This window comes from Mus musculus, chromosome 11 (genome assembly GCF_000001635.26).
Source record: "Mus musculus strain C57BL/6J chromosome 11, GRCm38.p6 C57BL/6J".
In the NCBI taxonomy this organism is placed as follows: domain Eukaryota; kingdom Metazoa; phylum Chordata; class Mammalia; order Rodentia; family Muridae; genus Mus; species Mus musculus.
In genome coordinates this window covers 41,695,579-42,272,294 of record NC_000077.6, presented here as the reverse complement: position 1 = coordinate 42,272,294, position 576,716 = coordinate 41,695,579, and the positions used below count along the sequence as shown (strand labels likewise).

At 36.9% G+C, this 576,716-nt stretch overlaps 2 protein-coding genes and 1 long non-coding RNA gene across 10 annotated transcripts; 2 read left to right on the top strand and 1 right to left on the bottom strand.

Moving 5' to 3' along the window:
• Window positions 1–89,228: 89,228 nt before the first annotated feature.
• Gabra1 (gamma-aminobutyric acid (GABA) A receptor, subunit alpha 1) lies at window positions 89,229–141,356 on the top strand. Of its 4 annotated transcripts, none has more exons than XM_017314259.1 (11): window positions 89,229–89,265; window positions 89,906–90,129; window positions 92,647–92,735; window positions 96,284–96,393; window positions 109,674–109,741; window positions 117,266–117,486; window positions 118,879–118,961; window positions 125,062–125,205; window positions 131,894–132,046; window positions 136,685–136,887; window positions 138,505–141,356. In XM_017314259.1, the coding sequence occupies exons 3-11, from the start codon at window positions 92,662–92,664 to the stop codon at window positions 138,814–138,816; spliced, it is 1,368 nt and encodes a 455-aa protein (XP_017169748.1). In that variant the 5' UTR covers window positions 89,229–89,265; window positions 89,906–90,129; window positions 92,647–92,661; the 3' UTR covers window positions 138,817–141,356. The 4 variants fall into 4 exon arrangements, with proteins under 4 accessions (XP_017169748.1, XP_006532258.1, NP_034380.1 ...); XM_006532195.4 differs by lacking the exon at window positions 89,229–89,265 and adding an exon at window positions 89,346–89,421; NM_010250.5 differs by lacking the exon at window positions 89,229–89,265 and having other exon boundaries at window positions 89,365–90,129.
• A 130,081-nt stretch (window positions 141,357–271,437) lies between these two features.
• Gabrg2 (gamma-aminobutyric acid (GABA) A receptor, subunit gamma 2) lies at window positions 271,438–362,105 on the top strand. Of its 5 annotated transcripts, none has more exons than NM_001362655.1 (11): window positions 271,438–271,639; window positions 272,025–272,068; window positions 295,609–295,760; window positions 297,401–297,468; window positions 300,364–300,584; window positions 303,417–303,499; window positions 304,624–304,761; window positions 351,745–351,897; window positions 355,806–356,011; window positions 358,302–358,325; window positions 359,704–362,105. In NM_001362655.1, the coding sequence occupies exons 1-11, from the start codon at window positions 271,634–271,636 to the stop codon at window positions 359,977–359,979; spliced, it is 1,371 nt and encodes a 456-aa protein (NP_001349584.1). In that variant the 5' UTR covers window positions 271,438–271,633; the 3' UTR covers window positions 359,980–362,105. The 5 variants fall into 5 exon arrangements, with proteins under 5 accessions (NP_001349584.1, NP_001349585.1, NP_032099.1 ...); NM_001362656.1 differs by having other exon boundaries at window positions 271,438–271,762; NM_008073.4 differs by having other exon boundaries at window positions 271,438–272,068.
• Window positions 303,493–561,951, bottom strand: A230004M16Rik. Its single transcript, XR_388589.4, has 9 exons — window positions 561,761–561,951; window positions 558,180–558,330; window positions 467,863–467,940; window positions 386,615–386,751; window positions 317,079–317,157; window positions 316,496–316,644; window positions 311,242–311,288; window positions 309,087–309,158; window positions 303,493–304,668 (listed from the first exon to the last, which is right to left on the bottom strand). It is a non-coding gene; the product is annotated as an RIKEN cDNA A230004M16 gene (long non-coding RNA).
• Between the last annotated feature and the right edge of the window lie 14,765 nt (window positions 561,952–576,716).

The following is a 576,716-nucleotide window of genomic DNA, read 5'->3' as shown; positions in this document are numbered from 1 at the left end:
TGGAAAGAGAGGCCCATTGGACTTGCAAACTTTTTATGCCGCAGTACAGGGGAATGCCAGGGCCAAAAAGTGGGAGTGGGTGGGTAGGGGGTTGGGGGGGAGAGTATGGGGGACTTTTGGGATAGCACTGGAAATGTAAATGAGGAAAATACCTAAAAAAAAAATATGCAAGCACTTAAAAAAAAAGAGGAGAAACAACCTGCAAATAATAGAATTGAAAGCCTTACCCATGAGGTTGGCCACAGGCAGATACCAACTGTAGTGTTTAGGAGAGGCAAGGTTATAACATGGAAATAAAGTGACCCCTGAAATCCTTCTCAAAAAAGAAATTATTATCATTTATTAATTTGTGTTTTATACCCCACCCCCCATGACAGAGTTCTTTCTTCCCCTGTCCCCGAGATCAATTCTCTATAGGATTAGAGGCATTCTGTTCCACTGAGGCCAAATAAGGCAGTCCTCTGCTACATATGTGCTGGGGCCTTGGTCCAGCCTGTGTATGCTCTTTGGTTGGTAGCTTAGTCTCTAGGATCTCCCAGGGGTACAGGTTACTTGACGCTGTTGGCCTTTCTATGAAGGCATCTTCTTTAATTCCTCCCATCCTTCCCCTAACTCTTCCATAGGGGTACTCACCCTCCATCCAATGTTGGATGTACATTGCTTCTACATCTGTCTCAGTCAGCTGCTAGTAGAGCATCTCAAAGGACAGCCACGCAAGGCTCCTGTCTGCTAGTACAATATAGCATCAGTAACAGTGTCAGGGTTTGGTGCCCTCACCTGGGATAGCTCCCAAGTTGGGGAAGTCACTTGTTGGCCATTCATTCAATCTATGCTCCATTTTGTTCCTGCATTACTTTTAGGCAGGAACAATTTTGGGTTGAAAATTTTGAAGGGGGGTTGATGTCCCCATTCCTCACTGGAGGCCTTGTCTAACTACTGGAGGTGGTGTCTTCAGATTCCATCTCCCTCTATTGGACATTTTTACTAAGGTCACTCACGGTGAGTCTAGGAAGCTTCTAGATCTCTGGGACTTTCTAGAAGTTTCTGACACCCCCCACTCTGGGCAGCTGCATATGTCCATTCATTCTTGTAACCCTCTGAGCTTTACTCCTGTCTCAACATGGAGGACCATACCAGTTCCTCTCTCCCTATTCCTCTCCCTCTCTCCTCTCCCCTTTCCCACTCAGGTGCCTCACTCCCTCTGCCTGCCATGATTATTGTTTCCCCTTCTAAGTGGGATTGCAGCATCTTCACTTGAGCCTTTTTTACTGCTGTGAGGAGATATCATGGCCAACTTTTCTGTCATACCTTAATGGTGCTATTACATACTTCATTGAAAAACATGTTATAATCATCCATTTAGATAAATTAATGTAATGAAAAAATTTTCTGTATATACAAAGGTAAATAAGCATACACATAGGCTCCACACATGCATGCACATGTACATAAACATCTCATGTGTTCGCATGCATACACACAAGCAGCTTTCAATCTATATCAATTTTCATTTAATTTAATAACTCCTTTGTAGAACATGTCTGAAGCTGTGAGTCACTCCATTTTGCTAGTATGTGAAAGTCTGTATTATTCCTCTCTTTTTGAGGGAGAATGTCACTGAGTATGTGGTGTGTCACTCTGTACACCCTTTTGCCCAACTAGACATACTTGTGAATATTTGCTACAATGAATTATTATTCTAGTTCAAAGCCTCTGCCTTCTGCTACAACATCAGCACTAGACCTTCATAGAGATTAACTGATATCTTGCTGCTGCCCTGTGTCGTGAAGATCCTGAGGCTATGGATCTGCAGAACCGGCCCCTTTTGTTCCAGAAGCTCATAGAAGGGAAAGATGTTGGGGTGGGCCAACTGGAAGCCATGAATCGAGGCCTGGTGGTAACTGAATTGGTTGTCCTGCCAGGAAAGAGGCAAGCCAGTTCTCCCATGTCCATATCATCACTGGCACTACCATGTGGAGGGACAGAACCAGGTCAGTGCACCAATATGGCTTCAGGCTAAAGGACAGATGACCACCGACACACTTGTAGCCTCTGGTATTAACAGGTGGATACAGGCATTATCAGAGAACCCAGCTGCAGTAGGACCAAAACCCAGAAATGGCTCTTGGAAGCAACAGGTGCAGACATCATGTCCTCAGGTGGGAGTGCAAGTCTTTCACATCAACCTGTTCCTTACCGCCATGGGGTCTTCAATTCTGCCTTCTTTCATAAAGCAGAAACTATTCTGCTTCTTTTTCCTCTCCTACCTCTCCAGAGCATGCTTGCTAGCTTTCACTGTGTCTGCCCAGCGATGGCCCATTCATTCTGGATATTGGTCTTGATGTGCAAATTACATACTTCCGACATGTTATCTGCTTCTCCATTGATCTTTTAACCTTCTAACTATGGACAGGTCCAATGTCTTGTTGGATTATTCCAGTGTCCTATCTGACTCCATTTTTCTGATTTTATTATCTCTCTATACAGAGCTTCTTGTTTCTTGATGTGTTATTTTATTAACATTTAAAAGCACATTCCATTCCTTTATTAGAAATGTTCTTTATTTACATTTCAAATGTTATCCCCTTTCCTAGTCCCCCCCCCCAACATCCTCTAGCCCCTCCCACCTCCCTCTGCTCCTCAACCCACCCACTCCTGCTTCCTGGCCCTGGCATTCCCCTACACTGGGGCAAAGAGCCTTCACAGGACCAAGGGCTTCTCCTCTCATTGATGGCTGACTAGGCCTTCCTCTGCTACATGTGCAACTAGAGCCATGAGTCCCACCATGTGTTTTCTTTGATTGGTCATTTAGTCCCAGGGAGCTCTGGGGGTACTGATTAGTTTGTATTGTTATTCCTCCTATGGGACTGCAAACCTCTTCAGCTCCTTGGCTCCATTCTCTTTCTCCTTCATTAGGGACCCTGAAAATATTTGAAATGTAAATAAATAATTAATAAATATTTTTTTTAAAAAGCACATTGCTGTAGTGAGTATTTCGGTTATGCAATGTGAATATGTTTTTGTTTCAATCGCAGTGGGCTGCTTCAGATTTTCCACAGCCACTGACGATGCTTTATCTTGTGCTGTAGGAAAGGCATGATTTTTGCAAAGTGCAGATAGATTATGTTTGGAATTCTGGGGACCCTCGGGAGGGTATAAATGTGAAATCCCTGAGAGGGCCTGTGGTGGCTGCTGCTCTCCCTGCTTCTGCTGGTTCCTGGTGCTGCTGTTGCTATTGCTAGATTGCTGGTTGAAGATATTGTGACAAAGATTGGACTTGCCTCAAGGAACTCGATGCCCCTAATCAGCAGGAACTAGTCTAAAGAAGTGTGCACCACCTTCCCCCTCTAAACTTCTTTCTTTCCAAACCTGTCTTGGGGGCTTCAAAGAAATTTGGGTGGAATAAGGATGGAATAAGGGTGGTAGGTATTTGAACCCAATAAAGTAGATCAACAAGCACTCCAAAACACTGTGTCTGGCAGTCGACATTAAAACTAACTTGACTTTAATGTGAGGGTTTACCAGAAATAGCCTAAGGATGAGTTTAATTCTTGGTGTGGTAACAAGTGTCAGGTTTTAGATTCCTAAACCTATCCTCCTCCTCTTCCTCTTTTTCCTCTTCCTCCTCCTCCTCCTCTTCCTCCTCCTCCTCCTCCTCCTCGTCCTCCTCCTCCTCGTCCTCCTCGTCCTTGTCCTCCTCGTCCTCCTCGTCCTCCTCTTCGGCACTTACTAAATTGGCTTTGGAATGTTCTAAGCACTTCTCAGAAAGATTAGGCTCCTTCAGCTCTAATGGGTGCCATAATCCTTGAGCTTTTGGCTCAAGACAGTAAGTAGAGAGAGAACTTAGTGTGCATTCTTCCCATTCAATGTCAATGATGCAATGATTTGTGAGATTTCCCCCCACTGCTGTAGGTTTTCCTTCAACCTCATTCCTTCTCTAGCTGTAGTAATGCCACACTTTGTGTTTGGAATGACAAGTGACCCTGTTCACAGATGCATTTTGCCACTTAAATGTGCTAGAAAGACTGAAAGGGAAATTTCTTTTTAAATTTTATTTTTCCTCCAAAGCACAACCCTTTCCTCTGGAGGATTCTAAGAGCTTTCTTGATAGCAACTACTTGTCTGCTCCTCCTCATGGAACCATGACAGACTCTCTCTCCAGATTTTAATCTGAGAGTATTATTGTGTGTTGAAGGGAACACTCAAAAAGATTATGTTTCTTCAAACTGCCCTTCTGAGAAACTATTGTCCTCAAAGAAGTCCACACTTAATGTCTATAAATTTGTGTAAATTGCTCCTTAAGTGATCTGGCTTATGGCTTACACACTTTTGTTCACAGATTTTTCTACATATTTGTGGATGAGCCTTGTCCCAGAGTTCAGAGTGCAGACTTGTCCTATAGCCTTTCTACTCTGGTTTGCCTTACTAATGGAAACTTCCAATTTATTTATTTATTTATTTATTTATTTATTTATTTATTTATTTATTTCACACAACTGACTCGTTATAGTGAAGCAAGACTCAAGAATTTTAAATGTGATAGATGATCTATGAAGTTCATAGCTATTTATTAAATTAATTTCTTACTTTAAGATTCTTATAAATCCTCGTGCACATTTAATAAGTATTACAGAAACTGGTTTCTTCCTAAAGTAACATTTTGCAAAAGGTTAGCATAGTGTTGTGGTAGGACATCATTGGGGATATAGTTCACCCATTGTCTTCAGATTTTTCCAGTTTACATCTCATCTCCGTGTGATGTGTAGTAAGTATAGACACTAGTAAACTAGTTTGTCCACTGTCAAATCCATGGCACTGACAGAGCAATTACTGACACACAAGGAATCTAAAGTTTACTTTTATATCTACATCCATAGCCTTGTCTCCTGTCACCTGTTCCTGGCTCCTGGAAACCAATAATGTAGTCACAATTTTTGGAATGAATCAGTTATCCATTAAGTAAAATATGAATGGATTTGTACTGTATGCAATCTGTTGGGATTGTCTATTTCTATCTGCCACTCTTCCTTCACTCTCTATTAGTCTGTCCTTACAACCTATCTTGTCTGGATGAATACTGTGATTTAGGTAGTTCTTTAGTTTTGACTATTATTTCTTTGTACATACATTCATTGGAATATTTGTGAATTAGTTCATGACTGTCTTAGAACAGCTTCATAGTTGTGTCTGTCTTTCATGGTGTGTGCCTCTTAGTAGGTGATTTTGCTGCATGGCCTCTTTGTAGCAACAGCACAGTCCCACTCCTCCCTTCAGTCTCACCATGTCTGTATTCTAGCCCATTGTATTTGCTTGTGCTCAGTTCATTCTTCTAGCTGTTTAGCTGAAGTTATTGAACCTCTTCTGCCACAGATTGTGCTTCGTTTTTCTCCTTCTATGACAATTATTTTCTCTGTCCCTTCTCTTATAAGAAATGTATAGTTTTCCTTTTGTTCATGAACTAAATAATATTCTTTCCACCTACATATTTGAACATATAATTCATTCTCTACTGTAAAGACTAAACATTACTCAGTAAGATTAGTCAGGCAAGGCTGCAAGATGGCCTTTGTTCTATAGATTGTTATCTTCCTCCTTCTACATAATAAGAATATTGTGATGGTTTTATTTATTATACTGCCAACTCGTTAAAAATCTTTTAAGTATTTATTTATTTTATGTGTATGAGAGTTTTCCTTGCATCTATGTCTCTGTACTACATACATGAATGGTGCCCATTGAATTCAGAAGAAGTTATCAGATACCCTGAACCTAAAGTTACAGATGGCTATGAGCCACCATATGAGTGCTAGGTATTAAACCTGAACACTGTGCAAGAGCAACAAGTGCTTTTAACTAAGCCATCTCTCTAGCCTTCAAATTCTTCTTTCCATGCTTTAAGAAATTTCAGGTCTAAATAGTATTTCCCTTATTAATTAATCATACATATGTATGTTTATATATATATATATACATATATACATATATATATACATATATATATGTATATATGTATATATATGTATATATATATGTATATATATATGTATGTATATATATATATATATATATATATATATATATATATCAGACTATGCTTTTCTGTTCAAAAGGTTCAAAACAAAACAGTGGCAGCACAACTTGTGGCTGACGACAAGGTCAACAATAAACCAAAGGCAGAGAGGATAAAATATTAAGCTACATACCAATGTGATTCTTAGACAAGTTAGTTATATAAGAATCAAAACACAAAATTATATATATATATATATATATATATGTATATATATATATATATATACATACAAAGAGATATATACATATATACTTTAAGCTACTTATTTATTAGTAATGTATTTTCCTAATCCTCTGATGTGTTTCTGCATTGGTTTCTTATACTATATCTTTAAAAATGATGATGATGATGATTATCAATTTGCCACAGGCATATACATCATTTCATTAACATTTCCTCTCCTGAAACTTTTTTTCTCTTTCTCTCTCATTTTCCTCCATATTCCAAGCTGGCCTGGAACTTGCTATCCTCCAATCTCCGATTCCAAAGTGATCAACGGTACCTGCTACAGGTGTAATTGTCAGTTTTACTTTTCTTGGGTAAGGCAGAGTTAGGACATTTGAAAGAGGAGACGACTTCAATTACCATAGTTAAATAAAATCAGACTATGCTTTTCTGTTCAAAAGGTTCAAAACAAAACAGTGGCAGCACAACTCGTGGCTGACGACAAGGTCAACAATGAACCAAAGGCAGAGAGGATAAAATATTAAGCTACATACCAATGTGATTCTTAGACAAGTTAGTTATATAAGAATCAAAACACAAAATTATCCACTCCTTTCAAAGTAATTTTGAAATTAAAGTATAAATCCATCATTTTTCTCCTTCTTCCTTCTTCCTTGTTCCAACTGCTCCCATGTAAGACCCCTCCTCCAAATTCATGGCCTCTTTTTCTTTAATGATTATTACATACACACACACACACACACACACACACACTCTTCATAAACATATAAATACAAACTGCTCAAAATACATCCTGACTTGTATGCATATGATTTTGCAACTACTTAATCCTTCAAGTGTGGGCTTTGCCTAGTAAAAAACCTTAATGTCAATAAAACCAGTCTTCTTCTGTAGTTAATGCACTTGTGCCTAGTTTATAGTCTTGGAGTTGTGAGAATTCTGGGAAGAAGGCGGTAGACATTAGATGTCCCGTTTCTCTGTACAACTTGGCTTTACTGAGAAGAAATTTAGTCAGCTACATTCTTTATTTTCGGTCTCAGCTCTGTTGAATAAAAATAAAATGGTACATGGAGCACATGTACCAGGACTAGCATGTTCATCTTCTTAAGTATTTGCCATTGCTTATCTTTAAGATATTATATTGTTAGTTGGTTATTCTTTCTCAACTTGCCAATGAAATTGAACTCAGTTTTATATTCTATGGCCACTTAATCCTTCTTACAGTTTCCCATCAACTATCTGTCGAGTATAAAATTTCTTTGATGTAAAGTTATTGATTATGAGGACTTGTTCTTTTCAGTTCAATGCTTGCAAGCATGTCTTTTCTACATGTATATTGAACTTTCAATCTGATTTTAATATAGATTTTTTCAATGACTTAATGATTTTTGTCTCTTATTAGCAAATATAGCAAATACTTCCCCTGCACAGAGATCATCAATGTTAGTTACTATGTGGCTCAAAGTAATATTTAATTAAACTCTCTGGTGCAATACTTCATTAAAAAAAAACTGCTGTCAAGTGACTATCCTTTAAGAATCTCCTGAAACTACAAGATTTAACTGTATATATTGGGAATATGATTTTTTAAAGAAGCTCTGAGAAATTTTTTTTCAGACTGCCTATCCCTTAGAGCATATTTCCAAGAGCATTTTAAATTTAAAGAATACATTAAAAATACTCCTCATAGTTTGAGGAAAGAACACATTGTACTAGATACTGTACAATATTATAAATTCCATATGACACGACCTCAACTGGATAAACTGAAACGTCTATAGCCACTAAATATTTGAAGATTGATAACGTGATATTGGCAAGGAGCCATGATTAGTTGATTGAATGTACTTCCCTTGTATTCTAGGCATCCCATGGACACCTCATTTAAGCCAATTTGAATCAGAATCGCCGTGGAAACAATAATGTCTGAACCTGGATGAGATTGAATTTTTCTTAAAATACTTAAAATTTTAATGTTCAATATTTTAGGCTGTCAGTCTTGTGGCAGAAAAATCAGAACTGTGGAGGTGGGGGGGTTCTCCAAATGTAACAAAAAGCTTCCTGCTCTAAAGCACTCCAAAGAGTGTCTCCTTGGGAATGAGGGCTGCACTTCTGGGTATGGAAGTAGTATAGAACATGAGACATGCAGTCTAAGTAGAAAGCATAGGAAAATGCTCGTATTTAGAGTATGCATTACTTCTCTCATATTTTCATAAGATTCCTATAAGTGCTTATGGGTAAAAGGAACCTGGAGTCTCCCATAATGTGGTGAAAGAAAGGCAGAATAACCTCTGTGCCAGATCTGGGAATTTAGGTTATGAAAAGTGACCATCACCCTTTCACAATCTGTGTTGTCATCTCTCAGATCTTGTCTAGGCAACCACACAGGTGATGCTTCATGGATACAGTGTCTGTCATATGTAGAAGACAGAATCTTGCAGCAGATGTCCTGGACCTCTGGACTTTGCAGTCTTTTTGACTCTTCTGTGATGTTCACTGAGCCTTAGGTACAAAGGTTATATTATAAATGGGTGGGCATTATGTCTGGCCACCATAGAGCCTGTGCATTTTGGCCAGTTCTAGATTTCTGTGATGATCTTTGCATGCTAAAAATAGGAAGCTTATTTGATTAGTATGAGAACTACACTCATCTGGGAATATAAGGATAAGTATACAGAATGCATTTAAAAATTATACTAGTTTAAGAAAGTGGCAGTATTATGGTTTTGTCTATCATCCATGGCCTACCCAGAAGTGGCTAGGTTTATAATATCAGCATAAGTTATTTCCTATTAAATAGCCTTCAAATCTAGTTAGGCAGCTATTATCCCCCATCCCATCCTGGGTGGGAGTAATCTCACAAGGTCCTACCACTGAGTAAAAAGCCACAGGCAATTGACGAATGCAGAGAGAAGGAATTAGTCTTCCTCAGGGGTGAATCTCCTAATGGTTATCCAGTACCTAGTGTTCATTCATTAAAATCTATACATCCTAGAAACACTAAGTTGACTCAGCAAACTCTTGTTTATATATTTACATGTATTACATGTAACAGTAATGGGTAAATAAAGAGGGCCTAAAGAAGGACATGAAGTTAGAGGAATCGATACCATAGGTGGGGTGGGTCGATGAGGAGTTAGGAGTGGTGTGAGGTATATGGTAAAAGGCATGGTATGAAATACTTAGTTCAAATAAAAATAATATGGTCTTTTTGAAAGTGAGTATCATTACAGTCCTCTGTACTAGATTTTCACACAAGCTGACTTAATTTTATCTACATAGAGCCAGGCCTAGGCTAGAGTTTATGGTTCTCATTGTTTCTCAGTTTCCGATAAGCGTTTTCTGAGTTTTTCTTACAGGTTTCACTGAACCTCCCTAGTCTGCACCTACTGTTTCTTTCCTCTCTGCAGCTCCTAACAGCTCGCCAAGTGTGAGAGGCATCTTAACACACTGGCAAGTGGCAGGAAGAGCAAATTCCCAAGGTTGGGAATGAGGAGGAGGCAGGCAGGAGGGGGAGAGGAGTGAGGGAAGAGATAATCACATAGATTAGCCCCTCTTACTGAAAATAACGTGTGATATTCTTCAAAGCAGATATTTTAACTGCTGAATCCAAGTGACTAAACGGAGTGCTTTTCTCTTGGACATAATTTGTTTCCCAAAGAAATGACGAACAATTATAAAGGACCCTGACGAACATGAGCCCACTTCAAGCTAATTACACACTGCATGGAAACACTGATCTACTCCGGGTTCTCAGCCTGCCTGAGGCTCCAACCCTTTTAACACAGTTCCTCATGTTGTGGTGACCTACAACCATAAAATCATTTTTGTTGTTACTTCATACTGTTGTTTTGCTACCATTACGAGTTGCAATGTAAATATCTCATAAGTGGGATGGTCTTATGTTACCCCTGTGACAAGGGTCATTTAGTCACAAAGGGGTCATGACCCACAGACTGAGAACCACTGATGGACAGCAGTACTTTGGCACTTCTTCTCAATATCCCTTATATGCTGTTTCCATAGATAAAAGGTCATGGTTTTCTCCAATTTGTTTTCTTCAGAAACACTGCTTTAGTGTTGGGTATTAGGTTAAAAGTTTATAAGAACACGTGATCAATGTGGTGATCAATGTGATATACTTATTATGAGCTGCTACCTTTTGTAATCAAGATATTACACTATAAAAACTTTTTGAAGCATTTACATAGAGATTCTATATGAATGTTAATTAGAAAAATAAATATGAAATACAAAATATATAGTCCACAACCATAGTAAGGTTTTTTGTTCCATATGAACAACATGTTTCACAGCCTTGGTAAGAAGCTCTTCTAATTTCATAGAGCCTGAAGATGCTATAAAAGCTGTGAAGGCAGAAAGTCATCATGGTCTTATCCAGCCATAGACCCTGTGTGCTACAATACCAGTCAGGCAGGCAAGGTATTGTCACTGGCACCATATACACAAGGCTTTATAGGAGCCACCAACAGTTTTCTTGTTAAATGTGAGTCCCACACTACAAGAGAATATCCATGTCTTGTTGTAGCTGGTCTTTGTTACATTGTGTGTTCTCTTTTTATCCACTCATTAATCCCACCCCCACCCCAGACTCCAAGTTTCATCTCCTAACTCTAAATAGGAAAGATGGATAGAGGAAATCAAGGATTTAGGAAAATTCCTGAATTTAATTTACTTCCTTTTGCTTCTCCTTTGACTACAGCTTCTAACAAATTGCAACCAACCTCCCTAAATGAACAACAGCCAATACTACCACCTCTTCAGCCTCTCAGAGCCCTTTCATTTATATACCCTTTCAAAAGTTCTCAGAATCACAAATGTCAGACAATGGCAGAAATTATCTGCAGCTCACAAAATCACACTTCTGCTGGAGCATGAGGTAAACCGTGGTCAGTTGCTATGGATATTTTGAAATAGTCCTACAACCCTACACCTAGGACTAGAATGAAAGCACATTGTGATAATATTTCTGTGTTTTCCTCCTTTGTTTTAAGCCATTAATTGTGCTGAGTGTAGTGAGAAATTAGAAAGAGACATTTTCTTTTTCTTTCTTTTTTTTTTTTTTAAGATTTATTTTATTTCTATGACTACACTGTAGCTGTCTTCAGACACACCAGAAGAGGGCAAAGGATCCCATTACAGATGGTTGTGAGCCACCATGTGGTTGCTGGGAATTGAACTCAGGACCTCTGGAAGAGCAGTCAGTGCCCTTAAACGCTGAGCCATCTCTCCAGCCCCGGAAAGAGACATTTTCAATGGAATAAGCGATCTTTAGATCAGGAGACCTCTCTTGCTTCAGTGCTTACAATTATTCCTTAGTTAAGGGCCACTGATCTACTCATAATGGCCTGTTAGCCAACCATTTTAAAGGTAGGGATGTTGGTACTTCAGCAGTGGTCCCCTTATAAATTTGGAAACTCAATTCCTATTTTGCCCTGTGTTGAGACAATGGCCACAGCCTATGGTTGTTTTTGAGGACCTATATCAATACCTCTCCCAGGGGCATCTACAATCTCATCCATTATTTTATCAAGGGCTGCCTCCAGGATTGCAAGAACATATGAGTGCCCTTCTGTTTTCAAAGACTCCTTCCCCATAAATTTATGGTAGTGCCAACTACATAAGGATTTAATTTTCCTATTTGGTCTTCCTGTCCCACACACTTAACCCATAACACACTTCATTTTACCTGAGATAACTTTCCAATTCCTAGAAATTGTGTAAAACTTTTGAAGTAGGCATTCTGATATCCAAGATTTTTGTGAAATGATAGTTACATTAGCTCTTAAATTATTCTTTATTCGCCTGATATAATTGTTGTCTCTGAGACTTACTGCCTCTGGCTGCTGCTATGTTGGGCCTTTTCCTAGGAACTTGTAGCCTCCATTCAATCTATTGTGGCCTAGAATGTTTTCAGTCTCTGAGATTTGGTGCTGAGTAAACTTATCCTTTTTAGCATTTTCTGAACTCTGGCTGGTTAGTTTGACTCAGCTGTTCCTGCTCAAACTCCTTTCCAAGATGACTGATTCAATTTGGCTTCTTTCTTAGCCTCTGACTTTGAAAACCTAGATTTGAATTCAACATGAGCCATACGGGAGAGAAGAGCACGGTGTTAGACCTTGGCCCGACTGGAATGCATGTCAGTGAATTGATGCTGGATTCGCTGACATCTGTTTCAGCACACATCACTATGAGTGTCTCCCTTAATGTTATATATGAACTGCATAAAGAGCTGTGAATTCTGTTAGTAAAACGAAGAGGAGAAAAGTTTTACAGAAGCATTTTAGAATTTACCACCTCTTATGTAAACCAGAACCTTTTATTTATTTTCAGTTTTTTGAGATTTAATGACAAAAGTATATGTTCAAGATATTCAAACTTAGATTTTTGATGTACATGTAAATTTTCATATGACATTATAAAAAAAGTTATCACAATCCACTTAATGAGTACTAATCCTTTCCAAGTTAACTTTCTTTATGAGAACATATAAGATGTATTCATGGGAAATATTAAGTGTATAGCACATTAATATTAACAATAACCACCATGTAGCACATGAGTTTTATAGAACTTATTTATCTTATAACTTCAAGTTTACATGCTTTTACCCAAATCACATCTGTCCTTTATATTTTGGGAGCTGACTTTATACACTACTGTGAAATGTTAGGTACCTTTGCAAGACATGTGCCATAGATACAAATTTAACAGAGCAATATGGTCCTTTCTCAGTAGCATAGAGCCATTTCATTTCATAGATTTGCCAGATGTCTCACGCTAAGATCAGACAACAGAAGAGGTAAATATCACTAAGTCAACTACAGCAAACACATGACAGTGGCAGGGCTTCATTTCAAGGCAAGTTAATTATTGATGGACTAGTAATCGTGTGTGTGTGTGTGTGTGTGTGTGTGTGTGTGTGTGTGTGTGTGTGTGTGTGTTAAGATTGACTTTAGGACATTTCATTTGAAAGGCAACTTTTAGGGAGAAAAAGAGCACATTTTAACACCATACTACGTCCCACAAAAGAGGGCATTAAGGAAGCACGTCTCAGGGTCATAATTAATGGACAGGTGGTTTCTTAAAAGTCAAGCCAGTAAATTTCTGACAATCAGAGTAAATATATAGGAATCATAAACTACTTTCCTCTAAATATTTACTTTTTAGAAACCTGAAATAAAAATAAAATAAGGTGCTAGTGTAATTATTTGCATTTTTTTAAAAATAAGGTCAAGAATCTATTTGTCTTCTTTACTATAAGTCCTTTGGAGCTAGAGAAAAAAAATGTAGTAGATTCTCATTGAGTTAAAATCAAAGCAAAATCCCACCACCTAAGAAAGAAGGGGTGGGGAAGGGTTGTGGGAGGGGGTGACCTGTAGCGGGCAGTGAGCAAGATGTAAACTGAATAAGTAAAAATTTTAAAAATTAAAAATTCAAAGCAAAAGAAAACAACCAAAAAAACAAAATAGAGGCTCAAACCCCACATGTTCATAATACCTAGATATTTTCTAGAACCTGCATATTGTGACAAAATTTTCAAAACTTTTTGTCAGAGAAAATAATAATTCACATCTCTGAATCTACAACTTATAGAAAATGATATTGAAGTATAATATGCTATAAGATCATAAATTTAAGGATGATCAAATATATATAATCTATAAATTTATTTCAACAAAAAAATTAAAAATCGGTTATAAATTATGATATACAGATTTTTTGAAAACGAATGCTAACTTTTTGGGAAAAGTACTGAAGGTTTTCATTTGGCAGATCTTAGTTTGCGTCTCTGTGAGAAAATATTTACTGTGTCTCACTTTTCTCTCCCACAGTCCATAGATATGTAGACATTGAGAAAAATATAGAGATTGACAGAGCAATTAGTACTCTGCTTGACATATCACTGACAACAGCAATAATGAGTTTGATAATAAGACACTTCACAAACACGTTTAGCCAATTAAGGCTTAAAACATCAAAGACTAGAAGAAACATAGTTACAAATTCCACTGGGGAGTAGCAATCGCATTTGGCAATATTACTGGTCATATTAATTTGTCTTCAGGGATCCCTTTCAATTCCAAGCTGGCGAAATTTTTCTCTATAAAGCTAAGCAGAAAGTTTCACAGAATGGAAGTTAAATTTTCCTTTCACTGTGTCAACATAAACAGACTTTAAGGAGTACTCAAACAAAAGTATTTTTTCCTACTTTTATGCTCCTCAGAACTTGTGAGAAAATAAAGGTCATGCAAACGTACCACTACAATATTATTTCTTTGCCACTTTTTTCAGGGTATCATGAATTCATGGGACAGCAATGTACGGTTTGAGTTAATTTTATGATATAACCCACACTTGAACACTGGTATATGTGGAGAAGGTTACTTTGCTATTAGCATTATAATATGTTATATTTTTTTGTTTCAGAACTTACTAAAAGCAGAAACTAGAAGAATACAAAGCAGCATAAACCATACATGCTTTTTCTTTATTTTATTTTTTGTCTGTAAAGCAACATGTGAGGTACTAAGCCTATTCTGCAGGTATTAACCTGAAACAAGAACATATGTAAGAACCATTGATCTCTTCCTGTTTAGAGAAACTGATAAAGTGCTAGTCTTTTTTTTTTTCATTTTTTTGTTAGGTATTTTCCTCATTTACATTTCCAATGCTATCCCAAGTCTCCCATATCCACCCCCCCCACTCCCCTACCCACCTACTCCCCCTTTTTGGCCCTGGCGTTCCCCTGTACTGGGGCATATAAAGTTTGCAGGTCCAATAGGCCTCTCTTTCCAGTGATGGCCGACTAGGCCATCTTTTGATACATATGCAGCTAGAGTCAAGAGCTCTGGGGTACTGGTTAGTTCATGATGTTGTTCCACCTATAGGGTTGCAGTTCCCTTTAGTTCCTTGGGTGCTTTCTCTAGCTCCTCCATTAGGGACCCTGTGATCCATTCAATAGCTGACTGTGAGCATCCACTTATGTGTTTGCTAGGTCCCGGCATAGTCTCACAAGAGACAGCTATATCTGGGTCCTATCAGCAAAATCTTGCTAGTGTATCCAATGGTGTCAGCGTTTGGACGCTTTTTATTTTAATGGATTAAGGCAAAATCTGTAAGCGGTAGAGATATACTAGTACTTGGGCTTAGTGTAAATGAAAATATTAGTTTTGAGGGGTCTCTGATAAGTGGGATGTTCATTAAGTATGAGTTAATCCGGTACATTGTTTAGAGCAAAGGAAGAAAATTAAACCAAATTCTCATTAACTGTTGACATCTGTTAGATATCTGCTGTCATTTTAAGACTTTGATGCTGACACAATATAATTAAAATGATGCATCTTTCATTGGTCAACAAAACAGTGCTGGCTACTTTTAATACAATATACTATTTTATTTCTCATTACCACTGCATTCTTGCAGTCTCAAACATTCGCTGATTTTTCCAAACTCCTTTTTGAAACAGCGAAGGTAATTGAGATATTTTTTTCAAATATTAAAATGTTCCTTTTACTAAGCAAAAGGTTGACTGTAAGGTAAACATGGGCCATCCGTGATCTTGCCATCAATCCAAAAACATTCTAGTTTTGGCCTCTTGATCTGGGAAGTACTCTACCATTGTTACCCATGAGTATAAATTGACAGAAAACAGGCTGGGAGCAATTATTAAAAGCTTGTTAACTTGTTATCCACTGACTTAAATGTAAACAATTGTTTTGGTAGATCTACTTGGTAGAAAAACTTGTCTCAATAAAGGCTTAGAGACATATGATCTACATTCGAGCATACATTTCAGTGTACTTTTTTGTTTGTTTGTCTTTGGTTTTTGCTTTTTGCGTTTTGAGACAGGGTTTCTCTGTATAGTGCTGGATGTCCTGGCACTCACCTGCAGACCAGCCTGTCCTCGAACTCAGGGATCCATCTGCCTCTGTCTCCAGAGATGGAGGAGAGGAGGGAGGGAGGGAGCATAATCTTTATCAGAGAAACTTTATTCATCAACTGGTGGGAATAGATGCAAAATCCCTCAGCCAAACATTAGGTGGATCTCAGGGAGTCCTGTGGATGACTAGAAGGATAGGAGGAAGTAGAGGGTCAGGGACTCCACAAGAACGTGGCCCCCAGAATCAACTGATCTTGACTCATGGGGTTTGCAAAGGTCACAGAGCCTGTAACTTGATGTTCTTGTTGGATTCCTAACAGTGAGGTCGGGCCTGTTTCTCACTCTTTTTCCTATGTGTGGGAATTTTCCCCTCCTACTGGGTTGCTTCATCCAGTTCATGTACACCAACATCGAACAAGGAAATCCATCCCTGTTTGCATGCTTACTGTAATCAAAAAGAGAAACTTCCCAGAGCTCCTAGGGGCTAAACTGCCAATCAAAGAGTACACATGGAGGGACCAATGGCTCGAACAGCTTATGTTGCAGAGGATGTTCTTGTCGGGCTTCAATGAGAGGAGAGGTCCTTGGTCCTGTGAGGGGTTGATGCCCCAGTGTAAGGGAATGCCAGGGCCATGAAGTCAGAGTGGGTGGGTTGGTGAGCAGGGGGAGAGGATAAGGGATGGGGCCTTTTAGGAGGGGAAACCAGGAAAAGGGATAACATTTGAAATGTAAATAAAGAAGATATCTAATAAAAATTAAATAAATAAAATTTAAATTCATTTCAGCCAAAAGAAAAGCAAACTGCATCATTCTTGACCTTTTCAAAAACAATACAATGTAACAGAGATGAGCTGTGCTTTTTCTTTGCCTTACTTATTGACGTTTATCCAGCTCTTCAGAAAGTGAGCACAGTTAAGCTTATATTTTCTGTACTTTCTTCATATGAAGAAAATCAGTTTCCAATCTATAGGATAAACACAAACATGTACAGACACATACTCACACTCATATGCTCACAAAAGTACTCACACACACACACACACACACACACACACACACACACACACACACACACACCACTGTGCCCTATCCTTAGAAAATGATCTCTGCCTTTGAGTAATTACATGGAGACCATAAATAAGTCATCAGTTTCTAGGCCAAGTGTTTCCTCTATTTTTCCAGACCAAGTTGCCAATTTAGCATTTCTATATGACCACACATATTGTATGTCAGAGCTGTCTATGTATCCACAGTCAATTAGTCAGTCTGTCTGTCTGTCTGTCTGAATACTGCCTATTGATGTGCTGGGGATGAAAAGGGAAGTCTTGCACACGCTAAACATGGGTTAAACCCTTAAGATTTACTCCTAGTCTAAAATCATTTATCATAGATGTGATTTTACATGTTGTAGTTTTTAAACTACTTTGCCTCAGATTGCCTTGAACCTTCTATTACAATGGATGTTCTTCTTGCTTTTACTATTTCACCTTAAAATTGGGAAGAATGCTAACATACTGTGGAATTTTGCTAAAGCTTTGCTAGTAAATGAAGAGTTATCAAGCTGAAAGTTTCTTGAAATTAGGGAAACAGATCTGTGATGGACTGATTTCAAAGTGGTTAGGCCATCAATTTACATTAAGTTCTAGAGAACATGTCTGTTAAAGGACTCCTCAGAGGAATTGCTGGTCACTTTTCTTGACTAATTGTGGCTATATTAAAGTAAGACCCATTGCATATTCTTACACAAGCACTAAAATGTATCTAAATATAAATACATATTATGCATTAATTATTTCACATACATTTAAGCATACAAATTAATTTTAATGAATTGTTATTTTGACATGTACATCCTATGCATTATATGACTCAAATTGTTACATAATGATTTCAAATTATTTATGCTGGTTCCCTGTTCTTCACATGACTGTTTCAATGGCTTTGAAGAGACATACCCATTTTACATTTATTTCCACATTCCATTTATTCGATTGACACAAAATTATAAAACAATCTCTTCAGTCAGTAGAAAAATGTTTATTTTTCTCTATAGTATGAAGAATTAAATCTTGCTTTCTGGGCTTTTTAACATGAACAGATTTTTCCAAGATATAAACAAATACTCTACTGACAATGTTTTAACTCCTTACTAAAGTTAATATGCCTGGAACCATTAATAAATAAAGTGCTAAGATTATTAACATCATTAATAGCTAATTAGTTTGACAATTTGGCTCATAAATGCATGATTGTTTTTTATCATATTCTAGATAGTAGGTGACTTTCTCAGCTGGGTTTCTGCAGTACACTCAGGCTGTGCCATTAGGGTAAGAACAGCAGTGAACTAGAAGGGCCCTGGAAACAGCCCCACGGTGTGCAAGGTGGCCTGCACATTGTGCAGAAGACTGCTCCTTGCAACCTGTGTCATCTTACTCATAAGGTAACTACCGCCTTCATCAACACCCACTTCACCCTGATTTGACTTAAACACAGCTGTGACTAAAAGCAACCTCAGAGCATTATTAGCGCTTGTTGCTGCTTAATCGTGCAAGTGCATTGCTGAGATGGGGAATTCAAGTGACATCCTAGGTTCTACTTAGTTGCTAATAATAGAAGGTACACCTCAAGGAGAAATCCTGGAGCTACCTCAAGGAATAAGTTTTCCTCTCTGCTTACAGGCTACCAGAGGTAATGTATCATTATTTTCAATAGTTTTCTACCCATATGGAGTTCTCAGCTTTGATATCTAGATAACAATTGGTCAGTCCAAGTATGTATAGTAAGACAGTACATTATATTATTAAATATATTATAATTATTAAATATATTATAAATACTGGACAGAACCTGCAATCTCCAGTCTCTAACATCAGGATTTATTTAGACACAGTTAGGGGAAGGGTACTTGATTGAATCTCTCTATCTTTACCAGCCCCAAAAGTGCATATTTTAATGCTTTTGCATAGACTTATCAAATTTACCATTGACAATCAAAAATATTTTGAGGTAAAGCAATACGTTAAATACATTATTATTATCACATTAAATTATTTGTGTATATGTACTAATAAGTATATAATTAAGTTTCAGATACTAATTATAATATTTATCGAGCCTGTTACTTAAAATGAGTTACTTGCTATATATTTATATGCAGATATAGATAGATGATATAATGTACATAATATCTAATATATTGTAATATAAAAGAAAATTATTTTTTAAAATCTGGAAAGGAGCAGTGGTATGTATCTGTTATCCCAGAACTCAGGAGACTAAGACAAGAAAATTATGATTGTAAAATAGAGCCAGCTTGATATATATATATATATATATATATATAGAGAGAGAGAGAGAGAGAGAGAGAGACTTTTTCAAATTATGAGAATACACGAAGAAGAATAACAAGAGATGTTATTAATAGGTTCTTAATTGATTTATTTAAATATATTCTCTATTTAGTTCTGTCACATGACAACAATAGTTTGCACGGATATAACTATGATTTGCATATTCGGTGAAGGTAGATTAACTGTTGGTGCTTGAGATTTCAGAAATGTATTATATTTACTGCACTTATCAGTGTTTCTTACTACTCCAGCCCACTTGTCAACTCCTTATAATGTTCCCTGTTCATCTCACAACAGGGACTGGGACTGGGTAGATGGCTACAGGAAAGTATTAGGCTAGCCAGAATTAGGCCAGATGAAAACTATCATCTTTTGGAGAGGACACAATCACATTCTGTCTTAAGCTAGGGATGAAGATGAATTGGTTTGATGAATGCATAACAGTGAGTCATGTTTATTAAAACACTAAAACAAAGGCCCATGCTCACTATTACAGAATTAAGAAGAAGCAGGCTAGCAGGCTTTTGTATTTGAGCTCGGGTGTCTATTACAACTCTAAGGATTTTATTTTCTTCCAATATCAAATTTATAGAATGACCTCTGAACCATTGTATTAGAAAAAGATATAGTTAAAATTGAGATTAACATACAAATATATTTTAGATGTTATTATTCTGTTTATGTTACTCTCTAATGTGAATGTTCATTGATATGTTTAATATGTGTGTATGTGTGCTAGATTTTTTGAGTAAAGGAGTTTCAGTATTTTTATTTACTTAACAGTAATAAGCTATCTTGTGCTAAAATAAATAACATTTTTATAATAGCATATACTTTAATTATTTAGAGAAGCATTTCAACCCTCAAAATCAAGTTATTCTATACCAAGGACATTCACAGAAACATTTGTCTTCCCATTTGTAAGTTGAAAATATAAATGCAGATGTCATTGCCCTCTGTTACATTTTTAAGTCCCAGAACATGTTAGGTGCTAGTGTAAACTGGCTGAATTTTTTAATTCAGTAAATACTTTGTTAACTATGAGTGCTCATAATATCCACATATAAAATGCCCTCTCCTAGATCCTTGTACAGACACAAGAGTAGGAGTCAAAACAAATTCTCCTCCCTCCAATGTACTGTGCATGGTGACTGATGGTCATGGAAAGACTAGCTCCGACTGCTTTTTTTTTTTTTTCATTTAGCTTTTAATATTTTATGGAACATTTAATTCTCAAATCTTATTTCTAAAACTGTTTGTTGTGTTGTTCTTATGATACTTTAAAGTTTTGATACAGATTTATAAAAATTTATAAAATTTTATGGATCTTAAATTTTGTATTAGATTGTGAGCAGATTATGGCTAAATTTGTTTAATTCACTATCAGCTCACAAAGAGAAAAGGTTCAGAACATTATCTATCACCTGTCTATCTGTGTATCTTTCTTTCTATATATTTATCTAACATTTATATGTATATATATATATGTGTGTGTGTGTGTGTGTGTGTGTGTGTGTGTGTATGTATTCTCTTCAGAGATAGAGATAGAGATAGAGATAGAGATAGAGATAGAGATAGAGATAGAGATAGAGATAGAGATAGAGATAGAGATAGAGATAGAGATAGATAGAGATAGAGATAGAGTTAGATGTAGATGTAGATGTAGATACACGCACACACACACACATACACTTAGGAAAACATGGTTTATAATGGTAAAAGTAGAAATTCCATGTTAGGATGAAGTGTTTAATTTTAATTGGGCATGTTAATTAGGGCAGCTAAAAGGGGCTTTTGATTGCTGGACTTCAGTACTTTGATAGCTAGGTCTGGTAGTCAGCCTAAGGGAGAGGAAGTGGCCCAATAATGGAATAGACCTTGGTGGCTAGCTTCAGGAATCTAATCTAAAGGGTTTTAGCATGGAAGGTGGTGGGAGTGGTTGAGGAGAACAAGGCCTGCCAGGGCAGACTTTGGTCCCTCTGGGTTACAATGTTCAAATCTTTTAACAATAGGATTATCTTCAGTTGGGAAAGGATGGGGGAAAAGGAGAATTTGCAGGAAAAACTGGTGGCATAAGCAATGGAGTGCTTGTGTTATATGCAAAATGGATTGAGGAAGAAAAAATGAATGACAGGAAGGAGGAAAGTCAAGAAGTCAACATATTGATTAAAGTATCAGTTGGCAAATGCTACAGGATTTTAAAAAGTAATATTGTGATTGTACAACGAGAGCCTTAACTAAAGCAGAGTCTTTTGAAGTATCTTTCTTTAAAAAGACAAAAAATTGTATATTTACTCTTCATAAATTCTGTTCTGTGAGATTTCATAATAAGCACTGCTTCTCAGAAATCTCAAGACTAGGTTCCAATTTAAAATAAATAAATAAATAAATAAATACAACATGAACAACAAAAATTTAACAGACAGATGAGTCACTTTGTTTCATGAGGGAAATTTTTGATAATATTCTCACTATTGTAGTAACTAGTATCATTTTATTTCATATAGGTGAGAAAGGTAAAGATACTTGAAGGTCATTGTCAGCTGAACAAACAAATTATTATTAAAGCATATTAGAAAAAAGGACCATGGCTATTTTCATAGTCCCCTTTCCACAACTACAGTGCAACATGTATTATGATGCAGCCAGAGTGAGATGGCTGAAAAGAGGCACTCAATACCCTCTACTCTACTGTGAAAAATATATTAGATTCACAAACATAGGCCTTTAGAAAGAGTTGTTCAAAGCTCCATAGGTTTCTGTCAGTTTTTGCAGGGTTTGATATCAATACTCACATTTTTAGAAAGAATTGGATCTGCTTTCCTTTTTACCAACACTATCAAAATCTAACATTATTTTTGAAAAGTCATAATTTTATTAAAATGTTAAACTCTTATGAAGAAATTATTTATTATAATATAAACTATGTGAAACCTGCTTTTTAAAGTAAAGCTATTGAAAATTTTCTGTACAAAACTTCATTAGTACAAAAATTTTTAGTATCTTCAGTTAGCATGTGTCTTCATACTGTTCTATTGTTGTGAAGAGACACTATGATCAAGTCAACTCTTCTAAAAGAAGGCATTTAATTGGTATCTTGCTTGCTGTTTCAGAGAGTTAGTTCACTATCATCTTGGCTGGTGCATGGCAGAAGGCAGACAGGCATGGTGCTGGAGAAATTGCTGAGAATTTCATCCTGATCCATCAGAGGTAGGCAGAGAAAGACACTGGGCTTAAGGGCTTTGTGTGGACTTTGGATACCCCAGAGCCCAGCCCAAGTGGCACACTTGTAACAAGGCCACACCTACTCCAACAAGGCTACACCTCCCAATGCTTCAATGTTTTTAAACTATTCCACTCTCTAGTAACTAAGCGTTCAAATGTAGGATTCTAAGGAGACCATTCTTATTTAAACCAATACAGTAAGTTCAAGCTTTAATCCCAGCATTTAGAAGGCAGAGACATGTAGGTTTCTGTGAGATCCAGACAAAAAATTGTATATTTACTCTTCATAAATTCTGTTCTGTGAGATTTTATAATAAGCACTGCTTCTCAGAAATCTCACATGAGCTTTATTATGAAAATTTTATGCACATATATCATTATACTTTGCTTCTTAAAACCTCCTGTTTTTTTCTTTTTCTGGTCATTTTTCCACTCTATGAATAGTCCAACTTTTGATTTTTAAACATACACACACACACACACACATTTACATTCTGTAAATAAGAGAGAAAGAGAAAATGTATTTGTACTCCTGAGTGTTGCTTATTTTGTTTAACATCATAATCTATCTCTTTTCCTGGATAATTTCATTCTTTTAATGACTGAATAAACTTTTCTTGAATTTCCATGCCACGCTTTTTTTTGTTTTCTCATCTGCTGAGGGATACCTAGGATTCTACATGTGAATTTGTGAATTACTGTGAATGATGCAACACGACTCTGCAAATACATCTGTTAAATATGATTTTTTTTTCTTGTGGTGATTGTCAGTGCACGGTCTTGTATCTCCTCAGCAGGTCCTGTAGTACCGAGTTGAGTTCCTAGCCCTTAATACATATGTAAGTTTTTGGTTTTTTTAATTCATGCTAAAACAGGTTTTGTGGAAATGGTATAATTCTATCTCAGATCACAGGAAATCACAGAAGGCATGAGCATATGAAAGGTCCTGAGAATTTTTACTGTAAAGAAATCTGATTTATGTTAGATAGTCTCAAATTTCTTTATTATGTGCTAATTGAAGTCACATCTGGGCAGCAATGCGATCAGAAGCATTGTTTACATCTAGGCATTTGAAATAAAGGCGTAACAAATTTTCTTTATCTCATGTTTGTTTCACATCTTAATTTTATACATGTCTTTTTAGGCAACAATAAATAAATTTATGAACACATTCATGATAATTCTCCTGTTGCTTTCTGGACAGTGATTTATTTAAGAAAATATGATCTGGGAAAAACATTTGCAATTTTGCACTATTCATGCTGCTTAACTGCACTCATAGGTAAATGGCTATTGTCAGTCAGTGAAATAATCAAAGAGCACATATTTTCCTTGTTTATTAGAGCATTCTGTGGGGATGGTGTAGAATTTGCCTTGAGGAATAAGCAATTTAATTGAGGCAACTGGGGCATGGCTATACTGACAATCATATAACTATGCAAAGTTAAATATACATTATGAGATATATCACAAGGTAACCATGGTTATTTACTTAGTGAGTGTCCTGAAGTGAATTCCCAAGCAGTGAGGTTTCCATGGAGTAGTTGTAACTTGAGGTGATAAGGGCAATTCTGATAGTCATATATACTGAAGCATATATTAAGGCTCAGTTTAGACGTTAGTCAAAAGAAAATGGTATAATTCATCAAAGCAAGCTAAAGTACGTTTGCAATTGTGTGTGGAAAGACCTTTGGTGTCTTTATTATTAATAATAGTAAAATTTCTAGGAAAGTAATCACTCCACAAATTTAGAGATTACCTTTGAAGAAAAATAGTAAGTGGAATAAGACATGGGACTAATATATGTATGTTCTTAAATGGACAATTAGGAGAATAAGCTGAGCTTATTGTCCTTGTTAACACTAAGGGAAAAACACATAAAAGACTTTTATTTATAAAGGTGGAGCTAAATGCCAACAATCGAAAACAAAACTGCCCAGTGAGGCAATTTTAAGTTTTAGTTGAGAGGTTCTATGTGAAACTAGAGATTAAAAATTCTTGCCAAAGAGAGAGTTCTCTTCCATACTTCATGAATTAATTTTGTTAGGAAAACTGCTTAGAGGGAGATAAAGCCAGATGGAATTCAGCAATGTTGTTTATATAGGGGAGCTGACATGAACTTATAATTTTGAACACGTAGGTACCGCTCCTTGGCATACCCAGGAAAAGATTTGTACTTTGCATACATACAATTAGACACTGCAGAGATTTTTTCTTTCCAGAATTTTAAAGTTTGGTGGAAACCTACATTGAATCAGAGATTATCTTGAAGTAACATATGTGGGAGCTGGGCAGAGAAAGCACCAAGTAAACAAAGTTCTCAGGATTCCTTTATATTATTTTAGAAATCTCACATTTCACATCTCAAAAATGCTGTGGAACTCCAGAAGGACACATGTGAATGCATATCCTCTTGTAGAATATAGAACACCTGGGTCTGTGCTCTTTTTACTTTATTTTTAACATGTATGTTTGATGTAAAAACCATGCTATATGTTACCTCTGTTAAACTTAATATAAATTGTTAGTTATGAAACTTCCAGAAGCCATAACTAAGTTACTCTCCTTTGCTGAATTAAAAATCATACCACAGGGCTGGTGAGATGGCTCAGTGGGTAAGAGCACCCGACTGCTCTTCCGAAGGTCCAGAGTTCAAATCCCAGCAACCACATGGTGGCTCACAACCATCTGTAACAAGATCTGACGCCCTCTTCTGGAGTGTCTGAGGACAGCTACAGTGTACTTACATATAATAAATAAATAAATCTTAAAAAAAAAAAAAAGTTGTTAAAAAAAAAAAATCATACCACAATCTAAAACATTGAACAAGACTATAATAGTGTTACATGTATGGTAATAGAATTCTAAATATGGCATACAAATGGCTTTGATTTATTTTCCTTCCTCAGTCATATATTTCTGAATGATGCTATTTCAAAGCTCATCTTATATTTGTGTTTGTATAGAAGACATTCATTAAAACAATTGAACATGTCTCTTTTTGCTTCCTTTGACAAGACTGATAAAATATTTATTGACCATATACTGTATGCTCTGTATTTAAAACATTTCTGAAGAGTATGATGGCTTTGACTTTGTGAAATGTACTAGTTATGTGGAAGAAAATAACTACTGAAATAAACACTTCATTCCAAATCAAGGCATCAAACTGTGATGTGTATACAAAAAGGGAAGCAAAAACATATGTGAGTGTATAAGACAGAAGCCTCCTAAGTGAATGTTACCATAAGAACTTGTAACTAGAATCTAAATGCTCTTGTCTGTCAAACTAAATTTGTCTGGGGAGTGAAAATTTTCTGGATGTAGAATTTATGCAGATTTATGCAAATACTTTACATCCTGACTCTTCACACCCTTTTTCACATCATTTCTTTATTGGCCTCCTTGCAGTTAAAATAATGTTTATGTCACAAAGGCTCATGACTATGTGACCCAAGACCAAGGCAGAAGCTTAGAGTCAGTATGACATCTTTTCGTCTCTATGAATCTCTTACTTTTCAGATGGTTAAAAAAAGTGAATATATTTATTATAAAAGTAAATGCTCTCTACTAAAAGCACTCTGCTGTCAGGTAAGCCAATTCTGACTTAAATAATTTGACACCATTTTATTTATGCCTATTTTATATTATTTCTGTGAAGTATATTTTTAAATGTATACTTTATTCCTACAGAGAAAAGTGCACAGGAAACTGTACATCTGAGCCTCAGCTATTTTGAAAAGGTGGTGCCTTAGAAACCAACTGTAACCCATAAATTAGTAATTTGTAGAGTTTTCAATTACATCTAATTTAATATTTAAAAGTATATATTTAGAGCAGTCTATTTTGCTTGCTTATTCTGCATTTGTTTGTGTTTCCATTCTTCAAAGCACTTTTCTCTTTGTATTCCTTTCTTGAATTGCAGGCCACTTCTCATTATACTTCCCACTGTAAGGCTTACAGAAAATTAAAAGACGCCTACACAAAAGGAATATAAAGGGATGCAATCTGTGGGGTTATAAGTGGCATCTTTTTACTGTAATAAAACAAGCAAGGAATAAGTAAAACCGAATTAAACTGAAGTCCATTAATGTGATATAAAGCAACTAATAAAAAAAGATTCAAAGGATTTAACTGTCAATCTTTGGATGGTGTCCTATTGTGCAATGGATGCTTGGTTGATTTGGAAACCTTGAAGTGCCCTTCAGAGAGCCAAGGTTGACACTCCTTCTACAGCTCTGTAGAGGAGAATAAAGATTTGACATATCTGTGTTTCTTTTGCATTTACATGACTTCAAGAGAAGGAAAAGGCTGTGAAGCACTGAAGTAAAGACCAACTCGAAACACCTTATTTATACAGTTGTGGTTTGTTTTCATTGCTCTGATCTCTAAAACAGAAGATGTGGGTTGAAGAGAATGGAGAAGACAAAACAATTGTAAAAGTGTAAAGACTGACCCACTACTCAGGAGTCAAATCCCTTCTCCATCATGGACTTGGTTAACAGACCCGTGCACATATGAAAAATAGCTGGCACTGGAGGATTTCAGAAACTCATGGGCTAAGTGTTCTAAATACCACACCAAATCATCTTCTCTTATAAGCAAAAGAAATTTTACCCTAAACAGCAAATAAGTAACAAATACCGAGATGCAGTCAAAACACTCTAAAATTTAATAGAAGCCTCAGAATAGGGCTGGCTGAAACTATAGGAACACTTGGTGCATTAATTTACCTGATACTATAACAGACACAATGAAGAGACACTTAGCAGTTTTTGAAAGTTTTAGAATCTATCCCCTCATCCTTAATTTGCCACAATTCAAGAATAGTTTTAGAGCCAAAGAGATTTCATATTGTTTAAAATCATCACATAGTATTACTAGTCACTAGGAAGGGCCCGGTATACGATAGCAAGGTAGAAAACATGCATTTTGAGACTCTGATAATCCCTTAGTAATTGTTGTTATGAATAATATACTCAGATGGAACATAATATTATACTTCATAGTAGAGAAAGACTTCAAAAGTCTACTACTGCAACTGCTCTGCTCATATTCTTGGGAATTTCAGCTTAAAATACTTTATTGCATCTGGATCATCCTCATAACTAGCTCAGAGTGATCTGTCATTTGGGGTAACAGGTAATGATCAATTGGGCAGAGGGTACAAATGGATTTCTCTTCACTCTCTTCATAAATGCAGCTGACACTCCTTAGTGACAGAGTATAAATAGATCACATTATATAAGGCACACTGAGGGTTTTTAATCTTTCAAAAGAATTAACATTGCACACAGCATTATTATTTTAGAATTTCCTACACACAGAACATAGTGTTCAAAATCTACCCTACTGATAACCATGAAAACAGATAAAGCAGAGTATGAGAATCTGTATTTTGAAAGACTTTTGTGTGTAGATGTAAACTGAAGTCACAGATGTTCTGTACAATGAAGGAATGCGCATCTGGTTAACTGATGTTCCTGTTTAAGAGTCTAGCGGAAGCTACTCTGTACTTGTATAATGATGGTCATTTTGAATGACTTAGGGAAAGGACAGATTGCTCTTTGTCCAGACACAGGAAATACAGCTGTACTTACAGCACAATTTTTAATTCTCATGAATTAAAGACTTAACTGCATTATTACATGCTAATATTGTTGATAAAGTAGACTACATTTTTCGTGCAAGCACTTCTCATTCTCTTGTTGACATGCCTTAGAAATTCATGACTTATAAAGACATCCATAGCTCACAGGGTTACCAGTGGTTTTCCACTATTTGTTGCCCCTAAAGTGTCCTTTCTGTGTGTCAAAATTGATGGGTCCACGCCAATCAACACATTAATGTCAGTTCCATGCTTCTTGAAGGAATAAGCAGAACCTTTGTGCTTATCTTTCTGGAACATTGTCAGTGGCACACCATACTGGAGATTTGAGGGGAGACCCTGACCCTCACCCTGCAGATAAGGGCCACAAAAGGTATGTGTTTTCTGTTTAAGTTACTAGCAATCTCATCACACTACTCCAGACATTTCCTCTTGCTGATAGCATCTTATGAGCAAGCCTTTGTCCAGTTGCTGCAAATGACCTTGGAACATCACGTGAAATCATTAGAAGAATTGAGAAATTACTTCTATTGCTGTATTGCTTTAGCAGCTTTTCCACTGTGCATGACACATATGCATTGTGAATACGGAAACACTATTAGATAGATTATTTTCTCATGTCAAACATACCTTAACAAATGTTACAAATGTCTGAGTATATTAACTTCATATTTTTTTTCTTTCAAAAAAATACATGGAATAGCTCTTTAGAAAACATGAGGCCACAAGAAAGAGAAAAAGAATATAGAAAATAACATGAATGTTGAATGATTCTTATTTCATAAATACAATCTAGGGCTGACTGGCCATGTAATTAGGCAATTAATTAGGAAAATTAATTAGCATTGAAAGACTTTCAGCTTGTCTATGCATTGGAGAATTTCTCAGGAATCTTCAGTTACAGAAAAAGTTATACAGAGCAGAAAATCTAAGGGTCATAAAACATCATCTAGTAAGTAGTCACAGTACCTATTATTTAGTTGTAAATGAAGAAGAAACAATCCTTGTGGAATGGATCAACATTTGCTGCCAAGCTCGATACGCTGTTTGATGCCTGGGACTCACATGACAGAGGAAGAGAACTAACTCCCACAAATTATTTTCAGCTCTCCAAATTCATACACTCACACACACACACACACACACACACACACACACACACACACACACACACACACACATACACACACACAATCTATCATGGTAATTTTTTAAAGATTAAGCAATCAATAATGTGATGTCTATTCCTAGTTGTCAACTTAATTATATCTGGAATGAATTCCAATCCAATCACACACCTGTGATCCAGATCATGAGGCTAGAAGACACAGGATTCCAACCTGGATCTAGACATGGGATGAGATGGGATGACTCATGCTTTTGATCCGGATCTTGAGCCATAGTTGTGAGACCCAGGCAAGGATGTCTACACCTTTCATCCTAGGAGATAGAGGCAAGCAGATCTTTGAGTTCAAAGCCAGTCTGGGTCAGAGCAAGTCCAAGTTCAGGCTTGGTAGTACCCACCTTTAATCTGGGCCTTGTCTTCTGCTAGAGGCCAAATAAGGATGATGGAAGAAGGAAGACTCACTCTTCTTTGACTTCCTGCCCTTAATTGCCAGCACATCCTTCAGGATTCCAGCATATACAGAAGACCAACTGAAACAACTAGCCTCATGGGACTGAGAAATTCCTAGATTCTTGGACTTCCCATTCACAGACGCTCATTGTTGGGGTTAGTTGGACTATAGAGTCTATGTCATTACAATAAATATCCTTAATATCTAGAGACATTCCATAAGTTCTGTGACTCTAGAGAATCCTGACTAATACAAACAAGTAAATTAAATACATTATGGTCAGAAATTATTTGGATAATTAACAAAGTAAAAGCCATTTATGTATGTATGTCGGGCAGATGGAGGAGGATAAAGTGAGACTGGAAATGTTACTGTGTTTGGCTTACAGATGTAGCTCAGTGGTTGGTCCTTATCTCTCTTGTGAAAATTCCTGTGGTTGATTATCAGGATAAAGAAGGAGTTAAAATTGAACATATATTAAGCAAGATCATAAGAGGAATATAGCTGAATAAGCTTAATGGTTATTAAGGAGTTAACTTTGATAATAAAGCTGCTTGCTTTCTTATTTAAGACAGCAAAGAACAGGTGGGGAAAAAAAGCCTTCTACTTAGGAGTAAAGGGAAAATACTGAGCTGATAGATAAAAATGTCATTAAAGATATGAAATTATACAGAATTGCAGAAGAACAAATTAATTCAAAAAACATTCCAGGTCCCTTCAAATGCTCTGCATTTTAATGACCCCTGTAAGTCACTATCCAGAGAGCTCATCAGATAGAGGCCACTTTGTCACTCTTCTCCTGCAAGATACAGTGAGACAGAAGACCCCAGAAATAAACAGTACTTACTTAACTCTGCCACTTTCTGACTCTAGTATTTTTGTTTGCTGAAGTAAGGTATATCCAAAACAGTCACAGAAGTCCAGGCTTTCTTTAGATGTCTGCATTCATGCTTGTTGATCTGCCTGTGCAAGATAGGCAGAGGCCTAGAATGATTCTATGAGCAAACTTGCCCGAGTCTAGATCCTAATATCAGTAGCAACATCAAGAAGAAACCACACATTATCTCACAGACTGCTGGCTCTTTTCTAACACAGCACACTACCTATCAATGTAAATGTGAAACAGCCAATCTTGTAAGGAATGTTCTCTTACAACAGACCAGCTAGAGCTCTCTGCATCAGATAGTAAGAAGTGGTAAAAAAAAATTACTTAAGCAAAAATCAAGAACAAACAAACAAAAAAAGATTAAAACAAAACAAAATAAAATCTACCGTGCCATCCAAAATTATCTTATTAGTATTTTTAATTTCTTTTATTTAAATGTAAAACAATGAATATCCAAGTTGGGTTCAAAAAAGTATATATAAATAAATGTTAAGATCTTCTGTCTCACAATTGCACTTTCTCTATACTTCTGTTCATAACTGATTGACATTTTCTCCATTGTTTTCAGTGAGTTGATGAACCTATGCCCTATTCCTCCCTCATCACAGGCTGATCTGGAGGGTACAGACAGATAGAACTAGCGTATGTACCAAGAAAATTTGCTAACTTCACTATACATGTTCAAACAAATATTTCCTTCTCACTGCTTTGATGTAGATGAACACAACATCTTTACCATCATACACAGATCTGTTAAATATCAAACAAATGGCTGAGGTACCTATTTAACATATCAAAGCAGATCAGCCTGCCAGTTTTTCTCAGAATCCTTCAGTACCTACCTTGTACAGGGTATGACTGGCATACCCTACCCTCTGCCACAATTCTGCAGCCCAGGTGTTGGGTTGAGTTGCTCCTCCCAAGAGGCTCTTCCCAACATAATCCAGCCTTTTTGGTTACAGGCCTCCTTTTGTACCTTTGGCTTCCTGGCTGCTGCAACTGATTACCTCTATTCTTCCTTTCCCTCTGCCTTTCCTGATGGGGCTCAGGGTCATGACCATTCTGGACTCTCCCAGATGTGTCTGTCTCGTTATGTTCTCCCACATATTATAATAAAAAAAGCCTCCACTCCACCATACCTAAGAGAACTTATATCCTTTCCTTTCTGTTTGCTTTCTTTCGTTTTGTTTCATTCAAGATCCACATGGCTTTTACATTCCTTTCCTAGAAAACCATGTGTATAAGCTCTTTGTCTCATTGCCGTGACCAAAATACTTGCCAACATTTTGATAGAAATGACAGGAAGAACAGGTGGATTTTGGCTATCATTTTCCATGTACAGCCCAGTGTGATGTAGAAACCATTGCGGTAGATTTCTGAGGCTTCTTTATACTTTAATTCACAGAAAAGGTGAGGGTGGAGAGAGAAGACTGGAGAGGGGAGAGGAGAGAGTAGAGATGAGAGACAAGAGACGAGAGAAGAGGGAAAGAGGACAGGAGGGAGAGAGAGAAATAGGAAAAGAGAGAAAGACAGATTTGAATTCTGGTACTCAGCTGGCTTTCTTCTTCATTTAATTAATAATGAACTCCATTATATGGGTTGGAGTCTCCTATATTCAAAGTGAGCCTTCCCTTTCCAGTTTATCCTGTCTGGTCCTTACAGACAAATGGAGAGGTATGTCTTCCAGGTAACTCTAAATCAATTCAGCTCTCTTTTTTAAATTTAGAGGATTTGGGGGTTGAGAAAAATTTAATATTCCATATCACAGTGGAGCAAACAAACAAGAGCAATCCCAAGATATATACATAATCCAGCCTAAAGAGTCTGACTTCTCTGCTCTACCAGCAGCACGTCAAAGACTAGCTTCACATACCACAGAGCTTTCTTGACTTTGTGACAACAAAATGGACATTTTCCCACAATGCCCAAGGGGAAAAAAGTAAAGCAAAATAGTTCTTTGTTCAAAAGGCAGAAGGATCCATGAAGACTGAGTTCCTTCCTACAAATTCATTTTAGGTCAAATGGAATGGAATGGACGTTGAGATATCAAAAAAAAAAAAAAATCCTAGCTTTCCCAACTCAATCAGTGACATTTAATTTGGCCTTATGGATGTCAAAGAATTTGATTTACTTCCCTCTACTGGACTGTAAATCCTGTAAGATTATGAGATAAGGTGTTAAAGGAATCCAGGCAGTTAGGGAAAGGCCCTTACAAAGGACCTTGACTCTTTGGACAAACTCCTACAGGACACCATTAACCATACTTTATGGATCTTAGGTCCTGAACTGAAGGAACAACTTTGCTATAAACTTATCCGTCCAGATCAAGGAATTGGTTCCAAGAGAAATTCAGTCATCTTATGCCATGAAAGACATGAACAAATCAATTAGCTCTAGTCTTTCAGCTTTAACACCTAGACACTCCTGCTTACTAACCACCCTACAGTATTAGAACCCCTTTGTTTTGGTGCCATGCTTTTGTTGTTCTCTAGCAGAGCTATGGGATGAGTGCTCTTTGTCCTCAGTCTGAGAGCTTCATTCTTTGCAACTGTTGAGGCAGGATTATCATGTGAGAAGTGCTCAACATTGAGGGGCCATGATCATCTTACCAATTCTATTCTCAGACATAAGTGCAATGCTTCTAGGAAAAAGTATTAAATGATTCTTGATTAACTAGGATAAATGATTAGTAAAATAACACAAATTTTGGTAGTGATCTTTATCTCATCCAGTGGGATTAACATAACCTACTGACTTGAGTTTTGAAAGACTATTAATATCCATTGCAAAATTGATTTTGTAAAAATGTATGGGTTTTCCTGCTCTTACAGTGTATAGAAAGTTATTGTTTCAACTTGAACAATCATCTTTCTCATAGGGTAAGAACTCCAGCTAGTAGATTAGTTTTACAAGGCACAAAGTATTACAAAATAGTAAAACAAGAGCTTGTTAGTATAGGGAATGTTGAAATATAAATATTCATTTTATGGTTAGTATCAAGTTTGAAATAACATAAGCCAACTGCCTTATAATTTTACTATCGAAGAATATCATATTAAAGATATTCTATGAAATTTCTAGACTTTGGACTAATTGTTTATGGATAGTTTTCATATCTGATTACAAAGAAGAGCAGATAAAACAGGTAAAAATAAAATGTTTTTCATATTCCCCAATTCCGTAGTAGGAGACAGACATGTGAGCAGTGTTTTGATGAATAACAAATGATGTAAAATAAAACTATAAGCTAGGCTTAGTGGGTGCAGTGACTTGAATGCGAATGGCCCCCATAGGCTCAGAGGTTTTAATTATTAGTCTTGAGCTAATGGACCAGTTTAGGAAAGTTAGGGATGTGGCCTTGCTGGAGGAAGTATGTTGCTGGAATGGGAAATGAATTTGAGGTTTCAAAAGCCCATTCTAGGTTCAGTCTCTCCCTTGACTCCGCCTTTGTCACTGTCTCTCTTTCTGCTTGGTGCCTATGCATTAAGATGTATAGCTGTCAGCTACTGTTCTAGTGACATACCTGTCTGTTCTTGCCATAATAGTCATGTACCAACCTTTTATAAGTGTAAGCAAGACACAAATTCATACTCTTTTATGAATCACCTTGGTCATGGTGCCTCTTCAAAACAATATAACAGTAATTAAGACAGTGGCTGTCATGGTTAATAGTGATTGACAACCCAATAAGACTTATAAACATCATCGGAAGACATTTTAGACATGCCTGTGAGGTATTATTTAGATTAGGTTAGTTAAAATGTGGAGTCACATACTAAGTTGGGTACCAATATGTGGGCTGGAGTCCCTGACTATGTACAAAGGAGAAAGCTAAGGAAGTTTCAGCATACATTTTTTTCCACTTCCTAACTGTCTAAGCAACATGAGCATCTGCCTCTAGATTTCCTGTCCCTGTACCTATCAGTCATGAAAGAGTATATCCTCCAAATGTGAGACAAAAACATTTCTTACTTAAAGAGCTTTTATGGAGTATTTGATCTCAGAGATGAGAGAAGATAACCAGTACAGTGGGTTAGGCCTATAATGGCAGCACTTGGAAGACAGAGGCAGAAAGTGAGAGATTTTTGTCCAACTTGGGCTACAATATAGCAAAACAGAGGACAGAGGAGGGAGAGAGAGAGAGAGAGAGAGAGAGAGAGAGAGAGAAGAAGAAGAAGAAGAAGAAGAAGAAGAAGAAGAAGAAGAAGAAGAAGAAGAAGAAGAAGAAGAAGGAGGAGGAGGAGGAGGAGGAGGAGGAGGAGGAGGAGAGGAGAGGAGAGGAGAGGAGAGGAGAGGAAGAAAGAGGGAGGGGGAGAGGGAGATTAAGGGGAGAGAGAGAGGGAAAAAGAGAATTAGCCCTAAGCTCTGGTGTGAAGAAGACATGGGTATGTCTGTCAAGAGAAATGTCTCCTAAAGTAGTACACTCCTGCAATCATAATGCACTCTGGTGGTTGAAGACAAAAAGACCTTCCCAGAGTCTAAGATCAGTCTGATAAACAACACTGCAATTCCTATTACAAAGCTACCACTAACTTACACCTGTGCCCAGAAAACAGAAAGAAACAGATTTGGCCAGTCAGTGAAGTGTTTTGCTATCAAATAGTATAGAATTGAAACTGAAAGCGAGGACACAGCACTGAAGGCTGAAGTAAATTAGAAGTTATTGGAAGTATCTAGGGAAAGATACAGACATCCTGATAACGCAGAAATCCTTTAAGTCAGCTGACAGATTTGGTGATAGCCAAGAGATAAAGTCAGTGATGGTTATCACCAATTAGATGTGAACGCTAGGAAGTGATAGAGAACTGAGGTCTGGGGAGAAGAATAGATAATAGTAGATGGCAACGCTGTGAAACCACACAGCCAGCTCAGGTCACTTTGAGATCTCTTGTTATACGGGATTCCAATATAGTCCTAATATAAATCTATATGAATAAATTTGGAACTTTGTAAATGTAATAATCAAGGATTAAAAAAACAGAGATTCCAATTGGAGAGATAGCTTAGAAGTTAAGATTTCTTCTTGCTCTTCCATCAAACCAGTTTGGTTCTCAGCACCCACACTGGGAGACTCACAGCTGCCTGTAGTTTCAGTTCCCTGGGATCCATCACCTTCTGGATTCTGTGGGCATTCCCCTATTTTCACAGAGACACACAAACACACATACACACACACACACGCCTACCTTCACACGTGCCTACATACATGCATACACACACATGCACACACATGAACACACATACACACACATACCTATACACACACATACCTATGCATATACACACACATGTACACATGAAGAGACACACACTACAAATGAAAATTGCATCCTCAAATCACACAAATGGATAATAATCTTTATTTAAACATGTCAAGTGACACATAAAAGGTAAAAATAATATTTGGTGAAAATGGGAGTCTAAGAACAATACATGCTTTAAGAATGTGCAGAAGACAGATCTGTTAGAAGACATTGAGAACACCCATTGTTTCTAAAGAACCATGGCAGTGAAACAAGAGTCTCTGTTTCAGAAACTCAGAATGCACAGAGGTCAGCTTCATCTGCTTTACAGATTCCCTGGCAAATGCGTTGTTGTTGTTGTTGTTGTTGTTTTTGGTTTGGGGTTTTTTTTTTTGTTTGTTTGTTTTTGTTTTTTGAAACAGGGTTTCTTTGTGTAGCCCTGGCTGTCCTGGAACTCACTTTGTAGAGCAGGCTGGCCTTGAACTCAGAAATCTGCCTGCCTCTGCCTCCTGAGTGCTGGGATTAAAGGCATGTACCACCACCGCCAGGAACATATATTTCTTTTTTTTATCTGTGTTGGTTACATTGGCTAAGGAGAGAAATATAAGAAACTGTAAATAGCAAATGAGATAATATTGGTAAATATTAGACTGCAGAAGATCAGATATGGACTACTATCTTGAGAACTGATGATGTTTATTAGTTTGGGTAGGGGGTATACTGGAATGGAATGTTAGAAGCATGTCACAGAATGAAGATGAAGTAAAGAAACTAGAGAATCAATCATAAAATGCCCTGCAGACTTGTGGACACCTGCTGCTATAACCTAAAATGATAAAAGTAAGTGTAGATTTTGAGAGGAAAAAAAGTGCTTTTTATGTGGATCTTTCTTCAGTTTATCTTGTTGGTTTTGATGCTGTTATTAGACTAAACTGAGAGGAAGGAAGGTATACTCATATCTGCTTGCATAAGCTTGTTCTAGTAGGTATTGTCAAGATACATTCTCCCCAAGAATCTTTGTCCGTATGTACAGGACCTAGCAGTTTCGGGTGCAGTGAATAAGTCAACTTGGGGAGTCACAAACTAGAGACATAAAATCATGAAAACCTGTGCCATTTTCTACAATGTGTATATTTTAGCAAAGAAAAGAGGTTGCTATTTCAAGGTCAAGCCCTGTAAATGGTATTTTAATATAAATGTCTTTGGTAAATTAATACTAGGGGTGTATTTCTTCATCCTAGCTAGTTCCCAATAATAACAGAGAGAGTGCAAGATTTATTTTCAAGCTTCACCTCAATATTTGAGCAGGCTATTGATTTATATTAGCCCCTAAACTATTCTGGCTACCACCCAATCAAAAATCTCAATAATACTTGAAATTATGTTTTCCTTGTTTCTGCTGAACATTCAAGTATTGTGTTTTCCTTCCACCTTGTGGCAGATCTCCTTTCTTTTTCTCTCTCTCTCCTTCCCCTGGCTGGCAGAAGCCCCGATGTATTCTCTCTTCTGCCCCAGTCATTGGATGATCAGCATTTATTGACAAGGCAGAGAATAAATGGTAAGAATTGTTTACACAGAGTTGTGACAGGTGATTCTGGACATAAGCATTGCAATGCCATGTCCTGATTGAAATAAGTTATGAGGGCCGAGAAATCAGCATCTCAATATTGCAAGGATATCCTTTACATAATGCACAACATTATCCTTACAAAACTTGCATCGTTTTCTCAGAGCATTGGTACCAGAGAAAGGTCCTAGTCATGTGCTAAAGCATCAGGAAGTGAGGATATCGTGAGATATTGATATTTGTGACTGGTCACCTGTTATGCTACTTCTCCTTAGCTTCCTGCACTATTTTCTATAATCTCCAATCATCTATAGCCATTCCACCTGAACATGCCAGACCTTGCTGATACCCTTTTCCTCCTTTCCATGCTAGCAAACTTCTGGTGCATTTTTACTTTAAGGGAAGTGACAGCCTCCCTGCTAATGAAAAGCATATGTTACCTATCCAAAATATGTCTGGTGTGCTTACCCACATGACTTTTATAAACAGGCATGAATCTCTTCTTAACCTCTGGCATCTATAAGTCTTCATGGGCATTCATCCAACTTCTTGTCATTTTCAAGGTCATTTTCCTTCTTCTTCACTCTGCTGGTTTCTTCTTTCATTCCTCTTACCAAAGACAGTCTCTCCTTCAGCCATGGTACAGATGTTCTTTGCAGCTTGTGTCCTTTCTTCTCACACATACTGTCCTCTGACTATATGGATAATTGATATTTTCTTCATCCTACACATTCACTATGGTTGCATTTTCTTTCTTGGGCAATCTGTACACAATATAGAGCTGAAGAGGTAACTGATTGTTCTGTTGGTTTATTTGTATTTTTTCCATGATCTGATATAGTATTTGAGTGGAATAGCCATCTGATGAGTATTTAATATAAAACAAATAAGACAGATGATAACACTTGACGTAGTAACAGTGATCTGTAATTGATGAAAATTATGTAATTTAATGAAAATATTTGAGGTCATAGAGCAAAGAAAGTAATATAATTCTTCCTTAAACTCTCACATTTGAAGACCAATTTTGTGGTAAGATAGAGGGAAGTAAACTTTTAATTAACTGAATCCTAACTACCTAAAGTTGTCAGTATCCTAAAGGTAATGATCTGTTAATGCTTGATGTTAATTAAAAGAAAAAAGTTTTAACTTTAAATGCATTAGCAGCTGTCTATATTAAATGTGATACCATTGCATGTTTTATATACCTGCTTAATAAAGTTCTTTGGGAGCTACCCCAGGCCTTGTCTTAATCTCATGTTGGCATGAGTCAACTCTAGAGAAGGTCAAAGGTTCCCACTTTCAATTTGGTAGACAACTATGTTGGAGCACTTCTGATCATTTAACATAGAGTAGGCTTGGAGTTTAGATGCTTTTTTTCCTCTAACAAGCACACAGAATATATACTGAGACTTCCCTAGATGTTTAACTAAAAAATACATACACTGGGGGCATTCACTTTTGCTTGGTTTCTGCTAATTGACCAACAGTGCTGACAGTTGATGACAACAGTCAGAGTCAATTGGCTACCAGTTGCAGAAAACAAAGCAAGAGTAAACTGCACACCCTTTAATGGAATCACTCAGTTCTCCCCTAAATATCCAGTACAGATCCAAGTTTACATTAAAATGGTTGCCGTGACAACAGGTTGGAGACATTTAGTATGCTGACAACATCTGAAACACATGCTGCACCTTTTCCAAATTGAATGTGTTCTTTAGAGGTAAATTTCCATATATTTCTATCGCAAATGATTACAATTCCCTGTTGAGGTCCACCTCTTCTGACAAAGAGCCTCTTGTAAGACTTGCCCAGTCATTATTGGCTTTCAACATCAAATCAGAGGGATAAGAAGATAAAGAAGATTCCTGGGACTCCAGAGAACCTGCACTACTATAAATGATAAGATTTGAGCAGCTCCCTGGGAAAGAGAGAGAGGCGACTACTACCTCTGCTCACAGTACTTCGGGAACTCTGTTACAGTAGCTAAGTGAGAAACATAGTTACATTTTCATTTTTTAAACAGTTAAGAGTATTAGTAAGAGAATGTGGGAGACTAGGAGCACTCTAAGCAGCTGAAGCTCACATGAGTGATGTTTCTGTAAAGCAGGCAAAATTCCTAAAGAATGATTATATCACTGCTATGCTAAACATAATTCAGTGGCTCTCCAACTGAGAAAAACACACAAATCTTTAAAGGGCCTTCCAAGGCTTGTACAAACTCATACTTCTACAGTTCCACTCAAAGAATTCTTTCCTTCTCTGCCTGTATTTCAACTACTTTATTTCACTTCTCCAAAAAATCCATGTTCCTTTACATGTATTCACAAAATTTCCAACTGCTGTTACTGTTGCTGAGGCTCTCTGTAGACCACAGTGTTTCAGTCAACAACATCTCTTCTTGAGCTCCAGCCTCTCCAAGCTTTCCTTGGCTCCTAATTTGGGATAGCAATACCTTCCATATTCTCATTTGTACGATATTATTTGTTCAAAATATACTCTGCCTTGTATCCTCATCCTGAAAGCACACTCCTTCATGTCTAATCCATAAATGGTTTCTACCACCCTGATGCCTATTTTGGTCATAAACTTTGGGTATTATAGTCAAGTGCTATAGAAAATGGTGATGGCATTTTTATACAAAGACAGAAAAGCAGAAAACGATACCCTAGAAGATGTTCCTTGGGCCTGGGTTTCACAATGAAATGAGATATGAAGTAGAGTTACAGCTGAGATATTCTTCTCAGTCCCATGCAGGACCTTAGCATGAACTATAACTATACAACATGTAACTACATAGCTTTAACTTATAACCCCCCTGAAATGTATTCTTTCTTGTTTTGTTTTAGTATAAGAGAAAAAAAATATAATGTTAATGTTAGACTTCTCATCAATAAGTTTACTATAGTCAATATCAACAATTAGTTGTTAGTATGCTTAAACTATATTATCCTGTCAATCTATTCTTAGTTAACTTACCTATTAAATAGGCATAATAACAGGATACCCTGAACCTCAAGGTTGTGGTAAGGATTAAATAAGTTAAAACTGTTTTGATTTTTATGTTTTGCCCATTTGGCTGGTTGTACCTCAGAAGAAGAATTGACTTTCTTTGCTTATTATAAGACCAAAAGCAGCTTAGAGAGGAAAGGGTTTCCTTGGTTTACAGGTTAAATTCCATCATGGAGGAAATCCAGTGCAAAAACTCAAAGCAGGAACCTAGAGGAAGGAATTATAACATAGAACACTGAGGATTGCTTCTTATTGACATGCTTCTAAGCTCATTTTCAGATATTTTTCTTATACATCCCAGGCCTACTTGCATAGGAGTAATAGTGGGCTGGCATCAGTGAGAAATCAAAAAAAGAAAACAAAACAAAATACACCCACAGACTTGCTCTCAAGCCATTCATCTGATAGGAAGTCTCTGCATCCCAGAATTCCTAGTACTATAAGCAGTACTGAAGAAAATGACTCGAATAGTTTTCAAGATAAACCATCCCCATTTTCTTGTGGTTTTACTGTCTGAATAGACTGAATACACTTGGATTCTCCAGGGAGGACAACTGGAATGATCCCACAGAGGGTAATATTTGGATACCCTCCCCTTTCCACTTATCTCTCCATCTCTGTGGGTCTTCCTGCTCTTGCGGATCATCAGCCGATGTTGCTTGTCCCTACCAAGACACTTGGGTACCGGGTAAGAAAAGCGCAGAGTCAACAACACAGACTCTGGGAGTCAGGCAATGGGCAAGAGCAGACTCGTTTATCCTTTATTGCAGGAACTGGGCAAATCTTTATTACTGCCCCCTGCCTCCAGCATCTCATTTGCTAAGTGCCTCCTACAAGCCAATATAATCCCCTCCCCTCCCCTCCCCTCTCCTCCCCTCTCCTCCTCTCTTTTCTTCTCTTTTCTTCTCTTCTCTTCTCTTCTCTTCTCTTCTCTTCTCTTCTCTTCTCTTCTCTTCTCTTCTCTTCTCTTCTCTTCTCTTCTCTTCTCCTCTCCTCTCCTCTCCTCTCCTCTCCTCTCCTCTCCTCTCCTCTCCTCTCCTCTCCTCTCCTCTCCTCTCCTCTCCTCTCCTCTCCTCTCCTCTCCTCTCCTCTCCTCTCCTCTCTTCTCTTCTCTTCTCTTCTCTTCTTCCCCTTCCTCTTCCTCTTCCTCCTCTCCTCTCCTCTCTTCTCTTTCTATTTTTGTTTTAAACCATAAGAAGAGAGAGGGTAATGCATAAATCAAGCCTGTAACAGTTTGATTGGCAGAACATCGGTGGACCATGACTAGAGACCCAGGAAAAAGGCAAGGATGTTAAAGGACTCTTAGTCCTGGTTTGGAATCCTTTAAGTGGGAAGTCACCTGTGTTTCATTAAGGAAAGTAGAAGGAAGAGTGTGCCCTTTCCCTCCTTTCTCTATCCTTATCCCCTTCTTTCTAGCTCTCTTTTTATTATGAAATAGTCTCAGGAAGCTCAAGCTAACTTAAGACTCTATAGCAATGATGACCTTCATCCTCTGTTTCCCTTTATTTTACCTTCCCAATGAAAGGATCACAGGCATATGGCCCTATGCCTGGTTTATAGAATACTAGTGCTCAAAGTAAGAACTTCCTTCGTGTTAGGTATGGATTCTGCCAACTGAAATACATTTACAGCCCCCAACTTGAATTTTTAAAAAATATTCTAGTGTTTAAAGTGAAGCTGGAAAAGCAACTATTTCTTTGATTTGGTCAAAATATTGTTGCATGAGGGCACAAGGATGGGAATGGAGAATATGAGGAAAACAAAGGAGTGGAAAGTGCTAGACCATTTATACATGGTAACTGATAAATGCACAATAAATCATTAGTTATTACAGTATTTCTAGAGTATTTAACTATTTTAATTATTTTGTTCTTACTTATCAATGCTTATGCTTAATGTTATGTCCTTAAATGCTTAAACTTATATTTATTGCCATTTATATCCAAGATGAGCTTAAATTGGTAAATAAAATTTTTCTAATTAATAACACTAGTTCTCCCAATAATATGACATAGTCAGATGCTAGTAAAAATACACACAGCATTTCTGTTAAATCCCCTGAGTGTTTGAAAGGAAGAACTTGGCTTTGTTATATGGCTTCCTATTACTAAGGTTCTTTTTAAGCCTTTGCAACTTTCTATTCTCTTTCACCCCTGAGGTGGTTATCCAAATATAGTGAGGCCATGTAAACCAAACTGGATTATCTTACAATTAATTTTTCAAAGTATTTGGAGATTTGTTTTTAAAATAAATTGGAAGTAACATATAGTAAGAATTGGAAGTAACATATAGTAAGAATTTCTTTCGTAAAGAGAAAAGGTTTCAAAAAAATTAAAAATATATTGATGTTTATGTTTGAACAAAATAAATTTAAATAAAATTGAAAGGGTATATCCTGGATTGAAAAGGAACTCTTATTATAAGTATGCTAAACTACAGAGTCCAAACTGATATCAACCTGTGTTAATACAGGCCTGATTTCTCTAGGAAAAAATATCTTTCCCCAGGTATATGCTATATCATATCTTTATCATATCCTGGATTTAAAAGGAACTTTTATTATAAGTATGCTAAACTACAGAGTCCAAACTGATATCAACCTGTGTTAATACAGGCCTGATTTCTCTAGGAAAAAATATCTTTCCCCAGGTATATGCTGTATCATATCTTTATCCCCACCTCCCCCAAGAGACCTTTGATATGTCAGATGCATTATGTAAGTCTCTGGCCCTCCTGTACATGGAGGATGCAAACTCTCTTTATTCAGGTTGCACTGGGCCAACACCGATTGTAGGCATGCTTCATTTTGGGCCTGATACCAGAGGAAGAAACACACATTCACCAGCTTTCAAAATAAAGTATCCCGTCCGTGCAGCCCTGGCACCAGAGGCTGAAGTATCAATTATTGCGAACATATTCTCGGCACTTTAAAGCCATTACTCATTCTTCAATGTGGAATAAGAGTTTGTGTTTGGGGCAAAAGAAGGAGAATTGGCAGAAGCTTTGCAGTCAGGATCTTCTTTTCAAAGAGATGTCCTGTGCAGAGTGCCTGAGCTAAACCTTTTGCATGGCTTAACACCTTCCCCTTGGGGCAAGAAAGTCAGTTTACATTTTCCAGTGAGCCACAGATATGGATGATTGCATTGATTTCATTGTATAGTAGACTTAACAGCCAGCAGATTTATGGTTTAATGGAGATCACAGTGTAAGCTTCAGCAGAAAACCTCCTTCAGGAAGAAATTATGCGCTTAGAATGCTACATGCATTTAAAGGTTATAAACAGTCTACGAAACTGGGAAAACTGTGTCCCATGTTCTCCAGGGCAAGCATCCCCTGAACTCTCCTTGGGAAGTAGTCCGTGCTGAAGTACACTCACAAGACCTGGACCTCAGCTCTGTGCAGTAGTGGCTGATGACAAATGGATTGTAGGATTCTTGTTTCTCTTTGAGACATTCCTATATAGCCCAGAGATTCTGCTATCTGTCTAGAGTAATGCAGGAAAATCGTGTGGATAAGATAGCACATCTACATTAGAACACCCCCTTTCTTAACTATAAAACTTACATGGTAAACCACATATATTTGTAAATCAGAGAAGAGTAGAGACATTAAAAATTTGTGTGTGTAAATCTGATATCAGAACTAATTTTGTTGTAGCTTTCCATGATACATAGGATCTCAGTACTTGGAAAGAGAAGGCAGGAAGATGAAAAGGTCATGAGCAGACTGTGCTACAGAGAGAATCTGAGGCCAGCTTGGGCAATGAGATCTTGTCTAACAACAAAATAAAGCAAATAACAGTAGCCACAAGCCACTTCACTAGAATTCCTATAACATAGAATGCATATATATTCCCCTCTATGATGAGTATCCTCTTTATCTCTTACATAAAATATATGAAAGGATGTTTATAAATGCTTACAATATTATATTTCTTTAATCATTATGCTTTGGATAATATCTATAAGTATTAAATCTTGCTCATTTTTAGTTTGTTTGTATATTGGTTAAAATGGAAAGGTGACATATTTCAGTTTACACAGTTTATCCAGGAGAATCTGAAATCCTTGGGTCCTGTGTTTAGATGTCTACGGTCAAAGGAATGAGAAACAACACAGACTGGGCAAAAAAGGAATTTGTGTGTTTATCTCTGCCTCTTGGGTTTTTAAAATGATATCTGAGATAAGAAAATGATAGGCTTGAAGCCAGTTAGCTTCCTACCTAGCTCACTAGAAAAAAGTCCTTTCACCATGAACTCCTTCACAAACTTCCCCATAACACAAGAAACTGTAGTTCCTGCCACACACCTTTGATGGGTCAACTCAAAAAGGCTGCTTCCTCATTTTCTTACAGAAATCTTTTCCTAGGCTTGGTTTAGATACATCTGTGTGAGGGAATTTGAGCTGGAAAGGAAAGACATGAAAATGAGGATGGTTTGAGTTTGAGAATGACCATGACAGGCTCCAGGGCAGAAGGCAGAGTGTGAGGCTGCTCCAACTCTGAACATGACAGTGGGACCAGAGAACCCAGAGTCTTTCTGGGATATTCTCCTTGCTAACTTAGATTAACCAGATTTAACTGGCCCATTCTGTTGTTTAAAATAATAATAATAATAATAATAATAATAATAAATAATAATAATAATAATAATAAAGAGGCAGAGGGAGTAGAGGGGTTTTTAATGTCAGTGTTAACAGGATGCAGAGAACAGCCTAGGTTTCAGTTTGCCTACGTGTTCCCAGCACGTAGAGAGAGGAGAGCTTTTGAAGATTTCTGTTTTAACAGTGACATCAAATAGGTCCACAGGATAGTCCCTACAGGACACTACCATTGGGAACAAAAGTGTAGAGAAACAATATGGGGTGGAAGATGATGTCTGCTACAGCTGGTTTCCACAGAGGCTGATGCAGAAATACTGTCTCATGCAGCTTAGATGGGGAAGAGAGATTAAAAAAAAATGTGTGGGTACTTGATCTAATTCACTGGTTTTGTCATAAACCTAATTCTGTTTGTTTCATCTCTGAGCTGCTTCTTAGCTGTGAAGTGAAAACAGAGAGCAATCATTCCCTGATGCTGTGATATTTCAATATAAAATTTGGAGATAGGATAGTATATATTCCCACATTAAAAATCAATACAGGCATATTAAAATCAATGCACTTTATTGGTTTTATAATTGCAAAGTATGAAGTATGTTAAGAAAAAAAATTTTTAATTCTTATTTGGGAGTAAGCTATGTTACCCACTCTTCATATGAGCCAGCCTGGCTTCTTGTCATTCTAGGACACTGAGGGTCAGGACTTTATTTGTCTAGAAGAACTACTTCCTCTCTCGCTTCAAGGTCTTTTACCTTGCTTTCTGCATCACTTCTTCCTCATCTTTTATCTTTTTCCTTTCCCCTTCCCCTTCTTCCTTTGTGGATATGAACCTCTGTATTTATCTGCAACATTTAGAGGCAGAAGATGCGCATTCATATTTATCTTCAAACAGGCCATTATCTCAGAAATCTCATGTGATATGAGAATGGATTTTCTCCTTTAAATCTGGGGAGGAACTAATTCCCAAATAAAAGACTATGCATTTCATTAATCGCTTACTTACATATTCAATATATTGTGTCTATGTATTTAGTGGAAACTGAGACTTAATGATCATTATACATTCTTGCTAACCTGAAAGAAAATGAAAATTGTTGCCTTTAGACTACAGACTAAGATGGAAAACAACTAGAAGGGTAGGCTGTGCTTACATGCTGTTCACTAGAACCTTTTGGGTAGCGTTGTTAGAACACCTCAGTCATTCTTGAAGGTAATTGTTGGTCATAGTGACAGGTGGGGAAAAAAACAAGAACACATTGTTAGATAAGGCAGGAGAGCCTCAGTGTTCCTAAAGAGGTATAATGTGTTACAGGAATAAATACCTATGACAAAATGAAGAAGATGAGAAATGAATAACAAAAATTACAATGCTATGAGGCAGCTTTTCTCTAAAATCGGGGGGGGGTCATTTTAATTCAGGGAATTGTGAGAGTAATTGTGTATAAAAAATAGTAAACAGTTTTAGATAATTTTGGCTCAGTAACATTTTCTTTAAAATCTAGAAACTGAAGCTCAGTAAAGAGGTAACATACCTGGCTTTGTATGCTTAGATGAATAAAAGACAGAATTATAATATTTTATTAGCTACTGTTTAGTACTGGGCACTGTCTTCTATTCAGAATTTTGTCTTATTTTTCTTTAACCATATTAATTTCTGAACAGTTTATTGAAATTCTCAGATCAGACAGAAGAAAATTGCAGGATGATATATTAGGAAAACTTTAAGTAAAGAAATGGGGGTGGGGCAGTGTGGAATGCTGATGCAATAGGAATATTCTGGGATCTATAACAGTAATCCTAATGGAGATCCTAGTCCTGAAGGATATGGAGTCTGAGTTGGCCATTTCTTGTAACCATGAAGGCTTCCAGTGGGGGGGGGGGGGGTACTGGTTTATAGACCTTTGAGTTTTGGACAAGGGGATCCTGTGGAGATCCCCAAACAATCCAGACTGATGTTAGAACAAAGGGCTGCTCTCTGCGAACACAGTGTGGCCCCTTTGTCTATGACACCATTCACACAGCTTATTGAACTTTGTGAGGTTAAGCTGGAGCCTGCATGAAGCCTTTACCCCTGTGTTCAAGTCTCCTTGGTGCAGGAAGGTATTCTGCAGGCTACCTAAAGAGAAATGTGGACACCAAACCAGCTACAAAACCTTTGACCTACAACCTGTCCTGCCAGAAAGATGTACAGTGGCAATGGAGGCATAAGAACTTATGAGAGCCTTATACTTGAGGCCCACTCCCTGAGAAAGAGTCCATGCCCTACACTGGCTAGTTAGCCAAGAGACCTAGGGTAGAACCAAATATGATTGGTCAAAAAACAAAAACAAAAACAAAAACAAACAAACAATAAAAAGATTTCTAATGAGTATCCTAATGAATTCCTATGGCATATCTTGTTAGGCTCATAGATTGGTACCTTGCACAGTCATCATCAGAGATGCTTCCTTCTTCAGCAGATGGGAACATAATCAAAGACCCACAGCCAATAATTATGTGTGGACTCTAAGCTGGAAGTCTTCATCAGGTCTTGCTCCTTGGAGCTCAGGGAATCCTGTGGGATGCTGGAAGACTGTAGGAATCAGAGGGGACAGAGGACACCAGGAGAACATGGACCACTCAATAAACAAAGCAGGGCTCACACAGGCTCACAGAGTCTAAAGTGGCAAGTACTTGCCTGCATGGGTCTGCAGATCCTCTGTATGTATGTTATAGTTGTTGGCTTTGTGTATTTGTGGGGATCCTAACAGTGGGAGAGGGTGTGTCTCCGGCTCTTTTGCCTGCACTTGAAACTCTTTTGCTCCTACTGGTTTGCTTTTTCCAACCTCCATAGAAGGGCTTTTGCCTTGTCTTACTGTATTTTGTTTGCTTCTGTTTGACTATTGCCTCTTGGAGGCCTGTACATTCCTGAAGAGAGATGGAAGGGCAATTGATTTAGAGGAGAGGGTAAGAGTGGGGAACTTGGAAGAGTAGACAGAAGAGAAACTGTGGTCAGAATGTACTGTATGAGAGAAGAATCTATTTTTATTTTTTTTTAAAGTGAATTTTAAAAATTCTGCTTGTGAAATAAAAATAATTAAAAGACATTTTCATGTGGTTTCTCTTTACTCAAAAAAAAAAAACCTTAAGATTATACAGATTTGTCTCTTATTTTAAAAAGAATTTAAGTTCAGCAGCAATCCCAGACCATCACGGAATTTCATCTGAATTATTTAAAAGAACCTAATGGTTATTTATTTTCAACAAAACTAGAAATTTCTTTGATCTTGTTATGCCTGCCTTGACAAAAGGGAGTAAGAGCCATTGAAACTTTCAGCATACATGAAATAGTGTATGACCCCAATTTGGTTCCAATATTTATTTAATCTACATTATCTTCCTGTTTGCTCACATTTTTGGAGGAAAAAATGTACTGCACTATTTAAATATCATTTACTCAAAACTAGAAACAGATCCATAGGACCATAAGCATCTGGAGCCCTTTTGAATTAAAAGAGCAAGTTCTGCATCACTGTAGAGGCTCCTCGGGAACTAAAGTTTGAACCAAAATGTGATACAGATGATATTCCACTTCCTAAAATATACTCAGAGGAACCAAGTCATTATGCACTTATTGATATGTGCATGCCCATATTTACTGTTTCAGGATCCCCAGGACTGAATAAAGAACCGCCCAGAGGCCAGTCAGTGTGTATAAACACATACAGTGCATGTAGACATACACTGCATTTCTTCAGCCATAAAGAAGAAATAAATAGTGTCTGTTGGAAAAATGAACAGAAATGAATAGAGATCATCACATTAACTGAAACACGCCACAATTTGACAGATAAATATGTCTCTCATATGTTTTCTCTCATGTGCAGATCCTAGACATTTAAAATATACATATTTATGATGGCCTAGTGGGATGTTTCAGAGGATAATGGACCTGATATCCTGAGTTTGTTCCCCAATATCTACATAATGAAAGGAAAGAACAAACTTCCTCAAGTTATTACCAGTTCCTAAATTCATGTGTGCACATGAAGACACACACACACACACACACACACACACACACACATGAAAAATCAACCAATCATTCAATCGATCAGTCAATCGTAACATGAAAGTAGAGGGTGCTTACTTGGGAAAAGGGAGGAGGCCTGTAGGAAATGGAACTCGAGATATTATCACAGTTTATTATATTTATTTAAGAGAAAGAAGTAACAAAATTCATTAGTTTGTACAATGAAAAATGAATATAGACTAAATGTTTTGGTTGGTGTTGGTTGTTGAATTGACTAGATTAGAGGATGCTCAAAACTTAACAACGCACACCCATGTTGTTGGGTGTTTGTTCTGAGAGAATTGACATACAGAATGATGACCTAGAGGAGACTCAAATGAAAAGAAAGTCCACTGAGAAAGCAGCCTGCTGGTGCAGGGCAAGCCTTCCTATGTGAGCAAGCACACTACTGCTGAGATCTCCTGCTGATATCCCGCTCCAGCTGCTTCATCTTTTTGAACTGGACCCAACACCAGTGACTTTGCAGCAAGCTCCCAGGCTTTTCAGTACCAGATTTGTTGAGACTGCCAAGGAATCCAGCTTTTTTGACTTAGCAGCCAACAACTCTTCCTCCATCTTCAATATACAGAAGGCTGATGTTGGACTAAGGCCCCTACCTTGTAAGTAAAGCTATTATACCCCTGTATTCTAAGTAACATGTGTTCTCTTGGAATCCTGCCTAATATGCTAATATGAAAAATGGGAAAAGTTTAAGTTCTGAAGACTGCAGATACATGACATTGAATTGAATTTACCTTTTGCAATGTTTTAAAGAATGGCATACACTAAAGTAAAAATTCATCAACTCAATACACACAATGCCGTCATTGGGCACACACATCCTTTCTTCTTTAACTGATTGAATAAATCACAAGCCAAACTCAAGAGTTCCCTTAATATACTATCATGTGTAAAGGAATCTTTGATTCACCTGATAGAATTGTCATCTTGGAGGCTTACTGTCTCCCTCTGCTAACCTAGATCTAGCCCAGGGTCTTAGCTAGGTTCTCTAGCCCCATAGGGTTGTTCAAACACACGAGTCTATGGGAGCCATACATAGCCATAGCATAATAAAAAAATATGTTTAGTCCAACTTCCAAAGACCCAATAGTCTATAGCATCTCAACAACATTAAAAGTCCTAAGTTCAAAGGCTCTTTGGAGATTCATCCAATCACTTAACTGTAATCCCCAAAGTAAGAAGCTGGGTAAACTCCCAACTCTGTATCTCCATGTCTGATGTCAAAGAGGTCTTCAGATTTCCAACACCTTTTTCATCTTTGTTGACTGCAACAAACTTCTTTTTTCTAGGCTGGTTTCATTCCGTTAACAGCTGTCCTCAGCAGATATTCCACAGCTCTGGCATCTCAAATATCTTGGGGTCTCTAAGGCAAATTCAACATTATAACTTCTTGTTGCATTGTCTGGGATTCACAAAAGATCTTCTGGGCTCCTCCAAAGGGTTAGGTAACATCTCTAGCTCTGCTCTCTGTAGCACCGCTCTCTAGGCCTCTGGTTGACACTACTCCACTACTGCTGCTGTTTCTGGTGAACATCCCCTGGTCCTGGAATCTCCATTACACTGGTGTCTTCTGCTGCAACTAGGCTTCTCATAGGCTATCTTCATGATGCCAATCCTCAACTTCTTTGCATAACCCTTCACTCCTGAGCTGTCAACTGCAGTTGAGGTTGTACCTACATCAATGGCCTTCCCTGGCCTTTCATAGTGCCAAGCCTCTGCTGCTCTCCATAACACCTCCATGTCTTCATAACCACTGCCATCTGGATGATTCTTACACATTACCAAGTCCAGCTGCAGCATGAGGTACGACCTTGGCTATCTCTGGAACATGGGTTCATTGTGCTCTCAGAAAATACTTCTGATATTTCACCTCAGTGATGTTGGTCTCTTCTCAGATTTTACCTCAGTGATGTTGTTCTCTTCTTAATCACTGCTAGTTTCTTAGCTCCAACAAGCCAGCATCAATTGTCTTAGTAGTCCCTTCTAGTCTGGACTCTAAAGCCAGAGCCATGTGGCTGCCAAGTACTGCTGCTTGTTTGGGCTAGAACATGGCACCCCTATTCTATTACCAACTTTCTGTTTTCCAACTCCCTCACTGCCTAAACTTGGTTGTTCTAGAACGTTCTCTGTACATTGACCTTGAACTCAGAGATCTGCATGGCTTTGTCTCCTTAGGTTAAAGTTGTGTGCCAACATGCCTGGACTTAAATTTAGCTGGATAGGATCTTGCCTCAAAATCCCACTCCCTTATTCTGTTAATTCCTAGAACATAGGATTAAGTTCCATTCTACTTCCTGGTACCCTTTTAATACTTGAACCATATATTTTGTATTTTCCTCTCTTAGCTTGCTCCTTCAGACAATGGCAAAAAGCAATCACATTCTTCACCAAAATTACCACAAAACAGTCTCTACACTACATAATGAAATTCTTCTCCACTGAAACTTCTTGGGCCAGGACTGCATAGTTCAACTCTCTCTTAACAACAAAATTTTCCATATTCATACTAGAAAGCCCATTAAGCCTCACTTAAAGGATTCCTCTGCTTTCCAAATCCAAAATCTCCAAATCCACCTTCTTCCAAACAAAAGCATGGTCAGGTCTATCACTCTAGTCTCTGGAACCAACTTCTGTATTAGTTAGTTTTACTGCTGTGAACAGTTGCCATGACCAAAGCAACTCTTATAAGGACAACATTTAATTGGGGCTGGCTTACAGTTTCAGAGATCAGTCCATTATCATCAAGGCAAGATTATGGCAGTTTCTAGGCAGGTATGTAGGAAGAGCTGAGAGTTCTACATCCTGTTGTAAAGGCATACAGGAGAAGACTGGCTTCCAGGAAGCTAGGATGAAGGTCTTAAAGTCCACACCTACACTTCTTAAAACAAGGACATATCTACTCCAACCCTCCTAATAGTGCTACTCCCTGGGCCAAGCATATTCAAACCATTATGTTCAGGAAGTTTCTAGCCTCCATACAGTCAAATCTATGTCTAGAATGTTTTCAGTCTCTGAGACTTCCTGCTTAATAAGCTTCCTAATTCTTTCTGATTTCTGACTAGCTGGTTCAACTCAGCTGATCTGGCTCAAATTCTTCTCCTTCGTGACTTACTTAATCTGGCTTCACTCTCAACCTCTGCCTGAATTATTCTGTTTGGCCTCATAATAACTTTGGCAATATGTTCTAATCGTCTGGTTTCTTCTCATACTCTGGCCCTGTTTCTACCTTAAGTTATGTGTGTAGCTCGTTTTCTCTTGGCAACCTGTTCTATAAAAGTGCCCCATTGTACTGGCTAGTTTTGTGTCAACTTGACACAGCTGGAGTTATCACAGAGAAAGGAGCTTCAGTTGAGGAAATGCCTCCATGAGATCCAACTGTAAGGCATTTTCTTAATTAGTGATCAAGGGGGAAATTTTGGCCCCTTGTGGGTGGTGCCATCTCTGGGCTGGTAGTCTTGGGTTCTATAAGAGAGCAGACTGAGCAAGCCAGGCGAGGCAAGCCAGTAAAGAACATCCCTCCATGGCCTCTGCATCAGCTCCTGCTTTCTGACCTGCTTGAGTTCCAGTCCTGACTTCCTTTGGTGATGAACAGCAGTATGGAAGTGTAAGCCGAATAAACCCTTTCCTCCCCAACTTGCTTCTTGGTCATGATGTTTGTGCAGGAATAGAAACCCTGACTCAGACACCCAGTAAAACTGCCTCTCTCTCCCTGCACCACTCTCTCAAGTCTTTCCACTCTGTTCTTGTGAGTGTTGGGCATATCCTATTCTGTCACATTTTTTTTTCTGATTTGTCATTTTGTCTGCCACCCAATTAGACATCACTTTCAAACATGAGTGCTTCTTTCTACAAACTAACTTTACCTTCATTCTTTGGGATTAAAGGTGTATACTAAGGGCATGCCCGTATTTCAGCCAGAGGGATTAAAGGTGTGTGCTAAGGTTGAGTCAAACCACAACTCGAAACATATGTTCCCACTAAGCAACACAATCTTGGGGTTCACAATGTGATCAAATATGCTGCAACAATTATGACCAGGTACACTAAAGAGCAGGCCAAGGGTGTTTAGTATTGTACTTGAAGCCCTTGTATCTAGTACTGCACCTCTGGACTTAACTTTCATATACTGTCTCTAAGCTTAGTTTTAGCTTGTTCCTTAAGAGTAACAAATCTCTGTGTTGCAAAACTAGTTGATTTTTTTTCTTTTCTTTCTCACCTGTGACCCCTCTTTTCCATGAAGAACTACAATATGTACTCCTGAAACAGAATTTGAATTCATGGGACTAAGGGCCCCTTTTGATAGCCAGTTACTGATGCAGGCAAGGCAATCCCCATTTCACCTTAGTGAAGAAGAGAGCACTGGATCCCCCGGAAGTGGAGTTAGACCATTGCCAGCTACTAAGGATGCTGGGAACTGAACCTAAGTCTTCTGCAAGAGCAACAGTTGTTTGGTGATTATGTTGAGCCATCTCTTCAGCCCCAGCTTTGCGTTTTATTTATATATTTTCATTTAATCTAAATACTTTCACTGCTAGTCTAGTCATTTCACTGCTTTTTCTGCATACATCTTCCTTACTTATGTACATGCGTGGATAGAAAAATTTAGATCTTAAACTGAGTAATTAACATCTCTAAAGGAACCACTTACCAATTCATTATTAGAGACATCTGAAAATGGTATTTAAACAAAAATTTAGAGGAAGACTTTTAAAAATCAAATTGACATAGTGAAGAAAATTCCATAGTGTATTAAAAAAATCTAAAGAGATTATGAAAATACAAATTACACAAAAAATTCTCCCAATCCCCATTTATCTCAGTAGTGCATCTATCCAGTTCATAGAATATTGGATTAAACTTGAAGTCAAATTAAAATCATCCACTAATAAAACTTTAGATTTCCAAAAAATATCTATTAATTAGACTGCATTTGTTATCAGGATTAGAGGAACTAGGTATTACTTGTACACATTGGTGTTTATTTTTTCAGGTAACAACAAAAGACAAAGAAATTAAAACATAAATTTATGTCAGACAAACAGCAAGATAATTGTATTTTTCTGTGATTGATGTTGTACTATTAAAGGTTTGAATATGTTACATTCGTTTTTGGAAAACCAGCCATGGCTTAAAAGTGGGTAAAACAAGAAAGGTCAAGCAACTTTATGTTACAATTTTCTTTTAAAATTTAGATAACTTAGTGCCAGAGAAAAGATGGGGTAAGAGTAATTAGTAAAAATAAGCCACATCATAGTTAGTACTTTATAATTAATTAATTATTGAAATTAAACTTAATCTTTAACATGCTCACCCTCACTCTTTCTTAAATGTTAGCCTCCTTTTTTTCAATTATTATTCGTGTGTGTGTGTGTGTGTTTGAAAGTAAAGAAATATAACCTACTGAGTCCTTTCGTAATTTCTGTATATGATTATTTTTAAAATATCAATGAAACTACTAAAGATGCTTATTTATTTAATGACTTAATTGTGGATTTAAAGAAAGCCCCATCATGCCTTTGCTTTCTAGGAGATTCGAAAGTACCCCCATACACCCATGATCTTATAGGAATCCAAATGTTCACACTTTCGCCTCAAGACAGGCTGCATTAGCAGTAATTCTTTAGAAGACACCCTTGATCTTCACTGAAATCCCCCCTGAATGCTTTGGTTCAGCAGAGAATTAGCACTGAGACCCCTGTCAAACCATTCTTTACAATTCCTGCATGAACACACGTCTACAGAGGAGATGGCTATGCTTCTGTGACTGTCAGTGAAGAAATAATATGGCCATATCTAAATATTCCTGACTTTAAAATTGTTTCGCATAGCTATCAAGAGCAGCTCATCAGTTCTCTTTCTGAAATGATAAAACCCATCCTCACTTAAGAAAATGCAGTTCTGAGGGGAGAAGTTTGATAGAGCCATCTCACGTAGGACTATGTGTTCCTAAGTCTCTGTCTCTCTTCCCACACTGTCTTACTGTGGGTCTCTGTATTTGTTTCTGCCTGCTGCAGGAGGATGCCTCTTTGATGATGGCTGAACAAAGCACTGGTATATAAATATAGCAGAATACTCTTTTGAGTAATTTTATGATTGAATTTTTTTAAACAAGTAATATTTGGTTTTATTCTAGGTCTCTGTGCTAGAAAGCTCAGGAAACCCTGCAGAAGAAGAGGCAGAAAGAGTAAGGACAGACAGAGTGCACAGGGTGTGTGTGTGTGTGGGGGGGGTGGTTATCAAGAGAACAAGGCCGTTTAAAACAGCTGAGAAAAGCTTATATGAACTCTCAGAGACTTAGGCAGTAAGCGCATAGCCTACAGGTTTGTATCAGGTCCTCTGAATATATAGTATAGCTTTCAGCTTAATACTTTTATGAGACTCCTCAGTGAGTAAAGAAGAAAGTCTCTGATTCTTGTGCTTTCTCATGGGACTCTTTTATTTTGTGTTGGCTTTGCTGTCCAATTTGGATATGATAGTTTTCATTTTATCTTATGGTCTTTTATTTTGTTATGATTTATTATCTTCTAGGAGTCTGTTTTGTTGTAATGAGGGACTGAAAGGGAATAGACTACGTTGGGAGAGCAGGTAGGGATCCACTAGGAGGGAGAGGAAAACTGTACTCAAATAAAAAAGTTAAGAATATAAAAAGTATAAATTCATCCCATAAAAACACAGAATTTGTGTGTTTTAACATTTTTTCAAGATTTTTGCCATTTTCTGAATCACGTGATAGTTTGTATCCTTAGACATTGAGAGGGTTCCCTTAAAAGTCATCAAAACATACTATGTACATGTTTAAGATATTGAACAATAAATAATATATATTTAAAGTGATGTGATTATGAGGAAGATGTATAACGTAGGAAATCACCTTTTTGCTCTGCACAATTCCTGCTTTTGGTATAGAAACTGACACAACTGAATGCCACCAACACTGCTGCTTTTCAATTCATTGATTCTAACATGCCAGTTCAATTTCTCATTACGGGCAGGGAACCTACACAAAACCAAAAGCTCAGCCTCCTTTCCTTTCTTCCTCTATTTCCTCCTTTCTCACCTTCTTCTTCCTCTCCTCTTCCTCTTCCTCTTTCCTTTTCCTCTTCCCCTTCTTCTCTCTCCTCTTCTTCTTCTCCTTCTTCTTCTTCTTCTTCTTCTTCTTCTTCTCCTTCCCCTTCCCCCTCCCCCCTCCTCCTCCTCCCCCTCCCCCTTCTCCTCCCCCTCCTCCTCTCCTCATCTTCCTCCTCCTCCTCCTCTTCCTCCTCCTCCTCCTTGTTTTCTTCTTCATCTTACTCTTCTTTTTGAAGCAGGCTGCCACTATATAGCCTTCTTACCCATCTATTGAGAACCCACACAGAAAATACCAACCACAGATCAGCTGTGTTAAGGTGAGTTTTGCAGATAGCAAAAGTTCACACACTGGGTTGATACTGTTATGTCACCTGGTTCAGTATTCTGGCATTTAGCAGCCAAACAACTTCCAGAAAACCCTAACATAAGTGTCTGTCCATGAGGCTCCTGTACTATGGGAAAGATAACTAAGTATATGTGTCAGAGGGTAACCAATGTGTATATGTGAAGGTTTGAATTTTGTTCTTACCAGAGTGATCAAAACTGAGTCACTCTACACACAGCAAATGCTAACATCGTTGCTAAATTTTATTTGCATTTTTAAAAAGAAGAAACTAAGTATCAGAAATTGAAGTAATTTAAACAGAGATCACACAGCCAGCAAATGATGAATCATAGTCTCACAGGGAGATTGTTTTGAATTCAGTATATTCTTTTTTGCTTTGTTTCATATTACAGAGAAATTACAATACTTATGAAAAATGTGACCAAAACTTGTGAAAAAAAATAGCTTTTTCCCTAATCTGTCACACTTTAGTGAGACACAATTTACAATATTTTCATGTACAAATATAAAACATAGCAAATAAGAGGTTACAAGAAGTAACAACTTCGACCAAAATAAGTGTGATTTTATATTTCCAAGGCTTGCTTAATTCCTCCTTTCTTGAGGAATAAGACAGGCAAAAGAAAGGGTGAGAAGAAAGCTGATTGGTTTAAAATGTTCACTTCCTGGTCAAATGCTTCCTCCTGAGCACTGCATTCTACACTTAACATATGTCAAAAGAAATGCTTCACAAAACATCTTGAAGCATAATATTCTGGATTTTCATTATCAGTTGATGAACACCTAGGCTGACTGTACTTTTTTAAGCCTTTGTGAGCAGAGTAACATTGAACATGAATGAACAGGTATCTCTTTAGCGAAATGCTCAACCCTTACCAGACAGGCATATTTTTGCTTCACAGTTCATCAGAATGTAGAGACTTTTAACTGTTCAACGTTAAATGGGCCAGCTGTGTAATGTTCCCTCCTCATGTGGCTCATGGAATCTCATGAAGAGGGGGAAAAGTTTGTAGGGGGCAGAGTTTGGGGAATACTGTTGAGAAAAAAAATACCTTTTGGATAGGACATAATATTGCATTCATATAAACTCAGAGTGGATGTAGCTGACTACACCAGACTTGCGCCAGGTCAAACCAGGTGTAATTCCAACATAGATGTGATAGCTCTCACGAAGTTCTTTTAGGTGAGGAGCTTTGATGATCAGTGTTCTTCAGGGACTTAGTTCATGCTGTTCCATGTGAATTGTCCTAAACCTATCCATATATGTGGCACACTGACTCTGAGTTATTAAAAGAGAATATGAAACTTGGAAGGGTGTCGTAGAGGTGTTCTTGCAGAAGACTGAGAGGGAAGTGGGATAGATAGGATCAATGCACATTGAACACTTGCATGAAATTCTAAAAGAAGCCATGAATGTTAAAAATTGAAAATTCTAATATGGCAATATCTTTCCTCCTTGGTAATTGCTTTTGATTCAGTAACTGCTTCAGTTTAAATAATTCCTAAGATATTTTTTCTTGATCAATTTTTGGAGTTCATATTGTGTCATATCATCTGAAGTTGTGACATACATTTATATCCCCATAAGTGCACCTGTATTGTCTTTTGTTTTTTTTTTTTTTTGTTTTGTTTTGTTTTGTTTTGTTTTGTTTTTTTCCTGTTCACTGCTTAGCCTCTAGTGTGTAGCACAGTGCCTGAGCGCATGAATTTATTTTTTAATTCAGTAGACAATGAATGGGGCTAAGAGACTTCTAAGGAATGTATCCAAGCACTCACAGCTTGCATGTTGTACAACTGGAATTTTCACTGCAGGTTTCAGTCCCAACACTGTGGCTCTTACATTGTGCCAACTGTTCTACCTTGCTTCCAACAGTTATTGCCATTGTGATCATGGTGAGTAGCACAGGGGGAGTGAAAAAAGCTTAACTTTATGCAATACTTCATTTTCTTCTTCTTTCTCCTATATATCAACCTCCTCTGCTCGTCTCCTGCTCCTCCACTCCTCCTCCTTGTCTTCCTCTTCCTCCTCCAACTCCTCCTCCTCCTCTTCCTTTTTTCTTCCTCTTCTTGGTCTGAGCAGCATTTAATCTACAACATTAAAATATAAAGTGGCCACTGTACCAGGATAGTCAGTAGAATCCATGTGTTCAAATGCACACATGCTAAGAAAGAACACGGGTTATTTGAGAAATAGTGGGGAAATGTCAGCTTGGAGAGAGATTGGGCACAGTGAAAAAGAACGCTGAGCAAGAATAGAACACTAGGCAAACCAGACAACGTGAAGGAATTCAGTGGCCATTTTAAGTGAAGTAGGAAGTACCTGAGGAATTTAAATGGAAAAAATAGCATTATTTGATCTGGGTTTTTGAAAGGTATGAAGTAGAAATGGCAAATATATGCACTATGATTATACACATGCATATGTAACCCTTAGGTCCTATACATTGACTTTGAAAAGATATGTAGAATGGAAATGGGAAATGAACACTTTGCACATGTCTGGGACATGCAGTAACATGTTAAATGTCTGTTAATATTCTCTTCTGTTACTATCCAGTTGCAGGCTTTATGAAGTAGCAAGAATGACCCCAGAGAATAAAGAACCTTGCCTAGAGGTAGCAATTGTGATGTGAGTGAAATTCTAAACTAGATATATTTTCATGTTGAAAGCAGTCAGTGCATGATGCCAATCATAATTCCCTTTAAGATACAGCTTATCCTGTATACCCTATAGCTATTAATTATGCTTTTAATTTTTCTATGACCTCGTGAATTCCCCATGGGTAATTCTTGAGCTTTCTGTTTCATTTTATTTTATAGTATAGAATTCAGGTCCTTGAAGGAGCTTTATCAGCAAGCCTCACTTTTACATTACCCTCTGGTTGTCCTTTCTTACTTGTTCATACATAAATATACACACATACAAACAAATGCTCACATGGCACATGGGGCTGATGCAATTGCTAAGTATTCATTACATAGTCATCATATTATATTAATTTCCTCATAGTCTTAGAACTTTTGAGATATTACTATTTTTTAATTAGTATGAAGAACTTCAGTTTTAGTAGTCTTTATCTTCCTGCCAAAGACATTTTTATACTTTTGTAAATGGGTTTTGTCTTTAATTCATAAATATATATATACATATATTCATATATGTGTGTGTGTGTATGTGTGTGTGTGTAATTCATACATACGCATTTATTTATTGAACTGTATGTGTTAGTTTCTTATTTGTCCAGAGTGTATTTCATAGATGTTTTCTTTTTTTTATAGATAGAAGCTTTGTATCAAGATACATTATCCTCTCTACAAATATATTCTAGATTAAATTTTGCCTTTCAACTAGTCGGTCATCAATGGTAGGAGAGGCCCTTGGTCCTATGAAGGCTCTATGCCCCAGTATAGGGGAATGCCAGGAGCTGGAATGGGAGTGGGTGGGTTGGGGAGCAGGGGGGGAATAGGGGATTTTTGGAGGGGAAACTAGGAAAGGGGATAACATTTGAAATGTAAATAAAGAAAATATCTTTTAAAAATTGCCTGCCAAAATCCAGATATTTTACTTAAACAATATAAGTTTCTTTTGAAAAAGTAAATTCAAAGAACATTACATATACCTCTGTTTAAACTGTAGATATTACGAGGAGTTGTTTTAGCAGATATGTGGTGTATAATTACATAGTATTACATGTGCATAATGTATGCATGCTTTTGTGTACAGGCGTGTGTGTGTGTGTGTGTGTGTGTGTGTGTGTGTGTGTGTGTGTGTTTGAATGTACAGAAATCACAAGAGGATGCCAGAAAGCTTGAGCAATCCTCCTGTCAATATATCTCACCGTGCATAGCCATGCCCAAATTTTTATGAATACATGGAATTTGATCTCAGGTCTGTATACTTCTGCAGTGGGCACTCCTATCTGCCAAGTGCTACCCTCAGCTGGGAGAGGGATTCTGAGACAAGGGGTGTCTGGAAGCAGTGAAAAGAATGACCTGTGTTCTACTTGACATAGCTTTTCTAGTCTGCTTCTCTCTATGTTCTGCTTTCTATCTGGAGATTTCTCTGTCTATATTCTGCTTGCTTGCTATTCCAAGGGATCTCTCTGTCCATGCCCTGCTTACTTGTGAGTGTGTGTGTTTATGTGCATGTGTGTAAGCCTGTGTGTTTATCTCTCTGTGTGTGTTTCTCTCTCTCTCTCTCTCTCTCTCTCTCTCTCTCTCTCTCTCTCTCTCTCTCTCTGTGCGTGTGTGTGTGTGTGTGTGTGTGTGTAAGTTAGTTCTCCAAGAAGTTCTCTTTTTATCCTAAAAAAAAAAATATTCTGGATAACTCTTCTCCTACAGCCCCAGTTTTTTATGTTACAAATCAATGAAGTCATTTACTCCAGGTTTCCTTTAGATTATTTTATGAGACAGCATCTTGTGACCCCAGCCCTTTGATTCTTAGGAAACAGCAAACAGTTTTTCTTAACTCTGCAAAAGAATTCAGAGATCTGTCTGCCTTTGTTAAGCACAGACAATAAACTAGTTAAGTGGAACCCTGTCCCGAAATTACCATTTCTACCACACCTGGACCTTGCCTAGCTGTGTCCCAGGGTGACTGTGAACTCAGAAATCTGCCTGCCTTTTGTATCTTTTTGACAAGCTAGCTCATAGTGTAGCTGCCTTTGTTTCTTTAGCTTCATGAAGCCCCTCATAGTTCATATTGCATCCTTATATTTTGCATAATTGAGAAATTATATCTATTTTGAACTCATGCATTTAGAGCTCTTTTCTACAGACATAAAGGCTGTCCTGAAAGTCCCAGTGTTTAGCATTTGGCTGAGACATTAGCCACACCTTTGACTCCTGCCTTCATGCTGTTTCTAGTTCTCATGGAGTCATTAACTAACAGAGAGGACATACGTCAAAGGAATGTGGAAATATGTACATTATTATATAAACAAGTCTTATGCCCACAGCAGCCATGGACACTTGTTGAGGCTCAAAATGGGGCCCTATCCCAGGGGCAGGAACCATGTAATTCCGTCCTCACCAAGGCCACACTGAGCTCGGTACCTACCTGCTGATAAATCTTAAGTCCCACTATAAATGGTTTCTGTTTTTCTTTCTATTCTTCTTTGTCACTTTGGAACTTTTTATCTCTGACACACAAAACTTGAAGTGAAGAATAAATTAAGGGCAACAAATATTTAATTCTATAAAGAGTAGATTCTGGGAAGGGATGTGTTAACATAGTGTCAATACTACCTTTCGTATCACTCAGATTGAAGTACTTTAAAAATTATGTTTTCTCCAAGGGTCTGCAGCTGATTCATACAGGTTTTACTCAGAATGCTGCTGACCTTTGAAATTCAAGAAACTGAGCTAGAAGGAAGAACGATAAAGTCAGTATTTATATCCTGATGGAGCACTTCACAAGAAAAACCCTGTGGAGGCCACATTAATGAGGATTATTAAAAAAAACTCTATTCATAATACTGGTGATATAAAATAACCCCCAGACTCAACTTCTCAAGAATTGGGAAATATTCTCCATGAAAAGATTTCAGTGAACACATTGGCTATTCTGTTGGGGATTATAATCCACTTCAAATTTCCTCGTCTCAATATGAGACCACTGGAAACATAAAGAAAAGAGTATTTTTGTGAATTAACCTTATTAGAAAAATAAGCAAAATCCTTAGCTGGTGACATGGATTCCACTGGAGGCTGAGCATTTCTAGGCAGAGCCGTGGTCTGAATTCTACTTGCCTGTTACCCTATGCACCCAGAAAGGGAGAGGACAGGGTAAAATGTCTCCCCAAGTTCAAGCAAAGAAGGCTATTCCAAATATCCAACTTAAATTTAAAAGGAAATGGGTATATAGTTTCAATATCATGCATCTTCATCAACAAAAATCACTTATATTTAATATTATGTTCTTTGAAATTACAGCTTATGTGGGTAGGTCCTCCAACTGTTAATGTATTGCACCTTCATGCTCTTTCCTAATCTGATACTCTATAAAAAATATGTGTCCATCATATTCTATCTTTTCATATCTTTTCATGGTCTTTCCAAGAACAATATGTAGTGACAGGTTTAGCATTGCAAGCACTATAGCATTGACTTGGCTCGGTGTTTTGCCCAGCATGCCTGAAGTTCTAGGTATAGTTGCCAGCACTGAGTACTAACAAACAAAATAGCTTAGTAGTTATGTTTTCCAAATGTATAGTTTGGATAACTATACTATAATTTCCCACATTGGAAAAAAAATAGTGTATTACTGTCATTGAGGCCATGTTTGTATTAAAATCTTGCCAACTGACAGATCTCTTGTCTTCAGGAGGAACTAGCTGTGGGTGAGTACTTCTACTCAGGACTATGACAGTAATGCCTAAGATGCTGGCACAATTTTTCCACACCAGTCACTCTTTTATTATATCTTCTGTTTAGTGTATTAGAAGGAACATTTTCATGATCATGCAATCTTCTTATTTCTTTTTTTTTTTTTCCATTTTTTATTAGGTATTTCGCTCATTTACATTTGCAATGCTATACCAAAAGTCCCCCATAGCCACCCACCCCCTCTCCCCTACCCACCCACTCCCCTTTTATGGCCCTGGCGTTCCCCTGTACTGGGGCATATAAAGTTTGCGTGTCCAATGGGCCTCTCTTTCCAGTGATGGCCGACTAGGCCATCTTTTGATGCATATGCAGCTAGAGTCAAGAGCTCCGGGGTACTGGTTAGTTCATAATGTTGTTCCACCTATAGGGTTGCAGATCCCTTTAGCTTCTTTGGTACTTTCTCTAGCTCCTTCATTGGGGGCCATGTGATCCATCCAATAGCCTACTGTGAGCATCCACTTCTATGTTTGCTAGGCCCAGGCATACTCTAGCAAGATTATGCTGAAAGGACCCTGATATAGCTGTCTCTTGTCAGAGTATGCCTGGGTCTTCTTATTTCTTATCAAATCAAACCCTCCAAAAAATGACTGTAGCTACCACTGATTGCATTTGGCTTAATTAACCATTCTGGCTTTTTTTTTTCATTTTTATAGGTTTTTTTTTTTAATTCACTGGCAATATAGTGTAAGAAACAATTTTATCACCTATGTATTTATCTGTCTATAACCTGAGCAAGGCATTTTTAATAGAAGTTAAGATTCTATTCACATAATCATCAGAGCTATAGAAGTCAAGTTCATCTGTTGTTAAATAAGTTTGTAATCCTTCAAGACTTTCAATACAATATTTGTGTTGTATTCAACCAGCTTCATGATTCACGTCTTTTGCCTCCCAGTCTTCCAGGTGGCTAATCTATGTGGACCCATAAGCCTCTTGTTATGGCCTACAATCCTACATCACCACCTTCCCAGCCTGTATTGTCACAATCTACCAGTCCCTGTCACCATATCATAGAGATCTGCTTTATATATAAAATCATCCCTGAAAACACACATACAAGTCACATTTTATATACACATATACGCACATGAAAATATAAGTGTATATATATATATATATATATATATATACACATATATATGTGTGTGTGTTTGTAGAAGATGTATATATTTATTTATCTGTGTAAATCCATATATGTGTATGTATATATATATGTATATATATAATGTAATAACAATGAATGAATAAAAGAAGCCATGAATTTGAAGGAAAAGAGTGAGGGTTATGTTGAAAGTTTGAAGAAAGAAAAGGGGAAAAAAGCATAGTACTATCAGAGGATCCCGCAATACCTCTCCTGGGCATATATCCAGAAGATGTTCCAATTGGTAAGAAAGACACATGCTCCACTATGTTCATAGCACCCTTATTTATAATAGCCAGAAGCTGAAAAGAACCCAGATGCCCCTCAACAGAGGAATGGATACAGAAAATGTGGTACATTTACACAATGGAGTACTACTCAGCTATTAAAAATAATGAATTTATGAAATTCCTAGGCAAATGGATTGACCTGGAGGGCATCATCCTGAGTGAGGTAACCCAGTCACAAAAGAACTCACATGATATGTACTACTGATAAGTGGATATTAGGCCAGAAATTTAGAATACCCAAGATACAAGATACAAAGCACATGAAACTCAAGAAGAACGAAGACCAAAGTGTGGACACTTTGCCCCTTCATAGAATTGGGAACAAAACACCCATGGAAGGAATTACAGAGACAAAGTTTGGAGCTGAGACAAAAGGATGAGCCATCTAGAGACTACCATATCCAGGGATCTATTCCATAATCAGCCACCAAACGCAGACACCATTGCATACACTAGCAAGATTTTGCTGAAAGGACCCTGATATAGCTGTCTCTTATGAGACTATGCCGGGGCCTAGCATACACAGAAGTGGATGCTCACAATCAGCTATTGGATGGATCACAGGGCCCCCAATGGAGGAGCTAGAGAAAGTATCCAAGGAGCTAAAGGGATCTGCAACCCTATAGGTGGAACAACAATATGAACTAACCAGTACCCCCTGGAGCTCATGTCTCTAGCTGCATATGTATCAGAAGATGGCCTAGGCGGCCATCAGTGGAAAGAGAGGCCCATTGATCGCGCAAACTTTATATGCCCCAGTACAGGGGAACACCAGGGCCAAGAAGTGGGAGTGGGTGGGTAGGGGAGTGGGGGGGGGGAGGGTATGGGGGACTTTTGGGATAGCATTGGAAATGTAAATGAGGAAAATAAATACCTAATTAAAAAAAAAAGAAACCTAAGTCAAGTCCATTCCGGTACAGAAGCTGCCCAACATTTCATAAAAAGACACAAATACAAGACACTATGTTAAAAACACAAGACTTTATTGCTAATAAATGGTATGACTAATAACCACTTTTGTTCTAATGCATAAGCCCTAATATCACTTTTATGCTAATACACAAGCCCTAACATTATAAAGAAAAGAAAAAGACAAACAATGTTTGCTCATAGCAGCTGTTGTCTTTAGTAGGAAAAGGTCCATGTTTAAGGAACAAAAGAACTCTTCTAACTTTCTCTTGGAGGTGAACATTATTGAACCCATAATAAACAATGCATAAATCAGCTCTTTGTCTCTGAAGGAGACAATATGTCTTCTAAACTTATTTAGTGTACAAACATCTTTGTAAAGATCATCAGAAAAACAGGCAGGTGCTTTGTCTGTAAAATATTTGAAACTCAATAGACTTAAAGAAAACTGATACCCAGTTGTGGGTGGATTTAGGCTGGTTTAGCATATCAGCAATACCCCTGTAGACTCAGAGGATCAGTACTTCTGACCTCTATTTGCTTTAACCTTTGGCAATGCTTTTTTATTTATAGTTGCAGGAAGTATACACTAATATATACATGTGTATGTGTGTGTATACATATATGTGTGTGTATGTATATACACACACACATATGTATATATTCTATTATATATTTATATGTAATTTTATGTATATTTATATATATTTATGTGTATATATTTCATGTAATATATTGATATATTTCATATTATGATATTAGAATATATTTTATATTACATATTATATCACATACCATGCATATTTTATATATTATGTATTATATACTATATATTATACATTAAACATTATATAATATTGGCATTTTTCAGTTATTAGTCAGCTTTTGTGTTCAATCAGATACTTCAGGCAGCTCGGTTATCAAAGAAAAGGTATATTCAGCTCATGGCTTTGGCGACTCAAGTCCTGGATCAGGTTAGGGTGGACAGTGTATGTGATCTTTAAGCTGGAATTCTCTATTGAGTGGCATGAACAACATGTTGATGGAGGAGCTTGTACTACCAAACACGATGCCACCCAGAAGAAACAAAATTCTGTAACCCCTATGAGGGCTCATGGCAAGTGCTTTAAAGATTTTCTACTAGGCTTCACCTCTCATATATTTGATTACTCCTGAACAGGGCTACTGGGGCATTTGAGATGTTAGTCACATTGTACCCTTGGAGGGCATGCAGAGCACTCAAACCTTAGCTGTCTGCACAAACTAATTAAGGAATTTCTTCCAATTTCAGTCCAATTATAAAGCTGCTGGTTTCTGGTAAGGTATGCATGTCACTGTGGCACTTTTAGGATTATTGTACCATGCTGGCTATTTTGGTGGGTGTTAGGCTTCATAGCTGGATAAGACTGTTGGTTACTTCTTTGTGTATGGCACCTTCTTTTGTACTATGAATGCTATCCCTCAGGGGAAAGGCTTTCAGTCAGTTCCAGATCAGAACCATTTGGAACCTCTGTCACAGTTGTATGGTTTTTTCAGCAATAGGGGCTTACCTTCCACTCTGGGGATTAACAAAGGCAATAGCAATAGACTGTAATTGAATCATTTATTTTGACAGACAAGAGTAAAATAGATTTTTGTACAAGGTAAAAATATATGTTCAGTTGAGACTCCTTTACACCTTGAGAAAACTGTCACAGTGAAGCCAAACAGGACATAGACTTTGATCCTAAGATCTGTAAACTTATTCTTAACTGAGTTTGTTCTTTTATTGTTATATGGTAAATTTTCCACTATTCTAAATTCTCATATCTTTTCATGATTTTACTACTAGGATAAGAGAAATGACAATTTTACTATATCTTTAATAAACATAGGTCAACCTTGAAAAATGCCATTTCATATTTATATCTTTGAACAACAAATGCAGTGTGCCTCCTCTTAGCTTACCCTTGTGAATCAGTCATTATCTTCCACAAGAAGTCATATCTTGAATTACCACAGAGCCAATCAACATGAGTCTGAGGGCAATTTGTATTTGAATGGCCTCTAAAAATTATCTTTATAGAAGAAAAGTAGAAAAAAAAAACTCTTTGATTTAATTTAATCACTAAAGGTGAAATTTGAAAAAAATATATGGACACTTCCTTGTAGTAGATTGGCTCTTCTTTCTCTGGAGGCTAAGTTTTCCTAACCAAGCTCTCAGAATCACACCCTGCTGTGATATAATGGGATCTTGAGAAACTGGGTTACTAAGTATTTCTAGAAACCTAAGGAAGACTCTTTAATCTTTTAACCAGCAGAGCCTCTAGTGAACATGATGAAGGATTTTACTATTTGGAATCATATGTTCTCGTTTCTTCTTTCCTTAAGATAAATAATGCCATGGAATGTTCTATCTGATGTGAAAAATCCTGAATTATGTAACATTAAGTTTCTAAACAAATGACCTTTCAGTATTTGATCTCGGACATTGGTTCAAATGGTGTTTCTTTAGCTGGTTTGTGTTACTTAAAAAATACAAAACACAAAAACAAATCAGAGTGATGCCTTCCACCAGGACGTCAAAAGTAAATGTGTCCTAGTTCACAGACTTCTGTTCTGTAGAAAGAATCAAAGCTGAGCTCCAGCACAGAGCGCTTCCCTAAAAGTAAGTGGTCCAGAGGTGCACTACTTAGTAAAAACTTTCAAGCTGGCATCAGAGAGCAGTAGTTAGCTTACGCATTACTTTTTGATTTTTAAATGTTATTTGGCTGTTCGAGGATTCTGGCTACCCTATTTATGACGTACAGCCATTTGATTAAATGTTACCTGAGAATCTCCATTTTCTGCATATTGTTATTTTAAGTTAGATGATATTCTACTGGTCCTATGAATTCTATAAAGCTCTCATTGGGATGTTTCTACATGGGATAGCATACCCATATATATTTTTTAATTGTTTTCTGAATGCTTTAATAATTAAGTTCCATGATATTTTTATTACAATCTCTTTTTCTCCATATGTAATAAACCAAGATTGAGAAATATGGGTCTACATCTTCCTAATATTGAAACTGTTTATTGTTGCTTTTCCACATCCATTATTTTTATGGAATTCATATTCAAATTTGAGAGCAGTAAGAAAGAATACGGCTGAACCATGTCTCATAATATGCCTTTCTACTGTTTTCATGTATGTGATACTGACAGTGAGCCTCAAACAGAACAATAACATTAGTCCAGATGTAGGATACCCAACTAAGTACAATACATTCTTTCCGGAAATAAAAAAAGAGTGGCACTCAAAGAAATGAAAAAAAAAGTTTTTTTTCATTAGTATGTAATTTCATACTTTAGAGTAATATATTTCTAATGCAACTACAGTCTCCTATTAAAACACATATATTAATATTATAAGGTATGCAAATGCACTATGTAATTTCTTCCCAGTGTCTTTGCTCAGTACCTGACTTATTGTAGTAAAAATGGTGATGCTTTCTGTAAAACCTTGTCATGAGAATTAGCTCAAGAATTATTGTTTACCATGTAGGAGTAGGCACACAGGCTTAAAGAAAACATGTTTCTAAAGGATTGAAACACTTTACAAGGGCTTAGCAAGAGTCTTTACTAAGCCATATATAGATGAGAGGCAAAAGAAACATGGATGCATTTGGAAATGGTCTTGTCTCATAGTGTTGGTTTCTTGTCTCATAGTGTTGGTTTCTCCCGGAAGCTCATTTGGCAGGATGATGATTGTAAGAGGTGTAGTGTACCCATTATGGCAAAACCCACAATCATGATAAACAAGATAATTACCTTCAGCCCTCAGCATAGGAAGAGCCCAGTGAAGTGTGGATCCTCAGCTGGAAATCCCATTCAGAGACTCTTTACAACTTTTCATCAAAGGTTGGGAAACAAACACTCAGAATGGTAGAGGTGAGGTAATTTTTCATAAATCCAGACTGCTTAAACTTTGGCTAATTTTATGATGATATAAAAGAGCCAGTGGAACTGGATGTATACTTTTATAAAATTAGAGTAAGGAAATTAAGAAATTAAGGGATTCTCAGGGTTCCATGGTTTCTGTGTTCCAGGAAAAAGATGACTTGCTTTGAAAACAGGATTGTGTAGACTCTTATTGATGCCGTCATTATCAGTTCTCTAGTCTAAGGGACAGAACTTCACAAAAAAATGTCCTTGGTTTAGGTCATAATACTGAAGTTTACAGTGGAAAGTGCAATATAGCGTAGTGTAGTGTGCTATAGACTGCTTCTCACCAGCGTCTCAGGAGCTGGGATGGTGGAATCTCAGGAAGGTGATCCTCTCTCAGTCTGGATACAGATTTCTGCAGGCTCTGGTGTCTTTTCTAAGATGGAGACAGATCTTGAAAGTGGTGGAGACATCACGCATTTGTTAACAGGGATGCTAAAACGTGTTAGTATGGAGATCAACAAAGCCAAACCCTGCCCTCCATTCCTTAATTCATGCTCAGAATGATGCTAGCACATCCCAGCTTAGCACTGAGTCTAGTCAGTCTTCCCTATTTCTCTCACACAGCTCCTTTATCCATCCTCCATACTGGTTGCAAAAAAAAAAAATGTCATTCAATAAAGTCAACTTAGTGTTTTCTAATCTTACCCACAATTTCTTAATGGAACCATGCTGCCACGAACACAATAGATCATTGTGCTTATTTTATTGGGGAAGGAGGAGCTTTCTCAGTTAGATTTTGCCCATTTTTCGCAGTACGAAACTTTGACCCAGGAGCATGTATTCACCTTCAAGACTAATGCACTAATATTCTAAGAAAAGGTTATGAAATTCGTGACAGATATGTCTTTTTAAATATTACATTTTCTATCTAAGTTATATATCTACTCAGAAAATCCCTGTGTACTCCCTCAAACTATGCTTCCTTGGGGCAGCCTTTTTTCTATGATATATTCAATGAATGTGCTCTTTTTATTTTCCCAGTGTCCAGCAGAGCATAAACAAGGTATTATCTTAACTGTTTTATGTATCTTCTTATTATGACAGTATGACATTTGTGACAGTGGTTTTCAGCATCTTTCATCATCAACTGAACTTCAAACTCTTTAGGTTGAATTGAATATATAAAGTTTGTCAGGCATTGTGACCAGTTCTTGGTAAGTAGCAGATATGTGGCTACAGTGGCCTAACACACTCTTTATATTTTTACTAAAATTTAATTCATTAAATTAAAGCCTGGATGCACCAGGGCTGGTAGGGCATGATACAAAATCAGTTAAACCTCCATTTATAAATTTTTGATATTAGTATGTGGGTTTTATTTTAAATGTTACATAGTAAACCCATGGACTGTTACAGCTCCATCATCAAACACAAGCTCCCTATAAAAAAATAAATACAATCCTAGTGTGAAATACATGTGGGCTTGAGAACTGAATATAGTGTTAACTAGACAGAGTGTTTATTGGTTTCTTCAATAGTGTGGGTTATGTAGAATTAGGGATTAACGTGGTAGCTTAGTTTATGCCCTTTCCCAAAAAAATGTGGAGAATAAAGGCATATGAAGAAACACGTGGAGACTTCTCAGACTGTGAGCTGGTCCTTCCATGGAGTAGCTCCACTTCCAGAAACATTCATTCTCCACAATTCTTAGAAACGCTTTAAAATAATGTTTTCTTCAGACAATTGTTTCCCTAGTGTAAAAATATATCTGATTCTAAGCAAGTTTGAAGCTTCATTTGATTAAAACTTGCCTTGTCTAGGTTATTACAAGTCTTTGATTTTGAGCATTACAAAGTAGTCCATTTAAGATAACAGTAATCCTTTTCTTGAAAGATATTTATTAGGAAACATCATTTGTTTTTCAAATGATCAGAGCCTCAGAGCATGGGCCAAGTATATCTTCATGGTGAATGATCAAGATAGGCACTTCTGCCCATCTTATTATGGAGATATCATCCATCTGTTCTCTACTGTGACATCAACTGGAAAAATTTATAAGCTGTCTTTCAGACACTATATACAGCCAGCCTGTTCAAACAATGTAGATAAAAGACACCCATCATTTTGTCCCATTTCTGATCCTAACGGTTTTTGTAATACTGCAATTCTGTATCTGCAGATGACAAAGCTGTCTATTGCATGAGGGAAGCGACATCTGCAGCGTGAAGATGCTGCCTTGGCATATGGCCTGCATATTGCACAATTATTCTGCCTCTGGGAACAAACTGTTGCAAGGTTCAATCCTTGACATAGGCATTGGATAGTTGGGAAATGTAAAGCAAAGAATCCCCCTTTTGAAATGCTGCCTCTCCATCTCTGAAAAGAACATCAGAAGGAATAGCTTTAATGTTTGGAAAAATATTGCAATGTTCATCAGGGTCTTGATAAATAAAAGGCCCTCCTTACTTTCTTTACTTTCTTTTTCTCATCATCATCTCATCTATAGATTGCTGTTTTTAGTAACATTGGAATTTTCTGAGTTTTAGTAGCGATAAGAACAGTAATTATTAGTTGTTATTATACTTATGTCTATTTTCTACAAGTTATGAGATTAAAGGATCTTTATTATTATTATTTTGAAGTCTATACATATGCATTCTGTATTGCAACTCTTCTTCTTACTTTTTAAATGTTTGTGACATTAAAACAAACTTTGTCTTTTAAAAATAATGAGGGAAGTGAGCCAATTACATTTCATAAGAGTTATTATCTTTCCCAGCTGACTGCAGGACCTACAATAGAATCAGATTCCTCCAGAAATAAATAATTCTGTCTCCCCTCCACACCTCCTTTCCTGGGATATTCTTCCTCTAACACCTTAGAACAAAGAAAAAGCAGTTATCATCAGTTGATAAAGACTTCCCGTGGTCCCGTTAATGAAAGAAGCTCTCAATCATGACTATTACTTCCGCTTTTCTTCCTTTAATTTATGTTCATAGCATTTATAGACCAGCTTGAATTAAAAAGCATATTTATTGATATATTTGACTTTTTCTTTGCTCCATAATCTAGACATGTAGCAAAAGAGGAGAGAAATTACAAAATTGCCAAATACAGTCTGTCTACATTTCTGGTAATTAAAAAAAATCCCTGCCACAGGGAAAGTGTTCAATAGATGTATGAACTAACACTAGGTAATCTTTGATCAATATCAAGATCAAGGAACCTCTGGCTATCCTTTATAGCTTTTTCCTGAGTTTGTTTCCTGTATCATTTTATTTCTTTGCATTCCATCAAAACCCTTGGTGTTTCTTAAGTTACTTGCAAGTTAATTGTTCACATGTTGCCAGTTTCATAGTTTCATACATGCTGGCAGAAGACGTAAGATTGCTTGGTTGAAGAAAGGATTTTCTAAGTAAAGGCACACCCAGTAAGCATCCACTGAATATCTTGGACTTCTCAGTGAAAGGGAAAGATAAACTCTACTTTTGTTTGTTTGTTTGTTTGTTTGTTTGTTTGTTTGGTTTGGTTTGGTTTGGTTTGGTTTGGTTTGGTTTGGTTTGGTTTGGTTTACACACTGAATTTCTGTCCTTTCCTCCAGAAGGAAATGCTATTTCTGTCTTCTAAAGTGATATGAAAACCTACTATTAGGAGAGAGATTATCTTTATCTTCTAAGAAATTTTCCACAAAATCTCTTCAACAAGCTAATATGAGGAGGGACATGTCTTGCTTATAAGACAGCCAAAGTCCAGATTCATTTAGGGATTGTCTCTGAATTAATTCCCCTAACTCTTTAATTTCAAACTAATGTCTTCCCTGCTCTTTGAGAGGTAACCTTATTATGACTCTGCAACTCACTGGATTTCTCCTTGCCCTCAATGGACTGGCAGTCTGATATTAATTAGTAAGAAGATACAAACTCTCTATCTCTAAATCAAGCCTTCTCTATTCTACCTAAATTACAAGAGTACCATCTCTAAGCAGTATTGGTGGCTAATGTTTCTTATAGATGTCTCCTAAAATACTATGTGTGTTTTGACAGATTTGAGAATATTAAATCATACAAGAGTAGTTAATCCATGGTTACAATAGAAATATCTCTCTTTGTGAGTAACCATTGTTGCTATTTTAAAGATCAAATTTTCTTAATCAGAATGGACTCTGGACTCCTGGACCTTTGGATCAGAAATACATTTACCATAGTAAATAATTAAGTCAGAGTCAATGTGCAAAGGGTCAAAAATAGTGAGGAAAGCCTAGTGAAGAATTGTACACATCAATACCTAAGCTTCTAAGTTCAAAGCTTTTTGGTAAGACCCCTGGTTCCAATCATACATAATGGATGTATGAGTGGATGCAAACTAAATTAGTGTTTTGGTTAACGTCTGGAATAGTATGCCAAAAAATTTTTTACCAAAGAAAGAAACAGAAGATGAGAAGCCTCATGTAATTCTCCAATTATAATAACAACATAATTTCACCTATGCAGGTATTCATGGAGCCAGAAAATAAATATTCCCACATATTGATTTGAATCAGAGTACCTGGTATTTGAATCTTCCTAAGGCTTTATTGCTGTGTAGTAGTCTCTAGATTAGGATCACCTAGAACCATTGACACTGCTCAAGCTGACACAAATTGGCATTGCATCTGGAAGATCCTATTGAATTCATCCATTTAATGTTAAATTTCATTGCAACTAGGAATTGAAATTGTCAAAACGTTGAATAATGTTGTCCTCAGAAAGATATTCCTCATAGTATGCAGCATTTGCACAGCTATTTTATGAACTCCTATGTGGTGGTAACATGAAATATTCCCTGAAGAAAAATATTCCAAAGGCCAACATCTCCATCGAAGAGAATTACAGTGACTCGTGGCTTGAATTATTACTATCTAAGCCAATGTTATAAGGAATTTCTGTAAAGTCATTAGAAATCAAGTTTCAAAGAGTAAGTGTATTTCTTTTTTATATGTAACAGTGATTTAAACAGCCATAATAGAGGGCTGGAGAGATGGCTCTCTGATTAACAGCACTGATTGCTCTTCCAAAAGTTCTGCATTCAATTCCCAGCAACCACAACCATCTGTAATGGGATACTATGCCCTCTTCTGGTGTGACTGGAGACAGCAACAGTGTACTCATATACATAAAATAAATAAAAATAAATCTTTAAAAAGTAATAACAACTATACAGGATATACTAGCAGTACCTTATTTGTTTGAAAGAAAAAAAGATCTTATGTATCTCTGACTGTCCTGCAGCTAAGGATGAAGGCAATGCTGGACTCAAACTCATAGACATTTGTCTGGCTCAACCTCTTACTAACATTTTAGAAATTTTGCATTAAATTTCACAGGGAAGACCTTAAACTAGATGATTTACCCAAATAATATTATCTATGTCCATAAGGTTATGATTATTTCTAAATTTCAGGTTAAAAAAAGTTATAAAATGTAGGTTGTTTTAGTTAAGTAATTAGCTGAACTAGAACATGACTCCCTGATGTCCTAATACTTGGATATGCTACCAGGGGGTGATTAATTAACTGAGTTGGTTCTGAGCAAAAAACCTCTATAACTTAGGTCTGAACATTCAGTCGCCATGTCTAACACATATCTTCATTTAAACTCAGGACAGAGGGGAAAATAAACCTTTTGCACTCCCTGGAGCCTGAAGTTCTCACTGAGCTACTAGAGACCACATACATGGCATATCTACATTCCACTCTGAGATGAAAACCTACCCAAATGCATTGGCTGAGTAAATAACCTAGCATTGTCTACCATCAATAGTAAAAGTCATGTTCGATTTTAAACATAGAAGTATTTCAAGGAAATACTGCAGAAAATGATTAAGGACTTCTTTTTTGTCTTTTCATTCTTCAGACCAAATGCTATGATTTGAACACAGAGAAAATAGATATTAAAGTATCTATTTACAACTGGCTGTGTTATTACCTTCTTTTGAACAATGACATGGGAGAGGCTATACTTTTTGTTCATGATGAAGTTAGTATTTTTTTTGTCTCCATAAACACTGAGTTGCTGTGATACATTTTGTAGCGATGAAAACAAAGGACCTTAAGATATTTACACTTATTCTTTATTTTAAAACCCAGTCTCTCTGAGGCTCTCAGGGAAACAAATACACATGAGGAAAGGAACATCCTTGGTAGGAGTTTAGAGCTGATTGCTTACATAATGGAGCAAAATCACAAAGCCAACCTTATATTTCTTTCCATTTACGAGATAAAAGGAGATTCACTTAACAGAGAGACAAGTGAGAGTTCCTAAGTAATAAGTAAGTAAGAAAGAGAAGTGGCTAAAGAACTCTGGTACCCATCATCATGACACTAACAGACTTAAACATATGCTCTCCAGGGTATTTACGAGCACAAAAATGATTCCTTCTTTTTAAAAAAGTGGCTTCATGTCACCATACTGGCAGTCCTGTCAAAATGATCTGGTATTTATAGCACATACTTGTGTCTATTTCTTACTCAAATATTTGGTCCGTTGATTGACAGCTTCTATTTTCAGGCATTTGTTGTTGAGTTTATGGGGACCTCTAAGCATGCTCCTTGGGAGAGTCATTGAGATTTTGAACTGAGTTTATTTCTGAGAGATGTGTTACTCCTGGATGACTTCATAGTTGGGAAGACAAAGGAAGTGAGTATGAGCTTCTAGCACTGCTCAGTCACTTCCTCCTCAACTTCTCAGAGTGTATGAAATCTCAGCAATTCTGGGAAGCCAGCTCTTGCTGGGTGATAATTATAACAAGCCCGTCTTTGCAAAATGTTCAGACTTTTGGAATTTCAAATGAACTCTGTATGTCATTGAATTACTACTTTTGTATCCAGAAATCTAAATTACATTTTTATCTTATTTTGCTGTTGTTTTATCGTTTAAATTTACAAAAGATATATGCACTAGCCATATAGAAAAAAGATAAAGAGGACAGGGACTGGGGCTGGAGAGATGGCTCAGTTATTAAGTACATGTCTTGCTCTTCCAAAAACCAAAGTTCAGGTCTGAGCACTCACGTGGGAAAGCTCACAGCCTCCTCTAACTCCAGCTTCAGCAGATCTCAAGCTCTTTTTTGACTTCCATAAGTGCCTGCACTCACATTTGAACACACCTTTCAGTCAATCCACCCACCCACACAACCACATTTCTACACATATATAAAAACAATCTTAAAACTAAAACAATAACCTCTATATAACTATAGACAGTTTTAGATATCAGAATATATATCCTAGGCTAGGCTCAAATCTAACATAATCCTGCCTTCACCTCTGAGAAGTTGAGATGCCCTGCTTAACCTATATGTTATAGGCATTTTGTGAACTGGCAACCATTATGTTTAGATTTTTATCTTTCGAACAGCAATGCATTGTACCTATATTTTTCTTGCCCATGAATAAAGATTTACATCATTTATAAAGATGTACATAAAATTAGTGATGTAAATATGTCCAAATTATTCAATAACTCTTCTATCTTAAGCATTTTGGATGCTCCAATGATAGGTGTATTTTAATGTTCTACCTACGTTTAGGTTTCCACACTTGGAATTGTGTTTTGAATAGATTACTGAAATTGTTTTGATTTTTGAATAAATTGTCATGTATTGTAACCAACCAGCTTACCACTAATGGTGTATGTTGTTTACCATCAATTATTAGTTTTTATTATTTATTTCTTATTTTATTATTTAGACAACTATGGCATCTGCTGAGTGCCTGCCTAGTTGAATGGTTTAAAGCAAGGCACAACCTCGGACGCAGGCCAAAAGACTGATGATCTCTGGCATTGTAGAAAATGAAACTCTTACTGTTGTGTGATCTATAAAATCTTAAGTCTTTCTTACTGTTCTGTGCATCATTAAGTGCTGAGGAATCTTAACCTCTATCTCTGTTATTATTTACTTTGTAATTCTCTGCTTGAATAAGTGCTGGAAAACTTAACTCTTGTATACCATATAAAGTTACTTTATAATTCTCTGACAATTAACATATTCTGTCCTGTATTACAGCAGAGAATTCAGTAGAGGATTTATTGGTAAGGCTCCTTTCTCTTTGGTCTGAAAACTTCTCCTCTCATTAGCCAGTCGAGAGGGAGGCTTGGAGCAATTAACTTTTAGTGAGCCAGGAAAAGAAAGTCATGCTCACAGAAAAACAAAGCTTTTACATAAGCAAGTATTCATAGATACACACATTCATACACACATTTATGTCAGGCCAGATCACCTGTCTCATCCACTCTACAAGTATATATGCATACTTACATACATATACCTATACTTAATATATATTACATATATGATCTCCTGCCAGATATATGTGTAATATATATCATACATACATGCATACATACATACATACATGCATATATTTGATGGCTGGAGTAAAAGCCCGTGAGTAGGTTTCATTGAGCAAGCACCAACACAGAAAGAACTCACTCATTGTGGGTAAAAAATAAGCTTCAACCTTTATTGAGCAGAGAAGGAGAAAGCTACCTTTTTATTAAGCATGAAAAAGTCCTCTTCTTGTCAGTAAAAACATGTCAGTAAGGAAATCCCCGTCTCATGATAAGAAGCCTACCTGCTCTCTCTGCTCTTTCCTGCTGTCTCTTCTGTTCTCTGCCTGCTCTCCCTGCCTGCCCTCCCTGCCCGCTCTACTCCTGCTCTTCCTCTGTTTCACTCTGCTTCTGCTCCTGTCTTTGCTCTCTCTGCGCTGCTGCTCTGTTCTTTCTTTTCTGCCCCCTCTGCTCTCTCTGCTCAGCTTTGATCTGCTTCTATTCTCCTTCCATTCTGCTTCTGCCCTTCCTCTTTTCTTCTTGTCCTTCTTCCTAATTCTTGTACTTTTCTGGGATAGATGATCATGTGGTATTCTAAGCATCTTTTTTTAAAAATTTCACAAGTTCAATTATATTTTCAAATGAGAAATTGAATAATGAGTTACAACAGAGATGTTTACCTGTGTTTCCTTAAGACTAGTTATCGAACTAAACATTCATTATCTGCCTGTATATCCACAGGTTCATTATGAGTTTAAAACAATAATTTTTATATCATTAAGTTAGCATGGTTTTGTCAAGAGGCAAATAATCTGCCTAGTGTCTGATTAGTTTTGAGATTTTGTATTGATAAATTTAGTTAATGTTTTATCCTTTGTCATTGGACCTACAGCAAATTGTTCATTCTCAGTTTATGACCTTTAGTTATCAGATAATGGTTTTAAAAACAGCCTAAAAGAAATGTTTTCCTTGATTTAAATATATTTCAAGTATGCTTTCTATCTTAGTGCAACTAGCCCATCACAAATGGAAGTATACAGAGCCCTAATTGCAGCCTTATATTATAAAGGGCTCAAAATTTACTTGAATAAATTTAGGAATTTTATAGAATCATTATTAGAAATTATGAAATGATCTATTTGTCTATGTAGCATTACTACAAGAGAGTACATCTTTGTTGATCTGCAGAAATTCCTGCCCAAAGGGTGGGCTAATGCCCAGGAATTGTTATTTTAATTTAATACTGATAGAAAGGCATATCAACTGCAAAAGTCAATCCTGAGATGAAATTTTTGAAGGCATTACAATCGGAATTATTCATCGCAGTCATGCCAAACAATGTGTAATCTCCAGAATGTCTCTTGTATGCTTTTAGCCTTCCCTAGATGACTTCTAACAAATATCATATAGCTTGAGTTTACATCTCCATTGCCCAAATTGCAGTCAAACACTCATTTCTGTATTCATTGGCCATAACGTAAACCTCTTGTTAGTTTGTCGTTTCAATCTCTAGATTTCTCTTATGATTCATTGAAGTTTCTTACCCTGTACTAGGAATCTGTGTATGAAAATACTTTTAAAGTGTTTAGCTGGGTTTCTGTTTGTTAGTTGGTTTGTTTGTTTGTATTTGTACTTTACCTTGCAATTCATGCCTCACTCTATTTATTATGTAAAATGCTGTTATTTTTCTTTGGAAAACTACTCATACCGAATCTAATTTATATAGGTGACTATAATTTAGAGTCTTCATTTGTTTGTAGATGGCCAAGTCTTTCTGTAACATGAATATTGAAGTCCATTTAATATAGTGGCATGTACTTTTTTATATGAAATAGAACAAACTGTCTCATTTTTCCTACCTTAAATGTTCTTGACACTATTCATAGTAACTCTTTCAGTAAACTTTTTAATCAATCTATATTTTTATAAAAATCAACTAAACAGATCACTGAGTATGTTTTATTTTATATAAATGGGGCTGTGGATCCTCTAAAGCAGTATCTATCTATAAGATATGAATTCTGCTAAGAGCCACCAAAGAATGATGCTAAGAGCCTGACAAAGCATGTGTTTTCTTATAGTGCTACATGGGAAAATCTCAAATTTAGGTTTAGATTTGGAAGCCAGATTTTTAAAAAAATCTACCCAAAAAGATTACTGAAGTCTCTTTACACAAAATTGACATACATAAATAACTACCTGTGTTATCTAAGAATTGTGTCTTGTTTGTTGTATTTTATACATTTGATTTAGTAAATATTTGATGACATATAGTCTAAAAATGTTTCTAGTTATATATTTATGTTTCATATATGATCAGTTTTAAAGTAATAATATTTCAAAAGGAAAGACTGCCGTGAACATTAGGGACTTTATCAGATTTTATAGACACGTTCAGTAGTTTACAGAGCATCCAGTGCTTATTTATGGGTCTTTCATTCCTTATTTTTCTAGAGCATTCCATCTTGAAACAAAGAAAATGCTGACTTATCAGTTATCGCTTCAAGTTGTTTGTTTGCTGTTTTTACATTTCTCACGTTGTTGTGTACTGTTTAGACTCAAATTACACATTGGTTTTAGGAAATATGAACAGAGGCAGCAACATTTTATAGTGGACTATTTTAAGCTTGTGAGCCCCTGTCTGAGCATGTGTATGGTATGTCTAGAAGCCAGGCCTGTACTTGAGCCCCCCCCCCTTAGGTTTTTGACAAAGGCTTTCTGAACCTTGTCTGACCTTCACCATCCATGTTCCTCCAAGCCACAGGGCAATTCCACCAAATTCGATGACTTGTTTGGGAGCCTGACAAAAAATTTCTTCAGGCAGTGAAATCATGATTTAAACATATGGCTGTCAGACTAACTTAGGACAGTTCAATCTGTAAAACAGCTAGTTTTCCTAGAGGTATGACGTCTCAAGGTCGCCGGAAGAGGAACTAGAGTGTTTTAACTTGATTCAAAGTCCTGCCTCTGAAGGAAAGCACTGAACAGCATCTCAGCTGAGCTGCCTTTCAAATATTCTTTATGTATTCTGGCTTCATCCCACCTTAATAGATTAGAAGAATACAGACATATTAAGTTTATATTAGAATACAAGATGAAATGTAAAAGAAAACAAAAGCATTGTTTTATTTTCAGTGTAAAGATTTATATTTGTGTTTAATTTCAGTTTCAGGCCAGTGGTAAGTTTCACTTGATTGAACATGGTGTGAGATTCCCTGTGAAAATATTTCCATGTTTAAACTAACAGTATCGGAACTCTGACATCGTATTCCCAGATCCTTAGTTCTACATAGAAAAACTGGCTTTTCAATTTCTGAATTTACTGAGTTCAATCTAAATGGCCTGTTTTGCAGTGGTGCTCTGGACTTGGCTGAATTGCTACTCTCTTGAGCAATATCTATTCCAACTGCCAGAAAAAGAATAAGAAGTAACAAGAGTTGGTTACATCTCCTACCTTCTGATTTATTCATTATTTTATGTCACTTATGTTTATTCCATTTTATGGATTCCAACACAAAGCACCCTATACTGTCACTTAGCCTCTATTGTTTTGTTGGCAAAATAGTTGAGTAGAGACTGCTTGGAGAGAGCATTATTTTGCCTCCTGTTATGGCATTATGGTTTCATTTCTCTGTTTTCAGCCTTAAGCATTTGATATCTTATGTCTGACCACCTGCTGACTATCATTTCTCCATAATAATGAATTTACTATCCATGCAAAGGCCAATTCTTCCTTGCTTCAGGCCACAATTATATGATGAAGAAAACTAAATGGTCAATGTGGTATGTGTGGATTTTATGTGAGTATACCAGACCAACTGCAAAGCCTCTGTTGGTTTGATTATAGCATCCCAAACTCAATTTCAGTGTTGGAAATATGATAAGCCAACTAATAAATGTTTCTGTCTATAAGATGGCATACATTTCAAAGACTGAGGTAACAGAAAACATAGCCACCAGTTGTTGAGAGTGTTTAAGTATACAATAACTATGCAGGTATTTACTTATAGATATTTCATGTATGATGAATATATGATTCTTCCTTTTAAAATAAGAAAGCTATAGTTCAGAGAAATTTTCAAAGAGCAAATAAGTGACAGAGAAAAGAAGGAAGAAACAGAAAGAAGCAAAGAAAGATGGAAGAAAGGATAAAAGGAAGGCTAGAAGAAAGAATAGATCTGCTTCCAAATTCTTTTGCTAAATATTATGAAAGACAGTTTCCATTAGTGATATACCCATAACTATATTTTGTTGTAAGTAGATAATCATTTGTGATAAACTTCAAAGACTATATGAGGGGGATTTACCTTCTTTTTTCTCTTTTTCTTTTGATAATTAGTTAGTTGTTTCTCTTTTTTCTTTTTCTTTTTACTTTTTTGGTTTTTGTTTTTTGTCATCATTGTTTTGGTTTCCTTCCTTCTTTCCTTCCTTCCTCCCTTCCTTCTTTTTCTTTTCTTTTTCCTTTTTTTCTTTTTTCTTTTCTTTCTTTTTTTTTCTTTTTGAGACAGATTTCTTTTTGAGCGTTGGCTGTCCTGGAACTTTCTCTGTAAACCAGGCTGCTCTTGAACTTATAGAGATCCACAGGCCTGATTCTACCAAACACTGGGACTAAAGGCATGTGCCACCACTGCTCAGCTTCCTTCACTGCTTTGTTTAATACAAGGTTGAAAGCAACAATACAGACCTGCATGCCTGAGAAAGTCTTATATACTTTCTGAATCCAGTTTTTAGTACTATTATAACAATGGGGGAGGGCAGCAGAGAAGCCCAGAGGGTGAAACAAGTGAATGGAGATAAGCAACATCAGGGTGTGGTGGGGCTAGGGGGGACCCTTTATAAAGTATCAGAGACCTTATATGAACCCTATAAAGGTGAAAGACTCTAAGGACTCAATTGAGGGGATCTTAGCCAAAATGCCCAACATTGGTGACAGGGAACTAAAAGAGCCCATCTCCAGGAGATAGAGAGGGCCTAAAGTGGAGGACAGGGTTATTAATCCACAGTCAAAATTTCTTACCCAGAGCAGTTCCTGTCTAAAGTACTGCAGGGACAAAAATGGAAAAGAAACTAAGGGAAAAGTGAACCAACGAACAACACCAAGGCCTGACACTATTACTGATACTGTGATGTGCTTAAAGACTGGAGTCTGGCATGGTTGTCCCCTGAGAGGCCCTAACAGCACCTGACTGAGACAGATGATATACACCCAACCATTGGACTGAAGCTGGAGACCCCTATGATTGAATTAGGGGAAGGACTGAAGAAGCTGAAAAGGTGAATTGTGAGGAGCGCATGAGGCCGCTGCCCCAAGATGGCGCCCGAGATGGCTGCCAGGTCTTATGACCTGCGCCTGACTTCCTCTTATCTCAGACTTAGCCACATCCCAGCCGCCTGCACTGCACAGATGCCATGCCTTGTCAGCTTGCCTGAGGTGTTGTCACTTGCTGTGAACCTATGGACTGCCTATGGACTGCGTTATGTGACTGGGGTGATTGGGAGGAGTCAGTAGGAAGGCGAGCCCTGGGGTTGTGCAAGAGATTCCTGTTCCTGCATTGCAATGCTAAGGGTTCCTGAATAAACCTGCTTGAAGAAGGACAACGTGGTGTTGCTCTTTCCTGCTGGTTGGGGTGGATGAGACAAAGAATGACCCCATAAGTCCAGCAGTCTCAATTAACTAAGATCCTAGGGAGCTCCCAGAGACTGAGCCACCAACCTGGAGCATACAAGGGCCAGTTCTAGGTCCCTGGCACAAATAGAGCAGAGGTCTGCGTGGTTGGGCCTTAGTGGGAGAAGATGCCGTGAATCCTCAAGAGACTTGAGACCCCAAGGAAGGGGGAGTCCTTAAAGGAGGGGGGAGCACCCTTTCAGAGGCAAGGGGGAGAAGTAATGGGATAAGAAATTGTGGGAGGGGGACTGAAGGGGACAATGGGAATATAAATAAATAAACAAAAAATAATAAATATTGAAAAATATTATATTGGGATAACCCTTTTTTCAATATCGGGCATGGTATTGCTCCTATTGACGAGCTAATCATTTCTATGAGCTAAACTATCATTTTGAAACTCATTCTGTTCTTTTCTTAAAAGTGGTTGAGAATGGGCTACCATATGTGGATCAGAATACTAAATATGAATAGAGACCCACAGCAAGCCCACTGAACAACTCTCAGTCTCTCACTCTGTGTGTTTCAATGGCTATCATCTTTACAAGCAGTAAAGGTAATCTGTAAGCAAGAATGCTAGACACCATGTTTTTCAGAAACGACAGAGCAGTGAGTGTAAAAATTCACACTGGTGAGTCAGGATTCACAATGTCTGTGCAAACTCAGGCCAGAAAAATATTAGAGAGGGGTGGTTGCAAAGTCCCACTCATATCTATGCAACTCATGCTGAATGATGGATGTCATGAAAAGGGAAATAAGGTTTCTTTGAGAGTGTGACTACCTGTCCCTAATGCTGTTGCCTGTCTGTGGAATCCGTTCCTGTAAGTGGGATACTTTGTGGCCTCAGTGGGAAAAGATGCTACTAGACCTGCAGAAACTTGGTGTGTCAGGGTGGGGAAATATCCAGGGGAGGCCTCCACCATCTCAGAGGATAAAGGGAGAGGGTGAGGGGCAGGAATGTCATAGGGGACAAGGAGTGGGGTAACAGTGATCTTGAGTTGTATGGATGAAAATTATAGTAAGAAAAATCTAATTCACACTCCCCACAGTTAACATGGGCCTTTAGTTATAGTTGGATGTATTTATGTACAATTTTAATAAAAAGGCATCCACATCCACACACTTGTTTTCATTTCACTCCACAAAGCAAAAATTATTGTAAGCATCAAGAACTGAGAGCTATTGAACAGATGGGGTATTAGTGTCTTAATTCTTGATCTTTGTTCTCTGTAAATCCTTCCATTGCATATCCTCTCCACAAATCCTGTGACCAGGGCATGATGAGCAGTTTTTCAAATGCAGCTGTAATGCTCAGGTCATTGTGGACAAATATATAAACTGAGATGTCCAGCAGGATAATAACAGCACATTCAAGTCTTGGGATACTGTAAAACAGACCTATCATAATCCTACCAGAAGACCCTACATAAACCAAGTGTAGTCTCTTGAAACCGGCTTGTCTATAATTTCCCCTTACTATTTCTGGTAAGTGAAAACCCTAAACTTTCCCCCCTGGATAATAAACACTTAATACAGACAACTGAGTATTTATTTATCTCACTTGCCTAAAAAACAACAAAGAGAAATAGATGTGCATCCATATCTACAGTTAAAATGTGTTCTCATTTGGTTTTATCTTAATACTGTTCTACTAATAATGTATGTTTCTTCATTCAGGTCATTTAGCATGGGTCTGAAATTGCATTTTAAAATGTCATGCAGAGTAGATATTTTAATAATTGTCTATTTTCATACCTTCTTTCTGACTTATCTCATTGTCTTCAAATTGCCAAGTGAATCTACAAAGCAGAAAACCCTTCTTCAGAGTTTGGGCAATATGAAGACTATTTATTTTTAAATGAATAAAATTACTTCTTGCTCTCAGCTTATCACTTCATTCAATTCTAAATAAATCTGAATTTAATCTACTTGAGTTGCTGGATTTAACATCTGTGAAAAGTCTTTTAAAGAACATGGGTGAATCCAGGTTATGATGTGTGAGTCACTGTATTGAAAATTATCAACAGAGGGAACCTCAAGAGTGCCCTACTTAAATAACTATTAAATTGCTCATGGCTCCTGCACATGTGTATATGTTATTTTTTAATTACACATAAAAGACGGTATTTTAAGTATATTCTTGGAAAAATCTATGTTTGCATGAAATAGCTATGGATAGACTACGTGCTAGGAGGATTCTATGAGGCCTTATACTTTCAGAACTATGAGGAAAAACCTATTCCTAAAAAAGATATATTGAGGCTTTTACAAGACATACCAAATTACAGCAAACAAATACAGTAAGGGATAAAGAGAAAACAAATGTGCAGTCATTAGAAACAATTTATGTTTCCAAGAAAAGAGTCAGATGTGATATTTTCCCACACAATGCTGCAACTTAAATGTGGGGTACTATAACTGTGCTTGAAAATTTCAATTAATGAAGTTTGGAGAACCTTGGTAATATACCCTGCCATAGAGCTGCTACATGGTATATATATATATATATATATATATATATATATATATATATATATATATCTGTATCTCTATCTATCTCTATCTATCTATCATCTATCATCTATCTATCTATCTATCTATCTGTCTGTCTGTCTGTCTGTCTGTCTGTCTGTCTGTCTATCTATCTATCTACCTACCTACCTATCTCTCTATCTCTCTATATATCTATATATCTATATATCTATATGTGTGTGTGTCTGTGTGTGTGTATGTGTGTGTGTGTGCGTGTGTGTGTGTGTGCAAACTGTGCATCTATCCTGGAAATAAAAGATACTATCTTGGATGGCAAATGTATCTCAATTAAAGCACAAAATTTTCCCATTTTAAAAATTATTTTTTAATTCAGTATCAATTATACAAGAAGGGATATTCTGTACAATATACTTATATGGTTCACTAAGTAAGGTGGTCTGTATTATATACTAGTGAAATTAGTAAATTTGAGAATACTGTATAAAGCCATTCATTTATATATTGATAATTATAGCTATTCAAGTAACAACCTTTACACTTATTATTATGGATTACTAGCCACATGTTAATATTGAGAATTATTTTCAGCCCACATATATCTGAGCCATGCCACTATCTTTTTTTGAATGTCAATAAAGCTGGTTTATTTTCATTTATGTTTTATTTTTACTCAGATATTTGTAAATGTTAAAAACGTCACTGAACGAGTGAGAACATTCATTATTTTTCTCTCACTAACTACACTTCTAGTTGATAAAGTAAAAGCAGTTTTCTGTTGAGTAGATTCAGTGTCATGGGTTCAATTAGGTCAGGGCTTTCTGCCATTTAAAATGACAGAAAAAGCAATGTGTACCAGACTGTAACACTAGAGACGAAGGTATTTGGCCTGCCTAGCATCTCTGATTCTAGGTTTGACTTCAGAGCCCTCCTGCTGAAAACTATTGGTATTGGGGATATTGGCCACTGGTTTCATGAGAAAGATGGTAAATAACAATAAAAATCTGAAATAAAAGTGAAATTGTATGTTCTCAGCACACTTGTCTTCAAACTAAATACTCTTGTTATAAATATTTACTTACTCCCCAATCTTTTGTTAACTTTTAATACTAGATAAATTTCTATAGTTTTGAAATTAAAATGTGCATTGATATCTGTGACTAACCTAAATGGCCAAATATATGTGTAGGGGCACATTTGTAGGGGCACAGGAACTCGCAGTGAAGAAACAGTTGTGAGTAAGTATGAATGAACAAGTGAACCTGAATTCTGAAATTTAGATTCCATACTAAAATTGATAACTCATGATCCAAATGACCTTGGGCAAATGTTTTGATGTTTGTAAGCCACGAATATGAAAGATTTGTAAAACGGCCATATTAAGATTTGTTTTAAGAAAGAAGTTGAATGTGCTATGCTAAACAATTGGGATATAATTTTACAAAGTAAACACTCAGAAATGTTAGAAATCATAATTTTTGCTATTTCAATAAGTTATTTTGTCAGGTATACACACTTTGAAAGGATTTATTCCAGATGTAACAGGAAAACTGTAATGCCAGCAGCTGTCAAAAATCATTAATAGAATGGGACATTATAAAATAGTTTTCTTTTTATTAATTTTTGTGTTTTAATATCTAGAAATATGTGGATATATTAATATCTCAGATGGGAAACTATAAATTCATTAATTGTTTACAATGTTGGGTAATGTTTTGGGAATTGTCAAGTTATTGGTATTTTAAATAATATATTTTATGAGAATGATGTATATGTAATATGTAATGTATATGCAATCTGCTCTATGTTGTATTTTATTTTAAGGGGCATTCTCATTTCTGCATTAACACTCTAGCTCCATAATTCTTCATGTATTTTTCTAGGGTATGGAAATGCTGTAGAGTTACATGTAGCTATAGTGGTACATAAAGCAGTACATGATTGAAATTGTTCTCAGAGAGTTTTCTCAAATAATAAAATTTCAGAGCCAAGTGTTTGCAAAATCTAATCAATAGAGAGATTTAGTTGTGTGACATGAGAGGAAAAAGCCAAAATTTCCCCCAATTTGTTGAGAACTGTAAAAGAAGTTACAACAATTTTGTCAGGAGAAGGAAAGACATTTTAAAAAAAATGTTATATTTTATGACTATTGGTTTTTTGGTTTTTTGTTTTGTTTTGTTTTTTTATGGCATTGAAACTATGGAAAGTTAGCAGACTGGAGAGATGAGAAAGTGCTTTATAGTTGGTAACTTGGGGCTTCAGGACTTCAGTAAAGTTAGTCTTGCTTTACAAGCTGCCCAGTGAACAAGTAACTAATTGATAAATGGAGCTCTGCCACACAAGGGAATGGCAGTATTCGCTGGTATTTGAGAGTGCATCGACCCTTGTTGTGTGCTTTGCGGGCAATTATTACTGTTTAAAGAGAGATGCCTCGAGTCAGTCCTCAACCCCACCTTCCAAACGCTTATCTTGAAAATTCCTTGTCAGCAATTCACCCCCCAAAAGCCAGAGAACAAAGTCACATTATGAATGTGGTCCTTGACTGTGAAGGCCACGTCATTGCAACTGCATAGCTTAAGGTTTCATCTTATAAACTGATTTCCTTGCAGCATACGCCAAGAACAACTTGTAGAATGCTAAACACAGGAGTGTTTGGTGCTGGCTAATTAGTCCCCCCCCCCCCCCCCTTTAATGTTTTGGACAACACTCAGCCTCTATTTTAAATTTCTCCTCGGCCAGAAGTCCACTAGAAGAAAATGGTCAGCGGGTTTACCCAAATTCAGACTTCATCTACCAGAAATATGAATGGCATAAGGATGCCTCATATTTTTCAGCACCTCCTCCCCATGTGGTTTTAAAGTGCTGAAAAGCAGCTCTTGGAGGTGCTGGCCATTGTCTACTAGCACCCTGAGGAAGACAGCACCCATGACCTGAGCTAGAAGCCATTCACAAAAACCCAGCAAGGAACCACAGTCATTGCTCAGTCCCTGAAAATCCCTCAGGAACATGTCGAACACACACACACACACACACACACACACACAAACACACACACAAACACACACACACATCCTGCATGTATAGTTATCTGTGGGTGAAGAACTCTCAGGGAAGGTAAGAAAAGAGGACAGAGAAGAAAAAACAAAGTAGAAGCTTTCCCCCCACTGACTTCTAAAAATTCCCCCCCCCCCATTTTTCTGAACCGAAAACGATGGAGTTCAAGGCAAAGGCATGTTTCCGGAAATGGAGATGTGCCTCTCAAACCCAGAAATGATTTATGCGAAGTTAAATATTCCGTGTTCGAAAACCTTGCAAAATTCAGAGTTAAGGGAGTCTGTGCTTTTTCAGGACAACGCACGCAAAGGTTAAAAACCCGTTTGCGAAGCCTGTCTGGCTGTCCTCTATGCTGTAGATGAAAGGCGGGATGCAAAGCACTCGGAATCTGACAAAGTATGAAGGACTCTAAGCCCAGGGGCCGTTCCCTAGCAAACAGGGTTCTTCCTACTGTCCCTCACTCGTCCTGGTTCTGCAACAAGCAGGGATTTAGCCATATGTGTGGGAGTGTGCGAGGGAGAGCAAGTCGAGGACAGAGCGCTCTCCACACGTGTAAGCCTACATCTCCCTGCTTCCTAGCTTGCGTTCATTCATATGAATGCAGTGGTTAAATATTTGATCAGAGGTAGCAGAGTTACAAGGATCGGTTGTGCTTTAATGAGCACACCTTAGAAGAGTATGCTCATAAATATCAAGAGAGAAAAGATCCTAAGAGTGGCCCCCATCTCTAACCCTTTCTACCCTTCCCTTCCCCCATTTTTCAGTCCCCCTTCCCCCCCAAAATAGAGGAATGCTTGCAGCAGATTGAAGAAGGATTTGAGCCGGCAGCTACAGAGATGGGGATTAGGGCCAGAGTGCAAGTTAAATTGCGCTGCATATAAAAAATGGGCGGATTGGTGTCCAGATCCAGTGGCTGGTACCACCTTCCTTTCTAAAATAAAATCTCTCTGGCATGAAGTCACCGCCTATTTCACATCCGGTTTGCGCTGGGACGTATTACTACTGTCTTGGTACAGAGAAATCTTTTGTTGTATAGCTGCAGATTGGATATTGGGAAGCAAATTTGGGTATGAAATCTCCAGTGCAGGAGCACGCAGAGTCCATGATGCCTCAGACCGTGTGAGTGAGCGCGGCGCGAGGACGCCCTCCGCCCGGCGCGCCCGCGCTCGCAGACTCGCGCAGCTCCGACTCACCGCGATCCTCTCTCCCACACTTTTCTCCCGGGTCTGGAGCGATCCGGTGCCCAGAGGGGGCCCCGAGGTAAGTGAGACTTCGGACCACGATCGCCCAGTGCTTGCAACCTGCCTTTGTCCTAGCTGGAGAGGCAGAGATGTTCTAGCAGGGAAGCGAGCAGGAGCAGGACAGGAGCTGAAGCTGGGAGCAGGTAGAAACAAGGAATGTTTTCTTCTTTCAGGGTGAAAACTGCAGCCTTATAGGAGTAGATTTTTCTCTCTCGCTCTCTCTCTCTCTTCCTGCTCTCCTCTTTAAGGAAGATTAGAATGTACCCTGAGGGGTGGGTGGTGACATGTTGTTTTGATCTCTCTTTCTTCTTCTTTTTTTTCCTTTCTCTCTTTTTTCTTTTCTTTTCCTCTTCTTTTTTTCTGTCCAAGGGGAGCTGCGGTGAGTTGGGGAGTGGCTCTGGGGGTTGCCATCAGCTAAAGTTAAGAGGTTAGGACCAAAAACCTGTCACCCTGCTCCATTCTAGGGAAGACTGGCTCACCCTGCTTGAACACGTCTCTTCTCCCCTTTCCAGCCACCACAGCTGAAATGCCCTCTGGTGTAGGGGTCTCTCCCATTCTGGAAATGAGAAGCTGAACTTACTTGCTCTGGGTGGCAGGGGAGGTGGGTAGTGGAGCATGCTTCTAGAGAGGGGAAGGATGGAGGTGGAAAGGGGGCAAGAGACAGCTTCGTGCTGCCTTTCAACTGTTCTGTTTGTATTCGCAAGAAACTTTCTTCCTCCACAACTGAAGTGCCACGGCAGGTTTGTTTTTCTGCAAATATGAGAAGAGTGCAAGAGCTATGGTGTCTTGCCATGGGAATCTCATTCTCTCACCCATTCAAGACTTTCTTTCCTTTTCTAGAATCAGTGGCGATTAATAGGGTTAAGAGAAGTTGTTTCCTCTTCAAAACAGATGTTAAAACATGCTTTAAAGAAAGAATTACCATTGTGCCATTTGGATGCAATATTTTCACATAATGATATTTATCCAAGATACCCTGTCATAGTCTACTCCTGTGTGTCAAAACCGGTCACTACATTTAAGAGAACACTATGAGGAAGCTCACGGTGCTTATCTCTACATAATTTCATTCTAAATGAATTCTGCTTCCCTGCTTACATGGCTGTGTGTGATGGTTCTTACTGATTGGAATGATCCGGGAGAGTGTAGAAAGCATTTTGTTGATGTATTTAAAGGCATACATACCACATGGACCTAGAGAATGCTTAATGTAAAAAAAAAAAAAAAAAAAAAAACAAAAAAAAACCCTGGGTTTTATAAAGCTTCCATCTATTCACGGTTGACCCTACTAAGGAGTTAAGAATCGAGAAAGTGGGAAAATAAAATACATGTAATAGTTTTCATAGTAGGACCAGGATTAATTTCAGTGCATTTAAGTAACTACATCTGCTTTTTAGCCAGGTAGTGCTCAGGATTTTAAAATTTGGCTTAATAATTATGTATATACACATAATTATGTGAATGTATAACACACACACATAGACATTTCTATAACTCTTCTGTTCCATACACATTTATTCCTCCAGTATCCTCCTACCATATCCAAGTTCAACAATCAGATAATGATTGATTGCAATTTACCTAAGTGGGAATAAATATACCCTCCTTTTCATGCGAAGCAAACCACTTAAGCTTCCATCTGTTGGAGACAAAGTGTTTTCTAGCAGCACCCTGGAAGAAATTAAAGGACGCTTACAAGATATGTGTGGGTATGTTTGTGTGCATTGATGTGTGTGTGTGTGTGTGTGTGTGTGTGTGTGAGAGAGAGAGAGAGAGAGAGAGAGAGAGAGAGAGAGAGAGAGAGAGGGAGAGAGAGAGGGGGAGAGGGAGAGAGAGAGGGAGAGGGAGAGGGAGAGGGAGAGGGAGAGGGAGAGGGAGAGGGAGAGGGAGAGGGAGAGAGAGAGAGAGAGAGAGAGAGAGAGAGAGAGAGAGCCCAGCACATGGCCTGACTTTAAAGTGTATCCTTTAGCTTCACAGAAACATTAGTGAGCATATTTAACAACCACAGAGGAGAAGCACGACTCTGGCATTCAACAGTGTGTTTCCAATGGTTTTTATAAAGAGGCAGATACAGTTGCTTCTGAAATCAAGGTATCTCCAGAATTCAGGGATGCATTTTGTCAACAGAGGTGTTAGTCTACTAGATCCCACGTAACCACATGCCCTCCTTTTAGAGACACCAAGTTTAAACCTTTCAGTACAGATTCCACCACAGGGACCCGAATCAGAAAGGTCGTTTTGAATAAATCAGCAAGTAATAGAAATGCAAAGGCTACTCTAGAGTAATTTTGTCACCTGAAACCATTTCAAGTTTTATAGGATAAATTAAAATTCTGGTACATTTCTGAATGGAAAGGTGGTACGGAAGGTGGGGAGTGGATGGGCCAGGTTTCCATTGCTTCCAATGAGTGTCATATTCCAGTGAGGTCATTTCCTGACTTCAAAGCATTCATCGGAACTGCCTCAGTCAGCCCTAGTGGTTATAACCTGATGTTTCTTGCAAGACACACTGATCTCTACTTATTCCACTTTTCAGCTGTGCAAGCCCGTGATGAAGAAAAGTCGGGGTCTCTCTGACTATCTTTGGGCCTGGACCCTCATTCTGAGCACACTGTCGGGAAGAAGGTGGGGGCATTTTCTTTAAAATCTGCATGACAATTTCTGTAATTTTTTATTTATTCCATCAGGGGGAAGAAAATTGTCCATGGATGAATTCATGACTAAGGGAATTCAGAAAACTTTACTGCAATAAAATTTCAGCTAAGACTAAAGAAGAATAGAACATGAAAATAACTTTCTTGTTTGGATGCTCACGAGAATACACTTAACAAGCTTTACTTTTAAATTTAAACTAGGAAATGTATGAATTCAACTCTTAAGTCTGAAACAACTTTTTAGTTTTCATTTGTAACTGAGCAAAAAATATATAATTTCCTAATTTATGGGAAAAGTTACTAGATAGTTATAAGTTAAGTTTTCAATAGGAAATTTTCTAACTATTTGCAAAATCATAGAGTAACTCACAAAAGCATGGAAGTTAAAATAATATTTTAGAATAAAAATAAGTTAAAATAATATTTATAACGTGAATGCCACATGACTAGAAACACATGTATATTGTGTTTTAAACCATGGTTAATAAAATCAATAGAGATAGAATATACCAGATGATTGCTGTAAAATACTAGATAAAAATTAAATTTTGCTCATTTAGTATTAATATCAAGAAGAAATGTTGTGAATCAATTTCAGTAAGTTGAACTAATAAATGTATTTTCTAATGATCCAATAAAGAACATGAGATTGTAATAGCATTTATCTAAATGATCAAATATTTTATATTGTTCTCTACTTTAATAGTTTTTTGTCTAGTCTATTCTTGTGCCTTACTAAAAGGTGTTCAGCATATAATAAAATCCTAAACTCCTTGAAGTGTAATAGGAAGTGAATCTTTATGAGTAAAAATCAGAGCTATGGAATCATCTGGAAAGGCAGACATTTCTGAGGATTGGTTTAAAATGAGATGCTGGCTGTGTTACTTTTTAGTATTATCGCATAAACAAATATCGGAAGAAGAAGATGCATATTACAGTCTGATACTCTTAATTTCAGGAGTTAAGTGATCAGTGATTTTTGAAAAATTATATGGAGTGTTACTATTATAATGACCTGTAGATGGAGTTAGTGCACAGTGTTTTATTACAGAGTTGTTCATGTGGAATCAAAAGCAGGTTCAGTAACTGACATTTCTCTTCAAAAATGAGTATTCAGTCTAGGGCATTCTGTGTTGTTATTAGTATTTATTCACTCCCAAAGTCATCTTAGTTCCTCTCCTGAGTTCTGTGGCAGTTGTAATTTAAATAGGAAATTAGATGTAAGGTTGAAGATGAGCCTGATTACAAAATCACAGTAAAGAAAGATTCCCATTCCAAATGGAATAACAGGGCTGGTTTTGTTTGGGAAGGGGCTGATCTCTTTGGTATTTGCATTCCAATTCAAACAATTGCTGACAGCAAGATTCATAAGCTTAAACAATTTCTTGTGTTTTACATAAGCTGTGGAAACACACCACACGCACAGATAAAGGTAACAGATACCCGGGATTCTGAGGGCTGTGTTAGCAGTCTAATCACCTTCTGTTGTTTCTCTAACTTATCATCTTTTCTTTCCTAATTTCACTGCTTCCCCCCTAAGAGTTTTCTCTATGGAGAGTTTCCTGAATCCCTAGATGTGTTCACATCTCTTTGTCTTTATCAACACGACCTTCCAGTGTCCTTGAAAGATGATGGATGGTATTTGTTTTTGTGACATTGAATTTTTACAAGTATTTACTTTCTGAAAGCCGATCTTGCTTTTACCTTACTACTGTCATCTGCCAATGAGACACGCAGGAAGTCACAAACTCACTGAGAACTTGATTTAAGAAATAAAATAAAACAACAAGGTGTTTAATTTTGCCAAATGAGAATAAGCTCTTAATCTGTGTGACATGAATGGATTAATGTTTAATTTAATGAAATGAAAAATGGTCTTGTGGAAATAAATTCCATATATTTAGTGCCATAGAGAAATTTTACGTATAACTATCAAGTTAAAACTTTATCAGAAAAGCAGTCTTTGAAAGTATATACAACTCAGTTAATGTCCATACAGTTAGGATAGGCATTCAAACAGAAGCAGTGAAGAGTCACATTAAAGTTTATACTTTCAGTATTGAATATCTTTTATGCATTTATCCATGAAAGAATCAGTACTAGAAAAATAAATTAACTTTGCATCTTTAAAGTGGCCATTATTTACATTCAGTCCTTCCTTAGTCCCTTCTATTGACTGTGGTTAATTTGGTGTATGGTGTGTTATATATCTGCAAGTTTTAAATAAAATTTTATAAAATTAAGAAAAAAGGAAGTGGTCTGAATTTTGCTTATACAAAATTAATTATTTGCAAAACAGCATTTGTTTCTGAGGTGAAAATAGATTATATTTGGCATCCCTGTCAAAGAAGTGAATTCCGGTTTAAAACACCATTATTTTGCTCACATTTATTTATTAACCATATAACTATGTACAAGTGAAACAAAAAGAATACTAAAATTTAAATATAAAGTATATAGGTTTATTTCCCTTTCTTAATTTTACACCCTGTACCTACTTAAGCTTTTCATTCAAGGTCAGAGCTTTCACTGAGATTTGTCAGCAAGTGTAATTTTTTCTAAGATAGAAACTGCTTCTCTCTGAGGATTTGAAGGTGTCATGCTGGTCATTACATAAAACACGATTAATTCTGCATAGATAATAGACCGGTTGGTATAGAAACACAAGTTATAGGAAGTGCATCCCTATGTGGTTGAAAGCTAGAATAATAATACTGAAAGACTATAGCCCCAAACAGAAAGAACAGGAATGACCGTTCCTCTACAGAAGGTTGAAAATAAAGTCTTATTCCAGAAAGTGAAAAAAACTCATTTCTGACCTCTGCTTTGCCCTTAAGTAGTTGTGTCTTAAAACACGATGCCACCTTATATCTAGAGTGCATCTTACATCGTGTTGGCTTTTCCCAACACTTCTACTATGTCTAAACCCAGAAATGACCAAAGTTAAAGAAAATAAAGGTTTGAATGAATCTTCATTGCTTCATACATCTTAAGGGAAATCAATACACTCATAAAAATATAAATAACATAATAAATGATTTATGTATCTTCCTTTCCTAAATATCTTAAAAGAACATCCAAAAAATCAAAATAAAAAATGTATGGAAACGAAATGGAAGGAGTTTTGATATTTAAAAATTTGCATACTAAATAAAAAAGAACCTTTGAATTCATTGTGTAACTCACATATAGATATACATACGTAGAAGATAAATAATATAGATCAAGCCCTCCAAATTGTTTCTTACAGTATGAGTTAACAGTCTTCTTTGCTCAGAGAAGGTATGTCTCTTCTAGAACTTGCTGTGCTGAGAGCTGAAAACGTAGAGTTAGAACTCATTTTCTATATTAAAACTAAAAGCCTACCACCAATGAGGCCACACAGGAGACAAGGACGAGAGTCTTAATGACATTCAAACTCCCAATAGCAAGTTAAGTAAGAAACTCTGAGGAAGGCATTGAATCGAAAGAGGTTTTAGTGGAAATTTGATGCTATTATTTTCTATATCCTTCCCTCAGCTATGGACAGCCCTCCCAAGATGAACTTAAAGACAACACCACTGTCTTCACAAGAATTTTGGACCGACTGCTGGACGGTTATGACAATCGTCTGAGACCAGGTTTGGGAGGTGAGTTGTACTCTCACATTTTTCTTTGAGAAAGTTTAGTATTATTAAATATTTACCTATTTATCTCTAATTTCTCTTCAAGCAGTAAACAAAAATGTTAGCATATTGACTGATAATTCATCATATTTTAATAGTCCACTCAGTGCTAGTTCAATTTACTAAGATCATTTTGTGCACATAGCTATATATAGTGATGAACAGGCACAAAATTCTCACAATGACACAAAAGAGATATGTATTTTTGAAAACACAATTTTTCTGTCTGATAAATTGATTGTACAAAAATGAAGATAATATTCTCCCTTTCGGTATAAGATTTATTAACTTCACCTCTTATATCTGTACTGAATTCAAAAGGGTATCTATAATTCTATGCTGGAAATACTTATTTTAGAAGATTGTGTAGCCAATCATATCTTTGTGTTATATGACCCCATATCCTTGATCAAAAGTGAATAAAATAAATGGTAATATTTTATTTTTTAACCATGTAATTGAATGTAATTCTTTAGTTCTCTTTAGTAAATTTTAATGCTTCTTTAAAAAATAATTAGTTGATTAATTGACTAATGAATTTGTTCAGAGGAAATTAATGTTTGATTATATATATATATACACACATATATATATACATATATGTATGTATATATATGTAATAGATACACACATATGTATGTATATACACACATTAATCCTTGAAAAAATAACACACAACCTCATATATTTGAGTAAAGGCAATTGAAGCCATATCAAAATATTTGTCTTAAAGTAAAACAAATAAAGCAAGGAAAGGAGTTGAAATTCCAAGTCTCATGAGAAACCAACATACCACTCTATAACTCTAAGTTACAGCTGATTTGTCACCTTCTTCAAAGCAACAGAAGCCAATAGTAATATTTAATTAGCAGTATGAAAGCCTCCTTTAAAGTTAGAACACATAAAGAAAAATAAGCTGAAGAGCTCAAACACTGCTTTTCAAAAAAAGGTATGAATTTAGATTCATTCATTCATTATTGTTCAGAAATGGGACTGGAATGAAAGGCTTGGCACATGCTAGGCATATCTTACTCCTGAGTTACATTCACAGACCCCCATTAAAATTACATAGCTTGCATATTATTATCACATGTTAAGAGAAAAATGTCAAGAGTTTCAGATTTTGCAAATATATATATAATTGCAATATATTATATATAATATTTTAATACATATTTTCATATATACATATGTATGTATGCTTACCAAGTATACCTTCTTATCAAATTCAAACATTAATTTTTGTACATGATATTTCTTTAGGTTTGGTCTAAGTCTTGTGTTCTTTTAACTTCTTGGGGAGAAAATATTATTCTAAAGTTGCTGAATATAATATTATGTGTTATATATAAACTCAGATACTAAAAAATATGAGGAAAGAGGGTAGACACATTGAGTCTAGTGTCTCAAAAGCCACCTAGGGAGCTTAGGAAGACTCATTGTCAAGAAAAATAAAACCTTACATTTGAGACAGAGTATGAGAAAACAGACATCACAGCTCTGTTCCTAGTGCAGTGATAGAATGTCATTGTATGTCTAAGCATCTGAATTGATGCTAAAACAATTGCTCTCATGGCATACAGTTTAAATAAATTACAAAGAATAAGACTAAGGGGCCAGGTACTCACTGGTTGGTTGATACAGATAAAAAAGGTGAAGTCTTCTGAAAATGCTGACAAATTATATGCATTTCCTTGACTGACTGTCCATCCTGCTGTCCCAGGTTGATCCTTACAATAGTAATAGGATGAACCTCATATGCCAAAGCTTCATTCATTCTAGTTTATGAAATCATATTTGATACTTTATTTTGTATGTATGAATATCCTCTGACAGGTGTGCATGTGGCACTCAGTTTAAGGATTTTATATAAATACACACTCACACTCACACACTTGATTTAATGATCAGTTGTAATTGTACTCTTATTGCAGTCTAAATAACAAGGCATTACTGCTGATTTTCCCATATATTATTATTAATTATATATGCTTACTTTTTACTAAACATATTCTATGTACACTTAAACTACAGAGAGCCATATATATTGCAAATGACGAAACAGCCTAACGTGTATATTTAATGTGAAGATTTGAGAACTATGGTATCAGGGGATTTTTTTAAATTAAATTATTTTATTCTTGTACATTCCGAAAGTTGCTCCCCTGTTTCGTCACACACACACACACACACACACACACACACACACACACACACACACACGCACACACACACAGGCATGCACAAACTTGCTGCCTCTCCTCCCCATTGCCCACCCACCCACCTCACCCTGACCAGCATCCCTCTTCCCTTGGGCATCAAGTTTCCACAAGATTAAGCTCATCCTCTCCCACTGTGACTTTCTTAAACAAATGACTACATTAGTTTATCAGAATAATACTTTTTACGTTTATATAATCACTTAATCTCTGAAAATAGTAAAACAGACTTGTGGTTTATTTCTATGAACAGAAAAATGTTTCATTCCATAACGATGGAAGATAACAGAAATTCAGAATCTAGAAAAATACATTTTAAAAATAATGTCTTTTAATCTCTAGAATTAATTTTGCTATTTTACATTCTTGAAAATACTGAATTAAACAATGTGATGGTTATAAAGACAAAGGAAAACACAGGTGAAATCTTCTGTTTCTATTTTAAATGTTGGCCTGGAATATAGTGAAATCACCTTATTTTATACATTTTGATGACATTTGTAATTTTAAGATACAAATATGTGATTCTTTTAGGGTTAAAACAATTTGTGTACATTTTGATGCTAATTGTAGTTAGAATATGAATTATACTTCCAAGTCATTGATTTTGTAATATAGTCAGCTATGAATTTACAGAAAATGGGTAACTTTGGTACTGACTACTTAAATCAAAATGCTCTTATTTTCTTTGGGTATAAAGGATTTAATTTTATGTTTGCTATAAATTTCAGATAATTCAAGCATGGCATGGTTAGTAGTAAATTCTTTTAACGGAATGAGCTTCCTGTCCATATTATCATTATGGCTATATTTTTTTATATAATTCATTTATTTTCAGAAGAAAATACTATGGAAGGAAAGAGGAGACTATTTTCCCCTTGTTTATTTATTTATTCACTTGACATCCTGATTGCTGCCCCTCACCTACTTTTGGTTCCCCTTCAAACAATCCTTCCCCCATACCCTTTCCCCTTCTCCTCTGAGAGGGTGGAGGCCTCCCCTGAGCATCATCTCCCTTCCCTCCATCCCACTGGCACATCATGTCTCAAGCAGATAAAAATCTTATGTGAAAACAAAGCAAAAGTTTCCCCAGAGTTTGTGCATGGTTATATCTGAGATGACATACTCCTAGAAAAGGGCCCTGCTGTCTTCTTTGTTATGGTCAAACTGTGAAAAAGCAAGGAGTTTAGTCCCGAATATCCTCACGGAATGATAATGAAACTTAACATTATGTAAAGAATTCCTCCCTAAGCAGATCCTGCATGACTTATTCAGTTTTATTATTTGAGAGTGTATACCAGGATGGAACTAGGAATGAAATCCATTACTTCATAGACCCAGGTATTGGAAATTAACTTGAGAATATAATAGCACTATTTTAAAAGGCTAGGGCCAAAAGTCAACCAGAGGAAGACAAAGTAGAATTATAACTTGAATAGAAATTTTCTGACAGGGATTGTGGGTTTTTAGTTGCACATAGGTGAACTTAAATGATTAGAACAAGTACAACATTAAGACTTTAATGTAGATGAGAAAACTAGAATTCAAATTATGAGTAGCTAGAAAATTTTTAGAATCATCAACAATTATTAGATTCTTTTTCATTTATATTCTCTTGCTTTCGTGGCAAGAAAACAAGAGAATCTTCTTCGTCCACCAGATAATTCAGAGTGTTGGAATAAACCAAGTTCAAGTCTAGAAGTGTGACATAGAGCAGTAAAGATTGAAGATCAGAAGGAATGGGAAGATAAGAAAAGATAACTTCAAGTAGAAAGCAAACAGAGACTAGGAGATGAGGAATGGGAACAGAAGAAGCATCCGTACGACAGACAGGTCTAGAGACAATTCTGAAGCAGAGGAGGCAGGGCTGGACAGAGGTAGAGACATAGAGCTTCTTGTGTTTGTCTGTAAACAGGAACACATGTGAAGTTCCCAAGGAATCCATTTTCTGTTTTATTCCGTGTGTTAAAATGAACTATGGATGTCTGGATGTTCTCGACTTTTCCCCAACTTAGGAACTGAATAGACTTGGGTGAAATTCGATTTGACTTTATATAGGAGCCATTCCAGTTTCTGGAATTGTAGACCAATAAGCCACTGAAAGAGACCTAATGCTTACTGCTGAAGAGACTCTTCAGGGGTTTTAAGAACAAACAATACAAGCAATGCCCTTCTAGGAATAGCCTTTCTTTTTAGTCCTTTCATAAATATGGAGGAGGCCCCTTCCATTTTGTGATATGCTTCATTCTCACTATAAATCAGACTAGCATACAGCAAATGTACTGTACTGTACTGTACTGCACAGGTCTCCTCACTAGCCTAAAGTTGTCTTCTTCCTCATGTTTCAGGCAGCTGCCTTTTAAAATAGGCTTTCATCTAAAAACAACTTCATTTCACTCTTTCAAAAACAAATTCCACTAAATCCACGTTTAAGTAGAATATGAATGAGATAGAGAACAAGAGATAAAATCTTGGTGAAGTCATAACTAAACAGCAGACAAAAACTGGTCCCATTCTTTCTTTCTGGTGTTTCTTGGAAATGCTGTTAACCATTTCTAAATTTATTTTTAAATTTAATTGTAACAAAGAATGCATGGAAAGATAGATAGCTCTTCATAATTTTCTCACCAAACCACGCAGCTAAAGAAAGCCAATAAAAGAGATATAAGTGAACATTTCTAAAGTCACCAGCATAGATGGCTGAGTAAAAAAAGTAGTTTATAGGTTTTTAGACAGAGAGTGATTGTATCCCTGTTAAATAGTAGTAGTATTTAATTAAATATTTTTTCTTTGTGCTTTCAATATTAATTTATTTAAATTCTTTGATTTTGATCTTGTTTTATTTATTTTATTGCTAGAGGAAAAATGGCTAATAAGGGTCTAAGCACCTCATTGAGCCATTGGGAACCCTAGATACTCAAAGTATTTTAGAAGTATTGTATTGAAGAATTAATCTACGTTTCTAGGTTTATGGACTGGCTACTTTTATGTCAACTTAATGCAATCCAAGGTCATTTGGAAACAGGAAACTCAATTGAAAAAATGTCCCCCATTAAATTGGCATGTACCCTACATGTGGTGCATTTTCTTAATTGATGATCCATGTGGAAGCTTCCAGGTGCTTCCATCCTAAGCAAGTGGTCTTGCATGTTGCAAGAAAATATTCAGAGCAATACGTAAGGAAGCATGACATTGAAAACCATTGCCCCATGACTTGTGAATCTGCTATTTCTTCTAGGTTGGCCTGAACTTAGTTCTGGCTTTGATTTCTCTTGGTGAGGAAGTATGATGTGGAAGTGTGTGCTGAAGTAAACCCTTTCTTCACAAAGCTTTATTTGGTCATGGTGGTTATCACAGCAGTAGAAAATCTAACTAAAACAGTACAATTAATTTATCTTTTATCATGGAAGAAGGAGAATCAGGAGTTCAACGTTATCATGGGGGCCAAAATAAATTCAGGCAAGCTCTGCTACAAGACACCCTGCTTCAAAATGAACACTGAAGCTAAAACAAAGTAATTTCCCAGTCTTGAGTTAGTCAAACCTGTATACAATTTTTTTAGACTAATTGTTAACAAGAAACTAATTGATTACAAGAAACCTCAGTTTGAAAGAGCCAACTTGGCTGAAGTTCTTTGTCACTGGAAAAAATTGTATTTGTTTCTTAGGGAATATACTTGCATTTCGTTTTTGTTTTTTGTTTTTTTAAATATTAGAAAAGTAGAAAATTAAAAGCGAGTATATTTTGTGCAATTGTTAAAAGTTTAAGTCACTAGAAATGAGGAAAATATTAAAAATTACTCTCTTTAAATTTACTTTTATTTAAATTAAAATTTTAATTTATGAACTTCATTTAAAATAAAAAAAAAAAAGACTTGCAAATAAAATAAGTATCAACACCCCAAATTAACCAGACCCAAAGACGATACATGTCAGTGACCTGGGTAGTTAAGTGGTGGGCCTGAGTTGTACAGAAGTTATTAAAGGAAATTGCTTGTCAAATTATGTTTCTGTTAGAGATTGTTATTTCCAGTGGTGGATAAGTGCATAAAAATAGACTTGATAGTGAAGAAGTAGAATCCAATGTGAAATGTCAGAGCCACAGAAGGACTATTTAAATTCTTTTTAGAAATCTAATTTAGTTGCCTAATTTATAAGATAGCTGGTATTAAAAAAAAACCTTTCATGATTATTTGACTTCCTGTGTAGTATTGAGATCAGAGAGAAAAATTATATTCATGTTTAACTAACAGTAAAGCACTGATTTTGTATTTGTGTTTGGAAAAATTTTAAACAGCTTACATATCTTTCACAATGTAAGTGTTAGATAATATTTAAAAGGTTATACACATTAAAATATCAAAAAAGCAATGTAAAGGGGTCTGCTTATTTAATCTCTTCTCATTGGTGTTATATTTATTTGATAAGAAAATGATCTTGAATAGAGGATTTAACATTTCTACACTTCGAATCCTTCACTTTAAATTTATTATAGTGTTTTTGGAACTTGAATGCAAGCCGTGGAGCAGATGTTTAGATATTTGCAAATGCAACATCCTTCCACAGGAATAGTAGATCTAGACAGTCTGTGACATAGTTGTATTTCAAGAGAAAGACAGCTACCAAAGCTCCAAGAGACACGGTTCAATGAACAGAGCATCCCTCTGAATCTTTACTATTTGAGATCTCCAGTCGGCTCAAGGATCCAACTTATGTAATGGATCTCTAAGCTAACTAAGGAGTGTTACAGCATAGTTATAAACATTTGACTCTAGTCTTTCCTGTTGTATGTCAATCATCTACATGACCAATGCCCACAAGTTTCCTCTGCGATGAAAGGAAACCACTGAGACTAGGTTCAGGTCACAAAGGCCCATCCTAGAAAACAGGAATGGGTAATTTCTTCTGCCCCTATCATTAACCTTTTCCTATCCTTTGCATTTCCCATCTTTATTCCAGTCCCATGGTGGAGTCTCTAAAATATTTTCTGTGTATTATTTCACTTTATGGTAGAATGTAATGAAAATTTACACAATTTTCTTGATAGAAGAGTCTGAGAGTTATGAATTACAGAGAACTACTTTGAATTTAACAGGGAGCTGGTTTCTATGTAGTGGGATATTATTCAGTATTTCTATGCTATTATCATAGATCTCAAATACTACATGGGATACCCAACCTCAAACTGTTATATAGACATATACATATAAAAATAACTTATTTTTCCAAGACTACCAGGTAAACCCTTTCAATCAAGTGAGCACTCTCCCAGAAGATTCCACTACTAAGACCATAGAAAGAAGAAAATTTTCAGTGGAAATGAGGTATAAATCATGCCCGATAGTAAAATTTATCTTTCTTCCACATAGATGCTTGTATCATTTGAGGTCCCTAAACTCCAAACCATTAAATGGTCAGGGACTTGTTAGATGTCCTAACACATAACTTTACTTTATATCCAGTTTTAGTTGGTAAACACAAGCAAATAAGGTTGATTTAAAAATCAACCAGAGAAGAGTTTCCTTTTTTTTTCCCCCTTTATGGCATTAGGAGGATAGTAAGACTGGGAGATAAATGTTGGCCAGTGCAATACATTGCCCCAGAATATTGTCAGCTTTTCAACAGCACCATTTTAAACTAAGAGTTTTGCATTAATTTTATGATGCTGAATAATGCTATTCATTTGGTTGCGATATCGGATTTCATAAATTAAGAGTGCATAAAAACTTTCCCAATGAATATTTCTGAATTGCTCAGTTGACAGCATTTCTTCGAACATGTGGCTAATGCCCCATTAAACAAGCTGTTGTGATGGGTATTGCTAACACGTTGCCCACAACTCTCCCATCTCCCTATTCTTTTTATTATAGTCACTCTTATACTCCACTATTCACAGAGCATCAGTTATTTTCTGGAGGTTCAAGTAGCATAATGTTACTTCCGTACCCAAAGGTTTTCTGTGGCATTAGAACAAAGGTTGGATGCTGTCTGCCATCCACTCCAATGTAGTCTCACTTACTTCAAAGCATTATCTCCTCCCGGGATCATCAGAATCTCCAGGCCCCAGACATGTCAATCATTTTCTTCCCTTACATAGTCATCTATCTACCCACCTGTCTATCTCATCATACCTATATATGAAGTCTTGCTTAAATAAATCTTCATTTAGAAAGCTAAGAGCTGTACTACGGAACAGAAATAGTAGTGTTTTTTTCTCACCATTTTATTACTGTTATATAGAATTGTGTCTGTTTAGCGTACTCCAAATGACAAGTAAGTTTAATTCATACAGATAACAGATGTAAATCACTTTAATTTTTGTTTGAGTTCTTATTTATTCACTCATAAACTGAATCAAAATATATTTACAAAGATGCAAGGAAGGTACCTAAAATCACATAGCTTTTCTAGAAGAAAATCAAAGTGAAAATCAGACCCCCTGTATGCTCAGTCGAATGCAGTCATCCTAATTTTACTATACTGCTTTTTTCCTTTATGCTCCTGGCACTGACTATCCTTTTGAAATATCACTTGAAAGCCTTCATTATTTCAATCCTTTCAGTGGGGTCTTGGCATTGCTGGAAAATCCAGATCAAAAGAGATTTGTTCCCTGGAAGTTAGGTGGTACAACCGTTGTATATGTTTAGACACACCACTGAAGTGTAGGCTTGCTTAAGGACTTAATTTTTAATATAAATTTATTATTTTGATTTATCATTATCTTCTTTAAATAGGTAAAAATATTCATCATTGTGACTCCATTTTCTATGAAGTAATCATATATTTTCCTTAAAATATCAATATATGCATATATTTATATCTAGAAAAATTATTGAATTTCAATTGCATTAACAGTGGTAAGTAATGGCCTTCATAAGGAAAACACCTTTAGTGAAATTCTTTGAATATTTATATCTTTGAACAGTTCTTCCACTCAAGTTATTTTAATTGATTTATATTTTTCAGCCAAGTCTTTAGTTACATAACAGTTTCAGTCATATTTGGTTTTGCTTGGTTGTACATATTTTTACCTATCTTATTTAAGGCTTGTGACTGCTGATATATGCTAAGAAGAACACATTGAAACAAAATGTGTTGGTTCCTTTTCATTCGATATCTAGAAAGATGCTGGTATTATCCAAGTACATATTAGTGTAGTATTAAATCAGTGAGTTCTGGTATTAGAGCATATGATTTAATATTAATCTTCTTTAATTTAGATAGGTAGGTAGCTAGATAAATGATATATATAAGTAGATAGATAGAAGATAGATAGAGAGATAGATAGATAGATAGATAGATAGATAGATAGATAGATAGATAGATAGATTAGATAGATAGAAGATTGATATTACTTGTGACTTTCATTGAGGAGAAGGACCTGGGAGGAATATATTTTCTAAGCACATGGGCAAAATCAGGTTCCCTAGCAATGCTATCAAATTTTTCCATTTGATATCTCCTTGAGATTTTTAAACCGGTTTAATTTTAGCTAGACCTCAACTAGAACACGTAAAGACTTGGCTATTTCTGCTTAGCCTTGGTGCTGAGCTTAAAGAGGTATTAGTTTCAAGTCACCACTTCTTATCCTACACAGGGAGGTAACCATGCCACTGAGTTTTGCTGAGATTCATTTGTAGAGATGCTCTTGCCTAAGATTTGCTGATTGGGATTATAAAGAAGAGTGACTCACAGACCTCTCAGGGCATTTCTAGTGTGCTACTTGTGAAAAGTCCATTTTGGTTAGAGAGCTTGCCTTTCCTCTGAATTTTGGCTGAGATGAAAGAAGTATGGTATAAGGATAGTCACAGAAAAATGAAAATGTAATTCAAAATTTTCCATTTGATATCTCCTTGAGATTTTTAAACCGGTTTAATTTTAGCCCCAAACATGATCTATTATGTTGACTTCAAACTCAACATGAAACTTTTGTGGTTTTAAAAGAGTATTCCTGAAGAACTTTAGGAAACAAACGGGTCAATAGGACTGACTAATTTACTTAGACCATAGTGTCTTATGGACATTAAGATGGGAAAGGTCAGAGAAAGAGTTCATTTTCCTGTTGAAATTGCTTTGTGCCTCTCAAGAGTTGAGTGACAGGCTGAGTTTCACTTAGCTATGCATCTCCCCTCTCTTATGACATCATTCATCCTTCCGTTATAATCTCCATAATCCCTCCTAGGCATACTTCAGGTACTGACCTTCTGTTTCCTCCCCCTCTCTTCCTTCTTTCCCTTCTCCTTCCCCTTCTTTCTATCCTCTCCTCTCTCCTCCCTTCCCATCCTCTTCCCTTTGTCTAGGTTTTCATCCCTCTCTTCCCCTCTCACTCCTTTCCTTTCCACTTTTGCTTCTCTTTCCCCTTCCCCTTCTCTTCTCCTCTCCTTCCTTCTTTACCCCTTCCATTTTTCTGCCTCTCTCCTCTATCTGTCTGCCTTCTTTACTTTCTCTTTTTGCTTTCCTTCTTGCCCATTTGGAGGATGAAAAGGAAAATATCAGATACTAGTAATTGTAAACTATTTAAAGATAAACGAATGATTACAGAATATAGTAAGAAAGTCATTTCAGATTCTTTGGACACAGAGATTTAAGATCAGATTTCTTGGGTTGGAATATAGTGAAAATGAACAAATCTTACAGGCAAGTGACTGTTAAACAATAAAGTGAAGTGTCTGAAGTTTATGAACTAATATGGTAAATAAGTTTCAGGCCATGGATGAAGAAGATATGATGAAATAGATTTTTAAAATGTAATTTTAGTCATTCATGCAAATTACTTTACAATTTTTTCTATTCTCTGTATGGCATGGGTATAATTATGCATGGCAAAAGATGAACCTATCACGTATCATGTTGTATTTGCTTGGTACAATGGTCTTTATAAATATGATTTTAGTCCTTCAAAATTGTTGATTATGTAGCTAGTCACCTATTAACTAACAGTCTTAAAATAACAAAGGGCAAAAGGTACCCTATAAGTTCTGTAAATTTTCGTTTCACTCTTTCAGGCCACTTCACTGTGCATGATAATCCAAATTGGTTGATAGTAAAAAAAAAAAATCTTCCAGTCCAATTTCTTTAAATCTTTTGATTTTCAAATTTTTGTAATAGAAGCTAAGTTGTCTTCACACATAAGAAAAAGATACTAGTGACACGGATTTGTAAGAGAGTGACCCAGGTTGGCAAATATATGCCAAAGTGTAGACAAATTAGCCAGCATTCCTTAAATAAGCATGCATCTCAAGAAAGAAAAGTCAAAGATAAATTTTCCAAGTGTAAATTTTTTTAGGATAAATTTTCCAAGTGTAAATTCTGTTATCTTTCTTTTTGTACATTTTCCTGATAAGATATGTCTAGAGTATTGTATCATATAAAATACAAGTTGTAGATGTAGAAGATAAAAATTAAAAGAGATACTACAAGGTATGATATGCTCTTGCTTTTCTAAATATGTGGCATTGATTTTCCCTTTGTTACTGTTTGTTGAAAATTGGTCAAAGCAGTGTAATAAAATGTGACTAAGTGGAGTAATCTTAATATGAACAGAATTCACATGCATGAAAATGTTCTAGTGAAGTACACTATGTAACTAAGTTTTAGTTATCATATAAAATAATGAGAGGTTTTAATTAGAAAACAATCATAGTTAAAAGTATATGGAGGCAAATATCTATGATGGATATACAGTGATCTAGGAGGGTGGATGCTAGAGGATGCAGAGCCAAGATTGTAGTGGAGAATGGGTAACAGCACTGAGATGCAGGGCTAAGCACCTGTGCATTTTCCACTACAGCATGACGAGGCTTGAGATTAGAAGTGTGATCTTAACACACAACTTTATGTCTTCTTGTTACAAGCTATGAAAAAAATTAAATCTGCTTTAAGAGTGAACCAGAGATTATGCTCACATGAAGAAACTTACTGGGCTGTTTTAATATCAAAGAACTATTTTTGCTCAGACAAGAAGAATTGAAATGGTTAACTAAAGCAAGATTTCCTCCTCTAATTGATTTTGTTGAATGAGATTACCATCTTTGCAGTATAGTTATTGGAGGCTCAACTGTCCATGGATGAGTTGCTGAAAGAGACACGGTTACTCTTGAACAACAAAAGACTTTACTATTGCAGAGACAGGGTGATGTTTTCAATGTCCTCTGATAAAGCTAGAAATGGAAGCATGCATGATGGTAGCCTGTAAAAGACTAGACTGTAATTTTTCAGAGTAGATGAAAATTATATAACTCCCTTTTTTCTGTTGTCATTCCTCAACAAATCATTTCCTTTCACCCAGTCATATTTTCCATTTCTTGGTAGTAACTGTGTTCCTTTTAAAAGATCTGTGTTGAGTTGTCAAGAAACTGCAAGAAATATGTTTTAGTGCTTTATATATAAGCCATCAGAGGCCACTATAATAAAATCGCATTCAACGTAAAACAGCGTACTAAATTAACTCTTTCCATGCCACAATATGTAGCTCGTCCTCCAAGTTGAAAATGCTTCCATACTTGTCATATTTTTTCCTAGGGAGTAATTTGGATAATTCAGTTATGATCTAGTAACAGAAAGTAATCATTTGTAAAGCATACACTTGAGACCTTAAAGAGTCTATAATGTCTGCTCTGCCTTCCTCTATACCTCCCAAGGGTAGACAACATACCTGAAAGATTTGTCTGGCTATGTAAAAATATTTAAACTTTAGACATATTACTATGGTAACATATTTCTTTCTATAATCTGAAGTGGTTCAGGATCACTTAGGCAAGTGTGGCCGTTCTTTAAGAATTCATTAAGAAGCAGCCGAGATTGCCTGAAAGTCAGCCTCTCAATATTTAGGATCTTTTCTCCTTTGAAAATATTAACTGTGAAATTCCACATGCAAGCAGTCAATTATCAGAACTACACAGTAGACCAATTTCAGAAATGGCTAATCAAAGCCAATAAATTTCCCATTTGGGTGTGAGTTTGTGATAGTGAGCTCTAAGAGCATCTGTTGATAGATACTCACTAGCCCAATTTCCTGCTTCATCAGAGCGTGTAACTGAAGTGAAGACCGACATTTTCGTCACCAGTTTCGGACCAGTTTCAGACCACGATATGGTAAGTGACACTGTGTGTGTTTAAGTTCTTGGGTTTTGTTTAGGTAACTATAATTACATCATTTCCCCTTCCCTTTCCTCCCTGCATTTCCTCTTAAGCACCCTCTACTTCCTTGTGCCTAAATGAAATCGTGGTCTCATTTTCTTTGATATTGCTATATATGTCTAAGGATATCAATATAGTGCTTAGGCCATTTAGTGGTGTGTTGGGGGGGTGTGATTTTAGGATTCACCACTTGCTATTGGATAACAAATTAGGGACTCATCTCAAGAGAAGACTAATTCCGTCACTTTCAGCACTGTTTAGTTAACTGTAGTTCTTCCTCAATGGATAAGGCTGTGTGAGAATTACTCCTTTCCATATTACCATAATCACTGGTATTGTACTTCTTCAGGTCTTGTTTAGGCAGATACATTGTTGAAGTATTATGAGTGATACTTGCCTGTCATTTCTAGTATTGTCATTTCTAGTATTTTTAAAATGTGTGTTTAAAAGAAAAATATTTGAGAAACAACTTGAAATGCCTTTGCTGGTCATAACTTGGTGTCTTTGTGGCTTTGTGTGATTACAAAAAATGCATATATTTATATATATTGACAATATATTCATATCACATAATACAGAGAGTGGGAAGGGCAGAGGCAGGTGATGGAGAGGGAGAAGTAGAGGGGGAAGTGGAAGTGCAAGGGGAAGGAAAGGGAGACAGACAGACAGACACACACAGAGAGAGAGAGAGAGAGAGAGAGAGAGAGAGAGAGAAAGAGAGAATATCATTCAACCATTGCAGTGTTCTGCCTTTCACCCCTTAAAGTACTGATCTTCTTGACTTCTGTCCAGAGGACTCACCAAACCCACCCAGCACCTTTCCCTTTAGTTGTGAGACCAGGTTGATTCTGGGAGGCTACGCTTTCAGAAGTAAGCACTACTGTTACAGAGCAAGCAGGCATTTGTACCGTGACATGGCTGAGTGCTTTTTGACTATATATAAAAAATGGATATCAAAATTGAATGAATACTTTACCTTAATTAGAAAGAGAAGAATAATTGAGAGAGAGAGAGAGAGAGAGAGAGAGAGAGAGAGAGAGAGAGAGAGAGAGAGAAAGCTTTGTTGCAAACTGCTCGTCAAATTATTTCTAGCAGTGGAACTGTGGGTATCCATCCTTCTTTTTCTTACAGAACATCTTCAAAAACATAGGAGTTGACATCAGTATAACCAAATCATTGTAATGAGGCCATTAAAACATACCACTATGAATATTTTAGATATGTATTATTATTTTCAAATGCTATTTTTATTAGTACTTAATACAGATGTGCTTTGATTTCTCAATAGCTCAGAGAGAAATAAAATAAAAGTTGCAGATATTTTTTCTGGTTTAAAAGAAAACTCAAGAGAGTTTCTGTCTGTATCCTATATGATGCATACTCAATCTTGCCACTCTCCCCGATTCAGTCACAGTCTTAAATACTTGCATGTTCTCATGGTGAAAACCATGATTAATATAAGGCAATACAGACTGTGAGTTATCAAGTCTGGCACTAGGAATAAGTCTCACCACCACTAGCAGTCTGCCTTCAAAAGCCAATATAAAAAATCACATCCATATGAAACACAGTGTTAAACATTCTGGGTAAAAAGCAATTCTTAAAGAAAAACGCTCATTGTCTCTCAGATGTCTGTGTTATTATAGGCATAGGCCCCATTCATGTACAAGTGTATTCATGAGCCCAGCAGTGGTGGCACACGCCTTTAATCCCAGCACTTGGGAGGCAGAGGCAGGCAGATTTCTGAGTTCGAGGCCAGCCTGATCTACATAGTGAGTCCCAGAACAGCCAAGGTGACACAGAGAAACCCTATCTAGAAAAACCAAAAAAAAAAAAAAAAAAAAGTTTTCAGGCTTTAAATTACACATGCACACACACACACACACACAAACATGCACACATGCACATACACATAAATATACACTTTATACACACATCACATACTCACAGACACACACACACACACACTCTCTCTCTCTCTCCAATTGTACTTTTTTCATTTCTACATTCATCTAAGCATTACATTTCCACAGGGAACCAAATTGAGAAAGAAAGCCATTTATCATTGACACAATACCAAATTAACTTCCCCAACTTGTATTTCAATCAAGTTCCTTGACATAAAATTCAACACAACTTTTGGCCACATGCATAATACAGCTTGGTGATTTTTTTTTTTTTTTACAAATTAATGTCTTTTTATCTTAAAATGATGCCAAAAAATTGCAAAGACAAACTTGTCTTTCTGATATCATAGCATGAGTGGATTGCCTTGTTTAAATGGTGTAATTAATTGCTAGTTGCTTTATGATAGAGCTAGAAGTCTATATGCCTACTAAAAAACATGAACCTCATGGGTCAGAGAAAGCTAAACTGTCCTTCTTGACTTCTGAATATTTTGAGGAGAAAGACAAAGGAGTGCAGGGCATGGGATTAGAATAACATATTGGTTTTGTTTTGTTTTGTTTTGTTTTGTCCTGGTTTTGATTTTTTTCTTTTTTTTTTTTTCTTGGATATTTTCTTTACTTACATTTCAAATGTTATCTCCTTTCCTGTCTTCCACTCCAAAAAAACACCCTCCCCCTAACACTTCTGCCCTTCCTCCTGCTCACCAACCCACCCAGTCCCACTTCCTGGCCCTGGCATTCCCCCACACTGGGGCATAGAGCCTTCACAGTACCCAGGGCCTCTCCTCCTTTGGATGAACGACTAGACCATCCTCTGCTACATATACAGCTGGAGTCATGTGTACCACCATGTGTACTCTTTGGTCGGTGGTGTACTCCCTGGGATCTCTGCGGGTACTGGCTAGTTTATATTGTTGTTCCTCCTCCAAGGGGCTGCAAACCCCTTCAGCTCCTTGGGTCCTTTCTCTAGCTCCTCCACTGGGACCCTTATGAGAACTTTTTAAACTTTTTTAATGATAATTCTTCCTCTTTTATTCTATCTGGCAGAATGCCGATTATGAAATGCAGTTTAAGAGGTGGTGTTAGGGAACAATGCCCAAAGGAAGCTAAATCTGAAAAATAAATAAATTTCCTTCAAATATTTAATAGGCCTTAATTATATTTTATCTTAAAATATATTTATATTTTTAAAGAACTTCCTTCATATATACAATGCATTTTGATCAAATACACTCCCATTTCTGTCTTTCCCCTTTAACTACTACCAAACTCACACAACAGTGTCTCAATTTCAACTTCATATACGATCATTTTGAACCCCGAGATCATTTTGAACCCCGAGTCCAATTTGTACTGCCAGTATGTTTGCAGGGCCAGAGCACAGGCAGGCAAGCAGGGGTCATATTTCAAATAAAAACTGTTTTCCCCATCTCCCAGGGACATCAGTTGCCATAGCTCTTCAGCTATAGGGCTAGAACTCCCTCCATGCTGGACTTTGACTGGCTTTTGATTTTTGAATTATTGGCTCAGTTTAACTGACATTCAAAGAACCAATGAGGTTATGGTTTTGGCTTAGAATAAATATACATAATATATATTTTTAGTTATCATTATTCCTAAAGCAGTCAAAAATGCATTTCACATAATGGTCTTTCTTATTGCCTATAATTTCTGAAACAGTGTTTGACTTGTTTTGTGTTATGATCAAGTTAGGCTTTGCAAGTGATTTGCAAAATGGGTCCTGGAACTTGTACCTGATCTCTTGCAAGAGAAGATCAATTATTTAAATAGTATTATGGGAAATCAAGTATGAAAAGGAGCTTTAGATGGCAGAATGATAAGGTTATTTTCTTTTCTTCTATCGTCCTTTCTTCCTGCCTTTCTTCCTTCCTTTCTTTCTTTCTCTCTGTCTCTCTTTCTTTCTTTCTTTCTTTCTTTCTTTCTTTCTTTCTTTCTTTCTTTCTTTTAAAATAAAGTTACTTTTCAAAACAGGAAAAAAAAACCTTTGCCTATTTTTAAAGTAGAAACTAATAAATTGCCCAATGAATAATAACCATATTTGCATTTGTTGCATTTGTTATTACTGAGTGTTTTCAATGTTTTTAAATCTTATTTTATTTTATCTTTATTTCAAATCATTCAGCTCACTAGTATTCTCATCTGCATGCTTTCAGAAAAATGAAAGTGACCCACTAGCTAACAGTATCACCTGAAACCTGGGCAGCCCATCCCTGAAGACTGCTGAGCTCCCAAGGCATCTAACTTCATTTAGAATAAAAAACAAAATGAGGTCAACTCCCTAAGCTTATTTTAAAAACCATTAATTGGCCATCAAACAGCACATTCCCAAGGCACTAGGTTCTGTCAGAAATATCCAGGCTGCACAATCACACAGTCTTGCTTTCCATAGTATTTAAAATGTATTAAGTCAAGGCACACACAGATGGCTTAAAAAAAAAAAAAGGTCTGAGCCGGAACACTGAATACAATATTTATTTAGGTACAAAGTGAATGTTTTGTCCCAGATCTTGAGAATAAGTCTCATATTCTCCGGGGACCTACTCTATTAAGCAGAGAAACTTGGGGAGAATTTTTTCTTGTTGAGGTGGGAGCTATGACTCTGGAACTTGAATAAATCCTACAGCAAGCCTTTGCATTTATTTAGGTTTTTTGTTTTTTGTTTTTTCCCTTCAGAGTCCCATCTTCTGTATTCTCCTTTTGTCTGTCTTGACTGGGACTCCTTTCTCACTGTCTTAAGGTTCCCATTTTATAACTTTTCCAAAGTCACTGTTTCCAAATACCACTTGATTCCAAGCTATAGACAATCCTAGTTCAAAATTGTGTTGATAAAATTAAGAAAACAAATAATAGGTATTGACTCTACATGCACAGTTCCTAACACTATAGGTCTTCCACCTGCCTTGTCCCCACGTTTGGAAGAGGGAAACATGGCGCATATTGGTCCAAATGTCCATTCTTAACCAAACGCATTGTGGTCATGGAGGCTAAAACACGCCATAGAAGGAAGCCTGGGAAGCTGCCCGTTTCTACCACGTGGGCGGTTCAGAAACCGGAAGAGAGTGTTTCTGTTTGTGGTTGGGCAGGATTGGATCGCAGTCTACTGCTTTTGTAAGGTTTTATTTCTAATTAGTAAAAAGTGGGATATATCTTACCCTTAGTAATGTCAGTCTGCCTGTCTCTCTGCCTTTCTCTTTCTCTCTCTCTGTCTCTCTCTGCCTCTGCCTCTCTCCCTCTCTGTCTCCATCTCTCTTTCTCTCTCTCTGTTATATTTGAACAAGAATTGTTTCAAACCAAATAGGAGTTTCATCGTCAGCCATTAGCACAGACAAATAAATCCTAGTAAAAATATAAAAAGCACACAAATGTTAGGATGTGGGAAATTTGACGTAATTTTTGGAGTCATTGCTTTTGGACATATCTTGTTGAAAATTTCAACTAAAATTTTAAGTTTAATTTGCATTTAACACTTACCATGCTTTCACAGACAAGACGAATTCAATCACAACAAACAAAACCCTCCTTATAGCTTGCAAATGAATCAAGCATTTTGATTTCTGGGAATATTGTTTACTAGAGCACGCTTGGTATGTTGATTTAACTGTAAACATTCTCTGTAGTATAAGCCAATGTAAACTCATTCAGTTGTATGGAGAATATCTGGCTGTAGCTAGACAGAAAAAAAAAATAGAACAGTCATCAGATATCATATCCCTGTCCCATAAGCCTGTCTATTATCCAGACACGGCACATATACACAAGCAAACTAGACATATTTTGAATGATAAGCAACTGTTCTCAAGTACAATTGTCTCATCAGCCAATCCATAATCCCCCTTCATGTGTTCTTCTGCTAACACTCAAGGTTTAAGAATTTCTCCCTCTGCTGAGTTTAAAGGATGCTTATCAAATGTTTGCTGTGAATGAATTCCCATCATGTATCACAGTGACTTTCACCTGACACTTCCTGACATAGAAAAAAAATCTAAGCAACAAGCATGGTAACTTGTTTGGCCTGCATCAACAGAATAGTATCATTTTGCTTACTTCCTTGATTATATTTCAATCATCAATAAGCCACATGGTGCATTAGAAGACCTTCACCAATGATGTTACTTCATAGATCAGTAATGGTTGGTCAATATCACATTTATGCTATAAGGGCACGTATGCATTCAGATTTTACAGAGCATTCTTTAAATCATAGGAAAAAGACAGGTATTTAAAACCATGCACAAAAGGCTTAAAGGCAGACATTATTCTGTATGTCCTAAGGACAACATGTATGGGATTTAAAAGCAGCTGTTATCAGAGGGATCGGGCTTCAGAAGATTAGAAAAACATGGCATAATGTTCTGCAGCTAGACCCCTTCTGGTTTTGAGTATGCGAAGATTAATGGAGAGTGTGGTAATCTTTATTTCGAACCATTGGGTTCTAAATTTAGTGTCAATGTAGCAAGTCCTTCACAAGGAAGATGAATACTACCCTTTTCAATTTCAGAAGCTGGGAAGTCACATCGCTTGTTTTTAGATGAGCAGATGTTTGTCTCTGGGTAATGCCATAAGGAAAGCTCTGCTTATTCAGATAAATAGATTCCTGGCTGTGAATGATGATGAGGTTCACACATCTCTCATGTGATATACACACACACGTGCAATCACTAACGCGCACACCACACTTTGCATTCTTCCCTCTCTCCCCACTCTTTAGGTAAACAAACAAACAAACAAACAAACAATCAAACCCTCCAAATCAACAGTGGAAATTTAGCTTATTCCACATTTTCCTGGTCTTGTTCACCATGAAGGAAAATTGAAACACTACATATATTGTTTGTGTAAAAACAAGAAACAAAAAGCCATTTCTTTAGCCAAAGAATTTTTACATCTGTAACAGCACCAATTTAGCTTGAGTTTGAATATGAAGTTTTCAGAGAACACAGAGGGGTCTGTAAATATTATGCTTTATTTTTATGGCTAAAATTCCTTTATTCAAATATACCCCTTTATATAAAACCTGAAAATATGAGGTTTTTAAAACTGTAGTATATTGTGTTTCTTTTATTATTGGTGACAAAGGAAGTTTTTGTTTGAGAACAATTTTCTTTCTATAATTTTTTTCATATAGAAAAGAAACATACTTCTTTCTTCCTTCCTTCCTTCCTTCCTTTCTTCCTTTCTTCCTTCCTTCGTTTCTTTCTTTCTTTCTTTCTTTCTTTCTTTCTTTCTTTCTTTCTTTCTTTCTTTCTTTCTTTCTTTCTTTCTTTCTTTCTCTCTCTCTTTCTCTCTTTCTCTCTTTCTCTCTTTCTTTCTTTTGTTCTTTCTATGTATGAATGTATGTATGCATGCATGTATGTATTTATGTATGTACATGTATAAAATTATTATAAAAGCCATCATTTATTCCTCTAACACTAAACATCTAAGTGCCACCACAAGTTTGCTCCCAAAAACATCACCTAAGCCACAACAAGATTCCAGAATCTTATTTGTAAGGTATTGGTATGGCAAATATATAAAACTGTAAACTCTGCTCTTTTCCAAAATTATATAGGAGTATACAATAGATGTGTTTTTCCGTCAAAGTTGGAAGGATGAAAGATTAAAATTCAAAGGACCCATGACAGTGCTCCGGCTAAACAACCTTATGGCCAGTAAAATCTGGACTCCAGATACATTTTTCCACAATGGAAAGAAGTCTGTGGCCCACAACATGACCATGCCTAATAAGCTCCTGCGTATCACAGAGGATGGCACTCTGCTGTACACCATGAGGTAAGGACAGCCATGGTTCCTGCAGGAAACTGTCCATACTTTTTGTTCTGTCACAAGAAGAAAATCATCAGGGCGATGTGCCATAATTGGGTTTTTGGTTTCCTACTTTTATAAAATCCTGACTTTTCATATAAAGCACATAAGGTAGCAAGGCAAGCCTTCCAACTTCTGTCACTGCCTTCAACTAAATGCAAACACACACTGGCAGGACTGGCTAGGCCATCTTAAGAAAGACAAAAATCTATTAAAGATATCAAATTCTCCACAGTATTCTGACGACATCAGCAACAGCTTTCTTCTCATAAATAGATAAATAAATAGATAAAGAAACAAATAAATATTCTCCTTTCATTAAAATATGGAAGGAGTGCATCTGCACCAACTGGAGCGGTTTCCTTCACATATGGGATCACTCATGACCACTTTTCTTTGAGAAAGTTCCATTGTTTTCAAGTATATCATCTCCCAGAGTGAGCCTACCATTGGCTTAGTGCATGCAACCTTCCAATCCTTCACATTTGAAGGTGCGCTGCATATTTTCGAGGTGCTGTAGCTTCAACTGTGCTGGTCACAGCATTGTCCAAACTGGAGAAATCTCCTTGCGGAGAGCAAAGTGGGGAAACTCACAAGTACCACAGCCTAAGCACTTGTTTCAACATAAACATTTACAGAAGGGGCTTTAATAGAACCATGTCGAGCAGAAGACTCAAGTTTGGGTTTATTTGTGGTTTTCCTTCTTCCTGGAGAAGTTAGCAGGACAATTTTAACCTGAGGGTTTTTCTGTGTTGAATCTGAGAGGTAGAAAAAAAAAAAAAGAAAGAAAGAAAATGCTTTTTTACATTTGAAGTGATAGAGGTAATGTGTAGAGATAAATTCACGTTAAACTAGGGAAGTTGGCTGGATAAAAGAATCAGGATAACCTGGCTGGATAAAAGAGTCAGAACCACCCAGTGAGAAGACAACAGAGAGATTCTTGCCATGCTCTAAATCCAGTTTTGTTTTGAGAAGATAAAAGGCCCTAAGATCAGGAAAATGGACACTCAGTGTTAGACATTTCTACATGTTGTTATGTAATTATTTGACTCTATCTGGTTTAATTAATCAGAACAATTCCCATAGCTGGGTGGATTAGTGGGTGCTCTCTGTTATAAGAAACACCAGCAATTCTTTCTCCATCTTCAAAATCCAATCCTGTCCATTTTCACTAAGCAAACACAAAATTATAGAAATCAGTCATGGTAGCTCCCTTAGTTCATTTGGATATTGGGAATATGGCACGGGTGTGCACTTTACTTCCATCTCTTCTGTTTGCTAAGGTTAATACCATCCTACTCTAATTATCAATATCTAATCTATAGAGCTTTTATTTGTATTCTGTGTTCCCTTAATAAGGTTGACCGTGAGAGCTGAATGCCCAATGCACTTGGAAGACTTCCCTATGGATGCCCATGCCTGCCCACTAAAATTCGGAAGCTGTAAGTAAATTTACTTCAAACTATCATTATTTTTTTGTCTACTAGTTTATTTATTTATTCACTTTACATCCAGATTGCTATTCCCCTCCCAGTCTCCCCTCCTCTACCTCCTTTCCCTTTCTCCTCCCCATTCTGAGAATGGGGAGGCCCCACTGGGTATCAACCTACCCTGACACACTAAGCCACTCTAGGACTCCCCACTGAGATAAACAGGCAGCCCAGTTAGGGTAGAAGATCCACAGGCAGGAAACAGTCCAAGTAAGCCCTGCTCTAGTTGTTGGGGAACCAGCATGTAGACTGAGCTGCACATTCTCTATACATGTGAGGTCCAGGCCATATATTCTTTTTGGTTGATGGTTCAGTCTCTAGGAGCCCTCACGGGTCCAGGTTATATGACTCTGTTGGTCTTGTAGAGTTCCTATCCCCTCTGGGTCCTTCAATTCTTCCCCCACCTCTTCCAAAAGACTTTCTGAATCCTGTCTACTGTTTGGCTGTGGGTTGCTGCATCGGTCAGCTACTTGTTGGAGGCTCTCAGAGGACAATTATGCTAGGCTCCTGTCTTATTTTTATGAGAGATCTATGAACTTGAGCAAGAGATTTCCAATTAGTTATGATCTATTGGAGAGTCACAAATACATAGACAGCAATGTGTTACAAGAGTTGGCTTCAAGCAGTAGGCCTTAAGTGTTTTTCTTAATTTTTTACTTTTTAAAACATATTTTATATTTATGTATGTGTGCCTATATGTGCTGGATAATTTTCTGTACATTTATACAAGCTAGACTTATATGAAAGGAGAGAACCTCAATTGAGAAAATGACTCCATATGATCTGGCTGCAAGATATTTTTCTTTTTTTTTAATTAGTGATTGATAGGAAGGGCCCAACTCATTGTGTTTGATTCCATTCCTGGTTTGGTGATCTTGACACATCTCATCACAGCAATAGTAACTGTCACTAGGATACTATGTGAGCGAACCTCAGGCATGTGCGAACACCTGTGGAAGCCAGAAGAGGGCATCAAATTTACTGAAGTTGGCATGAGAAGTGGTGATGAACTGCCTGATTTCTGTGCAGGGACCTAAACTCAGGACGCTGAGAAGAGCAGTGCACACTCTTAACCACTGAGTCATCTCTCCAGCTCCCATGTTATTGTTATTTACTAAAGTAGAAACCATGGGTTAAATCATGTAGTAGAAAATAGTATCTAGTGGTATTGGTAGAAAAGGGAAAGGAGTCTTGTACCTCATAGATACTTTTTCATCCTCTTTAGAAGGGATCACAGTATTTACTTTATATTTTTCTAGTGTGGTTTTAAGAAATTATTCACAAGTGGCCAAAGACAGGTGTATAGATGCATTATCTTAATGGAGGCAGATTGTTAAGGAGACATCTAGAAAATAATTTATTGTCATTATCATCTTAAAGATTTTCCAGGTCAGTAGGACTGTCCCATGGCATTCATGAATTTATTTATGCTTTTGCTCCCATTTGATTGTATCATAGACATACTCCAATGTGTTAACTTTCTGGATGTGTACTGTTTAATAGCATCAAGGAGGACCTTTGTGTAGACAAAGGAACTTTGAGCTGTAGAGCTGGCCTCTCTCAGCTTTTCTTTCCCCTTCTATTTCTGACTATCATGCATACATAAGGTGAAGATAATGTATTTCTGGCTTCCTGCAGAGGGGGTTTCAGACAAGGACTGAGTCAAATCCAGTTTACCTAACCGGCTTACTGTTCCCACTAGACAAGCAGACTGAGCAACTATTTTGGTAAAATATGATTCATAGAGGAAAAATAGTGATCGTGTAGGATGGGAGCAAGCAAAGAAAATAGCAAAGTGCCTCCATGTGCCTAGCAGCTCAGTCATGGGGAGTCATTGTTCTCTATTTATAGATCACATTCTATCCCGAAGACGCGGGATTAATAGCACTCAAACCTGTCACCTAAACAGGACTTTAGAGAGGACTACCCTTCCCCACCCTTTTCTTATTTTGATGCATTCCTTACATCGTGGGCTCTTGGGTTTTCTCCTGAGTGGCAGTTACATTTCTAACCATGATGTCATTATTTGTAACTTGGATGCCAAATAGTACATCAAATATATCAGGCCTTATTAGTTCCCCCAGCCCACAAAGTAACCTTAGATAGGAGAAGATGACCCACCATATTTTTCCTGAGCCAATATTAATTCATTACCAGTATCACAATATCATTAAAATGATGTTCCTAGATAATTATGTCCCTAGATATAAGTATTTTACGCCCAACTTTAATTAGGCTTCAAATATGTTCGTATTTGGTCGTACAGGTTTGTTTGGGTATTTTTGATTTTTTTTTAATTAAGTGTGGTCAGCTAAAAAAAAAAGGGGGAACCATGCATTTTCATATAAGATATGTAGAGGTCACTATTACTAATGTACACTTAGTGGCTTAGTGTTGTATCTTTAAAAGGGAATGTCTTTAGATGAAGTTCCTCATCAGAAAACGTCATCTATAGCACTTGTATCTGTTTTCAAGAAGATGAGGAACAGTTAGTAAAGAAAAAGAGAATTCAATAGCTGCTTCACAAAGATCAAAGGTTTTCCTAAAGTCCTAAAAATCATCTATTTATATCTATGTATGATGAGATATGTTTTACTTTGCCTAGGCTGTCAGAAAAGGTTGGGTAGAAAATATTTTCATGTAGAAACGTTTTCAGTTGAAGGATTTGGGAGGTATTTTAAAAGGAAGGAAGTAGAGCTTGAGAAAACAAAGAGCATATCATACAAAAAGAATGAAGTTAAAGGAAAATACATGAGCAGCGTTCCACCTGGCTATGTCTCTTCCGATCATTTTTGCTATGCACTGCTCTTTCCTTTGTCACATCTATGTTGCTTCCAGTTCCAACTCTCACATCTTAGCATAGACAGCACCTCTTAAGTTCTTTCCAGATGATTCTGGAGAGATTTGTAAACATCACTATCAATCTTCTGGGTTCTCTTTCCAACATATCTTATAACAGTTGTCCCTGTATCGTTATTCATTATTATTTGTGTTATGAATACTCTTTACTGTATGCAGGCTACTACTTTTATAAGACTAAGGTATATTATATTTAGCGTTTTCTAGTGCAGAGAATAACACAATTCACTAAATAAGCATTTATGGAATAAAGGAAAGTTGTACTAACAAGCTTTAAGTGCTCTTTTGCTTTTCCACATTGAAACTTCTGAGGGAATGGAGAAGGTTTGAGGAATGAAGGGAAAACCTGAAGACCTGGGCTCTGAAGCTGATAACAAGCACCACAGCTTCATTTAACAGCTCTCCTCTTGACATTAAATCCGGGCTTGACTATAAGGCTATTTCGTAACCATAACTAGTGCCTTTTGTTTTTACCATTACTTCCTAGATAATGTGATTTTTGAAAGCATGTCCTCAAGTGTTTGACTAAGCAATGGAAGATATTTGTCAGTTTTCTTATATTTAAGAATTATCAATTCAAATAAACTACTGAGGTACCCTCCTTCTGTCTTCTCTTCCATAAAGCACCAGCTTGCATTACAGGAGTGTATTCCTCATTTAGGGAGATTTTTAGCAGAAGCCATGAGTACTGAGTGATGTGAAGCTTCATTGTACTGGAGCAGAGGCCTGTATATCTCCATATACCATGGGACTTCTAAGAAATGAAGTACAAGACAGCAAAGATAACATACCAAATTTCCCTCTCCAAGCCCATTAGCATTCCAGAGACCACCTAGCCACTGTTGCCAACAAGTACATAATTCGGTAGCAGGAGATTTAGCTTGCTCCAAAATGACCTGTTCTCTAGAATTAGCTTCCCTGACATTTACAGAACCAGTATACTTCCTTGGCTTTTGTGCACAGAGTGGACATTTTTCTAGAAAACACACACACACACACACACACACACACACACACACACACACACACACGGCAAATAGGATAGAGTAGAATGAATAGCATTGTAAGCTGCCTTCTCCCTTAATTCTACTCCCACTTTGCTCTCTAAATAATATGATGAAAGCATGAGGCCACTGATGCTTTTCTCTGAGGCACATCAGTCCATTCATGCTTTCACAAATACAGTGTGTCTACTTCTGCAAGAAAACAAAGATTTGCTCTGATCAGAAAAATATATGTCGTTGAAAAACATATCCGTGGGCTCCAACTCCGGTACACTGTTCTCTTCTAAGAGACTTTTAAACATCACATTTTATACCTTCATAATTGATAAAAATTGTATTAATCTGCACAACAGTAAAATGATTTCTTCATTTATCCAATTAAACACACACACACACACAAGAAAAGATAAAAATGTTTAAAAATCCACAGGAGTGAATCTAGATTACCCATTTGCCACTTAAATTTGTCTCAGAATACATTAAATTACTTTCTCACAATTGCCCATACAAGTTTCTTCAAGAGATAGCTGTATGAATGGACTTTCAAAGGGTGATGGGGCAGACAGGGTGCAGACATATTATGGGGAGCAAGATCTCGGGTTTTCTGCTTCACTCAGTTCAGAGTAAAGTGACCTTCCAAGTTTTGATTCACAGGCAGTATTTGTTTATGTAAGGGGCCTCATCTACACGTAAAAGGCAACCATAATTTAAAAATCTTATAATATTTTATCTTGGCCAAATACATATTTGTACACTGTTCTTAAGCCTGGGTTTCAGGGTTACATTGAACAGTTGAGTATTAAGAATTCAATGAGTTCTAAGAAAGTTTATCTTTTTGGGGGGGGGCTTCTCCAAAACATAATTGAAATTATACTTTATAACTGTTGGTATAAAGATGACTACAGGCCAGGTTAGGTTATATTGATCTTAGATTTTAAATAAATTAAAACATTTTCATGGCCTTCTGAAAGTGTTTTGGTCTCTGGGCAGGATGCCAAATGTAACTAATGGACAAGTTGGCCACTGGCCAGTGAATCAAGCTTCTATCATAAGGACAACCTTTGCTACCATGCCCTCCCATCAAATAATCTAAAGCAGCTAGCTTTTTCTCCTCTGATACCCCTTAAATTATTAAAATCATTGTGCATCTAAACAGGGGACAGCATCTCAGCCCTTGTGAAGAGGATATTCTGGTACTGGGAAACAGAAATGCTGTAAAATCTTCTCTTTCCTGCTTCCCTCTTCTTTTCCTCCTTCCATCTATCCTGCTCTTCCTCCCTCACTTCCGGCATTCCTTCCTTTCTATCCACTTGTCTGTCATGTCAACTGATTAAGGATTCATGAACCAGAACCTCATATGGAAGATTTGTTGACTGACTTGGCAAATGAAAATAAGTGAGAAAGGGGGTCTATAAGATAACTTCTCATGCCAATATTTATAAATATAGTCAATTTAAAAGGTTGCCAATATAATTCTCTTGTCCAAATGTTCTGCAGCAACATTTCTGATGTTAGTTTTCCACTTAATGTAAGCATTGCATGGCTCAACTTCCTGTGGATCCAGAATTGTTGTCTCTAATCTTACGTTAGCTCTCATGTTTCCTACTATGGCCACACTAATCTTCTTCAATTGAGAAACCCCGTTGCCTGAAATAAAGATGAATAAATAATCAATAATGAAAACATATCTATTGAACAAATTCTTTCTGGTGACCTCTGTTTGCGTTCTTTTTGGTACTGTGTTTTATAAAAGTGTTGACTCTGAGACTTTCCAAGTCCTTCTCCAAATCTCAAATTGAGCCCTCCCTCTGTCCATTTACCCAGTGGTGTATACTCTATCTCACTCTGTGGAATTACATCTTTATTTGCCTGTCTATTAATGAGTCCTTTACATAAAGATTGTAAGTCACATAAAGTCACCCACCTTGTATATGGCTCTTTTTGTATCACCAGCACAGTGCTGTATCCTTTTTATGAGCTGAACATGCTAAATATGAACAAATGACTGAAAGAAAATTTCAGAAATATGTATACCTATATTACCAAGCAACTGAGTATGTGAGCTTTCATTTCTAGCTTGCCATCTGCAACAATGTGGAAAGAAATATGAAGATGATGGAACAATCAGCTCATTAGGAGAATCATAGAGGCAGATGCACATGTGTACTATTTTCTCTTTTTAATCTCAGATGCTTATACAAGAGCAGAAGTTGTCTATGAGTGGACCAGAGAGCCAGCCCGTTCAGTGGTTGTAGCAGAAGATGGGTCACGTTTAAACCAGTATGACCTTCTTGGACAAACAGTTGACTCTGGAATTGTTCAGTCCAGTACTGGTAAGTTCCATTGGATTATTTTGGAGTTAATGGAAGGAAGAGGAAAAAGTATTGTGAGAATTTAAGAACTCTGTGATTCCCTCAGTGATAGAGAAGTCAGAATAGGGAATGAGAAATTTTTCCAGAGCTATACCTGTCATTCATTATCTTCTGGCTTCTCTTTATTTTCACAATAAGAATCTGGTTCTAGGGTGGGTAGAGGAGTGGGGGTGGGTGGGTATGGGGGACTTTTGGTATAGCATTGGAAATGTAAATGAGCTAAATACCTAATAAAAATGGAAAAGAAAAGACACAGTCAAAAAAAAAAAAAGAATCTGGTTCTATAAGATCATGGCAGCCTGGGATATAAACAGAAAATTGGGATATAAAATGAGGGATGAAAGTTTGTATTAATTCATTATGCCTTCAATTTACCAGTACAATGTAGTAACTCCGTAGTATGTGAGGAATAATCAATCAAAACCATGCAAATCATTGCAGGCAATATCATTATAAAAATATAGGCCATTTTGTGACCTCTAGGTCCCACTTATTGCCATACATCAACAGATTGTGCTTAAATTCACACATTAATCACTAACTGTAGAACACACGTGCACACACACACACACACACAAACACACACACACATGCCAATTTGCTTTTTTTCCTTTTCATGAGACTATCCTACAGCTGAAGCCAAAGGAGGTATATACACTACTTAGCCTTTCATTTTTTAATTGAAAGTAGATAATGTGTGATTCTTTTTAGTGTTGAAAACAACTCTAGTCATACTTTCAAACAACATGAGACACCACTACTAAGTGGAGGTCCTGAGGTTATGGCAAAGTATTATACAAAGGCCCCCAATTTATACAAGGGATTGTCTTGTATTATTTGAAATCTGATAATGGAAACAAAATAATTATAAATTAAATCTGAGATACAACAAATCAGAAACGTTATGCTTTCCTCAAAGCTTTGTATTTTAAATGTGCACAATTCCTAAAATATTTTCAAGAGCTAATTATGTTTAGCACATCTTACAGAATTTAAAATTATTTAACACTCTTTAATTTGTGATTTTTAAAGACAGTGTCCTACTCATTTACATGAAGAATGATGGTAGTTTTCTCAGAAAACAAACAAACAAACAAACAGCAATAACAACAAAGTTCGGTTTTCAGGTTTTATCTTGGGACCTTAAGAATGTTAACATTTTCAAGTAATTGATCAGCCACTTAATTTTTAAATGCGATGTCTCTTTTTCTTGTTTAAAAACACCAATAACAATTTTAGGAGCATAAATAGCTATGCTTCTTGTTCTATATGATGGAGAAGCTCTGCCCTCAGCTTTGCCTTTACCAGCCCAGCCTGTCACTTTACTGTGAGAAAGAAAGATGTGGATCAACATCCTGGTCCTGTTCTTACAAGCCTGTAATGTTGGATCAGTTCTTTATCCAGAAAGAAATCTATCCTTCATCTAAGGAGACAGAAATAGCAAACTTTTCATTAAAGGCAAGATAGTGGCTGGAGATGAAGCTCAATATAAGAGCCTTTGCATAGTATGAGTAAATGTCTGGGTCTATTATTATACCTAAAATGATACCTAGAAATAGGGTTGAAGCTCTAGTTAAAACACAGAGGAATATCACACAATTGTTGCTCAAATTATTGAATAATTACTGTTACTCTGGTTCTAAAGCCTTTTTTTAAATCTTACAACATGTGCTGATAAAGATACCCAAATATGCTCTGTTTACTTCTTTAAAATGAGCATTATAATAAGTCGGGTATCATGACAGTCACTGGAGTTTCAATGATGCCACAGCACAGACCTTGCTCTCATGGAAGGCGAAGTCCTGAGTGGATGAAAATATAAACTGTAATTATCAAAATGGGTGCTAAGTGCTGTGTGAATGCTTTTGTGAGGGCAAAGATCATGTCAGTTTTCTTTATCCCTATCATTTTCTATAGTAGCTGTTCCAGAGAAGGCATTGAATAAATATTTTGAGCAAATAAGAAAAAAAATGTAGCATAGGCTAATTGAGGAGAGATTACTGCAGGAGGTAGAATTTCACATTATTAGTGTTAGAGCTCTGTTGGAAAACAGTAGCCATTATTCTATGTACTTTCCATTTAGTATCATATATAGACACACATTTATTCTTTTATAACAGTGGTTGGTGATATCAAGGAGACAACCACACTGCAGTAATAGACATGCAATAATATATACAATTCTGGAAGTTGGTATGGAGAGAAAAAAGGACTCTTGTAGATCTATTTTTAATGACTCTGAACATGCCATGATAGCCCACTGTAGGACCAGATCCAATGTTTTTAGAATTAATTCTTTTGTGAAATGACTATTTAGTTGCTAAAGAGTTATGCCGCTAGCATTCAAATTGTTCATAAAAGAGTAACATATTCAAAAAGAAAGGGGCTGAGCCAAGGGGGTGAAAAATCAAGTCTTGGGTCATTGAGCTGGTGAACTCCCTATGTTAGGCTTACTTTAAATAACCATTCTGTAATTGAAAAATAAGTATAACTGCACACAGTAGTAGACCCCTTATTAGTAAATATTTGAACACAGAATGACAGTAAATTCTCAAATATAGTAAAGTGTGATATACATCTTCAACACTTCAATAAGAAACCAAATTATTGGTCTCTTTGGGTCCATTTTAGCTCAAGATTCTCTGTAGGTTTCAGTGGAAAGCAGCAGAGATCCTGTGCAAGATTGTCAATGTGATATTTCATGACTCATTGTAGAGCACTGAAGACATAAGATAGATGACACTGAGTGGAATTACCTACGTGGTCCTGCCAGGAAACCAGAGAATGATGGCACTAGAACACAAAACAACAGTACCTATCTATCTATCTATCTATCTATTTATCTATCTATCTATCTATCTATCTATCTATCTGTCTGTCTGTCTATCTATCATCTACCTATCAAAACAACTTTTTTTGGGGGGGGGGTCGGTTTGTCCACCTTAATATCTTTTGCAAGGGCGCAGTTAATTCAGATTGGCTGTTACAAGCTTAGAAAGTAATATCCTCCTTATATATAAACACTCATCGTATAATCCTAGTGACATGCTTCAGGTGCAAAAACCTCTGCATAACTTTGACAATGGAAGAAAGAGAATGGTAGAGATACTACCATAATATGCTCGATTCTAAGTCAGTTATTACAGGTCATTTACAGAAATTGAAGTCGTTACATTGACCATTAGGATAAGAATAACACCAGTATCCAGAAAGGAATGAGAAAGTAATTCATCCAGGGGTTTTAATATGTTCAAGTATAACTTCACATGCCTTATTTCCAGAGCAAATTTGATCACAGGACATGTGAATAAGCTTGGGTATCTGAATGGCGATCTTTTATTCTTAGAAAATGACAAAGAAAAATGATATGATCATCTTGTTTATATATGGAGACTTTTCTAGATGGTGTCTGAATAATGACTTTTCAAGATCAACATCAGCAGGAATTATCTTATCTGATAGTGGATCATACTGAATCAACCATAATGGCTAGAACATGATCTCCAGGGAAGGCTTCTGTAGTTTCTCATCCAATAATTCATATTTAATGTGAGAGAAAAGATATAGTTAGGCTAAGAGTTCCGTGATCAGTCATGTTTTCTTATTTCCATGGTATGTGGAAAAATACTTCCATTAGACTATATGTTTAATAACATAAGTGGACTGAAGGTTGACTTCCCTGGTCAGTGAGATTAAATGTCTACCATTCTTATCTTTATATTATACATCTAAATAAGATTTAGGATAATATATATGGTCACATATGCTCTTAGATTTTAGCTTCATAGTATCCTAGGAAATAGGAGAGTGGAGCCCAGGAAACCAACCAAGATGTTTAACATATATTTGAGAAAGCCACTTCTAAAATGACTTGAAATGCCAATTTGCCAAATTATACCGCCTTTCTTCCTTACATTGTCCTAAAATTTACTCTGAGTTATATTAGGAATATTGTTACTTTTAATTTATAATCTTCCCTCGGGTTATATAATCTCTAAGGATATTACAATTCTTCTATATTTTAATTTGACATGCTTAGTAGAAATGCTCTTGGTGTCTAGACTTTCAATCCATATTATGATATGGTCTTTTCTCTTTTGTTATTCTTTCATTTTTAAATTATTACAATTTGATTCTGATACTGCTGTCACTTCTGTCACTTATTTGAAAGTTTTATGCCAATGCTCTTTAGATTTTATTTAATTTAACATGCTTTCAAAACAGTAGAAGCCCTCCTGTTCTTTCACAATCTCTCAGAAAAATATGTTGTTTATAATATGTATAATGTCAAATAATATCTCCCAGAACCATATTCGTTACACCCTCTTCACAAAAATGTCACAATGCAAATAACAAAAGATGATGGAATATATGTAGATACTCATCTTCCTGACATTTTATGAAAGATGGGATTTTTTTTTCCTTTAAGCTGATGACATTTTTCAGATCACAATAGAATGAGTTGTGAAGAATAATAAAGCATACCCCTGGGATGGTGAAACATAACATTGGCACATAGGCTATATATTAGCAAAAGTCTCAGAAAATTGAGTTTTTATCCTATTAGGATCACTTGTTTTCTTTCTATTGACCTTGAAGTCATTACCAACAATATACAATAATATAGTTTATAGATTTTAAAAATGAAACATAATTTTATTAATGAGTATAAAGAACAGTTCTAATTAAAGTACAAAGTACTTGTACATATTCAGTAAATGGTAGTTGCCAGTAATACCCAATAGAGATGAATGCAGGAATGGTTTTCTTTTGTAACACTGATAGTATTTCTTTTGCAAATACGTTTTAGAAATTTTTATGGAGTGTCCTGTTAGAGCAGTTATCCTTCAGCCACATAGTGTTTTTACTATTGTACAGACAAGAAAACTCAGAGGAAAAAAAAATGTCTACTTGAGGTGCCCAAGGCTATACAACAAGAAAATAGATCTAAGTATTAAACTCAAATAAACTCATTTTCTTCAGAGGCTAATAAAATTTTCCCTTAGGACATTTCTTGCTACCCTGCTGAGGACCTGGTATTTGGGCTGTTCTCAATTCATTCATGAACAAAATGTTTAGCAACAGAAGCCGTGTAGAGTTTGCTTGGCCAAGGTACTAAGCTGATGTATGGAAGAACATGAGCCTGTATTGCAAGTTAAATCTGTGTTATAGAAAGCCTTGACTACAGAGGAGAGTTTGTTCTCTACTGTATGTAACGCAGGCCATTTCCATCCTCATCCCAGGGAAGGAAAGATCACCCGATGCTGTTATCTGGCAGTTGTGTTGCTAGGTGCTTAGCTGCACAAACTCAGCAGCTTTTATTCAAACATTCCAAAGAAATTTGAAAACATAAGTGGATAACAGAGAAAGAACTGATGCGGCTAGAACTGGGAAGCAAAAATTTCTTAGAGTCTGTTTCTCCATTAACAAGACTACAGTTTTACACAGAGAATGAATTGGAAATATTTACATGCTAATTTGCTAATGATAACGATAGAGAAGCTGTCAGAACAGGGTGTGATTTCCTTCTGGGAGGTAAATGCCTCCTCCTTGAAACCAGAGTGTTGGTAGCTCTTCTCCCTTCTAGTATAGAATTACTGAAGACATTTAATTTCTAGTGCTCTTGCTTTAGGGTCCCTGTTCCAGGTAAAGTCAAGAGATATAACTAAATAATAAACAATCCACAAGACAGACTTTAGCCATGAGCAATTGTTGAGTCCAAATGTCAACTGTACATGTGAGGGACTTTGGTATAATGAGTGAATATGTTAGCGTTCTACTGCTATGAAAAATCAAGAACTTGTGGAAAACATTTAAAGAGGAGAAAAGTGTTCCTTAGCTCAGGATTTTTCATATCCAATTCCATGATTGAATGATTTCATGGGTCTAGGGTTATGTTGCATAAAAGAAGATAAGGCACTAAGCCTAAGGCAGACCAAATCTTCTCATCTTAAGAAGCTAGGAGTCTCAAAACAATGTTTACTATGGTTAAATGCCAGTCCAAGGCAGAAGACTTGAAACTCCCAAGAATTTAGTTAGTATAAGTCCGTCTTCAAGGACTGCAGAAGCAGCAGTCTAGTGCCTATGCGCCCGGACAGCAGCTAAATAACTCTGGCAGTGTTGTGCATATTCCTATACTTTGGCTTCCCCCTTCTTAGCCACTGACTTGGTTAATCTACATTGAGAGCAGATTGAATGACTTTACCCCTTAGTTCCCTGAGTCATTTCCCACCTCCAGAAATACCCTTGTTGAGACATCTAGAAGTGTGCTGTACCAATCCACTCAAGTTACCCTGGAAACCAATTCTAGCTTTGTTTGTTGGGCTCATTGAATCTATCGCATCACTTTCAGACTCAATCTGGAAATACAAGGCCAGCTTTATCTCTTATGTATATGATAGAACAATGGAAGAAGGAAGGAAGAATTAGAAGATTTTAATACCTCCATGATATCCCCAGAGACAAGTTGATCTGTATTTAAAAACTGTTGCTTTTCTTTGTTGGACAAAGGCCTTTCGCTCCAGGTTATAAGTGTCATGTGGAAACAAGATATGTCTAACCTCTAGAACTTTCTTTCCTTTGATAACCTAAGGAAATAACTACTTTTAAAGGCACATTATTCAACCTCACTGTGCATTTCATCCTCTAGGAGAATATGTGGTTATGACGACTCACTTCCACTTGAAGAGAAAAATTGGCTACTTTGTTATTCAAACATATCTGCCGTGCATAATGACAGTTATTCTCTCCCAAGTCTCCTTCTGGCTCAACAGAGAGTCAGTACCAGCAAGAACTGTCTTTGGTAAGTGCTAATCAATATGCATGTAGACAGGTGTAGAGGGTACTTATTTCATGACTGTGTCAATGCAAGGAGGATGGAAAAAAAGTTAAATATGTGTTAAATCTGAATTTAGTATAAGAAAAACATTTGGAGACTTATCATTTTCACTAAGATATGATTTTAAACTAAAGTCTTTATGTAGAAAACTGTTTTTTCAATACAAATAGATGACTTAATAAAATTTAATTTTAAATTTTGGCTTAAAAGGTAATGAGACAGATACTAAAAGCACTTACTAGATTAAAAATACAATGACCTAAACTTTAAATTCTACATATTATATGATTTTTAAAGAATCTTTAAAAAAATAGCAACAGACTTTCTCATATTAGAGAAACCAAAATTTTCTTAAGAAGAGGTCATTAGTGATCCTTGCCATAGACAGATATCTCCTTTTACCTCTCAGGTGCACTCCTAAAGAGTTAAAAGTAGACTCTTTCCTATTAGAATCTCTAAAGTAATCTCAACATTCCAAGTTAAAGGTATGTAATGGAAAATTATTTGAATAGTGAACACCTTGTCTAATGTGAAAACAAACCTACTAATTCAATATATTAGAGTTCACATTCCATAGAAAGGAGTGTTTCCTGATGGAATCCCAGGGGCACCACCATAATTGCACTTTTCAGACTAATGAAAGCAAGACTTGCAACAGTAAACTTATCAATGATGTCACATAACCAATGATGTTTTATTTGAAATACACTGAGTTATGGCTGTGTTCTGGAAATAAAATGAAGTAGTAAACTGCTTGCACATCCATGACATGTATGGTTGAACTTGAAATTTAAATGATCATAAAATTATAAAATAACTATAAAGAATAGTTATTATGTGATTTTATACCAGTCATTTTCAATTTGATTCACCATATTATATTATTTAAACCTAAAATTTAGACAGTATTATTATGAATATCATATTAACTTGAAACCAAATGAACATAACGGTAATTATGTTAATTATTCATCTCAGGTTAGGAGCTACTAGGTGAGGTGTTGAGGAGTCAAGATAAGATATGCGCTCCAGATGCCTTGTACTTAATGGTTGCACAGTGCTATCACCTTTGCTTCATCCTGCTGCATTAAGCTGGCACATATTGGGTTCACTATGGTCCATGTCATTCACTTAGAAGTAATAGCCACATGTCTATTGCTGGAAGACATGTTCAACCAGATTTCTTCTACAAATAACTACTATCTACTTGCTGCATTGAAGTTCACATGTTCCACACTGAAAAAAAAATCTGTGAATGTTTACAATCAATTCATATGTAGAGATTCTGACACCCCTAACATCCACAGTGTACAAGAGATAACACAGCAGTTCTCTTAAAAAGAGATACAGATTGCCACATCTGCTCCACAGTGTCTTGTCTTCTGAACTTGGCAAATGCTTCCATGTTGAAAATCACATAATCTGTTCTCTGATCTTCTGACAACAGTTTAAGCACACAACTAAATTAACCTGCAAAATGATTTGCAGCTGCAGAGTAAATGAGCAGTGCATTCAGGTTCATTTTTCTTTGTAGCCATTTGTCAATGCTAACAACCATCCAATCCACTAAATACAGACCTCTTGAGAGATGTTGGCCTCTGCATGGGCATCTCATCTGAGCCTTTATCTTACCAGGAAATAAACACTGAACTAAATACATGATATAGTTCAGGTTTTGTGATTTGTTTTATTTTAAAAGAATGTACCAGTATTTTGTCTCATGACAACTTTTTCCTCTCTTGCAACCGGCCAAGTCTACCCTTTCTATTTGGAAATTCGCCAAAGTGTTTCAGTGTTTTATGAGTCCAAAAACATTGCTTGTACCATTTTCAATGATCTTATATTACAATTGACCCAAGACCTTTTGGTAAACATAGCTGTATAACTGTAACCTCAGTTTATAGCAAGTACTTTTGTGTACAAAGTCATATATTTATAGTGTTTGAGCTTGACAAAAATCACAAATACATTTTTTCTAGCCCTTTAGCCTTTTAACATTTATTCAGTACATGATTCTATTCTTTTTAGCCTGAACTTAGCACATTCCTCTGAGTTCCATGAATGCCTAAGCAGGTCACTAGTATGTAAAGAAATACCAAAAGAGAAAAACAGCAACACTAGATTTATAACCCTTTGTTAAAAAGCAATGAAGAATGCAGGAAAGCTGAAGTCTGCTCTATGACTTGAAAAGATGATCTTTTTCTCTTCTCATGCTCTCATTTATTTTCAGGCAATGCCATGTAAACTTTCTTCTAAAAATGGCCCAAGTTTTAGGTTTAAATTTACCCAGTAACAAGTATATAATTTTTTTCTATTTAATTAATTAGTCTGAGCTCCTATTTCCAGTTTAATCTACATGCAAGGAAGGAAAACCAATGTTTAAGCTGATCACAGAGGAAAGATAAAATATGCAAATTATCACACCTAACCTTTGAAGTTTAACAGTCATACAACACATTTTTGTTCCTTTCTGTATTTTGGTAGGGGTTTTAAATCATACATACACATGCACACACATATATGCACATACATATAACTTAAGCTACTCAGTACTAGTCTTAGTTTACACAGTTTGAGGGTAAGATCAATAGTGTGCAGAGAGATTACTTTTGATATTTGCTTACATACATAAACTGAACTTCAGAGAACTGGAGTTTATGGTAGTAGTAATATATAATAAAGAACACAGGCATTTTTCTTCATAGTCATTAAGTTGCCATTAACCATTAAACTGAGAATTAAGCATTTTTATTATATAATCTTTTTAATACTCTCAATAACTTCGTGTTTTAGAGTTAATAAAATCAATTAGTAAGGAAGAAATTAAAAGCAACAATACAAAAACCTAAGACTGTGGGGAAATTTTTCCCAAGGTCGTTTCCCAAGGTATAGTTCAGCAATTATAGAGCTGGGATTTGGAATTGGGCTCCTCTGTTCCCCAATTACTGACTTTTAATTACCTTGCTATCTGCTCTAGTTGATATTGATATGTAAATCTGGGGGCAGTTCATCAGTTAATATTCTTTAGGTTGGTTATGTAATAAGGAACTGGCCCCAGTAATTTTTGAACCCAATGCCATCCAAACCTCGAAATAAACATTTTCTACAGTCCTGCGCATATGCCATGAATATCATTTAATAAATATTCTACTGTATTCCTTCTTAATCATTTCACTATCTAGTGTAGTTAAAAGACTATCTACTTAAAAAAAAAAAAAAAAAGACTATCTACTCTGATATTCCTGGAAGACCTAAGAACGTTGGTTGGTTTAAAGCAGCTTACAAAAATGTTCCAACAGCTGCATAACACAGCTGATTTTCTAAAACTATCAACAGGAGGAATTAGTCCTCACTTCAGCATCGTAGATTGCCAGCTCCTAACTTGGGAATGCATTAGTTCTCATCTTTAGGTTATTAGATGTAATCCTCACCATAATGGTTGAATGACTGTGCAAAGGTTGTTCTTTCTGAGAGTTTCACTGATGGCATGGGCCATGAGGGGATGAAGATGGAATCAGCCATTTTGCAGATACAGTGGTTAAGGTCTGTGAATTCACTTACCAGTGTACTAAATATTCGGTCCAGTCCTTGGAATAGCTCAAGGCTGCTCTGTGGTGATCTCTCACTCTTCCTGGCAGAATTGCTTTGAACTATTTTTAAATGTTTGCATTTTTTTTCTAAAGAAATCTCACAGCATTAAACTCAGTATATGGTACCAATACAGTGTGTTCCATATGGTAGTTCAAACAACAGGAAAGATAACATTATCCACACTCTATCTCATAAAAATATCTAAATAAAATAGAACTAACTTACAATGTGCTTTTACTGTGAATATAGGTCGCTTAAATCCCTACAGAATAGGGAAAATGAGGCAACATAGAACAAAGAGAAGATCATGGACACTTGGATCAAACAAGTTTTACCCCATAGCCATTTGATTTTAAGCAAAGTATGTCAATTCTATATGCAAGTAGATGTGCATGTTATTTTGCACAGGAAGTTTTATGTAACTTGCTATCCACTTATTCATACACATGCTGCTTCCAGGAAATGGGTGAATTCTTTTGAACGAGAAGTAGTATATGAAAAAAGCTATAAATGTGGAAAATTATCATTCCCCAAGTTGTTACTTACCTTTCTGCTTCCAAGGACTAATTGAATTTCATATTTCTGCATGTGGGACAAAGACTATTAAACAGCTCTATAAATATCTCTGAGTACCACAGGTATTAGATATCTAAGATATATATGTCAAGAGTAGGGTGCATTGAATAATATCAGTCCCTATCCTATATAGGATATGCATACAAGATGGCTATTTAATGAAGTTTACTGTTTTAGTAACGTATTCTGAATTAGGAGAGTACTCTATCTCTTCTGAATGACCCTAAATACTGCTGTGCAAAGTATATTGAGGCCATATTCTGACTCCACCATCACAATCAAAATAGGGTGAATCTGGATGTGAATCCAGATGTGAATCCAGATGTGAACCCAGATGCTTTTGGTTCCCCTTTGATCAAGGGAACAAGCACAGGTCTGCTGTAATAAAATTTTCTGTAGTGAACCAATATATTTACTTAATTTCTCTCCTTTTAGGAGTGACGACTGTTCTGACTATGACAACCTTGAGTATCAGTGCCAGAAATTCCCTCCCGAAGGTGGCTTATGCAACAGCTATGGACTGGTTTATTGCAGTATGCTATGCCTTTGTTTTCTCAGCTCTGATTGAGTTTGCCACAGTAAACTATTTCACCAAGAGAGGGTATGCGTGGGATGGCAAAAGCGTGGTTCCAGAAAAGGTAAACACCACAATGGCTCTTTGTTATATGAGGATTCTGAGACCTTATGCTTTTTAGATGTAATAAGTTGGTTTGTGGAATTAGATGCAAGAAAGTAGTGACTGGGACTCCTTTCTTATTCTCATAGGCTGTGAATGATAAAGTAACAGTGGGTTGTTTTGTTTTTACTCATAGCAGAGGTTGTTTGGGTACATTGATTTGCAGATAGAGAATAGAGGAAAGAAGGAGGGACATTCAAAGGGGAAATTTTCTATTCAAATGTGGCTTCTCTGTTTGTTTTAAGTACCTGTTATCAGATGCAAACTATAATTTTCCTATTCTGGTATAAGTTCTGTAGCAAAAGCAGCATACTCCTTCGACTGCTTTCCCAAGGTTATTTTCATGTTTTAGTTAGGTTATATTTGAAAAATTAACTACCCTCAGCTTTCATTCCAGTCAAGAATAGGCATACTTTCCAAGTCCCAAAGCAGACATGCCCTTGATATATTACGTGCGAACATAATGGGAACCACCATCCTATAGCTGCTTCCTTAGAAAAATGTTGTAATGCACAGACGTGAGCCACACAGATAACCTAGCAATTTCTAGTAGCCTTAATTTTAAATTATAGACAACCAGGTACATTGGCACACCTGTCTTCAATTATAGTACTTGAGTGGCAGAAGCAGGCAGATCTCTATGAGTTTGAAACTAACCAAGGCTGTATAGTCATACCCTATCTCAGAAAAGCAATCATAATAATAATGATAATAATATCAGCAATAATAATAATCCATGAACAAAGTATAAATAAACCTTAATCAAAATGATGACTATACTTTATCCTAATATACACAGTACAGAAAAATGCCAGTTTAATAGCTGTAACCCATCAAAGGGTTCTGTTTATATTCTGTATGTATATAAATCATCAAAATCCCATGAATATTTTTTTCTTATATTACACCTTTAGTTAGTCTACATTTAAAGTGCTCAATACCTAAACATGAATAATGGAAAATGTGTGAGCTCACGTAACTCTGAAAAATAACAATTATTTAGGAGAATCTACTCATGGGCGGCCTGCAAAGCAGCCTGAATACTTGCTGTTGATTCTGAATTTGTGGCTGGGAACAACCTGGAGTGGTCCTTTCATGTAACCTGGCCTCACTCACACAATTGCGATTAAATTAAGTTTGCAAAGTAGCTGGGAAAATTTTGGTGGCCTCACATATCTTAGGCCTCTACTGGCTGCCAGGGAGTCTAACCGTGTACCCGGTCTCAAGCCACTCCCTAGTCTACCCTAGGCTTCTTTTCTTGTCCAGAATACTGTTTCTAGAAGGCGAAACTCGAGGCTGAAAAGTATTTTGAGTTCAGTATCCTAAGCTTATATAACGTTGCTATTACTCTGAGTCTGCTTTGCATTCAACCAGTGAAGAAACATATTCTACCTCTTGATCCGAAAGGTTACAAAACATCATCTGGCTTTTCAAATGATCATAGTGTGTTAGTCATAAATTACAGACTTTAGATTTTTAAATCAAGGAAAAGAGTTTTGCAGCAAGTGCTGTTTTGCTCAGAAACATCATTTTGTTTCTCACTGTATGCTAAATAAGTTATTTTTTTTTTCTTCTCCAGCCAAAGAAAGTAAAGGATCCTCTCATTAAGAAAAACAACACATATGCTCCTACAGCAACCAGCTATACCCCTAACTTAGCCAGGGGTGACCCCGGCTTGGCAACTATTGCTAAAAGTGCGACCATAGAACCGAAAGAAGTCAAGCCTGAGACAAAACCACCAGAACCCAAGAAAACCTTTAACAGCGTCAGCAAAATCGACCGACTGTCAAGAATAGCCTTTCCGCTGCTATTTGGAATCTTTAACTTAGTCTATTGGGCCACGTATTTAAACAGAGAGCCTCAGCTAAAAGCCCCCACACCCCATCAATAGGTTCTTTTAGTCGTATTCTGTTGTTCAGTCCTCTGCACCGAGAATTGCTTTCTGTTCTCAACGCAGTGATTCCTATCTGCTTTACTGCCTCTGTCCTAAAGAATTTGAAGGTTTCCTTATTTCCATATTTCATACAAGAACAAGAGACCCCTGTCTGACAGTCCAGAGCAGAGCAGAGTATTCAGCTCAGGGACAGGATTCTGAGAGGAAGCCAGGGAGCAAAAGCATGTCAGACGGAGATAGACAAGAGGAAGAGAGAGGGTAAGAAGGTCCAAAGATAGGAGAAAAAGTAGAAAAAACCAGAGCTTAACTGTAACCACAGAGTCATTTGTAGATATATATTTCCAAATATTCTAAAAAAATATATACGTCAAAAATATTTTTGTGTGAAAGTGTTTAAAAGGGCAAATAACAAATGTTTAATGAACTTTAAACCTATGTCTTTATTGCACAAATGATATAGTGTGCTTATGTTTTTATTCGTCAATGTTGAAGCTGATATATAGATTTAATGTTTTGTTTGTCAAATTAAAAATTCCCTAGGCTTTCTCTTTTTAAATTTCACTATGTAATATTTTGTTGTTAAATGCTATTTTAGAATGTAAGAAAGCCTAACAAATAGGGCAAGGTGGGGCTATCACTGTAGCATTCTGAATCCAGTGTGGGGGAAACCCTTTCAATGGGCTACACTGCTGTCATCTGAACTTTTACCAGTAGACTCTATAGAGATCAGCCAGCCTAACACAGATGTTTACTTGATAGAATCTGAAATAAATAAAAGAATGGAATAATTTAAAAACTATCCTTTTTACTCTTATTCCCAGATAGCCCATTCACCCAAGAATTCTCTATTCTTATGATGAAGATGCTTTCAGAGGGGCAAATCTATTTTGCAAGCTCTAGAATTGTTGAATGTATTCTTTTATATAACTACATCAAAAGCTTTAGATTGAAATTTATGACTAGCCAACAAAAAATAGAATATATAAATTATATATGTAAATATTCAGCATGAGATTGTACATTTAATTTTTTTTTAAGTTATGTTCTTTAAATATCATGAGGGATCTCCACTTTTAGCTGTTAGATGTTGTTAAATGCTATGGAAATACATTTAGAGCCTGCATTTAAGAACAGAACAGCCTGTAGGAGACAGATGCCACTTAAAACATATTGAGTATGAAATTCAATTATACCGAGAACTCTCATAACTTCACTGCTGCCCTGTGTTCAATAGTAGATCAGTTGCTATCTGCTCGAATTATGTCATACCATATTTTCCTATTTTAGGCTATTGTGATAAAGAGAAAAAATAGGGAAGAGTAGTTGGAGCTAGAAAACCAACTGTATATTATTTCTCTATTTGCTGATACCAACTATTTCAATAAGTGCTGTACCATATGTAGCATCTAATATAAAATACATGAAAGAATGTACAGGAACTAGCTTTTATTGAGTAATATTATTACAGTTCATTTATACTGCAGCAATATATTTGTAGGTATACTATGTAAGGGCTTTAAATAAAAGAGGTCCATTAATATTCCTTATAAAAAATTCTAGCCTTTCATTATTGCCCAGATGTTTTAGAAGTAAATATTTATGAAGAAGGTATTTTTGAAGTCTCCTTTTGTCTGATAGATTTTCACAGATATTTAACATTAGTTCAGAATCCACGGATCATGGTCTAATCACATTTATAAGACCATGATATAAGCCTTTTAGCATAATGGCCAAATAAGACAATTAGAATCCATACCTGAGTTTTGAGCAATGTTATTCTCAAAAAGCTGCTATCCAATGATGTTGGAAAACACACTGCCTGTGTTTCCCTAAAACGACAAATCTCTGGTTTCATCTTAAATGTGCTTCATTGTTTGATTTGGTCCTGCCTAAATTTCATGAGCTATGCCAAAAAAAAAAAAAAAAAATGGCTGAACAAAGGACATTTCATGTATAGATATGTATAGAAAATAAAATAAATTATGGCTCTAACATCCGTGTTGCCGTTTATCTTGTTATTTTCCGGCGTTAACCTAACATGTTTAGTGCGAGTATTTTATCTTCCAGACTCCTCATGCCTAGGTTTGGGTCTGTATTTTGCTCATTAGATGTGAATATCTCTTATTAGTCTGCTTATGCTTTGCAATGATCGTATTGCCATCATTTCTTAGTTGTTAGTACATGTGAGTAGTACTCTATTATGTAAATTGATTGCAAACTTATCAAAGAGAAATTATTCTATGTAGCTTTACAACAGTGCTTTGCTAAACCATGTACTAGTAGTTAAGTCTTCCTTGAGAAAAATAAAGATACACTCTTATAAAGAACAGTTCCTGCTGACTCCCAGGAATTTTTTTTTAAGATGACACTGAATGTTGATGCACCTTAGTGCAGTGAAGTGGCAATAAAACCCAAACTGAGTCAAGATTGCTCATGGCAGCTGCATGTCTCGCTTTCCAGAGTTTAGCAAAACCTTTTAATCTCATGTCTCACTGTATTCTATTATAATAATAAAGCTTACATTATTCAATAATAAACTGGAATACTTGATTCTGTTTACACATCATCCACAGGTCCATCTGTTGCCCTGTTTAACACATTTTAGGGCTAGAAATGCTTGCAAGTATCAAGTGTCAGCAGCAACATAGCCAGTTGGAAGTTTTGAAGATTTGTCAATACGCTAATCTTAAATTGTTGTTTTCTAAGACTTGTGTAAGAACTAGAATTTATCATATAATTTGATGCCTGATACCGCTAGTAACACTTCAACATTTGTGAAACACAACAGGAGCAAGAACAAATTCAATGTAAGCAAAAATTATATTCAGTTGTGATAGATGAAATAACATCAGATAATCTGTCAAGTGGTGACAGGACCAAAACAAGGTAGATTCAATTACAACGAATGGAAAAAAATCTCTTTAAACCTAAATAAATAAATAGATAGATAGATAAATGAATAAATAAATAAATCAAAATTAAACTAATCAATATTCATCACTTGGTCAAACACATCACCCATGAAAACGATGTAACTATCGTGGTCATTAGTTTCTGATCATTCCTAGGAAGGCACAGGGGGCTAAAAACCTAAGTCAGTGTCAAAGCTCTTCAGAATTATCAAGAGAATAAGAGAGGCTTAGCATCATTGCCAATCATATGTTTAAAGTTCACTGAAGTGCTTAGCTGGAGTTCTTTCAATTTAGCATTTTTAGCCAACCAAAACAAATATCTGACTCATTCTGTTTCAACGTGATTTATCCATACCAATTACCTTCAGATGTTGATTTAGTTCTTCACAAGACCTTACACTAACTTTTTCTGAGGCTCCCTTTTTCTACACTAAAGATGGCAAGGAGATAAATATCCCATGTCCTTTTCTTCTTTTAGCTGACCATTTACTCTTGGTTACAACATGAAGTAAAGTAAACATGAAAGTTATTATACTTTCTAAAGAATTATAATTAATTAGCCTATAGGTATAAATAATTCGTCCTTGAAGAATTACATGAATTTACCTAAGTTTCATTCTGAAAGATAATTAATCAGCTATCACTCATTTGGAGGAGTAGTGAAGGCTAATAAAAGAAATCCATTTTTTCATTTAAAATAACTAATTAAATAATTAACAGATACAGGTGGAATACTATTCAATCTATAAAAAGATAACTTCTATCACCTGTGACAACCTGGTAGATAGATAGATAGATAGATAGATAGATAGATAGATAGATAGGTAGATAGATAGATAGATAGATAGATTTTGCAAGACAAGGTTTCTGTGTATAGCCCTGGCTGTCTTGGACATCACTCTGTATACCAGGCTGGCCTTGAACTCAGAAATCTGCCTGCCTCTGCCTTCCAAGTGCTAGGATTAAAGGCATGTGCCACCACGCCTGGCTCAACCTGGGCTATATTGGAAGACATTTAATATTAAGTGAAACACGCAGGTACAGAAAGACAAAATGTACAAGATTTTACTCATATGTCAAAGTTAAACACAATTAAACTCATAAAATTGAGAATACAATGATGAAAATTGGGAATGAAGAGATATTTTCTCAATGATACAAAATTTTACATATATGTTATGCAACATAGTAAGTATATCTAATAACAAAATATTCTTAGTTTGATATTATCACATAATTACAATATTTCTCCCTTCCATTTCCTCCCCCAAGCCCCTTCCATATACCCCTTACAGCTCTCATTCAAATATATGGCCCCCTCTTCACTAATTGTTATTGCATGCATATATGTGTGTGTGTGTGTATATGCACATATATATATCTCCTAAGTATAACTGTTCAGTCTATATAATGTTACTTATAGAATGTTTATAATAAATTATATTTCAACTCTCCTTATCAAAAAAATGGTAAATACATTTTGAACTGAAGGTGGTAATAAGCTCAATTTCACCATTCTAGAAAGCACACATTTCAAAATACATGCTATTGTAAAATGTGTATCTTTAGCAGATGAATAAAAATCATTAATGAATATAACTTGAAATTTTAAAACTCCAACTCAAGATGGTAAAGGGATTAGTTATATTAAAATTGACTATTTCATCCACAAGGATAATAAAAGAGGCATATATCAAATTATCTATTATTTTATTTATCAAATTTAGTCAAAGCAAAAGAGCTGAAACTGTAACATATCTAGAAAAAGACATTGAAAAGTTTTCATGATTTAGCTAACTCAACAGTACTCACAAACCTCCACATATTAAAGGAAGTCACAATAAATTATCCTTCATTAAATATTAATCCCTTTGTGATTTAAAGTCAAAATCATATCAAGGAAGAAAATGTAAAAACTGAAATCATTGACTGAATGAAACTTTATAAGAATTTTAACTGTTAATAGATAATCAGGATATATAAAAAAAATCTCATGGAGACCCATATAATAACTGATAACCCATTTTAAATGTACTGTATACATGGATATTAAAATGTAGTCAATAGTATATTCAAATGATATTTAATAACTAATAGTATTAGTTATTAGAAGAAGAAAAAGTGAAACCACAGTGTGTAATAATTTCTACTCCCAAAAGGAATGTATTATAATGTAGGTCATGAAATGCACTGAGGAAAATATAGAAAATTTTAAATCTCATACATCTGATGAAAATATAAAACAGTGTGAATATTGTGGGGAAAGGCTTAGTTTTTTTTTAAATGTTTGATATCAGATTACCATTCATTACTCTCTAAAAAAATAAAAACATACATTTCTACCAAATTATGTGTTATTACTAATAGGCACAAAATTCATAATCACCTAAGCTAGGAAACTTCATAAATACTAAACTACAGCAAAACAAAAACAAATAAACAACAACAAAAGACAGACAAATACCAAAATTTTATCATGAGGGATGAGAAGGAGAAAGAAGGGTTCTAAGAGGAGAGAAGATATTGGGCAAATTAAGATATATGGATGAACTGGAAAACATGTAAAGCAAAAGAAGCCAGACACAAAGTATCCCACATTAAAAGCTTCTATTTACATGAAATATCCTGTGAAAGAAAAGTAGAGTATGGCATTGCTCCTGGTTATGGAACTGAATAGACCTAATTATAAGGAGCAATTTTGATACAATGGGAGTGTTAAAATTGTGCTTTGATTATTGCTATTCAATAACAGTGTACTAAAATTTATAGAACTTTATATTGTTGATAGGTAACTATTCTATTTTAAGTTGTCTTGGAAGCTATAAAAGGAAGAAATGACATGAACTATCTCCAATATTGTCTTTGAGAGAATCTGGTAGACTGCCTATCTATCAGTGTCTCTGACAAAATTTTCCTCTTTCTCAAGATACCCCATGGGGGAACAGATAGTTAAAACTATGTAGAGAGATATCAGTAAACAATCTATGCCTTAAAACCAAAAGAAAGTAGGAAAAGTTTAAATTTGTAAATTGTGAAGGATCGTGTAAACCAATATATACAAATAATGCATATGTCATACACAGAAGCTAACAGTATATCCAAAACACTAATCACTTCTCTCCACATAAAGTGCTCATATTCCTACACTTGAAGAAATTCTCTGAAAGAATAATATCATTCAGCCTGAAGATTCTTTTTTTTTCATTTAAGGCATTTTTATTATTATTTTATTTATTTATTTTACATTCTAGCCACTGCCCACCCCACCCCCCATTCTCTCCTCTCACAGTTCCTCCTCTTGAAGGTAATCTCCAAGTGGCCATCACATTTGTAGCTGCCCAGAAGGACTTCTTAGAATTGATGTCCTGTATAACTTACAGTTTCCAATTCAGTAACTCCTGATGAAGCTAATGATTTGTATTTTCCCAGACACTACTGGCTAATGGGATACTGAGCAATTCACAGGTGAGATCAACAGCATTATGTTACCCACTCATTGGTTTTAGTTTAGAACTTAAAGCATGTGTATGAGGAAAGGGGGAAGGAATGGGGAAGATCTGTGGGGGAAGGCATATACATTTTGCTGTTCATGGCAGAGAATTCAAAGGTTTATTAAAATACATCTTAGTGCTTTCTATCTCACTCAGCACAAAACTAGTAGCTGTCCAACCGCACCGTAAGTGGAAAGGCACATACAAACAAAGTGAAGGAATACAATTCAATGAATCCGCTAAATTGGAGGTAATATTTCTTACATAAGAAAACTAAAGTATAGTTGAAAGGAGTATTATTTCGGTCAATGTCAGATACTATAAGTGAAAGATTTCTACTTGCTATACTACAGCTCAGCTCCTTGAAGGTCAACCAGTAGACATGATTAGCCCTCTTTGCCTGTGGCTCTGTTTATTTTTCTTGATAGCTCCATTTTGAACCGTTTTAAGTGCAGGCAAAGATTTGCGGATATTTTCACCACTATCAGCTTCCACATGTTGAAAAACGAATTGTCGATGGTGATGACAAAGTTCTAGTTCTAGAGACTGAGAAATGTGCAAGCTGTATGCAATGCTGCCTAGGAGCATTTATGAAAACACTGTATTAAATACACAGTGCAGAACTTAGACTATATAATATACAGTCAACAATATGAATTTCTAGATCCCTACCACATCATAGTACATGGACAAAAGGATTCCCCTTAAAATATTGCTATATGTTTTTTTTTTCAAAACACAGATATTTGGGCAAAAAAGTGTGATGGCATTAGGTTTTTTTATATTGAAATTGACGGCTCCTACCTCCACAGTCACATTTTTTAAGACTATTGGGGGGTGAGTAAATTCTAGAACCCAATTATCCTTATAAATTCAGCTTTTTATATAAATTAAATACAAACAGTTACTTACATTGAATAATCCCTTCACTAATCATATATCAGAGATTAGCCATGCACATTACCCAAATTCTCTCAAAAATAAAATGAAAACTTAACTCTTGAATATGCCACTGTCCACAGCATCATGATACCATTCCACTCTTGTACATTATGAGTAAGAAAGAGATATGAACCAGATGACATCCAAAACACTTTTTTGTATAGAAATGAAGATGGAGTTTTTAGGTTGTGGATATTAAAACACCTTAATGAGAAGACTTGTGAGTGTCTGTCTGTCAGAAAACAGGCTTAACCTTGGGCATAGAAAGAGGCACTTTCTCTTTGAGTATTTCTCTTCCTCTCATTAGTCGTAAGTGGCATATACAGTAACAAACAAATGGTTGTAGAGAGTACATTATGTACAGATCAAATGACCTGAATGGTAGTTATTCAAACATGAATAACTACATTGCTCAAGCCCTAACCCTTTTTGCTTAGTTTCTGTTTTGCGTGGTGGTGTTTGTAAATATATTTAACAACATCCACAGAATATAATTCTCAAATATAAGTCCTAAATTTAAAGATAGCCACATATATCTCATTGTGTTATAATGGCACAGGGAGGCGTGACAGTGACTGGAGTAATCACACAGGAAGGCCATGTGAAGATGAAGTCCTGATTGAAGTTATATGCAGAAATGTCTGATGCTAGAGGAGGCTGCAAGAGACAATAAAGTATTTCCCTACAGTCTAATGGAAAGAGTTCAGCACTGACAATATTTTGAAGTGTCTATAACAGTGGTTCTCAACCTGTGGATAACAGGGGTTGTATAGCACATATCTTACATATCAGAAATTTATATAATAATTCATAACAATGGAAAAATTATACTTATGAAGTAGCAATGAAATAATTTTATGGTTGGGGGTCACCACAACATGAGAAAATGTATAAAGGGTCTCAGCATTAGAAACATGGAGAAGTACTGCTCTAAAATGTTGAGAAAAGAACTCTGCTGAATACAATCAACTGGATTTACTAATTCATTACAGCAACCCTAAGAAAATCATGCAGAAACATCCAGTTATAGATAAAAGCATGCATCCTCTCTCTCTCTCTCTCTTTCTCTCTGTCTCTGTCTCTCTCTGTCTCTCTCTCTCTCTGTCTCTGTCTCTCTCTCTGTCTCTCTCTCTTTGTCTTTCTCTCTCTGTCTTTCTCTCTCTCTGTCTCTGTCTCTGACTCTCTCTCTGTCTCTCTCAGCTTAAATCTATCCTTAAACACCCTTTATTTATTATCTGAATACCAATATACATAAGCCTTCTTTATACCAAACAGCTATAAGCTAAAGATTCACTTTAGAAATTTCTACTATGTTACTGAGATATTCAGCAAATAAACGCATTTTCTCCCAAGCCTGAAGTCTTGAGTTCAATTCTTGAACCAAATTGGTGGAAGGAGAGAATGCTCTCTATAAGTTCTCCTCTGATCTACACACTCATGCCACACCATGCACATATATGTCCTGCCCCCCACTCACATACACATACACTACATAAATATAATTAAAATTAAAAAATAATACATTTATTATTCAATTTGTGCACTAATAGAAATTTCTCTCTTCATTGTAAAGTACATGCATCATTAAGATTTCGTCACAGTAACTCCTGAAGGCTTTTAGTAGCATATAGATTTTGTTTAGTTTCAGCATGCCACTATTTAGAAACGGGTAGTTAGCATGAGTTAAAAAAATGAACAAGCAAATATTATTTTTAACTTTAAACTCCTAACAAAGATGGAAAGCAGTGTTGTGTTTGCTTTTGTTACAGATATATTTATGTATGTATGATGTGTGTATGTATGTAAGTAAAGCTAGATTTGTCTGGGGATGAGATGGGGTTTTTGATCCAAATTAGACTTTTTCTCATCCTTCATCCTCATCGCAATACTTATTATCTCAAAAAATCCTGAGTCATGCATGTGTTAGAATAAACATAACAACATAAAAACATAAGAACTACTGTTTACTTGTAAGAAAGAAAGGAGCATAAATAAGCCCTAATGGACTGTATTTAAACATTCATATACAAGGAACCAGAGCCACTTATTTTAGGAATGAAATTTAGGTCATGGAATTGGAAAGGCACATCCAGGGCAGCAGCCTCATTTAATAGAGGTCAGAACAGCAGAGCTGTGTGTTACCTAGTTTGCAGTTTACGATAATGATGTTATTTGAATGTGATCCCTGCTCCCTGGTCACTGTTGCTTCAAGTTGCTTAACTCACATATCTATGTAAACATAGCATCAATATCAAAGTTACTAAGAAAATGAAGTTAACTATAGACAATGAATTTGAGGAAGTAAGTTAATGATTATTCTCCTATTTTAAGAATGTCCATAAATGTCATATACTCATGCAAATAGTAACCCAAATTATATTTAATGTTCATAGATGTACAATGGTTGTATTTCATTGACTGAAAAAATATGACAAGACACAGACTTTTGTGATGGATAACATTAAAATTATACTGAATTAGAATATTATTAAACTAGAATATATATTAAAATCCACAGAACAATATCCAGCCAAAAGTCTTGTTCTCCTGATGTTTACGGGGCTATTGTCTGCTTCTTTATCTGAGCAAACCATTTTCAAGTCACATAGAGGTTTACCACTCTTTTAGAAATTCTAACAAACCCAAAGACACATTCCTCATAACATAAAGCTTAGTAAACTAACTTTTTCAAGTACCAGTGTGGTGGTTTGAATATACTTGGCCCAGGGAGTGACACACTAAGAGGTGTGGCCTCATTGGAGTAGGTGTGGCCTTTTTGGAAAAAGTGTGTCACTGTGGGCATGGGATTTGAGACCCTCCTCCTACTTGCCTAGAATCCAGTCTTCTCTGGTTTGCCTTTGAAACACGATTTAGACCTCTCATCTCCAGTGAAATTCTACAGAGATTCTGCCATACTTCACGCACTGGTGATAATGTACTGAACCTCAGAACCTGTAAGCTAGCCCCAATTAAAAGTTGTCTTTTACAAGAGTGCCTTTGTCATGCTGTCTCTTCACAGCAATCAAAATCATAACTAAGACAGAGGTTGGTACCTGGAGTGGTTCTAGAGAAGCAGAAGTATAAGAATGAATCTTTTAAGTATCAGAAGGAAAAGGGCAACAACAAAATCCTTCAGACCTTAGGGTTGGAGATACTGCTACAATCAACTGGATTAAATGCAATGGATTTAATTGGGTCCTAAGGTTGTAAGGGACAAGTGGCAGCATTGAATCAACATAAACAAAGTGATCATAGTTATAATGGACAGTGTAGACAAAACAACATTCGTAATGACCAAACCCACAATGATCAGATGCCAGGAGCCATCTAGGAAAAGTTAAAACTAACAGTTGATGGTTTCACTGTGGACCACAAAACCATGATGGATGCACCTTTCTTGACAAGGCAAAAGGGAAGACATTTTAGGAAAGACTCCTGCTATTAATGTGCTTTTCCTTTGTGTGTGTGTGTGTGTGTGTGTGTGTGTGTGTGTGTGTGTGTGTGTGTATGACATCACTAGGTATTAGCCCACCCTTTTGAGAAGATTTGTGCACAACAATGAAGATGCAGTGTCTTTTAGAAATGCTATATAAACCAATAGATGATTTCTTAATTCTTATGATGTTTCTGTAAGAATTCCTAAAATTACACCTTTAATCTGGGCCATACCTTCTACTGGAGGCCTACATAAGGACAATGAAAAAAGAAAGTGGTTGTTCTTTGTCAGCTTGCTTTTACTTACCAGCACATTTTTTAGAACTTACTTCTTCAGGATTCTAGCTTATACAGGAGACCATCTGAGAAGCTTCATGGAACTGTGCAATTACTAGGTTCTTTGATTACTTGGACTTTAGATTCTAAGTCACTTCAATAATTTTCCTTAATATATTGAAACATTCTGTAAGTTCTGTGACACTGGAGAATCCTGACCAGTACTATACATACATGAGGTTATTGTTCATTTGTTTGTCTCACAAATATCACTTCACTAGAGAAGACATTATAATGAGAAGATTAAATTAAATTCTTCAGAGATTCACTGCTTAAATCTTAAATTAATTTTGGCAGGGATATGAGTAGAAGGAATGTTATTTTGGTGAACTCTGAAACAATGCTTAAAGATGTTTAATCATCACACAATTAACACCCACCTTACTTTTGACTCCATCTAAATAGTATCTTGCTGGAATTCAGCTCCATTTTCCACAAAAGACATTACATTATAATGTTCACATTGCCTTTGGCAGTGAGTCATTAGACACGATATAATTTTGGTCAAATAAAGGTGAACCTATTTGTGCAACAGAAAAGAATTGTTCTTATATTGAAGCAAGGAAGGGCAGGATTTAAGCCCAATTAGAAAGCTGATGGTTGACTGTGAGCATCCACTTCTGTGTTTGCTAGGCCCCGGCATTGTCTCACAAGAGACAGCTATATCTGGGTCCTTTCAGCAAAATCTTGCTAGTCACAGTCAGCTATTGGATGGATCACAGGGCCCCCAATGGAGGAGTTAGAGAAAGTACCCAAGTAGCTAAAGGGATCTGCAACCCTATAGGTGGAACAACATTATGAACTAACCAGTACCCCAGAGCTCTTGACTCTAGCTGCATATGTATCAAAAGATGGCCTAGTCGGCCATCAGTGGAAAGAGGCCCATTGGACATGCAAACTTTATATGCCCCAGTACAGGGGAACACCAGGGCCAAAAAGGGGGAGTGGGTGGGTAGGGGAGTGGTGGGGGGAGTGTATTGGGGACTTTTTGGATAGCATTGGAAATGTAAATGAGGAAAATACCTAATAAAAAATTAATTCTAAAAAAAAAAAGAAAGCTGATGGTTACCCCAAAGATGTAGTAATACCCCCGGTGATATGGTGCTAGCTCACAGAGAGAGAATAGCACTTTGGGAAAGGGGGAAGGAAGAATATCAAATGGTAAGGGCATTTGACAAAGCTACAGGAAATCTTATTTTTATATGTTTACCATAAGTGTATGCATAGACATTTCAGACACACACACACACACACACACACACACACACACACACACACACATATATATATATATATATATATATATATATATATATACAAATATATATATATATATATGAAGCTTGTCACTTTGTGGTGATATTTCTCCCCCTAGGATCCCCATGCTATCTAGCTAAAACCCCAGTGTAAGAAAAGGGAAATATCCCTTCAAGTTATTACTTGGGTAGGTCTGAGAGACAACCCCAAGCAATAGTGTTATTGTCCTTATGTAACTCTGGGAACTTTAAGGTAACACTGCATTGCTAAAGATATCACATGCTTCACATAGAACAAGTCAAACTGGTAATGAACTGGGAGCCTTCTTTCTGAGTGCTAACTCTTACAGTGCCAGTAGTTATTACACTAGCTTCCAAGGATGATATATAATCAATAGCCCTGCCTAGGTAGCTGTATATTTCAACATGGTCACAAGCATCAATTCATCTATATATTACTAAATAGTCACCTTTGCATCTGTTATTCCATAAACAAGATAAATTAGATGGTTTCCTTATTATATACTCCTCACTAAGATCTACTTGCTAGCTTTCATCAAAACAGCCCAAGTATTTGCAGTGACTCTTCTTTGAATGACAAGTTCAGTTCTTGGTTCTAGTTTCTTTAATAATCTAATTGCATGTATCCAATGGAGAAAGAGTAAGATAGATTGAGCTTTCTTGTTTTTTACCAAGCTTTGTTTAAATGAATGTAAATGAACTAAGGATGTGAATGTGAGTCTTGAAATGTAACAAGATCACCTACTACGTAGATTGCTGAGATTTCTGTGGAACATTTAAAGGTTTAGCATCAAAGGATTGTCCTTACTTCAATGTAAAGTCATTTATACTGAAGATGTAATAGCATCAGTGATGAGAAGTGTTTGCCTTTCAGAATGAATCAACATCAACCCCGAGTTACTAGAATCCTGTGTGGTTTATTATTCTACAACACAGAGAAAACACAGAACATTGTACTGAACAAAGTCCTTGCTATAATGGTAAAATCTATTGATTAATTAAATGTCAACCACTGAGTTCATGCCTTCTTAGCATTTGGTGGGCTGAAATAGAATGTACAGAAAAGATGCCTTTGCTGTTTAATGAGTTATCATGATATCTCAATGAAAATCAATGAAATATTTTTTAAATCCATCCAAAATCTTATGTTATAAAATATTTTTACTTAAAAATAGTGGATCAGTTTTAATTCAGGTGTAAAGGAGACATTTCCTCAAAATGAATGAACTCATTCAATCTCTTTGCAAAAGCAACTAACAATATTTATCACCCATGATAAGACTTGAGTAAAGATTTTTCACAACTCGATGAATGGCCAGATTTTCCAGATGACTGATGTGTAACATGTAAAACCAAATATAGAAAATGATCTATTTGATGTCACACACAGAATACTTCATATTAATGTAACTGAGTAAGAAAAACGTAATGAATATGATTTTTGCTTTTATATTAAAGCTGTGTATAAGAAAATATTATAGGTTAAGTTTTGTACAATATCAGAGAGTATTCATACATATGAATATATATTATTCTTTCTGAGAAGAAAGGACTAGTTATATTATCTTTAAGGCTGTATAAGTGACCAGAAACTTCTATATACTTCAACCACAACAAGACAATAACAGATTGGAAAAAAAAAACATAAAGAGATGTAAATTTACCATTCTTCTATTAATGTTGATCATATAGAAGTTACAAAAGTATGAAACAGTAACATGCTTTTTATTATGCTTTCCTTTAAAAAAAGGTATTTGTATGCATCATTCTGCACATGTGCCAGCTTATTCTGATGCACAGAAGTAAGTTTAAGTACTCTGGAGTTTGCGTTCCAGGCAGCTGGGAGAAGCCAAACCTCAGCTAAACTGAGGTCCTCTGGAAAAGAGTAAGTGCTATTAACTATTGAGCCATTTCATTAAGCCAAACTTGTCCTCTCTCTTGTGGCACTATAGAAGCATTTACTCCATCACTGCATCAAAACCCCAGGAAAATTTTACTTAAATGGTTCATTTCCACTAAAATATTTTCATAAAGGATGAGTTTATTTTAGTATTTAAATAAATATTTCAATAGTTTCTCATTCAGTTTCTAGTATAGCAAATGATAGGATACAAAGCATACAGAAGGATCTTTCACCTACTGAATACTTTATGGCAATGCCAAAGATCCTTTAAGAGCAAAGTTTTAAGAAGTCATGCCAGGTAAGAGAGAGTGGCTATTAGAATTCAAGAGGATTTTGAGAGCAAAGCTGGGCGAAATAATGAGCGATAATAGAGATATTAGTACTGCATTAGAAAGAACCACACAGCAGAGCTGAAACCCTGCTCTTATTTCCTAAGACTACTACATGTTCTTATGGTCAAATGGAACCTTTTATGACATTTACTAGAAATTTCAAGGATATCCCTGGTGGTATATTGTACAACAAGAATATCCCTGGTGGTATTGTAAAAAATAATATTAACTATTCTCCTGAGTGATTTAATCATGTAATATTATTAAACATCACTAAAAATGGATTTGTAGGCTTAAAATTGTAGATATGATTTAATATAAAATGCTGCTCTTTCGATAAGGAAACAAACCCTCAATAAATTCAAGTAAGTGCCATTTTGTGACATCAACTGAATTCTGTACAAAACAAAAGTTGCTAACTATAAACAATATTTTAACACTGCTTAATTTTAGCTATTCTTATACTTTAAGAAATAATTAAAATTTTATTCTTATTTTGTTATTAGAGGTATTACACCATGATTTTTCACAAGATAAAGATGTGATATACTACTGACCTACCTTCCAACATGAAAGACTTTTCTACAAAAGAAAGATCATCTTCTTTAAGTGTTAAGGCTGCTTTTGATAGAAGAAGATGAATGAGAAGGATAGAGTGAGATGAGAGGTCTGGACCAAAATTGGACAACTTGAAAGTCAAGGCATGTGCCGAAGAGTGCGCTTCAAATGCAAGGTTCAGCCTGCTGAGCAACCATTTCAAAGTCAGCACAACCAGCTACCATTCTGGTAGATACGCTTCTTTTGATCTACCAAAACTGGACCTACATCTATCGACAGCAGTGAACGGGGGACCAGCTGTTGCTGCCTCTCCATGACTGGGCATGAAGCACTTAGTACTCTGCAGGCTCATCCACTCTCAACAGTGCCTTTGACACATCATCAGCTGTCATGGCAGTATTCTTGCTCATATGGTCATCTATATAGGCACAGGAGACATCTTTACATTGTGGTGTCAATGGAATCTCGGCATCTAGACTTGAAAGTGTGATGTTTGTATATCTGGATATTTAGTTCTCTTTACATTCAAAATTTTAGAAATATATGTGTGTACATTTGTCTCCCTGTCTATCTCTCTGTGACTGTCTTTGCTCTCTCTCTCTCTCTCTCTCTCTCTCTCTCTCTCTCTCTCTCTCTCTATCCCTCTCTGTCTCTCTCTGTCTGTCTCTCTCTGCTGTGTGTATGTGTATGTATGTGTGCGTGTGTGTGTGTGTGTGTGTGTGTGTGTGTGTGTGTGTGTGTGTGAATAGGTGTATGTCTGTGTGTGAATAAAAGGGAGAGATGGAGTGAAATAGGGATATCTACATATGTTCTTGTTACTGCCTGCGTGGGTTTCTCAATATTGCCCTCACTCTCAGTACCCTGTGAAGGCAGACTAAGCAGTGTAACAAAAATTGCCACTCAAAATCTGCATGTTTTAGTCTAGATTTGTAGTGAACCCAGAGGTGCTCTTGATTCCTAGAGAAAACTCTGAATGACTTCTGGTGTTGGCACAGCTACTTATTTAAAAGATAAATAAAGGGCAAATCCCCTATATTATAAACCCCTTTGGCTTTAGGAACCTGTTTGCTTTTGCTGTTGCCAAAGGTTATTGGGACACAGCAGAATGACAGATGTCTGGAGACAGCAAGCCTTCTTGAAGCCCAAGGCAGTCCAGGTGGCACCAGGGAATAGCCTTCTACAGACTGCCAGGCCTGTGCTCTTTAATCAGAACTGCTAAATGATCCAGGTGGCAAGGAGCTTGGGCACCTCAGTACAACACAGGGAAAATAAGTGACCATCTCTTTCCCAACTGTTCTATTGGCTCCGGATATTGTTGAATAGAGATGTTCTCCAGAGCAGAGGGGGGGACTGCTTTTAAGGAGAGATCATATATCCTTTTTATTTTAGTAAAAAGAATTAAAAATTAAAAAAAAAAACAGTCAAAACATATACACATATGCATGTTCACCAGAATTCAAAAAGGTCAGTAACAGCCTCAAGGTTAGAAAAAACAAAAACAAAAACAAAAACAAAACATGTTCAGCTACTTTACAGAGAGTGTTGAGTTTTAACCTTTTATTTTCCTGAGAAATTGTCTTCCCCAGGTGTTGGTCAAGTTCAGAACTATAATTGAATATGCTCTGTATAGTTGTCTCTTGGGGGTGTGTATCAGTGACCTTGAGGTTCTCTGTAGTTTCTATAGAAACCTATTGTTTTAGATTAACAGTTCTCAAAGAGTGGACCTTGATCCCTTTGGGAATCAAATGACTCTTACACAGGAGTCTCCTAAGACCACTTTTGGAAAGCACAGATATTTACTTTACGATTCATAGCAGTAACAAAGTTACAGTTATAAAGTACCAATGAACACACATTGAAAACTGAGATCTCCATATGAGTGAAAACACATGTTTTCTGTTTTTCTGAGTCTGGGTTGCTAGACTTAATATCAACAAATATTCAGTAAACTCACAGGAAAAGAATAATTGACCAAACATTATGTCTTGTCAGTTCAAGAGTGAGGATGTGAATTTGAGTTAGATATCAAGGACAATCTTGTCATCCCCTGCCTCAAATGGGCATGGAAGCTGTGTGACAAAAGGCCAGAATAGACAACATCAGAGAAGAGAGTCCACAAAGACAAAGGTGCCAGTGAGGTGACAAATGGTCATTAAGAAAGGTAAAGAAATGAGCTGTTGAAAAAATTTATTTTGAACAGGAGCATGGTTTTAAGTTTACCCACATGTAAAAGCACACATTTTGATGTCTGTGTTATTACCAGTCATGAAGAGATCTAATAGAATACAGTGCTTGTAAATACAGATTCTAATTTTAAAATCCCCCATTAAATTAAAATATCTATATGAAATGTGAAAAACATATATCTTCAAACAACTCCCCAGGTTCTAGATTTTTCAAGTAGGAAAAATATTTAGCTTCCAAACATATTGTGCAAACGCTGAATAAATTAATCAATGAAATATCCCAACAAAGCACTAGACAGTAAAATTATTTAGGAGTTGTATTACTTTTAATTGTTGAATAAATAATATGTTCACTGGACTACTTTGTAGATTTTATTTGGTGAGCTGGGCATTAAAGGGTGGATACAAAAGTCTTTCTACATTCATTATTTTTTAAATTTTTATTGTTTGGGATTTTATTTACATCATGTACCTTTATCCTTTCTTCCTCCAAATAGTTCCACATACTTCTTCACACACACAAACACACACACACACAAGCACACACACACATACTCACACTTACCAACAAATATGCAAAACACTACAAACAAACAAACAAAACATCAACAACAACAAAAGCCTAAAGAATGCTGACAGCAGCAGAGAGTCTTCCCCAGGGGAAAATCACACTAATTGCTTATCCAAGACCAGATAGGTAGTCATTTTAAATTTTAGACAATAATTCTATTTTTTTTTTCAGAATGTTGTACAAGAACATTGCATCTATATCACTCCCACTTGAGAAAGTACCCAAGGAGCTGAAGGGGTCTGAAGCCCCATAGGAGGAACAACAATATGAACTAATCAGTACCCCCAGAGCTCCTTGGAACTAAACCACCAATCAAAGAAAACATAGTGGGACATGTGGCTCTAGCTGTATGTGTAGCTGAGGATGGCCTATTCGGTCATCAATGGGAGGAGAGGTCCTAGGTCCTGTGAAGGTTCTATGAACCAGTATAGGGGAATGCCAGGACTGGGAATGGGAGTAGCTGGGTTGGGGAGCAGGGGAAGGGGGGGAGGGAATAGGGGATTTTTGGAGCGGAAACTAGGAAAAGGGATATCAATTCAAATGTAAATAAAGAAAATATCTAATAAAAATGTTATGTACATCTTCAAAGGTTGAAATAAATATCAATGAAGTATAAAAAATAAAAATAACAAAAGGACAATATAAACCCTATTTCTCCATTTTAAGGACCAGGCTTAAAAAAAAAAAAAAAAAACTCAGAAGGCACCAGCTTCAGGGATAGGCCATAAGTCCCAGAAACTAAGTCATAAGACACCAGGTCTAGGAACAGACCATAAAATCCAGAACAAGATAATAAAACCTGTCCCAAAGAACAGCTTGAGGATAACAACAAAAATGGAGAAATATCTTATATCAGAATGGGCCATCTGTGCTGGGCAACCCTATTTCATGACATGGCTGAAAGTTCATGACATAGGAGTGCAGACAACTGACTACCTATGATCCCTCACAGCACCCACCAATGAAATTTTAGATTACCTAATCCTTCTAAAGCCTTCCTCCTTTTTCCAATAAAACCTGTTTACCTTTGCCTGGAGTCACCATTTTAGAGAATGGTTGACCCCCACGTGCTGGTTGTTTCTGCAGAATAAATATTCTTTATTTTTGCATTCTATCCATCTTTCTTGAGCTACTTTTGGACCCTTACACCATGTGTTCCCCTCACCTCTGAAATTCATAATCTCTTTAATAGTTACTTTTACATGAATATACAGTGATGTGATCTACCCACAATGCTGTGAACTTGAGGGGCTAAGAACAAGTACCTGCTCTGTGCCTGAAAGGTCAAGAAATGTTTCCATAGATCTGTCAAGTGAGCAATGCATCTTCAGGCATCCTGAAAAATAGGTTCTCACCAATAGGGATGGTCCTGCCAACTGATCTACTCAATAGTGTATCCAGTCAGTAGAGCAGATACAGATACAGAGTTTTCCAAGTTTGGCCAAGTCTGCTTGCAGTGGAGGTGGAGGAAGATGTTGCTTCCTGTGTTAATATCACAAGGAAAAAGAATATGGAGGGAGAGTAGCTTTACAGATTGCTTTAACTATGAATTGTGGAGGGTTTAGAGACAGATGATTTTGCATGCTTTCTTGACTTCATGGCTTAGAAAACTTGAATGTTTTAAATTTTATTTTTCTTAGCTGTAAGATGAGAACATTAAATATCAAACACAAAATCATGTTGGTTCTTAGGTGATGTGAATGCAATAAATACTTCAACACTTGAAATAAAACAAGTGAGTGTACCTGTTACCTCTCCTTAGCGCTGGTTATTTTATTTTTAATAGTTTGAGACATGAGTATTATGGAGTTCCAAACCATCCCTGCTACTGTCTCTCACTATTCTTGTTTGTGTAAATAAAATATAACAGCCTGCAGAATTTGTCATGAAAATTAAAAGTTAATCTTGAGAACTGAGTGGCAGATTGCAAAATAGATAAGACATCCCTGTTTAAATAGTTCTTTGATGCTTTGGTCTGTCTTTCATAGTTTCTCAAAATTTACCCATCCTTTTGCCCTTCACATCTCCTCTTTCTATGATGCAAGTCCTATCTGTAAGATTCTAATCTCAATTAATTCCTGTGCTACTCCAAGTATGAAAAAGTCTGTGTTAAATGGACAGCTTTTTATAAAATGTAATCTTTCTCCATGAGACATACCTAATTTTATGAAGCTTCAGATAAAATTATCTTGAAGCTAAGATAAATTTATCTTAAAACTGCAATAGGTTTCAAGAGGGACACTGGGAAGGATTATTGAAGATATCAACTTTATTAAAACAGTTACTAATTCTATTGACAGACATACAGCTAGACAAGCACAGAAATCTCTGAAAAGACAAAACCATTGTTTAAGGAAGTAGGGATCTCATCTAGTAACTTTCTAAGGATGCACATGGTATAGCCAGGCTCTATAATTCCTAAGCAGGGAGCAACCGGAAATGGAGTAGACAGCTGGTTGAAAATAGTATTTATGATGTAAACTCAATTCAACATTTCCACAGGTAAGACATCCTGGTACCTCCTACTTAGCTAAGGACTCACAGAAAATGACTCAGCACTCAGCGAGGTTCCTGTCTATATATTAAAAAGGAAAGGCTTGTACTGCGATCTGAGTGCAAGATGGGTTTTTAACATTGTTTTCATACTTTGACAACTCTTAAAAACTAAACTAACAGATTTTTATCAAAAGCAAAGATATTGAATCTCTTAAACTAAATCGTTAAAGTAGTGGGTCAATATTAAATAATCTGTACATGTAATCGACCAGGTAAGTAAACTGAAACAAACAAACAAACAAACAAACAAACTGCATGATCATCTCTAGAAAATAGCTTGGGGAAACTCTAACCAAGCAAGTGAAAGACCTTCATGACAATAACTTCAAATCTTTGAAGAAAAATTGTAAATGGCATCACAAGATGGAAAGATTTATGCTCATGGATCAGTAGGATTAACATAGTAAAAATAACTATCCTACCCAAAGCAATATACAGATTCAATGCAATTCTCATCAAAATTCTAACAGAATTATTTAGACTTTTAAAGGACAATGCTCAGAATCATGAAAAATCAAAAAATTCACAATAGCTAAAACAGCTGTGAACAGTAAAAAGAACTTCTTAAAGAAAATGAAATTTTGTATCTTGTGATTCATGTAAAAAAAGTTGTCTATGAGCCCCCGACCTGGGGCCAAGAACAAAGCAGAACAGACAGGGCTGTTGTTAAGACATTCCTAAGAACAGCTTGATTGTACAAGCAGGGCTATCTTGTCTGGGTCAACACCACCTGGCCAGAACCTCCCCTCTGTCTACTGCCCCTTGACACTGGGTAAAGTCATACATCAACTGGTTGCTATGTGAACAAAGATAAGCCGCCAGCCCACAGGAACAAAGTCCTAATGCCCTGTAATCTTTCTGTTAATGTTTGAATAAGCCAATAGTGTGTCGCTATGCTGAATTCCACACCCCTAAGCCCCTTACCCCTTAAAAACCCCTAGCTTTTGAGCCTCGTGGCCAACATCCATTATCTCCTGTGTGAGATGCATGTCGGTCCGGAGCTCTGTCATTAAACGACCTCATGTAATTACAGCAAGATGGGTCCTCGTGTTCCTTTGGGTGCTCTCTCACTCCCGAGACTAGAGTAGGGGTCCCTGAAAGGGGGTCTTACACTTCTAGACATATCACCATCTCATATTTCAAGTTGCACTACAGATCTATAGAAATAAGAACAAAACAAAGCAAAGCAAAAGCCACTACGTATTGGCATAAAAACAGACATGTTAATCAGTGGAATCAAATTGAAGACCCTGACATAAATCCACATTACTATGGAGACCTGAGTTTTGCTAAAGAAGCCAGAAATACCCAGTGGAGAAAAGAAAGCATCTTCAACAAACAGTGCTGGTTTTACTGGATATCTGCATGTAGAAGAATGCAAATAGAGGCATATCTATCATCTTGCATAAAAGTCAAGTCCAAGTAGATAAAACAGTTCAACATAAAACCAGGCACAATGAACCTGGTAAAAGAGAAATTGGGGAATAATCTTGAACACTTTTCACCAGAGCCACCATTCTGAACAGAATACCAATAGCACAGGCACTAAGACCAATTATTAATAAATGAGACCTCATGAAAATGAAAGGCTTCTGTCAATTCGACAAAATGACAGCTATAAAATGGAACAAGATTTTACTAACTTTACATCTGATAGAGGTCTAATATCCAAAATATATAAAGAACTCAAGAAATGAAAATTTAAAAAAATAATAATCTAATCCAAAAAATGAGTACAGGTCTAAACAGAGAATTCTCAATAAAGAAATCTCAAATATCTGAAAAACACTTTAAAGCAATGTACAACAAACATCCTTTGCCATCAGGGAAATATAAATCCAAATTACCTTGAGATTTCATCTTATACCTTCCAGGATGGCTAATATCTATGATATAAGTGACATCTTCTGCTGGTGAGGATGTAGAGCAAGGGGAACACTCCTCCATTGCTGGTGGGAGTGAAAACTTGTACAACCACTATGGAAACCAATATGACTGTTTCTCAGAAAACCAGAAATCAATTTACCTCAAGATCAAGTTAAACTAATCTTGGGTCGTATACCCAAAGGATGTATCTTACTACAAAGACATGTGTTTAGCTATGTTCAGTGAGGCTTTATTCAGAATAGCTAGAAACTTTAACAACTTAGATGTCCCTCAACTGAAGAATAGAAAAGAAAATGTGACATTTACATGATAAAGTATTACTCAAGTGTTTAAAAACAAGCCATCATGAAATTTGCAGGTAAATAGATGCAACTAGAAAAAAAAAAAAAAACCACTCTGAGGTAACTTAGACACAGAAAGACAAATGTAATATATATTTATTTGTAAGTGGATAATAACTGCTAAATAAATGATTTAAACAAGCTACAATTCATAGATCCAGAGAAGTTAGGTAAAAGGGGTGCTGTAGGAGAAAAATGATGTATCTCTCAGGGAAGACAAAATAGAGTAAAATTTACATGTGGACTGGAAGCTGGTAAAGATGGGAGCAAGGGGGATTGGGTGAGAATAGAGAATGAAGATATGGAGCAGTGGTAGGGAGAGATAGCTGGAATAGGGAAGCAGGAAGACAGTGTAGAAACCGAGTATGCAGGGACCCCACTCCCCAACCCCTAGGCATACCCTGGTGGGAACAGAGTGACATAGTGCTGGGACAGGGTCCAGGTGTGAGAATCCATGAGTTTGGGTGGCTGTTGTGGGCATAAGGCTTGTTTGTATAATAATATAAACCTTTCAGATTTCTTAGAGGAACTAATGTTAATGATTCTATGGGAATTACAAACAGTGTGAGTCCAGGATTCAAGGTGAGGGCTTTGTCTTCTCAAAAGTGTAAAAGCTGAGACCTTCAGAACAGCCCTTAAGGCTATGGAAAAGAGCTCTAAATATATGAGTTCAATATATGTAAATACATATAAATAAATTTTCAATCATGCAAAATATAAGGATGCAATATGAATTATGAGGGGATTCATGAATCTAAAGAAACAAAGGCAGTTGTTCCATGAGCCAGCTTGTTAGAAAGATACAAAGGCAGGCAGATTCCTGAATACAAGGTCAGTGCAGGACAGAGCTAAATTAGGTCCAGGTGTGGTAGAAATGCTAATTTCAGGACAGGGTTCCACCCAACTAATTTACAGTCTGTGTTTAACAAAGGCTAACAGGTCTCTGAATTCTTTTGCATTTGTTGTCTTTTAAGAATCAAAGGGCTGTGTTCACAGGATGCTGATTTGGAATACAATCAGAAGGAAATTAGGAGTAAATTGATATGTGAAATAAAAGCTTAGAACTGTGTTCTGCAGGAGATGAACTATTGAGAGAATATTTTAGAGAGATAAAATGAAAGAACTGCTTGGAGAACTCACACACACACACACACACACACACACACACACACACTTGGATTTACAAGTTGACTTTCATTCATGCTTTCGTGGCTCTCAGACACCCCTTCTCTCAGAACCCCTCTCCATGCTGAGGGTGTTCCTAAGCACAAATGCAGTGGACAATTTCTGGAATCTGTGAGGATGACCCTAATGAGGTCTAGTAATGAAGGTTACAGGTAAGGCTTTGAGTGGTACGACTGGGTTGGTTTCGCTTGAGTTGTTGGCTAAGAGTGTTCTGTGGAGATCACCAAACAATTTAGCCCAATGTTAGCATAGAGAATAGCTTTGGGAAAACTGAAAGTGGGGCTCAATTTCGAGGACAGCATCCACACAGTTCACTGAAAGCAGAGAGGTTGAGCTGGTGCCTGTGAGTAGCTTTCATCCCCACATTCTAGTTTCTTTGCCTCAGAAAAGTACTTGTAGGTTACAGAAAGACAAAACTTAAACAGCAACACAGCCTCAAAACTCTCACCCTAGAAGGACTTGCCTATAAGGTATGCTGGAGCAAGGGTGGCACAGAACTTGTGGAAATGGCCAACCAATGTCCAGTTCATCATAAAGCCCAAACCATGAGAAGAAGCCCATGCCTCATAACACTGCGTTGATGGCCAGGATCTGGAGACTCAATAGTCTAGAGACTAGGGTCTAACAAAATACTTCTGGGGAAAAAAAGACAAAAAAGCAATGAAATGATTTCTAATGATGTTTTGCTATACTCATAGATAGGTGCCTTATCAACTTGTCATCATAGAGGCTTCCTTCAGCAGTAGATGGGAGCCATTGCAGAGTCCCTCAGTCACACATTATGTGGAGGGAAAGTCTAAGTTGGAGGTATCCATCGAGTGGTTCTTCTCTTAGAGGAGTTCCATGTACCTTAGGAAGAAGGGGGAATGGGAGGAAGATGGAGTCAGAGGGAATGGAGGACACCAAGAGAATATGGCCCACTGAATGAGCTAACCAGGATTCATAGGAACTCTCAGAGACTGAAATGACAAGACTGACAAGGCCTGCAATTGTCTGCATCAGGTCATCTGTGTATAAATTATGACAGTTAGCTTGGTGTTTTGTAAGACTCCTAAAAGTGGGAGTAAGTGTAGCTCTGATTCTTTTGCCTGTTCTTGGGACTCTTTTCCAAGAACAACTCCTCTCAGGTTGCCTTTTGCAGCCTTGATATCAATTGAAGACTTTTGTGTATTCTTACTGTATCTTGTGTGCATGTGGGCGTGTGTGTGTGTGTGTGTGTGTGTGTGTGTGTGTGTGTGTTTAAATGTTGACTCTTGGAGGCCTGTTCTTTTCTGAAGGAAAACAGAGGAGAAGTGGATCTGAATGAAAGAGGTTTGGAGGGACAGATTTAAGTGGAATGGAGAGGAGAAAGGAAAAACTATGTTTTGGGTAAATTACATAAGGGATGAATCTATTTTCAATTTAAGATATAAACACATAAATGTCATAAAATATTAGGTAATATTTTTCTAGCTGCCTGTTTTTATATGATCCACGAACCATATTACATGAATTTTAAATCAGAGGGGCTAAAAAAGTTGAGTATGTTGTCACAACCATAAGTTGTTTTATTGTTTTAAAGTCACTCCTTGGTTTAAAAAATCGTGTTGAAAATGCTAGACCGAAAAAAAAAGAAATGTGTACATTTTAGGGTTGATCAACTCATAAGCATTATTAGACAAGCCTTTGCAGACCATGACTTTATCTGTAGAGTTAGCAACTAGGTTACAGGCATTTTACAATTTTATATTCTATATTCTTGTATCAGTTTTCTATAGGTTCCTCAGTTACACTAGTGTTTTCTATAGCCTCCTAGTAATTTTCTAGAGAAATTGAATAAAAAAGCAACCAGAAGATAATTTATCACAAGAAACACATGAGCATAAAAGGGGAAAACAGCTATCATTCTTTTGATAGGCAATTTCTCTTCTCAGGCAGGCATCACCAATCAATCACCACACTCATTCATGTCAAGGCTAGAAGGCCCCATTATCCCACTCAAGCTCAGAAATGACAAATGAGATGAAGCTCATCACCCTATCTACATAGAGATGAAATGCTACTTCAGAATAAAGCCCAAATTCACAATCATCGATTTGAATTGCAAAGTTTACAATGCCGGAGCCAAAATGTCCTCTAGATTTTTTATTTGTTTGTAGCTCATTATCTCCCTATTAATCACATAGCTGTCTATTAATTTTGTAGTTGTCTGAAGTACCCAATCCAATACTAATCTTTTTCTGATCTTATATTTTTTTCCTCACTCCTAAAGGCATTGCTTGTAGTTTGTGATGTGTTATATAACATTTTACAAGTTCAATGATCTTTACAAACATGTAACTACTGAAAGAAAATATGAACAACTTAAAAACACACTCTACACATATTGAAGTCTCCTTTCACAGCAAATAATCAACTAATGAAAGTATGCATTACATGTATCACAGATGTTCATAGTTAAGAATATATAGCATGAAGAAATTCCTGGGAAAAACGAGTTGTAGAGAATGTTTAGGAACATAAAATACAAAGATCAGAGCACTGGATTTCCACATCAAGAAGACAAGAGGAAAAATAATTTTGAACAAATTTACAGATGGAGAATTAGCAAAGAACCAATTTTTAATAAGTTTCAGATACAAGGTTAGGGGTTAAGAAGAGATCAGTTACTTATGTCTTTTTGGAAGTTAAAGAAATTTGCTCATATCACCTAAACTATCGAACGGTAAGAGAAGCTAGATAGTCACATTCCAAGAAATACAGGCACAAAGAGAGTCTCAGGTGTTTCAAAAGCAGGGACATATGGCATCTACACTGGGGCACAATCATTGCATTATCTCAACTTCACTTTTTTCTTCTTATGCTACCCTATTCTAGACTAATCTCTTAAGGGATTTCATTGTCCAGTCATGCACTAATCTACTTCTGAAGAGATATTATATTTACCAATAATAACAAAATCCTATGAAATGGGAGGAATTTTTTTCTAAAAGAAAAAATGCATAAGAGTATTGCTTTGTTTATTGAAAACCTTCTATATGAGCATCATCAGTAGGACAAACAAGCAGGCTACAGAATGGGAAGCATTTTATACTTGTTAAACATCCAATAGAGAACAAGTATCTAAAATTTAAAAGGAACGTACAAAAAAAATGAACATTAAAAAGAAAAAAAATTGAAAAATAGGGGGAGACATCTAAACAAAGTAACCAAAAGAGGAAACACAAATGGCTAAAGATACTTTTAGATATATAGAACATCCTTAGTCAGCAGGAAATGCACCTCAAACCTGCTTTGACATTTCATCTTACACCAGTCAGAAATGATCAATAAAACAGTGACAGGTCATGCTGACAAGGATGTGGAATAAGGGGAATACTTATCCTGTGCTGGTGGGACTGCAAACTTGCACAGACACTGTAGAAATCAGAGTGTCTTCTGCAAAAGGCTGGACATCTATTTACCACAAGATCCAGCTGTATGACTCTTGGGCATACAGCCAAAAGACTTTACATCCTACTACAGAGAGACTTGTTCAGCTCTGTTCATTGTTGTCCTGTTTATAATTGTCAAAAGTTGGAAAACACCTAGATATGCATTAGTGGGAAGATAGGTAATAAAATATGGCACATGTTCACCATGAAATATTATTCATGCTAAAATAATTATTAAATCTAAAGATAAATGGATGGAGGTAGAGAAAATAATCACTCTGAGTTAGGCAACCCAGATCCAAGAAGGCAAATATGATATGTATTCACTTAAATACAGATGTTAGCTGCAATGTTTTGAATAAGTACTCTACAATCCATATGAGTAAAGAGGTTGGGTATAAACTAATGGATTAGGGGAGGATGGGTTTACTTAGAGAGGTAAACAAAAGAGTTATCAATGGATGAGGATTGGGCTGAAATGGGAGGGTCGAGTCGGAAGGTAGAAGGAAGAGGGTAGTGACAGAGGGAATGTGAGAAGGGACAGCTAAAACTGAGGACAATTTGAAGGATCATATGGAAATCTAATACAGTAGACGCTTTCTAGAATGTATACATATATGCTGGCAATCTAGTAGAATAGCCAAAAAAAAAAAAATGTGTGAGATGGAGACCCAAGTTTAAATCACCAATGTAAATATGAACTCACAGAGATTATTGCAGCATGCATAAGGCCTGCATGGGTCTAGGCCTGAAGGGATCCCAGGACAGAGAAGGGAAGTGGGTACAAGACTATGTTCCTTATCCAAACGCTATCTCCAATTGAAAATCACTAGCAAGTGATTAGTTCTCTTCAACTGAGTCTCAAGGGAATACAAGAAATATTAAGACCAGCCCCATGGTCAACATTTAATAGTCTACACAAAATAAACTCAATGGTGTTTTAGTGTCTGCATCTGTATGTGCTTCTTGTGCTTTTTTGGGGCATTTTTCCTTTTTTTTTTCTTTTCTTTTCTTTTTTTGCTGTTGTTTGTTTTGTCCTACTCTCGTTTGCTTGTTTTATTTTAACTAATTTCATATTATTGTTTTTATAATGTAAAGCAATTATTAAATTTAAATATTAGTTGATTATATTTTTCTTCTTCCTCAAGTTTGTTCAGACCCTCTCCTCTTCCTTACCACCCATGTTTAAATTTGTTTTCCGAAAATAAAAAAATAGATAAAACAATAAACCCTAAATCCAATACAGCATCAAAATGCCCCAAACCTAGAAAACAACATACAACATCACACAAAAAGAAATAAAACCAAACAATAACAACTACACACCAAATATTAACCAAATAAAAACATACCCAAAAATCCTGTGGCATACATTATTAGTATAGATGCTTATTTGTATTTTAATGAGAGGAAGAAATGCATGGATTTTGATAAGTAAGAAAGTGTGGAAGATCTGGGTAGAGATTATATATTAAACAATTATATTAACAAATATATTAAACAATAATAATGTTATTAATTATAACCAAAATACATCATATATAATTATATAATATAATAAATATATTCAATATAACATGTATTAAAATCCTATTTTCAAATATAAAAAATCAAAAGTAAAAGCAAAGCAAAAAGCTAGAGATAAATAACATACTCTGGAGAATCTAATTACATCCCGATGAGGAATGTGGATGCTAGCGCTTGATGGTGGTTTGATCCTGTATAGTTTATAAAGAAGGATATGAGAAAGTCTGCACTAAGGCAAAAAGGATGGACTGAAAATAGACCACCATGAAAGCCATGACATAGTGGTATAAAGGTCTGATTAAGAACATGCCTTCCTAGAGGGAAGGTCATAGGCCTCTGAAAATTCAAAAAATTTACAACCTTCAGAAAGTCCACAAAGCTTCAAGACTCACTTTCCTCACAGCTTCTGGTAGGTGTATAATCTAGAAACAATGTATAGGGCAAAGAAGGTTCTCTTCAGCTACCTTTATGTCAGAGAGGGAGTTCCAGGAATGAGCTAATAACTCTTTATGAGTTATTAGCTATGGTAAGTTGAGTTTTTCACTGGTGCAATAACCTTTACCCTAGGAGTCTCCATTTCGTAATGGAAATCAACACATGAGCCAGAAAGAACTTGGAGCTATTTCTTCAGTATGTTATTGGGGTATGTGGGGCTGTGGATGTATGGGAAGCGGGGAAGGGAGAGTTCCAGTGCTCTGGGCAGGCAGACATGGAAGAACACTTTCCCCTCGGCCCCAGGTGGGCATCTGGCTGTGTGAAGCCACTCACCCCACATGGTGAGGGGTGGACCAGGGTCAGCCCCCATACCAGGTTCTCAGTCTCTGGCATCCCACCCTGGATACAGCAGTGGAGCTGAGAACAGAATAAGTGTCCCGGGGATATGGGAAGAAGTCAGAGGGAGGGGGTTTCCTATGTAGGCAAAAGTCTTAAGTCCGGTCCATGGCTGGAGCATAGAAAGGCCTTGTGACATGAGATTAGGCATGGCTCATTAGGAGAAAGCCTATCCCATCGTCCAACCATAGCTGGCCTTGATGAACAGAGATAGTCTATGGTTTTAGAGCTTTATTGTAGAAAGGCAGGAGAAAAGAGAAAAGGTAGAAAGAGAGAGAGACAGACCGGTCATGACCAAGAGGAGAGAAGGGGGGAAAGGAGAGAGAGAGAAGAAAGGCTAGGGAGTAAGAAAGCTTAAAGAAAGAGAGGTAAAAGCTTAGAGAGTAAGAGGGAGAGAAAGTAAGAGAGCGAGGAGGGGCCAAGCAGCCCCTCTTATAGTGGGCAGTTATTTTGCTGTCGCTAGGTAACTGGGAAGAGTCTAGCCTGAAGGTCAGGAGCTTGGGACATTGTGTATGTGACTATTCTCCTGTGGGGGCTCTGGGGATGTAACTTCCACAGGAGCTAGGGGGCCAGGAGACATGAGGGAATGCCGTCTGTCCCATGTAATTGAAAATTATCACCACCGGGTTTCACTGGGGTTCCACACCATAGCTTGACTGGAGACCAAGCTGTCTGTGCATTGCCCATTGCCCCACATGTTATGTAGGCTTATTAGTTTTTAGTTACACCTACTAGGAGAAGGTATTTTCCTAGTTGAATATATTTAACAGAGGGGGTGGAAGGAGATGTACAAGGGCAGAAAAAGAAAACTACTTCAACAGATAACAGCTCCACAGTATGAAAGGGGATGGGAGAAGTTCTATGAATCAAAATGCATCTGGGCTATTTCTAAGAATAAATAAACAGCTCAGCATATTTTTTATTGATAAGTTAAACAAAACCAACAACAAAAAAAATCCCCCTGAAGCTAAGAAACAAATTATCTTTACACACACACAAAATTATTTTATTTTCATTTTCTATCATGTTTTCTTCGAACTTAACATTTAATCATTATGTTGCCATCATCCTTTGGACTGAGCACAGGGTCCCCAACGAAGGAGCTAGAGAAAGGACACAAGAAGCTGAAGGGGTTTGCAGCCTCATAGGAGGAACAACAATATGAACTAACCAGTACCCTAAGGGCTCCTAGGGACTAAACCACCAACCAAAAAATACACAGTGGGACTCATGGCTCCAGCTGCATATGGATCAGAGGATGGCCTTTTAGGTCATTAATGGGAGAACAGGCCCTTGGTCCTGTGAAGACTTGATGCCTCAGTGTAGGGGAATGCCAGGGCCAGGAAGTTGGAGTGGGTGGGTTGGTGAGCAGGGGAAGGTGGGAGGGGATAGGGAGTTTTTGGAGGGGAAACCAAGAAAGGGGATAACATTTAAAATGTAAATAAAGAAAAAATATAATAATTTTTAAAAAATAACTATGTTGTGTAATTATATGTAAGTAGTCTACCATTCTTAACAATGGCTTCAATGAAAGAAGAATCTTCTCTTGGGAAGAAAATAGATCCATGATGTAGTGGTGGAGAACAGTGTTATGACCAGGAAGATATTATTCCAAATATCAAAGGTAGAGCATCTTGATAAGTGGTCATGTTCATGCAAGCTTACTAGTTTAACAGAATCTTCCTTGGCCTACTTGTGCTTAGCTCAAGAACAAATGATACTGTCACAAAAGGTCTATTTCAGACATTGGTTCCTGAGTTCATTGTCTTACATCAATTACGATGAAAGATTTGACACGTAAGGCAATAAGTGTAGCAGAAGCAAGCTTGGTTAAGAAATGTCAAGAACCAATAAGAAGAACTTCAGAAAAGTAAAATACCGAAGAGTGTGTGGGGTGCCAAAGAGAGAGGGGAAAATGTCAAAGTCAGTTGTCTGTGGCAATGGTAGAAATTAGACAAATTCTAGGTATCTTCTACGAGAAGAATAGATCTCTGATCTAGCATGAGCCAAGCTAATGAAGGACCCAGTGGCTCAGAAGACCCCTCTGTTCATGAGCTGTCATTCAGTTAAGGGTATTTGTCAGTCTCTGACTTGGCTTTGTATATTGTTGACCTTGGCTGTTTACTAGTTATGAGTCACTTGTCCAAGAGCCATTGTCCTCTGACTCTGCAAATGTCTCAAGTGTTCTTTCTCACCCCAAGCTCTCTTTATTCTCATAGCTGTAAAGATGTTTTTAATTCTCTGTCTACAGGATGGTCTAGATATGCTTTTCTGAAAGAGGGGGGCACTTTCTTAGATACTTCCTTTTCTTAGTCTACTACAGGTGACTGTTCTGGAAGCAAAGATTGTGAAAAGGAAAAAAAAAGGTGACTTAATGCACATTTCTGAAGGGCCTGGGTGGCCAGCCAGCCTGTTGTTACTGGTTCTGAGCCCTCTCCTGCTTGCCTGTTTGGCCATTGACTAAGAAGCTGCAAAGCATCTTATTCATCTTGTTTATTGAACCAGCCTTTGCCGTTTCAGCTCTCAATCTCTCCTTTAAGCATAGTGCCAATTCTCACTGCAACACATGTGAGCAATTTGTCTTTTCTATGAGCCATTACCTGTTGTGAGCTAATTTGCGCACCAATGGATAAGTAAAGGGGATAAATGTCCACATACTTTGAATTTGTAAATAATTTTTTTTTACAAAGCTCATATGAAATTGTTTGTCTTTCACAGATGCAATAGCCTTTGCAACAATCTTTAGTTATTTGGAGGAAAAAAATAAAAATTGTTTAATATTTTCATAGAATATATTTTGATCATATTCTTTTGACTTCTCAAATTCCTCCCATATCATCACTCACTTCATACTCAGATTCAGACATTTTTCTCTCTTAAAAAGAAAAGAAAGAAACAAAAAAAGCAAACACACACACACACACACACACACACACACACAAAACCAAACAATCAAAAATAATGGAGTCATTTTGGGATTGGGCAACTACTCCTGAGCATGAAGTTTGTCCTGGAGTGTGGCTGATATATACACAGTATCCTTCCTTTGAAGAAGAAATGATTTTCCATTTTCAATAGCTATTAATTGCATCTAGCTTCTTGAATATGGGTGGGATTTTGTGCCCACTTCATCTTCAAAACCTGTTTTCTAGGACCACAGGATTTGACTAATTAAGTAGGTATATTGAGGTTGGTGAATATGATATAATCTGTTCTAAGTGAAGTCAACTTTTGCTAGACTGCAATAATCCAGCCCTGATTTGATGCGATTTTACATTTTCAGGAGAAATTAAGATGTTTAAAGTAAGAAAGAAAACCACCAAGTTTTTCAAACAAAATTGATGTCATCAAACATACTGCAGGGTAAAAGGGTTTTATAATTTTAGACTTGAGTAGAGATTTGAGAGTTGAAAATCTGAAGTTATCCCTCAATGTACCATTGTCACAAAGAAAGGAAAATGAGAAAGCAGAGCTGGGCTCAAGAGAGTTACACTTGAAACAGAAATTAAATGTACTCATGCAGTGTATTATCATATATGTCCCAGTACAGCAGCTAAAACCCATTTCAGTATGAACACAGCAGCAGCCAGTTTCATCACTAACAAGCTGACCTCCTCAGGAGGGAGAACCAAATGATCTATTTTCACAACTGAAACTGACACTTGAGCCAGGACATAGGTTTGTATGTGCAGAGTTGGTGTTGAGTCTCAATCAAGATGAACTCTGCAAGTCTGGGTGTGCATCATAGATCAGTCTTCCAGAAAACCTTCCTGACCCCTCCTCCTTGGGTCTTGCATCCTCTTCTACTGTCATTTCAAACAATGGAAAATTAAGATGCAAGACTCTAAGAGAAACAAATGGAAAGAAAAATCAGAATTGGTTGAAATCAAGGTTCTCATTTAGGAATTTTAGAGAGAGAGAGTATGTGTAATCACGTCCCATGTTCAAGCATAATGGCAGTCATGTAGACAGAGACACTACATTTTTTTTTATTGTGACACCTGATCAGTTTCTCCCCTATGCTTTGGGTATTCATTAAACCAGTGAGCAACTGGTTCACAGAGAGTACTACAAAACTAAAATATTAACGATTTTACCCCTCTTAGGAATATTTTAGAAGGACATTAAATAGAAGATTCCTACTATTTAGAATTGTAGATTATTTAAGTTCAATTTTATACACCAACCCATAATGGTGATAATCACCACTTCAGAATGCTTTGTGAACCAGAAATTCTTCAAACATCTCTTTTTCATTTGTTAATTTAATTTTAACTGTTTCACGAGGCGAGTTTCCTTGGTATTTTAATTTGTCCCTAAAATAACTGTGATAGGTTGAAGCTATGGCATGTATAAAGCTACAAATCTATGATATAGATGTTTTAGGAAATATGAATTTGAGTTAAGCCATACAGACCTCGAAACCTTCCTGATTACAATTAACAGATAAGAAGTGTCTAACCATGTGTTTTATGAAGTCATAACCTATGTTTTCTAATGAATTCTAGAAAATTCACCAATCATAGCACATAAAGTAGAAATTAGAGGTCCTTGTTAAAAAATATCAACAATTTTAGCCTATAAAATACTCCCGAAAATTTATGGATCTCTGTATTAAAATTAGGCTTTCATATAGACAATTAAATATGATATTTAAAAAATCTAGAGAAACATTGACTAGTTAAGATGCATATGAAATGATACTTATGTTACTGGGACTTTGGAAAAAGCAATAATATACTATGATCACACTCATTAAAAAAAATAAAACATCTGAAATATCAAGTGTGGCCAAGATGGGAAGAATGACAAGATTTTACACTTGCCTAGTGGGTGATCCTAGTTGTTTAATAATCTGGGAGTATCTGGCATGTTTGGATGGGCCCAATGTAATTTCATGCATGAGTGTATACATAGTCAGATTGCTTGTATTAAGTCCTCTTCTTTGTAGTTATTACTAGTTCTTGCTTTGTTTTCTTTGCCAATAGAAAATAATTATTACAGATATCTGATTACAATTGTTATGATTATTATATTAGACTAGTCATTATATATTAATGGGCAGAACATTATGACTTGGGAAGGTTAGAAATAAGATTTCAGTATTTTCTTTCAGACTTTGGTTTTGCTTGAGTTTTTAAATAGTATCTCAGACTAATAAAATTAAATATTATAAAACATTTATCCCATTAAAATATTTTATTTGAATGCATTGATATAGTGCTTAGTAATTCTGATTTGTAAATTATAATTTTAAAATCATGTTGGAAATCAAATGCTATGTTTTCTTTCTACTCTCATGAATTCATTAAAATATTTAATAACACTGGTACTACTTATCTAAATGACCCAAATTTATTACCTCTTAAAATATGAGAAACTTTCAGCATGTATTCACTATATTTCATAATGAAATATTCACTTTGCATTTTTGCATACAGATTATTATTATTTTGTCTTACTATATGATAAAACTGAACTTCCCTTCTTTGAACATTAATATAAAATGTTAAATATTTGATATATTTAAAGAAATGTTTGTTTCTAGTACTTTGTGTTTGTTTCATCTTATAGTGTTTTACTTAATTACTCTCCTTTTGGCTAGGCTTAATTATAGGTAGGCTATGCAAAGACATCTGTTGCTAAGTTGGACATTCCATAAGTCAAAACACTGATTTTGTTAATCCTTTCTGTTCCCATCAGATTTCCATGTTTTTCATTTCATTCTAAGCCCCTATATTCTATTACTGGTAATAGCATTTTGAAAATGGAGTTCATCATCACACCATAAATCATTTTAAAACCATTCTCTAGGAATCAATGACCAAAATAATGCAATTTCAATGTTTTCCTTAAAGGTAATTTGAATTGTTAGATTGAATGATCTGGAAACTATTGCAACACAATTTAAAATCATCCAGAGAAAGGTATCAAGAAGGATGTATATAATAAAGTATTTGCTTGTAAAAAAAATTGTTCCTAGTTAAAAAGTTTTCTCTTTTTAATGAAACTAAACTTTAGAATGTTTACCACTACCACATACAATGGGGATAGTAAGAAAGAAAAATGAATATCTATTGAACGCATCAAACTAGAACTAATGGTATTCCTTTAAATACAAAGTCAGAAAAAAATGTTTCTTCATTCACAAGGAAATTACAATTATTATTTTTTAGTGTTTTTACCCACACTATATTGTTATTTCTGGGTTACAGTTTTAAGTGTGAGTTGGACAATGTATTACCTTGACATTGAGTTAGGTAATGTGTTACCCTTGCTTTTGGAAACATCTTATTGAATATTTGACATTTTAGAACACTACCGAATTCAGACAAAGAGAAATCATGTCACTGTGTCCTCCGCTGATAGGAGTTTTGTAGTTCCTGAATCCAGGTAGTGGCTATCATAAAGAATTTAGTGGCAGGCATTCCAGAGACATGCTCTACAATTCTGCCTTGCTACATTTCTATTTCCCTCACTTGCTTCATTTCCTAAAGCAAAATTTTGAAAGACTCTTACACCAATGAGTTTGATGTAGGGACAATTAGTATACAAAGCACATAGTTTTCTCCTATATACTTGCTTTACAAATGTCAGATTCAATCAGTGTTTTGATTAGTAAACATATAATTTGCATTCAAAATTTTACTTAAATAGCTTTACTAAAATGACAAAGATGAGAAAAAAATAAAACTCATACTAACACAAAACAACAACAACAATAAAAAAAGCCAGAAGTAGAATATTAAAACCATCCTTGTACTTTCATTTTAGAATTTATTTTACAATTGTGGCCTTAATTTTCACAGCTATACAAGTAGTCAGTGACTAGAACCATGATAGATTCTTATTCTTTCTTACCCTTGAGTTGAGCTCTTTCTATGAAATGTGCTGGTATTGGTCATAGAATATGAGATCATAGTTAAGAATGACAAATACAAAATAATGCAAAGTGGATTCTTTTATAAACTTAAAATGAATCAATCAGTTTATTTCTATTTTGTATGGTGAGTTAGCAATCTTCTGTAGAATCATTTTGGTGACTAGTTCTAGTTCTATTATTAATTGGTTGTCACGTCTTGAGACTTTGAAGAAAATATGGCAGATTTAATAATGAGTTATCAACACAACTCCTCCATATCTTCATTAAAATGTGTGTATATATATGTACAGATGCTTATATTTGGTCAGCAGAGATAATAGAAATTTAGAAAGTAGTTAACATGTGTTCCACTGATAATTAAAATAAACAGCAGCAAAAGTTGAATCTCTATGCAGTGATTTCCCTGACCAAGAAAATACTCAGTATGTTCAAAGCCATGAGAGGTTCAAGAACTGAGGAACAAGATATTTGTACAGGTAAGGCTTAAGAATGAGATTGGTAAATAAAGTTGGTATAAATATATTTCAGAAGTCTGGAGCACTGGAGAGATATGCTCCACAACTTCTCTCTCCTTCAGATATGTATACATGCAGACATCTAGATCGCCCACCAAAGGAACCGGGCAATCACATACTCTGCAGAAAATTAAATCTTGAATATTTCATCTAGAGCCATGGCAGAAGATATTGTAACACTGATTTGGAATTTTGAGAAAATGTAATAAACAACAATACCATTTCCTGAGACTCACTTAAAATACTACCCAAAAAATAAGTTTAATGATAAATATGATGTAATTGCTAAAATGTATCTTTTGATTGTGAATAAAAGTAGGTCTGCTTGTTGTGCCAGATAGGGTTTCTGAATCCCAAAAGACCACCAAGGAGCCAACTCCGATGTAATCACTATAGGGTCCCTTGATTGCAAATTTGAGTTTGGGCTTACTCACCACAGCTACATAGATCAGTTGGTGAAGCAGCCCCAAACTCTCATTGTGACAAGGTTTTATAGGAAAATAGGAGAGAGTGGGGAGAGAGTCCAGCCTGGCAAGCATCTAAATGAATGTCTATTGCAAGCCAACAGGAAGCTGCTCTGAAGCAAGACCATATATGGTCACAAATGGACTGAAAAGTACATCTGAAACAATCAAGACTAGTCTTTGATTGACGGTTGCTGGGAAGTAGCTAGGGAGTAACTCAGGTCAAGGACAAGCTAAGCTGTGGTGTCCTTCCTGGTACTTGGGTGCAGCTTGTGTTCAGCTGCGAGTTATGTTCTCAGGCATTTATTTATTTGTTTGTTTGTTTATTTATTTATTTATTTTTCTTTTTTTCTTTCAAGATGCAGTATATTTGGCTTCTCATGCTAACTCTATTCCTAAGAATTTTGCTGACCCACTAAATTAAACTGAGGAACTCAAGGGTTTCCTTGTGTATGTCTCCATTACTAATTAATTAATTAATTAATTGTCAAAGAGAAGCCAAATTAGTACATGGCAATGCTGGATTCCAAAGGATGGAGAACAGAGGATATATCACCCATTTCTCTTATAGTTTTGGTTGTGAGCTTAGCCTTTAATGGCTGAGCCATCTCTCTAGCCTGACCACATTTCTCTAACATGTCAACCATCTTATCATGAAAGAGGGAGAGATGACAAAGAAGCTTCAAAAATCATCCTAAGAAATCCTACACCAAAATCGACATTTACACAGAATTTTGTAGCTTTATTTCTTTTGAGACAGGGTCTCATTTTATTAGCCATCTACCTCTAAACTCCAGGGAATCCTCCCTGCAGAATGTTAGGCTTATAGACAATAGCCACTATACAGAGCCACTACTCCTACTTTAAAGAAAACTGAGTCTTAAAAACTTTGGTCTTCTCATTTCTCAAAAAAAAAGAAAAAAGAAAGAGAGAGAGAGGGAGGGAAGGAGAGAGAGAGAGAGAAAGAGAAAGAGAAAGAGAAAGAGAAAGAGAAAGAGAAAGAAAAAGAAAAAGAAAAAGGAAAAGAAAAAGAAAAAGGAAGAAAAAGGAAAAAAAAAAAAGAAAAATCTAGCATGATGTGCCTACTCAGAATCCACTTTTAGCCCACCTAGGAGAATGGATTGAAAACTATTCTTTAGAGCTGTAGTTCATATTGTGGTAACCTCTGACTATAAAACTATTTTGTTGCTATTTCATAACTGTAATTTTGCTACTGTTATGCATCTTTATATAACTGTTTGATGTGCTGGATATCTGATATGTGACCACCCCCCAAGGGGTCCTGATCTACAGGATGAGAACCACTGTTTTAGAGAAACTCAATTGCTCCATGACAATATCTGTACACAATAAAATTTCTGTATCATTTTCAATGCATAGATATTTATTTTCTCTTATTTCATTGGTTTTAATCATTTTGTATTTAGAGTTCCCTGAGTGCCTTGTGTTGATTCTCAGTGACTTTGCTCTCTTGCTGTATTTCACATCTGCAATTTAAGTGATTTTCTTAACTTGTATGTTTGGTGGCTCTCTGTCTCTTACCATCCCCAGCTTCTCCTTTCTTCAGGCAGCTATGATTCTTCACTTACGTGAATAAGAATGTTACCTTAACTGCAGTCTCTGCCACCTGCCTATTTCTTTTGTAATGATTTTACATTCTACAGATATGGATTCATTCAAACTCAATTCTGAGGCCTCGAATTTACATATTGTCTACCATTTACAAGTAAATTATGCCTCTGCCTATTTGCCTGGTTTCCTGCTTCCTGGCTTTTTCTAACTTCAAAGGAACACAACCAAACATTGCAGAATAGACATGAGAACACAGATTATTAAAAGGCAAGAAAAGATTACCTGCAGAACTATTCTGACTGACCCCAAGCTGAACCTCATTGAGTGTGTGCATATGAATCTTTCCAGTAGAGCTCAGGCTTTTTGTTCTTTTTTTAAAATATTTTTTCTTTTTTAAAATATTTTTATTAGGTATTTTCCTCATTTACATTTCCAATGCTATCCCAAAAGTCCCCCATACCCTCCTCCCCACTCCCCTAACCACCCAATCCCACTTCTTGGCCCTGTCGTTCCCCTGTACTGGGGCATATAAAGTTTGCACGACCAATGGGCCTCTCTTTCCAGTGATGGCCTCTCTTTCCAGTGATGGCTGATTAGGCCAACTTCTGATACATATGCAGCTAGAGTCAAGAGCTCCGGGGTACTGGTTAGTTCATAATGTTGTTCCACCTATAGGATTGCAAATCCCTCCAGCTCCTTGGGTACTTTCTCTAGCTCCTCCGTTAGAGGCCCTGTGATCCATCCAATAGCTGACTGTGAGCATCCACTTCTGTGTTTGCTAGGCCCCAACATAGTCTCAGAAGAGACAGCTATATCAGGGTCCTTTCAGCAAAATCTTGCTAGTGTATGCAATGGTGTCATCATTTGGCGGCTAATTATGGGATGGATCCCTGGATATGGTAGTCTCTAGATGGTCCACCCTTTTGTCTCAGCTCTAGACTTTGTCTCTGTAACTCTTCCATGCTTGTTTTGTTCCCAATTCTAACAAGGGCCAAAGTGTCCACACTTTGTTCCTCATTCTTCTTGAGTTTCATGTGCTTTGTATCTTGTAACTTGGGTATTCTAAGTTTCTGGGCTAATATCTACTTATCAGTACATTTCGTGTGAGTTCTTTTGTGATTGGGTTACCTCACTCAGGATGATACCCTCCAGGTCAATCCATTTGCCTAGGAATTTCATAAATTCATTCTTTTTAATAGCTGAGTAGTACTCCATTGTGTAAATGTACCACATTTTCTGTATACATTCCTCTGTTGAGAGACATCTGGATCCTTTCCAGCTTCTGGCTATTATAAATAAGTCTGCTATGAACATAGTGGAGCATGTGTCTTTCTTACCAGTTGGGACATCTTCTGGATATATGCCCAGGAGAGTTATTGCGGGATCCTCCAGTAATACTATGTCCAATTTTCTGAGGAACTGCCAGACTAATTTCCAGAGTGGTTTTACAAGCTTGCAATCCCAGCAGCAATGGAGGAGTGTTCCCCTTTCTCCACATCTTCACCAGCATCTGCTGTCACCTGAATTTTTTATCTTAGCCATTCTGACTGGTGTGAGGTGGAATCTCAGGACTGTTTTGATTTGCATTTCCCTGATGACTAAGGATGCTGAACATTTTTTCAGGTACTTCTCAGCCATTCAGTATTCCTCAGGTGAGAATTCTTTGTTTAGCTCTGAGCACCATTTTTTAATGGGGTTATCTGATTTTCTGGAGTCCACTTTCTTCAGTTCTTTATATATATTAGATATTAGTCCCCTATCTGATATAGGATATGTAAAGATCATTTCCCAGTCTGTTGGTGGTGTTTTTGTCTTATTGATGGTGTCCTTTGCCATACAGAAGCTTTGCAATTTTATGAGGTCCCATTTGTAAATTCTCTATGTTACAGCACAAGCCATTGCTGTTCTATTCAGGAATTTTTCCCCTGTGCCCATATCTTCCAAGCTGTTCCCCACTTTCCCCTCTATAAGTTCCAGTGTCTCTGGTTTTATGTGGAGTTCCTTGATCCACTACTATTTGACCTTAGTACAAGGAGATAGGAATGGATCAATTTGCATTTTTCTACATGATAACCGCCAGTTGTGCCAGCACCATTTGTTGAAAATGCTGTCTTTTTTCCACTGGATGGTTTTAGCTCCCTTGTCGAAGATCAAGTGACCATAGGTGTGCGGGTTCATTTCTGGGTATTCAATTCTATTCCATTGGTCTACTTGTCTGTCACTATACCAGTAACATGCAGTTTTTATCACAATTGCTCTGTAGTACAGCTTTAGGACAGGCATGGTGATTACACCAGAGGTTCTTTTTTTTTTTTTTTTTTTTTTTTTTTAGAAGAGTTTTTGCTATCCTCGGTTTTTTGTTATTCCAGATGAATTTGCAGATTGCACTTTCTAATTCATTGAAGTATTGAGTTGGAATTTTGATGGGGATTGCATTGAATCTTTAGATTGCTTTTGGCAAGATAGCCATTTTTACTATATTGATCCTGCCAATCCATGATCATGGGAGATCTTTCCATCTTTATTTTCTTTCTTCAGAGACTTGAAGTTCTTTTCATACAGATCTTTTATTTCCTTAGTTAGAGTCACGCCAAGGTATTTTATTGAGAAGGGTGTTGTATCCCTAATTTCTTTCTCAGCCTGTTTATTCTTTGTGTAGAGAAAGGCCATTGACTTGTTTGAGTTACTTTTATATCCAGCCACTTCACCAAAGCTGTTTATCAGGTTTAAGTGTTCTCTGGTGGAATTTTTAGGGTCATTTATATATACTATCATATCATCTGCAAAAAGTGATATTTTGACTTCTTCCTTTCCAATTTGTGTCCCCTTGATCTCCTCTTGTTGTCGAATTGTTCTGGCTAGGACTTCAAGTACAATGTTGAATAGGTAGGGAGAGAGTGGGCAGCCTTGTCTAGTCCCTGATTTTACTGGGATTGCTTCCAGCTTCTCACCATTTACATTGATGTTGGCTACTGGCCTGCTGTAGATTGCTTTTATTATATTTAGGTATGGGCCTTGAATTCCTGATCTTTCCAAGACTTTTATCATGAATGGGTGTTGGATTTTGTCAAATGCTTTCTCTGCGTCTAACAAGATGATCATGTGGTTTTTGTCATTGAGTTTGTTTATATAATGGATTACGTTGATGGATTTCTGTATATTGAACCATGCCTTCATCCCTGGAATAAAACCTACTTGGTCAGTATGGATGATTATTTTAATGTGTTCTTGGATTCGGTTAGCGAGAATTTTATTGAGTATTTTTGCACTGATATTCATAAGGGAAATTGGTCTGAAGTTCTCTATCTTTGTTGGGTCTTTTTGTGGTTTAGGTATCAGAGTAATTGTGGCTTCATAGAATGAGTTGGGTAGAGTACCTTCTGTTTCTATTTTGTGGAATAGTTTGTGAAGAACTGGAATTAGATCTTCTTTGAAGGTCTGATAGAACTCTGCACTAAACCCATCTGGTCCTGGGCTTTTTCTGGTTGGGAGACTATTAATGACTGCTTCTATTTCTTTAGGGGATATGGGGCTGTTTAGATCATTAACATAATCCTGATTTAACTTTGGAACCTGGTATCTGTCTAGAAATTTGTCCATTTCATCCAGGTTTTCCAGTTTTGTTGAGTACAGTCTTTTGTAGAAGGATCTGATGGTGTTTTGGAGTTCTTCAGGATCTGTTGTTATGTCTCCCTTTTTTTTTTTATGTCTCCCTTTTCATTTCTGATTTTGTTAATTAAGATGCTGTCACTGTGCCCTCTAGTGAGTCTGGCTAAGGGTTTATCTATCTTGTTGATTTTCTCAAAGAACCAGCTCCTCATTTGGTTGATTCTTTGAATAGTTTTTCTTATTTCCACTTGGTTGATTTCACCCCTGAGTTTGATTATTTCCTGCCTTCTACTCCTCTTGGGTGAATTTGCTTCATTTTGTTCTAGAGCTTTCAGGTGTGCTGTCAAGCTGCTAGTGTGTGCTCTCTCTAGTTTCTTTTTGGAGGCACTCAGATCTATGAGTTTCCCTCTTAGAAATGCTTGCATTGTGTCCCATAAGTTTGGGTATATTGTGTCTTCATTTTCATTAAACACTAAAAAGTCTTTAATTTCTTTCTTTATACCTTCTTTGACCAAGGTATCATTGAGAAGAGTGTTGTTCAGTTTCCATGTGAATGTTGGCATTCTATTATTTATGTTGTTATTGAAGATCAGTCTTAGTCCATGGTGATCTGATAGGATGTATGGGACAATTTCAATTTTTTTTATATCTGTTGAGACCTGTTTTGTGACCAATTATATGGTCAATTTTCGAGAAGGTACCATGAGGTGCTGAGAAGAAGGTATATCTTTTTGTTTTAGGATAAAATGTTCTGTAGATATCTGTTAAATCCATTTGTTTCATAACTTCTGTTAGTTTCACTGTGTCCCTATTTAGTTTCTGTTTCCACAATCTGTCAATTGATGAAAGTGGTGTATTGAAGTCTCCCATTATTATTGTGTGAGTTGCAATGTGTGCTTTGAGCTTTACTAAAGTTTCTTTAATTAATGTGTTTGCCCTTGCATTTGGAGCATAGATATTCAGAATTGAGAGTTCCTCTTGGAGGATTTTACCTTTGATGAGTATGAAGTGTCCCTCCTTGTCTTTTTTGATAACTTTGGGTTGGAAGTCGATTTTATCCGATATTAAAATGGCTACTCCAGCTTGTTTCTTCAGACGATTTGCTTGGAAAATTATTTTCCAGCCTTCCACTCTGAGGTACTGTCTGTTTTGTACCCTGAGATGGGTTTCCTGTTAGCAGCAAAATGTTGGGTCCTGTTTGTGTAGCCAGTCTGTTAGTCTATGTCTTTTTATTGGGGAATTGAGTCTATTGATATTAAGAGATATTAAGGAAATGTAATTGTTGCTTCCTATTATTTTTGTTGTTAGAGTTGGCATTCTGTTCTAGTGAGTGTCTACTTTTTGGTTTGTTGAAGGATTACTTTCTTGTTTTTTCTAGGGCGTGGTTTGTGTCCTTGTATTGTTTTTTTTTTTTTTTCTGTTATTATCCTTTGAAGGGCTGGATTTGTGGAAAGATAACATGTGAATTTGGTTTTGTCGTGGAATACTTTTGTTTCTCTATCTATGGTAATTGAGAGTTTGGCTGGGTATAGTAGCCTGGGCTGGCATTTGTGTTCTCTTATTGTCTGTATAACATCTGTCCAGGATCTTCTGGCTTTCATAGTCTCTGGTGAAAAGTCTGGTGTAATTCTGATAGGCCTGCCTTTATATGTTACTTGACCTTTTTCCCTTACTGCTTTTAATATTCTATCTTTATTTAGTGCATTGTTGTTCTGATTATTATGTGTTGGGAGTAATTTCTTTTCTGGTCCAGTCTATTTGGAGTTCTATAGGCTTCTTGTATGTTCATGGGCATCTCTTTCTTTAAGTTTGGGAAGTTTTCTTCTCTTATTTTGTTGAAGATATTTGCTGGCCCTGTAAGTAGCAAATCTTCATTCTCATCTACTCCTATTATCTGTAGATTTGGCCTTCTCATTGTGTCCTGGATTTCCTGGATGTTTTGAGTTAGGATCTTTTTGCATTTTGCATTTTCTTTGATTGTTGTGCAGATGTTCTCTATGGAATCTTCTGCACCTGAGATTCTCTCTTCAATCTCTTGTATTCTGTTGCTGATGCTTGCATCTATTCTTCCAGATTTTTTCCCTAGAGTTTCTATCTCTAGCATTGTCTCATTTGGGGTTTTCTTTATTGTGTCTACCTTGATTTTTAGTTCTAGTATGGTTTTTGTTCATTTTCATCACCTGTTTGGATGTGTTTTCCTGTTTTTCTTTAAGGACTTCTACCTATTTGGTTGTGTTTTTGTGTTTTTCTTTAAGGACTTGTAACTCTTTAGCAGTGTTCTCCTGTGTTTCTTTAAGTGAGTTAATAAAGTCCTTCTTGATGTCCTCTACCATCATCATGAGATATGCTTTTAAATCCAGGTCTAGCTTTTCGGGTGTGTTGGGTGCCCAGGACTGGGTGAGGTGGGAGTGCTGTGTTCTGATGATGGTGAGTGGTCCTGGCTTCTGTTAGTAAGATTCTTATGTTTGCCTCTCGCCATCTGGTAATCTCTGGAGTCAGTTTTTATAGTTGTCTCTGGTTAGAGCTTGTTCTTCTTGTGATTCTGTTAGTATATATCAGCAGACCTGAGAAACTAGCTCTCTCCTGAGTTTCAGTGGTCAGAGCACTCTCTGCAGGCAAGCTCTCCTCTTGCAGGGAAGGTGCCTAGATATCTGGAGTTCGAACCTGCCTCCTGGCAGAAGTTGTGTTCCACTTACCAGAGGTCCTAAGATCCTTTGGAGAGTGCTCTGGGGACCTTGGGGGTGTCCGCTGATTCCACACCCAAGGTGACCCTGAGCTCAGTCTTTAGTTTGCTCCTCTTCCTGCAATATTTCCTCCTAGAGATAAAATTGTTGTGAGGACATTTTGATCTTTTTGTATTTTGAAAACAGCAACCACAATCAGAAAAGAAAAAAAAAGAAAGAAAGAAAAAAAAAAGAAAATAATTCAGTAATTTCAGTGAATCTCCACTGGAAGAACTTCCTATTAAAATGTTCATTGCATTTATTCAAAGACTGTATTCACTTAAAAAAGTTTTCATAAATATAAATCTTGGCATTATTTGGTTAACTATCATCTGTAAACTAAAACCTAGAGAGACGTATCAGCAGTTAAGAGTGTATAGATGACCAAATTAGGTTATCAGCACACATATCAACTGACTCACAACCATCTAAAAATCCATCTTTGAGGATTCCATACTGTTTTGTACCCCACAGCTATGGACAAGCAGATATACAAATAAATACAAATAATAAAATAAATCTCTCAGACCAAACACCTGGAAACTAAAATGATGAGGTGTAGAGATAGGAAGAAATGATGTTAAAAGACTCTCACACATGTCCACACTTCATGTTTATTAGAAGCATCATATTAGACATTCCACTTGCCTCTCAATATGCCCTTCTGCAAACACTGTCTCATAGCTAGCTAGAAATCAAAGCTGCATCCTGCTCTTGACACATTTTTTCACATTTATAGATATTCAGGAGGCCAGAGAGACTTTGGTTGAGCCTGGCTCTGTTGTGTCATTAGTGGCATGATCTTTTTTTTATGAGCTACTTAATCCTTGGAGCTCAAAGTTTCCTCAATATAAAATTAAAGAAACAATGTTACCATATTTTTCTTCCTATTTAGTCCAGGAATATAGCACATAGAAATTTTGGTACAATGGTTGCTAATGGGTACATGTGTAATGAATGTTAAGTTTTCATCATTATGCCAATTTTTAATAGAATTAGGATTGCTGTCCAAATCCATGCAATTCTTTGTCTTTTGGATGGCTGTCAGCTAAGGATTTAAGGGGCAAATATCGAAGTATTTACAAGGAGATAAAAATCTTATTTCAAAAGTCACAATTTATAAAAGGAAACAACACTCCAGGGCAAATACTGAATTATTTATATAATGATATAGTAAAAATATTAAGATATAATGTAACCTTTCAAGCTGCATTAATAATTGACTTCAGTTTTGCAGAACAGATAAATATAGTCTTCTAAAGACAATGGTGCCTAATGGCATAAAATACAGTTTCAGACGTCAGTGCTGTCTTTACACTAGGTACAATAATGTGAAATTATTTATGCTTGATAACATATACCCATACCATTCATATTTATTGAGAAATAAATGATGTATTATGAAGATGAGTGTGCCAGACACCCATTGTGTTTGGAGTACTAAATTTATGTTTGTTTTAAAATACATATTTAGGACAGCTAAATATGATTGCATTTAATCACAATTACGTCTAAATTGTATTAAACAGTCATCTTTGTCAAGAAAGGGATCATGCAAACTTTAAGTGTAGATTAGGATCATAAAAATTTCATTTTAAATATATCCACTCATGCACCATGTTAATTATTCAGAAGTAATTGTTAGAAATCATAAAATAAAACATTATTTAAGTCAAGTACACAGGAGGGGTACAGCAGAAACAGTGTGAAATAAATTGACTAAAATGTTTATTTCCTAAAAAATTATACTCAAAGAAAGTGCTGGAATATATTTATTAACAATTTATAGTTAGCTACATGGAAATTTGATGGCACAGCATTACTGGGAAGTTTCCACTTGGTTAATTGCTAAAAGTAAGCAGCACTTGAGTGCCTTTTAAAACCTTGTTGAGTTTTCAGGGTTATTCCCAAATATAACTGTAACACTGGTAGTTCCAGAAGAGTTAGATAATATGCAGAGATCTGATAAAAAAAAGAGTAGTAAATATCAAAGATTTATAATAATCAACAATGAATGTTCTTCTCAAGTTTGATGGAATGCTGGAGAAATGGCATAATATTGAATAATACCCCACTTTTGGTATCTTGCTTCTGCCATCACAGATTACTAGCTTATACACCTTTTTCGCTGAAGAGCATTTAACTTTACTCTTATCGAATATAAATGCATATATGAGTTTGCAAAAAAGTTGAAAGATGTATAATGTGGTCGAATTTCAAGGCTAAGTGTAAAAGTTACTTAGTGTTTAAAGCCAGGATTGTCTAAGTAATGAAACAATGTCTCAAAACTAAAACAAACAAACAAACAAACAAATAAAACAAAGTAAGAAAGAAAAGAAAAAAAAAGAAGAGGTTCGAGTTGGATAGGGGGATCTGGAGATACAACTCAGCCATTAGAAAGAGTGCTTGCTGCATAATAAAAGAACAGCTCAGATTGAAAGCATCCATGTAAAAGCCTTGGAGACTACAATGGGGACATGGCCAGAGGAAATTAGAAAGAGAAGGATCAATAGAATAGTCTGCCAAACCCATCTATCAATTTACTAGGAAAATTTGTAAGTTCCAGGGAGAGACCCTGTCTCAAGTGGATAATGCAGGTACTTAAATAATTAGATATGTTAGCATCCTGGGCTTCTATATACATCATTATTACACATACACACATACCAGCACCCACTCCTACACACACACTCACACACACATACACAAAAAAAAATAGAGTGGCGAGAAGAAGAGAAAGAAGGAAAAGAAAACAGCATAAATCACTTAATTCCTCAAAGTAATGCATATATTTCTATTAAGCAACATTACTGACTTTGTGTAACATTTACTACTGGAGTATGAGTCGCCTCAGTTCCCACCGATACCAGACTCATTCAAAGGATATTGTGGTTATACTGAGCACCTAGTGAACATATGCACTTGCCGTAGGCTCACTATATCTATAAACCCCTCATTTAATGAAAGCTCCAAGGATACTTCCTGTTTCTCCAAGTCAGCTTTAATATAAATAAGAACACATTCTCCTTTACATTATGATGTACGTTTTGAGTATACAACAGATATTGTGGTGACACTATTAAGAATTCTGAAATTTTCATTTCAATAGAAACTGCTGGTCTAACTGGCAATCTGTATGTAGAAAAATGAAAATAGATTGATATTTGTCATCTTGCACAAAGCTCAAGTCCATGTGGATCAAGAACTTCAACATAAAACCAGGTACATTGAATCTAATAAAAAAGAAAGTAGGAAAGAGCCTTGAACACATTGGCACAGGGGAACATTTCCTAAACAGAACTCTAATGGCTTAGGCTCTAAGATCAGGAATTGATAAATGGGAGCTCATGAAACTGGAAAGTGTCTGTAAGGCCAAAGACAAAGACAATATGACAAATTGGCAACCTACAGATTGGGAAAAAGTCTTCACTAACTCCACATCCAGTAGAGAGCCAATATCCAAAATATATAAGGAACTCAAGAAGCTAACCACCAAGAAACCAAACAACCCCAATTTAAAAAATGGGGTATAGAACTGAACTGAGAATTCCCAACAGAGGAATCTCAAATGGCTGAGAAGAGGTTAAAGAAATGCCAGGGCCAGGAAGTGGGAGTGGGTAGGTTGAGGAGCAGGGTGGGGCAAGGGTATAGGGGGCTTTGGGGATAGCATTTGAAATGCAAAGGAAGAAAATATCCAATAAAAAAAAAAAGAAAGAAATGTTCAAAGTCCTTAGTCATCATGGAAATGCAAATCAAAATGACCCTGAGATTCCACCTTACACCAATCAAAATGGCTAAGATCAAAAACTCAGGTGACAGCACATGTTGGCAAGGATGTGGAGAAAGAAAAACACTCCTCCGTTGCTGGTGGGATTGCAAACTGGTAACATCACTCTGGAAGTCAATCTGGAGGTTCCTTAGAAAATTGGTTTCTTTAAAAGCACAGAAATATTATAAGAATGTGCTTTCATTTTATCCCAGTTGCAGGGATGTGGGGCTGCTTTGAACTGTTCAGTTTGAACTGAAGCAGCTGACTCTGTGCTCTAGCTAGGGCATTGTTTTGCTAGCTGCTGCAGATAGTTGCTGTGTTTGTGTGACATTTGGAATTCTATGAACTTTTCAGAGGGTATATAGACGCTAGAGCCCTGGTAGCCCTAGTAGGCAAGGTTAGTGGTTGTTGGTCTTTTAAGGGTTGCAGTTTGTTTGTAGTCTGTTCTAAGAAGAAACAAAAGGAAAGAAATTGGATTCAGGGATCACTCTCTTTCCCCCCTCTCCCCCTCTTTTTTTCCTATCTACTATTAGGAAGAGACTGGGAGGCAGGGCTAAAGGGTGAGGGGAAAATAGCACACAAAATAGCAAAGACCAGCTACAGGGTAGACTTGGAATACATCTGCCTTATTTCAACTTGTAAAGAGAAATTCCAAAACTGTAAGCAAATTAAATTAGTAAGGAAATCAACAGTATGATCAAACAGATGGGAAAATTAAATAAATAAAAACTTTAAAAGCAAAATACAAGGTGGGAGGGAGGGACCTGAGTGGGCAAGGGAACAGAGGAGGGGAGGGAAGAGGGGGACATGATCTGGTATTGCATGGGGGAAAGGACTGAAGCCCCAAGGGCCAGGAAAAAATGGAAACAGGCAACCTCAGAAGGTAGAAGATTGGAGGGACCCTCCAGAATGCACCAGAGACCTAAAAGGTCAGAGACTTTCAGGACTCAAAAAGAGGGACCTTAGATGAAATGCTCACCAGTAGGGAGAGGAAACTTGTAGAGCCCACCTCCAGCAGGAGGACAGGGCATCAAGTGAGGGATCTGGTTGCCATCCTACAGTCACAACTCTGACCCAGTACTGTTCCTGTCTGAAACAACTGCAGGGATGGAAATGAAGAGGAGCCTGAGAAAAAGGAGGTCCAGTGTCAGGCCCAAAGTGGGATTCAGCTCAAGGGGAGGTCCCAAGGCCTGACACTATTACTGAGGCTATCAAGTGCTCACAAAAAAGAGACGACTATCATGACTGCCCCGAAAGACTCAACAAGCAGCAGAAAGAGTCAGATGCAGATATTTGTACTTAACCAGTGGACAGAAGCTGCAAGACCCCTGTGGTTGAATTAGGGAAAAGCTGGAAGAAGCTGAGGAGGAGGGCGACCCTGTAAGAGCACAAGCAGTCTCGGTTAACCTGGACCCCCGAGATCTCTCAGACACTGTACCACTAATCAGGCAGCATACACCAGTTGATATGAAGCCCCCAACATATATACAACAGAGAACAGATGGGTCTGGACTCAGTCAGAGAAGATTCACCTAGCAATCAACAGTCTGGAGGCCCCAGGGAGTTTAGAGGTCTGGTGGGTAGGGGCTAGGGGGTGGGGGCATCCACGTGGAGACTGGGGATGGAGAGGAGGTATGGGATGTGGAAAAGTCAGAAGGTGAACTGGGAGCAGGGTAAATCTGGAGTGTAAAAAAAAAAGGATTAAATAAAATTAAAAACTAACTAAATAAAAAGATCCTGGTGAAAATGAACATGACTATACCCTTCCTTTCAAGTAATGTCCCATATGTCATGCCAAGCTCAGGATAGAGATTTTGCCCAGCTCAGAGGAGGGGATACAACAAGGACCTTGTCATTAGTCATAGCGCTTTCATCTTTCTTCTTGCAACCTCTCTTTCTAAATACACATTTCAGTCACATGTAGGAAAACAGTATCAGAACAATATTGTTTGATTTGCAAAATATTGAAATGATGTCTATTGTCTTTAAGGTTTCTACTTTGCCTGAGGGATGTCAGTTTCAAATGACAAATACAATAACAATTTCATTTTATTTTCATGATTTTGACATTGAATAATTAATTCAATTATTCAAGTAAAGGGAAAACTATACATTGTTTTTCTCTTTTTTATGTTTCAATAAAAAATTCTTTTTGCAGGAAAATAAAAATTATTAATTCTACTAAGTGTTTTTTTTCTGTTTTTGAAGCATCACACTTATTGCTTAGATGTCTTGATGCAGGAGAGCTTGCTTTTCATTTTGATTTTGGAATTTCCATAGAATTGAACACAAAGACAAACAAAAGTTCCCAAACCAAACTTGCGATGCTGTCCCTGTGGCACACAGCAGATTTGATACAACGAGTAGTAGTCGTTTTAAAGTTCCCTTTAGAAACACATGAATCCTACACAGTGCTATTCTTTTCTGTTTAATGAATGGGTTCAAATCATCAGATCAACTCTCTTCTTGAAGAAAGGGGAGAGGAAAGAGATGCAGGGGGACCTGTCCAAAACACGCATCTGATTCAGGGGGCTTCCCCAGAGCAGCTTGGGAGACATCGGCCTTTCTGTTTCATTTTTCACTACATTTTATGTAGTGATTGAGTCTCAGCAATGTGCTCATAAAGAGAAAAATAAAAATAAGAAAACAAACAAAATGGCTACAACAAAAAGGAGAAAATTTGTACCTAAAAATAGTTATTTAGAAGATACACACACACACACACACACACACACACACACACACATATACACATACATAAATATTTACATACAAACACACACATATCATTTAATTATATACTATTTATTATATATTACATATATCCATATATATAAAAGCAGCAAGGGTAAAAAGAACCAAACAAAATGTATAGAAGCAAAGTATCTGAACATGCAAGCTATACTATGATTCACCCAGCACTTAAACAAATCACAGATTTCGAAGTTATCATTGAGAAGCATAGCAGGCAAGACAAAAACCAAATAATACATTTCTTAATCTCACTAATAAAGTGTAGCAAGACCCTACTGACTATAAAGGAACAGATCAGACTAAATAAAGCTTTATATCAATAGTTATCATTGCCTTTTGCAGCCATGGCCACAGCTTGGAGCCAGTCCCAACTACATCTTACCACAGCATAGAGGTCAGTCATGGCTTTCCCCCACATTATCTCATGCATAGTTAATCTACCAGATTTTTTTAAAATTATGGTATGCTATTGTCTGCATCTTTCTTCTCTATTGGCAAGAAATAAAAAGAGTTTTCAATATCAACAACTAAATAGGAATTCATACATGTTTTTGGAGGATAGTATATAATACATTTTATAATTTCATATTTACATAGTGACCTAGCAACTTCATTTATAAGATTTTTGCCCAAAGTAATAAGTATTTGAGCATATTTCTTGTAGAATAGTTTTTAATCATAAAGTATTAGAAAGCCATATGTCTTTGCAAAAGTATAGAATTGACCTAATGAAATATATTTGATTATAACAAAATTTAGGTGGATTTTTAAATAAGAAATCATGAATATATGATTGTCAAGTAAAACAAGCTTAAATATATTTTAAAAGGATAAACTGATAACATCAATTGTGTCTAATACCACTACAATTAACAATGAATGACGTAAACACAGTTGTAGAGACATTGTGAGGTCCTAAATTAATTTCTCTAAGAAAATCATCCAGCCTATGGGAGTAAGAGACTAATGTTTCACTTTAAGGAATTGTGTGACTTAATGGTTTATCTCCAGAAAAAGTAAGTAAACTTCCTTTTCCCTAAAGATTAATGTTGATCTGTTCAAACCAACCTTCTAAGCTGAATTTTTAAAATACTGTAAGCCCCAATTAACAAATATTCAGATGTATTTGTAAGGAACACAGGGGAAGAAAACCCTTTCTGTATTATGCTAATGACACTAGCTTCTGAGATGAAGTTAGGAATGACAAGCAGTTATCTTATTGATGGCTTTGATCACTCATATTGAAAGGCTGCCGTATGCAGTATGCTCATTTTACACAGGGCAGGGGAGGTTGAATCAAGTAAATGCCACTATACAGATGTCATTTGTGTTATTCAAGGTCAATCAGCCAATCTGTTCTAAAATCAGAAGTGAACTCCAGCTCATGAAATCTTCATTTTACTCGACGACATTGTCTGATACAAGTGGGTGACATTAATCATAGTGACACATTCTCCTTAGGCTGGACCACCTTGGTGTGACATACTTCTTAAATGAAAGGTAGTAAGAAGGAAAGAGAGAAAAATCTACTTAATAAAGTTAAGTAAATTCTTATCTATAGTAAATACAAATTTCCCAGAACATTTTTTTTTATTGAAGGGGCCTAGGGAGAAAGTATGAACAAGAAGTGAATTGTATAGAATAAAAGCTGTATCTATAGGAACAGAGAAATCTTATACTCAAGATGGACTGTTCAAAATCCCTAGAATAAAATTCTGATCAACTCTTTGCAGGAGGCCAATGGGGTTAGCAGTTACATTTTCCCTAGTTCCTTTTGATTTGCTTTTTTTTTTTTTATCAAGGAAGTTATTTAGTTCTGACTTCCTGTCCTCTCCCCCTGGCTCATACCTTCTCTCAAATCTTTACTGATCTAAAAAGCAAATGCAAGCTTATTACGATGCATGCCTATTTCACAGCACAGCACATATGTTAGCTTAAATACTAATTATGTTACATAACAATTATTTAGGAAGAAAAAATAAGATTAATTTTTAAGCTCTAACTATAGGAAATATAATTTTACTATTAGTTTCCTTTATAATCAAGGGTCTATTATCATTTTATAATATTCTATTGAGTAAGTGAAAGATTTTTCATTTAATGGAAATCTTCACAGAATCTGTAAGTCTGGGCAAAATAATATAAAAGCACAGCCACGTCCATTAAGACTTAAGTACAAACACACACACTCATACACACACACACACACACACACACACACACACACACATACCACAACACACACAAACATGCGCATACACACAAATATCATAAAAACTCAAATAAATTCTTGTAATATAAACGAAGTAAATCTATATTGAGGTGATGTAATTTATTTAGGGGTGCAGCGCTTTTATCACACACTATCCTAAACTAAACAGTATTTTGTATAGAATGTGTTCTTCCATTTATTATAAAAAAGAAAATCATAAAATCTTTTAAAGTGCTACTTAAACTAGATAATACTGTGTTAAATTCCATATGCCATTTCTATCCTTATTTTGGTGAGTCATATGTGAACTATTTTTGTGCAGTTTTTTAAAATAAGCATAATATTCTTGTATTTTTCTTCTCAAAATAATTATTTCAGAATCTTAAAGATATTTGAAATTGCTATCTATCAAGTTTGTAAAAGTCTTATAAGTTTGTATGCACATACACATATGTGTAGATGTGCATACAAAGTCATAAAAAATAAGCTTGGGTTTCAGGTATTTGCAGGATACCTGGCTTCTTATATGTGTACTGGAATCAGATTGTAGTTTGGGTTGTATAACAGGCATTAAAACATCAAGTAACTTTTCTAAAACCACTAGACTATCATCTTAATGTATACAATCTCTCATATTGCTATAAAACCGAAGTTGTCAATACAAATTTTAATATAGAATCAAAAAGCCATAGTGTTTTAAGTTGATGTTGCCATACATGTTGCTTATCATGTGTCATGTTTCCACACCTACTTCATACACATTTCATATACATCCCTTATAATTGAGTCTAATGCTTTGCTGGAATCCAGATATTCTGAGATTTCCAAATGATGTATTATATGTTTTTGGACAGATAGAATAAATCGGCTCTACATCTAGATTACAGCATTATGTTTTATATCTACTCCTAGCAAATGAAACACTCTGTGCATTTTAAGCAAAATTATATAAAATTTGTGACTCCATATGCCCTTTCTAATACACTTTACTAAATTACTTTCTTTACTATCAATTTATGTACATATATATATATTCACTTCCTGTACACTAGAATTTCAACTCTCATGAAGTAATTCAAATTATATAGTATCAACTCACTAATAAGCTCTCAATATCCAATATTTAATTTCTAAATAAGCCGTATATAATGAAATCATGTATGATTACAGACATTTGGGGAAGAAAATTACTTTATTTTGAAATTTGACATAAAATTATAGGAATTTGTGTTCAGGAGGACAAACCATACTCATTTATTTATTCACTTATTTATTTTATCCATCTTTCTATCTGTCATCTATCCATTCATCCGTCCATCCATCCATCTATCATCACTTATCTACACACTAATCTAAGAAAATTTTTCCATAGACATTTTTTTATGTAAACCTAGGATCTAGGTTTTTCTTTTTCACTTTAAAAATTGACGTTGCATTTACCCAAAACGTATACAGAAAAAGCTGTGTCAGGAGCTGTGGTAGATGCCAGGGGGCTGAAATAGCACATAAAATATTCCTGGCTGAGGCAAAAGGACAGACAGGCAAACAGAAAATCAATTGAAATGCAGACTGCTGGTAAGGGCTATGACAGGGTCAACACATGGGGGTTAAGGGAACACAAATGAGGGCCATCACCCTTGTTTTCAAGGACCCAAACACAGCATTAAGTCATAAACCACATATTAGTATCTCTATATTGAACCTCAGGAACTCAATTAAAAGTTTAAAGTTACTGAGGCCAGGACTTCAGCTTCTTAGATCTGTAACTGCACGGGTATCTCATCTTAAGTTTGAAAGTATCTGAATTCTGCAGATAGTCAAGAGTGGTTCTCGGGGGAAAATGGTCAGTTTTGTGTGAATCAGTTTCTTCTTATGTGAAAGTTCAGTTGTCAAGTGTTGATCTTCCCAGGGTTGTTGCAAGGATTAAGTATTCACACCAGGCAAGACACTATCACCACATTGCTGTCTTACTGTTTCCTAAACAAACTGTAGGTTGTACACTTACATGTTATTATAACCTAGAATTTCAGAGACTCATTTTTCGAAGGAAGAGATTATGTTTTATTTTTAAAAGAACATCTGAAGCTATTATATAAGGATTTATCCCCAGGATTCTGTAGAAAGCTACAACAGTATTTAGAATTGTAATAAACTAATTTATCACCCAATCACCTATCTATTACTAAATTCCTTATCATTGGAAGACTGGGTGTCGTACACTTAAACTTCAGATTCTGATGAAAAGGAAATGAAAACCATGCTTCGTTTCTGTGACTAAGATTATTAGTGTAGTGTCTGCCGATGACTTCTTGTTAAGCTTTTTGTTTTCATTTGTTTGTTCTTTGTCTTAGGGATCCTTTAAATGACTAAGTGTAACAGAAAAGTTGGCTGGAGCTGATGGTGAAAAATAAGTTGAATTATTAAAATAAATGTTGAAGTTGGCTGAATTTTACATTAGCATTGAAACAAGTCTACTAAGGCAGTCTACAACCTCATGAACTGGTCTTTCCTCCCATTTTCAATTCACTCAAAAGTATTTCTTGAGTGGCTACTTTATGTCAGGCATGTCTCCATCATTACTCTAATACTCAATGATTTATGACATTTTGTATGCCATCGGTATCTGCACATTTTTTCTAAAGCTCAACTCAGAAATCAGGCAGAATCATTTTTTCCTTTAAAAATCAGAGAAATCAGAACTGTGTTATGTATTGGTAATCCCTTACAAATGCCAAGGTTTATTTCCATATCTCATGTTTATAAATCATCAACACTGCTGCTACACAGAGCTTTCAAAAGTTGTATTCTTAATATATTTCCCTAGAAAAAGATACAAATAATTCAAAAAGTATAATAAAATTTTATTTTTTATGATCAGGGAGTAATATGATGATAAAGTTTCATATTAGCCTAATTTCTTAAGTTTGAAATAATAATTGTTCATTTGTAACTTGAGTCCCCTACTCAGTAGTCTGTCCATTTACCAAACCTTTGTGTTACCTTTTTACAAGTCTAACATATATTAGATAATAAAATAACATAGAATAACAAAATGATCAATGTCCCAAAGAAATGCGTATATGCCTGCTACTTCATAATTCCAAAATTTAATCCATTACTTTAGTTACTGTATTTAATTCACCTAGTAGTATTTAAAAATTAAAATTATTTTTCCTTCAAGGTGAAGAGGGGCATACTGAGATAAATCCATTCACGTTTTAGTAGACATTGTCTTCAGTGTTAACTAATTGACATAAAAAAATCCTTGGTCTTAATAATTTTTCCCCTTCCTTCAACATAGAATCAATTGTTTGCTCTATTGATGACATAAATCTTGATTAATAGAAGTCTTATTGTCTCGTCAGGTCAGTGCCAGCCCTGGGCCATCTTGGGCATGAACACGGCAGAAGGTCCCAAGGTCCCCAGAGGACTCTCCATGCTGCAGGTACCCTAGCACACACATGATCTTGAGATCACTGGTGAGTGGAATGCAACATCTGTTCCAAATATCCCAGAGGGTCTTGTGCCTGCAGGAAAAGGGACAAAGGAAACCCCCACAACCAGCAGCTGGGGTTCATTCCAGTCAGCACTAGCCCCATGCCACTTTGGGAAAGAACTCGGCGGGCCCTAGCACACTCAGGATCTTGGGATCACTGCAGGAACAGGGACAAAGGAAACCTGCCCAACCAGCAGCTGGGATTCTTTCTGGTGGCTCCAGCCCCACACCATCTTGGGCACAAGATCCTGGGTGTGCTTGGGCAGGCCCTAGTACTCCCAGGATCTTGGGATCACTGAGACCAGTCTACACAGGAGAGCACGTGGACCACAGAAGCAACAAAGCTCAATGGACAGCATCCCTTTGGGACTTCATCCTCAGCCAGGAGGCAGAGCTGAGACAAAGACCCCTGGGTACCTCTCTGACAGAAGAGAGTCTGCCTCCAAGGAGGGCTCTTATCCCAGGACTCAGGAGATGGTTCTAAGCTCCAGATTTCTGTGCATCTTCCCTGCAAGAAAAGAGCATGCCTGCAGAGAGTGCTCTGACCACTGGGACTCAAGAAAGAGTTGGACTCCCAGGAGTGCTGACAGAGGCTAACAGAATCACAGGAGGAACAAGCTCCAGCCAGAGACAGCTAGAACATACAACACCAGAGATTACCAGATGATGAAAGGCAAACATAAGAATCTTACTAATAGAAATCAAGACCACTCAGCATCATCAGAACCTGGTACAACCACCACAGCAATTCCTGGATACCCCAGCACACCCAAAAAGCAAGATTCAGATTTAAAAGCATATCTCATGATGCTAGTAGACGATTTTAAGAAGGGCATTAATAAATCACTTAAAGAAATACAGGAGAACACTGCTAAACAGGTAGAAGTTCTTAAAGACAAAGCATGAAAATATCGTAAAGAACTACAGGAAAACACAATCAAACAGGTGATAGAATTGAAAAAAACCATCCAAGATCTAAAAATGGAAGTAGAAACAATGAAGAAAACCCAAAGGGAGACAACTCTGGAGATTGAAATCCTAGGAAAGAAATCAGAAAACATAGATGACAGCCTCAGCAACAGAATACAAGAGATGGAAGAGAGAATTTCAGGTGTAGAAGATCCCATAAAGAACATGGACACAACAATGAAAGAAAATGCAAAAATACAAAAAGATCCTAACTCAAAACATTCAGGAAATCCAGGACACAATGAGAAGACCAAACCTACGGATAATAGGAGTAGATGAGAATGAAGATTGTCAACTTAAAGGGCCGGCAAGTATCTTCAGCAAAATTATAGAAGAAAACTTCCCAAACTTAAAAAAAGAGATGTCCATGAAAATTCAAAAAGCCTGCAGAACTCCAAATAGACTGTACCAGAAAAGAAATTCCTCCCAACATAATAATCAGAACAACAAATGCACTGAATAAAAACAGAATATTAAAAGCAGTAAAGGAAATAGGTCAAGTGACATGTAAAAGCAGACCTATTAGAATTACATCAGACTTCTCACCAGTGACTGAAAGCCAGAAGATCTTGGACAGATGTTATACAGACCTTAAGAGAACACAAATTCCAGCCTAGGCTACTATACCCAGCAAAATTCTCAATTACCATAGATGGAGAAACCAAGATATTCCATGAGATAACCAAATTCACACAATATCTTTCCATGAATCCAGCCCTTCAAAGATGATAAAGGGAAAACACCAACACAAGGACAGAGAACGAAGACCAAAGTGTGGACACTTTGCCCCTTCTTAGAATTGGGAACAAAACACCCATGGAAGGAGTTTCAGAAACAAAATTTGGAGCTGTGACGAAAGGATGGACCGTCTAGTGATTGCCATATCCAGGGATCCATCCCATAATCAGCATCCAAACGCTGGCACCATTGCATACACTAGCAAGATTTTGCTGAAAGGACCCAGATATAGCTGTCTTTTGTGATACTATGCTGGGGCCTAGCAAACACAGAAGTGAATGCTCACAGTCAGCTATTGGATGGATCACAGGCCCCCCAATGGAGGAGCTAGAGAAAGTACCCAAGGAGTTAAAGGGAACTGCAACCCTATAGGTGGAACAACATTATGAACTAACCAGTACCCCAGAGCTCTTGTCTCTAGCTGCATATGTATCAAAAGATGGCCTAGTCGGCCATCACTGGAAAGAGAGGCCCATTGGTCTTGCAAACTTTATATGCCCCAGTACAGGGGAATGCCAGGGCCAAAAAGGGGGAGTGGGTGGGTAGGGGATTGTGGGGATGGGTATGGGGGACTTTTGGGATAGCATTGGAAATGTAAGTGAGGAAAATACCTAATAAAAAATTTAGAAAAAAAGAAAGCTTGGTAAAAATAAGCAGATGGCATCCATTAAAAAAAAAAAAAAAAAAAAAAAAAAAACATGAAAGTAATCCTTCAACAAACCTAAAAGAAGATTGCCTCAAGAACAGAATCCCAACTCTAACAACCAAAATAACAAGAAGCAACAATCACTTTTCCCTAATATTTCCTAATATCAATAGACTCAATTCCCCAATAAAAAGACATAGACTAACAGACTGGCTACACAAACAGGACCCAACATTTTGCTGCTTACAGGAAACCCACTTCAGGGAAAAAGACAGACACTACCTCTGAGTGAAAGGCTGGAAAACAATTTTCCAAGCAAATGGTCTGAAGAAAAAAGCTGGAGTAGCTATTCTCATATACAATAAAATCAACTTCCAACCCAAAGTTATCAAAATAGACAAGGAGGGGCACTTCATACTCATCAAAGATAAAATCTTCTGAGATGAACTCTCAATTCTGAATATCTATGCTCCAAATGAAGGGGCAACCACATTCATTAAAGAAACTATAATAAAGCTTAAACCACACATTGCACCTCACACAATAATAATTAGAGACTTCAACACTCCACTCTCATCAAAGGACAGATCCTGGAAACAGAAATGAAACAGAGACACAGTGAAACTAACAGAAGTTATGAAACAAATGGCTTTAACAGATATCTACAGAAGGTTCTATCCTAAAACAAAAGGATATACCTTCTTCTCATCACCTCAGGGTACCTTCTCCAAAATTGACCATATAATTGGTCTCAAAACAGGCCTCAGCAGATACAAAGATATTGAAATTATCCCATGCATCCTATCAGATCATCACTGACTAAGGCTGATATTCAATAACAACATAAATAATAGAAAGCCAACATTCACAAGGAAGCTGAACAATACTTTACTCAATGATACCTTGGCCAAGGAAGAAATAAAGAAATTAAAGACTTATTAGAGTTTTATGAAAACGAAGCCACAACATACCCAAAGTATGGGACACAATGAAAGCAGTCCTAAGAGGAAAACTCATAGCTCTGAGTGCCTCCAAAAAGAAACTAGAGAGCACACAGTAACAGCTTGACATCACACCTAGAAGCTTTAGATCAAAAGGAAGCAAATTCACCCAAGAGGAGGAGACAGCAGGAAATAATCAAATTCTGGGCTGATATCAACCAAGTAGAAACAAAAAGAACTATTCAAAGAATCAACCAAATGAGGAGCTAGTTCTTTGAGAAAATCAACAAGATAGATAAGCCCTTAGCCAGATTCACTAGAGGGTACAGGGAGAGTGTCCTAATTAACAAAATCAGAAATGAAAGAGAGAAAAAACAACAGAACAAACCAAAAAAAGCCCAGAGCCAGATGGGTTTAGTGCAGAGTTCTATCAGACCTTCAAAGACCTAAATCCAATTTTCCTCTATTCCACAAAATAGAAAAATAAGGTACTCTACCCAATTCATTCTATGAAGCAACAATTACTCTGATACCTAAACCACATAAAGCCCCAACAATGAAAGAGAACTTCAGACCAATTTCCCTTATGAATATCAATGCAAAATTCCTCAATAAAATTCTGAGTAACCAAATCTGAGAACACATCAAAATGTTCATACATCATGATCAAGCAGGCTTCATTCCAGGGATGGAGGGATGGTTTAATATACAGAAATCCATCAACATAATCCACTATATAAACAAACTCAAGGACGAAAAACACATGATCATCTTGTTAGACCTGGAGAAAGCATTTGACAAAATCCAACACCCCTTCATGATAAAAGTCTGGGAAAGATCAGGAATTCAAGGCCCATACCTAAACATAATAAAAGCAATCTACAACAAACCAGTTGCCAACATCAAAGTAAACGGAGAGAAGCTGGAAGCAATCCCATTAAAATCAGGGACTAGACAAGGCTGTCTGTCCACTTTCTCCCTACCTATTCAATATAGTACTCGAAATCCTAGCCAGAACATTAGACAACAAAAGGAGGTCAAAGGGATACAAATTGGAAGGGAAGAAGTCAAAATATCACTTTTTTGCAGTTTATATGATAGTATATATAAGTGATCCTAAAAAATCCATCAGAGAACACCTAAACCTGATAAACAGCTTCAGTGAAGTAGCTGGATATAAAATTAACTCAAACAAATCAGTGGCCTTTTTCTACACAAAGGATAAACAGGCAGAGAAAGAAATTAGGGAAACAACACCCTTCATAATAGTCACAAATAATATAAAATGCATTGGTGTGACTCTAAGGAAATGAAAGATCTATATGATAAGAACTTCAAGTGTCTGAAGAAAGAAATCTAAGTAGATCTCAGAAGATGGAAAGATCTCCCATTCTCATTGATTGGCAGGATTAATATAGTCAAAATGGCTATCTTGCTGAAGGCAATCAACAGATTCAAAGCAATCCCCATCAAAATTCCAACTCAATTCTTCAGAGTTAGAAGGGCAATTTGCAAATTCATCTGTAATAACAAAAAGCCTAGGATAGCAAAAACTATTTTCAACAATAAAAGAACCTCTGGTGGAATCATCATGCCTGACCTCAAGCTGTACTACAGAGCAATTGTGATAAAAACTGCATGGTACTGGTACAGCGACAGACAGGTAGATTAATGGAACAGAATTGAAGACCCAGAAATGAGCCCACACCTATGGTCACTTGATCTTTGACAAAGGAGCTAAAACCATCCAGTGGAAAAAAGACAGCATTTTCAACAAGTGGTGCTGGCTCAACTGGAGGTTATCATGTAGAAGAATGCAAATTGATCCATTCTTATCTCCTTGTACAAAGCTCAAGTCTAAGTAGATCAAGGAACTCCACATAAAACCAGAGACACTGAAACTTATAGAGGAGAAAGTGGGGAAGAGACTTGAAGGTAGGGGCATAGGGGAAAAATTCCTGAACAGAACAACAATGGCTTGTGCTGTAAGATTGAGAATTGACAAATGGGACCTCTTAAAATTGCAAAGCAATAAGGCAAAAGACACTGTCAATAAGACAAAAAAGGCCACAAACAGATTGGGAAACTATCTTTACCAATCCTAAATATAATAGGGGACTAATATCCAATCTATATAAAGAACTCAAGAGTGTGGACTACAAAAAAATCAAATAAACCTATTAAAAATGGGGTACAGAGCTAAACAAAGAATTCTCGACTGAGGAATACCAAATCGCTGAGAAGCACCTGAAAAAATGCTCAACATCCTTAATCATCAGGGAAATGCAAATCAAAACAACCCTGAGATTCCACCTTACACCAGTCAGAATGGCTAAGATAAAAAATTCAGGTGACAGCAGATGCAGGCGAGGATGTGGAGAAAGAGGAACACTCCTCCATTGCTGGTGGGATTGCAGGCTTGTACAACCACTCTGGAAGTTCCTCAGAAAATTGGACATAGTACTACTCGAAGATCCAGCAATACCTCTCCTGGGCATATACCCCGAAGATGTTCCAACTGGATATATGGGCTCATGCTCCACTATGTTCATAGCAGCCTTATTTATAAAAGCCAGAAGGTGGAAAGAATCCAGATGTCCCTCAACAAAGAAATGGATACAGAAAATGTGGTACATTTACACAATGGAGTACTACTCAGCTATTAAAAACAAGGAATTTATGAAATTCTTAGTCAAAGAGGTGAATCTGGAGGCTATCATTATGAGTGAGGTAACCGAATCACATAAGAACACACATGATATGCACTCACTGGTAAGTGGATATTAGTCCAGAAACTTAGAATACCCAAGATACAATTTGCAAAACACATGAAACTCAAGAAGAAGGAAGACCAAAGTGGTCTTTTTCCTTTTTAGAGTGGGGAACAAAATACCCATGGAAGGAGTTACAGAGACAGTGTTTGGAGCTGAGATGGAAGGAAGGACCATCCAGAGACTGCCCCACCTAGGGATCCATTCCATAAACAACCACCAAACCCGGACACTATTGCACATGTCAGAAAAATTTTGCTGACAGGACCCTGATAAAGCTCTCTCTTGTGAGGCTTATGCCAGTGCCTGGCAAATACAGAAGTGGGTGCTCACAGTCATCTATTGGGTGGAACACAGGGCCCCAAATGAAGGAGCTAGAGAAAGTACCCAAGGAGCTAAAGGGGTCTGCAACCCTATAGGAGGAACAATAATATGAACTAACCAGTACCCCCAGACCTGTGTCCCTAGTTACATATATAGCAGAGGATAGCCTAGTAGGCCATCAATTGGAGGAGAGGCCCTTGGTCTTCGGAAGATCATATGCCCCAGTCCAGGGGGAGTTGCAGGACCAGGAAGCAAGAGTGGGTGGGTTGGGGTACAGGCATGGTGGAGGGTATAGGGGACTTTGGGGATAGCATTTCAAATGTAAATGAAGAAAGTATCTCATAAAAAAAAAAGAACACTTACTGTCTCAATTTTGTGTATGTAGTTGTTTTCTCCCTTTGAGGAAAACCTCCTCATCCTGAGTTAGTACCAATGAGACAATGAATCCTTTTCAAGGTTACTTACAGCTAAGAAATGGATTAACTCTGTGCAACATTCCATAGTCCCTGATGAAGTCCTGTCTCCTAAATTATAGTACTCCTTTGGTTTCCTCTTGGGAACCAACTTTCTTCCCTTGAATATTTAAACATTACAAAAACCCCAGTAATTTGTATGCTAGTTTGAGTAAATTGTTTCTTTTTTCACACACAAACTACAAATGCTCCCTTTTTAAAGTGTCCTTTTGCTGTAAGATGTATATCTTACAGCAGAAATCATTTAGAAACATTCCAAGGAAATATTTTTATTTTTCTTCTATTTATTTTAGGACATATTTCAAGATGACTTTTCTTCTTCAAAAGAGAAGCACAGATCCAAATGTGTCTAAATAATCAGACATCTAAGCTGAAAATGTTGCTATTCCATTCTATTCACAGCCAACACTAATGGCTCTATTTGTTCAATATCTTCACTTAATTGCTAGCCTCCCCTTCCTAACAGAACACCATGTAAAGGTGTGTAGGATACATTATACCCAAAGTTGGATAGGATTATGAGCCCACAATGAATTTGACAGACCAGTTAAAATATCATCCTCTTATTCTTTGCAAAAGAATGTTTTATTTATCAGTTGCCTCAGGCTAACTGAATTGGGAAAAAAATGTCCACAATTATGTTAAGTCCCATTCTTTATTTTATTTTATTTTATTTTTTCCAGCTCTGTTCCTATTAAAAGTGTGGCTTTACCATCAGAGGGAAACAGCACCTTTTCTCAATGGTATAATTGGAGTTATTTTTTCCAGTGTCAAAAAAAGTTTGTCTTGTTGGGAACCATTGCACCGACTGTGAATGGTGAAGCTGTTAAGCTTTTACTATTTACTCTTTATTCAGATTTTAGGAGAACCTGAGGACCAAACTGCCTTCCTTCCTCATTACCTCCATCAGGGGGAGCTCTGACAGTGTTTCGCCTAGCTGGGTTTCTCTTGGCAAACTACAAGCTAGTCATTTACACAGCTCTTTAAAGTGTATTGAACTTTAAAAGCCAGAACACACACATTTTCTGTCCTTTCTCTCGCTGTGTCACAGCATGGTGTCGATTTTTTTTCTTAAATCGTTTTTTAGTATGTATCTTACAGTTCAGGATATGTTTTATCTCTGTAGAAGCATGCTTAGTGCTTCTTCCTGGGAACTCGTTTTACACAACCAAGAATGAAACCTTGTCAATCTAGTTTATATGGACTGCTCTAACAGAGGACGCTAAAGACTCTGGTTAGAGGCAGGAAATAAGGCAGTAATGACGGAACTAGGCAAAGCAGAGTTTCTCCAGTATAATGCCCTGCTGATTTTCATGTAAGACAATAAATAGATATATACACATGTAATTGAAGCAGCTCTAAGAATTAGCTTTAGTACTTACTCATTTTGAAATGTTGAGTGATGTAACTAAAACTTAGATGAAGAATCTACCAGGATCATACAGCTTCTAACGGAGAAGACAGGCTCTTCCCCAAAGGACAAATGTTTATTATGCAAAATGTACACAATTGTGTCCCATTTTACTAAACAAATAGTAAAATGAAGGAAAAACTAAGGAAGTCATACTTTTTATTTCGGTGTTCCTTTTTAGTGTCAAGAAGTACCTAATTCTTTTCATTTAGTGTTCTTTTCGCTTTTGCTAATATTTCAGTTTTTCCTGTGCAGAATATTAAGTTCCAGCAAGGATGGAGGTAAAATGAATGAACAGAACGGGCAATGATGAGCGAAGTGCAGGCAGCTGAGAATCACACACTCAAAGGACACATCCTTTACCAAGCAAAATAACACCTCAAAAATACAATGCAGAGCACACTAAGATACTGCTGAGTAAGAAAACTGACAGAACATTTCTGAATTTTGCTTCATATCACATGTATTTTTCCACATTCTAATAATCAAATGAAAAATGAATTGAAGAAAGGAGCTTTTCACTACTGTGTTCCATTTTGGTGCATATAGAACCTAAATGAATACAAATCAGGTTGAATATAAAAATAACCTCAGGTTTGCACAGGCGGAAGATTACTGTTTATGCATGTGGTCTGTATTATTCCTTTCTTCCCTTCTTATCTTTGAGCATCAAAGCAACAAGTATAGCAAATTCCATAATAAAATCTGGACATCATTTTTGAAAACCCATATGCCATTATGTTAAATCATTCACAAGGTCATTTCTTTCTTACTAAGCATTTTCCAAATTGCTTAAGTAAGACTCAAAATTGCCCTTCCTTCCAGCTCCATCCCTTAGAACTTCGTTTTCTCTAAGTATTCTGACTGGTCTCCCATAATCTTTAACTTGCCTTCTGTATTAAGACTTCCGTGCACAGGCCCCACTCTGCACTACAACCCAGCCATCTCTTTGCTCTCTTTAGAATGCACCCTTAGGTCACCACCAATGCTCAGTGTTTTGCTCGGCACCACCATGCATCTACCATTCATGGTCTTCTATCAAATGCAGTCATTCTCCAATTGTCTCTAGAAATAAAATTTCAATAACAATCCATGTATTACTCCTTGCCACCCCTGACTCTGAAAACAAGTTTTTAGTGACTTTTCACATCCTCCAAGGGCCACTGGCTCTTCTCCATCTAGTATTTCTATCAGGCACTAGGAACAAAATAAGTAGAGTTGATTGTTGTACACAAGGACTCAGTAATGGGAAAGGTTGACAAATGGACTACTGTAATATTCAGGAATACTGAATATTGCTTGATACAATGAATGATGTCATAGGTTAATAGAGATTAAAAACCTGATGGATAAATATCAAGGTAGTAGGAAATCTATACTTCACACACCTAAGGGATATTTGATAAAATGTACATGAGAAACTAAAGTACAAATATTAAAAGGCAGTGAATGAGAAAAAGAATGTATTAAAAGATTTGTCCATACCATTGGAGATTTATTTTAACCTAAAAAAGTAGATAGTTTAATCCTAATTAAAATACTTTCTGCTACAATAGATTTTAATTGGATGTTTTCTCTTCTGATAATTGCATAATTTTTCCTCTTCTGTCATCTTTTTTTTCTCATCAAAATTTTATGCTACAAACTAACCAGAACACAATTCTTAATTACTCATATTGTATCTTACGGTGTTATTATTGACAATGATATGGCTGTGCTACACATCTTAATTATTATTTTAAGAAGTTGGACAGTTTCATCTTGTACTTAAAATGTTTTGCATTTTTATTTATAATACATATTCTAATTTTAAATATTTTAAATATTTTGAAATAAAGTAGGAATAGCTACAAAATTTGTTGTTCATTCTGCCCATTTCCATCAGGCAGATAATCCTACCTAATTATACTGTAATGCATATATTTCACATCAGCACTATATGCTCATAGAGAAGTCTGCATTTTCATCACTCATGTGTTAGTGTGGCTACCGGCACATTTGCAGTGTAAAGGAAACACAGGGGCAGAGAGATGTTCCTGCCACAAGCATGTCATAGGCACTTGTAACCCTTCTCCCAAATCCTTAAACTGCAATCACCAGTCAGTGCTACCCTACACCATTCCTGCTTAGTACTACGAAATCATTTATTTAAAAATAATACGTGCTTAAATAGCTATAAAAATAGATGCTTAAGTAAAAATTATACACTTCCAGTAAACTGAATTAAATGAACAATAGTTCATTTAACCCTGGTGATGAGACAATTCAAAACTAAATTACTTTAGGGAATAATGAAGTACTACATGTTATCCTCATTTGCCACATTTAAAACTGTCTATGCAGAAGATGTAGATATAGTTTATACATACATGTATATAGATAGGTATAGATATATATAGGTGTAGATGAAGGTGTAGAAATGTATGTAGCTGTATATGAGGTATATATGTTTGTGTATATGTATATACATACATATATGTTTATGTATACACACACACGTTTACAGTGATAAAGCTAACTAATGTAATAAGATAGCTGAAGTACTTCTATCCACTCATATTTGGTCATTTTTCAAGTAAGCAATCAGGTGAAAATGTGAATGTTTTTAACCTAAATAGTAAACCTTTTTCTTTTTTTTTTTTTTAAAGATAAAATAAAATAAGATAAAACAAAACCCATCACATCTAAGTTGAACAAGGCAAAGGAGAAGGACACACCTGTTCACATATTCAGGATCCCATGAAAATACTATGCCAAGAGATATAATACACACAGAGCAACTGATGCTGTCCTGTGTCAGCCCTGTGAGTGTGGCTTCAGTCTCTGTTACTTCACCTGAGTTCTCCTGGTGTCCTCTGTCTCCTCTACCCTTCTTTCTCTTCCTCTTCCCTGGGCTTCCATGAGGTCTAAGGGGAGAGATTTTATGTAAACATTCCATTTAGAGATATGAGCTAAACCTAATTCTTTACATGAATGTACTCGATAGAAAGGCTTATGTGACTATTTCTTCAGTTAATATTTCATAATAGAAACTAAATGTCAGAATCTTCACAGTTCAAAACTGTTTTACATCTGAACCTATAAAATAGTTGCAAGATATTTTTATACAACCTGTTCAATAAAGTGTTTGATTAAAAAAGTAAAAGATCCCCGTGACCTTCAAAATTTTCTGAGCATAATTATTACTCTACACAATATATAGTCTAATAAATATTTGATAGTGAGTATTAATGCAAATTTGAAAATTTGCTTTCCAAGTAAAATCTTATCTGAAATTTTGTATTATTTCTAATTAAGCCGTATTGACTTTTTCCAGATGTGTTCACATTTAAATGTTCATATTAAAATAAAATAAGGAGATATGATCCCCAATTTGTGCATTTAAAGTCAGTCTTTCTATTCATTCATCTATGGTGAGCAGCTTCTCTTGCTACGTAGTAAGCTTCTGAAATATAAGACCATTGTTAGGGACCCTTGTAGTCCATTTCTTTTCATTTCTGAGCAGCATTCTAGTGTACATATAGTCCATATACTTATGTGTCAATCCATCAGCTAGAAGCTCTTACAAGACAAATTCTCCAAGGCACTTTCATTTTATGTATTCAAGTAAAAGAGCCATATGGCCAACTGTTTACTTAATCGCCATCCTCCATAATGCATACCACCTTCCAAACTGTATTTCACTAGTTATCATTATAAGTCTTACAAATCTCCTATAGGTAAGTTAGACCATTTTTGGCTTTGAAACAAAGACTGGAAAAAGAAAACAATTGAACTACATCTAGTTTTGTCAAAGGTGTGTATGTATGTGAGTGTGTGTGTGTCTACATGCATGTGTGTGTGCACTCTTTCTTTTGTTTCCTACATTTTTTTATTTCATTAATAATCTTCTCATGACCATTCTCTATTCACTGTTATCACAAGAAGGTAAGAATGCTCTTTAGAACATTGAAACTTAATTTTTTTTTTAGAAAATATTTATCTATAGGTTCTCCACAGGAAGACCAACAGAGACAAATAAACTGGACGCTTGGGGGATCCCAGAAGTTAAGTCATCAACCAAAGATCATACATGGGCTAGACCTATCCCTACAGCTTGATCTTCATGTAGGTTCCTTAACAATTGGATCAGGGCTGTCTCTGACTCTGTTGCCTGCCTTGAATTCTGTTCCCCTAACTGAACTGCATTCTCTGGCCCCCAGGTGGAGAATATGAACTTAGTCCTGTTGCAACTTGATGATCCAGGGTAGGTTAGTATCCACTGGGGGAGAGGGTCTCCTCAGAGAAGAAGAGGAGAGAGATGGGAGAGGGGTTGTGTAAGGAGGGGCCTAGTCAGAAGGGGGCTGCAACCAGGATGGAAAGTGAATAAATAAATAAATTATTGAAAAAAGTAAACATTTATCTATTAGAAGGAACAAACTTTGTAATTTTTGAATAACAAAGTAGTGTGTGTCATGGTAAGAATACATGCTCTTGTGCAGGCCTGAATATAACCCTAATATACACCATTGGCAAATTGGATTTATACTACACTAACCGCTTCTTACTACATTTGTATCTGAATCTAGAAAATCAGTTTACTTATGTTAGTGGGTGCTCATCACATGTCTTAAAGTGTGTGTCTGCCTAAAAAGGCCTTTTAGAGCTGTATTGCTCTCTAGCAACAGTTATCAATCAGACAACAGGTTTCATTATTAAAAATTCCATGTATTTTCCAGCATAAATACATACTAAACTACTGAGGAATTCAATGAGTCAAATAAAATTCAGTATGTTCACAACATTGTACATTTTTGCATATTTTATTATCTTAGTTCCAAATCTATTATGTTTACAGTATACATTTTAACTAAAAGAAAGATGATATGCAACTGGAAAATTCAATAACTTAAATCCCGAAGAATTCAAATATTTTCCTGGTTGGAGTGATATGTTCTCTCTATTGAGACAATTCCTAGGTTTTCACTCAAAGTTATATCTTCAGCCTGGATATCTGATCTTACCTCCCTCGACCCTGTTCTGAATTACATTTTTATACTCACAATGCAGATACTGAATCTAGAGACTAGATATCACAGGAAGACATTCACAGTGCCTTTTAAAGATATGCAGATCGCTTTGTAATTCTTACTTTTTTGTAAGAAGCAATATTCTTTCATATTTATAACACCTACCCAGTTCAGAATACTGATGATATACATACATCATAATCCTTTTAGCCAAGGTTTGTACTCATAGGACTAATTTTCTTCTGCCATTTGCTTTATGCCCTATAAAGTTTTTAAATTGATGTTTTAAAAGCTGCCTTTAATCAGATTTTCTGTGCCCTTTATCCTCACTAAAATGTTGATGGCCCCATATTGTACTAGATACCAGCTTTGTCATTGAAACTTTAGACTGTGAAATATGTTTAGTAGCAAAGTATTAGAACCTATATTCTGTCTAAGCTTTGTTAAGAATTCTGTTTGCTTAGTGATCACACTCAGAAGGTCAATTTATGATAAGAGGTTAAAGAGGAGGTAGATGCCTATCCTCTAATATTTTTTTATTGTGACTCTTGTATTTGAGTTCTGAAAATCAAATTCACTGTGAGAAAACATACTTAATAAATATATTTTATATTGCAATTAACATAAAATTTAATGCCAGGTTCTGGCCTTAGTATCTTCTGACATAAAAGAAGATATATAAATAGCCTGTCCTCTTGAAGCGAACAAGATTTCAAAGCATGAGTAAAAATAATTCCTAAAACTAAGATTGCCCTTTTAAGAGTTAAGAGGGTTTTAGAGCATCTTTTCGTCTTTCTTTTTCAGAAACAAACTCTTCCTAAAAGACATTGGAAAGAAAACAAGATTTAACTAAACTATTTTTAAGTTTAAAACTCTATGTTAGCTTCTAAATTTTCTCTGACTTATTTACCAAAAACATTTGCATAATATGAATAATATGGGTTCATTCCTCAGTTTCAGGTGGCTGATATACTTCAATATCAAGGAGATTTCTCCAAAAAAGAAGGAGAGCACTTAGGTATAACTTAAGGAAATATGAAGTTTATTTCTGAGAAATCCAATTACAAACAAAGTTATTAATGAAAACTCATATAAAATGACACTCAATAAATTTACTGAGTATATATCTTTCATTAGAGAAATGGTATAGGTCCTTGATAACAAATGGTTCTTTGGTGCATTGATTTAATCAACTGTAGGAGAAAGGTGTTAAAAACAAAGCACGTATGTACTAGGTATATACAGATTATTTTCTTGACATTCCATCCTGAGCAACAGAATACAAGAATAAAATAGAATATAAACATTTATATTTTATTACATAGTATGTATAACTAGATATTATCTAAAACATGTAAAGTTAGCAATGGCTTGTGCTGTAAAATCAAGAATCAACAAATGGGACCTCATAAAATTGCAAAGCTTCTGCAAGGCAAAAGACACCATCAATAAGACAAAAAGATCACCAACAGATTGGGAAAGGATCTTTACCTATCCTAAATCAGATAGGGGACTAATATCCAATATATATAAAGAACTCAAGAAGGTGGACTCCAGAAAATCAAATAACCCCATTAAAAAATGGGGCTCAGAGCTGAAAAAAGAATTCTCACCTGAGGAATACCGAATGGCAGAGAAGCACCTGAACAAATGTTCAACATCCTTAATCATCACGTAAATGCAAATCAAAACAACCCTGAGATTCCACCTCACACCAGTCAGAATGGCTAAGATCAAAAATTCAGGTGACAGCGGATGCTGGCGAGGATGTGGAGCAAGAGGAAAACTCCTCCATTGTTGGTGGGATTGCAAGCTTGTACAACCACTCTGGAAATCAGTCTGGTGGTTCCTCAGAAAATTGTACATAGTACTACCGGAGGATCCTGCAATACCTCTACTGGGCATATATCCAGAAGATCTTCCAATCGGTAAGAAGGACACATGCTCCACTATGTTCATAGCAGCCTTATTTATAATAGCCAGAAGCTGGAAAGTACACAGATGCCTCTCAACAGAGGAAGGGATACAGAAAATGTGGTACATTTACACAATGGAGTACTACTCAGCTATTAAAAAGAATGAATTTATGAAATTCCTAAGCAAAAGGATGGACCTGGAGGGCATCATCCTGAGTGAGGTAACCCAATCACAAAGGAACTCATACAATGTGTACTCACTGATAAGTGGATATTAGCTCAGAAACTTAGGATACCCAAGATATAAGGTACAATTTGCTAAATGCATGAAACTCAAGAAGAATGAAGATCAAAGTGTGGACACTTTGCCCCTTCTTAGAATTGGGGACAAAACACCCATGGAAGGAGTTACAGAGACAAAGTTTGGAGCTGTGACGAAAGGACGGACCATCTAGAGACTGCCATATCTGGGGATCCATCCCATAATCAGCTTCCAAACGCTGACACCATTGCATACACTAGCAAGATTTTGCTGAAAGGACCCAGATATAGCTGTCTCTTGTGAGACTAGGCCGGGGCCTAGCAAACACAGAAGTGGATGCTCACAGTCAGATATTGGATATATCACAGGGCCCCCAATGGAGAAGCTAGAGAAAGTACCCAAGGAGCTAAAGGGATCTGCAACCCTGTAGGTGCAACAACATTATGAACTAACCAGTACCTCGGAGCTCTTGACTCTAGCTGCATATGTATCAAAAGATGGCCTAGTCGGCCATCACTGGAAAGAGAGGCCCATTGGACTTGCAAACTTGATATGCCCCAGTACAGGGGAACGCCAGGGCCAAAAAGTGAGAGTGGGTGGTTAGGGGAGTAGGAGGGAGGGTATGCGGGACTTTTGGGATAGCATTGGAAATGTAAATGAGGAAAATACCTAATTAAAAAAAGCATGTAAAGTTAAATGGAAGTTCTATATTTCATATTTCTGGGAACATATTTCTATCTTCAGTAATTGAGCTAAGTAAGCCAGACCAAAATAAATGGCTTACCTTTTCCTACATCCTCACCAATATTTGTTGTTACTTCTGATTTGCATGTAGATGATTGGTAGCTAAAGATTTTGAATGTGGTTTTTGTGTTTATTAGCCAATTGGACTTATTCATTGGATTGAACCATTCAGTTCGCCATTTATTGATAAGGTTATTTATTCTTCTGTTATTTAAAGTTTTAGTTCTTTATATAACCTGGTTATCAGTACCCTGCCTAATGAATAGTTGACAAAGTCTTTCCAAATCCTGAAGCCTGTTTTTTTTTTTTAATCTGTTGATTTCTTCTGCAGAAGTCTTTTTAAATAGAACATGATCCCATTTCCTATCCTTATTAACCTACCCTGAGCTCTGCAAGTTCTGATAAGAAAACCATTGTTTATTTTCAGATCTAGGAGAGTCTTCTCTGTGTTTTGAATATTTTCAAAGTCCTTGTCCTTTTTTCTTTTTCTTTTTTATTAGATAGTTTCTTTATTTACATTCCAAATATTATCCCCTTTCCTAGTTTCCCCTCCCAAAATCCCCTATCCCCTCCTCCCTTCCCCTGCTCCCCAACCCACCCACTCCCACTTCCTGGCCCTGGCATTCCTCTATACTGGGGCATGTTAAAATCTTTGATCCATTTGGATTTGCCTTTTGTACAGTGTTAAGTAAAAGAATATAATCCCAATTTTGTGTGTATGTATTTCCAGGTTTCCAAGCACCAGTAAGTAAAGAAACTTTTTTTTCTGATGTAGGTTTGTACACTTTACACAGGTGAATGAAAACAAAAGGTATGAATGTGCTTCACTTATCCTACCAGTGGAAATTGGTCTAATGATGGAGATGCTGCTGGTGATAATGGAGGGCAAGGGCAGAAAACCACAAAGAGAAAAGAATGAAAACCTAGTTCGTATTGACTTTATTGGTCTGGATCAAATTTTATGACGTCTGATGTCAGGTGTTTTTATCTTTGCCAGTTATTAGAAAGCAATATAATTGGATCCCCAGTGCCCACAAAAGCACAACTGCATTGAAACTCAGTATATGCCATACTTTTTCTTTTTAGAAGATATGTTCTGAAGATAGCGTGCTTGTGTAAAGGTCTAGGGAAGGATCTGGTCTGCTTTGGTCATACAGATAACATAGGAGTAAATGAGTCACTTGAGCTATTACCTCTGGTTCTTGTTGTAGGATCTTGGGGGACATATCTTGCCTATACTATGTAAGGATTATTTATACTAGTACTAATACTGATCCATGTCCAGTGACTTCTCTGAGGTCTTTCAATGGTGTTGCTCCTGGAAGAGTGAAGGACTTTAGTCTCTCTGTACTTCCTGAGCTGTCAGTGTGGACATGCATCTTACTTTATGGTTTCTATGGGTTAAAATTTGGTCCTTATAGCATGGCTAGGCCTGGAAAGCAAGGATAATTTCTTAGTAACTGAAGTTGTGATCAAGGGTGGAACTATATCAGCCAGTGAGGCCAAAACTGAGTTACATTTTAAGATCTGTCATCAAAGTTCAGCACTGAAACTTCTGCCAAGGCCTCTTGCTTATGATCACATGGTGAGCCATCTCACACAAAGACCAGGAATTTGACGTCATTTTCCAATGTGGTGGGGATTCAGGTGATGGACTTTCATTAAATCATAAAGATGAATAAAAGTATGTCATTTGCAGAAAAGTGATTTTAGACCACTCTCTCTATATCTATTCAATATAGTACTTGAAGTTCTAGCTAGAGCAATTAGGAAACAAAAGGCGATCAAGAGGGTAAAAATTTGAAAGAAAGAAGTCAAAGTATGATTATTTGCAGACGATATAACAGTATACATAAACAACCCCCAAAATTCTACCAGAGAACTCCTACAGCTGATAAATGACTTCAGCAAACTGGAAGGATATAAAATTAACACAAGCAAACCAATAGCCTTCCTTTATACAAATGATAAGCAGGCTGAGAAAGAAATTAGGAAAACAACAGCCTTCACATATGTCACAAATAGCATAAAATATCTTTGTGTAATGCTTACCAAGGAAGTGAAAGTTATGTGTGACAAAAATTTCAAATCCCCGAAGAAATGAATTGAAGAAGACCCCAAAAGGTAGAAAGATCTCCCGTTGATTGGTAGGATTAACGTAGTGAAAATGGCTATCTTACAAAACCAGTCTACAGATTCAATGCAATCCTCATTAAAATTCCAACATAATACTTCAAGGACACAATAAGAGCAATTCTCAATTTCTTATGGAAAAACAAAATCCCAGGATAGCAAAAACAATTCTCAACAATAAAAGATCTTCTTGGAGAATCACCATCCCAGACCTCAAGCTGAATTACAAAGCAATCGTGATAAAAACAAAGAGTGATAAAAAGGAAGATTATATTTTATGTCCATTCCTTTAAGAGTATAAAGCTGTGTGCTTAAGGTACCTGGTTTTCCAAGGGATCTATGGGTACAAGGATGTTTGTACTTTGTTCCCAACTGGTCTACATGCAGGTTCTTGTGCCATTACTATGCATGAAGTCAGGAACTGAGTTTCCTATTTTTGTTCTGGGATGTTTTGATTATTTAGTCTTGTATTTTGACATATTTTCCAGTTACTTCACTTTTTGCACTATACTGCAAAATGTCAAAGTAAACTTACATATTCATCTCTGTATGTAGATTAATCACGACATTGTTTACTATTTTACTATACCATATTGTACTATCATCTTAGGTACCTATCAAGATATAGACAATTGAGTCTCTCTCTCTCTCTCTCTCTCTCTCTCTCTCTCTCTCTCTCTCTCTCTCTCTCTCTCTCTCTCTCTTTCTCTCTCTGTTTGTCTCTGTCTCTCTCTCTCTCTCTCTCTCTCTGTGTGTGTGTGTGTGTGTGTGTGTGTGTGTGTGTGAGTGTACACACATGCCCATGTTTACTTGTGTATGCATGCAGAGACCAAAGGCTGATGTTATCTCTGCATCACTCTCCACCTGTTTAGAGACAGGGCCTCTCACTGAACCTGGAACTCAATGATTTGACTGGATCTGATTGACAGCAAATCTCAAGGATCCTTCTGTGTCCATCTTTCCAGAATTCACACCCCAAGTGCATGCCACCACACTTGCCTTTTTTTGTATGGTTTCCAAGGATTGGGCTTAGGTCTTTATTGTTCACCAAACACTTTATCAACTGATCCATGTCCAGTGACTTCTCTGAGGTCTTTCAATGGTGTTGCTCCTGGAAGAGTGAAGGACTTTAGTCTCTCTGTACTTCCTGAGCTGTCAGTGTGGACATGCATCTTACTTTATGGTTTCTATGGGTTGAAGTTTGGTCCTTATAGCATGGCTAGGCCTGGAAAGTAAGGATATATTCTTAGTAACTGAAGTTGTGATCAAGGGTGGAACTATATCAGCCAGTGAGGCCAAAACTGAGTTCCATTTTCTCTCATTGGTCATTTTATTCCAAGTCAAATTAGCTTATCTGTTTGTTTCTGTTTGTTTATTGCTTGAAGACAATTTTATTCACCCTTTCTACTGCTTGGAATTCTCTTTCCTCAAAATTTCACAGGACTGTTTTGTCCCTTTCAGACCCTATCTTGAAACTGCACTGCAATACACACTGCCGGGCACCCCGTTGATCAATCATCCTGTTGGATAATATTACCTTAAGACATTTATAAAGTTAATAGTGCATTAATATCTGTCTTTACACCAAAAAACAAGCCTTCTCTAATGTCAATTAGCTAAGGGTGCTTCTACTGTATCCCCACAACTCAAGTTGCGAAGGACATATTGGAAGGGCACATCAATGCCTCTGAGGGCCAAATCTTCACATCCACCCGCATGTGTACCCAATAAAAAAGGAACACAGACAAACAAGAAGCAGAGAATGCCAGATGAAGTTCAAAACTGTCTTGCCCTTGAGTCACTACACAGCACTATTAGAACCAAACAGAACAACTCACTCTATCACTCATGAGTTAGATTGATGTGTCGCCACTTTTCAGGTTATAGTGGAATGGGACCAGGGCTACTGTATAAAATGTAACCCTAGGACTGTGGTTTTCAACCTGTGGGTCATGACCTCTTTGGGGTGTCAAACAGCCCTTTCACAGGGCTCACCTCAGACCATTAGAGAACTCCGATATTAATATAATGATCCACAAAAGCAGTAAAATTACAGTTATGATGTAGCAACAAAAATAATTTCACGTTTGGGGGGTCACTGCAACATGAGAGACTATATTAACGGGTTACATTAGGAAGATTGAGAGCCACTGGCCTGTGGAGTGACAAAGGTAAAGAAAAACGCTGCTCTCTGCTCTCAATTAATCTGGTAATTGAGGGTACTCTGCCTCCAGATGTGATAGGAGGCAGAGATAAGCCAAATAGTGTATTATTAGCCTATCTTCTTTCAAGTGAAAGGGATGTTTAGAGTAAGAAAATAGCAATATCGCCTCAATAGCTAATCAATTTTTTTTTCATTGAATGAATTTGTTTTCTGTCTGCTTAACTGCAAATGACAAAGGGGAGATAGAGATAAGAAGGGGTTTTCCTAGGTTTGCTTAAAGCAAATAACCTATTTTCTGGTCCAATGGTTTCATGCTAAAGCAAGCTAGCATTTGGGGCTTGTTGGTGAGGTGTGAAGGCCACAGAAACAAGTAAGAGTTAACGTGTGTCAAAAAGCCAGATGAAAGCAGGCCTGGTGCTTCTCCTCCAGCCGCCCATCAGCTCTGGTCTTAGGGCTGGCTTTCCATTCCTTGCTTCTTTGTAGCAAGGCTTCTGTGCTAGAAAAGACAAACAAGTAGAATCTAATCTCCTCATTCAATTGCACTGAAAAGCAGTTCCCCCCACTAAGGCCATGGGTGTGCAATTAGCTCCCTTTGAACATGTCCCTGCTTCAAGAGAAATCAGAAACTCTCAAAAGGTGTGAGGAGAGCCAGGGAGTTTGCAGAGACCTTGCACTGCTTTCTATCTGAGGAGCTTTCAGTCTTCCCTTGTCAGATCTAGATTCCAGTGTTTAGCGTGTGGTGCCTCCATAAAATGATTCTGGGATTCAGCCTTTGTAGCAAGGGCTTTTCTTAACGTTCAGAAAGGTAGTGAGGTTAAGTTATTAGCCTTTACAGACACAGCATCATACAGAAAAGGATGCTGAGTCTGGAACTTGGCTTGGTGGTTTTTTTTTTTTTTTTTTTTTTTTTTCTGACTTTGATTCTTTGCTTTGATTATGGGCTCATATATTTATTTATTTAGAGAAGGGTCTCATTCTAGACTGGCCTGAAACTCATGGAATCAAGGGTAATCTTGAACTTTTGAGCCTCCTTCCTCTATCTCCCCTCATTGGCATCACAATAATAAACTGCTCTGTTTGATTTGTGTGCTACTGGGGATCAGACCCAAAATGATGCATGCTATAGGTAAGTTCTCATAAGAGAGTCACTACCTCAGTTCTAGCATCTTTAACTTAGTATTTAGGAGCAGTGCCAAAGTTCAGTCTCCCCTCCCCTCCTTCCCTTCCCTCTTTCCCTCCCCTCCCCTGTCCTTCCCTCTCCTCCGGTCCCCTCCCCTTTTCTCTTATCTCATCTCCTTTCATCTCTTCTCCTTTGCCCTCATCACATCTTTTCTCTCCTTCCTTGCCCCTCTGCCTTGAGGTAGGATCTGATTATGTAGCTGAAGCTGCCCACAAAATCATAACCATCTACCTGGTTTTACTTCATAAATACTGGAATCACAAATATGAGGCAAAACACCAAACCAGAAAACAATTTTCAGGGCACTGTGGGGGTCATAAACTAATAGCAATAACATGTTAAACCTCTTCAGTTAACATAAAAGGAGCAATGGTGGTAAAGAGTGAAGGCCAGCATGCTTTCTGGAAGTATCTGCTCATTTCCTCAGGCTCTTATGTATACATGGAAAAACCTCAGATTTTCATTCCATATGGAAAAAAATTATGAGTCAGATTTGTGTTTGTGATATCCACCACCCTTGGAGAGTTATTAAATATCACTATGTAGAATTTCCTCTTTTGAAAAATAAGAGAGAAAGAAATAAATTTCTTGCTTTTGTTTGAAAAGTCAGTGCTAATATTTTTTCCTGGAACTTTCTTCTTTCAACAACAGCCTCTCTGGAATGGACCATATCAGTGTACTTAATCTTCAGACATTCTCCATACTACTTTACATTGGTTTGCCACAGCTACAATAACTACGATAACTACCATGTACTAGTAATGGTGCTCATAACAAGTGCTAAATAAATACTTATTAACTTGGAACTGTAGGTTTCTATTAGGAGTTATAAAAATACAGTTTAGTAAAATCAGTTTTTCTTCATGGTATCTTAGGCAATTACTAAATTAAGAACTTATACTTATACCTAGATTAGGTATTATGTTAATCATAGGGAACTAATGAGCTGAAATTAACACAAATTTCATGTTGAAATGATACATACTTTGAGCCCTGACAGTTATGGTTTTTAACTTGTTGTTATAGGAGTTTTACTTGACTGTTATTCGTTCTTCTAGCTTGGAGAGAGAAATGTGAGTGTCAGATTTCCTAGGACTGTTGCATAATTGCTGTAATAGCTGTGAAATACCTAACTTGGAGCATAATAGCTACCAATCAGTTTGGTTGGCTCTTACAAATGCAAGCAAGTGATGATCTATGCTGGAGATTTTAGGTATGTTTTTTCATTTAACTTCCCCTCCCCAAATCCATGAGGGAGGTACCAAATTACTTTTATGTTGCAGAATCAGGACTCAGTCTTCGGTTTAACTCTAATGAATGCAGTTTAAAGGAAGATACATCTTGATAGTATCTAGGAAGGATAGTAGCATCATCCTGTTGTCCATGATTCTCCAAATACAAAAGATGGCAAGATCGATTATTGCTTCAGAGTTACTTCAGATATGTAGCTCTAATTTTTGGAATGAATTGTAGTCTAGAGCAGTGGTTCTCAGCCTTTTAGTGCTGTTTGAGAGATGAAATTCTATCCTCATATATTTTGGGAAATATTGCGACCTCCACAACATCTTAAAATTTGAAGCCAAGGTTCTGCACAAGTAAAAGACTACATTTGTACTAAGTCACTTCATTTTCTCACCCCTATTCCCACCAGCATGTTACACCGAGTGTCTCACTGCCTAAAGATTTCCTTGCTTTACAAGAGTGGCCTTCATCATCCCACTGCATCTTTACTGGATATAGTTCATTAGAGCAGCACAAAGCAAATACAGCAACACAGATTTCCACATCAGTGAAGAAGCCTCTTGTATCATGCGTGGCCACTGGATTCTTTACATTTTCCAAATTACAGTTACTCAAAAGTTGTAAAGCCACATCTTCTGAACGTGTAATGAAAACGTGAGGAGTAAATCTTTGTAGCTGCTCGTCACCTTGTCCTCACTTTCTGCTGCTTTCAATGTCTGGTTGACAGGTCCTAGAGTCTCTAGCAAGTTCCTTCTTCAGACTTCTGTCTCTGGATTACACACTTCTACTGACAACCCTAGTTCAGGTCTTTTAGAGGTTTGCCATTTTAAACACTTCTTATGGCTCGTTTATTTTCTTTCAATTATATTATTACCTGTTATTTTGTGATAGACACACAAGTATTAAGTGTTAGAGTTTAAAAAACTAATTTTGTTACATTAAATTCCACTCTTAGTTTCTTACTTTTGAAAGTAGCTTTCTTTTTCCTCCCTCCCTCCCATCTCACTCAGCACAGCTCCCAGGGAATGCAGCATCTCATGACTGGATTGTCACTACCATGATAAATAAAGCAAACTTCTTATTTCAGTCTCTTCTTTTCATAGAACATTCCAAACTTCCAATTGAAATACCCAAAATAGATGTTCAAAAGTACACTGTGGAAAGTGCCTAAGATACTCTGCTTCCTGAATTAAACAATCCTACTTACTTGTAAGTCCTTTTAGGGCATCAGGAACCATTTTGTTGTTGTATCCAATGTCAAAACTAGTCTAGTATTCCAGTCTCCTTTCCTGAAACATTCGCAGAGACAGGTCAAACTTCACTATCTTTATTTTCTTTTTGAAATCCACTGAATGCCCCCAAATTAAACGCAACATCTTTAAAAATCTATATCTAGAATAGGAAGGATATGCAATACACAACAATGTTACTTACATATGTTTCTCTTAGGAAAATGAGATTGTACGGAGCACTTAACAACCTATTTTTGCCATTTACCTTTTAGTTGGCTTTACCTTATTGTTTTTAATAAGAATGTATTGCTTTTAAAATTCAGTGAAGAAAAATGACTATATTCTTAGTTGTCTGTCGAATTTTCTCTTCCATTTTGGTATCAGGACTTTTCAAAGTCTGAGCATGTTACTGACAGAATAAATGACTCTATCCCCATCTGCTTTGTACTTGGTGTGACCATATGATATGGTTATTGCCAATGCAGTGTAAGACGAAATAGTCCAGAAAGTCATCTCAATTTGAACTAAATTCAACTTTGAAAAGATTTCTTTTCCTTCTATCTTCTTCTTTCGTGGGATGAATTTCCTGGATAACTTGAGCCCTGGATGATTGGTTCATAGCTGTGAAACAATAAGCTTTAAAATTGCACAACTCAGATTGGAAGTAGATCCTTTACACACAGTTAAGTCTTGATGTGACTGCTGTTCTGCCTGACAAAGTCTCTGCAATATCACCAAAGACCTGGAGTCATAGACTGAACCCTCTCCACAACTGACATTTTGAGAAAATAAATCGTTTTTGATCTCCAGGTTCTGGGGATAATATCTAACAGTAATAAAGACTTTATTGTAATTTATAAAAGTAATACTATTCTTTCAGAGATGTTATATTTTAATCATCATAAAACAATGTGATTGAGTGTGCATGAATTTGTGCGTGTGTGTTTAAGTGGAGGTTTCTCTTCTTGAAAGACATCCACTTATCCTAATAGTTATCCACATAACCAGTTGTTGTTTTTAATAAAGAGGATGTTGGGTTTGGGGTGTTTTTTGTTTGTTTACTTTTTTGAACCACTGATAAGCAGGAATATCTTGTTTAGAACGCAGCTTAGATATCTCTCAACAGTTAGTAACTCCTTCCTAGTGGCCTAGATAATGTTCACTTTCCCTATTAGGGTGCACTGTGACAATCCTCATAGATGATATTCCCTGAAGTGTGATATGGGTGCACCAACTCCATTAGTTCCTTGACTTGATTTGCTATTGCTAATTAATTCAGAGTCTACATTTCTTTGCCCAAGGTCCCACCAAAATTCCTAACAGGGACTTTTCATTCCAATGTATTTATCGTCCATTTTGCCTCACAGATAGAGAAAAAATATGCTGTGTTTGTTTATTTTCTCCCAAATACTTTATAGTGTAAGCTTTTGTTTTCATGACTCATCTTACTGAATTCTAAATTAGCAAGGTAATACAAATTCAGAAACATTCTATTATCTTATGTTCCAAAATGCTTTAAGATATTTAAGGTCATATTTTTTGGTTTTAATCTTTGTTCTGTCCAAGTTATTTATCATTTTAGTTTACTTTAGTGTAAATAGTAAGTGCTACAAATAGAGATGTTGTTGATAGAGAATGATATCTCCAAATGTTTTTATACAAAAGTATTTCAACACGGTATATTGAAATAAAATATTTCTGTGTACTAGAAAAATATCACAATTAACGTTACGTGTCCATGAAATATAACCACAATTCTAAGAAGCTATGGGCTTTGTGTTTCAATCTCTGTTGCTCTTTGCAGCTTGCTATACAACTGAATAGTAATTAAAGTGGAATTCCTTTCCTTCTATCAATCCAGAGACCATTGCAGAAAGTACCTGGTGAAATTTCTAATGCATTGTAAATTTGCAAACATATGGGCACACAACCTTCTTCCCTTAATAATCTAGCTGCTCTTGCCCATTTCCCAGTTTTTTCTTTTTAGATTTTGTAGCATGCAAACGATGTACTTTGACAATAAGATCCACCGTTGCTTACATGCTGTGGAAGACTGAAAAAAAGGAACAGGAGTCTGTAAAATCGTTATTATTTTTTGGTTCAGATTGAAAGAAGAGTAAGCACATTCAAGTACTGACCTCGGGACCGAATGTCTTCGGAATAGAAAAAGGAAACTCTTCATTTCTCCTTGGATGCAAGAATGTTGAGAGTGGATCAAGCATGTATATGTGGAGGTGGTGGCATTAAGTAGTATTCTGGAATATAAAAGGTTGTCAAAAATGAGAGAAAAAGAACAAATATATTTTTGTGTGTGTCTGTTAACTCATCTAACTTTCAATTTTCTCCTATGTTTGTATTTTATTCCTCATACAGTTTGTGATTTTTTTAACAAGGTTAAGAATTTAATTATAGCATTTTCATATATATATATATATATATATATATATATATATATATATTTCATATAACATATACATTCACATGTGCATATCATATTCACATATATGTATAGATCATATACATAATATTCATTATATATATCATATACTTATTTTTAATTTTTATTACATTTATTTGTGGTTATATATACTTGGGTGCATATACATGACATGGTACACACACAGAGGCCAGAGAACAACTTGAAAGACTCAGTTCTCTCCTTCTATCATGGAGTTGTCTGAAAGTGCACTTCAGTCTTTAGACTTGGCTAAATTGACTTTAAATTGAACTATCTCTCTGGTCCTTATAATCATACAGAAGTGGTGGTGCACGCCTTTAATCCAGCAATTGGAAGGCAGAGGCAGGTGGATTTCTGAGTTCGAGGCCAGCCTGGTCTACAGAGTTAGTTCCAGGGCAGCGAAGGCTACACAGTGAAACCCTGTTTCAAAAACAAAAAACAAAACAAACAAAAAACAAAACAAAACAAAAAACAAACAAACAAAAAGTGTGTGAGTGTTAGTGTGTGCGTCCTGTTCAATCATGTAACACATAACTTTAGTGTAAAAGGATATTATAGTTATATTTGTGAGATCAATTTACTAGGTGTAAGTGCACAAAAAAATAGCTTTTGGTAAAATGATAATAAGAATTCCTATGGTCTTCCCCCTAGAAACTATTTTTTTTCATGCAAAAAAATATATTCTACATGATGCATAGATGTCTTGAAAACCATTTGCTCATGGAAACAGTGGTAACTATAGTTCAGGAGATGCTTCTCCACTCCATGGAGCTTGGAATAGAAATCTGGAGGAGGGAAATTCCACAAAAGATCACAGATGTATTATTTGCAGATTAGCCAACATATGGCATGTTTAATTGCAGTTCTGAAACTGAAGCAAGGCTAAAACTGATATTTTATTTTTAAAATTTCAGGCTATAGTGCCTTCTAAGCATCATCTAGAAATGTCAGAGCTTTGGTCAACTCAATCCAAATTACCTAAGGCATTTTTCATAGGTTAAAACTTGAAGTGAAAATTTCAAAGTAGTCCAAACTCTGGAGAGAGAAAAAGACATTTTAAGTGAGTTAACCTTCCATCCAATGGTAGAGGCACATTCTCCTTCACCATTTTTACTTTTTTCTTTTTTAAGCAAGACCACAATATATAAAACAAATCCACGTTTCCAATAATTTGACTTAAGTGTTAAAGAATTGGGACGAAGTGCATGAAGCTGGGGGATTATGGCTGGCGATGGAATTGGAAGGAAAGAGTAGATGGACATGTTCAAACTACACTGTAATCACATATCAATCTATCAAATAATAAATTAAAATGTTATATGAAAAGTAAAAACCTTCTCCCAAGTCCTAGGCCAGTGTCACTCTTCACCTACTTTGGATTTTTAAACAATGTGTGTGCAGAGGCGGGGGGGGGGGGGGGTGTCGATGTCTCTCTGCTGTAGGTGAGAGTATGTGCTGGTTCATTCTAACTACAAGAAACAGAAATTTCATAGAATTTCCCTGGAACAGGAGGTGGATAACAGTGCCATGCCCTCACCATGCACCACTCATGGATTTCGGGGAAGGGGAACACATATTCACAGTTAGCAAGAGTGTCAAATATTAAAGCTGCTATGGAAACTATTGTGGTGTTTCTTCAAAAGTCTAGAAATGGATTTTTGAAATATGATCCAGTTATACCAGTTATGACCAAACTGATATTTTATGGATACTTGCTCATCCATGTTCATTGTTACTCTATCCATGATAGGCAGAAGGGTGGAAACATACTAGATATTTGTTAACTGTAATGTTGAGTGTGCCATGAATATTACCCAATGGAAGATTACTTAGTTGTGAAGAAAAGAAATTAGCAATTGACAGGCATAAATCATATTCAGTGAGGTCCCCAACCTCTAAATGAAAAATGACACACACCATATTTCATATGTAGATACTATCTTTGAATTTTAGAAGGGTATGTTTATTGAAGGACATATTGCAATATAGAGTGAAGTAGGGAAATTAGTAAGATGACTTTAGTTGGATTGCAAAGGAAGGAGATAGAATGCATGGTCTGAAGAGATAGAAGAAAATCATTGAGCACAGAGGGTAAGATTGAGGCATGAGAAGGCAGGGTCAGGGAGGAAGTCTGGGGAGGGATAACTCACAGTGAACACCATTAGAAAAGCTAGATGGAAACCTACAATTAGCAGCTTCTTTTCCTAAATTTTACTCATATACATGCACACAAAACATTTTCTGTGTAATCGCTTTCTAATGGGGATATAATGCCTCTCCTACATACCAACAAACAAATAAAAATCTCTGGTCAAGATACAGCATATTGCTTACCTCTATAATTCTTAAATCCCAACTTTCAGCTATTGCAAGATCTAGAGTCAAGAGGCCCCAAGGCCTGACACTATTACTGGTGTGCTTACGAACAGGGGTCTATCATGACTGCCCTCTGAAAGGCCCAACAAGCAGCTAAAAGAGTCAGATGTAGGTATTTACACCCAACCAATGGGCAGAAGCTGCTGACCTTTGTGGCTGAATTAGAGAAAAGCTGGAAGAAGCTGAGGAGGAGGGAGACCCTATAGGAAGGCCATCAGTCCCAACTAACTTGGAGCCCTGGGCTCAAACCCTGAGACACCAACCCGGCAGTATACACCAGATGATATGAGGCCCCACAACACATGTACAACAGAGGACTGCCAAGTCTGGACTTAGTCAGAAAAGATGCACATAACCCTTGAGAGACTTGAGGCCTCAGGGAGTAGGGAGGTCTGGTGGGGTTGGGGGTGGGGACATCCTCTTGGAGACAGCAGGGGACCGTGTGGGATGTAAAACAGTCAGAGGGTGGATTGGGAGGCAGATAAAGTCTGGATTGTAAAAAAAATAAATAAATTAAAAAAATAAAGAAAATTAAAAAAAGAATTAGCATGATATTGTAATGAATGGTCAAAGACTCACATATAGGACCCAATACACTGCAATTCCATCTTTGAATTCATGGGTCTTGACTGAGATCTAATTTCAAATACACTTTTATAATATTTAAAATGATATTCCTTCTAATAAATCCATGTTGATAAATTGAGAAAATGACTAGGAATAACCAAGATTGCAAATTAACCCCAGCCAACAATGCTTATCACCACTCCCCATAGAAAAACCATAAGAGGTGTTCATAAATCCTGGAATGGTGCCTACAACATAGAAGAATTTTATGCTCCATACATATATAGCAAAATATAAAGGGATAATATCTGTTGTTATGGGCCGAGTTTAACATTCCTTCAGAGTTCATGTGCTGAATGTCACATAGAATGTGGTTATCTTTGGAGATGAGTACATTGAAGGAGACAAATCAACTTTTCACTGGGCCATAAAATAATTGAACTCCATTACCATATGTCCTAGTAAACTTATTGTCACCTTGACACAGCCTAGAACAATCTGCGAAGAGAACCCAAGTTGAGGAATTGCCTAGATCAGATGACTCTGTGTGGTTATCTATAGGGGATTGTCTTGGAGGTTTACTAAGGTAGAGGAGGCAAGCCCACTGTGGAAAATACCATCTCCTAAGTATGTTTCCCTGATATGTATAGACTATCTAGCTGAGCATGGTTCATTCTCAATAGTTCCTCCCATACTTTTTGGACTTAGAAATGAGTTAATTGGTCAAACTGAAATAGCAAGCAGGCCTGCTTTCAAGTTCCTGTCTTAAGTTACTGCCTCAGATTCCAATAATGATGGAATGTGATTTGGAATTGTAAGCCAAATAAACACTTTTAGACACTATGTTGTTTTGGTCAGTATGTATTGTTTTGTTTTGTTTTGTTTGTTTGTTTGTTTGTTTTCATTCTAACAGAAATTAAACTAGGATACCATAAGGGAACCAACCAGACATCTGCAAATTAGAAAGAAGAATTTCAATAGAACTGTGAGGGAATGGTTACATTTTGCCTTAGCTTTCATAACTGTTGCATGTTGGTCACGGCATCATAATGATGTTGCATTGCTAAGTTAATTTTAGATTGCTTATAGATTGTGCAGTTTCTTGTTGATAGCAATGACTGATGAACCACCTCTGTTCGTTTGCTCCTTTATGATTAAATTAAAGGGTTTCTCTAGGTTTGCCTTTTCAGGTTTAAAAATAGTGGGAAAATGCAAACCATGCTAATTTAAAATGACAAAGTAGCTCCCAGGAACTGGGAGGCCTGGAGGGAGAAGCAGCCACTTGACAAGATGGGGAGGAGGAATGGGATGAGGAACTCTGTGGGAGGACAATGACTGGAATGTAAACAAATAAAAAATGTCAACATAGAAGTTCTGTTTAAGAATCCTCCATGCATATCTCGAACGTCCCGGCTTGGGCCAGGGTAGTGGTGGAGTCACAAGGTAGGATTCTGGTGATGGCTTTCTAGCTCTGTAATTATAATGAAATTTTGATGATAACTTCTAAAAACTCCTAAAAACTTCATTGCTCTTTCTGAGGGTAAAAGACTGCTGGCTTAGGTGATTAACATAAGCAATGCAGCCAAGGTTCTATCTCAGCAGGAGTTGCTGGGCTCTAACTTTCAGTCTGCTAGTTAGAAGTCACAGGAAGAGAAGACACTCAGAACACTGATTATAGAGTTTATTACTAAGTTGTAAAAAGTTTCCTATGAAAGCTATTTAAGGGGAAAAGCAGAAAGATCCTAAGTGGGTAAAGAGAAAAATAGGGAAAGAAAGGGAAAAGATTCTAGCCTAAGTGGGGAAAGGCAAAAGAGTCTGCTCTATTGATCTCGCTCTCTCTCTTTATTCTCAGTACTTACACATCTTTCAGAATACATGATCACATGTTGCAAACTTCATCACACGTTCACACAAAAAATTAAATCATAATTGAAATAGAAGTTTACAACAGCGAATGCATACATGTATATCTATTTGGAGTAATTATCTAGCTAAACATCCATCACCTGTCTCAGCTCCACAGGTTCACTGAAGGTTTAAAACCATAACTAAGTTATTAGCGAAGTTTTGTATATTTTATCTTCTGTCCTAATAGAAGAATAAATCATTAGTTCCCTTTTAATGACCTTTGCTTAATTGTTTTACAACCTCTTGGAATGTGCTCTGAGTAGAAGACAGTCTGGTTGCTGTCTAAGAGCAATTAACTGGTAACACTTGGGAGACTGACAAAGTTCTCATTGCAGCTTTGACTATCAGAAAAGGACCTAATAGCAGTCCCATTATAAAAGGGCTTACTAATCACAGATATAATTTTAGGAATTCTTTTAGGATCATCATTAAGACTTAAGTCATCTAATTGTCTATATAGCACCCATACAAGACAGTACATCTTCACGGATCTGCGGAGCTCTGCTTCAAAGAGGTGTGTTACTACTTGGCGATTGTTATATATGTTTAACAATAACAGGAAAATCATATTAATAGCAGGGATCTTTCCTAAAGTGAGTCCCTCACAGCCTTGCTTGATGAGGGCTCACCTGTCGCAGATTATATAATAGTCCAAGGCCACTTCAGGATGATCACCTGCTAGTTATTAGCTTGTCCCATTATGGCTCCTGACATGCTACTTTTGTTATCTAGTGTTGTTACATAGTTATAGCTTTGTTTATTTTTACCTTTATAAATATTGCATCAATACAGCATGATCGTCAATCCTAGATATAGGCAAAACTTAGCTAATCATTAATGGCAGGTACTTCAGAGACCAAATGGAAGCAAAACAGTTAACCAAGTGGCATGTACATTACTGGTAATAAGGTTAATCATTTAAAAAAATTATGGAAACTATTAAAAGTACAAGTCCTACATCTTGTCACCTTAGTCAACATATTTATTTGGGAAGATTAGCAGCCTTCTACACTAAGAGATTCTATGTAATATTTACTGCAGTCTGTGTCACTTTCAATCAATTTCACCCCGTGACTGATTGGAATGATGTGAGATGTCTTTTGTGGCCCTTTCTTCCAGAATTTACCAAGGAACTTTTTAATATAGATTATGCAGATTAACTAACCTGTTTCAAAATTTGAACTTTTAGGTATGAGGCCACTTTAAGGATGTGATGGAATTTTCTGCAGCAAGCAACATGTGCACACACACACACACACACACACACACACACACATCTGCCAGATTCCACCTTGGGCCTGGGATTTTCTCAAGAGGCATCAAACATCATTTCAGCTGTCACCATGTCATTTGCAAAGGAAAGAATCTAATTTTGGCACTCATCTATTAATAGGGGTCTAAATTAACTTTGGGTGACTGCATTCTGCCACTGACTCCTCAGTGTTCAGTATATTTGACGCTGTCCTCAAGAGGGTCAACAATGGGTATTTAAATACACCCCAGTCCTCCTCTGTCCTCAAATAAATGAAAAGTCTATGATTTATGAGTGAGCATGGATATTTACATCTTTCCATCCTTCTTTGTTTCTTGAAATTCTTATATAAAAACTATCACATCAAGTGTTTCCTGAAGAAAGTATCACTCCATTAATTCTATTCACACATATATATATGTGTGTGTGTGTGTGTGTGTGTGTGTGTTCTCAGATGGTCCTTCCATTGTGTATCTATAAGAGAAAAGGTAAATGCCAATTTCACTGTACTACATTTGCTCTGATTAGTTCAGTATAAGGAGTCAAACATAGTGAAGGAGAGGGTGGAAAAAAAAAAGAAAGAAAGAAACCAACATAATGAAGGAACAGATTCAAACTCTGGATGAAACCAACAATGGGATCTTTATTTGCACATTTTTTTTGGCTATCAGGGAGAGATGGTGGACTGACTCTCTGCCTCCAAAAGTGAGCATTTAACTTAGCCAAGGTTCTTGCTTGAAGCAGTTTGTTCGCTCTGTGTCCTTTCACATTTGATTTGTATCAATTTTGGAAGTACTTCGATCAGAGTGATTTAGAGCAATATATAAATAATTTGAAAAACGTTTGGAGTTAGAGATTCTCTGAGCCTTTCCACATTTCTATTAGTACAGGTAACTAAGGAAGACTCAGTTGGTAGATACTACTATGTATCCTAATTGTTAATGTTTTCTGAAACATTTGGTTAAACTTAAATCTTAAAGTCTTTGGAAGAACTGAAATTTGGCTCAGTGTTTAAGAGGACTTATTTCTCCTTCAGAATATCTAAGGTTGTTTCCCAGCATATAAGGTAGCTTATAACAATTTTCAACTCTAGTTCAAGGACATCTGACATCTTCCACAGTAACCAGGCACAAATATGCTCCACATACATATATAGTCATATAAAACACTTATTCACATGAAATAAATAATCTAGAAGATATATTTAAAATAGTTCTTAGAAGAAAGTTCACTTAACATTTAAATTAACAGCTCAAGTTTTTAGACTAGTAATTATATTTTTCCTGGATGCATTTTTAACTTCAAACAAATAAGTTACCCACCCCAATCAGCTAAAAAGAATTGGGGAAAAAAGTATCCACAAAAAAAACATATGTAGAGGGAAACCTTGTACCTGAAAGTAACATAGCAGCAGAATTCTGAACCTAATTCTGCCCATATTCCTATCTCTAAACCAAACTGATTTATTAGTGTTAAAAATAGTTAAGTCATTTGTGTTTACCAGCAATGCATTTCTGAAATCACATGCTTGTTATAAGGAAATCCCTTGATTTATGACTTACCTTCAATGAGATTATTCTGATATGCAATAAATTGTACTGACTTGAGATAAAAATTACATTTCTTGGTGTAATTGTTTTGGGTACACTTATGGAGGAGAGGATTTGAAATAATTTTAGAATTTAATGAGCAAATTGCCTATAAAAATATTTAAAGTATGTAGTAACTCCTTGCCTTTCACTAATGTGTCCACTTTAGATATAAACATTGGCATGTGAAATTAAACTGTAAAGAACACTCTAGAAACTTCCATTTTATATTTGCATCAGAAGATCATGGACAGATGTACTCACTTTGTAACATGAATTCCTAATCAAAATACTGAAGCTTACCAATAATTGAGTATGATAGTTAATTTTGATTGTCCATTTGAGGGTCTTGAGAATCACCATGGAAACAAACTTCTGGGCATATCTGTGAAGGAATTTGTTAATTGCTGTCCCTGCTGCCACCAAGTCTTACCAGTGTGATGAACTGCATCTTCCAACTGTGAGCCCAAATGATACTATCACTCCTTGTTTATGTCAGATATCATACCACAGGACCATGAAAAGAAACCAATAACCCCATTATTTCTTTAAAAATGTGAAATATTTGCAGTGGTGAGTTATTTAATTTTTCCAAGGCATCATAAAATGTTTTTCATGAGATGACCAGAGGCCAGGTATGGTTACATAGCTGATTACCATTTTCAAGGTTAGTCAAGGCAATGCTTTCTGTTAAGTCTCTTTGAATCTGAAATTTAATGATTTCAACCCTTTTACCATTGTGTCTCCAAGCTATTATAACATTATCGGGACACTAGTTAATTAAAAGCTCAGGAAGTGTGAGACCACTTTCATTCAATTTCATAGTTTTGTTCATGAATTTGTTGTGTATTAACTCATTCAAAATTTTTTGATGACTGCAGTTCCTTTGGGCATCAGAATTCAAACAGGGCTTAAAACACACTTGTCTTAATAAAATTAGACCCTAGTTAGGAAAATCATTGGTACCCTGACAAATACATTTAAAAATATAATGTTATATTGACAAGTTCTGTTAACATGTGTGTGTGTGTGTGTGTGTGTGTGTGTGTGTGTGTGTGTGTGTGTGTGTGTTAAAATGTATAATCATAGCATAAAATTTAGAGAGTGGCCAGGATGGACCTTTGTTGTAGAAGCGGCATTGGAGTTTGATTATTGCTCACTATACTGCCGTGAAATCTGGAGTTCACTGATTTTGAACTTTGAGTTGTGTCAATTCAAATTCAAAATTTGTTTTATTTTCCACAGTATTCTTCAAGAGGGAATGTGCCAATATGCCACTAGTATTTTTCTTTTCTTTAAAATCTATCTATCTATCTATCTATCTATCTATCTATCTATCTATCTATCTATCCATCCATCCATCCATCCATCCATCCATCCATCCATCTATCTATCTATCTATCTATCTATCTATCTATCTATCTATCTATCTATCTAAATACCTATCTATCTATTTATTTATTTATTTAATTTTTATACTCCATATTTTATTTCCCTCCCAGTCCACTCACTGACTGTTCCACATCCTGTACCTCCTCCCCACCCCTGTCTCCATGAGGATTTCTCCACCTCCTACCTCCAACCCTACTTGACCTGTAAGCTCCCTGGGGCCTCCTGTCTCTTGAGGTTTAGGTGTATCATCCCTGATTGAATGAATCCATATTCAGAAGTCCTCTGCTGTATATGTGTTGGGGACTCATCAGCTGGTGTATGCAGCCTGGTTGGTGGTCCAGTATTTGAGAGATCTCAGGTTAATTAAGACTGCTGGTTCTCTTACAGGATTGCCCTCCTCCTCAGCTTCTTTCAGCATTTCCTTAACTCAACCACAAGGTTCAGCAGGCTCTGTCTGTTGGTTGGGTGCAAATATCTGCATCAGTCTCTTTCAGCTGCTTGATGGCTCTTCCAGAGGGCAGTCATTCTAGGTATATTTTTGTCATTGCTCCATAGCCTCAGTAGTAGTGTCAGGCCTTAGGACACCCCTTGAGCTGGATTCCACTTTGGGCCTGTTGCTGGAACTTCTTTTCCTAAAGCTCCTCTCTATTTCCAATCCTGCAGTTCTTTCAGACAGGAACAATTTTGGGTCAGAGCTTTGACTGTGGGATGGCAAACCCTTCCCTCATTTGATGCCCTGTCTTCCTGCTGGAGGTGGGCTCTATAAGTTCCCTCTCACTGTCTGACATTTCATCTAAGGTCCCTCCCTTTGAGTCCTGGGAGTTGCTCATTTCCCAGGTCTCTGATATATTCTGGAGGGTCCCCCCAACCACTTACCTTCCGAGGTTGCCTATTTCCATTCGTTCTGCTGGCCCGCAGGTCTTCAGTCCTTTTCCCTCACTCAATACCAGATCAGGTTCCCCTTTCCATTCAACCCCTGCCCACTTTCCATCCCAGGTTTCCCCTCCATTCCTACTTGTGGTGTTTTTTTTTCTCCCTCCCAAGGGGAACTGAGGCATCCTCACATGGGCCCTTCAGCTTGTTGACCTTTTTGAGTTCTGTGGACTGTATCTTGGTTATTTTGTTGTTTTTGTTTTTTCTTTTTCTTTTTCTCTTTCTCTTTCTTTTTCTTTTTCTTTTCCTTTTCCTTTTCCTTTTCTTTTTCTTTTTCTTTCTTTTTCTTTCTTTTTCTTTTTCTTTTTCTTTTTCTTTTTCTTTTTTTGGCTAATATCCACTTATTAGTGAGTACATACCATGCATGTCCTTTTGGGTCTGAGTTACCTCACTCAGGATGATATTTTCTAGTTCCATCCATTTGCCTGCAAAACTCAAGATGTAATTGTTCTTAATAGTTGAGTATTATTTAATTGTGTAAACAAGTCACATTTTCTGTATCCATTTTTCTGTCGTGGAACATCTAGGTTGTTTACTGCTTCTGGCTATCACAAATAAGGCTGCTATGAACATAGTGGAACACATACCCCTGTGGAATGGTGGGGCATCTTTTGGTTATATTCCCAAGAGTGGTATCTCTGGGTTGTCAGGTAGGTCTATTTCTAATTTTCTGAGGAACCTCCAGATTGATTTCCAGAGTGATTGTAACAGTTTGTTATCACAATGGAAGAAAGTTTCTCCACATCCTCACCAACATGTGTTGTCATCTGAGGTTTTGATCTTGCCATTCTGATTGCTATAAGGTGGAATCTCAGGGTTGTTTTGATTTGCATTTCTCTGATCACTAAGGACTTTGAACATTTCTTTTCTTTTTTTTGGTTTTGGATTTTGGGTTTTTTGTTTTTGTTTTTGTTTGTTTGTTTGTTTTTTAATCGAGAAAGGGTTTCTCTGTGTAGCCCTGGCTGTCCTGGAACTCACTTTGTAGACCAGGCTGGCCTCAAACTCAGAAATCTGCCTGCCTCTCTCCCCCTGCCCCCTAGCACTGGGATTAAAGTCATGTACCACCACACCCGGCTACTTTTCTTTAGGTGAGTCTCAGCCATTCAAGAGTCCTCAGATGTGAATTCTCTGTTTATTTCTCTACCCCATTTTTTGATTGGGTTGTTTGGGTTTTGGTGGTTAGCTTCTTGAGTTCTTTATATATTGTAGATATTAGCCCTCTATTGGATGTGGGGTTAGTGAAGATTTTTTCCCAATCTGTAGGTTGCTAGTTTGTCTTATTGACTATGTCTTTTGCCTTACAGAAGCTTTCCATTTTCATGAGGTACCATTTATGAATTCTTGATCTTAGAGCATGAACCATTGGAGTTCTGTTTAGGAAATTTCCCACTGTGCCAATGAGTTCAAGGCTCTTTCCCACTTTCTCTTCCATTAGATTCAGTATATCTGGTTTTATGTTGAGGTCCTTGATCCACTTGGACTTGAGCTTTGTGCAAGGTGACAAATATGGGTGTATTTTCATTTTTCTACATACAGAGATCCAGTTAGACCACACCATTTATTGTAAATGTTTTCTTTATTCCATTGTATATTTTTTGACATCTTTGTCAAAGATCAAATGTCCTTAAGTGTGTGATTTTATTTCTGGGCCTTCAATTCTATTCTTTTGATCAACCTATCTGTCTCTGTATCAGTACCATGCAGGTTTTTTTGTTTGTTTGTTTGTTTTGTTTTTATCACTATTGCTGTGTAGTGAAGCTTTAGGTCAGGGTTGGTGATTCCCCCAGCTGTTTTTTTGTTTGTTTGTTTGTTTTTGTTTGTTGTTTTTTATTATTAAGAATTTTTTGGCTATTCTGTTTTTTGTTTGTTTTGTTTTGTTTTTATTGCTTTTCCAAATGAATTTAAAAATTGCTCTTTCCATGTCTTTGAAGAATTGTGTTGGGATTTTAATGGAAATTGCATTGAATCTGTAGATTGCTTTCTGCAAGATGGCCATTTTTACTATATTAGTTCTGCCAAAATTCATGAACATGGGAGATCTTTCCATTTTCTAGGATTTTCTTTAATGTCTTTCTTGAGGAACTTGAAGTTATTGTCATACAGATCTTTAACTTGTTCAGTTAGAGTTGCCCCCAAGATATTTTTTATTATTTGTTGCTATTGTGAAGGGAGTTGTTTCCCTAATTTCTTTCTCAGACTGTTTACTGTTTGTATAAAGGATGGTTATGGATTTAAGTTCATTTTGTATCTGCCCACTTTGCTGAAGTTTTTTATCAGCCAGAAAAGTTCTCAGGTAGTATTTTTGGGGTCACTTATGTATACTATAATATCATCTGCAAATAGTGATATCTTTATTTCTTCTTTAACAATTTGTATCTGCTTGATGTCTTATTGTTCTAGCTAGCACTTTGAGTAGTAAATTGAATAGATATGGGGAGAGTGAGCATCCTTGTCTTGTCCGTGATTTTAGTAGAATTGCTTCAAGTATGTCTCCATTTAATTTGATATTGGCTGTTGATTTGCCGTAAATTGCTTTTATTATGTTTAGGTAAGGGCCTTGAATTCATGATCTGCCCAATACCTTTCATATGAAGGTGTGTAGTATTTTGTTAAATTGCTTTTCTACATCTAAGGAGATGTTCATGTGATTTTTTTTCTTTGAGTTTGTTTATGTAGTGGTTTATGTTAATGAATTGCACCAACATTGCATCCCTGGGATGAAGCCTACTTGATTGTGGTGAATGATGGCTTTGATGTGTTCTTGATTTGGTTTTCAAGAACTTTATTTAGTATTTTTGCATCAATATTCATAAACAATATTGGTCTGAAGCTCTCTTTTTTTGGTTGGGTCCTTGTGTGGTTTAGATATCACAGTAATTGTGGCTTCATAGAATGAGTCAGGAGTGTTCCTTCTGTTTCTATTTTATGGAATAGTTTGAGGAATATTGGTATCAAGTCTTCTCTGAAGATCTGGTAGAATTTTGCACTAAATACATCTGGCCTTGGGATTTTTCTGGTTGGAAGGTTTCTAATGTCTTCTATTTCCTTGTGTGATATGGACCTGTTTAGATAGTTTACCAGCTCTTGATTTAACTTTGGTATGTGGTATCTGTCCAGAAAACCATCCATTTCATCTAGATTTTCCAGTTTTGTTGAGTGTAGGCTTTTATAGTAGGATCTGATGATTTTTTGAATTTCCTCTATTTCTGTTGTTATGTCTCCCATTTCATTTCTGATTTTCTTAATTTGGATACTGATTTATTTTGAATTCTAAGAAAAATCACAAGTCATGGTGCCATTAATATTGAGAGATATTAAAGATAGATGACTGTTGGTTCCTGATACGTTTGTTTTGTGGGTGGCTTTATATACTCATGCTTCTCTCCTTTTGGCTTTGTCATGGGATGCTTAATACCTTGTCTTTTCTTTGATGCAGGTACCTTCTTTGTGTTGGAGTTTTCATTCTAGGATCCTCTGTAGGTCTGGTAGATAGATACGGTTTGAATTTGGTTTTGTCCTGGAATATTTTGATTTCTACATCGATGTTGATTGAGAGTTTTCCTGGGTATAGTAGCCTGGGCTGACATTTGTGTTCTCTTAGAGTCAGCATGATTTCTTCCCAGTGTCTACTGGCTTTCATAGTCTCTGATGGGAAGTCTGGAGTAATTCTGATAGGTCTACCTCTGTATTTTACTTGGCCCTTTTCCCTTGTAGCTTTTAATATTCTCTCTCTGTGTTTAAAGTTTTGATAATTATGTGACAAGAGGATTTTCTTTTCTGGTCCCATTTATTTGATGTTCTATAGGCTTCTTGTACCTTTATGGCCACCTCTTTCTTTAGGTTGGGAAAGTTTTCTCATATGAGTTTTTTAAATAGATATTTTCTTCATTTACATTTCAAATGCTATCCTGAAAGTCCCCTATAGCCTCCCCCTGCCCTGCTCCCCAACCCACCCACTCCCGCTTCCTGGCCCTGACATTCCGCTGTACTGGGGCATATAATCTTTGCAAGACCAAGGGACTCTCCTCACATTGATGGCCTACTAGACCATCCTCTGCTACATATGCAACTAGAGATACAAGCTATGAGGGGAACTGGTTAGTTCATATTGTTGTTCCTCCTATAGGGTTCCAAACACCTTTATTTCCTTGGGTAATTTATCTAGCTCCTTCATTGGGAGCCCTGTGTTCCATCTAATACATGACTGTGAGCATCCACTTCTGTATTTGCCAGGCACTGGAATAGCCTCACAAGGGACATCTATATTAGGGTCCTGTCAGCAAAATTTTGCTGGCATATGCAATAGTGTCTGGGTTTGGTTGTTGTTTATGGGATGGATTCTCGGATAGGGCAGTCTCTGCATGAGACTTCGAACTTTGTTTCTGTAACTCTTTCCATGGGTATTTTATACCCCACTCTAAGAAGAAATGAAGTATCCTCACTTGAGTCTTCCTTCTTCTTCAGTTTCATGTATTTTGCAAATTGTATCTTGGCTATTCTAAGTTTCTGGGCTAATATCCACTTATCAGTGAGTGCATATTATATGTGTTCTTTTGTGATTGGGTTACCTCAGTCATGATGATATCCTCCAGACCCATACATTTGCCTATGAATTTCATAAATTCATTGTTTTTAATAGCTGAGTAGTACCCAATTGTGTAGATGTACCACATTTTCTGTATCCATTCCTCTTTTGAGGGTTCTTTACAGCTTCTGGCTATTATAAATTAGGCTGCTATGAACATAGTGGAGCATGTGTCATTATTAAAAGTAGGAACATCTTCTGGGTATATGCCCAGGAGTGGTATTGCTGGATCTTCCAGTAGTACTATGTCCAGTTTTCTGAGGAACTACCAGAATGATTTCCAGAGTAGTTGTACTAGCTTGCAATCCCACCAGCAATGGAGGAGTGTTCCTCTTTCTCCACATCCTCGCTAGCATATGTTGTCACCTGAATTTTTTTATCTTAGCCATTCTGACTGGTGTGAGGTAGAATTTCAGGGTTGTTTTGATTTGCATTTCCCTGATGATTAAGGATGATGAACATTTTTTCAGGTGCTTCTCAGCCATTCGGTATTCCTCAGTAAAGAATTCTTTGTTTAGCTCTGTACTTTATTTTTTAATTATTTGATTTTCTGGAGTCCAGCTTCTTGAGTTCTTTGTACATATTGGATATTAGTCCCCTATAAGATTTAGGATTGGTAAAGATTCTTTCCCAAACTGTTTGTGGCCTTTTTGTCTTATTGACCGTGTCTTTTGCCTTACAGAAGCTTTGCATTTTCCTCTGTGCCCATATCTTTGAGTCTATCCCCCACTTTCTCCTCTATAAGTTTTAGTGTCTCTGGTTTTATGTGGAGTTCCTTCATCCACTTAGACTTCAGCTTTGTACAAGGAGATAAGAATGAATCAATTTCTATGGTTCTACATGATAACCACAAGTTGTTCCATCACCATTTGTTGAAAATGTCCTTTTCCACTGGATAGTTTTAGCTCCTTTGTCAAAGATCAAATGACCATAGGTATGTGGGTTCATTTCTGGGTCTTCAGTTCTATTCCATTGATCTACCTGTCTGTTGCTGTACCAATACCATGCAGTTTTTACCACAATTGCTCAATAGTGCAGCTTGAGGTCAGGCATGGTGATTCCCCCAAAAGTCCTTTTATTGATAAGGATAGGTTTTGCTATCCTAGGTTTTTTGTTATTCCAGATGTATTAGCAAATTGCCCTTTCTAACTCTATTAAGAATTGAGTTGGAATTTTGATAGGGATTGCATGGAATCTGTAGATTGTGTTCAGCAAGATAGCCATTTTTACTATATTAATCCTGCCAATCCATGATCATGGGAGATCTTTCCATCTTTTGAGATCTACTTAGATTTATTTCTTCAGAGACTTGAAGTTCTTATCATGTAGATCTTTCACTTCCTTAGTTAGAGTCATACCAATTTATTTTAAATATTGATGACTATTTTAAAGGTGTTGTTTCTCTAATTTCTTTCTCAACTTGTTTATCCTTTGTGTAGAGAAAGGCCATTGTTTTGTTTTAGTTAATTTTATATTCAGCTACTTCATTGATGCTGTTAATCAAGTCTAGGAGTTCTCTGGTGGAATTTTTAGGATCACTTATATATAGTATTATCTGCAAATATTGATATTTTGACTTCTCACTTTCTAATTTGTATCTCCTTGATCTCCTTTTGTTTTCTAATTGCTTTGGCTAGGACTTCAAGTACTATATTGAATAGGTAGGGAGAAAGTGCCCCCCCTTGTCTAGTCCCTGATTTTAGGGGGCTTGCTTCCAGCTTCTCTGCATTTAGTTTGATGTTGGTTAGTGGTTTGTTGCATATTGCTTTTATTATGTTTAGATATGGGCCTTGAATTCTTGAACATTCCAAGACTTTTATCGTGAATGGGTGTTGGATTTTGTCAAGTAGTTTCCCAGCATCTAATGAAATGATCATGTGGCTTTTGTCCTTGAGTTTGTTTATATAGTTGATTACATTAATGGGTTTCTGTATATTAATCCATCCCTGTATCCCTGGAGTGAAGCCTACTTGATCATGATGGATGATCATTTTGATGTGTTCTTGGAATCAGATTGAAAGAATTTTATTGAGCATTTTTGCATCAATATTCATAAGAGAAATTAGTCCTAAATTCTCTTTCTTTGTTGGGTCTTTATGTGGTTTAGGTATCAGAGTAATTGTGGCTTCATAGAATGAATTGGGTAGAGTACCTTCTGTTTCTATTTTGTGGAATAGTTTCAGGAGAATTGATAATAGGTTTTCTCTGAAGGTCTGATATAACTCTGCACTAACCCCATGTGGTCCTGAGCTTTTGTTTTGGTTGGGAGACTATTAATGACTGCTTCTATTTCTTTAGGGGATATGGGACTGTTTAGGTCATTATTCTGATCTTGATTTAACTTTGGTACCTGGTATCTGTCTAGAAAATTGTCCATTTCATCCAAGTTTTCCAGTTTTGTTGAGTATAGCCTTTTGTAGTAGGATCTGATGATGTTTTGGATTTCCTTGTGTTCTGTTACTATGTCCCCCTTTTCATTTCTGATTTTGTTAATTAGGATACTGTCCTTGTGCCCTCTAGTGAATCTGGCTAATGGTTTATCTATCTTGTTGATTTTCTGAAACAAAACAAAACAAAACACAGCTCCTGGTTTGCTTGATTCTTTATATAGTTATTTTTGTTTCTACTTGGTTGATTTTAGCCCTGAGTTTGGTTATCTCCTTCCTAATCCTCTTGGGTGAATTTGCTTACCTTTGTTCTAAAGCTTTTAGGTGTGATGGCAAGCTGTTAGTGTATGTGCTCTCTAGTTTCTTTTTGACAACACTCTGAGCTATGAGTTTTCCTCTTAGGACTCCTTTCATTCTGTCCCATAAGTTTGGGTATGTAGTGGCTTCATTTTCATTAAACTCTAAAATGTCTTTAATTTCTTTCATTATTTCTTCCTTGAACAAAGTATCATTGAGTAGAGTGTTGTTCAACTTCCATGTGAATGTTGGCTTTCTATGATTTATGTTGTTATTGAAGATCAGCCTTATTCCATAGTGATCTGATAGGATGCATGGGATAATTTCCACATTTTTTTTTTATCTGTTGAGGCCTAGTTTTATGACCAATTATTTGGTCAGTTTTTGTGAAGGTACCATGAGGTGCTGAGAAGGTATATCCTTTTGTTTTAGGATAAAATGTTCTCTAAATATCTTTTAAATCCATTTGTTTCATAACTTCTCTTAGTGTCCATGTGTCTCTGTTTAGTTTCTGTTTCCAGGATCTATCCATTGATGAGAGTGGGGTGTTGAAGTCTCCCACTATAATTGTGTAAGGTGAAATGTGTGCTTTGAGCTTTACTATAGTTTCCTTAATGAATGTGGATGCCCTTGCCTTTGAAGCATAGATATTCAGAATTGAGAGTTCATCTTGGAAGATTTTACCTTTGATAAGTATGAAGTGCCCCTCCTTTTCTTTTCTGATATATTTAGGTTGGAAGCCAATTTTATTCGATATTAGTATGGTACTCCAACTTGTTTCTTCAGACCATTTGCTTGGAAAATTGTTTTTCAGCCTTTTCCTGTGAGGTAGTGCCTCTCTTTTTCCCTGAGGTGGGTTTCTTGTAAGCAGCAAAATGTTGGATCCTGTTTATGTAGCCAGTCTGTTAGTCTATGTCTTTTTATTGGGGAATAGAGTCTATTGATATTAAGAGATATTAAAGACAATTAATTGTTGCTTCATGTTATTTTTGTTGTTAGAGTTGAGATTCTGTTATTGTGGCTATCTTCTTTAAGGTTTGTTGAAGGATTACTTTCTTGCTTTTTCTAGGGCATAATTTCCCTCCTTGTGTTGAAGTTTTCCCTTTATTATCCTTTGAAGGGCTGGATTCATGGAAAGTTATTGTGTGCATTTCATTTTGTCATGGAATACTTTGGTTTCTCCATCTATAGTAATTGAGAGTTTTTCTGGGTAAAGTAATCTGGGCTGGCATTTGTATTCTCTTAGGATCTATATAACATCTGTCCAGGATCTTTTGGCTTTCATAGTCTCTGGTGAGAAGTCTGGTGTAATTGTAGAAGGTCTGCCTTTATATGTTACTTGACATTTTACTCTTACTGCTTTTAATATTCTATCTTCACTTAGTGAAGTTTTTGTCCTAAATATTATGTGTTGGGAGGAATTTCTTTTCTAGTCCAGTCTATTTGGAGTTCTGTGGGCTTCTTGTATGTTCATGGGCATGTTTTTATTTAGGTTAGGGAAGTTTTCTTCTATAATTTTGTTGAAGATATTTACTGGTCCTTTAAGTTAAATTCTTTATTCTCATCTATACCTATTATCCTTAGATTTGGTCTTCTCATTGTGTCTTGGATTTTCTGGGTGTTTTGGGTTAGGATCTTTTTTGCATTTTGCATTTTCTTTCATTGTTGTGTCCATTTTTTCTATGGAATCTTTTGCACGTGAGATTCTCTCTTCCATCTCTTGTATTCTGTTGCTGATGCTCACATCTATTGTTCCTGATTTCTTTCCTAGGGTTTCTATCTCCAGAGTTGTCTCCCTTTGGGTTTTCTTTATAGTTTCTACTTCTATTTTTAGATCTTGGATTGTTTTGTTCAATTCCATCACCTGTTTGGTTATGTTTTCCTGTAATTCTTTAAGAGAGTTATTAATGTCCTTCTTAAAATCCTCTACCAGCATCATGACATATGATTTTAAATCTGAATCTTGTTTTTCAGTTGTGTTGGGATATCCAGGACTCATTGTGGTGGGCGTATTTGGTTCTAATGATGCTGAGTGGTCTTGGTTTATGTTAGTAAGATTCTTACATTTTCCTTTCACCATCTGGTAATCTCTGGTGTTAGATGTTGTAGCTGTCTCTGGTTGGAGCTTGTTCCTCCTGTGATTCTGTTAGCCTCTATTAGCACTCCTGGGAGTCCAAATCTCTCCTGAGTCCCAGTGGTCAGAGCACTCTATGCAGGCAAGCTCTCCTCTTGCAGTGAAAGTGCACAGAGGTCTGGGTCTCAGCTCTGCCTCCTGGCTGAGCATGAAGGCATGAAGGGACCCTGTTCAAGAAGTTCTGTTTCTTCTAAGACCCATTTGTTCTCCTGTGTGGACTGGTCTTAGAGAGACCTGGGATATAAGATGGTGCTCTCACCTGAGTCCTGGGCTCAGAGCCCTCCCTGGAGTCCAACTATCCTCTCTCCTATGATATTTTGAAGACATTTTCAGCTCCTTTGAGCTGGGAACCTTCGTTCTCCTCTGTTCTGATTATTCTTTGGTCTGTTCTTTTCATTGTGTCCTGGATTTCCTGTATGCTTTGGGTTAGGAGCGTTTAATGTTTTGATTTTTTTTTGACAGTTTTGTCAATCTATTCTACAGTATCTTCTACACCTGAGATTCTCTCTTCTATCTCTTGTATTCTGTTGGTGACACTTACATCTATAATTCCTGACCTCATTCCTAGGTTTTCTTTTCACTAACAAATATTTTTTTTCTAATAAGAATCTCACTTTTGAAGAAAAATAAGATGCTGTGGTAACTTCATATAAAATCATTTACCCCTCATTGACTTTAAGGCCCACCTTTGCCACTGTTAGTCTTGATCAACCAGTGTGTCTCAGTATTCTGAGCAGAATAATGTTATTGAGAAGAAATATCATAGTAATTCTAATAAAAAAACAAAACTACTCAAACAAGACAAGCAATAGAAATAGAAGTGTAACTAGGATATGCTTTATTTAGACATTGTCATATTTTTCTTCAGTTGAGTAACTGTCAGTGCTTGTGTAAACCAATATTTGTCTAAGGATGTTTTCAAAAAGATGAAAATCAGTATATATTTTAAAAGATCTCTTTTATATAATGCTACTATGTTTACTATCATGTTACTAAAGTAAAACGGAATTGAATTCTTTTAATGCTTCCTGATAGCATTTAACACAATGTAGTAAATGTGTCAGTTATAGAGACAGTTAGAAATATGTCCAATATTGGGAAAACAATTCACCAAGTAGAATGATTATAACATTTAGAGGACAAGATATTCAAAACCTATTAAAAATCAGATGAATCATTGCAAATTGTAATTGTACATTTTGATTGCGTGCAAACTATGATTATAATATTTGTATTCTTATTAAGCAAAAAGTATAGCACCTCATTTCTTTTGCTGCCTAACTGAAGTGGTATAATCTCTATGGGCAGGAATAGAGCCATCTGCTCTCCTTTTTCCCTTTAATTATTTCACATTGGATTTGACAAGGTATTACTGGAGATTTATTACAGAGAATTTCACCTTATAAGAATTTAGGCAGGAGTGTCTAAACATGGCTAAGTTCTGTGGCTTGTGGCCACGGTTTTGAGAGTGATAGAATTTCTCAAGCAAAGCTTAACATCTGTAATAGTAAGATCTGAAACACCTGAGGAAGAGTTGGCCTTTTTTTGCTGAAGGCAAGATTTGGAGACCAGAATTCCTCTTCTGTTGTTTTGTCTGAACAATCATCACTCCATTGTGAATTTCCCTTCTTCAGGTCTCAGCACTTTCTGCTCTATATAAAGATAAAGCCGTTGTGGAAATAGGTATTTCTTGCTTTCCTGTTTCATTGCCTTTTTAAAATGGTGTAAAATATTGATGCTTTTCTCCAGAGAGTGTTCAAAGAATCAAGCATTACTTCACTGGCCACACATACAACTCCATTTAACTTACTTTTTGTTTGTGACCATTTCTGAGGAATCTTTTGCTACCTCCTAATATCTCCCACTACACCAACACACAAGTAGGAGTGAGGAAATGAATTAGGTATCTTTTTAACCATGCCTCTCCAAAATATACAGTGAATATTCAAGTTATAATCTTGATTTTATATCTTAAGGTCTTTATAAGAAAAGAATATTACAAAAGACGTGATGAAAAGCAATATTAAATCATACACAGTCCATTCCAATTCTGTAAATGCATTATACAATTGAATTGAAGCACTTTTGCTCTTGGTAGAAACAACTACAGTTTCATCTCAATCATTAAAAAATCACAAATTTTCTTAATTTTATATCTTTTAAAATGAATATATAGTAACTTTGAGATCAAAATATCTCTCAAATATCATTAGTAGTAATTTAAATTTCTACTATATTGTCTGAGATAATATATGCAAGTGACCATAATAATTAAAATTTGATCAACACTGGAATCATCACTCTGATATATCCATGCATAGATATATAGGATTCTAGACATTAAGCTAGATTTAGATATAAGTGTTTGTTATTACTTTAAAAGTGGAGAGTTTCTTTCAATTAATGGGTATCTTAATCTATTGCTGATTCTATAATAAAGTTAGGACTAAATAATTTATAAGCAATACAATTATATGTATGACAGGTTTGGATGTTTGAATTCTAAAATCAGTGTGTTGTCTCATTCAGTATCTAGTAAAGGTTGATTTGCTTTCAAGACCCCATATTACTACTGCTTGTTCCAGATGGGACTAAACCTTGTGCTGGGGCAGGTGGATCTCTGTGTGTTCAAGGCCAGCCTGTCTACAGAGCTTGTTCCAGGACAGCCCATGATACACAGAGAAACCCTGTCTCATCAAATCGAGAGAGAGAGAGAGAGAGAGAGAGAGAGAGAGAGAGAGAGGGCTAGAGTAAGAGCTCAGTTTATAAAAGTGAACACACACATGTATTGCTATGAGAAATAAATGAATTTGATTAGTATACTGTTTGTATAATCATTTTTATTACATTTAAATATAGTTGTTTTAACAACAAATGTAAAGAAATATCAATGGTTTGCTATCTTTTTACATTAAGTATACATGCTGAATAATGTTCTGATTATCGTTATGTAACTTTTTCATTTCAGAGCATATTCAGTAACAATAACTGAAATAATTTCCATTGTTAAAAAAAATTAACTAAATCATGAGTAGAATTAGCTTCCTTACCCTCACAAGAAGTGTGTCTGAATATTTTTAAGATATAAGATCACAGATTTAAATGTTTTCTAAAACACAGAAAATGAGAATACCATTTCTAGTTTATACCCTTAATAGTCGATTAAAAATGCCACACTTTTGTAAATATCTTAAATAGAAAACTACAAAAAAAAATCATTAAATTACTCTGGTGGTAGAGTAATGTGAAAGGTCAATAGCCACATTTTACTCTGTTTCCTCTTGTTAGACATTCTTGTGGTGTGTTCATGACCAAAGAAAAGACATTGAAACCGGTAATCACTTTCATCCATGGTGAAATGTATGACTTTTTAAAGAATGATGTGAAAATAAATTAATTATAATGAGAATGCTTGTTGCCACACTGTGAACTGCTCACCATAAAGGAAGACAAATTTAACAATGCCCATAATAGAGGTGTGAAATAGAAAGCCATATGCACAATCAAAGACATTGCTTCTTTCTTATACAGTATGTCCAGTGCTTATGTTATACACCATGAGTTATTTCATATTCTTTGTTAACTAAGTATGGAGATTGACCAAGCACAGATTATTAACTACTACTGAGAAGTGGATTTCACCTTCTGCAAATTCTGCAAAATTTTCCCATGACGTGTGTGTGTGTGTGTGTGTGTGTGTGTGTGTGTATAGCTGTAGACTTGAAAGTGAAACAAAGTAATTGTTTTTCTTGTTTTAAAATAATTTAAAGGGTGCAAAAGTATGCACTGATTTTTAATTCTTCACTAAATAAGGATTATTTAAACACCTTCACAAACCATTTTGTTATGATATTTCTCTTTACAGAGGCTATGCCGTAGCAACACTATTTCGTGTAATTGACATTAGAGAATAGCTACATTCCATCCTAGTCCATTCTGTGTTGTAAGAGGCACAGTGATTAAACAACTTGCAAACGTTTGTGATACAGTATTTGAATGTATTGTATGGTGGCAGAAGGAGAAGGTAAGCTGCTATGGTTTGAATGAGTATCCTAGAATTTCATGTGTTGAAAACTTAATCCAATCTAAAACTATTGGGAGATGTAATCTATCAAAAGGTACTTTCTTTATGACTTCTTTGATTTCATCAAGGGACCAAAATTGTAATCAAAGATCAAGTTCAATCATGCCTTGTACTTTTGTCATTCTGTCTTATGTCTCACAATGTCACAGAAAAATAACTCAGTGTCATGATTATGGTTTCCTAGGAAACAGAAGCAAACGGATGCTGTTTGAAGTTCCCATTTTCTGGGATACTATCATAGCAATACAAAACATGCTATGCTAGGAGCAACATGAAGTCATAGTTGAACATATTTTCACTGACAAAAAATATAAAAGTGCTTTTCAAAGTATGTTTTTTCTTCATCGAGCATTTAATGATATTAAATATATCCCTGAGGCCTAAAAATTAGTCTTCTATTCTTTGGATTAATTGGCTAGATTACAGTTGTCTTGTATTGAGGACAAAGAATGTTTCTTTTAAATATAGGAATGTGTCTCACTCAAGATTCTCTACAGACATCATGAGAACCACATCCTACTTTGCTGATTTAGATTCTTTGCCTCCGTAAAAGGACAAGACTAAGATGTGAGAAAAGTCAGGTGAATGTCCTGAATGGAATGGAATTAAAATTAATTTCACACTCCATATGAAACTAAGTTAAGGTGCGAAAATGGTTGAAAAATAGCCGATAGTGTTATTATTACCTTGTGGGTTTTTAGAATTTTCAAAGTTAATTCTACAGGGAACTCTTCATGATTTTTAGCAAGGCTGTGCATACAGATGTGGATGTACAAAGTTACTATTTGCATTTTATATAATGATAGGAGATGTTCAACATGCATAATGTTTAGGTGACCAAAGTAAAATCACAGAAAATGCCTTATAAGTTGAGGAAGTTGAAATTGATGGATATTATGAGCAGATCGTTGATTTAACACTATTTGGTTTTTCTTTTTTTTTTAATATTTTTTATTATTACGTATTTTCCTCAATTACATTTAGAATGCTATTCCTAAAGTCCCCCATACCCTCTCCCCCCCAAGTTCCCTACCCACCCATTCCCATTTTTTGGCCCTGGCATTCCCCTGTATTGGGGCATATAAAGTTTGCGTGTCCAATGGGCCTCTCTTTCCAGTGATGGCCAAGTAGGCCATCTTTTGATACATATGCAGCTAGAGTCAAGAGCTCGGGGTACTGGTTAGTTCATAATGTTGTTGTACCTACAGGGTTGCAGATCTCTTTAGCTCCTTGGATACTTTCTCTAGCTCCTCTATTGGGGGCCCTGTGCTCCATCCAATAGCTGATTGTGAGCATCTACTTATGTGTTTGCTAGGCCCCAGCCTAGTCTCACAAGAGACAGCTATATCAGGGTCCTTTCAGCAAAATCTTGCTAGGGTATGCAATGGTGTCATCGTTTGGAGGCTAATTATGGGATGGATCTCTGGATATGGCAGTCCCTAAATGGTCCATCCTTTTGTCTCAGCTCCAACCTTTGTCTCTGTAAATCCTTCCATGGGTGATTGTTTCCAATTCTAAAAAGGGGCAAAGTGTCCACACTTTGGTCTTTGTTCTTCTTCAGTTTCATGTGTTTTGAAAATTGTATCTTATATCTCGGGTATATTAAGTTTCTGGGCTAATATCCACTTATCAGTGAGTACATATCATTTGAGTTCTTTTGTGATTATGTTACCTCACTTAGGATGATGCCCTCCAGTTCCATCCATTTGCCTAGGAATTTCATAAATTCATTCTTTTTAATAGCTGAGTAGTACTCCATTGTGTAAATGTACCACATTTTCTGTATCCATTCCTCTGTTGAGGGGCATCTGGGTTCTTTCCAGCTTCTGGCTATTATAAATATGGCTGCTATGAACATAGTGGAGCATGTGTCCTTCTTACCAGTTGGGACATCTTCTGGATATATGCCCAGGAGAGGTATTGCGGGATCCTCTGGTAGTACTATGTCCAATTTTCTGAGGAACCGCCAGACTGATTTCCAGAGTGGTTGTACAAGCCTGCAAACCCACCAACAATGGAGGAGTGTTCCTCTTTCTCCACATCCTCGCCAGCATCTGCTGTCACCTGAATTTTTGATCTTAGCCAATCTGACTGGTGTGAGGTGGAATGTCAGGGTTGTTTTGATGTGCATTTCTCTGATGATTAAGGATGCTGAGAATTTTTTTCAGGTGCTTCTCAGCCATTCGGTATTCCTCAGGTGAGAATTCTTTGTTTAGCTCTGAGCCCCATTTTTTAATGGGGTTATTTGATTTTCTGGAGTCCACCTTCTTGAGTTCTTTATATATATTGGATATTAGTCCCCTATCTGATTTAGGATAGGTAAAGATCCTTTCCCAATCTGTTGGTGGCCTTTTTGTCTTATTGACAGTGTCTTTTGCCTTACAGAAGCTTTGCAGTTTCATGAGGTCCCATTTGTCAATTCTCGATCTTACAGCCAAAGCCATTGCTGTTCTATTCAGGAATTTTTCCCCTATGCCCATATCTTCGAGGCTTTTCCCCACTTTTTTCTCTATAAGTTTCAGTGTCTCTGGTTTTATATGAAGTTCCTTGATACTCTTAGATTTGACCTTAGTACAAGGAGATGGGAGTGGATCAATTCGCATTCTTCTGCATGTTAACAACCAGTTGTGCCAGCACCATTTGTTGAAAATGCTGTCTTTCTTCCACTTGTTGGTTTTAGCTCCATTTTCGAAGACCAAGTGACCATAGGTGTGTGGGTTCATTTCTGGGTCTTCAATTCTACTCCATTGGTCTACTTGTCTGTCATTATATCAGTACCATGCAGTTTTTATCACAATTGCTCTGTAGTAAAGCTTTAGGTCAGGCATGGTGATTCCACCAGAGGTTCTTTTATCCTTGAGAAGAGCTTTTGCTATCCTAGGTTTTTTGTTATTCCAGATGAATTTGCAGATTGCTCTTTCTAATTCATTGAAGAAATGAGTTGGAAATTTGATGGGGATTGCAATGAATCTGTAGATTGCTTTTGGCAAGGTAGCCATTTTTACGATGTTGATCCTGCCAATCCATGAGCATGGGAGATCTTTCCATCTTCTGAGATCTTCTTTAATTTCTTTCTTCAGAGACGTGAAGTTCTTTTTTTTTTTTCCATTTTTTATTTGGTATTTAGCTCATTTACATTTCCAATGCTATACCAAAAGTCCCCCATACCCACCCACCCCCACTCCCCTACCCACCCACTTCCCATTTTTGGCCCTGGCGTTCCCCTGTACTGGGGCATATAAAGTTTGCGTGTCCAATGGGCCTCTCTTTCCAGTGATGGCCGACTAGGCCATCTTTTGATACATATGCAGCTAGAGTCAAGAGCTCCGGGGTACTGGTTAGTTCATAATGTTGTTCCACCTATAGGGTTGCAGATCCCTTTAGCTCCTTGGTTACTTTCTCTAGCTCCTCCATTGGGAACCCTGTGATCCATCCATTAGCTGACTGTGAGCATCTACTTCTGTGTTTGCTAGGCCCCGGCATAGTCTCACAAGAGACAGCTACATCTGGGTCCTTTCGATAAAATCTTGCTAGTGTATGCAATGATGTCAGCGTTTGGATGCTGATTATGGGGTGGATCCCTGGATATGGCAGTCTCTACATGGTCCATCCTTTCATCTCAGCTCCAAACTTTGTCTCTGTAACTCCTTCCATGGGTGTTTTGTTTCCACTTCTAAGGAGGGGCATAGTGTCCACACTTCAGTCTTCATTTTTCTTGAGTTTCATGTGTTTAGCAAATTGTATCTTATATCTTGGATATCCTAGGTTTTGGGCTAATATCCACTTATCAGTGAGTACATATTGTGTGAGTTCCTTTGTGAATGTGTTACCTCACTCAGGATGATGCCCTCCAGGTCCATCCATTTGCCTTGGAATTTCATAAATTCATTCTTTTTAATAGCTGAGTAGTACTCCATTGTGTAGATGTACCACATTTTCTGTATCCATTCCTCTGTTGAGGGGCATCTAGGTTCTTTCTAGCTTCTGGCTATTATAAATAAGGCTGCTATGAACATAGTGGAGCATGTGTCCTTCTTACCAGTTGGGGCATCTTCTGGATATATGCCCAGGAGAGGTATTGCTGGATCCTCCAGTAGTACTATGTCCAATTTTCTGAGGAACCGCCAGACTGATTTCCAGAGTTGTTGTACAAGCCTGCAATCCCACCAACAATGGAGGAGTGTTCCTCTTTCTCCACATCCATGCCAGCATCTGCTGTCACCTGAATTTTTGATCTTAGCCATTCTGACTGGTGTGAGGTGGAATGTCAGGGTTGTTTTGATTTGCATTTCCCTGATGATTAAGGATGTTGAACATTTTTTCAGGTGCTTCTCTGCCATTCGGTATTCCTCAGGTGAGAATTCTTTGTTCAGTTCTGAGCCCCATTTTTTAATGGGGTTATTTGATTTTCTGAAGTCCACCTTCTTGAGTTCTTTATATATGTTGGATATTAGTCCCCTATCAGATTTAGGATAGGTAAAGATCCTTTCCCAATCTGTTGGTGGTCTTTTTGTCTTATTGACAGTGTCTTTTGCCTTGCAGAAACTTTGGAGTTTCATTAAGTCCTATTTGTCAATTCTTGATCTTACAGCACAAGCCATTGCTGTTCTGTTCAGGAATTTTTCCCTTGTGCCCATATCTTCAAGGCTTTTCCCCACTTTCTCCTCTATAAGTTTCAGTGTCTCTGGTTTTATGTGAAGTTCCTTGATCCATTTAGATTTGTCCTTAGTACAAGGAGATAAGTATGGATCGATTCGCATTCTTCTACATGATAACAACCAGTTGTGCCAGCACCATTTGTTGAAAATGCTGTCTTTCTTCCACTGGATGGTTTTAGCTCCCTTGTCGAAGATCAAGTGACCATATGTGTGTGGGTTCATTTCTGGGTCTTCAATTCTATTCCATTGGTCTACTTGTCTGTCTCTATACCAGTACCATGCAGTTTTTACCACAATTGCTCTGTAGTAAAGCTTTAGGTCAGGCATGGTGATTCCACCAGAGGTTATCCTTGAGAAGAGTTTTTGCTATCCTAGGTTTTTTGTTATTCCAGATGAATTTGCAAATTTCTCCTTCTAATTCGTTGAAGAATTGAGTTGGAATTTTGATGGGGATTGCATTGAATCTGTAGATTGCTTTTGGCAAGATAGCCATTTTTACAGTGTTGATCCTAACAATCCATGAGCATGGGAGATCTTTCCATCTTCTGAGATCTTCTTTAATTTCTTTCTTCAGAGACTTGAAGTTTTTATCATACAGATCTTTCACTTCCTTAGTTAGAGTCACTCCGAGATATTTTATATTATTTGTGACTATTGAGAAGGGTGTTGTTTCCCTAATTTCTTTCTCAGCCTGTTTATTCTTTGTGTAGAGAAAGGCCATGGACTTGTTTGAGTTAATTTTATATCCAGCTACTTCACCGAAGCTGTTTATCAGGTTTTGGAATTCTCTGGTGGAATTTTTAGGGTCACTTATATATACTATCATATCATCTGCAAAAAGTGATATTTTGACTTCCTCTTTTCCAATTTGTATCCCCTTGATCTCCTTTTGTTGTTGAATTGCTCTGGCTAGGACTTCAAGTACTATGTTGAAGAGGTAGGGAGAAAGTGGGCAGCCTTGTCTAGTCCCTGATTTTAGTGGGATTGCTTCCAGATTCTCCTATTTGGTTTTTCTATGGCCATTTTCTCTAGTAACAACTTTCTTCTGCTGACATTAATAAGGCTAAACTGTGCACATCTGGGTCTTCTGTGAATATGGTAGCAAAAATTGGTTGATGTGGAGTCTGATGTTTCTATTCAGCTTTCTTAGAGATGAGTAGGAGACTGTGGCAGCGACAAATCATCAGATTAATGAGCAATGTTCATGATCAGTACAACATTCAATATTGCATTACTTTCAATTAATCATGTATGTATTAAGCATTTTACTATTTCCAATAGAAAGTGATCTAAAAAGAATAAATAAATACTTATATGTATAGGTTGTGTGTGTATACACATGGCATGATACATAGTTGATGCCACATATATGAATAATTTTACTTTATTTAAATTGGTCATATTGCACAGGTTACTAGTGTTATTACCTGAATTAAAAGAAGTGAAAAATTTAAGAACAGTTACTAATAAAAATGCACAAATGTTTCAATGATTTATAATACTATGGGCAGCATTTGAGAGTTGGTGTAAGGCTATTTATTCTTAGGCTACAAATGTATTACGTTCAGGTGCTTGAAACATACAAAAACTATTTCATATCATACCATATGACTGGGATTTTGCAGAATCAAGAAGGTTGTTTTGGTTCTCTGGAGTCTAACTTCTTGAGTTCTTTGTGTATATTGGATATTAGCACTCTATTGGGTGTAGGGTTGCTAACGATCTTTTCCCAATCTGTTGGTTGCTCTTTTGTCCTATTGACAGTGTCCTTTGACTTATAGAAGCTTTGCAATTTTATGAGGTCCCATTTGTCAATTGTTGATATTAGAGCATAAGCCATTGGTGTTCTGTTTAGGAAATTTCCCCTGTGCCCATGTGTTCGAGGCTCTTCACCACTTTCTCTTCTATTAGTTTCAGTGTATCTGGTTTAATATGGGGGCCCTTGACCAACTTGGACTTTAGCTTTGTACAAGGAGACAAGAATGGTTCAATTTGCATTCTTCTACATGCTGACCTCCAGTTTATTCAGCACCATTTGTTGACAATGCTATCTTGTTTCCACTGGATGGTTTTATCTCCTTTGTCAAAGATCAAATGATCATAAGTGTGTGGGTTCATTTCTGGGTCTTCAGTTCTATTCCATTGATCTACCTGCCTGTCTCTGTACCAATACCATGAATTTTTTTTTCACTATTTCTCTGTAATAAAGCTTGAGTTCAGGGATGATAATTTCCCCCAGAAGTTTTTTTTATTGTTGAGAGTAGTTTTTGCTATCCTGGGTTGTTTTTTGTTTTTTTGTTTTCTTTGTTTTTTTTTTTGTTTGTTTGTTTGTTTGTTTGTCTTTTTTTTTTTTTTTTTTTGGTTTTTTGAGACAGGGTTTCTCTGTATAGCCCTGTCTGTCCTGGAACTCACTTTGTAGACCAGGCTGGCCTCGAACTCAGAAATCAGCCTGCCTCTGCCTCCTGAGGTCTGGGATTAAAGGTGTGTGCCACCACGCCCCGCTGCTATCCTGGGTTTTTATTATTCCAAATGAATTTGCAAATCACTCTTTCTAACTCTATGAAGAATTGAGTTGGACTTTTGATGGGGATTGCATTGAATTTGTAGGTTGTTTTTGTCAAGGTGGCTATTTTTACTATGTCAATCTTGTCAATCCAGGAGCAAAGGAGATCTTTCTTACTTTTGAGATCTTCTTTGATTTCTTTCTTCAGAGGCTTGAAGTTCTCGTCATACAGATCTTTCACTTCCTTAGTTAGATTCACACAAAGGTATTTTATATTATTTGTGATGATTGTGAAAGGTCCCTAATTTTTTTTTTAGCCTTTTTATCTTTTAAGTAGAGAAAGGCCACTGATTTGTTTGAGTTAATTTTATATCCAGCCACTTTGCTGAAGTTTATTTATTTATTTATTTTATTAGGATTAGGAGTTCTCCGGTGGATTTTTTGGGGTCACTTAAGTTTACTTTCATATCATCTGCAAATAGTGATACTTAGACTTTTTCCTTTCCAATTTATATCCCTTTGATCTCCTTTTGTTGTCTAATTGCTCTGACTAGGCCTTAAGTACTATATTGAAAAGGTAGGGAGAGAGTGGGAAGCCTTGTATAGTCCCTGATTTTAGAGGGAATGCTTCATTTTCTCTACATTTAGTTTGATGTTGGTTACTGTTTTTTTTTTTTTTCTTTATGTTGCTTTTACAATGTTTAGGTATGGGCTTGAATTCCAGATCTATCTTTCCAATACTATTATCGTGAAGAGGTGCTGGATTTTGTCAAATGCTTTCTCAGCATCTAATGAGATGATCATGTGTTTTTTTTCTTTGAGTTTGTTTATATAGTGTATTATGTTGATGGATTTCTGTATATTGAACCATCCCTGCATCCCTGGGATAAAACCTACTTGATCATGATGGATGATTGTTTTGATGTGTCCTAGGATTCAGTTTGCAAGAATTTTATTGAATATTTTTGTATCGATATTCATAAGTGGTTCTCTTTCCTTGTTGGGTCTTTGTGTGGTTTAGGTATAAGTGTAATTGTGGCTTCATAGAACACATTGGGTAGCGTTTTTTCTGTTTCTATTTTGTGGAATAGTTTGAAGAGTGTTGGTAGTAGGTCTTCTTGAAAGTCTGATAGAACTCTGCACTAAATTCTTCTGGTCCTAGGCTTTTTTTTTGGGGGGGGAACTATTAATGACTGCTTCCAGAGAACGAAATAACCCTATTAAAAAATGGAGTACAGAGCAAAACAAAGAGTTCTCAACTGAGGAATACCAAATGGCTGAGAAGCACCTAAAGAAATGTTCAACATCCTTAGTCATCAGGGAAATGAAAAAACAACCCTGAGATTCCATCTCATAGAAGTCAGAATGGCTAAGATTAAATAACTCAGGTGACAGCAGATGCTGGTGAGGATGTGTAGAAAGAGGAACACATCTCCATTGTTGGTAAGATTGCAAGCTGGTACAACCACTCTGGAAATCAATCTGGTGGTTCCTCAAAAAATTGTACATGATATTACCTGAGGACCCAGCTATACCACTCTGGGCATACATCCAAAAGATTCTCCAACACATAATAAGGATACATGCTTCTCTATTTTCATAGAAGCCTTATTTATAATAGCCAGAAACTGGAAAGAACCCAGACATCCCTCAACAGAGGAATGGATACAGAAAATGTGGTACATTTACACAATGGAGTACTTCTCAGCTATTAATAACAACGACTTCATGAAATTTCTTAGGCAAATGGATAGAACTAGAAAATATCATTTTGATTTAGGTAATCCAATCCTAAAAGAACATACATGTTTTGCACTCACTGATACGTGGACATTAGCCCAAAACCTCAGAGTACCCATTATACAACCCACAAACCATATGCAGCTTTACAAGAATGAAGACAAAATTTTAGATGCTTCAATCCTATGGGGAACAAAACAATCACAGGAAGTAGAGGGAGGGAGGGCCATGGGTAGGAGACAGGAGATGAGGAGAAGGGGGAAGGAATGGGTATTTAAGGGAATATCTAATATACAATTCACAGACCACATAAAGCTCAAGAAGGAAGACTAACGTGTGAATATCAACCAAGCAGACCCATCCCCAGAGCTCCCAGGGACTAAACCACCAACCAAAGAGTACATATGGCTCCAGACAAATATGTGGCAGAAGATACCCTTGTCGGATATCAATGGGAGGAGAGGCCCTTGGTCCTGTGAAGGCTAGCTATCCCAGTCTAGTGGAATGCCAAGATGGGGAAGCGGGAGTGGGTGAGTGGGTGGGAGAATACAGTCAATGAAGCATTGGGAATGGATTAGGTGGTTTCCAGAGGGGAAGACAGGATAGAGGATAACATTTGAAATGTAAATAAAGAAAATATCGAATAAAAAAACATTTAAAAAAAAGGACTGTTTTATCCATGTTTTTCCCCTCAGAGCTTCTCAAGGCTACCCTGCTGACCACTACAACTCTCTCAGATATCAGTTTGAGACCAAAATCTATCCAAGACTTAAAGTGAGTGGACTCTGGGCTAGGTTTCCAAGATTGAGTACTTTTTATTAAGAATTTGAAATGCACATTCGACCTTATTCATTTGCCTGCACTGTTATATCAAGTCATGTTTATGCCAAATGCAGAAACAGGTAATATAATTCACTAGAATATAACCCTGAGTGATTTGTTTTTTTTTTTTTTTCCTACCAGGATATTCTATACTAAATAAATGTTGTTAGAACAATTCAAAGGAACACAGAATCAGGGATTCTTAGAAACAATTAGGAAATTGATCATGGCTTGGCAACCAACCTTTCTATTAGAGGTATTTTGGCTAATCTAAAAAGCATAATTGCATCACATTATATTGTTTTAATATGCAAGTCCCTGATTAGTATTGTGGTTAAGTCTTTATTTTGTATATTTATTGGTCATTTGCAATTCATTGTCTGTTAGAAATCTGTTTGTATTCTTTGTTCATTCTATGTGCCAACTAAGAGAAACTCATAATAGAATAATTTAAAGACTTTTGTATCAAATGCATTAAATGTTTTATGTTAAAGATAAATGTATGGATTTTTCCTAGCCTATTTACATATTAACGATTTCTATACTTAACCACTGTCTTTATGGATTTTGGAGATTGTTTTTTTTTTTTTAAATAATTGTGTGTGTTTATGTGTGTTGTTGTTGTTGGATTTGATAGAGCAGGAAGAATTATAGGCGTTTCTGATCCAGCCAGTGTCAGTGCAGTGAACCAAGCAAGATGAATACGCTGCAGGTGCATAGGAAGATATATAATATAAACCTCTTATACTTGTTGTTTAACACATTAAATGTATGTTATATATGAAATATTAAGAAATCACTTAAAATAAAAAACTTTGGTAAATGCATAATTTCACTATACATTTTGGTTTTATTTTTTAACTGTGGACTAAAAAGTTTGAATATAGCATCCCATTAAATATGGTAGCCAATACCTAATCAAGATATTTCACAAATATGTACCATTCCTAAATATATCTGTGTAATTTCTCGCCAAGTACATAGAGCACTGAATGTAACTAAGATATAAAAATCTTGCTAGTGAGTCTGATAATCGTAAAAGCTCCACTATTTAGTACAGGGAAGCTGTGCTTAGATCAACATTAAAAACAAAAGAATTCTTTAACTGTGAGTTTCTCAGAATGTAGCTCAAGCCACAGTGTGAAGGTAGAGGAAAATTGGGGGGAAGGAATATGACTTAGGCGGCAAAAATTATGGAGTAATCCTTCTAACAGTGTGGGATTGTACTTAAGGACACAGCCCTTGACATTCAAATTATCTTTTTTCCAGACTAAGCCCTACTACTTATTAGATGACTTATCTTGACAATGCAAATGACTTGATCCCACTGCTCATTTCAATGTATTTTTCTCAAGAATGAGATAATGTGTATGATGCAACTGACCTAGGAGTTACAATAAAGCATCCTGTAGTTCTTTGTACAATTGATTCAAGTTCCTCTTACTACGCCTATAAACCTATTCTCTAACAGAAACCCAAGGTTTACACATGCTGGGCCAATTACCTGTGCTCTCAGAAGTCAATTTTTAAGATAAAGAGAAACAAACTGAAAGGAATCTGGAAGAATCACATGAAAGGCAGATATAGATCTGATCATGTGGTTGTAGAGGTTCCTAACTCATTTCTTTTCCACTTTTAGTTGTTCAAGATTATACATCTATAAATTGTATGAAGCAATGGTTGTTCAGCTTGACTAAACTCCTGAAGCTTGTAACTGAAAAAGCAGGCGCCACAGTAGAAGACAGTATTCCAGTTGTCATATAAGCATTCAACTCCATTCCTTTTTGACAAGTTACAAATGAAAGAATGTTTTCAAAAATATGCCATTCAGGCTGCAGTCAATATTGAGATGCACAATCAATCCTGGTGCTGAGAAGGGAGTGTGTTCTCAGGCCCTAAGGGTGTGTGACACCTCTGCTGACTCCCAAATAAGACCCAAGAAAATCTCTGAAGAGGGGGACGAGTCAGAGAGCTGAAGAATGGAAAGGAATGCTTTGAGATTTTGTCTTTTGTGAATGAAATAGCTGTTAAGCTCATAAACTCATGCCTGCTGAGAAGAAAGAGAAAAAAGAAAAGTCCCCCACTTCTAAAGCTACTGCACTGTGGGTTCAGGCATTAATATGTTTCTCCCAAGAGGACACAAGAATTTATGCTTTATGTTCTATCCCTAGCCTGCTAAGAGTCATGTCTTTCTCACTTGTAATATATCTACGCATTGCATCTCAATGATCTCAGAACCCTTACCTCATTTAACATTAGTTCTAAAATCTAAGGTTGGACCTCTTCTTAGAGATGAGCTAAATCAGACACTGGGTGACACAGGTATGACTCATACTGACACAAAAGTCATCTCCAGGTAGAAACTTGTGAAAGTAGGAAAATTATGAGCTTCCAAAACGCTAAGGGCATGTGCTATGATTTATCTCTAAAATCCACACTGTGAACAGGGGAAACATTATCTATGATTTTGCTAGCACCCCAAGAAATCACATTCTTAAATAAACCTGGGGTTATGCCCCTATTTAGGGTGGCTATTGTAGAACCTTTCCTTATTCTGAACCCCAGTACAAGAAGAGAAGAGTCTCTCTTGGTTCCCTCAGTAAGCAAGACATTTTAACACAACAAAAAGGAAGACATTGCCTTTCAAACCAAAAGAGACTCCGACTGAGAGACCAGATACAGCAGCTTCTCCACCATCCAGAAGATCTTCACATTTAGCATTTCACCAGACTTTTTGAAACGTCACTAGTGCAAGAGTTTATTTCTCTTAGTAAGAAATTTCTTCTTTATTTCTACTTTTTGGAATGCTGTTACCTTACAAATGAATATAGTGTTTGCTACTGTCTGGTCACTACATCCAGTAAGTGTACCTTTTCCCATGTAATGAACAGTAGACTAACGTGAGGAGATGAGCTAAATTATGACACAAGGCTGTTGATATACCCTAAGGGCTGTAATAATGTATGACTCAAGATGAGATTGTGTATATGATTTCTAAATACCTCCAACCCGAGGATGTTATTTATGTAGCACATGACCTGGGAATTCATCCCCTCTCACCACTTGAGTGAATAATGATAGTAATAACATTGAATCTACTTCCTTAAAGTGTCTGCTCTTGCCCAAACTTAGCAGAGTTCTAGATGGTCACTCTACTACTTGATTATTAAAATTAACCAATTAGAAGCATGGTCTGTATTTATTAATATTTAGTTATGATCTTCAAGTTATTTTTGTTCAATATTTCCAGTTATGTGTTAACCATTGCTTCTACAGATTCTAGACTTTCATAGATGAGGTCAGGAGAAGGAGTTTGAAATATTTTCTCACAATTAGCAATGCATTAACTGCCAGTAATATAAATTCAAAGTAATCAATGGAAGGAAAGAAATCGGGGCTGGTGGGATGGCTCAGCGGTTAAGAGCACTGACTGTTCTTCCAAAGGTCCCGAGTTCAAATCCCAGCAACCTACATGGTGGCTCACAACCATCCATAATGAGACTTGACGCCCTCTTCTGGTGCGTCTGAAGACAACTACAGAGTACTTACATATAATAAATAAATGAATCTTAAAAAAAAAAAAAAAGAAATCTATTCATTTGGGAAATAGTCAAGTCTTACAAGAACAAAAGATTTCCAAAAAACAAAACCACAATTTCAGATGTTGCTGAAGGGACCCTGTTATAGCTGTCTCGTATGTGACTATGCCAGAATCTGGTAAATACAGAAGTGGATGCTCACAGTCATCTATAAGATGGAACACAGGGCCCCCAATGGAGGAGCTAGAGAAAGTACCAAAGGAGCTAAAGGGAACTGCAACCCTATAGGTGGAACAACAATACGAACTAATCAGTACCCCCCAGAGCTCGTGTCTCTAGCTGCATATGTAGCAGAAGATGGCCTTGTCGGCCATCAGTGGGAAGAGAGGCCCTTTGGCATTGCAAACTTTATATGCCCCAGTACAGGGGAACGCCAGGGCCAAGAAGCGGGAATGGGTGGGTAGGGAAGCAGGGCGGGGGGAGGGTATAGGGAACTTTCGGGATAGCATTTGAAATGTATATAAAGAAAATACCTAATAAAAATAAATAAATAAAAAGAATTTTACACATAAGAAAGGAAGATCACAACATACATTGATATATTAAATATGTTTTATATAATTTTAAACATGTTTAGGTTTCTTATGCCTAAATTTATATGAACACATATATACAAGCTTATATACCCCCACTTTTTTCTAATACCAGGCTTTTTTTTTTAGTATTTTATATATTATTTTTTAAAGGCTTCAGTCTAAATGTTGTTAGTATAGATTACAACTCATTTTTTTCAAGATTCTTTAAATGTTGCTTTTCTTCTAGGTTTAGTTGGATGAGGGAGAGAGAGAGACAGAGAGACAGAGAAAGAAGCAGAGACAGAGAGGTAGAAGCAGAGGTAAAAACAGATAGATAGATAGATAGATAGATAGATAGATAGATAGATAGATAGATAGATAGATAGATAGAGGAAACTTAATTTTATCTAAGGTTGAAGAAAGAGTCCCAGAAGAAGGAAGTTTTAGTTTATGAGAGACTTAGAGTTCATTCCACACTTGGAGCATAGGATTAGAGAAGGCTGAGAAAAACTGTTGGCTATTAACATGTTTACTGTGTAATCTCCAGCAAGTAATTTACTATATCCAGATTTTAAATGTTTCTTAATACAGTGAAAAGATGGAACAGAATTGTCAGTTAATAGAATGGTTACTTAGCAAGTAAACCATGTATTAATTCATTTAAGAACACATACACACACATACACACACACACACACACACATGCACACACACACACACAATTTCTATTACTAATTGTGGAGAAATGGTTCTGAAATTGGCATATATGGTAAAACATTGGACTGTCCTTGACAATGCCAAAAATTTGTGTTAACTTTTTCTATATACTTTGATTTGGCGACAGTAAGATTAAAATAGCACCAATATAAAATGCATTTAGGCTTAAGTCAACAATACTAGCAGTTCATAAAGACAGTAGACACTGGGGTATTTTTCTACCTATTGCTTGTATTATATAATGCTAAATTTCCACCAAAATACGAGCAAGGAATTCATCATGTGTTATAACAGTTCTTGTGTCATATATATTTATATGTACTTTTAGAGCTCTGATTGTAATTGATATCTTCGGCAAGCATGAAATTCAAAAAATTAAATGTTACATGTTTACAATAAGATTCAAATATATAATATAAACAAGTTTACATATTAAACAGATTTCACACGATATAAATATGTCATTAAGCAATCCAACCGGGAGATCTTATTATAGTCAGGGGCTTGTTATTAGTAAGATCCTCATGGTCATTAGTACTTGCTGATATGGTTTCATTTTGCTTATGATGAGCTATAAGCTAGTTACCTGCACTATTTATATTCTATAGATGGTGAAATAAAGCTTAACACAGTTAAAAGATATACATTAAAATATTATTTCCTTGCCTCTCTGTCTCTCCTAAAGTGAAGACTTGGTCAGATAATTTCTAAAGGGAATTTTAGCTATGGGATCTTATTAATTTTTTTGATGATTTCTCAAATTGATTAACTAGAATGTGGGCAAGGTATCAAAAATTCTTAAATCACTTAATTACATAGATAATACATGGACAAGCTCAAGTAGTTTCAAAAAGTGTTGCTTGCCATTGTAAGCAATATTAAAATCTCATAATTAGTCAACATTTCGTTAAGTAGGTCAACAAATATTTCACCATAAGTCATTTGTATAAAGTACATAAAAAGAAATTTGATAATTCAGCAACATAATAGTAAACCTGTACAGGTTATGAAAGGAAAGCATATAGTTTACACATATCTGCTTTTTTTCAGCATCTGGTAAGTGGTATGACATTGGTCACTTGACGAGTCAATGAATTAATGAATGTTTTATATTATTTCATTCATCTGTCTGGAGAATGAAGTTCAAAATTAATTTCTGAGTTTGCTTGATCATCAAGCATCAATATTATCACTTAGTCAAGTTGGGAAATCATGTAAATTTAAGTACTAATCTCAAAGGATATATATCCTAGTTCTTGCCTTAGTTTCTTTATTAAAAGTGAAATATGACATATAACAGGTTATTTGGATTTCATGTGTTCTTGTGATGGGTAATCAGTTTGGCTGGACTTGGGATCTCCTAGGAGACAGAGTTTCAGATGTGCCTTTGGTGGATTTACAGGGAGATCTTATTAAAGATTGAAGACCCACCCTGAATATAGGTGATTCAATGTGGATTGGAGCTAAGACTAAGTAAAAAGTGAAATAGAACATCAGATTTCACTGTAACTCTTGTTTCAATGTGACTAGCACTCTCATGTCCCCATCACCCTTCCTTCCATGCACTGATGGACTGCAGGCCTCTGAACTATAAGCTAAAATAAATGCTGTCTGGGGCCAGATAAATTATTCAGCAGGTAAGAGCACATGCTGTGCACGCAGAGGACCTCCCAAGTTCCTACATGGGGCCCTAAAAATCATCTGAAGCTAGAGTCTCAGTTAAAGATACTCCTAGTCCTCACCAGCACATTCACACACATGGATCATGTAAACCTCTGTAGATGGACACACATATGCATCAAATATAAAATGGAAAACAAAATGATAAAACTAGCACATCCCTTCTTAAATCTTGTTTTGTCAATTATTTCTCCTTGAAAAGAAGAAAATTAAACAGTACTGCCATCTTTTATAAAAACATGTAAATTATATACTTTTTTAAAGTATCTTTTTAATAACTCATGGGAATATTCGTTAATGTGCAAATATCATATGAAAATCAAGAAAGTGACATAGCATAAATAGGAGTATTTGTATATAAAATGCAGGTAACTTTTATTCCACATTACAAGTAATACTAGGCAAAATTTCTACCATTAAGAACTATCTAGCCAAGCAAGGTATCTTACTTGGGATTTTCATTGCTGGAACAAAACACCATGTCCTAAAAGTAACTTGGGGAGAAAAAGGGTTTATATGACGTAAGCTTCCATATTGCTTTTCATTATTGAAGGAAATCAGGACAGGAACTTAATGAGGGCAGGAGCCTGGAGACAATCGCTGATGTAGAAGCCATGGAGGCGTGCTGCTTACTTAGCTTGCTTAACATGACTTGCTCAGCCTGCTTTCTTTTAGAACCCAGGACCACCAGCCTAGGGATGGCACTACCCATCATGGGCTGGGTCCTCCCCCATTGATCAATAATTGAGAAAATACCATATACTCAAAGCTCATGGAGGCATTTCCTCAACTGAGTTTCCTTTCTCTAATGACTCTAGCTCGTGTCAAGCTTGTTTCAATTTGACACACAAAACCAGACAGTTCACTGGGCAGAAATGAAAAACACAAGCAATTATACAACTTTGTAGAGGATATAATATATAATATAAATTTTAAGATTTATATTATTTAACTGGGAATGTAGCTTTAGTAGTAGAACATTTTGTTGGAAAACATTAGGTTCTAGGCTCACTCATGGGACTATGAAACCCCAATTTTTTATATTTATTTTTATTTTTTTGGTTTTACAAGTCAGGATTTCTTTGTGTTCAGCTGTGGCTGTCTTGGAACTCCCTTTGTAAACTAGGGTGACCTTGAACTCACAGAGATCTGCCTGCCTCTGCTATCTGAGTACTGGACTAAAAGCCGGTGCTACCATCACCTAGTGAAACCATGTTTCTTAATGTAGAGAATTAACAAAATTCATTAGTCAGGGAAGGAAATGGGTTTAAGAGGGAATCTTCAAATAAGTAGGAAATAAATACCAAGGAAAAGGACATTATTATGCAGAGACAACACATATGTGAATGCTCAAGAGCTGGGAAATAAAACTGTGTCCTACATACTGCAAAGCACCAGTGTGGTCTGAGTACTGACAGCAGTTCTGAAAGTAGCCTGAGATGAAGATAGTAAGGCTTGTCCACACTTCCTTGCTTATGTTACCAGATCTCACAGTGTTGTCACATGTCACCTGGCTTGCTTATGTTACCAGATCTCACTGTGTTGTCACATGCCACTTAAACAAATCCTTGTTTCTAATGTACCAATGGGAATGTACACAGGCTAGAGAGTTTATGTTTTGAATTAATTTCCTTAAAAATAAGGTCCAGACTGTGTATTCTTTGATCATTACTTGGAAGGTTTCCATCTTCTAAGCCTTTATTGCTACAAAATTTCTTCCAAAATCTGTTTTAACTTCACAACATGAGTATTGATATGCGTTGGTTTCATTTTATGCAAAATATCTCTAACTTTACCTTTGAACCATATTATTCAAAAGGACTTTGCTTAATACTTAAAAGTTTTGGATTTTCTATTTTTTTTAATCTTTAATCTTTTTTTTTTTTTTTTTTTTTTTACAGTTCAGTCATTATCCTGCTCCGGGTCCACCCTCTGACAGTCCCTCAAGCATATTCCTCTTCCCCTGTCTCCAAGAGGATGTCCCAACACCCCCACACCCCAAACATTTCTCCAGGCCTCTGCCTTCCCTGGGGCCTCTAGTAGCTTAAGGGTTAGGTGCATCTACTCTCATTGAGGCCAGACCAGGCAGTTCTCTGTGTTATACATGGCAGGAGCCTCAGACCAGCTAGTGTATGCTACCTAGTTGGTGGCTCAGTGTCTGAGAGATCTCCAGGAGCCAGTTTTGTTGAGACTGCTGTTCTTCATATAAGGTTGCCCTCCTCCTCAACTTCTTCCAACCTTTCCCTAATTCAACTGCAGGGGTGCCTGACTTCAGACCATTGGATGGGTGTAAGTATCTGCTTCTGTCTCAGTCAGCTGCTGGTTGGGCCTCTTGGAGGGCAGCCATGCTAAGGTCCTATATGTAAGTATATCATAGCACCAGTAATACTGTCAGGCCTTGGAGCCTCCCCTTGAGATGGGTCCCAGTTAGGAACAGTCACTGAATCTCCTTTTCCTCACTCTCTTCTCCACCTTAATCCCTGCAGTTCTTTTAGACAGAAACAATTCTGGGTCAGAGTTTGTGACTGTGAGTTGGCAACCCCATTCCTCCATTTGATGCCCTGTCTTTCTATTGGAAGTGGATTCTAAAAGTTCCTTCTCTCCACTGTTGGGCACTTCATCTAAGGTCCCTCCCTTTGAGTCTTGAGATTCTTCCACCTCTCAGGTCTCTGCTACATACTAGAGGGTCCCCCATCTCCCACTTCCTGAGGATGTATACTTTCATTCATGTTGCTAACCCTTGGGGCTCCATTCCTGGTCTCCCCAATACCTGATCATGGGGAAAAGGGGAACATAGTCAGGATTTTTCTATTTATGGTAGATTGCTCAGTGAATTCTGAAATAATCTTATGCTTTTTTTTTTTTTTTTTGGTTTTTCGAGACAGGGTTTCTCTGTAGAGCCCTTGCTGTCCTGGAACTCACTTTGTAGACCAGGTTGGCCTCAAACTCAGAAATCTGCCTGCCTCTGCCTCCCAAGTGCTGGGATTAAAGGCATGTGCCACCATGCCCGGCAATCTTATGCATATTTGAAATTTATTTATTTCATGAATTTTTAAAGGAATGCATGTGTTGCAGTCTATTCTTCAGTTCCGGAATGGGGTCTAGAAGTGTGGTCAGTGTGTGTGTGTTTGTGTGTGTGTGTGTGAGAGTGTGTGTGTGTGTGTGTGTGTGTGTGTGTGTGTGTGTGTATCTGTCTCCTCCATTAGCTTTTTTGCGATTCATTTGAAGCCTTGATTTTAGTTGTTTACATTTATGAGTTCTGTCTTAATAGTTAATTACCTCAACATCATAAGAATAAACTTATGCCTCTCATTTTCTTATTTACTGTCCTACTGCTACAAGAAATAGTATGACCAAGACAACTCTTGTAATAGAAAGCATTTAGTAGGGGCTTTGTTACATTTATAAATGGTTAGTCCACGATCATCCTGTTTCAGGAAGTAGGCACATAAGACACTGGAGCAGTAGCTGATAGTTTTAATTGAATTACATGAATATCTTGTCTTTTGTACATCTTTTGTTGTATAGTTTAAGGATGTGAATTCTTATCTCTGTCCTATCAAAGGACAGCCATCACCCCTTCAATGGATTTGCAGGAAATGTGCCACACGATAACCTCATTTCATTCAATGTCTGGGCTTCTTTGTGATTCTGTTTTTAGATATATATTTTTAATATATGTCTGTTATAAACTACAAACTACACTCTAATGTTATATTTGTATTACAAAGTAGAATTTTTTTAATTGTAAAAACATAGTAAAATGGGTTTTAAGTAAATTCAGGTAGAATATGTTTTTTTTGTTTGTTTGTTTGTTTTTTTTTGTTTTTTTTTATAGTGAGTATTCCTAGAATTCCTCTTTATGGTCTATGATTCTATCTTGTGCTTCTCTCGACATGAGATCTTTAGCATTAGTTTTAGTTTAGCTGACAAGCTCTCCCAGTCTATCATTGTATAAAAGTGTTTTGATTTTTATACTTTAGCTTATGAAATGCTTGCAGAATTTCACATGTATATCTAATCTTAGTTGTTTAAGATGTCAGTGCTGTCTCTTAGCTACAATTTAAAAAATTCTTCATTTTTGAAAATGCGGTAAACATATATAATGGTATATAATCATATCTACTTCTATTTCCACACACCAAATGCCCTTATGTCACCCCAAAGTCTACCCGAAATATGTCCATTTATTTTATGGTGATGATGTAGCTCAGTTACTTCCACCCTGGGTGCTTGAAATCCCTTACTGAAGTACTATGGATATTGTGTAATTGCTGGGGGGCAATGGCCATTCTATTTTGAATTTATAGTAGTGGTAGGTTGTAACCACTAACTGTGGAGGACTACAGATATTGTCGATATGTCATCCATCATCAGATTGCTGACCTGTAATGTCACAGTGTAGCATTCTATGTTTTATCTTATATGGATGACTATGAAGATTTTTGGCTCAGTTTTTATCCTACTTACGCTGCTTGGAATCCACTGTGTTTTGTGAATCTGTATGTTAATATTCCCCACTAATTTGGGGAATTTGCAGCCTTATTGCCTTCAATATGTGTCTACTTAATCTTCTCTTCTCCATCAATATCACTTTGTAGACCCCCATTCCTGGGATGCTTAGACTTGAGCTGGTAGTATTTTTCCAGGGTCTATGTGCAGCTCATTTTTCACTGCTCCTGTTTCATCCTTTTTTATGTTTCTCAAGAACTTCTGTTATTCTCAGTTGTCTGTCTGCTACTAGGTATAGTTTTCCTTCCAGGCACTGGAAATTTAGCTCTAGAACTTCACTCTCATCTTTTTAATACAGTTTCTTTCTTTTTTTTTCTGCTGAGATGCAATTCCGCTCATACATTTGGCCATATAAACATCATGGGCGTATATATTTTTTCATGAAGTCTTTGAACTTTTTGTGGTGGACTGACTGTTACTTTCTGCTAATTGCAACATTTAGGACATCTCAGGTTTATCTGCTTCTGCAAACTATAATTACATTTGCTATGTCTTCATGTTCTGTGCTATGCACGGTTAATGATTTTGCCATGTGTCTCATGTTTTATATAATATAGAAACACGATTTTGGTATGTTGTGTTTCTCTGAAGAATTATTATTTTGATGTAATAGGTGTTAAATTATTTACCAATCACCATATTTGAGTGGAGAATACACTGCACTACTTTCAGTGGGTCGGTCTTAGTTTCGTCATTACGCTTATGACTAATCAGCAATTCTCTAATTAGAGAAAGGTCTGGGCCACGGGAGCTGGAGTGGAGTGAGGTGCTGACAGGGAACCTTCACCTGATCGATTTCAGTTGCCATACTGCATGGTAGAGAATAGCAGCTGATACTACGACTGACAAAGCCTTTCCAGTCTTTCAGTTTTGCATTCTCTGAACTCTTTAACATCCCTTGCACACTTTTTCCATAGAAACAAGCATTTAATGAGAGTTTACCCTGATACGTAAAATATTATCTTTTTGTTGTCGTTTTCTGATTTTTTTCCTCAATTTATGCCTTCGGGGGAGCCTTCTGAGACTTATCAATCAGATTCTACTTTATTTAGCTAACTTCTAGTGTTGAGTAGTTTTCTTCCATTTGGGGCTAAACAAGGAAATCCTAGGAAAATAGAGAGTAGGTTTTACTCATTTAAGTTGCCAGAGATGAGGTATAATCTTAGAGCTAATTTAATTATTTAATTATTTAATTCTGCAGGTAATCTACTTTAATTTCTTTATACCTTCACATTATATCATAGACTTTTCTAATACTTATTAGTTGTTCAATTAATAATTCCCCAAAAGTTGCAAATGTCTTCCTACTGAGTTTTTGCCAGAACTAAAATTTAAGTCATATATTTGAATTTCTCATAAGTAATTGCTTATATATCAAACTTTTAATATTTTGAAATTTATTTACTTATTTAATTATTCTGTCTCTGTCTTTGCCTCTCTCTCTCTCTCTCTCTCTCTCTCTCTCTCTCTCTCTCTCTCTCTGTGTGTGTGTGTGTGTGAACGTGCACGTGTGTGTGTGTGCATGGTGTGTGTGTGTGTGTGTGTGTGTGTGTGTGTGTGTGTATGCATGTGCAAGTATGTACTTACTTACAGAACACTTGTAGTGGTCAGAAGATGACTTTTGGGCAAGGACAGCTCTCAAGAGTCAGTTCTTCTCTTTACCTTATAGAGTTAGTCTTTCTGTATGTTTCTGCCACTACATAGCTTGCTTCAATCTACCTATCCACACAAGCTTCTGTGCAATTCTTTTGTCTTTTGCATTTTATGTTAGGAATGCCTAGATAATGGAACCACTCGATTGAATCTGTCGCTTTTCCCTACAGATATAGCCTACTGGCCCACAATGTGCAATCTCATAATTTGCTTCTCTGAATATTGATCACAACCCACCAGTATTCTCACTGCTTCAAATTAAGATCAAATTTAAAATTTAACACAAATAACACTAACAACAGCAGAAGCAATAAATATAAATAGTATCATATAATGGCAGTTCCTTTTGTAGTTAAATGCAGGTGAGTGGTCATTTTCTTCATTTTTACATTCTAGTATATTTTTCAAATTTTAATATAATTTAATTCACATGTATGCATATAGACATGCATATAATTTATAATAAAATGAGCCTCATTTTATAAAGTAATGGATATAAACTTAATAAAATAGATAAGATGATTATGAAATAAGTTATTAAATAATATATTTTATGAGTATGAGATATGGCAATATCAGAAAACATCAAAATAGCTTAGTTCAAAGACTAGTCATCAGATAAGAAGATCCACTGAGGCACATTGAAGCCTACTAGTCAAAAATAGTACAATTAAAATTCTCTTAACATGTGAGAAGGCATTCTGTTAATTGAGGTTGATGATAATTTGTGGAGATTATTATGAACATTATCATTTGGTTGAAAGATTACTATTATGTGAAAATTTGTGACTGATAACAATCATTCTCTTGGGGTTCACTATGTGAGTGACTAATTGAATTTATCTGAGAAAGTACTTTGGAAATCCTGAAACGTCCCATAGGGGAAACGACAGATTCTTCCCACACAAGTACTTACATCATCTAGAAAAAATTAGCGAATTAGTGGGTTGCCTAACTGCTTGGTTGGCCACTTAGGATATTACATAAAACTCTCTTCACTCAATTTATTCTTGTAACTCTGATTGGAATTAAGTGACATGTGTATTCTGATAGCCACTCCAGTGGTTATGGGATCTAATATTTTTGTGATCTATAACTTGCCTCTTTCTTTCACATCACTTTTTTAAGCATCTATAAATATGCCTGTAAGCTTTATTCTTAATGCTATGGTGAAATTAGATATAGTCCTCAACAATGTGTAATTGTAGACTGTCTCTGACCTGAATAAACTGCATTTGTGAAGGGAAACCCTGGTCTACCTGATGTAGCTGAGTGAGAAACATTTCAATGAAAAGACATTTAAATTTGTTCTGCCAATGTTGAAATCACAGTGGGAAGAAATCCATTGACCTCATGTGAATGCTGTTTTTATTTTAATTGGATTTTGTCCCATGCAATGAAATAATTGAGCTTAAGGCTACTGTCATGCAGGTTTCCTTGATGTATCTAACAGAAGCAATCTCCTAGTCCTATGTCATAGGCAGAAGCCATCAACATTTTTTTCCCATTTTTCTCAGGTGTAATTTTGAAGGTAAGGATGGAACTGGGATCCTATTATCTTATGTTCAATTCCCACATTTTGGACTTCTTATTCAAATGCCATTCGTATAGCATGATCTTTTTTTCAGAGAAGGTTTGGTTTAGACATGGAGCACTGGCAGCTTTTATAAAAATGTTGAGACAATTACCTCCCCTGTGTCTTTTAATGAACATATTGCATATGAAATGCTGATTCTACAGGAAGTGGAAAGTGCTTTGCCATCTCCTGCCCCAGGATATGAGAGTATGGCCGATTAATTAGGGTAGAATAAGAAGAGAGTTCCTCTGTCCCTGTGGCTCATTTGATCAAGAAAGAAGAGTGTTAATACAGGGATTTCCAAGACGGATTCCAAAAACATGTAAAATTATTAAGAAAACGAAGGACAGAGCTTATAGAATTGACAGAAGTGTCTCCCATTGCCCAATCTCCCACTGCTTTACCCACTGGTACACACAGGCATAAGCAAACCAGGGCCCTATTTGGTGATCTTGGTTAAGCACCTATCTCCATGGAGCTGTGTTGGTTAGCATTCCAACAGATTGACTTTCTCCATGCCTTATTGTGTCAGTGTCTTTTGCTTCCCTTCAATTTACATGCACCAAACCCTTCTCTCAGAAGATGGTTTGCAAAGCACAGCTACTTTTTCTCACTGCTTGGTGCCCCTCCCCCACACGATGCAATGATTTAAGTTAATAACATTGTTCTCAAATAGGGCAAAACTAACCCTCTCTCTAGTAACTCTGTTCCTAGGAGTACTGAAGCATCTCTTTTTGTCCCGTGAATGGAAATCCTAGTCTGCTGCTACAGGAAAGGGTTAAAGAGTGCTGGCAAGAATTCACGCATGTGTTAATTCTTCCTGCAGACTCACATCTCTTCCACTTTGACCTCACAGTTAATCTGTGAGAGTTAATCAGGCAAAACCTCTACTGAGTGATTTTTTTTCCCACACAACAGAACCAGACAAAGAGAGCACAGCCCCATCTAAAAAGAAAGAAAAGAAAGAGAGAAAGAAAGAAAAAGAGCAAGTAGATAAACCTAAAAGGACCGACCCTTGGGAATTCCTGTTAGTGCACCGGGCATGAATGTGAGCGCCTTTCTGCTTCTCTCATTTGCCTTCCTGTGTACATCTCTGCGTGTACCATCCCCCTGCCTCAATTCTATTATCCTCTCAGACTTGGAAGCTGCTGCCTGAGCTGACGCTTTGATGGTATCTGCAAGCGTTTGTACTGATCTTTATTTCTGCCCCCTGAATATTAATTTTTAAGCTGGTAGCAATACATCTCTGAGTGACGGGACCTACTAGAGGCAGGTGGGGGGAGCCGGCATCAAATCATCAGCATAATAATAATACAAAGGGGAGGGATTCTTCTGCAACCCAGAGGCGAGAGGCGAGAGAAAAAAAAAAAGCGATGAGTTCGCCAAATACATGGAGCATTGGAAGCTCAGTCTACTCTCCTGTATTTTCACAGAAAATGACGCTGTGGATTCTGCTCCTGCTATCGCTCTACCCAGGGTAAGATGGGCCGTTTTCAGCGTCGTTTGGCTCTAGAGAGATGTGGGGGAGATAAAAGGTTGTGGAAGCAGGGAGACCACCCAGATTTGAGACACTCTTTTGGAATTTAAGCGTCACAATTTAGGGAAGAGTGACTATATAGGGTAGCAGAGAGACGGAAGAGAGAGGAAGGACATATTGGTTTATTTGTTAATGAACTAGGTTTTATTTGTTTGTGTTTTGTTTCAAAGAGCTTAAGCTCGTTTCATAGACTCCGTGTTCGGGGAATAGGTTTTGAATTTGCTGCAATCTGATATGAAGTGGGTTGTGCTTGCACACGCCGGCATTTGAGGCCATATTGAAGGCATTTGGGTGGGGGGTCTGGAAGAGAAAATTACAAATGGGGTCCTGGCGAACACAAGCGTGATCTGTGTGAGGGAGGATTGGGGGCGGGGACAGAGCTGTTTTTATTATACACTACAGTCTTCTTTGGTCCTGCACCTGAGCTTTCAGTCAGCCAGGTTTTCTATCCAGCCTCATTGACCCGGCAGCTGAATCCCAGTGAGGCAAACACGATTCAGCACCAAGGACAGCGGTCCAGCTAAGGGCCTTATGGAAAGAGGCTTGTCAAACCATGCAGCAACCCTAAATCTACAAAGGACATCCATGTAGTCAGGCCACTGGGCCAAAATACAGCAGAGAAGCCTGGGGACCCAGCACGGGTTAATGTTACTCCTACCTTCAGATGGGAGGGGGACTACTGCACATGAGGTACTGAATATAGTTCAATGAATGTATAGGAAATATATCTGGAGCAGAGTTGGCCTGGTTGCAGACTTATAAAAAAACGTGCTCATCCAAGTAAATTCAGTGTCCAAATTGTGAAGTATGCATGAGTGATTTACAGTCTTCCTGCACAAACAAAAGTGGGGCGAACTGGCTGAACTTCTGAGGATGGGTGATCCCAGAAATGTGTTTCCTCTAGATTATTAACTACTTCCCTGAAGTAAGCCTATGAGAGCAGAATCTCTCCATGCACAGATCACCACACTTCTATCCATGGAAGTAGCCCTCACCACATTACAGTTTCCAACGAGAACTAACAGCAGGCTGGACGTCCACATTTTCCATGGCATGCACTTCTGTATTAACATTTTGAGACAAACCACTATACAAACTACTCCAATGGTTGTGGCCTCCCCAACTTCTGATAAAGGAATCTATGGGAAATATCAAGACACTACACCAAAGTTTTCTTGGAAGGTGATGTAGTACTTATAACAACAACAACAACAACAATAATAAGCTTTGTTGCAGATATCTATACATTTTTCTGTCCTTCTTTCTCTAGTATTGGTGATAGAACACATTGATTTTGGACACAGAAGAGAGTCAAGCAAAGCAAAGAGTAATATCTCCACTTTCTCAATTCAGGCAGGCAGCCTGTGCTTAGCTCTTACCCCTTCGCCACTTTTCTTGTTTGTTTGTTTGTTTGTTTGTTTGGTCCCCCTCCCCTTGGCAATAGACACTGAGTACAGTAGATAGTTTCATTAAGAACTACAGGTTGAAGAAGTTGTACCAGAAGAGGAGAGAAACACTGGGAATAATATCAAAAGTCATAAACCATAGTAAAACCATTAAAATATTTTCTATTCAAAATCTCCACATATTTTCCTATCATATTTATGAAAGTTAGTAAACTTTGTTTTGGGAATCAGAGCATCAATAAATTGAGTCTATCTTCCCTGTATTTCTTCAACCCATGAAACCTGTGGAATAAAATCTAGACCAGGCAGGAGAGAATGTATCTGTTTTTCTTATTCCCATTCATCTTAGTAAACACTTTGTAACTGACTGCCTGAGTATATTCTTATGTATTTCACCTCCAAACATTCTATTTTAACCCAAAAATATTACATTATTATTGCACGTGATGCAAATGTATTTAAGATAGTTTTTCTCTAACAACTCCACTTTTTGAATAAATTTTCATCTAAAAACTGAAACTTGATGTTACTTGATTTTATTATCTTGCAATCGTAAGAGCAGCTTAGATGGGCTTTAACAGAATTTTAAATGATGGATTTATGCGTTACAAGAATTCCAGACAGATAGTTTTTGTATCCTCACAGTAAGGTTAGAAGAAGTAACTACTGTAGTTTGGTTCAGTGTATGTGATCAGAGTTCAATTTGCTGCAGTTCCATAAATGATTTGAATGGCTGAGCATGCCATTAATCTCTAAAGTTGGTTCAGAGGTTCATGAGAGTGGTTACAATGATATTGAAAAAAAACGAGATTCTAAGGGTCTGTGTTGTAAACAATAGCAGAGGAAGGTACTGAACATTGCAGGAGAAGAAAAGAATCATTTAATGGACATTTATATTTATAAATCTCCAAATAAGCTGTGTTTCCCATTGAACAACTAAACTCCCTAGATTGTGTCTACATCAAAGACAAATAAATCTTAAAACAAAGCATAAGAATGAGCATGTTAGAAACGTATGTCCTTCCTTAGAGGGAGAATTTCACAAACTTGCATTTGCTCAACTTCCATGTATCTTGTTTACAACTTGTGAGACTCTCTTGAAAATTTACTAAAATGGAAATTCCTAAACCACACACTGGATGATGATCCTGAGTCATGAGGTCTGAGTGAAGTCTAAGGATGTTAATTTTCACAAGTTCTCAGAGCTCCCTTTAAAGAAATAGGTCTTTAGTCTGCCTACTTAGAAAAGTGTACTTATTATCATCGATGATGTTTGTAAATATTTTTTCCTACAATTTTGTTCATCTGGCACAGTAAATCATTTCCATATGCATGAGATTTCGAATTGTACATAAATGACACACCATGAAAACCATTAAAGATTTTACTATATTTGTGTCATGTGTAAAAAGTTCTTGAAAAAAATTAGCATATGTACATATATAAATACCTATGTACGTATAGTCCCAAATTCTATATACCTCAAATACACATATTGGCAAATATGTTTTAAGTCAAATTTTGAAAATTTGGTAAATTATTTTAATATAACTTCCGTCTGTCCCAGTTTTAAAATGTAGAAACATATAAAATACAACAGAAATGAATGGGTATAGTAGGAAACTTTTATATGAAGGAAGACACTTTATTTTGATTACCAAAAATTATCTTATATTATATTTGGAGTGACAGATAATTATTTTTCAAAGAATTAGAAATTGGTCAGATACAAGTTAGATTGAACTTTTGATAATCAATTTCAAGTTTTTATAAAAGTTTTAAGTTTTTTACTGTATTTAATTTTGAGTTGCAGCATAATTAAATATTTCTCCTTTCTATTCCATCTTCCAAACAATTCCATATACTCCCTCCTTGCTCTATATTAAGTTATGACCTCTTTTTAACTTAATTTTTGTCACATTCATATGTGCATATACACTGTTATTGAATATGTTGTTAATGTTTATATTTATTTTATGTCCTTAGCTGTTGCTGAATAAAGTGTTCCATATGAAATATTGAATACTGCGAAAGTTTTTTATGCCATAATTATGTTTTATACAGATTTTAACTTTTGCAAATCATAAACATAAAAGAAATACTCTGCTTTTGCAATTTAATTCAACTTGTTTACAGGGTTAATCTCTATTAGCAAACTTGTTACTCTATATCTTTACAAATTCTTTACCTTGTTTTATCTTGAAAACTACTTTTGCTTTTCATAAGCACATGCAATTGTTTTAGTTGTCAACACAGGATTTAATTAGTCTGCCTTAAGCATCCATATGAAAGGGTAAAAGAGCAGATGTATGTATGACTCAGATTTTCCAAGAATTCTTTCTCCATCCACCACACCATAGATCAAACACCTGGATAGTAGGCTGGGATTTCAAAACTATCTTTTGTTTTATTTTTTTGTTTTGTTTTTAATGTCTAACAATGTGTAGCTCATACTGGGACTCTAGGTTGGTTTATAGGCTGTCGTCCACAACAATTTGAAAATAAGATTTTCATTTAAATAATTAACTGCACAAATGCCTTTTGATTATCTTACATTCACTTTGTGTTCAACTTAAAGTAATTAATTCACAGAAAATTTAATGGTAAAACCCTGTTTAGATATTTTATAATTTCCACTCAAATTAAAAGGAAGTCAAGATGGGTTGTAAGGACATCACTCCTGTGTATTGTATTGTGCTACCAGGCCCATAGTTCTTTGTTGGCTATAGCATCTTAGTTTGTGGAATATAGATGTTTAAAACTTTAAGCACAATGTAAATGTCTCACAAGCAATCTTGTCAAACTACCATGCTGTGTTTACTTATCATTATGCACACGTATCTTTCTATATGATCCTACATACATTCTTTTATCGTTACTTGTGGTTCTTTTGTATCTTCAGCAAACCACTTCATCTTTTTAATAATTCTGTTATCTAGCCTGTTAGCAAAGACTATTTCACCAGACCACAGTGAAGATTATATATAATTGGCATACATATATAAAGCTCACTATATTTACATACATAACAGAAGCAAATTTAAAGTATGTCTATATGATTGCTGATTTTGAAGATGTCTTGTTTTCCTTTAATTACCCAGCTGGAAATTGGTTCTAGAACACTGGAAATACTAAGCACTCATTGTAATTGAACCATGTCTCCAGTGAGATGACTTTTTTCTCTACGCATCAATATGAAAAAAAATCATGGTGTATTTGTCTAAATTGAAATCCCGATTGTTTTGACAGCCATACTGCTTGCCTGTCCAGACAGTTGAGTTAGAACTTTTAAACAGACTTCTGTCATCATTTTGGTAAGGTTTCTGAAAAATCACTAATATGTATCACTTCAATAAAACCAAATTGTACTATATCTGTTTTAGCAGATTCTAGAAAACATATATTATGTCAAAAATGGTCCTTGGATAAATTAAACTATTTAATCCAAAATTTTGGGAGGATTTCTTGGGATCTTAGAATTTACCAATTATATTGTCATTAAATGAAGTCATACTATAATATATAGATGGACATACTTAGGCACACCTGGCTTCTCAGTAGGAGCTTTACATACTTAAGAACATACCAAATAGAACAGCTTAGATTCCAAATTATAATTTGTATTTGGAAAAGTACATTTCTTTTATGGCTCTGTGTATAAGTTTAATAGATTAACTTGGATTCCTTGACTATGCAGTAACTTCTATGTAATGACATCAGCATTTTAAAACTTTCATTGAGCAAACCTACAGAAAAATTTTCTCAGTGTTCTTCAATTCCTTAAAAAACATATTAGAAAAGTAAAAGATGAAAAGTTGAAATTAACTTAATAAAGGAGAAATAACAGCACTTTAGCAATGGTTGGAAACTTAAATTCCAACTACGTGTATTTTAAAGGACAAAATTTTGCTTTTTAATTACCTCCATCATTCTAGAGATTACTTAAATAGCCTTGCTATAGGATATCACAAATATCAAGACACAAACATTTTCACTTCTAAACGAAAAAGAAGTTCTAGGAATTGATAATAGATTTCAGTTTATATCAGTGTCCTTAGACCCTCAACAGACTTGTTAGAAAAGGAAGATACTATTTTCTCCTTCTAAGAGTGTCCTGACCAAGAAGAAAGCAGATTAAAGAGCTTGTTTAGGAGTGCTTAAATATCAGTGTTAGTGAGGAGCAAGATGCCTGTCGTTACATTACTATTATACGACTGTAGTCTGTTCAAGTACAGTGACCTGAAAGCAACTCTTAGTGTAACAAATCCCATTGATTGTTTTGAAACATAAGAAGCCTCATCACGTCACACTTCTGGGAGAGCTTTTACTTTTTCATTAGTTCTATACACTGGAAGTTGAATATCCTTTAAAAGAAAATAAAAAAAGGGCCCTATTAAGTTCCACATTAGTGGCTTAGGGTAAAAATAAAATTTAACTCCAAATCATATTAATCCTTGTAGTATAATATAAGTGAATATAAATACAGTAATAATTCTATATTATTATAAGATCATTGTGCAGCTGTGCATAGATAAAGTACCGTGCAAATGGGAAATAAGTAACATTGACATTACACTCTCCACCCATTCATAAGGAAAACCATAAGAACAGAAAATAACATAGCAGTGGGCAAAACAAGGGATGTTTTTAAAAAGCAAGGATCCTTGGTAGTAATTGAAACCCTGCCATGTATACATGTTCAGTTACAAAAAAAAATGTCTATGTAGTAGGCCAAATAGAAAGTAAATTCTGTAATTTATTGAGGTAAATGTAGGTAAAGTGTCTCAAAACTACTGCTAAATATACCTTGTTGATATTTAATATATACTTGTGTTTGGGAAAAATAAATGATAAATGGTCTTTTTGTTGTTTGGTAAATATCAGTTATTTTTGTAAGTCACTTTTGAAAATATACTTAAAATACCTAGTTGTTAAACACTCTATACATAAAATTTGGAATAAATTAGTCGACCATAGTGGTGCATTCCTTTAATTCCAGCACTTAGGAGGCCGAGGCACTAGGAAGTCTCTGAGTTCAAGGCTAACCTGGTCTACATGGTGAATTTCAGGACAGCAAGGTCAACATAGAAAGACCTTATCTCAAAACCAAAAGCAAAAAAGTATAGAGAAATTTCCTTAATTTATTAAAGGGACAGTATTTGAGTTAGACTTACTATATCATCTATGTGTGAATTATGGAGCAGCATAGACCGGAAGATCTGTTCTTGATATTCTCAGTTGTCAGTGTAATGTATGCAGATACAGGAGTATCTGTATCTGTACAGATACCAGGAGTGTATAGAAATTATTAAACTTTAACTAGATAAATAGTATACAAAAGAAGCTTGTATGCTGTATGCTGACGGAAGAAAGCAGGGTGGAGTTTTAGGGCTAGGAAAACATAGGACACAGAACCTGAGATTCACAAACATTTGAAATTCATCTATAAGCATCTAGTTACACAGTTTTAATATAATGAAATTATTTTCTTTTATTGTTCCTCACGGTTCTAAGACTACTTCTGTAACAATCATTCACACATATTACAAAATTATAAATGAATGGAGTTTATTTTTGAAGAAGAGTATACAATTTTTGAAATGACCTCTTAGTATTTAAAAAAATAACTAGTTAAAAGACAAACCCAATACAAAACAACAAAAACAAAGGGCAGTGATGGAAACCACACTCTCTATGGCACTGACGTGACATAGACTATATTCCCAAAACTTCAATGCGGATGTGTGTTATCTATGCTATATAATTTTAAATATATCAAAAATAATAATTATATTATATAACATATAGTATAGTGTATTAGTATAAAACAAGACATTTGATTATATCATATAATCAAATATATATATATACAATTGTTATAAGTAATATATATTGCTTATCATCTCCAACTGATATACCGTCTTTAGTCTTTGTTAGTTCAATATAAATGGCCAAATATAGTCATACAAGATACTATCTAAAGTATGCATGTCAACTGTATTCTATAGTTAACTCCAGAAACATTAAAGCAAGATCATTTAGATATAACAAAACCAAAATTACAGAGATGGAAATATTCATATTTTAAGTGCAAAACAAAGTGAATGTCACATAAGAGTGCATATAAGGAACTTGTAGTGCCTCAGCAGTTTGTATTTTAGTTCTATTTAAGTTTAGCATTTCCAATATAGAATATTTTGGCAAAATTAAATGATAGTAGTCAAGTTAATAAATTAACACTTTCTCAACCCATTTACTTTCTATTTTATCTCTTCAATAATAAACAGAATTTAAATAAGTAGTTGCTAAAATAATGGTGGAATCAGGGATCAGTGGACAGGCATATTCACTGAAATGCTCATTTAAGATACTATCTTTTTCTTTGATAAACCATATGGAAAATTTTTTAAAAATTATTTTCTTTTACTTCCTATTTGTCTCAGGAAAGATAATTTTAGTGAATTTGTTTGCTTCTCTAGTATATGCCCAACAATAATTAATTAATAATATATATTAATTAACATATAAAACAATAATTTAATTAGATAATGAGAATCATTTAATTTTCTCTGTAAGATTTCTTTATTTTGAAAAGGAAGAAATAAAAATATTTTGTTTTATTTTTCAGAAGTCTCTTTCTTTTAAACTTTAAATCCATCAAGTTTGGCTATAAACCAAGAGAAGGCATACTATAACAAAACAACAGTTTTACAATGCATTCTAAGGTATGATAAAGTCTTTAAGAGAACCAACCATTGAATGGTATTTGGCCAGACATTCTCTTGTAGCTAGGCATTTACTTACATAATGAGCCCCAGTCACTTATGTAAAAGGAAGGTGATCATTCCCCCTACGTCGACCTCGAGCAAGATTGAAGACTGTCCCTGTGCCTATTACTGTTGTTACTACTGCAGGACCATTTCCTATGTCTTTCTTAAATGTTACTCTCTACCACAGAAATCCTGTCTCCTTTTCTTAACTCTAAATTTTGTGGGCATGCAAAATGTATTTTATTAAATATTTCTAATTACTTTGACTTCAATATTTTTAAATGGAGTGAGATAAGCAATCTGGGAAAAAGTCTGTAGTTTGTAGAATACCCTCACTACTCATTTTAAGTATATTATTTCTGTGAACCAGAGATTATTTCTAATGATGTGGGCAAAGATCTAATAAGAATGTATGTTACATCATAGGACTCCTCCCTGAATATAACATCCCCAAATAAAACTAGAGAGATATTTATTTTCTAGTAGATGGTAAAATACTACTGACACTTGTTCATTAAGCAAAATTACTAAAGTCATTATTGAGGATACACTTGGTTTGCCTATCTTGACAAGTCAATTTTTGTTAGAACATATGCATTTAATGGTTAGAGGGTACTAGGAAAGATAAAAATATAAGCTTATATTTTGCTATTCATGGTCATGAATAACTCTCCAATTTTTTTTGTGCCTCATTGATGTCATCATAGCAGGGGGAAATCATCTGTTACCTAGGTTACTGCAACAGCACCAAAAATACCTTTTTGACACCATATTTGCTTCCTACCAATTCATTTGTGACAGATCAGACAAAACTCCAAGCTTGCCTGTTCAATAAAAACCTAATCAAATCATTAAGTCTTTCAGGAATTAATGTATAGTTAGATGAGTTTTTATTGATAGCATTTTAAATATAAGTAGCCATAGATTTCTACTGTTACAATTAGTATTAATAAAATTAATTGTTTATGTATTTTCTTTTATGCTCATTATATTCTTCCACCCAATGATTTGAAGTACAATGATGTTGCATCTATGATAAAGTCTTTTAATGTTGAGTTTTAATATATCTTTCAATCTTCAATGTATGTCTGCATTGAAGTGTATGGGACAATGTTGCTATCCACATTATTATATACGTATTTCTGAGACTTTCTCTTGCTGAAAGTATTTAGATGCAAAATTAGCTGTGTTGTAACACTACAATAATTTAGAAGTGTTTTGCATGTACAACAGTGAAAGACACCAGATTTCACATCTTTAGACTGTAACTGTTTGCAAAAATCATGTGTCTATATGATCATTTATCCAAATGTTAGCAGCATAAAATAGATACCTTTTTTTTCCATAGATTTCCTTAGAAATACATATGTGAGCAGCTTAGGTGAGCACTTATATCTCAGAGTCTCTAAGTTGTGTGATGCCCAAATGTACTAAATAACCTACTTTCAATCACTCACGACTTACGCTGGAGGCTCCCCAGATAAACTCTGACACGTGACAGTGGTCAAAAGAAAGGTGTTGTCATAGTCTGCTGGGACTGCTACATAAAAGTATCATAGGTTGTGGCTAAAATACATGAATGGAACCTTGTCTCTCACACTTCTGTAGAACTGAGATCTGAGATTAGTCTGGTGTGCTTCCAGTGAGAGACTTCCACTGTATGACAGAGCTTCCGGTATGCCACACTGGATGTAATTAGATGCCTTTAAACACCCGGCTCATTTTCTATTTTTCTCTACATTTGCTGTATATGAGCTTATTAGCTACCTTATACTTTCTCTGAGCCATGCTATCTTCCACATGAATTTTTCATGAAAGAGTTACTTCAGAATTTTAGAGTTGTTTACACACTTCTTTTATATTTCATGCTTTAAGATGAAAGTATTAAGTTGAATAATATTCACCAAACTAATTTTTATTTTGAAAACAAAATTAATAAAGTACCAACACACTACACAAACACACATACAGACACAGAGAGAAAATTTATAGTATTAAATATATACCAAATAAAATTCACAATGCCATAAAATTACAAATATGTAAGCATTCAAATATTCATGGAAATATTCATAGCAGTTTTTGAAGGTTTTCTAGGTGATTCTCTGTCAAGTAGGTCATTTACAGTTTCACAGATTCAAGAAAGAAGTTCTTACAAAGACTCATTGTTGTTCCCACCTGCAGCACAATCTCTCTGATGAACAAGCATCAAAGACATCCATCCTTTCAGACACACAAAGAATGAGAGAGTACCTCATCTAATTAATTCTGATTTTGAATAATTTCCCCAAATTTTAGCAGATATTTAATTAAGTCTCAATGAAGTACATAAAAAAGTTTCAAGTGCATTTTAGGTAGAAGTTTGTTGAAAATAAAGGATTCCAGCCTATTTAGAGGAATTAAAATATGACATCTTGCTTTTCTATTAACTTTCATATGTTATATACGCTTTATTCCTAGTACTATGACAGGTGCTAAAGAACAGAGCTAAATAAGGTAAGCACTTGTTCTCATGGTACTAATATTGTAGAATAAAAACATGTCTTTAAAATAGAGTGGTATATTACATATGATGATACTACAAGCTTACATTTATAATTTTACTCATAGCCAATGGTATACCTGTGTATTGACCTGTTTCACTTATTTTTCCTGAGTCCAGGAAGTTGTATAACTAAGATATATTTTATCCTCAGTAATTTTTATACAACTACATCTACAAAATTCCATTCATGTTCCCCTGGCTGACATGGCCGAATATGTGTCTCTCCTGAGCTCCTAAGTACTGATTGTGAAATGAAAGTGGAAGTTCAAGAACATAAATCCATTCCATCAATCCATGTGCTGGTTTCTCTGTCTTAGTAAATATTCACTGAACTCCTAGTACTTTCTTGGTCCTATGTTTTCCTCAACATAACATGGAAACACACACAGACATACAGCCAAAGGCAGATGGTGACACCACACACACACACACACACACACACACACACACACACACACACACAGACACACACACACACACACCAGCCTTGCAGTGAGAAAGTAGACAGGAAAGAGATAAACAATGAACAACAGTAAAAGAAAAAAGAAAACACACACACAGTGATGACAGTTTAACATAACAATGGGTATTAAAAACAAATCAAATAATAGGTTGGTGACATGAATAAAAATTAAATTATGGGAATTTACTTTTCATAGGATGAGCAGGAAAAATAATTCTGAACAATGAATAAGAAGTCATAGTGATTATTTTAATTAAAAATTTGAAATTATTATGGGATTAAGTAAACATCATACCTATAATTAGAATTGTTTGAGGTAAAAACAAATACAAGGACCTCAGGGAATAGGATTTTGGCATAATTTGAGCACTAAACTAAATCCAGATGTTTGAACCACTATATCCAAAGGTAGAAAAGTAAAAAAAAAAAAAAAAAAAAAAGAATTTGTGAAGCCAGAAACTATTTCTTAGTGCCCAGACTTACAACTATAGTATAAATTTAAACTGTAGCTCAAGTAAGGGCTTTGGGTTGGTGAGAATATTTCAGGATATCAGTCTCATTCTGAAGGAAGATATGTACATATCCTTTGAAGAATGATGAATTCGGTAGTTCACATACCAATTTCCAATCGCTTGACAATTAATTGATTAACTGTTGGAGTCTTGCTGTCTCAGAAATCTTAGTATGTCTTTTATCCAAACAAGGTCGAAAATCACATGTTAACTGTTGTTTTAGTCCAGTTATTTCAAACACAAATATTTATAGTAGTTATAAAAGTATCTCTCTGTATACTTACTGGTTTGTTCATACAAATTTAGTTTCATGGTGCCAAAATTATAGCATAGAAAAATGGTAAGGAATTCCTCATATAATAATTAAATTTTGTATTAGTTGGTTGATTTAAGCATTCTAAGGAATTGTCATGGAGAGGAATAGTAGATATCTTTTAACTTATCACCTATAAAGTTAGTTAGTGTGGACTGAATTTAGCAGAAGTAAAATTGATCTATATTGAAGATTGACATATTAAAACTTTAATATTTGGGCAAGATATAATATTTTAAAATACAGATTCAATTTTTCCATAGGCACCTTCAGTTCTTTTAGTTGTCAGCAGTTGTCCACTGCCTCTTGACTGGCAATTTAAAAAAGTTTGGAGTGTTTTGACTCAGCAGCCCACTAGCATCTATGACCCCCAAAGCTAAGGATATCATCCAATACAACCTGAAGCTGACAACAGTCTCTCTCTCTCTCTCTCTCTCTCTCTCTCTCTCTCTCTCTCTCTCTCTCTCTCTCTCTCTCTCTCCCTCTCTCCCTCTCTTTGGTTTTTCGAGACAGGGTTTCTTTGTGTAGCCCTGGCTGTCCTGGAACTCTGTAGACCAGGGTGGCCTCGAACTCAGAAATCCGGCGGCCTCTGCCTCCCAAGTGCTGGGATTAAAGGCCTGCGCCACCACCGCCCGGCTGCTACTACTTTTTCTTCTAACATTCTCACCAAAGTATGTTCAAATGCCCCCATTTATGATGTTCTTTTGTTTTTTAACTACACAATAATATTAATTTTGAATGACTAAATGGTTCTAACCTTATGACAAGGTGAACGTTATCAGTTATTTAGTGTATGAATTATAAAATCCATCTGTTCATAATATAATTTTTAAAAATTTTCTAATGAAATCAACATGGTGGCTTAAAAACATGTTTAAATTTCACCCCAGAGTCATCTCCATATTAGAACAGGCTAATTGGGGAACTGGTGTTTGTGGGACAATATCATTCATATTTACCTAGTACAAATTCTTTCTTGTTTTTGCTGAGAGTAAGGGTCTGTGTCAACATTGCTGAAATTAACCTGCATACAGAAGTAAGAGGAAATGTAACACCCTATCTAAACGCCAAAAATAAATACTTAAAGTGTCTAACAAAGTTACAAAACCACTGTACTATTTCAATAATAAAATATTCATTGTTGTAACCCTAGAAACCAAGATAAAATCTAAAGGTAAATATGTCTCTTTGAAATTCATCTTAACTTGTGAAATATAAAGCAAATAAGAGTACAGGACCTTGAGCTAGTATTTGTTAGGTAAGTGCACAGTTCAAGCATAGTAGGACAACACTACAGAGATTTTAGATGGGGGACATCAATAAAATTTTGTTTGAATGTGGTGCGTTTAACTACCTATCTGGATATGTGCAGATATTATATGGAAAAAAAAAAAACATGCCAGCCTTCTCTTTCTTACATCTGTTTGCAATGACCTTCAGACTTCACTAGACCTGGAGCAGTTTTGCCCTTGACATACAGACTGTTTGGGAAGGTGCATAGATTTTTCTGTGCATCTATGGTTTTATTATAAACACATAAAATTTGTGTATGTGCAGGAATTTATTTCTATTTTATTTTTCTTTCCCCTTTTGGATTTATGTATTTATTTATGTTATGTATATGAATACACTGTAGCTGCCCTCAGACTCCAGATGCTGATACAGGTGGTTGTGAGCTACCACGTGCTTGCTGGGAATTGAACTCAGGACCTCTGGAAGAGCAGCCAATGCTCTTAACTGCTGAGCCATCTCTGTAGCTCTTTCTTTTTAATTCTGATAGAAAAAAAAAAAACCCAAAACAAAACTATTATCCATCGCTTAAAATAGTGTTTGTTCTAGAAGAAAATACTCATCTTTTCCACAAAAACAGCGAGCTTTAAAGTGGAGAGAGGCACTTCAGTGGATTTAACCTTAGTGTCAAGTTAGTTGCACTGGGAGACAGATTAGTCATACTCAAAACGAATGCCAGATTGTAGTCATGTTAAGTGTTGTCTTTCTCTTCTACTTCAAGTGTTTGTCTCCACAAATAAAAATAGAGGTGTTTGATACCAGCACCACACCTACCACTTTCTTTGTCTACCTGCAGCTGTGTCTTGCATGAGTACCAAATTTAAGCTGATTAACTGAAGGTTGAAAAAATCTAAATCTGTAAATCATCACTTTTGAAATTCAGCCACTCTCATGATTTCACAACCTTAACTGACATGTGGCAATTTACATATTGCATATGAATTTTATACTTTTGATTTATTTCATTTTAATTACAGCACATGTAGTGCATGTGTGTGTGTGTGAATACATAAGTGTAGGAGTATGTGTGTGCATTTTAGTGTGAATACAGGTGACATAGATGCCAGAGGTATAGGTATTCCTGGAGTTGGGAGTTACAGGCTGTTGTGAGCTAACCAATGTGGGTGCTGGGATCTGAGTCAGACCATCTGGAAGAGTACTATTTTCTCATAACCAGGGAAACATATCTCTACCCCATTATTTACTGGACTTTTTAAAAAATTCCAAGTGCTAGTAGTTCAGTGTAATTTTCTAGCCTCGAGACATTCATTTAAAATATTGAAAAATAAATATTAGGTCACTTTTCATAATAGAAGACAGTTAGCTATGAAGTAATTACAATAGAACCAGAATAATGTTACTTTGTTTTATTACATGATTTTTTATCTATCAGAAAAGTTGATTTTGTTATTGCTCTCTTTACAAAGTAGATTAGCAAACTTAAAACAATAGTTGAATGCCAATTACAGACAACTATTTATCAAATATGATTATATATGCTAAAAGAATATTAAAAACACTGAAACTTTTTATATATCTGCTTAATGTCTTTTGATACTATGTCTAAAGGACATTAAGAGAAAACTAACTTATGGATTTTTAACTAATTTTACAAATAACATATGCTATTATTGATGCATTCAATATTTTTAAATGATGTTATATGGACATGTTAGCAAATGCCAGGCACTTGGGTGATTTTGGAAAAATGCTGTTGAGGTCAGAAATAGCTAATGTGAGTCTAACTGTCCTGTGTCTAACTTTTGTGGTTAATTAGTTTATTTTAAACTGATTTTGTTGTGAAATGAAATGTAAATAAGTGCACAAGGTGAAAATAGAAATTGAATATTGCACAATGAAGCAAAAAATTTGTGTTTTAACAAGCAACTCTGGAAAGAAAATATTGTTCAAAGTCCAGGAAATACCTTCAGCTATTTGCTACTCTTTCTTCTCTTCCTTGCCTCTAATGAACTGCTGTCTACATGTTAACATTGCACATACCTTATCCTGCATTAAACTTTACATCAAATTTGTATGTATATGTTTGTATGTGCATCATATTTTGTTTAGATTTCTATTTTTTGAGTTTATTTTGTTGCAAGTACCCACACCTAGTTAACTTTATTGACATCGAGGTTTTCATTACATGACATTGACACCAATTCATTACATGTACATAGCACATTTTCTGAAATAATTCTACTATCAATTTGGGTTATGTTCATTTCTGTCTACGGATCAATACAAGCATGGGTCTACAGATGTCTTTATGCATGAATTTAAGAATGAGTATCTCTATTTTTCTGGAATGAAACTTCAGATGGAATGGCTGTATTATAGGATGTACAGATGCACATGACAGACAGATAATAGCAAACCGTTTTCCTCATACAGGTGTATTAAATATAAATACTCTGTGTCATTGCATATTTTGGTGGGGGGAGTTTAAGCAAAATAAAAACAAACCATGACAAGAGGGCTGTCTCAGAGCAAATGAATGATGGTAGCAATCCTAAAACACCATATAACTGTTCTATAACTGTGGAGATTCATTGTTCTTTGTGAGTATAGAGGTTGTGTTCATACTTGAGTCTATCACCTTCTCCTATATTCCAATAGTCATCTGCTTTTTGTGAAGCAGATATGTTGTGGGATGCTAATTCCAATTTGGAATTTAATGGAGGGCAAACAATTAAGCTAAAAACCTAGGCATAGTTCAGCATCCAGCTGGAGTTATTGGCTTTCTGTGCATCATCCTCCATGAAACATACAGGGAGACTTTCCATGGGTATTTAGAAAGTAAGCATCCTCTCTTTTAAAGCAAACTTTTGTAAATGTTCATTCCTTCGAAGACTTAAAACAGGGGAGCAGAAAAAGAAAGAGCTGTCCACACCTTGTGACCACATGATCAAAGCAAATTTTTGTTTGATAGCATGCAGGAAAATTGGAAGAGACAAAGATAAAGAGTCTAGTTTGTGGTGGTGTTTCATTTATATTTTTTTGAGACAAGTTTTCATTATGTAACCCGTGTATAACCCAGAATTCTTACACATTCTGGGACTGCTTCATATTCATGGCAGTCTTCCTGCATGGATTCTCATGTGCTGAGAAAATAGACATAAACAACCATGTTAAGCCTGAACCTGTGTTTTTAATTCACAATTTAAAACTGCTTTAATGCTCATGGAAGTCCATCCTGCCTCTGCCATTATAATTATTTGTTTTCCTGTTTTCCAAATTAATGTGGAGGTTCTGACACTTGTCTTTAAGATTCATTTCAGCTAGTGAAATTTATTTGTGATAGATTGTTAATAAATATTTTTTATTTTATGTGCTGGACTGTATGTGTGATAATTGATTGAGACAAATAGACATACTTATTGACAAATACAAACCTAATTCACAAAACTGAGCTGTATATGACCTAAGAACATCATTCTAAGCTGGGTAATATGCTCTCAGAATAATCTACATGCATGTATGCTTTTTTAAAATCCATTCATTGGTCAATTCTTAGCAATAACTATGAAGGCCAGCTAGATATTCACCCAGGAAACAGACAAATGCATAGACTATTGAAGGCTCTACAAATGGAAATGCTGCTGTTTTGAGTCCTCTATTCGTGAAAGCCAAGATATCTTCCAAGAGCTCCAGTTAGTCTAGAAAATAGTATTGATCAAAGATCCCAGCGCTATGTCCTGATTCTTCTGCACTCTCATATGATCTCACTGCCTCTAGTCCAAGAGGTTGTGAATCGTCTACAAAATCCTCCCTCTTCAGATATATCCTCTAGCTCATTCAATTGTCTGGTTTTATATGAGAATGCTGCTTTCCAAACACAACACAAGTTGAAATGCAGCAGCTGATCACATCCATTAACTGAAATTGCAAGCTTTACTGTTATTCCCCAGCAAGGGCACATCCAGTCATTGTTGTCTACAATGTCAAGTTTACAAAATTTGAACTTTATTAACTTTGTGCTGAGGGTTCCATATTGTTCACTGGATTCAGTTATAGCCTAATTTATCCTCCTAAGTGAAAATGAGCTGGGACTATCATTTATCTTTTTGTTGTCTTCTTGATGACTACACATAGAGCAGCAGTTCTCATTGCTGGGTTGCGACCTTTGAGGAGATTGAATGACCTTTTCATAGGGTCACGTAAGACATTTGGAAAACACAAGTATTTATATTACAATTGATAACATAGCAAAATTACAGTGATAAAGCAACAAGAAAAATAATTTTATGATTGGGGGTCACGGCATGATGAGGAACTGCATTGAAGGGTCATAGCATTAGGAAGTTTGAGAACCACTGCAATAGAGAATTCTCTTATCCTAATTATTTCTCAAAGCCTTGCAGCACCTAGAAATATATATTATGCTTTGGTAAATCAAAGTGCCTACTGATAATGATGAATGTGTATAATGATTTGTGAAGATAGCAGTTACAGGAGAAACCATGCTTAGAACATGAAGGAGAGACACATTGAGGTTTTTTGAAGTTTTTTTTTTTCTATAACACTGTGAATATTTAATAGTATCTATATTTGCTATTGTTATTTCTATGATAAAAACCAAGTATGCAACCATCAACACACCCTGTTTATACATAAGCTAACAGTTATCAGTGGATAACAGTTTAACAGTGGATCACTTAAATATCCCCATTCAAATTCCCAGAGGCTTTGCAAACCCAGCGGTGGTAGTATATGACTGAGGTCATCCTCTGTCTTGAAAGATAAAATTAAAAGAACAAATCCCCACTGTACAAAACTTTTTAGTATAAATTATTCAAAGTTGTCACTTTTCTGAAATATATGACCTGCCTGTGAGATATATAATGATATGCAAAACATTGTGCATATAAATCATTGTGTCTATAAAATAAATCTGAAACCAGTACCAACATAGCACTAGTGCACTGACTTCTAAACTACTCTAGCATGTGGGCTTAAAGTATTTAAGCATAAAAATAAATGAGATTCCCTTTATTATGTTATTTGAATACATTGCCTATATGAGAGAAATAAAAATATAGAGTACATTTATGAGGCAGAGAATATGAATGGATTTAAATATCAGCTCATTTAAGCAACAAATGGAGTTTAATTCTTGTCTTAACTGTCTGCTCTTGCTGGGCATGGTGGCGCATGCTTTTAATCCCAGTACTTGGGAGGCAGAGGCAGGAGGATTTCTGCATTCAAGGCCAGCCTGGTCTGCAGAGTGAGCTCCTGGACAGCCAAGGCTACACAGAGAAACCCTGTCTCAAAACGAAACAAAACAAAACAAAACAAACAAAAAAACTGTTTGCTCTTTTATGCTGCGTATTTATTTAACCTAGAGCTGTAATAAATCTATTAGAATATGGCATAGATAAATATATAAAACTCCTTATAATAACTATTTGTTGACAGCAAACATTCCAAATATATACCAAAATCAAATATTTAGAATCTTTTATGTGATTGTTTTATTTTATTTATTTTTTTATTTTTTGACTTACTTTTTTATTAGATATTTTCATTATTTACATTTCAAATGTTATCCCCTTTCCTAGTTTCCCCTCCAAAAATCCCCTATCCCATCCCCCCGCCTCTGCTCCCCAACCCACCCACTCCTGCTTCCTGGCCCTGGCATTCCCCTATACTGGAGCATCGAACCTTCACAGGACCAAGAGCCTCTCCTCCCATTGATGACCGACTTTTATGTAATTGTAACTGTACTTTCTTTTTTACAAGTCCCACCCTTTCATAAATAACACATTATTAGTTTTAAAATGAGATAATGTTTATAATTATGGCTTAGTTCAAACTATGTGTAAATTTGCAAGAACAGAAATAAAAATGAATCCTGTGATTTACAACATGGAGACACAGATTCAAATGAGTGAGGCAAATTGGGAACAGAAATCTATTACGTTCCAATGATTATGGAATTTTATGAAGAACCTCACTTAATATGATAGATGGATCTTAGAGTTCAGCATTTCTAGAAGATCCACTGAGGCTGTTTATGCTACAACTCTTGCTTAAAGAACATTACAGCAACCACTGTAGCATTTCACAAATGAGAAGACCAAAGGTTTATGGACATGTTCCACACCATTCAGGTGGATTTTTTTAAATTAGGATAATTAATTTAAGAATAACTTTGATTGCATTTCTTATCCTTTTATTAGGATTTTTTTCTTAATTAAAAGACACCACAAAGAGTACAAACTCTAAATAATTCCCAGGGGACTCTAATTGGACCCTGAACTTAGATTTTCAAGTAAGTTTATGTTTGCTTTCAAACCACACAACAGTTAAATGAATTTTCTTAAATCATTCTGAGTCTCTTAGTGTCCATACATGCTCTCAATTTCCCAAGGCGCCTCAGTTATTGGTCAGACATTATCATAGCCCATCTGTAAATACAGAAGCCCCACCTCCAAAGTCCAGAAGAAACAGTCTACCGTGATGAGGGAAATCGGTTGCTTTATTTTTTTCAGACAAATCTGGAAATGATCCCAGATCATGCATCATCCCCTTTCATTTAGATCTCAGCTGGCAGAGCTGCAGAGACGCTAAATCTCATTTACTTATAATATAGGGGCTCATTATTTTTCTTCCTGGAAAACATCTGTTTTTAGGTCTTCTGAAGTAATCTTAGGTAAATGACTTCAAGCAGCATTTACGGACTCAGGCTTTAGTTACAGGTTCCGAGCTGTTATGCTGACCCAGCACTGCTCACCTTATTTTAATACTTGTGATGGGCCTGAATACTAAATAACCATCTTATTCCTATACACTGTAATATGAGCATTGATAATGTCTCATGCTCAAAGTTTAAAAACTTTGATTTGCCAAGTTTGAGTAGACAATCTCAGGTGACAAATTGAAAATTAATATAAAGGGCAGACCAGATATTTCTGACTTCTAAATATATGTTCTTAATTTCCCTGTTGTATTTTAACTCTTCATGTTTATTTGGGCATTTTGAAGTATGGAAATAACACTGCCACTGATACATTTATTCTAAATAACCAATTAGGTTTTGTTTTAGCAATTGATAGGAAAGTGATAATAGTGGGAAAATTATTAGTTACACTCAGTGTAACATCCTTTCTTATAATTACGTGTATTTATGTTTATATTAAATGATTTTTTTTGATCCTAGATGATAGACAATAAAAGTAATATTAATATGGTACCACTGTACTAAAAGCACTCATTTGTTACTATGAAAAGTTTCTAAAAGTACAAGGCATATAAAATCACAAGATAAGCATCATCTTATATTACAGAAAAGAGGATCCATCCATATATCTGAAATGGAAAGAGAGAGGGTGGGGATTTAAAAGGCACTTACACTTTTGCGTGAGTAGTTATGGTAATAAAATACTATCATGATTACATTTGATGAACCAAACATATTCTTTCTTCATAAACTAAATAACTTAAATTTTTTTCCCTGCTAAAAAGCCTTCCCCTTTCACACTAGTAAGATCTGGGTCATAGGATTAGAACTCCATTAGGCAGTGCTTAGCAGTGCTTTGGTGAAATGAGGCTTTGAAACCCAGAGGCAATTTCCTATCAAAGAGCTGGTCAAGGCTGCAGTGAGGTCTTTCTTTGGAGAGCTGGTTGAAATACTGCCAGCGTATCTGATTCAGTATAGATACTCTAGAATGAAGGCTTGCCTGAAGATCCTATCCTCATTAAAGTACAAAATGTAAAATGGAATCTTTGGTATGTTATTGTAAAAATACTTTATTTCAATCAGGATTTCTTCCCCTCTGTGACCATTTAGCTCCCAGATAAAAGACACCCACAACCTTTATATATAATAAATTTTAATCAGCTTTTTCCATGTACTTTATTATTTTTATGTTTTGTTTTATAACTTCATATGGGAATATATCATATTTATATCTCTTTCATGCTTCCAAAAGCATTATTAGTTGAGAATGTTATATATGTATACAATAATATATGATCATATTCACACATCTTTTCACTTTTTACTCACGCTGGAGCCTCCACCAACACATCCATTCTCCTCCCCACTTCATTTTCTCTTCTTTTTTCTAAATGAAATTCTCTACTAAGTCTAATTAGTTTTCCCATATGCTCATGAATATGAGACTGTCCACTGGAGAGTAGACAGCATACTAGTGGCCACCTCACCAAACAACAATCCATTCTTCCCCAGCAATTATCAATGGACATAAGCACCTCAGTACCTCAGAGCTTCATGGGGTGCTCCACACTCTATTTTGGCTGGCTGGTTTCTCTATAGGTACCCAGAGACTCTGTGGATTCAGGATAGTCATAACCATGCCGTTTCCTGAAGAACACATTCCACAGCACACCTTCATGTCCTCCAGTCTTGACATTCTTTTAATCTCCTCTTCTGTGATATGCCCTGAGCCTTAGCAAGTTCGGGTGCATTAGGGTGGGGAAGGTTGTTAACAGGTATGTTGTGCTCACAGCAAAACACTCCTAAATTGTTGAACAGTTGTGAATTTTGGCACTAACAATGTGTACTGGGAAGAAAAGCTTCTCTGGACAAAGTTGGGAGCAGCCTAGGTCTTGTAGGTGTAAACATAATCTTTATGAAACAGTCTGACAGTTTATAAAAATAACAGCATCAGGTTCCGCTCTAGGGTCTATGACTTCACCAGGAGTAGAACAGAATAATGGTACCAGGCTTGACTTCCCTTCTGGAGGAAAAGACTGCAAATCAATCAGAAGGCATGGAGTTGCCACACAATAGTAACCAACAACACAGGTGCATTAGTTGCACCATTAGACCTATCTTGCCTGGCAGATCAATATTGCACTATGCAACATTCAGTGATAGGTGTCTGCCACCTAGCCCCAGGACTCTAGCTTGGTTCCCCAGCAACCACATGCTAGAACAGACTATCCCAGGTTGTTTGCTGACCTTTCCTCAAGTACTCACCTCCACACTTGTGCCATGACACACTTTCCTACCCCCAATTAAAGAATTTCAAATAAATAAATATAATAAAAATTTTTAAAAATGTGATCTTTTCAAAGTTGCAATCTACTGTCTAAAACTACCAATTCTATACCATAATTAGAAGATTAAAACTAAATCTAAGACTGGGGTGTGAATCTTTATATGTTAACTTTCCACAATCCTCCAATTTCATCCTAAAGTACAGATTTCTGGAGTGCTGATAGTAGTGAAAGGAAAAGGTTGACAAGAACTTACATTTTCCTTGACCTTGAAAATAACAACAAAATTTTGCCTATGGAAAAGGAAGGGCTAGAACATGTGATAGGCAAGATAAAAATCAGGAGACTCGATTCATCTTCCAAATACATTCCACACTTCTATACTGACTATAAAGAACTTCTCAACACATATCAGCATATAATGCAGAAAGCATATAGTCCTGTGACTATTTGATATGTCAAAACAATGAATTTTATTCACATGACTACAGTGTACCCAGCATCTCTGTGAGATTCCAGCTTAGTTAAGATAGCTGTGACGACGACGGGTGAATTAAAGTCTGCTGCTACATTTTTCTTCATTGTACCAGTTTCTTAACAAAAGATAAATGGTTGGCTCTAGCCATCAGTACAAGAAAGTGGAGAAAATACACATCATGTAGCCTGAGGACAGAAAAGGCAGTAAGCCTGAACTCTCCTCAGTGGCTCAATTGGGGGAGGAGGGGCTGCTCTGAACACTGGGAGTTGGGAGCGAATCTAATTATCACTCTCTTATGTTCATTAATAGGTCGGAATAAGTTAACTTCTCAAAGGAGCAAGGAGACATTACAATGTTGTGGCTGAATTATTAGGCTGCATTATAATAACTTAAATATTATGTTCACAATTTTTTAAATGTCCTTTATGAGGCTGGGCAGGTTGGGAGAGATGAACATCAAATACGGAAAGGCAAAAATTAAAGATAACACATGGCTTATTTATAGATGGGAGGATATTTATAGAGGGGAGGGTAGAACACCCTGGAAAACTGGAGGAAATATTTTAATCTCCGTCTGCACAGTTTAGTTGATTAGATTAACCATTAGGTAAGCCCTTTGCTGTTTTTCTACATTGGTAAAGTCCTGCCTCATTTCTCCTTTATTCTGGCTTGTTTATAGTAGAAGCCAACTCAGGAGTCATCTATGTGTTTGACGACCATTATTTTGTTTTCTTAGCTTCACAAGCCAAAAGTCAGATGATGACTATGAAGATTACGCTTCTAATAAAACATGGGTGTTGACTCCAAAAGTTCCAGAGGGTGATGTCACTGTCATCTTAAACAACCTGCTGGAAGGGTATGACAACAAACTTCGACCTGACATCGGAGGTATGAGGAGGTTGTGGAGTCTGTGCTGTAGAAAGGGATGTACCAGCACTAGCTGCTCAGTTAGAATGACATGTTGGTATTTTTCTAGAGCCAAAAATTTTAATTTATATTCCTACAATTTTAATATAGAGAAAAGGCAAGATGGGCAGTGGTACCACACATCTTATTTCTAGCACTAGAGAGCCAGAGCTGGCCAATCTCTTGAGTTTGAGACCAACCTGGTCTACAGAGTGAGTTCTAGGACAGACAGGGCTATACTGAGAAACACTCTCTTGAAAATAAACAAAACAAAACAAAAAACCAATAACATACACCCACACATACATACACAAACACACACACACACACATGCACACACAAGAAACAGAAGAAATGACATATAAAAGGCAGTCAAGGTTGGGATTGTAATGGTGAAACTTAAAAGCTTCTAGATAGTTTTCTAGATCAAAGATTTTATAAAAAATATCACCTTCTTATGAAATGGCTCCAGAGGGAAAAGAAAGAAAGGTGAAGAATAGCAGAGAAGATGTTGGGTACATTCACTTATAGAACAACCATCTGAAAATTTCAGTGGCCTTAGCCATATGCATTATTTGGCACCACGCTGCCAGAAGGGCTAACCTACGTTAAGCCAAACTGGGCTGACAGTCTACAAAATCGGCACTCAAGTTAGGAGAATAGTAAGAGAAAAGAAGGAGAGAGAAAGTGGAATATCATAAGGCTTAATGTTGGATTTTGAATTGGCACATTCACTTTTGTATAGATATTGTCTGTCTAAGGTTTGCCAGCCCCAAAGTCAAGAGACAAGGAAGTAACCTCACTCACAGGAGGGAAAGGGTGTGGATGTCAGTGTTGATGAAGAGTTCTGTCTGCCATAGAGATCTTGGGCATGGTACTTTCAAGGAAAATGAATAAAGATGAGACAAATGGGCTTGAATTTAAGCCCAGAACCAACTCATGTATCTTCTGCTCATGAAATGTTAACTTAAAATAGATCATGCTCATTCGATCTTGAATGTTATAACACATATTTCTTTTTTAAAAATATTAGTTCTGTATAACAAATTGGTGTGAAACAGTTTCCATATAGTTTCTTATACTTTCTACACAGTTGCAGCATACAGTAGGTCATTGGGGAAGATTTTGATTCGTTATTGGCTCGAGATGCATGAAGGGGAAGTGATAATAAATGCATAAACAAGAATACTGTTGCTTTGGTCTACTTTGGACTTCTAGAACTTTGATTCCCTATCACTCATTAATCACTTTCCTATGTGCATCAATCAAGAGTGGTCAGGAATCACAAACAGCTTCCGGAGCCTGGGGGGGGGGCGGGGGGGGGTTGGGGATTGGGAGGAGAAAGTGAGGAAAACCAGGAGAACTGAGAGAACATTGCAGAAAAGCAAACAGAAAGAAACATCTCTTGATTTCTACTACACTTGTTTTTTTTTAAACAACTTGATTAAAAGAAGATATTTCTTTGAAAACAAAAATTATTATGAAAATGTGAAGTATTGACTAGTACTAAATTAGTTGTGAATAAATCACTTCTAGTGAGTCAGGCTAAAAAAAGCAGACAAAATGAATACAATTTTGTTCCTGGAAAAAACAAACACACATCCCTGTAATTTTCCTTGCAGTGAAACCAACATTAATTCATACAGATATGTATGTGAACAGCATTGGTCCAGTGAATGCTATCAATATGGTGAGTTACAGAATTTAATTGTCTATATTTAGCTTAGAAATAAGCACTATATTTTTTGAAGGGAATGAAGATTTTGAAAAGAAAAGACAATATTACATTATATGATACTGTTTAGAATCAAATATAGTTTGATATGAAATTAATGTGTATAATTGTGATATAATGTTGATCCAAAAATACATATGAAATATGTCTTCTTTTTAGAAGCTTGATGGTTTAGAAATAATAGTTTGGTTCAAATTAGAAATATTTCTCAGAGCACATACTGTATATTTATATTTTCAACCCAAATCTGAATTGAAAAACTAGATTGAACATCTAATATACTATAATGAAATAAATATATAATATATTTTATTATAAATAATATGGTAAATTATAGTAAAAACATAAATTCAGCTATATTGGTATAGCAGAAAGTTATTATTTCAATGCCATGCCTTATACCGTAACATATATAACAACACAATAAATTATAGTGATGTTATGAATTAAACCTAGTATTTACCATGATAGAATAAATGTATTTTATGCTGTATTGTTATGTTCAGAAACACAGAGAGGATGACATAAACTTACAGTTACTCTCATTACTTACATAATCATTAAAGTAATCTCAGATGTTACAACCTGAGTATTTGGACCAAACTGTAAATATTTAAAGATAGTCTTATGTAATAATTTAGCATTGTCTGTGTTGGAAGTGTGTTCAAATGTAGAGCTTAGCTTCTGGTCAGAATGAGGCTCTTTGGGAACTTCCCTTAGTTTTGTGAAACGTGGTTTTTACTGTCATTTTTTGGAGCTAAAATATGTCTAGATTTATTGCATCATTTTATTTTTTTAGCTCAGCATTAATTAGTTGAAAAATAGTTCATGAAATTTGTTGTTTACCCAATACGTAAAAATTTCAGACAGAAGCAATTTTGGGTTAAAAATTTTGTAGGTGGGATGGTGTCCCCATCCCTCCAGTGGGTTTCTGTCTGAATACTGGAGGTGGTCTCTTCAGGTTTTACATCCCACTGTTGGACATTTTAGCTAAGATCACCCACCCTGAGTCCTGGGATCCTCTCATATCCCAGGTCTCTGGGACTTTGTTTCTCCTCAATCCCAGCCCTGGCAGCTGCATCTTTCCATTCATTCTCCTGGTCCTCTGGACCTCTCTGCTGACTACCCTCTTAGAGACAAAGGGGAAAGGGAATAGAGAAAAGAACTCTGTAAGGGGAAATGGGATGAGGATTATGGATATGAATAAATAAAATAATTAATTAATGTAATTTTAAAAAAGGATTTTGAACTGAGAAATAACCTGTGTGCAAAGTGCAGGGTATAAGCAGTGGCCTGTAGTCTGTCACAGTGAGACCCAGGAGCATGTGGTACAGGTGAAAGGATTGCAGAACAGTGTTCATGCAGCAATATCCGTGCATCCTGATGTTGCATGTAGTAGTGATAAACCACGCCTGCCCTAGGTGCCTCATGCTTTGCGACCTACAATGGAGTATGGGATACCAGATAAATAAGGAGGCCCTTTTGAGTTTTCCATATTCTAAGAATTCTAAGTCGTTTTCATTTGTTCTGCTTTTCCTGTTTTAGATCAATCTGACTGAAGTCAGTATATAAAGCAGTGAAAAGTACAGGAATGGTTGTTTGGAACCATGATGCTGCTGCATAATTTAAGATGTCATTCATTGTTATAAGAGCCAGTTCTTTGGATTATAGATGTACAGTGGTTTATTAAATGAGTGGACAAGTGAAAAACACACAGTCAGAAACTGACCCAAAGGAAGGATTTCTGAAGTGCTGAAGAATCACAAAAACTAAAACCAACAAATAAACAAAAGCAACAACAAAAACCACACAAAATGTCAGCAAGATTTTGTTTTTCATTAAAAACTCTCATACTGATGACAAAGTCAAAATGCTAAGACAAGTATCCGGGACCTTGAAGGTGGACCCTTGTATTAGGGTTAGTTTTTCTTTTGTAAAAAGAGGGGTAACAAAGCACAACTAATAAAGAAGGATTTCCTCGGGATTGCCTATGAATGTGGCAGCCTCACCAGACCCACTGTTTTCTAATTCTAGCCCTGCAGGTCTAAATGTCACACAGTACTTGCCTGTCTTTGTCTGAAGTCACCCACCTTATATTTGATAGGCTCTTATAGTGAATTGTTATGTTCACCTGTCATTATTACATTTAAGAATATGCTTCATGAGAGAGATTAATTCAGCGTAAGAATCACTACCAATGTCTTAATAAAATAACTTTATTCTAATCCACTCATAAATAAAAGTATTGCATAGCTAAGCAAAGTGAGCAATTTAATTATGTTAATTGTATCTAGAGAAATGGAATAAACAGTCATAACTTCTAGTATGTTGTCTTTTGAATTTGCTATTTGTCAGGGGCAAAGCATTTTATACATTTTCACAGGGGTAACCATTGGGCATCTTTAGAGCCTTTCTTTTATTGTAAGGCAGCTGAACCTACAACTCTATTTAAGTATATTGGATGCGTAGGGCTTCGATTTTCTCTACAGTAGTGAACCTGGAACAATTATTCTTTTAGGTAACATTGGTACTTGGGACATAGAGGCAGAGGTCATGCTAAATATCCTACAGTGGATAAGGAAGCGCCCACCTCTACTTCTCCCTAGCAAATAATGGTCTGCCTTCTTGTTTTGTATGTGTATGAAGGAAGGTAGTTACCAGGGTTTGGAGATTTGGCCAGAAATCATAAATGTCTGAAACTAGAGTAAAAGACAGTTGAGGTAGCGACCTCACCAGCAAAGCTATTGTCTGCTGATGCACTATCCCATGATGTCTCATACTGGCAGTAAGCACAAGATTAAAAAAAATAAATAAATAAACATTTTAAATCTTCTGTTCTTTTTAAAACAGGAATATACAATTGATATTTTTTTTGCCCAAACCTGGTATGACAGACGTTTGAAATTTAACAGTACCATTAAAGTTCTCCGGTTGAATAGCAATATGGTGGGGAAAATCTGGATTCCAGACACTTTCTTCAGGAACTCCAAAAAGGCTGATGCTCACTGGATCACCACTCCCAACAGGATGCTGAGAATTTGGAATGATGGTCGAGTTCTCTACACCTTAAGGTACTTCTTGAGGGGGTGGGGAAGAAGTACTTGTTGAAAATAAGAACAAAATCAACCCTATGCTTTCAGGAAGGGAAGAAGGAGGGATAGAAAAGGATTCTTAAGACTCTTTGCCTTCTATCTTGATGTCCCATGAACTAGAGTAACTATACTTTTTCTATGTACAGAACTTGCTAGAAGGTATATGACTATGAACTTGGCTCTAGGTTACATATCAACATTCTCTTTTACATAGCAAGCACCATATTTTTCTTGTTACATTTTATATTTAGGCATATGAAGTGAAAGCAGATACTAAGTATTAGGAAAGGTGGAGCTACTGTATTTTCATGACCATTTGTGATCTTTAGAATCCTTGTATTGTAAGGAGACTGAAATTACAAATCTCTGTTTAAGTAGCACTTGAATGCATGGAACTGTGACATACACTAAATGGCGAATGTGGAACTCTCACTCTGCAGTACAAATGTCTCCCTGCTTCTCACTAAATTACCTCCCCTTCTTTAATATCTATGAGTTATAGCTAGTGATTCTTTACCTGAATCTTGCCCCACAGGATTGTTACAGGTGAAATTAGTGACAGGCAAAATGCTAATCTTGGGGCATGGTATATTGTAAGATTTATTTATATTTTAGAAATATCTAAACAATATACATCTAAGTTAACATATCATATGTACCAGTAAAATATATTTATTCTTTGTAAATGCTTAATACTAAACATATAAGGCATAATACTTTCAAATGATTTGAAATCTCTACCATAATTGCAAAAGAAAGTCATTGTGCCTATTTTAGATTCAGTGGGAATTTATTAAATTCCTGATAAGGTAATGACTAGAATTAGAAATGTGAAAATCAAAGTCTGAATGATAAATCAGAGTTCATTTGGCTTGTGAAATCTGCAATCATTCACTCTACCTCAAGTCTTGTTATCATATTATAATGTTGTCGCCAATTTTGAGTTCTTATTAATTTGGGGAACAGTGTTTAATTATAGAACCCTCCTTTAAGTGTCAATTATGATCTGCTTAAGACTTGAAACAATGTATGTATTTATAAAGAAAGATGATTTTTAATTTAGTTGCTTATCTAAGCTATAAATGTCTGAATATATGTGTGCATGTATTTGTAGAGCTATTAATACTTCTGAATCTATACTTATATCTGCAATCTATCTGTATTATCTTAATAAGAAGAATATCAATTTATTTTGAGAGATAATTCTAATAAAAACCAGATTTAATTAAAATCTCATTTGGGAGTAAAGCCAAACTATTCTTTGAAGAATGATCGTAGAAACAGTGATTAAAGTCTCCTGCTGTGACGAAGAGTGAAGAGTCTAAGTACAAATCATAACCGTGTTCCTGGTCCCTGTGACCTTGAATACATTTCAGTGCAACGGAGCCATCACAGCATTTAGTACAGAAGTAGTTCAGTTCATCAAGGCTTCATAGGCCATTGAAAATACACATAAAGATTATTCATTGCTCTCTTGTACCACAAAACATCTAACATGTCCTCAATGAAAAGTCATGCTAATTAGAAAATCCTTTAAATTTAATTTTTGTAAAATAACATTTCTATCACTTAAGCAGTGGTATTGTAGCTTGTAAGAAATGTAGCTGACAAACATGAACATTCTGAAAGCCACCAATCATCACCATTACAGTTTGATTCTATTTTTTTTCTATGCCTTTCCAAAGGTAGTCAGAACATCTATAATCCTTCAGATTTAAACTCCCTTCTTGAGTCACAGTCCAGGGCTTAAAACTGCACATCTTGAGGTTTTAAACTTTGTTTAAACTGAGACTCAATGGTGAAGTCATTCTCATTGTCTCATTGTATGTGCATTTAGCATCTCTTGTTAACTTTTAGATATCCTCTCCTATAACATCTTATATAGGAAAATAATTTTATCTATCTACGTAGCTTGCTTTCTTTTTTTTTCATTTAATGTTAACTTTTATTCTCCATATGCACACACATATATACAATAAAGATAACATTACAAAGAAAATAAAAGGAAATAAAGGTAGATATGATATTATTTGGAGAGACAGAAGGGACCAAAAACATGGGGAGAGAGTACTAAACAGAGAAATGAGTTAATACGAGCAGAGCAAACAATATACATATGCAAAACTATCACAAACCATTATTTTATTTATAAATGCAAATTAAAAGGAAAACTAGTTCATATATGTGCATGTGGCTGATGTTGCAGTCTCTATTTTGTTTTATCAATGTAGCTTGCTTTCAATCTATCTATCTATCTATCTATCTATCTATCTATCTATCTATCTATCTATCTATCTATCTATCTATCTCTGTTGTAAAAGTGCATACCAGTCCCTTGTGCAGCAGTGGTATTTTAAAACCCAGCTATGGCAATTTAAAAACAGCAAGTTCTTGCCAACAGAAGGCTTCGTGTTAATTAGCTGATAAGATCAGAGAACTGTCAGCATTCATTTGATGCAAACATTAAACGAGCTTAAGTTCCTAAAACAGTTTGTTCTCTTAAATAAGTTAAAAATATTCACTGAGAAATCTCCTGTGTGCAGCTAATTTGCAAAAATAAATAAGATAAAATATAAAACAAGTATCCACATATTTTGAATTAATGGAGTTGAGGTGAATTGGGTGGTTCTGTCTGCTATGTAAATAAAATATGCTCGGAAATAATTCTTGCCTAGAACTTGAATTTTATTCATAGAGGATCACTTTGTTTTATCAATCACAGTGTAAGATTGTTCTAGAAAGGATGTCAGTGTGCACTGTAAAAATGATGTTAGCATTTTTTCTCTGTATGTTTATTGTTGTTCTAATTAGGCTAACAATTGATGCTGAGTGCCAGTTGCAATTACACAACTTCCCAATGGATGAACACTCCTGCCCCCTGGAGTTCTCCAGTTGTAAGTAATATTCTCCCCAGATTGTGCCCTGCCACCTGTAGTCACTCTAATTGCCTTGTCAATTAATGCAGTGAATCTGAGAAATTGCATAGTGGCACTGAGCTTTGCTATTGATTTTGACATCATTTTTTATTGTACTTCAAACTGTCCCAATTAAAACAATCTTTACAAGAAGAATTGATAGAATGGGCAACTCTTAAAAAATAGACAATGTGTCCAGACTGACTATTGAGGTGGACTGTAAGGCCAGGCCAGGACTCAATAGAACGTATACATGGTTGATACTATACCTCCAATATCCTTCATCATGGGACTCAGAAGAATGTTATATAACACATTCTTAAACAAAGTATATTTCACATTAACTCTGTTTTGTTGGTATAATATTTGTAAAAATGTATGATATGTCAACACTGTAAAAGCCTGACTTATTATTTTCATCAGAGAAGATATTTTCAACATATCAAAGGGATTTTGACAACTCTACCACCAATTAAATATTAAAACTTCCACAGATATTCTAAAGCAAACAGGCCTCACTTTTCTACATGAATTCCTATTTGTTCAATATCGATATTAGATTATCCATCTCTGCCTTATTTCCGGTTTAGCAGTTAGATATTTTTGAATGAATGAAATGTTAATGATGGATTTTAAACAAGCATTTTCATCAACATAATTTCTCTTCAATAGAGTCAGAGAGACTCCTAAAATCAAAATAGTCATGACCGTAGTTAATTTTAAAAGACAGAATTGATCATATGTAATTTACTTCATTACAATATCTAATATCTAATTTTACATATCTAATTTTCACTTTGTACTAGATACTTTTGTATCTTACAAAAGTGATATAAAGTACAAATACAACATTTAGAATATCCTTCATTGTTTACATTACATGCAACTAAAAGCGAGATTTTTAAAAGGCAGTTTTGACTTTCTTACTTTCAGTCTTTTCCAGCAGGATTTGATATATATTTTGTTAATTTCCTGGGAGGCAAATTCCACAAGGCCAGTCCAGTGTGCTCATATGACTTTCAGTTTTGTTCTCCCTTGGTATTTACAAGTTATTCAAAGAAGGTGGTTGCTACCTCTGGCTGAGTTTTCCCATCTCATGGTAGATGGATATCCTCGTGAAGAAATTGTTTATCAATGGAAGCGCAGTTCTGTTGAAGTGGGTGACACAAGATCATGGAGGCTGTATCAATTTTCCTTTGTTGGATTGAGGAATACAACTGAAGTAGTGAAGACAACTTCTGGTAAGACATTCTTGAAAATTATTTTAACTCACACACACAGTCTGCAAAGCTTTTAGATGCACAACTTACAAATGGCATTCAAAAAGGTAATGAAGTAGGTTCGGTTTTTTTTTTTAGACAAAATGATAGCTGGTATTCTAGTTGCAGAGATAAATTCAAGTGTACTCTATCAATGTAAGACAAATTGGATTTAAAATGGTTTGGTAAGTTTTGTACTAATTTCTCAAAGTGAATTGCATTTCTTTGTGAAAATAGCATGTTTATTAGGCATAAATTAATTCATTCCTGTTCGGGAGCATGTTTGATAATATATTGAAACAGCAACATTTCTAATAATCATCCAAGTAGCTGAAGTAGGTGAGGACTCGTTGACCGCTGAGTAATTCAACATATTCAAAATATGTTTGTTGAGTCTTCCAGAACTTCATGCAATGTATTTTTAACATATTGCCCCATCTTCACCCCAACCCTTATCATTCTTTCACTTCTTTCCACGAACTTAGAATTTCCTTTTCTTTTCTCCACTTTCCACTCAGTTTCTGTGACCCAACTAGCATTGGGATTATGGTCTTTCTGATGTGTAAAGATTAGTCTATCAGAAGTCCCATCATGACACAGACAAACAAACAGAACCAAAATCTCCTTCCCTAGAGCCTATGAAACAACAATAGCTCTTCATCTAGAGGGTAACTCACCCACTATGCCAGGATTTCTTCTGGCATAGCCAGAAGAGCTTTCACAGCCTTTGTGCTGTTACTGTCACAATTCTGTGAGTTCATATGGGCAACTGAATAGTGTGTCTAGAAATCACTGTTCAATTTAATAGTTTTATACTGGCTCCAAACTGAATAAGATAACAAACTTTATGTACTAGATAGATCTGTCTAAAGTCACAATAACATCAATGATAAGCTATAGATACTGTGACATTATCTGAAACTCTCATGGGACTAACATTTCCAAATATTTTATATGTATTAAAATAAATACTGAGTCTGTATGCATGTATACACACACACACACACACACACACACACACACACCATAAAATGATACTGGCATTTAGGAAGCTGTCAATCATTAAATACTTCTAACACTGCAATTGTTAAGTGCACACAGGACATTAAATTATTAAAATAAGCTGAAAGTCAATATTTGAAAATGAAATCTCATGACTTTTAATGCTGGGATGGTCTGAATAAGACTGCTTAACACAGACTCATGTTTGAATATTTGGTCCCCAGTTCCATGAACTCTTTAAGCAGGATCAGGAGGTATAGACTTGGAGGAAATATATACTGGAAAGTTCTATGTCAATTTGACACATGATAAGCCATCAGCGAGGAGGGGGTCTGAACTGAGAAAATGCTTGAATATGATTGGGCTGTAAGCAAGACTGTAGGGTATTTTCTTGATAATGATAGATGTGGGCAGATCCAGTCCAATATGGCTGGTACCATCCTTTGGATGTTAGTCCTTGGTGCTATACAAAAACAAACTGAGCAAGTCACAGAGAGCAGGGAAAGATAAACAACATTCACTCTTTATGGCCTGTCCACTTCTGTGTCCAGTATCCAGCTGGTTTGATTTCTTGTCCTGGCTTCCCTCAGTGATCAGGAACTCAGGATATACAAGTCAAATGAACCCTTTTCTCCTCTTTGGTTTTCCTCATGGACAAAAATAACCCAAACTAATTCCAGGTGCACTGTTGTGGGTGGGATCTCAGATTTCAAAAGCCTGTGGCATTCACAGCTCTGCCTCATGGTTGTGTTTCAATATTCAAGCTCTCAGTTACTGTTCCAGCATGCTGCCTGCCTGCTTGCTCCTAATCATGATGGCCATTGACTAGCCACTAAAATTGTAAGCCTCCAGTAAACTCTTCTGTAAGATGCCTTAGTCATAGTGTCTCAGCACAGTAATATAAAAGTAGCTAATCTAGATGGTATGCTTTATAGATTAAAAACCCTCCATGGGAACAAGTTAGACGTATTTTGAGATAAGGAATGTTTCATATCTGTGGTGACAATTCTGGAATTTTTGTTACTTTGAAAAATGCAGAAATATTTTTAAGAATGTATTTTCCATTTAATCCCAGGTGTAGGAATGTGGGGCTTCTTTAGACTGTCCTCAGCAGCTGACTATGATTTGCTTTGTGCTCTAGCAGAGGCATGGTTTTACGAGCTGCTGGTAGCTTCTGCGATTGTATGACATTTGGAATTCTAGGAACTTTTCAGAGTATACACACACACTAGGGCCCTGAGAGGTGATGGTGGTAGTTTTGGTCATTCAATGGGGTTGATTGCAGTTTGTTAGTAGTCATAGACAAAGAAGAAACAAGAAGAAAGTTACTAGATCCAAGGATCTCTCTATTTCTCTCCCCTTTATCCTTCTTTCTTACCTCTCTAGACGGTGAAACCAGGGTATCAATGATGAGAAAAGGAAGAATCCACAAAGTAGCAAAAACCAACTATACATATATGTAGTCAGTCTGAACTCTGAAAAGCTGAAATCAAGCTCTGTGCATAGGGTTCCAACAACTCAGTGTTATGTCAAGTAAAAAAATACCCCCATTTCAGACATAAACCTTATGTTCTCACCTTACTATTAATACTAAGGCAAGCCTTAATTATGTACTTAAGTTTCTATCAGATTTCCAATGATTCCTTTTCATATATTCATAGGACATAATTTTTGTATTGAATAATATGGAAGGTATCTTATCTGTTGCTCAGAGATGAATAGATTCAGAAACTAAACAAAACTGGTATTTAGAAATCGGCCTTCAACACATCACTCTCCAAACTAGAGAGGGCTCTGATCCCTGCACTGTTTTTACCACCCACAAGGTTCTTCTAAAGCCACTTTTGTTTTAGACAAGCAAGCACAAAGGTCAAAGCAGTGCTTAGAAAGGTGACCTTCTGTTCCTGGATTTTCAGGCATACTGATCATAATGTACTACACCAGTTTGATTTTTCATTTGTTTCAGGCAGAATAAAACAAAATCTCAAGGCTACCTTTTCACTAAAGCCTCCCATCTGTAAAAGTAATACTAAAATAATCTCCAGTCGTTATCTCTTCCAGAAAGAGAAGCTGGGATTAAGTTCTGCTGTATATCCATATTTCTATATTTATCCCAGCACCCTAAAACAGAATCACAAACTCATGACTAGCACACATTTGTTTAGTCATTTTGTTCCAGCAAGATGTTCAGCACAAATGGCAGCTGACGAAGGCTGATGCTGCATCCTAAATCCCTAGTATAATCCCCTGCCCTCAGTGTCACTTGGATGCTGCCTGAGGGCACTTATTAAGATATATGTGCAGAAGAGAATTATCTAATCACTTCTCACACAGTACAAGTTACCAAGGTCCCATAGGAAAATTAATCTTTCGAAGGAAGAAACCACAATGAAGCAGTAGGAAAGGAAAATACCAGGTTGGTACAATGGCTTCGTTTAATGGTGGGTGGCTAGATTGAAAACTTATCATTTCTTTCTACTCGTTGTCCTTCCTTTTTGTGCATTTCTATTTCAATGGCCTCATTGAAAACAAAGGATTGAAAATTAATATCAGTACAGATAGCACGGCTTGATTCTTGCAACAATTTGATCCTGGAAAATCTATTAATGTAAAATAACTAATAGAAGGTGCTGTGAGTCTGAAGAGAGTGATGGGCAGACGGAGAACAGCATGGAATGCATTGCATTGCAAACTGAGTGATTGCATAGCATCATCGATGGCAGCAGTAAGACCAGAGTTATCTGTAGCTTTGGTTAGAGGAGGAGGAGGGTAAATGAATGATTAGATAAAGTGACATATCAAAGCCAGTATGTTTCTGGTTGACATCAAGCTAACATCAAACATGCCCAGAGCATTCTCAGAACGGATGACACCCTGATTGTAGAGGGGCATTTTGTGTACTACTTTAATGCTGTTCACATGTAGAATCTGGAAAGATTGAGGAAAGTGGTCCCTTGCTCGTCATGGCTAGATTGGAAGCCATATGTTCAGTGTTACCTTTTTAAAATTAGATTACTGTATTTATAGCTAAGTTGATGCTTTTTTTAAATTAGCAAAAGAAGTCAGAATCAGTTACTATGAATAGAAGTTACTGTGAAGTATAATAAACATAAATTTTATATGTATGTACTTATGTATGTATGTGTGTATATATGTTTGTGCTCCCAAAACTGAGTATATTGAAAAAGAGGAAGAAAAGGCTAAATGTACTACAACTAATACCACACACACACACACACACACACACACACACACACACACACACACAAATGATGGGGAAGTTTGTACAGGAAAGAATTCCTCACCAGTTAGGTCATTGCTTGCTTCTTCGTAGTTCTTAAATCATCTTATTTACTCTCAGTACCTCTGTGCGATCCCTGGAGAAAAATATTTTCCGGGTGGTAGATTAGTGTAGCCCGTAGTGAGTACCTTCAATTCACTTACGACACTATCATGAATCCTGATCTAAGAATCCTCCTTCCAAACTTCATCTCTTCTTGATGGTTCATTATCTGGTGGCAGCACCACCGTGGCCCCCGTGAGGCAGGCATGAACACTCAGAGTCATGTCTCTGCCTCCCACACTTAATGATTCATGAAGGCACTTATGCCTCTGAAATCTCTTGTGTAACTGTCCTCCTTTCTGTTGCCGCTGCCACTGTCCTAGTTCACAAATGTGTCTGTTCTTATCTGGACTATGTCGGCTGCTTATTAAGGCATGTCCCTGTTGTCAGCCTCTCTCCGCGAAGGTGTGTGCCTTGTAAATTAAGCAAAGAGAAGCAGAACTCCTTGAACAGTACAACATGCTCCAGAATTCACTCTATGGATATGGCGTGCATCAGTTCCCCATCATAGTATTAGTTCCCAATACTAACCAATCACCAACTATGCTGATAGCACGCTCTTCAGTGACTTTGAGTGTTTAAAATCTTTGTGAGGATGGAGGGCATGTGCAGAGTATGAATTTATTTGGCCTGCTCCAAGGAGCTTGGTTTTTCTTATTACACTATTTTGCTCCCATGCTGGTGCTGTGAGCCCCTGGTATACAAAGGCCAGCATATGCCAAGAACTCAACCCATTCTCTCTACTGCTTGAGGTTCCAGTGTCATTCAGCATTATTTTCTGTATTTTCTCAGCTCGTCACAAAATTTATCTGCTAATATAGGCCTGAAATGATCTTGCCTAGCCCATACTCAAGTTCAATTTTAATTTTCTTTCTCTCCAACAGAGTTTTTAAAAGCACATGTCATTTTGTGTGTGTGTGTGTGTGTGTGTGTGTGTGTGTGTGTGTGTGTGTGTAGAACTGCACTGTGCATGTGATGATCAATTCAAACCCATTGGAGTTAGTCCTCCTGTTTTCATCATGTAGGTCCTGAGAATCAAACTCTCACAACACTGACTATCTTCTCCTAGATCCCACACACAGTATCTTATTTCTGTCACACAAAATCTTTAACAAGTATATGCTTCCCCTTAGTGTTTTTACTGTTGCTTGCACTAAAACTATATGGAACCTTCTTTGACAGTGTGCATGCACCCTTAGATCCTGGTCACTCAATTGTTCAAAACTGCTTCTACTCTTGATACTCATATGTTCTTCTCAGAAATCATTCACTATATCTGAGCTCAACATCACCACTGTTACAGGATTGCTCTAGGAATGAAGTTGGGTGTTCTATTTAACTTTAAAAAAAAGAATCTAGATGATTCAGTGGGTTAGAATGCTTGCTGCATAATCTCAGGGATATGATTTTTGTATCGGCAGCACCCACATGAAAAAATAAAGCCAAGTGAAAAGTGGGAAGCTCTTTGTAAAGGGAAAGAAATTTCATTACAGTTACTATGACCACCTTAACTATTATTGAAATCCCATAAATTTCCAACCTTGAACCCCATTACCCTGTGAGAACACAATTGCCTAACTTTATATAGGAATTTTTATTCTCAACCCCTATCCCTTCAGGTCATCCAATGTGACAATTTACTTTGATAAAACTATATCTGTTTCATGAATTAAAATAAGTTATGCAGAATTAATTTTTCCCACTTTACAGAGTTTAAACCAGGAATTCATTCTTTCTGCTCATATTATTAATACTCAGAGAATTTGGTTGTCAGATTCTCTCCATAATTTGTGTGTTTCTCTCTCTCTCTCTCTCTCTCTCTCTCTCTCTCTCTCTCTCTCTCTCTCTCTCTCTCTCTCTCGCTGTGTGTCTGTGTGTGTGTAACTTTGTTCTCCCATGTTCTCACTCTGAGATGAAAAAGATAAACAAGTGGTTCTCATAGAGGAACTTAAATTATTATGAACTAAATGCCTTCATAATGAACCAAAATAAAATTATTATATTCTTCTTATCTACTGAACTTTCCACATTGTTTTTCTCAATGCATTTGAAATTGCTTCTGTCATAAAGCGCCTTTATACAGATTTTGTCAAAATTGTAGATTAGTGATTACTTACTTATTTGGTTTCTTTCACCTACTGTTTGAGCTCAGGCTAACAGTGACCTGAAGTGGGAAGGGCAAAAACAAAAACAAAAAATAATAATGATTGAGGTGAGCATCAGTTTTTATCACTCTCTGCTTTCAGACAGGGGATGTTCAACTGCCTATAGCTCCTGCAACCAGAAATTCCCCCCAAATAATGTATCAAACCTAATTCTGAGCCAAATAAACTCTTCCCTAGCTAAACTGCCTTGTCTGAATATCTAATATTCAATTTTTGTCACAGTAACCAGAAAGTTACAAATACATAGATATATTTGTTTCTTAATTTTTTTCTTGCAATATATACAAAAGTACACATATTCTAAAAGCCCTTGCCGTTAAATGTGTGTTCATGATAATCATTTGGGATACACAGACCCAATTTCGAATAACAGTCCATGGATAAAGTATATGCATTATTGATTGAGGTCTAGAATTACCTCCTAGTTATTCTTCATCTTTAAAACTTCTACATCATCTCCCAGTATGCAACACTGTTCTGTATGAGCTAGCATGTATGTTGGCATACTCTATCATCTTTACTCATTTCCACTTGACTACTTGATATCAAGTTCAAGTTCAACCCTTTTACATTCTCTCTCTCTCTTTCTCTCTCTCTCTCTCTGTGTCTCTCTGTCTCTCTCACACACACATTGATTTATAGTGAAATAATTGTCTGAGTAACAATCCAAGTTCCCAACTTAAGGTTAGTTTAGATTGCCAAAGAAATGAAAGAGATCAAAGGATTGTTATTATAGTGCACTATATTAAGGGGAGAGGCAGAAAAATAAAATGAAAAAAAAAAGTTAGTAAGGTTTTCTTGTATTAATTAAGTTAGAAGAGAGGAAACTTAATGGAAACTCAGCTACAGTAACATTCGTTTGTAGTCTTTGTATTTTTGAGATGATGTGAGTCATGAGTCTATTTTAACCAGTACATAGTTTCTAAAGTACTTGAAATAGTAACATACTATCTAAAAATATATTCTTGAATGACTGTACAACCATAGACTTTTATTTTATTTTTAATATTCAATTTAAAAAGTTAAATTTCATTTCACTTGAGGAAAATATTAAATAATGTAACTAGCCAGTGGCCTGGAGCATCCAGGAGACGCTCTTCTAGCTCCGGAATGAAAATTTCTTATCTATAAAAGGAGTGCACTTAACTAAGATGTTTCTCTAAAGCCCTTGTCCTGAGCACTCCACAGCTCCTGCTGTAAGCAAGGGTCCCTAGCCGATGGGTAAATGCAGTAGCTACTTTCTTCCTTGATAGATTTTTTCTTAGGATGCTGCTTCTTTTCTGAGTTTTCAGTATGATTTTGAAGAGAAATCAAGTGCAAACAAGTGTATTGATATGTAGGTGATTAGTATAAGGAAAATGATAGTCTCCTTCATCTATTTTGTTTTCTGGGATACTAGCACACAAATGTCCCACCCCCCACCACACACACACACACACACACACACACATTTAAAGATGGTAACTAAAAATGATAATTCACTTTTTATCAGCTGTAATACTGAATGATTCTGCTACTTTACACACTGTATGTTTGATTTTTAAGTTCCAATATTGTTCTGATATTATGTGGAAACTTTCTGGAAATGGGGTCCCAGAGGTGAGGAGAAACTACTTATAAATTCCAAACAAACAATGATTGGATTCAAGATGACATGTGTTCCTTGGCAAAAAGTAGTTGTGTGTTCCCAGGAAGACAAAGCATGACCAGAAACTCATGTCTTTGTGAGACAAAAGACAAAAAGTCTTATTGTCATTAGCCTCTGGAAATTATGCACAATACAGTTTTATTTCCACAGGTCTCTGAGTATAAAATCACTATTTTCCATTTGATAAATGTAGATATGAGAATTTACAGACTTATGTATTCTGTTCAAAGATATTAAATGGACTCATTTACCAGACACATAGCTTTTTACCCTCATGACTCATTAGTGTATTACATGGAGAGTCACATTGGTTTAAAAAAGAAGCCAATTGTTGAATTTAACAATGACTAAAATTTTCCAGTTTTGTTGAGTATAGGCTTTTGTAGTAGGATCTGATTTTTTTGAACTTCCTCAGTTCTGTTGTTACGTCTCTCTTTTCATTTCTGATTTTGTTAATTTGGATATTGTCTCTGTGCTCTTTAGTTAGCTTGGCTAGGATTAATTTACCTTGTTGATTTTCTCAAAGAACCAGCTCCTAGTTTTGTTGATTCTTTGAAGGAAAGGCCACTCTGAGACCATCCCACCTTGGGATCCATCCTATCAGCAGACACCAAACCCTGACATTATTGCTGATGTCAAGAATTTCTTGCAGAGAGTAGTCTAGTATGGCTGTCCTCAGAGAGGCTCTGCCATTGCCTGATTAAGACAGATGCAGATACAGGCGATCATCAGACTGAGCCTGGGAATGCCAATGGCAGAGTTAGGGAAAGGACTGAAGGAGTTGAAGGGGATTGCAACCCCAAAGGAAGAACAACAATATCAGTGAACCAGACCACCCAGAGCTCCCAGGGACTAAATCACCAACCAAGGAGTATACATGGATAGGTCCATGGCTCCTGCTAACATGTGGCAGAGGATTGCCTTAACTGGCATCAATGGAAGGGGAGGCCCTGGTCCTGTGGAGGCTTGTTGCCCCAGCTTAGAGGGATGCTATAGGAGTGAAGCAGGAGCGGGTGGGTGGGTAGGGAAGCACCTTCTTAGAAGCAAAAGGGATGAGGGAAGGGATGGGGGCTTGAGAAGGAGAGACCACGTAGGGGGGCAACATTTGAAATGTAACAAAATAAAATAATCAATTAATAATAATAAAAAGAAGTAGGACACTAAATAAACAGCCCAGTAATACAACTACACAAATAAAGCTCCTGGAATCTTCACAAGGGACTAAGATATTTCTAGTGGGACTATTTGACATTTCAATGAGGGAGACAGAAGTTTTAAGAAAACCACACAAAATACTTAAACTAAAACTATTTCCTAAACCACATACTCTATAAAAATAGATGGTATAACTAAAAGATAAATGAGATAAATAAAAATTTAAAACATAATATATTGTTTTATTGACCTGAAACAAATCTTAAATATGACATTTTGGAACAAAAAGAGCTGTAGTGTAGAGAGAGGGCATCCTATGTCTTAGTCTTTGATAGAAGGCATTCATTCTCTCACAATAAAGTTTAATACTATTTTGTTTTGTATTTTAAATGTCCTTCACCATGCAAGCTTCCATTTTTCTCATTTTTCTGAGACAATAAAATGTTTAATGTGGAATGTTCTTATTTTTTTACTATCTACTGATATTATCAAGAAATTATTTAATTTTATTATGGTGTTTTATACCATACCAATTATGAGCATTGCATTTCTCCTACATACCCTCTTGGTTCTATAATATTAACCTTTATATGTTTATGGCTTAAATTTGTTAGTATTTAAAACATTATTTTAATATGAAGCCACAACACATATTGCAGTAGATTTCATTTTTTTACTATGTTGGCTAATTTTTAACAAAACATATCTTCATAAAAATGGCTAACATTACAAACATGTATTAGTGACATAAAATTCTTCCTATGACAACCAGTTATGGTCACTAGTAACCTGTGAAGTGTTTATAAACAGTAATTATTGCAATACATTTAATTAAATGATATTCTATCAGTTCTAGAAATGTATTAACACCTAATGTGATACTATAATTTACTAGCTAAAGAAATCTCTGCATCATAATTTCTAGGTAGGTGTCACAAGATATCATAGAATTCACTATGTTTATATAAGTTTGTTCCTTGAAAAATATTATTTGAATAAATGCAATATAAATTTTTATGATTACTATTTAAGATAAATATAAGAATTACTCTCTTGTTTTGGACAGTAAGTGAAAACCAGTGAGATTATACACATTGTCTTCTTAGTCAGTAGAATTCTTAAAGACACATCAGTGTCAGTATATAAAACTAATGTCTCCTATTACATGTGATGTTTTGAAGTAAATATAAAAAACATCAAATGATTCGTGAAAATTAAATGTGAGGGAGAAAATGTGACCAAGAACATAGGGTCAGTACTTTAACTGCAATGAATATGTTTATTTTCTGTGAATGGGTGATTCATCTGTGCTACATTTGCCTTTATAGAATGCTCTGCTCAATGTTGCAGACCTAAAATCTTAGGTATGTATCATACAAAGAAAAGCAAATACCTGGAGAAAACAATGTTTCTTTCTCTTTATTTCATTAAAAGAATATTACTGAGAAGGTCACAACATTTTGCCTTTGAAAAAAGCTTGGAAAGAATTTTATTTGGTGTGTGTGTGCATCTCTCTCTCTCTCAATCTATCTCTGTGTTTGTGTGTGTGTGTGTGTGTGTGTGTGTGTGTGTATGTGCGTGCCTAATGTCCATGCAGTCATGTGGGTATGAATGCACACATGTAGCAGACCCATGTGTAGGCCAGTATGTGGAGGTCAAAAAACAACCTTGGGTACTATTCATTAGTAATTATCCTTCTTGTAATTTTTGTGGCAGGGCTTTTGACTGGCCTAGAGGTTAACTGTAAATGCTACAGTGACCCATGAATTCTAGGGATCCCTCTGTCTCTACCTTCTCAATTCTGAGATTGTAAAGGTATGTCCTGACTGTTGTGTTTTATAAAAAAGAAAGAGAAGAGAGCAAGGGATATGTTTGGTAGAGGCATGGTATGGTACAGAGGCAGGGGTGGGAGGAGGCATTCTTTTCCCCTGATTTATCATCCACATGAAGGGTATGATATAGAATAAAGTTTATTTAGGGTGTGGGGAAAGAAGCTGAGGGGTTAGTAGAGACAGAGAAAGTTAGAGAGACAGGAGAGAGAGAGAGAGAGAGAGAGAGAGAGAGAGAGAGAGAGAGAGAGAGAGAGAGAAAGAAGAAGAAGAAGAAGAAGAAGAAGAAGAAGAAGAAGAAGAAGAAGAAGAAGAAGAAGAAGAAGAAGAAGAAGAAGAAGAAGAAGAAGAAGAAGAAAGAGGAGGAGGAAGAAGAAGAAGAGGAGGAGGGGAAGGAGGAGGAGGAGGAGGAGGAGGAGGAGGAGGAGGAGGAGGAGAGAGGCTGGTCATGAACACCTGGAGAGAGATTGGGAAGGGAATGGAGAGAGAAGGGGCAGAGAGGGAAGAGAGGAAGAATAAGAAAGCAAGAAAATGAGGAGTAAGCAAGCAACCCCTTTTATACTGTTAGTCATACCTGGCTGTTGTCAGGTAACTGTGGGGTGGAGTCTAGAAGAAATGGTAACACCAGCACCTTGAATTTCATGTGAGTTATGGAGATTGAACTTTGGTTTTTATGATTGTATCACTCCAGACCACAATGTACCCTCGAAAATGATTTTCTGCCTGGGAAAACAAAGTTTACTATTATCACTAATTATTCATATAAATTACTTCACAAAAATGTCAAAATAACTATGTAAAAATATATCAGGACTAGTGAGTTGGCTTATTGTATAAAAGTACTTGTCACTCAACCAAAGTCTTGAGTTTGATTCCATAGGCCCATATCATGGAAGGAGAAAAACAATTCCCATAAGATTTTCACTGATTTCTATGTGTGTACCATAGTACACACACACACACACACACACGTAATAAAAAGATCTTTAAAAGTTCAGAAAATCTCTTGTAATAAAAGTACTGACAAATATGTCAATCATGAGTAAAAATGAAATTCTTTGTTGAGTTTATTGTGTGCTTCTCTCTTTGCTTTCCATTGCTGTGTTAAAATACCCCAAAGATCAACCCAAGAGAAGAAAATTTGAATTTTCACTCACTTTTGGAAACTTGAATCCATGGCTCCTTGGTCCTGTTTCCCTGAGTGTGCGTTGAGGGAGAATGTCATAGTGGGAGCATCTGGAGAGGAGAGAAGTGGCCAGGTCTCAAATATCCCTTCAAGGGCACACCCACAATAGCCCATTCCCTATATTAGGTGTGATCTCTTTAAAGTCCCTTCACCCCCCTCCCCAATAGTAACATAGACTGAGCTTTGGTGAAAATGGATAATGAAAAGACACTAAATTGGCAGTGCTTCCAATAACAATAAACTTAAAGCATAGATGTTTTTCTCTTCCAATTCAATCTCCATCTACTCTAAAGTTATAAGTTTATTGAAGTAAACTTTCTTTCAGAATGACACAAAGATACACTAGAAAGTACCATCTCCTTAATGTTCAGTTTTCAACTAATGCACAATATAAAACCTTTACCCATGTGGACTTTATTACAGGATTTCTAGTCTGCTTACACTCATGTGACTATCAAGGCCAAATGCTTTCATTTTCTTCAATTATCTCTCTTGTTCACTGCTGAATAGTGAGGAGTTCTGAAATATGAAAAATGATGTCTAACTCATGAACTGTGTAACAGCATGTTGTAAATTAGAGAGCAAATCAGGGGAAACAATTGTAATATCAAACAATCGCAGTCCCTTGGTTGGTGATTATGACCAGCATATTCTTGACTAGAAATGAAATGAAGACAAAACAAGGTTTTAAGGATCAGTGGTAATTATAATTTTACTCAGAAAGAAATTCATACAAAGAGATAAAGTGAGGGAGGTTAGGAAGTAGCAACAATAGTAAGGTCCTAAAGAGAGGAGAGGGGATCTGATCAGAGTTTGGTTCATTTCAGTATTAGACAACCAGAAAGTGTGTAGGACAGCTAAACATTCTTATATCTTAAATATCTGAGTTCATTTCCACAGGCATACTGTTGAATAGAGAGGAGTCAGCAACTGCCTTAACATGAAGAATATAAGATAATTCAGTTTACTCAAACCCTCAGCACGCCTTCTCCTTGCCCCTCAGGGGTATTGGCTTTGTTTTCAATCTAATGTTCCTCTCCTTTTGAATTCAAAATCAACCTATGCTATTATTGAAACTGTGGGAAAATGAAACATAATAAATCCCAAGTGACAGCACATACATTGTGAAAGAAACAATCTTGTTTGTTAAAAGACAAAGAGAATTACTTCATAGAAAAACACTTCAGGAGACAAATATGTAAAGCACACGACCAAAATATGCTTGAAGAAGAGCATTGAAATGGGTCCCAAAGAAATGCCAGAGCATATTCTTTCTAGGTATCATGTCATTTCATCTTTATGCTTGGAATTATATAGCATAAGCATCCACCATCAAAGACTAAATTGATTTTCATTTCAGTTGACTTCCTTTTGGTATCCACATTCATAGGAGATGGAGGGTAGATAAAAATAGGGCCGTGCAGTTCTATGCATGGCCATCTGTGCCCACAGGCATTGTGTTGACTTCCCAGCTCTTGTGTAAAAAGCTGAAAGCTTTGTTGCTGCTTTCCAGCATATTACTGATCAGCAATCTTACATAGCCAATTAACATAGTCTCCTTGTAATGTTCAGAAGATCTACAACATCTGCAACAGAGTCCTATTATTTGTTTTCTATAATGCAATGCGACAGCTGGGATAGGGCAAAACCGTATAATTCCTGTTTAAGGCTTGTCATTTTAATCATAACACCATATGGTCTAGTGACCTTGAGCAAGTCAGTTTCTATTTAAGGTAAAGAAACTGTTAAACTTGTGTTTGCGGAAAGATGTTTCTATTCCTTTATTTATCTTCAAATTTGTTTCCTTGTTATTATTCTGCCATATCTCTATATATTTATAAATCTGTCTTTGTGAGTCTCTAGATCTTATCCTCTCTCTGTCTCTGTCTCTGTCTCTGTCTCTGTCTCTGTCTCTCTCTCTTTCTTTCTCTCTCTCTCTCTGGTATCAGCTACTTGAATGCTGGTATAGTAGAGTCACTCTGCACTGATAAGCATGAACTAGACGAGACCATAATAGCAAATAGTATTCAAATTTTTTATACTTTAAAGGCAAAACATTTGCTGGTAATTTTTTACTTTCACTTTCTGTTTGACTTCAAATCTTAGAGGTCACATCTTAGTATCAATTGTCCTTGAAAAATGAAAAAATAAGTAACTGTGAGGGAACGTAGGGCCCATGACAAAAATGTCTCTCACCTTCAGAGTATTCTCTTTCAAAGAGGTAATGTAGGGTCCAAGACACCTAACCTGGCAAAGGACTTGTGATTTACAGAAACCTAGCTTCATACAGAACAAGTTAAGAATACAGGATGTTTTTATGAGCACCATTGTATGTTGGTGAGAATAGTCATATGTTATAAATATGGGTAAGCTATCCCTGCTGAATTCTTGATATAGCTTCATTAATTATAACCAAAAGCAAACTCATATATATCAAACCGTGTTAAATTTAATTTTACAGATATTATTCAGTGGTAATGTGTTAGAAAAATGAACTAGAATTATCTTCTTGTCAGTAGCAGGGAATAATTGAATGCAATCTAATATATAATGGTCAAAAGTAATGAAAGGGCCAGGTTATCTTGATGGCTTGTTTTTGCATGATTTATGTATAAAAATACCTTAAGCTGCTTGTGTACAATAAGAATGTAGTTAAGTGGTTTAAACAAAATTAAAGACTTTGTTGTAGTGGGTCTTAACAATGATATAGATATTGTCTTCTCCTTCATGAAATATTATTTTAAGTTACTTTTATTACTAAAAGATTTGGATCATTTTCTTTTTATTTTATGTATATGTGTACCTTATCTGCATGTATGTAACATGTATAAGTGTACCATGTGTGTGCCTAGTGTGAAAGGTCAGGAGAAAGCATTGGATTCCTTCATGTGGAGTTCACAATCTGTGATTGTGACCTATTATGTGCTGGAAACCGAACCCTAGTTCTCTTCAAGGGCAGCATGAAGCACTGATCTGTGACCATAGCCCTCAATCCCCACTTTTATTACTTTTAATTCTCTCTCTCTGCCCACGTGTTCTTGGGAGCCAGAATCATGAGAACAATGTAGTTGAAGTTCTTATAGCTCGTTATGAGTCACCATGTGAGCAATGGGAACTAAGCCCAAGTCCTCAGCAATAGGATCAAGTGCTCATAACTGCTGAGCCAACATTTCAGCCCCCATTCTTAAATTCTGTTTTATCAATGACTTCAGAATAAGTTAGCACATGGTAACCTGAAAGCAGGGACTAGAGCTAATCAACAAGCACTCCAGCTGCAGCTGCTCTTGTCCACTGGGTTATGCAAATAAGAATAGAAGAGAACTTCCATTTCATTGGCTGAAAAATACCTGAGTACAGAGGAACACTGAGGCTTTAAGCTTCTGCCAATGTAAATCTACGCACAGATGAGTTCTGTGAACAGTGAGTGGTATGCTGATGCTCGATACAGGTGCTATAGGTATGCTACATATTTTACCAGAGTCTTTACTGTAAAAAGCTTAATCACTTCAGAAAGTAGATCTCAAGTTCATCTTCAAAATAACATAACTAATAACTGTCAGAGCATGCTTTTAAACTCAGAGTTTGCATTGGGCCATGCTGGTAGGTAGAGTTATAACTTAGTTTTATTAAAGAAACACAAACTATTTATGTGAACAAAAGTTGCTGTGCTCATTCTCTGTCTGTCTCTGTCTGCCTCCACCTCTATCTCTCTCTTCCTCGCTGTATGTATGAATAAAACAAAGAATACTTTTCCAATGTAAACATGCCAACTGCATAATGTTATAAACCATTAAATATGATAATGAAGTTGAGAGCAATTTTTAGAGTACTACAGCTGATTTTTAACCTGGCATATCCTTATCTGTGCATATCCCAAATAAAGATAGTTTAAATGCTTCCCAAGAATTGAAATATTTTATCTATGACTCAATGGAACACTCTGGGTATAGTCACAGGGTTACAAAATTAGCAATGCATCCCTTACAGTAAGAAGTTTAAAGAAAGACTACTGGGTAACATAAAATAAATGGGCCTGACATTCCAGATATATTTATCAAGATTAGTATATAGCAGGGCAAGTCACAAAAAACATCTTGGATATTACTTTGCTTATTAGATGAATAAGAATTATTATTACTCTGTCAGAATTGCTAAGTGACATAACCTTAATAATGAAAATGCATTGAGTATTTCAAATACTTGAAAACAGACGACCATATGATCAGAACTGTATTTATTTTCACCATTTTATTCCTTAAAAAATTTTTTTGCATGAAAATTCCTAAAAACCCTCTGGTATATTTAATGGTTCCAAAAAAAGAGAAGTGATTCATAATATATTGAAAGTGTAAAGAAGTTAGTGATTGATGCAATTGTCTTATTGTTGCCTGGCAAAGTGTGAATGCTACAGTCTTACTCAGAAGGGGGAAGAAAATAATCTCAGGGAAGTAGAGGGAGATAGGTATCTGGGAGGAAGAGGGGAGGGTGAAGGAAAAAGGGGAGCCAGTTCAGATATGGGAGGAGATGGGGGAGAAGTACAGAGGGTCAGGAATTTGAAAGTAGGTATGTAACAGTGGGGGAGGGGGAACTGGGGGGAAGCTACTAGAAAGTCCCAGATGTCAGGGACTCAAGAGGTTTCCAGTACCCAACAGGGAGGGCATTAGCCAAAATACCCATCAAGGGGGAAAAAGAACCTGCAGAAACCATATCCAGTGGATAAACAGGGCCCCCGGTTGAGAGATGGGGCCACCCACCCATCTCAAAAATATTGATTCCTTCTGTCAAAAGGAAATGCAGGGACAAAGAGTGGAGCAGAGACTGAAGAAAAGGCCATCTAGAGATTGCCCCACCTGGGGATCCATCCCATATACAGTCACCAAACCAGATACTATTGCTGATTCCAAGAAGTGCATACTGACAGGATACTGGTATAGCTGTCCTCTGAGAGGCCCTGCCAGAGCCTGACCAATACAGATATGGATGTACACAGCCAAATATCGGACTGAGAGCAGGGCCCCCAATGAGGAAGTTAGGGCAAGAACCGTAGAAACTGAGGTGGTGTGCAACTCCACAGGAAGAACAACAATATCAAACAACCAGACACCCCCCAACCCCAAAGCTCCCGGGACTAAACTACCAACCAAAGAGTACAGATGGGGGACCCATGGCTTCAGCTGGATATGTACCAGAGGTATGCCTTAGCGGGCATCACTGGGAGGGGAGCCCCTTGGTCCTCTGGAGGCTCTATGACCCAGGGTAGGGGGATGCTAGGTTGCTGAGGCAGGAGTGGGTGGTGGGTGGGGGAGCACCCTCATACAGGCAGCAGGTGGGGGGAGATGATAGAGGGCTTGTGAGGGGTAAATTGGGAAGGGGATAATATTTGAAATGTAAATAAATAAAATAACCAATAAATAAATGAAAAAGATAAGTCAGCAGAAAAAAGGCTGTGGATGTGGATGCTGTTTAAAGCCTGACTCATACAGTGACTTTGGGAGTAGTGATTGAGAAATTGTCAAAATATTGAAGGATTAGAATTTTTTGTTTTCTTGCTTGACTTTCTTTCTTTCTCCCTTCCTTTCACCCTTCCTTCCTTCCTTCCTTCCTTCCTTCCTTCCTTCCTTCCTTCCTTCCTTCCTTCCTTCCTTCCCTTCTTCTTCTTCTTCTTCTTCTTCTTCTTCTTCTTCTTCTTCTTCTTCTTCTTCTTCTTCTTCTTCTTCTTCTTCTTCTTCTCTCTCTCTCTCTCTCTCTCTCTCTCTCTCTCTCTCTCTCTCTCTCAAAAAGTTCTCACCGTGTTTTCTTGTCTGTGCTAGAACTCTCTGTGAAGACCGGGTTGACCTACCTCTGCTTAGATTAAAGCACACATGCACTACTTTGTCAAGGCTAAGTTGATTTTTGATTAACTCTGAGTGGCTCTGCGTGCCTAATACACACAATTTAATATCTGATTTTATTTTCCATTTCATATGATTATACCATGTTATATCCTGGTCATATAATACAAACAAAAGTGTGCAAATCAGGAGCAACCCTGAATTTCTTAGCTGAATGCCTTTAATTGCTATAATTAAAACACGTTAAGTTTATTTTTATGATGTTGGTTACTGTATGCATGACATATGTATAGGAAGGAGGACACTGCAAGGACAACTTTTAGAAGCTAGAAGATAACTTTGAGAAGCATGTTCTCTTCTCCTAGCTTTGTTTTTCTGTTGCTATGATTGACGAAAACCAGCTCGGGAGGTAAAGTATTTGAATTACATTTCTACCTAAAATTCCATCATTGACAGAAGTCAATGAACATAAGGAACTTAAGGTAGAACCTGGTGGTAGAAATGGAGGCAGAGACCACAGAGCAATCGTGTTTATTGGCTTGCTTTCTCTGACTTTCTCGGCTACCTTTTCTACATCACCCATGCCCACATGCTCCATGCTGGCATATCACAGTGGGCTGTCCTTCTCTATGTCAACTAGAGATCCTTAACTATGCCCATGGACCAGTACGACAGACACAATTCCTCAAGTGAGGTTTTCTCTTTCCAGGGGACTCTAACTTTGTCACCTTAACAAAAACTATGACACAAGGATTCTTAGGTCAAATTCTTACAAATTGCCAGACTTGTAGAAGATACAACTTTACCTAATGAGTTATGTTACAGGCCACTACTTGCTCTTTTTTTAGAAATAAAGTGTTTAAAAATGCATTGCCTTTATAGAGGAGAAAGTGGGGGAAAGCCTTGAAGATATGGGCACAGGGGGAAAATTCCTGAATAGAACAGCAATGGCTTGTGTTGTAAGATTGAGAATCGACAAATGGGACCTTATAAAATTGCAAAGCTTCTGTAAGGCAAAAGACACTGTCAATAAGACAAAAAGGTCACCAACAGATTGGAAAAGGTAACCCAATCACAAAAGAACACACATGATATGCACTCACAGATAAATGGTTATTAACCCAGAAACTTAGAATACCCAAGATACAATTTGCAAAACACATGAAACTCAAGAAGAAGGATGACCAAACTGTGGATACTTCCATCCTTCTTAGAATGGGGAACAAAATACCCATGGAAGGAGTTACAGAGACAAAGTTTGGAGCAGAGCCTGAAGGAATGACCATCCAGAGACTGCCCCACTTGGGGATCCACCCCATAAACAACCAGCAAACCCAGACACTAGGCAGATGCCAACAAGAGCCTGCTGACAGGAGCCTGATATAGCTGTCTCCTGCGAGGCTCTGCCAGTGCCTGGCAAATACAGAAGTGGATGCTCACAGTCATCCATTGGACGGAGCACACAGTCTGAAATGAAGGAGCCAGAGAAAGTACCCAGGGAGCTGAAGGGGACTGAAGCCCCATGGAAGGAACATGTATGAATTAACCAGTACCCCAGAGCTCCTTGGAACTATACCAACAATCAAAGAAAACACATGGTGGAACTTGTGGCTCTAGCTGCATAGGTAGCAGAGGATGGCCTAGTCGGTCATCAATGGGAAGAGAGGCCCTAAGTCCTGTGAAGGCTCTATGCCCCAGTATAGGGAAATGCCAGCACCAGGAATGGTAGTGGGTAGATTGGGGAGCAGGGGGATGGGGGGGAATATATGGGAATTTTGGAGGGGAAACTAGGAAAGGGGATAGCATTTGAAATGTAAATAAAGAAAATATCTAATAAAAAAGTACATTGCCTTGTATACAGCATTTCCCCCCCTCAAAAAAAAAACCTCATAAGAAAGGTAGTTTATAAAAATCAATTCCCAGATTCCAATCCCATAAGTCTCTCTCTGTCCTCCATGTCCAGATCTAGAATTACTTAAACATTCATTTTTTTAGGTCTCTGTTTCATGAGAGAGTGAGGCATATCATAACAATTAAAAATAAATTTAAGAGTGAAAAACAATGACAAATACAGTCTAGAAACTGCATTAACTGGAAGGTCTAGACAATGATTTTTTCTGAAGGATATTATAATTGGTTAGGCTTCTTGGTAGTTATGTAATTATTAGTTATCCATCAGAATGTTAAGTAGTGCTTAGAGAAAAATCAAAAATTCATGTAGAAAGCATAAATTCTTGTTGGGAGACACAGGCTCCCTGTAACTCTGACAAACAGAAGCACACATACCAGATGTGATGGTATTGATGGCCTCTCTTACTCACAAAGCTGTAGAGAAACTCTGTGAGATAATGATGCCAAAAGTCCTTATAGCATACTGCAGGTGTTCCCAGATGAAACGCTACACCATTGTTCTTGCTCTTCCTCTCATCATTATCTGTAAGATTTGCTGGTTTGATCTTCTGAAGTCCGATTTTGTGGTTAAGATTCCAAAACTACACATACGTTTGTCCAGTGGGAAATTGTTGCATGAAGATAAAAACAAGAACAATAAAAACAAGCATAAAAACAATGAAAAATATCAAAAATCCAGAGGAAGAAGGCTGAACATGTCTGAAATGGCTGCTTCTCACTCCTGGGGTCCTGCTATTAGACTCAGTCATCAGGACTTCAGAGCAATGATAAACACAGCCAGTTTGTTATCAAGGCGACTCAGAAGGCAGAGTTCAGCTTTTTCCTTACACGTTGGTATTTGTTGCTATTAAAGAATGAAGACTAATTGTGGAGAGGAAAGGGAGAAGGGTTACATTAAGATCAATCTAAGGGAAGATACAGTTTAGATGGCATTCAGATTCCTGCATTTCTCCCTAAAACCAATAAAGGACTTGCCAGCTGACATAGTTTTGAAGTCTCCAGTGGTATGAGAAAGGGTTGCCTGTACCTCTTAAAAACATTCGTTTACCTCTTTGGGGAATCAAAACTAAACTTACAGTAAGGAATGCAGGGCAGAAAAAAATGAGAAATTAACCTCTCCAGAGAGATTTAGAAATAGGTTTAAAGCATTATCCTTTTTTATCTTAAAACAATAATGGCATTCTCTAGCCTCTAACTGCTGTGTAAGGGAAAAATCATAAAATTTGGCATTAGTGTTAGTCCATATTCTATCTTCAATTTATTTATTGTTTTTAAAAACCAAAAACCTACTTATATACTTCTCCCAGGATAATTGCTATTTATATTCAGATTTCTTAGTTCACCATTGTTGTGATAATTAATAATTTATTTTATTTTTGAGTGAATATTAAATACAGCAAAATGCAATGGGAATTTCCCCAAAGAGCCTCTCTTGTTTACCACAAAAATCTGAAAATAGATATTAATACTGTCTGCCTTTCCTAGATATTTGACTCAAGAAAATTTAGTAACTAGTGCCACCTCTTCACAGCCATTAGGAAAAATAAAGTTGTGAAATCAGAGTCCTCCACAATGGCCAAGCAAGGTGAGAGAAGATTTGCTCTTCGGGATTTTCTGTGACTACGTCAGATTCTGTGAAATTATGTCCAGAGGAAGAAAGGAAGAAGGGGAATGGAAGGGTATAAAGAATTCACTACGGAACAGTTTGCTGTAGAAACACTCTACGTTCACACATGCATTTCTGAGTGGGCCTTGCCAGGCTTCCAGTAGCTAGCAACAGGCTGCCCGGCAGGCAATCTCACACCCATAATACTCCCCAGGTGTTAACTGAGGAAAAAAATTAAAGGTCAACTAACAGATATTTCCAGGTACCAGCTTTCTTACCTCCTAAAGTCTTGTTTACTATGGAATTTCACTGACATGAGGAATAGTCAGCAGTTTTTATATCTGTGAAGAGTTTGTGTGGCTTAGTGGCTGAGCCCATCCAAATCATCTTAGGTGGGCAGGCTGTTTATCTACTGTCTTAAATTTCCCAGGATTTTCCTGGCCCCCACACAAACACAATCTGAATTAGTACCAGTTTTTTTGGGGGAAAAGTTGTTTTTTTCTTAAATACGAAAGAAATTTCCCTTGTTGCTATTTAACTAACAGATTTATAGTATCAATTATAATTGTCTTCAACTACTCCACTCACTGAGTAGCCATACAGTTCTGTAGATAGAATGTATGATGCTAAGAAACAAAAAGTTACTGGTCTAAGTAACGTAGCTATTAAGTAAAGGCTAGATCCTTCAAACCTGCCTGTATTCATGTGCAGGATGATCCAAGGGGCTACAGACAACGGTCCAAATCTCAATTCAGCTCAGTTCAGCACCTTGATTATCTATGTGGAGACCCTTATGTTCATAATATCACTAACAATTTCCTAAAGATAAATTCCCTAGAGCAAACTATTGTTAATTGGAATAAAGATGAGCATACCTAGTTAGATTTTAAATAGTTTTTATATGAGTCTATGTGATGCATCTACAAAGCACCCTATGTTCATAATATCACTAATAATCTCCTAACTGCATATTTTTTATGATAGGAGAGCACATCAGATCAAATGTGCTTCCAGAGTATGCATCTTCACTTTTACTTTTCTGAATGAAAAAAAAAAATCATTATTCTAAAAATACTGCAAATGCTTAAAATACCTCAGTATATATTTGAAATATAATTTGAAGGTATCAGAACAGTCATTATCTTGTTTAAGAGCTATTGTAGTTAATTATCACTACACGGCTCATTTTAGGAAGTTGCCTGCCTCCACCCACCTTTCTTCCTGGCAGTTGGGAGTCTTACATCAATTGCTTACAATGACTAGTATCTTCCAGACTCAGCTGCTGCAGGAGCATTATCTGAGGGGTTCAGTTGCCATCCCAGAAATCCATAGCAGCCGTTGCTTTGAAGAGTATTTTCTTACACAGCAAATAATGACCAGAACAGGTTTTTCCATTGTGGTACCATTTTAATACTAAGTTGGATGCTGTGTGGTTTCTATTTGTCTTTTAACTGCCTTTGCCTTGCAAGTTCTGATCTATGGGAGTTCCTTTCTCCTCCAGGATTATCTATCCATCCATCCATCCATCCATGCATCCATCCATCCATGCATCCATCCATCCATGCATCCATCCATCCATCCATCCATCCATCCATCCATCCATCCATTCATCTATTACCTGTCTGTATATCTATACCTATCCATCCATCTATCTATCTATCTATCTATCTATCTATCTATCTATCTATCTATCTATCTCTTTCTCTCTGAGCCAGGGAAAATAATTCAAAAAGAAAAACTTTCATAATTAAAGATCTCAATTAGTACTTAAAGTCATCCTATAATCACCAGTATATTTATATGAGCTACCTCTGCTACTTTTGTTCATAATCTTCTTTCTGAGCCTACAATGTATTTGAATTTATGTGAACATGCTTATACAAACCCTTGGCAGTATGTGTTAGACTCTCTAGCATAAGAAGGTCAGTGAATTGATCAGAGAAAATCATAAGTGCTAAATAGAAAGAGTGTACAGAACAGAATTTTAGAAGGAAATGTGCTGAAAAAAAAACTGAAAAATATCCAGAAGGTTCCAAGTCAGTACTTAATAGAAAAATACTATATTCTGAAATTTTAAGTCACTAAGAATCAATTCAGAATTTACACACATATTATAATTTTCAAAGATGATCATTAAAACACTTGCACCTTTATGGCTTATATCTTAAACCTTAAAGAACAAATTGTACTTCTCCAAATTTAGGTTAGAGTAGGTGGCATAAGCTAAAAACGAGGTACAAATTAATTGAGAATTAGATGCTATAGAAATAATGTTAGCAATTTGAAGCAATAATAACAGAAATGTTTCAAAATGAAACACAGGGGAAAAAACATGAGAGAAGTTAAGAAAGCAACATCAACTCTAGAACAAAAGTAGGCAGCCAAATCCAGCTAATGGCACAAAGCTCACTTTGGAAACCTCCCCAAAGGCAGCAGACGTAAGTAGGAGGAGGAAAAAAATAGCTGAAAATAACCAAATAATTCATGGATTAAGAGAAACATTAAGATTCAATCTCATCAAATTATAATCAGAGGAAAGAAAACAGAAACTACAGCAAATTGCACCATTTTTAAATTAGTGATTAAATTATCTTGTACAAAATAACGATAGGCAGAAGAGATACCTTAGTTAAAAGGAATTGCTGCTTTTATAAAGGAGACAGTTGTATTTCCCAGCAATAATATGATGGTTTACACATACCTAAAACCCTAGATCGAGAGTCTTCACCACCCTTTCCATGCTTCTGTGATCACCTGTACATATCACCTGTACCTGTGCTACATTGACCTACCATAGGCAATATGGCATACACACAAAAAGAAAAAAAGAGAAAAAGAAAAGAGACAAAAATGAATAGCTAAACAAGTCTTACCTGTGAATATAAGGACAAAAAGATTGTACTAAGGGATTATGATGGTTTAGTAAAGTGGTAGTTTATAAGTCATCTCCAAGATCCATGCCTTCAGTAGGTCTGTATTGTTGGTTAAGATTCCAATACTAAATATGATGGTATGACTGCCACTACTACACCCTTGTGGTGTAACATTGCATCATGTTGGACTTCTTGTGGTTCACTAATATTTTAGATGAGCATTGTGTGTGTGTGTGTGTGTGTGTGTGTGTGTGTGTGTGTGTGTGTATGAGAGAGAGAGAGAGAGAGAGAGAGAGAGAGAGAGAGAGAGAGAGAGAGAGAGAGAGAGGGAGAGATTTTGTGTATGCATATACACATATGTATGTTTCAACAATTAGTGAAAAATATGCTATTAACTTGAAAGAGAAGAAGGAGGGGATATGAAGGGTTTTGGAAAGAGGAAAGGGAATGGAGTTAAATACTTCTACTATAACCTCAAAAATAAAATAAATATTTTAAAACTCAAAGAAAAGACACATCTAGATTTGTTGTTAATAATGTTTAAATACATGAAATCTAGATAGTAGAATTTAAAAAAAAATCTAATGCCACAGATTTTGTGAGAGGGAAGTAGGGGATGCTAATTGAATTTCTTTTCTCTTATTTTCTGCAACCATAAAAATTATACTTTATATGAAGTAAAATCCCTGTTTTAAGATATAACAACAACAACAAAAAAGAAAATTCAATCTACACATAGGAAGAAGCTATGAAAAATTCGTTAGAGAGACAACTATTTTGCAGAATTCCCAAGGCTTTCAAAATGCAATTAATGAATTAAAGACACAACCATACTTCCTCAATAATATAAGTAGCTGAGGACTAGAGATCTAGTTGGAGACACAGAATTTAGTCTGGCATGCTCAAGGCCCTGAGTTTGATCCCTTATATCACAGAGAAAAAATGTAATGGCTGCCAAACAAGTACATGAAAAGATACTCAAAATAATTAGCAATTAGAAAAATGAAATTTAAAGCTAATTCATGATTCCTCAGTGAATCCATCAAAATAACTATAATTAAAACAGATAGGGTCAAGGTGTAAAGATATGAAACTAAATGGATTGCATGTTCTAAACCTATATAGCCTATTATATATCAATCATGTCTCAAGATAAATGCATGAAAAATATATGTGGTCACTTACATTTCTTTTCTCAGAGGTGGCATAAAGCATGCCTGCACATAGGTGCCCAGTGAATACTAACTTAATTCATAAATCAATTTTGAATTCTGATGGACTGAGCACATGCTGGGCTCTTCTGTTTCATTTAGTGCTTTGTGCCATTAGTTTCTGCTCAAAACTTAGACCACTCACTGGCAGAGGATACCTGTTGGTTTTCTCTCTGATTCAAAGATCTTTACAGTTCTCCCTGCATTCTATTTCCAAGCTTTGCAAAGAGAGCCAAGTTAAGATAATAAAATTGCTTTAAACACATGCAAAGAAAGAGAGAGGGGGGAAGGAAAGAAGGAAGGAAGGAAGGAAGGAAGGAAGGAAAAAGAAAGAGGAAGGAAGGAAAGAAGGAAGGAAGGAAGGAAGGAAGGAAGGAAGGAAGGAAGGAAGGAAGGAAGGAAGGAAAAAGAAAGAGGAAGGAAGGAAAGAAGGAAGAAAGAAAGAAAGAAAGAAAGAAAGAAAGAAAGAAAGGAAGGAAGGAAGGAAGGAAGGAAGGAAGGAAGGAAGGAAGGAAGGAAGGAAGGAAGGAAGGAAGGAAGGAAGGAAAGAAAGAAAGAAAGAGAGAGATAGATGGAAGGATGGAAGGGGTTCTTGGCACATTGAAGACTTCAATTAATAGTCATGTATAGAAATATTTTGTTACTGCAAGCCTCAGGCTCACTGGTGACTTTCTAGGTATTTTGTACTAGCAGTGGCCTGGGATTTTCATTTTTGTTTTGATATTTGGGTGCAGTTGCTAATAAAGCTGCTCTTTTTCTACTGAGATCAAAGTTTCAGGGTTTGCATTCATAAAACTATACTGACAAAGAAAAATTCCTTCTGGTGTGCTATTTATGACAAAGTAATGATGTTCAAAACAAAACAAAACAAAAACATAGGAAAAGAGCATGTTTCTGTATAATTATGCAAAACTGGTAAATATTAGAGTAGTATCCCATGACATGTGGGCTTTTACTACCTACTTGAACCTTCTGAAAGGGTGATAAATGGTTTATGAATCTGTCTGCATACATTCTAGAATTATCAATAATTACAGATGGGCAAACATGGGTCTAGCCTGAAACAGGATACAGGGTAATGATGAATAGTGTCACTTCTGCTAACACCATTACCCTACAACTCTATTCTCCTCCTTTAATTTCTCAGACCACTTTTTATTTTTTTTATCTGTTTCATTTTCTTTTATTCCTTTTCTTTTTTTTCCATTTTTTATTAGGTATTTAGCTCATTTACATTTCCAATGCTGTACCAAAAGTCCCCCATACCCACCCACCCCCACTCCCCTACCCACCCACTCTCCCTTTTTGGCCCTGGTGTTCCCCTGTACTGGGGCATATAAAGTTTGCGTGTCCAATGGGCCTCTCTTTCCAGTGATGGCCGACTAGGCCATCTTTTGATACATATGCAGCTCTTTTTAAAATGAATGAGTCACACACTTCGTTCAGATCCAACATCTAGCCATGAATACATATTTTCTCCATCTTCTGCATGTGTTCCCCCCAAAAAACAGTATCATCATGGCAATTCAGCTTCTTCGATTTTTAATAAATATAACACCTGTGGTGAATGAGACCAGATCTTATATTTTCTTACCCATATTATCAACTCTTAGCAAGAATTTATCTCATCAGAGCCCTAACATCTGCCTTGATGGAGTTAAATGTGATTAGATAACCATCCCTGAACCAAACAACTCAGACATGGAAACAGTTATGTTTCTATATCTTCACATTAGCTTCAGAAATGTTATAAAACATCCAAATTCTATTCACATTTAGTGACTAAGGGAAAAATTCAGTAAAATCCTAAAAGAAAATTAGGGCATTTATGCCAAAGAAGTAATTGAGAGGTTGTTATTTTTATGGTTTTCATTTTTCTTTAAAAGTGAAGAACATTAAAATAAAATTTAAAGGTAGGAAAATTGAAAGAGATGAAAAGCTAAGCCAATTTAAAGACATTATTATTAAAATTTCTACTTCTCCTTTAATGTTAAGTCCAGGGTTTAGCAGTAATAAAGACTCTGATCTCATGTATTTATTTAACCAGAGAAATAACCCAATGAAAGACACGGGAGTATTGTTACAAAGCTTGATTAGTCGAAGTCTGCTTTATTAAAAATAACAATTTAAATAAAATCTAATAAATGCAAATTGATAAAGTTGGGAAAGTACAGATGGTGAGATTGAGAGGGAATGAAGATAGTTTCCTACCAGAATCTAGAAATTTAGGAGACTTGGAGTGTGTCTTTATTCTTTTAAGGACTATGCAAGGGAGTAAGGGGTAGTAGGTATCTTAAAGTGTAATGGGATGGTAGTTTAAAGTTGTGTTAATGTTGTTGTGGAAGCATTTTTTTAACTGAGTTGTACATGAATCCCAAGCTAGATAATATTATCATGATGTAAAGAATACCAGGTATAAAGTTAAGACCATCTATGAGCATATTTTGGCCCTGTGTCCTTTAACAAATCTTCAATTCCATGAGCTTCAGTTGCTTTTCCTTTCTACAACTGATGTTTTCTTAGCCAAATGATGGGACAGAGAAAGATTAAAACTCAGATGCTAACACTGCCACAGACAACACAAAAGGAAAATACTATAAGGCACAACTAATCTTAAGGTTTTATAGGATTATCACATTGAGGGCTTTGTTAATATTGTGGAGTTCAGCCACCACTAAATATCTACAGACATAAACAACTGTGATTGCAATATATGAATGAGAGTAAATCTTGTTAAATGGAAGTCACACGGACTCTGAATATGTTTCTAGTTTCCTTCATCCCCTGGAACTAGAAAACACACAGGAAAGAACCTATCCAGATAGTTTAAAACACTGTCTAAGAATTCTCCATAAAATGAAAATACCTGGGAAAAGCAATTATTACACATCTGCCCTTATGTTGCCCCTTCCCCACAAGATCAGCGGGAAGGGAGGGAATGTCACGCACTAATAGCTCGAACAGAGATGCAGAGCTTACTTTCCAAATAGTTCTGTGAAAGTTGTCTATCTGGCAGGAGCCAAAGTGCCAATTAGATTTCAAATTCCACATATTTTTCATGAACTGGCATGGTGAGTGCTCAGGCATTGTTCAGATAAACAGGCTTTTCAAAGACCCTGTGTGAAACAAGGTAGGAAGGGGAAATCTGTGCTTCATGGAAGAGAGAGAGAGAGAGAGAGAGAGAGGGAGAGAGAGAGAGAGATAAAGAGAGAGAGCGAGCGCTGGGGTAGTGGAAATAAGATATATTAATTTGGCTTCTGTCATGATTTACTCAGTGATCAATTAAGAAGTGGAAAAGCCCACTTTTCCTTATGTACCAGTCCATTTTTCTGCATGCCATTAGTTTGACTGGAGATCACAGAGCCTGGCAATAGATCAAGGCGAGCATCTTTCTGTTTTAGCTACTGCAAGCCTGTTCTTTGGCAGAGATACTGTGAGAGTATATTGATTTCATCTCAGGTTCTCATCTGGGTCATTCAACTCACATTCAGCAAGCACAGTTCTTTCATTGGAAGTGGCAGTGAGTGGAGACACTGTCAGTTTCTCCCTTGAGAAGAGCTGACTAAGTGTGGGGACACTGCTTGCTTGTCTGGGTTTGTTTTACATAATCACATACCACAACTCTTCAGGGAACAATGCTAGAAGCTGCCCTGGCTTCCCTTCTTCTTCTTCCCATCAGGGAGGGAAACATGAGCTATTGCAAAATGATCCTTGCCCCAAGCTTAGTTCTCAGCAGGTACATAAGCAACATCTCCCATTGCCAAACCGCAGTGGCTCCTCTGGCTCCTCTCTTTCCACAGTTCGACACTTTCTGCTCAGCCACAGGAGCACCTGCATTTCAAATTTTCCCAGACTAAAGCTGAGACATGAAGGATTCTCATTGTTTTATTTACACATTGAAAGAATTAAACAACCTTGTGGTACAATCCCAGGTTCTGTGCTCATAGGTGCTGTGTTATTTTAATTGTACGGCCAAGTACATTCCCCCTATCAAGATAGGTGCAGTACAGTGCTTTTAATGGAAGTTCACAACCAGAATATTTTTCTTTTGATATTTTGGTTTTTTTTGTTTATTTTTATTAGATATTTTCTTCATTTACATTTCAAATGCTATCCCCTTTCCTAGTTTCCTCTCCTAAAATCTGGTATACCCTCCCCCCTCTCCCTGCTCTCCAACCCACCCACTCTTGCTTCCTGACCCTGGCATTCCCCTATACTGGGGCATAGAATCTTCACAAGACCAAGAGCCTCTCCTCCCATTGATGACCGACTAGGCCATCCTCTGATACATATGCACCTAGAGACATGAGTCCCACCATGTGTTTTCTTTGATTGGTGGTTTAGTCTCAAGGAGCTCTGGGGGTACTGGTTAGTTCATATTGTTGTTCCTCCTATGGGGCTGCAAACCCCTTCAGCTCCTTAGGTCCTTTCTCTAGCTCCTTCATTGATGCCCCTCTGTTTCATCCAATAGATGACTGTGAGCATCCACTCCTGTATTTGCCAGGCATTGGCATAGCCTCACAGGAGACAGCTATATCAGAGTCCTGTCAGCAAAATCTTGCTGACACATGCAATAGTGTCTGGGTTTGCTGGTTGTTTATGGGATGGATCCTTGGGTGGGGCAGTTTCTACAACCAGAATATTTTAAGTTCAGAAGCAACAAGTGAAAGTCAATGGTACAGAACTGGGACAAATTAACATATTGACTCTATGGATGCAGTTTAAACTCTAACTCTTTGCTCTGTATTTCTGGTTTGGAGACAATGTCTTGCTATGCAAGGGTGTCCTTTTGGTTTTGAGCTCAAAATACATCTGCTTTAGTTTATTGAAGGTTGAGGTTACCTGGTGCACCCCTATGTCTGGCTTATCTTAATTCTCCAGTTTTTCAATTGTAGCTAAGTTATATATTTCCCTTTAATTTTTGGCTTGTTTGTGTGGTTTCTTGTTTTTGTTTGATTTATTTTCAATATAGGGCTTCTTGGTGTATCAGAACCCTGGGCGTCCTAGACTTGCTTATGTAGACCAAGCTGGCCTCAAACTCACAGAGATCTGCCTGCCTCTGCCTCCCAAGTGCTGGGATTAATGAAGTATGCCACCATACTCAGCTTTTCTTAATATTATTTTAATGAAAGTAGTCTAAATTGTATACTTTCTCTTTTCTAATTGGTATATATTTTTAACTTACCTTACAATGATGTTAGTTTAAATAAATGATTTCCAAATTTGTTTACGTGGGGGTGGGGTGGGGGGTGGGGTAGGGGTTGCTTCACTTATCATAGTCAAAGTGGCATAAGACATCTTATGTTAATAGACTCTTCCTCCTGCATTCACACATTAACATGCACATACACACACACAGAGAGACACACACACACACACAGACACACACACACACACACACACTCACACGTGTGTGTATGGACAAAACCTCAGGCCCAGAATTTGCTAATAAGATACTCATCTATAGCCCAGCCTCAATCTACTTTCCTATTGTAAAAGATGAATCCTATATACTTGTTGAGATTAACAGTGAGACAAATTAAAAATAAAAATTGTCCACAGATGCTGATATGTGCAAACATCAGAATAAAGGGATTTTTGCTTTGGTCAAGATCCAAGTGTTAGGCAGCATTGATTTCATCTTTCATATTAGAGGAAAATATGACACAGTAAAATATAAATGAGAGCAGCTATTTTCTTTTCTCTGGTGTCTCAGGCCAAAACCTACGGATTTTCACAAATGTTGCATGATTAACCTCTTGAAACAGAATTCTATATGCTGTTGAAAAATAGGTTGGTGAAAGGAGCTACGTTAACACATAGAGACCCTGCAGCATGCACAAATGCTAGAAAAGAAGAAGATTTTCCATTTTCTGAGTGAAAGACTGAAGAAAGGAAGACAGGAACCTCAATTCTTCCATTATTGAAGAACCAGATTTCAAGTAGGCTGCAAATGCATTAAAGTGGGCATCAAGTCTTCCTAGAGAGATAGCTCCCAGTCAGCAAATGGTTGTCTCTGTGCTGAGACAGAAATGTAGCAAACGCTAATGTGGTTCTTTCAAATTTAAAAGCCATTCTTCACCCTCTTCCTTCCAAATCATATAAGTACTTATTCCACATCAAGAATTCATTGACTCTGAAGATAAATCAGGAAATTAAGCAGAGGAAAGGCAAGATAAGGTATATTAAAATTTAAATGTATTAATCTTTTTTCAATTTTATAATTCAAGTCTTATTTACATAAGTAACAGAATTCGGAAAAACAACTCACTTTGGATAAAATGAAAAGTCCAATTGTAGATGGAAATTCTGTGGTGTAATTGGTGACTGTTAGCAGATCTTTAGGGCTCCACTTTCTAACCTGTTAAAATCAAGGGCATATTCCTTTCTATGTCTCGCTTGAGCTCTGACATTATAATAGCATGAAGTCTAAATTCTAACAGCATCAAAGAAAACATAGCAGATTTTCTATACAGTGAGGCCAGATAAAGTTTTGTGTAGATAAGCAGAACATTATGCCCTTGTTCTTGATAATAAGGTAAAACAGAATGTCATTTATACAAAAACAAACCAACCGACAGGTACCAACTGCGAAGAAATGGAGAGATGGCCTTTGGTGATCCTGTACAGGAATCTTGCAAGGGTGGAAACTTGGTGTGGGAGAGATGCCTACACTTCATGACTCACACGTCTCTTCTCTTGAGAGGTTGCACTTAGAGCATATTCTGCTAAAAACTCATCGAAACCCCCTCTGGAAGAAAATGCATGCTAATAGACCCTTTCCAGATCTGTTCTTTAGAAAATGACAGACATATAATGCACATGAGGCAAACACTTTGACAGTATAGCTTAATCTTTAATGTGTGAATTGAAAACATAAACAACTTTGAGTCTTGAAAGTCAAATGTAATGTGAAAATGTTAGAGGATACATATTTCTCTGTCTCCTCATTATTTTACTCACTTAACTTCAAAAACCAAATACTTAAAGTCAAATGCAGCAAAGACATTTTGGTGGGCAGAAGATGATGATGTTATCTAATAGCAGCAGAGATCTGAAATGCCCCTGTACACATATAGTCCCCTTACACCTCACAAGGAGCGTCCCATAACCAGGGTGGCGCACATGCCTCTTAAGTTTCCATCCACCATGGAATCTTGTCTGGGACTAAAAGCATACATGACAGCATGAGAGAGGAGGTCCTAACCAGGCGTTTAGCAGGTTTATCTTGGATCACAGAAGAATGTGACTATGATTTTTTAACTTTGTGACATATCCTGTCACAATATGGAAAAATGCAAATAGATTCCTCCTCAGTGTAAATCCAAACAAGGCATAACCCACACCTGGTGTTTAGAGATCAGAAGACCTTTAACGTTGAATGTTTTCACCTTTAGGAAAGGGAAACCATTGATAGAAACATTCACCTTCTTCCATTAGGACTGTTTCACCTCTGTGCCATTCTACCACTCTACAGAAACCCATCTCTGTTATCTTTACCAAAGGTCTAAGTGGGGAGGATGACTAGTATTCCATGGGAGAAGACTCCAACATCAAACTTAAAAAAATAAATTTAAAAAGCTGGTTTCTAATTCTCCTCTGCCAAGTGGTTTTATTTATTTCTACATTTAAAACTAAATATTTTTTAAAACTTTCATTAGTAATTTGACATGTTTTCCAAATGCGCCAACTTAAATATCAAAATGACACAAAGCTACTAAGAATATAATCAATATTTATGTACTATTTTCACGAAATCTATCATCTGACTGAATTTGTAAATTTTAGAAAGAGTAAAGAGAAGTAGAGAGGAGAAGTTATTTATCCAGCTTTATGTAAAGCTAAGTTGGAATTAAATTATAGTACTTCTGATAGTCATGTGTTTTCCTACAAAATTAAGGAGAGAAGTTAAGCTCTATGAAACTAATTGCCTAAAATATGTCATCATTTACACAGAACTCTGTGTGGGGGGTGATTTTTTCTTATTTATTTTTATGTAATTACAATATTTTTCCCTTCACTTCCTTCCTTCCAACCCCTCTCATATTCCTCTTTTTGCTCTTTATCAAATCTGTGGTCAGTCTTTTCAGTAATCATTATTACACATTTATATATACCTATATGTGCTTGTGTGCATGCATGCATGCTTGTGTGCATGCATGCGTGCGTGCGTGCGTGCGTGCATGTGTTCGTGCGTGCGTGCGTATGTGTGTGTGTGTGTGTTACATACCTATAAATAACCTGCTCGGCCTATACAATGCTAGTTGTATGCATGATTTGAGAGCAAACAACTTGGTATTAGAACAAATTTGTGTTTTCTTCCCTGGGGAAGGCTATCTCTTTAGCAGCTATCTTAAAAATATCCCAATCATGAGTCAGAAAGCTTCTTGAGTGAAAGAATTCCACGGAGTTGGGGAGAATTTAAAATTGAGTGCTGAGGACTAAAGGCCATGGAAGGCCATGTTTTTAAGCCTATAATTTTGCAGAACATCCTGAAAAATAATTTGACATCTCAGGCTTCAGTTTGCTACTTGGCCTTTTGCAGGCAGTGCCTGAGGTTGCCTGGATTTGAACACTCGTAGTTTTATTTCCCAGTTGCCTTGCAAGTGATTTTAGAAGGCTTGGCATTTTGCTGACATCAGGTCCTTCAACCTCAGTAGAACCTCTTCTTTAAGAAAACATCCGGGCCTGAGTTCCACCCCTCAGCACAGCTTCAAATGCAAAATCATAAGAAACTCACTGAAGGAGAGATTGGGAGCAGGAAAAATAAAGCATGTCTATTAACATGCTTATTTCTCAAAAAGAATAGTTTCTGGGCTCAGGGATATAATCATGAAGAACATTTCTCTCCTGTGGCTGAGCTCAAGTACCTTCCTACTGATGATGCCATGACTTTAGAGAATTAGCTAAATTAAAGATTGGCGACTTAATACTTCTCCTCCCAGGCTCCTCTTTGATCTCCACTAACTGAAAAAGGAGGCGGACTTGCAAGATAAATGTGCTTGCTTAGTGTAGCTGTCTGATATCCAAGATACAAATGGATCCAGACCATTAGTGAAATCCCTTCATGGTAGTCTGCAGCTTCACAGAAATGGCCTCTCTAATGGAGAACAAAGAGCAGATCATCAGGATCAATGTAGCGAAACCTAAATGGCTCTTGACTGATCAGATAAAAGATAGGAAATGTGGGAGAAATCAAGGCCCAGTAATCTTCTGATATCACAAAAATATTCCCGGACTAATTTTGGGATACAAACTCAGTTCTTAATGCTGACTTTCTTGTATTTTATGAAGTGATGGGCAATAAGGAGCTTTCTTGAAGGAGCTTTTATCCTAAGAGAGGATGGATCAAGGGTCTGTGGGTGGTTGCAGATGTTTTCAGGAAAGGCCTGTGAAGGGTCGCTTTGCCTTCACTTTGTCCACTTAATGCAATCTGTTATTCCTGTGCCAGCATGACTCCACATAATATGTTCATGCTTTCATCGTGTTTCTGAGTTAACAACTTTGACAAATTAATCATCATGTCTAACTCAACAGTCCATAGAGTCCATAGAGTCTAAGCACTTGTTTAACTGTGAAGTTGATTCGGAGTTAATGACTGCGTGCTTTCTCAGATTGTCGCCAATACCTCTTTAGATTCTCTTTTCTTTATTAACATCTAGTTTTACTAAGTGAGTTACAGTATTTATTAATTATTTAAAATAATTCCTTTGCATTCCTAGAGTTAATAGCAGTCTAAGAATTTATGATTCTAAATTTCTCTTGAATAGGGCTCCTGTTAGAGGTAAATTAAGATTCATTTCTGCCACACACACTATATAAAACAATGAGTAGCTGTATATTAAATATTATTTATGATCCATGATTAGTCTGGCATTGAAAATCTGAGCTGAAGAGACTAACATAATTTTACCCACTCAAATTCTTCAGTTACATTAAGATAAGAATATATTTAATGGTGTTCATGGATGCAGTCATACTCCTATAAACAAGAATAATAGGATATCTTGCTATTCTACTATTCCCAAGAATTACATGCAGTGTTTTAACAATATTAAAAAATTTTGCCACTCATCAAGTAACTTACCTATTAATGTCATAAAAGTTATTTCCCCAAACACTTATGCTCAGGAAACAGCTCCTTATTTGGACATTGGTTTGAAAGATTACAAAATACTTCTATTCCATGAGCAAATGAGATCTACATAATACTTCTAACAGCAGTCTGGGTCTCATTATTTTGCTCTGGGAATTTAGATGATTTAGTCAAGTCTAGGTACCTTGTTATCCTGCTTATCTCTTGCTACCATTGTTGCTTGTGCTTGGATTCTGGGACTATGTTTGCTATTGGGAACTACTCTGCACTTCTGTAAAACATATTTTAATATCTAGTCATATGTGTGCAGGAGGTAGACTTAATTAACTGGGAAATCACCTCCTCTTCTGATAGATAACAGTGACCAACATACTCATTTCAAGTTACAGTTTCAGACATAAGAGCCAGAGTTATTTTATTTAAGTAGATCCCTGGATGAATTCCTTGGCTTCGGTTCTGGAATTGGATGACAGCTTCAGAATAATGAATTGCACTACAAAGATCAACATCGGGCTGGGCATCTGTGGTGGGAATTTAGAAAATGAGAAAGAAGCTATAGCGTTAATGAGAGAAGCTTTGGTTAAAGAAATGCGGAGAACTGATGTTAGCAAGTCTCTCATGGTGTGACTCTACAGAAAAGCCACTGCGCTCTGAAGAGTTTGTGAACACTGCATTCCTTTCATCTAAAACTTTTTTCTAAAGGGAAAACTCTAAAGGGTTTACTCAGACTGCCTTCTTAAGGTAGAATGTGTACCATAGAAGGCTGCATAGTAAATTAAGACAACTTTTGTCAGCAATCAGAAGCTCTGGTGACACAAATCAGCTTAATAAGAGAACTGCATTCAACTGTTGCTCAGCTTCCGACTCTGTCCCCTGTCCCTTCTCTACGTCTCTCTATATAACCACTGGTTATAGAGAGCTTGTTGTTTTTTTGTTTTTTTGTTTTTTTTTTTTTTTCTGCAGCAAGCATTAGGGTTTAGGAACCAAGAGTCTTGGTTTTGCCAGTGCTAAGTTGTGTCTTGGATTAATATGTCTTCATGCATGTGCCTAAACAGGTTTAATCTCCCAGAGTGGTAGAGTGGTAGAGACACCTCCCAATGTCCTTTCAAATGTCAATTTTCTACTGCCTGTCTAACAACCTTTCTCTTATGGTTCAGAAAGGTGTTTAATGATGTTATAAATGTTACCCTACTTCATAATTCCTAGCATTAATGAACTTTTTCTTATCTGTTTGAAAGTGTGTCGAGCATCACAAGTGTGTATGAGCTGTTTGCATGTTCTCAGGAACCCAATTATTACTCCTATTTTAAAGGAGTGTGAGTTTTAGGGAAATAAAGAAGTTGCCTGAAGTCACATGACAGTTTATGAAACGACTAAACTTTTCACCCTAGCTTACCTGATGAGGCCCTTGAAGCACCCTTGTACCACTCATGCCACAGTCTGCATTTTTGTTCCTTGGGCTCAGGGCTCAATCTCCTGGATGCTTAATGGTTTGCTGGTATCATCCCAGGATAGATTTCTTTCTCTGGTCAAAACTAGTGTCATATCTGGATAGTGGGCCCGCCATATCTTATTTTACCAGAAATAGCCTTGACTTAGGTGAGACCAAGGCTGTGGCAAATTTTGATCCTGAATCTCCAGGGTCTCTCTGTGAGCTAAGGCAAATACACACTTGGCTTTTCTCTCTCATCTCTTGATTTCCTCATTCTTCTACCCTGAGAGTCAAACACTAACAAATCACTCACAAGAGTCATGGACCCAGCTCTTTTAGAAAGCCTGAATTTAATCAGGCCTGCTTCTACTATTGTTCCCTGTTCTTTCGCTCAGTAGAGAATCAGATGGAGTCTCCAAAAGGCAAACTGAACCCCGAAAACTTATATCAATTACACTTTTAATTTTCAATTTTATCTTCTGTAGTTTCTTATTTGTTCTTTTGCTTCAACATTAGAAGCTAAATAGCAGAATACTAAATAAAATCGGTCTATCAGTGTGAATGAATACACACACACAGAAAGAGAGAGAGAGAGAGAGAGAGAGAGAGAGAGAGAGAGAGAGAGAACAAAACAAAAAGCAAACGAACAGAAACCCCAAACCCACTAACCAAACAAGCAAAGCAAACACACCTATCAGACGTAACATGAAAGAATGGGGTTGTTACCTCATTCACTAAATAGATGCAGCCAATAAATTGAGTTACTATAACAATCTTTGCATAGAGCACCTGGTCAAGTTAATATTCCTGTTCTTTTTTCTTCTTGGAAAGCAGAGATAACATTATTTAAACTTACTGTGCTCTTGTATCTACATCACAGGTGATTAAATCTAGCAACTTCTACAAATATGTGTTTACAGTGCACTGCTTTGTTAATTAAAATTCAGTATTTTAAAAGCTACATGTATTGCAAGATTTCCTAAACTAAAGCATTTATTCATTAACAAAAAAAATTGTTGACTTCTTTCTGTATAATGCACATTGATGTTGCAGAAGAATAAATTATAGGACAAAATAGATAAAAACTATATATCCCTCTGAATTCATAAACAAGATTTAATTGGGATCCGTAGGGTAACAAAGAATTTATGTTACTCAGATTCCCTTCATTACAATATTATTGATATATTACTATGAAACATTTCTGATGGTTTTTGGAAAACTAAAGACTTTTGTAGCTTACAGGAATAAATTGTAATTTGTTAAATAAAAGGATTTATTTTTACAATGATGGACATATTAGAGATGTAACAAGATAGTCTTAAGGCCAGTCTTTAAGATGAGAAGTCCCAAAATCAGGTGAGGTATTTAAGGTATTGAAAAAACTCCTTCTAGGGAAGAAACAATATTCAAATGAGGCTGAAGTCATTAAAAGAGACTATGAAGCCTTTGAATATAAAGGCTTGCAGTGTGTACTGGTATCCATAGATGGTCAATTCCAAGGTACTCATATGATGTGATCAGAGGGCAAAGAATACCTCTAAAAGGAAAGGACAATATGTGACCAACAGGAACAATGGCTAGAAAAGCAAACTGTGGGAAAGGGTAAAGTAGATCTAGACATCTGGTCATAAAGTAGGAAGAGTCAAGATTGAACTAGGTCAGTAGGAACCAGAACTTGCTACAGTTAAGAAAGTGTTCGACAAGGTTTACACTGCAAAGCATTCCCTAGTTGTTAGCCAGTTGTATCACTGAGCTTTTAAAGTGTACTTTATATTGCTGGGACACTGCTTCTTTTTATTTAGTTTAGTTTCAATCCACTATCCTGCCTCTAATATGTCCTTTTTGGCACAACATTTTTCTGTGGCAAATTTTGCCCACTGGCTTAGTTGCCACAATTGGAGCAACTCCATATGGAGGTAATAGTGCTTAATATCTTCTTTGAAGTGGAATGGGGGTACTGTAAGGAGCAAACATGTCTTATATTCAAAAGATCTTTTAATAATGAAGTAACAGTGTCATATTTTGTGATTCTCTGATTTTTGAAGACTGTCTCTATATGTAGCATAACTGAATTGTCAAGCATTGATTATTCTTAACTATTTATTATTTGAATAATCTTGGAAACACTTGTACTGAGTATTAAACTTGCATTACTTAATCATCCTAAACAGTTTGTACTAACATCTATTAAAAGGTTCTAGTGTAAGCCTTGTATTCTTAAATGAGTTCTATAGGCATAATGCCTATCTAAGAGGAGCAATATTAATTTAAAATTGTATATCAGTATATACTTAAAACCAATGAAAACCTTAAACCTATATCAATACGCAAATTCTGTGTCAATGTAAAAAATTAATTTTTTGTAAAAAATTTAACTTCAATTTTGAATCAAATATAAAGAGTTCTACTAATGTATGAGTATGGCTATAGAATGTTTTAAGAGTAAATTTAAAATCCTATCCTTATTTGACTATTTGTTTAATTTCTATAATATTACTATGTCTCCCTCTTTTTCGCCCTCTTCCTTTACATAAGAAAGAAGGATAAAGAAGGGGAAAAGAAAGATAGAAATCATTGAGTCTAAGCTTTCTAGTTTAACTCTGTGTCTAAAGCTATAGTATGTAAATTTTTCCTTAAAGTTATAATACATCCATAATTCATAAAATAATCAGAACCCTCCATCACAATGTAAGGAACTGGGATGATATTTTTCTTTTCTTTGTTTCTTGTTGAATTGTGGTGAAAAAATCCTTTTGGGGGGCTTAAAGAGAAATAGGAAAATTGGTTTTGTCAAAGGACAGCTAGTTGGTATCATTTGTCATCCATTTGTCTCTATGTGCTGAGAAAGTTCATGGTGTTGTTGAAGTCCTGATTATAACAGTCTGAAAGGCTGGATAGGCAAAGCTAGCCTTTCTGGAGATGTCCTGGAAGCAAGTCTTTAGAGGAAACAGCTTTGATGTAGCTGAGGTAGGATCATGCAGGACGCTGGAATGGAAAGTCCCAGAATCTCAGTATCCCTGAGTGTGAATTTTGTCAGGCCTGCCTGTCTTTCTCCTCTTCTATTCTGAAATATACAAACCTTACAAGCAATACATGACTCTGAAAAGACATTCATATAGAAAGTGTAGGTTGTAGAGATCAATAAAAAAAAAAAGGTCAATAAAGAAAGACAACTGTCTTTCCTTAGAGGTTAGTTTGATCACATAATCAAACTATAATATAAATTACCATTCACGCTATCTTAAAGGATGATATGTAATAATGTCATGAGCATTTTGTATCCAATGAGAGTTATTGGCTGTACAAAGACATTTAACTCTCAGCTTGTCCCAGAGTTGTCTCTGTGTTGTCTCTCTCTCCTCTCTTTCTCCCCCCTCCTCTTTCTCTCTCTCCGTCTCTCTCTGTCTCTCTCTCTGTGTCTCTCTCTCTGTGTGTCTCTGTCTCTGTGTGTGTGTGTGTGAGAGAGAGGGAGAGAGACAGAGAGATATGTTGCTTGTTCCTGCATGGTTAGAAGGTTGAATTGAGTGAAGGAGTGAGAGACTATTTCTCTATCTAGGAAGATGATACAAAGGAGAACAAAGTTAAAGAAATCACAGATGCATCTAATGTATTCATTGAGCTGGAGTTTGGAGAACACAAAAGGAATTATCGAGAAATACTTGGATTAAAATTAAGTTATAAATTTGACAAATACAGATACATGAAAAGTTTCTTTCCTCAATGACTATTGGGGATTCTGTATTATATATTAAAGATATTAGCCTTAATGTCTTATTTATTTGGGAAATAATCTATTCAAGGTTGTCATTTTGCCTTGCACAAAACTTATGGAATTCATTATAATCAGAAGTTCTCATTTTAAGTAGTAGACTTCCTTACACTTCTTTATGTCCCCTATATTTCATGACACATCTACAGTATTTTCTACATTAGGTTATAAAGGTAGTCTATTTATTTTATTTGTGTGTTATGAAGGTAATCGATGTTTCTCTCTGTGTTGCATTTAGATTTACTTCTGAGTTTATATATGAAGTGTATATGGCATTTGTGTGTTCGGGTGAAGGACAGATTTAATTTTGGAAAACAATTTTATCTAATGAAAGTTAGTCAATCAACTCTCCTGCCATGGAGCATGTCCTCAATCTCAATGTGGAAGGAGATGATAAAGGCAGGCTGAATGCGGTGTCTCATCACTTTTATTGCTGGCTTCCAGTCGCTTCCTTTCCATCTAGCCCATTTAAAATAGGACCAGGTGTAGCATCATGCAAACCTTAATTTTGGTATAGCTAATTCTAGTTAAGTGATCTTTGCAGAGCAGTGGTGACAAAGGTTTATTGGTAAGAAAGACATACATGAAAAAACAGATACAGGTTGATCATTATTTGCTTTCACCACTAACCTAATAGATATGCTCAGTTCTACTATATGGAAGCAGATTAAGCACTACGAGAGATGAAGAAAGTGAAGGTATATTTGAAACTCATTTGTTTTTATTTTTTCATTATTATGACAAAATAGTACAACACATGTCAACTCTTCAACCCAGTGCTTACATGAAGTGAGTGCTTACCCTCACTAATGGTAAGTTAGCGGTACCTTCTAAATACCACAGAGCTCCTAGAGAGGCAAATTCTCTCCATAAAACCATTAAGATTTTCAGAGTAAACAGTGTTGTGTATAAAAGACAAGGTGAAATGAAGTAGAACCAATTGAGGCTTATTCATGACTAGCTTACAAATGAGACCTAGAGTAAATCACTTTTCTAACTGCTGGCCCTGCTACCTCCCCAGTGGTGTTTCCCAAATACTTGCTGTTCCTCCTATCCATGTGCCCATGGTATATCTCCTCTCATGGTGCCTTCTCCTCACCTCACAGTACTCTCCTCTCTCTCACTTCAATCACGTAACTCAAAAACCTACCCACCTATAATCCACCCAGTAATTGGCTGCAGCCATTTTTATTTCACCAATAGTTTTAAATTAAGGAACAACGTTTGCACAAGAAAAAGCTGGTAACTGAGAATTCACTACTGGCCTAGACCTTTGGGTTCAGAGTGTAGCATTATCGTACGTGCACTGCAACAAACGGAACCTCAACCATTTCCTTCCTTTTTTTCTATCTAAATAAAAAGGCTCTTTCTCTTACAATGAGAACAACATACAGTAGGTACAATTATGAAACAATTATGAAAATTATTAGATAAGAGGCACATTATAAAAGTCCAGTCTGTATTTGGCAACTCAGGAAAAAGTATTCTATTTTGTATCCTGTTCTAGTGAGTTCAGAGTTCTGTATCTAAAACAGTTTCTATCTTAACTTGCATTATCAATCTGAAAATATCTTTTTTAGACCAAGAGCATCATCATAAATCCCAAACAACTTCAGCTAAGAGTAAAACAATGACCATCTAGTCCGCAACCCTAAGAGTTTTATTGACTGACTATTAACTTGCTTTCCTTAATTAAAGAGTTTGTAATAGAAGGTAATAAGGACTGGAATTAAACCTTGTAATTTAAATGGGTTGCATAGGCATAAAATAGCTATACAAGAGTTGAAACATAAAATAATCATGTTGGAACGAAATTAAATTTACAATCTTGTATCAATGTATACAAAGATTTATACGAATAAAAACCTACAAAGATTTATACGAATAAAAACCTTAAACCTACATAAATATGCAAAATTCTGTACCAATGTCACAAAATATAATCTCAATTTTGCATCAACGTATAAAGATCTTTTTCAATGTAAGATTATACATGTAAAAATTTTCTTGGGCTTGAGAGTACATTAAATAATCTACCCCACTTTGTCTAATTTCTTATAATATTTCTACATCCTCTCCTTTTGTTTTCAACCACCATTTCCTTACCCAAGGCAGGAAGAAAGATAAAGGGAAAGGAAACAGAAAAGAAATCTTTTGATTCTAACCTCTCTATTTCAGTTACGCCATATCCAAGACCAGAATTATTTGTAATCATCCCCTAAAGTGACAACATATCTATAACTTCTAAAATGACCAGATCTACCTCAACTTAAGGGATCAGGATGACAGACTTCATATAATTGTTTCCTGCTGAACTAAGACCAAGAAATTCTTTTGGGGGGATCCAAAAAAAATTAGAAAAATGGTTAGTTTTAAGAAAGTGAGTTATAGCACATGTCCAGTCTCTGTGTGCTGAGAAAGTACATGCTTAAATGAAGTTCCAATTGGAAGAGTTTAAGAATCTGGACCAAGTGCGTTAGCTGTTTTGAGGTTGTCCAGGAATCAAGTCTTTAGAGGAAACAGTTTCAGTACAGTTGAGGTAGGATCAAGGCAGGGAGCTGGAACAGCAAGTCCTAGCATCTCAGAATCTCCAAAGGTTGCCTGTCCTCTTGGCTTTCCATTCTGTAACATATAAACCATAGATGCAATACATTGTTCCATAAAGATATTTGTACATAATGTGCATGGTTCACTTAACAGATCAATTAAGGATGGTTTTCTGATCTTTGAGCAGATAAAATACATCTGTTTTTCTTTAAAAGTTAGTTTGGATTATATATCAGATTGTAATATCACTTTTCATTTATACCATTTAAAAGAAGGGTATGAGCTGGGTAGTGGTGGCGCACACCTTCAATTCCTGCACTTGGGAGGCAGAGGCAGGCAACTTTCTGAGTTCGTGGACAGCCTAATCTACAGAATGAGTTCCAGGACAGCCAGGACTACACAAAGAAATCCTGTCCAAAAAATTAAAAACAAAAATTAAAAGAAAAGGAAGGGTATGAAAAGTTTTGAAGATTTTGTTTTCAACAATATCTATTGGCTATGCAAAGACATTTTTATGTCTCAGCCAGTCTCAGAGCTGTTGTCAATGTATAGGATCAGTGAATATATTTTCTGTTTTGTTGATCCTGCCAATCTCCATCTTTTTGTCTATAGTCAAGATTTTCAGATGGTCTTCCTTGGTCAAATTTTATTTTCAATAATTTGAATGGAAGATACAGCTTTTCTTTCCTGTTGTAACAAATGTAAAATTTTCTTCCCGCCATAACATATCTCTTTTTTTCCATTTTTTTAATTAGGATGTTTATAGGCTGATCTAATTCAGCAGTCTTTTCTAAAATCCAGTGAATCTTAGCAGTTGTGCTATTTGTACCATTGGCTTTTGTCAAACACTTACTAACTACAGAAGTTCAATGCTTTCATATGACTGTTTATTACCATAGATAAACAGTAACCAGAGCCTCATTCTTCAGTGTCATTGAAGGTTTGCCTCTTCAAACCAGTCATAGAAAACTTCCTAAAAAAATAAGAAAAAGGAATAACATTTGTGTTTATTAACTCAAATTTTATGTTTCATGCCCTTAATTATAGAACGTATCTCTCTATGTATAAACAGAGATGGGGTTAACTTATGAAGTATTATGACTTTAAATATTAAGTGTCAGGACTTATCAATGGCACAGGTAGATTTAAGTGTCACCGTCATTGACTTGCTTAGCATTTAACCTTTGAGACTTGGGGAACTCACTGATGCAGCATTTTAAGAGGATTAGATTTTCAGGGCTCCTTGGCATAAGAGGAGCATATAAAGCATATAAAATGTGATGTGGTCTTGGCGATAAGACAGGCATCATGCTGTTTCTCTGAAGCTGCTTTGCTTTTAAGTGGCTTGGTCTTAGTTTTGCATCCATAATCCACTACTAAAAAATGTATAGAGTTTGTAAGCAAGGAATGTAGGTGTTCAGAAGTCATCAACTTATAATAGAGGCTGGTAGATAAGCAAACTGTGAGAGGCTAGACCCTTCAGGGAAATGGAGAATCAAACCAAGATTAGAATCTTGTTAATGGTGAACAAAATTAAAGTTAAATTTTGAGGAATCAGACCATGTAAACGTATAGGCTCTCACTTGCTCACAAAATACAAAAAATAGTTTATTATTTCTTCAAAATTCTTTATTTTGAAGGTATAGATGTAGATTAGTTGGTAGATAAGCTGTGTTGTATCTTGTAATTTTGAGAGGTACAATAGTTTGTTTTATAGGAATGGTACAAGCTGGTGACAGTAGTTTCACAAGCAATTTATTCATGTTCACTTTCCAAATCCATTGACTTTAGATCGTCTTGAGTATATTATTTTTAGGAATAGCTATATGACTATTATTTAATTCATTAGAGTTTTTAAAGTGTATTTCTTGAATTTTTCATATAAACTATTACACAGGAAGGTTATTTTTTGGTTTTTTGGGTTTTTTTGTTTGTGTTTTTCTTTTTTTTTTGGCTTGGTTTAGTTTAGTTTTGACTTTTTGCTTGCTTGCTAGTTTGTTGGTTGAATATAGGGCTTTACTATATAACACTGGCTGTCTGTGAATCTTTTAAAAATACGAAGTCAACCTATTGCAAGAAACTCACAAATACAAATATCACATGCTGAGAGTAAGGTAGTCACTCAAATACACACTTGCATCATCTCAGAGTGTACATGTGTCAGTAGAATTCTGTTCCATTAGAATTGCCATTCAGAAGCAATGGATCTTTATTTCAGTTTTACTGTTTCGTTATCTGTTACATGTATTCACTGAATTACTTCACCAATGGAGAAAAGAAGTACTATAATAGTCAAAACTAGGAAAAACAAAACAATAGCTGTATACAGCCTTTCATGTTTCATGTGTCCTTTTCCTGAATTTCATTTTTTTCTCAACGCCTAACATCACCCTTTGTTAGTCTAAATGTCATACTATATCCACAGTCACTTTTAAAACCCAAATGTTTCATAATATGCTTCTTGAACTTTAAAATATTCTTTATAATTTTATGAATATATCATCAAATATAAGGACTGCCCATTTTCTCTCAAGCACTATGCTAAGTACTGACTGTATGGTCCTGGGGCAAATAGGCACTAGCCAGGGATTCATGCATGCACATGAAATCAGATGACAGCACTTATAATAACAACAGCACTCGAATGAAATTATAGTCATGAACGAACACAATTGCTATGAAACTACTATATGATTCAGTGAAACCATAAGGAAATATCTCATTGTGAGAAAGGAACTATAATTTTTAAGTAAAATATTATTTTGTAAGTCTCATTCACCAAGACACTCTCTAGTCGTCTGAATATATAGAAGTAATATGTGGAAATGCTACTTAATGTGCAGTACATGACCCACAAGCAAGGCTTAGGGCATAGAGGATATCCTACCACTCACACCCAACAGCAACCCTTGTACATTGTTGTTACATATAGAAGGTCAAGATCCAGAAGCATCCAGAAGAAGGAATACTTTTAGTATTCAAAAATACTTTCTTTTCTCTCTGAAAGTATCATTTATGTTAGAAGAGCTGGGCTTCATCTCAGGCTGGACTGTATTTCATACTTTTGTTATTGCCTTTTTGCCCAAGTAGTTTGAAAAGAGCTTTCAAGTTAGCTCTCCTGTAAAGTCTGAAACCAAGTGTGTATGTGTAAGAGTTGAACATATGCACAGTGTTTAGTGAACATTCCCGTAGCTCAGTCCTTCTCTTTCAGGTGACTATGTGGTGATGTCTGTGTCCATAGCTCAGTCCTTCTCTTTCAGGTGACTATGTGGTGATGTCTGTGTCCATAGCTCAGTCCTTCTCTTTCAGGTGACTATGTGGTGATGTCTGTGTCCATAGCTCAGTCCTTCTCTTTCAGGTGACTATGTGGTGATGTCTGTGTACTTCGATCTGAGCAGAAGAATGGGCTACTTCACCATCCAGACTTACATTCCCTGCACACTCATCGTGGTCCTGTCCTGGGTGTCCTTCTGGATCAATAAGGATGCTGTTCCTGCCAGAACATCTTTAGGTGAGATGTATTTCTAGGTGCTGTGGTCATCCGATATAAATACCCAAGAAAAGGAGTCTTTATACTTCTTTTTAAGTGGGTTTGCCCTGAATTCAAAGGCAAAATGAAAATCCATGTTTTATTATCTTAATGAGTCAATATGATTATCTATCTATCTATCTATCTATCTATCTATCTATCTATTTATCTATCATCTATCTATCTACTACCTATTCTATTTAAAGTTTACTGCTTCTCTAGTTCTCTTTTTTAATTAGCATAGGTTTTCTTTAGTATAATTAATAACAAATAAAATAAAATATAAACTGAACAAAAACTTAATTTCAAGAGAAATTTGTGGTTTTCTCACATGCATATTCATGAGAGCTTACCACATATATCCTTTCTCAATTATCTGCTTAGTGATGATACCCAAGTTGGAGATCTGAGAAAGTAGAAGTACTTTTGGAAAAGAAGCACAGTGAGTCAGGCACAATTGTTTTTTAGTGTCAACTCTTCCCTTTTTCCTATCACACCACTCTTGGTTAATTCCAACACAAATGATTAGTGTGCTGATAATTAGACAAATTGGATCTTTCCAGAAGAGCCATCTAAATGATTAATAAGAGAGAAACACTTACTGACAAATCTAGGAAATGGAATTATTTTATAATTATTTGTAATTTAGTCAGTATTTTAGATATGGTAATCCATATCTTAGATTTTTCATCTTTTGCTTATTTGTAGAAGACTCTACAGACCAAAGCAAAGCTGACTCAACCAACATTATAATCTCTATCCACAGACTACATATAAAACCTCAATACTCTTCATTAGCTATGTGCAAACCTAGTAACATAGGTCTTGATAACCCCCTGTTGGGGAAAGTAGTAGAAGAACACAGATTATAAGGTCCAGTAATTTGAATTCCCAGCCATATATAGAATAGGGGTATACAATAAACTGCATTATCCCCAATCCACGTTTTCCTCACATGTAGAACAGGTAGCATTCCTGACTCATAATTTGCAGGTTTTTATTGGGCTAAAGTAACGTATTTTATGCAAAGCACACTGAGCTTTGAAATGCTTCAAAAAATGGTAGTGACTCTTATCACTTCTGACAAAATGATCTGTACCAAGTTATTAAACTGAGGGCAGAAGTGATTACTGAGGAAAAAAAAAACACAACATTTGCATATCTGTCCTTTTCCAAACTCAATTTAGTTTCCCATCTGTTTCAAAATGAAGTTATTTCAATTTTTTCTGATATATGCAGTACTTTGTGTTACAAATCCTATTCAACAATTCAAATATCCTGTCTAATGCTACATACTGAAACAAACTCCAAGTATGTTATGCAAAACACTGGAAGAGTGTTTCTTTTTAGTGTGTCACCATCTCAGAAGAAATAGTAGATGTGTTGCTCATCCCTGGCATAGAGCTTCCAATGTGCTACTGCATCACTGATCATTCAGTGAAAATTTCATATTTATGATTAGGTATAACAAGTGTGCTGGTATATTCCAACCAACCATCTTCCCCAAATTATTTTTTTAAATATTTCAATCTTTCCTTTTGAAGGCCAGACTCTTTTCACTAATATATCTTTTATGACCATGTCTAGCAACAAACCGTTTGAAAAAAAGATGTGTTGATGGAGGGCCCTTCATAAGACAGGAAGCAGGTTCCCATTTGATGGAGTATTAATCAGGGATGCTCAATGTTTCTAGCACAGTTTCTATGCTTTGCTATCATCAAATACAGAAGTTGAAATCATACACATTATCATATTTTAGGCCTGAGATAAATGAGCAAATTTGATGAATGTTAAGTAATATCCACAAAGTCACACAATGAGTTTGTAACAGATCTGCAACTTGGAAAATTGGTCATTGGTTTGTCCTGGGTGTGAGGACTCTGAATTCTATTTGTCACCAAAGAAAAGAAGCCAAGCTGAACGTTCATCTCTTTTAAATTTTTCTCAGTTCTTTAGATTAGTGCTTCTTAAGTGTTGTAATACATCTCCATCGCTAAGAATGTTCGGGAAGTACAGGTAAAATGTTCCCACCCATAAGGTATTTTACTTAATTTACCCCAAGCCTAGCCCAGGTCTTAGGCTATTGTGTTTTAATGTTTTAGTTCCAAAAGAGTCAAGTCTGTCATTAGCTTTTGAAGCATGATTGTGAAGCTCCGTGACCTTTCCAGGTATTGATCATCAAGATTTAAGTGAAATTACCTTGAACATATGCAGCTTTTGAACTTCTCATCATCAAACAAATAGAGCTGACTTGTATGATGTTAGAAGTCCTAAGAACACTCAGAGATATGGGCCAATTAGTGATGACATATTTCTGGATCTTGTAACACATGGATGTGGTTTTGTGCTCAGCTGGTGGCTGGTAAAAGTTAATCACGCTGTAGTGAGAGTGGGTACACAGAAAGATGAAAACACATGTTGGTATTTTTCACTCAAATATTCTAAGGTAAGACAGCATCCTGGAGAAGCTCACTTCATGCCAAAACCAGGAGTAATTAGCAAACGCTCTGTATCTCATTTCTCTTGCCAAGGTAATAGAAATTTAATTTGTCCAGTCAGTAAAACTGGGTTTCAAAGTCACATCATTACCTTATTGGTGGTTGGTGAGTCAGGTAAAACCATGACTTCTCTCCTTCCTATTGTCATAGCTTTTCTTTTCTGTGACCCCACCAGGAAGAACCCTGGAAATATGGTGAAACAATTCCTCAAGCTATACATAGCATGATGAACTTTCTTGAGTCCTTAAATAACATCTCTCTGCTTTGTGAGATCAGTACTTACATTATGTGTCAGAATTTGTTTGAATTAAGTGTTACATGCAGGGTCTTCTAAAATGAACTCCTCTGTAGTTTCCACCAAAAATAGTTGCATTTTCACATTTTCAACTTTCAAATATAGATTCAGGCCTGATTGTGGAAATAAAAGCTCAGTTTCCATATCAGTTTTAAAGGTCTCTGCAAAAATAAAAGTGGCAATTAGGTACAATCAAGGAGTCCAATTTGAATTAATGTGTACCCAACCTAATTAGTTTCTTTTAGCATAGGAAGTAGATCATCTCCATAATAAACAACACAAATATGTAACCATACTTGGGATTTTACTAGATGTCAGTGCTCTGGGTAGTCAGTTTTCTATTAGAGTAGCAAGTATATAAAATAAATCAATATGCATGCAAGAAAGATTTATTTTAGTTCAAAGTTTCAATGGTGTCAGAACGTGGTCATTTAGCCTTGTTGTTCTGAGCCATGGAACATCATGTTTGAAATTCATCAAGGAGGAAACCTGCTTATGTTACACAGATAGATGAGACATAGAGTAAGGGGATGGGACTGGCATCTTAATATCTCTTCACTTGCACACCTCCAATTCTCTAACTTCCTCCCATGCCACTAAATGTTCCCCTGTGTCCCACAAGCATCAAGATGAAGACTCTTATCACATGAACCCTTCAATAGAAGTTCAAATTCCCAAAATAATGCAGTACACATACATTAATACATTATCTAACTGTCACAAAACCTTATAAAACTACACACTATTTTACCATCCTCCACCCTAAATCTAACACTGCAAAAGCCAATAAAAATCCTCGGAAAATCCTCCTACTAATAGCTGCTGGTGGAAACTCCAAGAACCACATTACTTCCCAAATCCAGATGATTCAATAGCTTCCAACTTCCTGGGATGTCATTCTATATATGTTCCTATATTTACAAATACATATGAAAATTAAAAATGTAGTCCAGTTTAAAGCAATTGACGTAAGGCTGCTCACGTTTTTATTGTATCTCTATCCTGTGGGAGCTTGGACAGAGCATCATCCGTCTTGTGCTCTAGGCTATCTCTGATGCCACCATGTGATTTGTTTTATTTTATTTTGCTGTCCATAGGAATCACTACTGTCCTGACCATGACAACTTTAAGCACCATAGCCAGAAAATCTCTGCCCAAGGTCTCCTATGTCACAGCAATGGATCTCTTTGTATCTGTTTGCTTCATCTTTGTGTTTTCTGCTTTGGTGGAGTATGGCACCCTGCATTATTTTGTCAGCAACCGGAAGCCAAGCAAGGATAAAGACAAAAAGAAGAAAAACCCTGTATGTATCATTTTCTATTGGGACAACTGAACTTTTCATGAGGACAGGTCGTTGGGTTTGATGTGGTTAGCTCAACTCTACACTGAGGCTCAGTGCTGTGAGCTCCATGATGAAAAGAAAATAAGTTAGCTATCAATGAGTACATAAAGGTTTAGTTATGATCACTAGTTAGATCAGACTTCCAAGATACTTTAAGTTAGACTCTTTTTGCAAATGTAATTATCCATTGTCTTCTATGTGTGTGTGTGTGTGGGGGGGGTGGAGGGTAAAGAATATTCAGATATGCATATGTGTTTGAGTTATTTTTCTATATCTCAAGGACTTTGATGTTTCTGATAAATTTGCTATAATAATTTTACATAAATATTTTTTAATTAAAATCCACATCAAAGGCATTGCAAAGTTAAGGTTCTTATAATTGGTTTAAGTTATACCAATTTATAAATAACTTAAAGTGTGTGCACACACATGTGTAGGGGTGTATGTGTGTGTTTGTGTGTGTGTGAATGCATGTGTGCATGTATGTGCACATGTGTGTGTGTGTGAATGCATGTGTGCATGTATGTGCACGTGTGTGTGTGTTTGTTTATGCAGGCATATGCATTTTTACTACTAAAATATTTCTACTCATTTGTATCCCTACATGTATTGTTTTGTTTCCAAAACAAATGAGTTGAGATAATGTGGACCTTCTTGTCTCTGCTTTCTCATATAAAATAAGATGAATATATTAAAAACACATGTCAAATAAAGCTTCTATAAAAATTGTGATGAAGATCAATAAAGCACCGAAATATAAAAACATTAGAAAAAGTCACAAGAAGGTTCTTAACCTTGATGGATGGCGATGGAAGTTGACAACCTGATTTTATTTTTTGGTAACTGCTTGATTTGGCGACAGGTAGGATGACTTCTGATTGTACTAGACCTTAAAACGAAAGGATAAGGAATAAGTATAGATAAGTAGAGCTTTGCCTTTTACTGGGAGTGTTGAGGACAGCATGTAGATATTCACTTACCCACCTGGGCCTAATGTCTCTGTCACAGGAGTCCCCGTGACAGTAAAATCTTATCTCCTTTTGAGAGGCTGACAGGAGTAATGGTTTTACCTTCTTGATTGACATCCTTCCCTTGTTTTCTGCTCTGAGAGGCATGAGCAACATCACAGTGGGTACCTATCTGACCATAAATTGAGGGGTTGCTATAGAAAACTATTTGCATCTGACATTTATCCCGATGCACCTTAGAAATACTGAAGAAATTTGACAGATGACACATTTGTTTGCAAGTAAGACTTGGTGGATGGTAAACAAAATAGCACCATTCTTCTTACTGGTTAATGAATAAAGGAAATGCTCGATTTTAATGTCCCAAATATTGACCGTACTGTATGTGGTCCTTCTTTTCCCTGTATGTTCTTCAGTCTCTACAGCTCCATCTTTTCATGTTCCTGTTTGATTTTTCTTGCTTGAAATTTCGTTTCTCTACTTTGTCTCTCTCCTTTATTTCCTAAGTCATTTTCCCTCAAATAAGATGGCTGTGCTGATACTCAGTTGGGATGAGGTTGGGAGACAGGCAGGCTTCTAGGTGAAGGCTCAAGCCCTTTAGCAAAAGCTTCCTGGCTCCCCTTATCAGCTGTGTCACTTCAGTGTAGAAATTGCTACAGAGACAGAAATAGTTGGATTCTTTAAGCTAGGTGCATAGCAAGAGCAGAAGGAAAAAAAAAAAAAAAAGGAAGAAAGCAGATAGGAAAAGAGACCAGAGAAAACAAGAAAATGTAATTCCTGGAGAATCTTATGCACTTTCTCCTTTTAAGTCCCTTTGTTTATTTACCAGAACTAGTCTAGATGGTGAAGGTGGGAAGAAACTGAAAACTTTCTTTCCTGTGTGATATGCTCTTCATGCGTCACTGTCAGGACTCACGTGGTGGGGTCCTCTTAAACATAATCACCCAATTCACACTATTTTTCTACAGGCAAGTATTCACTAGGAGGCATCCTCCTCGCCACTGACAACATTGCCTTTCATAGTCCAGTGCTTGTGGGGTCATTTGTAAATAATTGGATTACCAACCCCAACCATTTCGGCTTTGGAACTTTAGCTATGCAACGTACGGCAGAGTTAGAGTCCACCTTCTGTGTTTAGGCTTTCAGTTCATTTTACTTACTGTGTTTTCAAAATGTATTTTTAATTTGTCTTATTTTGTTTCTCTTTCTCTCTTTTTTTTCCTTTTCCTATTTTGTTTTATTAAAAAAATATGCAATTCTCTTTTCTGTCTACAAATCCAAAGCTTCTTCGGATGTTTTCCTTCAAGGTATACTGTTTTTGGAATGGAAATTTCACTGCATGCGACTGCTGAATTAACTATTAATGCTTCCCATGGTGCTTTATTGTTTTAATGAGTGAATATTTAAATAATCTACTAGTTTCTGGTACACATAAGGTGAAGGACACTACACATACCTCTAGAGGTGATTCAGTAAACTAGACATAATTTGCATCTGTTTTGGTTCTACCTTCAGCTCAAAACCACAAGGCAAATAGTGAGCATAGATAACAAGTCTTCTATAAACCCCAAGTCCATTTCTCATTATATATATATATATAATAAAATCCATTTCACCTGTTATAATTTACATATATTTTATACATATACATGTGCATATTCATATATATATATAAATACTGTTAAAGGTAAAGTTTAACTCTGTAAAGACTAATTAAAATGAGATTTAAAACTTGTTTTATGAACTTAATCTCTATATACCTGAGAACTTTATATTAATAAAACTGCATTTATCAGACTGTAGGTTAAACTCCCCTTCCTTTCCTGCCAGGGTAATTGCTAGGCCTGTTGGCTCTGTGAAATATTGAAATGAAATTTTTGTTCTCTCTATAACTGATTTAGAAACTACAGTTTATATCCAGACACTTTAAAAGCTACCAAAAAAGCTTTGAGTTTTGCTTTAATTTTATTATTGGTCATGCATTGAACCTTAGATTACCTTGTCATTAACTGCAGTTCATTTTGCTAAGAAAAACTAAAAGTAATGACTTTTTTTTGTAATTATCAATCTCATTCACTATATATAAACACTGATAGTTTTAAGTTAGTGAATGTTAGACAAACTGCATACTTTTGATACATAAATTAAATTTTTGTTGCATAAAATCAACGAACTTCTTTATTTCTCCATGAGTACTAGCATTTGCTACTAAAATTGTTCAGTATAGTTGTTCAGTATGATGGGACCTATTTGCCTCTAAGTTAGCATGACATGCAATTTGATTTGAAAATCAATGCATTTTTATTTCTCTATTTTACTCACTTGCAGCATCATTAACTAGCTTCATGTAACTGGCTTAACATTTAATAATTACTAGAATGAGATTCCATGTAGTTTGATTTAAATCTTTATACTTTGATTTCTTTTGGTGGTCAATAGTCTTGCTGTAGCTATTAGCTTGATGACATTATTTCCAGCTGCACTGCTTAAGCGCAAAATCTGAAACCTGCAACTGTGCTATCTTTCTGAGTTCAATTTTACCATCGTAAGATCACGATGTCATAAGCAATTTTCTGAATACTCATTTTCAGATTCATCATCTCATTGATGACATTGTGGAAGTACTGTGTTATATAGCTCCAGTATAACTAACTTTGCTCTCTCTCCTTACCTACCTTGTCTCAGGCCCCTACCATTGATATTCGTCCCAGATCAGCAACCATTCAAATGAACAATGCCACACACCTTCAAGAGAGGGATGAAGAATATGGCTATGAGTGTTTGGATGGCAAGGACTGTGCCAGTTTCTTCTGCTGTTTTGAAGATTGCCGAACAGGAGCCTGGAGACATGGGAGGATACATATTCGCATTGCCAAAATGGACTCCTATGCTCGGATCTTCTTCCCTACCGCCTTTTGCTTGTTCAATCTTGTTTACTGGGTCTCCTATCTTTATCTGTAAAGAGGTATGGGTTTTATTGATAGGGGTGTTATTCGCTGAATCTTATGGAGACAAAATGCACTTTCTAAGTCCAACGATATAATCCCCTATGTGGTCACCGAATGTGTTTCTCTGTCTCAACGTAGTAATACATATAATGTCATACTATCCATGCCCAATCCGTGGTTATTGTAATTTGAATTTCAGCGTGCACTGTCCTTCAAACCTGCAAGGCAAAGTAAAGTTAGAACAAGAGCTGTTACACTGAGCAAGATACCTTTGAGCAACAGCAATGAAAACAGTGGAAGCTGGGAGGGTTTAAAGTGGCATTATCAGTCTTTGACTCATATATAGTTTAGTACAAAAGGTATAAAGCTGTGTACTATGTTCACTTGGGATCAAGTTGTGGTAAACTGGAAAAAATTAGAATACCTCCCGTATCTGTGAAGAATCACAATAGAAAAGCCTAGATTAGAATTCTATTATACCTTTATTCCAAGGTAGAAAGCAAATTTCCTTCATATCATATGTACAGTGATGTAAATATTTCAGTAATGTAGAATGCTTCAGGTTTAATGCATGCATCTCTTTAGAGCCAAAATAAATGAACTCATGTTATCATCATATAGCATTGTCTTTTTTTTTATTTCTTTGGGCTATAAAATAATATATTAATATAATTATAAAAATTTGGGCTTGAAATTGAAGGGGGCTCACAACCTTCTCCCTCATGCATGAAAATTCAGGTTTTAAAATTATGTTTGTCTGTACGACATTAAAACACCTTAAGTACCATTTAGGCTGACTGACATTTGACAGCTCTAAATATGCCCAACTTTATCACTAGAATATAAAGTAACTGTATGTGCTTGCTAATGTTTTACCTTACTTTGACGATGTGCGTTCTCAACAGAACTTGCTCTCTATTTCAATATCTGCTTCTAGTGACTGTGAACGCCTTGTAGGCAGAGTTCTTGTTGTTTCTTCTTTTACTTCTCAACATCTTGCACTGTGCCTGGCATATAGTCAGTGCTCAATAAATATGGCTGGGAGCAATGCATACTCTTGTCTGGTGAATAACTTCTTCTGACCCAGAACAAGTGGTTTATGTTTTTTTTCACATTACTGTTGACATCTGATACTTCCTTATCTGTAGAAATACCCGAGAATCTAAAGAACTGTAGCTTATATGTTCATCTTCAAAAATTTGTTTTAGGCAAAGTGTATCTATTTTAAAATAATATCTATTTCCTATACCAAAGTAGCAATTGTTGAATTAAGCATAGAGTTCTTGATTATCCCATTTTTTAAAAGAAAGAATTGATTATGTCTGGTGAAAATTCTGCTTGTGAACCTATGAAAGTATGAGCAATATTCATACCTGACTGGTATACAGTATGCTTGGAAACAATGTACTGAAGGTTAAATTAAAAGCAGGAACAATATTAAGTGACTTGCATGGAGGACATGGAGCCTCTGACTGTGGGCTCATTTTGCTCCATAGTAATTAAATGGAGTGATTGGCTGACTTCAGTCATGATGAGTTGGACCTTAATGTGACTATTCTGAATTCTTGTTTTTCTAAAATATGACCCTATGGTCAGTTCTTCTTTAAGGAAAATATTGATTCAAATCAATGTTAAATCATAAAGTAACACTATAGATAATAGGAAGACAATTAAAGGAAGCATCTCTGTTAATAGAAAACCACACGAAGTCGTTATAATTCATCTGGATGAATCTTGAAAACATTCAGCTGCTGGTTTTACAAACCTTTATTATACCAGTGTTTTAGTATCTAACCTCAAACAGATGTAAATAAGTGATTAATTTCTCATTTTAAAATGTCAAAATAATCAATATTGACTCTTTGGGAGAGTTGCTGGAAAATTTAATTTGTGAGAAACAAGGTATTATTGTCAATTTGGAATGTGTTTTGCAATTGGGACATGGAAATAAAAATTAAAGCTAGCATACCAACATGTGTATAACACTGTCAATATGGATATATATTACACATCATCTAAGTCTCAATCATCAGCTGCTCCCTGTCTATGTATTTGCAAACCTTTTCACACACAAAAAAATGCCTAGCATATGGACTTTTACAATAAAAAATGCTGCATTCTAATCTATGGTGGCACCTCAGTTGTCTGGTTGGAATATTTTCTCTTTCTCTCTCAAGTGTGATTTGTTTCCAATTTCATTTCCATAAACACCCTGAGATTTACTGGTGAACTCTGTTTGTTCCAGCATTGAACAAGTGATTCTCTTTGCTACAGAGTCAAATGAATAAATGAGATAAGCATTTGTGGATAGAATGAATAAGGAAGACACAAGAATTAACGACATTGAGGAGGCCCCGTATTTATCCAGTACAGGACCTTTAATGCAAACATCTATTGGCTCTGTTTTCAAGGTTGGAATGAAGGTATCACTAGAATGCTGCTTGACAAGGCAACATTTAGAAGTCTCTATTGTATAAGCTACAAATTAGATATTATAACATCACCCCAGTCAATGATACCTAACAAGTGGTCAAACATTTTCTCTCACTTCTATTGTACCCATCTACTTCAGTTCCTTCCAACCAAATCAGCCACCTTATAGAAGAGAAATGTATCTTTCTTAAGATGGTGTTATGTAATATCATTTTCTTTTTTTTGAGAAGTGATGGTGAAAGAGATTTTGTCTCAAACAAGGTGAAAAGTGAGGACGGACATGATAAAGCACCCCTACCACATACACACAATCACACACACACACACACAGAGACAGACAGAGACAGAGAGACACAGAGAGATGCATACACACACATAGATATAGGTAATAGATCAATAGATAGATAGATGATAGATAGATAGATAGATAGATAGATAGATAGATAGATAGATAGATAGATAGATAGATAGATAAATAAAAGCAGACAGAGACACATACAGAGTGTCAGAGATAGGGAGTAGAGGAATGGTAGGAGGAAGAGAGAGAGAGAGATGAAATATAGGTTGAAAATTGAGATCTGTTAAAAATTTTCTTATAAACCAGAATAGTTACCTTTAAGGTCCAGTTAACCTCTTAACAAATCACATTTCCAAACTTTGAAACAGAGAGACCCAATGATCTCCGATTCAATGACAGTGTCCTATTTTCTCAGAGGTCTTTGAAATTCTCCTGAGAATAAAATAATGAAACCAGATACTGACAATCTGTTCTAACTCCCCCTGCATGTCATTGTCTTACCCTGCTGTGTCTACCTGAGTCTGATTTAAACTTCTGTTTTTCACCTTCTGTTCAGGTCAGGATCGTTTTCACCAGTACCTTATCTTCAGCTAAGGGCATATTCTTGTGTAAAGCCCACATTCATCTTTCATCTCAATGTTATCCTGACTACTAGCACTAAACTCTGTGATGAAGGTCAAATTAAATTAACCAAATGGTGTTGTCTGTGGGGATTATGTAGGGGAAAAAGTGCTGCTCCTATGCTCTGTCACAACGGATTTTTGTCAAAGGTGTAGAAGGTAGGTGAATGACCTCCACCACAGGGACTGCAGTATTTTCAGTGAACTACAGAAGGTCGCATGGCTTGCTCTTTCCCCCTTGTCTCATAGGTTTTTTTCTGAATTTGGAAGTAAAATTCTGGTATATATTATCTTTCTGTGAATCCATTCGGATCCTTCATGCTTGAAGATTCCTTTTCTAAAACTTTCCTTGACTTTATTTATTACAAAAATACTGCATTTTTATAGTACTGACATTTTCCGTTTCTTTTATTCTCCATCATATATGATAACTACTTACCATTTAATATTTCTTCTACTTCTTTCAGAATTCTTGTTTAAGGACAAAGGGACCTGAAATCATTTTTTAAAAAAAAGTTCCAGACATAGATCTAGCTTTGTCTCTAAGGTGTGGGACATGAGATGCCTGCCTGAAGGTTCTCATCGCTATTTTCTGCAGAATATTTCCTTGTATTATTTCTGCAGGGCAACGGTGCTGTGAATTAGAGTCAGAAGTGGCTGGCCTTTATGAGTCCTTCTATGACTACAGAGAATAGGACAATTACATAATCAATTTTAAGTTTCTTTTGAAATACTTTGGGTTATAAAAATGGAGAGTCAGAGACTCTTGTCTCATATTTCATGTGTACAAAGCCTTGCTCTGATATAACATGTTAGATCAGTTTCTTTATTTGTAATACTATCTTCCTGTATACTCCCAAATGGCCTTGAACTCTTGGTCCTACAGTTTTAGTGTTTGAAGCTCTAGAATTACAGACATGTGGCTCCACACCGTTTCAGTGTTGGACAATTCTTGTATGATTCAGTTTCCTCCTCTCCAAAAAATTTAGAGATAATATTGGCACTGATCATATATTTTCATTATATAAATAGTTGAGACAATGCTATGAAATGAATCAATGTTATTTACCCTCCTCAGCAAAAAATAAAATTACAAACAAACAACAACAAAAACAACTGGGTGTTAGAACCATGTTTATGTTCTTCAGTGGCTAACATCTACAGGAATGCTGTTTTATCATTAAAATGAGACCGAAAACAAGCATTAGTACATGAATACCATAAGAATTTGCTAAAATACTCTTCTCTATGAGATTAGTTTCACATAGTTGAATGAGGGTATTAGACCCCTTCTCTTTCCAATGGTCTTTTGTTCTATATCTCCCTTGACATTTATTAGAGCAGATATTATTGGTTTCAATTGAATCTGTATATATTAAACTATTTTATCTTTACATAGCCACATTGGGCTGTTTATTATTTTGCATGGCAGCTTCTCTCAAACTAATTCTCAAGAGACTTTTCCATCTGTGAATATTCTACAAGATCTAGGATATTTTTATGGCTTTACTAACACGCAGTAAGGTATTTCCTTTTATTTTGTCCACTATTTGGTATGATTTAGAATGACGTCATCCTAATGTTTACTTCATCAAAGTACTGAACATTCACCCAGTCATCCTAGTAAACAAAATTTGAATGAATAATGCCTTAACAAGAATAGGGCACGCATAATTCAGCCTTCATTTGCATCCTAAATCAGGGTGTTTATATTTATGTCTATCTTCTGCTACATAAATTTTCCTCATATTTTCTCTGAACCTTGTGTGTATTATGGTTCTGAGATGAAGTCTCTTATCAAAGTAATTTTGATTAAGCACCTATAAAGTAAATTCGGCAGAAAGCTTTCAGTGACTACAGAAGCACACGCTTCATGCTAGGCACCGTGAGGTCAGAAAGAGAACAACTGAAGGCACGCATTGCCTTGGAGCATCAAGAATATGACAGAAAGAATACATGAAAACACAAATAACTCTAACAGGGCTACACACAATAGTCCTTATAGATTAAAACATTATTCTACCTGATAGTAAATCCAAGAAAGCATTCTTTTTTTACAAAGCTCTGCCAAATGTAAGACTTTATCATTGATGTAGGAACCTCCTTTCCAATTACTAATAAGGAGTAGTAGAATTTTTCAAAGTTTGAGGAAGTATCACAAATTCACTAGCCACCCTTAAGAACACATGTGTTCCCTTGTCCACATGTGTTTAAACACATAGATGAATTAGACAGGTAGGTAAATTAATTGATAAAATCACAAACATAGCTCTGGAAATTTATAAGTATAGCGGTGGATATTGTGCATATTTATATTTTAGTACAATTTTTCATGCACGTATGACTTTAAATAATACACATTTTTTGTCTTTCTGTTGTTATTGGTCAGTTATACCATGGGAAATTTGGCATATGTATTTGCTGTTGTTATAATTAAATAATGCTACAAGAAACACATTTGTTAGGCATTATTACTCTTTTGAAGTCACAGAAAATTATGTCACGGAAATGTTGCCTTTGTTTTATCCCTAGGTCTGACATCATGATTCCCACTTACAAGAATTCATGTAATTACATCAGGCCATATTGACAGCCTAGAATAATCTCCTCTTCCCCAAATTCTTACCGATGCTTAAAAACAGGATTTTTAGAGCAGATAGTATAATCGTTACCATTTTTAGAGAATAAAATGTTGATGCTTCTTAGGGTTTACTCTTCTGCCTACCATAACATCTTAGTGGGACGTGTTCACTGGACAGTGAGATGGCTCAGGGGCTAAAGTCTACTGCTGTAAAATTTCACAACCTGAGTTCAAATCCCAGGACCCACTTGATGGAAGGATAAAACTCAATTTCTATAAGTTGTCCTATGACATCATGTTTTTCCTGGTATGCACATACACATACATATGCATGTATACAGACACATATGCAAACACACAAACAAATTCATAATAATGAATAAGTGTTAAAGCTTAAATAAAACAGAATGGAACCCTAAAGGGAATTTAGAAAGAGCAAAAGCTGCATGCCAGGAGCATTAGCTCTAATAAAGACAGCCATTTCTAATTATTGCTCAGTTAGGAGAGGCTGGGTTCTCAGAGGGCTCAGTCGCAGCCTCCTCACTGACTCATGGTGAGCAGACTTACGGACAGTGGATCCATAGAAGCAAAATGTATATCACCCTGAAAACCTCTCTGAAATTTACCATCTGTGATATGAAAATCGAGAATTCCCATTTGCCGTCTCCAGATGTTATACGTGTTTGAAGAAAATGAGGAATTTGGCCTTTTCAATTACACTTGTTATTGTGTCAACAAGATGTCCTTTTAAAAAGATTGCATTGGTATATTGTCTTCGAAATTCTACAAGAAAGTAAGTAAAAGAGGTTGCCAAAAATCTCAGAGTAATACAAACCTAAGAGTTTGGAACAGAAAGGTAGGCAAGGGGGAGGCCTTACATGATGCATAATAAATCTCTAAAGTTAAATAAAATGATGGAGCTCTTCAGTTAATAGTAGTGAATGCAAAACAGCAACCTCTATATGCCCCAGTACAGGGGAACGCCAGGGCCAAGAAGCAGGAGTGGGTGGGTAGGGGAGCAGGGCGGGGGGAGGGTATAGGGAACTTTTGGGATAGCATTTGAAATGTATATAAAGAAAATATCTAATTAAAAAAAGAAAGAAATTGGTGCTTGTCTATGGGATGGGTCTCAGGTTGGGCTGGTAATTGGTTGGCCATTCCCTCAGTCTCTGATCTCTCCCCCCATGTCTGCATTACTTGTAGACAGGATAAATTTTGGGTTGAAAGTTTTGTGGGTAGGTTTGTGTCTCTATTGCTCCCCTGGGCTTCTTGTCTGACTATAGGAGGTTGCCTCTTTAGATTCCCTATCCCAGTAAGTCACGGCTAAGATCATACCCATTGATTCTTAGGCACTTCTCTTGTCCAAGGCCATGTCTCATCCTGGAGATGGCCCCAACCTCCTCACACCAGTCAGTTGCAGATTTCCATTCATTTTCATAGCCATCTAGCCATCTCTCCTGTCCTTCCCTAAACCTGAACCTGAATCTTCCATTCTCCTCTCTGTACCCCCTCCCTCCCAGACCCCTCCCTCTATCTGCCTTTTATGCTTGCAGACAGACAGTAGCATGTTGTCCTCTGAGATGCTCTGTTCAGCAGCTGACTCAGACAGATAGTGACACCCACAGCTAAAGAGTGGTTGGAGCTTGGGATTCTTATGAAAGAATAGAAGGAAGGATTGTGGGTCCCGATGAGGATAGAAACTCCACAGGAAGAACAAAAGAGTCAACTAACCTGGACCCTTGGAGCTCTCAACAAACTCAAAATTATATGCAGCTGGACCTAGGCTTCCCCCATCATATATAGCAGATGTGAAGCTTGACCTTCATGTGGGTCCTGAACAACTGGAACAGGGGCTATTCCAAAGGCTGTTGACTGTATGTGGGCTATGTTCTACTAGCTTGGATGCCTTGTCTGGCTTCAGGGGGACAGGAAGTGCCTAATCTTGCAGAGGGGAAGGATTGTGGATTGTGAGAGGGGTGAACTGGAGAAGGATGTAGAGTGAATAAGATATCAATCTATCTATCTATCATCTATCTATCTATCTATCTATCTATCTATCTATCTATCTATCTATCTAATTGAAAAAAAGAGTACTGGATGGTTTTCCAGAACCTTAATGGGTTGGATTCTAAGCACCCTAATGGCAGCTCAAAACTATCTGTAACACCGGTTCCAGGGTATATAACACCCTCTTCTAGTCTAACTGGGTACCAAGCACATGATACACAGACATACATGCAGAAAAAAATATATATATGTATATATCATATATACATATATAATATATGTATGTATCCTATATACATATCATATCTATATATCTATATATGATAAAATAAAGAATCCTTTAAGAAAAAACATTGTGTTAGAATATTAGAGACACATGATTTATTTTTGAAAAAGTTTCCAAATGGTTTTATAAAGGTCAAGTAAATGTCTTTATCCAACTGTTTTCCACCAGTTAATGTGGGTTAATAGCCGCAGCACTCTACCTAGTCCCCACAGCAAGGGTGCCAAGTCAGTCAGGCATTCGCAGGCCAAGACAGCCCTGAGCTGTTTTAGCCAAGAGAGGACCTTTTGAGCCAACACTTCTCCTCTGTTATCACAAGGCTTAAAAAAGACAGAGCTCTGAGTCATTGGAGACCCAAGAGCACAATTCTATATGGGTTCAAAGCTAAAAATAACAAAAGCAAAGTCCTATTTTTACAAATGCAATGACTACAAAGACAATTACATTTTAATTGGCACAAGCTAGGCCAAAGTGACAACAGCTGAGCCATTTGAAGTGAAAGGTTTGTTCTGTGTCTTTCTTTAATATTTCCAGTGTGCGGGTGGCTGAATAAATGTAAGCCATGTAGAATATATAGAGCATATATAAGGAATGAGTCTTTCTTATGAAGCTACAAGCTTCTTAACGGTAAGGCTGCAGAGTCTACCTGTCAATCTTTATTTCCTACAAACAGTACTTAACGCCCAAATATATATTCATATACATGTATCATCAAAATGTTCTAAGGCTAATGCTCACAAAACTTCCTCAAGATGATAAAAAATAATATTGTTTTTAAAGAATCAAAGCCAAGACGAAATACACTCAAGCATCTATCCAGCCTTGCCAACTGGGTTGACCCAAAGAAAGACATCCAAGCACCTGCTTCAGGTACCACTAATTGGACAAATATGTATGAGTCTTTGATGCCTCTTTGTTAGTCAAAGCCTTATCGCAATGATATAATATATAAAGACACTGTTGGCAGCTATATTTGTCACGGCTGGCTCAGCTACACAGGTGCCTTGGTGTGAGACAGACATAAATGAATGCAGTAAGAACCCTTGCTAATTTTTTTGGGGGGGTGTTGCTGAGCTGTCCTCAGAATATCTATATTTACACATTACTTTCCTGCAGTACTGAGTACCTTGGAGACTCAGGCTATGTTTGTATATGTCAGCCTGGATCCACAGACAGGAGCCTAGTACAACTGCCCTCTTAGAGGGTACACCCAACAGATTACCAAACAGATGCAAAAACCCACAGACAAAAGTTAGACCGAGTTCAGGAAGTCTGGTGGAAGAGTTGGGGAAAAGGTTGAGGAACCTGGTGGGGTTAGGGACTCCACAAGAAGACCAATAGTCAACTTACCTGGATCTTTGGGGGATCCCAAAGATTGAACCACCAACCAAAGAGCCTACAAGGGTCATACATAGGCACCCCACAGTTATTTAGCAGATGTGCAACTTGGTCTTCATGTGGGTCCCCAAACAACTGGATCAAGGGCTTACCCTGACTCATTCCTGCCTGTGGATCCTGTTCCCTTACCTGGGCTGTCTTGTCTGGCCTCAATGGGAAAGGCTATATCTATTCCTGAAGTGACTTGAGGTGCCAGGGTGGGTTGGTACCCTGGAAGGGAACTCTGCCTTCTCAGAGGTGAAAGGAGGTGGGGGAGTAAGGACATGGGGGCAGGGCCATGTGAGGGCATACTGGGAGGGGGGATGCTGTGATCTGGATGTAAAGTGAATAAATAAATAAATTAATTGAAAACAACAACCAAACAAAAAGACCAAAACTAGTATCAAAATTGTATAAAGTTAATCTAAGAAATCAACAACAGTATTAGCTATAAACCATAACAAAGTTTCAGAAGACATGTTAAATTTTTATTCATCAATTATCCATTCATGTTAACCAACAGAATCAATTTGTTTTGGGGATAAACACATATATAAAACCTGTTTCCTTAAGCGAGATGTTTCAAGACAAAGCAGTCCAAGAACAGTAAAACCCACAACTATTATTCTATTAAAGATAGATGCTGTTTATAACTGTGCTAATTGATTCCTTTTTAACTTCCTGAAAACCAATTTTGAGAAGTTTTTGTTTAGTGGTTTAGTGTGTGTGTGTCCCCATCCTCATAACAGCCAGAAGAAAATAAATGGATGATAATATTCCTGATGTCAGTGTGCTATAGGTATACTTCAGAGTATAATTTTGACTCGAATACGTACTTTACTCAAGATGTATGAAGGAAGCCATTTTAGGTCTTCAGAGTGATCAAAACTAAGTGCAAAGCCATGGCTAAGAGGAAGCAGAGAGCTGGAGATGAATAACTAGCATGGATATGAGAAGTAATTAACAGACTCCAACTGCATTTTTTCATATTTGAATTTTCAGATGGACCTTCACATTGCAACTTCTAACCATTTTAAAACCTCTCTTCATCGTTGTCCACTGAATAAAAAATACTTTCTATAATCTCTCAAATGTTGTGCCATTTGTAGTAGCTCATAGCTTGTGTTCAGTAAAGGTCTGTTTTAGTAGTCATGGTGAAGACAGAAAAAAAAAGGTATGTACAAAGAAAGATGCATCTCTGAATTTTAGTATTTACATTCCTAGTATAATTAACCTTCTGAGATTGAATGTTTTGTGTTTTACTGTATTACTATATTTGGATCCTACATTTTTAATCTTAACACATTTTCCACGTAGAACTGTGCTTTGATATACTTTAGTTAAAAGCCCTTTAAAGAAAATATCTTTACCAATTATATCCAAAGAGGGCTAATTCTCTCTCTCTCTTCTCTCTCCCTCTCTCTCTCTCTCTTCCATTGCTGGTGAGACTATAAACTTACACAGCTACTGTGGAAATAGTGTGGCATTTCCTCAGGCATCTGAGAATAAATTTACTTCAAGATCCAACCATGTCACTCTTTTCAAATGAAGATATGTAATTATTTAATGTTAGTTAATCATATATCCATTGTAACATTTTTTTTTAAATGACAGACATTTTCAGACGTTTTCAATTATGTGGAAGAATACCAATACTAATATTCTGTCCATGTGTTCGGGTTTCTATTGTGTTGGAACACCATGATGGAAAATTGAGGAGGAAAGGGTTTATTAGGCTTACACTTCCATATCAAACCTAATTATCAAAGGAGGTCAGAATAGGAAGTTAAGCAGGGTGAAAACCTGAAGGCAGAAAGTGATGCAGAGGCAGGGAGGAGTGTGGCTTGTTAGCTTGCCACATGGCTTGCTCAGCCTGCTTTCTCATGGAACCCAGAACCACAAACAAAGTTATGGTCCCAATCACAATAGGCTAGGACCTCCCCTATCAATCATTGATTGAAAAAAAATTTGCCTTCACAGATCTTATGGTGATATTTTGTTAATTGGGTTTCCCTACTTTCAGGTGACTTTAACTTGTGTCAAGTTAACATAAAATTTTTCAACAGAAAATGATGCAACTAGACTTTAAAAAAAATGTGGCATACTGTTAAGAGTAACATATTCTAATATACAGTTCCATAAGTAAGTACGTTGCTGGGTATGGCATTGCTACCATAGAGCAAAATGTCAAGCCACAAGAGATGTTATATCTTACATTTTGAAATTTTTTTGTTTGTTTTAGATTTTTTTTTGCCTGTTTTTTTTTTCTTTTTTTTTTTTTTTGGTTTGGTTTTGGAGACAGGGTTTCTCTGTATAGACCAGGGTGTCCTAGATCTCACTCTGTAGACCAGGCTGACTTTGAGATACACATACTCTGCCTTCCAAGTACTGTGATTAAAGACAAATGGCACCACTGCCCAACTCTGTCTTAAAACTTTTATTTACTTTTGTGTGTGTATTTATGTAAATGTATGCCATATTTGTGTTGGTGCTTATGGTGGCATATTCATGAATATATTTTATGCATATCTCAAAAATACAAATTTATTAAATATGTATGTATATTCATTTATTTTATCATACAAAAGGCATGAGGCATACTATAGAAGATCTTATCAGACACTGGGGTTTACAGATACATGTTACTATGATTAGTATAATTTAATTATAATTATAAGTTACTTTTATCTTTAAACAAGTGGTATGGAACTAGAATAAAAATTCCTGATTAAAAATATTTAGATATTATGAAAATGATCAGTATAGAAATATATAATTTTGAGAAATGAAAATTCTACAAAATATAAGAACTATGTAGTAGACCTTATATAAATTCATCAAAGCAAAAAAAATTAAATTTTCTGTTTTGATTTTGACAATTGTTTCAAAAACTCAAAGTTGTATGCATTACCTTTCTGCTGATGTTTGAATGTCAGCTAGCTGATGTTTGTCTTGCCCCAGGAGGCTGTCTCATTTTATATGACATTTCAAGAAAGTATTTGGAGCCTTTACTTCTCCTACACCTTAGCTTCTATTCTTAGTTCCCTTTCTGTTAAAAAAAATTATATACAGAAATAATTCTTGGAAGTATAGAGGGTAGTGGCCCTGAGACTCGTGTTGTCTTTTCTTTTATGCCATTGGTGGAGTCCAGGTAGCAGCAGTCAATCTGTGCTCCAATACCCCACATTGTGATTTTAGATGTTCTGAAGTGACAGCCCTCCCCGCACCCATCTCTATTGTCTTGACCCTCTTGCCATTACTCATGGCCACTAGGCTGTAAATGCTGAAGAAAGTAGGCTCTAAAAGTCCTCTTCATTAATGTGGGCTGGAGAAGAACAATTAAATCAAGAAAAAGAACGGGAGCCAACAAAGCCATATGTTTGAGAAGGCACCCTGAAATGAGAATGAGGAAGAAGTGAGAGACAGGAAGAGAGAAAGACAAAAGAGTGTCTCAATGAGAGGAGAGGCCTTTGGTCTTGCAAAGATCATATGTCCCAGTACAGGGAAATGCCAGGGCCAGGAAGAAGGAGTGGGTGGGTTGGGGAGCAGGGTGTGGGGGAGGGTATAGGGGACTTTGGGGATAGCATTTGAAATGTAAATGAAGAAAATATCTAATAAAAAAAAGAGAGTGTGTGTGTACACTGTATCTAACACCAGCTCCCTTTAGTTACTGGTTGAAAGCAGGTCAGCTGTGGAGTTGAATAGCTATTCCCTTATTTAGTAAACGGGTTTGAATACTTATATAGGCAAAGACTAGCACAGTGAACAAGAAGACCATTTCTAACACAACAGAATTCCATCTCTCTCTGCTGTGTATGTGTGTATACCTCTCTCTCTGTGTCTCTGTCTTCATCTATGTCCTCCGTCCTCCGTCCTCCCTCACCCCTCTCCCTTTCTCTCTCCCCTCCCCCTCTCTGTGTCAGTGTATATGTTATAAATATGTATTGAAATCTCACAGCATCTATAAACCTCTAAGGTATTCTGATTTATCAGTGATGCCTTTACTAAAATAGTCATTTGAAACATCTGAAGTATCAGGTGCCAGAAATAATGCTTGATGGTGAGAAAAATAATGAAAAAAAAAACCAAAACAAAACCCCAAACATTTGTTTGGTTTTTTTTCTTTTCTTTAAATTGTCACTTATTTGGTAAATGGTTTTGAAAATACTTATGAAGACAAAGACCAGCACAGCAAACAAGCCATGGATACATACAGGACTCCATATGTATCCATATGTTATGTACCCTAAGCTAAATGTGTCCAGGACTTAACAGTTATTCACCTCCACAGTTAACCTGCTTCCAACCAGTAGTCAAAGGGAGCTGTTGTTAGGGACAGGAAGCTGTTCAAGCAGGTTCTTTTGTAAATGTTAACCTTTCCTAAGCTGGGGTAGCTCAGAGACATAGATTTTATAGATACTCCCTCCCATCATGCCCCGATACACGAACTAAGCTTCATATACCAGTGGTGCCAATACATCCAAACAGTTCTTTAATAATAATGTCTCCTATCTGTCTCTATGCTCTTGCTATTAGTTCCTGTAGTCACATTCAAAACCACATGCATTAAATCCTTCCCTTGGATTTTCATTCTGAGAAAACTAAGCTAAAAAAAAAAAACTTAAAAAAAAAGTCATCTACCTTTGAAGGGCTACAAACTGGGCATAAAATCAACCAAGAAAGCTTCCAGTGCATTCTATGATCATGATAATGCCCACTTCTCTTGAACAAAAGAAGCAGAACCTCATTGGGGAAAGAGGACCACAGAAGGTCCTCTGAGCCAAATTGTGAAAGATGATATTAAGTATGGGAAGAGAATAAAATTGTTAGGCAGGAGAAAATTACCCCCTTTAAAAAATCTTTAAGAAACATGCAGCATGATTGAGGACCTTGAGTTTCCTGTCTTTGGAGCTTGCAATGAAGTAGAATCCTTTTGATAGACACATCTAAGAATTGAAGCATATGCTTCCTCTTGAGTGACCTTGCATGCCCTGCTAAGGAGTAGGATTTTATCCTGAAGGCAATGGAATGATATTGACAGGTTTTAAATAAACCAAAAAGTGACATGATCATATTTGACTTCTGAAACTCACAGAGATTGGATTGTGAAAAATGGATTGGAGAAACCATGACCTAAGACAGGGACATCAGTTAAAGAAAGAGCTATAGGCAGTGAGGAGAGATACTGTGGTGAACATTAGTGGTGGAGGGAAAGTATCATATTCTTGTGGCATTTTGTCCTGTGTGCTGTTGTCTGGATCCTTGGGTTTTTTTCTTGCATGCCAGCTTTCCACTGAAGAGGGAACAGAGAGGGAGTGAATCTAGAGGTGAAGGCAGGCACAGGGAGCTAGAAGGAGTGGAAGGAGGGGAAACTGTGGTGATGAAAGAAGAGTCTATTTTCAACAACAACAAATAACCATCACCTCCTCCTCCTTATCATCATCATCATCATCATCTCCCTTACAGAAGTACAAGATTTATTGCAGAGAGGCGGTAAAACAAAATGCTCAGATTTTTAGCTAGTATGTTACTTCTGAACTGGAAAATAATCCAATAACAAATCAGAAGCAGAATTTCAACTTGGGAAATGATAGACTTATACAACAAAATACCTGGTGCTATAAATCAAGTCAATAACCTAGGCATGCAGAACACAGAGGCTCTAGGGGTGAGCCCACTATGTTTGTTTTGCTAAATGGACACAGTAGCATATAGCTGTCTAAATTTGTATCTTTATTCCCATACAGTTCAAAGGCCAAATCAGAAAAATGTTTCTCTGTGCAGTGGATAGTTGGTTTGGGCCTCTGAAGTGGTACAGAGAAAAGATGACTGTGTAACATTTGGTTACAAATCAGACATCTCTATCACCCTTCTTCTCATAGATACTCAAACCCATGGGATATGAAGAGCCAGTAAGGTAGAAAGAGTCAGAGATCCAGGAAGACTGGATTGAAGCCCTCTCTTCTAGACCTACTCATTGAGGCAATCAGGAACTCAAAGCAGTTCTGGTTGCCTGCGCATGATCAAGCTAGTCACTATTCTAATATGAAAAGCAAGAGCATTCTCAAGTCCTGACACTTTACTGAGCTATTGATAATGAGAAAGAATCAGATGTCATTAAGGATATGGCCACTGGTTGGTCAACCATGTTCCAATGGATGTGACTATACCTAAGAGTAGATGTCAGCACAAATTATGTTGGTGGGATATTTAAAAAATTTAAAAGACGACACAAAGTTGGAGGCAGATAATGAGGTGGTGAGTGGATCTAGAAGCCAGTAGTAAGAGGAGTGGGGGTGAATATGACCAAAATACATACATAAAATAGATTGTATTAAATTTTCAAAGAATTAATACTAAAATTACATTTAACACAAAGAAGTGCAGTACTAAAAGGCTCAAGGAGTACTGCTCAATGAGTAATTTACCACAGTATTAATAAAAGTGGTATTCTGTATAATACTCAGGGTTGATTACAGGACAGTGTATAAGGTGATTAATTACAAACGAGCAGCAGGAATCTATGTAGAAGTTACCAAGGAGTAGATGCAAGTTCAAGCAGTGAAATTATTGTTTCTCAAATAAATGTGAACTAATTTAACAATATCATTTTACTGTCTCTACAGACTTTCCTTCTGATTTATCACAGAAACTTATAATCAATTTTTTTTTTTAAATGAGATCATGAGGGTGGATTCTTTTTTTTTTTTTCCATTTTTTATTAGGTATTTCGCTCATTTACATTTGCAATGCTATACCAAAAGTCCCCCATAGCCACCCACCCCCTCTCCCCTACCCACCCACTCCCCTTTTATGGCCCTGGCGTTCCCCTGTACTGGGGCATATAAAGTTTGCGTGTCCAATGGGCCTCTCTTTCCAGTGATGGCCGACTAGGCCATCTTTTGATGCATATGCAGCTAGAGTCAAGAGCTCCGGGGTACTGGTTAGTTCATAATGTTGTTCCACCTATAGGGTTGCAGATCCCTTTAGCTTCTTTGGTACTTTCTCTAGCTCCTTCATTGGGGGCCATGTGATCCATCCAATAGCCGACTGTGAGCATCCACTTCTATGTTTGCTAGGCCCAGGCATACTCTGACAAGAGACAGCTATATCAGGGTCCTTTCAGCATAATCTTGCTAGTGTATGCAATGGTGTCAGCATTTGGAAGCTGATTATGGGATGGATCCCCGGATATGCTAGTGTCTACATGGTCCATCCTTTTATCTCAGCTCCAAACTTTGTCTCTGTAACTCCTTCCAAGGGTGTTTTGTTCCCACTTCTAAGGAGGGGCATAGTGTTCACACTTCAGTCTTCATTTTTCTTGAGTTTCATGTGTTTAGGAAATTGTATCTTATATCTTGGGTATCTTAGGTTTTGGGCTAATATCCACTTATCAGTGAGTACATATTGTGTGAGTTCCTTTGTGAATGTGTTACCTCACTCAGGATGATGCCCTCCAGGTCCATCCATTTGGCTAGGAATTTCATAAATTCATTCTTTTTAATAGCTGAGTAGTACTCCATTGTGTAGATGTACCACATTTTCTGTATCCATTCCTCTGTTGAGGGGCATCTGGGTTCCTTCCAGCTTCTGGCTATTATAAATAAGGCTGCTATGAACATAGTGGAGCATGTGTCCTTCTTACCAGTTGGGGCATCTTCTGGATATATGCCCAGGAGAGGTATTGCTGGATCCTCCGGTAGTACTATATCCAGTTTTCTGAGGAACCGCCAGACTGATTTCCATAGTGGTTGTACAAGCCTGCAATCCCACCAACAATGGAGGAGTGTTCCTCTTTCTCCACATCCACGCCAGCATCTGCTGTCACCTGAATGTTTGATCTTAGCCATTCTGACTGGTGTGAGGTGGAATCTCAGGGTTGTTTTGATTTGCATTTCCCTGATGATTAAGGATGTTGAGCATTTTTTCAGGTGCTTCTCTGCCATTCGGTATTCCTCAGGTGAGAATTCTTTGTTCAGTTCTGAGCCCCATTTTTTAATGGGGTTATTTGATTTTCTGAAGTCCACCTTCTTGAGTTCTTTATATATGTTGGATATTAGTCCCCTATCTGACTTAGGATAGGTAAAGATCCTTTCCGAATCTGTTGGTGGTCTTTTTGTCTTATTGATGGTGTCTTTTGCCTTGCAGAAACTTTGGAGTTTCATTAGGTCCCATTTGTCAATTCTCGATCTTACAGAGCAAGCCATTGCTGTTCTGTTCAGGAATTTTTCCCCTGTACCCATATCTTCAAGGCTTTTCCCCACTTTCTCCTCTATAAGTTTAAATGTCTCTGGTTTTATGTGAAGTTCCTTGATCCACTTAGATTTGACCTTAGTACAAGGAGATAAGTATGGATCGATTCGCATTCTTCTACATGATAACAACCAGTTGTGCCAGCAACAATTGTTGAAAATGCTGTCTTTCTTCCACTGGATGGTTTTAGCTCCCTTGTCGAAGATCAAGTGACCATAGGTGTGTGGGTTCATTTCTGGGTCTTCAATTCTATTCCATTGGTCTACTTGTCTGTCTCTATACCAGTACCATGCAGTTTTTATCACAATTGCCCTGTAGTAAAGCTTTAGGTCAGGCATGGTGATTCCACCAGAGGTTCTTTTATCCTTGAGAAGCGTTTTTGCTATCCTAGGTTTTTTGTTATTCCAGATGAATTTACAAATTGCTCCTTCTAATTCGTTGAAGAATTGAGTTGGAATTTTGATGGGGATTGCATTGAATCTGTAGATTGCTTTTGGCAAGATAGCCATTTTTACAATGTTGATCCTGCCAATCCATGAGCATGGGAGATCTTTCCATCTTCTGAGATCTTCTTTAATTTCTTTCTTCAGAGACTTGAAGTTTTTATCATACAGATCTTTTACTTCCTTAGTTAGAGTCACGCCGAGATATTTTATATTATTTGTGACTATTGAGAAGGGTGTTGTTTCCCTAATTTCTTTCTCAGCCTGTTTATTCTTTGTGTAGAGAAAGGCCATTGACTTGTTTGAGTTAATTTTATATCCAGCTACTTCACCAAAGCTGTTTATCAGGTTTAGGAGTTCTCTGGTGGAATTTTTAGGGTCACTTATATATACTATCATATCATCTGCAAAAAGTGATATTTTGACTTCCTCTTTTCCAATTTGTATCCCCTTGATCTCCTTTTGTTGTCGAATTGCTCTGGCTAATACTTCAAGTACTATGTTGAAAAGGTAGGGAGAAAGTGGGCAACCTTGTCTAGTCCCTGATTTTAGTGGGATTGCTTCCAGCTTCTCTCCATTTACTTTGATGTTGGCTACTGGTTTGCTGTAGATTGCTTTTATTATGTTTAGGTATGGGCCTTGAATTCCTGATCTTTCCAAAACTTTTATCATGAATGGGTATTGGATCTTGTCAAATGCTTTTTCTGCATCTAACGAGATGATCATGTGGTTTTTGTCTTTGAGTTTGTTTATATAATGGATTACATTGATGGATTTTCGTATATTAAACCATCCCTGCATCCCTGGAATAAAACCTACTTGGTCAGGATGGATGATTTCTTTAATGTGTTCTTGGATTCGGTTAGCGAGAATTTTATTAAGGATTTTTGCATCGATATTCATAAGAGAAATTGGTCTGAAGTTCTCTATCTTTGTTGGATCTTTCTGTGGTTTAGGTATCAGAGTAATAGTGGCTTCATAAAATGAGTTGGGTAGAGTACCTTCTACTTCTATCTTGTGAAATAGTTTGTGCAGAACTGGAATTAGATCTTCTTTGAAGGTCTGATAGAACTCTGCACTAAACCCATCTGGTCCTGGGCTTTTTTTGGCTGGGAGACTATTAATAACTGCTTCTATTTCTTTAGGGGATATGGGACTGTTTAGAAGGTCAACTTGATCCTGATTCAACTTTGGTACCTGGTATCTGTCCAGAAATTTGTCCATTTCGTCCAGGTTTTCTAGTTTTGTTGAGTATAAGCTTTTGTAGAAGGATCTGATGGTGTTTTGGATTTCTTCAGGATCTGTTGTTATGTCTCCCTTTTCATTTCTGATTTTGTTGATTAGGATTTTGTCCCTTTGCCCTCTAGTGAGTCTAGCTAAGGGCTTATCTATCTTGTTGATTTTCTCAAAGAACCAACTCCTCGTTTGGTTAATTCTTTGAATAGTTCTTCTTGTTTCCACTTGGTTAATTTCACCCCTGAGTTTGATTATTTCCTGCCGTCTACTCCTCTTGGGTGAATTTGCTTCCTTTTTTTCTAGAGCTTTTAGATGTGTTGTCAAGCTGCTAGTATGTGCTCTCTCCCGTTTCTTCTTGGAGGTACTCAGAGCTATGAGTTTCCCTCTTAGAAATGCTTTCATTGTGTCCCAAAGGTTTGGGTACGTTGTGGCTTCATTTTCATTAAACTCTAAAAAGTCTTTAATTTCTTTCTTTATTCCTTCCTTGACCAAGGTATCATTGAGAAGAGTGTTGTTCAGTTTCCACGTGAATGTTGGCTTTCCATTCTTAATGTTGTTATTGAAGATCAGTCTTAGGCCATGGTGGTCTGATAGGATACATGGGACAATTTCAATATTTTTGTATCTGTTGAGGCCTATTTTGTGACCAATTATATGGTCAATTTTGGAAAAGGTCCCGTGAGGTGCTGAGAAGAAGGTATATCCTTTTGTTTTAGGATTAAATATTCTGTAGATATCTGTCAGGTCCATTTGTTTCATAACTTCTGTTAGTTTCACTGTGTCCCTGTTTAGTTTCTGTTTCCACGATCTGTCCATTGATGAAAGTGGTGTGTTGAGGTCTCTCACTATTATTGTGTGAGGTGCAATGTGTGCTTTGAGCTTTACTAAAGTGTCTTTAATGAATGTGGCTGCCCTTGCATTTGGAGCGTAGATATTCAGAATTGAGAGTTCCTCTTGGAGGATTTTACCTTTGATGAGTATGAAGTGTCCCTCCTTGTCTTTTTTGATAACTTTGGGTTGGAAGTCGATTTTATCCGATATTAGAATGGCTACTCCAGCCTGTTTCTTCAGACCATTTGCTTGGAAAATTGTTTTCCAGCCTTTCACTCTGAGGTAGTGTCTGTCTTTTTCCCTGAGATGGGTTTCCTGTAAGCAGCAGAATGTTGGGTCCTGTTTGTGTAGCCAGTCTGTTAGTCTATGTCTTTTTATTGGGGAATTGAGTCCATTGATATTAAGAGATATTAAGGAAAGGTAATTGTTGCTTCCTGTTATTTTTGTTGTTAAAGTTGGCATTCTGTTCTTGTGGCTGTCTTCTTTTAGGTTTGTTGAGGGATTATCTTCTTGTTTTTTCTAGGGCGTGGTTCCCGTCCTTGTATTGGTTTTTTTCTGTTATTATCCTTTGAAGGGCTGGATTCGTGGAGAGATAATGGGTGAATTTAGTTTTGTCGTGGAATACTTTGGTTTCTCCATCTATGGTAATTGAGAGTTTGGCTGGGTATAGTAGCCTGGGCTGGCATTTGTGTTCTCTTAGTGTCTGTATAACATCTGTCCAGGCTCTTCTGGCTTTCATAGTCTCTGGTGAAAAATCTGGTGTAATTCTGATAGGCTTGCCTTTATATGTTACTTGACCTTTTTCCCTTACTGCTTTTAGTATTCTATCTTTATTTAGTGTATTTGGTGTTCTGATTATTATGTGTCGGGAGGAATTTCTTTTCTGGTCCAGTCTATTTGGAGTTCTGTAGGCTTCTTGTATGTTCATGGGCATCTCTTTCTTTAGATTTGGGAAGTTTTCTTCAATAATTTTGTTGAAGATGTTTGCTGGTCCTTTGAGTTGAAAATCTTCATTCTCATCCACTCCTATTATCCGTAGGTTTGGTCTTCTCATTGTGTCCTGGATTTCCTGGATGTTTTGAGTTAGGATCTTTTTGCATTTTCCATTTTCTTTGATTGTTGTGCCGATGTTCTCTATGGAGTCTTCTGCACCTGAGATTCTCTCTTCCATCTCTTGTATTCTGTTGCTGATGCTGGCATCTATGGTTCCAGATTTCTTTCCTAGGGTTTCTATCTCCAGCGTCGCCTCACTTTGGGTTTTCTTTATTGTGTCTACTTCCCTTTTTAGGTCTAGTATGGTTTTGTTCATTTCCATCACCTGTTTGGATGTGTTTTCCTGTTTTTCTATAAGGACTTCTACCTGTTTGGTTGTGTTTTCCTGTTTTTCTTTAAGGACTTGTAACTCTTTAGCAGTGTTTTCCTGTTTTTCTTTAAGGACTTGTAACTCTTTAGCAGTGTTCTCCTGTATTTCTTTAAGTGAGTTATTGAATTCCTTCTTTATGTCCTCTACCATCATCATGAGATATGCTTTTAAATCCAGGTCTACCTTTTCAGGTGTGTTAGGGTGTCCTGGATTGGGCGAAGTGGGCGTTCTGGGTTCTGATGATGGTGAGTGGTCCTGGCTTCTGTTAGTAGGATTCTTACGTTTACCTTTCGCCATCTGGCAATCTCTGGAGTTAGTTGTTATAGTTGTCTTTGTTAAGAGATTGTTCCTCTGTTGATTTTGTTACCCTCTATCAGCAGGCGTGGGAGACAAGCTCTCTTCTCTGAGTTTCAGTGGTCAGAGCAGTCTCTGTAGGCAAGCTCTCCTCTTTCAGGGAAGGTGTACAGTTATCTGGTGTTTGGACCTCCTCCTGGCTGAAGGTGAAGGCCCAAAACAGGATCTTTCCCAGAAGCTGTGTTGCTTTGGTCAGGAAGGTGGCCAGTTGTCTGGAGTCGAAGATGTCGCCCCCTGAGAAGCTCTGTGGCTCTTGTCCGGAAGGAGGCCGGCCGTCTGGAGCTGAGGATGGCGCTGCCTCAGAAGCTCTGTGGCTCTTGCCGGGAAGGTGGCTGGTTGTCTGGAGCTGAAGATGGCGCCGCCCAGAAGCTCTGCGACTCTCGCCCGTTCCAGAAACGGCTGGCACTCTGTATTCCACACGGTCACCCGTGCAGCCTGCCCTCCGCGGAGTCCCGGAGCCAAGAAGGCTCCCGCCGGCGCCTGTGCCACAAACCTCTCAGGCCAGGCAGACCCCCGTGCTCTCACCAGGAAGGTGGCCGGCTGTCTGGAGCTGAAGATGGCGCCGCCCAGAAGCTCTGCGACTCTCGCCCGTCCCAGAAACGGCTGGCACTCTGTATTCCACACGGTCACCCGTGCAGCCTGCCCTCCGCGGAGTCCCGGAGCCAAGAAGTCTCCCGCCGGCGCCTGTGCCACAAACCTCTCAGGCCTGGCAGACCCCCGTGCTCTCACCAGGAAGGTGGCTGGCTATCTCCTTATAATCAATTTTGCAAAAATATCTTGGTCTACATTTTTATGTATAGATATTGTTTGTTCTAGAATGTGCTATCAGATGGAAACATGAATTCTTTTTTGCAAATTTTCTTTTGAAACAGACAATACATCTGGTAATCAGTGATATTGTTACATAGATTCCTCCTTTATATTTCTGAATAAAATGGTGCTGTACAAGTAAAATGCTATTTGTTTATCCAATAGAAGGTTATCTAACTTTTATTTGTATTTTAAGGTGATTTCTAACAAATCTGCTGTAGATACTGGGATTTGAATCATTTGTGCACATATGAATTCAAGTATCTTGGGCAGATAGCTAGTGATGGAATTTTAGATCATAAAACAGAGGCATGTTGAAATTTGGAGTTAAACCACTAGATCTTAGCCTACTATATTGTAGAAGTTTGTAATCCAAACAAGAATATATAATCAACTCCTCCAGTTGTGTATTTTTTAATTTTTTAAATCAGCATATATTTTAAGCATTTTCCCACTTCAATTTCCTCCCTTCAATCCTCGTTCTCTATGCTTACTCTCAAATTTACAGTCACAAATCCACGAAATATTTCTGTTCTCACTTCTGTTAATATTAGTCACTGAAATGCATGAGTTCTACTGGGCTTGGTTTCAATTATTCACCTTTTAAGATGCCTAAATGAAATTGAAATTTCTGTGAAGGCATGACATGAGTATCTGATTTTGTTTTTGTATGGGTTTGTAGAGTCTGTGTGAACCACCTACTTAAGAGGACTATTCTTTTTATTGAAAGCCTTGCACCAAAGGCTCAGTACTGGAATATGACTGAATTTTTCTAGTACAAATAATGCAATATCAGACGGTCCAAGCCATCAAACTGTTGATTAAATATAATTCCACTGAGTATAGCCATTACAGAGAAGAGTACAGGAGTGAAATCACATCTCAAATGCTTTCATCACAGTTAATGCTGTTGCTTTTTATATTTAACCTCACATATACATCTTCATTTCTTACTAATAAACCTGGATATATTAACAACGGTAGAAAAATAAGCACAGGGGTACTTCTGCTTACAAGTCTGCTTGTTCATCTTTTTCACAATACATTGAATGAACTTTGTGATCTGGAATTATAACTCATGCAAATACAGTAATTTAGCTGCCAAAGAATTCCTAATTTGTACCTTATAAAATCATAGTATACATGTTGCTCAATTTTGAATGTATTAGTAAGACTATTTCCATTTCTTCGAGGACTTCCTGCCTTGTGCTTTTATTAAGTGCTTTCCAAAGAGATATCTGATTTATATATATATATATATGTATATATATATATATATATATATATATATATATTCCTAAATATAAATACAACCTTCTCAGTATGTATGCTACTTTTATGTAGATGATCTCAGGGCTGACCAGTTAGTAAAATGATAACGATGATGATGATGACTGTAAATTTATGACTAAGCTGAATTACTGTAATTGCATGAGTTATGTAATTGCATGCTTCACATATATGCTGACTTAAAAAATTAAAAATTACATAAACAAAGATTGTCAAAGCCGGGAAGGATGGCTTTTAATCCCAACATTTAAGAAGCAGATGCAGGTAGATCTCTGTAAATTCAGTTCCGCCTTGCCTATATACAGAATCTTAGGCTAATTAAGGTTACATAGTCAGACCATAAATACCATTGTATGATTTTTGTGTACATAATAATTTTCTGAATAGTGTTAAGAAGAAGATATAAGGATTTATCACTTTTCTTTCTAAAATGTGCTTTCATTTAGAGTCTCAATGGAAAGAAACAGTGCAACATAGATTTCATCTAGTCCAATATAGGAAAATAATAAATGGGATTTAAAACTGTAGTTCTATGTTGGGGGAAATATTTAAAAAGTGCTTCCACCAACTCTCAGCTGGGCCAGGCTGCGTTCCCTTGCTCCTGCCACCACCACCAACTCTTTAGAGCTAGCTAGGCCCTGCACCAGGTAATCTCACTCACTCAGTTAGGCCCACCAAGTCGCCAGCCCTGTGAGGCCATATGACTCCCACTGGGCCATTTCTCGGATGGGGCCCCCAGAGTTCCTCTCACTTTCATTCAATGTCCCACACATCCCTGGTTAGCCATCTGAACACCTAATTACCCGGTAGAATCAAGACTCTTAATGCTTAATTAGCCAATCAGATTTATGTATCAATAATAACACAATTTACAAGATGCCAATACAATAATTTCAGAGCCAAATGATAATGATAAAGCTTTAACATAATTATTCTAACCTTTTGATAACACCATGTCAGCCTCCATTCTGGTCCTCGCTCTCCTCCTCAGAGCTCTATCCCTGTTTCAACTCCTAGCTCTGCCTCCCTTCTCCTGTCCAATCACAAGTGTGCCACTGCCCTAATGTGATTGGACAGGGAAAATCCTACAACAGTTCTATGTAGCTTACACCTTACCATTCCTGAGAGGGAGGCTGGGGCTGTATGGGAGAGCCCATTCTACTAGCTTCTTTTAATAGCCTAGCCACAAAATCCTGGAAAAGCTCATTAGGGCCCTGCTGAATACTGGCTAAACTTTCACTAAAATCCCCTTTAGTCAGTAACTGATTCCAAGCATGGTGGGCAGCCATTGCAACCTAGGCATACACTCCAACAGGAAACCCAATCTGATTAGCATTCCTTTCATATTGACCTTCTCCTAAAAGCATGTTAACATCCCAGTCTGGGTTACTTGTCTGAGCATTCAAAGCGGCATTTCTCTTACTAGCTTCACGCCATTCAGAACTCCAAAGTAAGAAATCTCCTCCTGACAAGGTAGCCTTACACGAAGTCTTCCAATCTTGGGGAGTTAAATTTGACTCCATCACAGTATCTAATAATGCTTTTGTAAAAGGAGCTGAAGGGCCATACTGTGCCACAGCTGTTTTTAACTCGTTTATCACCTTGAACTCCAAAGTCTGATATTGTCTGACTCTATTGTTCTGCTGGTCAATTATCTCAACTATAGGGAAAGCTACAATGTCAGATGTATCCTGGCCTTTCCGGAGAGCCTGACTCACCGCTCTTTTAACGGGCGATTGGTATATCTCAGAATAGCTGTTCTTCCCTGTACTTGGCACCCTTTTCAGCTCCTGTAGCTCATTAGTCAATTTCTTCAACTTCGTTTCAAACTCTAATTTACTTAGTTGCATGTCCATTTGAGTAGCATCTCCCACAGTAGAGGCCATAGGTGGGGCAGAAGGTTCATAGGGAGGACAATCCTTGTCATAATATTTGACTGCTCCTTCTTCTGAATGAGATTCTTAATCATTAGGATCTCTATAACTTTTAAATTAGGGCTGAGAGGGCCCTTTTCTGAGAAAACCCTCTTGGCAGGTGTTCTTTCTGAGATTCTTCAAGCTCTCCTGGGTAGTCTCTTCATCAATAGCATCTTTTATGAGCACCCAGAGGCAGAGGGTGAAATTATCTGCCTGGGTGTTTTTCAGAGCTTCTCCAATTCTCTCCCAGGTTTTCTTATTTAAAGTTCTTTCTCCTCGGAACCATGGGCAGCAAGAATCTATCTGATCTGAAAAGTCTTCTAACAATTGTTCTTCAAACCCTACTCCTCTCACCTGAAGCAGCTCTTGAAGGCTGCAGACAAATGCCTGCTTAGAATTTTCTGATCCCAATTTCCACTGTCAACCCCTAAGTGGAATCAGTGCCGGGTCAATGCTGTCCCAACTTAGCCCGTATCCTTTCACATCTACACCGACAATACCAAAAGGATGAAGTTTAAAGCCAGTGCTTGTATGAATACAAAATGTTGCTTACCGTGCCAGATACCATCTTTGGAGCTCCACCAAGAAAGTGTTTTCCCCCAATTGTTCCTTCCATGTTCAGGACCCACGTTGGGTGCCACCTGTAGCTGCCTGCTGGGTGGAAGCGGGTTCTGGAGAAGAAGGATGGGGCTGTATGGGAGAGACAGAGAGAGAAAAATGAGACCAAGACAAAGATACTGATCAAGGCCTAAAGTTTACTTTTTGAGTCTGAACTTAAAAGGGGGAAAGCCCATCCCCCACCATGCCAGGCTCTCCTTGCTTTGCCACCAGGCTCTCTTCACTCTATCACCAGCCTATTGCTTAGTCAGGATTGCCTCAGGAAGATAGGTTCAGCCTCTCAGAGGTTAGTGGTGTCTTGGAGAAAACCCCAGATGTGGCAAAACAGTAGACCTCATCTAGGTCAAAAGACTCCACACTAGGTGGGCTGACAGTGTCAGAACAGGTCTGAGTCAGCCTGCTCAAGGCTGGGGGAGGCTACAGTTCTATGTCAAAAGCACCTTCAATGCTGAATATGTGGGCAGAATAGAAAAGTTATCTGGAGCAGCAGCGGTCGCCATCTTGGTCCGGGACCCGCCGAACTTTGGAAATTAGTCTGAACAGGTGAGAGGGTGCGCCAGAGAACCTGACAGCCTCTGGAACAGGCAGAAGCGCGGAGGGGCTGAGGCAGCACCCTGCGTGGGCCGGGGACAGCCGGCCACCTTCCGGACCGGAGGACAGGTGCCCGCCCGGCTGGGGAGGCGACCTAAGCCACAGCAGCAGCGGTCGCCATCTTGGTCCGGGACCCGCCGAACTTAGGAAATTAGTCTGAACAGGTGAGAGGGTGCGCCAGAGAACCTGACAGCTTCTGGAACAGGCGGAAGCACAGAGGCGCTGGGGCAGCACCCTGCGTGGGCCGGGGACAGCCGGCCACCTTCTGGACCAGAGGACAGGTGCCCACCCGGCTGGGGAGGCGGCCTAAGCCACAGCAGCAGCGGTCGCCATCTTGGTCCTGGACCCGCCGAACTTAGGAAATTAGTCTGAACAGGTGAGAGGGTGCGCCAGAGAACCTGACAGCCTCTGGAACAGGCAGAAGCACAGAGGCGCTGAGGCAGCACCCTGTGTGGGCCGGGGACAGCCGGCCACCTTCCGGACCGGAGGACAGGTGCCCGCCCGGCTGGGGAGGCGACCTAAGCCACAGCAGCAGCGGTCGCCATCTTGGTCCGGGACCCGCCGAACTTAGGAAATTAGTCTGAACAGGTGAGAGGGTGCGCCAGAGAACCTGACAGCTTCTGGAACAGGCGGAAGCACAGAGGCGCTGAGGCAGCACCCTGCGTGGGCCGGGGACAGCCGGCCACCTTCCGGACCAGAGGACAGGTGCCCACCCGGCTGGGGAGGCGGCCTAAGCCACAGCAGCAGCGGTCGCCATCTTGGTCCGGGACCCGCCGAACTTAGGAAATTAGTCTGAACAGGTGAGAGGGTGCGCCAGAGAACCTGATAGCTTCTGGAACAGGCAGAAGCACAGAGGCGCTGAGGCAGCACCCTGTGTGGGCCGGGGACAGCCGGCCACCTTCCGGACCAGAGGACAGGTGCCCGCCCGGCTGGGGAGGCGACCTAAGCCACAGCAGCAGCGGTCGCCATCTTGGTCCCGGGACTCCAAGGAACTTAGGAATTTAGTCTGCTTAGGTGAGAGTCTGTACTACCTGGGAACTGCCAAAGCAACACAGTGTCTGAGAAAGGTCCTGTTTTGGGCCTTCTTCTTCGGCCAGGAGGAGGTCCAAATACAAGATATCTGCGCACCTTCCCTGTAAGAGAGCTTGCCAGCAGAGAGTGCTCTGAGCACTGAAACTCAGAGGAGAGAATCTGTCTCCCAGGTCTGCTGATAGACGGTAACAGAATCATCAGAAGAACAAACTCTAAACAGAGTCAACTATAACTACTAACTCCAGAGATTACCAGATGGCGAAAGGTAAACGGAGGAATCTTACTAACAGGAACCAAGTCCACTCACCATCACCAGAACCCAGCACACCCACTTCGCCCAGTCCAGGGAACCCCAACACACCTGAGAACCTAGACCTAGATTTAAAAGCATATCTCATGATGATGGTAGAGGACATCAAGAAGGACTTTAATAAATCACTTAAAGAAATACAGGAGAACACTGCTAAAGAGTTACAAGTCCTTAAAGAAAAACAGGAAAACACAATCAAACAGGTAGAAGTCCTTACAGAAAAAGAGGAAAAAACATACAAACAGGTGATGGAAATGAACAAAACCATACTAGACCTAAAAAGGGAAGTAGACACAATAAAGAAAACTCAAAGCGAGGCAACACTAGAGATAGAAAACCTAGGAAAGAAATCTGGAACCATAGATTTGAGCATCAGCAACAGAATACAAGAGATGGAAGAGAGAATCTCAGGTGCAGAAGATTCCATAGAGAACATCGGCACAACAATCAAAGAAAATGGAAAATGCAAAAAGATCCTAACTCAAAATATCCAGGAAATCCAGGACACAATAAGAAGACCAAACGTACGGATAATAGGAGTGGATGAGAATGAAGATTTTCAACTCAAAGGTCCAGCAAACATCTTCAACAAAATTATTGAAGAAAACTTCCCAAATCTAAAGAATGAGATGCATATGAACATACAAGAAGCCTACAGAACTCCAAATAGACTGGACCAGAAAAGAAATTCCTCCCGACACATAATAATCAGAACATCAAATGCACTAAATAAAGATAGAATACTAAAAGCAGTAAGGGAAAAAGGTCAAGTAACATATAAAGGCAAGCCTATCAGAATTACACCAGATTTTTCACCAGAGACTATGAAAGCAAGAAGAGCCTGGACAGATGTTATACAGACACTAAGAGAACACAAACTGCAGCCCAGGCTACTATACCCAGCCAAACTCTCAATTATCATAGAGGGAGAAACCAAAGTATTCCACGACAAAACCAAATTCACGCATTATCTCTCCACGAATCCAGCCCTTCAAAGGATAATAACAGAAAAAAACCAATACAAGAACGGGAACAACGCCCTAGAAAAAACAAGAAGGTAATCCCTCAACAAACCTAAAAGAAGACAGCTACAAGAACAGAATGCCACCTTTAACAACTAAAATAACAGGAAGCAACAATTACTTTTCCTTAATATCTCTTAACATCAATGGTCTCAACTCGCCAATAAAAAGACATAGACTAACAAACTGGCTACACAAACAAGACCCAACATTTTGCTGCTTACAGGAAACTCATCTCAGAGAAAAAGATAGACACTACCTCAGAATGAAAGGCTGGAAAACAATTTTCCAAGCAAATGGTATGAAGAAACAAGCAGGAGTAGCCATCCTAATATCTGATAAGATTGACTTCCAACCCAAAGTCATCAAAAAAGACAAGGAGGGACACTTCATTCTCATCAAAGGTAAAATCCTCCAAGAGGAACTCTCAATTCTGAATATCTATGCTCCAAATACAAGAGCAGCCACATTCACTAAAGAAACTTTAGTAAAGCTCAAAGCACACATTGCGCCTCACACAATAATAGTGGGAGACTTCAACACACCACTTTCACCAATGGACAGATCATGGAAACAGAAACTAAACAGGGACACACTGAAACTAACAGAAGTGATGAAACAAATGGATCTGACAGATATCTACAGAACATTTTTCCCTAAAACAAAAGGATATACCTTCTTCTCAGCACCTCATGGTACCTTCTCCAAAATTGACCACATAATAGGTCACAAATCAGGCCTCAACAGATTCAAAAATATTGAAATTGTCCCATGTATCCTATCAGATCACCATGCACTAAGGCTGATCTTCAATAACAAAATAAATAACAGAAAGCCAACATTCACATGGAAACTGAACAACACTCTTCTCAATGATACCTTGGTCAAGGAAGGAATAAAGAAAGAAATTAAAGACTTTTTAGAGTTTAATGAAAATGAAGCCACAACGTACCCAAACCTTTGGGACACAATGAAAGCATTTCTAAGAGGGAAACTCATAGCTATGAGTGCCTTCAAGAAAAAACGGGAGAGAGCACATACTAGCAGCTTGACAACACATCTAAAAGCTCTAGAAAAAAAGGAAGCAAATTCACCCAAGAGGAGTAGACGGCAGGAAATAATCAAACTCAGAGGTGAAATCAACCAAGTGGAAACAAGAAGAACTATTCAAAGAATTAACCAAACGAGGAGTTGGTTCTTTGAGAAAATCAACAAGATAGATAAACCCTTAGCTAGACTCACTAAAGGGCACAGGGACAAAATCCTAATTAACAAAATCAGAAATGAAAAGGGAGACATAACAACAGATCCTGAAGAAATCCAAAACACCATCAGATCCTTCTACAAAAGGCTATACTCAACAAAACTGGAAAACCTGGACGAAATGGACAAATTTCTGGACAGATACCAGGTACCAAAGTTGAATCAGGATCAAGTTGACCTTCTAAACAGTCCCATATCCCCTAAAGAAATAGAAGCAGTTATTAATAGTCTCCCAGCCAAAAAAAGCCCAGGACCAGACGGGTTTAGTGCAGAGTTCTATCAGACCTTCAAAGAAGATCTAACTCCAGTTCTGCACAAACTTTTTCACAAGATAGAAGTAGAAGGTATTCTACCCAACTCATTTTATGAAGCCACTATTACTCTGATACCTAAACCACAGAAAGATCCAACAAAGATAGAGAACTTCAGACCAATTTCTCTTATGAATATCGATGCAAAAATCCTTAATAAAATTCTCGCTAACCGAATCCAAGAACACATTAAAGCAATCATCCATCCTGACCAAGTAGGTTTTATTCCAGGGATGCAGGGATGGTTTAATATACGAAAATCCATCAATGTAATCCATTATATAAACAAACTCAAAGACAAAAACCACATGATCATCTCGTTAGATGCAGAAAAAGCATTTGACAAGATCCAACACCCATTCATGATAAAAGTTCTGGAAAGATCAGGAATTCAAGGCCAATACCTAAACATGATAAAAGCAATCTACAGCAAACCAGTAGCCAACATCAAAGTAAATGGAGAGAAGCTGGAAGCAATCCCACTAAAATCAGGGACTAGACAAGGCTGCCCACTTTCTCCCTACCTTTTCAACATAGTACTTGAAGTATTAGCCAGAGCAATTCGACAACAAAAGGAGATCAAGGGGATACAAATTGGAAAAGAGGAAGTCAAAATATCACTTTTTGCAGATGATATGATAGTATATATAAGTGACCCTAAAAATTCCACCAGAGAACTCCTAAACCTGATAAACAGCTTCGGTGAAGTAGCTGGATATAAAATTAACTCAAACAAGTCAATGGCCTTTCTCTACACAAAGAATAAACAGGCTGAGAAAGAAATTAGGGAAACAACACCCTTCTCAATAGCCACAAATAATATAAAATATCTCGGCGTGACTCTAACGAAGGAAGTGAAAGATCTGTATGATAAAAACTTCAAGTCCCTGAAGAAAGAAATTAAAGAAGATCTCAGAAGATGGAAAGATCTCCCATGCTCATGGATTGGCAGGACCAACATTGTAAAAATGGCTATCTTGCCAAAAGCAATCTACAGATTCAATGCAATCCCCATTAAAATTCCAACTCAATTCTTCAACGAATTAGAAGGAGCAATTTGCAAATTCATCTGGAATAACAAAAAACCGAGGATAGCAAAAACTCTTCTCAAGGATAAAAGAACCTCTGGTGGAATCACCATGCCTGACCTAAAGCTTTACTACAGAGCAATTGTGATAAAAACTGCATGGTACTGGTATAGAGACAGACAAGTGGACCAATGGAATAGAATTGAAGACCCAGAAATGAACCCACACACCTATGGTCACTTGATCTTCGACAAGGGAGCCAAAACCATCCAGTGGAAGAAAGACAGCATTTTCAACAATTGGTGCTGGCACAACTGGTTGTTATCATGTAGAAGAATGCGAATCGATCCATACTTATCTCCTTGTACTAAGGTCAAATCTAAGTGGATCAAGGAACTTCACATAAAACCAGAGACACTGAAACTTATAGAGGAGAAAGTGGGGAAAAGCCTTGAAGATATGGGCACAGGGGAAAAATTCCTGAACAGAACAGCAATGGCTTGTGCTGTAAGATCGAGAATTGACAAATGGGACCTAATGAAACTCCAAAGTTTCTGCAAGGCAAAAGACACTGTCTATAAGACAAAAAGACCACCAACAGACTGGGAAAGGATCTTTACCTATCCTAAATCAGATAGGGGACTAATATCCAACATATATAAAGAACTCAAGAAGGTGGACCTCAGAAAATCAAATAACCCCCTTAAAAAATGGGGCTCAGAACTGAACAAAGAATTCTCACCTGAGGAATACCGAATGGCAGAGAAGCACCTGAAAAAATGTTCAACATCCTTAATCATCAGGGAAATGCAAATCAAAACAACCCTGAGATTCCACCTCACACCAGTGAGAATAGCTAAGATCAAAAATTCAGGTGACAGCAGATGCTGGCAAGGATGTGGAGAAAGAGGAACACTCCTCCATTGTTGGTGGAATTGCAGGCTTGTACAGCCACTCTGGAAATCAGTCTGGCGGTTCCTCAGAAAATTGGACATAGTACTACCGGAGGATCCAGCAATACCTCTCCTGGGCATATATCCAGAAGAAGCCCCAACTGGTAAGAAGGACACATGCTCCACTATGTTCATAGCAGCCTTATTTATAATAGCCAGAAACTGGAAAGAACCCAGATGCCCCTCAACAGAGGAATGGATACAGAAAATGTGGTACATCTACACAATGGAGTACTACTCAGCTATTAAAAAGAATGAATTTATGAAATTCCTAGCCAAATGGATGGACCTGGAGAGCATCATCCTGAGTGAGGTAACACAATCCCAAAGGAACTCACACAATATGTACTCACTGATAAGTGGATACTAGCCCAAAACCTAGGATACCCACGATATAAGATACAATTTCCTAAACACATGAAACTCAAGAAAAATGAAGACTGAAGTGTGGACACTATGCCCCTCCTTAGAAGTGGGAACAAAACACCCATGGAAGGAGTTACAGAAACAAAGTTTGGAGCTGAGATGAAAGGATGGACCATGTAGAGACTGCCATATCCAGGGATCCACCCCATAATCAGCATCCAAACGCTGACACCATTGCATATACTAGCAAGATTTTATCGAAAGGACCCAGATGTAGCTGTCTCTTGTGAGACTATGCCGGGGCCTAGCAAACACAGAAGTGGATGCTCACAGTCAGCTAATGGATGGATCACAGGGCTCCCAATGGAGGAGCTAGAGAAAGTACCCAAGGAGCTAAAGGGATCTTCAACCCTATAGGTGGAACAACATTATGAACTAACCAGTACCCCTGAGCTCTTGACTCTAGCTGCATATGTATCAAAAGATGGCCTAGTCGGCCATCACTGGAAAGAGAGGCCCATTGGACACGCAGACTTTGTGTGCCCCGGTACAGGGGAACGCCAGGGCCAAAGGGGGGGAGTGGGTGGGTAGGGGAGTGGGGGTGGGTGGGTAAGGGGGACTTTTGGTATAGCATTGGAAATGTAAATGAGCTAAATACCTAATAAAAATGGAAAAAAAAAAAAAAAAAAAAAAAAAAGAGCGCAGCCCTAAGTTACCATGGTTTCCTGCAGAAAGTCACAAACCCTCAAAATCATCAGAGTGAGTGGTCATCACAAAAAATTGCTTGCATTTCCTATGTAATTTTATAATAGCATTTTATACTATGATACATATATTTCACTTATGATTGTACCAGCTTTCAGTAAATGATTGCATATATCATATTTCAAATCATATTTGTATTGTCATTATGTATTTTCTTTTCTTCCCAGTTGTTCAATGTATTTTCTTCCTATTTTTAAAAAGAGCAAAGCAGAAATCTGGTGAATAATGTAATGACCCACTGTAAAGTGCATTGTTACTATGGCAATAAGAAGAGCAAATGTCCAAATTCCTTTGGATAAAATTCCTTTCTTTCTGTGAATATTTAGCTCAATGTAGGCAAACGTTAATGTGAATACTTCAATGAAATAAAACACTTTGTTTTAACTTAAAAAAAAAAAAAAAAAAAAAAAAAAAAAAAAAAAGAAAAGTTATCTGTTATTTTAGTTTCACACTTTTCTGCCAGTATTAATATTAGTATCATTTCTGGGCTCTTTACCATGAGATACAAAAGGTCAATATTATATCTAGGATGTTTCACTGCCTGCCACTTTAAAGGAAAACCAAAACTGCAACTGTTGGGTCCTATCCCTTGCTTATCAGGTTTTCCAAAGAGTTAGTATATTTTGTTGATTCCTTAATGATTTATTTCTACAACAGCATCACCTGGAATCCTGGGAAACTGAAATATGCCATGTGCCTTCTCAGTGGAAAATATGATATCTAAATATGCACCAAGTGTTTCTGGATTATTTATATTTTAGCAAATTTCCCCAAATTATATTATTATTTCTATCTTAAGTGTCTTGGGATGGATTGCTTTTGTCAAATGAATAAGAAAAAAAAGTACCATAGAAAATGGCATTCACATGTATGGTACCTAAAGATGTGGGTACTCAGGGTCCCTTTGTCATCTATTGCTATGTCCAATCTTCCAGGCTTCAAAAGTTAAGATTGGACACATCTAAGCTGATTTCACAGATTATGCAGTGAGGCATGTTGTCATATTAAGATGCCAATAATGATATTAATTCTGATCAAGACATCATTTTTTAATATTTTTTATTACGTATTTTCCTCAATTACATTTCCAATGCTATCCCAAAAGTCCCCCATACCCTCCCCCCCACTTCCCTACCCACCCATTCCCATTCCCATTTTTTTTCTTTTCTTTTTTTTTTTTTGGCCCTGGCGTTCCCCTGTACTGGGGCATATACAGTTTGCGTGTCCAATGGGCCTCTCTTTCCAGTGATGGCCGACTAGGCCATCTTTTGATACATATGCAGCTAGAGTCAAGAGCTCTGGGGTACTGGTTAGTTCATAATGTTGTTCCACCTATAGGGTTGTAGATACCTTTAGCTCCTTGGGTACTTTCTCTATCTCCTCCATTGGGAGCCCTGTGATCCATCCAATAGCTTTTTAAGACTTTACTTCGGTATGACTCAGATGATGCCAAAAATAGAATCACTGAATTTCAGCCTTTTGAATATACATGAAGAAATATGAGTTTTTACAAACACTATCATCACTTGAATCAGTCAAAAAATAAAATTTGTAATAACTGTCATGGACAGTACACAGTAGTTGCTATTTTATAAATCATGTGGTCACAAATGCACTCATATATGCCCACTCTCCATAGACACACACACACACACACACACACACACACACACGATCACACATACCGTAAATTTTTTTTGGAGTGAGTATATTAATTTTATAGAACTTAGTTCTGAAGGAAAGCTTGAACTTAAACTAACTCACTCATTTAACAAATGAAATAAAAGAAACTGCATAATAAGCAAATGATCAGACTCCAGACATCAGGGAACAGAGTACCAGCCCTGTATAAAGAAACTCAGACAGCATTATTATACCTGAATATACCCGGTAGCAGCAACTTTAGAGTATTAGGAGGATTCACTTCTAATCTACTTATAATCACTATCACTACTAACACTATAATATTGTTCTAATAACATATTCACATTTGAAACACTAGAGTTTTCTTTCTTTTTTATTTTTTCTTTTCTTTTTTATTAGATATTTTCTTTATTTACATTTAAAATGCTATTCCCCTTCCTAGTTTTCTTTCCAAAAATCCACTATCTTCTTCAACTTCCCTTTATTCCCCGACTAACCCACTCCTACTCTCTGGCCCTGGCATTCCCCTATAACTGGGGCATAGAAACTTCACAAGATCAAGAGCCTCTCCTCCCAATAATGGCCGACTAGGCCATCCTCTGCTACATATGCACCTAGAGACACCAGTCCTACCATGTGTTTTGTTTGATTGGTGGATTAGTCCCAGGGAGCACTGGGGGTATTGGTTAGTCCATATTGTTGGTCCTCCTATAGAGCTGCAAACCCCTTCAGATTCTTGGGTACTTTCTCTAGATGCTTCATTGGGGATCCTGTGCTCTGTCTGTGAGCATCCATTTCTGTATTTGCCAGGCACTGACAGAACCTCTCAGGGGATAAATATATCAGGCTCCTGTCAGCAAGCTCTTGTTGGCATATGCAATAGTGTCTCCATTTGATGGTTGTTTATGGGATGGATCCCCAGGTGGGGCAATCTCTGGATGGTCATTACTTCAGCCTCTACTCTAAACTTTGTTTCTGTAACTACTTCCATGGGTATTTTGTTCCCCCTTCTAAGAAGTATCGAAGTATCCGCACTTAGATCTTCCTTCTTCTTGAGTTTCATGTGTTTTGCAAATTGTATCTTGGGTATTCTAAGTTTCTAGGCTAATATCCACTTATCAGTGAGTGCATATCATGTGTGTTCTTTTGTGATTGGGTTACCTCACTCAGGATATCTTCCAGATCCATCCATTTGCCTAGAATTTCATAAATTCATTGTTTTTAATAACTGAATAATACTCCATTGTGTAAATGTACCAAATTTTCTGTATTCATTCCTCTGCTGAGGGACATCTGGGTTCTTTCCAGCTTCTAGATATTATAAATAAGGCTACTATGAGCATAGTGGAGCATATGTCTTTTTTTACAAGTTGAAGCATCTTCTGGGTATATACCCAGGAATAGTATAGCTGAGTTCTCAGGTAGTGCTATGTCCAGTTTTCTGAGGAACTGCCAAAATGATATCCAGAGTGGTTGTACCAGCTTGCAATCCCACCAGCAATGGAAGAGTGTTTCTCTTTCTCCACATCCTAGTCAACATCTGCTGGTACTTGAGTTTTTGATCCTAGCCATTCTGACTGGTGTGAGGTGGAATCTCAGGGTTGTTTTGATTTGCATTTTCCTGATGATTAAGGATGTTGAACAACTTTTTAGGTGCTTCTCAGCCATTCGGTATTCCTCAGTTGAGGATTCTTTGTTTAGCTCTGTTCCCCTCCTTTTAATAGGGTTATTTGGTTTTCTGGAGTCCACCCTCTTGAGTTCTTTATATATATTGGTTATTAGTCCCCTATCAGATTTAGGATTAGTAAAGATCTTTCCCCAATCTGTTGGTTGCCTTCATGTCTTGTTGACACTCTCCTTTGCCTTACAGAAGCTTTGCAATTTTATGAGATCCCATTTGTCGATTCTTGATATTACAGCACAAGCCAGTAGTGTTGTTCAGGAATTTTCCCCCTGTGCCCATATCTTCAAGGCTCTTCCCCACTCTTTCCTCTATAAGTTTCAGTTTCTCTGATTTCATGTGGAGTTCCTTGATCCACTTAGACTTGAGCTTTGTACAAGGAGGTAGGAATGGATCAATTTGCATTCTTCTACATGCTAACCACTAGTTGAGACAACACCATTTGTTGAAAATACTGTCTTTTTTCTATTGGATGGTTTTAGCTCCTTTATCAAAGATCAAGTGACCATAGGTATATAGGTTCATTTCTGGGTCTTCAATTCTATTCCATTGATCTACCTGTCTGTCATTGTACCAGTACCATGTAGTTTTTATCTCAAGTGCTCTGTAGTACAGTTTGAGGTCAGGGATGGTGAATCCACCAGAGGTTCCTTTCTTATTGAGAATAGTTTTTGCTATCCTAGGTTCTTTGTTATTCCAGATGAATTTATAAATTGACCTTTCTTTTTCTTTTTCCTTTTCTTTTGGTTTTTTTTTTTTTTTTTTTTTTTTTTTTTCAAGACAGGGTTTCTCTGTATAGCCCTGGCTGTCCTGGAACTCACTTTGTAGACCAGGCTGGCTTCGAACTCAGAAATCTGCCTGCCTCTGCCTCCCAAGTGCTGGGATTAAAGGAGTGTGGCACCACTGCTGGGCTAAATTGACCTTTCTAACTCAGTGAAGATTTGAGTTGGAATTTTAATGGGGATTGCACTGAATCCGTACATTGCTTTTGGCAAGATAGCCATTTTTACTGTATTAATCTTGTCTAAGTGTTCTAGCTAGGACTTCTAGTGCTATATTGAATAGGTAGAGAGAGAGAGAGAGAGTGGGAAGCCTTGTCCAGTCCCTGATTTTAGTTGAATTGCTTCAAGTTTCTCTCCATTTAATTTGATGTTGGCTACTGGTTTGCTGTACATTGCTTTTATTATGTTTAGGTATGAGCCTTGAATTCCTGATCTTTCCAATACTTTTTATCATGAATGGGTGTTGGATTTTGTCAAATACTTTCTAAGCATCTAATGAGATGATCATGTGGTTTTTGTCTTTGAGTTTGTTTATATAGTGGATTACATTGTTGGTTTTTTCATTTATTGAACCATCCCTGCATCCCCGGGATGAAACCTACTTGATTGTGATGGATGATTGTTTTGATATGTTCTTGGACTCGGTTAGTGAGAATTTTATTATCTTTCATTGATATTCATAAGGGAAATTGGTCTGAAGTTCTCTTTCTTTTTGGGTCTTTATGTGGTTTGGGTATCAGAGTAATTTTGACTTCATACAATGAATTGGGTAGAATACCTTCTGTTTCTATTTTGTGGAATAGTTTGAGAAGAATTGAAATTAGGTATTCTTTGAAGGTCTGATAGAACTCTGCACTAACCCCATGTAGTCCTGGGCTTTTTTTGGTTGGGAGACTATTAATGACTGTTTCTATGTCTTTAGGGGATATGGGACTCTTTAGGTCATTAATCTGATCCTGATTTAACTTTGGTACCTGTTATCTGTCTAGAAAATTGTCCATTTCATTCAAGTTTTCCGGTTTTGTTGAGTATAGGCTTTTGTAGTAGGATCTGTTGATTATTTGGATTTCCACAGATTCTGTTCTTATGTCTCCCTTTTCATTTCTGCTTTTGGTATTTAGGATACTGTCCCTGTTTCCTCTAGTTAGTATGGCTAAGGGTTTATCTATCTTGTTGGTTTTCTCAAAGAATCAGCTCCTGGTTTGGTTGATTCTTTTATAGTTCTTTTTGTTTCTACTTGGTTGATTTAAGCCCTGAGTTTGATTACTTCCTGTGGTCTACTCCTCTTGGGTGAATTAGCTTCCTTTTGTTCCAGAGCTTTCAGGTGTTCTGTCAAGCTGCTAGTGTATGCTCTCTCCAGTTTCCTTTTGGAGGCACTCAGAGCTATGAGTTTTCATCTCAGGACTGCTTTCATTTTGTCCCATAAGTTTGGGTATGTTGTGGCGTCATTTTCATTAAACTCTAAAAAAGTATTTTATTTCTCTCTTTTTTTCTTCCTTGTCAAAGTTATCACTGAGTAGAGTGTTGTTCAGCTTCCATGTGTATCTTTGTTTTCTATTATTTATGTTGTTATTGAAGATCAGCCTTAGCCTCTGTTGATCTGACAGAATGCATGGGATTACCTCAATATTTTTGTACCTGTTGAGCACTGTTTTGTGACCAATTACATTGTCAGTTTTGGAGAAGGTATCATGAGGTGCTGAGAAGTAGGTATATCATTTTCTTTTTGGATAAAATATTCTATAGATATCTGTTAAATCTATTTGTTTCATAACTTCTGTTAGTTTCACTGTGTTTCTGTTTAGTTTCTGTTTCCAGGATCTGTCCATTGATGAGAGTGGGGTGTTGAATCTCCCACTATTATTGTGTGAGGTGCAATGTGTGCTTTGAGTTTAACTAAAGTTTCTTTAATGAATGTGGATGCCCTTGCATTTAGTTTTTCTATCTACTAGCTTCATACTGTCACAGACTGTATGAGCTATAAATGACAAGTCTGAAAGACCTCATGAAATGTCTCAAGAATCTTTTTTTTTTCACAGCACAAAATCCCATGCTTCAATGTTGGGCAGATGATGTGCTGCAGGGGACGTGCAAGGAGCTGGTGCCATGAGACTGAATATGTTACATATTTCATATATATGCAATTCTCAAGAATGAAAAAAATATTTTTTTGTAAAAGACAATTTTTATGTGTCACCTTTCTTGCACTCTTAATCTTGGTGATATTTCTCTATCTTTGACATAAGATACAGGTCATTATTTTATACTTCACATATCAACATTTAAATAGGATCAAAGTTCTTTAACACTGCCAATATTTTAGCCGAATCACCTTCTGGAATGGCTACTGCTTGACAAAGAGCTTGTGATTGGGGAGGATAAGTATCATCCAATAGTTGAGAAACCCTGGGTTTTGAAGAATACAAGAGAATTACCTCTATCTCTAGTAGTTCAGCAGGAGTCACTTTTTAATTACTTTAGGGTAAGGACCGGATGTCACACACATGAAAGAAATGGGGATGCTCATTCAGAAGTTACAAACTGAATGTTGCTGAAATTAGGAGATGCTATTCTATTTTTCATCAGTACTAGAGTAGTTAAATTGATCTTAAACCTTAAATTCTGTGTCTTAACATGAAAGTGTTTTCATTTCATTCTCCTGGAGGCTTCTAAAGGCAGGGTGGGGTTTTTGTTTGTTTGTTTGTTTGTTTTCCATATCTTGGAGTTTCACCAGTTTGAAAGTGAAAGAAGAGACTAAACATGCTACTTGCTTGTGGACATTTTTTTTTTTGAGACAACTTCAGGCTTTATGAGAAAGCTGAGAAATCATATGCAGTCTCCTTTTATTCTTCAACTTGGGCTTGCACCATTAGCATTATAGAGAAGTTACATTATCACGCTATTATCAATGTACTAGAACAAACAGCAGTTTGGGCACTGATACTTGGCTATAATTCTCTTGGCATAGTGTTAAAATATATCTGTCTCAGAATTACAAGAAAGAATAGAAAATGAGGCAAGATCACAATTGTATGTTGATGAAAATGTTGTCTACTAATAAATTTTTAGATGGTTATAATAAAATTAATAAAATTAATTTCTTCAGGGTATCCAGGTATTCAGGTTTTAAAGACCTGTGTAAACTGGGTATAGTTGTTATTTCATTATTCCTCAGTATCAATCATTTCATCTCTCTTTATCTATTAAGGATGCAGATCATTAAGACTTTGTATTATTTTCTGGTTATTATTATTCTTCATCATAATGAAGCACATTAGTTTGCTTCCATATGAATGTATTCAAGACTTCCAAAGGCATGTATCCATAACTACCAACCTGTCTTATAAATGACTATCTCTCCTTGGCAACTTTATTTAAGAGAAACTTGAATGATATGTTTGTCTACTCTGAGAATTATTTCCATTTCTGCTAAATGGAGTTAATATTTTATAAATGTAAATATGTTATATGTACTAGTGCATATAACTCAAATCTTGACCCACTTACACATTATAATGAGTGAAAATTATTGATAGAATTATTAAAACACCCTTTCTTTGGATCACAAATGATAGCAATTCATTATAGAAGACCATTATATTAGATAAGATAAGGAGATGCAATTTGTACCTCGTCAGTCTCACAACATTTAATTTGCATTGTAGTATAGTGTCTAATGTAGGCAAAACTGAGTGAATACTTTTTAATTTCTTAGTCAATATAGTATTCAAAGTGAAACCATGCAATCCAGGTTTCAGTTCTCTGTGATTATGTGTCTGTTTGTGCTACTTTACACTGGCATTTTTCCTTACCAACTGTAAATTACATTTTTTTCCTATAATATGTTTTCTCACACAATCCTCAGAGAATTCAGAAACTGTGACATTTTTAATATACACTTTTTAGTTCTCTAGAAATTGGACTAAAAGAAGGTGAGAATCTATCCAAGTTGACAAAGGAGAAAAACCTGCTGAGAAGTGATCTGAGTGTTTACAGTGGACACATGCATGGTATATTCTAAAGCTGTCAAATAAGGCATAGGCTTTATTAGAATAGAATTTTTAATGTGTCAAAGCCTTTCTTAAATAAAAGTGACAAGTTCTGACAGATGCTGTGCTGGACATGGATGCGTGACCGAGCAAGCAGTGCAGAAATGGTCTCTGAAATAGCTTTTTGTCAAGTAAACATTGGAAAGTCAAAGTTTTTCCTCTGTATGTCATCTGTAGACAGCAGTGTTGAAATGAAACGTGCCTTCACACCACGAGTTCTTAGAAGACACAAATATGCGGGCTCCAAAGATCTGGGATTTCTCTCACCATTTTCCTTAGCATGCTTCTGGGAAGATAATACAATACATTGTAATACTGCTAGTGAAATTTGAGTTCACAATGCAACTCCAGTTTGGTCTTAAGTCTGGATCGCTCTCTACATGTGCATTTCCCTGGAATGGGCTGCATCTTCTCGAAGGCCACATGATTCTTTTTATAGAAGGTAAAGTGACATAGGGATTTTAGTGAGTTTTTTTTCCCCATGTCTCTTGAAAACCAGGGATATTGAATCATTTTGTTTCTGTTTGAAATATGTTACTCCACATGGATAAGGAGTATTGTTCTCTACTTATAGCAAAGACATTTTGTGTACTGAGTTAGTTGTCAGGCAATGGTGGGTTGTAAACATCCATCTTTGTAATTGGGCTTCACTTGCTGAATATGTTGATATAGGAATACAATACAATGTTTTCTGTTTCCTTATTTTATTTCCATATACTCATTTACCTGTGATAAGATCGTTTAAATGTATCGTTATTTAAGCATACATTTCCCTGAAACAACCTTTAAATGCAGGAAGTTTAAAAATCTTACAAGCTTCTGAGCACCAGAAGTTGACCGTTAACTTATGGGAATGGTCCTTGCCTATGGACCATTGATCTCTACACTGGACCAGAGCTGTGCCCCTCTCATGCATACAGCCTTGTTCTCACTACATCCTGGAAGCTGGAATCCTTTCCCATGTGACTTTTAAGAGCTTGATTATATCCTGAGATTTTTTTTTCTCCCAGAGTAAGGGAGAGAGAGGAGGTGTGTGGGAGAAGCATTAATAGGCAAGGGAGGAGGAGATGTGGGAGGAAGGGAGAAAAATAGTCACAGCTCATTGATGGAACATCTGAGACTCACATACATTCATTGCATTTTGTCCTACTTATTAGACATTGTCTATCCATGCTCCAATGAGAAATACTAGAGAACAAGCAAATGGACCATTTAACTCCTCACAATTGGATGAAACTACCAGCTAGCTGTAAAAGCCATTCACCTGCTCCAAGATATCACAAGATTCAAGCTATTCCATTCTGCCTCACCTGGCAGCACCGATATATACTCATGGGTACATCTCTGAAGACCATGCTGAATGCAGAGAGGTCTTATGGCAACATTGAGACCAGTTCCCACTTTATGGATGGTTTCAGTAACATTCAAGAAATTTATGAATATGATGAGGTTATCTTCAAGCTCTCTGTTCATCCCTGCATTCTAAAACTACTGTCTTGAATGTCCTTGAGAGAAACAACATGGACCATAAGCTACATTGCACACTAAATACGTGTAAAGGTTTTAGTTCTTGCTCTCATAGCCAAGGGGAAAATAAATATGTTAGGTAAAAACCAAAAATCTTTTTTTTTGTTGTTTATTTGTTTTATATGGTTTTTTCATATTCTTTGAACATGCTATTTCCTCATTCTCTCCTCTGCTGGTATGTGAGAACAATAACACTAAAATTATTATTTAACAAGGTTGCTTTATCAAAATGCCATGTGAATTAATCAAGTACAAATCGTACTTCCTGGCTGCTAAAGCAGTCTAGGTTGGAGTGGTGCTATTGCTACCCTGTCTTGTGATTGCACTGCACGTCACCGTTTATAAATATCCTTGCACTTATGATTTCATTTGATCTTCATAAAGAAACTCTAGAGGAGAAAATTTTGAATTAATCTCTCCGTTGTTGATATGAATGGGGACACACAGATATTTTGTATTGCTACTGGAGTTATTACAATTATACATGTGAAACATGTTTTAAAATAGATAGAGGAGAGAAAGAAAGAGGAGGAGAGAAGACAAGAGAGTCAGAGTGGGGGACTAGGATTCTAAGCACACATGATCACATCGCACAGCAGGTACCTCCCAAGAACAGATTCTTGAGGACACACAGCTGACTCTCAATGTCAATAACAAGAAGAAGAAATTAGGAAGACATTTCAAGTTTGGTGAGTCACAACAACACTCTGAAATCTGAACCTTAAAACTTTTCTTTCATCCTGGGTTTTCTGTGAAGCCAGCAATTCTCTACTGCAGACAAAAGCATTGAAAAAATATATCTCAAAAGCAGAGAGAGGGGCATAGAGTATAATGACCAGCACGTTTTAGAAGTGAGTGCAAGAATTCTCAGTGACTGACAACTTAGGGAAGCATCACCTGACCTTAAAACGCAAAATGCAAAACTTCCCTCTTTCTGCTCTTTGAGATTGAATGACTTATATTGGAACATTACCATAGCTCAGGCAGGTGGTTTCTAAAAAATTTTGTTCTTTCAAAGTGCAGCCATTTCCAGCGAATGATCCACATGGGACTCTTTTGCTCCAACCTGGGGTGATTCCAAAGAGCCACTTCAGCTCTAGCAGAGTTTATGAACTGGCTGTTTCACAGTTCTAAACCAAGCTCAAACATGCTCTCTTCAACTTGTAAGCATCCCTCCTAAAAGAGACCCTGTGTGTTAATCTTTATTTGAGTGCTGCTGCTTCTACTATCCATGCCCATAACATACATTCAGACTCAGACAAGTTAGTTAGAAGTTCTGAAATAGTTACTGTTGCTGATGCCTGTCATTTTTCAAGTCAGGGTTTCCCTTGCTTAGTGTTATCAGCACATTCCACTTAATCTATAGCAACACCTGAAATTGCTACTGTAATCCCTACATCTAATTACTATCGTTTTTAGAGTTTGTATGGTAACCTTGGGTGTGGTAAATAGTGACAAATTTTTCTTCTTGAGATATGATCCAAGTTTCTTTAAAATTAATAACTGGAATGATGTGGTAGGCAACCAAATGGATCAGAATTTTAGAATGCATTTGCTTGATACTAGAATAGTGAGAGGTGAGTACTACTTTCAGTTTGTGTTTGGAGTGTGTGTGTGTGGGATATACTGGAAGAATGGAGCCATGGTGGTGAGTAGGTCTGATGTTGGGCAGCTCTCAGTAAAATTAATCTGTGTACTCTATGCTCTCAGTCAGGCCATTTTCTGTGGGAATGAGTTACTGAAATGGGTTGAAAGCAATTTGGTTTTCCTCGCATACTTCCACTTAGGTTATTACAGAGTGTCTTTCCTAAGAAGGAGAAATGCTAAGCCACTCCTTAAGCAAATTCACGCTTTGGGATGGTACGATCGTTCCTTTTCTTTAGAAAGATTTAGGCTCAATGTTACAATTGTATGTATTACTCCAAAATTTGGAAAATTTGAAGCTTTTGTATATATTTTCCAAGGCTTTTCTTTTTTACTTCCTTCTTGGCTTCAAATAGTTTGGAGCCATGAATGAAGGTTTGGCTCTATAACTATCTCCTCTCTTTACATATTTTCCTGACATTTAGAAAAAGACACGAAGACATAAATTTTGTCTGGGTTAAAGTAAACCACTTCTCCAACTTTATTCTAGTATGAGTGCATTTATTACTCTAAGAACATTAGGTATGAACCTGAGTACCTTTAATTCGATTAAAACATATCTGAGGCAGTTGACTGGGCAATAATGACGGGTATCGGGAAAAGGAGGGGCAATGATGTCAGAGGGAGTAATGCAGCAGCACTTATAGATCAAGCTTGCTTAGTCTTAGAAATGATACTTTGTGCTATGTAATGATTTGAGAGGTTCTTCTACTCTCTGCAATGAAAGTCAGTAGCATCCCTCTCCCAGTTCAGACCTAGTGGACCTAGAGTTATGGGTGGTTGTGAGCTGCCGAATGAGGATGGCCCAAATCTAACTCAGGTCCTCTGGGAGATCAGGGTATGCTCTGAGCTACTGAGGAATTTCTGCAGCCCTCCTGCCTTCAGTGTCTATGTAAGCTTTAAGTTTTTTGTTTTTTGTTTTTTGTTTTTGTTTTGTTTTGTTTTGTTTTTGAAAGAGGGTAACACAGTCAATATGTAGCAAAGGATCTCAAACTAATATTCTTCTGCTTCAACATCCTGGATACCAGAATTGCAGGTCTGTTCCAGGATACTTGACTTGAAATGTGTTTGTTTGTTTGTTTCATTTGCTTCTCTGGTGTTATGTATGAAAAAGTAGAATTCATATTTTGGGGGATTATGTTCTCCTACGGAGGGGCATCCTAGACCCAAATCTTTTGACTTTTTTCTCTGAAACTTTAGTGCTCTGGTTGTTTGTTTGTTTGTTGTTTTGTTTGTTTGATTTGGTTTTTGTAACTGGTATCCAGTACATTCTCAATAAATATGTATTGACTGTCAAATGTGCATGTACCCTTATAACATAGAGGTTTGGCTTATATTGTCCAAACAGAGTGTTTTTCCAGGGAAAATGTTCTGCTACTGAGAAGGGCATCCTAGGCATGAAGATTTTGACTTTTCTTTCAAAAATTTTACTATAATTATTTTTTGTGAATGGTAGCTAGTACAGTCTCAATAAATATTTGTTGGTTGTAAAAAGTGCACATATGTTAAATAAATAGATTTATTACATGGAGATGAAACATATATTTTCAAAACAGAGGTTTAACAGAAAGTCATTTGGATACAGAAGCATCTGTAGATAATTCAAGCAAAGTACCCTTATACAAGAAACAATAGGCTGGCATGAGACAGATTTAGAGTAATCAGAGAAGGAAGCCATGAAAATATTCCTTGGGGTACAGAATCTAAAACCAATGCCTTAAGCTACAAAAAGCTAGTCAGAAATGCTTCTTTCCTGCTTTCCCATCCACATGCATTCTAACCTTTATCTCTTCAGGTCTTTCCTTAATCATTTTTGAATAATCTATGATTACTAGGATGTGAGAGAAGGGATTCACCTTTAGAGGGTTAATGATTTAACGCACAAATTCGTCCTTGATCTTGACCATAGTGTGATAGAGAAATTAAGCATATTTTACAACCATCGTGATATATCAAAGCAACTTGTCTATTTGTTTATTAAACAGAGAATTTATGTGTAGCCCAACTAGCTTCAACTCATGGCTTCTGTGTTGTCCTCTTTAGTGTTGTGGGTTGTGACAAGTATCAAATGTCACTACTGTTTTGTTTTTCCTTAATACCAGCCTTACTACCACGATTTCTTTAGGAATACTAAAATGCATAGTTCTAATTAGGAACTATATACTAATACTGTTTCTAGAAGCAAATTAGAGCGGAGTGTTAGTGAATCTGCCACTTGAAATCATGTTTGTCATTCCCTCCTGAACAAAATTCTACTGGGAACTTTCCTGTGCACATTTTTAAGGTTAAAACTCCGAAAGAGTTTGCCTCTTTCACCCTGTTGTGACAGGTGCTGCTCTTTCTATACCTTAAAAGAAAAGCAAGGCTGACAAGGGAGCAAAACAAAAAAACAATGGCAAAGCTTTTCCTAGTACTTCATAATTAGGTCTTAAATTTGCTGCTGCATCAACAAGAAATGACATGTAGGATGACACTCTAGTGGCACAAATACCCATCAATGTGGACATTCCCACAAGCTAAGAAACTCATTAGTTAGCAAGACCAGAGCCCTAAGATGACAACTGAAAACCATAATGAGACATAAACTCATGCCTCTTAGCATGGTTATAAATAAAGGAAAACAGTGACTAATGTTGAAGATGTGGAGGAAGAAAGTATTTGTGCACTGTTGGAAGAAATATAAATTGATATACCTGCTATGGTAAACTATCTGAAGGTTACTAAAAAATTACCAGAACTACCAAATGAAATGTCCTTCCTCCTTACAGGCATGTAACCAAAGCCAATGAAATCAGAATAACTAAGAGACCTTTGTACTTAATGTTCATTATAGAATTATTTAAAATGTGGTTCATATATAGTATGCAATGTATATGTATGTGTATATATCAATGTTTTCTTTTAAAGAAGGAATATTAGTTTAAAAAGGAATACCATCTGTTGAATTAATATGAGCAAATCTAGAAGACATAGTGCTCATAATGAAAAACATATAGCTTATGTCTCAATCCTGTGTGTAACTAAGGTCAAAGTCCCAGAATAGTGGGTTGGGGCTGAAGATAGAGAACTAATAAGATATATGAAAAGGGGCATGGTTTTATTTATGAAAGAATAATAAATATTATGGATTTATCGTACAAAATGACAACTATAACTGATAATCTGTTGTATATTTGAAATTTTCCAAGATTATCTAATTTCAAGCACACACACAGGCACACACAATGGTAGTTAGAAGTAAATTTGTGGGTGAACGAACAGTTTGATTATGGCAATCTTCTCACAACTAATATATGTATTAATATATTCCATTGTAAATCTTTGATAAATACATTATTCTGTCCACTATAACTTGTAAAGTGTAAAGAGATATCATAAAAAGTAGATGGGGATAATAAGAATAATAATAAGAGTGGTTGAGAGACATTTCAGGAATGGATCCTGAGCACTTGGTGATGTAGAATACAGATGCCTCCAAATGTCACACAATTTAATATATGGTGTATACAAAGAAATAAATAAGATCACATTTGTGGGAAGCCTCATTTAACCATTAGCCATGTCACTTTTCAGAAAATACATTGGAAGCTAAAACTAAACCCTAAGCCGGGTGTGGTGGAGCACGCCTTTAATCCCAGCACTCAGAGGCAGAGGCAGGCAGATTTCTGAGTTTGAGGCCAGCCTGGTCTACAAAGTGAGTTCCAGGACAGCCAAGGCTACCCAGAGACATCCTGTCTAAAAAAACAAAAACAAAAACAAAAACAAAAACAAAACAGCAGCAACAACAACAACAACAACAACAAACCAACTAAGCCCTAACCCTGGCATTTGACCCTCATCAATTAACAAGAAAATAGACCCTGATAGCCAAATACATGCAAGGTTACAAGACTCCAGTTTCTCCTCATCCTTAAGGCCTTGCACTTCAAGTACAGTGTGGGCAGCATAATAACGCAGCACAGTGCTGTTGGTTAAAGAGAATATTCTTCTTGTGACATCTGAAACATGGCCAGAGGCCTCTTCAAAATTAAAGCTCAAAAGAGCAAGGGCTTCCCAAAGTGCTCTCCATACAAAAGGAATGAGTAGATAGATGTTCATGTCACCCAGATTTTGCTTAGAATGTACTAGATGACTCATAAGCATTTCCTAAAAAAATAATAAATACAAAGTTTTTTCATGTAAAAAAAAAACAACAACAAAACAACAACAACAAAAAACCCCTTTGTTTTCTTTTGTTCTAAACGTAAAAAGTTGACTAAAGTTTTATAGAAGTAATCCTTAAGCAACCAAGCAGCATAGCAAACTAAACAGCAGAGCGCTGACAGCTGGAGATCTCAGAGCTCTGAGCAGGAAGGATAGGTCAGCGGTGTCACAGTCACGGAGTCAGAAGATATAGAGAGGTTTATTGAGCACACAGAGCAGTCAGGTTGTGGAGTGGGTATTCAAAGTGACTTAAAAATACCATAGACTCCATACTCGGCAGTCACAAGTAATCAAGTATGTCTGGGTAGCAGAGGAAGGAGGTAGGGAGATCGACATGATTTTGAGGCCTTTCTGGGTGAGATTATATCTAAACAAACAAACAAACCAAAGAAAACCACCAACAACAACCAAGAAAACCAGAAATGATGAAAAGTAATAAAATAAACAAAATACTCTTCAAGGACCAGAAGTCAACACGAAAATGACAATCATCTGGGCACCTTTTCTAGTATGACCTATTCTGAATTTTAAGAAAAATCACAAGTCATGGTGCCACTATTTATATGAAAAATATAAAAGCATCCCTTGGTATGAATGGGACACTGATCATGTGTTGTCTTTGCAAGGCACTAAAATATAAACACTGTACATGAACTATGCTAACTCTCAGAAAACCTTCAGACAACAATTGTAGTAATATTTTTCTTTGTTTTGATTTGTTTATTTGTTTGTATGTTTTTAGAACAGCCAAATAATTTGTCACAGTAGCATAAATATTAATGCTTGTTGGTGAGGGAATTGAGGCCTATGGAATATCTCATGCATACCCACCTTTGACACTGGTCATTTTGTCTCAGAAACTGGGAAATTTTGTCCAACAGCATTTTGATTAAAAAAAACCACAGGAATATAGACACAGTGACTCTTCATGTAATAGCTCTGTGATTATGACATCAAGGTGGAAATGTATGAGCCACAACAGCATCATTTGCTTTTGGCAAAAATATAGGATTCTGTTAGCCATATTTTTGCTAACTAATTAATGATAATAAATGATCTTACATTGTGTTTTCTCCTTTAATGATTCCATATTTTATGAGATCTTGAAACACAGAAATGCAATGAACTCATAGGCACTAGAACTATCTTCCTGATGAAACAAAACATCTATAACACATACTTCCTCCATAAGACACATTATGGCCTCCTGAAGCTTAATACTACATAACTCTCCTGTCCTATTGTTTGACATAATATTTTTTTCATGATCAATTTGACTTTATTCTAGAGATTCATAGATGGCTCAAGATGTACAAACCAATAAATGTAATATATGATGGCAACGGGAAAAGTACATTTTTTTTTCTTTTTTGACTAGTATATTAATTTTTTCTAAATAATTTTCTTAATGTGAATTAATTACAGAAGCTATGGAGTATATCTCAAAATAGATCTTTTTCTCTTTGATTGTAAAGTTAATCCAGGAAAATTGATATTGTTGACAAAATCCAAGCATGTTTTTGATTTCTGAGGTAAAGCAAATTACTGAAGCATAAGTATAATTTCCAATCTAAGAAACAATGCTGATTGCTTTTCATTTGGCATTCTACATCACCTTTTGTTCTTCAAAATCATTGATCTTAATCTGAGTTGAATGATTTGTCATTAAGATATGTCAATAAGTTAAAAAAAATAGGACTTCAGATATATTTCATTATGTTTTAAGCAATGTGATCAATGCACACAAATAAAATTAGGTGCACATGTGTACACCAATAAAAATTCAATAAACAAAGAAAAGAGATGAACTAAGAGAAAATAGTATCTATCTAATATTACAGAAAAGTTACCTAATTTCTTGATCCATCTATGGTAATGTCAAGGCAATCAAAAAACTGTATGCTATTACAAAATACCACACAAAAGTAAAGATAACATTAATACTACAAAACTTTAAAAGTACATCAAACTAATTCAAAATATAGTGTAGTCTCCCCTCCCCCAGCCTGAAACCTGCTTGCTCAGGGGTGGAGCTTCCTGCTCATTCGTTCTGCCACGCCCACTGCTGGAACCTGCGGAGCCACACCCGTGCACCTTTCTACTGGACCAGAGATTATTCGGCGGGAATCGGGTCCCCTCCCCCTTCCTTCATAACTAGTGTCGCAACAATAAAATTTGAGCCTTGATCAGAGTAACTGTCTTGGCTACATTCTTTCTTCCGCCCCGTCTAGATTCCTCTCTTACAGCTCGAGCGGCCTTCTCAGTCGAACCGTTCACGTTGCGAGCTGCTGGCGGCCGCAACAATATAGAAAATACAAAATGAAACCTCTAGTTGACCATTCTATCTATTTGTTAAAAAAAAACACACAAAGACTCCATTCATTATTACAGTGATGAGAATGTAAAAACAGGCATCATTGTCTTTAATTAGCATAGGAATAAATTACCAGTATCATTAGAGTAAGTCTTTGAAAATACCAGTAGAAATATATCAGGACTCCACAGTCACTTATGTAGGTGTAAAACAAGAATGTCATCATTGCATTCAAGTGAGACAAAAACAACAGAAACAAGAAAAATACTAAGTACTGATTTGTGGGGAGTTATACATGAAAAGTCTGTGAAAATTAAAGATATACCATTTAAACTATTGACATAAATATGAATACAAATGCATATATAATCTGTACAATTTCTATGTATAAGTGCATAATTTGAGTTACATGTTCTTTGGAGTTTTTTGGTTCTTTGTTTGTTTGGTTTTGTCTCTGATTTGTTCTAGATTAATTTATGTGTCCCTATGTATATGTCAATCGTGGGGCATGCAAGGGAGGGTTCCTGTAGAAGCTAGAAGTAGGAGTAGGTTTTTCAGTTGAAGTTACAGGTGGTTATGATCTAGCAGACATGGAAGCTGGGGACAGAGTTCTGACTATAACATGTATATCATACTTCCGTTATATGCTTGAGTAAAATAAATATGGCATGCCTTTTGCTCCTTACATTAGTTAAGAGGATGTCATAAAAATATGACTTTACCCATGCTATAATTATCAAGTTACTTTTATTGACTATTCAGAACTGTAGCATAACAGATATAGCATAAATGGTTTAGAAAGCAGATCATGCCATTCTATTTCTTCCAATAAAGATTATAGTGTTGGCACATATTTAGCTAGAATGTTTCATTGGTCTTCTAATTTGAACACCTCCTGTAGCCTTTCTCACCTTTTGTACTGTTGACATTTCTGAAAAATAACATTGATGTGCTATTTTTAAAACTTCTTTTATCACCTTGATAGCCTCTTTTGGCACATATTTTTGTACAAATTATGAGGGATGCTTTTATCTACCTTTTGCCTTACAACCATACAATACCACCATCAAGACATAACTATAGTGCCAGAGACAACAGAAAGTTACGAGAGTGCCGGGGGGCAGGCAAGGCTGTTCCTTCTTAGTGGTTCCTATTGAGGCAGCAGAGGGGGAAGAGTGTTGACAGAGGTAAATCATGGTCTTAAAGATATTTAGGGTTGTTGTTTAATAATAAAACATTTAGCTATCTTAAGTCCATGTCACTTTTCTGCTGTAGCCAACCTGTGTTCCTTTGAGCCCAAAAACTGCAGTCCCTGGCACTAGCACCTTGTCTTAAAACAGCAGGGGATTAAGTAAAGTCATTTTAGCTCTGCAGGGACTGCTGAGATCTAACTTCCAGCCTGTTAGTTGAAGTCTCAGGAACAAAAAAGGACACATTGAAAAATAATTGGCAAGGATGTGAATAAAGAGGAACACTCCTCCATTGTTGGTGGAATTGCAAACTAGTACAACCATTCTGGAAATCAGTCTAGCAGTTCCTCAGAAAATTGGATACAGTACTACCTGAGGATCCAGTTATACCACTCCTGGGCATATACCTAGAAGATGCTCCAACATGTAATAAGGACACATGCTCTACTATGCTCATGGCAGACATATTTTTTCTTTTTTTTCTAGGATATTTTCTTCATTTACATTTCAAATGTTATCCCAAAAGTCCCCTATACCCTCCCGCCCTCCCCCCTCACTCCCACTTCTTGGCTCTGGCATTCCCCTGTACTGGGGCATATAAAGTTTGCTAGACCAAGGGTCCTCTCTTCCTAATGATGGCCAACTAGGCCATCTTCTTCTACATATGCAGCTAGAGACACGAGTTCTGGGGCTACTGATTAGTTCATATTGTTGTTCCATCTATAGGGTTGCAGACCCCTTCAGCTCTTGTGTACTTTCTCTAGCTCCTTCATTGGGGGCCATGTGTTCCATTCTATAATTGACTGTGAGCATCCACTTCTGTATTTGTCAGGCACTGGCAAAGCTTCACAGGAGACAGCTATATCAGGGTCTTTTCAGCAAAATCTTGCTGGCATATGCAATAGTGTCTGTCTTTGGTAGCTGATTATGTTATGGACCCCCAGGTGGGGCAGGGCAGACATATTTGTAATAGCCAGAAGCTGGAAACACCCCAGATGTCCTTCAACAGAGGAATAGCTATGGAAAATGTGGTACATTTACACAATGGAATACTACTTAGGTGTTAGGAATGAGGACATCCTGTGTTTTGCAGGCAAATGGGTGGAACTAGAAAATATCATCCTGAGTGAGGAAACCCAGACCCCAAAGGACATGCATGGTATGTACTCACTAATAAGTGGATGTTAGCAAAAACAAAACAACCCAAAACAACAACAACAACAAAATCCAGAATACCCAAGATACAGTCCAAAGAACTCAAAAAGGTCAACAGGCTGAAGTGCCCAAGTGAGGACTCCTCAGTCCCACTTGGAAGGGAGAAGAAAGCAATCACAAGTGGGGAGATAAGGACCTGGGAGGGAAAGTGGACAGGAACAGGGAGTAGGGGAGAAGAACTTGATCAGGTATTGAGTGAGGAAAAAGGACTGAAGCCCTGAGGCCAAGCAGCAAGAATGGAAACAGGCAACCTTGGGAGATTGGAGGTTAGAGGGACCCTCCGGAATGCACCAGAGACCTGGGAGGGGAGAGACTCTCAGGACTCAAAGGGAGGGACCTTAGATGAAGTGCCAGACAGTAGGGAGAAGGAACTTACAGAGGCCACCTCCAGCAGGAAGACAGGGAATCAAAGGAGAGAGAGGGGTCCTTCCCACATTCACACCTTCGACCCATAATTGTTCTTGTCTGAAAGAATTACAGGGATGGAAATGGAGAGGAGCCTAAGGAAAAGAAGGTCCAGGAGCAGGCCCAAAGTGGGATCCAGCTCAAGGGGAGGTCCCAAGGCATGACACTGTTACTGAGGCTATGGAGTGCCCACAAAACAGGACCTAGCATGCCTGCCCTTTGAAAGACCCAGCAAGTAGCTGAAAGAATCAGATGCAGATATTTATACCCAACCAATGGACAGAAGCATCTGACTCCAGTTGTTAAATTATAGAAGCTGAAAGAAGCTGAGGAGAAGGGTGATCTTGTAGGAGACCAACAGTTTCAATTAATCTGGACCACCAAAAAGACAGCACACACCAGTTGATATGAGCCCCTTCAACACACATACAGTAGAGGACTGCCAGATCTGCGCTCATTCAGAGATGATGCACCTAACCCTCAAGAGACTGGAGGCCCCAGGGATTTTAGAGATCAGGTGGGGTCAGGAGTGGGGATATCCACTTGGAGACAGGGAGGTGGGGAGGAGGTATGGGATGTGGAACAGTTGGAGAGTGGATGGGGGGATAAAATATGCAGTGTAAAAAAATTTGATGATTTAATTATTTTTTTAAGTACCTTTTTCTTCTTTGTCGTTAGCACTCACTCATCCTTCAGAATACATGATCACGTGGTAAAATGTTCATCAGTTGATTACACATAAATTCAAATCATAAATGTAATAAGAACCTTACAACAGAGAATGTTCACGTGCATAGCCATTGGCAGTATTTATCTGGCTAAGCGTTCATCTATCATCACCTCTACAGATTCATGGAAGGTTACAAAACATAATTTTTGTGACAAAGGTATTAGTGAATTTCAGATAGATAAACCCAGTCAATATTTTATCTTCTGTCCTAGCACTTTTTATAAATCCTCAGTTCCCTTTTTATGTCCTTTGGTTAATTGTTTTATAACCTCTTGGAATGTGCACTAAGTTGCAGATGCCTTCTTGCTATCTCAGAAACAATTAACTCATATGACTTGAAGACTGTCAGACTTCTCCATGCAGTTTTGACATCAGAAAGGGCATTAATAGCATTCCTATTATAAAAGAGCTTAATAATTACTAATATAATTTTAGGAATTCTTATAGGATCATCATTAAGAATTAAGAAATCATCTATTTGTCTATATAATATTAGTACAAGACAGTATAACTTTGTTGTTCTGCAGAAATCTCAAAAGTATGATCTAATACCCAGTAATTATTTTATATATTTAATAATAACAGGAAAAGCATATTAGTAGCAGGAGTCTTTCCTAAAATGAAATTCTCCTCGACCTTGCCTAAAAGAGCATGTCCATCTTAGATTTTAATCCATGGAATACAGGGTTGAACTATCTCAGGAAGATTGCCTGCTAGTTTTTAGCTTCCTTTTCATGGCTCCTGGCACTAGAGAGCTTATCTGTTGAAAGGCTTGCTACAGTATAATAAACAAGGGAAGATGGCTAAAAGTCTAAGACTTTAGGTAAAATTCAACATAAGCATAACTGTTGGTTAAATAATATTGGGAAGAAGTGTTCTTTATTCCCTTAAATGTTTACTATTCCCTTAAACTCTACTAAGATTGAAACTACTTCTAACTTTTAGAAAATAAAAACCATACTTCCTGGCCTTAGATTTTACTAAGGAGAAATTTTGTCACCTCTCCAGGTCGGGAGGCCTCTGAGAAGGAATTTGGAGCAGTAGTACTAAAAGGTATAGCAGGACTCAAAGGTAATTATGGTATGGCGGGAAAGGCCACTAGTTACATCATCTATCAGTCAAGATGAAGAGAGGAACAAGTCCTAGTGTTCAGATATGTTTCACATTTGTATGAAATCTGGGATCTCAATTCACATAAAGAGTGGATATGCTCAATGATATTAGACCAATCTAGGAGTAATGTTGATGAGTTGAACATAGAAAAAAAGAGCACTAAAACGCTGAAAGAAGAGAATAATATTATATTACAGTGGGAGACTTAAGGGTCAGAATGCTGAGGAATACGGATAGTGAAACTTTGACTCCTGATTGCGTAGAAAACTGACCGAGAGGTAGCTCTTAAAACAATCTCGCAAAGAACCTAGCTACCATCTGCCCATGTCCTATGAATTTGTTTGTGACTGGCCCATCTTAAACACACTTCCCCTTACTACTAAAATGTTTTACAACATATTAATTCAGTACATATGTCTGACAGAGATGCATTGTCTCAAAGCTGATTGATTCTTGGAAAAACAAATGGCACCACAGGTAGACTAGATATAAAGATTATGAAAAACACTCACAAGGACCTAAAAATCTCAGGATATATTTGTCTCCAAATCACAGTCTTCCTCAGAACACCCTGGCATTATCTGAGAGTATGCAACTTTCCTGAAGTCTTAGCTGTGAGCATGAGATTCAAAGCTAGCTCTGTTCTCACCTTCCATGTTACCCTTCTCTGTGTAATCATAGAAATCAAAGAGAATGTGGCACTGGTGAGAAATAATCAAGGAAATACAGAGGAAAGTGAAAATATGAGCTGCCAATGCTCTCTGCATTCAAAGGTCAAAGGTCAAAGGTGCACATATCTAAAAATTAGGTTGACAGAAACAAGATTCTGGGACTTGTTGGCAGGGGACAGGATGTATGGGGCATTTGTGGATGATCCACAGAATAACTTCTGGAAGATCTTAGACAATAACATAGAGAAAGAAACAAAACATTAATGGCTAAAACAGTAAATTCATTGTTTTTATATTCCAGGGGAGGAAATAGAACAAAACTTGCAGAAATATCTAAACAACACTTATCAGAAAGGTAGAGTAGACACTTGTGAAAGCAGAAATATGCTCCTTATTGGATGAAGATAATTACCAGGATATTGCTTACATATAGTCTTTCTTCATTCCCTTGTTTTAAGCACAAGGCATAACTTCCTATTATACTAAATTTTGTGAGTGACACTTGTTAAACTTGGTGAATCAATGAAACTCTATCTATTCCCTTGTCTTAAGCACAAGGCATAACTTCCTATTATACTAAATTTTGTGAGTGACACTTGTTAAACTTGGTGAATCAATGAATATCTATCTATCTATCTATCTATCTATCATCTATCTATCTATCTATCTATCTATCTATCTATCAACTTCACTTCCTCTTTTTACACTCTTGCATTGAAGTGTCAATAGCCAATTTTCTCCAGTTCTTCATAGGAACCTACAAAGTATTTTATGATGAACAAGAGCTGAAAAAGTACAGTACTAACACATCCTGGATAATGTTATACCAGACTTGCCAGCCAAGAATTGAGAATATAGAAAGTTCTCTGCCCCTTACAATGTGCTCCTTACAGAAAGATAAAAACAGGCAAAACATACCAAAGCTGTGGATGTGGAGGCAGAGGTGACATAACATAAGTGTGCATCATTTCATCTTCATGTCCTAGGATAAAATGAGACATTGGTTTTGATCGTCTCAAAACATAAAGAACTTCCACAGATAAAATCTATTCAGAAGAAAAAGGAGAGAAGACACGGCATTTCAGAAGAACAGTCTGTCATACTCGGCATGTTGAATAAAATGATCAGTTCTTTGCTCAAAGTACCAAGTACTGAGTGTGGTAAATGAGGGTAAGGGAACCTGTCCTAGTTAGGGTTACTATTGCTGCTATGAAACACCATGACCAAAAGAAACTTGGGGAAAAGAGTTTATTTGCTCACTGTTCCATGTAACAGTTCACTATGAAAGGAACTCAAAGTAAGAACTCACACAGGACAGGAGCCTGGATGCAGGAGCTGATGCAGAAGGCACCAAGGGGTGTTGTTGTCTGGATTGCTCCATGTGGCTTTCTCAATCTGCTCTCTTGTACAACCCCAATCCACCAGTCTAGGGATAGTACTACCCACAATGAGCTTGGCCCTCCCACATTGATCACCATAAAGAAAATACCTTTAAAGTCTAATAATGTGGAGTCATTTTCTTAATTGAGGTTCTCTCCTCTCTGCTAATTCTAGTTTGTGTCAAGTTGACATAAAACTAGCCAGTACAGTAACTTTGTCTGAATTTTGTCAGTTACTCCCAAAAGAAAAGAGAAATGAAATCTCAGGAAGCATGCTTCCTTTCCTGCCAAAGAGGTCAATGCCAGTGTTTAATCATCTCACAGAGTGTTCTAGCTGAATTAATCTTAAGAAAGTAGACATACTGAAGGTCAAGACACAGGCTAGCCATGAAAATAACTCAACAGTTTATGAGCATCACATGAAGATTGCACATTCATAAAGTCATTTAACATTACACAATTGGCTCTTGGCTAAGCCCAAGTCTATATCTGAGCACTGAATTGCTTTCAAAGCCCCTGTTTTCCTCAAAGATTAACCCTGAAGGAATCAAGCATGCTCTGAAGACAAGGATTACTCTATGGAATTAGAGAGATCAAAGAATGTGTGGTTTACTGAAAAAAAACATATATATGCAAAAATCTACCACTGTCAAATTCTGGTTTCAAGTGTATTGATTTATGACTATTATCATTTTATTTTAACTTGAACACATTCTCTATCACTCACCTAAACCATTGTTTTTAGAAAAACAGAGTAAACCTTTATTTCTTTTCTTCTTTTGTGTTATCTCAAAGTTTAGCATAAGACATACAATAGTTTTTATTTATTTATTTATTTATTTATTTATTTATTTATTTATTTAATTTACATTCTAGCAGTTGCCCCAAATCCAGTTCTCACCTTCAAAAGTTCTTCATCATATTCCTCCTCTCTACTTACTACTGAGAGGGCACTTCCCCAACTAACAGTCCTCTGGCTTCCCTAAGGTTTCAAGTTCTCTAGGATTAAGCTCATCTCCCACTGAGTCCAGACCAGTCTTCTGCTATATAAGTGCTGTGGGCCTTGGAATAGTTCTGTATGCTGCCTGGTTGATGGCTCAGTCTCTAGTAGTTCCCAGAGTTCAAGGTTAGTTGAGACTGCTGGTTTTCCTATAGGGTCACCTTTCCCTTCAGCTTCTTCAGTCCTTCCCCTAATTCAATCATAGGGGCCCCCATCATCAGTCCAATGGTTAGGTGTAGGTATCTGTATCTGTCTCTGTCAGCTGCTGGTAGGGCCTCTCAGAGAACAGCCATACCAGACTGTCATCTGTAAGCATATCATAGAATCAAAATTAGTGTCAGGCCTCAATGTCTTCCCCCAACCCTTCAGCCATGAGATGGATCCCAGGTTGGGCTGGTCATTGTACTGCCTTTCCTTTAGTCTCATCTCCATTTTTGTCCCTGTAGTTCTTTTAGACAGAAACAATGCTGCATCAGAAATTTTGATTGTGTGTTATTAACCTTGTCCCTCCACTTGACACCCTATCTACTTGAGGTGGACTCTTCGAGTTCCCTCTCCCCAGATTGGACATTTTTGTTAAGCTTGCCCTCATTGAGTCCTGAGAGTCTGTCACCTCCTGAGGGTCTGTGGTACTTTAGAGAGGGTTCTCTCACTTTCTTCCCCATGGTGCTGCATATTTTTATCCATTCTCCTGGCCCTCTGAGATTCTCTTCTGACCCCCTCCCCAGAACCTGATCCTGTTTCCCTTTTCTCCAGCCCCGCTCCTCTCCTAGCTAGGTCACTAACACTCTCTGCTTCTCATGTTTACTTTCTTCCCCCTTCTAAGTGGGATTTAACCACCTTCATTTGGACCTTTCTGTTTGTTATACTTCTTATGGTCTGTGGTTGTATCCTAGTTAAACTGCAATTTTTGGCTAATATCCGCAGATCACTGAGTACATACAATGTATTTTTTTAGTCTGATTTACCTCACTTGGAATGATATTTTCAAGTTCCATTCATTTGCCTGCAAAATTTATGATGTCTTGATTTTTTAATTGCTACATAGTATTCAATTGTGTAAATGAATCACACTTTCTGTATCCATTATTTGGTTGAGGGACATCTGGGTTGTTTCCAGCTTCTGGCTATTACAAATAAGGCTGCTATGAACATAGTGGAACACATGCCCTTGTGATACTGTTGGAGATCTTTTGAGTACATATCCAAGAGTAGTATAGCTGGATCTTCAGGTAGAATTATTTCCAATTTTCTGAGGATCCACCGGATTGATTTACAAAGTGGTTGTACCAGTTTGCAATCCCACCAGCAATGAAGTATGGGCTGCCAGTATGGGCTTTGAACATTTCTTTAAGTGCTTCTCAGCCATCGGAGATTTTTCTATTGTGAAGTTGTTAAAATATTTTCCCATTTTGTAGATTGCTGGTTTAAGCTATTTACAGTGTCCTTTGTCTTACAGAAGCTTTTCAGTTTTATGAGGTCTCATTTATTGATTGTACTTGGGACCAGGACAACCTCACAGAAGATGGGCAGAAAGAACTTTAGGAGCCAGAGGGTCAAGGATATGGAGAACAAGGCCCAAGAAACCAATTAAGCAGGGTTCATAGAGACTCACACAGAGAGACTGAAGCAACAGTCTCTGATGCTTTGTGGGTCTGAGCTAGGTACCTTGCAGATATATTATGGTTGTGTAGTTTGATGTTATTTTGGGGCTCCTAACAGTAGGATTGGTGGCTGTTTCTGATTCTTTTGACTGATCTTGGAACTTCTTTCTCCCTACTAGTTTGCCTGGTCCCACCTTAATATGAGGGTTTGTGCCTAGACTTAGAGTAATTTGTTATGCTATAAATTAACATGTTCAGTTGGTATCCCTGGGGAGCCTGCTCTTTTATTGTTTTTGTTTGTTTGTTTGTTTGTTTGTTTTTTGGAAGGGAAGCAGAGGAAGGAAAGAAGTAGAAGTAGATGTAGGAGGGAATGAAGTGGAAACTGAAGGGTTCTTTGAAAAGTCAGCTGTGTTAGACAGTATTTTGCTGGGACAAACACATGAAACAATGTTTTCCTGAAGTGGACACAAGTGAAAGGCTAAGGCAGACTTGTGAAGGAAATTTTCACCGAAGCAGACACAAGAGAGAGGTTGTTCTGCTAGAGCAAGCACATGAAAGGACACATGATAAGGGATTCTTTGTTAATGATATGCATGTTTTAGTTCACTTTATACTGCATAATTGAGTCCTATTTGTCAGGACTCCATAGAAAGAAACACACCAAATCTTCTGGTGGTATGCTACAATTTCTTGCCACTTTTGCAAACTCAGGGTGATTGGCAGAGTGATGTCACCTGGGCAAGACACGTGGTGAGGCAAGACCCATGGAGGACACATGATGTTTAGAGGGAGTATAAACAGAATGTGATGGACAGTGAAAGGCTAAGATTGACTTGCTGGTAGAGCTAGCTACACAACACTTGTGGGTTTTGCAGCTTCTATGATCTTTGCTTCTCTGAGAGAGGCACAGCTAAAAAGTTCTCCTGGAGACCCTCTGGGACCCTCCTGCTGACTCATGTCAAGACTGAGCCCTGGCTATTTCTGTTATATAGTGCCACTGTTGCTGATTTCTGTTTGCTATCTGCAATGTGTTCATAAAGTATTTGTGAGCAGCTAGAGGTGCTGCTGCTGACTCCTATGAACTGAACTGCCAATTTCCGGAAAACACAGATGGGAGTTGCTCAAAAGAACATTTCCAAACAGGCCCACTTCCCCCATATTCTTTCTTTTCCACTGCCTCTGATGGGTGGTGGGCTAAAAGAGAGATTTAAGCATTTAAGAACCATCATTAAAAATAAGGGCTGAAAAATTAAAGTTACAGGAGAGGGACTGGGAGGAGGGAAGGAAGGAAAAATATCTGTTCAAGTTGTAATACATGAGAGAAAAATAAAAAGAAAAAACAGGAGAATTATAAACAAAGCAAATATTTTATTTGTACAATATGTTTTGTTAGAATAGGGAAAAAGAGGCAGAATAAATTTATATCACAAGAACTACCAAAAATATGTCAATGTTTGCTTAAAAACCAATGGCTTCTTCCCTTACTCTGCTAATCAGACTCCTCACATACATGCACAGCAGTCACCTAATTCAAATCTGTGGTCCAAGAAAATTCCCACAGAGAAAAATGTCCCTTGGAAGTTTAAGTCATTAAAAGTTACTGATGTTTTGTTGGATAGCATGTCCTCCTTTAATGTATTGCCATATGGATGTAAAATCTGAGACTATTTTCATAACATTAAACCCCCTGCCTTATGTTTCTTATGAAGCAACTTGCTTTTGGGAGATCTTCTTAGGAATCTGTGGAGTATGGAAAGTCCCTAGAGTGGCTCACTTGAGCAATAATGGATTCACTGAACTGCCTTTTCAAGACAATGATAACTTAATTACAGAGGTTTGGCTGGGAGGGATGTAACATCCATGAAAACCCCCTAAAATAAATGATGAAATGCCTTATTCACTCTCTGAGAAAAGAATTGACAAGGAGAAATATGCACTCCATAAAGTAAGATTTATCTCAGATATGTTAGTTCTGCTTTAAAATCTACTGTTGGGCTGAAGGAATTGAGCAGTGATTAGGAGAATGCACTGCTTGCTCTTCCCAAGATACTGAGTTTGATTTTCTGCTCTCACATTAGGTGACTCTGGCATAATATTGCCTCTGTCACCTGATTTATGTGCACATACACACAGAGAAATGCATACACCTAAAGAAAATGTTGAAAATAAATTCTAAAAATAGTATGATAAAGAAATATTTCCTAACACTTAAAGAATCAACAGTCTTTAATAATACAACTCTGTGATTATGTTAACATGAGCTGATTTTTTTCAGAAAACATAATATAAATGTTAAACTAGAAATAACCTAAGGTATATAATAAAATAAAGGATATCTATTTAAAATATATAGGATAATACTTAATAATAGAAAAACTACAAGTTGAATGAATGTTCTTAATGAAAATTCTAAGGCAAAATGGCTTAAAAATCTGAGGGTTTACATAAAACTCCATCTAAAATACTATTTCTGATATAATGTTTGACATAGCAGTCCAAATACAGGAGTCATAATGTAAATATTTTGCTTTCTGATAGTCTTAGCTGACTCTTATGAAAAGTTGTTCAACTGTCAAAGGGGTAAGGATCTATAGTCTGAGAACTGCAGGTGTAGAGTAATCTTCAGAATCTGTGTACACATGTATCCTAAACTATAAACTTTCATTTTGTTCAAATTTAGGTATCATCTTAAAGATATCTCACTACTCATATACCTATATATATATACATATACATATATATATATATACATATATATATGTATATATATATATATTTATATATAAATCTGAGTCTAAGCATTTCTGTCTTCAAGAATTTAAGCTGAGTTATACTCAACCTTTATGTGCTTTCTCATTAAAATCAATGAGAAAAAATCCATTCAATAACAACCAATAAACAAGGACCTCCACTCTTATGACTTCAATTCAAAATTGTAGAGGACATCATAGTTAAGGGAAAAATGAATGAAAGAAATGATATACATGTTGATAATAAAAATAAGTTAGTCTTTGTTTACAAAAATATGGTAGCATCTGCAGGAAATTTTATAAATTAGCATGAATATAATATTTCCGTAAATATGAAAATAGAGCAGAGCTTATCCTGTGCAATAGTGCTCCATACCCAAATACCGCCAGGAGAGAGCTAGCCTCCAAGGAATGCAGACAAGCTTTTGAACTCAAGGAAGACCTCCACTTCTCCTCAGAGGGACCCATCCAGAACCCTCAGGAAACTGGAATGAGAATCAGCCAGGGACAGGAGACTTCCAGTTTATTTCTGCTCCTGGAGCCGATCCTGTGCCACAGCATTCCATAACCAAAAAACACCAGGAGAGAGTTGGTCTCCCAGGAGTGCCAACATACCTGTAACCACAGGTAACACCTCCATTTCCATTCAAATTCCTGGCCCAAAAGGGACCCTCCCAGAGACAACAGGACACAAGACCCAAGGAACAGCCTGGGACAGGATCCTTCTGGTTTCTGACTGTATCCCAGAGCTGAATCTGTGCCACAGCTGTACATATCCAAATTTCTCCTGGTCTCCCAAGAGTACTGATATGAACTCAAGTAAGACCTCCACTTACAGGCTTGTAGGAGGGACAAGCCACAGTAAAAGACAGCAAGACCAGCTGATACCAGAGATAACCAAATAGTGAAAGGCAAGGGCAAGAACTTAAAGAAGAGAAACCAAGGCTACTTGTAAACATCAGAACCTAGTTTTCCTAACACAGCAAGCCAAGGATACCCCAATGCACCAGAAAAGAAAAAGTCTGATTTAAAATCACATTTCATGATGATGATAGAGGACTTTAAGAAGAACATACATTACTCCATTAAAGAAATACCCGAGAACAAAGGTAAACCATCTAGAAGTCCTTAAAGAGGAAATACAAAAATCCCTTAAAGAATTGCAGAAAAACACAACCAAACAGGTGAAGGAATTGAACAAAACCATCCAGGATCTAAAATGGGAAAAAAAGGAAGAATAAATAAAATACAAAGGGAGGCAACCTTAAAGATAGAAAACCTAGGGAAGAGGTCAGGAGTTACAGATGTAAGCATCACAAACAGAATACAAGAGATAGAAGAGAGAATCTCAGGTACAGAAGATACCATAGAAAACATTGACACAACAATCAAAGAAAATGCAAAATACAAAAATATCCTAACCCTGGATTTCTATCCAGTAAATCCAGGACACAATGAGAAGACCAAACCTAAGGATAATAACTATAGAAGAGAACGAAGATTCCCAACTTAAAGGGCCAGTAAATATCTTCAACAAAATTATAGACGAAAACTTCCCTAACCTAAAGAAAGAGATGTCCATAAACATACAAGAAGCCTACAGAATTTCAAATAGATTGGATCAGAAAAGAAATTCCTCCCATCACATAATAGTCAGAACACCAAATGCACAAAACAAAGAATATTAAAAGCACTAAAGCAAAAAGGTCAAGTAACATATAAAGGCAGACCTGTCAGAATTACACCAGACTTCTCACCAGAGACTATGAAAGGTAGAAGATCCTGAGCAGAACTCATACAGAGCCTAAGAGAATACAAATCCCAGCCCAGATTACTATACCCAGCAAAACTCTCAATTGACATAGATGGAGAAACAAAGATATTCCATGACAAAAACAAATTTACACAATATCTTTCTACAAATGCAGCTATACAATAGATAATAAGTAGCAAACACCAAAACAAGAAAGGAAACTACATCCTCGAAAAAGCGAGAAAGTAATCTTTTCTCATACAAATCCAAAAGAAAATAGCTACACAAACATAAAAATCACATAAAAAATAACAGGAAGCAACAATCACGAAACCTTAATACTCTTAACATCAATGGACTCAATTCCCCAATAAAAAGACACAGACTAACAGATTGAAGATGTAAACAGGACCCAGCATTTTCTGCATACAGGAAATACACCTCAGTGACAAAGACAGACACTACCTCACAGTAAAGGGCTGAAATACAATTTTCCAAGCAAATGGTCCTAAGAAACAAGCTTTATTAGCCATTCTAATATCAGATAAAATAAAACTTTCAACCAAAAGTTATCAAAAAGGACAAGGAAGGACACTTCATACTCATTAAAGGAAAAATCTACCAAGAAGAATGCTCAATTCTGGACATATATGCTCCAAATGCAAGGCCACACACATTCAGAAAATTATCTTTACTAAAGCTCAAAGCACTGTACCTCCCACCATAATAGTGGGAGATTTCAACATCCAACTGTCATGGAAACGGAAACTAAACAGAGACAGAGTGAAACTAACAGAAGTTATACACCAAAAGGATTTATCAGATATCTTTAGACCATACCATAGTATTTCAAAAGAAAATAATACTTTCTTCTCCGAACCTCATGGTAACTTCCCCAAAACTGGCCATATAATTGGATACCAAACAGACCTCAACAGATAAAAGAATATTGAAATAATCCCTTGCCTCCTATCAGATCATCACAGATTAAGGCTGATCTTCAGTAGCAACAACACCACCAAAACAAAACAAACAAACAAAAAAACCAAAACAACAACAACAACAACTACAACAACAACAAAACCCAACTACACATGGAAGCTCTACTCAATGATAACCTGGTCAAGGAAGAAATAAAGAAAGAAATTAAGGACTTTTTAGAAATTAATGAAAATTAAGGTACAACATATTCAAATTTATGGAACAGGAAGCAACAATCACAAATCCTTAATATCTCTTAACATCAATGGACTCAATTCCCCAATAAAGTCCTAAGAGGAAAACTCACAGCTCTGAGTGCCTCCAAACAAAACTGGAGGGAGCATACACTAGCAGCTGAACAGCACACCTGAATGTTCTAGGGAAAAAAAAGAGTCAAACACACCCAAGAGGAGTAGACTGCAGGAAATAATCAAACTAAGAGCTGATATTAACCAAGTAGAAATAAAAATAAGTATATAAATAATCAACAAAACCAGGAGCTGGTTCTTTGAGAAAATTAAAAAGATCAACACTTAGCCATACTAACCAGAGGGCACAGAGACAGTTTATAAATTAACAAAATTAGAAATGAAAAGGGAGATATAACAGCAGAAAGTGAGGAAATTCAAAAAATCATCAAACCCTACTACAAAAGTCTATACTCAACACAACTGCAAAATCTGGATGAAATTGGCAGTTTTCTAGACAGATATCAAATACAAAAGTTAAATCAGTATCAGATAAAACATCTAAACAGTCCCATAGCCCCTAAATAAATAGAAGTAGTCATTAATAGTTTCCAAACCAATAAAAGCCCAGGACCAGATGGTTTTAATGTAGAATTGTATCAGACCTTCATAGAAGACCAATACTCTTCAAACTACTCCACAAAAATAAAGACAGAAAGAACACTACCAATTTGTTCTATGAATCTACAATTATGCTTATAGCTAAATGACGCAAAGACTCAACAAAGAAAAAGAACTTCAGACCTTTTACTCTTGTGAATATTGATGCAAAAATACTCAATAAAATTCTTGCACTCTGAATCCAGGAAGACATCAAAATGATCATTCACCATGATCAATTAGGCTTCATTCCAGGGTTTCAGGGGTGGTTCAATATATGGAAATTGATGAATGTAATCCACTATATAAAACAACTCAAAGAAAAAACTCACATGAATATTTCATTAGATGCTGGAAAAAAAGCATTTGACAAAATCCAACACCCATTCATGATAAAAGTCTTGGAAAGATCAGGAATTCAAGGCCCGTACCTAAACATATTAGAAGCAGTATACAGCCAAGCAGTAGCCACCATCAAACTAGATGGAGAGAAGCTTGAAGCAATCCCACTAAAATCAGAAACTAGAAAATGCTGCTCACTTTCTCCCTACCTATTCAATATTGTACTTGAAGTCCTAGCCAGAGCAATTAGACAACAAAAGGAGATCAAAATGATAAAAATTGAAAAGGAAGAAGCCAAAATGTCACTATTTGCAGATGATATGATAGTATACTTAAGTGACCCCAAAAACTTCACCTGAGAACTCCTACAGCTGATAAACAACTTCAGCAAAGTGGCTGGATATAAAATTAACTCAAACAAATAAATAGCCTTCCTATAAAAAAGGATAATCAGACTGAGAAAGAAATTAGGGAAATGACACCCTTCACAATAGTCACAAACAGTATAACTTACCTTGTTGTGACTAACAAAACAAGTGAAAGGTCTGTATGATAAGAACTTCAAGTCTCTGAAGAAAGAAATTGAAGAAGACCTCTGAAGATGGAAAAATCTCCTATGCTTGTGGATTGGCAAGATTAATATAGTAAAAATAGCCATCTTGCCAAAAGCAATGCATAGACTCAATGCAATTACTATCAAGCTTCCAATTCAATTCTTCATAGGGTTAGAAAGAGCAATTTTCAAATTTATTTGTAATAACAGAAAACCCAGGATCATGAAAACTCTTCTAATCTGTCAAAGAATTTCTGGGGGAATAATAGTGATAAACACTGCATGGTATTGGTACGGTGACTGGCAAGCAGACCAGTGGAATAGAATTGAAGACCCAGAAATGAACCCACACACTCATGGTCACTTGAGTTTTGACAAAGGCGCTAAAACCATCATTTTCAACAAATGGTGCTGATTCAACTGGAGGTCAACATGTAGAAGAATGAAAATCTTCTTGTACAAAGCTCAAGTCCAAGTGGATCAAGGACCTCCACATAATACCAGATATACTAAATCTAATAGAAGACAAAGTAGGAAACATCTGGAATACATGTTCACAGGGGAAACATTCCTGAACATAACACCAATGGCTTATGTTCTAAGATCAAGAAGAGACCAAGGAGTGTACAGGGAGTGACCCATGGCTCCCTGTGGATAGATAGATAGCAGAGACTAGATATAGATAGCAGAGACATAGATAGCAGAGAATGGTGTTGTCGGACATCAATGAGACCCGAGACCCTTCATCCTGTGGAGGTTTGATGCCTCAATGTAGGAGGATGCTGAAGGGGTAAGGTGGGAGAGGGATAGTAGGAAGGGGAGTGCCCACATAGATGGAATGGGAAAGGAAGAGAATGAGGTGGTTGGATGGGGGGGGGGGGTTCTTGGGGAATGGTAGCAGGGAAATGGGATAACATTGAGATGTAAATGAATGGAATGATAAATAAAAAACTTCTAGGTGAAAAAAAAAACAGCATAGACAAATGGGACCTCATAAAATTGCAAAGCCTCTGTAAGCCTAAGGACACTGTAAATAGGACAAAATGGCAACCAACAGGTTGGCAAAAGATCTTTAACAATCTCACATCCGATAAAGGGCTAATATCCAATATATACAAAGAACTCAAGAAGTTAGACGCCAGGGATCCAAATATCCCCATTAAAAATGGGAAACAGATCTAAACAGAGAATTCCCAGCAGAGGAAACTTGAATCTCTGAAAAGTACCTAAAGAAATGTTCAAAATTATTAGTCATCAGGAAAATGCAAGTGAAAACAACCCTGAAATTCTACTTCACACCAGTCAGAATGGTTAAGATAAAAAACTCAGGTGACAGCAGATGCTGGTGAAGATGTGGAAAACAAAGAATATTCCGCAATTGCTGGTGGGATGGCAAGCTTGTATAACCCCTCTGGAAATCAGTCTGGTAGTTCCTCTGAAAATTGGATTTAGTACTAACTGAGGAGTCAGCTATACTGTTCCTGGGCCTATACCTAGAAGATGCTCTAACATGTAATAAGGACACATGCTCCACTATGTTCATAAGCAGCCATATTTATAACATCCAGAAGCTGGAAAGAGCCCAGTTGTCCCTCAACAGAGGAATAGATACAGATAATGTGATACATTTACACAATGGAATACTGCTCAATTATTAAAAACAATTACATCATTAAATTCTCAGGCAAATGGATGGAACTTGAAAATATCATCCTGAGTGAGCTAACTCAGTTCCAAAACAGCACATACAGTATGTACTCACTGATAATAAATGGATATTAGCCCCAAAATTGGAATACACAAGATTCAATTCATAGACCATATGATAACTGAGAAGAAGGAAGACCAAAATGTGGATGCTTCAGAGCTTCTTAGAAGGGTAAACTAATTACTCATAGGAGTAATTATGGAGACAAACTGTGGAACAGAGACTGAAAGAGTAGTCATCCAGAGACTGCCCCACCTGGGGATCCATCCCATACACAGCCACAAAACCTGGACGATATTGTGGATGCCCAAAAGTGCTTGCTGATGGAAGCTGTATCTTGAGAGGATCTTAAAGAACCTAACAAATACAGACCAGGATGCTCACAGTCAGCATTGGACTGAGTGCGGGGAGTCCAGGATGGAGGAGTTGAAGAAGGGATGTAAGAGCTGAGGGGCTTTGCAGCCCCATGGAGGAATCAACAGTGTCAACAGGTCAGACTCCTGGAGGCCCAGGTTACTGGACCACCAACCAAAGAATACACGTGTAGGGACCTATGGCGCTGGCTGCATATGTGGCAGAGAATGTCATTGTTGGACTTCAGTGGGAGGAGAGGCCCTTGAGCAGTGTTCAATGCCCCAGTATAGGGGCATGCCAGTGTGGGAAGATGGAAATGGGTAAATGGGTGGGGGAGTACCCTCATAGAGACAGGAGGAGGAGGATGGGATAGGAGGTTTGTGAAGGGGAGACCTGGAAAGGGGAAAACATTTGAAATGTAAAGAAAGAAAATATCCAACTAAAAAATAAAAATTAAATTATTTTTTAAAAGAAAATATGTTATTCTTAGAAATATTTACCCAACCTTGTTAAAAATTATATCACATGAAAACACATGAGAACACCTAGGAAATGTGTTTTTCTTTAATTGCCCAAACCTGGAAATTATCAGTTAAGTATATGCAAAAATAAGGTGTGTTCCATTTACCTTTCACAACACAGAACAGACAGGATGATAAAGTGGAACAACCTATTGAGGCCTACATCAACAGTCACAAGAAATGCTGATGAGACCCTAAGTAAAGTGACATTAACAATGTGAGTTTTGTCATAAAACTCACAATCCAAGCTTGGTTATGAGAAAAAAAATCATCAATCAATAAAGACTATCTAGAAAATATTTGACCAGCTCCCTCCAGAATTACCAGGATCATCAAAACCAGAAGAGTCTCAGAATCTGTCATACATGGGAGGTGACTAAAGAAATGTTTCTACTGTTAGTATGTCCTCTGGACAAGGACTCTGAATGGGTACTAGGTAAAATTGATTATATAAATTAATTATGTACTGCTATGTGAGTCTGTGGGGCAATTGGACTATGCCACAAGGGAATAACTGGTAGGGTTGAACAGGCCCAAACCCCAGGGAATCTCAGAATTAAGAAAGGCAGGCTTGGGGCCAGCTCCCTCCCAAAATATCTGATCTGGAACATGTAACCATGACATCCCACTGAGAGGACTATGACAATTGATCAAGTAGCATAAAAGCCAGGAATTCTGTATGCTAAATAGGTATCTAGATAGGCCCTTAGCGTTTAACCATTGAGGCTTCTCTTCCTGGGCACAAAAGTATTTCACAAAAGGTATTTAATCCATGATTGCCTGAGTAATTTATACGCATTTACATCCACCATCAAATAAAACAGTTTTGACAAGGAAGGATTACAAGGGGCGAGACCTTCATCCTAAAGAACCAGATCTAAATTTCTAGGAGAAGGTCTTCTATCTTTCAGCCCTCCATACCCTCGGCACTCACTTGCAACCAAACCTGATTCTGCCCCTGTCATGGGCTCTGCCTTTCCCTTCCTGCCTGTTGGGTAAATACCCCAAAGGGAAGCATAGATTCTCAGTCCCCCATTCCCAAGTCCCAGCGGTACCCCTGTGAAGTCTGGATACACAAGAGACAGGAAAACATAGCATCCATCCCTGATGCTGCTGTTTCTCACCCTGGGAAACGTGTGCTGGGTCCCCTATCATGGACTGTGTTCTACCTCCTAGGAGTAGCTTGCCATCTGCACTCAGGCACCTCTGCAGCAAAGCAGACACACAGTCACATACTAATTTTAACAAATACACTATACCAATATAAGGTCAGGACAGGAGAAACTAAGGCCACACTATATAAGAACTATATGCTGTCTTTTCCCAGCTTTACAAATTTTCTGTATATGTAAAACTGACTTACTAAATTAAGAGATATCAATTGCATTTACTGGAGGATCTTTTCTACCTTTCTTTCTGCAGCTATGAACATATGCCATTGGAGGTATATTTTAACGCAAAAGACTCAGAATATAAGGCCAGTAAAATATAGACTAAATATGTGAAATAATGTTGCTTCCTCAGATATTTTAATATAAAATTTTTGGCTCATACAAATTGCATTCTCAGAAATCATCAGATTCTTCTTTTTGCTTTAATGTATTTTCTAGAAATTTGAATGAATCAGTGTGGTCGTCCTTTTTCCAAGAGGATGTAATTAAAAACCATGAAGCCGACTTCAATAAATCCTAAAAGTGAGTTAACATTTCATTCATAAGCAAGTGACAAATAAATCTTGGTAGGACCTAGTCAAATCCCCTCATCTGTGCATAATTCTACACATGTCTGTGACACCTAGAATCTAGCTAGTGACACTATTGTTCTGTTTGTTTCTTTAATCTTGAAGTTTCTGAACATGGGAGTGATTTGACACATATTAAAGATCAAAGAGTGGTTTTCTGTTGAACAAGCCAGTGTTCAGATTCAAACCCCAGATAATTTTGAATGTTTGAATACAAGAGGAAAGATAAATCTTGAGACATTGGCAAGTGTCTATGTTTAGAAGTATTTCCATTTACATCTCTTAAACGGACAGCATACCAGGTCTTCATCTGAAATGCTGGGAAAGAAACAACCCAAGTTGCATCAAAAAAAAAACCAAGACTTAACTAACCATTAAAACCAGCGAGTTCATTTGTCATCACTGTGGATGTGAGAGTGTTTCCTACTTACCTGGAATTAGCAATTCTCATATAGTATGCAAACAGCAATGGCTACCACAGCTGAGGCTTCTTAGTGAACATGAAAAGAACTAGAAACGCTATGGTTGAGAAAAAACTGGACTTTCACAGGACCAATATTCAGTGCAGACACATGGCTGCAAAACTATTGTCTGATGGACAGGGACACTAGACTTTTTTTGTATATTTTTAGAATAAGAGATTTTGGCAGCCATTCCACTTTGAATGTTTCAGGGTAGACACTTTAACAACACCACAGTTCTCTTTGGTATCTCTAATCAACAAGTGTGAGAAATGTTAATCAATGAATTAGACAAAAGGAGAGATTAATATTTTCATTACTTCTATTTCTGTAAATGAGGTAGTTTAGTTCCACTCTTATAATATGAGTAGAACATGCCGAATTTTTATTCCCTTTTTGAAGTTTAGGTTAAGAAGTAATTGTTTACTTCATGGTGTCTTCACAAATGGGCATCATCATACTTCTGCCATGCCACTGAAGCTGTGGGGCTTGGTTATTAGACAGATGGGCTCCAGTCTTGCTTTGACCTGTTCAAGTCTTGCTATTCTCTGTTTGAATTAATTTCTGTGAAATTGTATATTGCAAACATATACTTCATATTTCATTCTATAGGGTTTTACAATTAAATGAATATCATGCGTCTCAGATGAGACTTTTAAAACATTGGGGTTGTTAAAGACTACTGGCACTTTTGAAGCTAAACTAAGTGCATTTTATAATTTGAAGTGACTAAAAACCTATAAAAAGGGATGAAAGGTTATGATGTTAATTGATGAGTTGGGTTATTGTTTATGTACTGCTGAGTCACTCTTTCACATATGTTGTACACTGTGTCAACACATGCATTTGTTTACATATATGTATTTTTATTACTGACTAGATTTCACATATGCAGGAGAATATGCCTTTTCCTTCTGAGGTTGTATGGCCTATTTAATATTAAATATTCTATTTATATAATAAGTCTATTTTACTGCAAATTTTGTGATTGGATGCATTTATGCAATAGAATGTGATCATATCTACCTCTATTTCCCCTCCAGCTCCCTCAGCTCTCCCAAGCTGAACCCCAAACTCTGCCTTCCCATCTCATAGTGTACTAAAGTCTAGTTAGCGTTTCCTGAGCATTTACATGTATGGGCTCATCCTCTGGAGCATGAGATATGAAACCTACAAGTAGCCACACCCACCAACACGCCAAATAATGATTCCTTCTCTACAGGCAATTATCTGCTGTCAGTGAGGGGGAGGGGGGGTAGGATATCAGCTATCCCAGAGTATACTTGGATTTGTCAAAATTAAACATTTGAAAAATGTGTATATGCTAATTTTAAAAGTGCATCTTCTACAAATGGTACTGGGACCACTGGGGTTCAACCCACAGAAAAGCAAAATCAGATTGCCATTAATGTAAACTTGACTCCAAAAGGATCAAGGACCTTAACATGAGATGTGATATCCTGTTAGATAAAAAAAGCCAGGCTTACACTTCGTCATATTGACGTACGTAAGAACTTTCTGTGTAAGACGTCAGTAGCACAGGAAACAAAACTGAAGTCAACAAGTGGGCTCTCATGAAACTTAAAAGCTTCTATACAGCAAAGGGACCTATGAAGTGAATCAATAAGCAGCTTACAGAATGGAAGAAAATCATGGCCAGCTCTATGGCTGTCAGAGAATTAGTTTCTAGAATATACAGAGCTAGAAACAAACAAATGAAATGCTAAAAATATGAAAACAAACAGTTATAAAAAGAAGGCTATGGGCTTAAACAAACAAAAAAACTCAAAAGAAATGACAATACTTACAAAAGAGTTTTTAAAGTACCCTGCATCTTTAGCCACTTGAATAACACAAATTAAACCTGTTTTAACATTCCATTTCACCCAGGTCAGAACGGTAATATCATTGGAAATCCAAATAAATATAACTCTTATAAGTTGTTGGTAGTAATGTCACATTGTTCAACCACTCTGGATATCAGCATGGAAGTTTCTAAAAAAAAAAAAAAAAAAAAAACACACACACACAACAAGCAGAAATAGAAACTCTGAGTATACCACTCTTGGCACACACCAAAAGTAGCCTGTGGGCTGATTTGAATGAGATTTCCCACCTAGGTGATTTCCCATCACATGCCTTGTTCCCAGTTGGTGAACTGTTTAGGAAGATTATGGCATATACCCTTGTTGGAGAAGGTATACCACAGATAGTTGGTTTCAAAAGTTTACAGAAGTCCAAGCGTCACTTTACAACCTGTGGACCAGGTTGTAAAGCTGACAGCATTGGCCTGTCTACCTCCTGCCATGATGGTTGTGGACTATCACCCTAAAACAGGACATTACTTTGGAAGGGTAAAAACTAAATTCTGAAAAAGAAAGACAGCATAAAATAGGTGAAGGGTGAGGTCTGCAAAGATATAAAAAACATGAATATGACTACTATCTTATTTTAAGTCCAAAGAGAGTTTCTCAGCTGAAAGGACCATTTTTTCTGATATTTAATCAGTTGTTATCAGTAGTTTAAGGCTTTTCTCTGGATTAAAGCTGCTCATAAATATTTTTGTTCTTTCGTGACTCATTTGTCCTATCTCCTTCTTTCCATCCTCATATCTTTTTATCAAGTTCTTAAATACCTATAAGAAGCCATTTGCTCTAAGGGACAATGATAATTCCCAATGGAGTCCACCTGACTGGTTTTAGACAGGCCACCAAACCAGAAAAATGTAAGGATGGAATAAGAAAACACTGAGAAGCCTGGTATATTTTTGTAACTTGTGAAATAGAAGGAATATCTTGCAATTCATTTCTCAGACTATTCAAATCATTAGAAGCTATGCAGTGTTACTAATTTTTGAGATCTGATCATGGGTGTATTAGTCAGGGTGCCAGTGGGAAACAGATGGTACATTCAAATTAGGATAACTCTTAATAAAAGAACTGTTTACAAAGATGCAGTGGGGTGAACTTTGGTACTGTTTGCAACCCAGAAAGAGTGAGTGGGCACATAACTTGTAGAAATTCTTAAAGAGCCATTTGGATATGTCCATAAGGAGTGATAACCTTACCCTTCAGAGACGTAGCCAGGCCAAGGAGAAAGCAGAGTAGCTGGGAGATTAAATACTTACTCTCTTTTCCTTTCCCCATCTCCTTCTTCCCTCTCCATGTCCCATTCTTTCTATCTCTCACTCTCTGCACAGGGCAAACTATCCCCCAGGACCAAGGCTTTTGGAAACAATAGGATATGAAACAGGAAGAGATAAAAGAGAAACTTTATATCACGAAGAAACAATCTACTTCAGTGTAACTCCTAATCAAGGGTAAAAAAGTAGATGCAAACATTTTATTATCTCTCAAACTTTCAACTTGTACTGCCTATAATACTATCAAAAACCTTAAGGGAAATTTTACTTCAATGTGTGCATTTTCTCTCTCTGTCTCTTTGCCTCTTTCTCACATTCTCTTTCTGTGTGTGTGCTCCTGTCAATAAAGGGTGATATTTTTTCATGTCCTTTTATTTTTCCCAAGCTTTATTGCATTCATCTTCCCTGACCTACTCATCAGTAATATGATTTTATGAGTTGAGTAAATTTTGTTATCTTTTAGCAAAATATACCATAGATCTCCGTAAACATACAAATAGTCAGGTGGAAACATTTTTAACCTTCTAAGCCAGATTCAGTGCAGCTAGAAGTATTAACAGATAGTAATAGTCACAAACAATATTTGATGACTAAAGTAAAGTACTTTAAAAGATACAAAGTGTTTGAAAAACATGAGACAACAACAAAGTTAGCCTAGATCCAGGAGCGATTTTCTTTTGAATAACTCTGAGATTCTAAGCTTAACCTTCATCTGCCTGTCTAAGTGGAATTTCAAGTTATGTATTGCCATGTAAGATCACCAGTAAATGATTTAAAAGGAACATAGGACTCAGGCACCCACTTTGGTTCTAGGCAAGCCTGATCATATGAACTGACTTTAAAATGTTATTCTGACTGTAGCAAGAAAAAAGTGTCCAGTATTTTCTATTTCCATAGCTGAGGACTGAGTTTCAGTCTAGACTTTAAGTTAGTTCTAGTTTATTATAGTTGGTATATAATAAATGGAAAAATACTGTAAGTTGTAGTCTTTGATTCTTTTCTATTTTTATATATAAGTGATATAAACAAGACACACATCTACTGTTTTCACTGTATTAGGAACTATAAGCAGCAGAGATCAAATGCAGTTACAGAAGAAAAATGGGTCCTGTGAAGATATCTATGAAAATCCATAGGAAGAATCGGAGGGAATCTTATTATATATATTATGATAAAAATAATTAATAAAAACAGGAGAAATCAAGATGGTCTGATCTTTGAATTGAAAGTAAGACTATAGGCCAGGTAGTGGTGGCGCAAACCTTTAATCCCAGCACTTAGGAGACAGAGGCAGGCAGATTTCTGAGTTCGAGGCCAGCCTGATCTACAGAGTGGGTTCCAGGACATCCAGGACTACACAGAGAAACTCTGTCTCAAAATACAAAACAAAACCAAAGACTATATGAAGTGATTGTGAACTAAAGTAAGAAAACTACTGGGTGGACATATTACCAAATTAAAAACCAGGACAAAGAAAATCAAGCAAATGTAAAGGTCAAAATAGTTTCCTAGTAATAATAATATAACTAAAACAAATTAGAACACAATATGTTTTTATTAATTTAAATTATCACCCATATGCAAAATCAAGGGATTTTTTTTTAAACTAGGGGTAGAGAAACCAAAAACTTCTTTATCTATAATAAGCCCCTCATATTAGAAATAGTCAAACACAGGGAGTTACTTATCTGAAAAATAAATGCAAAGTCTTCAGAGTCACTTATACGGATGGATCGCTTGTTTTGTATTGCTGACAATGTTTCCTGAAGCCTTTTCAGTGTCAGTCTTAAAAACCAGAGGCATCTTTAGCTGCAAGCATTTTAAGTTTGGAAGAGAATGGAACACAAAGCCTTTTGTCAACATGGCTCTTAAACCACCTTCATCAACCTTTGCAGAAGTGTGCACTTAGAGAGGGTAGCACACTGCCCTGGATCCACACAGTAAGCCTTCTATTTTACATCTTCGTTTTCAGGCTTGGTGTTGTACTCATTAAACCCACTACCCCCAAAGGAAAACATTGAATGGTCATCGCTTTAACCAGTTGACACAGCCTGTTTTGGGAGAAACAATAAAGAAACTGCCATTATTTTTTTTCTTTTTCTTTTTTCTTTTTGTCTTTTATTTATTTACTTACACTCCAGATTTTATTACCCTCCCCCTGTCTAGTCTACCCACCCACTGTTCCACATTCCATACCTCCCCACAACCACCCTGCCTCCATGAGGATGTCCTGACCCCTCATGTCCCACCCAACCAGACCTCTAAATACCCTGGGGCCTACAGTATCTTGAGGGTTAGATGTATCTTCTCTGACTGAACCCTGACCTGGCAGTCCTCTGCTGTATATGTGTTGGGGGCCTCATATCAGCTGGTGTATGCTGCCTGGTTGGTGGTCCAGTGTTTGAGAGATCTCTGGGTTTGAGACTGCTGGTCTTCCTACAGGATCCCTTCTTCCTCAGCTTCTTCCAGCCTTTCCCTAATTCAACCACAGGGGTCAGCAGCTTCTGTCCATTTGTAGGGTGCAAATATCTGCCTCTGACTCTTTCAGCTGCTTGTTGGGTTTTCCAGAATGTGGTCATGACAGGTCCCTTTTTGTGAGTGCTCCATAGCCTCAGTGATAGAGACACTCCCTTTATTGTGTGAGAGCCTTCTCTGCTAGTGATGAGATGAAACTGTTGTTTTTCACTAATACCACATTTCAATGTATGCATTTATACCTTGTAGCTTTCTCTGCCAATGTGAGACTAAGTACCTTTCAGTTTGTAGAGACTCTTGTTAAGTGCAAGTATCAGGCACAGAGCTTGGTTACAGTACATGAAGAAAAGGAGTCTAGAAACTTCTCCCAGTGTTTGATATTCAGGGCAACGCTCTTCTAGGCGACAGAGTTTCTGATTTCAATCTCTCTTTATTGTTTAAAGAGATTTCTCATTGTTTTCGAGAGCTAAATAAATTTTGGGAGGTACACTAATTTCAGAATCCTGGGAGAAGCAATTACAGTGAGGCTTCTGGATTTAGAATTGCTTTTTGGCAAAAAGGAGAAAGGTGTTGGAGACAAAAGAAAAATAAATTAGTATTGGAAAAATAAGGAAAATCCTTTTTGTGAAAATACATATATGTATTATATTACTGCACAATGATTCCTCAGAATGTCACACAAATATTTTACTGAGATTCTTTTTCCAACCATAAAATGTATGATATATATTGTGGCTGTTATTTTGTAAATAGTTGAATGCTTTGATATATATCTCATACTTGACTCTACATTTAACTTAGTTCTTCTTCTTCTTCTTTATTTTAATTTGGTTTTTTTCCAGACAGGTTTTCTCTGTATATCCCTGGCTTTCCTGGAACTCAGGCTGTAGAGCAGGCTGGCCTCAAACTCAAAAATCTGCCTGCCTCTGCCTCCCAAGTGCTGGGATTAAAGGCATATGCCACCACGCCTGGCTTTAACTTAGTTCTTATTAAGAAAGCATATGTTTATGATAAATAACATGATATTTGAATATGTGTATAGATTGGGAAAGAGATATACTGAACTAATGAACAAATTTAATGAACAAACGTTTTACACATATAATCTCCATTTTTTTTATACTTTTGGGATTGGTGGTACATGGCTTTAACTTCAGCACTTGAAGAGCAGGGGTAGGTAGATCTCTGTGAGTTGAAGGCAAATCTGGTCTATGTAATGAGTTCCAGGCTGCTATGATTGCATATCCATACTCTTACTTAGACAAATAAAAAAAAAAAAAACCTTGAAACCTAATAATAGCAATCTTGAAGTATAAAATGTTCTATAATAGAAAATCTTGAATTAATTCATTCTCTTTTATTAAAAAATTTTAATTGACATTTACTCCAAAGTGCTCCTGACCACCATTGCTCTAATTTCTCCTTCTCTGCTTGTTCACTCTACATAAAACTGAAATTATGCTGTTTGATATATATCTTTACTCAGGGAGAGTATATTCTAAGACCCTGGAAGAGAATTAAAACTGGAGAATACTAAAATGTAACTGTGCTTTGTGTTTGGTAATTATATATACCTACTGTAACAATTCACCTAAAAATGACATGGTGTAAGAGGATAACTATCACAATTAATTATTAGTCTAGTTCATAGTAAAATAGAACAATTGCAATAATATACTGAAATAAATTTTATGTGACCAAGGTTTCTCTTGCATAGTTAAAATTTTTTTGATATTTTCTTATTCTGCTTTTACATCTTACTTTAAAGAATTTTAGGATTTTCCTTTGGTGTATTTGATTGTTAGACATCACTATTCTCATGCTTCATGGATGTTAGAGAGCAAAAAAAGGGCACATAAAATGCCATTAGATGCAAGCATGCAATGCATCAACAGTCAATATGATAACCAAGACAGGTCCTAAATAACTAATGGACAGGTGTCATATACAGCACATGTTCCAGTGAGACAGCACGCAGTACTATAAGACATAATCCCATGATTCAGAATGGCTCAAACTTTAAAACAGTATTTATTTCTATAACTGTACCCAGGTAGTTAGGGATCATAGGTAAGTGATGCTACAGAAGAGGAAACTCCTGGGAAAGATAAAACACTGTGGTTTCTTTTGTGTGTTTGGCCTTTCCAATGAACTTTGTGTTTTCCAGATTATGCATATCATAAATGACTTGATTCTATTTCAAAACTGAGTGGTATTACATAGTAGGTGCATATGTTAACCATGTTTTATTATCCATTCATCCATTGTTACACTCAAGCAAATTCCAAAACTCAGTTCCTGTGAAAGCTGCTTTAATAAACATGGGGTAAAGACGTATCTTCATAATACTGACTTCATTTAATTGGCATATACTCAATAATGTGATCAAAGAGTCATATCGCATTTGCATGCCTACTCTTTAGAAGGACCTCCATATTCTTCACCATACATATGAGTTTTACTTAAGTATGACAAAAAAATTGGCAGAACAGAATAAAATTAACAAAGAAAGTAAATTATAACTACATTTTGCTTCATGTATATAATGCTGTTAGCTTTAAAGGGGCAGTGAGGATCTTTGTAGGTTTTCTTATAAATTAGATTATTGCTTTCCAATTATGTTTCCTCACATCTGCTAAATTTAATTTAATTACACAATACAGAGCGTCTTGGAAAATGATGTTGACACCTTTCAACCTTGTAAGAGACAGGCAGAGTTGTTTAACAACAGCTTATCATGGTGTTCTTAGGGAGTTAACCTGTTCTTTCCTTCATGTGGACAAACTGTAACCATCTCTTAAGGTCCATACCAAGTTCTTCTTCCCTTAGGAAGCAATTTCTTACTTTCCAATCCCATAGACATTTTCACATTCTCTTTTGCAGATGTTAGGATGATATAATTTAGCAATCTACTTAGCTCCCATTATCCCTTTATCCTCAATTTTAACTCAATCTTGAAGACTTTTCAGTTGTCTAATTGGGCAAGCAACTTTATCTGCATAATGTCTCATTTCATTTTCTGGCTGTTCTTATCTAGCCACACCCCCTGAAATATACACATTTGCATTTATATATTGCATCAATCCCAGTTCTTGCTCCAAAAAGAGTTGAATTTCTACTCTTTCCCCTGCCTTTTCTTTCTCTTTCCATGACCTTGAATAAACAAAGATATTAATTCATATACTTCAGCGTTGCATGGATTGGGTTCGTAACAGATGCCTAAAATATATTTCCAGATTGAAAGCTGACTGAGTATAAAATAGGAATGACATTTTCTTTAGAACTCTGGATTTTTAAAAAGAAACAGGAAAGGGCAATTATCCTATTTTCATAATGGTTTTATTAAGATAGAAAGGGGGAAATAAATGTCTGTATTTAATTAATATCTTTTCTGTTGGATCAAGAATGGAATTTTATAAAACTACTATTCCAAGCCAATATAACATACTAAAATCACCAGTATAACTTAATTTTAACCAATTGTCATGGGAAATTGGCATGATCAGCACTTCTTGTTTAAATGTCAAGAATTTAGTACCTTTATGACTTCCAGTCTTACCTTCTTATTTATTCAAATTTTCAGACACATATGAAAATCTAAAATAAAAGCTTCTCTTGGTATTAGAATCTTTCCCCTCCATTAAACAGCTTTTCTTTAGGAAACAAATAATTTGCTTAACTGCCGTAAGTGAGAAGAAATGCCCTAAGGAGAGTGTTGAAATAATGATGGATGGTCAGCAAACCCCGTTTTATAGAGAGTAACAAACTAGATGGCCAGAGCTCTGATGAATACTGGCTACCATCAGGGAACACAGCAACCTTGCCTGAAGCAATAAAGGAGGTTTATTTGTTATGTGGAAATGAACCAGTAAGGAGAGTGAAAGCATGGCTAAGGCCAAGAGGAGAAATATAAAGTGAACCAAGACATCGGAGCTGTACTCTTCTAAAATGGTCACAGTTCTCCTGAATCACTCTCTTAGACAACCGACATATTAACAAGACTGGGATTTATCTGTGCCATGAAGATTTGATCCTTATACTCAGCTACTAACTAATATGAAGGAACATCAGGGCTATAGTAAGCCTTCTGGCCATTTGTGTTTTGGAAATGTCACAAAATAGTAATACAACTTCAAAGTCATTGGGGCAAAAGGAGAAGATGAAAGGTCAGTGCTTACAATGGTTTTCTCAAAACCAAAGGAAAACCACAGCAGAAAATCTGACTGGAGGACCTTTTACTATACCCTCCATCTGTATCCATGCCCGATTTCTTTTCTTTGTGGGAGGTGTGCCCTTCTCCCACATTCTACTACAGTGATTATTATAAAATCATTGGTACTATCAATCTATATTTCATGAGAATTGTTTTTGGAACGCCTACAGATATTAAATTCTGAAAATACCCATCCTAATGAAAAATAGTCAAAAAGGTTGTATGTGACTTATACACAGTTTCCTACATATAATAAATCATCTATTGGTTGCTTTTGATACCTAATACGCATTCATTTAAAGAAAGCACTCTCTAGGCTACATTGTTATAAGAACTTTGAGACAAAGACAAGTCTATACTGTATTTGGAACTAACGCATCTGTGTTGGAATGTTTTTGGTCTGTGGGTCACTATATCAATAGATAACTAAATTATAGCTATGAATATCAGACTATACCTACTCTGCTTGTGTTTACTTCTCAAATATTGTTTGAGAATAGCACCTATCAACACTTTTATCTGCACTATATCTGATATTTTCAAAATACTCCTTATGTCAAATATTAATCCTGTGCTATTCTCTATATAATGTTGAGAATTTGCTTTTGTTTCATTCTATAGTAGTCATAAGTATTTATACTATACATGGGTTTACCTCATCAACAAGAACCCTGTGAAACAGAGTGCATCTCTTTCTAAGGACAGGTATTTATTCTCAAACAAATTCATAGTAATGCCTATTAAAAATTTCTCAGTCAGCTTCCATACTTCAGGTTCTGTAGATAGACTGGGCTGGTAAGAAAACTGGCAACTTTCCATTAGTGCTAGTCAGGAAATGAATTGCTTGGAAGTTGGTGTTTCTGATGAAATATTAGATTAAAGAAAATATAGAATGAGACTTTTATTTTCAGTTATAGCAGCTATAACAATTGGAAGTCTAAATAGAACTAACCCCCAAATTTATTTTTAACATCAGCCAAGAATTTTTTTAAATGTGTACAAAAATTTCCAACCTTCAAAGAATTTCATCTACTTGTTTATCAAAGATTTTCTAAAATTTTATAATACACCCCCCCAAACAGCAATTGATAATAGTCTATTGGCAAGTGATAGGTCCTGTGACTAATTTAGTCTACTGACTTTAGTATTTGGTACTTAACAATGTGCAAAAAAATTAGTGTCTTCAGATAAGCTTTAATCATTTCAGTATGATACAATAAGTACAAGATATGTTTAAGCTACATGTAAAAAAGAAGAGGCCTGAATTAAAAGATATAACAAAATGATTAAACATTAAATTATAGTGAATTAGCACCACATATCTCATATATAAACTTCTTTGGTAGTTTTAAGTCATGTCATCATATTTTCTCAATTTCTATGTTTTAGAAACAATTCTTTTTTTATGAAGCTTACAAATATGTTCACTCATTTAAGAATCATTGTACAAGGTAAGAAAACAAGACAGAGACAGTGGAATGACAAAGAAAAAAGAATTTGGAAAATGGAGATTCTCAACACTAAGTGTTCTCACACAGCTAAGGTAAGAATTCTATTTCAAATGTTATCAAATGTTTTAAATTTCAGTTGTGTTATTTGCAAGGAGTAAATATTTGATAATTTTTCACTGTTACTAAATCTCAAAATCACTTATGATTAGGTTATAATGTGTACAAAAAAAAGAAATATAAATAGTATACACAGGGACAGAGTAAAAGATATGTTAACCATGTTCTGAGTGATTTCTTTCTGGAAAAACAAGTATTAAGTAAAAGAAAAGAATTGTCATCTGGATAGAGAAAAGTTTCACTTTTTTCTATCTAAATGAGATTTTCTGTACTCAGAATGGAGAACAGTGGAGTGAGAGACTTTCAGTGTAATTAAAGCAAGGCTGTGTGACATACACTTTCTCCAGTATGATGCTGGTTCAAGGATGGAAGCAGGTGGCAGAAAAACTAATCTGAACTTCATAATTTTGTTGCTTTATGACATAGATATAAGAAACTGTAAGTTCATAAACTGAGTTCACATCTTTCTCATTTTTTCCTTATGATGCAGGTTGCTGCTTCCTTCAAAATATTTGATTTTGACACACTTCCCATTTGCTATCACTGTATTTAAAATTCTTCTGTGTGCTGACAAGAAATCATTACTAGAGAACACATACATACAATAGGATTTCCAGTAAATTAACCCTCTTTGATGTAATAACCACAATTCATTTGCCCAAAGAATTTATTAACCACAAAAGAAGCTCCAACTCCTGGTTTAGTCGTTATTCAGTTTTGCTTGGTTAAGTTTTTCTTACAGAGAATAGGCACGCCTTGGATTTCCTTTGTTGCTTCTTTTTTGTGTATTTCTCTTTTGCATATGTGTCTTTCTTCTCCCTGAAAAGATAACAGGCTCTGCAACTCTTTCATCATCTCTTGAGACACTTTCCTGTGCCCTTCCTGAGCTTTGACCAGGCTGAACTGACCTTGAGTGCTTGCCACAATGGGCTTAATGACCCAAGTGGAGTCATCTGCCTTGGTTGTACTTGCAAATTCCTACAGGAACCTAGAAGAATAGACTGTCCACTGAGCTTGCTTTGCATTATAATCCAGTTGAAACAAAGGATGGGTCTGTAGGCTTTCCCTATGTAAATACAGTGCTGAATATTAAACTTGGAGCCTTAATCAGAACTTTTGTCTTGGCTTCATCTTTCCCTCTCACCCAGTCCTTTTCATCTCCAGCCCACCTTTCTGTTAAACACAGTTCATTGGTGGCTGTTGGACAGCTACACTTCCCTCCTACTGAGTTGATAGGAGGGTATTTGCCTAATCTTATTGGTTAATAAAGGGGAGGGCTGCTCTTTTCTGAAGGAAAATGGAAGCAGAGTGGATCTGGGGAGGGGGATTGGTGGTGCAGGGAGGAGTGGAGAGAGAGAAAACTGTGGTCAGCACGTATTGTATGAGAGAAGAACTAAAAAGCTAAAAAGCCTAGACTTTGTTTAATTCACTAAAAAATATTGTTAGCTAACAAAGTTTATATATATGCATATATATATATATATATATGTATATATATATATATATACGTATGCATATATATATATATATATATACATATATATGGAAGAAGCAGGGAAGGAGGAACAAAGAGATGAGTGGGAGGTTAAAAACGGGCTGACTGAACACAAACACATATGTGTGTGTGTATGTATACATATATATGTGTGTTTGCATACATATATGTATAAATACACATATATACATGCACGATTATATATGCATATGTGTATATACACATATATGTAAAACGTTGGTTCAGTCCTCCCATTTTCTAACTCTCAAGTCATCTCTTTTCCCCTCTTCCCCACTATACCCTTACTATTTTCCACTTCAACTTTGTTTTATTATCTTACCACATACTCCCTCAAGACATCATGTTTTCCCAATTGTACATTTCCCTTTCTAGTTTCCTGGCCTTTACTCATATTTACCCCCACTTGTATAGGTATACTTAATAGTTAGAGTCTAGGATATGCACATGAGTGAGGACATATGGAATTGATTTTTTAGTGAACAAATTACACTCTGATGGAAAGAATTTGGTATAAACTTAATTTCATTCTAACTATTGGTTGGCTTCTCATGTGTGCACAGATGTGTGGGGAAGCCCAGAAATATTTGTCTAACTTGTTATCTATGCAATACTAATCAAAGACAGGGTTATTGGTCATTGTCATACACATCAGTCAACATTGGTTTGAAGTCATTTGAAATTGACTGGGAATTTCATTGAATAAATAATGTCCTGCCTAAGAAAGCAGCTAATAATTATAGTTTCTACTCATAGGAATGGCTGTGTAGACTATAACCACAGCTAAAATAACCCAATAAAGGAAACACACATGTTGTCTTTCATGTCTCAAAACTAGCATACCATAGGAAGTGATTTAATAACTTTTGCTTTACCCATTAATATATCAAAGTTTTGGGATCCAAAAATAAACAACCAATAAGAACACCTCCCTTGGAATTGGTTTTCTGTTTTGTGTTGGATCATCACATTACAAGGTAAGCCTGGAGAAGCTCAATCAGGAGGGAAAAAACCCTACAGAAACCAGGGGTGGGCTATGCTCCAGGGTTACAAACAACACAAGGAGGAATCAAAATTTTCCCATAGGAGAATGGAAAAAGATTCTTCATTATCTGGTATCGGAAAGCCTTTTTTCTTGTGCCCTCAGAGGACTCTGCCTTTATACAGTTAACTAATCTGATACTCAGAAGAGCTATAGGATTTGATATTTTGTCTAAGCTACTCACTGGAGATTGTATTAATTTATAAAATAAAATACTATAGTTAAAAGAGACATTTCAGGGGGTTGGAGAAGTGGGTCACTGATTAAGAGCATTTACTGCTTATAAAGAGGTCTGGTTTCAGTTCCTAGCACCAAAAAAGCAGCTCACAACTGAGTATAACTCCAGTTTCTGAGGATCTGTTACCCTCTCTGGACTTCCCTGGTACATGATGCATGTGGTACACAGACATACATGTAAGCAGAATGCCTATACACAAACATAATAAAATACTTTAGAAATAAAATAAGATCACAGGCATTTTTAAATGATATTGAATTTGTCAATGAAGGAATGAACCATATTCCCATTGAGAGTCTCAAAAGAAAAGTTTAAAGAAAGTATGACCACAGATGCCCATCAGGAATATTTTATAAATTTATATAATTGATACAAAACTGACAAAACTTTATTTCCATAGAGTAACAATCAACATAAACCTCAGTGAACACAATTCACAGTATTATGAACAACTTTCTCCATAACAGTTGATCTTTCTAAAATGAACAAATTTTCAAAATAGCCTAAAGTCAAAGGAACACAGAATTCACTTGGAGTACTAGACAATATATTCTGATCTTTAAAATACATTTCAAAAGCTCTTACAAGTTTTTCCCACACTAGAATTTTTTATTAAGTGAAGCTTTTCATTTTATTAAATTGTACTCAAGTGCATGCGAGAGTTCTAATCATCTACCTTCTTCAGAAACATTTCAGTGCCTTAAGAACAAAAGTTCTTTCTCATCTACTTAAATTTTATAGAAGAACTGCACATAATGACAGATTCATATTTTGAACACATTATTTTGTGAGGACAGGTTGTACAAAAAAGAAAAAATATTAGTAAAGGACTTTCCATCAAAAAGAGAATTAACTTGGGAAAAACTAAGACTACCTAAATACTTTCTCTGTTACTTAGATAGTAGGCTAAATAAAGTAGAAACATATATTGATTAAGCCTCTAATGTTTCTAATGTTTGTAATATTCCCTTGGTGGTAAGATTGCCCAAATGAGCACAAGATAATGTTAATCTGCTTGCTACTCCCTAAATAGAAAACCTTCTCCCCTGTGTTTCCTACTTCTAGAGCCAAGGATGCCACAGATATGTGTGCCAAAAGAGTTGTCTAATTACTTAAAATTTTTCAGAGGAAAAATCTTAGTGAAAGGAGAAAACCAAAAGAAACTTTAAGATGATCACCATGGAAGAGTGAAGTAGCTGGTGGAATTGTCCTCTGAAAAGTTGAGTATACATAACCACAATGTAATGACTTTCTCCAATGTATTTGACATAATACAAATGTTATTTGGATTTTTGCTCTTAGCTATATTTTTCCATCCATATTAAAGGGGTGTAAGGCATGTCATCCCCACCTATATTGTTTTGGTAATTAATTTGAACTGCAAGATCCTGGGAAAGATAGAAATATCAGAAGTTTGTGTGTGTGCTTCTTCTTGCTTGGTTTATTTCTCTCCTCTCCTCTCCTCTCCTCTCCTCTCCTCTCCTCTCCTCTCCTCTCCTCTCCTCTCCTCTCCTCTCCTCTCCTCTCCTCTCCTCTCCTCTCCTCTCCTCTCCTCTCCTCTCCTCTCCTCTCCTCTCCTCTCCTCTCCTCTCCTCTCCTCTCCTCCCCTCCCCTCCCCTCCCCTCCCCTCCCCTCCCCTCCCCTCCCCTCCCCTCCCCTCCCCTTCCCCCCTCTCTCTCCATACAATTTTCTACATAAAAGAAGCCACATACTCTCCCCTGTATAAAGGAAGGGAGAACACTATTATTATTAGTGGCTCGAATGATGCCGGGCTGGCTATGTAGGAACAAGCTCACCAAAATACCCTGTCTCCCACCAGTTTTTGCCTCTGTATCTCACAGTAACTTTTCCAGATGTGCTGCTCCCAGGGTGAATATTGGAGGCTAATATTTTCTTCACAAATTGATAATGTCTTCATTTAAAAGGAACACAAACTTTCTGGTCTGTTGACACTTTAGGGTTTTCATCTCCTTTTATGGTGATGGTTTGCAAAAAAAAAAAAAAAAATGGCTCCCATAAGCCCATAGAGAGTGGAACAATTACAAAATTTAGCCTTATTTGTTGGAGTAGATGTGGTCTTTCTGGGGGAAGTGTGTCACCATGGGCATGTACTTTGAGGTCTCAGATCAAGATGTAGAAATCTCAGCTCCTTTTAAAGCATTATGCTTGCCTGCATCCTGTCATGATTTTAGCCATGATAAAACAGACTAAACCTATGAACTGTAAGCCAGCCCAAATAAATATTTTCCTTTATAAGAATTACTATAGTGATGGTGTTACTTCATAGCAATAGAAACACTAAGTAACATGTTTACATAAAATTCTAATGACCTATTTAAATGTGTCTTTTGCATGTGTCTTTTGCATGTGTCTACCTGCCATACTAGGATCTCATGAATCCCATAATGGCCTCTATCTTGTTATGTTGATGATAATGACCTTGAAATTATGACTTTCTAACTCCATTTCTGCCATCTGGGTTAACAGACAGACACTGCTTGATTTATGTGGTGTTGAGGTTCAAACTCAGGACTTCATCCATTTTGTAGAAACATTCTGCCAGTGTAGCTATAACCCCTGTAAACCCCAGCCCCATTTCCACATGTATCTTATCTCAGCTAAATTCTTAAGACCAACTGGAGACACTAAAACCATTAAGGGGTTTGGTTTGCTTAATTTGATTTGTTTGTGTGTTTACTTTTCTCCTCTTAGTATATTGAATTGAGTTGTGTGTATATATTTAAACTATCAAGTTCATTCCCATTAGAGAATATATTAAAGTTTTTTATTCTTTGAACAGTAACTAATATGGAGATTCCCACTGCCCAGTGGGAAAAAACTGTATTTTAGATATAAAATAAATATGTTCAACCCCAACCAACTTACAGAGCTTCATGTGGTATTGACATGGCCGCTGTTTTTTAAGATAGTTACACTCATAGATATAGTTACTAGTCTGGATTTACCCACTTTTAAAAATCAAAAAGTAAAAAGTCGTTGTAATGTAGTTTGCTCTGACACAGATAAGGGGACATGCTTAAGAAGTCATGCATAAGAGCCCTTAAATCAATCAAGAGGTGGGTACCTAAAGGATATTAGCAAGCACCACAATAGTGATTTCTATGACAAAGTCACCAGGTAGGCTAAGGAAGCAGATACAACACTGGTAATATTCAGATTCCTAAGAGCAATTCCCAAGGGTCTGGCCCATGCCTCATGTGTGATTAGAATAGGTGGGTATTAACTGAGTATAAAAGCTGAGTAAGGTAGGTGCTTCTAAGTGTCTGCTATGGGCTCTAGATTGGCATTAAACAGCTCCCTCTTGGAGGACTTGCTTACCCTGTGTACAAACTACCCTCCTATCTCCATTTCTGACATCTGGGAACTGAAAAATAAATATGAGGCCAGTCCCCACACAACTAACAAAACCCAAGTTGGAAACCAACATGCAAGAATTTAAAGAGAGGGAAGATAAGACTGGAACACTTATACCTACTTAAAAAAATATTTTCAATACAAAAATATTAGAGTTAGTAATGATTGAAATGATGTAAATGGAAAATAGAAGGGGCAAGCACTCCAGTAGTGAGACACAGAAGAGCTTCCAAGTCTTCCTTCTTCCCAGTCTCACAACAAAGGGGATGGACACAGTGAATGAACTTAGATTCAGGAACATTGTTTCTTAGTAGCAGCTTTCTGAGCTTTGCTGGATTCTGAGTTAGCTTTTCCTGATGTTTCCTAGGCTATTTAATGCTGTCCTTTCCAGAAAAAGATGAGAGATATAGGAAGCTGTACTGAAATAATGTTTTCCCCAAGTTTACGTAAGTAAGAACTAGCCTTGGAGTCACCGGGGGAGCTGATGGACGCTAAAGCAGTAACTGATAATTACCATACACACACTTATACCTGTATATATGTGTATGCCACAAAAACTATTTTTATATAAAGAAAGAACTTATTAATTATTATAATTATTAACATGCATTAATAGATTAAATCAATGGTAGTCACAAATATGTCATTCATGTTACAAAAGTACGATGAATATTCTTATATGCTTGGTAAATGAAGTATAAGAATTAGATTATATGGTTGCTAAAACTAAAAATATCTTTCAATAATTATGGTTAAAACCCATCATAAAACATTTTGTCATCTTAATAAAGTACTGCCAAAGAAATTTGAATTCTTATTGATGGTCAAATACCTGATAAAGTCTACATGATATCATTACAAACTTGTCCTTGGATTAGTCTTCCTAAAAAAAAGGTTGTGAATTTATATTTTTGGTTATGAGGCTAGCCTTTAATAGCTGAGTCATCTCTTAGCCATAGGATTCATAGGTATGGGACTCCTTTATCCTTCTACCTCTATGAACATTTTGTCTATCCAGCCTAAGGTCTGTGAATTTAACTGAAAATGTCTTATTCTTTAAATACTTGTGCCAGTTGCTGTTGTTGTGACTTTTCTCGTGTTTTAATAAAAATATATATATGTAGTAACAGTAATATCTACCTATTAAAATATGATTTTTAGAAAATTTGATAAGATATATTTTCTAATCCTTATATCCTGTCTCTTTATCATTGAGGAGAAATGGTGAAACAGAATCTTTGCTCCTGAAGCAGAAGAGAACATGGTGAATTTAATATGTAATTTTCCCAAGATCTTATTATGTAATGAATGACGCTGGGTGCACCTAGATTTGGAACGGGAAGATTCCTATAACTTTCTACCTCTGTGAACATTTTTATCCTCTGATAAACTGTGGAAATATCTATTTAATGAAAGTTTAATTGAATTGTAGCTCAGAAATATCCATTTCAGTGTTTAGAATGTAACAAGTGAACATCCATTAAATCTCTGTGATTATTCTTGTCACAGGATGCTATACTCCCTTGCTAGTCCATATCAAACTTGATTTTGATATATTTTTTGGCAATGCTCATTTGAATTGCTTTTAATATGTCTCTAATAGCCATCACCATAGAGGGATCTGCATGTGTAAATTCCTAGCATTATTGGCACAAACTTTTCTTCTATAATTTTCAAAGGAAAAGAGACTCCTGTTGAAGAGACGTGCAAATTAGCATACAGCTCTCAAGCTCCACAACTCAGCAGACAGAGTTTCTAAGACCAGAGTTGTTCATGGAGAATGAAGAAAACCATAGCTTAATGAGCTCCAGTGGAAGATGAAATGTCAGTTGGTGCAGCTACTAACCCAGGGGACTTGTGTTCTCTACTTCTCATCAGAGAATCTCTTAGCTCAATGTTCATGAGAAGAAGAGTCTTGCTGATGCTGACTTTCATATGCCAACTGGAAAGTGACTGCTGAGAATTGGAGCATGTGGTGCAATACTGGTTCGATTTTCTTTTGCAAAGTAAGCAAAGCCTTTCACTATTAGGATGAGGATATTGCGGCTTTTCTCCTCCTCATGGGCTTCCTCATCCTGCTGAAACAGTCACTCAGATTGCATGTAAGTCCAGGTACGTCCATCTACATCCAATTATGCACCTTCTCATAATAATGCTTGCGTGTATTTCTATTATCAAAATCAGTCCAGTGCCCGGTCAGCACTCAGATGGGTGGTGGTACCTGACCTCAAGATGTCTTGCTTGTCTGTGCTGTAATGACTGAGACATCTTCTATGCCCCCTTCCAAATCTTGAAGCAACTTTAAAGTCCTTTAGTTTACAAAACACAATGAATTGAGCTATAAACCGTGGATCACTTGATTATAGTTCCAGAAATTGTACGGTTTTCCTGCCTCTACATTTTGTGTTTGGCTGATCTTCCCAAACTGCCTTCTCCATGATTTTTCAAGCATTTTAACCATAAGGATGTTTAGATGCTTTCCCCAAAGCCATCCCCTCAGCGAGCAGCAGAATCTCCTGACTCCTAGTTTAGTACATTATGGCGCTGCCTCCCATTGTTGAATTGTAATGAGATCTATTTTAATGAATATGTTAATGTGTTACTGTTGGTCTCAGCCTGACCTTGTATATGTTTGTCTTTTACACTCTGTTTCTATTTAAACTATAAGCTCTTGGGAGGCAGAAAAGATGCCAATTTATCCAGCCCCCTGCCTTTTATGTCTGGAAACTCAACAAACACTATTCAGTGATAATAATGATGATAGAGGAAGCATAATACTCTCTTTTCTCTCTGGGGGGATATGTGCTTGCTTAAATTTGCTTTTGGAGTTCTCTGGTTATTATAAAGATAGGTCCTTCAAGTTTCTTCTAAAGGCCAGAAAATGGAAGCAACAATTTTTATCAACAACTTTTCTCACCGGAATTCTGAATTTTCCCCAGATTTGCAAAGGGAAGCATAAGTGTGAAACCCAGAGATAGTGTGGATTGGAGCTGTCATTTTATATTTGTTTTCCAGGACACCGCTGAGCATAGCAATATAAATGGCAAATGCCACATTGCATTTTTCAGGAGAGCAGGTGGCACTTGAGGCAAGGGAATTGGAAGGATGTAGAATATATAGGAGAGAAAAACAACAATACAGGGATGAGAGCTAAGGAGGCAGTTGAATACCATACCTCTCACATTCCCTACAGAAAAATGGAAATTCTGCAACATGGAGTTAAGTAAGAGTAGCCACATTTTCACAGGCTACTTAACGCAATTTGAAAATGCACAGTATGGCAACTGGGTTCTTGAACCCAATCACTTGGAATCCATCCTCATATCAAAATATTATACCTAAAAATATATATGACTTTGTTATGAAGCTTGAATGAAATTGCATGCAAATTTCTTCAAAAGTGCCTTTTCCATAATAGGTTCTTAAACTACTTTATTTGTTGTTATGCTTTTCTGAAGATATTGTCCTAGCTTCAAACAGAGCAAACAGAATATTACATTAGCTAAAGCACTGATCTTCAGGACATCCCTCTTAAGGGTGAGCTGTTAGATGTGGAAGCCCCAGAAGTGCTTTTTGTGGGTCGCTTGTTTTATAATAATATCTATTTAAGGATTGAAACATTGGGGAATTACCAATATGTACTATAAGATTAGGAGATAATCAGAAATTGACACATATAATTGTCAAACCATTTACACCATTACCATATGGTAATATTAGCTACTGATAACTTAAGGGACACCAACAGATTAGAGCAGGTAAAAAATAAAGGTGTGGCATAACTAGCTGTATATGAGCCATTATATTTCTGGTGGGTTTACATACTATTGAAAATAGCATTAACCACCCCCATAAAGAACACATATATAATTCTAAAGGTATGATAGTTAACAACATTAAGTGTTAGGCAAGGCGAGAAAGAGCAGGATTAGAGTAAATAAAAGAGGTAGTGATGCCAAGTTCAAGTGAAAACATCTGAAACTTACAGGGAATAAAACGTAAAGTTATCTCAAATACTATTTGTAATTTTAGGAAGGGTCTATAAGACAAAAATTTATCTAATTTGATAAATAGAAAGGTGGAATTGCTGAGGAGTGATGAAGTCACAGCTAAATATTTATGGGAGCTAATAAGTATATGTTACATCCATACTCTTCAAAGCTACAGGGCATGCATTATGTTAGTATTCATTATGGCTACAGAGTGAGTATTCAAATCTAGAACAGGAGAGAGCAGAGGATCTACAGAGCAGAGCTTAAGTAAACCCCTAATATAAGGCTTCCAGTTGCTCTTGACTATGGAGACGTAGAAAGTATGGCCTCCGCACATTCAAACACAGCAATGAACACAGTATACTGTCAGCAAAATATCCAGAAGATATACTTCACCTATGCTATATAATACAGATTCTTATTGAGGCTCTAGTACATAAGTACAACTGACTTGTACTTGGTTTGAGCCCGCAAAGATAAACCTGAGACCTTTCCCTCACAGCACAAAATCATACGGTTCAATTTTAGGAGCAATTCAAATCTCCAGAGCAACCAAAGTATCCTGTTCATCTATGAGAACACATAGTTGAAGATTATTTCTAGAAACTTCTAAAAAATGTTAAAACTATTTGGGAAAGATAAACTTTTTGTTTATGCTCAATATGTCAAGGTCCCTGTGACCTATAAGATGATTTTGAAGAGTGTAGATCACAGGTCAAAGGAGATAGCATTTTGATAGTCAGTGAAACATACAAACTAAAATCGATTTGGTACTTGGGTGGCAAAGAGTTTCTCAAATGAGAGATGAAACCCAGTATTCATGCTGTTATGTTACAGGCTGAATAAGTTGGGAAAAGACAGTGTTTGATCAAGAGGAAGATAGGACTAATTTCCAATTCCTACAAAGGCATATTAAGTGCTGTATATAGCTTTGGATATAGACTGTAAATACCTTTCCAGTGTGAACAGCCTACTCATGGGATCAACAAGTCCCCTCATTTGGATCTCACTGTCCTTCACTTGAATTTCCATTCCTGTGAACCTTGTCCCAAGCCTTGGCTTCATTAGAAAGGCAGATATGTTTCTTTCCTCTCCATGGGATGGAGTGACTCTGGGAGGGTTTCAGAGTAGCCATAGATATAACAGCAGAGCCTTCCTTTGTTTTTGTTGTCTCCTTTAGCTATATGTCAAAAGTAATTTAAATGTTTATCTGCTAAGCACACATTCGTGTTTATGCTTCCTTTCAACTAGGAAATGTCGCCTCAACTTAAATGTTTTAGAAATGTGCCTTAGCCAGAATCACTGTTACTTCCTCTCAAATTTAAATTCCTGCTGTAGTCTCCTCCATGACACCTCCCACAGTCTCTGTGGACCGCTTTCCTTCTGTTATTTTAGGGTTTTATTCTCCAGAGTCATATTTAGGTCAGGCACACTGGCCTCACTTACTAGGAAGTTCAGTTCATCTAGCAATGACTGCAGTTTATAGGAAGGCCACATCCTGAAACCATTGTATTAAGTACCCTTTGTGATGATGCATAGATTTAGCAATGCTCTGGTTTCCAGATCAAAGCTTTGAGGGTGGTGTATGTTTGTGGCTACTTGATGTCACGTTAATAACAGTCGAAAACAATGTATTTAGGAAGAGTAAAAAGTAGAAAGAGCAGAATCTTAAATCAAGGGAGGAATTTGTGACACTATTTACATGTGTAGTGACAGGCAGATCTCATAAACTTCCTTTAGGACTGCTTGCAAAGCAGACACGAATGCTTCCTGTTTGGTTCTAGGTATATCCAACCTGAGACGTGTGGACCACATGAGTCATCAGATTATTATGAATAAGATCCAACCAAGCATTATAAACTTACTTATGCATTATGGGTTTTTTCCATTTTTTTTTTCTTTTGTAATTCTGTTATATGACTCTCATATGTGAACTTTGTAGATGCTAATGTGTTGAAATGCCCAAAGCTTAGAAATAATGGAAAATATCTTGCCTGGGTTCTTACAGGTGGAAAACAAAAGGTTTCTGAGCACACTGAAGTAAACGATTGAAAGGCTCAAGAGCCAAATGACAGAGGCCAAAGCTCTAAGCGTCTCAAGGGTTCAGAAGGTTCTACCGCACAGATGTTGTTCTTAATCTCTGGCTTCTCTTCTCCTTCTTGACTCTTCTGCCATGGCTTCTACTTCCGTCTCCCTGGTCATTTCATTCTTCAATAGTACGGCTGATGAAGTCTAGGGTTCTATACCTGAAGCTGTGGTCTATTCGGCTCAGGCAGAAGTATTCCCAGCCAACATATCCACTTAACAGAAAGTGTAATGATGATTAATGAGCTCATTTCTCTCATAACTCAAAAGTGACGTTCTGGGGCAGTCTACATGGCTATGAGGAGACAAAAACCAAGATAATACGTGTGTTCCTAGCACCTTTAACTCAGCCCATCCCTTAGGACTGAGACTTACATGCCCTTCGAATTAGGGAGGTATTGGATAATAAACAATCTGTGACAGATTCTGAGATGGGAGGAAGGCATTCCCGTGCCCAGAGTGCCCCAACCACATTTCTTCTAAGGGAACAAATTAAGTGGGCATAACTCCTTTTCCAACAGTCACATAGTTTTAAAGAATCTATTATTTGTAAAATATGTACTAAGTGCTAGATGCTTTATGGCAGTGGGAGTAAGAAAATAGTGGTGTGTATGTGTGTGTGTGTGTGTGTGTGTGTGTGTGTGTGTATGTGTGTGTGTAATGTTTTGTATTAGGTAATCTAAGACTAAGGCGTTTTAATATAAATTGCCTAAATAAAACCAATGATCTTAATATATAGGATTTCAATATTTTCAATTCACATTTAAAAACACTTGCTCACTTAATATGGCCTTTTTTACACATGTAGAATTTATGTATATACGTATGTATGGATATATGTATGTATGTATCCCATTAATGTTTCCTGTATTGTTCACAGGCACAGGACCTTGTACTGGAGCTGGGTCATATTCCTGAAGAAAACACCAAAAATTATCAGCTGAAGAAATGTCTCCTCATCCAAAGGATAGGCCTCTTGAGCTGCTAATCCACTTATGCTGGAATTCTGACTGGTTTGGTTATCTCCAAGTTTTGTGCAGCCAGCCCAGCTGTTCTAATCATGAGTACAACACTTTGGCCCATCTGGAGGCATGACTGCAGAGTAGATCTCCCCAGCTCCTGTATCTTGACATCTGCCTGCCTCTTCTGTGATGTTCCCTAAGACTGATCATTATGTATGGGTTATAGATGGCCGATACCTAATAAAGATGTTTCTTTTAGAGATGACCATTGGTTTAGCACATATTCTCAGCACTTTCTGTGAGTTTCTACATTAACTATTGTTCCCTGCAAAAATAAGCTTCTCTGAGGAGAAATAAGAGCATCCTTATTATGTGAGTATAAAAGGCTGAATATTTAGAAAGCAGTTGATGCCAATTTAGTAAAATGGTGCTACCTAGCTACAGTGTGCTTGTGACTGCAAGACAAAGTGAAATAGACACAGACATGTAGACGAACACACTGATTTCCAAGTTTTGTTTGTATACCTGTTTCGCAGATCACCTTGATAGACAGAAGTTGTTTCCTTGCTAATGTTGTTAGCACTACATTCTCTACAGCTAACAGGGTAACGTGATTCCACCCACATAACAGTAATGTCACATAACCTTCTCATTCAGGTCAAATTTCAGATAGTAAAAGACAAATTCTTATTAATTTGTAACTTAACACAGTTTCATTGTGTTTTATCTCTCGTGAGTTATTTGTAACTCTTTGATTATTGCTGGTATATGTGTGTGTGTATATGTATATGACTTATACATAGGTGAGATGTTGTGCAGTAAGTTGGTTAATGTTGACTGAATACTACATGGCAGCACTTCTGTGAGGGCAAAGCTTATCCCATACACTTGGAATCATCCCTTCTTCACTAGGTCCTGTGCATCTTTCAAAGCATTCATAGATTCATTCACCATCTGTTCAGAACTCACACATTTCTATTTTAAATGCCTAGTCTGTCTATATTGCTGAAGACTCATGTCAGTACTCAGTATCCCTGCAAATGCTTTTCACTGAAGATTATTGCCAACTCAGTATCCTACCAAGACTTGAATTGCAATCCCCTGCTCAATGATGAATCCCTCACCAGCTCTCCCTGCCAATACTACAGGGAACCTTTCCTGGTCTCATTGTTTAGCCTAATCTCATCTTCTTCTGCCATGGGACTCCGGTTCTGAGCCTCCCAGTCTCCTTGACCACTGGAAAAGTTTCTAAAAATTCCCTCTTCTCTATTCCAGAGACATTTGGTAGCCTAAGAGGCCCTGGAACTCTAGTTGCTCTTGGGTTGTGATGGGGGAGATCAGGCTGGCGGGAGGTTCCTCTAAATATGTTGCAGAAATCTTTCTGGAATAAGCACTGTGGAACCAATGAAAGTACAAGGGTGAAGATGTCATCAGTAGAACAAAAGCCAAGATACCCTTGAAGGCTTCATGCCAAGGACCAGCCTCAGTTAGTTTGGGGTTCCTGAGAGAAGGGGTATTTGGGAGCAGTGAAAACAAATTTGATTCTATGTCAAATTGTGTGTTCAAGCTGGTAACCTGTGTTCTGCTCAAGATGAGTCCCTAGACAGTTCTCTGTAGCTATCCTTTGTCTCTGCTGGAGACAGCTTTTTAGACTGCTCTCTCTCTCTTTTCTCTCTCTCTTTCTCTCTTTTCTCTCTCTCTTTTCTCTCTCTTTTCTCTCTCTCTCTTCTCTCTCTCTCTCTCTCTCTTTCTCTCTCTCTCTCTCTCTGTGTTTGTGTGTGTCTGTGTCTGTGTCTGTGTCTGTGTCTGTGTGTGTGTGTGTGTGTGTGTGTCTGTGTCTGTGTTCCTCTCAGATCTAGACAGCCTGTTCTTGCTATTCTAAAAAACTCACTGGTTGATATAGCTCTCTCTGCTAGTAAACATTCTGAAAGCTCTCTATATAGCTCATGGGTCTTCTGACCAAAGTCAGAAATGCTGCGATAAAAAATCCTTGGATGTTCAGAACAAGTCATAAATCCTGTTAGATTCTAAATGTAATTTTTTAGTTTTCTGATCAAAATCAGAAAGCCAGAAAAAAATTCTTGAAGAACTGTGTTCACCTATCAGACAGCCTTCTCGAGATAGCTGCTTGAAAACAGTCAAAAAGAACCGTGTTTGCTCTCTCAGAAAATACTATTTGAAAAAATTCTAAAAGAGCTATGAAAAATTTTCAAAAGAGCTGTGTTCTCTCTTCATGGATTTTCCAACTGAAATCATAAATCTTGTTAGAAAAAAACCTTGAAGTGCTGTGTTCGCTCTTTAGAGATCCCGGGACAGCTCAGTTCTTGCTAGAAAAGAAAGAACCTCGGGAATAAAAATGAAGAAGACCCTGAGGAAAAGAGGTTGGCGATAGACCCAAATTGGGATCCAGCTCAAGGGAAGGCCCTAAGGCCTGACACTATTACTGAGGCTATGTTTTGCTCACAAAAAGGGGACTATCAAACTGCCCTCTGGAAAACCAGACCAGCAGCTGAAAGAGTCAGATGCAGATATTTACACCCAACTAATGGACAGAAGCAGCTGACCTCTGTGGTTGAATTAGGGAAATGCTGGAAGAAGCTGAGGAGGAGTGTGATCCTATAAGAGGACCAGCAATCTCAACTAACTTGGAACCCCAAGATCTCTCAGACACTGGGCCGCCAACCAGGCAGCATAGACCAGCTGATATAGGCCCCCAACACATATACATCCAAGTACCACCAGGTTTGGACTCAGTCAGAGAAGATTCACCTAACCCTCAAGAAACTGGAGGCCCCACGGAATGAGGAGGTCTGGTGGGGTTGGGGGGTGTGGGGTTAGGGACATGCTTGTGGATGTGGAACCCCTCAAAGGGTGGAATGGGAGGGGGATGGAATCTGGGAAATAAAAAAAGATTAAATTAAAAAGAAAAAGAGAAAAAAAAGACAATTCTAAAGAAAGGAAATGCTTTCTTTCTGCTAGCTTATCTCTTGCAGACCAAAAGTCCAGTTTTTGTTGTTGTTGTTGGTGGTGGTGGTGGGATTTTTTTTTTTTAAATATATGTACGTATCAATTCAGTTATTCATTTCAGGTTCCTTGTTAACAATCCCATCATTCCTTGACCTTAGCCCCTTGACTCTTAGGAAAAGAATACCAAGTACGTGGTTTTTTTTTTTTTTTAACATTTTGAAAGAATTCAGAGATCTGCCTGCCTTTATAACCTTAGCTGGGAAGGAACTTGTCCTGAGATTAGCGTTCTGATGACCACACCTGGACCTAAATCAGCTGTGTCCCGGGCTGATCTTGAACTCAAGAATCTGCCTGTATTTGTATCTGCCTGTTTTTAAATATTTCTGACAAACTGGCTCATAGTACAGCTGGCTTTGTTCTTTTAGATCTGTGAAGCTCCTTATACGATGCAAATTGCACCCTTATTTATTTATTTTTTCATTGTTGACAAATTATATATATTTGAACTCATGCTCTTAGAGTTCTTTTCCACATCCTTAAGGGCTGTCCTGAAGGTACCAGAGTTTATCATTTTGCTAAAGACATCCGATATACCCTCAACTCCTGGACTTCCTGCTGTTTCAAATTATCATGGAATCCTTACTATTAACAGGGAGGAAATTTCTCCGAGGTATGTGAAAATGCATGCATTTACATACAAACAAGGTTTACCCCACAGCAGCCATGGATACTCTTGGAGGCCCAGGCCTTCTTGGCCCTGTTCTTGGAACAAGAACCAGGTCATTCGACCTCTACTAAGACCTTGTGGGACACAGTAGTTTCATGTAGGGTATTGTTTACATGTTCATTTTAAAGTAAAAAAAAAAAAAATCACATGGATGGTAGCAAGCACTTGGAATTTACAGAAGTGTAGCCACCTGCGGCCACACTAACTGGGTTCCTGAGTGGGAGGCCGGAGCTGTATGGAAGGAAATGGCGAGAGAAATAATGGAGGCCAAGACATGTTTCTGTTCAAGGTCCCCCGAAGTTTACTAAGAGTCTGTGCTTATAAAGGGGAAGGCCCATCCCCTGTCAATCCATTCTTGGTGCCTGTTGCCAGCCTGTAGATGGCTGAACCGGAATATCTCCAGGGCCTCTCAGCAGGTAGCAGTGTCTTGGAGAAGAGCAGCAGCAGGTGACAGAGCATAGAGCCATCTAAGTCAGAAGGGTCCACCCCAGGTGGTCTCATTCTCAGTGGCAGCAAGGTCTGAATCAGCCTGCTTCAAGGCTGGGGGAGGCTATACAGAAGCACCTGTGGCAGTTGTCAGGTTTATAAAGGGATGACTAGATGTTTTAAACTATTTTTCCAGATTCTTCTATTCCATGTAGCAAGTCATGCTTGGCAAATAGGAATTACAAACAGATCTTTAATTACATCATTAGATTAAAAAAATCAGTAATTAATATTTGGTCATTGCAACCTTATTCTACTTTAACTTCATATATGAACACATACATTTATATGGTTTTATTTATGTAATCTGCTTAAGCTGTCAACTGGAGCCGTTGGTGCATAACTTATGGTTTCCCTTGGAGGCTTGGAGGAAGGTGTAAGATCTGCTGGAGCTGGAGTTGCAGACACTTGTGAGCAGCTTGATATCGGTTCTAGGAATCAGTCTCAGGTGTTTGGGAAGAACAGGATGCTCTCTTAAGTGTTAAGCCATCTCTCCAGCCTCCAGTGCCATTAGAGTTCAAGAAAGATATGTTTTTCATATTAAGCTTCATTCACTTGATAATTGTGGAAAAAATTAATAAATCACATATATGATTTACTGGATTGAGTCTGGTTTGAATTTTTGCGCAAATTCCTAGGAACAACTGAAAAGTCTCTTTATTATTGAAAATAGAAATCTTCTCTCATGTAATGCCTCACAACCCAAGCTTCCTCTCTCTCTCTGCTCCCCCCAAGAGTCCGAGATATCCCCACTGCCTTTCTCCCTACTTTCCCTCTTGAGAGGACTCACACAGGTTGATACCATGAAAGGCTTCAAACTGGCACTTCAGGACATAGGCCCTGTTTTCCAGAACTGGGCAAGTCCAGGCAAGTTAATTACTGGAAACCCCCAGACCTCGGGCAGCCAATCAGAAACTGACCTGTCACAGGACCTGAAACAAGGGCAAGGAGTCAACAACAGTTTCCAGGCCCCAACCCCAAGCAATGGTTCTGAAGTCTCCAGAGCCCTAGCCAATTCCAAAGGCCCCCACACCCTTAGAGATTGAGCCAACCAATTAAGAGAAAGGTCACCCACCCCTCCCTGGAATTCCTCTAATGTGCTTTAAATTGGGCCTGTGAGCTCACCTGCAGTTTTCATCTTGGTACACATGCCCACCCCACCCCCACCCCCAATGCTGGACTTCTGCAGAATAAAACACCTTTGCTTTTGTATCCTATCTTAGGCTGGAGTATCATTCTTCAATGAATTATGGACCCTTACAATCCATTTCCTTTTCAGAAAAGAGCAGGTCTTCACGGCATGATAACAACCTAACAGGAAAAACACAAGATACAAGACTAAAGCCCCAAAACCAAGATTGGACATGCCAACCCAATAAAAGAAAGAGTCTCAATAGCAGGTAAAAGAGTAAGAGATATACCCATTCCCAATGTTATGAATCTCACAAGAACACAAAGCAAATGGCTGTAACATATATTCAGAGAGCCTGGTGCTAGCAACTATAAAATCTTGAGTGTGAACAATCTTGGGTGAAGTTTGGCAAGAGGGGTACTTGCCAAATATCCATAGTAAGCAGTATGAATGTTAAATTATGGGATAGAATAGTATACTCATACTCCACTTAACCTGATTAAATTGTGATAATTAAATTGTGATAAATTGACTGGGGCCAGACAATAACTACCTAAGTAATAGTAAGTTGTCTTTCAGAAAATAAGCAGATTATTCACACATTTTTGTAACTATGGTAGATTGAATAGGAATGGCAGTCAGAAGAACATGTGTATGAGTTTAGTCCACTGTTAGAAGAATCAGTTGTGAAGGATTAAGAGGTAGGCCTTGTTGGAGATAATGTATCACCAGGCTTAACAATAAATAACTATTGTGATTGATGACATCAGGAACTCAAATTGCCCCAAGTACAACACAGTTTCACCCTTATTCCAATAATTTATACATATGATACTTCTGAAAATGGAAGCCATTCAACACCCAAAGGCAGTCTCTACTTTCTCCTATTCTAATTTTCCAGGATAGTAAGGAAGGACGGCTGATGTGAGCTCATATTGCTTGACTTCTTTGTCAATAGGGTAGGTAATAAGCCTACCCTTCTGCAACATTACAACACACACAGTGTTGATTTCTTCACATGCAATTCAACAATCCCTTGCCCAATAACATAATTATAATTACAAGTAAGGCAGAATTGTACGTATTGATATGAAAAATTCTCTATATTATTTTTAGGCCAAAGCTGTATAATTTAATTATATTTCCTATTGAATAAGACTGTTCATCAAAACATATAATTTTCCTATTTATAGAATTCTATATATCTAGAAATTGGTTTTGACTTAGGTTATAAAGTACTTTATATTTGGGGAAACCAATGTGATATTTATTTATTCATTTACTTAATGTATACTGAGGCAGGGTGCACTTCCTAGCCCAGGCAATTCTCAAGTTACAGTGACCCTTTATCTGTTTTTCCATGCTGAGATTTATAGGTGGGAGCCATCAGTCTGGATACATTGCTTATTCATTTTTAACTCCAAGGAGAAATAGTGTTCACAACAGAAGTTTCACATCAAGAAAGATACCAGGTCAAATAAATTAATTTTCCTTTTGAAATTTGATGCCCATTTCAATTTCTTGCTGAAAAGCATAGGTTATAAAATACATTTAAATGGAAATTGTACACTGGGTGAACAAGTTCTTCAATAGTGGTTCTAACTCCAATCTTACAATTTGCATTCCACAAAGAATCAATCCAGTCCCAATTTGCTAAGGTTCATCCAAGGATATACAGCCCATGAACCCTGAACTGCATACAGAATTTTCCTGGCATGGTGGTACGTATTTCTGCTTAGGAAAACAAACTCTTACTTCTTTTTAGGTGGTCAAAATCACTTTGAAGACAATCAGATTGTAATAACTATAATTTTATGTGGAATTGCCTGTGAAGCAAATTGCAAACAAAAAGCAGATATTTCAAAATCTGGACACAATAGAAAATAAAAATAAGAACACAACATTAACTATAGAACAGTTATTTGACCTTGAAATAAATAGATCATTCAAATAAGAAATTTGAATATGGAGAGAATTCAAATCTACTATCATGAGGTTAAAATAATAATTCTAGAATATTATAATGAGGAATTAGAATATTGTTTATGGATACAGAATTGCATCTGTCAACTAATTCTGTTTAAGGTTTTATTATCCATTGTAAGAAAGGATGTTCAGTACATTTTATGTAGTTAATATTCCTGGAGTATTATCAGCAACATGTTAGGAACATCTACCCCCTCTACTCCAATTTTGACAGCCATGGATTTTTATACTCATGGTCAAAGAGTCCTCAGAGTTGCAAGCCACACATAGATGCAAAAGGTAGATTGCATTTTTTTATGTGGGGACTGAATGTGTGTTCAAGTGTGTGTTATGGTCCTAAACATTTTAAAATTCTTAGTCATATATAAAGCCACAACAAAAGGTGTTTGTTTGTTTGTAAACCTTGAACAGTTAAAAGTAGATAGGACTGATACCAAACTGTAATGAAGAGAAAAAAATAACAGTCAAGAAAACATTTCTCAGTATAGTTTTTCAACTACAGGCACCCTGAAATATTGAAAGAGTAAACTAGGCTGCCTGTTTTGGAAGCATGCTACAATAACTTAGACTTTGTAATTTTGCTTTTTAATTTATTTTTTTTTTTTTACTCCTTGAAAGAAATTGTAGAAATATTCTGAAGAATTGATCCTTGTATAACACCCTCATATGTATACACACATCTGCTGCATAACAATTTACATATGCTCTATCCTTAAGAAAACTCTACACTGACACCAGCCTCCTGCAGCTCCCTGAAATTTAAAACTACTAGGGCATGTTCTCTGAGTTGAAAACTAGCAACACTTTTCCATCTCTGGAAGATTCACAGACAAAGGAAAGATGGGTGGCTAAAATCAAGACCAAGAAATATTCCACATAGGAGGATGACATTTGTACTTGGAAAACAGAAGTAGTTCCTTACTTTTGAAATCCAACAATGAAATGCCCCGTTTTGAGTCTTTTACCCTTTATCTGAGACATGGTTCTCTTGGGAGGCAAGAACAACCATGCTTATATGTAGGGGATTGGTTCTAAGGTTATGAATTAATCAGAAATCTGTGTGTCCAAACTCTGAAGATCCTTGTCCCCAACTTGTTTTTGATCAATAAATAAAAATGCCAGTGGCCAATGTCTGGACAAAGGGAGACACAGCAGGACCTTGAGATTTTCATTGGCTAGGAATGGAGAGAGAGGAGGAGAATCACCAGGTTTCAGAAGGAGATAGATCAGACTTAGAGCTGCAGAAGGAAATCATCTGAAATGTAGGTGAGAGGGAATGCATGTGCATCCTGGAAGGGCTACCCAGAAAAATCTTAGGCAGCAAAGAATAGGGGGCACCCAGAAAAATACAGCAGCAAAGATAAATCATAGATTTGGAGGGTGTTGAATCAGGAGTACCAGAGGGAAACCTATGATAGCTGATAAGAAGACTTGGACTGCCCAGCATATGACATAGTCGTGGCATTTCAAAAATAAGCATGTGTGTATGTCTTTTAGTTGGGGATTCAAAGAGTTCCTGGGTGGGTGGCTTGAGGTTTGGAATAAAAGTGGCTTAGCCAAACACCATCACTTACAACATAAAAAATGTTTGACATTCAAGTTGTGACAGATTAGCTTTTTGATTGCAGCTAGTCCTAGTGAGTTTTCATTTCATTTAGATAAAATGTCAAATATGATAAAAGAGAAAAGTCATAGACAGCAACAAACTCAACTTGGCACTACATCAATAATAGTGACAGAGGCATCACTGTCTCCACCTAGAGCCTCAGTTCAGACATACTGAGGAAAAGAAAAAAAATAAATGAATATGATTTTTGTTCAAGAAGTAGTAAAACAATCTTTGTTGTGGCAAAGATTGGTCAATATCCTGTTTCTTCCACTTATTACCTCTGAAAACACTCAGTTGGTTCCATAACACAACATTGAGGGACTTGGGAAATGGGTAAAGGTTACTTTCAATTAAGAATTAAATCTAAAATTTGAACAATGACGGTCAATGAACATCAGCTCCTTTCTTTGTACCCAACTCCGTCCATTTCCCCTCATCCTTCTGGTACTAAGAGTAGCCTAAAGGGGCAATAACAACAGCAACAGCAACAGCAACAGCAACAGCAACAGCAGCAACAACAACAACTGCTATCCTGGAAGCCTGTCTTTGTGGTCAGAGAATTTGGGAGCTGACATTTAAAGCAGCAGAAACAGGTGTGTACCTTTTAAATTAGTTTTCTTTTCCAACTCTGCTTGCCCTGGAGGTTAAAACTTGTCACACCTCAACCCTGGGGGATAGAGTTAATAATAATGTCCAGATTTACTCATTTGTCTGAAAAAGGATACAAGTTCAGGAGATACCCATTGCTATGACTTTAGAGTGTAGCAATTAAAGCTCTAAAAGGCAGTGATGTTGTAGAGGTTCTTTACAACAGAGTGTCTGATGAAATGATCTATGGATGGATGCTACTGTAGAAGATACTCTTACCAAAGCTTTGATGACTGACATATGTAGGCAATCTTCTCAGCACCGAAGGGATGGAGGTTTCACTTTAGGCAGATGGATCTAGATAAGAAAAGGGACAGCTTTAAAACCAGAGTAGATAGGTGACACTTATACAAGAAAAACGACAAAGAAAATATACTCATACATCCCAAAAGATAAAGTATCATCCCACAGCAAAAACTTCCAAGAAAGGAGTTCAACAAAGTATCTAGTGAGGCCAAAAAAGATCAAGCCTTTGTTCTACCTAAAGTACATGTTAGACGTAGTCAACCTTTCACTACTTGAATGCCACGAAGCCATAGGAAAGATTGGGCATAGTAGGGGAGCTTGTGTTTGAGACCACCCATTCACACTGATGCTCTCAAAACATAAACAAACAAACAAACACACAAACAACAAAAACAAAGAGTAGACACTGAAACCATATCCCAGTTAAGTTATAACAGAATTTGAAGGCCAATCGAACAATGGTAATTATCTATTAACAAGTTCTCTGAAATGATTTTAAAAATCTTGAGAAATAGAATTTTCTGTTTCAAAATGTGCTAGAAACAACATAACTTAGTTAATCTACAGAGGAAACAGGTAAATCTTTACCAATTTCTAAGGAAATGGAGATTTGGCAGTGCAACCTGCCATAAATAAGAAGCTAGGATGGTTGAGTTCAGATTTTCATGCAGCTAATGATGAAAATCATACATCATTAATAATGAGAATTCTTGAAATGAATGAAAAGATTGACATAGATGCTAATAAAGTTATCTATTAAGTGAACATTTAAAAGTAGAATATATAATACACAATAAATAAATACTAAATAGACTGATGGTCATGACAAAACTTGTGAAGGGATATTTAATGAACCTAAATGTAAATTAATATAACCATTATTCTGGACCATATGACATAAAGATATTTATGGAAATGAGTGCCAGAAATGACCCCCTGATTTCCATTTTCACTCCCAGCACTCTTCCAGTTCCCTTCTTCCCACATCTGATCATCATAGTAGTTTCCCTCCTTCCCCCTCTCCTACCCAGTTTCCTCTCTCATTCCACATCCTATGACAAATTTGTTTCCACTTCTGAGTGAGCTTTGTGTACCCTCCCTTGGGTCCTTCTTATTATCCAGTTTCTTTGGGTCTGTGGATTGTAGTGTGGTTATCGAGCTCTTTATGGCTAATGCCTACTTACTAGTTAGTACATGCTATGCATGTCTTTCTGTCTTTGGATTACCCCACTCAGGATGATATATGCTTGGGAACGGGGAAGAAATGGTAAATCTAGGGAGTGGGGGATGATCCTTGTTGGGTTTCTTATCAGAGGGGGATATAGAAACTGAAGTCATTACCTCCTGTAGCAGGTAGGACTTCCACAGTAGGAAGGAGGTATCAATCCACCCACAAAATCTTCAACCCAAAATTTGTCTTGCCTACAAGATGTGCAGGAATAAAGATGGGACAGAAACTGAGGGAACAACTAATGACTGCCCCAACTTGAGACCCATCCTATGTGAGAGAGCCAACTCCTGAGACTGTTAATGACACTTTGCTAGCTTGCAGAAAGGAGTCTAGCATAACTGCTGGATGTGGCATGGAAGCAGATGCAGTGACTTTCAATCAAACATCAGGCAGAACTTGGGGAGTCTTGTGAAAGAGTGAGGGATAGAATTAATCAATCTGCAGGGGTCAAGGACACCACAAGAAGAGTTACTGAGTCAACTAACCTCGAAAAATGGGGGATCACAAAAACTAAGCCAACAACCAGGGAGCATGCAAGGGCTGGACCTAGGCCCTCTACACGTATGTAGCAAATATGCAGGTTGGTCTCCATGTGGGTCCCCCAATACATGGAGTAGGGGCTGTCTTGGACTCTGTTCTCTGTTCCCTGCCATTGTATCTCATTCCCATCACTCGACTACCAGTTTTGGTCTCAGCGAGAGATGATGTGCCTAGTGCTGCTGTAAATAGTAGTCAGAGGAAAGGTGGGCTTTCACTTCTCTGAGGAGAAGGGCAATAATGGAAGAGACATGTAAGGATGGGACTTGAAGAAGAGAAGATGGGGGCTATGATCAGTATGTGAAGTGAATAAAAAATTATTTAAAAAAGAAAAGAGAAAACAGGTATTCTATAGAAATGTATAGAATAACACAAAAATCCCATTATCTTGTAGTCTTATAATGATAGGACAATATTTAGATTTCTCTTTCCAAACAAGGAAGAAATATTGCCTGAAAGCCTCTAAAATTTGTTGTAAAAGAAATACTTTCTGGTTTAAGAAGTGATGTGAGCCATTTATAATATAAGATGACAAAATTATAAGTCTATACACCTTCCTAATATAACTTATTATGCACATCTTGCTCTCTTCATGACGAGATTTTGTCTAGCTTGAGCATATCTTGAAGAAGCTGTCACAATTTTAAGTTTATAAGTGCTACTACCCTATTGTCTGAAGCACACTGTCACTTCAAGTTATCCACCACTCATGGCATTTAAAATTTTACTTCCCCCTCTTGTAGGAAGATAAGAGAGTCATATTCATGCATATGATATGCATGTAATCTGAAGGGTTGACTGTATATTATTCTTTGTATGTTGATCACCCGATCATCTCTATGTAAATAGATATCGACTAATCTACTGAGAGTTGTGTGAGTCACTGACTTACGGATATAGCAGTATGCCATTAGGAATCATTTTCATGTTCTTTCTTTAGCCGAATAATAGTATTAGGTTCTTATCTAGAGCCATGAACTATCTAGTGACAAGTTCTTAGACCCCGAAAAATGAACAAAAGAAAAAGAGTGGTGGGGAGGGGAAGAAAGGAAGGGTAAAGAAATATAAGGCTGGTCGTATACAGTTTTCAAATAATAAAAATGACAAAGCCTTGAAAAAAACACCAAGTCTACAGAGGAAGGAAGTTAGAAATTACATCCAATTTCTCACAAAACATTCAAACAAAAGGACAGAGGTGACAAATATTAAATTTTGCAATTCCTGAGGGATGAAACTGATCTGTTTTCCTAATAGTCGATTTCCAGTCCCTTCCTCTGAAGCCAGCACTTGCTATTGTCTATGGTTTTCATTACAGGCACAATGATAGGTGTATATGTTATCTTGGTCTTGTGGGTTTCGTTTGCCTTTCATTACTCACTAGTGATGTCGCACAGGCATCACTGCCATGCATAACGCTTCCTTAGAAAAATGGCATACAGAGCTAAACAAAGGATTCGCAACTGAGGAATACTGAATGGCTGAGAAGCACCTAGAGAAATGTTCAACATCCTTAGTCATCAAGGAAATGCAAATCAAAGCAACCAACCCTGAGGTTCTATCTCACACCAGCCAGAATGGTTAAGATCAAAACATCAGGTGACAGTGTATGCTGACAAGGAAGTGGAGAAAGAGGAACACTCCTCAACTGTTAGTGGGATTGCAAGCTGGTACAAACACAGAAATCAGTCTGGTGGTTCCTCAGAAAATTGGACATAGTATTACCTGAGGACCCAGCTATACCACTCCTGGGCATACATCCAAAAGATTTTCAGGGGGAACTTTCAGACTAATTTCCAGTTTGCAATCCCACCAGCAATGGAGGAGTGTTCCTCTTTTTCCACTTCCTCTCCAACATGTGTTGTTGTCACTTGAGGGTTTGTTCTTAGACATTCTGATTGGTGTAAGGTGGAATCTCAAGGTCGTTTTGATTTGTATTTTACACAGACAAAGTTAGGAGCAGAGCCTGAAGGAATGACCATCCAGAGACTGCCCCACTTGTGGGGATCCACCCCATAAACAACCGCCAAACCCAGACACTAGGCAGATGCCGACAAGAGCCTGGTGACAGGAGCCTGATATAGCTGTCTCCTGTGAGACTCTACCAGTGCCTGGCAAATACAGAAGCAGATGCTCAGAGTCATCCATTGAATGGAGCACAAGGTCCCCAATGAAGGAGCCAGAGAAACACCCAGGGAGCTGAAGGGGACTGAAGCCCCATAGAAGGAACATCAATATGAACTAACCAATATCCTCAGAGCTTCTTGGAACTATACCACCAATCAAAGAAAACACATGGTAGAACTTGTAGCTCTAGCTATATTTGCAGCAAATGGCCTAGTCAGTCATCAATGGGAGGGGAGGCCCTTGGTCCTGTGAAGGCTCAATGCCCCAGTATAGGGGAATGCCAGGACCAGGAATAGGAGTGGGTGGGCTTGGGAGGCGGGGGAGGGGGAAAGGGGATAGGGAAAAATAGGAAAGGGGATAACATTTGAAATGTAAATAAAGAAAATATCTAATAAAATAATAAGAAGAGTTGTTTTTGCTATTCTGTGTTTTTTGCCTTTCCAGATGAACTTGAGAATTGATCTTTTTGTTTTTTGAAGAATTGTGTTGGAATTTTGTTGGGGAGTGCATTGAATATATAGATGGCCATTTTTACTATGTTAATTCTGCCAATCCATGAGCATGGGAGATCTCTAAATTTTCTGAGATCATCTTCAATTCCTTTCTTGAGAGACTTGAAGTTATTTTCATACAGGTCTTTTACTTGTTTGGTTATTGTTGCCCCAAGATATTTTATAATATTTGTGGTTGTTGTGAAGGGAGTTATTGCCCTCATTTCTTTTTCATCCTGTTTATGATTTGTATAAAGCAAGGATACTGATTTATTTGAGTTAATTTTATATCTGGCCACTTTGCTGAAGTTGTTTATCAGCTGGAGAAGTTCTAGAATTTTGGGGGTGATTATGTATACTATCATATCATCTGCAAATAGTGATAACTTTATTTCTTCTGTACCAATTTGTATCCCCTTAATCGCTTTTTGTTGTCTTATTGTTCTATCTAACACTTCAAGTACTATATTGCTAGATATAGGGATAGTGGGCATCCTGGCCTTGTCCAGGTTTCTATTGGGATTGCTTCAAGTACATCTTCATTTAATTTGATATTGGCTGTTGGTTTGCAGTAAATTGCTTTTATTATGTTTATGTATGGGCCTTGAATTCCTGTTCTCTCCAATACTTTTACATGAAGGGGGGTGTTGTATTTTGTCAAATGCTAAGGATATGATCATGAGGTTTCTTTCTTTGAGTTTGTTTACATAGTGAATTACATTAATAGATTTTCATATATTAAAACAACCTTGCATCCCTGGGATGAAGCCTACTTGATCATGGTACATGATGGTTTTGATGTGTTCTTGGATTCCATTTGCAAGAATTTTTGAGTGTTTTTGCATTGATATTCATAAGTGAGACTGGTCTGAAGTTTTTTGTTTGGGTTGGGTCCTTATGTGGTTTAGGTATCAGAGTAATTGTGGCTTCATAGAATGAGTTAGGTAATATTCCTTCTGTTTCTATTTTATGGAATAGTTTGAGGAAAATTGGTATCAGGTCTTCTTTAAAGGTCTGGTAGAATTCGGCAGTAAATCCATGTGGCCCTGGCTTTTTTTTTTTTTTTTTGGTTGGTTGGTTGGATTTTAATGACTTCTATTCTTTGTGTGATATGAGCCTGTTTAGGTAGTTTACCTGCTCTTGATTTAACTTTGGTATGTGGCTTCTGTCTAGAAACCATCCATTTCATCTAAGTTTTCCAGTTTTGTTGAGTATAACCTTTTATAGTAGGATCTAATGATTTTTAAAAATTTCCTCATTTTCTGTTGTTATTTCTCCCTATTCATTTCTGATTTTGTTCATTTGGATACTGCCTCTTGACCCTTTATTTAGTTTTTCTAGGGGTTTATCTATCTTGTTGATTCTCTCAAAGAACCAGCTTTTGGTTTTGCCGATTCTTTGTATTGCTTTCTTTGTTTCAATTTGGTTGATTTCAGCCCTGAGTTTGACTATTTTCTGCCTTCTACTCCTCTTCAATGAGTTTGCTTCTTTTTGTTCTAGAGCTCTCAAGTGTGCTGTTAAGTTTTTAGTGTAAGATCTCTCCAGTTTCTTTACCAGGGCACTTAGTGCTATGAACTTTCCTCTTAGCACTGCTTTCATTTTGTCCCATAATTTTGGGTATAATGTGTTACCATTTTCATTAAACTCCAATAAGTCTTTAATTTCTTTCCTAAGTTATCATTTAATAAATAGTTGTTCAGGTTTCATGTGCATGTGATCTTTCTGTAGTTTTTGCTGTTTTTAAAGACCAGCCTTAGGCCATGGTGATCTGATAGGATGCATGGCATTATTTCTATCTTTCTGTATTAGTTGAGGGCTGTTTTGTGCCCAATTATGTGGTTGACTTTGGAGAAGGTACCATGAGGTGCTAAGAAGAAGGTGAATTATTTTGGTTTAGGGTGATATGTTCTCTAGCTAGTTGTGAAATCCATTTGGTTCAAACCTCTCTTAGCTTCACTGTGTCTCTGTTTATTTCTGGTTCAATGACCTGTTCAGTTGTGAGAGTGGGGTGTTGAAATCTCCCACTATTGCTGTGAGGGGTTCAATGAGTGTTTTGAGTTTTAGTAAAGTTTCTTTTATTGATTTGGTTGCTCTTGCATTTGGGGCATAAATGTTCAGAAAAGAGACTTTCTCTTGTGGATTTTGCCCTTGATGAATATGAAGTGTCCTTCTTTATCATGCTTGATAAGTTTTTGTTGAAAGTCTTTTTTTATTAGCTATTAGGATGGCAATTTCTGCTTGTTTCCTGAGACGATTTGCTTGGACAACCTTTTTCCATCCTTTTACTCTGAGATATTGTCTGTATTTGTTTTGAAGTGTATTCTTGTATGCAGCAAAATGCTGGATCTTGTTTGTGTACCCAGTCTGTTAGCTTATGTCTTTTTATAAGTGAGTTGCGTTCATTAATATTGAGACATATTAAAGAGCGATGGTTGTTGGTTCCTTAAATATTTGTTTTTGTAGGTGGCTTTATGTGTTGTGGCTCTCTGCTTTTGGCTTTGTTGTGAGATGCTTAATATCTTGTCCTTTCTTTAGTTCAGGCATCTTCCCTGTGTTGGAGTTTTCCTTCCCGGATCCTCTATAGGGCTGCATTGGTAGATAGATACTATTTGAATTTGGTTTTGCCCTGGAATATGTTGTTTTCTCTATCTATATTGATTGAGAGTTTTGTTGGGTATAGTAGGCTGGGCTGGCATTTGTGTTCTCTTAGAGTTTGCATGACCTCTGACCAGGCTTTTCTGGCTTTCATAGTCTCTGTTGAGAAGTCTGGTGTAATTCTGACAGGTCTATTATTGTATGTTACTTGGCCCTTTTCCCTCGCATCTTTCAATATTCTTTCTTTGTTCTGTACATTTAGTGTTTTCATAATTATGTGACAAGAAGATTTACTTTTCTGGTCCCATTTATTTGGTGTTCTATAGGTGTCTTGTACCTTTATGGCCACCTCTTTCTTTAGGTTGAGGAAGTTTTCTTCTATGATTTTGTTGAAGACATTTTCAGGTCCTTTGAGCTGGGAACCTTCATTCTCCTCTATTCCAATTATTCTTAGATTTGGTCTTTACATTTTGTCCTGAATTTCCTGGATGCCTTTGGGTTAGGAGTTTTTTTATATTTTGAATTTTCTTTGACAGTTGTGTCAATCTATTCTATCATATCTTCTATACCTGAGATTCTCTCTTCTATCTCTTGTATTCAGTTGGTAATACTTATATGTGTAATTCCTGACCTCTTTCCTAGGTTTTCCATGTCCAGGTTTGCCTCCATTTGTTCTTCTTTATTGTTTCTACTTCAACTTTTAGGTATTAGATCACTTTATTCAATTCATTCAGCTGTTTTCCTATATTTCTTTCAGTGAGTTATTGATATCCTTCTTAAAGGATTCTATTATTTTCATGAGATTGAATTTTAGGACAGATTCCTGATTTTCAGGTATGCTTGTGTATTCAGGGCTTGCTATGGTGGGAGAACTGGGTTCTGATGATTTCTTTGGCTTCTGTTGCTTATGGTCTTGCACTTGTCTTTTGCCATCTGGATATCCCTAGTGATTGTTGGTCTGGGTGACTGTCTGGAGTCTACTTCTTTTGTCCCTGGGTTGCTTCAGGTCTCCTGGTAGGTCCTGCTGTATCAGACCACCTGTGGGGCCTTCCAAATGGGGTCTCTTCAAAGGGCAGAAAAGCTCCTGCTCTGCTGCTCTGGCTGCAGTAGATCTCCTTGGAGGCCTTCAGACTGTTGGGTCTTCAGTGGAGCAGTCAAGCTGTTGTCCAACTCCCCTGAGTACAGCTGATCCCCAACTGCTCTGAGTACAGAGGGTCCTTAACCACTCAACTTCTCTGAGTACAGCGGGCCCTCAACTGCTCTGAGTGCGAAGGGTCCTCTAGGTTGAACCAGAATATAGTGTCTTGATGGGAGCAGAGACCAACTAGGAGTCTGCCCCTGCAGCAAAGACTGGCAGAAGACAAAGAACTATTTCTAAACAAGTCTACTCCACTCATATCCCAGTAACCTCTTTTCCATTAATTTTGGTGGGTGGTGAGTTAGAAGGGAGGTTAAAGCATTTAACTACCCATATTAAAAGTAAATTTAAGCCTACAGAAAAGGGTTTATTTTGCTTATGATTACCTATCATATTTCATCATTGAAGAAACTTAGAGCAAGGCTTTAGACAATGAAGGAATCATAGCCTGGTTGATGCAGAATCCATGGGGAGTGCTGTTTACTAGCTTGTCCCTTATGGATTTCCTAACTTGCCTTCTTGTAGAACCCACAATCATCTACACAGATGCAGCCTTCCCACAATGGAATAGGCCTACCCACATCAGTCACTAAGAAAATACCATACAGGCATAACTACAGCCCAGTATTAGGGATGCATTTTCTCAGTTCTGTTTCTCTCCTCTCATATGACTTAGCTTGTGTCATATTGACATAAAATTAGACAAGACAGTGATATCCTTGATGTTTCCAGTGTAGTAATGCCATTTTTTCCCTAGTACCATTTTATCTCTATCATTTGTATTTTACTTTCTGATAGTATTTCCATTTTTTTTATACATTCCATTTTTTTCTTAGATGTTGCCTGTTTCCCCCCTGAAGCTCATGGAATATAAATAATAGCTTGTTTAAAAAATCTGAATATATAGTTCTAATGTCCTTCCCATTTGTGATAATTTTGATAACTCGTTAAATTTCTCGAAACTATTTTTCATATCTTTATGACCTATAAATTTTTGTTGTAAGATGAATGTGATCTTAACAGTCAAAGGAAGAGACACAGCAGCTCAAAATTGTGTTGAAGATGTAAAATTGTTGAATGGAGACACAGACCTGTTTGTTAATGTCCATGGACTATCAATGCTCCCACTGTCGATGTTTACATTTCTATTAGTGATATAGAGCTGCTACAGAGGAAGGGAATTATCGTCTTTCAGAGTAGTTAGCCTCTGATTATATTTCCGCTGGCCCAAGTATGGCTAACTAGCTTCTGCTTAGAATAAACCTAATCAAATATAGACTTCTCTCTTACCCTTTTAATCCCTTTTCTGTCAGAACATGAGGGGGTTTCTGGTAATTACTGTAAAAACATGGCAGTGAAGGAAACTCACCAAGTGTCAGGGTATCCCTGTGACTGGTTCTCTGCAGTTTTTTCTTAGATCCTCTCCACTAAGCTTTCATTGGGGAGTCACAGTTAATGTTCCCATCTTGCTAACTCTCTTGCAGAAGTCTTCTCCAGAATCAATGTTCCATTCATTTCTGATTCCTCCTATTTGTCCATATGGCCGATTGGAGGCTGTTTGTCTCACAACCTCACTTTTCTGACAGATCTGAGAAGCATTTTATATTTTTCTGCTTCTTCATGTTTTCACTTGTTAGGGCAGAGTAGAATTTTTAAAAACCTTATATGCTAAAATGAGAATTAGATGTCTAGTCAATTACAGTAAGGTTAGACTTATTGGAAACTTGTGATCCATTATCACTTCTGATGCAAAAATAGCTCTCTTCTCAAAGGCAGTAAGGGGAAATTAATTCTAGAGATAAACATGAGTGATCATAGCCAGAGCTCATGCATTCAGGTCACTCTAAAAACCAAGTTTCAGCATAATAACAGTCTTACGAAGGTGTTGTATGAACAGAAAGAAATGATAGTCACAAATCAAAGCTCTTTCAAATGACATTAGGTAGGCAGCTTACAGCAAAGCACAGAAATCTCTGCCTATGCTTCACATGTTTTCTGGTGATATTTTTAGCTTTTGGATTTGTAGGAAGTAATGGTCCTACCTTACACGATTTACCTTATAATTCACATGTATGTTAGGTCAAAAAAGAAGGGGCAGTGAATGTTCACTGAAAAAGCTAAGTATAGCCTTCAGAACTGTATATAACTTTCCAGGTGTCCAGAGTCAGAAAGCTCTTATCAGTTAATTGGCCTTATAGAATTGATAACGAATGTGTGACTTCACATCCACAAACCTCAACATGAATGTTGCATACTTTGTTCATCATGACTGCAGACTAGAAAGAACACAAATGATATTTAGTGAGTAAACTGGTAAATTCTCATTCAATTATGCCAGAATGCTTCTTAATTATAAAAGAAAAGACAATAAATATATGCAACATGGGGAATAACTTCTAAAAGAATTAAGACCTAATTGAAAGAAGCCAATACTAAATCTAAATGGTGCATGGTAGATAAAGATAGATATAACAATAGTATAGAATATATATATATATATATATATATATATATATATATATATATATGAGAGAGAGAGAGAACTGACAGACTGACATAAGCTGAAGTTGACTTTTATCAACAAGAGGAGAGAAAAAGGACTTCTGTATGATCCTAATATTGTCTAAATCTACGCATGTGTTAATACTCAGAAACTTTCAATTTAAGAAAAAAAGTGAGTCTTACCCATTCCACTTATTAAACTGTTATATAGCAATAGAGATAATTTTGTCTTCTTTAAATTAATCTCATAAAACCTTCAATTTTTTTTTCTATGATATTTTTCCTAGCACATTTGCAGCTCCAAAATTAGACATTATGTCAATCTTATTTTTGACTACTCCATGAATTCCCAAAACCCAGAATACTAGCAGGTCAAGAATTGACATTAACAATGTTGTAATGAAAGAAAATTTATTTAACTTACACTTTTGATCCAACGTTTTACCAAGAAGTGTTTAAACATAACAAAATTTTTAATAAAGCAATGTGGAAAGGAAGTCACAGAAGAAAAAAAAAAGAAAAGCAATAAAGGACAAATTCTTTTTGCTTTTGAGTACTATTTAACGAATCTAATTAGTAAGCTTCAACGGTCCTGCAGAAGCTTGTGAGATTTTTGCATTCATATTGAAAATAAAATGAATGTCTGGCAGCTCCTGAAACAGAATGTCAAGATAAGAAATGTAACACAAAAAGCAGTCACCTTGAAGCAGCCTAAAGAACTGACAGGGAGTGCTGTGAAGACTATCAAGAAGTTTGCCTTTTTTCTACAAGACTACATGTCATTGCATACCAGCTTTCTCTCTCTCTCTCTCTCTCTCTCTCTCTCTCTCTCTCTCTCTCTCTCTCTGTCATTCTGTTTCTGTCTGTATTTCTCTATCACACACACACACACACATACACACACACACACACACACACACACACACACACACACACACACACACACATACACACACACACACACACACACATACACACACACACACACACACACACACATACACACACACACATACACACACACACACACACACACACACACACACACACCCCGTTAGGGAGAAAACCAGCCAGCGCAGGAGCTAGTAAGATGGGAGAACCTCTGGAGGATTGGAAGGAAAAAAAAGTAATCAACAGACAACAATAATTATAATTGCAATCAGTAAGTTTGCAATTAAGTTGTTTGCCATTTAGCCAATCAAACTACAGAGGAATGGTCACCCAGCAGAGAAGCCTTCCAATTCCTGTTACTGTTGCAAGTTAGGTTTTGGGTTCATACTACTCCAGGGCATCTATTCAGAATATGTCAAGACAGGTGCCAGCATGCCCAGTGAATCATGAAGGTCACACTTCTGTTCTTTCCCAGAGCCTCTGGGCCAGTGTCAGCATCGTTATGAAGTGCTTTCTCTCAACCCAAGGCTGTTCCTTACACTTTGACCCATTTCCCACTATCATTATCCTCAGGCTTTAGTCAGTCACGGCTGCTTTATAGAGCTGGTAGCTTCTTGCTCAGTGACACTACAAAAACAAAGCACCGAGATGACTCTTTTGTGTGTACAAAGGCAATAATATAGTAAGATGCTGTGCTATGTCTACAGCTTTTAATCAGGAGGGCCCTTTAATATGACAATCAGCATGTGGTACAGCAGAATGAAGCCAGCATTGTCACATCTATACCTATCTATATTTACCTATATTAATTCAAAGCTACTGCCTACTGCACCCGAGGTAGAACTTGGACCACAAGAGGCCTTGATCAAAGTCTTTACTTGCCTGCATATCTGACTATATCTCAGTTTCCACAGAAATCTTCGAATCTAGAGAAAAAGAAAAAAAATTCCAAAATCCAAAGTACTGGTGAATGATGGTAAAGGTTCTGGACCTGGTAAATGAGATAAATGGGTTATCCAGTGGATTTTCTCCTATTGATTTCTGTCAAAATACAAACCTTACATGGCTTGCAATATGCAGCAGTACAAGTCAGAGTGGCATGGGAAATAGGTGGCAGTTGGAAAACTAGTGTTGCTAAGAGGTGACTATCGTGAGGTAATACTGATAATATTTAATGAAAATGAGAAAGAAAACAGAAGAAAGAAAATACTGGAGTTAGCATATACATCTCTCACTAACTTTGAGAACATAATGACTACATATGTTCTGTTTAATTACTTGAAAAGATCACCTGAAGAACCTTGGAATGTTTTATTCTGATGTGAGACTAGAACTGTCTTTGGAAGAATAGAGGTTGTCCCTGTGAAATTAATTTCAGACATCAAATCTAGAATCCCACAATATCAGACACATAGATTAATATGATTCATTTATTCTTAACTATTTCTGTGATATGTTAGAACTTCGAAATCAATCTGTGGTTTCCATTCATAAGTCTTCACATAGTCTCACCCTTTTAGCTGTCATAGAATGCATACTGCACCATTATCTATGGTCACGTTTATCCCAGAAAACCAATTCAGTGATAGGAGTGTGTGTGTGTGTGTGTGTGTGTGTGTGTGTGTGTGTGTGTGTGTGTGTGTGTGTGTGTATGTGTCTAGGATGTCAGTCATCTAAATGGAATTTGAAAAATTATATTGCAGACAAGTTTAAACATGTTTACTGGTACTTTTTTTCTAAAAGAATAACTAGTCCCACATATAACTGAAGTCAATTTATTATAAAAACAAAAGAATGAAATAGACAATTCTATCAAATAATGTAAATTATAAACATTATAGTGTTGATTGAAAATTGTTCATTTTTAATATACTTCGTTTTAACTGACAGTTATACTAATGCAACGGTTGGCTATTCATACCAATTCAAGTGACAGGGAAACTTTGCTCAGATATTCCTTCTGTAAACTTTGTATAATTGTAAATTTTCTAAAACCTTAAGGAATGAAAGTAGAGGAGTTTCAGCCACTAGGAAAATTCCCCAGACTTCCCTAACAGCCATAAGGGCTGGCTTTTAATGGCTATAACAATGTTATAAGGCCCAAGGCAGAAGAGTAGTCAAGTCCCACTCACAAGAAAAAAAATCCCACCGACCCCTGAGCTTCCCCCAAGATCAGGCCATCAATCTCCCCATTTCCAGGCTTCCCTAGTAAGCTGCCCTCCCCAAACCCATATATAAACTTGTTCTATCCAGTTCTCTGATGCTTCTCTCCTAAGCAGAGGCAACCAGCCTCCTGGGTTTTAACTTCCTAAAAACCTCTTGTGTGATGTTTGTACATAGTGTGACATTGTTGTATTCCTTTTCTCCTGAATGCCAGGATACCTTTTCCATCTTATATTAACCATGCCAAAAATTGACAGTTCTGATTTCTGAAGGTATGTTCACAGAAGAAAAAAACAAACTTCAAGGATATTGACTCATTTTTATCTGATACTAACCTGGATATATTAACTAACCCATGCCCCTCAACAGCTTCTAGTATTAGACAAGGAATCAAAAACATCATTATACTTTTTCCAGGGAGAGAAAAACATAAAGCCATGCCACTTGTGCTGTTTCCAAGACCCCTACATTCTTCGAATGTCTGTTATAAATTCACATATCCAAAGGGCAGACTGGAAATGTAAATAACTCAAAAATTCAGGTGGGGACTGTCCTGATCAAAGGATGGCATGCCCATGGGCACAGCAGAGCCACAGGCTACTTTGACTACTCTAAATGCCACGACTTCTGGAGTCACACATACAATAGCTAATAGAAAAAGATTAAAAATTGGTTTATAATTGTCTTCCCAAACATTGTGTTTTTAAAATGCAGTTTAGACATTTATAAAACATTAACGTTAGCAGAGCTTCTGATATCAAGGAAAATGAATTTAGTATGCTATTTGACATTCTCATTATAAAGTAATAAGTAGGCTGTGTCTGGATGTCATGAGGCAGATGATAGAGTAGTAAGAGTCCTGTAGGAATGAGTGTGACTGTTCCAAGAAGCAACTGCTCCATAAGCAAAGCTCTATGGCTGGAGTGCTGGCTCTCAAACAACGGTCCCTGTATAGAGCGAGCAGAAAGAACTTCCAGGGAAATCTCATGAGTGAGCATTTCTGGAAGTCAGCTACCAACTGTGCTCCTCCATATCGATTCCATCGAAGGCATAAAGTCTTCAGAGATTACCAGTGAACAAACGTCTTTAAACCTCTGTCCTGATTCTTTGAAATTCATGAGATTTGCCTATCAGGTAAAACTCGAAATTGGTTTCTGTAACAAATTCTGCCATGTAATTAATGAAGTAGCCCAGCTTATCCAGGAAGGATGGCTTATCATCTGTGAGATAAGTAAATGGACATCCATGAGGCATGTGAGAACTAGCTCTTGGTAGGGTCAGCACTACAGCCACTGCTGCCAAGCCACACACATCAGCTTAAATAATCTTGCTGAGGGGAAATCATGGAATACTATGTTTGTAGTCACTCCAAAATTATAGAATAGCCAAAAGACTAAGTCAACTCTCTGTAGCTTACCAAGGCTAAAATTGATTTGTCATCAAGATACTTGAAACTATGCAACTAATCTAATAATTTTGAATGATAGTTTACTTCCTAGATTCTGTAGTGATGTATTATTTATTTACTGATATTTCTGAAATAAAAAATCAAAGGAAACAAAGCTTCCAGTGACAAGCACTTGGGTAGTCAAAATCTGTGACTTCTTAAAATAGTCATATTATAGTATTTCCCACAGTTCACGATATTGCATGATTATCAGTTATGAAAAGTATCCATTTCCCATGATATGAAAATCCAGATCTTTAAATTAATGGCAATAAATCACATACACACACACACACACACAAACACACACACAAACACACAACAGAAACCACACTCATAAAAATGATTTTTTAAAATAAAATAAAGTGGGGACAGAATGACATACAAAGAACTGGGTGAAAACCCAGTGAGTGTCATCTGTAGATATTTGAAGAGGTGGCATGACAAGTCATCACTCTGTCAACACATGCATCTTGTATTGGCTTTAAACTTATAAAAAACACCACCACAAACACTGTATGAAATTTCATATTTTAAAAGGAAATCAATGATAAAATATAACAAAGTCCCAAGTCAAGGTGTAATTATCTTACAATTTATGTTAATCATTAACATGGGACCTTCCCTCAGGCTTTTGCATAATGAAAATTTTGTTTGAAGGCATTTCATACAATTTAATGCAATTCCAGACGATAATTTTTCTGTTAACAACAAAAAAAAATGCATCTGTTTTTAAATGTTTTATATGTATTATGAAAAGAAAATGCTGGAATAAAACCCCAGTTTGCTAAAAAATGCCAGCAACCTTCCTTGAAGATCATTATGCAGCCATTACAAAAAAACTAAGCTATCATAGGATAAAGCCGGAGGATTACTAAAAAGTCTGTTGTTTTTCTGCATTCTACTGTGCAATTGTTGAAGTTTGTAGCAAAGGTTTGTTCTCTAACCCCCTGGATTCCTAGAGCTTTAAGAAGCTTTGCAAGCACATTTCTGATTGCAAAGAAATGCGAGCTCTGACCTTGGGAAGACTTTGGCAGGAGGACCGGAGTCAAACAAAACGATGAAAGAAGAAATTTGGTGTCAGCATTATTACATAATTCAAGTTTTGCTGCAAAGAGCTTTCATACCAATTTCCCTTCCTATTCTCGGTTTTCAAGCTGAGGTCCTCTGCTCTACCACCCAACTGTCCTAAGCACTTGAGCATGGAGACTTCTCAGTAGCAGCTTTACTATAAGAATGATATGTAACCTCTTGAATTCTCAGTGTCTTCAATTATACAACTGCACCAACCCCAGCAGTCTGTTATCAGAGATAAAGAGATCATCTTTATAGATCACTTAGCTTAGGATCTGTTACATGACGTCTACTCTGTTTTCAAGAAGTCCAGGCTCAGGACCTGAATGAAATGGAAAAAGCTATATTACATTGCATGTCCCATTAAATATAGCTGTGAACAGAATGCATAGAATACTCATTTGAGGATCCAGGAAGGAAAATCAGGAAGGTAGGATAAATAAAGATTACCAATGACCATGGATCCTACAAGGATTTCAATTGGTATCTTCTCTCCATTGGAATTGTCTGCCTTAAGTAGTGTACTAGAGTGCAGCTCTATGAAGTAGGAGGAGAGAAAGGTCAGGTAAATTCTCCATTTCCAGCTCAATCAGTGTTAGGAAAGACTCCTCTAGCATTTGTAAAGAATGTAGAAACATATTATCTTATCTCTGTCTATTCTGCTTACCCACAATCCAGGCTTCAAGTGAGAATGCACTTTAGGTAACAACTGCAGATGTCAGGGGTCCACACAAAGCCCAGACTTTGTGGGAGGGGTGGGTTCTGCTCTGAATCCTATGATAGAGTTTGCCCATTGATGCTTTTGCTTTTTGGCCTCTACTCTTTGGTTAGAGATGTGATATCACTTGAGAAATTATTTAGAAGAACAAGATGAATGCAATCTTTGTTTTTGTTTTTGTTTTTGTTTTATCAAGGGAACAAAAGAGAGTATAGCATGTTTAAGGAAATGGAAATGACTGCAAGAGCTGTAAAAAGGTAGGTACTTGGCAATAGAACCATAATATGTTTCTATGGCATTCTCTACCCATTCCAAACTGTATGTATATGGACTAGACACTACTCAGAGTATTAGAGAGAATGAGAATTCATGTGTCATATATTCTAAGACCCAGGGTCAAACTGGAAGTATAGCAATACATGAGCAGTAGAGTTAGATAGAAATGGAATGATCTAGTTAAAGACATCTTTAGCAACTAACAGTAAAATGAAGATATTTAGTCAAAAAAAAAATCAAACACCTCAAGATATCAAAAGCAAAAAGACACAAAATGAAGAATATTGGTTAAACAAAGATTATTTTTATTCTTATGGTAATTCTATAATGCGTTTAATAGTGGAAAAAATGAAAATATTGATTTTTTAATTTGTCTGTCATTGTCCCTTTATCTCGAATTCAGTTCCAAAACTCACACTAGAATTTCTTGTGTACTAAGAGTGTCTTAGGCATTCATTAACACCAATGAGGGAACACAGCACAGATCCTTAGATAGTTTCAGATTTATGACAAACAATACCAGAAAGATCATTTTGTTATAAAAGATTATCCTTGAGTTAGCCTCACCACACGTAAGGGAGTACTCTTAAATGTTGAAATTAATCATATGATTTGTGACTCAATCAAGCATGCCTATGAAACAAATTTTCAATAATATTGTATGCTGAAGCACAGTGAAACTTGAAAACTGGGGATGGCTTTCTTACTTGCATGGGGAGAAACTATTAAAATTCTCTCTTAGACCTTATTAATGTGTCTTTTATTCATTTGCTCTGATTTATATGCATCATAGATAACTTATAAGTAGAAAAATATTCTGATTTCCACGAGTCACTCTGAGAGTATGGTAGTATTCTAAACATGTGGCCAATCAGTCAGAAGTTTGGATACCTGTATAATTCTGAAATACAGTACTTTCTGAAGTGGCATAGAGATAGTTTCTATCCTTTCCTACTTGTAGAATTTGATTATAGCTGATTTGCCTTTTTAAAAAGGTATATAGATGTTATTCTTATGAGAATAGTATGAGTCTAAGGAGTAAAAACCATTCTCAAAATCATTCTCTACAATTTTCCATAGAAGATCGGAAATAGTAATATTTAGCCCCTACATACTACCAAGTTAATATAGATATTATAATCCCTAGAGTAGGCACTTGGGAAGGTATAGAAAAAGATACACTGGAAAAGAAACAGAATTATTGAATAGAACAGAAAAACAAACTTCAAATGACTAAAGAGAAAATGGAAAAGAAGGATGCCTAATAGCTACTAACCAAGTCAAACCTGAGATAGAAACCTAGGTTCAAATGAAAATTTGTCCTGAGAAGTTTATAGTTTTATGAAGTCTCCATGATATAAGCATCCAAAACATTCTTCAGTAAGTGAAAAAATAAATACAATGTGGTATGCCCATGAAAGGGGACCTATTTGATGGTAACAATTCAATGAGTTCTAGTAACATGTGAAGCACAGAGAAAACTTAAATGTGTGTTACTAGATATTCTGAAAGGCAACATATTGGATAAATCACTGGAGGGATTGAAGGGACAGTTGGCTAGGGGTTCAGAGGTAGAAAGGCATGGATGGAGATACCACAAAAATTATTTTGTTAAAAGACTAATGTAGATGATGTTAATTTAGTGTACATACAGTAAAAACTCTGGTCATGCTTAAAATATGCAAATTTGTGAAGAATTGAATTCAAACTATGAATGAACACTTCACTGCTGAGGACAATTAAGGCTCTTGGACAGTGACAAACTCACTATTCTGGGACAGGATCTTAATAACATGAGTGGGTATATACAAGTAGGGGCAAAGAACATGGGGAATTTTTGTAATTTTGATTATTTTTAGGCTATTTCTTCTTATGTAGAGGTATTTTGAGATTATATTAATGATATTTTGTTGAAGCTAATGAGAAAAGTCAGGCTTGCTAGCTTATGTTTGTAATCCCAGCATTCTAGACTCTAGAGTCTAGAGGCTGAGGCAGGAAAATAAGCTGTAATGCTCAGGCTAGCTTGGACTGCATAGCATTTAATTTTTCTCTCATGAAAAAAACTTGTGGAAAAAGTGGTTATAAAGATTAATATTAGGAAAGTGTGACGAATAATTGTCAAAATAATAGCAATAATGTTAGGCTAGAGAACGAGATCCTGCCTCTAATAAGTAAACCGACGGAAGACAAATGAAACAGTATTCTGATTAGGGAGTTAGTTCACCAGGAAGATCCTCCTGACTCATATTGTTAATGATGTTATATGACAGCAGAAGTTTGGAATACATCAAAGACAATCTGACAAAAAGAAGAAACAGAAAAATAAATAGGCATAGATGAAAATGTCAACACCCTTCTCTTGAACTGTAGTCATGAAATCATGAGTAATATAGAGGAATTAGCAAAATCTGAAAGCAGCTGGGTAGGCCCATGCTTCTGAGACATTGGAACTAACAAGAGCCAAACATCAACTGTTAACTTCAGCAAGTTCATGTTTCAGGAACCTATGAAGGAAACTTACAGGAAGAATCCTACCTGGAGTCAGTTTTCCTAATTTCTAAGCAGACATCCAAACAATTGCTTTTATATTAGTAAAAATCTATTATGTATATCTATCTGCCTATCAGAAATCAATCACTCAATCAATTAATCAATCTATTCTTTCTATCTATCTATCTATCTATCTATCTATCTATCTATCTATCTATCATCTATTTGCCCAATTTATCAATCTATCCATGATCTATCTATCTATCTATCTATCTATCTATCTATCTATCTATCTGTCTATCTATCTATCTATGTTCTGTCTGTCTGTCTGTCTATCTATCTACTAGTGGTCAGTCTGTGGCCCACATATCATAAAATATTTCATATCTTCCACTTGTAAATGTATATATTAATCTCTGTTAAAAATCAACCTGGAGTTGTTGCTTCAATCTTTTGTATAACTCAGCATTACAAGTGGCTGAATTGGGGCTGGAGAAAGTTTTTTGGTTAAGCTCCATTTCTGTTCTTGTGAGGTCAGATTTAGTTTGCAGTATCCATATTGGTCAGCTCAAAACCTGTAATTCCCAAGATATAAGATAAAATTTGCTAAACGCATGAAACTCAAGAAGAATGAAGACCAGAGTGTGGACACTTTGCCCCTTCTTAGAAATGGGAACAAAACACCCATGGAAGGAGTTACAGAGACAAAGTTTGGAGCTGAGATGAAAGGATGGACCTTGTAGAGACTGCCATATCCAGGGATCCACCCCATAATCAGCATCCAAACGCTGACACCATTGCATACAGTAGCAAGATTTTATCGAAAGGACCCAGATATAGCTGTGTCTTGTGAGACTATGCTGGGGCCTAGCAAACACAGAAGTGGATGATCACAGTCAGCTATTGGATGGGTCACACAGCCCCCAATGGAGGAGCTAGAGAAAGTACCCAAGGAGCTAAAGGGAACTGCAACCCTATAGGTGGAACAACAATATGAACTAACCAGTACCCTGGAGCTCTTGTCTCTAGCTGCATATGTATCAAAAGATGGCCTAGTAGGCCATCACTGCAAAGAGAGGCCCATTGGACTTGCAAACTTTATATGCCCCAGTACAGGGGAACGCCAGGGCCAAAAAGGGGGAGTGGGTGGGTAGGGGATTGTGGGGGTGGGTATGGGGAATTTTTGGGATAGCATTGGAAATGTAAACAAAGAAATACCTAATTAAAAAAAAAAAGAACAAACCTGTAATTCCAGTCCAGGAAGTCCAAAACTCCCTTCTAGCTTTTATGGGATATTGCAGTAATCTGTGGACACACACACACACACATACACATACACACACACACACACACACACACACACACACACACACACATATGCACACACACACACACACGCACACACACATATGCACACACGCACACACTAAAAAAAGTAAAAATGTAAGAGCCATTATAAAATGGGTTTATTTGATAAGATGACTTGAATAGAGATTGGATTTTAAAATAATACCATGTTAGTCAATTCCATGTGAGAAAGTATGCTCTATTGTGTGATTTTATTGCTCATACATGAAAACTGACTATCATAACGATTTAAGATAGATCAATTATTTTCATGGGAAAGGGTTTCTTAAAGTAAAGTAGGTTATATAACTGATATTTTGATGGAAATGAGACTGTTCTGTATTCTCACTATTGTAAGGTTTGTATTTCTTGCATATGTCTTACAATGTTTAAAATTGTATCCTAAAAATAAAAAATAAAAAGTTTCACTCTAGCAATTTCTAAAAAATGTTATTTTTAAATTATTTGTGATTTCTAAAATAAAAGCAGACAAGTAAAACTGAATAGTTGTTGTTAACATTAGATTTTTGTCATAGTCAATGTAGAACATTTGAGTATGTTCAGAAAACAACATAATAACTAGTCAGCAAGTAATAAAATGTACATTTACCAAAACCCTATAATTGGTATTCTTATAACTATCAATAAAGCACTTAAGTATAAAAAGATTGATAAATGACTTCTGACTCCAAAAGAGCTGTTTATTTTATTTGTATACTGTTATGAGGTTGAACATAAGCCTTCAAAAAAAATATATATATATATATTGCATTTTACCACCTTAGTGGCTCACATGACTCTATATTTCATAGGGTTCCTAGTCTGAGAGATATGATACCATCAAAGAATTGTCTGACATGAATGCTAGTTTCCTACTAAGATCAATTCATGCTCCTTCAAAATGAGCTTCAGCCTTGGTTCCTCATAGAACCCTCAAGAGCAACTCCCCAGGAAAACAAATCTTACTTGAGGCACCTTGAAGCTTAGGTTCTGGAGGCTCTTACATGGCAATGTATCAAATGTTGTTTAAGTCAAACCACAAAACCAGAGCGTATTCAACAGATAGGCAAGACCACACTGCATATTGCAAAAGCCAAAAAAAATAAGGTGGGTTCTACTTTCCTGTGTGTCATATCTTTGCTTCTTTTTCTTGTCTTTCTCCATTTGTTGGTTGTTGTTGTTGGACTGATTGGGGGTGCATTACCAAATAATATGTAAATCCAGAAATCAGAAATCTGAGACCTTCCTCAATACAGTAAGAAGAACATCTTCTTCCTTCCTCTAGACTACCAATCCCATTTCTTTTATTTTTAATTTAATTTAAATATTATTAAATAAGTAAAAATTCTTACTGAGAATTTCATTTATATAATATGTATTGGTCAAATCCTCCTCCCAATTTGTCCCCTATTTCTTTACATTTTAGCATACTCTTTTAAAAAAAAAAAAGGTCCTACTCAGTCCATTTAATACTGCTTGCTGTCTATGTGCTTATGGGTTTCTCTGTGACAGTAACCATGAAGAATTCTGGTTCACCTTCTTCAGCAACTATCTATTGGTAATAGCTCTTCATCAGGGGTTGAAACTTCATGAACTTCTTCCTGATGGATACTCGTATTTTTGTCTGGTTAGATTTTGTATTGCTCTTGGGGGTGAAATCAGAGCTTCTGTAAATAACATGTGCAACAGTCATATCCACCAACTACCTAACCACAGGATGCCACGAGCATATAAATCTCTACCTAGCATATAGTCCTTTACCCTAAAATTCACTTTATCTGGCAAGATTTTTCCCTGTTCTTGCAGAACTCTAGCAAACACCTAGCATCTTGCAAAGTTGATTTGATGATCTGATAACACCTAGATATTTTTTTTGTCTATCTCAGAAGCAGAAAGGGGAAAAATATCACATTACCATAGGAATGAGGCTCATTAAGTTCAATCTGCTTTGGTTGGGAACTGTAAATAGTACTCCTCTGTTTGATTTGTCAGCTAAAGAGAGATCTCTCGTGATTAAAACCTAGAAGAATTAGTTAGATTTTGCAGAAGGTGTTAGGCTCTTTTCCCAAAGGAAGCCTATTTCATATTTCCATTTTTAGAATTGCTTCTCCCCATATCTTCCTTGCAAATATATGTACAATCTTCACTTCTACTTTTCTGAACTGCCTTACCTTTTATTGAATTGCTTTATTATTGTTTTTGTGAGTTATGTATCCATCATGTGGGAAGTGGATATCTGTGTCACTGCTATTGTGCAATAAAATAAAATAAAATAAAATAAAATAAACAAGAATGAAAATTAGAAACTTCCACATCCCCATACCCACTCATCAATATTCAAATAGTATAGACATTTATTTGACTTCCCTCCCCCCCTTTTTTGCAATATCAACATGTTTTAAGAGACTGCTTACATGCAGAAGAAACAGCTGGTAGTAGGACCTTAAAATGATCCTCTTTTCTCAATGGTATGCTGTACCTAACTGTACAGTCTCATTGTTCTGCTTATTTCTTAATTAAAGTGCCTCAAAATGGCACTCTAATTAATTGTATATCTTTCTGTTGAATATACAGAGCATATATGAACCAGGATAAATGATTAAAAATATTGCAATGCTATCTCATATTGCTTATACAGCAAAATTCCTTAATAATGACAGCTGTATATGACAATCAAAGGTAATGTTTGAAATGAAACATTAAGAGCATCCCAATCGACAACCTACAGATTGGGAAAATAATCATCACTAATGCTGCATCTGATAGATGGCTAATATCAAAATATATAAAGAACTCAAGAAGCTAACCACCAAAACACCAAACAACCCAATCAAAGAATGGGGTATAGAACTAAACTGAGAATTCACAACAGAGGAATCTTGAATGGCTGAGACACACCTAAAGAAATGTTCAAAGTCCTTAGTGATCAGAGAAATGCAAATCAAAACGACCCTGAGAAAGAAAGAGAGAAAGAAAGAAAGAAAGAAAGAAAGAAAGAAAGAAAGAAAGAAAGAAAGAAAGAAAGAAAGAAAGGGGAAGGGAAGGAAAAATAATCTCTACAACACTACATCAATGATTCTGCTTAGAATACAAAGTTGCTGTGGAAACAAATTACTTTAAGGCTAACTGAACAACATTAGGTCATCATTTAACCAAATTTTTTTACTTTATATAAAATATAATGTCTATTGCTTAAATTAGGGAATTTTAAGCTAGCAAACACCTCAGTTCTTAGGGAAAAGATCTCATTTTTTCTTTTTTTATGTGAGTGTCTCTACTTCTCTCAGCATTTTGCTTGAGTTACACGATCTGTTAGGGTATCCTGAGACTAGACACAATGCTCCAGAGAGTTTGATCAATAGCAAGCCCAGTGGTCTCTCTGTTTCCTTGTTCTGTTTATTCATTATATGGCTTTATTAAGACCTTGCAGAGTCATTTCAAATGTCAATATCTGTAGAGCTTTGCATTTTCTAAAATGCTCATGTTTTGTTTTTTATGGGTTTTTGTTAAGTGGAATTTCTTGCATCTAGTATTCTAAGTAGCTCCTTGTTTAGCATTCACTTCTGAGTACCTGCACATAAATGATCAATACTTTTTTCAAGACACTAGGAGTCTTCTTGATACTAATACCTTTGCCTGTTATATTAACTATATCTGGTGACTTTGTGTTAGGTATAAAAGAATACCCCCCCTTTAATGAATGATAGAATTGCAAGAATTGTGCAACTAAAAATAAAACACACCTTTAAAAATGATTCAAATTTTTATTTATTGTTGCAATTTAGTAAAGTTGAGATAGGGAAAACTAAATAGACTGCATTTGACAGGAAAGTTGACATTTGACAGTTGACTTTTACTGAAATGTTAAAAACAAGTGAAAAAGTTAACTTGGTATCAAAAACAAAACACACACAGAGATCAAAAAGTATGATTTATAGATATTATCTCCTATTTCAGATTCTATGAAGCGTTCTCTACATAGTTACTAATAGTATTCAATTCTACTAAAAATGATATTCAGAGTAATAAGTCCAAGATTACTGAATCATCCTCACTGCAACATGAAATCTATTTCAGCATAGGACAGATATCTATCTGATCTGTTGTTATCAAAATGTAATTCTAATTTCTTGAGTGTCTGATATATTTTTCCCTCTTCATTTTGACTTCTTACATACAAAAGATGTAGTTGTCTATGTTTAAGAATCTATGGTAAGTTTCTCACTCTGTAGTTCTGACTGACATTAAACTCACTTTGTACATCAGACGTGAACTTACAGATAGATCTCTGTGTCTCCTCCGAAAGCTGGAATTAAAAACATGCACTATATGTCTGGCTAGAAAAGTAGAATATTCATATAACATAGATAGGTGCATATAGTCTATGTCCTATTTAACAAGGTAAATGTTTTTCTTCATGTACTATGTAAAGTGTTTTATAAGAAGAAATTGTTGGAGATATTTCATTCTTTCAGTTGATGCTAAGTCAATGTTATTTGTCCTAGGGATGAAGGCTGCTCCTTTATAACGACCTTATGACTTGAACCACGGAGTAGAGTCTCACTATATAAGTATAGCTTATTCTCAAGGATGTTGTGATATTTTCATTCGATATTTGAATCTGTTGACTTTGCTTTGGAGATATTTTAAGTGGCCTTTACATAATAATAGCAATAAGCTGATCATAAATATTACTAAGCCAGCTCTACTGTAGACTTCCAGTTCAGGAAACAAATCTCCGTTAAGACAACTGTCTGAGGTGATTAACACATTACTAAGTATATATCTAAATAAAGAAATGCGCAAGAGGAGGGAGTATAATTCACTTAGTAGATTTCTTGACTAGGATGTTCATGGTTCTAAGTTCATTTCCTGGTGACACAAATTCTTCATGGTGACAAATGCTTATGAATCAAGAACTTAGAGGTGGAGTCAAAAGTACCAGAAGTTCTAGAGCATACTGAGCTTCACTTTGAAGCCAGCCTGAGCTACAAAAGACATTTTCTTAAAAAGAGGGATTAACAATGATTTTCTTTCTATTTAAAAATGTTATGTAAATCTTTACCCTGATTTTTCATTTCCTTTGGCTTTTCCTGCTATCTATTTCAAAGAAACTGTAAAAGAGGAAAGAATTCCTTTACTGAATTATCATCAAGTTACAGCTGTTTATTTCATCAAAGGTACCTGGAGAGTAATTGAAAAGCACGTCACTCATCGGAACCATCACAGTGATTAAAAATAACATATATAAAGAAGAACTTTAGATATTTATTCTTGCACAAACGCATTGGTACAAGATATCTTATTTAAGTGTCATTTGCATACTAGAAGTGTTTACATCACTGTTGACAACGTTAATATATATATATATATATATATATGTATGTATATATATATATATGTATGTATGTGTATATATATGTTCTTCCAGACTCAGAGAGAAAGAGAGAGAGGGGGGGAGGGGGAGGGAAGGGAGAGGGATGGAGGAAGGGAGGGAGAGGGAGGGAGAGGGAGGGAGAAAGCAATATAATGGATAAGTTCTAGTTTCCTGAGATGGAATTATTTCAGTCCATCATTATGAGCCTTTCTGAGATACCCTGACATAAGATAATCCTTTTGGCCTCTTTGTAAACATCTCAGTTAAGGACTTGACAACACTACCATGGAAGTTTGATAGAAGTCCTACTACTCATATAGCCCTTGTATACTGTGGGATTGATTAATTTGATTCAAGGAAAATTTATTATTATTTTATGTCAATTCAAGTTTACCTAAAACATACTACTACACTGATTAATCACTGAGCTGACTAACAGCAGTCCCTAAACATATTTCGTTACTAAAGCCATAGGTATAAAATTTGTTTAAATTCAGGCATCAATCATGGATTGGTCCTGATGAGTTCTAAAAGCCCTTAAATGTTCTTAAACACTTCAAGAAAACTTCAAGGTCTGAGATGGATTCAGTATTAAAGTTATTATCATGTGTAGCTTGCCAAGACCTGGGTTCATTCGGGGTGCCACCACAACAATGAACAAGAAGGAAAACAATAAAAACCCCAAATTTTACCTCCCAGAGTCATAAAATACTGCAATTTTTCTTCAAAACTAACCTCCCAGAGTCATAAAGTACTGCAATTTTTCTTCAAAACTAACTAATCAACAGAGTCATAGAAGAATTTTTTGTTAATTTGTGTTGTGATTAGTGACAAGTTTAAATCAGGATGTCCATTTATAAATTTGTAAAATATAAAAATATCTGTGTAGGTTTAACTATTTACATAAGGGAGAAATTGTACACACGAATATTAGCAATGCATCCTTCTAAGTTTTATATAGTGCTATTATGTAATAAACATGGCTCTTTCATCTTCTATCTTTGTCTTCTTATCTCTATATTCTACACAGTAATTTATTCTTTGTTAAGAAGCTCTCAGGTCATTCTTTCTGACTTTTGGTACCGAGTACCATAACATGTAGGCTTGCCAAACATGCTATAAAATGTCTAGATAAAATTTCCTTCCTAAGACGAAGGTGATACCTTTTCATTATAAGTATTTACCTGGAATGAAAATTTAATTAGGTGCCCTATATGCTTGCTTGCTAAAACCCTATTGTGCCCAGACTTTTTTATGTGAAGTATTTTAAATATACAGAACACTCATTTTGGAGTTTAATTAAATATACAAAAGTTTTTAAACTGGTAGCATATTGACCTAGCCACACCTCTTATATAAGTTATTTTCAACTCTGTCTGATTTCTTCTTCCTTTCTATTACCATTTAAAAGAAAAAGCGAGCCAAACACTATCTGTTAACCTGTCAGGATTATTAGTATATCTATCTTATACTGTTATTGCATGAATGTGTCTTTCTTGGCATTAAAATAGATGTTGGGAAAATACATTTTATCTTTAAGTCATTTAGCATGGACCACTCTCCAGTTAATTCAACTCAAGGATAAAAATAAACTATGGTGAAATTGTGACCGGGCATTATATCTACCAAAATTTTTTAATGGCAAAAGTGACTATGTTTCAAATATTTTAGCAATCTCCAAACTGCTTGTTAGTTTAAGACTGAAAATAACCTGAATAACAGATGTGAAAATAAAGGCTTCTTCAACTCATGGTACCCCTGGGAAAACAGGTATGTTATTTTTTTCTAGGCCATGGAAATCATTAAAAGAAGATGATGCTATCATTAAACAATTTCCTCTAGACAACTATGAAAACGATTGCACCTGTCATCTTACATTTCACAAGTGATAATCCTCCTATGTTCAGCCCTTATTGGTAAAATCTAAGTAAAAAGATAAGATAATGAGAATGACCATATACAAACTTCAAGCATCTTATAAATAAGTTCAGTTAACTGTGTTGAGTTTTTTCGTACACATTTTCCTGCACTAATTCAAAATGCAATATATATGTATATGTACACACACACACACACACACACACACACATATGAACACACACATATACATACTATCATTGGGCTGTAGAGGATTAAAGGTTTGAAGTCATGAAAATATAATTATTTTTGATTAACTCAATAATTATTTTAATATAATTAGTGTCACATTTAACATTTCAAACATGGCATTTTTGGGGGTTTACTGATGATCTATGTCAAAGCAATTCCAAAATGCAACAACTACTTTATACCATCATCCATTAGATCATTTTTCTGCTTAAAACAAACCAAACACTCTGATTTCATCTATGGATCCATACTTCTGTATTATGTAAAGTTGTGGTAGACCTGTCAATCAAACACTTCATACTTTTCCCATGGGATCACTTCTTCATTTAGAGTTTCTTGAAATGTCCACCAAGAGGAGGGAAGACAAAGTCAGTTTAACGCATGGGAAAAATGGAAACCTTGCTGGGTTTTTCTGTAATTGCTTTGAAACATTTTAAAATATGACCTCCAGTTCAATGACTTTACACCATGACTCAGTGTTTGTAAAATGAAATCAGAAGTTTAATGAGTCTTTAATGAACTTTCAGAAATGCAGAGAAAAGCCATGGGGTGCATTTTTTAGTTATTTGGAGGAACAAGAATGGGAAGGGGCAAAGAGAAGAAGTGAAAATATGTGAGTATGTAATGATAAAAGAATGCTGATGCTTCAGAACCGAATTCTCAACAATAGCGCCAATTGGTCAGTGGATATCTGTGTGTCTCTATGACTTATTAAAGACACTGCCTTCCATGTTGATGAGCCCTTCCTTGTTGTAATGCCTGTACAGAAAAGCAGCAATTTTCAGGCTTTCATTTTGGTTGCTGAGGAGTAAGAAATAGTTCTTTAAGTCTCCCACCACAAAATTATGGAAGATAGTTTCATGTTTTTCACCTCCACAAATATATATCCTTCAAATAGTCAAGCATGTTTATTTGAAATAGAAACTTAAGTGGAAAGGGTATTTGAGGATATGTTGTCTTATGTGATGGGTAGATGATAAAATTTGTATCTATGTTTTATTAGGCTGGATATCATAGTACACAACTTTAAAATTTGTATCTATGTTTTATGTAATGTTTTATTAGGCTGGATATCATAGTACACAACTTTAATCTCAGTGATGGAGAGGAAGAGACAGGTGGGTCTCTGTGAATACAAGGACAACCTTATTTTTCTTTGGAAAGCACATAAACGAACTTTCAGAAATGTGAAAGGTCTAAACCAGATACAGCGTGCATCCTTATTTACAGGAATAAGAAATAAAAATGGTAGTGAAAACTTGGTGGTAAGAAGAGGCTGAAATCTTGCATCATAATGCCCCCAAAATATCTGCCAATGGTCAGGGGCTATACATGTTTCTCTGTAAGGCTTATTACTGAGGCTGAAAATGAAAATGAAATAGGGAATTTAGTCAACCTCTGCACAACTCTGTAGTAATGAATAGAAAATGTCTGAGTTCTAGGTCTCTAATATGTAGCCAGACGCTTACTTCACACACATATAAGGCTTTTCTTGGGAAGACAAGAGTAGACTCTACAATATGCCTGTCTGTTCAAGCCACCGATCCTGAAATGGTGAGCTGTATAGTTTATGTGTTTCATTGTTTCTCATTGAATATACAATACTGTTTTAATACTTTTTAATTTTTATTACATATTTTCTTTATTTACATTTTAAATGCTATCCTGAAAGTTGTTTTAATACTTTTTAAAAGTCACATTGAACATGCCTACTAAATTAGTATTAAATTACATCAACATTTCATGTCTACTTTGTTTTTCATTTTATGGTATATTTGTGGATCAATATAGTTTTAGTGCTATGATTTATTGTAAATTCAATCTGCAACCATGGATAAGAAAATTAAGTCCCTTGATGCTAACAGGCTTATATATACATTACCTTCTATACCTAATCGTGATCTAAACCACTCACTTTATTGTACTTTATTCCACTGCAGACCAGTCATTGCTCTCAAAGTGCATGAACTTCTAAAATATTCTTTTTAAATGTAAGTAAGAGTAAATCTGTTTGAAGTCAAACGACACACATTCAAATAATAAAATTTTTTCTAATGAGTCTGAATATGGCCAATAAAGACAAGCTTAATTAGAGATGGATATGAAGAGCTCTTTGCCACAAGTTGATCACATTTTTAAAGAAAATTCTGAAGCACATCAAAGAATAGTAATCAACATTAATGTGAAACTCAACACAATCAATTTCTTTCCTGCAGTTACTCTCCCAGGAAGAGTTTGGATTCAACTCTCAATTGATGGATAGGCTCTTTGAATTTGGGAAAATTACACTCTGATTATTTGAACTGTTTAAACTAGAAATGTCTCTTTGGGGATTGGCTATACCATCATTATTTCCCCTTAGCAATACTACTTTGATCTTGATTAATCATCACAGATCCTTAGAGATGCAGTCTAAAGAAAAGGTTGTGTATGATACAGAGCTTTGCAAGTTATTGCAATTTGTGATCTTTGCAACTGCTGCAATTTCTGACAGATCAGGCTGAAAAGAAGTAATGGTTTGATCACAGCGTACTTAGGCTTCTCTAATATTACTACAAAAATACATAAAGGGCACTTGCTTTGTTGTTATTTTCTTGTGCCTTCCCCACTCACCTGTTCTTCTCTTAATTGATGATGATGATGATGATGATGATAGAATAAATAGAATAATGTTTTTAATTTTGGAATCATTCATTATCAATCATCTGCTCTAAACAGGAGTATATTACTCATCCCTGGACAATCAATATGTTTTCTCTTCTGACCACACAGGAATGAGAAAAATGACTCAATTCACACAGTGCAGTGAAATTCAATGTTTGAATGTTTTGGATCTGCTAAGAAAGTAAAAATCCTCTTCATCCTTGCTGAAACTGAGAGAATAACATAAAACCTTGCAAGTCCTTGCTGCTGTGTGTGATAATAGGCCAAACAAATGGCTCCAAAATGGAGGAAATCTATGACTCAGAGAGAAAATGAGTTCAGATGGTGCTGTTGGAGATGTTTGCTGGTATATCCATACATCTCAGCCTTATGTTTTTGAAATAATTATTGGTTTGTGCTCAACCTAAACAAGACATTTACACTATCTCAACTAAGTTACAAAGGAAATTGCAGAAAAGAGCAGAGGGCATTAGATAGCCATTGCAAACAAGATCTCACAGTATCTGTAGTTGACTACATTGAATGTGCACTAAACTTGCTGTGTCAATAGCGAATCTTGAATTGAGAAGAATATCATGGAGCCTCTGTCATCACTTATGTTAACTACTCCAAATCATCTGGGAAGAGAATGTTAACAAAGAAGTGTTTAGATCAGGTTAGTCTGTGGGAACATCTATGGAAATTGCCCTTCCTTCCTTCCTTCCTTCCTTCCTTCCTTCCTTCCTTCCTTCCTTCCTTCCTTCCTTCCTTCCTTTCTTTCTTTCTTTCTTTCTTTCTTTCTTTCTTTCTTTCTTTCTTTCTTTCTCTCAAACTCCAGATTTTATTCCCCTCCCGGTCCACCCTCCCACTGGTCCACATCCCATACCTCCTCCCTGCTTGCCTGTCTCCACGTGGATGTCCCCATGCCCCCAACCCACCAGACCTCTAAACTCCTTGGTGCCTCCAGTCTTTTGAGGGTTAGGTGCATCTTCTCTGACTAAATCTAGACCCAGAAGTCAGTCCTACCTGTATATCTATTGGAGTGTGTCATAACAGCTGGTGTATGCTGCCTGATTGGTAGCCCAGTGTTTGAGAGATCTTGGGGATCCAGGTTAAGTGAGACTGCTGGGCCTCCTACAGGGTCACCATCCTCCTCAGCTTCTTCCAGCTTTTCCCTAATTCAACCACAGGGATCAGCAGCTTCTATCCATTGATTGGGTACAAATATTTGTATTTGACTCTTTCAGCTGATTTTTGGGTCTTTCAGAGGGCAGTCATGATAGGTCCCATTTTATGAGTGCTCCTTAGCCTCAGTAATAGTGTCAGGCCTAGAGCCCTCCCCTTGAGCTGGGTCCCACTTTGGGCCTGTCTCTGGACCTTCTTTTTCTCAGGTTCCTCTCCAATCAATCCTTGCACCTCTTTCAGACAGGAACAATTATGGGTCAGAGTTTTGACTGTGGGATGGCAACCCATCCTTCATTTGATGTCCTGTTTTTCTGAGAGGGTAGGCTCTACAAGTTCTCTCTCTCCACTGTAGGACATTTTGTCTCAGGTTCCTCTTTTAGATTTTTGAGTGTCTTTCTCCTCCCAGGTCTCTGGTACATTTTAAAGGGTCCTTCCAACTTCCTACCTCCTGAGGTTGCCTGTTTCCATTCTTTCTGCTGGTCCTCGGGGCTTCAGTCCATTTCCAATCTGCCCCCACCCCACCCCATCATCATTATTAGTTGATGTAGCCAGCCTATTTTGGGCAGCACCGTTCCCTACCCAGTATATTCTGAACAATAAAAATGAGCAAAAATCAGGCTGAGAGCATGCAATCAAAGATGTATTTATTCTCTCTTTGATCTTGACTGTGGGCATGATATTTCATACTACTTGAGACCCTGCCTTGAATTTCCCCAAATGATGGAGTTGATGGGCTGTAATTTACACTTTCATCTACCATGGTGCTTTTTATTTGGGTATTTGTCATGACCCCAGCAATGACAATTAGAGCATCCTTCATGCTGAACTATGTGGCAATGATGGATTCTGTGATACAGATTTTTATTGCCTTCAATTATGTCTCAAATGATGAGCCAGTAGGCTTTAGGATCTACCTGTGTACACAAGGGTGAACCAGAATAAAATCAGTGTGTCACAAAACAAACAAACAAACAAACAAACAAACAGAAACAAAACAAATTACAGGGAAGAATAAAGGGCTAGGAGGCGTGGGAGGGGAATTTGAGGAAGAGATTAGAATAAACAGAATGCACTGGATGTATGAAATTATCAATGAGCAAATTTAAGAAGTAAAATTCAGTCCTTTATACCTGAGTCAATTTTGGTATTATTTTTGTCTTTGAAAGTCATCAGAACTACTCAAACTTTTGACCTTACAAAGCATTAGCTTGATTCAAGATCCAGTAAGTCAAGAATAAGTCGGAAGATCAGTGAGGACTAAAGTATGAATAACAGCCACTCCTAGTAGATCAACTGAAGTTCAAAGCAAAGGTTATATCACTGGCCAAAGATTGAGAAAGTGCATGGATATGGGATAGATCTCAAGGCACATACATAAACATATAAATTTCAAACTCATTTAGCCAGGTGTTGTCATGCTAAAAACCATTGCTTAGGCATCATTATTTTCAGAGAAATCTTCCATTTGGGAAAAATTTTCAGAATGCAGCCTTTGTCTCTTATATAGATCTCTCTGGTACATGGTAGATCTAATATTTTAATTATGATATTGATATAAGCTATTTTCCAAGGGAATGTTAGGGTAAACCTTAAATCTCAGCACGTAAGAATTGTATGTGAAATTGGAAAGTGATGTTCTAATCCACTGTTGGTCAGGGTACTGGCTGCAATTATGCTAGCAGAGAATGTGTGGCATTGGTCACATTCAAATATTAATGTGTTCATTTTGCTTTCATTTGTCTGAATTTGAGTAAACTCTTATTCCGTAAGCTTTTTTTTTTTTTTTTTAAGCAAAGTTTCACTTTTTCTATGGGAACTTATTATGGTATGGCCAAAGGCACTCTACCATAGCTCTCAATCTTTCGTGATTGCTCTTTGAGTCATAATTAAAAGTTAGCAGTAAAATGCCAAATAAATTTAGAAAACTGTTATCCATTAGGCTCAGGTTCCAAGAGAAATATATTTTTGGTTTATAATATGTAGGTCATTAAAAAATGCGAAAGAAAGAAAGAAAGAAGCTTTTGGCTGTAGCTCATTTATATTTTATGGAACAAATGCCTCAGCACTTATATTTTACCCAACTTTTAATTAAATCATGCATAGAATTTTACATAACTATTAATAAGTTCAAGTTTTTTTATAAAGTATTTTTATACTTCTATAACTTGCATAAAGTTCATGATATGAATGCTAAAATTCCAACTGTAATATGTTTGCTAAGATAACCTTTGATGTAATGAACATAACCTTGACCAGCCTAATTTTATGCTTAAGTTTGACTCCTTCTTGAATGGCAATCAACTTTACTTTTCATGCCTAATTGCAATGATCTAAACTCTTATACCTGATTTACAGGGATCCTTATAGCCTAGAGTTTAGTCAGTATGTGTTCACTTGACAAAAATAAAACAAGCTGAAGGAATGAGAAAAGGAAGAATGGGGAGAAAGACGGAGAAGTAAAAGAATTTAAGAATTAGATGAATGACATCAGAGACCACTCAATTCAGGACATATTACATGTTATTAAAAAACAATAACTTCCATAGGATTATGGGTGATGAATGACTCCCCCATAGGACACAGAGAAAATTAACAGTAAGAGAAGATAGTTAAACAGGTAAAATGCTTGCCACACATGTGTGAGGGCTTGATTTTGGATCCCCAAAGCCCATGTAAAGCCAACAGCACTTCTACAGTGAAAGAGGAGACAGAGTCAAGCTAATGTACCAGTGAGCTTGAGGCACGCAGCAGGTAACAAGAGATTCCATTTCAATCAAGGTGGAAAGTATGAACCCATGTCTGATATGTATTCTGGCTTGTCCAACTATTCTATGGTACCTGTGCACATGTACATATACACTTTACACACACACACACACACACACACACACACACACACACACACACACACAGGTGAAATTAGTAACCATAAGAGACTCTAAGTGTATCTATTGGAGGAAATCATAAAGACCTCAAAACTAATATTGAGACCAAATAAGAGGTCTAGTTAATATAACACATATACTATGGCCTTTCAATAGCTTTAAATTTTTTACTCTGCTCAAGTTCCTATTGTACTTATAGGTATCCTTGGCCCAAGGATATTTCCTCCATTATTAAGTCTGGTAGTTAAATTGTTTTCATCTTATGACTCTACAATCTACAAGAGCTTAGCATCTGACAATCATAAACACACACAAGCATATGTCTTAGTGAATCCCATTTATTTAAAATATGATTTCATTTAATTCCAGAAGTAATACACATCTCGATGCTTCAAATATGTTATATTATCTGATCCAGCTATAGTGCTTGATCTAGATGCAATCAAATAGAACTATGGGACAAAGGAGGGAAATGTGGCTTTGTGCTTCTCAGCTACTGCCTAGCTGCATTTTCACAGTATGTGTGGAATAGGCAAGATAATGTGGTAGACACCTGCAATGTTTGCTATTGTATTGTGTCAGATTCAGCTCCCATAAGCTGATTTTGGAGTTTGACAGCAGCATTATAACAACTCACATAGCCAGTTTTTTTTTTCTTTTTTATCATGAAGACAAAACAGAGTCAAAACCTGCAGAGCCTCAAATCCATTGTCTTATTTTATTTGGATTTTATTTTCTGTCTCTTGCATCTTATATCATTTTTGTTATTTTGAAAGGAAGTAGACACACAGCCACAGGTTCAGGTGGCACAGCTGCTCATTAGACCTTTGTAGTTTCTCTGAGATCATATTCATTATTATTCTTTGAAATATTTTATCACCATTAATTAAAGTAAATAGGAATGGCAAGCCCTGGAAGATATGACATGGTGAGGTAACTACAGATAGAAAAACTTCGGTGTCAAGTTTAAACCATCAGTCAAAACATTTTGGATATTTTCATTAAGGTAGAAAGATAAGTGTTTGGGGATATAGATGAGTTCAAACTAATCTTCAAACTGCACAGTGTTTGACTTTGAAAAGTTTAACTTTAAGTTGTTAGACATCCCAGAAATGAACCCACACACCTATGGTCACTTGATCTTCGACAAGGGAGCTAAAACCATCCAGTGGAAGAAAGACAGCATTTTCAACAATTGGTGCTGGCACAACTGGTTGTTATCATGTAGAAGAATGCGAATCGATCCATACTTATCTCCTTGTACTAAGGTCAAATCTAAGTGGATCAAGGAACTTCACATAAAACCAGAGACACTGAAACTTATAGAGGAGAAAGTGGGGAAAAGCCTTGAAGATATGGGCACAGGGGAAAAATTCCTGAACAGAACAGCAATGGCTTGTGCTGTAAGATCGAGAATTGACAAATGGGACCTAATGAAACTCCAAAGTTTCTGCAAGGCAAAAGACACCGTCAATAAGACAAAAAGACCACCAACAGATTAGGAAAGGATCTTTACCTATCCTAAATCAGATAGGGGACTAATATCCAACATATATAAAGAACTCAAGAAGGTGGACTTCAGAAAATCAAATAACCCCATTAAAAAATGGGGCTCAGAACTGAATAAAGAATTCTCACCTGAGGAATACCGAATGGCAGAGAAGCACCTGAAAAAATGTTCAACATCCTTAATCATCAGGGAAATGCAAATCAAAACAACCCTGAGATTCCACCTCACACCAGTCAGAATGGCTAAGATCAAACATTCAGGTGACAGCAGATGCTGGCGTGGATGTGGAGAAAGAGGAACACTCCTCCATTGTTGGTGGGATTGCAGGCTTGTACAACCACTCTGGAAATCAGTCTGGTGGTTCCTCAGAAAATTAGACATAGTACTACCGGAGGATCCAGCAATATCTCTCCTGGGCATATATCCAGAAGATGCCCCAACTGGTAAGAAGGACACATGCTCCACTATGTTCATAGCAGCTTTATTTATAATAGCCAGAAGCTGGAAAGAACCCAGATGCCCCTCAACAGAGGAATGGATACAGAAAATGTGGTACATCTACACAATGGAGTACTACTCAGCTATTAAAAAGAATGAATTTATGAAATTCCTAGCCAAATGGATGGACCTGGAGGGCATCATCCTGAGTGAGGTAACACATTCACAAAGGAACTCACACAATATGTACTCACTGATAAGTGGATATTAGCCCAAAACCTAGGATACCCAAGATATAAGATACAATTTCCTAAACACATGAAACTCAAGAAAAATGAAGAGTGAAGTGTGGACACTATGCCCCTCCTTAGAAGTGGGAACAAAACACCCATGGAAGGAGTTACAGAGACAAAGTTTGGAGCTGAGATGAAAGGATGGTCCATGTAGAGACTGCCATATCCAGGGATCCACCCCATAATCAGCATCCAAACGCTGACACCATTGCATACACTAGCAAGATTTTATCGAAAGGACCCAGATGTAGCTGTCTCTTGTGACACTATGCCGGGGCCTAGCAAACACAGAAGTGGATGCTCACAGTCAGCTAATGGATGGATAACAGGGCTCCCAATGGAGGAGCTAGAGAAAGTACCCAAGGAGCTAAAGGGATCTGCAACCCTATAGGTGGAACAACATTATGAACTAATCAGTACCCCGGAGCTCTTGACTCTAGCTGCATATGTATCAAAAGATGGCCTAGTCGGCCATCACTGGAAAGAGAGGCCCATTGGACACACAAACTTTATATGCCCCAGTACAGGGCAACGCCAGGGCCAAAAAGGGGGAGTGGGTGGGTAGGGGAAGGGGGGTGAGTGGGTATGGGGGACTTTTGGTATAGCATTGGAAATGTAAATGAGCTAAATACCTAATAAAAAATGGAAAAGGAAAAAAAAAGTTGTTAGACATCCCCTTACAAATACTGCTCATTCACTTAATACGTTTTAAATGTTAAACCACAAGGAAGTGATATTTGTAGTATGTACAATAAAAATGTTTGAATTTTGTATGCTTCATTCTGTAAAAGTGGTGGTATAAAGCCGGGCGTGGTGGCACACGCCTTTAATCCCAGCACTCTGGGGGCAGAGGCAGGTTGATTTCTGAGTTCGAGGCCAGCCTGGTCTACAAAGAGAGTTCCAGGACAGCCAGGGCTATAGAGAGAAACTCTGTCTCAAAAAAGCAAACCGAAACAAATAAACAAAAACCAAACAAAAACAAAAACAAAAACCAAAACCAAAACCAAAACCAAAAAAAAGTGGTGGTATGCCATTACATTTCAATGACCTTATTTGCTTTCATACATCAGAACACTGTTTAATATTCTCTCAAAATAAGAGGTAAATGCTCAGACAGTATTTTAATGAATGAAAAATACGAAGATATGTGGCAATTATGTCAAATTATTTTCAATGTTAAAACAGTGGCAATCAGAAGATACCACTTGAGAAGCTTTACACGAATGCCTTTGATTTCCAATAAGAACAGCATAACTCTCCTCAGCCCCCCAAAAAACACAAAAACTAAAAGAAGATGGAGCCCCACACAGAAGTCTAATCATCTGTTTTTCATAATATTTTTTCTCTATTTTTTCACTAAATCAATTTTACTTTTGGTTAAGAATTCATAGCAAATTATCACTGCTCTATTTGCTAAAAGTTCAGTTTTCCATGGAAAGTAAAGAAAAATCCCAAAGTTGAATAGGAATATAACAGGGTGGCTATGGGAGGGACTATGGGGTGGGGTGGGTGTTCAAAATCCATTCCATTAGATTTTGAAAGGATTCATAAAATAATGTTAAATATAAAAGTATGGAGCTATTCTGGGACTTATCATCAATTATTATAAATAAATTTCTATATTTCATTTTCAGTCAATATAAAATATCTCTTTTACATTAATTACCTATATTTATTCATGATAAATATTAATACATATGTATTTATTCATTTAATAGGTTATTTTTGTCAAACCTCTCATTATCTAGTGAGGCATTATTAGTTAAATTATCTAAGGGGAATATGTAACATTTTGTCTGTAAATCATTATATATATTCCTTTCCATAAACAAAAAAACAAAAACAAAACAAAACAAAACCCAATCCCCCCCCAAATAAAACCCAGGCCCCAAACAATTCTTATTAACAGAGATGCCATATGCTAATAAGGTCTGTTCATTTTTCTTATTGTCTTTTGACAATTAATTAACAGGAACATAGCTAGAAAACATAAAATAAAGAATTATTTTCTCATTCCTTTTCAAGTAAAGAGACAGAAATAAAAGCATTAAAAAAAAAAGAATGCTTGCTGCTAGTTTGTACAACCACTCTGGAAATCAGTTTGGTAGTTCCTCAGGAAATTGGATATAGTACTACCTAAGCACCCGGCAATACCACTGCTGGGCATATACGGAGAAGATGCTGCAACATTTAATAAGGACACATGTTCCACCTTGTTCATAGCAGCCTTATTTATAATATCCAGAAGGTGGAAAGAACCCAGATGCCCCTCAACAGAGGAATGGATACAGAAAATGTGGTACATTTGCACAATGGAGTACTATGCAGCTATTAAAAACAATGAATTTATGAAATTCTTAGGCAAATGGATGGATCTGGAGGATATCATCCTGGGTAAGATAACCCAATCACAAAAGAACACACATGGTATTCACTCACTGACAAGTGAATATTATCCAAGATGCTTGGAATACCTATGATACAATTCACAATACCACATGAAACTCAAGAAGAAGGAAGACCAAAGTGTGGATACTTTGAATCTTCTTAGATGGGGGAACAAAACACCCATGGAAGGAGTTACAGAGACAAAGTATGGAGTAGAGACTTTAGAAATGACCATCCTGAGACTGACCTACATGGGGATCCATCCCATATACAGTCACCAAACCCAAACACTGCTGTGGATGCCAGCAAGTGCTTGCTATCAGGAGCCTGATATAGCTCTCTCCTGAGAGGCTTTGCCAGTGCCTGACAAATACAGAAGTGGATGCTCACAGTCATCCATTGGACTGAGAATAGGGCCTACAATGAAGGAGCAAGAGAAATGACCTGAGGAGTTGAAGCAGTTTGCAGCCCCATAGGAGGAACAACTATATGAACTATCCAGTACCCCCAGAGCTCCCAGGGACTAAACCAACAACCAAAGAGTACACATGGTGAAACTGACGGCTCCAGCTGTGTAAGTAGCAGAGGATGGCTTAGTCAGTCATCAGTGGGAGGGGAGGCCCTTGGTCCTGTGAAGGCTCTATGCCCCTGTGTGGGGAAATGCCAGGGCCAGGAAGTGGGAGTGGGAGAGTGGTGGGTAGTGGTAGGGGGTAGGGGATAGGGAAAGCATGTTTTTAGGAGGGGAAACCAGGAACAGTGATAGCATTTGAAATGTAAATAAAGAAATATCCAATAGAATAAAAGAATGCTGCACTTTGATATCAGCACCAACACTGGGCTATTCATACTTCCTGGAATCCCAGCTCTCAGACTGTAATACAGACTTCTTGATCTATAGGTTCTGGCACATGGCAAACACATAGAGATTTATACAGATGTAATGTCTATCACTGATTACTCATAGTCATTTATTTCCAGCACTATGATCAGTTATATGTCTGTACTAAACACTACACACTAAAATAAGAAGATTCTCCAACCAAGTCTAGAAGCAATACAAATATCTATGTATGTACACATGTGTGTGTGTATATATATATATATGCACATATATCTACATATGAATATATATGCAAATATTTAGAAGGCATCTTAACTATATGGCTATTTAGAAAAAAACAACTTATACCAATAGGATCTTCATTGAAGAAATGAAAATGACTTAGTAAACAATCTAGAAAGGTGTTCAGCATGCTTAGTCATCATTCAAGTGTGTATTTACATCTTTTCCCAGGCTCAATGGTTATTATAAAGAAAAAAATGGCAATAAGTGTTGCTTTGGCTATATGAGACAGAACATTTATGTACTGTTTATTGGCAGGGACTATGAACTAGTAGAAACACTCTGGAAACCAATCTGGAGGCTTCTAAAAAATGAGATCCACCTAGTTTCACTCTTTGGCATATAAGCAAAGACTATGTAATTTTCTAAACAGGAGGGAACCCATATATAGTACTACTGTAAAGAAGAGTTAAAACCCATGGTGAGGGAAGGCATATATTTTCTAATTATCTGACTTAGCAGATATAAAAAATATACACTTGGAAACATAAATCTTACTTATTATGCCACCTCTCCTATTCTTTGTTGCACTGTATTTATGAGCGCTCATCACATGCTAGGACTTGACTAAGATGTGAGAAAGATGGACCTGCACATGCTCTAGTCAAGCTTTCAAAAGAGTGGGTGAAACCAACCTGTAAATATTTCATTTAGGAAGATGTTTTCCATTCAACAGTGAAGGTTTCCAAGAACATGAGTGGTGGGCGCTTAATTATGCCTGGCATGAGTATATAAATAGCTATGCAGCATAAACCTGGGCTTTCTAGAATAAGCATGAGTTATGATAATAAAAATTAGAGAATGTGGAGAGCCGGTACGTGCTGCGAGCAATCGCATGTGTGCCGCCAGTAATCTCTGAGGAGAGCCGTGTGTGCCGCGAGCAATCGCCATTATAAGATGGCGCGGGCCTCCGCTGTGCCTAACTAGTAAACAAGCCTTGTACGCAGGTGCGAGAGTGAATTCACTCCTAGTCACTCCCATTCTCGGGGTGTAATAGTGGGGTGATGGGCAAGCAACGAATCGGAGCTGTCACGTCATATCAGGTGCTGAAACGTCACGCAGCGGGTTATAAAAGCAGCGCCATTTTCCCGGTTCGGAATCTTCCTGAGAAACAAGCAATAAAGCTTTTGCCGCGAAAGATTCTGGTTTGTTGCGTCTTTCTTGCCGGTCGAGCGGGACGCAATAAGAGAACGATTAGGAAATGAAATTTCTAGGCAAAAATAATAGTAGAGAACCATGAAGAAAAATTTCCCAACATTTAACATGGGACTGTATTAATAACATTTAGTATTTAATAACAATTTTACATTGATTGATGAAGAACATTTATACTGACTGGGAAAGCATAAATTAATATTTATGCCAAGTAGAGAAAATGGTGTTTTACTTGTTTTATTGTGCTGTTTCAAATAAAAGATAAGATGATCTAGTTATCTTAAAGAACAGTAAGCCAAATACGCTGAAATATTTTGGTGATGTGAACTTAAAAAATACCTAAAGCCTATAAATCCCCAGCTGTTCTAACTTAAAGTCAATACAGTGTTTGAAGGGCAAAACAAAGACATGAGCTGAGATAATAACATTTGTGTCTTTCTTGATTTCTCCTATGAAAATGAGGGAACTGCATGCCCCAGCAAGAAGCTGAATAACAATACAAACACTTATTCATATACATGCATGCCTTTCATTCTAAACACAAATCATCTGATTATTTGCTCCTTCATTTGTAGTCAAAGGTGCTACAGTGCAAATGTTCCCCTAACAATCTACAATCAGCTCTCTTCCAATTGGCCTGATATCTGTTTAGTAATTAAATTCAACCATGTGGAGACTAGGGATATACAGTAAAAGAGATGGGAGCAAACCAGTCCCTTCAACATTTTAACTAATGGAAGAGATATGGGAAGGAAAGTGAATGAATCTGTCATCAAAAGGCTCAGATGCCTCCCTGTCAGTTTGCTAAATTATCCTTCAAATTCAGAGTTCCCATCTGTGAGGGTCACACCTCCTCTATCTAACCACACTGTTTGTTACCTGTTTCTCTCCCATTTTCCCATTTATGCTTGGAAGCATCTCCTTCCTTTCATTTCCAACTGTCAAAAGTAACCAGCTTATTCTCACCATGAGATGAGCTATGAGACAATCCATGATAAGGAATTCATCTCTGAACTTGGTCTCTGTAACTCTTTCCATGAATATTTTGTTCCCCCTTCTAAGAAGAAACGAAGTATCCACACTTTGGACTTCCTTTTTCTTGAGTTTCATGTGTTTTGCAAATAGTATGCTGGGTATGCTAAGTTTCTGGGCTAATATCCACTTATCAGTGAGTGCATATCATGTGTGTTCTTTTGTGATTGGGTTGCCTCACTCAGGATGATACCCTCCAGATCCATCCATTTGCCTAAGAATTTCATAAATTCATTGTTTTTAGTAGGTGACTAGTACTCCATTGTAAATGTACCACACTTTCTGTATCCATTCCTCTGTTGAGGGGCATCTGGGTTCTTTCCAGCTTCTGGCTATTACAAAAAAAGGCTGCTATGAACAGAGTGGAGCATGTGTCCTTATTACAAGTTGGAACATCTTCTGGGTATATGACCAGGAGAGGTATTGCTGGGTCTTCAGGTAGTACTATATCCAATTTTCTGAGGATCCACCAAATTGATTTCCAGAGTGTTTTACCAGCTTGCAATCCCACCAGCAATAGAGGAGTGTTCCTCTTTCTCCATATCCTTGCCAGCATCTGCTGTCACCTGAATTTTTGATCTTATCCATTCTGGAGTGAGGTGTGAGGTGGAATCTCAGGGTTGTTTTGATTTGCATTTCCGTGAGGATTAAGGATGTTGAACATTTTTTCAGGTGCTTCTCAACCAGTCAGTATTCCTCAGTTGAGAATTCTTTGTTTACCTCTGTATCACATTTTTAATAGGATTATTTGGTTTTCTGGAGTCCAACTTCTTGAGTTCTTCATATATATTGGATATTAGTGTCCTATCTGATTTAGGATTGGTAAAGATCCTTTCATAATCTGTTGGTGGCCTTTTTGTCTTATTGACAGTTTCTTTTGCCTTATAGAAACTTTGAAATTTTATAAGGTCCCATTTGTCAATTCTCAATCTTACAGCACAAGCCATTGCAGTTCTGTTTAGGGATTTTTCTTTTCCCCTGTGGCCATATCTTCAGGGCTCTTCCCCACTTTCTCCTCTATACATTTCAGTGTCTCTGGTTTTATGTGGAGTTCTTTGATCCACTTAGACTTGAACTTGGTACAAGGAGATAAGAATGAATCATTTCGCATTCTTCTACAACCTAACTGCCAGTTGAGCCAGCACCATTTGTTGAAAATGCCGTCTTTTTTCCCACTGGATGGTTTTATCTCCCTTGTCAAAGATCAATTGACCATAGGTACATGGGCTCATTTCTGGGTCTTCAATTCTATTCCATTGATCTACCTGTTTGTCACTGTACTGAAAGACCCCCATTTCTGGGGACACTCGCTCAAGTCCCGGGATGAGCCGACACCCCAATAATTGGAGAGAAACCATTCTTGATGCAATATCGCAGGAGGTCTATTTGGGTATCAATATGCTGAAGCTGAGCTCATAACCCAAACAGGGGCAGAGGAGATCGACCCACAGAAGTTGCAGTCAAGGGCTTTTAAAGAATAAACCGCAAAGTGAGGGGAGGATAAGACCACAAAGAATGAGGATGCTGAGTAAACATCGTAAGAATGGGGATGGTGAATTACAGCTCATCTCTCACAGAAAGGTTATAGGCTATCTTCGGCAAACATTCTTGGTCCTTTACACTATGGGTCAGGCACCTGGGTGGGTCACCCAGTGGTCATCATTCTCTCAGGCTGAAGGCAAAAGAACAAAGAACTCCACGCTGGGCTTCATTTCTAGGGGTATAAGAAACACATTGAGTTGGGGGGTCTTACAATACCAGTACCATGCAGTTTTTAATCACAATTGCTCTGTAGTACAGCTTGAGGTCAGGCATGGTGAACTAGTAAGGGCCTTCCTCCAGGTCTCTGCCCACATTGTGGTGAAGAGAACCTTGGAGGAATGAATGTAAGTCAAAGTCCAATAAAGATGGGACTCCACTCACTAAAGAATCGGGTAAGACAAAAACCTAGATAAGGGGCAGCCTCTTAGCTCTGTTCAGGAACTGTGGACCTCGTTATAGGACACAGCCCCAGTTATAAGAAAAACTTCGAGTTGTAGATTCTGATACTTTAGGTAAAATTAAGTTATGGTTAAAGCATTATAAAGACACTTCATAAAGATCAAAATATTGCTCAATTCTTACTGTTACCTTATTTACAACTCCCCAATCCTACATTGTGCCAAAAATTTGTAGATAAGGCTTTATTGGAAGTTAGGAAATCATTTCCTCAAACACGTATAATTCATTTTGTGGTTGGTGTTTTTGTTGGTTGCAGGAAGTGGAGAATGGGCAGAGAAGGTTTTGCTAATGGCTGTAAACTGTTTGACTAAGTGTGGGCTGATGATGGTGGCTTCAGAAAAGATTCAGCATGGTAGACCTTTGGGTTATTTGGGGAGCATTTAGTGTATAGAGATTGTGTTTTCTCTGTGCGTTGCCCTTGGATTGGATGAATTGGAAGCTTTGGATGATTGGGAAATCTGGGTTTTAATCCTGGTTTGACAAGCTGCCTGTTATAAACAAGAAAGGAAAGGAAAGGAAAGGAAAGGAAAGGAAAGGAAAGGAAAGGAAAGGAAAGGAAAGGAGGAAGGGGGAACGGGGAAGGGAGGAAGGGGGAAGGGAGGAAGGGGGAAGGGGAAAGAGGGAAGGGGAAGGGGAAGGAAGGGGGAGGGGAAGGGAGGGAAAGGGGAAGGGAGGGGAGGGGGAGGGAAGAGAAGGAAAGGAAAGGGAAGGAAAGGAAAGGAAAGGAAAGGAAAGGAAAGGAAAGGAAAGGAAAGGAAAGGAAAGGAAAGGGAAAGGGAAAGGGAAGGGAAGGGAAGGGAAGGGAAGGGAAGGGAAGGGAAGGGAAGGGAAGGGAAGGGAAGGAAAGGAAAGGAAAGGAAAGGAAAGGAAAGGAAAGGAAAGGAAAGGAAAGGAAAGGAAAAAGAGGAAAGTGGATTTTGGACCTCTCCCAGGGATGGAGGGAAGTCAGGAGACATTAATTAAGAAGTTAAGAATTAAGAAATTAATTCTCTCTGGCCCCTACAGGAGACATCCTTAGTTTTGGTTACATCAAGTTCTCTACCCTCTTTGTATTGTCTGTATTTGGTGCACCATTCTGTCCACATGTCAATTCATGTATGTTTTTGTTTCCTTGTCTGAATGACTTACTGTTCTATGTTTCATGTTGATAAGAAAGAAAAAAAAATGGTTAAAACTTTATCTGCTGATTCAGTCTCAGTTTGCACCGGGGAGGCTGAGAGTAGCCCCCACACTTTAGCCAACAATTAAGCTCAGCAGGAGAGGCCCTGCTAAAAAAAAACTGTATTTAAAAAGGAGTCTGCACTTCTTAGTTCTAAGGCAAATAAGCTGATAGTTGTTTTTTTCCTAGAAAATTCTCAGCAATTATGATTATTGTGTTTAGCAAAGGACAGAGGGATTTTTATCTTTAAATTATAGCTAGAAAAACATACCCAGAAGATGTTCCAACTTGTAATAAGGACACATGCTCCACTATGTTCATAGCACCCTTATTTATAATAGCCAGAAGCTGGAAAGAATGCAGATGTCCCTCAACAGAGAAATGGATACAGAAAATGTGGTAGATTTACACAATGGAGTAATTTACTCAGCTACTAAAAACAATGAATTTATGAAATTCTTAGTTAAATGGATGGACCTGGAGGATATCATCCTGAGTGAGGTAACCCAATCACAAAAGAACCCACATCTTATGCACTCACTGATAAGTGGACATTAGCCCAGAAACTCAGAATACTCAGGATCCAATTTGCAAACCACATGGAACTCAAGAAGAAGGAAGACCAAAGTGTGGATAGTTCATTTCTTCTTAGAATAGGGAATAAAATACCCATGGAAGGAGTTACAAAGACAAAATTCTGAGCTGAAATGGAAGAAAAGACCAGGCAGAGACTGCCCCACCAGTGGATCCATCCCATATATAATCAGCAAATCCTGACACTATTGCATAATGCCAGCAACATTTTTTACTGACATGATCCTGATATGGCTACCTTTTGTGAGGCTATACCAGTGCATGGCAAATACACAAGTGGGTGCTCACAGTCATCTATTGGATGGAACACAGGGCCCCTAAAGAAGGAGCTAGAGAAAATACCCAAGGAGCTAAAGGAGTTGGCAACCCTATAGGAGGATCAACAATATGAACTCATCAGAACTTTGTCTCTAGTTCCATATGTAGCAGAGGATGGCCTAGTCAGCCAACAATGGGAGAAGTGGCCCTTGGCCTTGGGAAGATCATATGCCCCAGAACAGGTTAATGCCAGGGCCAGGAAGTGGGAGTGGGTGGGTTGGGAACTAGGGTGGGGAGAGGGTATAAGCGACTTTTGGGATACCATTTGAAATGTAAATGAAGAAAATATTTAATAAAAAAATAAAATAAGAAAAAATATCCATAATGAAATTTCTTATACCAGAAAACTCAGGTTGTTTCTTTCCCAATAGTCTTTTAATTTTCCAAATTTATTCCAGAGCCTTTTCAAAAATTGCCTTTAGAGAGCTTATATTTGAATATGTTATTCTAAATAGTCTCTATCTACATTCCATAATGAAATATTAGTGTTTGATGTTAAATCAAATCCTGAGCTAATTCTCTCTGTCTCGGTTTGTCTGTCTCTGTCTCTCTGCCTCTCTCTACCTCTTTCTCTCGCTCCCTTCTTCCCTCTCTCCCTTCTCTCTCCTGCTCTCCCCTTTCTTCCACTTTTCCACTCTCTCTTCCTAACTTAATATACTTTCCCCTAAAAATTTATATAGTATCATCCTCCAGAAATTATTCTTTATATCCAAAGTATTTCCTGTGACACTTCTAATAAATTCCAGCAAATACACTGATAGTGAATACAAATGCTGAGCCTCAGTCTTGCGTGTTACTGTGTACCACATTCCTTTGCCTTAGTATTACCAACATTTCAAATTTAGACAATCATTTAGTGCAAAAGTCATAAGAGACTTTTATTCCTTCATATCAAACAATATGTCTTGTTTTGAAATAAGTTTTTTTTCTTTTACTTAAGGTTAATTGTTTTTAGAGAGCCTCATCCCTAAGACAAATGGTTAAATTAATCTCCAAGCATTTCTGCATCCTTCTTTGTCTCCATTATCAAGGAAAATATATACATATATATTAAAGTCAACTTTAATGTGTGTTCCTAGTTTCACTGTTGGAAAATATATGATGTATATAGCTCACAGCCTGTGTTTTCTTTTGGTTGTTTCGTTCTTATACTTTAAATTCAACTTGAAAGGTAAATGGGATTACTCAAACCTAATAGACCCTAGCAATCTTTCCTTCAGTTTTTTTCAGGAGATTTGTTTCCTAATTACCATTTAAAATGATATATACATAGCTAGTTTGTAATCATAGCATCTATCGCTGCTATGTGCACTGGAATAAAGACAGATACACACAGCGAGCCAAAATTGTATCTGCAAATTATTGCAGCAAATTGGATGTTTATTCACAGAAACATGTAATTGATGATCACTTCTTAGCAAGTTTGAACATGTTTCAAAGTGATTCCAAAGGGGTTTTAACCTTCAGCTAGAGTGGAAATGTCTGTATTGCATGATAAAATTCACTCATGTTTTCCCAGGGACTATGACCTCTATCAAAATTCTTAACTTTTTTTTCCAATTTTTGTATTAGATATTTTCTTTATTTACATTTCAAATGTTGTTGCATTTCCTGGTTTCCCCTCCGAAAAATCCCCTACTCGTCCCCCTGCTCACCAACCCACCCACACCCTCGCCTGGCCTTGGCAATACCCTACACTGGGACATAGAGCCTTCATAGGACCAAGGGCTTCTCTTCCCTTTGATGACCAACTAGGCCATCCTCTGCTACATATGCAGCTGGAGCCATGAGTCCTAACATGTGTACTATTTGGTTGGTGGTTTAGTTCCTGGGAGCTCTGGGGATACTTGTTAGTTCATGTTGTTGTTCCTCCTATGGAGCTTCAAACTCCTTCAGCTCCTTGGATCCTTTCTCTAGCTCCTTAATTGGGAACCCTGTGCTCAGTCTCACAGTAGGCTGCAAAGATCCAGTTCTGTATTTGTCAGGCACTGGTGGAGCCTCTCTAGAGGTAAAACAGACTTCTGTCAGTAAGTAATTGTTGGCAACCACAATAATGTCTGGGTTTGGTGATTGCATATGGGATGGATTCCCAAGTGGGTCAGTCTCTGGATGGTCATTTCTTCAGTCTCTGCTTCACAATTTGTCTCTGTAACTCCTTCCATGGGTATTCGGTTCCCCCTTCTAATAGCGATCAAATTATCCACACTTTGGTCTTCATGAGTTTCATGTGGTTTGCATATCTTGGGTGTTCTGAGCTTCTGGGCTAATATCCACTTGTCAGTGAGTACATACCATGTGTGTTCTTTTGTGGTTGAATTACCTCGCTCAGGATGAAATTTTCTAGTTCCATTCATTTGCCTAAGAAATTTTTTAACTTTTAAGGAGAAGTTTACTTTAGCTGCTGTGATACTTAATGCACTCCTTGAGTCACTGGGATTCCATGACAGAGAAGAGACTTTTAATTTCTGATCAAGAAAATTTGAAACAGTTTATCTTATGTATTAGTCATTTGTGTCCCTTTTAAAACTTGCCCTCTCCCTCAGAATATTAGCTAGATGCTGTCATAGATGGAAATGGAAATTGGTTTGACATTTGGGAGGGAAATTTAGAAATAAGAAAAATATCTTTTATAATTTTTACTTAGGAACTGGTTCTAACCACCTGAAGCAGATAGAGTACATTGATAGAGTGCTTCAGAGCTGGTAAAGGTAGCCAGCCATCTATTGTACCTGGAAGAAAGATGAGGACCTATGGCAAAGATCCAAGGAGCACCACTATGGCTATGAAGTGGGACTTCTTTACTAAACAAGGGTTAAACAGTCCAGCTTTCTAACCATCCATTCATTTGCACATTTCAAAGCAACACAACCAGTTTTGCTTACCATGGATGATGTACTCATTATTTTCCCAAGGCAAAGGAGAGCACAATAAAAAGAGGAAATAAGTATCAAAAGATGGCCTAGTCGGTCATCACTGCAAAGAGAGGCCCATTGGACCTGCAAACTTTATATGCCCCAGAACAGGGGAACACCAGGGCCAAAAAGGGGCAATGGGTGGGTAGGGGATTGGGGGGGTGGGTTTGGGGGACCTTTGGGATAGCATTGAAAATGTAAACGAGGAAAATACCTAATAAAAAAAATTGTCCAAAAAAGAGGAAATAATATTTCCATTAGCCACTCAATAAACAAAGGAATATAAAACAAAATTCTCTTATCTCTCAAGGAATCCCAGTGACTCAGGAGTTTCATTAAATATCATAGGAGATAAAGTGGGTTTCTCCTTAAAAGTTCAAAAGTATTTTGATGGAGGGTCATAGTTCTGTGAGAAAACACGAATCATCATTATTATTATTTGTACTCAAGTGATAAATGACATTTTTAATGAATAATAGGTGCTCTTAACCTCTGAGCCATCTTTCCTGTATAATGTTTACCATTCTTTAAATATTTTGTAATACATAGATATGTATGAGTGTGTGAGTGTGTGTGTGTGTACATGTGTGAGTGTGTGAATGCGTGTGTGTGTGTGTGTGTGTGTTTGTTTGTGTGGTGTTTATATGGGCTTGAGTGTATGCATGTGTATAATATAGAAGCCAGAGATTTGGTGTCTTCTTCAATTTCTATCTTAGCTTTGAAACACCATCTTTCACTAGATTTGAGGTGACAATTCAGTGTGACTGACTGGCCAAAAGCTTCTGGCATCCTCCAGTCAGAGCCTCACCAGTGAAGGAATCGGAATCGGAGGCTTATAACCAGGAGGTTGGATTTTGTGTGGGTGCCAAGGATCTGAGTTCAGCTTCTCAAGTTCATGCAGCAAACACTTTACTGACTGAGTCATCTTCCGAGACCTTGGTCATGCAAGCAGGACACTGAAGATTTTTTTCACATGCCCCAACATTGCACAGTTTAAAAATCTGTACTTGTTTATTTATGGAGTTTATCTCTTCAGGTTTTAAGACCTTAGTTGACCACAGGTGATTTTGACCATGCAGAGTAAAATTTCTTGTATGGGGGATTGATGAGAAAAATTTGAATGAAATGCTCAAGCGTGAAACGTTGGAGGCAATATGATAAGGAGAACAGGAGTTAGAAGAGACTCTGATTTATTTAAAATCTAACCTACAGTATAGGGTGATATGCCAATTGGAGAAACTGTGTGAAGGCTCAGCTGTTAAGAGCACTGACTACTCTTCCACAGGTCCTGAGTTCAAATCCCAGCACCCACATGGTAACTCACAACCCTTTGTAATGGGATCTGATTTCCTCTTCTGGTGTGTCTGAAAACAGCAACAGTGTACTTACATATATAAAATAAATAAATCTTTAAAAAAAGACAGAAAATGTGTGTTTACTAACATTAGCTTATCATTTATTTCATCTTCTGGAATGTCTGAATCTAGTCAAGTCAATAGTTACTTGATTTATACATACTTATGCAGATTCTTGATAGTACAGAAATCTTTAAAGGTTTCAGGACCCCTGTCTTTTCTGGAAATAAAAGTCAGTGGCCTTATCTCTATTTCAGAAGTTAATGAGAATCTCAAGACACTAATAATCACAATATTAAAACCTTCAACATCTACTATTTATTGCCCGTGCCTCTTCCTTTGCCTTTTCCTGTCCTTCCTTTCTTTTAACACTGTTAGAAGTATCATTTGGCATCCTGAGAAAATATTGCAAGACACTTTCATTTCCTACAAAAACATCTTTAAGTTCCCCTTTACATGTTCAAAATACAAATATAAAGTGGCATTGTGGATGCCTTAACAAGTACATGGAAGTCAGGGGACAAATTTGTAGAAGTCGTTATTTTTCTCTCACTATGGAGGTCCTAGGGATGTAAATGAGGTGGCTATGCTTTGTGGTAAGCATGTCTAGGTACTGAGTCATCTCATGGGCCATATATTTGATAGATTCATTTTTTAAAATGTGAAAGAGTATTTCTATATGATAAAAACAATTATGATGCCAGCTAGGTTATTTTTTTGACAATCCACGAGTGTTGTTTCTCTCCTGTCTTTTAATAATTCTATTCTATAATACAGGTAAGGAGCTTTGAATCACATACTTCTTATCAATACTGAAGCGAGGGTTCTTCTAAGGGACTAAAATGCATCAAAAACAAGGTAGGAATGACACCATGCAACCACTTTTCTCACATGTATTGTCACCTCTTGTATCAGTATAGTTTTTGTTTTAAGCGACATAAAAGAATGATGCCACAACACACACAGTATGAAGCCCAGCATGGCAAGTCTTGCTTTTTCTCAGAATGCCTTGTTCCATGTTTATCGAAAAATGGAGAACATTGTCATATAAATAATGCATGCAAGTCTTACCTGTGTTTCTCCTCTTTGAGTTCTTGTTTCAGTAAGGGCTTTGTGTCTTTTCACAAGTGTTTATGGATGCGTTTAAGGAACACACAAAGCAAAGAGTTGTATTTGCAGTAGATATCATGATACTAGTGTTCTCTAGCTCCCTTTGGATACACTGAACGAGCCTTGTTACCACTTGGTTCCTTCTGCAAGGAAGGAACCTGATCTTTCCTTTAAGGAACCATCATTTAAATCCAAGAAAGCAAAAGCATTTCTTTCTCTGTGTTCTGGTTCAAAAAAATTTCATTTCATAAAATAATAAGGTAGTGTTATTAAGGGGCCAAAAGGTTCATGTGATCATTCATGAGACACCTGTATTCCCATTTCTGATCCTGACCCACAGCACAGTGGTAGTGGCTTAACAACTTTAAGGACCCAAACACAAAGTTCTCTGTGGAACAGCAGTAGGTAGCTTGGACATGTTTCATACCACCACATGATTAGTGCCTAAGTGACCACTCCTCCAATATCAGAAAATCCTTTGTTTATGTATCTCTTTTAAAACTTGATGTTTTTAAGTCAAAGGAAATGCAAATATTCAAAGGGAAGGCAAAGGATGTCAATGGGGTCTAAGGAGTGTCTCTTATTTACATCTATTATGAAGCACTGGGCTTCTTAGAGGTGAGAGTCCAAGTCAAGGCTGGTGCTTTTAAGAAAGAATTCTGCCTGTAGCTGAGCTAGTACCAGGCTTATCCATGGGAGCTGCAGTGTTTAGAATTCTCAGTTCTGAAGATGACTCTTCTAGCTTGGTTGTTTCCTATGGCCTTGGCATCCAGAGTACTCTCTGTACCTGCAGGAAAGGTGGTTTTGGTAACTATGTGCTCCTAGTCCCAAAAGGTATCCAGTAAAGAAACTTTGTGCATGCAACTCTTTTTTTTTTTTTTAATTGGTGTTGTGCTATGAGCAGGCTGACCTTAACTTTCTTCTACCCCTCTGGGGACATGATTTTTTTTTTTTTTTTTTTTTTTTTTTTTTTGGATTTTCAAGGCAGGGTTTCTCTGTGTAATCCTGGCTGTCCTGGAACTCACTCTGTAGACCAAGCTGGCCTCGAAGTCAGAAATTTGCCTGCCTCTGCCTTCCAAGTGCTGGAATTAAAGGCACATGCCACCACTTTCTGGCTGGGACATGATTTTTATATTCCAAGTATTGTACTTATCAGCTGGGTATTTAGAGTACATGAAGCTGATGGATCATTATGGTTGAAGCACAGGAAAAGTTGCATATAACACATGCTAAAGCAAAAGAAGGGAGAAAGATATCTGTTTGGTGCTGACATGTTACTGAATCTGGCCAGTATTCTTGTTTTCCTGGGCTATGTCAGCACTTTGGAAGTACTAGCTCTTTCCTAATGAGTTGCTTGTGCATTGGAGGAGTCACCTGCAATGACCTTGTTCCTGCTTCTGATTTCCCTGTCCACCTGGGCATCTGTTTCTCCTAAAGTGTGCAGCTGATTGGGTGCAGACTTCCTGTTCTCAGCCATTTTGCCTTCTCTAATGGGATGTCTCAATAGCTTATACTTCAACTGAAGTAAAAATTGGCCTTCTTAAAATCAATACACCACTGATTCTTGGTGCCATATACTTACTGCATCTTCAGGTCCTCGGCAAAGAGCTGAACAATTCCTGCTCCAAACAGCTCTGTCGCATTTCAACCATAACTAAATCCAGGTTATGTTTCATCTTGGAGACCTAGTGCTTTTCACAATCACTGTAGGTTCCCACCTTTGTTTCAAGCCCGCAAATTAAATGGTCATGCATGCAGATGTGGTTTTGGAAAGACTATTCTACTTCTTGGGCATTTCTTTTTCCTTTTATTGTATCTATCTTTTCGCTGAAACATTGGCTGAGACCATAGTAGTGAGCAGCTCAGTCATTATAAATGACCAAGTGGTTCTGGAACTGACTGTGTGCTATTCACCAGGATTATAGTGAACATGTATTAGTCTTATGTGACACCCTGCTAGAAAACTGAGGAGTTCCACAGAATTTACTGTGTGGCCAAGGCAGTCTGTTTCTCACTCCACCATAAGTTTACAGATATAGAACTGTGATAGTGGGTATTCTGTTGTAAGTAGGACATCAGATGTAGGAGGTGGAGAAGTAGATCAGGTAGATACAGTTGTGTTTGAAGGAAACTGGCTTCTTGCAGCAAAAGACAGCAATAAGTTATTTACTGCACTCTCTTGGGGTTTGAATTTTTGTATTTGTTCTTACAGTTTCCACCCTTGGCCCAGAATGGTCTTTTAGTGGGTCTATGACAAGTTCACTCTCTGAATTGCTTGGAACTCTGTTTGGAACATACTGTTTGGAATTCTCTATCGTCATTAGTTTATCCTCTGTGGGGTTAGGTGAAGATTTACTTTATATGCAAATTCAAGGGCTCATTGTTTTCATTTGACCTTAGATTTGCTTCCACTTCCCTATTGATTGGCTATGACTGCATGTTTATCTTCTATTAGAGCTTCACTAGATTTGTGTATTTGGATTCTTTTTTCCAGTTTGGTAGGTTTTTGTGCATCCACTGCCCTCTTTGTCTTACTGCACTTTTAGTTCATTCTTAGACTTTTTACAACTGATTCAAACAATATAGCAACTCTGAAGGCTGAAAATCATATAAACTGCTGTGCTCTCCAGTGGACTGGACATTGTCTGAGCTTTTATAAGTATATGGTTTATTAGTATATGGTTTATTAGTATATGGTTTATTAGTATATGGTTTATTAGTATATGGTTTATTAGTATATGGTTTATTGGTATATGGTTTATTGGTATACGGTTTATTGGTATATGGTTTATTAGTATATGGCTTATTAGTATATGGTTTATTAGTATATGGTTTATTAGTATATGGTTTATTAGTATATGGTTTATTAGTATATGGTTGTACTTTGTGATTTTGGAGGATTGGAATGGACTTTAAATTGATTATTTCTTGTTACTGCTACTCACTGCTTCAGGGCAGTAACCGCATTTCTTTTTTATTATATAGTGCCCCTTTGTGTGTCCTGAGGCAGATGTTTGTTGCAAGAAATGTAGAAGAATAGTGACAATGCAGGGCTATTCCTTCTACAAAGCCAGAATGTTGGTAGTGAGTAGAGAGAATCATATGTTCTTTGATCTCCTGTTGGTAGTTTCTCTCCATCCAATCTCTGTGGAGATAGTTTTAGCAATAAGCACTTTCCTTTATTAAGCAAATACTGTGCTTAATTTATTCTTTTAAAAATTATTTATTTCCTTTATTTTGCTGATATTATAACCTAATTATATCCTTTCACTTTTCCCATTTCTCCCTCCAAACACATGTCCCTCTGTGCTATTATTTAATTTCACAGGAAGCAAGTATCCTGAAAGTGTGTAGTGTGGGTGAGAAGTGAAGTAGACTTGGCTAACATCAGGACACAGGTACAACAAATGCTTCAGTAAATAATCCATCCTAATTTTGTAATTGTTGATGCAGATGTAGAATCAGAAACTTAGATTATTTGATTGTTAGGTAACCTATTAATGTTTGATTTGTGGCTTTGTTATATTGTACAGGTTGGGTTTGAACTGCTGGGCTCAAGCTATCCTCCCCCCTCAGCCTCTGTAGTGCTGACACTATAGGCAAATACTACGATGCTTAACTTGACGATGCAGTATATGATGGGAGAAGCTGGGGTGATAATGTTGAGGCTAACTGAGCTCCTTGTCTGCATTTTCTCCACAAGTCAAGGCTAAAATAATACCTGGCCAATGCCCAGCTTTCTGATCATCTCTTCTGATTTTTTTAAATTCTAAATTGTCATATGGTTCTCAGGCCAAGTCTAATCAGTTGTTTGCATACTGAAGGATTTAGATGACCTATCATAGAAAGAGAAACTTGATGAACTCCACATAAAACCAGAGACACTGAAACTTATAGAGGAGAAAGTAGGGAAAAGCCTCAAAGATATGGGTACAGGGGAAAAATTCCTGAATAGAACAGCAATGGCTTGTGCTGTAAGATCAAGAATTGATAAATGGGACCTCATAAAATTGCAAAGCTTCTGCAAAGCAAAAGACACCGTCAATAAGACAAAAAGGCCACCAACAGATTGGGAAAGGATCTTTACCTATCCCAAATCGGATAGGGGACTAATATCCAATATATATAAAGAACTCAAGAAGGTGGACTCCAGAAAATCAAATAACCCCATTAAAAAATGGGGCTCAGAGCTGAACAAAGAATTCTCACCTGAGGAATACCGAATGGCAGAGAAACACCTGAAAAAATGTTCAACATCCTTAATCATCAGGGAAATGCAAATCAAAACAACACTGAGATTCCACTTCACTCCAGTCAGAATGGCTAAGATCAAAAACTCAGGTGACAGCAGATGCTGGCGAGGATGTCGAGAAAGGGGAACACTCCTCCATTGTTGATGGGATTGCAAGCTTGTACAACCACTCTGGAAATCAGTCTGGCGGTTCCTCAGAAAATTGGACATAGTACTACCGGAGGATCCAGCAATACCTCTCCTGGGCATATATCCAGAAGATGTCCCAAATGGTAAGAAGAATACATGCTCCACTATGTTCATAGCAGCCTTGTTTATAATAGCCAGAAGCTGGAAAGAACCCAGATGCCCCTCAACAGAGGAATGGATACAGAAAATGTGGTACATTTACACAATGGAATACTACTCAGCTATTAAAAAGAATTTATGAAATTCCTAGGCAAATGGATGGACTTGGAGGGCATCATCCTGAGTGAGGTAACCCAATCACAAAGGAACTCGCACAATACGTACTCACTGATAAGTGGATATTAGCCCAGAAACTTAGGATACCCAAGATATAAGATACAACAGTGTGTGCTCTAGGATCCCCTAGGGAAAAGGGCTGATCTTGGATGAGACTATGACTGAAGAAACAATAGACCTCACCTCATGGCTTAAATATTTGAAAATGTTTTAAAAACACATCAGGGTCTAGTAACACCCCAATATTCAACACATAAATATGCCTTCAAGTGTGAAAAACTGAAAACAATATTTTAATTGTTATTACTTTCTCCATGAGCAAAAAAGTATTAGCAGATTCCTTGTATAGTTACCATATCTTTGAACGTAAGCTGAAAGAAATGTCATTCTTGTTGAATAAGTTTAGTTCAAATTTCATTATCCAACTGGCACTTCCTAAACTGAACCACCTAACATGGCTTACAAAAAGCTCTGAGTTTGTCGAAGAGCAACCATGGATAATGGTTAGGAAATAAAATGGACTTTTTCTTTAAAATTTTTCATCTACATAGTCTGTAGTAAATACTGTGCTTAATTTAATCATTTTAAAATTATTTCTTTTAATTGCTGAGATTATAATACAATTATATCATTTCACCTTTCCCTTTTCCCCCTTAAACACATTATTCAACTTCATGGCCTTTTAGATTAACTGTTGTTGCATAGATATATGGATATGAAAAATATATTCTTAATTTACTCTTGCAAAGTATGATTTCTATTTATAACTGAAAATATAGTTTTTTTTTAGCCCCAAAGTGGTGGAGGTAGATATTTGCTCAGTCACTACATTATTTCATACCTTAGTCTTTTTACAAAGTTAACTTTGAAGAACACTTAAATCTGTACTTTGGAAGATTCTCTCTCTCTCTCTCTCTGTCTCTCTGTCTCTCTCTCTCTCTCTCTCTCTCTCTCTCTCTCTCTCTCTCTCTCTCTCTCTCCTTGTTTCCCTTTCAGTATCAGCTTCCTCAGAACCTTACTATTTAGTTTAGGTGGGTCTTACACTTACCATCTTTCTATACTATTATTCTTAGTGATATATACTAAGAATATACTTAGTGATATATACTAGTGATATATACTGGCTTACTGATATATACTACTTTGAATGGCTTATAGATTCTCTCTGGGAATGAGCAGAAAAGACAGAGATAAAAACCATCAAGATTATCTGCTAAGGGTAATTTAGAATATCTGATAAAGAAGAAACTGCATAAAAGAGAAACCTAGACGTATTCCCACTCTATAGTCTTAGCCAAATTGGAATCCTAACGAGGAAGAATCCTGGTCCTCATTGTGTTGTTTTCATGGACAGAAAACTATTGCACTGAAATGATATTAAATGATATTAAAGCAATAAAGATATTAGATCGGGAGCTAGCTTACTTGGGTTTATACCATTGGTTCTAATACTCTCAAAGTATATGCCATTGGAGACATTATAAATCCATTTTGTTTAGATCCTCCACTAAAAAGTACAGAAATAATATGTCCTATCTCATTAAGTTATTATGACATTGAGAATTGCTGTATGGAAAGTATTTAGGACTGTGGGAAGCATTCCATAAATAATATTAAACTGTCACCTACAATTATAATAATCACTTTGATTTTAATTTTGACCCAAATCCAAAAATTTAGTTGTGTTTGCAAAACTGCAGCTGCCCATTTAGAGTTCTCCACATTGAGCACTTCCTGATGATAACCATAGAGTAACTAATTCCCTTCTTCCTGGAGGCCCTGAAAAATACAGTGATAGACACAGGCAGCAGAGACCCCTGCCCTCATCAGTGCTTCAGCCTCCGAGGCAAGGCAAAAAATGAAATAAATCAATAATATTGAATATTAAAAGTGTTCTGTAAAGGAAAAGGGGCTTTAATAGAGAGTAACTGAGATCAGGAGCTCAGAGCAGTCTCTCCCAAAAAGTGGTATTTAAGTTGACACATGGATAAGGAGACGATGGAGCAAATGGACGTGATTCAAATGGGTGGATGTGGAAAGAGTTCATATTTTGGCTTCTGACCAGTGTTTCGTTTTCCTTTTGAGTCTTATAAAGTCGTTGCAGTCCAAGCTACCTTTCTGCAATAGCCTTTTCTGAGACCTGGAACACACCATATCCTCTATGCCATTGCACATAAGGTATTTGTGCTAATGCACGTGCACACCCATTTGAGCGGTCCAGCTGAAATTCCTTTGATCACTTCTCTCTGCTAGTTGTTATGACAAAAAGTAAAGCAGCCCAGTATGACCTGAGAAGAAACTAAAGGAAATGTTCTCATAGAAGTGCATGAGGCAAAAACACAGCAGGAAGAAGAAAGCCACACCAATGCTGTGACGGATTATAGATTATTTTTAGTGCATGTCACTCTTAAGATCTTCAGACTCCTTTCTCAAAGTTCTCCGGTTGAGAAACTTTCCAGAATTGAGAAAAGCAATCAATTTTAATACTGTTTGCATCTATGTATCACTGTACTGTTTACTCTTGAAAACAAATAGAGTTTTGATTTCTTGAGTTCATTTCCTGAATTTTTTGATAGATTGCCATATATTTGGGAACAAAATGTAGTTAGAAATGTTTGGGATAAATATAAGTGGTAAAAAATTAATTACTGTTTGTGTGAGTCTACATCCATTCCCCCCAGCATTTGGGGTCGGGGTGATTAGGAAAAGGTGAAGGAGATTGGGAAGGATTGTGCAAGCTTACCAACATAACCAAGAGCAGGGAATATAGCAAAGACTTTTGTCTGCTTGACTTCCCTTCTTTCAGGTGAGTGTTGGCATTTGTATATATGAAAGGAAAGGGGTGTTGAGTGGGAAAGAGTTGGGAAGAAATAATGGGAGATTTGAAAAATAATGTTGGGAGCTGTGGACTTGATGTGTGTTCAAGGTAAGAAAAATTGAAGTTGATTTTTTTATTGTATTCTATGTTTTCAGCCACAATACTTTCTTCAGAAAAATGACCTAGAGGCCTTATGTATCTGGAACCACCCAGAGAGCTTTAACCCTGATGATGTGTTTCCACCTCCAGAGCTATAGATTGTTGTTGGAGCTGAGACTGTAATCAATTTTTAAAACATCAATAACCATCCCATGAGCTGCCAAACTATGCGTGCTACAAACCATATTATTTGAAACACCGATTGAGCCCAGAAGTCGGTCTTCAGGCTAAACAAATTGCCTTCTGAAGATACAAGCATGGGCAGTTCAGGGCTCACACGAGCATACATGGTTCTTTGGAAATTCATTTTCAAACACTTTGCTTCACGATATACATTTTCTTCAATGTTATTTTGCTGGAAATGTTATTACTTGGCAGCCTTCCATAAATATCTCCCATTTAAAACCGCACTTTCTCCATTTTCTAGAGACAGAATAGCATTTCTTCTGCAATCTTACTAGGTAGCTTTAAACTTACCATCAGTCATCCAAGCACCGAATAAAGGAACAATACCAAAGTTCAGAGCAATTAGAAAAGAGCTCAAGAGAATAAGCAAAACATCAACAAATTAGTAAGAAATTTGAATTTTCACTGACTCCTGAATTATCCCTGCTGTTATCAAATTTTTACTTTTACACTCACTTTTACTACCTATCTACAGTTCTATCCATGAAGCCACCAGTATTAATTGGACATTCTTCAAAGAAAGAAATTTGAAAGATTATCAATCTCTCTGTCTGTCTGTCTGTCTGTCTGTCTGTCTGTCTGTGTACTTTGTAGATACTAATAGTATAGGTATGTTATAATTATACTGTAGGTATTAGAATAAGCATGGTTCCCATTGGCTCATATATTTTCATAGATGGTAAACTGTTTTGGAGGATCAATAGCTATGGCTTTGTTGGAGTAGGTATGTCCTTGATGAAGGTTGTGTGTTACACAAGATGAGCTTTGCAGTTTCAAAAGGCTATGCCAGGTCTAGTCTCTCTCTCTCTCTCTCTCTCTCTCTCTCTCTCTCTCTCTCTCTCTCTCTCTCCTTCGCACTTTCCCTCTCTCCCTCTCGTCCTCTCTTTCTGCTTGCCACCTAAAAAATCAAGATGTAGCTCCCATATACTTCTCTAGCACCATGTTTGCCTGCCTGCAAACCATTGTGCTTTCTACCATGATTATAATGCATTAACCCTTTAAGACTGTAAGCAAGCCCCCCAATTTAATGCTTTCTTTTATAGGAGTTGCTTTAGTCATAGTGTCTCTTCACAGCAATAGAATAGTAACTAAGGTACATACAAATGGATATACATCTCTGTCATCTCCGTTTATATTTGGATTAGTAATGCATTTATGAAGGCTGAGAACAGATACTGTCTGCCATATGCATTCTGGAGACCAAGGACATCCATTGGTGTAGTTCAGTCTAGAAAAAGGAAGGAGGTGAACATGAGCAATCAAATGAGTGGATAAAAAGCCCCAGCTCAAGCAACCAGGCAGAGAGCAAAAACCAGAGAATTTCTCCTGCTTTTCTCTTAGTGATACACTGGATAATTTGGAGGATGCTCACCCATACAGAAAAGGACAATTTGCTGAGACCAATGCAAATTGTAAACTCATTGAGGAAATCATAGGCCTTATATGTTTGCATACATACATACATACATACATACATACATACATACATAGTAATACAAATTTCCTAAATAATAATAAAAAATCATGTTTGGTTACTATAGTATAGATTGCTACAAGTCTATTGGCTGTGTTTAGTCATTTGAAATTTCCTCTACTTCATCATCTTCAGAAGTTTTGTCCCCACAGTCCCACTTCAGATGAAGAATGGCCACATTCAAGTCTTTGACAGAATGATGTCTTCCTGAATTCCCCTGACAAATATTTGGCCATAGTTAATTACCAAGACACCTGGGAAAAGTAGATCCAGCTGAACTGCCACCTTAGCAGTTAGACAAACAAATATATCTCTGTAAGAAGGAGGGTTTCAGGGAAACTATCTAGGTTTGTCACCCAATGTGTATTTAATCATAGATCATCACAGAATGACCATCCTTCAGTAGTGTGCACCTAACACATCAGTGAGTCATTTTATTAGTTCTTTGTTTGAGAATGTTAAAGTAATGCTCTCCAATTGCTTTGTTTTTAATATAGTATTTACTGAGGATTTTTTTGTAGTAAACTCATCATAATTTTATGAATGAGCTAAGATAGTTCTATTTGTCTATGAAAAGGAAAGCGTAATTTTTGAAAAGATGAACATAATCTGTTCTTATATTTGAAAAAAACCTTCCTATAAAGTTTAGGGTTACATGCTGGTTTTTAAGGTTTGGACAACTTTCTCTTAGTACTAAGTTTTAATAAGTTTTAACATCTTTTCTAGAAAATAATATTTTTATTGATTCTATAGAAATTTCACCTAATATGGCCAGATGACCATCACTCCAAGTCCTACAATGTCTGCCTTCCCCACTTCTTATGACCTCTCCCCCAACAATACCAAAAACAAAATAACTTCTGTTTGTATTGTCCTTATGCTTACTGTAGCATGATTAACTCCCAATGGCCTGCCCCCTAAAGAAAATTAAGCCTTCCAAATCTAGACCCCTGAAAAAAAGCCATCAGTTGTAGAGAGCTGCTGCTCTTCACCATCATTATCACAATATTAAAACCTCTCTTTGATGGCTTCCTTTTTTAGATTGTTATTTCTGTGGGTGGAGGAGGGTTGATAGAGGGTATTACAGCCCACTTCCATGTTCCTTTATTCAATTGTATATCTGCAGTCATTGATATCAGCGTTAAAGTAACTTCCTTGCTTGTTGTAGTCTTCTAGAACTTGGGTCATGAGCTTCTTCTCAGCTTCTAGGTTCTTCAGAGTTTCACAAAATAAGTGAACACAGCTTCCACCTGTAGTAGCTCCACTGAATCACACAAGGATGTCCATTGCAGGCAGCCCAGAAAAGAACATCACCATGGCCTCAGGGGCAACACAGGTTGCTCATATTCCTATGGCCCCCATATAAACAAGGCATCACTGGCCACAGATGTCCTCATGGTGTTAGGTTTTAACATGGACAGTGGACACTGACCTATAACTTACATATGATCCTCGGCTGCTTCATAGACCACAGTGGAAATTTGAGGAGATACAGTCCAGAAAATGAAACTTTCCTCATTTTGGCCTCCATCTTTACCCAGAGCCAAAATAACCCTGTGGCCAGGCAGCTTGTTTGGGGGCTGAGCCTACACCTGCATAAGCTGCAGTCTGCTGCACACCACCATGCCACCTACCACACTAGTCAAAAACCTGTTTCACTATCAACCTCATCCTTCTCATATATCTGTCGCTGCCATGCCATCACTGTTCCAGTTCTGAGTCTCTGCAGCACAAGCACTGTTCTGCTCTTACATCTTTCCCACCTCTCCACCTCACATTCCTTTATTATAGTGGAGCACAAGGCAGGAGGCATGGCTTCCTTCATTGGGCCCTGCTTCTGTAGGTCCCCAATTTTAATATTTCTCGGGACATAAAATATTTAAACAGTTTGATTTCCAAGAGTTTGAGAATAATATTGTCAACTAAAGTTGCTATGATTCTTGTAATTTTTATTTTAATCAAAAGCTTCCAAACTCTTCCAGTCCTCAGTGAAAGGTATCTTCCTTTGTTCATCATATGACCCAGTGAATATACTGAAATCCCAAGTTTTAAAGCAAGATATAAAAATGACTATTGGCTTCTGGTCAGCACCAGCACCAGGTCACCTTGGGCGCAGAGTTGGCAGACACCCCTAAGGTCCACTAGAGTACTCTCCACAGGATCTTAGAACCACCAGTGAGTGGAACACAACTTCTGTTTCAACCCAATCGCGCGGGACCTGAGACATCATTAGGAAAGAAAAAAATCCGGCCTGACCAGGGCTACAAATCCCTTCCAGTCTGCTCCAGTATCGGGTCACCTTTGGCGTGGAGTTAGCGGACACCCCCAAGGTCTCCTAGAAGACTCACCACGCGATCTTAGGACCACCGGTGAGTGGAACATAACTTCTGTTCCAATCGAATCATGCAGGACCTGAGACAGCATGAGGAAAGCAGAAAACCCAACCTGACCAGGGTCCAAATCCCTTCTGGTAGGCGCCACCACTGGGTCACCTGGGAGCAACATCTGCGGACACCCCCAATTCTCTAGAGGACAGCTTCTGAGGCAGACCCCATTTCTGGCTCCAGACATCCGGCACCTTCCATGCCAGAGGAGAGGTGTCTGCCCTGCCTTGGAGGGCTTTGCCTGAGCACCTGGGGGAGCCATCTTGGTTCCCAGATTCCTCAGAGACTAGTCTGTGCTGGTGAGAGTGTGGACTACAGAAGCTAACAGCTTCTGTGACAGGTCAAAGCAACACAGCTTCTGGGACAGGTCCTGTTTCTGGCCTTCATCTTCTGCCAGGAGGCAGGTCTGAATGCCAGATATCTGTGCACTTTCCCTGTAAGAGTAGAGCATGCCTGCCGAGACCACTGAAACTCAGAGAAGAGAGCTAGTCTCCCAGGTCTGCAGAGAGGCTGACAGAATCACGAGAGGACCAATCTCTAACCAGAGACAACTATAACAACTAACTACAGAGATTACCAGATGGCAAAATGCAAACGTAAGAATCTTACTAAGAGAAATCAAGACCATTCACTATCATCAGAATGCAGCACTCCCACCTCGCCCAGTCCTGGGCACCCCAACATACCCGAAAAGCTAGACCCGGATTTAAAAGCATATCTCATGATCATGGTAGAGGAAATCAAGAAGGACTTTAATAACTCATTTAAAGAAATACAGGAGAACACTGCTAAAGAGTTACAAGTCCTTAAAGAAAAACAGGAAAACACAACCAAACAGGTGATGGAAATGAACAAAAACCATACTAGACCTAAAAAGGGAAGTAAACACAATAAAAAAAACCCACTGGAGATAGAAACCCTAGGAAAGAAATCAGGAACCATAGATGCGAGCATCAGCAACAGAATACAAGAGATGGAAGAGAGAATCTCAGGTGCAGAAGTTTCCATAGAGAACATTAGCACAAAAACCAAAGAAAATGCAAAATTCAGAAAGATCCTAACTCAAAACATACTGGAAATCCAGGACACAATGAGAAGACTAAACCTACGGATAATACAAGTAGATGAGAATGAAGATTTTCAACTTAAAGGGCCAGCAAATATCTTCAACAAAATTATAGAAGAAAACTTCCCAAACATAAAGAAAGAGATGCCCAGGAACATACAAGAAGCCTACAGAACTCCAAATAGACTGGACCAGAAAAGAAATTCCACCCGATACATAATAATCAGAACAACAAATGCACTAAATAAAGATAGAATATTAAAAGCAGTAAGGGAAAAGGGTCAAGTAACATATAAAGGCAGGCCTATCAGAATTACACCAGACTTTTCACCAGAGACTATGAAAGACAGAAGATCCTGGACAGATGTTATACAGACACTAAGAGAACACAAATGCCAGCCCAGGCTACTATACACAGCCAAACTTTCAATTACCATAGATGGAGAAAACAAAGTATTCCATGACAAAACCAAATTCACACATTATCTTTCCACAAATCCAGCCCTTCAAAGGATAATAATAGAAAAAAAAAATACAAGCCTGAAACCATGACCTAGAAAAAGCACGAAAGTAATCCTTCAACAAACCTAAAAGAAGACAGCCACAAGAACAGAATGCCAACTCTAACAACAGAAATAATAGAAAGCAACAATTACTTTTCCTTAATATCAATGGACTCAACTCCCCAATAAAAAGACATAGACTAACAGACTGGCTACACAAACAGGACTCAACATTTTGCTGCTTACAGGAAACCCATCTCAGGGAAAAAGACAGACACCACCTCAAATGAAAGGCTTAAAAACAGTTTTCCAAGCAAATCGTAGGAAGAAACAAGCTGGAGTAACCATTCTAATATCAAATAAAATCGACTTCCAACCCAAAGTTATCAGAAAAGACAAGGAGGGACACTTCATACTCATCAAAGGTAAAATCCTCCAAGAGGAACTCTCAATTCTGAATATCTATGCTCCAAATGCAAGGGCAGCCACATTCATTAAAGAAACTTTAGTAAAGCTCAAAGCACACATTGTACCTCATACAAAAATAGTGGTAGACTTCAACACACCACTTTCATCAATAGGCAGATTGTGGAAACAGAAACTAAACAGGGACACAGTGAAACTAACAGAAGTTATGAACCAAATGGATTTAACAGATATCTATAGAACATTTTATCCTGAAACAAAAGGATATACTTTCTTCTCAGCACCTCATGGTACCTTCTCCAAAATTGACCATATAATTGGTCACAAAACAGGCCTCAACAGATACAAAAATATTGAAATTGCCCCATGCATTCTATCAGACCACCATGGACTAAGGCTGATCTTCAATAACAACATAAATAATAGAAAGCCAACATTCATATGGAAACTGAGCAACACTCTTCTCAATGACACCTTCGTCAAGGAAGGAATAAAGAAAGAAATTAAAGACATTTAGAGTTTAATGAAAATGAAGCCACAACATACCCAAACTTATGGGACACAATGAAAGCATTTCTAAGAGGAAAACTCATAGCACTGAGTACCTCCAAAAACAAACTAGAGAGAGCACACATTAGCAGCTTGACAACACACCTAAAAGCTCTAGAACAAAAGGAAGCAAATTCACCCTAGAGGAGTAGTCAACAGGAAATAATCAAAATTAAGGGTGAAATCAACCAAGAGGAAACAAGAAGAACTATTCAAAGAATCAACCAATTGAGGAGCTGGTTCTTTGAGAAAATCAACAAGATAGATAAACCCTTAGCCAGACTTACTAGAGGGCACAGGGACAGCATCCTAATTAACAAAATCAGATATGAAAAGGGAGACATAACAATAGATCTTGAAGAAATCCAAAACACCATCAGATCCTTCTACAAAAGGCTATACTCAATAAACTCGAAAACCTGGATGAAATGGACAAATTTCTAGACAGATACCAGGTAACAAAGTTAAATCAGGATCAGGTTAATAATCTATACAGTCCTATATCCCCTAGAGAAATAGAAGCAGTCATTAATAGTCTCCCAACCAAAAAAAGCCCAGAACCAGATGGGTTAGTGCAGAGTTCAATCAGACCTTCAAAGAAGATCTAATTCCACTTCTGCACAAACTATTCCACAAAATAGAAACAGAAGGTACTCTACCCAATTTATTCTATGAAGCCACAATTAATCTGATACCTAAACCACAGAAAGACCCAAGAAAGATGGAGAACTTCAGACCAATTTCCGTTATGAATATTGATGCAAAAATCCTCAATAAAATTCTCGCTAGCTGAATCAAAGAACACATCAAAACAATCATCCATCCTGACCAAGTAGGTTTCATTCCAGGAATGCAGGGATGGTTTAATATATGGAAATCCATCAACGTAATCCACTTTATAAACAAACTCAAAGACAAAAACCACATGATCATCTCATTAGATGTGGAGAAAGCATTTGACAAAATCCAGCACACATTCATGATAAAAGTCTTAGAAAGATCAGGAATTCAAGGCCCATACCTAAACATGCAATATATAACAAACCAGTAGCCAACATCAAAGTAAATGGTGAGAACCTGGAAGCAATCCCACTAAAATCAGGGACTAGACAAGGCTGCCCACTTTCTCCCTACCTATTCAACATTGTACTTGAAGTCCTAGCCCGAGCAATTCGACAACAAAAGGAGATCAAGGGGATACAAATTGGAAAGGAAGAAGTCAAAATATCACTTTTTGCAGATGATATGATAGTATATATAAGTGACCCTAAAAATTCCACCAGAGAACTCCTATACCTGATAAACAGCTTCAGTGAAGTAGCTGGATATAAAATTAACTCAAACAAGTCAATGGCCTTTCTCTACACTAAGGATAAACAGGCTGAGAAAGAAAATAGGGAAACAATACCCTTTATAATAGTGACAAATAATATAAAATACCTTGGCGTGACTCTAACTACGGAAGTAAAAGATCTATATGATAAGAACTTCAAGTCTCTGAAGAAAGAAATTAAAGAAGATCTCAGAAGATGTAAAGATCTCCCATGCTCATGGATTGGCAGGATCAATATAGTAAAAATGGCTATCTTGACAAAAGTAATCTACAGATTCAATGCAATCCCCATCAAAATTCCAACTCAATTCTTCAATGAATTAGAAATGGCAATCTGTAAATTCATCAGGAATAACAAAAAACCTAGGATAGCAAAAACTCTTCTCACTGATAAAAGAACCTCTGGGGGAATCACCATGCCCGACTTAAAGCTGTACTACAGAGCAATCATGATAAAAAGTGCATGGTACTGGTGTAGCAACAGACAAGTAGACCAATGGAATAAAATCGAAGACCCAGAAATGAACCCACACACCTATGGTCAGTTGATCTTTGACAAAGGAGCTAAAACCATCTAGTGAAAAAAAGACAGCATTTTCAACAAATGGTGCTGGCACAACTGGCTGTTATCATGTAGAAGAGTGTGAATTGATCCATTCCTATCTCCTTGTATAAAGGTCAAATCTAAGTGGATCAAGGAACTCCACATAAAACCAGAGACAGTGAAAGTTATAGAGAAGAAAGTGGGGAAAAGCCTTGAAGATATGGGTACGGGGGAAAATTTCTGAATAGAACAGCAATGGCTTGTGCTGTAAGATCAAGAATCGACAAATGGGACCTCATAAAATTGCAAAGCTTCTGTAATAAGACAAAAAGATCACCAACAGATTGGGAAAGGATCTTTACCTATTCTAAATCAGATAGGGGACTAATATCCAATCTATATAAAGAACTCAAGAAGGTGGACTCCAGAAAATCAAATAACCCCTTTAAAAAATGGGGCTCAGAGCTAAACAAAGAATTCTCACCTGAGGAAAACTGAATGGCAGAGAAGCACCTGAAAAAATGTTCAGCATCCTTAATCATCAGGGAAATACAAATCAAAGCAACCCTAAGATTCCACCTCACACCAGTCAGAATGGCTAAGATCAAAATCTCAGGTGAGGTCAGATGTTGGTGAGGATGTGGAGAAAGAGGAACACTCCTCCATTGTTGGTGGGATTGCAAACTTGTACAACTACTCTGGGAATCAGTCTGACGGTTCCTCAGAAAATTGGACATAGTACTACCAGAGGATCCTGCATTACCTCTCCTGGGTATATATCCAGAAGATGTTCCAACTGGTAATAAGGACACATGCTCCAGTATGTTCATAGCAGCCTTATTTATAATAGCCAGAAACTGGATAGAACCCAGATGTCCCTCAACAGAGGAATGGATACATAAAATGTGGTAAATTTACACAATGGAGTACTACTCAACTATTAAAAAGAATGAATTTATGAAATTCCTAGGCAAATGGATGGACCTGGAGGGCATCATCCTGAGTGAGGTAACCCAATCACAAAAGAAGTCACATGATATGTACTCACTGATAAGTGGATATTAGCCCAGAATCTTAGAATACCCAAGATACAAGATACAATTTGCAAAACACATGAAACTCAAGAAGAATTAAGGCCAAAGTGTGAACACTTGGAGCCTTCTTAGAATTGGGAACAAAAAAACCCATGGAAGGAGTTACAGAGACAAAGTTTGGAGCTGAGACGAAACGATGGACCATCTAGAGACTGCCATACCCAGGGATCCATCCCATAATCAGCCTCCAAACATTGACACCATTGCATACACTATCAAGATTTTGCTGAAAGGACCCAGATATAGCTGTCTCTTATGAGGCTATGCCAGTGCCTAGCAAACATGGAAGTGGATGCTCACAGTCAGCTATTGGATGGATCACAGGGCCCCCAATGGAGGAGCTAGAGAATGTACCCAAGGAGCTAAAGGGGTCTGCAACCCTATAGGTGGAACAAAATATGAACTATCCAGTCCCCCCTAGAGCTCTTGTTTCTAGCTGCATATGTACCTGTAGATGGCCTAGGCGGCCATCAGTGGAAAGAGCGGTCCATCGGTCTTGCAAACTTCATATACCTAAGTACAATGGAACCCCGGGGCTAAGAAGTGGGAGTGGGTGGGTAGGGGAGTGGGGGTGGGTGGGTATAGGGGACATTTGGGATAGCATTGGAAATGTAAATGAAGAAAATCCTAATAAAAAAGTTTTAAAAAAGAAATGTAAATGAAGAAAATATCTAATAAAACATGTGAGAAAAAATTATCTTCAATCTCACAGTCCAAGAAAAGAAAACATGAGTCTTGAATTCTTCATGAGTTCTGATAAGAAAACACAATATTTGCTGATAAATTGGAGTAAAAAAAAAACCCCAAAATATATGATTTCTAAAACTATCTATTGTAAATGGCTTCAGGTTTATTTATAAATTATTAATATTATTTAATTTCAACTTACTGCTTTTCCTTCTGTATGTACCACAGGAATATGTTGGTTTATATATACCTAAAATTACAAATATATATATATATATATATATATATATATATATATATATATTACACTTAATGTGAAATTATAACACTTGGAGTATTAATGCTTCTCCCAAGATCCAGGTATCTAGCAGAAAATGCAGTACTAGCCATGGGAACTTTTATTTTGAACTGTTGATCATGAGTATTCAAGAGACTCCAAAATCAATGTAGGCTATTGCTCTTACCCTTAGTTGCCATCCCCCAAGATGCTGAAAATAAATCTCTATTGCTGAACAGTACCATGTACATTTGACAAGGACTCAAAGAAACTGAGTTAGATCTGACCTGAAAGACTCTTCCCTGAGTATTAATTTTCATAGACCAGACAGTGTTATGCAAGCTGCCAATAAAGAAAAATCATCCAATACTTCCAGGCAGCTTGTGAACTAAAAAAGTAATCAACATGGCACAGTATCCCTAAAGGTTCAATAGTGGCACTTGTATCTTAATAGTAACCAACAACTCTCTAATTGATCTTAAGGTCCATTTGTATCAGTAAACTACTTCATAAATCCACAACTAGTAAAATTGCCATGAAAACCTGCTCTGAAGTTCCTACATAACAAAGAAATGAAGAGAACAATGCTAAGAATTTATTAAACAAACAGTTGGTTCTTTAAGAAAATCAGAAACAGAAAAACCCTTAAACAAACCAAATAAAAGAGCAGAGAACACCCAACTTACAAAATCAGAAATAAGAGGGGACCTTAACAACAGACACTAAAGAAATTCAAAGAATAATTAAGTCTTACTTCAAAAACCTGTACTCCACAAAATTGGAAAATCTAAATGAAATGGACAATTTTCTTGATAAATTCCACTTACCAAATCTAAGTCAACATTAGGTAAACAAATTAAATAGATCTATAAGCTCAAAGGAAATAGAAGCAGTCACTACAGCCCATGACCAGAATGTTTTAGTCAAGAATTCTACTAGACCTTTAGGAGTGAATTAGCAATACTCTTCAAATTATTCCACAAAAGAGAAACAGAAGGAACACTACTAAATTCATTTTATGAGGCCATAGTAATACATATAACTAAACAACACAAAGACTAAACTAAGAAAGACAATTTCATACGAGCTATAAAGGGTAACTATACTACAAGCCACAGATCTAAAAATGCTAATTCCAAAGTAGATCCAAGGGAAGGTGCTTGAATCTCATTGAAAAGGGGAAATAGGTTAGACATTAGGAGTAGAAGGAAGGAGGGGATTAACTGGGGATGGGGTGGGAATGGGAACAAGAATGATGTTATGGGATGGATGGAGGGAAAGACTACCGGGAGCAACAACTGGACTGGGAAGTCAAGTATCTCTAGTAACACATGACAATGGAAACACCAAGGAATCTATGAAGGTAATCCTAGCTAAGACTACAAGTAATGTGAGATATGGAGCCTGAAAGGGCCATCTCCTGTAATCAGGCAAGACTTCTAATGGAGGGATTGGGACATCAACCTGATAACAAGTCCTTAGACCCAATTGGGGCTGAAATAAAATTTGAGGTAAGACGCAATCAGTGACTGGCCTAGCTTGACCCATTGAATGAGAGGGAACCCATCCCTGAAACTATCAATAATATTCTGCCCTACTTGCAGAAAGACACCTAGCATAAATGTCATCATAGGGGCTTCACCCAACAACTGTTAGAAGCTGCTACAGAGACCCACAGCCAAACACTGAGCAAGCAGAGGTTGGGTATTTCTGTGTAAGAGAGGGAACGTCAAGGACAGCACAAGGATATCTACAGATTAAACTAATGTTGGCCCATGCTGGTTCATGGAGACTGAACTGCCAATCAGAGAATATGAATTGGACTGACATAGGTTCTCTTCACATACGTAAAAGTTGTACAGCTGGGTCTTGTGTGGTATTCCTGAAGTGGTAGCAGGGGTTATCTCTGACTGCATTGCCTGCCTTTGGATCCCTTTATTTTAACTGTGCTGGCTTGTCTAGCCTCAGTGGAAGAGGATGCACCTAGTATTGCTGGAGCTTGATAGGCTGGGCCTGGTTCATATTCATAGGAGTATTTCCCTTTGGGGGATGAGAAGAGGAGAAGGGGTTGATGAAGGGAAGAGGAGTGACAGAGAGAGTTAGGAGGAAAGGTGAGAGAGGAAGGTGCAATAATGATGCAAAATAATAAACTTAGTCATTAAAAAAAATGAACAGCAACAAATGCAGGCAAGGATATGAGGAAAGAGGAATCTTTGTATAATGCTGGTGAGAATGTGAATTAGTACATCTGTGGAAGTCAATGTCGGTGTTCCTCAGAAAACTAAAAATAGACCTACCGTTTTACTGATCTCTATCACTTCTGAGTACTTGCCAGAAGGACTCTAAGTGAACACATGCAGAGATACTTGAATATCCACTTTTACGGCTGCTGCTTTCACAATAGCTAGGAAATGGAACAGGCTTAGCTAGATCCTCATCAAGAAATGAATGTATGAAGAGAATGTGGTACATACACATCCGGGAATTCATTCATTTGGAAATAGAAAAATAAAATAATTATATCTTCAAAGAAAACCAATGCAACTGGATATACTTGGTATATCTTCAAAGTAAACCAATGCAACTGGTAAGTGCAATAAACAAGACACAGAAAGACAAATATCATGATTATTCTCAGTCATATAAGTCTACATATAAATAATTATTTGGGGCTAAAAAATTAACTGGGTAGTTAAGATCACCTACAGCTCTTGTAGAGGATCCAGTGAAGTTTAACACCAACATGGCAGCTCATATTACTCCTATTCCAGGGAATCCAACACCTTCTTCTAGCCACTCTATGCACTAGACATGCTTGGAATAGTACAATACAAACATATGGGCAATAATACTCATACACATAAAATAAAAGTAAATAAATCTATAAATATTTAAATACATGTTATATATTTGTGTGCATGGTTCATATGTGTGTATGTGTGTTTGTGCTAGTGTGCATGTATGTATTCCATAGATAAATAGAATTTATAGAATAAATCTCTCTCTATAGTTAGTTAGTCAGTCAGTTAGCTAAATTTACATAAGGCAAAGAGACTGTAAAACCGGGGGAAAGGACACAAAGGGAAGGAAATAGAATAAGTGTAACCCGTAATTAGAAGGGGAAACTATTTACGGAGAGAAAGAGGATGAGCAAGAATGGGGCATTAGGCACAGAGTGATAAAGAAGTTAGAAATGTAAAACTATAAGCTAAATTTGCATTTGATTATGACATTATTTCATGAGCAATAAACATATTTGTGGGTCAAATTAGCTTTCCTTGAGCTATTTTTCTTTCTTGTTGATTTTTGAGATTATAATTTAATGTTTTCTCTACCATTTATCCCTCTGAAACCTCCTGTATATTCCTCCAAACTTTCTAAAAAATTCATGACCTCTCTGTTTCCATCAAGTTTTGTTTTATGCTGTGTGTGTGTGTGTGTGTGTGTGTGTGTGTGTGTTTGTGTGTGTGTGTGTGTGTGTGTGTGTGTGTGTGTGTGTGTGTGTGTGTGTGTGTGTTGGTTTGAATATGCTTGGCCCATTGGAAGTATCACTACTAGGAGATGTGACCTTGATGGAATAATTTTGGCCTTATTGAAGAAGTGTGTCACTGTGTAAGTGGGCTTTGAACACTCTTAGTGCTCAATCTCTGTTCCATGGAGAAGAGACCCTCCTTCTGCCTGCCTGTAGAAGTCAATCTCTCCTTGTTGCTTTGAATCAAAATGCTCTTGGTCCCTTCAGCATCATGTCTGCCTATACACTGCCATGCTACACACCATGATGATAAGGACTGAAACTCTGAAACTATAAGCCAGCTCCAGTGAAATGTTTTTCTTGATAAGAGTTGCCTTGGTCATGGTGTCTCTTCACAGCAATGAAACCTTACCTGAAACAGAAGTAAGTAGGATGATTTGTGTCAAATTGACAGGGGGTCGATTGTGATGGCAATTTCTGGTTGTCAGTTTGACTATATCTAGAGTGAACTGCAATCCAGAAATTGAGGGCATGCCAGTGACCCAGATTTTGAGGCTGGATGATACAAGCTTTTGATCTAGACCTTCAGATTGAAAGACACACAAGCCTTTAATCCATACCTTGAGGCAAACCTTTTATCTGGTCCATACATTCGGCTGAAGTCCTACATAAGGACAAAGGAAAAACAGAATTCCTTTTTACCTGGTTGCACTGACTTGCCAGCACATCTGCAGGAACCTATTTCTTCAGGACTCCAGCTTATACAGAAGCCCAGCTGAAATATCCAGCCTCATGGGACTGAGCAACTACTAGATTCACACCCATGCCATTAAATGAAGCAGAAATGAGTTAGAAATTATGGCCCAGTTCAGACTGCTATTATTCTCATTCATAATCAACTGATAATTTATATTTGAGTGAGCATTTTCCTTAAAAACACTTGAGTTTCTTGGATGCGGTGTCAGCGATTTACTTATCTAATTATTTGCTTGTGTTCATTTCCAAGACAGGAACTTAGGTTAAAACACACCTTGTACATCTCAAATCAGGTTGCTATGGTAACAGAGTCCTTCCTCTGACAATTCTGTACTCTTACACTGCTTATCTGAGCATCATAGCTTTCTCACTGATATCAAAGAACTATGACAGCTGAATATGAATTTTCTATATACAATTGCATATTTCAAAACATCTCTGCAGAATTACTTCATAGGCTCACTTATATTGTACATTTTACATGCCTTTTAAATATTATTTATTTTAAAAATGTTATATAACTTGACTGTGATTTTTGGGTTGAGCTAGCATAAGTCATTTTATGCTCTGTGCCTCCTTGTTTACGCACCTTAATGGAATTTTCTAAGGAGAGTTAAATTCTGAGATTAGCTTGAATTCTGATGTAATGCCCTTGATGTTTATGATTTTTCTCTATGTCTCTAGTGTGACAAAAGTTGCCATTCCTTGAATAATCTTGACTAATTTGAGTACTGAAACTGGACTTGGAGTATCTCACCACAATCAAAGCATCTCTTTTCACTGGTTGTATGGATGACACTGAAGCCTCACCTCATTCTACACCCTAGAAAGACATCACTTCAAGGAAGAGAAAGAGACACAAATTCCATCTACTAAAATGTAGGAGGACTGATGTATTTCCATTAGTGTCAATGTTTCTGACTCCCAGGGTCAGAGTGGAACTGAAGCTATATCACCAAGACTATAAAAACAAGAAGGCGTTTACCTCTAGAACTGTCTCTGTCTTTCTCTGTCTTTCTGTCTCTGTCTCTGTTTCTCTATCTCTGTCTCCATCTTCCTCTCCCTTTCTCTCTCTCTCTCTCTCTCTCAAATCTAGCTCTCTGCTCTGAGCATCAACCCCAATGAACCATGTCAGAGTCCCAGCCTTTGTCTCTATATATATATAGTTTAGGTTCTTCTTGGTGTCAACAGGAAACAAGAAGAGCATGAGAAACACTAGCCATCAAGGAAGACTTAGACTCCACACACTTCTGTTATTACCATGCTATGCTACATAAAGTTCATAGAATAAAACTGTTTAACTGTTTTATTTTAGGTTGGTTGTATAGATGTAAGCCTTTAAAACCTGCTGTCAGCCTAGAGGTACCTACGTTCCTTGAAATAAACCTCAGCGAATATTATTAATGTTATTTAGCATTGTCTGTGCTTCTTATCTGAACATTTATCTAGCAATCATTTTTTTGAAACTCAAAATGACCATTTATTTAGCTTACATAAATATTTAAAAACTCATAGTGTTGTCTTCTGTCTGCTTTCTAACTTCCCTGCAAGGCTCTCTACAGCCAATTAGGCTCTGCTTTCAGTGAAAGGCCTGCTGAATTCTTAGCCATTGGTAGAGTGCCAACGTTTCTTTTCTTTTCTTTTTTTTTAAAATTAGGTATTTATTTCATTTACATTTCCAATGCTATCCCAAAAGTCCCCCACACGCTTCCCCACCCACTCCCCCACCCACCCCTCCCACTTCTTGGCCCTGGCGTTCCCCTGTACTGATGCATATAAAGTTTGCACAACCAATGGGCCTCACTGATGGCCGACTAGGCCATCTTCTGATACATATGCAGCTAGAGACATGAGCTCCAGGGGGTACTGGTTAGTTCATATTGTTGTTTCACCTATAGGGTTGCAGATCCCCCCAGCTCCTTTGGTACTTTCTCTAGTTCCTTCATTGGGGGCCCTGTGATCCATCCAATAACTGACTGTGAGCATCCACTTCTGTGTTTGCTAGGCAAGTATCTCAGATATCTGGTTGGTTTCTGGAACAAGTAAATAAATGAGCATAACATATGTAGCCATTTCTTGGTAGGGAGTGGCATTGCATAAATTGTTTAGAAAATGATGTCAGGATTTTTCTATCAATTTCAATAAATTGTCTTAGAGAAAATATTTAAAAGATGAAACATATTACTCGAAAGTAGCTCACATTTTGAGAGAGATTGTAGGTATAAAAGGAGTAATTGCTATTAAGACAGTTCCTATAAAATGTTCTCATATAAACGAGGAAAAGTGCACCCATTTCTCCCAGGGAGACATTGGAAAGGCTTTCTAATATAGGAGACTCCTTAATACTAAAAAACATCAGCTCATTTCCTCTCTGCAACAATAGAGGGTTAAATAAGAAGTGGCAGAAATCTTGATATTTCTATCAGAAATCATATCTCTTCAACTGAAAAAGGACAGAAGGATCGAGTGAATGTAGATAAGTTTTTTTCCTAGAAGTCTTTCTGTTTTTCTCAGTTGCTTCTGTGGTAGTATTTTTTAGCCGAGGAGACAATCACACACATCTTTCTTAAAGACCTTTATCTTCCTTCAAAAAGATTATGGTTCAAGGTATTAGAGAAACATTCCTATGATAAATCAAACCAATGAAGCCCTCCTATTCCTGGAAATGTGAACAAGTCTGATTGATGTAGCAAAGCAGAAGGATGGAGAAGAGGAGAAACTTGAGAACCATCTGTCAGCTGAAATGCTAAGGAAATACAAAAGTCAGTCAAGCAACCCGAAGGCTACCATGTTTTTGGCAGACTATCTTATCTCACTTTTGGACTTGGACACAAGCCCTGACCTTTCCCATTACTCATGAGTACTTCTACAAAGAAACACACTCAGAGAACAAATAGGATTCATATGTCTAACTTATGTGTCCTGGCGTTCAGTCTGTACTAAAATGTACAGTTCTTACCAAAATAATTGCAGATGTATTTTACAAATTGTAAGGTAGTTATTACTTATATGTTTAAGGCCATTAATTATTCAAAACATTAAAGGTAGGAAAAGCCATAGTAAAATGTCACCTGTACTCTGCATCAATCTTACCTTTATTCAAAAGCATTGTACCACATGGTATTTGCCCCACAAAATTCTGCTTCTACATCCAAATAGATAGCATCAAAATAGACAAAATCCCAACACAGCTCGTCTCTCAACTGTCACCTTCTTTACAGTGGTATTAAAAATTTCTTTTGTATCCCATGCCAAATATATATCATGAATCGTGTCAACCCTAAAACAAGACTATAAGTCAAAAAATTTGTATTAATAACAGTCCATTGCAGCTTTAATGATTACCACTGCTATCTGAAGAATTTGTAACCGAAATCTACTGATATTTTTACCTTTTAGACCTACATCTGCTTCCCCATTCCTTTTACCGTCTAAGTATGCCCCATTTTCAATTAATTTATATGTGTGCAGATGTGTTTACATGTATCATATGTGTGCACATTCATTCCTGTGTGTGAATGTAGTCACATGTGTGTATGTGGAGGCCAGACGGAAACCTTTGTTACCAGTACATACCTCCACCTTGCTCAAGAAAGGATTAAAAATTGATTATCACTGCATACATTAGGTGGCTAGCCCAGGAACCTCAAGGCATGCCCACTCTGTCTCCGCCTCCTATTTAGCAGTGGAATCACTGAAACTGCAGACATTCACTACCAGGGTTTCCTTGGTTCTAGGTATTTGAAACAGGCCATCATGTTTCAGGGCAATTGCTTTACTAACTGATCCATCATCAAATGATATCCGAAATCCACATTAGATAATAGGTCATGCTCTCTTAACCGACAGTTTGCACTGAATTGTCCTTACCCATTCAGAATTTGACTAAACCTTAAATGCAACATTTCTCTATTTAGTTCCAAAGTCCAAATGACTGCTTTTCTTCTCTATATGTCCATACCCTTTTCAAGATATGCCCAAAGAATGGAGAATAAAAGTTACTTTGATTCCAGTGAATGAGTAAGCATTCTTTATCCCACATACACTGTCATATTCTATTCTTGCAGTACACATGAAGATTTTGCTTAAGTGCAATAAAAACAAGACATTTAAGACATCATTAAGGTTAAATACATTCACAAGCATAAAGTTCTAACCAAAGTTCTTGGGCTTTAGATAATTTATGTACCTTTGGTGTGCAATGCTTTCCAGAACCAGACATATATGAATTGTTTTTGACAGTAGATAGTAGCCTATTTAATATAAGCTCAATATTGCAAATTAATATGTACTTGTGTTATTGTTTATATATATCCATCCTCTCTTTCTATCTCACAACAACTCTGTTTATTTGAGTGTCCATTGGTGGTTTGCACAAGTTCTGTGCATTCAAAAATAATCATGTTAGCTAGAAATGGTGATGTGAACTTTTAATCACAGTTGACAAGAAACAGAGTTAGGTAGATCAGAAGCCTCAAACTAATCTGAGATTTATAGTGAAACCTTGCCCAAAAATAATCTTGGTAAAATATTTTGGCTGTATATGATTTCACAAGAATGGTATGAGATTCGAACACACATTTCAAGTGGTGACATACATTGAGATAATTTAGAATAAGAAAGTGCAGTGTGCAATGGATGGGAGGAGAATACAAAAAAAATGACAGAATCTTGTTCAGGATGAGGCTCAAGAGCTAAATTGGCCACTTATCCATCTAACTCTGGATGATTTAACTTCTAATAGCTTCTATTGTCACATAAGGGAAACATTTTGAGCCTAATCATGTCTTAGAATCACCTGTTTAACACAAGAAGCTAGTGATAATGAGTCTCCAACCCACCACTCATGAAATGAGAAACAGAACATTAGCGAGAGAATATTTTGCAACACCACTGGAAAATGTGATACTTGCCTGGTATTGAAAAATGTAGACAGAGGAATGGGCAATACTAACCCCTTCCTCACTGTATTGTTGGATGTGAAAAGTGAAATAATGCAGAAAGGTACGAAGACAGCGTCAAGAAATGTCCACTTCTTATTCTTTGACATTTTCTTCTAAGAGTACTGGGAAAAGGTACACAAAATTCACTTAAAATAAAGATCTGTCAGGAAATGTCTTTGGTTCCAATTGTGTTCTCTTCCTTGATAGATGAGAGAGTATGACAAAATTTTGTACTGCCTTTAACCCTGTTTTTCATTTGTCTAATAAGATTAATCAAAACAGACTCAGTTAAATATCCAGTCGTTAGTTAATATTCATGAATAAATAGATCATTTAAACAAATAGCCAATTCTTTAATAGTTGTGAAAACTTATGCTGGGCAATGATTGAATTTCATCAATATGAAAAATAAAGTGGAGTGGGTAAATATATGTAGCTCCTCATTTATGATCCTTCCAGATTACCAGAAAATATCTAATAATAATAACAATAATATATGATACCTATTATACGGTAAATATAAGCAGCGGACGGTGAAAAAAAGTGAAATCAGTGATGGAAAGAGACCTTAACTGGGGTAGCATTAAAAGAAACAGCCTTTTTAGTCCAGCTATTAGACTATGAAATTAAAATAAGCCATATAAGAAAGTAGCACATGTCACCATGGACAAAGGATTGTAGACACATATTATTCTCCAGTAGAAACTTAAGAGATAAGACAGATTCAATGGGCAAACCCAAATGTTTGGCATGTCTGTAATTGCCTCAGCCAAGTTTAAGAAAGAAAACAGGTTTTGCCCTTTTAAGCAATAAGATATGCCAACACCACCTACTGAGATCTGATTCTCACCTATTAACAAAAATGACCTAGAGTCATTCTTTATCTGAGACTTTTCAATTTGTTTCTACTTTACTCACATACAAATAATTCATATCTAGTGGCTTCCATGTATTATTTGATAGGAATGTTATTTTAAGATCTGCCCCACAAATTACATATTATAATATTAATTTTAAAAATTAGATATCCACTGGCCAGTCACACATCCACATTCTCAAAGCTTTTGTGCCTTTTCTATTTTCATTATCTCTTAGCTTCTTCTACTGCTTTACTGAAAGAGACAGCAGATGTCCTAGAAAAAAAGGACTGTTCTATAATGCAAGTCTCCTGCATTCTAACAGAGAGAAGGAATTTGGTATTCATCTTAAGGGCTCAAAGCTCCACAAGTATTCTGAGTCATCATTTTTCTTATTAGCAGGGAGACAGCATCTTAATAAGGAGGTCTCTATAGATGCAGCTGTCATGCTGTGCACATAGACAGCAAACCTTTGATAAGTCTTCCTGTACAGGGGAGAGGGCTGAAAACTTGCTCCCATTTGTAGGACAAATATCTATAGACATCACTCTTATCTCAAGAGCCCACAAGGCTTCAGATGTTACTCCCAAATCCAGTCATTCTAAAGCATTACAATATAAACTCACACACATTATCATAACAAAATTATTTTTAATGAGAGGCTTATAGCTTCTATCCATCCCCAAAGTAATTTTCTTTGGATTTGCATAAGCCCATAAGGTGTAGTTTGTTTCTTGGTTCATTCATGTTTTTCCATATGTGTATTTCTGTGGCTGTGTTAAGTACTGTGCTAAGCACTGTTGATTCCACACTGAGGAGAAGATATTCAGTAAATATCCTTGAAGAACTTAAGGAGCTAACTGAAGATAAAGGAAGTAATTAAATAAGGAATATATCAAGATATTTAATTGCAGATGCTCTTTATTCTACAAGGAAGCAGAATTGTGCTCTCCTGATCTACAGAGAGTAAGGAGCAGCTATCATCAAAAATCACTCTCTAAGGATGAGACATTAGGACATTTGGTGGAAAGGTCAGCTTGATTACAAAAATGAGTGGGACAAAGGAGAGGACTTTTGAAGGTCAAGTATCACATTTATAATAGTCTTCTTTGGTCCACGGGTCTCCGATTTGGGCATGTGAAGTAGACTGTGAGAAATAACAGAATAGAAGGGAAGCAAATCCTCACGTGCAGCTATTCCCCATAGATTTTGTGTCCTAATATATTGGATTCCAGGTTTTCCCTATATGGTAACAGAAGTCAAGGTATGAACGGAAAAGCCATAAGAAGCTGAAGTGTGTGTCTTTTCTGCTGAGACAGAAACACCCTGTCCAGAATATTGGAACACTAGAAAGCAGCTCTTACCATCTGGGAATTTGTCTTAAAACTCTACAGTAGGTCTAGAGATTTCACAGGCAAGGCTGATGATCTCAGGTAAGCCATGTTCCTTTCCGGTTGTTATAAAAGATGCTCACAGAACACCAGCATGAAGCAGAATCATTCTGAAACCATCATACAGTGAACAAGATCACTGACAGCTCATATCATACCAAATATCCTTCACTGTTGGTTTAAATGAAGGGTTGCTACTGGTTACATATACAGCTTTCTCATGTTTCTTCTTCTTCTTCTTCAGGCCTCCTGAACAACTTTGAAATTAATCCTCTTAAAGAGACAGAATGTCCATTGGTAAAAGTTCAAATATTTCATTTTGCTACCTTGTTTCATTTTTCTCTTTTTAACAAAGATCCAAGTTCTCTGCCTAACTTATATCAAACTCTTCCATTTGCATTGGAGAAATGTACCTCAAATCCTTTTGAAAGCCTTGCATAGTGGCATAGAAAAGCCACTAAAATGCAGGACCAATCTGAAGGACATATTTACCTTCTTTGAACATTTGAAAAAAACTTTGTTATTTCACTTTCAAAATGAGAAACTCATTTCATCCACACTTGACTGATTTTTTTAAGCAATTATTCACAAGCCTGAGAAATCTTTGACTGTGAGAAATTGAACCTGTAAATTGCTTTCAAATGCAGTGAAAATTTTGTAAATATTAGCTGTGGCAGCTAATGAGGTTGATAAAATAATGTTTATTTAAACATCTATTAATTTTTACATTTTTGCATACCTTACATTTTAAATCAATTATATTGTGAAGTAGTTTCCTAGAGCTGTGATATTGCCCTAGACAGATGAGAAGTACATCAACAACAGGAAGTCCACTTTACTTACAAAGTCTGTCAACTTGATGGACAAAATTGAGTGGGAGAAGGTTAGAAGACTCTTGGAAGGCAACCACTACAATTTATAATCATGGAGGACCTTGAACTTGGAGACAGCATGGTTCTGTGTCTGGGGTGTCATTTACTATTCTGCTTATAGTTCTTAATTGTTGAAGACATCTCCAACACCTATTTATATATTCAGTTACTTACTTTTAGGGACCACTTCAAATGTATAACACAGTTACAAGTAGACTACAAGATTCATTTTCTTCCTGAGCAATTCAGGAACCAATTACCAACATGATTCCCATCCCAGTATGGCATTCTTTAAAGTGTATTAACTATACAAACAAGGACATATTTTCTACATACCTGTCATTCAAATGTCAACCCCCAGAAATGATCCTGCTACATGTCTACCTCTGCATCCTAGGGTCTCACTCACATTTAGCTAGTGTCCGTGGGGATTAACAAGGCATGGCTGTTTTCTGAGTCTTTTAGTCATCTTCCATCTTTTCTGTACTTCTGTTGATTTACCATTCCTCAAGACTGGAGTATTACCTTTTTAGGGTTCTTCTATATCTGAGGCCATGTGATGTTTCCTCTTCATCAGAATTTGGTCTATTTCTTTGTCAGGAGCAGTGACAAGTGGAGAAAGATCACCTGACATGGTTGCACTTACATCAGAGGGAATTTTTATCTTTAAGATTTTGTTATTCACCCTGTGTTCATTGTCACAATCAAATCTAAGCTTAGTCATATACATGGCTCATCTGACAGCTGTGATATTGACACATGCTTACATGTGTAGCTACCTAGTTATGGATTTATGTTATTATATTTTATAGCAATTTTCTCACAGGGGGAGAACCTTAATTATGAGGTTACAACTCAACTCATATAATATATTCAGTTTTAATATGTGTCGATGATAATTTGCTACTTCTAAAATAAGTAGCTTGTAAGCAATTTAATTAAAGTGTATCAAATGATCTTCAGAAGAAAGTTGCATTTAACCACTCATATTCTGATATGCTTTGTAGAGTAGAAGTGAAGAGATTGGTCAAGACAAGCAGTCATTAGGTTTCTGTTACCTCCACAGTGACTTATCTCTATATGGTAGGAGTGAGTCTTTTATCTTGCCCTTTGAGGAGAGAAAAAATTGGAAACCTTGAAATAAAGATTTATATCATAGCAATGATACAAATCTTTATATCACTCTGTGTGTGTGCTTGTGTGTGCCTGTGTATGTGTGGTTAATGCTGATAACTGTGCAGGTATGTGTGTGCATGCATGTAGATGCCAGAAGAAACTGGGGATGGGGGTGCTTCCTCTGTTGCCCTGTGCCTTATTGCCATGAGACACAGACTGCTGCTGAGCTATTTCTACTAGACTGCCTAGCAAATGAGCTTCTAGGATACTCCTGTCTCTCACCAGTGCTGAGGTTGCAGGCACACATAATCATTACCCACTATTTACACAGAGACTGGAAATTCAAACTCATGTCCCCATGCTTATACAATAAGGACTCTTACCCACAAAGCTATATCTCTGACCCCTAATTGATTATTTTAAGTATACAGACCATGGCATTTCATGTCCTGTGATTATTGTATTAAATTAGGTAGTTCCTAAAAATTCCTGGAACACAGTAGGAATTCATTATATTGGAATAGCTTACTAAGGATGGTTGGATTCAGATATTTTAAAATCTATTTATATTTTCTTTTTGGACTCATGCTCATTTTTTTCTTACAGTGTCCAAGTCTTTTTTATAGCACAAAGAAGAAAATTTAAGCAATAGAAAAACATAAGTTATTTTTAAATAATATATTTACTTTTCTATTCTTCCTATTATAAAGTTCTAATATTTTGTAGACCTTTGCAGAGAGTATGAAGAATATTATTCACCCTTTGTCCTAGGTGGTGTTTTTGAAGACATTTATATGAATAATAGCTCTGGAAAATAGAAATTTGTGTAATCTCTGAATCTCAGCCCAGAATAATAAAACTCATGTTTCATATTAAGACAAAGTTGAGAAGATTTGCCAGCCCTTATAAGACTAAGGTTTCCAAAATGTGTTCTTTAGGAGTTTTCTCCACATTAGTCACCGGACTGGAGTAGTATACAATACAGACACCTATTCTCACTGAATTCACAGGTGGATAGAGTTAGCAATCAACTCTAAGGCAGTGTCCTCCATAACAACTATTCCTGATAAGGAAGTGTGATAAAGATGACTGAAAGATTTTATTCAGGTTTCAAAACTCTTTCCTGAAATCAGCTGCTCTGAAGCCCTGCTCTTTAAGAGGCAACATGCTTGAAGGCCAGAACCCTAATCACTTGCCTGGCCCTATTTATTATATAGTTATTTTACTTCATCTGTGTATATTTAGTCTACTTCCAACATCAGAATCATTTAACCATTTATAAAACCACCATACCAGTAGCTGATAATCCTATAATCCAGTGAGGATTGGTATAGAAACTGAAACCCAGGAGACTTGTTCAGGGAAACTCTTGGGATTCATACACATGGAGATGGAAGAAAAGGAATAGGGTCAGCCAGGGGCAAACACCGAGTGGAACACAATCTCAATAGAGGCTTCAGCTATCTTCTCTAAAGCTGAGTTGGTTCTACAACATTTCTTGTGTTTGCAAGAGGTTGTTAGCTCTATCTGCACATGTTGGGTAGTTTTATAGGATAGTTACAGCTTACTCACAAAAAAAGCAGATTAGTTGAATTTAAAAATACTCTCAGCTGAGACTTGTCTTTATTTCTGGAAGCCAGGTGAAATAGATACATTTTCAAGGAATGTGCATATAGGGCATCAGGCTACACACTTAAGTTGGTATTTCCCTGGTGAGGAGAATTTCATCTATGCTGCTTGCCCTCCCAATCCAATCTATCTTGTATATTCTCAGTATCTCTTAATCATCTTTAGAATCTTAGAAAGATAGCATCCTCTTTGAAGTTTCTCTTCTCTTTTGGAGAGAAACCTTGGTCTTAAATTACCATAGTCCTTATCAGAATTCATTCTAGTTGTTTATTCACTTTCTGCATCTGAAACTGTTATTTGAGGATAGAAACAAATTATTGTTTCAACCAGACAATATTGTGACCATTACAAAGAAGACTCTTGTGAAATAATGTCATATTGTTATCTATTGGCTTATATAAAGTGAAAGAAGGAAAGAGAAAGAAAGAAAAAACAAAGAGAAAGTCAGAAAGATAAAAGAAGAGCAGAAAAGGAAGGACAAAGGGAAAAGAAAGATCTTTAAAAATAATCAATCAGGAGACTCTTTCCAGAAGAAGGTTTCCCTTGCTCTCAGAATTCCTTTGTTGCCTCTAGTTCCCTGTGTAAGATAGAGGCCTTCTGAGATTCCCACTGTCCACATTATCATGTTGTATGTATGTATTTATATAGCCACATATAGATATATTCCTAAATAAAGAAAGAAGCAATGAATTTGAAAGAGAACAAGGGGAGGTATATGGGTGGGTTTGGAAAGAGGCAAGGGAGTAGTGGAAAATATTACAATTAAAATCTCAAGAAATTTCAAAAATTAATTTTAAAGGCAGCTAAGCCATAGTTTAAATCCAACTATTTAGAAAGCTTTGGGTCAAGTTACCTTATTTCTTTGTTATTTTCCTTTCCTCAAAATATAAAATAGGAAAAACATACCATTCAAGGGTAATGTATATCTTCCAGAGAGCCTGCCTATTCAATACTGATTCTTTTTTTTCTTTTTTTCCCTCTTTAGAATGTAAACAGTATAATGTTCAAACTGTTTCCCATCTCTAGTGCTGCATGAGTTATTTCAAACTACAGAATGATGAAATATTATTAATTGAGAATTACTAAGAGTTTAATGTGACTGAGGCCTCCTGATATATGGGAAATCTGATATTAATTCTTAAAAGCATTTGCTTCAATATGTTGTATTAATAAACTTAGGAGAAACATCAGGGAAACTATTGTCATATGAGGCCTGGACTCTTCTTCCTGGGCCAGGTAGGATTACTGACCTTCTAGCTTGGAAGAGGTACAAAACTAAAAAATTTCAAACAAATTCGTTGACTTTCATCATGTATGTCACTGTGTAGGGAAACAAAAGAAGTGGGTGAAGCCATTGTTCTCAAAATGTAATTGTCATTTGTGAAACAGGTATGCTTCTGCAAATTGTGTTTTTTATGGTCCTTATCTTTGAGGTATCATCTTCTGTATGCTGCACCTATGGCCTGCCCTCTTCTAGATCCTCTATCTAAGACTTGACCTTGGATGCCATCATCTTCCAGAATTTTATAGCTGGGTTCTTCTCAGTGGATGCCAGTGACTGACACAAATGACTTTCCTTTTGTGTGTGTGTGTGTGTGTTTCCAGCTGTCTTCAGAGTAGCATTCCATGGGCTCTGAAAACATCCATTCTCTGCTCATGCCCAATCCAAAAGATTAATGGCAGAGTGGCTTTTCACATCAACAGTCTGGCTGTGTTCCAGACCTCCACAAAGACTCATCTTTCTTTCTTTTCAAGGAACAGGGAGTGCTGTGTTGATAGTAATGAGGTTGCCTGAGGAGCCAGATGCAGTTCAAGGTCTGGAGGGTCCCTGTGATAAGTTATCTGTGAAGCGCTCCCTGAGCCCTGGCCATGCCCTTTCTGAACCTCTCCATGCTGCCTCTTCAGTTTCCTCTGTATATGATTGTGTATTTCTGCACATCATCAGTATATTACTAAATAAAATGGAGAAACTGAGATTGATATTTAGCGATCTTTAAAAATTAACATACACTAAACCTTCAGATTGTGTTTTATCTCTGATCCACTCAGGTTAATGCAGAGTTACTCTATATTCTCACGGTGCTGCAATTATGTGTCCATACTACTCATAGCTCCTGGTAGACAATTTTTGGCAGAGAAACCCAACTAGTTCATTTTGTAAATCTTCTTCCAAAATGGTATATAAGTAACTTTCATGGTCATGCAGAGGGCATACATAACTAAAGACATAAAGCATTTTCTATTGCTTTTGAAGCGCTTCCTCTCTCTTCATGCCCCCTTGCTCCACTCCAACTGACATCTCTGGTCATGTTAGTGCTCTAATGTTCATGCTGTGTCTGCATTTACCTTCCTTTTCTATATAGCTTCCTCTCTCTTTCAGGATTTACATTTTTTTTGCCTTGTCCCCCTTCCTTGATTCTTCTGAACTAGTTTTTCTGCCCAGTTCATTTCCTCACCATGTTTGATTTTGAACTCATCCCAACTTGTGGCTTACTGCCCTCATCCTCTAACTCCTACTGACAGTGAGTTCCACCTTATGGATATTTCCACCTTATGGATCACGGGACTAAGAGCAATCTCTCATGCATAGTTCAACTATTAGCATAAAAGACCATGCCTGGCTATAATTTGGACTGGATGAAGCTTTGTAGATTGACACTAAAATAAGTAAATAAAATGTCAGCAGTGCTTTCCTGCTGTGCATTCAGTTTGACTTCCCACTTTTGGATGCTCTCTCTTTCTGCTGTCATAGCCTGACCTTTTCTTTCAATTTAATGCAAGTACTCCGTCTTCTTATTACCTGAGAAGCATATTCATGGGTAGCTTTCTCCACAAAGGCTCTTATAGCAAGCATTTGGAATGTCAACTATATCTGTCAGTTATGAAGCACATTTTTATTTCATTGCAGAAAAGTCAAAGATCTTCAAAGACAAATACTTTCTGAATTTTCTGCACTTCCAATTTCTTACGATTAAAGTTGATAATAGCTTATTGAATCTGGGTAACATAACTTCCACATTCATTTGTTAGATAAACTGTAAGCACAGCTGTCTTTCCAAATTAAGAATTCTATATCATATGCCTTAGTATATTCTGATCCAGAGTTAGTATTTTTATTATATGTATTTTCATGTGATATGTAATTATTCTTGTCATGGCTCAGCCAACAGGACCATGGAAACTAAGAACACTAAATAAAATATTTTGTTCAGGGTATGAATCATTTATAATTATGATCTTGGCAATGGAGCAAATTCTAAATAATTATCAAATGGTAAAAGTATTATGATCATAATTTTGTCTGTGATTTCCAAAGTGTTCTAAACACTTGAGATCAGCAATTTGTTTCCAAAAAGATATCTGTAAGATCTCTCCAATCTAAATAGCCATAAATTTTCATCAAGTTCATTTTTATACAGTTATTGTTAGATTTATTGTTGATATTAGTGAAAAATGTAGTATATCTGAGATCTATATTTTCTGATGGAAAGACTCACAGATACAGAGTGATATTTTAATAATAATTATATGTGCACATACATTATTTGGTAATGTTAGGTGGAAAATCTACATTAAAAACTGAGCATGACTTACAAGAATACTGAAAGTTTAACAATCTTTTAGTACTATTAATATTTCTCTTTTAATGAGATAACAGTGTAGTTTAAATACAAATTATATGCTAAATTTAGTAGAAGGAAATTATCAAAGGATGGATACATAAGTGAAGGATGAGAAAAGTATTTCAATAGGTATATTAATAGAGAAAAAGTACTTCTTGTGGCCCCCCTTTTAATTTGCCTCCAGCAAACTGTTTTCTATTTCTGACCCCTGGAAAGAATGGAGGAATTTTTTGTGAACAAGTTTCTGAGCACCTTAACTGGGTCAGAGAGCTGGGATTCTGTCTACGCCTTTTTTTTTTTTTTTTTGTTGTTAGAATATTAAACTCTTCCTAAAAACTTACTGTGCTCAAAAAAAAAAAAAAAAAAAAAAAAAAAAAAACAGAAACTAGGATGCCATTTTTAAAAGCTGATTAAATTATCTCAACCCATTGAATTAAATAAAAATGATAATAAGAGTTAGCCATTTATTGTAGATTTCCTGCTTTACTAGTTCTGTAAAAAAATATGAGATATTTCACTTAATCGCCATAGAAAGTTTAGAAGACAAGAAATTTGTGACTCATACATGCATCATAACATTGCATGTCATATTTGCAGAAAGATTGGAGGCATATATGGCTTTGGAATGATGAAGAAGAATGGATAGGATCCAGAGACTGGGGAAATTCTGCCAAGCCATATCTTCTAGATAGGACAGGACTATTGCTCTCATCAGCTCAAGCATGTGTGCTTTTCTGCACAAGATCAAACCAGCCTCAATTCTAGCATAGATGAGGAAATTACTTATGAAGCTCCACACCAACCTGATGATCCTTGAGAACTGAAGGCCTCTGAAGTCAGATGAATCAGTGTTCTTCCAGGAAGTACTCACTGACCTGCTGCTCATGTTCCAGGGATTGTTCTTGCATCCATGTCCACATGTCCATATGTACAATACTGAGCAGTATCAGTAGTCTGAGAGAACATGAAAATAGGAGGGACATGGCAGAGGAGTCTGAGAGTAGTTGCAGATTAGGGAGTGAATATCACCAAAATATATCACATTTATGAATTTTAAATATTCTAAAATTCTAAAATTAATAGGTAATTCTAAAATTAATAGGTAAATTCCATTTACCTTATTAAATTTTGAATAGGTATGTATTATTTACCTATTAACTCTAAAATTCTAAATTAAATAGGTAATTCTAAAATAACAGTTAAAGAAATTCTAAAAATTCTAAATTAAATTCTAAATTAATAGGTAATTCTAATAGAATTCTAAAATGATAGGTAAGAAAAATCTAAATTAATAGACAAAGAAAATAATTATAAAATTCTAAATTCTAAAATAATAGGTAAAGGAAAAGGAGACAGGCAATTTTACATCAAATATTGTGGTTTTAGTAATTCTCACTGCCATTATAATCTATAAAATCTTTCATTTTTAATCATTAATGAATATTTAATGTAATTATCTTTTTAAATGTCATCTTACACAGTTGAAGAGAAACATGTTTTCTTTACAAACTTGATTAACTTTTGATAATAAAAGACAAAACAGAGTTATCTTTTCAATGAGACCTAAAAAGGTAAGGTATGAACTGCTTTTACATTTAGAATTTGTATATGAGTTACAACTACATGTACAAAGTTGAATTTTCCTGTTAGATATTCATAAATCTTAGTGGGAAGGTGTATTTCCTAGTACTTTATTGAAGTGGCAGAACAAAGTTGTACCGGTTGGAAATGTAACCTCTAAATATTCTCAAATTTTAGACAGTAAGAAGTTAGAGATTAATTGTGTGCTGACACCTTAGCAGTTTAAGTCTTAGCTACCATTAACCTAGAAATGGTCACGTTATTTAACTTGTAGCTTATAGCTTCAAGTGGCTTAGGGTAGGTTGCAAAAAGTAATTAAAAATTAAGTATCTTTTTTATAAGACAGTACTCTGCATGTCAGGAAAATCAAAAGTTCTCAACCTTCCTAATGCTGTGACCCTTTAATTTGGCTCTTCATGATGTGGTGACACTCCACCATAAAATTATTTTTGTTGCTATTCCATAATTGCTATTTTGCTACTATTATCATAGTGTGATGTAAACAGCAATGTTTTCCAATGATCTTAGATAACCCCTGTGAAAGGCATGTTCATCCCTAAAGGGCTTGTAACCTACAGCTGAGAACCCTTGACCAAAGAGAAACACAAACACTGGAGGAACTCCAGGCCCTTAGACCTACAAAGTTGTCCTGTCTGCAAGATATTCTATGGCAATGGTGTCATAAAACATATGGAAGTACTTACCAGTAAATGACTGAGTTAATATATACTCTAGAAGATGGCCCCCATATCTGACATTGCTTGGAAAACTAAGAATCAGACTGGATAGCCCAGGGACTAAGATGAAACCAAGTATTTTTTATCTACTCCTAATGGTATTCTGCTACACTTAAACATCTGTGCCTTGCCAGCCATTCTCAGAGAGCCATCCTCCATAGTAGGGAACAAATACAGAGACCCACAGACCAACATTTCACACACACACGCACACGCACACGCACACGCACACGCACACGCACACGCACACACACACACACACACACACACACAATGAGAGAGAGAGAGGTGCTCAATCTAAACTGACTTTATTAAATCCCTCCTCTTACATCAAAGAGAAATGAAGTTTACAATCAGAGTTTCCATTGCTATAAAGAGACACCATGACCAATGCAACTCTTAGAAAGTACAACATTTAATTGGGGCTGGCTCACAGGTTCAGAGGTTCGGGTCATTATTGTGGACGCGGGAAGCATCACAGTATTCAGGCAGACACAGTGCCTGGCAAGGAGCTGAGAATTCTACATTTGGATCAAAGCAACCAGGAGAAGATTGTTTGCTAGGCAGCTAGGAGGAAGGTCTCAAAGACCACCCCCACAGTGACACACTTCCTCCAAAAAGGTCATATCTGTTCCAACAAGGCCACACCTTCTAATAGTGCAATTCTGTTTTGTTTGTTTGTTTTAAAATTATGTATTTATTTATTTATTTTTATTAGATATTTTATTCACATTTCAAATGATATCCCCTTCCCTCTCCAGAGACCCCCCCTTGTTTCTATGAGAGAGCTCCCCAACCCATCTATCCACTCCCCCCCTCCCCCTCATCCCCCCGCCTTCACTTACACTGAACTGAGCACAGGCTCCCAATGGAGGAGTTAGAGAAAGGACTGAAGGAACTGAAGGGGATTGCAACCACATAGAAAAAACAATAATAATCAACCAATCAGACATACCCAGAACTCCCAGGGACTAAACCACCAACCAAGGAGTACACATGCAGCAACCCATGACTCCAGCCACATATATAGCAGAGGATGGCCTTGTTGGGCATCAATGGAAGGAGAGGCCCTTGGTCCTGTAATAGTGAAATTCTATGGGCCAAGCATGTTCACACCACCAAAAGAGGGGAAAGAGTATAAGAGTCACAGGATGGAGGACACTAAGAAACCAAGGACCTCTAAATAAACATGAGTTAAATTCATATGAACTCACAGAGACTGAAGCAGCCATACACAGAGCCTGCATGGGTTGGCACTAGGGTCTCTTTGTATATATTATGGCTTCCATGTCTAAGAGCATGAATAACTGGAATTATTGTGTCTTTCCTGGGGGTTTTATCCTTTCGTTGATTTTTTTCTTGTTGAACTTTGATGTGACATTATTGTTTTATCTCATTTTATTTTGTCATATTTTACTATTATCTCTTAGAAGCCTATTATTTTTTATGAGAAAAATAAAAGAAATGGATGTTTAGGGTAAGGGAGGTTGGGAAAAACTAAGAGGAATGGAAGTGGGGGTGGGACTGTATTTAGGAGATAATATTTGAGAAAATAATCCATTTTCAATAAAAGGAAAAATGCCAAGTGATTCACAAACTTCCCATCCATGTTAGTTCAAAGTGCAAGAGAAAGACTGGAGATGCCTGCCAGCTGAGCAAGAAACTAAAAGTCTATTTACTAGGAATTAGGATACTCTCCCAGACACAGATATAAACATTACCCAAAATTCACTTAGGTGTTCTCTATAGATAATCTTCAAATGATGTTCCAATAAAGATAGTGGTTGTGAAATATCTCCCTTAGCACATGAAGAATCTCAATAGTGTTTTATGATCTTTATTATTACTTATGAATGACAGGTCAGATAGCTATTGCAGGTATGAATAAAAAACACAGACAAAATAGGAAACTTTAGCATAAACAAAAGAATATTAGTTTTAATATTAATGTTATAATAGGCAATATAGAATAGTGGTTCAATCTGAAACTCTAGAGTCAAGCTCCTCAAGAAGAAAAGTAAAATGCACAATTCAGTCACAAAACTTCAATTTCCTTACAGTCTTACCTTATTACTCTGAAAGACACATGAAAATTATTCCTCGCCCTTCCGCTCGACTCGAGACTCGAGCCCCGGGCTACCTTGCCAGCAGAGTCTTGCCCAACACCCGCAAGGGCCCACACGGGTCTCCCCACGGGACCCTAAGACCTCTGATGAGTGGATCACAGTGCCTGCCCCAATCCAATCGCGCGGAACTCGAGACTGCGGTACATAGGGAAGCAGGCTACCCGGGCCTGATCTGGGGCACAAGTCCCTTCCGCTCGACTCGAGACTCGAGCCCCGGGCTACCTTGCCAGCAGAGTCTTGCCCAACACCCGCAAGGGCCCACACAGGACTCCCCACGGGACCCTAAGACCTCTGGTGAGTGGACCACAGTGCCTGCCCCAATCCAATCGCGCGGAACTCGAGACTGCGGTACATAGGGAAGCAGGCTACCCGGGCCTGATCTGGGGCACAAGTCCCTTCCGCTCGACTCGAGACTCGAGCCCCGGGCTACCTTGCCAGCAGAGTCTTGCCCAACACCCGCAAGGGCCCACACGGGACTCCCCACGGGACCCTAAGACCTCTGGTGAGTGGACCACAGTGCCTGCCCCAATCCAATCGCGTGGAACTTGAGACTGCGGTACATAGGGAAGCAGGCTACCCGGGCTTGATCTGGGGCACAAACCCCTTCCACTCCACTCGAGCCCTGGCTACCTTGCCAGCTGAGTCGCCTGACACCCGCAAGGGCCCACACAGGATTCCACACGTGATCCTAAGACCTCTAGTGAGTGGAACACAACTTCTGCCAGGAGTCTGGTTCGAACACCAGATATCTGGGTACCTGCCTTGCAAGAAGAGAGCTTGCCTGCAGAGAATACTCTGCCCACTGAAACTAAGGAGAGTGCTACCCTCCAGGTCTGCTCATAGAGGCTAACAGAGTCACCTGAAGAACAAGCTCTTAACAGTGACAACTAAAACAGCTAGCTTCAGAGATTACCAGATGGCGAAAGGGAAACGTAAGAACCCTACTAACAGAAATCAAGACCACTCACCATCATCAGAACGCAGCACTCCCACCCCACCTAGTCCTGGGCACCCCAACACAACCGAAAATCTAGACCCAGATTTAAAAACATTTCTCATGATGATGATAGAGGACATCAAGAAAGACTTTCATAAGTCACTTAAAGATTTACAGGAGAGCACTGCTAAAGAGTTACAGGCTCTTAAAGAAAAGCAGGAAAACACAGCCAAACAGGTGATGGAAATGAACAAAACCATACTAGAACTAAAAGGGGAAGTAGACACAATAAAGAAAACCCAAAGCGAGGCAACGCTGGAGATAGAAACCCTAGGAAAGAGATCTGGAACCATAGATGCGAGCATCAGCAACAGAATACAAGAAATGGAAGAGAGAATCTCAGGTGCAGAAGATTCCATAGAGAACATCGACACAACAGTCAAAGAAAATACAAAATGCAAAAGGATCCTAACTCAAAACATCCAGGTAATCCAGGACACAATGAGAAGACCAAACCTACGGATAATAGGAATTGATGAGAATGAAGATTTTCAACTTAAAGGGCCAGCTAATATCTTCAACAAAATAATAGAAGAAAACTTCCCAAACATAAAAAAGGAGATGCCCATGATCATACAAGAAGCATACAGAACTCCAAATAGACTGGACCAGAAAAGAAATTCCTCCCGACACATAATAATCAGAACAACAAATGCACTAAATAAAGATAGAATATTAAAAGCAGTAAGGGAGAAAGGTCAAGTAACATATAAAGGAAGGCCTATCAGAATTACACCAGACTTTTCACCAGAGACTATGAAAGCCAGAAGAGCCTGGACAGATGTTATACAGACACTAAGAGAACACAAATGCCAGCCCAGGCTACTATACCCGGCCAAACTCTCAATTACCATAGATGGAGAAACCAAAGTATTCCACGACAAAACCAAGTTCACACAATATCTTTCCACGAATCCAGCCCTTCAAAGGATAATAACAGAAAAGAAGCAATACAAGGACGGAAATCACGCCCTAGAACAACCAAGAAAGTAATCATTCAACAAACCAAAAAGAAGACAGCCTCAAGAACAGAATGCCAACTCTAACAACAAAAATAAAAGGGAGCAACAATTACTTTTCCTTAATATCTCTTAATATCAATGGACTCAATTCCCCAATAAAAAGACATAGACTAACAGACTGGCTACACAAACAGGACCCAACATTCTGCTGCTTACAGGAAACCCATCTCAGGGAAAAAGACAGACACTACCTCAGAGTGAAAGGTTGGAAAACAATTTTCCAAGCAAATGGACTGAAGAAACAAGCTGGAGTAGCCATTTTAATATCGGATAAAATCGACTTCCAACCCAAAGTTATCAAAAAAGACAAGGAGGGACACTTCATACTCATCAAAGGTAAAATCCTCCAAGAGGAACTCTCAATTCTGAATATCTACGCACCAAATGCCAGGGCAGCCACATTCATTAGAGACACTTTAGTAAAGCTCAAAGCATACATTGCACCTCACACAATAATAGTGGGAGACTTCAACACACCACTTTCTTCAAAGGACAGATCGTGGAAACAGAAACTAAACAGGGACACAGTGAAACTAACAGAAGTTATGAAACAAATGGACCTGACAGATATCTACAGAACATTTTATCCTAAAACAAAAGGATATACCTTCTTCTCAGCACCTCACGGGACCTTCTCCAAAATTGACCATATAATTGGTCACAAAACAGGCCTCAATAGATACAAAAATATTGAAATTGTCCCATGTATCCTATCAGACCACCATGGCCTAAGACTGATCTTCAATAACAACATAAATAATGGAAAGCCAACATTCACGTGGAAACTGAATAACACTCTTCTCAATGATACCTTGGTCAAGGAAGGAATAAAGAAAGAAATTAAAGACTTTTTAGAGTTTAATGAAAATGAAGCCACAACGTACCCAAACCTATGGGACACAATGAAAGCATTTCTAAGAGGGAAACTCATAGCGCTGAGTGCCTCCAAGAAGAAACGGGAGACAGCACATACTAGCAGCTTGACAACACATCTAAAAGCCCTAGAAAAAAAGGAAGCAAATTCACCCAAGAGGAGTAGACGGCAGGAAATAATCAAACTCAGGGGTGAAATCAACCAAGTGGAAACAAGAAGAACTATTCAAAGAATTAACCAAACGAGGAGTTGGTTCTTTGAGAAAATCAACAAGATAGATAAACCCTTAGCTAGACTCACTAAAGGGCACAGGGACAAAATCCTAATTAACAAAATCAGAAATGAAAAGGGAGACATAACAACAGATCCTGAAGAAATCCAAAACACCATCAGATCCTTCTACAAAAGGCTATACTCAACAAAACTGGAAAACCTGGACGAAATGGACAAATTTCTGGACAAATACCAGGTACCAAAGTTGAATCAGGATCAAGTTGACCATCTAAACAGTCCCATATCACCTAAAGAAATAGAAGCAGTTATTAATAGTCTCCCAACCAAAAAAAGCCCAGGACCAGATGGGTTTAGTGCAGAGTTCTATCAGACCTTCAAAGAAGATCTAATTCCAATTCTGCACAAACTATTTCACAAAATAGAAGTAGAAGGTACTCTACCCAACTCATTTTATGAAGCCACTATTACTCTGATACCTAAACCACAGAAAGATCCAACAAAGATAGAGAACTTCAGACCAATTTCTCTTATGAATATCGATGCAAAAATCCTCAATAAAATTCTCGCTAACCGAATCCAAGAACACATTAAAGCAATCATCCATCCTGACCAAGTAGGTTTTATTCCAGGGATGCAGGGATGGTTTAATATACGAAAATCCATCAATGTAATCCATTATATAAACAAACTCAAAGACAAAAACCACATGATCATCTCGTTAGATGCAGAAAAAGCATTTGACAAGATCCAACACCCATTCATGATAAAAGTTTTGGAAAGATCAGGAATTCAAGGCCCATACCTAAACATGATAAAAGCAATCTACAGCAAACCAGTAGCCAACATCAAAGTAAATGGAGAGAAGCTGGAAGCAATCCCACTAAAATCAGGGACTAGACAAGGCTGCCCACTTTCTCCCTACCTTTCCAACATAGTACTTGAAGTATTAGCCAGAGCAATTTGACAACAAAAGGAGATCAAGAGGATACAAATTGGAAAAGAGGAAGTCAAAATATCACTTTTTGCAGATGATATGATAGTATATATAAGTGACCCTAAAAATTCTACCAGAGAACTCCTAAACCTGATAAACAGCTTCGGTGAAGTAGCTGGATATAAAATAAACTCAAACAAGTCAATGGCCTTTCTCTATACAAAGAATAAACAGGCTGAGAAAGAAATTAGGGAAACAACACCCTTCTCAATAGTCACAAATAATATAAAATATCTTGGCGTGACTCTAACTAAGGAGGTGAAAGATCTGTATGATAAAAACTTCAAATCTCTGAAGAAAGAAATTAAAGAAGATCTCAGAAGATGGAAAGATCTCCCATGCTCATGGATTGGCAGGATCAACATTGTAAAAATGGCTATCTTGCCAAAAGCAATCTACAGATTCAATGCAATCCCCATCAAAATTCCAACTCAATTCTTCAACGAATTGGAAGGAGCAATTTGCAAATTTGTCTGGAATAACAAAAAACCTAGGATAGCAAAAAGTCTTCTCAAGGATAAAAGAACTTCTGGCGGAATCACCATGCCAGACCTAAAGCTTTACTACAGAGCAATTGTAATAAAAACTGCATGGTACTGGTATAGAGACAGACAAGTAGACCAATGGAATAGAATTGAAGATCCAGAAATGAACCCACACACCTATGGTCACTTGATCTTCGACAAGGGAGCTAAAACCATCCAGTGGAAGAAAGACAGCATTTTCAACAATTGGTGCTGGCACAACTGGTTGTTATCGTGTAGAAGAATGCAAATCGATCCATACTTATCTCCTTGTACTAAGGTCAAATCTAAGTGGATCAAGGAACTTCACATAAAACCAGAGACACTGAAACTTATAGAGGAGAAAGTGGGGAAAAGCCTTGAAGATATGGGCACAGGGGAAAAATTCCTGAACAGAACAGCAATGGCTTGTGCTGTAAGATGGAGAATCGACAAATGGGACCTAATGAAACTCCAAAGTTTCTGCAAGGCAAAAGACACCGTCAATAAGACAAAAAGACCACCAACAGATTGGGAAAGGATCTTTACCTATCCTAAATCAGATAGGGGACTAATATCCAACATATATAAAGAACTCAAGAAGGTGGACTTCAGAAAATCAAATAACCCCATTAAAAAATGGGGCTCAGACCTGAACAAAGAATTCTCACCTGAGGAATACCGAATGGCAGAGAAGCACTTGAAAAAATGTTCAACATCCTTAATCATCAGGGAAATGCAAATCAAAACAACCCTGAGATTCCACCTCACACCAGTCAGAATGGCTAAGATCAAAAATTCAGGTGACAGCAGATGCTGGCGAGGATGTGGAGAAAGAGGAACACTCCTCCATTGTTGGTGGGAGTGCAGGCTTGTACAACCACTCTGGAAATCAGTCTGGCGGTTCCTCAGAAAACTGGACATAGTACTACCGGAGGATCCAGCAATACCTCTCCTGGGCATATATCCAGAAGATGCCCCAACAGGTAAGAAGGACACATGCTCCACTATGTTCATAGCAGCCTTATTTATAATAGCCAGAAGCTGGAAAGAACCTAGATGCCCCTCAACAGAGGAATGGATACAGAAAATGTGGTACATCTACACAATGGAGTACTACTCAGCTATTAAAAAGAATGAATTTATGAAATTCCTAGCCAAATGGATGGACCTGGAGGGCATCATCCTGAGTGAGGTAACACATTCACAAAGAAACTCACACAATATGTATTCACTGATAAGTGGATATTAGCCCCAAACCTAGGATACCCAAGATATAAGATATAATTTGCTAAACACATGAAACTCAAGGAGAATGAAGACTGAAGTGTGGACACTATGCCCCTCCTTAGATTTGGGAACAAAACACCCATGGAAGGAGTTACAGAGACGGAGTTTGGAGCTGAGATGAAAGGATGGACCATGTAGAGACTGCCATAGCCAGGGATCCACCCCATAATCAGCATCCAAACGCTGACACCATTGCATACACTAGCAAGATTTTATTGAAAGGACGCAGATGTAGCTGTCTCTTGTGAGACTATGCCGGGGCCCAGCAAACACAGAAGTGGATGCTCACAGTCAGCTAATGGATGGATAACAGGGCTCCCAATGGAGGAGCTAGAGAAAGTACCCAAGGAGCTAAAGGGATCTGCAACCCTATAGGTGGAACAACATTATGAGCTAACCAGTACCCCGGAGCTCTTGACTCTAGCTGCATATATATCAAAAGATGGCCTAGTCGGCCATCACTGGAAAGAGAGGCCCATTGGACTTGCAAACTTTATATGCCCCAGTACAGGGGAATTCCAGGGCCAAAAAGGGGGAGTGGGTGGGCAGGGGAGTGGGGGTGGGTGGATATGGGGGACTTTTGGTATAGCATTGGAAATGTAAATGAGTTAAATACCTAATAAAAATGGAAAAAAAAAAAGAAAATTATTCCTCTAGTATAAAGAATACTACTTTAAGAAGTGAAGGTCTTAGTATCTATAAAGAGCTTAGGAAATATGAAACACTCAAATGTGATGTGAATTGTAATGGTATTTGCATGCTAACATAAATAAAAGTATAGTATGAATTGAATTTTAGAATGTACTAATAAAAATGTCTGCATGCATGTGTATAAAGGTGCCAATGGCAAGAGGAGAAACTGAGTAATAAGTTCCTGTGATGAAAGAGGTGATGCTGTACTGGATAAACTAAGAAGAAACTCTTTACAAATGTGTGACTGGGCTTTGTCACACAAAAAGAAAACACTTCATGGGAATTCTCTAAAAAATAGAAACTGGCAGGGTGATTATTGACATGATATTCATTTTGAAATAAGGATTCTCAGGGCTGCAGAGATGTTTGACTGCTTAAAACCACTGGCTTTCCTCCAGAGGATGCTGTTTTCAAATGTCTGCAAATCCAGTTTCATGGCTCTGATGCTCACTCTGACATCTGAGGGCACTGAATACACACGGTACATAAGCATATGTTCAGGCAGACATCCATGAACACATTGTAAAAAAATAAAGGAAACATGAAAAAATAGATTTAGAACAATATGAATCTTAAAGCATACCAGTGTGTTACTTTAGCAACTTTGGAAATGATAGATGTTATATATACATAATTTATAAATATAACAAAATATTCTGTCTGTGTTTAATCACATTTGATTTTCCATGTCTACCATTCACCTCAAAGTTTGTAATGACTTACATTTTTCTTTGGGTCTATATATGATTTCCTGACACTGTTTTGACAAATAGGACTTTTGCATTTTAGCAGAGGTAGCCTTGGTAACCAGATTATAAACAATATGACACACATACATTATTCATGTCTTCAATTTTCATTGTCAGTGCTGACTTTTATATACTCTTTTCTTGGAATTTTCAAGGTTTAAAAGAATCATTATACAACAAATATAACTCTTTTGGGATCTAATTCAAAACTAAGTGATTCTCTTAAAGGAAAAGTGGTGAATCGTCTATATGTGTTTACTTTACTCTTTATTACATAGTATATTAAATGATATTTGATGTTGAGATTCTGGATTTTAGAGGATCAAGAATAATAAGTGCAGGAACACTGACAAATATTATAAGATTTAACATCTGTCTTTAGCCTCTAGAGAATAATATGAACTGGAGGATATCAGCTATGGCCATATTGCTAATGGTCAGAGAAAATGCATTCACATTACAAGTGGAAGATTCTTTTATATGCCAAGTGGAACTTCAAAGCCATAAACAGCAGTAGGAGGGTAGTGTAGAGTAAGAAGGAGCCATTTCATTTCCTCTGTTGCTATTTTCTTAAATAGGCATTCCTGTATTTAATATATAACAACTTATCTGGTGTCTGTAGAGAAGACAAATCATAACATATGTAGTGTACCATCTATGTTTTTATTATCTCCTGGAACTCTTTAGAACTTATTAGCAAGTAACAAGTAGTATACATTTTAAAAGTATGGAGCTGAGATTGAAGGAATTCAGAGACTGCCCCACCTGGGGATCCATCCCATATACAATCACCAAACCCAGACACTTTTGTGGATGCCAACAAGAGCTTGCTGATAGGAGCCTGATATAGCTGTCTCCTGAGAGGCTCCACCAGCGCTTGACAAATACAGAGGTGGATCATTGCAGCCTACCATGGGACTGAGCACAGAGTCCCCAATGAAGGAGCTAGAGAAAGGACCCAAGGAACTGAAGGGGTTTGCAGCCACATAGGAGGAACAACAATATGAACTAACCAGTATACCCAGAGCTACCAGGGACTAAATCACCAACCAAAGAGTACTCATTGCTCCAGCTGCATATGTAGCAGAGGATGGCCTAGTTGGTCATCAATGGGAGGAGAGGCCCTTGGTCCTGTGAAGGCTCTATGCCCCAATGTAGGATATTGCCAGGGCCAAGAAGCAGGTGTGGGTGGGTTGGTGAGCAGAGGGAGGGGGGTTGGAGGGAGGGTGTTTGGAGGGGAAACAAGGAAAGGGAACAACATTTGAAATGTAAATAAAGCAAATATCTAATAAAAAGACAAAAAACAAAAAACAAACAAACAAACAAACAAAAACCCACACGATGCTTATTAGGCATTTCCTTGAATATTGAGGACACGAACATCCTGAAATCAAGATCACAGAAAAAAAATTTTTAAGAGTCTGACTTATCAATAATTTATGATACATCCTTTTGTTGGCCAAAAGTAGAGATTATAAAAAACATTATCAAAGTGTACATAGTTTGGAAGTTTGCTAGCTTCTGTCTTGATCTATTATTCCTTAGTTAAGTTGAGTATTGGTGTCAGAAAAAATTTAATGACTAGTAGGTCAAATTTAGATATTTTTACTTACATAAGCAGTTTCCAATGTAGAAATCACAACAGTGCTATGAGAGGTATAACCTGAATTTAGCAGATCAGGGTAGGAAGATAAGCCTGCCTACAGAGAAACAACTTAAACATTTTCCTCACAAAATAATTCATTGTATCTTATTTTTTGTCATAATGTCTCTCTCTCTCTCTCTCTCTCTCTCTCTCTCTCTCTCTCTCTCTCTCTCTCTCTCTCTCTCTCTTTCTCTCTGTGTGTGTGTGTGTGTGTGTGTGTGTGTGTATGTGTGCTTGTACCTGTAGGCTTGCAAGTATGCAGAGATGCCATAGTTGATCCTTGATGTCTTCTTCAATTTTTTTGCATCTTATTTTTGGCAAGTAATCTCTGACTGTCCTGGGTTTCACCAAAACAGCTTTGGGGCCTATAGAGAAAGACCTACCTAATGTTTTCAGAGCTATGATTATAGAAACACTTTGCTATGACAATAATTTTTAGGTGGATTTTGAGGATCAAATTTACTTCATTACTTCTACACAGCAAGGCTTTACTGACAGCCATATTTGTTTGTTTCTCTCTTTCTTTTCAAAATGGCCAATTAACCATGTATGTATGGGAATTTCATCAATGCCTCAAGAACATAGTAATGCTAACCGTCATACATGAATAAGCATGATGATGTCTGATGAGATTGACAATGGTTAACTCATTTTCTTTTCTTTTTCTTTACACTTTATAAGGTACACATTTTAATGTATTAAGGCATAGAGGAAAGGGCTACAATAAAGTTCCAGGAGAACTTTACAGTCAAACTGGAAAGCCCAATTTTGTTATTTCATAGTCCATGCTATGATTCCGTAACAAAAACGTCTTGAATATTGAAAATTCCTTTTTAAACATTTACATATAAAATTGAAATATTGCCTAGGCTATTAGTGGCTTTTCACAAACTGGCAATAAAAACCTACTGCTAAAGACAACATCTATTCAACTGACTGGACATGTAGAAGTCAAGATGGGGACTACATACAGTCTTCATCCCTCCTGACTACTAATCACAGTTCTGGTAGGTATTCTCAATTTTATCAAAAGAGAAAGGTAAGCCCCAACCCAGCTACAAACCCTTCAATTGACAAGAGTGACTTGCCTGCAAGATATACTGTGCAACATTGGTACAAAGCTTGTAGGGATAACCAACTCACATCTGACTTGAGTTAAAGCCTGTTCCATGAGATGGAACCTACACACAATGCTGCTTGGGTGACCAAGAATACATGACTAGACAGCTAGGGACCTCAGAGAAAACCAAATACAACCGTTTTGTTAAAGGGGTATAGCAATAAAGTGAATCCTAATGGTATTTTACTATACTCAAAAATAAATATCTGGTTGAATCATCATCAAAGCAGCTCCTCCTGTAGCAGATGGAAACAAATTCATAGGCCAATAACTAGACAATACTAAGAGAATGAGAGACCTTGAAACACTCAATTTTAAATGGTACTTCTCCATCACTCACTTTCCTCAGGCCTCTGTGAACCCTGTGGAAGAGGATGCAGAAAGAGTGTAAGAGACAGAGGGGATGGAGGACACCACGAAATCAAGTCCTTATAGACATCTCAGGGCTGGTGCACATAGGGACACAACAGAGACTGGCAGCACTTGCACTGGTCTGAACCAGACAGGATTCTGGAGATGAAAGGAGAAATGGACACATCCTCACCTCATCTCTAACTCTAAAGCTATGTCTAGTTAATAGCCACTTGGAGTTTTCTCTAGGGGACTCAGTGCAATAAAAAATTACTATTAAGGGTAGTCCCTATGCCCCGCAATAGACGGTCAAGATAAAATGAAATCAACAGCAATTTGAAGGATCTTTTCTCATAAAATCACATTTTTTCTACCTTGTGGATCTCATGTACAAACATATACACATACAAAACTACTCACACACATATATACTATAGGTAATATATAATTTATACACATGTATATATAAATTTTTATATAATATATACATAACATGATATGTCTTATATGTATTATATTACATATTATTTTATATTATATTATATTACATATGTGATATGTAATATATGCGATAATATATGTAAATACAATATATATGTACTATATACTGTAAAATGTAGTATTTAATATAATTAATTGTATACTTATATTATGCATGTATTGTATAATATATAATATCAATAATTATATTACATGCACTATACATTGTTATTAGATTATATATTATATACACACATAGGCTTATATATGCATATGTATGTATATATATATAGGTTTCCAGTTTTTGTTTTTTCTTTTATTCATGAGTATATGAGAATGTATGCCTTTGCATGTGTTTGCATTTATTTTGTTTTTTGCATTGGCTTTTTTCCTTGTTTTTTTTTTGCCATTTTCTGATTTATTTTTGATTCATTTTATTCATTTTACTATTAAATGAATTATTTCAAAGCTTCTTTTGTTTTCTAATGAGAGAAAGAAAGTGTGTGGACCCAGATTGGAAGTAAAATGGGAAGCTATAATCACAGCACACTGTATGAAAAAAAAATCTGTTTTTTTCTTTTGCCTTTGATAGGTAGGGTTTGTCTGTGTAGCTCTGGCTATTCTGGAACTTGCTCTGTAGACCAGGCTGAACTTGCGCTCTCAGAGATTTGCCTATGTCTGTCTCCTGAGGACTGGGATTAAAAGCTGGGGTAAAATAAAAACTAATCTTAATAAAAGAAAAAAATTGTGCTAAATTGTTCTGAGGAAAAATCTTAATGACAAACACAAACACTTTAATTATCAACTCATTTAGACGTCAAACATAATATTAGACATATACATACTGAGACATGTTTATATGATGGAAACAATATACTAGGCATATTTTTCAGCTTTAAAAATTCAGATATTTGAAGATCAAGAGAACCATAGTATTGAAGTTCAATATGCAAGATTTTGTAAAATACAACATCAGAGTAATGGGGATTTGATGCAAAAAACTCAGCTCAGAACTTCAAATGAGCTAAACATAAGTCTGTCACTGTGATCTAGCTCCAGCTAGTACAATGTCAGTAAGAGATAACATAAATCAAGAGAGCAGTAAGCAGGGATGGAGGGGTTCAGGATTCAAAAAGGGGTAGGAAAGCATGTAAAAGAGGGAAATTAGCAAAAATCACTTTTGTTTGACAGGCCATAGTGATATTTAACAGTCTGTATACTATTTACAAAGCAAAAGTCAAATAAATTCCCGCATGACCTAAAGTGAAAGACAAATTTTAATGCAATTTTATAATTCCATTACAGAATTATTTTCAGACCTATTTAGCTATTTTCTATTTGAGCCCTCAAGAAGAATGCATCCATTATAAAGAATACATTATGATAAAGTAAAATAAACAAGACTTCTGATTCTGAATCACATGGAAAAACGAGAAATACTGTGTGCATTGTTAGGAATTGTACTATTCTCAGAATGATAGCCGATGTGTAAAATTTAAATCTAGGCAGTGATTCCAAAGGTCTTACATGTTTTCAATAGATTTCCGGATGAAACACTATAATTCTATGCTCTTTTAATACTTAGAGATTGAGAAATAAAGGAATAGAGAAACGTGTATGGAAAAAGAATCTTAATAGCGTGTGTAGAATAGAACCTAGATTTTGAAGCCATAGTCAATGATTCTATACACGTACTTGTATTAAGAGCTATGATGAAAACATCATCTGTATTCCTAACCAAAGCATTCAGTAACTGCTGATGAGGGAAGATGAGGGTTTATTTGTCTTCCCTTCTCTTATTTCCCTACATGGTCTTGGGGAGGGGTTGATGAGGAGTCTTACTATATGACCTAGGCTGGCATCAAATTTGGTGTCCTCCTTTCCCAGTCACTAAATTGCTGCCATAATAGGTGTGCTGGAGTAATGCCTGACCTGAGGGGATCTGTATGCAAAGATATTGTTGCTGTCATAGTTAGGTTGACACAAGTAGATATTGGGCTTCCACTCAGAAGTAATAAAAGTCCATTGCTCTGGCCTCTCAGACTGAAAACAAGGTTCATTTGATAACATAACAAATTGCTAGGGGTAGTGATATGGAAAATGACTGTAGAGCCCAGAAAGCCCTGGAGACTAGTTCACTCAGCATGGGGACTACGTAACTGAGGAAACGGATCCAAAAACCACTGATTCTTACTGGAAACTTTCAACTTTTCATTTAAATGTTTCTGTGTTTTTAAATTCATCACACTGTTTCTCAAACAGTATTAAAAACGTGCCTCATTGTAATGTAGACTCGACCACTAATTCCTATTGATGTTTGATATGCAATGTTGAGATGGAAAAGCTTTTGGTTTTGCCATTGCATGAATTTAGTTTTCCGATATAGTGTGTCTGTTATTTTATTGGGGAAATATTTAAGGTAGTAAAAGCTTATGCCAGGTACATTTTTTGAGGGGGGGGTTTGAGATGGAGTTTCTCTGTGTATCCTTGGCTGTCCTGGAACTCACTTTGTAGAACAGGCTGGCCTCAAACTCAGAAATCCGCTTGCCTCTGCCTACCAAGTGCTGGGATTAAAGGCGTGTGCCACAACAGCCCTGCCTGCCAGGTACATTTTTGTTAGACTTGCTAATGGCAAAAGGCAAACTGTGTAAGATCCTGACAAAAATTCTAATTCCTCCTATTTCTGAAGGACCACAGTAGGAATCTCTTCTTTGAGAATTATCTTGGCATTCTAGGAAAAAAAAAAAGATGTTAAATTTATTAGAACAAAGAATCATGTAAACTCTTTCTCCTTCACAAGATCATTTATTAATAATCTGTGTGACAAGATGGGCTATTTGAGGATTAATTGACTATGTGGAACCCCATGCTTGGGATCCCTGACCGTTTATGACATTCACAGTTGTGTTCACTTTTCTTAATCGGTTGCTAGATGATCTGTGTTAAGGTAATGTCCCTCCAGTTCACTTTCAGGCTTAGATGAATAACTTTATAAATGTGTTGCATGGCTTCATGGTACATCTTTCTCATCCTGTGTTTTTTTAATTTAGGAGAAGATATATTAACATCAGTCATCTGCTTTTTTTAAAGTATTAACTATTTATTGATGAGATAAATATAAACACATTGACTTAAATAGGAATGTGTCAGCACATTTACTCACTTTCCTCCTATAGGATGATGTCAAGCAACTTGTGTGCTATAAAATTCATGCTACCCTGAGGAGGTTGGATTTGAAGCACAGATATAGGAATATCAGTAAAGGGTCTATTGTAAAATGAATTGTTTTTAATATAAATGTAAATAGCAAATTAGTCCACCTCTTGTACTTCTTTACCTTTGCTAGCCCCCCAAAAATCACACAGAAAAACCAAGATTTATTTCAAGCTATACCTCAATATCTGGACAGTTAAATGTTTTATCCTCTATGGTAATCTGGCTATGTTCCAGCCATGGTTCCATGATAATACTTGGATATTATTATTCATCTGGTTCTTGCTTTGGGATTCAGATTTTTTCTTCTCATGGTGCCTTCTCAAACCCTCTCCTCCTCATCCTTCTTAGACCAATGTGATTTTCTTCTCCCTCTCCCTCTCCCCCTCCCTCTCCCTCTCCCCCTCCCTCTCCCTCTCCCCCTCCCTCTCCCTCTCCCTCTCCCTCTCCCTCTCCCTCTCCCTCTCCCTCTCCCTCTCCCCCTCCCTCTCTCTCTCCCTCTCTATCCCTCTCTCTCTCTCTTCACCTTTGTTCCCTAGCCAGCAGACATTTCTGCCCTATTCTTTCTTTTGCCTAGCAACTGGGTGATTAGCATTTATTGACAAGATAGAGAATAAGTGGTAAAAATTGTTCACACAAACTTGAGACAGGAGATTATACACATAAGCGTAAAAATACCATGTCAGGCTGGAAAGAAGATATGATGTTGAAATTGCATTTGAATAACACAT

Bases quoted from the DNA above. Each gene is read 5' to 3' on its own strand.
- Gabra1 (XM_006532195.4), top strand. From the start codon at position 89,367: ATGTGTGGGAGTGTGCGAGGGAGAGCAAGTCGAGGACAGAGCGCTCTC. The intron at 92,736-96,283 runs GTGGGGGCATTT...TCCTTCCCTCAG, and splicing joins AGCACACTGTCGGGAAGAAG to CTATGGACAGCCCTCCCAAG. The intron at 132,047-136,684 runs GTAAGTGCTAAT...CTCTCCTTTTAG, and splicing joins ACCAGCAAGAACTGTCTTTG to GAGTGACGACTGTTCTGACT.
- Gabrg2 (NM_008073.4), top strand. From the start codon at position 271,965: ATGAGTTCGCCAAATACATGGAGCATTGGAAGCTCAGTCTACTCTCCT. The intron at 356,012-358,301 runs GTATGTATCATT...ACAAATCCAAAG, and splicing joins ACAAAAAGAAGAAAAACCCT to CTTCTTCGGATGTTTTCCTT. The intron at 358,326-359,703 runs GTATACTGTTTT...ACCTTGTCTCAG, and splicing joins TTCGGATGTTTTCCTTCAAG to GCCCCTACCATTGATATTCG.